The following is a 576,716-nucleotide window of genomic DNA, read 5'->3' on the forward strand; positions in this document are numbered from 1 at the left end:
GGATGTCTTAGACCAACCATCTAGGCTTGTCATTCTAACCTCTTTTCTCCCAGATCCATGATTTAGAATCAGTGTGTCAACAGAGAAGTGGATTCCAATTTTTACTGGCTCACAGAAGCAAATATCTAGATTTCTAAAAGCCTTCCTTCAAAATGCTTGGTTGCTTCAGGACTATGCAAGGAAATAAGGTTCTGAGTCTGAGAAGTATCAGCATCTATAAAGAAGACAAGAGCATTGTCATGGAAAGAAGAGATTGTCCTCAGATAGCTGGCTCTATGACTTCACCACAGAAAAGCAAGGGTCCAGCAGAAGTCATCAGTTAGGGAGACAAGAGACAAAGTCATGAACAAGATTAAATAGCAAAATGAGTCCAGTTACATTGTCAAGATCTGAAAATTAATGTTCAGAATTTAGTAACAGCTTTTTTAAAAAGATTTTATTCACTTATTTTTTTATATTTTTTTAAGATTTTATTTATTTATTTGAAAGAGACACAGCGAAAGAGGGAACATAAGCCGGGGGAGTTGGAGAGGGAGAAGCAGGCCTCCGGCCGAGCAGGGAGCCTGATGCAGGGCTGGGATCATGACCTGAGCCAAAGGCAGACGCTTAACAACTGAGCCACTCAGGCATCCCTATTCACTTACTTAGAAAGAGGCGGGGGAGGGTCTCAAGTAGACCCCCCTGAGCATGGACCCCCTTCACGGGGCTCAATCTCATGACCCTGACATCACGACCTGAGTGAAATCAGGAGTCAGTGCTCAACCAACTGAGCCACCCAGGTGACCCATAATAGTTTTTTAACTCAGCATTCCCAATGAGATTTTTCCTTCTGCAAAGAGAAATAGGTTGTGAGTGTATGGGGGTTAAGTTTTGCTGAATATCTACTGTATGCCACATTATTGTGCTGGGCTCTGACCTGCAAAGTTAACTTTTAGTGAGAATTTAGTATGTATGGTAGGTACATTGTTAAGTATTTTACCTAAATTATTTTACTTAGTCCTTACAATTACCGTATTCAGTGATGATGAAGGTGGTGATGGAAATGATCTTCTTCGTTATAGATGAGGACACTGAGGCTCAGAGAGATCAAGCAACTTGCCCAAGAGGGTAGTGGAGCTGGGATTCAAACCTGAGTCTTATTTTTTTTTCAAGGGTTTATTTATTTATTTTAGAGAATGAGAGAGAAAGAGCATGGTGGGGAGGGGTGGGGGAGGGTAGGACCAGAGGGGAAAGGAGAGGAGGAGGGAGAGGGAGCAAAAAGAATCTCAGGCAGACTCTGTGCTGAGCTGAGCATGGAGCCTGACGTGGGGCTCGATCTCACAACCCTGAGATCACAGCCTCACTGGAAACCAAGAGTCAGAGGCTTAACTGACTGACTGACCCAGGAGCCCCTCAAATCTGGGTCTTCTAATTCTGAGGTTTATGTGCTATCCTAAGCAAAGCCGTTGGCCTTGAAGAGTAGACAAGCTCTTCATTTTGGGTTGAGTTGGACTGGGAGCAATAAAGGCAGAGTAGCTCATTATTCATTGCATAGCTTGGATGCTTAGAGAACAGACATCTGCAAACAATCTTTCCCTAGCTGGTCAAAAGCTCATATTTATGCTAGTTTCTATTCTCTTGATCTACCTTTAAGTATGTCAGCTTAAGAGAAATTAATAAAGGAAGACGTTTTTTATGCCTTTGTCAGCATAAATGAGTCTACGTTATATGCACTTTGAGGGGGACTTTGAGGTATAGTCCTGGACTTCCTGGCACAGCTACCCTCTGTTAGTCGCTGCCAAAGGCTGTCTTGTTAAAGGTAGACAACTAAGTATAGAACTGATCCCAAAATGCCAATGTCTTTTCAAGGGAGGAAAGGGGCAACGTAAACCATGACCACAGAAGAACAGGGCACACCCTAGATTCCCTAGAGGAACTCAAAATTAGGTTTACATATAGGTAAGTTTTTTTTTTTTTATTTCATGTAACTTGACACACACAATAAGCAACTCACCGTAGGTTATTTGCCCTCCCAATGAGTTCTCCTGGATTTGGAATAATTGCCATCACTATCCACTAGCAAAACAAGGGAATAGCAATGGACACAGTAAGTGGTTATCTGGGGATACACGTCCTGTGCCCCCTGCAGAAACCCTAGTTTAAGATGTCTAAGAAGAGCCGGCAGCTCTTTCTGCCCACAGGTCCTGTCCTCGTGCTTTAACCAAACCACCTTTTTGCATTTAAAAAAAAATGTCTAAGAAGACTTATGCTAATTAAATCAACATATTCTGTAATTGGAAGAGACAGAACATTTCCAAGCCTGGGAGCAGAAATGACCTACCTTAATCAATACTATTAATACATCTACAGAAATGATATGGTAAGGAGGAGTAGTTGGCATTGGACAGTGGTTTAATGAACTAAAGGCAGCCACATGTACGGAAAATGGTTCCAAAAAAAAGTCCTGACTCTGGACATAGAGAGCAGTCAGATCACACCAGTTCTTATGTGTGCATTGGTCTACAGTGAAGTTTTCCCTGACCTGGAGAAACATGAGAAAAAGAAATAGAACAGAGTGAGTTCTTTTATTGTAAAATTAGGTCCTTAATTTTTGTTCTTAAAATTTTCTTTCTTTAATGAAGTAATGATAGTTGAATTTTTAATATCCTTACTTGGCAAATTAAAAAATTGGCAAACCTCTACCTGTTCCAAGTTTGAATGGTCAACCCACCCACTGGTCCAGGATACACAAAAGCTTGGACCCCTGTGTGGAAAGGATGAATCCTCAGGCTCACGGCAACTGGGTGGATGGCCTCTACTCTAACCCAGTGGTTCTCAGCCTTGGGTCTTCATCCGAATCTCTTGAGAAGAGTTTAAAAATATCAGTGTCTGCATCCTAATCATTGAGATTCAGATTTATTTGATTTTAGAGTATGACCTTAGTGTTGAAGCACCTTAGGTGGTTGCAATGGACAGTCAAGGCTGATAACAGGGCCTCTTCTCATCTAATTACTAACCAGGCTTTGTGCATGCAAACATGAACACCTGGTCACTAGAGAGGAATATTCTGATTGTAAACCAAGAACAGATACTACCATTTATAGCTCAAATTTCCCAAATTTTGTTCAGCACCAAGAGCACGATCTTGTCAAAATGTCCTGATGGGGGACACCTGGATGGCTCAGTGGGTTAAGCCTCTGCCTTTGACTCAGGTCATGATCTCAGGGTCCCGGGATCCAGCCCCACATCGGGCTCTCTGCTCAGCGGGGAGCCTGCTTCCTCCTCTCTCTCTGCCTGCTTCTCTGCCTACTTGTGATCTCTCTCTCTGTGTCAAATAAATAAATAAAATCTTAAAAAAAGAAAAAGAAAAAAAAAGTCCTAATGGGTCAGGTTTCAGCATATGTAAGAGTAAAGACTCAGCCCAGGATCATAGGTTTACCCCAAGTCACCACAAGAATGTCAACGGTGATGTGTCCTGCTTGCGAAGCAGCGCCCCTTGGGTCCTACGCCCACCCCACCTCTTCTCTGCAGCTTCCTTTCAAACTTCAATATCAACCACCCACAGGTTGCATAGTAGTGTGTGTGATCCACCCTCTGAGAAGGATATAATAGAACCTGGCAGTCATTATGCTTGACAGCCTCCTTTTGAAATTTCATCTTAAATGTCTTGAATGACAGTGATGACACATTTTTCTTGCAGCCTCTCTGAGAATTTGAGTCATTAATGTCAGCAAGTTTTCACCAAGTATCCTACTGAAATCTTTACTTCTCTCAATCTTAATAGGAATGCATTTGGTGACATAAGAAAATGGAACTAGGCCTTTCTACCCTCCCTCGTGACCCCTTTCAGGTGCTGGCTGATGATATAATTCTTCTTTGTGACTGGAAACAATACAGACAAAGGAATACAGTTGCAGACTTGGCTTTTACTTTTAGTATAGCATCTGTGCCTCTTCTCGTACGAATTTGGCTTCCTTGGTTTTTCCCCTTATGGTTGTTCAAAAGTGAAAGCAAAAAACAAAAACAAGAAAAACAGTCCAAATCCAAAGGTGTGGGAATTCTCACCTGATTGGCACCCTGAGAGTAAGAGCATGGTGCCATGAGCAAGGAGCACTGGGGAGAAAGATGTGATCCAGGCTCTGGTTCCAGATCCAACACTAGATGAAGAATTCCTTAATTTCTCTGGCGTTCATTTTACTCATTTATGAGAAGAGAGGTCTTGGCTGCATAGGTGATTCTTAAATTATTTTTAACCAGAGAAAGCATTTCCTCAACTGAACTTCTGGGTGAAATAAGAGCTAAAAATTGAGCTTTATACTGGAAGGAGTGGGGATTGCGGAGCTCTGCAGTGGGCTCCCCTCACTCCTTTATCCTAAGAGCCCCCATTTGCAACCCTAAAATCAGATCTGAGATGTACAATGATAAGCATGGGCCACATGATCCTTTAACTAAAATTTTTTTTACACATTGTAAGATTCAAATTCGTCCATTTGCTAGATTATTTCTCTTTTTTCCCTTTGCTATACTAACCTATGAGCTATTATAGAATATTGTATTGCTTAGAGACACTAGATGGTTGATTATTCCAATTATTAATTTTTAGATTTTTTTAATGAGAGTTTTTGGGGTTTTGTCCAATTTGTCACTGGTAATACTGATTTTGATTTTCTTCCAAATGGATCATTGTACTCCAAGGCCTCTCCAAGAGGGATTCGACAAGGGTTTATCAGGCTTCCTATTCTAAGACAAGAGGCCTTTGTGAATCTATCCCATTTTTCTCATCTTTAAAGCAAAATCTGGCAAATTTGATTGACGTTTCTTGACTAATTCAAGTTGCTGGTGATCCTCAAGTAGCATTGTAATTCTCTAATGACTGTAAGGGGTAAAAAAAAAAAACACTCCACAGAAAGAATTGATTGATTTATTAGGGGGAAAATTACCACATGTGCTAGACCTTGATTGCAGCTAATATTTGTAGAGCTAATTGCTTGAACTAGAGGATTAAAAGGGTTGAGGGAAGGGAAGAAAAAGAAAACAAAGTTCTTTTGGAATACAGATGAAGCCACAGTGGATTTGGACTGAGAGGGTGAATTCAGGGCAGGGATTTTCAGTTGGTGATGATGGTGAAGACATTTAAAGTGAGTGCAAGAGCTGGGCTTCCATGACAGAGCCGCCACGGAGAGAGCCGAGGTGGAAGAAAGTTGTCATCCCTGTCAAAGGAGATATATGACACCCTCTGATTTTTCTAGGTTTCTAGCTGGTATCACAGACAGAGGCTATGCTGATACCCAAACATCAACTTACCAGAATCCCAACCTATTACAGGAAGGAGGGAAAAGTTACCTAAAGAGGCGGAGAAGGAAGGCACAATTTGAGACCCTTCCTTTAACAATAATACAAGGACGAGATTCCTGGCACAGGGAGATCGATAATAATTTTCCTCATTGATACAAAGTGGGGGAGATGTGTTATAATGGTAAATTTTGGAGCGGTTTGATTCTGTCATTCCTATCACTGTATAAATGTTTTCTTTTGTGTGGGTGTGTGACACTTAAAATACTGATAATTTCTTTGATGACTTATATCAAAATAATAGTATCAATATTAACAAAAACATAATACCTATGGGGGTTTACTCTATCCTGTGTGCTTTCCATGGATCAACTCATTTCTTTTGAGACACACTGGGGCAATTATTAGGTTTCCTGCCCCTCTTCGGTTAAGATGTTCCAGGCAGTAGGATAGCTTAATTTTTAGTCAGATGGATTATAAAATCTCCTAAAATATTCTCGTAATAAAGAACTGTATCATAGCAGAATTAGGCGGATTTATATTTTAACACATCTCTGGAAATGAGGAGTGTTGACTTACTGAGCTATGCCAGCTAAAGAGATCTTCAGAGTGGTTCACCCATACATTATTACTTTTTTTAAGATTTTATTTATTTATTTGACAGATAGATCACAAGTAGGCAGAGAGAGAGGGGGAAGCGGGCTCTCTGTGGAGCAGAGAGCCCCATGTGGGGCTCTGTCCCAGGACCCTGGGATCATGACCTGAGCCGAAGGCGGAGGCTTTAACCCACTGAGCCACCCAGGCGCCCCTCACCCATACATTATTATCAGTGACTCACATAAAAACAGAGACTGTATCTCATCCAAAAATTTAGCTTCCTATCAAACCTTTACTTGAGCCCTGACTATGGACAGAGACCACTAAAAATAATTGATGACCAAAAGGAGGTTCAAGATTATTTTAATGTTCCTAAGGAGCAAAGCAACGAGATGTCTTCAGGTTTAAACATGTAATTGCCTGGGGGAATCTGAGTTGGCAGGCCTTCCTGTGAGAAGACAATTAGCTAGACAATGAGCTCGACAGGAGCCAACAGTGAGAAGTGCCAAATGCCAAGTGTTACTACGGGGAGACATTCGAGACAACCACCTTTGGGGTGATTGCCCAGCCCTGGGTCCTTTCTTGGTAAAATTCCTTTAATACCCTCGGAAAAAAATTCTGTGGCAGCCAGCTTTGCACTCTAACTCATGCTTCCCAGCCTACTTGGGTCAGCAATAGGTGTCTGGGCCAGTCAGAAGCCACCTCCTGAAAGCTGAGACGTGGTAGTGAGAGACGCAAGGCCAAAGCACGGGAGGCGTCTGCACAGAGGAGGCAGCGTCTCTTCCCATAAAGAAGGCCTTGAATTGCCCTCTTTTTCCAAGCTGCCTGCTCGCTTTTTCTACTAGCTGTCCCCCTTCTCCTTCCTAGAAATCAAATGCAGGGCTCTGCTTTCAAAGCGTTCTTGCTCTCTTACCTGTTTTCTGAAGCATGGACTTCAATGCTTCCTGCCATCTGGTTGTGGGTGCAGTGCCCCAGGTGAGACCGGCTGTCCAGTCACCTGTGTGAAGGACCTGTGGTGGCTGCCTTGGACCTCACCTGTGGTGTGCAAGCACATGTGTGTTAGCGCCCCCCCATCCCCAGGTTTAGGGCCTCTGTGTCCACCACTGCCCTAGCTCTGGGGGGAGCCTCCTCTCAGGCTGGCCTTGTCCGGTCCCTCCTTCATCAAGGATGGCACTCCCCTTTCTTGTGGTCACCACTTCACAGGTGTCAGGGCCTCACCCTCCAATCCTCGAGGAATCACAAGAATCTGGATTGCTGAACTTCCTGGGACTGACTTCAAGGAAAGGAACAGGCGAGATCTTGTGTATCTGCTGTTGGCAGTGTGCTGGCTGCTATCCCATGGGGGCCTCATTAGCCGCCATGAGAAGGACTGCGTAACAGTGTGATTATGGGACTTGACGTCCTTTCTGAGTCCTAGCTCCAGCTGATGCTCCCAGTACAGCCTCTCCTGAGTATTGTGTCCCTCCCTCTTCTTCACTTTCCCAGACTACAGTGTCTCTTAGCAAGTCTGCAAGGGGGTATGCATGCCCTACTCAGATCTGACTCTTTCTACCCCCTCTCAGGATAGAGCACACATGAATTGATCCTTCAAATATCTTTCCTTCTACCACAGCTACTCATATTTTCTCTCTCTTTCTCTCTTTCATCCTCAGTTTATTTAGCAAAAATAAATATTTTGTCCATCCATGAGAAGATCCTGAATGAAGTGCATATTTATGTACCTTAGAAAAACAATATTGTCCCCTTGGATGGTAAAATATAGGCTAGACACTAGGGCATGAAATGTTAAAACTAAACATTTTTTTTAAAAAAAACTAAACACTTTAAACCTGGTGGCCAAGAGATTTCATTAAATGCTTATAAAGCAAGGAAAATTTCAAGATTAAAATTTTCTTTCTGGGACATTCAGATTGAAATGAATATAAGATCTTTTTTATTTTAAATTTCGGAAAATTAAAAATTATATTCTTGAAAATTATATTCTTAAAAATTCTTTAAGAATTTTAATTCTTAAAAAGTATATTCTTTGAAAAAATAATAAAGGCAAACTGTAGACAAAGCAACCTAGAGGGCTATGAATGCCTTATCTCTAAAGTCTCTTTCCAGAGGCACCTGGGTGGCTCAGTCAGTTAAGCACCCAACTTTTGATGTCAGCTCAGGTCATGATCTCAGGGCTGTGAGATAAGCCCCACGACAGGCTCTGCACTGAGCGTGGAAGATGCTTAAGATTCTCTCTCTCCCTCCCCCTCTGCCCCTCCCCCCTTGCTCTCTCAATAATTGATTGATTAATTGATTAAGTAAGAAGTGCCCTTCCAAGATGACAGCAATAGATGGGTTAGAGGGCGGTAAGTGCTGGGACACCCAAGGGGGACTGGGAATAGCCTCCCATACTTGGAAGCCGAAACTCTTGACTTGTCATGTGCTGAAAATCACCAGCAAGCCAGATCAGACACGATAGTGTGTCTTTAAATGATGGAAAATGCCTGGGCACTGAGCCATGGGCACTACTGAGGATAGATGAACATTGAATGAATCTGGGATCTTTAGGAAGAAAAACCAAGCTGCACTCCTCGCCTTCACTTCTATGTGAATGAAACCTAGGCTAGCCGGTGACTTTTTCATATTAATGACACAGAGATGTTTTATCATTATGTAAAAGATTATTTTAACAAAGTTATTCAAAAGGAAAAGCCTGAGGGGAAAAAACCTGAGGGGCACCTGAGTGGCTTCCTTTGACTTTAAACTGCCAGTTGATTTGGGCTCAGGTCATAATTTCAGGGTCCTGGGATAGAGCCTCAGGTCAGACTCCATGCTCAGTAGGGTGTCTGTTTAAGGATTCTCTCTCTCCTTCTTCCTCTGCCCCGCTCCCAGCTCTCCTTCACTCTTTCTCATTCTCTCAAATAAATGAATCTCAAAAAAAAAAAAATTAAAAGAACAACCACACTACATTGAAAAATTAGAAATTTATTATAGCTCTAAGTGTAAAGCCTAAAATATGAAACTTCCAGATGAAAACATAGGAAAAATCTTTGTGACCTTCAGTTAGGTAAAGAGTTCTTAGACAAAAAGTCTAAGTATGAAAAATAAAGTTAAAAACAAATTGATACAATTTCCTGCTCTTTGTAGGGCAGTATAAGAAATGAAAAAGTAAGCCATAGATTTGGATAAAATATATAAAAAATATGTATCTGATAAAGGACTAGTGTACAGAATATATACAAAAAATCCTCAAGACTCAGAAAACAAACACCCCAATTTTTAAAAAGTGGACCAATTATTTGAACAGATGCTTCATCAAAGAAGACATATGGGTGACAAATAATCCCATGAAAAGATGCTCAATACCATCAGTCAAAACCACAATAGAATATCACAACTCACTTATTAAGCTGATTTAAATTAAACAACAACGACAACCTGACAATACCAAGTCCGAGCACGAAAGCAAAACAACTGAAACTCTTATGTGTGTTGATGGGATTGCAAAATGGCACAGCTGCTTTGGGAGAGACTTTTAGCAGTTCCTTAAAGATGTCAACATACACTTGCGATATAACCCAGTCATCCTGCTCCAGATATGTACCAAAGAGAGCTGAAAGCATATGGCTGCAAAAAAACTTGTACACAAATGTTTGTAGTGGTTTTATTTATAATCGCCCCCAAATGGAAATAACCCAAATGTCCATCAACTCTGTGTGGGTAAACAGTGTGGTACATCCGTACAACAGAATACTACTCAGTTAGAAAAAGGAACAAACTACTGACACATGCACCAAAATGGGTGAATCTCAAATGTTTCTTGCCAAGTGAAAGGAGACTCAACTGTATGACTTCATTTATACGACATCTGGAAAGGGTGAAATGGGACAAAAATTATGCCGATAATTATCAGGGGCTGAGGGTGCCTGGGGGGCTCAGTTGTTAACCGTCTGCCTTCTCCTCAGGTCATGATCCCGGGGTCCTAGGGTGGAGCCCCGCATCTGCTCCTTGCTCAGCAGGGAGCCTGCTTCTCCCTCTCCCTCTGCTCCTCCCCCCTGCTTGTGCTCTCTTTCTCTTTCTCAAATAAATAAACAAAATCTTTAAAAAATAATAAATATCAGGGGCTGGAAAAGGGGGGAAGGCATTGAGTCTTAAGAGGCAGGAGGGAATTTTGTGGGGTGATGATCACGGCGGGGTTACATGCCTGAAAACTTTTGTCATAATTTCTGGAACTGTATACCTAAAGAGGAAGAATGCCACTACATGTAAATTAAACCCTAAAAAAGGGAACACAATTTGAATATCTTGGAATGCCAACGCTCAGCATATAGCTCTCCAGATATTTTCTCACGCAAGAAGTTAAACATGAATTAACCTCTTTCTTAGAATAGAAAAACAGGATATTCTAGTCAACTTAATATTTTGCTTACCAGAGTTACCGTATATACTACTACATAGAGGAATCACTGCTTCCAAAAGAATTATAATTCAAGAAATCTTTCTTTCATTATAATTCAAGAAGACTTTCTTTCAAAATTTATTCTACTATAAATATTCAATGTATTTTGGCAGACCCAGCACAGTCAGAAGACCTGGGTTAGACTATGTAGGTCCTGTGACTAACTTACCCAATGACCCCGGGCAAGTAGCTTTCCTCTTTGGTGTTTATTTTTTCCTACTTCCCACAAGTAGATTTGATATCATTCATACTACTTTTTTAAAAAAAAATTTATTTATTTCTTTGGGAGAGAGAGAGAGAGAGAGAATGAGCAGGGGGGATGGGCAGAGGGAGAGGGAGAAGCATACTCCCTGGTGAGTGGGGAGCCTGATTCGGGGCTCGATCCCAGGACCCTGAGATCATGACTTGAGCGGAAGGCAGACACTTAACTGACGGAGCCACCCAGGTGTTACGACATGATTCATAGTTCTTAACCTTTTCTCTGCCTATATGGGTGCAAATAAAGAACACTGTCATTGGGAAGAGCTTTCATCTGCTCAATCCTGAGCCTTTTCCTTCTCTTTTATGGCACCCCCGTCACTCCTCAGATCTGGCCTTTTGCTACTACCCCCTCCTCTGCCAGATTCTGTCCATTAACACGTCTTTCAGTGCCACCTCCAGAATATACGCTGACGCTGACCATGTGTTACTGTGTCCCCTGCTATCACCCTTGTTGATCACTATTGTCTCTGGCCTGGACTCTCGCAATTGCCTCTTAACTTCTCTCCCTTGTGTAATTCATTCTCAATTCATGAGACATGGTGATCATTTATAAATGTAAATGTAAATCAGATCTCACCACACTCCTGGTGGATGCATTCCGGTGACTTCCCATTGCACTGGTAATACAATCTGGACTCTACTGTGTCCCACAAACCCCTCTGTGGTCCAGCCCATCTAGCGAAGACATCTCCTCTTATCACTCTCCCTAGTCTCAGCACACAAGCCTGCTTTCTGTCTTCGGACCCTCAATGTTTGTGTCATCCTCAGGGACTTTGCTCTTGCCCTGCCCTCTGCTAGCAGTGACTGCCCCCCAGAACTTCCAATAGCTGGTCCCTCCTCCCCGTTCAGAATTCAACTCAGATATGACCTCAGATGGTCCTTCCTGGACCACCCTACCTAGACAGCACATCTTGACTAGCCACTCTCTAGCCCGTGTCTCTGTTTTATTTTCTTCATGTTGCCACCTAAAATTGTATTATATGATTTATTTGTTAGTCAACTTGACTACTGTCTGTTTTTCCCACTAAAATGTGAGTTCCATGACAACAGGGAACTTTTTTTATTCCCCATTATAGCCGCGTGGCAGGGAACAGCTATCTCCTGACCCAGGGTGGACCTCAAAACCAATAAATTCCATTAACTGCCAGAATAAGTGAAGGTATGTATGGAAACTGAGCCCTAGAGACAAAATGTTTCTCTAGATCAGGAGTGGGAAGAGCAAGCAACGTTTGGCTGAAATAATCTGTCTAAAGTCTTTGTAGAATAAGTGGCATTAATATGTCTAAAAAGAATATGTATCCATCAGAAGAATCAGCAAAGAAAATTTAAGAGGCTGTAGGGAGAAAAAAGTTAGCAATGTACTTTCAGCTCCTGGGAGAGGTAGGTTTTGGTCTTTAAACTTGAGGTATTGAGTTCCTGACCTGGGGGTGTCTGGATTGATGGATGGCTACATGCCTTAAACAAGAGACTCAGCCAACCCTGCTGCTCTGACCACAGTTGTCTCCTCTGGGTTGTAATCGAGTTTCTCTGTGGATTCTTCTGTTGAGTCAAAGGTGCTGTCCAGCTCAAGTCATTGGCTGGTCCCTTTGGAATTTCTAGTCTTTTTGCTTTAAATAAGGAAACTGGTGTGCTGATTTTATTCTTCAGTCTTGTGTGACCTTAGTGGGAGTCTACCTGCATCCTCAAAGCCCTAGCAAAACCCAGCTAAGATATCTGCAGTGCTGAGGATCTGACTCTGGAAGGCAGTGCCCTGGTGAAGTAACAGCTCTGAGCCACTACACTTCCCATTTATTTTCTTCATGATAGGACTCTTTCTCCCTCCTCCGTCCCTACCCTTTCTTCCTATCTTCTACCTATCTGTCTGTCTATCTATCTATTTATCTAATCATCATCATTTCTCTGTTTCTCAGGGTCCCAGAAGGGATCCTTGGCTCACTCAAATATAGTCATTTGAGCAGGAGAGTTTAATAAAGGGACAATTCACAAAATTATGGGCAAGGTTTAGGGCAATTACAAGGGATGATGCCATCCTCTGTGAGAACTGAAAGGGACTGGGGAGGGCACAGTTTTCAGAATCTACAGATAGAGAAGACCATGTAGAGAGGGCCACCTGACAGCTCCTGTGCTCTTTTGCTGACTTCTGGAATCTGCCATGATCCCATAGGAAAAAAGATGCGACAATAATTACCTTGACCTGACTCTCCTCTGATTTGCTCCTGGTGCTCCCTTTGGCCAAATCCAACTGGAAACCAAAGGTTAGCTTCTCAGGACATAGGGCAGGCCGAAGAAGAATAGAAAATGGATGTGAAGGGCAAATGTAAGAAATCCTCATAGCTTTCACTATTTATCTATCCATCCGTCTACCATCTATCCTATCTGAAAGAGTAAAGCATATGAATAGTTTATAAAATTAAATGATAAAAGCCCTATTCATGCACAGAGGGCCACTTGCCCCTCCCCGGGATGGACACATTCTCTCCTTAATCCCAGATCTAGTAGCAGTTCTCCTCTGCCTCCTTATTGGACACCCTATCCTGACAACAACCAGTCCAAGATGCAAAAGGGTAACATTGCTAAGTTCAGTCTCCCCATACGCCAGGGGTAGAACAAAGAGCTTAAGATCTGTTTTGTGCTGTAACCAACCTGGGCAATTTACCCTCAGCCATGATGCAGCTCCAAATATCTCATTGGGACAGGGTTTCCTTGCCCAGATATTTTTTAAATCATTCATTGTTCTGTAACTCTAAATCAACACCCCAGTTAAGCCGTTCTTGAATTTATACTACCCAATAGTAACCAGAAGTCAGGAATGATCATACATTTAAAATGGGAAATAATAACAGAATGGAATAATAACACAAACACATTGAAATAGTGCCTAACATATAATAAAGGCTCAAGAAGGTTAGCTATTCTTTACAATGATTATTGTTCATATTATAATTACTTTCTGAACTGGGGAGATGCCTCATTGGAAAGAGTTAAAACATTAAGCACCATTTAAGAAAAACCAGTGGACCAAGAATTAACACTTGCTGCATATTCATTTCTATTTTTTTATCAAGTTAAACATAATAAACATAAAATTGCATTTTTGAAAGATTTAGACTTACTTTTTTTCTTAACTGATGTTCTAGTATGCTTAGTTACATGCTGATAAATCTTTTGATACAGGTTTCTCTGTAATTTTAGAAAGATTTAGTATTCTTTTTTTTTAATTTTTTTTAAAAAATTTTTAAAGGGGCACCTGGGTGGCTCAGTGGGTTAAAGCCTCTGCCTTCAGCTCAGGTCATGATCCCAGAGTCCTGGGATCGAGCCCCGCATCAGGCTCTTTGCGCGGCAGGGAGCTGCTTCCCTTTCTCTCTCTGTGCCTGCCTCTCTGCCTCCTTGTGATCTCTGTCTGTCAAATAAATAAATAAAAACCTTAAGGTTTTTATTGAATTTCCTCTGAGAATACACAGACCTTATTGTGTGCAATATGATACACACACACACACACACACATATAAAATTATATGCACATAATTGTGTGTGTGTGTGTGTGTGAGTGATCCCTTTTAGCTGCAGGTGCATATGCCATCAAAACTGTCTCTTCATATCCTGTGATATGTGCCTTATTTTAATTTGTAGAAGTAATACTACCCAGGTGACAGGAGAAAGAAAAATTTCTGTAGCTCATTCTCCAATTGAAAGCTGATGTACATACGAACAATCCTGTTGGCATTCCCAGGGCACTGACTACGAAAGAGAACATATTTTTTAGTTAACTTTGGAGATGGACATACTTCTACTATAGGGAAATCATGAATAAGGTCAGCTTATCAATTTCATTGCGTGTACATTAACACTTGGACGTCATGCAGCAGTCTTTGGGTTCTGTGAATGACTGTGCTGGATGACTGTGACAGAGCCTAGAATGAACTCCCAGAGATGTGGTTTTTGGGAGAAGTGTCATCACCAAAACTGTCCTGCTTCCTGAAACTTTGCCCAGTGATGCAATACTCATGGTTGATTGCAAAGATTCTCTCCAGAAACTTCAATGATTTGGCAAGATGTCTTTGTAGCAGTAGAGTGTTCTTTGTGTTTAAAAAATTAACTGAGTTGGGCATGGGCACAGAAGACTATCTGAAGGAACACGCCAAAGTATTAACAGTAGCCTTGGCGGGGAAGGAGGAAAAGGAGGAAGGACTTTCACTTGTTACTTCTTCCACTTTCTCGCTTCCTGCATCCAGGTCCTGCAGCAACCCAGACCCTGCACCTGCTGTCCCACTTGTCTCCTTGAAGCCTGTTCCCTGATTTGACTTCCTTTCAGAGCCCCTGTTCTTTTTGCCCCATGTGAAGTCTTCCTGGTACCCCCAGACGGGGTTGGCTCCTCCTTCTCTAAGTGGCTGATTAGTGCATTGTCACACTTTATGGTAATGACTTAACACCTTTCTCCCAACACTGTTGTTTCTTTGAGAGCAAAGAACTTACTTATTTTGCTTATACGTTTATATTTTTAATTCTGACATCCCCAGCATTTTCTACAGGATAAACATTTTTGATGGAATGTTTGTACTGGATAAATGAATGAGTGAACGAGTGAGTGAAGGAATGAATCCAGGGAACATAGACTAGGAAGTACCCAATGTGTGGTCCAGTTTCATTTCTGATATTCTGCCTAGGTCTTATTTTTCTCTCACCTTAATGGCACATTGGCACTCCCCAGGTCTGTAATTCTAACATAATGATTTTTCAGCTCCTGTGGGGAGCCTAGGAGCAACCCTGGAGGCCAGTGCCACCTCTAATGGTTTTTTGCTCCATCATGGTCTTTAGCTTAAGGACGGTGCCACTTTGAAAAGATTGCTTAACTTCTCTGTACCTGAATTTCCTCAGCTGCAATAAGAGATTCATAATGTAGTTACCTCATAGAGTATTGATGAGGCTTAAATCAGATAACATATACAGAGTTTTTAGAACAATGCCTAGCAGACAGAACATGTAATAAATGTTCAATAAATATGATGATGGTGATGATGTTTCCTTGATATTACTGAGGGGGCACTTGGCCCTTTTCTGCATAGGAGGAGGGTAAACTAAGAGGCCTACTGTGAATTGCTCTATTCTGTAAAGATTAATAAAGTACTGTATCATTGTGTTACATGATCATAGAAGTTATGAGCATAGACAAATTCAATCGTGCCATGAGTTAGGTTTCAAAAGCAGTACAGTGAACCAAGACAATTTAAAATGTTAAGTGACTACTCTCATATGTCTAAAAAAATACTGTCACTAGAAATTTTATCATTATTGGAATACTCTGTCCCTTTGAAATACTAGATCTTCTAACAACTAGAAACCTACAAGTCATGTAAACCTTACAGTGAATGAATTAAGTACACCTTTCCCTGAGAGCAGTGTCGATGGGCAGAATGTCGGTGCCGGGGGCCTATGGGATGGAGACAGAGGAAAAAAGTAGCCTGCAAGGAATTGTCAGATGTGACAGCCCAGGGACCACAGCCCTTTTTCGCAAGGCTGGCAAACCGGGCCAACATTTTAAAATGCAGACTGGCCTCAACCAGAGTTCTGCTCAGGGACAGCATTGTTATGGTTGCTGGAAACACATGCCCAGAACCACTGGCTTAGGTTCTGGCTGCCTAGCCACCCACTCTTTGACCAGCTGTCTTGTTTTCCAGATCGGCAAGGATCTTAGTTGCAAGTGACAGAAATGCCAATCAAACACTGGCTTAGGCATCAAGGGAATTGTTTGGGCTCATTCAGCTGGAAAGATCAGGAGTAGTGATGGCTTCAGGGTTCAAAGGAACTCATCCAGGCTCAGTTTCATTCCTTCCCTTGTCTCAGCCTTTTACTCAGGCTTCATGGTTGCATGGTGATGATAGCTTTAGTGTCTACACCCCCTCAGGTGCAAGGGACATGAGAATGGAGGTCAGGTTTGCATCAGAAATCTCAAACAAAACAAAACAAAACAAAACAAAACTCCTTGTGTCTCATTGGCTCTAAGGGGTCACTGTGCCCATCTCTGAAGAAATTGCTGTGGCCAGGGAAAATGCAAGCTCTGATGGCCACAAATAAATGGAAAGACATCCTGTGTTCATGGAGTGGAAGACTTAACATTACTAATATGTTGATACTGTTCAAAGTGATTTATAGGTTTAATGTAATTCCTATGAAAATCCCAAAGGCATAGAAAAATTCATCCTTAACTGTATGTGGAATTTCAAGGGACCTTGAAAAGCCAATAGAATTTTTAAAAAGAAAAAAATAATAATAATTTTTAAAAAGAACAACATAGTTGGAGGACTTACACTTCCTGATCTTAAAACTCACTACAAAGCTATAGTCAACCAGATAGTATGAAACTGGCATAAAGGCAGACAAATAGACCAGTGGAACAGAACAGAGAGACCAGAAATAAAGCCTTGCTTTCGGTCAACTGGTCAACAAGGATACCAAGAGCACACAATGGAGAAAGGAAAGTTTCTTCAACAAATGGTATTAGGACAATTGGATATCTGTGTTAAAAAAAAAAAAATAGACAAATGGGAATACATTAAACTTAAAACTTTTGTGCATCAAAGGACACAATCAACAGAGTGAAAAAGCAACCTAAGGAATGGGAGAAAATATTTGCAAATCATATACCTGATAAAATCTAATATCCAGAATATATAAAGATCTCCTATAACTCAGCCGCAATGATAAAACCAAATAACCTGATTTATAAATGGCCAAAGACTGGAATATTTCTTCAAAGAAGACAAACATGGCCAATAGGCATATGAAAAGATACTCAAAATCACCAAGAAATTCAAATCAAGGGACGCCTGGGTGGCTCAATGGGTTAAGCTTCTGTCTGCAGCTCAGGTCATGATCTCAGGGTTCTGGGATCGAGCCCTGCATCTGGCTCTCTGCTTGGCAGGGAACCTGCTTCTCCCTCGCTCTCTCTCCCTCTGCCTGCCTCTCTACCTACTTGTGATCTCTCTCTCTCTGTCAAATAAATAAATAAAATCTTAAAAAAAAATTCAAATCAAAACCACAATGAGATATCACCAAAATTCCTCACACCCATTAGGATTTCTGTTATTAAAAAAATAAAAATAAAAAAACAAACAAAAAAACAAAAATATCTAGAAAATAGCTAGTGTTGTCAAGAACATGAAGAAATTGGAAATCTTGTGTTCTCTTGATGGGACTATAAAACGGTGTAGCCACTATGGAAAATGGCACAGTGCTTTCTCAAAAAATTAAAAATAAAACTATCATATATATGATCCAGCAATCCCATTTTGGGGTATATATCCAAAGAAATCCAAAGCAGAGTCCTGAAGACATATTTGCACATCCAAGTTCATAGCAGCATTATCCCTGATAGCTAAGAGGTGGAAGCAAACCAAACGTCCATCCAAAAATGAATGAATAAGCAAAATGTGGCCTGTACATACAATGGAATATTATTCAGTGTTGAAAGGGAAGGAAATCCTATCACATGCTGCAATATGGATGAACCTTGAGGACATTATGTTAAGTGAAATAAGCCAGCCACAAAAATCAAATACTGCATGATTCCACTTCCGTGCTATATCTAAAGTACTCAAATTCATAGACACAGAAAGTAGTATAGTGGTTACTAGGGTCTGGGAGGAGGGGAAAGGGAGAGGTGTTTAATGGGTGTAGAGTTTCAATTTTGCAAGATGAAAAGTTCTGGAGATCTGTTTCATAACAATGTGAATATACTTAACACTCCTGAACTTATACATTTTTTTAAAGATTTTATTTATTTATTTGACAGAGAGAGAGATCACAGGCAGGCAGAGAGAGGGGGGGAAGCAGGCTCCCCACCGAGCAGAGAGCCTGATGCGGGGCTCGATCCTAGGACCCCGAGATCACGACCCGAGCTGAAGGCAGAGGCCCTAACCCACTGAGCCACCCAGGCGCCCCCTGAACTTACACATTTAAAAATGGCTAGGATGGTAAAGTTTGTTATATGTTTCCTACCACAATTTTAAAAGTACCTATCTTGGGGATGCCTGGGTTAAGCATCTGCCTTTGGCTCAGGTCATGACCCAGGGTCCTGGGTTCGAGTTCTGCATCAGGCTCCTTGCTCAATGGAGAGCCTGCTTCTCCCTCTGTCTGATGCTCCCTCTGCTTGTGTGCCCTCTCTCTCTCTCTCTTTCTCTCCCCCTCACAAATAAATAAATATGTATATGTAATATTTATTTATTTATTTTAAAGAGGCATTAAAAAGTTCCTATCCTAAGTCCCATATCAGGTTAATTAAATCAGGTAGAGTGGGGCTAGGACTTCAATATTATTTAAAGGCTCCCTGGATTATCTTATGGTATAGTCAGGTTTCCAAGTAGCTGCCCTACTCTCTAATCTTGAATCTAATTCATCTGCCCAGTTCTCCCTCCCTAGCCAGTTACTGCTAGGGGCAAGCTTTACCCTTTCACACAGAGGAGAATGACATCAGAAGTTTGCTTCATTTAGCTCTGGGCTGGGCTGCAGATTCTAGATGGGCCACCAAACCATCTCCGTAGATTAGAAGCAGGGCATTACTGAACTCCATATACAACACTTCATGGAACTTCTGGGTAGGCCAAAATAGGAAATGCCTAGTATAGCTCCCAGTGAGATCCCAGGGCAAGCAAGGCTTTCTCTTAGGGGTAGTTAGCAGAAGGAAGAAAGCAAACGGAGAGGAAAGAGACAGTAGTAGCCCAGAGCGCTTCCCATAGAATAGAAGGCACAGTGGGCAGCAGGAGGAAAGCAGCCACTTAACATGGGATGGTTAGGGTAGGACAGAAAGTCCCAGAAGCCTGGAACAGAAAGCTGAAGGGAGGGAGAGGGGAAACAATATAATTTCTTTCTGTCTAAAACTGGACCTATTTAATTCATTTTTGAGGAGAAGGGAGTTGGGGGAAATCGGAGGGGGAGATGAACCATGAGAGACTGTGGACTCTGAAAAACAATCTGAGGGTTTTGGAGGGAAGGGGTATGGGGAGAGTGGGTGAGCCTGGTGGTGGGTATTAAGGAGGGCATGGATTGCATGGAGCACTGGGTGTGGTGCATAAACAATGAATTCTGGAACACTGAAAAGAAATTAAAAAAATAAAAAAATTTAAAATCTGCTGGGGTGATACTGGGGAAGAGAGTAGGGAGCAAGAGTGAGCAGAGAATAATCAATATTCAAAATCTTACTTCTTAATACACCGATGGATTGAATTCAGGCTTTAGCATAATTTAATTAAATGGACTATTGTTTTTCTTTCTCACCAGTTTTAGTGAGAGCGTTACAAGTACGAGGTGAGCAGGTTTAGTTTCTAATTCAAGTAGATCTATCTGCCTCAAAGCCAACGAGATCTCTGTAAACAGAGAGAGCTTTCATACCAATTTCATATTCAGCCGGGTGTGGGCACACGGAACGATGCATGTTACCTGCTTGGTTTCCAGTTTCCAGAAAGCAGGGGCAATGTGTTGGACAAGTTGGAAATTTTTTAAATTACAGTTGGGTTTGTTCATGGGACATATTAGCTAGGTGGTTTTGGAACAGGACTATGTAATTTGTAATTCTGTAACTCTTTCTTCCAAAAAATGTGTTCAGATGTGATTTTCCTTTGAAAATGTACAAGTTCAAGCACATTCACATTGTTATGAAACAGACCTCCAGAACTTTTTCATCTTGCAAAACGGAAACTCTGTACTATTAAACAGCCCCCCTTTTTCCCTCCTCTCAGACCCTGGTAACCACTATACTACTTTCTGTCTCTATGAATTTGACTACTTTAACTATATCATATAAGTGGAATCATGCAGTATCTGGTTTTTATGATTGGCTTATTTCACTTAGCATAATGTCCTCAAGGTTCATCCATATTCATTTTCATATTGTCAGTTGTGCGATAACAGGCTAGAAGTTTCAGATAGACTGTCCTACATTAATTCCCACAGCAATACCCATTTTACAGTTTAGGAAACTGAGACTTGGGAATATTTATATCAATTTTTCGAGGGCTTTATTTAGCTTATAAATAGCAGAACTGGGATTTAAAGCCTGTTATTTCGGGCTCCAGAGCCAATATCCTTCTGTTGGTTAACCCAGATTTTGAAGGCAGTGGAGCTAAGGCATGTAATTCCTTTGATTCAACTTTCACAGAGTCACATTTAGATAGCAGATACAAATATGAGTCCTCAAACTCAGAGGGCCCCCAAAATTTTAATTTCTATACATTAACTTAATCATCGGTTAAGCCTCCACCCTGATTAGGCGTTCTAATAATTTCTGTTGAAGTGCTCATGTCCCAGGCCAAGCGTTCCCCCACCCTGGCGTGCACACACAGCTATTTCCGTCCTGTGCTTTGGCCTCGCTTCCCCTTGGCACATCATGGCTGCAGCTTGGGGCCCAGCCACTGAGTTCAGCTCCAGTCCGTGGGGTCTTGATTCTAAGCAAAGTCCTTCTTGAATCCTGCTCACCAGGAAAGTAGTCATCTCTCACCTCAAAGTTTGGTCTCCACAATGGGTTTAGATTTGGAAATAATAGTCAGAAAAGATGAGGGATGCCTGCCTCAAAAAGTTGTTGTAAAGACTAAACGAATCGTCTGTAAATGCTCAGCACAGTACCAGATGCATGGAACGTGCTCTATAAATATTACTATTAACACATATTTTAGAATATATTTACATGTATTTTTTCTAGTTTTTACCTATGTGGCTTACAAAATGCATGTAAATGCATAAGATTTGTAATAACTTGCGTGTAAGCAGTGCTGATACTGTTTTATGCCCCACGGGCACAAAATTTTACTGTTCTGTTTCACACAATTCTCATTTAAAAAAAAAAGAGAGAGAGAGGAGGAAAGTATGATGCTGTTACAATTGAATGTAATGAATTACACAGTCTAATCTTGCTCCTTCCGTCGTGTCTAGGCATCGCTGAGAATTCAATACTCCTCTTACAGTTTTACACACACATAGACTGGAAGAATTTTCCAGAGACTCGTTTCCGGCTCTGTTTCTGTCAACTCATGTTTCTCCCCCCACAGCCACATATGCAGTATGATATGCTCCAGGTCAGTGTCGAATCGTGATAAGATTCCTTTGTTTCACCATAGATCCCACAGTAGATAGAAGAAACATTCCTGGGAGGCATTCCTATGCTGGGATGATTGTAAGCCACCCCCGAATATCCCACTGAATCCAAATTAAGTGTGACCCCCAACTCAGCTTCTTGTTAGCCAGATCCAAAAAATTCCCACCAATGACTCAGTACCACTTGATAAGAAGGGAAATGTGATGGTAAGGAAGTTGGAATGGAAAGATATACTGGTCTTTTTTTTTTTATTATTAACATAGTGTATTATTGGTTTCAGGGGTACAGGTCTGTGATTCATCAGTCTTACACAATTCACAGCATTCACCACAGCACATACTCTCCCTAATGTCCATCACCCAGCCACCCTATCCCTCCCACCCCTCTCCCCTCCAGCAACCCTCAGTTTGTTTCCTAAGATTAAGAGTCTTTTATGGTTGTCTCCCTCTCTGGTTTCATCTTGTTTCATTTTTCCCTCCCTTCCCCTATGATCCTCTGTCTTGTTTCTCAAATTCTTCATATCAGTGAGATCATATGGTAATTGTCTTTCTGTGATTGACTTATTTCACTAAGCATAATACCCTCTAGTTCCATCCACATGGTTGCAAATGGCAAGCTTTCATTTCTTTTGATGGTTGCATATTATTCCATTGTATGTATATACCACCTCTTCTTTATCCATTCATCTGTTGATCCATTCATCTAGGTTCTTTCCATAGTTTGGCTATTGTGGACATTGCTGCTATTAACATTCAGGTGCATGTGCCCCTTCAGATAACTACATTTGCATCTTTGGGGTAAATACCCAGTAGTGCAATTGCTGGGTCATAGGGCAGCTCTATTTTCAACTTTTTGAGGAACCTCCATGCTGTTTTCCAGAGTAGTTGCACCAGCTTGCATTCCCACCAAAGTGTAGGAGGGTTCCCCTTTCTCCGCAAGGAGATACTCATCTTAATGAATCTTAATGAAGGTCAATTTATCTTACATCTACAAATCTTCCAAAAGTTTTGGAAGATCCCCCAAGGACCTTGAAAGATGTCTGTGCAGGTGAGAGGCCCTGAAGCTTCCTCCTGACTATTTTCATGGTAAATTGCAAGTATTACATGAACAAAAGACTGTGCCTCACATGCAACAAATGATTACCATGGCTGGCGTTTGACTTATAATGGGGGTGGTCGAGATACCTGGGCTAACTCTTGTCCACGAGCCTTCTCCAACTCGCCCACACTTTCTCGGCCCTTCTCTGACTTGTTCCACACCCAGGAAGCTCACCTCACCTCTATGTTTTGCCTTTATAGACTTCCTAGCCCCTGTCTTCCTGTGGGCTTTAGCCAGCAAGAGCCACCAGCAGGCGTTTGCTGAGTAAGAAGGACAGACTGTGGTACTTATCACCACCCACTGCTTACCCCAGTTTTCTTCTGTTCTGACCCTGTCTGCCTACTGCTCCAGCTCCTCTCCCAGAACCTCAGAGCTTGCTGGGTGCTCATAACACCACTTCTACCCTTTGCTCTCCTCAAGCTATAAGTAGCATAAACTTCTAGCTGCTTTAGTCCCTGGTTGTCTCACTCCCCCTTGTTGGGTTACCTTAACCTGTTCACACCTCTGTAACTAGTCCCTTCATTAAATCCGTCCTGTCGGTCCTTCTGAGTGTCAGTTTCCTGCTAGATTCCCACCAGCTACCTTGTTCTGACCCCAATACGATGATCATTTACAGCTGTATTGCTTTCTCTTTCTCCTGCTATCCCGAGATCAAAGGTGTTGCTTAATTTCTTCTCAGAGTGAGTCACGAAAAATGTGTACCTGAAGTCATCTGCCCCTCCCTCAGCACAGTCGTAAACCTGTATGAGCCCCACGTGTCACTTGGAAAAGAGCTCTGCTTGTTGATCCTGCTGTGAATTTCCCTTGGGGCTGACAGGTCCCTCAGAATATTTAGCCTCTCTTTGAAGTCTTAAAGTTTCCATATGTGTTTATGTAACCACTTAGCTCTGTCCTATGTAGCTCTAGGGAAATTTGCTGCACTCATTGAACGTTGAATTGTCCCATCATATTACACAAGATGAAACCCTGACCCCATTCAACCACCAGAGCAAATAGCCAGAGAAGACATTAAGTGAGAACTGATTTTCAATCTGGAGATCCCTTTCCATTCATGAGTCCTTTAGGGTTTCTCCCAGGCTGCACAGATGGCTGTTTTTCAAAACGAATATAGTTTTTCTCTACCCTTAAGAAATACTCAATCTGGACGTTAGAAATATTTCTGAGAGTGGGGAGGAACACAGGAAAAACACTAGCACTATGTTTATCTTTATTAAGAGGAAGGGGAAAGAATGAGAAGATATAGAACATTCTTATGTCTTCTTCATACAACTGCAGGTGAGATCTCCAGAGATTGTCTTTAAAGGGCCCCAGACCAGGACTCATTATGACAATACTGGTTTTGAAAAGCCCTCCTTAGGTTCTTGTCCCATCTGACAGTCATGCCCTCCCATGGAGGGGATGCACTCCTTGAATGTTCCGAGGAGGCTCACACCTGAGTCACTTAGGCCTCACTGTTGATCTTCTGTCTCTCCTGCCACTATTTGTTGGTGCCTGTGATGGGGGAGGCCCTGTTGAGCTGCTCAAGATACTGAAGTGAATATAACAAGGTCCTTACCCTCTTTACGGAGGAGCTTACATTCTAGCAGGTGAGGCAGAAAAAGAAACAACTAGGCAACTAAGAACATACAGACATATAGTATAATTTTAGTGCTAAGTACCCCAAGTATTAGTACTGCAAAGAAAATTTATCATACCCAATAACTATCTTCATCATGTTGGTGTGCAGAAAATAGTTAACATACGGGGCGCCTGGCTGGCTCAGTTTGAGGACTATGTGACTCTTGATCTTGAGTTTGGGAGTTTGAGTGCCATGTTGGGTGTAGAAATTGCAATAAACAAACCAAACAAACAAACTTGAAAGAAAAGAAAAAGTTACCATAGCAGGTTTGAGGCTGTCATGCTTAAAAAGGCTGCTTGCAAGGTTCACCATTGGCTAGTGTCTGGGAGTTGAATGGTAAACTGTTCTCTACGCTGATAGAAAAGAAAGCGGTAAGAGTAGCTCAGTATGCCGAAACAGTCTGAACACTTGCTCTCCCTCTGGTAGTCTAGAAGTTGGGTGTGTGTTATGCACAGGGTGTCTATGTGACCAGCTCCCAGTAAAAACCCTGAGTCTCTAATGAGCTTTCTTGGAAAACATTTCACACTGGATGTCACAATTCATTGTGGAAGGAATGAACTGCATCCTGCGTGACTCCATGGGAGAGGTTCTTTTGTGCCTGGAAGATCGAGCCTGGTTTCCCTCAGACTTCACCTCAAGTGCCTTTTCCCTTTGCTGACTTTGCTTTGTATGCTTTTACTATAATCAACCATAGCCATGAGTATGATTATTCACTGAGTCCTTTGAGTCCTTCTGGTGAGTCACTAAATATAGGGGTGGTCTTAGGGACCCATGACACAGTTGGGATAAGAATCAACAAGTTGGAAGATGGTGGTAGGGTAGCTTAAAAGCACCACAAAAAAATCTATTGTGGGTTTTTTTAAGGTTTTATTTATGTTGAGAGAGAGAGAAAATGCACATGCTCGTGCTTGAGCAAGGGGAGAGGCAGAGGGAGAGAGAAGCTCAAACAGATTCCATGCTGAGCATGGAGTCCAACTAGAGATGGATCTCAAGACTCTCAGGTCATGACCTGAGCTGAAATCAAGAGTCAGACACTCAACAGACTGTGCCACCCAAGCACCCCTAGGTTGGGTCTTAATAAAGCTGTTACTTAAAACAAGCAAACAAAAAATAACCACAACAAAAAAACTGGGTAAGTCCTAGGGAATATTTAGGGGAAGCTATCAGCATCCCAGCCAATGGACACCCTGGTATTTGCATAACCTAAAAAATCATAGCCACACCTCATACTCAGAGAAGGTAATTTTGTGGAATGAGGAGATGAATGGATTTACATTCTTATTTACAGATTTTACAAATCTCATTTACAGATTTTTGAAAATCATATTATTTTGTGTTTTCTTTTTTCATCATGGTAAATGTACTCTTTAATCTCTACCCATATTTAACCCATCCCCCTACCCACCTCCCCTCTGGTAACTAACAGTTTCTTCTCTATAGTTAAGAGCCTGTTTCTTGGTTTCTCTCTCTCTTTTTTTTACTTTGTTCATTTGTTTTGTTTCTGAAATTCCACATATGAGTGAGATCATATGGTATTTGTCTTTTTCTGACAGACTTATGTTGTTCAACATTATACTCTCTAGCTCCAACCATGTCATTGTAAATGGCCAGATTTCATTCTTTTTTATGGCTCAGTAATACTCCATTGTGTGTGTGTGTGTGTGTGTGTGTGTGTGTGTGTGTGTGTGTATCACCCATTCTTTAACCATTTGATGGATCCAACTGATGGACACTTAGTCTGCTTCCATAGTTTGGCTATTATAAATAATGCTGCAACAAATATACAGGGTCCATAGATCCTTTTGAACTAGTGTTTTTGTATTTTGAAGGTAAATACCCAGTAGTAGGATTCCTAGATTCTAGGATAGTTCTATTTTTATTTTATTTTATTTTTTTAATTTATTTACTTGACAAATAGAGATCACAAGTAGGCAGAGAGGCAGGCAGAGAGAGAGAGAGAGAGGAGGAAGCAGACTCCCTGCTGAGCAGAGAGCCGCATGAGGGGCTCGATCCCAGGACCCTGGGATCATGACCTGAGCCCAAGTCAGAGGCTTTAACCCACTGAGCCACCCAGGCACCCCATGGATAGTTCTATTTTTAATTTTTTTTTCTATTTTTAATTTTTTGAGGAAACTCCTTACTGTTTTCAGAGTTGCTGCCCCAGTATGCATTCTCACCAACAGTGTACAAGGGTTCCTTTTTCTCCACATTCTTGCCAATACCTGTTGCTTCTTGAGTTTTTTAATTTTGGCCTTTCTGATAGGTATGAGGTGATATCTCATTGTACTTTTTTTGGTTTTTTGTTTTCTATTTTTGTGTTTTTTTAATTTCTTTTCAGTGTAACAGAATTCATTGTTTATGCACCACACCCAGTGCTCCATGCAATACGTGCCCTCCATAATACCCACCACCAGGCTCCCCCAACCTCCCACCCCCCGCTTTGATTGACATTTCCCTGCTGATGAGTGAGGTTGAGCATCTTTTCATGTGTCTTTTGGCCAACTATATGTCTTCTTTGGAGAAATGTCTATCTGTGTCTTCTGCCCATTTTTTAATTGGATTATTTGTTTGGGGGTATTCAGTTGTAGTACTATTTTATATATTTTGGCTATTAACCCCTTACCAGATATGTTACTTACGAATATCTTCTCCCATTCAGTAGGTTGCCTTGTAGTTTTTTTGCTTGTTTTCTTCACTGTGCAGAAGCTTTTTCTTTTGATGTAATCCCAATTGTTTATTTTTGCTTTTATTTCCCTTGCCTCAGGAGACATATCTAGAAAAATGTTACTATAACCAGTGTTAGAGAGATTGCTGCCTGTGCTCTCTTTGAAGATTTTTATGGTTTCAGGTCTTGAACCCATCTTGAGTTTATTTTTGTGTATGGTAAAAGAAAGTAGTCCAGTTTCATTGTTTTGCATGGAGCTATCCCATTTTTCCCAACACTTTTTGTTAAAGAGACTTTTTCTCATTAGATATTCTTTCCTCCTTTGTTGAATATGAATTGACCATATACTTATATGTTTATTTCTGGATTTTCTGTTCTATTCCATTGATCAATGTGTCTGTTTTTATGCCAGTACCATACTGTTTTAATTACTACAGCTTTGTAATAGAACTTGAAACCTGGAACTCTGATACCTCCAGCTTTGTTTTTCTTTTTCAAGATTGTTTTGGCTATTCAGGATCTTTTGTGGTTTCATACAAATTTTAGGATTGTTTGTTCTAACTCTGTGAAAGATGCTGTTGGCATTCTGGTAAGGATTGCATTGAATCTGTAGATTGCTTTGGGTAGTATGGACACTTTAACAGTATTTGTTCTCCCAATCCATGAACATGGAATAACTTTCCATTTATTTGTCATCTTGAATTTCTTTCATCAGAATACAGGTCTTTCTCCTCCTTGGTTAAGTTCATTCCTAGATATTTCATTGTTTTTGGTGCAATTGTCAATTGGACTTCTTCATTAATTTCACTTTCTACTGCTTCATTATTAATATACATAAATGCAACAGATTTCTGTACATTGATTGTGTATCCTGTGACTTTACTGAATTCATTTATCAGTTCTAGTAATTTTTTGGTGGAGTCTTTAGGGTTTTCTGTATATAGTGTCATGTCACCTGCAAATAATGAGAGTTTTACTTCTTCCTTCCCAGTTTAGATGTCTCTTATTTCTTTTTCTTGTCTGATTGCTGTGGCTAGGATTTCCAGTGCTATGTTGAATAAAGCTGGTCAGAGTGGACATCCTTGTCTTGTTCCTGACCCGAGGGGAAAAGCTCTCAGTTTTTCCCTATTGAATATGATGTTTGCTGTGAGTTTTTCATATAAAGCCTTTATTATGTTGGATATGTTCCCTCTATACCTACTTTGCAGAGAGTTTTTAATCATGAATGGATGTTATACTTTGTCAGATGCTTTTTCTGCATATATTGAAGTGATCATATGGTTTTTACCCATTCTCTTATTGATATGACATATCATGATTGTTTTGCAAATATTAAACCACCCTCGTATCCCAGGAATAAATCCCCCTTGATCATGATGAATGATTTTTTAAAATATATTATTGGATTCAGTTTGCTAATTTTTTTTAAGATTTTATTTATTTATTTGACAGACAGAGATCACAAGTAGGCAGAGATAGAGAGAGAGGAGGAAGCAGGCTCCCCGCTGAGCAGAGAGCCTGATGTGGGGCTCGATCCCAGGACCCTGAGATCATGACCTGAGGCGAAGGCAGAGGCTTTAACCCACTGAGCCACCCAGGTGCCCCATCAGTTTGCTAATATTTTGTTGATGATTTTTGCTTCTATATTCATAGGAGATATTGACCTATAGTCCTTTTTTTCTGTGGCATTACTATCTGGTTTTGGTATCGGGTTAAATTGGCCTCATAGAATGAATTTGGAAGTTTTCTTTCCTCTTCTATTTTTTGGAATAGTTTGAGAAGAATGGAAATTAACTGTTCCTCAAATGTTTGGTAGAATTCACCTATGAAGCCTAGTGTCCTAGACTTTTGTTTGTTGGGAGTTTTTTGATTACTGACTCCATTTTGTTCCTGGTGATTGGTCTGTTCAAATTTTCTACTTCTTCCTGCTTTAGTTCTGGTAGTTACATGTTTCTAGGAATTTGTTCATTTCTTTTAAGTTGTCCGGTTTATTCACATATAGGTGTTCATATATTCTGTTACAATTTTTTGTATTTCTGTAGTCTTGATTGTTATTTCTCCTCTTTCATTGGTAATTTTGTTTATTAGGCTCCTCTCTTCTTCTAAAATGAATCTTATTAGAGATTTATCAATTTTGTCGATCTTCTCAAAGAAGCTTCTCTTGATTTCATTGATCTGTTCTTATTTTTAATTTCTATATCATTTATTTTTGCTCTAATCTTTATTATTTCCTACTTTTCCTGGGTTTGGATTTTGTTTGTTCTTCTTTTACTAGCTTCTTTGGGTGTAAGATTAAGTTGTTATTTCAGATTTTTCTTGCTTCTCAAGGTAGGCCTGTGTTGTAATATATTTCTCTCCTATAACCATTTTTGCTGCATCCCGAAGACTTTGAGCCACTGTGTTTTCATTTTCATTTGTTGCCATGTAATTTTTTATTTCTTCTTTGACTTCTTGGTTGACCCATTCATTGTTTAATAGCATGTTATTTAACCTCCATGTATTTGTGCTCATCTCAGATTTATTTCTTGTGGTTGATTTCAAGTTCATGGCATTGTGGTCGGAAAAAAGTGTATGGTATAATTTTGACTTTTTTTTTAATTTGTTGAGACTTGTTTTGTGCCCTAATATGTGATTTATCCTGGAAAATGTTCCATGTGCACTTGAAAAGAATGTGTATTCTGCTGTTTTAGGATGGAGGGTTCTGAATATGTATGTTAAATCTATCTGGTCCAGTGTGTCATTCAAAGCCACTCTTTCCTTGTTGATTTTCTATTTGGATGATTTGTTCATTGATACAAATGGGGTGTTCAAGTCCCCTACTATTATTATATTACTATTGATTTTTTTGTTGTTGTTATTAACTGTTTTATGTATTTGGGTGTTCCCAAGTTGGGTGCATAAATATTTATAACCATTATATCTTCTTGTTGAAGCAGTCCCTTTATTATATAGTGTCCTTCTTTGTCTCTTGTTTCAGTCTTTGTTTTAAAGTCTAGTTTATCTGGGGGCACCAAGATGACTCAGTTGGTTAAGCACCCATCTTGATTTCAGCTCAGGTCATGATCTCATGGAATTAGGATTGAGCCCCACATTGGACTCCATGCTCAGCAGGGAGTCTGCTTGAGATTCTTTCTCTCCTCTCCCTCTGCCCTACCCCACTAGTGCTCATTCTCTCTCTCTCTTTCTCAAATAAATATATAAATCTTTATAAAGTCTATTTTATCTGATAGAAGTATTGCTACCCCAGCTTTCTTTTGGCATGCATTTGCATGGTAAATATTTCTTCATTCCCTCACTTTCAGTCTGCAGGTATCCTTAGATCTGAAGTGAGTGTCTTGTAGGCAGCACATAGATGGGTCTTGTTTTTTTATCTACTCTGTCACCTTATGTATTTTGTCTCTTTTTTTTTTAAGAGAGAGAGAGAGAGAGAGAGCGCAAAAAGGGAAGTGGGGGGAGGGCAGAGGGTAAGAGAGAATCTTTTTTTTTTTTTTAAGATTTTATTTATTTATTTGACAGAGTTCACAAGTAGGCAGAGAGGCAGGCAGAGAGAGGGAGAAGCAGGCTCCCCACTGAGCAGAGAGCCCGATGCAGGGCTCGATCCCAGGGCCCTGGGACCATGACCTGAGCCGAAGGCAGAAGCTTAACCCACCGAGCCACCCAGGCGTCCCAGTAAGAGAGAATCTTAAGTAGGCTCCATACCCAGCACGGAACCTCAGGACCCTGAGATCATAACCTGAGCCAAAATCAAGAGTCAGATGCTTAACCAGCTGAGCCACCCATCCTATATCTTTTGATTGGAGTGTTTAGTGCATTCACATTCAAACTAATTATTGATGATATGTATTTATTGCCATTTTGTTTCTTGTTTTCTGTTTGTTTTTGTAGTTTTTCTCTGTTCCTTTCTTTTCTTGCTCTCTTTCATGGTTTGTTGGCTTTCTTTAGTGATATACTTGGATCCCTTTCTCTTTATTCTTTGCATATCTACTATTGTTTGATTTGTGGTTACCATTAGGTTTGTATAATATGTCATCTACATAAAATAGTCTATATTAGGGGCGCCTGGGTGGCTCAGTGGTTTAAGCCTCTGCCTTCGGCTCAGGTCATGATCTCAGGGTCCTGGGATCGAGCCCCGCATCGGGCTCTCTGCTCAGCAGGGAGCCTGCTTCCCCCTCTCTCTGTCTGCCTCTCTGCCTGGCTCTGATTTCTCTCTGTCAAATTAAATAAAAAAAAAAAAAAATAGTCTATATTAAGTTGATGGTTGCTTAAGTTTAAACTCATTCTTTACTCCTCTCCCTCCCACATTTTAGGTATCTGGTATCATATTTTACATCCTTTTATATTATGAATTCCTTGACTGATTTTTACAGAAATACTAATTTTTACTGCTTTTGTGTTTTTTTTTTTTCTTTTCATACTCTCCCCTATGGCCTCTCCTTTCCACTCAAAGTGTCCCCTTTAGGGGCACTTGGGTGACTCAGTCAGTTAAGTGTCTGCCTTTGGCCCAGGTCATGATCCTAGGGTCCTGGGATCTAGCCCTACATCAGGCTCCCTGCTCAGCGTGGAGCCTGCTTCTTCCTCTCCCTCTGCTCCTCCCTCCCCACCCACCTCCACTCACACTCTCTTCTGCTCTCAAATAAATAAACAAAATCTTTTTTTTTTTTTTTAAGTGTCCCCTTCAGTATTGCTTGTAGGGCTGGCTTAGTGGTCATAAACTTCTTTAGCTTTTGTTTATCTGAGAAACTCTTTATCTCTCCTTCTCTTCTGAATGATAGCCTTTCTGGATAGAGAATTCTTGGCTACAGACTTTTCCCTTTCAGCACTTTCAATATATCATGCCACTCGCTTCTGGCCTGCAAAGTGTCTGCTGAAAAATCCACTGATAGTCTTACGGGGGTTCCTTTGCATATAATTGTCTTCTTTTCTCTTGCTGCTTTTAAAATTCTCTATCACTATCTTTTGCCATTTTGATTTCTGCATATCTCAGTGTGGGTTGAATTTAGGAGGATTTCTTTGTCCCCTGGATCTGGATATCTGTTTCCAACCCCAGATTAAGGAAGTTTTCCAATATTATTTCTTCAAATAAGTTTTCTGCCCTCTTTTCTCTCTCTTCTTCTGAAATCCCTATAATGTGGTTGTTATTGTTTGATGGAGTCACTGAGCTCCTTAAAACAACTCTCAATTTGCATAATTCTCTTTCCTCCCTTTTGCTCAACTTGGTTATATTCCATTACTCTGTCTTCCAGGTCAGTAATTCATTCTTCTGCTTCATCTAGTCTGCTATTTATTCCATGAAGAGTATTTTTAATTTCATTTATTGCATTCTTATTCTCTGATTGATTCTTTTCTATCTCTGTGTTAAGGGACTCAATTTCTCCACTCTTTTCTATAGTCCAGTGAGTATTTTTATGATCGTTACTTTAAATTCTCTATGGGGCATATTACTTTGATCTGTTTTGCTTTTGTCTTTGGTTGTGATTTGGTCCTGTTCCTTCATTTGAGAGATGTTTATCTCCTTATTTTGTCTGACTTTCTGTCTGTTGCTGTGTATTAGAAAAGTCAGTTACTTCTCATAACAATAGTAGCCTTATGATGTAGAGGTCCTATAGTCCCCTGCAGTTCAGTGTCCCCTGTTCCCTAGAGCCTGGTGCTTCAGGGAGTGTCTCCTATATGTTTTGTGTGTTCTCTGCTATTGAAGCTTGGCCTCTTTTTCCTTCAGTCCCATTGTCTGCAGAGACTGTCTTTGCCTATTGTGGGCAGCAAGGTGTGCAATAGTCTCCTTGCAAAAGGAGACCTGCCTCTGCTTCTGCCAGAACTGAGGTCCTGCAAAACACATGGGCCAGGAGATGTGGTGCAGCAGAGTTTGCTCCTTGGGGTAGGACGGGGAGGCATGTCGGTACAAGCAAGTTAGGTAAGGAGTGTTGGTACAGCATTGGTTACTACATATGGCCATAGTTTGTGCTGGGTGGTGGGGGAGGGAAATGGTGCCTGCCAGTTCCTTTTCTCCTGGAGGTGTGTCCCAGTTTAGAGACTTTTTAAAATTTATATGGACTCAGCTTAAGTCGAGGAACTGTGATCATATAACTAGCCAATGGTAAAGATTTCTTTTTAAAGATTTATTTATTTATTTGAGAGAGAGAGAGAGAGCAGAGGGGAGGGGCAGAGGGAGAGAGAGAGAGAGAATCTTAAGCAGATTTCCCACTGAATGTGGGAACATGGGGCTCAGTCCCAGAGGTCATGACCTGAGCCAAAAATCAAGAGTCAGATGCCCAGCCAACTGAGCCACCCAGGCCCCCCAATCAATGGTTAAAGTTTTAAACCTCTCAATTTGTCTTAACATTTGTCAGCAAAATAGACGTGGTTTTGAGGCTAGTGTTTACCTGGAAGTTAAACAATAAAATGAAACTTTGGTAGAGTTATCGTCTTGTAGTTTCTCTGTCCATTTAGTCTCTTTTTTAAAAAAGGCCTAGAATTTCAGTAGCAAGGTGGAAAGTATGGTTGGGAGTGGGTATGTCCCCTAGCGTTTATAGTACCAAGAAGGAGAGATTTACATGTAGGGCCATAGACACAAGTCCCAAAGCAAAGGAGGGGGAGGTCTGATTCCAAGCAAATTTCTTGGTTCCAGAGTTGCAATTATCCTCTTCTTTTTTTGTTTTATTCTTCACATTTCTTTCTTTTTTAATGTCTCTCTCTCTCTCCTTTCAGACTTTTCCATTCCTCTCTTCTCTCTTATCTTATTTTCCTCTCTTTTGTCTCCTCTGTCCCTGACTCTTACCTAACCCTTAATCCATACCATCTTCTTTCTAGCTCCTCCTTGATAACATCTTCTTGATTCAAGTTTTAATCCTCCCCTTGGCTGGGCTTTGGACTCTACCTCTGACAATGCTTTGCATCTCCCCAAAACATACTCAACTACTCTGGATCAGACTGAGTACTTTCAGTCAGCTGAAAACTGGAAAAACCGATTGTAGTAAGAGCCTTCTTAAGCCAAATAATATCTTGCTCCTGTTGCTAAAACTTGGGAAATGTATAAAAGGTGGCACCAAAGGTTCAGTTGAGGTCTCTAAAGCATTAATGCCTAAGAAACAACAGTGATACATGCTTTTTCACTAGGTCTGTATTTTTAGCTATAGTATTTTCCACCCCTAAAGATAGTATTGCCATGTGCAGAGTAAATACACTGAATACTTAGGCATGTTCCTCGGGGGTTAAAGACAATCACTCAACCATCCAGACTGGTGTCACTAAATTCCCAACCTCCAGCCTTGGCTGGGCCCTTGGGGCCACTCAACAACCCTTTTCATGGTCCTCAGTGAGCCCGTACCCCCATTTTTACCCAAGAACCGTGACAATCCTTCACCATTCTTTTTTTTTTTTTTAATATTTATTTATTTATTTCAGACTGAAAGCAAAAGAGAGTGTGTGCATGGGGAGGGATAGAGAGAGAAGGAGAGGGAGAAAAATAGACCCCCTGCTGAGCACAGAGCCACATGTGGGGATCAACACGGGGCTTAATTCCACAACCCCAAGATCATAACCCCAGAAATCAGAAACTCAGAGTCAGACATTTAACCCACTGAGCCACCTAGGCACCCCAATCCTTTACCATTCTGGAGATCTTTGCCTGCCATCACAGTTTTCATATTTAGCAGATGACCCTTCCTCTATTTTATTAAGAATGTGATTGGATAAGAGATTTGACATTACAAATTACCTTCTCCCATCATTTTCTCCTCTACCTTTTGTGGGGATAAAGAGTTCCTTTTTCACTTTAAAGCCAGCCCCTTCAATCATACTCTTTTTTTAAATTTTTTATTTTTTTATTAACATATAATGTATTATTAGCCTCAGGGGTACAGGTCTGTGAATAGCCAGGTTTACACACTTCATAGCATATATCTTCCCCAATGTCCATAACCCCACCACCCTCTCCCTCCCCTCTTCCCCCCGGCAACCCTCAGTTTGTTTTGTGAGATTAAGAGTTTCTTATGGTTTGTCTCCCTCCCAATCCCATCTTGTTTCATTTATTCTTTTCCTACCCCCCAAACCCCCCACATTGCCTCTCAACTTCCTCATATCAGGGAGATCATATGATAATTGTCTTTCTCCGATTGACTTATTTTGCTAAGTATAATACCCTCTAGTTCCATCCACATCGTCGCAAATGGCAAGATTTCATTTCTTTTGATGGCTGCATAGTATTCCATTGTGCGTGTGTGTGTGTGTGTGTGTGTGTGTGTGTGTGTGTATACACATACATATATCTTTATCCATTCATCTTTGATGGACATCTAGGTTCTTTCCATAGTTTGGCTATTGTGGACATTGCTGCTATAAACATTTGGGTGCACATGCCCCTTCAGATCACTACATTTGTATCTTTAGGGTAAATACCCAGTGATGCAATTGCTGGGTCATAGGGTATCTCTATTTTCAACTTTTTGAGGAACCTCCATGCTGTTTTCCAGAGTGGTTGCACCAACTTACATTCCCACCAACAGTGTAGGAGGGTTCCTCTTTCTCCGCATCCTTGCCAGCATCTGTCATTTCCTGACTTGTTAATTTTAGCTGTTCTGACTGGTGTGAGGTGGTATCTCATTGTAGTTTTGATTTGTATTTCCCTGATGCCAAGTGTTCGATCATACTCTTGATCTCATTCCCTCCCATCTCTATTACTTTCTTCTATGCATTATCATCTCTCTTATATGTACCAATTTTTCTTTCTACTGGCTTAAAAAAAAAAATCTCTATGCCTAAGTTGGGGTTCAAACTCACAACCCCAAGATCAAGAGTTGCATGCTCTACCAACTGAGCCAGCTAGGCACCCCTCTTTCTACTGGCTCTTTGCATATAAATAAGCTCAAAGACTACTTTCTGGGAAAGAATAATCTTATTTGGCCTTTTCCACTTCTGGATACTACCCAGGTCTCTGATTTCCTTTCTAGTCAAGTTTCTGGAAAGAGAAAAATTAACTTGTTTCTCCATTCACTCACATCCCATTCACTCCTCACATCCCTGAGATCTCACTTCCATCATCCATCCCTCCGTTGAAGATTATTCTGGCAAAGATCTATAATGTTCTTCATGTGGACAAACCCTATAGGCATTTTTCAATCCTTAGCTTATTAGACCTCTCTATAGTGCTTGACGCTATTGAACTTCCATTCTAGAAATTTCTTGGCAACTAGGATATTTCTTTCCTGGTTTCTTTCCATTTCACTGACTGTGCTTCTTTGTTTGGGATCTTCTTGCTTTACTCACTTTTTAAGCTGGGAATTAAAAACTGAAGTATCTACTAGAGCCAGGAAAGTGATATCAATAAATGAAGCAAGTATATGAAATAGAAGCACCATGGTAGTGATTAATGGGAGTTGACATTACTCTTGGTGTTAGAAAGACAATGGGAAGTAGGGGAGACTGTAAAGAATTTGAGAACATGTATCCTGTTCGAAAGAGGAAGCTAGTATTCAGTTTTGGTAGAATGTTGTGTGAAAATGCAAGCCCACTGGGTCCAAAGATCCTGATTTTAAGGAAATCTGGAAATCCTCATTTTGGGGTAAAATTTTCTGATTTTTGTATGTTGGCAACAAAGTCAAATTTGGCTGTGTCAACCAAAGAAAATAGGCTGAATGTTTTTGTAAAATCTGTCTTGAATATTGGTATACCCCACAGTCATATACTGGTTTTGTGGCTATTTCTTTATATACTCTCCTTGTACTGGTTTATCTACTATCATGATTTTAACTCCCTCTGATGAAACTGAAGATCTCCATCTCCTGGCCTGCTATCTCCTATGACATTCAGATACATAGACCCAGTTATTTGCTGGGCATTATAATTACATGTTCAATAAGCAGTTCAAGTTCTACACATCCAAATTTAGACTCATGGTTCCCCAAACATCTCCTCCACCCTCTTAGCTAATTGTATCACCATCCTCCTTGGCATTCAATCCAGATTTATGGGAGTTAACCTGGATTTTTGTTGCTATTGTTGTTCTCTGTTATTCATAGCTTTCCACAACCAAGGCCTGCCATTTGCACCCATTGCATTGCTTGATCTGTCCCATCTTTCTACCGCTGTCTTCATTAATGTCCTCAACATCTCTGGCTTGAACTAACCAATTAGACTCCTAAGTATTCCATGGGGTTCCTGAGTGGCTCAGTCAGTTAAGCATCTGACACTCCATTTCAGCTCAGGTCATGATCTCAACATCGTAGGATCAAGTCCCATGTAGGGTACATGCTTGTCCCTCTCCCTCTGCTCCTCCCCACCCCACTGCTTGCTTTCTCTCTTTCAATAAATAAATAAATAAATAAATAAATAAATAAAGTCTTTTAGATTCCTAATTATTCCCAACCCATTTGTCTGCCTCAGATTAGCCGTCTTAAAATCCATTCTTTCTACTAAGGCAAATCTGATTACTCTCATATCTTCTTGAAATATTTCAAGGATTCCCCATTGCCTACCAAATCCAAGGTTTTCAGTGACCTTGCCCCTACTTATCTGTGTTCTCGGTGCTCTAGTACTACCAGATAAATAGCCTGTAGCTTCCCACATATGCCAATGTGCTTCCTGCCTCCTCGACGTCAGTCTTTTTGTGCTTTCTGTCTTCCCACATTGTTCCCAGTATCTTCTAATTCTTAATGTTAAAGATGTTTTTCTTTCTGGGAACCTTCCCTGAATTTCCAATTCGGGCCAAGAGTCCTTCATGTGAACCCTCAAAACCACTGTGTTTATGTTACAGTCTTTCTTATATCACATGGTAATGTGTTTATATGGGTGTTTTCTATCCTGGAAGCTGCCCTCAGGTAGAAATCATAACCTAATTCATTTGTACCCTCTCCCCCCATCTTAATACCTAATATAACTCCTAGTACATTGCGATGACTCAATATTTATTGAGCCTAAACTAAACTCAACTGATACTTCATGGCACTTGGTAATGAGAAGTTTCCCAAGGATCAGAAAGAGGTGTAGAATTTAGCCCAAGACTTCAGAGACATAAAATTTATGACAAGTTTTATGTATACCTATAGTTATAAAACCCTAAGAAGGAAAGAGAGCTAAGTGGTAGTACACTGAAATCCCAGAAGATGGGGTTATAGCCTCATCAGACCAAAGAGAAGAATGCACACTTGGACTATAGTAGTTGAATAATGGGGGTCCTGTTTCGAGGAGGGAATTGTCCCACTGTTCTCCTTCCTGATCAGCCTACATTCTACTACTGTGTCCAAGTCTGGGGGCCTCCTGTTCGCATGACCAGCTAAGGGATGAGGACCAGCTTGGTGAGGAGTCCCAAAGCCCTGTCACTAAAGGGGAAGTTAAGAAACTGATATTGTGAGGTGTTTTGTCTGAAGAAAAAGAAAGTATTAGTGGGAAGCTGAGAGGAGCATTGAAACATTGGAAAGTCCTTCATTTGAGAGAGGGAAAACATCTACTTCATGAGGTAACAGAGAATAAAATTGGGACAAATAAATGACAGCTACAGGGAAGCAAATGACAATCCCATGTCAGGGACTATTGCCTAAGAATCAGGCCTGTCAGAAAGTAACAAACTGTTTCACCAAGTAATCAGCTCTTATCTCTGGGAGTGTTTGAGGAAATACAAAATGGCCAGCTGCCAAGGCAGTTTTGGAAGTGCTTGCTGCCCTGGATGACATCCTAAGCTAGACTAGTAGATAACCTTCCAATACTAACAGCCTAGAATTCTGCGAGGCTAGAGAAACCATCTTTCCTTCCTACAGAGAAGGTTAAAGGAGAAGTTCTTTCTTCAAGTGAAGATGTGGAGAGACAAAAGATCTATCATTTGATTTCACCAGTTCAGAAACCACACTTGGCATTCTTCGTGTTTTCTCATCACGCTCTCCTACTTTCCTTGGACTTAAATGTCTACCCACAATAGATCTTTCAGTCACTCTCAATTTACAGGTCCCCTGCTTCTTCCTGTGCTGCTGCAAGAGTGCAAGGAACTTCCCCAAACCAGGGATGACTTTGGAAGGCCACAGAAGTGTAGGCGACCATCCTGTGACAAGAGGATGTCTAATTCTACTTCAGTGCCTCCGCTGGTTGAAATTAGGTAGGAGGTACCCACATGTACTCCTTCCAAGTTAAAACCCTCCCATAGGAGCAGGGAAGTTTGGAGAACCCTACTCTTAAATATGCAAGAATAAGCAACAAGGTATAAAAATAAGAGGAAATATCTCAGTCCAGCAAGACTTAGAGTTAACCCTTCAGATGTGACCTGGGCTCTGGAACTGAAGTTCTATTACACAAGCATTTTGCTAGAACCTAGAGCCAGGCTAATTTCTTCATAATTGTGATTCTTACTATCACTTGACTGTTTTCTCTAAGAAAACTAATCTACTTTTGGCATCCTGCAGTTGGTTTTATAAGGAGAGGAACCTCAAGGGAAATGAGTACAGTAGAAAAGGAGCCCAAGGCTTAATCATAGAGGGTTGACTCCCTGAACGCTCTCCCTGCCTGGTCTGGATTCTAGTTAGTTTCTTTCACCTGGTCATCATGATCACACCTGACATCCTCACCCCATGGCCATTACCAATCCTGGGTCATCCATGCCCTTTAGCTCTATTTCCACTCCCAGGCCCCGAACTGCTGCTTTGGAAACATTGGAAATCTGCAGACCTGAATCATGACCAGTTTTATCATCCTATCAGCTTTCTGCAGCCCTTGTATGTCCCCGCATGTGTTGTGTGGCCCAAACACCACTTCCAGAGGACCCCCTTCCACTCTCATAGGGCTGCTAGACTTCATTTGTTCCATTTGTACCACCTGCCCTCCAGACCAACCCCTGTTTATAGAGGGAGGCTTTTTCTTAGTCCTGAAAAGGAAGTCTTCCCCTAAGCTCTCAATTTAGAAATCCCCTGCCTTCTCAACCCTAAGTCATATCCTTAACTCTAATTTCTGTCCTCAGATCCAGTTCCATATCTCTAATTGTGTATAGGACACATGTGTCTAGTGCCATCACATAGCCAATTCCCTGGACTCGGCTATTCCCCAAACAGAGTTGCCATTCCCCCAACCCTCTTCCAACATCACTATCACTGACCCATGTCCTCGTGTCCATTCTTCCCTCACAGATATGGTGTCACCACAAAGTGATGAGTAGGAGAGGAAGGCCAGGAACACTGCAGAGATGTGGCCTCTCATGGTCAAGGCCCTGAGCCACAGGCAGCAACGGCTTCCCTTTGGATGTCCAGTAACTGGACAAAAATAAAAAAGACTGGTTTGGGCCAGTGTAAGTTTGGTACTCTGTTACTTGAACTAAAATGCATTCAAAACTGGTACACCAGTTCTGATCAACTTCAGAGGCAGCATTCTTTCTGGTATATAGCTCCCTGAGATTAAAATAAACATTAATCATTAGGAACTTCATGAGTAGGTTCAAAGTCTTATTTTGTTTTATAGAGAGCATCTAGGAGATTTCCAGGCTGCTAAATTTAAATGTAAATAATCTTATGGGATTTTTTTTTCTACTAGTAGAGGTAGTGATGAATAAATTTTGATTAGACCAATACTTTTTTTTTTTTTTAAAGCAGCATAGTCGCAGTTCCAATAGGCTGGGGATTTTCTAGTCTGTCACCGTGGTTTGTTAGGATTGGGTCTAAACCCCTATTGTAAACCCAGGGATTACTAATCGGCACTTGTTTTCCCAGCCCTGGTTGTTAACTGCTCATTTGGCAAAATGCCAACATGGTTAATCACGTCCTGGCTTCCTAAATCTCCATGTTTTTAACAAGAGCTTTCATTTCCTGGGCTAAGCTGCTCCAAAGTGTTTGATAACCGAGGCGTAAAGGATGAGTTTTCAGAGAGATGAGATATTTCCTGACCAGGTGGCCGGAAAAGGGTAGCTGTCAGTTGTTGTATCTCATGTGTTCTAGTAGTCAGATTTCAATTAGCAAAGGAAGGCCTCACTGGGAAGTTGTAGGGTGGGGAAATGGAAGCTTCAGGTCTTCCTCATCGCTTGTGTCAGCAGCTGTCAAACTCTCTTTCCCTTGAGTCTGTCAGTATTGGCAGTCACTGATGTCAAGGCAGGCCAGTAAGACTGATTTCAAACTTCTGGGTTCATCGAAAATCTTGTTATTGTTCTCTTTGGTTAACCCAATTGTAAGGCAGTGTAAATTTACATTTCTAAATTTCCACAAATACTGCTTTATTAATTTCATACATAAGGGGCCCTGTGAAGTTTTGTTTTTTAAGAACAGAATTGCGGGGGCACCTGGGTGGCTCAGTCAGTTCAGTGTCTGACGCTTGGGCTCAGGTCATGATCTCAGAGTCCTGAGATCAAGCGTGTTAGAAGATTCTCTCCCTCTGCCCACCCCCCACCCACTCTCTCTCTCTCTCTGTCTCTCAAATAAATAAATAAATATTTTTAAAGGGAGAGAGAAAACTTCTAGTTAAAAAATTAAAAAATGCTATGAGGTGAACAGGATAGAGGATACTTGCTTAGTGAGGAGCAATATTCCCAGCCTGAGGCATTTTTTAAAGGTGAAATTTGCATACAAAGATTAGTAAAGTCTAGTGGGAGGGAGCAAGGAAGGAAGTTAGTGACTTGGTTCAAAGCAGGTGTGCCATATATCTTTGGTTTGCTTCTCCAGATCCACTCTTCCCCTTTGCCACACTTCTTTCTGTCTAGAGGCTGACCTATATGGACATATCCCCAGAGCTCCCTTGCCTTGGCCTCCAGTTTGTTTTGGCCAGTAGGGGGCCCTAGCAGAAGCCGAGAAGGCACAACCAGGGATGGGTGAGGGTGTTACTCCCCCAACCCTCTATTAGGCTGCTTATGTTCCTTCACCAAAGCTCACTGTTCCTCTGAGGCAACATCTGCTACACGCAGTCTCCTTTGGGTTCTGATATCAGCGCTCTCCAGATGTCTCTTTGGGGCTGGGTGGTGCGATATAATTTATTACATATTTATATATATTTGGTCTGTGGTATGGAAGAGGAGCTAGAGATTGAGTTCAATCACCAGAAGCCAATGATTTAATCAAGTGTGTCTGCATAACAAAGCCTTAATAAAAACCCAAAATGCAAGTGTTTGGAGAATGTCCAGGTTGGTGAACCAGAACATTCCCATGTGCCACTGACCTTGGCCCCAAACTCCATGGGGACAGAAGCTCCCTTGTTTGAGATCTCACCCTATGTATTTCTTTACCTGGCTATTCATCTGTATCCTTTAATATTCTTTGTAGTAAACCAGTAATCTAGTAAGTAAACTGGTTTCCTGAATTCTGTGAGCTGCCCTACCAAATGAAACCCAAGGAGGAGGTTGCAGGAGCCTCTGATTTATCGCCAGTCAGGAGAAGACCAGGTAAACTTGCCATTGACTAGACTAGACTTGCCATTGACATCTGAAGTGGAGACAGTTTTGTAGGATGGAGCCCTTCACCTGTGGAATCTGATGCCAGCCCTGGGTAGAGAGTGTCAGAATGGAGTTGAATTGTAGGACACCCCGCTGGTGTTGAAGAATTGCTTAGTGGTGTGGGGAGAAAACCCACACACCACAATCAGTACCAAAACCCTTAGGTGGTAACAGTTTCATGACTAGTAACTCTAGGTTACTGCATAATCTTTTGTGGTTCCCCTATGTCCTGCCCACATTTTTGTAAGTAGACATCTTATACATGAACTCTGGATGCATTACTGCAACTAACGGTTGCCATTTGTTCCCACTGAACCCTGACTGATACAATGAGTGGTTGTATTCTTTGTTTGACCCTCCAAAAGTATTCTTTTCCCCCAAACCCCTACCATGTTCTGCATCCCTGGAAGCAGATCTTTGGAACCTCCAGTTGGGTTTGGCCAACAGGAGATGCTGTCAAGAGATCAGAGGGCAGGTGGAAAGAGGATGGCTTCTCTATCGCCTGTCAGGTTTTGGTTAGGTGGTCGTTGTGTTCCTCTACTCAAAACCACAGCCCCTGCCAGGCAGCCTCTCTCCCAGGGCTTGGCTTTGACCAGGACTGTCACTTCACCCTTCCAACACCACGGATGGTAACAGCTCCCGAGTGTGGCTCGTTCCTGAGTGCTTCACCATTTCTTCTTGCTGCTCATAACTCCAGCCAATTTTTGTGAAATTATCCTTTCATTAAACTATCCTCAGTTATACCTAGAGTGTGTTCTCTCTTCCCTGCTAGGACCCTGACTGGATTTTAAAATCCACTGACTGGATAGTGAATTTTAATACTTGTGGCATTATACGCAGATTAGAGTTTTATTCACTGTCAGTGATTCATTTTTAAAGAAGTCTTAGAAAAGCTATGAGATTATTTAAATTCAGACAAGTAGCAAAGACAGTGTTTTCTCTCCTTGCCCTTTGTTCACTCGACATAGTAAAGTTCACAGAGCAGGAAAAACACTACGTTAATTGTCTCTTCGTGCAGCCCAGGCAGGGTGTGTAGTCAGGGAAGGAGCGAGCTGACAGCAAGAGGATGTGAAAAACATGCAACTGGAGAATTCACAACATGTATCAAACAGAGCAGTAAACCTTCAACTGTAGAATATTCATACTAAAGGACATCTCATAGATTGAGGGTCCAAAGGAACATAACCAATAACATTTCACTCTGGAAGATTTAGTAAGTCAACTACCTCCACGGACAAGGGTATGTTTCTCAGCGTGGAACTTGGGAGGTATTGGTGTGAGAAAAAAGGAGTGACAGAAGGCTACATCATGGCTCCATGGCCCCGTGAGTCCCGAGATATTAAACAGCTTTCAAGAACATCAGCCTGTCTCTCCTTATCACTCTCCCTTCACAAGTTAATGCGATGCAGAGTTCATTGAGAGCCTTTTTGTATGAGGCGCTGTACTAGGTACTGTGGGTACAAAAATGAATGAGCATGGCACATGACTACACGGACGACTTCAAATCAGAGCACGCTATGATAACGACACCCATGCACAAACATGAGTGACTTAGGCGCATGGAGCTGTCCTGCTGTGTCCTTCTATCTAGCAGGAATTCCTCAGGCTGCAATTCAAGCCCAATTCCATTTCATTTTTAAGAAGAGACAGATAGCAGCTCTTCTCTGTTTCGTGTAATTGCATCTCAAAGGGTAATTTAGCGACAACTTCACCTCTTTGCTCTCAAGCCTGCCTGCTAATCCATCTTCATTATCCCAATGCGAAGGTCCCGCGTCTTCTATCCCATGAGCATATTTTGTCTGGCATCCAGAAGATGCCAGAGAAGCATGCAAAGCTTTGAATTGGAGGTGACCACATTTCAGGGTGAAGAGGGTTGATAACCAGAGTCCACCACTGCTCCCTATTGCAAGAGTGCTCTTTTACCTGTCAACACACAAGAAATGGTCATCTCTTTAGGCTCACATCCAGTTAAATGGAAGAGATTATCTGTGGCGGAAGCAAAGGGCCCAGGACTATGATTGTCCCAAGTCCTGCCCAGTTCTCTTAAGGTCCAAGAGGATCTGTGTGGCCCATTCACTGCTCTTCACTGGAATCTCTGGCCTAAAGAATGAAGTCCAAACCCAAAGGCTAACATATCCAGACAGCAGCGTGCCTGGCGGCCTTGTTGTCTGGTTTTGTTCACTCTGGACACTGAACCCTTCACTGCCTGCCCAGTAGAGATATCTACATGCAAAATCATTTGAGGGGGTGGTTCCTTAACTTGGGAATTTATGAAGGTGGCAAAAGATGATGACTGGAGCCATACTCTGAAATGAGAACTCCATAAAGTTTATTATACATAGTCACATTCAGCTCACTGCAAAGGGGATCCTCTTTGGGTTGTTTTATGTGTCTCTAGTTGCTCCTCACTAAGAAACTGGTAATAACCTTAACGGTATTGTTCTGCATGCTTCTCACTGTGTGATTTCTAGGGTGCCTGTGCTGGGATGCTCACTTTTTACCTAAGGTTGTTCTATCTTTGGCAGATCGTCGCTAATTTCTGAACCTTAGCCTCAGGAATAGTTGGTCATGGGCAAATCTGTCTCTGGACCTTCTGGGCTGTTCAGTGCCCTGTGAGCCTGCATTATCTGGAGCCCAAATGGGGGAGGAGGTAGGAAAGAGTGAATTCAACCGCTTCTGGCTTGAAAGGTTACTTTGTCTTTGGAGTAGGCTCTGAAGATCAGTCCCCCATGTCTGGTTACTGTGACATTTCCTGTGTAACACCGTTACCCCAGATGTCACTGCCAGACTTAATCACCCAGGCCAGGCCCTCACCAACTGGATGCTTTTCATCTTTCCCTTTCTTTCTACCAGCTACCATGTATCCTGTTCTCTGGCCATAACCCATCCTTAATTTTTCCTGCATATATTGCTCTTTTTCAGGTTTTGTGTTCCTCTGTGGAAAAAAAAAAAAATTTCTAAAACTATCCCCAATTTGACTTCCTGGTGGGCCTCTACACAACAAGATCTGTGACTCTTTCCCCAGCTCCCTGGTGGAGTGAATTCATTCGCCCCTTTTATGATCACCGTATGATTCACAGACTTCCTTTTCCCCAGCGCTAATGATGAATATCATTATGGTTATTTGTCTATTTCCTCTTCCATCCCCATGACACTCTTGATCCTGGAGACCTGCAAGCGTGTCTTATTCAGCCAGATATTCACAACACCCAGCACGTACCAGCATGGTGAAGATACTCTACAAATGTCAAATGGATGGCTGTAGCCCAGGCAAGATCTTCCAGTGATCCCAGTTAAACTCTTACCTGGCTGGCAGGGACAGAGACTAGTAAAAAAGAAAGCTTGAGGGGCGCCTGCGTGGCTCAGTCAGTTAAGTGGCCAGCTTGTGGTTTCGGCTCAGGTCATGATCTTGGGGTCCTGGGATCAATCAGGCTCCATGCTCAGTGGGGAGCCTGCCTGAGATTCTCTCTGTCCCTCTGTCCCTCGGCCTGCCCCTGCATGTGGGCACTCCCGCACACATGCTCTCTCTTTCTCTGTCTTTCAAAAAAAGAAAGAAAGAAAAAGAAGGGGCAACTGGGTGGCTCAGTGGGTTAAGCCTCTGCCTTCTGCTCAGGTCATGATCTCAGGATCCTGGGATCAAGCCCTGCCTCAGGATCTCTGTTCACCGGGGAGCTTCCCTCTCTCTCTCTGCCTGCCTCTCTGCCTACTTGCGATCTCTCTCTAAAAAGAAAGAAAGAAAGAAAGAAAGAAAGAAAGAAAGAAAGAAAGAAAGAAACCTTGAATACATTCCAGAAATTTCGTGTCAAGGTTTTTTAAAATTCACAAGAATTTGTTGTGATTCTATGCCTGGGTGTGTGTCCTTAGGTAATGTCATGCGATGATGATGATAGTTCTTTGACAGAAGATACTGTTGGCCTCAGCTTGGAGCACCTCTCTCACACCCACCCCAAGCCAGCCACTTCCAAATATCTGAACTTCCTCAAACACCATACCATAAAATAATGGTTTATTTATGGAACTGACTTCTCTCACTAAACCACAAATCCATGAAGAGAGGGCATATGTCAGTATATTTATCCCTGTATCATCAGTTTTACAGGATGTCTAGTGCAAACTCCATGCTAAATAGGTTTTTGAGTGAGTGAAGAAATGACAGGATGAATGACTGAGGTTAGCTTTGCTTGCTGGCTTAACTAGGGATCTTGAAGAAAAGGGTAACTAAGATTTACCCAATAGAGTTTCTGTGTTGTAGATTCAGCTCCTTTGAAAGTTAGTAGAGCGAGGCAGGTGAACAAGATAAATTTGGCAATGCTGTCGAACCTTGTAAGAGAGAAGACATTAAGTCAGTGTAGATTATTGTAGCAAACCCTGAAAACATTTTCCCTGATGACTTTTATATACTTAAATGAGAGCTATTCTTACAATGATTTTAATGATTCATTTGTGTTGCATCACCTACCTTAGTAGGCAGTAATACTTTTACTGTTTTACTCATCAGAGTGTTTTCCCAACGCGGCTTTTTGAGAGTAACAGAATAGCTGAGATGGTGGGATCCTCAGTGCTTCCCTGTTCCATGATGATATTGCTGGAAGGGGAAAGCTCTTCTGCCATTACGTCCCACAGAAGATGGTTTGCCTTTCATTTGGCAACAATCATTTCAGACTGGAAGGTTAGGGACCGGCCTAAAGGGCAAAATTAAAGAGATTTCTGATACATGATATTGTAAATACTTAGAATGTCACAACCAGATATGAGGGAAATGGCGTTCCTCATACCCTATGTGGAGCACACTATAGATTGGCACAGGCTTTTTATGGAGACCAACTTTGAAAATAACAAAGATTTTATCTTCTTTCCTCCAGGAATTCCACTATTAGAATCCATCCTACTGATACACCCACATAAGATAGCTTCATATATGTATAACAATAGAGTTGCAACTTTTTTTAAGGGTCGTCATGTGACTTTGTGATTTAAATGTAAAGAGCTCTGTACACACAGCTTGGGCCAAAGATAGGAGCCTTAGAAGTCCTGTTAAGAAGTGTGGGCTTTTGCCTGAGGGCTACGGGGGGCCCATAAGGAGTTTTAGGGAGCATAATCTATAGAGAGAGGAGTCACCTTCTAGACAGCTGTAGCACTTATATCCAAAAGATGTATCATTGACGTCCCCAAATGTTGACTACATTGAAAACCTCAATTGAAACCTACCAAATAAGCATCCAAAGGAAATCCACTTGTAACACACAGCTAAACTTCTTCAAATCCTTTCTCTCTGTATCTTTCTCATATCTCAACTTACAGGGGCACAAATAACTCCACACTTTCCCTCTCTTTCTCACCCAACTCCCCCATAGTCTTCTGAATTCATTCTGCAATTAAAAATTCCACATGTGGGCGTGCCTGAGTGGCTCAGTTGGTTAAGTGTCTGGCTCTTGACTTTAGCTCAGGGCATGATCTCAGGGTCCTGGGATTGAGCTCCCTTCAGGCTCGCTGCTCAGTGCTCAGAGGGGGAGTCTGCTTATCTCCCTCTGCCCTTCTCCCTCCCCCCTGCACTCCAGTTCTCACTCTCTCTCAAATAAATAAATAAATCTTTTTTTTTTAAATTCCGGATGTGTATGAAGCTTGTTTTTTACTTTTAAAAAATACTCTTTTTTACTTTATACACATCTATTCCATTTTATATGATTGCAGATATAATCAATATTATTTTTTAGAGCAGTGATTTCTTTCTTGCCCTTGGTCTTTCCTTTGTTTCTATTCTTACCCTCTGTATTAGTTTTCTATTGTGTAAGAAATTATCACAAACTCAGAGGCTTAAAATAATACCCACTTATTATCTCCCAGTTTCCTTGAGTCAGGAGCCTGGGCATGGGTTAGGATCTTCTACTCAGGCTCTGAGAAGACTGCAGCCAAGGTATCTTTGGGGGTCAGAGTCTCATCTGAGATTCAGGGTCCCCTTTTCAGCACATGTGAGTACTGGCAGTGCTCCCTTCCTCTGGCTGTGGCACTGTTGGTTGGTATACCTGAGTTTTCGCGTCCAAGAGACCACCAAGGAGCCAACACCAATGCAATCACACAAGGGTTTATTCCACAAGCTTAAGCTTGGGCCCAAGTATACCCGACACAGCGGAGTAGGGACTTGGACCCCGAGCTTAGTTAAGGCAGGGGTATTTATGGGTCTCTGGAACCAAAGCAGGGTGGGGCTTCCTGTTACTAAAGCAAGGTGGGGGTCTCTGGAACCAAAGTAGGGTGGGGGGAAGTTCAGCCCTTGGGTGGGGGTCTGAGATGGCTGCCAGAGCTAAGATGGCTGTACTTATGCTAAGGCTAAACCTGAGGTGGGATGGCCTTGATTTTTCTCGGCCTCCACATTAGTGACCAGCTTCTGAAAGACCAGCAGAGAAAGAGTCCCTGTTACTTCCCCCATCTGTGATCTCAGGGAAGCCCAAAGCCCTCTTTTAAAGAGTTCACTTGATTAAATCAGGCTTATCCAGGATAATAGCCTTTTTGGATGAACTCAAATTCAAACCTATTACATCTTCAAAAATATCCCTTCACTTTTGCCACATAACATAATCATGAGAGTGATATCCCACCAGGCTCCTGGGTTCTGGCCACACTCAAGGAGAGGGGATCATACAGGGGCCAAGTCATTACCACTAAACATACCCTTCACCAACCTCACCCTGTATTTGTTTCCTACTGCTGCTGTGACGCATTGCCACAGATGTAGTGGCTTAAAACAGAATTTTTTTCTCCTGCTGTTCTAGAAGCCAGAGATCAAAATTAGACTTACATGGCTAAAGTCAAGGGATGAACAGAGCTGATTCCTTTTGGAAGCTCCAGCAGAGAATCTGTTCCTTACATTGTCTGGCTTCTGGCAGCTGTCGGCATTCCTTGGCTTGTGGTGGCTTCACTCCAATGTCATAGTCAATGCAAATGTCTTTTCCTCTTCTATCCTTCTGATTTCCTGCCTCCCTCTTCTAAGAACCCCTGTGGTGACATTGAGTGACATTGTGGCGATAATCTCGGATAACTTTCCTACCTTGAGGTTCGTAATTTAATCATCCCTGTGAAGTTCCATTTGCCATGTAATTTAATGTTCACAGGTTCTGAGGATTAGGGCACAGACATCTTGGGGGGCCATTAACCTACCACACCTCTCCTCCAAATCATACTTCCAATCCATGTTTTAATGTCTCATATTATTTTTAGTTTTCCATGCTCATTTAATTTTACATACATATACATGCACATACATACATATACATATATTATCATATACATATACATATGTATGCACTGGAAGGTTTGGGTTCTTGTTTAATGAAAATTATCTGTTATATACACTTTTCTTCATTTTTCTTTTCTCTATGAAATCTCATGAAAATTCCTACATGTTATCTGATTTAGCTCTAATTTATTTTGTTTTCAAATTTTCCATATAACTTCCCATGTAATGGTTATTCTATCAATTATTCAACCATTCTTTTATTGATAGTTACTCCTTTTGTTTCCAGTTGTGTCTTAATTATTTCTGTTTTTGTCATGCACACAGTCTGCAATACACATCTTGTTACATCAATAGCCACCCATCCTTGTTCTGTTATTGCCTAAGAGAGTGGAACCGCTAAATAAAGCAAGAACTACTTGTATTTATTATTTTCGTATATATTGCCAGATTAATTTTCTGAAAAGTCTTTAACAACTCATATTTTTACCACTAGCATCTGAGTATCCATTCCACTTCATCCCTAACAGTACATATGATCAGTCTCTTTGATGGTTGCTCATCCAATGTGTTACTTTAATTTAAATTTCCATACTTACTAGTATATAAACATCTTTCTATTTGTTTTATATGTTCGTAATTTGGATATGTTCTTCTGTGAATTGATTCTTTTATTAACATATAATGTATTATTGGTTTCAGGGTATAGGCCTGTGATTCATCAGTCTTACACAATTCACAGCATTCACCATAGCACATACCCTCCCCAATGTCCATTACCCAGCCACCCCATCCCTCCCCCCACCAACCCCCAGCAATGCTCAGTTTGTTTCCTGAGGTTAAGAGTCTCTTATGGTTTGTCTCCCTCTCTGATTTCATCGTTTTTCATTTTTCCCTCCCTTCCCCTACAATCCTCTGTCTTGTTTCTCAAATTCCTCATATCAGTGAGAGCATATGATAATTGTGTTTCTATGATTGACTTATTTCACTTAGCATGATACCCTCTAGTTCCATCTATGTGGTTGCAAATGGCAAGAATTTTTTGATGGCTGCATAGCATTGCATTGTATATATATATACACCACATCTTCTTTTTTTTAATTAATTTATTTATTTTAATAAGCATATAATGTATTTTTATCCCCAGGGGAACATGCCAGGTTTACACCTTTCACAGCACTCATCATAGCACATACCCTCCCCAATGTCCATATCCCCACCACCCTCTCCCGTCCCCCCTCCCCCCAGCAACCCTCAGTCTGTTTTTTGAGATTGAGTCTTTTATGGTTTGTCTCCCTCCCAATCCCATCTTCTTTCATTTTTTCTTTTCCTACCTCCCCCCAAACCCCCTACATTGCATCTCCACTTCCTCATATCAAAGAGATCATATGATAGTTGTCTTTCTCCGATTGACTTATTTCGCTAAGCATGATACCTTCTAGTTCCATCCACGTCATCGCAAATGGCAAGATTTCATGTCTTTTGATGGCTGCATAGTATTCAATTGTGTATATATACCACATCTTCTTTATCCATTCATCTGTTGATGGACATCTAGGTTCTTTCCATAGTTTGGCTATTGTGGACATTGCTGCTATAAACACTCAGGTGCATGTGCCCCCTTTGGAGCACCACGTTTGTATCTTTAGGATATATACCCAGTAGTGCAATCACTGGGTCATAGGGTAGCTCTATTTTCAGTTTTTTGAGGAACCTCCACACTGTTTTCCAGAGTGGTTGCACCAGCTTGCATTCCCACCAGCAGTGTAGGAGGGTTCCCCTCTCTCCGCATCCTCGCCAGCATCTGTCATTTCCTGACTTGTTAATTTTAGGCATTCTGACTGGTGTGAGGTGGTATCTCATTGTGGTTTTGATTTGTATTTCCCTGATGCCGAGTGATGTGGAGCACTTTTTCATGTGTCTGTTGGCCATCTGGAGGTCTTCTTTGCAGAAATGTCTGTTCATGTCCTCTGCCCATTTCTTGCTTGGATTATTTGTTCTTTGGGTGTTGAGTTTGAGAAATTCTTTATAGATTTTGGATACTAGCCCTTTATCTGATATGTCATTTGCGAATATCTTCTCCCATTCTGTCAGTTATCTTTTGGTTTTGTTGACTATTTTCTTTGCTGTGCAAAAGCTTTGATCTTGATGAAGTCCCAAAAGTTCATTTTTGCCCTTGCTTCCCTTGCCTTTGGCAACGTTTCTAGAAAGAATTTGCTGCAGCTGAGGTCGAAGAAGTTGCTGCCTGTGTTCTCCTCAAGGATTTTGATGGATTCCTATCTCACATTGAGGTCTTTCATCCATTTTGAGTCTAGTTTTGTATTTGATATAAGGAAATGGCCCAGTTTCATTCTTCTGCATGTGGCTGTCCAATTTTCCCAGCACCATTTGTTGAAGAGGCTGTCTTTTTTTCATTGGACATTCCTTCCTGCTTTGTCGAAGATTAGTTGACCATAGAGTTGAGGGTCTATTTCTGGGCTCTCTATTCTGTTCCATTGATCTATGTGTCTGTTTTTGGGCCAGTACCTTACTGTCTTGATGATGACAGCTTTGTAATAGAGCTTGAAGTCCGGAATTGTGATGCCACCAACTTTGGCTTTCTTTTTCAATATTCTTTTCGCTATTCAAGGTCTTTTCTGGTTCCATATAAATTTTAGGATTATTTGTTCTATTTCTTTGAAAAAAAATGGATGGGATTTTGATAGGGATTGCATTAAATGCATAGATTGCTTTAGGTAGAATAGACATTTTCACAATATTTGTTCTTCCAATCCATGAGCATGGAACATTTTCCATTTCTTTGTGTCTTCTTCAATTTCTTTCATGAGTACTTTATAGTTTTCTGAGTATAGGTTCTTTGCCTCTTTGGTTAGATTTATTCCTAGGTATCTTATGGTTTGGGGTGCAATTGTAAATGGGACTGACTCCTCAATTTCTCTTTCTTCTGTCTTGTTAGTGTGAAGAAATGCAACTGATTTCTGTGCATTGATTTTATATCCTGACACTTTACTGAATTCCTGTACAAGTTCTAGTAGTTTTGGAGTGGAGCCTTTTGGGTTTTCCACATATAGTATCATATCATCTGCAAAGAGTGATAGTTTGACTTCTTCTTTGCCAATTTGGATGCCTTTAATTTCTTTTTGTTGTCTGATTGCTGAGGCTAGGACTTCTAGTACTATGTTGAACAGCAGTGGTGATAACGGACATCCCTGCCGTGTTCCTGACCTTAGCGGAAAAGCTTTCAGTTTTTCTCAATTGAGAATGATATTTGCAGTGGGTTTTTCATAGATGGCTTTGATAATATTGAGGTATGTGTCCTTTATCCCTACACTTTGAAGAGTTTTTGTTTGTTTGTTTTAGATTTTATTTATTTATTTGACAAACAGAGATCACAAGTAGGCAGAGAGGCAGGCAGAGAGAGAGGAGGAAGTAGGCTCTTCACGGAGCAAAGAGCCCGATGCGAGGCTTGACCCCAGGACCCTGGGATCATGACCTGAGCCGAAGGCAGAGGTTTTAACCCATTGAGCCACCCAGGTGCCCCCACTTTGAAGAGTTTTAATCAGGAAGGGATGCTGCACTTTGTCAAATGCTTTTTCAGCATCTATTGAGAGTATCATATGGTTCTTATTCTTTCTTTTATTAATGTATTGTATCACATTGATGGATTTGCGGATGTTGAACCAACCTTGCAGCCCTGGAATAAATCCCACTTGGTCATGGTGAATAATCCTTTTAATGTACTGTTGGATCCTATTGGCCAGTATTTTGGTAAGAATTTTTGCATCCGTGTTCATCAAGGATATTGGTCTGTAATTCTCTTTTTTGATGGGATCCTTGTCTGGTTTTGGGATCAAGGTGATGCTGGCCTCATAAAATGAGTTTGGAAGTTTTCCTTCCATTTCTATTTTTTGGAACAGTTTCAGGAGAATAGGAATTAATTCTTCTTTAAATGTTTGTTAGAATTCCCCTGGGAAGCCGTCTGGTCCTGGACTTTTGTTTGTTTGGAGATTTTTGATGACTGTTTCAATCTCCTTACTGGTTATGGGTCTGTTCAGGTTTTCTATTTCTTCCTGGTTCAGTTGTGGTAGCTTATATGTCTCTAGAAATGTATCCATTTCTTCCAGATTGTCGAATTTGTTGGCGTAGAGTTGCTCATAGTATGTTCTTATAATTGTTTGTATTTCTTTGGTGTTGGTTGTGATCTCTCCTCTTTCATTCATGATTTTATTTATTTGGGTTCTTTCTCTTTTCTTTTTGATAAGTCTGGCCAGGGGTTTGTCAATCTTATTAATTCTTTCAAAGAACCAGCTCCTAGTTTCATTGATTTGTTCTATTGTTTTTTTAGTTTCTATTTCATTGATTTCTGCTCTGATCTTTATGATTTCTCTTCTCCTGCTGGGTTTAGGCTTTCTTTGTTGTTCTTTCTCCAGCTCCTTTAGGTATAGGTGTATTTGAGACCTTTCTTGTTTCTTGAGAAAGGCTTGTACTGCTATATATTTTCCTCTCAGGACTGCCTTTGTTGTGTCCCACAGATTTTGAACCGTTGTGTTTTCATGATCATTTGTTTCCATGAATTTTTTCAATTCTTCTTTAATTTCCTGGTTGACCCATTCATTTTTTAGAAGGATGCTGTTTAGTCTCCATGTATTTGCTTTCTTTCCAAATTTCCTCTTGTGATTGAGTTCTAGCTTCAGAGCATTGTGGTTTGTAAATATGCAGGGAATGATCCCAATCTTTTGATACTGGTTGAGACCTGATTTATGACCCAGGATGTGGTCTATTCTGGAGAATGTTCCATGTGCACTAGAGAAGAATGTATTCTGTTGCTTTGGGATGGAATGTTCTGAATATATCTGTGATGTCCATCTGGTCCAGTGTGTCATTTAAGGCCTTTATCTCCTTGTTGATCTTTTGCTTGGATGATCTGTCCAGTGAGGGGAGTGTTAAAGTCCCCTGCTATTATTGTATTATTGTTGATGTATTTCTTTGATTTTGTTATTAATTGGTTTATATAGTTGGCTGCTCCCATGTTAGGGGCATAGATATTTAAGATTGTCAGGTCGTCTTGTTGGACAGACCCTTTGAGTATGATATAATGTCTTCCTCATCTCTTATTATAGTCTTTGGTTTAAAATCTAATTGATCTGATATAAGGATTGCCACCCCAGCTTTCTTCTGATGTCCATTAGCATGGTACATTGATTTCCACCCCCTCACTTTAAATCTGGAGGTGTCTTCGGGTCTAAAATGAGTTTCTTGTAGGCAGCATATTGATGGGTTTTGTTTTTTTGTTTTTTGTTTTTTTTTTTTTAATTTATTTATTTGTTAGAGAGAGAGAGCGAGTGAGCACAGGCAGACAGAGTGGCAGGCAGAGGCAGAGGGAGAAGCAGGCTCCCCGCCGAGTAAGGAGCCCGATGTGGGACTCGATCCCAGGACGCTGGGATCATGACCTGAGCCGAAGGCAGCCGCTTAACCAACTGAGCCACCCAGGCATCCCTGATGGGTTTTGTTTTTTTATCCATTCTGATGCCCTGTGTCTTTTGATTGGGGCATTTAGCCCATTAACATTTGGGGTAACTATTGAGAGATATGAATTTATTGCCATTGTATTGTCTGTAAGGTGACTGTTACTGTATATTGTCTCTGTTCCTTTCTGATCTACTACTTTTAGGGTCTCTCTTTGCTTAGAGGACCCCTTTCAATATTTCCTGTAGAGCTGGTTTGGTGTTTGCAAATTCTTTCAGCTTTTGTTTGTCCTGGAAGCTCTTTATCTCTCCTTCTATTTTCAATGATAGCCTAGCCGGATATAGTATTTTTGGCTGCATGTTTTTCTCGTTTAGTGCTCTGAAGATATCATGCCAGTTCTTTCTGGCCTGCCAGGTCTCTGTGGATAGGTCCGCTGCCAATCTAATGTTTTTATCCTTGTATGTTACAGACTTCTTTTCCCGGGCTGCTTTCAGGATTTTCTCTTTGCCGCTAAGACTTGTAAATTTTACTATCAGGTGACGAGGTGTGGACCTATTTTTATTGATTTTGAGGGGCGTTCTTAGCATCTCCTGGATTTTGATGTTTGTTCCCTTTGCCATATTAGGGAAATTCTCTCCAATAATTGTCTCCAATATACCTTCTGCTCCCCTCTCTCTTTCTTCTTCTTCTGGAATCCCAATTATTCTAATGTTGTGTTGTCTTACGGTGTCGCTTATCTCTCGAATTCTCTCCTCATGGTCCAGTATTTGTTTGTCTCTCTTTTGCTCAGCTTCTTTATTCTCTGTCATTTGATCTTCTATGTCACTAATTCTTTCTTCTGCCTCATTTATCCTAGCAGTAAGAGCTTCCATATTTGATTGCACCTCATTAATAGCTTTTTTTATTTCAACTTGGTTAGATTTTAGTTCTTTTATTTCTCCAGAAAGGTCTTTTATCTCTCTGGTGAGGGTTTCTCTAATATCTTCTATGCCTTTTTTGAGCCCAGGTAGAACCTTGAGAATCATCATTCTGAACTCTAGATCTGTCATATTACCAATGTCCGTATTGATTAGGTCCCCAGCCTCCGGTACTGCCTCTTGTTCTATTTTTGTGGTGAGTTTTTCCACCTTGTCATTTTGTCCAGATAAGATTTGCTTTCTCCTCCTCTGGAATTCTGATGTTCTTGGTGAGTGAAGTTGGTCCTGGCTGGGTTTCTTGTTGATCTCCAGGGGGAGGGGCCTGTTGTAGTGATTCTCAAGTGTCTTTGCCCCAGGCAGAATTGCACCGCCCTTGCCAGGGGCCAGGCTAAGTAATCTGCTCGGGTTTGCTTTTGGGAGCTTTTGTTCCCTGAGCGCTTTCCGTAGAGTTCCAGAGGATGGGAATGAAGATGGCGGCCTCCCAATCTCCGGCCTGGAGGAGCAGAGAGCTTGGGGTCCCGCTCCTCAGTGCGCCCTCAGAGAAAAGCGCCCAACCGCCCCTGCCTCCCTGGCCTCCAGTCGCGCCTGGAGGAAAGCAGTCAATTGCTGGCACTTGGAGAAAAGCGCCTGGTCACTTCCATCTCCGTGGCCTCCAGCCGTGCTCTGAGCCCACCCAGCCTGTGACCGGCTCAAGGTAACCCCGGGCTGAGAGCTCACTCCTCGGCTTTGTCGCTGTAGCCGGCTTGCCCGCTCTAATACCTGCGAGCTCTGTGGCACTCACACACCCCCGGTCCTTCTGTGACCCCGCGGGACCTGGGGTTACGCTGACCCCGAGTGGACTTCCCCTCAGTTTAGCCTCTGGAGCGATGTCCCTCCATGGAGCAGACTTTTAAAAGTCCCGATTTTGTGCTCCGCCTCTTGCTGGGAGCCAGCCCCTCCCCCAACGGTCTGTCTTCCCGTCGCTTTGGATTCACTTCACCGCAGGTCCTACCTTTCAGAAAGTGATCGATTTTCTGTTTCTAGAATAGTTGCTCTTCTTCTCTTCAATTTCCCGTTGGATTTGTAGGTGTTCGCAATGGTTAGATAAGCTATCTAGATGATTTCCTGCTACCCGATGTCATCTCAGCCTGCTACTTCTCCGCCATCTTGACTCCTCCCCCCCATACCACATCTTCTTTATCCATTCATCTGTTGATAGTCATCTAGGCTCTTTCCATAGTTTGGCTGTTGTGGACATTGCTGCTATAAACATTTGGGTGCACATGCCACTCGGATCACTACATTTGTATCTTTAGGGTAAATATCCAGTAGTGCGATTGCTGGGTCATAGGGTAGCTCTATTTTCAACTTTTTAAGGAAACTGTATACTGTTTTCTAGAGTGGCTGCACCAGTTTGCCTTCCCATCAACAGTGTGGGAGGGTTCTCCTTTCTCCACATCCTCGCCAACATCTGTTGTTTCCTGACTGGTTAATTTTAGCCATTCTGACTGGTGTGAGGTGGTATCTCACTGTGGTTTTGATTTGTATTTCCCTGATGCTGAGTGATTTTGAACAGTTTCTCAACAGTATCTGTTGGCCATTTAGATGCCTTCTTTGCAGAAATGTCTGTTCATGTCTTCTGCCCATTTCTTGGTTAGGTTATTTATTCTTTGGGTGTTGAGTTTGATAAGTTCTTTTCTTATTCTTTTTCTTTTTCTTTTTTTTAACTTTATTTTATTTTTTCAGCCTTCCAAGATTCACTGTTTATGCACCACACCCAGTGCTCCATGCAATATGTGCCCTATAGAATTTGGTTACTTTCTGTGAATTGACTCTTTTTAACATCTTTCCACCAGATTGTTTATTTCTTGTCAGCTTGTAAGAGCTCTGTGGACATTATTGTATTAGCTAAGGTAATACTCGCTGCAACAGACACTCAAATAGTGGTTTAATGCGAGAGAGGTTTATTGGCAATGGATGGGGCACTCCGCTCTACTGGTGAGGGCTCTGCCATCTCCAGCCGTGGTTTCCTAGGTCACCTTGGCTGTCCCGCCAGGACATAGGGGAAGAGAGAAAGGTTCACATATGGGAGGCTAGGCCTGGAAGAATGCTCTCACTTCTGTTCATATCTCACTGGCTAGCACTGAGGCACTTGGCCGTACCCTATAGGAAGATTGAGAAATGTAGTGTACATGGAAGCCCATGAGGCAGAGTGGGGAATGAGGATTGGGTTACAAAGAGGCACCAAGAAACCACTGGAAATGACAAATATTTCTTTACCTAGATTGTGGCAATGATTTCACAGGTTTTATACATATGATGACTCATTAAATTGTACATTATAAATAAGTGTGGTTTATTATGCCTCAATTGTATGTCAATAAAAAGAGATGTAAAAATATAATTGTACCTCAATAAATAAAGCTGTAAAAATATATTTTAAAATAAAGCTTTATATAAAAATATCAAAAAGTTCTTCAAGTTGTCCCTTGAAGAAACCAGTTTTGTGACCAGGTAGCCAGTCTCCCTTAAAGAGAATATTTATGAATATTTTTCTAAATTTGCCATTTTTATTCAGTTAGATCTGTTGGCGTGGGGCAAGTGTCCGTGTTATCAGGCATGGTCCAGAAGGTCTCCCTTACCCCTCAATTATACTTGCAATTTCTTAGATTTCCTTTACAAGATTCTTAGGACTAATACTTGATGTCATTCTCTTTTTCTTGCTGGTCTGATAAATTTTCTGTTCAGCCCATTTTATTTTCCTGTGTTAATATGAAAATTTTGATACTCATTTAAATCCTGTTAACAGACACCTTCTCTACTTCTATGCTCATGATAAGGCATTTTCTCTACTCTCTGAAAACAAGCTAGCAATTATCCCCACAGGATAAATTCTAAAATAGTTCTGAATGCACGTTTCTTCCTTTCCCCTCTGTCTTCCCCAGATGAGACCTTGGCAGTGCAAGAACTTCCCCTCACCACCCCAGGGTCCAGGACTTGCTGAGATCAGTCAGTACTTTCAGTTACAATAATAACCTGGCCTCTGCAGATGCTGCTTCTGGTCTAAACCCTCTTGTTTCACAGTCATATTACATATTCCCAGAGAGTGTTTCATTACATTAATAGCCAATATCTATTGAATACTTACTATGTGGCAGACACAGTCTAAAAAGTTTATATGTATTAGATCACTTAATTTGCACAACTCTACAAGGCAGGTACTATCATTATCCCTACTTTACAGATGAAAAAATTGAAGCATAGAAAAGTTAAGGAATAATTTCACACAGCCAGAAAGATGTAGAGCCAAGGATTCAAACCTGAAGAGTCAACCTGAGAGTTTATGCCTGTGGTCCAGCCACCAGCAGCATAAGGTACCACCTGGGAATTTGTTAGAAATACAGAATCTCTATCTCCATCCCAGACCTGCTGAACTGTAATCTTCATTTTAACAAGATCCTGGGTTGATTTACATCAAAGTTGAGAAGTGCCATTCTTTGCCATATTGGGGGTTTGTGAACTACATGAGATCAATATGCTCTGAATTCTGGCATGTCCATAAACACCCTTGCCCAGCTAGTCAGGTGAATGAGAACTTGGTGAGATAAGATTCTTGGTCTGCTGTTTTTCCTCCTTGTTGTCTACATGGCCAATGAGAAGTACTATGAGCGTCCTATTCTTTTTCTTTTGTAGATAGCTTTTATTTATTTTTTTTCTGTTCTAGAAGTATGTAAGGTTTTTTTAAATCCTTAGAATTTGGGAATTTTAGCAGGATATGCCTAAATGCGTATGTTTTCTCATCAATCATTCCTGGAACTTGGTGAGTTCTTTCAATTTGCAGACTCAGATTTTCATTCATTGCAGGGAAATATTCTTCTGATTTAATTATCGCCTCTCCTCCATCTGTTCTTTTAGCTCCTCTGGAACACCTGTTATTATTATTTGCTGGTTAGGTACCCTTAATGCACCCTCCAAGTCTCTTACCTCTTCCCTAATGACTTTTCTCTCTAATTTTTGCTCTCTGTTTTGAGATGACTCTTCAATTTGATTTTCCAGATCATCAGTAACTCTTCTTCAATTTGTCTCCAAAGTGTTTAGATGAGAAATCATGTTTTTAGCCCTAGAAAGTCTGTGTGTGTGTATGCATGCGTGCCTACTCACACATGCAATTTCTTGCATCTCCTTAAGTGCTCTTTCTTTTTTTTCTTTTTAAGATTTTATTTATTTGGCAGAGAGAGAGAGAGAGAGAGAGAGACATCACAAGTAGGCAGAGAGGCAGGCAGAGAGAGAGGGGGGAAGCAGGCTGAGCAGAGAGCCTGATGCGGGGCTCAATCCCAGGACCCTGAGATCATGACCTGAGCTGAAGGCAGAGGCTTAACCCACTGAGCCACCCAGCTGCCCCTTAAGTGCTCTTTCTTTGGTCAATTTTCCAACTGTCTCTTCCAGAAGCTTGACTTCACTTGATGTGTGCTCTCGTTGACCTGAGTGGCATTCCTCTCTCTGACTGCTAGACCACCTTGGAGATATGTTTGTTGCTCTTGTCCACTCCCTGCCATTCATGTCTGATTGCTGGAGTGATCTTCAGGGCAGCATCCCCGCAAGTGGTGGAAGGCCCTTTGTGGATCACCTGGAGGAAGCTGGCTTGCTTCCCAGAGTCCTGATTCTCCCAGCATCCAGAGCAGGAGGACTTTGCCTACTGGGTCAATTTCCTCTAAGTCTCTTGGGAACAAAGGAAACATTACACACTTACGTAGGACTGAAGTCTTTGCCCCCAAGAGCCATAGATCTTTGAGACCAAAGATTTCACAGGGTTCCTTGCTTTGCACAAAGTTTCCAGGGATAAGGACTGTGGGCAGAAAGGATTCTCCAGCTGGCTTCCCCAGTCCACAGAATACAAAATTCTTTTGGCTGGAATTTCTACAGAGCCTACAGCCTTATAAAACTATTTGTTTCAAGAGAGGCAGACAGATTGCTGCTAGGAGTAGAGAAGAAAGGAACCATGTCCTCTTCCTTCAGCTTCTTGTAATTTCCTCTGCACTCATCTTTGCCATGTTGTTCATGGCAAAAATACTCGAAATAACCTACCAAAAGGAGGATGACTAAATAGATTACAGTACATCCATATATAAAATGCTATACAGTATCTAAAAGGAATACATAAAATAATGTTCATAATGCACAGTACAAAAGGGGGAAAAAAGAAGCTTCAGAACATAATGAATTTTAAGATCCCATTTTAGAAATACTCTGTATATACATATATACACTAATGCTTTATGATTACAGGTAACAAAAACTAGTTTTGTTTAGCTTGAGCAAAAGATAAAATAAAACTCTTTTTTGGAGGAATACTGAGATAGCTAATGAATTGGTGGCAAATGTTGGACCATCAAGATTCAGGAATGGAAAAGAAATGAACCAGGACAACATTTTGTCCTCAGTATACAGATCTCTTTAGAGCACTACCTACCACTGAAGTGGGCCAGCTCCCAGCACCCAATTCCCAGTCTCCCTTACACTCTATGGGACAGAGATAATGTCATTGTCATAGCTTAGTTAACATGTCCATTCTTGGATCAATTAGCCATGTCCAAGAAGGGTAGAAAATGTGTAGAATATTCCATAAATCTACTTTTCCATGTCTTGAGTCATTCTCAAAGAAAAGAACACTACCAGAAGTCTAGCAATCACCACAAACATACATGCATCTAAGTATGTATCAAACCATTACTTCTAAAAGGTTGGAATGGGTATGTGGAAAGGATGAGAGGGGCAGACTTCTCTTTTTGCTTAAAATACTTTAATATTCTTGGAATTTTCACAGTGAACATTGTTTTTTTAAAGATTTATTTATTTATTTGAGAGAGAGCAGTGGGAGGGGAGGGACAGAGGGAGAGGAGACAGAGAATCTCAAGCCGAGTCCGCACGAGGGCAGAGCCCAACACAGGGCTTGATCTCATGACCCTGAGATCATGACATGAGCCAAAACCAAGAGTCAGACACCTAACTGACTGAGCCACCCAGGTACCCAGCAGGGAACATTATTAAATAAAATAGAAAAAAGGAAGAAGGAAGGAAGGAAGGCAAGCAGGCAGGTAGGCTCTGAATGGCTTAGGTTTCTCACAGCTTTAAGGCTGGTTTCAAGAGATAGGAAGTAGAATCGGCTGTTCTTTCTAAAGCCGAGCTTTAAAAGTTTCAGAAAGTCATTTCTACTATATTCATGGGTTAAAGTCAGTGATAAAGGCAGCCCAGATTCCAGGGGAAGGCAAATAAGTTCTACCCCTTGATGTGAGGAGCAGCATGCACATGGATGAGAGGAAAAATTAGGGGCAGCCATATTTGTGGAGTAACTACCACACCCATACAAGGCAGTGAGACTCTGTAGACATTTGCATGAATACTCTGCATTGGCGATGTCACAGTTTTAGGTTCAATTCATTGCCTCCTTATGTCCTAGAAAATACCCCACACATTCAGATTATCAGCTATCAAATACTTCTCAACAAATCTCAAAAAAATAATTTTGATTTACTTCCTTAATTACACAAATTATAAACATTTTCAATGTAAGAGCTTTTGAATAGAATGAATAATGTTGAATAAAAGGTAAGAGATCCTTTTAGCATCCATTTTCTCCTTATCCTATTATTTATCCCATAATCTACCACTTGCTCTTAGAAAAAAAAAACACAAATACCGTTTTTCCCCCATTTATATTATATGCAGTTTCCCCTATGATTAACATCTTATATTAGTATGGTACATTTGTTATAATTAATGAACTAATGAACCAACATTAATGTGTTACTTTTTTAAAAAATCTGCTATGTTATTTTTTATTTGTCGTATTCTTGTTTCTTCTCCTTCTTTTACTGTCTTTTGAATTAATCATTTTTTAAATTAACATATAATGTATTATTTGCCCCAGGGGTACAGGTCTGTGAATCATCAGGCTTACACACTTCACATTACTCACCATAGCAAATACCCTCCCCAGTGTTCATAACCCAAACACCCTCTCCAAACCTCCTCCCCCTGGCAACCCTCAGTTTGTTTTGTGAGATTAAGAGTCTCTTATAGTTTGTCTCCCTTAATGTGTTACTTTTTTTTTTAATTTTTTAAAGATTTTTATTTATTTATTTGACAGACAGAGATCACAAGTAGGCAGAGAGAGAAGAAGGGAAGCAGGCTCCCTGCTGAGCAGAGAGCCTGATGTTGGGCTCCATCCCAGGACCCTAAGATCATGACCTGAGCTGAAGGCAGAGGCTTTAACCCACTGAGCCACCCAGGCGCCCCTAATGTGTTACTTTTAATTAAAGTCTGTAGTTTACTCTGCTCTCCTTGATTTTTTTTTTTTAAAGATTTTATTTTTTTGACAGAGGGAGACATAGCGAGAGAGGAAACACAAACAGGAGGAGTGGGAGAGGGAGAACAGGCTTCCCACTGAGCAGGGAATCTGATTTGGGACCCTATCCCAGGACCCTGGGACCATGCATGACCTGAGCCGAAGGCAGATGCCTAATGACTGAGCCACCCAGGAGTGCTTTTCTTTAATTTTTATAGAAGTTTTTTCCTGTTCTAGAATCCTATCCACGATACCACATTATATTTAGGTGTTATGTCTCCTTTTGCTCCTCTAGACTATGACAATTTCTCAAACTTTCTTTGATTTTGATTATCTTGACAGTTTTGAGAAGTAGTGGTCAGGTATATTTTGTAAGATGCTCTGTACTGGGATTTGTCTGATATTTTTCTCATAATTATACTGGGTATGGGTTTTAATGAGAAGAACCACAGAAGTAAAAGCCATTTTCCTTAAGTCACAAAAGTGTGCATACTATAAACATGATCTGTCATTATTGATGTTGACCTTGATCACCTGGTTGAGGTAGTGCTTGTCAGTTTTCTCCATTGTGAAGATACCCTTCTCCTCTGCATCCCTTTCCATACTGTGCCCTTCGGGAGGAAGTTACTCTGTATTGCCTACACTTAGGAGAGGGGAGTTATGCTCCACCTCCTAGACAGCAGAGTGTTACATAAATAATTTGGAATTCTTCTGCATAAGAGATTTGTGTCTTCTCTCCCTTTATTTATTTATTAAATCATTTATTTATATCAGTATGGAGTCATGGATATTTATTTTGTACTTTGGGCTCTCATCCAATACTATTTTATTTATTTGCTCAAATTGTTCTGGCTTGGCCCGTTGGGACCTCTTGTAGTTGGCTCCTGTATTTCCCTGAAATACCCCCAACGATGGCTCTACTTTGTTCTATTGAGTACTTCCTTATGTTCTGACCCTTCAGGATGTGCCAGGCTCATCTTGTGTATTTCCTGTCCTCGTCTTAGAATTACCCATTTCTCTCAGTAGCCCTGGTTCCTTTTATTAAAGAATCCTGTTAGAAACAAAGATTTTGATGATGACTATTCTTTTCTAAAGTGCAAAGGAAGATTCCCCTGCTCAGTTTGGTTTATCCCAGGCTGAGCCAGTGCCACTTACCAGTGTTGGTTAGCTGACCCTCAGTCACCTGGCTTCTTACACATGTAAAATTTATAGGATCTTCCCCTCCCCCTTTCTTCTTATAAAATTGTTATTTTTTTTAAGATTTTATTTATTTATTTGACAGACAGAGATCACAAGTAGGCAGAGAGGCAGGCAGAGAGAGAGGAAGGGAAGCAGGCTCCCTGCTGAGCAGAGAGCTGGATGCAGGGCTCAATCCCAGGACCCTGAGATCATGACCTGAGCCGAAGGCAGAGGCTTTAACCCACTAAGCCACCCAGGTGCCCCAAAGTTGATATTTTTAAAACTTCTATTTGAAGAAAAGTTATTTTAAAAGTTTAGGAGGTTACCTGAGTATAGTGAATTAATGTGTAACTTTTGAGGAAACCTAAGGCAACAGGAAGAAAATTGGGCATTACCGAAACCATTTACATTTTCTGTCAAATAGAGCATCAGCTTGCTTCAGATTTCCTATAGAAAGCAGATACAAATCCATCCTACACTGATTGTGTGGGGGCAGTTTGACCTCATGAACGTACAGATCCCTAGAATTATTCAGTCTATAACACCTAAAAATGTTATGTTAAAAGTTAACCTGTTAAAACAAAATCAAGCAGTAAAAGGTCTAAAGAATAGTTCTTAAAACTATGAGAGATATAACATTAGATTAGAAATATCATTTCTAGGGGTGCCTGGCTGGCTCAGTGGAGCATATGACTCTTGATCTCCGGGTTATGATGAGCCCCATGTGGGGTGTAGAGATTACTTAAAAATAAAATCTTTTTTTAAAGATTTTACTTAAATATTTGGGAGAGAGAGTGAGATAGCATGAGCAGAGCGGTAGGGCAGAGAGAGAGGGAGAAGAAGACTCCCTACTGAGCAGGAAGCCCGACATGAGGCTTGATCCCAGGACCCTGGGATCATGACCTGAGCCAAAGACAGACACTAAACTGATGGAGCTACTAGGCCCTGTAAAAACAAAATCTTTAAAAAAAAAAAAAAGGAAGAAGGAAAAATAAAGAAATATAAGTTCTATTTCCGAGGCATGTGCCCATCAAGGTGTATGCTATGGTGTCTCACCATTTAACATACTTTGTCCCATGAAACCACCACAGACTTGTCATTTCTTATGTCAATCACCATAATGTCCTCCTTTTGCTCCAGCCAGGCAAACAGCCTTGGCTCTCTTTCCACCTGATCAGGCCCCTGTCACTTTTTCATTTTTCCATCAATCCTTCTCATGGTATTGTCCAGTTGATAGAGTCATCTTGCTTATGATTTGCCAAACAGTCTCTTTTCCTTATTTTGGCATGCTCTCAGTTTCTACTTTATAGAGTTGAAGCAGATGAAAGACAATTAGGAAATACAGTCCCAGCAAGAATCTCCCATATTTTCCTTGATTCAAACTATAAAAGTAGGAAGCACAAAATGAAAATAGTATGCCCTACCTTCAATGAAATCTGGATCTCTTTCTTATCAGAAATTATGCAGGTGGAATCATGCATAAAGGAAAATAAATGCGCTTTGTGTTTTTTTTTTTAAGATTTATCTATTTATTTATTTGACAGACAGAGATCACAAGTAGACAGAGAGAGAGGAAGGGAAGCAGGCTCCCTGCCGAGCAGAGAGCCCAATGTGGGGCTCGATGCGGTGCTCATTCCCAGGATCCTGGAATCATGACCTGAGCTGAAGGCAGAGGCTTTAACCCACTGAGCCACCCAGGTGCCCCTATAATGGGCTTTATTTAACGTTGTGGAACAAGATTTGAATCCTGACCCAACCACTGGCTGACTGTGTGATCTTGGGCATATTAAATATCTCTCTGAGGCCAATTTTTCTTATCTATAAAATTAGAATAATAACATCCTATCTCACAGGTGGCTGCAAAGTTGATTTTTTAAGTCATATAATAAATGCTAGTTCCTTCCCCCTTCTCCTTTCTAAGAAATTTTGTATGGGAGAGAATTTCTCACAAGGTACCCATTCTTTGGTACACTCTACAGTCAAGTATTTTCAGTCTGTAGCAGGAGTCCCAGGAGGATAAAAAGCATCTGTTTTATGGCTGAGGAAACTTTGATCCCTACACTTCAGTGACTTATCCAAAGTCAAGTCATCCTAGAAGACTAGGATGCTATTCCAGAAGTCTTCCAGTTCATTCATGGAATATTTACCGAAACTCTATCATGCAGGACATACCATGCTAGGCACCAAGAATATAAAACCGGAAAAGGTATGAACTTCAGAATCTCCTAAGAGAGATGAACACAGACAACAAACCATATTATAATGTTATGTGTACTAATATCCCCCTGTCGAGGAAATATAAGAGCCCAGGGCTGCATCTTTACCAGAATATGAATATGAAAATCAATTGAAATAGAGCTGCAGAATGTTTCAGGTTGAATCATAATGGAAGGGAAGTGACTTTTTTACAGTTTTCCCTCACCCCAAAGCCTCACCCATTTGTCTACTCTTTCACCCAACAGGCATTTATAGAAGACCCACTGTGTGTATGATGTCATTCATAGAACCAAGGATGTAGAGATGACACAATAAGATTTCTCCCTCAGAACTCAGGAATTGAAGAAAGGTAAGTTGACAGCTTTCTGGCCCTTTGACATGTATATGTTTTAAAGAAATCTTAGGAGTGGGGTGCCTAGGTGGTTCAGTTGGTTAAGTGTCTGACTCTTGATTTCAGCTCAGAGTCCTGAGATCAAGCCACATGCAGGGCTCTGCACTCAGTGTAGAGCCTGCTCGAGATTCTCTCTGTCTCTCTCCCCTTTTCTGTCTCTCTGCCACTCCCTCTGCTCAACCTCTCTCTTTTGTTCTCAAAAAAAAAAAAAAAAAGGCAAGAAATCTTAGAAGTAATCTAAACTTAAGTGTGATGTGTTAATGCAGGTACTTAAAGAAAATACAACAATGAAAACTTTATCATTTCAAATATATATCTTCAATTTAGAGGGCTCTCCTCCTTTGAAATTCAGGAGGAAAAGATGATTCTTGCAACTTGGTCAAGCTTCATATTTACTCTTTGGCTATCATGAATAAGCACTCTGAATTACCACGGTCAAGAATTGATTTCTAGGGGCGCCTGGGTGGCTCAGTGGGTTAAAGCCTCTGCCTTCGGCTCAGGCCATGATCCCAGGGTCCTGGGATCAAGCCCCACATCGGGCTCTCTGCTCTGCAGGGAGCCTGCTTCCTCCTCTCTCTGCCTGCCTCTCTGCCTGCTTGTGATCTTTGTCTGTCAAATAAATAAATAAAATCTTTAAAAAAAAAAAAAAAAGAATTGATTTCTAGGGTGCCTGGGTGGCTCAGTGAGTTAAAGCCTCTGCCTTCAGCTCAGGTCATGGTCTCAGGGTCCTGGGCTCGAGTCCTGCATTGGGCTCTCTGCTCAGGGCGGAGCCTGCTTCCCCTCTCTCTCTGCTGGCCTCTCTGCCCACTTGTGATCTCTCTCTCTCTGTCAAAAAAAGAAAAAAAAAAAGAATTTATTTCTAATGTACATCAACGTCATTTCAGTTGATTTTCTTTCTTTCTTTCTTTCTTTCTTTCTTCCTTTTGCAGTTGATTTTCAAACCTCAAATCTTCTCTGACCCTGAAAGAGAAATGATAACATTGACATACATATATATATGTATATGTGGGTGTGGGTGTGTGTCTAATACAGGTTGTATTTTATAAATATAAATAATTTTTTCACCAAGTCTTACTAACTCAATTAGTTTATCACTGTTAAAATGCAATTGCAAAGTTATCAAATTGATGTAACAACAAAATCGGTATCTATTAATGGGTTTTTTTGTTTGTTTTTTCTTGCATCTTCTAAACCATTTTCTCTTAAAATAAGTCAACTTCCCAAATGCTAGGGTGTTAGTGTCAGCACATAACAGAACTGATGGGCTAATCAATTTTTTGCTTTTTAACATTATCTGCAAGCCCTAGATAAACATTATTTATTCATCTTTATTTGGAACCAGCTCCGTGGAACTTTACTGAAGGGATCCAAGATACTATTTTATTTCTATAAATATCCGCTGGTAGTGAGTATAGCATATAGGACAGAAGTGCTGCTTTCAAAGATTTATAATTACCTCAATTACAATACTTTAAAGAAGGGAAGTGGAGAGAATAATAAATATCCTATTGATGTCTTTCCTCCAAACCTTGTTAAGTTCTGTCTTCCCTAAAACAGCTCCAATGTAGCATTGAGTCAGAAAGAAGAAGCCCATGTTCTTTCTCATAAATTCTCTTCTGCAATATCAAGAGGTCCACAATGGATGGTAAAACTGTCAAAACAATTTGTGATAGGAAAAAAAAAAAAACCCGTTTTAGAGCACAGTGTCTCCATACAGTATTTCTGCGGCCTAATCTGAAATTATCCATTCAAGTCATGATGCCTCTCTACCGTAAGAGAATATCACAGCACACTCTAAGCATGGATTTTAGACCATCCGATTTTTATATAGGACGTGGTGTTTGTTAGAAATAATGTCTTTTCCAGGGAAGGTTGATCATGGGAAAATCTTTCTTAAGTAAACATTCCAGGGAATGGCAAAAATCTTTTGCCTTGTGAAAAAGGTCTTTCCCTAAAGGTCAAATCTGCTTTCACTATAAAGTGCAGGGAGTTCTTTATATAGAGTAGCACAAAAGTAGTGAGGTATGCAGTAGCTCTTTTTTAACCCCCTTTAATTTATAAAGACAACATTGCATGTGAAATCCATCCCTCTTTTTTTTTTTTTGAGATTTTATTTTCAAGTAATCTCTACACACAGTGTGGGGCTTGAACTCATGACCCTGAGATCAACAGTCACATGCTGCACTAACTGAACCAGTCAGGTGCCCCTGAAATGCATCCCTCTTGGGGCTTATATATAATTGCAAAATAATAAAACTGCTTTCAGATCAAACTCTATCAGAGATACTATCATGACTGAAATGGAAGTATGAGTTACATCTCTCTTAACATACTAATCTCTCAACACATGCTGGTCATCTCAAAGCACTACAATACTTTAGGGCTTCCTATTGTTAAAAGGAAAAGAAACGCGGTGATGTTATTCATGTTTTTGTGTCTTCTTTCTTCTTGCGTCTTGAACTCTCTTCTTAGTATAGATTCTGGCTCACGTGTATTCCATTGAATATCTGAAGTAGATCAGAAAATATCCCAGAGAATTACGAGAAAAGGAAATACTTCATTGAGATGTGGGTGTCCTGAAGTGCTCCACTGATCATAACTGTTATTGTAAGTCTTTCCTTCATATTAGGGCAACAGGATAAGAGTTAAAGTAGAAGAAAGTTGGCATCCTTCTGTGCCAGTTAACGGCATTTGGAAAGATTCATGCCTTACCCAGCAAGGCCTCCTACTCTGATTACTTATAAACCTATCTTTGAAGAGAAACTGCTGCCACAGATCATATGGTCTTTACAGCTTTGATTTTTTGGCTCCAAAACCAACAAGATGTTTTTTCTCATACTGAACTATCTCATCATGCATCATAGCAAGCTAGTGTGATAAGCTTGCTACTATGATTTGCTGATGCGAGCATGTGGGGGCCGTATTTTATTTCTACTCTCAGAGCCCTCCCACCTCTGAAAAAATTAACAGAGAGCAATTGCTCAGGGACTTTCTGTTTCTTTCAAATGATCAGATGGTATGAGGTGCCTGCCTGGCTCAGTTGGAAGAACATGTGATTCTTGATCTCAGGGTCGTGAGTTCAAGCCCCATGTTGGCTGTAGAGATTATTAATAAAAAGAAATAAACTCAAATAATCAGATGTTATATTGGAATTCAAGTCAACCAACATCCTTGCTGTGCGAGGTGTTCACATGGAGCCCTCTGAGCAGAGTGCAAGAGCTTTCCCACCCCAGACCGGGGCCTCCACCCCTCTTTCAAAGTCACATCCCAATTGCTCAGCCTTGAGCCCTGACTGCGCCTCTCTTCTGTGTCTTTACACTCAAAGTCACATCTCTTCTTACCAGAGTCTTCCAGCCACCAGAGACTTAAATTCTATGGAAAGAGTAACCTGCCCAGGTTGAAACCAGGAGACTCAAGGGCTCCCAACCAACTTTGGGGTCAGCTAAATCCCCCTTTCTACACACCCCTATAATCCTTGCTCAGTATGCAGCTGCAGTTTCTTCCGGTCATCTCTGTTCTGTCCATCCTGCTCTAGGCTTCTCCCTCACACTTCCTCCCTCCCTCCCTCTGCACTCCTGTTCCAGGTAACAAAATCCCCCCATATCTTCAGCTTCTTCCCAAAAGACTCCAACCTTTACCCTTGAGACAAGCCTCATTTTAAAGGATGTTACTTGTCCCTGAGCCTCTAGCCCTGCGTGTGGATCTGTGAATCCTGCAAGGCCCCAGAGTCTCCACATCATTCACCTCCACCCTCAGGGAGGATGCACCCACCGTATCCCTTTGAGACTCTTACCATTCACCATCTGGCCCCACTTTACTGGCTTCACCAGCCACGTAATCACTATCCCTCTCGCTGAAGAACGCTTCACCAACAGGGTTCTATTTCTACCTCTCACCCTCCATTCAAGCAGGGTGGTTTCATATCCAAAGAGATGACTGTGTGGCACTCTGATCTCTATCACAAAATCTCTTGGTTGATCACCAACTCTGTTTCCTCTTCTTGGGCATCCCTCTCCTTTTCTCCCAGGCACAGGGGTGTGGCCACGTGACGGAGTTCTAGCCAATGCGAAGGGGGCATAAGTGTGTCTGCCCCTTTCTGGCATGGGCCACAAAAACCTTTCACACATGTTACTGAGGCTTTTTCCCCCTTTTGCTGACTAGAGAGGAGAATGTCAGGGTGGCCTTAAGACCCACTTGTAGAAGATGTCAGATGCACAAGTGAAAGCAGGGTAGGGTTCTTAAGTCACCACTTGCAGAAGAACTGCCCTGTGAGGAATGTCCACATCAGCCTATTAGGTGAGTAAAAGTAAACTTTTGCTATGTGCAGTCACTGAGATTTTTAAATTTGTTACAGCAGCTAGCCACTGCCTTAGCTAACACCCCTCACCTCACATAATCTCTTGACTCCACATTAGCCACCCGCCCCCCATGGTCACAAATTGCAAATGTCCCGCTTGACCTCAACCACTCTCTTGCCAGTATCTTCAATTCCTTTTATGTTTTTTCTTCCACCAAACTCATCTGGAAAATCCTCTACCCTATTTGAGTCTAGTTATCCTTTTCCACCTTTCTACTCAGAGGGTTGGTGTGGCTGAAGGAAACTACCCTACTAAGCCACTTGTTTCATGGGCAGTAGCCCGCTGGGGTCCTGCTCTGTTTTCTTAGTCACCTCTCCTGTGCTCTGCCCTCCTCAAAGCTCTGACTCAGGCCCCATCCCACATCACCGGTGCCCTACCAAGCTCATACAGCATCTTCCTCCCATCTCTCCTTCCTCCTCAGCATCACCTCACTACCTCCCATCTCAGGCCAGTTCCATCACTGATGCTCTCTTTCCTCCAGCCTCTAGATGCTATCCCTTTTCAGTAGATTCAAAGATTCCTACTCTATGTATTCCTCCCTGTTAGACTGAGCATACTCTCCCAGCCTTGCTCATGGTCCCACCATTTACCATTTTGCTTTCTCCTTCCCTTCACTCCTGAAAGAGTGCCACCCTTTACACCTGCCCTTCCTCCCCGCCACACTTCTGCCCACAGACATCTGCCTTCACTGTATCAGTGAGACTGTTCTCATGGAGATCACCAGTGACCATGTGTTAAGTCCAGTGGACACTTTTCAATTCTTGTCTTACTTGACCCTTCCGCAGCATCCCACAGCACTAGCCATTTCCTCCCCTTGCAACAATCTTTTCCGTTGGTTTCAATGACTTCTTACTCTTCTAGGTTTCCTTCTACTTCCCTGGCTATACATTCTCTGTTTATGTCTCCATTTAGCATCTTCTTTCCTTAAATGTTTCTCAGTTTGTTTGTTTTGTTTTGTTTTGTTTTGTTTTGCCTTAGGCATTCTCATGTCTCTATACACACACTCCCTGGGCAATCTTAGCCACTGCCTTATCTTTAATGATTTTTTTACCTGATGGTTCCCAAGTGAATATATCCATCCTCGATTCTCTTAACATAGGGAATTGTCCTTGTCCGTTCCAGCTGCTATAATGAAAATACTATAACTGGGTGCCTTACAGACAAGCACTTATTTCTCACAGTGCTGGAGGCAGGAAGTCCAAGATCAAGGCACCAGTGAACTCTGTCTGTGAGCACCTACTTCCTGGTTCATAGACAGCCATCTTCTCACTATGTCCTCACATGGCAGTAGGGGCAAGGGAACTCTCTGGGGTCATTTTTATAAGAGGAACATCCCATTCATGAGGGCTCTGCCCTCATGAACTAATTACCTCCCAAAGACTCCATTTCCAAATACCATCAAATATCATCATTCCAACCTATGAATTCTGAGGGACACTCAGTCTATAGCAGCATTCGAATATAAAACTTCATATTGAACATCTGTCTCCACTTAGATGTGCCTATGGCTCTTTAATCTCAAATTATCCAAAGCTAAATTCATGATCAACACTTTCTATGCTCCAAAGGCTTTCTTCTGCTATATTTATCCTAGCAAAAGGCATCTCTATCACTCAGGAGCCTAAGACCAGAAATTCAGGAAACAACTGTGACCCTTTTCTCTACTTCAACCCCCATATCAATCCATCAGTATGTTTTATAGATTCTCCCCTTAAATGACTCTTGGGTCTGTTCACCTATTTCAACTCCCACTGCTACTACTCTAGTCTGGGTCACCATTATGTCCTGTCCTGAGTAGCCCAGTAGCTCTCTATCTAGCCTCAGAGCTCTCATTTTTCCCCTTATTAATTAATCCATTATCCACATGGATAGAGTGAACCATGTCTCAAAGGTGAATAGGATTATCTGCTATCCCTACTTAGAATATTTTGCTGATATCCTCCTTCCCTTAGGAACATAGTGAGTTCCTAGACTGTACCTCAAATGTATGGAAGTGGAATCTATCAGAAAAAAATCATTAAAATTTTATGTTAACACTTAACCTGGAATGCTTGCTAAATTTACAGCTTCTTGGACTCTCTCACCTGAAGTATCTAGGTCAGTGAGCCTGAGAGGGGTCCTGGAACTATGCAATTTTGGGGGGGGGGTTGTTTTTTGTTTTTAATTCCAGTATCGTTAACATACAGTGTTTATACTAGTTTCAGGAGTACAATAGAGTGGTCCGACAATTCTCTACATTATTCAGTGTTCGTCAAGATACATGAACTCTTAATTACCTTCACCTGTTTCCCCCACCCCACTCCATTCAATTCCCCTCCAGTAACCATCACTTTGTTCTCTGTAGTTAAGGGTCTATTTCTTGGTTTGTCTCTTTTATTTTTTTGTTCATTTGTTTTGTTTCTTAAATTCCACGTATGGGTGGGGGCGCCTGGGTGGCTCAGTCGGTTAAGCAGCTGCCTTTGGCTCAGGTCATGATCCCAGGGTCCTGGGATTGAGCCCCCACATCGGGCTCCCTGCTCAGTGGAGAGCCTGCTTCTCCCTATCCCTCTGCCTACTTGTGCTCTCTCTCTATCTGTCAAATAAATAAAAACCTTTTTAAAAAAATCCACACATGGGTAAGATCATATGGTGTTTGTCTTTTTCTGACTTACTTTGATTAGCATTATACTTTCTAGTTCTATCCATGCTGTTGTAAATGACAAGATTTCATTCTTTTTTGTTGTTGAATAATATGCCATTGTATCTATATACCACCCCTTCTTTATCCATATATCAATTGATAGACGCTTAGGCTCGTCCATAGTTTGGCTATTATAAATAATGCTGCAAAAATATAGGGGTGCATGTATACCTTTGAATTAGTATTTTTTTATTCCTTAGGAAAATACCCAGTAGTATGATTCCTGGACCGTAGGGTAGTTCTACTTTTAAATTTTTGAGTAATCTCCATACTGTTTTCCACAGTGGCTGCACCAGTTCTCATTCCCACCAACAGTTTAAGAGGATTCCCCTTTCTTCGCATCCTCACCAATATCTGGTGTTTCTTGTGTTTTTTATTTTAGCCATTCTGACAGGTGTGAGGTCATATCTCATTGTAGTTTTGATTTGTATTTCCCTGATGATCAGGGATGTTGAGCATCTTTTTATGTGTCTGTTAACCATCTGGATGTCTTCCTTGGAAAGTGTCTATTCATGTCTTCTGCCCATTTTTAAATTGGATAATTTGTTTTTGGGGTATTGAGTTTTATAAGTTCTTTAAATATTTTAGATACTCACCTTTTGTTGGACATATCATTTGCAAATATCTTCTCCCATTCAGTAGGTTGTCTTTTAGTTTTGTTGATGGTTTCTGATTGTTTCCTTTAGCTGTGCAGAAACTTTCTATTTTGAATAAGATAAAAATTAAGAGGTAGGCAAACCATAAGAGACTCTGAACTCTAGGAAACAAACTGAGAATTGCTGGAAGGGAGGTTGGTGGGTGGAAGGGATAACTGGGTGATGGACATTAAGGAGGGCACTTGATGTAATAAGCACTGGGTGTTAAATGCAACTGAAGAATCACTAAATTCTACCTCTGAAACTACTTTTTTTTTTTTAAAGGGAGCTTTTTTTAATGTAGTCACAACAGTTTCTTTTTTCTATTTCTCTTGGCTCTGGAGACATATATAGAAAAACATTGCAATGGCTGATGTCAGAGAGATTACTGCCTGTGCTCTCTTTAAAGATTTTTATGGTTTCAGGTCTGACATTTAGGTCTTGAACCCATTTTGAGTTTATTTTTGTGTATGGTGAAAGAAAGTAGTCCAGTTTCATTGTTTTGTATGTAACTATCCTGTTTTCACAATACTTTTTGTTAAAGAGACTATCTTTTCCCCATTGGATATTTTTTCTTCTTTTGTTGAACATGAATTGATCATATAGCTATGGGTTTAATTCTGAATTTTCTGTCCTATTCCACTGATCAATGTGTCTGTTTTTATGCCAGTACCATACTGTTTTATTTACTACAGCTTTGTAATAGAACTTGAAATCTGGAATTGTGATACCTCCAGCTTTGTTTTTCTTTTTCAAGATTGCTTTGGCTATTCAGTGTCATTTGTGGTTCCGTACACATTTTAGGATTATTTGTTCTAGCTCTGTGAAATATGCTGTTGGTATTTTGGTAGGGATTTTGTTGACTCTGTAGATTGCTTTGGGTAGTATGGACACTTTAACAGAATTTGTTCTCCCAACCCATGAATATGGAACAACTTTCCATTTGTTTGTTATTTTGAATTTCTTTCATCAGTGTTTTGTAGTTTTCAGAATACAGGTCTTTCTCCTCCTTGGTTAAGTTTATTCCTAGGTATTTTATTATTTTTTGTGTAATTGTCAGTGGGATTGTTTTCTTAATTTTTTGTTCTGCTACTTTATTTTAATATATAGAAATGTGATAGATTTCTGTATATTGACTGTGTATCCTGTGACTTTACTGAATTCATTTATCAGTTCTAGTAATTTTTTGATGGAGTCTTTAAGGTTTTCTGCATATAGTATCATGTAACCTGCAAAAACTGTGAATTTTACTTCTTCCTTCCCAATTTGGATGTCTTTTATTTCTTTTTCTTGTCTGATTGCTGTGGCTAGGATTTCCAGTACTATGTTGAATAAAAGCAGTGAGAGTGGACATCCTTGTCTTATCCCTGATCTTAGGGGGAAGGCTCTCAGTTTTTCACCATTGAGTATGATATTTGCTGTGGGGTTTTCCTATATGGCCTTTATTTTATTGAAATATGTTCCCTCCAAACTTATTTTTTTGAGGGTTTTTATCATGAATGGATGCTGCACTTTTGTCAAATGCTTTTTCTGGATCTACTGAAATGATGATATGTTTTTTATTGTTTCTCTTGTTGATGTGATATATCACGTTGAGCAGTTTGTGAATATTGAACCACTCTTGCACCCAGCAATAAATCCCACTTGATCATGGTGTGTGATTTTTTTTTTAATGTATTGTTGGATTCAGTTTGCTAATATGTTGTTAAGGATTTTTGCATCTATGTTCATCAGAGACATTGGCCTGAAATCTGGTCCTGGACTTTTGTTTGTTGGGAGATTTTTTTTTTTTTTAAGATTTTATTTATTTATTTGACAGAGATCACAAGTAGGCAGAGAGAGAGGAGGAAGCAGGCTCCCCGCTGAGCGGGGATCCTGATGCAGGACTCGATCCCAGGACCCTGGGATCATGACCTGAGCCGAAGGCAGAGGCTTTAACCCACTGAGCCACCCAGGCACCCTCTTGGGAGATCTTTGATTACTGATTCAATTTCATTGCTGATAATTAGTCTGTTCAAATTTTTTATTTCTTCTTGACTCAGTTTTGGTAGGTTATGTTTCTAGGAATTGATCCATTTCACCAAGTTGTCCAATTCATTGGCATATAATTTTTCATAACATTCTCTTATAACTCCTCATATTTCTGTGGTATAAGGTGTTCTTCTCCTCTTTCTGATTTTATTTGAGTTTTCCGTCTTTTTTCTTCTTTCTTTCTTTCTTTTTTTTTTTTAAAGATTTTATTTATTCATTTGACAGACAGAGATCACAAGTAGGCAGAGAGGCAGGCAGAGAGAGAGGAAGGGAAGCAGGCTCTCTGCTCAGCAGGGCTTAGGGCTCGATCCCAGGACCCTGAGATCATGACCTGAGCCTAAGGCAGAGGCTTTAACCCACTAAGCCTCCCAAGCGCCCCTTCTTTCTTTTTTTCTTTCTTTCTTTCTTTCTTTTTTTTTTTTTTTGATGAGTCTGGCTGAAAGTTTATCAATTTTTTAATCTTTTCAAAGAAACACCTCCTGGTTTTATTGATCTGTTTTATTACCTTTTTGTTTCATTTTGTTTATTTCTGCTGTAATCTTTATTATTTTCTTCCTTCTATTCATTTTGGGTTTTGTTGTTCTTTTTCTAGCTTTTTTAAGGTTAAGGTTAGGTTGTTTAAAAAAAAAAAAAAGGTGAAGGGGAAACAATGTGTATTCTGTTTTAGGGTGGAATGTTCTGAATATATCTGTTAGATCTATCTGGTCCAATGTGTCTTTCAAAGCCAAGATTCCCTTGTTCATTTTCAGTTTGGATAATCTATCCATTGAAGTAAGCGAAATGTTATAGTTCCTTACTGTTATTGTATTTTTATCGATTATTTCCTGTGTTTGTTATCAGCTGCTTTATGTATTTGGGTGCTTCCATGTTGGGTGCATAAATATTTACAATTGTTATATCTTGTTAGATTGTTCTCTTTATGATCATATAGTGTTCTTCTTTGTCTCAGTTTTTGTTTTATTTTATTTTTTTTAAAAGATTTTATTTATTTATTTGACAGACAGAGATCACAAGCAGGCAGAGAGGCAGGCAGAGAGAGAGAGGAGGAAGCAGGCTCCCTGCAGAGCAGAAAGCCTGATGCGGGGCTTGATCCCAGGACCACGGGATCATGACCTGAGCCGAAGGCAGAAGCTTTAACCCACTGAGCTACCCAGGTGCCCCTCAGTTTTTGTTTTAATGTCCATTTTGTCTGATATAAGTATTGCTACCCTGGCTTTTTTTTTACTTCCATTTTCATGATAAATGCTTTCTATCCCCACTTGAATCTACATGTGTCTTTTAGTCTGAAGTGAGTGTCTTATAGACAGCATGTACATGGGTCTTGCTTTTTTTTTTAAGGTTTTATTTATTTATTTGAGGTAGGGGGAAATGAGCAAGAGATAAAGCACAAGCTGGGTTGACAGGGAGAGGCAGAGGGATACAGACTCTCCACTGAGCAAAGGACCCAATGTGGGGCTTGATCCCAGACTCTGGGATCATGACCTGAGCCTAAGGCAGATGCTTAACCAACTGAGCCACCCAAGTGCCCCAGGGTCTTGCTTTTTTATCCATTCTGTCACCATATGTCTTTTGATTGGAGCATTTAGTCCATTTGCATTCAAAGTAATTATTGATGGATTGTGCATTTATTGACATTTTGTTACTTATTTCGTGGTTGTTTTTATAGATTTTCTCAGATTCTTTCTTCTCTTGATCCCTTTCATGGTTTGTTTGCTTTCTTTAGTGATATACTCGGATTCCTTTCTCTATATTTTTTGCATATCTATTAACCTAGTTTTTGATTTATGGTTACCATTGGTTTGTATATAACATGTTCTATATGTAGCAGTCTATATTAAGTTGATGGTGGCTTAAGATTTAACCAATTCTTCACTCCTCTCCCCAAGATGTTTTAGGTATGTGATGTCATATTTGATATCTTTTTATTTTGTGAATCTCTTGACTGATTTTTTTGTTTTTTGTTTTTTGTTTTTTGTTTTTTTGAGACAGAGAGAGCAAGTGGGGGCGGGGCGCGCAGGCAGAGGAAAGAGAGAGAAAATCTCAAGCAGGCTCCATGCTCAACACAGAGCCCAACATGGGGTTTGATCTTTGAGATCATGAGCCAAAGTCAAGAGTCAGATGCTTAACCAACTGAGTGACCAAGTCACCTCTCTTTTAACTGATTTTTGTAAGTGTACTTAATTTTACTGCTTTTGTGCTTCCTCTTTTCTTACTCTTACTTATAAGTTTTCCTTTCTACTCAGTAAATCCACTTCAACATTTCTTGTTGGGCTGATTTTTTGCTGATGAATTCCTTTAAATTTGTGTATCTGGGAAACTCTTTATCTCTCCTACTCTAAATGATAGCTTTGCTGGATAGAGTATTCTTGGCTGCCGGTTTTTTGTTTTAGGATTTTGACTATATTATGCACTCTCCTCTGGCCTGCAAAATTTCTACTGAAAAGTCAGCTGATAGCCTTCCGAGGTTTGCCTTTTATGTAACTTTTCTTGGGCTATTTTAAAAATTCTCTTTATCAGTACCTTTTACCATTTTAATTGCTCTGTGACTGGATGTGGACCTCCTTGGGTTGATTTTGTTGGGAGCTCTCTGTGTTTCCTGAATCTGGATTTCTGTTTCCTTCTGGTTAAGAAAGTTTGTTTCTTCAAGTAAATTTTCTGCCCCTTTTCTCCCTCTTCTCCTTCCGGTATCCCTAGAATACAGATGTTATTACTTTGACAGTGTCACTAAGTTTCCTATTTGTACTAAATTTTTTTTTTCTCTTTCCTATTTGGCTTGATTGCTTTCCATTACTCTGTCCTCCAGGCCACTGATCTAATCATCTGCTTTCTCTAGTCTATTATTTATTCCATCTAGTTTATTTTTATTTCAGTTATTGTGTTCTTCATCTCTGATTGGTTCTTTTTTATGTTTCTATCTCTTTGTTAAGGGTTTCACTGAGGTCCTCCATTCTTTTCTCAAGTCCAGTGAATATCTTTATGATCATTGCTTTAAATTCTCTATCAGGCAATTATTTATCTCTGTTTCATTCCGTGTTCTTGCTGTGATTTTTTAAATAATTTTTTAATTTTTTTATAAACATATAATGTGTTATTAGCCCCAGCGGTACAGGTCTGTGAATCACCAGGTTTACACACTTCACAGCACTCACCATAGCACATATCCTTCCCAATGTCCATAACCCCACCACCCTCTCCCTCCCCCCCTCCCCCTGACAACCCTCAGATTGTTTTGTGAGATTAAAAGTCTCTTATGGTTTGTCTCCCTCTCGATCCCATCTTGTTTCATTTATTCTTTTCCTACCCCCAAGCCCCCCATGTTGCATCTCCACTTCCTCATATCAGGGAGATCATATGATAGTTGTCTTTCTCCAATTGACTTATTTCGTTAAGCATAATACCCTCTAGTTCCACCCACATCATCGCAAATGGCAAGATTTCATTTCTTTTGATGGCTGCATAGTATTACATTGTATATATATATATCACATCTTCTTTATCCATTCACCTGTTGATGGACATCTAGGTTCTTTCCATAGTTTGGCTATTGTGGACATTGCTGCTATAAACATTCAGGTGCATGTGCCCCTTCAGATCACTGCATTTGTATCTTTAGTGTAAATACCCAGTAGTGCAATTGCTAGGTCATAGGGTAGCTCTATTTTCAACTTTTGAGGAACCTCCATACTGTCTTCCAGAGTGGCTGCACCAGCTTGCATTCCTACCAACAGTGTAGGAGGGTTCCGCTCTCTCTGCATCCTCGCCAGCATCTGTCATTTCCTGACTTGTTAATTTTAGCCATTCTGACTGGTGTGAGGTGGTATCTCATTGTGGTTTTGATTTGTATTTCTCTGATGCCAAGTGATGTGGAGCACTTTTTCATGTGTCTGTTGGCCATCTGGATGTGTTCTTTGCAGAAATGTCTGTTCATGTCCTCTGCCCATTTCTTGATTAGATTATTTGTTCTTTGGGTGTTGAGTTTGCTAAGCTCTTTATAGATTTTGGATACTAGCCCTTTATCTGATATGTCGTTTGCAAATATCTTCTCCCATTCTGTCAGTTGTCTTTTGGTTTTGTTAACTGTTTCCTTTGCTGTGCAAAAGCTTTTGATCTTGTTGAAGTCCCAATAGTTCATTTTTGCCCTTGCTTCCCTTGCCTTTGGCGATGTTCCTAGGAAGAAGTTGCTATGGCTGAGGTCGAAGAGGTTGCTGCCTGCATTCTCCTCAAGGATCTTGATGGATTTCTTTCTTACACTGAGGTCCTTCATCTATTCTGAGTCTATTTTCATGTGTGGTGTAAGGAAATGGGCCAGTTTCACTTTTCTGCATGTGGCTGTCCAATTTTCCCAACACCATTTGTTGAAGAGGCTGTCTTTTTTTCATTGGACATTCTTTCCTGCTTTGTTGAAGATTAGTTGACCATAGAGTTGAGGGTTTATTTCTGGGCTCTCTATTCTGTTCCATTGATCTATGTGTCTGCTTTTGTGCCAGTACCATACTGTCTTGATGATGACAGCTTTGTAATAGAGCTTGAAGTCCGGAATTGTGATGCCACCAACTTTGGCTTTCTTTTTCAATATTCTTTTCGCTATTCGAGGTCTTTTCTGGTTCCAGATAAATTTTAGGATTATTTGTTCTATTTCTTTGAAAAAAATGGATGGGATTTTGATAGGGATTGCATTAAATGTGTAGATTGCTTTAGGTAGCATAGACATTTTCACAATATTTGTTCTTCCAATCCATGAGCAAGGAACATTTTTCCATTTCTTTGTGTCTTCTTCAATTTCTTTCATGAGTACTTTATAGTTTTCTGAGTATAGATTCTTTGCCTCTTTGGTTAGGTTTATTCCTAGGTATCTTATGGTTTTGCATGCAACTGTAAATGGGATTGACTCCTTAATTTCTCTTTCTTCTGTCTTGTTGTAAAGAAATTGTTGTCTTGGTGTAAAGAAATGCAACTGATTTCTGTGCATTGATTTTATATCCTGACACTTTACTGAATTCCTGTACAAATTCTAGCAGATTTGGAGTGGAGTCTTTTGGGTTTTCCACATATAGTATCATATCATCTGCAAAGAGTGATAGTTTGACTTCTTCTTTGCCGATTTGGATGCCTTTAATTTCTTTTTGTTGTCTGATTGCTGAGGCTAGGACTTCTAGTACTATGTTGAATAGCAGTGGTTATAATGGACATCCCTGCTGTGTTCCTGACCTTAGCCAAAAAGCTCTCAGTTTTTCCCCATTGAGAATGATATTTGCGGTGGGTTTTTCATAGATGGCTTTGATAATATTGAAGTATGTGCCCTCTATCCCTTCACTTTGAAGAGTTTTGATCAGGAAGGGATACTGTATTTTGTCAAATGCTTTCTCAGCATCTATTGAGAGTATCGTATGGTTCTTGTTCTTTCTTTTATTAATGTACTGTATCACATCGATTGATTTGCAGATGTTGAACCAACCTTGCAGCCCTGGAATAAATCCCACTTGGTTGTGGTGAATAACCCTTTTAATGTACCGTTGGATCCTATTGGCTAGTATTTTGGTGAGAATTTTCACATCTGTGTTCATCAAGGATATTGGTCTGTAACTCTTTTATTGATGGGATCCTTGTCTGGTTTGGGGATCAAGGTAATGCTGGCCTCATAAAATGAGTTTGGAAGTTTTCCTTCCATTTCTATTTTTTGGAACAGTTTCAGGAGAATAGGAATTAATTCTTCTTTAAATGTTTGTTAGAATTCCCCTGGGAAGCCGTCTGGCCCTGGGCTCTTGTTTGGAGATTTTTGATGACTGTTTCAAGCTCCTTTGCTGTGATTTTTGTCCTGTTCTTTCATTTGAGACATATTCCTCTGTCTCCTCATTTTGTCTAACTCCTTGTGTCTATTTCTGTGTTACGAATGTCAGCTATGTCTCCTGCTCTTGGAAGTAGTGGCCTTAAGAAGAAGAGGTTCTGTAGTGTCCGCAGTGCAAGGTTCCCTGTGCACCAGAACCTGGTGTTTCAAGGATGTTTCCTATGTGTGTTGGGTGTGCCCTACTGTTGTGTCTGTGTCACCTCGACCTCAGTCCAGTTATCTACAATGGCTCTCTTTGCCTGTCGTGAGCAGAGTCTGTGTTGTTAATGTTACCTGTGTTGTTAATGGGCCAGTCTGGGGCCACCTTGGGCTTGAGTTGAATCAGACCAGGTGTTTACCAGAGATGCAGTAGCACCAAACTAGAGGGCACATTCCCTGTGTTGCCTGTCCCCTGAGAAGTTTTTATTGATGGGCAGGGCTTGCACTCAGACCAGATGTCTGTCCCCAGTCCACTGCTGGACCACAGTCAGACTGGTGTGTGATTATCTCCTCTTCTCCCCATGGCAGGAGTCTCTTTGGATTGGTACTGGCCTCTATCTGTGTTGCTTACATATTGCCCATTTTGTAGCTCTGCTTTGGATGGGCTCTACCCAAGGGCATATTGGAGGGGGCAGGTCTGCAACAGAACATGGCAGTGGGGTGCACTGTTAGCAAGCTAAATAGTAAGTGTTGAAAGCACTGTGGAACCTGCAGATATTTTTGTGTTTATGCTGGGGGCTGAGAGAGAAAAAAGGTGCCTGCCAGCTTTTTTCTCCTGGAGAAGTCTCCCAAAGATCCCTACCCCTTCACAACATGCTCTGAGATTAATAAACTCTGAGATTAAATAAATCCTCCTGTATACCCCAGGCAGCAAACTGCTCCTTCTATGCTGTATCTCTGTGGAGCTGTTTTTTTGTGCTGCCCCTTTAAGGAGAGGGACTCAGTTTCCTTTTGGCCTCCTATCTCTCCTAGAGCTGAGCCCACTGATTTTTAAAGTCCCAATTGTTAAGCTCTGCTGACTATAAGAACTCATAAAATTATGCCCCTCTTTTTAAAGCCGTATGTTATGGTTATTTTTCTTTCCCACATGGGCTTCCCAGTGTGATAGTCTGTTTCTCTCCCCTTTTCACTACCCCAGCTTCCTTCCCTTCTGTGGAGAGTTGTGAGGGTCTGTTTAGCTGCCCATTATGTCTTGCTCTTTCTACCCTCTTCTCTACATTTAGCTGTGGAGAGTCTGTTCTGCTACCCTTCTGGTTGTTTTCTGGGTTATTTACATTGATGTGGATGTTATCTAGTTGTATCCATAGGATGAGGTGAGATTAGAATCCTCCCACTCTGCCATCTTCCCATAAGTCCCTTCCGAAGTGTGTGTTTTTGCAGTCCTCCGTGTACTGCTTATCATCCAGAGCATCTGGAAAACACTGCTGTGACCTATAAGCTCCAGGAGGGCAGGGATCATTCCTATTCTTTATATATATATATATATATATATATATATATATATATATATATATAAAAGATTTTATTCATTTATTTGACAGAAATCACAAGTAGGCAGAGAGTCAGGCAGAGAGAGAGGAAGGGAAGCAGGCTCCCTGCTGAGCAGAGAGCCCGACGTGGAGCTCGATCCCAAGACCCTGGGACCATGACCCGAGCCGAAGGCAGAGGCTTTAACCCACTGAGCCACCCAGGTGCCCCTTATATTTATATTCATTGAATGTAGGCCCAAGTACAATCTCTGTATGTCCTGACAGAAAGATGAGAGGGGGAGAGGGAATGATGTATGAAATGAATATGACTTTTCTAATGTAATGAATTTACCAAGTTTGTGGTATAGCTTCTTGGAGTTCAATTAGTAAAATTCAATACAAGAGAGATAATTTATCCATCTGCATAGATAACTCAAATGTGTTACAAGTAGAGAATCTAATCAAGGTAATTGAAATCATCTATTACTCTCACATTTGAGTAATGTGCAGAGCTCTTTAAAAAATGAAAACTTTTTGATGGACCCTGGATTGATCTCTATTATTTTTATTATAATGTTTCTTTTTTTTTTTTAAGATTGTATTTATTTGTCAGAGAGAGAGACAGAGTGTGTGTATGAGCACACAAGCAGGGAGGCAGAGGGAGAGGGCAAAGTAGGCTCCCCACTGAACAGGGAACCCAATGTGGGACTCAATCCCAGGACCCTGGGGCCATGACCTGAGCCAAAGTCAAATGCTCAACCAACCTGGCCACCCAGGCACCCCATATTATAATGTTTCTTGAACATATGTAAAACTACATATAAATGCTTTATACTTACAGATCTTGTATCATTATAAGCCAAGCAAACAAAATTGTAAAACAAATAAAATTCAAGTTAACAGCATTAATTTGAAATGGTGGGTGAAACTAAACTGCTTCTTGCCATGTGACTCTCCTACTGCCTGCTACAGAGCAGCTTCAGTGTTTGGCCTGCCTTGGCTATCTTGTATATGATTCAGTTCTTCTGCAACTTACATTTATGAGGTGGCCTCCAGATGAAACAGCATATGCTCGTATTCTCTTTTATTTTAGATTACCATAGAGATGAAAACACACATGAAAAGCTTTTCAGAGAGAAATATCTTATCACAGAGAATGCACCCATGGATTCTACTTTGAGTGGCACTTCTATAACCAAACAACTGATTTGCTAACTTACCCAGTGATTATTTGCACTCATGGTCATTGATTGAACCTGAAGCTGCAAGACAATTTAAGTTATCTTCTCTTCTCGGGACCCAGTATTTGTCATCAGTCATTGTTTTAGTTGAATGAGATGATTCTAGAGTAGAAATATCCAAAGTGTAAGTATGTTGGAGAGTGTGCAACCTCTGTCCTTGATACTGACCAACAGACCTGGTGGAATATAGGCACCTGGCGTGCTAGCTTCCTGACTCTCCTCAGGAAGGGCCTTTGGTTCTGGCTGTGAATATACCATGTAGCCATCTGTGAGTGACTTGGCTTTCCACAGGAACTTTGCTTCAAAAGGAAGAGGACATGCTGACCAACTCAGTCTCCTGATAGTTTTAATTTTCAGTCAAATTAACAACTTGGCCATCTGGCTTGTGTGCATGTGTGTGTGTGTGAGAGAGAGAGAGAGAGAGAGAGAGACTCTTGAGAATTTAGACAATGTGAGTATAACCCTATAGGCCTCACCACCTCTGGATGGCAATAACTATACTGCCTACTATTAGAAGGATAAAACAAAATAATATTTGCAGAGTGTCTATTATGTGTAAGTAACCTCAGTGGATACAATGTGGAGCCATCAGAGCCCCCACCTATGCTAAAATGTCCTTTGGGGAAGAGTCGGGGTTGGGGAACAGGACTAGATTTACACCAATGTGTTACATGAATTTTAAGTCATCTTTAATGCATTTTTTAAAGTGTCGGTTCAAAAAAGTATACTTGGTGTGGTTGTATTGTTTTGTTTTTCAGGAAAGGACATAGTAGAGAAGTACTTCAGCGGTCCCTGATTCCTAACATGAAGCTTCAGTGGCTGCCACCCCTGCTACTTTCCAGTTGTCTTAGGAGCACTCTTTGAAGTTGGAAATAATATCCCAAAGGATCTAGAATATATTTAAGGATCCTGGGCAAAAATACTCCTTGAATCATAATGTTTATGTGTTCCTAACAACAAGAAACATCAACTTCATATCAACAGTGATGTCATTTTCGTGTCATCCATCTCTTCGAGCTATTGGAGTAGATGAAAAGATGACAGTAAAGAACTGCCCCAAGTGAATAAGCCAAGACCTCTTTGGTTAGTTAATACCATATTTTTTTTTCCTGAGCATCTTGACATTATTATATTTATAGTGCTGTAAAGTATCTAGCTCTCCATGGGTCATAGGAATGTTATTGTTTTTAACTATTGCCAAAGTAATTTCTAAGATACTTTCCAAGATTTTAAGGAAGACTTTAACATATATGCTGGGGCCATCTTCCACTGCATTTTTTTTTTTTTCAAGAAGCACAGGTCTGTTTAAAACATCACACGCATTCTGACCTAGCCACTTTGAGCCTTTATCGTGTTTTTCATAGAGGAAACTAGAAGTCAAAGAGGAATAGCTTCATTCTATTAGGAGAGCACTGGAACCCACCCATGGTGGTTCCCATTCTGGAACTCTATGCAAAGTGTGTTTGCAAAATAAACTATCAATTCATTCTTATTTTTGTTATTTGACTGACAGCCTATGCTCTGAAATCAAATGAGCTGAGAGCAAATGACAGGAGCATGCACACACACACACATGCACACACACATGTGCATTCACACACAGGAGGAAAACTGATCCCACTTCTCTTGGGTTCACTGTTGCTAAACCCCCCAAAATGTCGTTTTACCAGTCATCTCTAATTGCCATATTTTAAGCTGCACCTGTTTTAGACACTGATGAAAACTGCTAGGAGATTACAGCTATCATTTACTCCAAGACGCCTGGACTCAGATAAAGACCATCCCTACCAAAGGCAATTGAAAAATGAACCTGAGCGTATTTAGTATCCTATATAATGGAAGTTGACTGGAAATAACTAAAGATCAAGAGGCCTTTGAGACTTCACCAACACAGTTCTGGAAATTCATCATTATCTCTAAGGCCTGAAGCCAGTATTGGATCACTCCAATAAGACCCACATTTTGTTTGTGGTCTCACTGATCCAGGGAACCAACATGTGATCATAGGGAAGAGATATGTTGACAAATAATTATAATACACTCTAATAAGGACTCCAAGAGAGATGAGGGCAAGGTGCTACAGGAGGAGTGTAGACAGATGAGTAAGCAATGTAAGTGGAGAGGCAGGAGATGGAACATGATGAGCCCCCAGTTAACATTTGTTCCATGTAATGCATTTGTATGAAGTAACACCCTAGCTGGACTTTACAGGTTGAATAGGAGTTGGCTGGGCAGGGAAGGAAGCACTCAGAGAGGGGGAAGGGTTCAAGAAAAGGCTATTTTGATGTAGAAGTTTACACACTTCTGAGGGATATTGGAGACAAAATATCAAAACCATAGAGATGAAAGGAGCTTAGACATTACCTAATTCCACCCTCCGATTTTACATGAGGACTAGAGAGGATGAAAAGGTTGCTCAACCTTTGATGAGAGGAAAGATCTTGTGGACTGGATTTTGTGGGGTTTTAAATAGTAATTAAAAAAATTAAAATAGTAATTTTAAGTTTACCAATGTTTATATGCAAACAAATTTAAAAAGATAATTATTTCTGAAGTGCCTGGGTGGCTCAGTCAGTTAAGCATCGGCCTTCAACTCAGGTCATGATCTCGGGATCCTGGGATCCAGGCCAACGTTGGGCTCCCTGCTCAGCAGGGAGTCTCCTTCTCCCTGTTCCCTCCCCACCACCCCTCACGCTCTCTCTCTCTTCAAATAAATAATAAATAAAAACGTTTAACAAAATTTTAAAAATTAAACAAAAAGATAATTATTTCTTTTTTTTAAAAAAAAGATTTTATTTATTTATGTGACAGACAGAGAGAGCACAAATAGGCAGAGAGGCAGGCAGAGAGAGAGGGGGGGAAGCAGACTCCACGCTGAGCAGAGAGCCCAATGCGGGACTCTACTGCAGGACCCTGAGATCATGACCTGAGCTGAAGGCAGCAGCTTAACCCACTGAGCCACCCAGGTGCCCCAAAGATAATTTCTGAAAGTCTGTAATAAGACTGTGGCCCCTTGGCCCTCCTTCCCCCATCCACCACCCACCATTGCCCTCCAGCTCCTGGGAGGCAACTTCCTCTAGTACTTTCCACTTCATCAGCCATGTCTTGTGGTCCCCTCAGTTTTTAACACTTGTGCCTTTTATTGGTTTTATCACTTCTACTTCCTCTTGCCCCCCCACCAGCCCAAAATATAATCATATCTCTACTTTTTATTAAAGCCACCTGTGGGGTTTTTATTTGTATCATTAACTACAGAGTCAAGAATTGTACTCAGATTGCACTTACTTTCTTTAAACTATTCTTGAAATTTAAAAATTATTTCTATTAAAACCACCTGAGTTTTTTTTTAATAGTTGATGTCTTCCTACACACTGTAACTCTGTTTTATAAAATACGCCTTAGTTACTGTTTTCTACACAATCAAATCTGTCATTCTTCCTCTTCTATTTTGCTTTGGTTTGGGGTTTTATTGAAGAAACTCTTTCAGAAGCCCTCTGTTGTAATCTAGGTACAACAATTGCTCTTTAGGTCTTTTCTCAGCTTCACGCATGGGGCCTCCCACGCCAGCATCTTGGGAATTATCTTTGCTTCTCTGTTGCATTTCCTGTTTCCTGGATTACTCCTTCTTAGTTTATTTTCTTATTGTGCAGATGTGGGTATATGTATTGGGGGTGGGGGGGGATGACTTGTTACTCCAATAATACTCTGAGAAAAGGTGAACAAAGAGATTTTTGTTTTTAAAACACTGTAAGTCTAAAAATGTCTTTATTTTATCCTTATATTTGATTGATAATCTGGGTGCAGAATTTGAGGTGGAAAATTATTTTCTCCTCGGTCATTTGAAGGCATTGCTCTAGTCTTTGTGTGTTTCTCCTCTAGCTGTTGAGAGGACAAGTAATGCCTTGATTCCTGATCTTTGAATGTGGCCTAATTTTTTCAGAATCTTTTCTTTTTTCTGATTTACTAAAATTTCACAATCATGCCTATCAGTTAGGTCTTTTTTCATTCATTGTGCTGAACACATGGGTGGATCTTTCCTAGTCCTTACATCTGAGAAACTTGTTCTCTTCTCTTGATAACAGCCCTCCCCGTTCCATTCCTTTATCCTCTTCTCCCTTTTTGGAACCCTATTGTTCAAATATTTTATGTTTATTTATAATGATCTTTGAATATGCTTATCTTCTCTGTTCTACCTCTTTACTCAATGTAATCATTTTCTGGGAGATTTCCTAGGCTTCCTCTTTCAAGATATGTATTAACTTCCTCATTTCTATTAAATATATTTTTAACTTATCAGAAATTCTTATTTTCTGATTCTTCCTCTTATGGTCTGCTCTTCTTATTTTATGGAAATCATTTCTTGTATCTCTCTAAGAATATTAATTAAATTTACTTTTGAGTTTTCTTCTGTTTCTTTGAGTTTCCTCCTAGTTTTTTCTTTTGTTTTGTTTTGTTTCTTGTTTTGCTTGGTCTGATTTGGTCTTTGTCCTTACCAACAGTCTGATGATCCTTGGCTCCCCGTTTACATCAAAAAGTCAAACTGTAGAAAGCTGGCTGGAACTTCTGGGTGCGTGAGTGGCCTATGACCACTGGCAAGCTTCCTACAGACGGGTCAGGAGGTGAGCTGGAATTTTCACTGAGGAACCCCAAATATCAGTAACTCTGCTAACTCTTTTCACCCTCAGGTACCTTGAGTTCATGACCCTTCCTGAGACTTCTGTGAGGCAAACTGGCTTGTTTCTCATCAACACTAAATTTTCATTTTGTCTTCTCTGTTAAGTGATTTACAGTTCTTCCATCTGCTTTCTCTATCCATATATTGTGATAGGAAAGGTATTTCCTATAGTTTAATTAAAAAACAGAGTTTCTTTTACTTATTATTCTTTTTGTGTTCTGGGAATATTTTGAAAGTAAGCAGGAGAAACATATTTATTTCACCACCTAGCACTGGATTTTAGAGAAATTTTTATGAGGATGATAAGAAAGGAAAGAGACTTGTAGGGGTATGGTAGGCAAAATTATCAAGGTTTCCTCCCAAAATTCTGGTCCTGTTTATTCGTCAAACGCTAATTTGAGGATTGCTATGAAGAACTTTGCAAATAGAATGAAGGCTACTAAGAAGAGCATCTTGGATTTTCCAAGTGGGCCCAATGTAATCACTTGGGCCCTTAAACTGGGAAGAAGGCAGAAGGGAATCAGGAAAGATGGCGTGGAAGGAGAGGTCAGAGAGATGAGAAGGTTGAGAAGGGCTTGCTCTGCAATTGTTAGTTTTGAAGATGTAGGGGACCATGAGCCAAGGAATGTGATCAGCCTGGAAGCTGAGAACAAACACTGGTCCCTCCTGGAGCTCTGACTCCAAATGCTCCACCAGCATGAATGGGCTGGAACTGGATTCTCCCCCAGAACTCCCCAGTAAGAGCCCAGGCTCCTGAAACTCTGATTGAAGCTTGGCACCCAGCAGTGCACCCAGCCAAGCCCCCTCTACTTCTGACCTACAGATAGTCAGTGGTGGCTTTGAAAAGTCACACTCCCATGTGGTCATTTGTTACAGCAACAGGAGAAAACAAATACAGGGAGACCACTACAGTGTGTGAGAGGCAGAGAGAAAGATAGGGAATGGGACAGGAACTTTCATTGTGCATTGTGAGTGGAGAAGCCCTCAGGCATTCCTGAGAAAATTGCACTCAACGTGAAACGGAGCCATAAAAATATTCAGCTCTGTGAATTTCAGCTTCGAGTTAGGAGGGTAGGAATTACTACCAAAAAGAGAGAGTCATGTTGTTTGGACATGTGTTGTTGATTATTATGGTAACAAAAGGACCCTTCTCATTTTGCCTGCCCTGTGTATCCCTCCCCACACTGGCCATAGGCTTGGCCGTGTGAGCTGATTTGGCCATCGATGTACCAGCAAACATGACACAAGCAATGTTGATAAACACTTGTGTGTTGGGATTTGCTTCTTTGGAACACTGTGGACACCTTGGGAGGAAGCCTGCTGCTGGGAATGGGAGGAAGGGGAAGCCTGAAGGATTGCAGATTTATTATAAAGTCTTTAAAAATAATTGTCCTAATCTATTAGCATGCATGCAAACATTGCTCAATTTAAAAGTTAGTATTTTAAAAAGCACAAAATCTAGTGCAGGAGGCCTCTACTCTCATCTGGCTTCCAACTCTGAGATTTTCAACTCTGCCCATTATCTCTATTATCATCACAAAAGACCCAGACTCCTTAAGAGGCACTGGCAGGATTGAGAAGGAGGGTGAAGGAATTACCGCATGCATATTAATTTCTCTTCTTTTATCCTGTCTCATAAGTAAAAAAATCATTCTCGTTGTGGTTGAGTGGGTGGTAGTGGTTCACGTCTCCATGTCTAATTTCATAAATATGTGCTTCAATTAGCTTTTGCAAATGAAATAACTAAGTCCTCATTCAATTTTCTATTTTAGAAGGGCCATTAATCTGGAAAACAAATAAAAATAAATTAATTTTTAATGGCTAATGTATATTTTTTTCGAAATGAGACTTATAACACTAATATAACTTTAAATAGAAACTATAAGACCCCAAACTCCTGTTTTCTCTCTTACTGAGCTGATTCTTTCATTCAGCCTATCTAAGGGTCAAAGTCAAGCATAGTCAGAGAACCATTTAAGAAGAGTCTGTGATTTTTTTTTTCACCTGCTGTCTTTTTGTTCTTAAGACTGAGAGCAATCTAATCTTCCCTAAGCAATCTGACTCAAGAACTATATCTTTTCCACCGGCCACTATTAATAGGAAGAAGCTGGACAAAGATTTCAGAAATCAAAGTACAATAAAACCTCGTTTAATGGGAATGTTCAGGGGATGTGTCATTCTGGTTAATTAAGTTTTCTGGTTAACTAAAAATTAACCCGACACCCTTTGCTCACATCTTTCCATAGAAAAATCTTTCTAAAATGCATTAGCCTTTTTAATGCCTTAGGAAGTGTAGGGTGGTAGGTGTAATTGAATCTTTGTTTGATGATCGAAGTCCTTGCAGTGCCCCAGAAAGATCATTATAAACATAAATACTCATTGTGCTGTATGGTAGTTGTAGATGGTCTAGGAGATTGTGTTGAATGGGTAATCAGCTCAAGATATAATCTGAAGGAGTATTTGTGTGTCTGTGTCTGTGTCTGATATACATCACATGTATTCCATTTATGTCTATGTACCTTTGTGCTTTTCTCTTGAAATCAGAAAGTAGAAAAATAATCAAGGGTCCCAATTCATTTTGTTTTTGTATGATCATAACTAGACTTAGAAAGGAGTGACATGGCCATAATATTTCTTTAAGATCTTTTTGCCTTTACCTTCTAAAAAGACAACTAAATCACAGACAGTGTAACAACACAACTATTTTCAGTTCTACACCTTACTGCCTAGTGGTCACCATAGGCATGATTATTTCTGCAAATTGTGATCATAGTATAACATAATTTTATATCTTTTTTTTAAAGATTTTATTTATTTATTTGACAGAGATCACAAGTAGGCAGAGAGGCAAGGCAGAGAGAGAGGAGGAAGCAGGCTCCCTGCTGAACAGAGAGCCCGATATGGGACTCGATCCCAGGAGCCTGGGATCATGACCTGAGCTGAAGGCAGAGGCTTTAACCCACTGAGCCACTCAGGCGCCCCATAATTTTATATCTTGCTTTATTTACTTAATACCATATAAGAAACATTTTCTATGTTGCCACACAGTCTTCCTATTCTTTTATTCATTCATTCAACAAATATTTATTGACTGCCTAAGATGTACTTACTAGTCACTGTTCTAGATTCTGGATACATAAGCAGGGAACAATAAGGACAGAAATCCCTACCCTTATGAGGCTTACATTATTGTAGATTATCATTTTAAATAGCTGCATAGCTCCCTTTTGCTTTTAATATATTTTTGTAGTTACTTGGTAGCCCCTTTTCACACCTTGGGGCCCTAAACAACTTACGTCGTCTCTATAATGTTCTTCATGGACATTAGCTTTTGGGATGCTGTAAACTCATTCACCTGAAGGTGAAAAAAAAAAGAAACAATAACAGCAAAAAAGCACTTATATACCCCTTCAGCCTGTTCCAGGGTGAAGCACTTGTTCTAAGCCCTGTATTCTACATTCAGTTTGTACAATAGCCCTATGAGGTTGGTACTAGTAATAGGCCCATTTTTTAGGAGAGGAAACTGAGGCACAAACAAAGATATGAAATGATATTTTGGGAGGACATTGAAGCAATCATTCCGAATAACAGTAATAATGGAACTTAATTTTTACTTGTGTCATTATGTTTTTATTTTATTTGGGTCTAATTTTACTTGTGCCAGATATTGTTCTGAGCCTATAAATTCATTTAATCCTCACAATTCTAGGAGGGTCTCAGTGATTCAGTCGGTAGAGCGTCCAACACTTGATTTCAGCTCAGGTCATGATCTTAGGGTCCTGAGATCAAGCCCTGTGTTGGGCATGAAGCCTGCTTAAGATTCTCTCCCTCTCCTTCTGCCCTGCTCTCTCATGCCTGCTCGCTCTCTCAAAAAAAAAAAAAAAATCACAATTCTAATTTAAAAATGAGGAAACTGAGGCTTAAATCAGGAAGTAACCTGTCAAAAATCACAGCTAGTAAAGGATAGACGTAGAGTTTGAATCCTGGCAGCCTTACAGAGTAGATACTCTTAGTTACTTGCCTCTTCTCAACTGATATTTTAACATCTGATTCTTCCAGAGGGTGTATTATAAGAGTAGAAAGGGGAAACTATTGCATCCCTAATGTGCGACCTCTGAAGCAGGAAATTATGATCCTTCTCCACTGACAGTACCATTTGGACTCTGCCGTTTTCACCCCAAGGACAGTTTGACCAGATCACTAGCAAACATTGGACTTGTGAGAAATAACCAGCTGACAATGGCTAATGCTGTTCACAAATAAAATTTTTTATAAAAAGCACAAAGCTTGCTGAGGAATGATACCTTCTTGGTGATACTGAAAGCTAAAAATTGACATGGAAAATTAGACTCATAGAAATTATCAACATAAGATAAAACTCTAGTCATTAGACCTTCTTAATAACATTTAGGTCTGTCCAATTTGACCCAGATAAAATTGGAATTAGTAAAAATGAGGGCAACAAAAGAAAACCCAGAGTGGCAAAAATATAATCAGTAAAGTTTCATATGGACAAAACTTTGAATGATGAATCAAACCTCTGTTGGAAATTTTACATAAAGGAGAACTGATTCCAATGAAAAAAACTTCAGTAAATTAAAAATGGGAGTATAAAACAAAAATGGAAATGGTTTCACTACAGTATATAGAAAATTTATCAAGGATTTAAATGATCATAATAGCATTTGCCAGGAAAATGTGGATCAGTTCTTTGAAGATGAAAATTCATTAATGTGAATTAATGTGAATGTCGTCCTGGTGACATTATCTTATTCGTAGATGCTGGGACAAAACATGTTCAATGTGAAACAATGGAACCAATCATCCTATATTAAAAGTAGCATGGCAGAGGTATATGGCTGAACTCGTTGGTACCTACCCAGAATCCACTGCATCTCTTTTGTTCAGGTATCCACTACCAATAGCCTATGTTACACATCTTTTTTAATCAGTTCAGTACTTTTAAACATTCTCTAGAATTTAGTTTGAACCTCAAACTTAATTTGATATGTAGACTTAGAAGCAATAAACAAATGTGTATTGATCATCTACTATCTGCCTCAGCTACGTTAGCAGCTGTGGGCACTCAGCTGTGCCCACCCAGACCCAATCCTGGATTTCAAGGAACACAAGAAATTGGGAGGTAGAGACACAGGATGGCATGATTGAGAGTACAAGAGAATATAGGACAGAAAGTAAAGCAGCAGCAACTCAGAGATGTAAAACACCCTTTCTAAATGCTGTTCAGCCCAGAGCATGGGACTAAGCATTCAGTAAACGCATGGTGAGTGCTGAAGAGATCAATGTTTGAAACTGTTTTGTTTTGAAAGTTGAATAAGATTTATACAATAGAAATAGAGGAGGACATCGAGGATAAGGGGAAAAAAACAAGATCTGAATTAAATGTTTCCATCTCTGTGCTCTCATAGCACTCTGTCTTGTACAGCAGCTTTCCCTTTGCATCATAAACACTTACACACATCGCTGTCTGTTCTCCTGGACCCACTTTGGGGGTAAGGACTGTGTCTTACTAACCTTTGGAACCTCAGCACTTACTCAATATCTGTTGCATAATGGTTCCTCAATAATATTTGATAAATAAACTAAGGAAGAATTGACTGAGTGCATAAACCAAGAGGAAAGCCCAGAAGATGCTCGGGGCTCAGTGAGTTAGCTAGTTTGGGGTGGAAGTGGAACTAATCTGGAAGCGTTGCCTGTGGGTCTACACTGGACTTTATTCCGCAGGCAATGGAGGACTGTGGTAGGTGTTCAGCATGGTAATTATGAAGCATTGAAGTGATCCTGATGACAACAGCAGCCACCCTTTATTGACCAGACTAAGTGCTTTGTGTTTGTTCTCTTGTTTAACCCTCATCATTCCAAGGATTAGGTGATATTAACTCCATTTGTGTCGACTGTATCCCTCAGAGGCTGAGGAAATTACTTAGAATCGCAGAGTCAGCAGATGGTTTCACCAAGGCTTGAACCCTGGTGTGTTTTACTGCAATTCCCATGCCTCCTACCAGCCACAGGGCTCCCGCAGGGACTCTGGTGATGACAGGAAGCATGAATAGGACAATGCTTGGACCATTTGCGCTCTTACACTCAAGTCTCTGAAATATGAAAATGCAGATTTGTCATTGTGTGAATCAAGTGGAGATTTACTGATGAAAAGAGATATACTTCCTCTCCTGGTGTGCTTTAATCAGTACCTCTCCCAAGCCTGCGATCTCTCCTCAGATGAATTGCTCAGAACACGGGAACAGAAAGAGAAATGTTCTGTTACTGTAAGATCAAGTCTGACTTCATCTCTGCCTACAATTAATTACTCTCAATCAGATAACTCAAAAGGTGTCAGGTTTTGCTTGATGAACTTAAAAGGAGAATTTCTGTGCCCTATCCTCTTCTGACCTTGTTTAATTACCTGAATATTTGCATTTAGTATTTGACAAATGCTAACATCTAGTTGGGGGTTCATGATAGTAAACCCACAAATTCTTTCCATCTTTAGAAATATAGTTCACTGTGAATTAATTTTGACTCATTTCAATAGCAGTGATAATACTACATTCATTTGCTATTTCAGTAGCTATTACTTGCATCTTGACACAAATTGCTTTATAATTCGTTCTTTATTTTTCGGTTGCCTGAAATAATATCCTCGGTAGGTAAGGCCTTTCATCAAGAAATTGCTCCCAAATATTCTGTGTTCTAATGCCACCTTATTCTCTTCAGAGCATAATTTCAGTGAACTCATGGAAGATTTGAAATCCAATGTCTGTCTACTGCTAAAGTACCAGGAGCAATAAATGGCCCTTTTATTGTAAGTGATTAAATAACAAAGTGCAGCTTAGGCATCTCCTAATCACCAAGCCCAAATCATGCTATTGAATGAATTCTCCAACTGTGGCAGAAATCTTCCTAATACACAGGAGGAAAAGAGATGAAAGAAGCCAGCCTTTCAAAGCTCTGTGCCATGGAAGGACCGTGACTGTTATCTTCCTGGGTGATCATTGACATCACATCAAGGTTGAATTACTGGTTTAGCTGAATGGGTCTGGGAGGATGAATCTAAAATCAAATGCCAGTTGAAGAGCACAATCTCTGAAGAAAGGCAGTTGATGCAATCGAACAATCATACATGAGGGGATGTAAGTTTGGTTTCTTCAGAAGTGAGAGTGACTGAATCTTCTTGTCACTTGGTGATCAATACATATTCTGGAAAAAAACTCCTGCGTTCCAGGTGCCTTCCAGGCTGAGGATTAGGTAGAACTCTCCCTCTCCTCCCTCCTCATCTAATTTGACCTTCTCATTGTACCTTTACTCATGGAAAACTAACTCTAATTATCTGCAACATTTGGGGCTTACACTCCCTATCTATCTTTACTATATTGAGGGAAACTGCTTTTTCTTAAAAAATTAAATAATAAAGTTATAGATGATCCTCATTGAATGCTCATTTTTGTGGCACTGAAATTGTGACTCAGAGCACTTCGTGTTGGACTAAACACACTTGGTGGTGTTGTGTTTGACAAGTGTTTCAATCTAAATATAGGCTCTGTTCTCTGAGATCTTGATACTTAGCCTGGCTCTGGACCAACAGCCTCAGCCTCCTATGGAAGCTTGTTCAGAGTACAGGATCTCAGCACCTGGGTGGCTCGGTCGTTAAGCGTCTACCTCTGGCTCAGGTCATGATCCCAGGGTCCTTGGATCGAGACCCACATCGGGCTTCCCAGTCAGCGGGAAGCCTGCTTCTCCCTCTCCCACTCCCGCTGCTTGTGTTCCTTCTCCCTCTATCAAATAAATAAATAAAATCTTTTTGAAAAAGAAAAGAAAAGAAATGCAGGATCTCGGGCTACATTGTGTACCTGCTGAATCAGAATCTGCTTTTGAACAGGAATCCGAGGTAAGTCCTATCCTCATTAGAGTTTGAGGTGTGCTGCCTCAGAGGGAAGGTGGGGAGGAGGGAACATTGCAGAATGCTTGAGGGAACATCTAAACTGATTGGTCAGAAGGGTGCCTAGGGGGCTCAATTGGTTAAGAGTCAGATTTTATTTCAGCTCAGGTCCTGACCTCAGGGTTGTTAGATCAAGCCCTGCATTTCTCTGGGCGTAAGCCCGACCTAAGATTCTCTCTCTCCCTATCCCTCTCCCTCTGCCCATCCCTTCATCTTCTCCCTCTCTAAAAAATAAATAAATAAAAATAAAATGGTTGGTCAGAAGATTTGGTGGAGGAAGGAAATGTGTGGAAATGGTTTCTCAGAAGCCCAAAAGGGACATTTAATAAGGGTAGAGTTAGAACCCCCACATCAAATTGTCGAAAGCTTGGGGAGAGTATGTCTGTAAAATCCTACTGGATTTGGCACAAGGGAGGTTCTTGGGGCAGAGAAGAAAGCCAGATTGTGGGAAAGTATGATCTGGAAAGAGTGACTGAAGGGTTTGACTAACTTGAGAAGTTTGGCAGCTTTGGTGCTGAAGAGAGATTGGAGAAATCACTGTGAGTTTTGGGAGCCCTGGGTTTAGGCAAAGGGAAGGCAGTGATAAGGGAGTGATTGAAAATGGCTGTGTGATGGACATTGGGGAGGGTATGTGCTATGGTGAGTGTTGTGAGTTGTGTAAGACTGATGATTCACAGACCTGTACCCTGAAACCAATAGTACATTATATGTTAATTTGAAAAAAATAAAAAAAGAAAATGCATGCAGAAGAATAGTGCTTTCAGGGCTGGGCTGTGGTAGAATTCCCTGTACAGGTAGGGGAGAGCTTTTAATTGGAGGAGGCTCCGTGTTCCTGGTACAGAGGAGGGGAACTGTAGAGCATGAAAAGATAAATGAGGAAACTTATCCCAATGTGAGAGGAAGTCCTCTCAGGCCAGTGGGAGGAAAGCCTTCTACCGAGAACTGAGAAGAATCCAAAGGAGGCTGAACAGATAAATAATGTTTTGTGTTTTGTTTTGTTTGTGTGTGTGTGTGTGTGTGTGTGTGTGTGTGTGTGTTTTAAAACAAAACAACCAAACAAATCCTTACAGTGATGAAGAGAAGCTTTACATTCCTTTACTTACTTTATTTACTTACAAAATATCTGTAATAAACAGTATGATAGTTTCCTTGATTAGATTTCTGGGTTTCAGATTTCAGCAGCTTGGGAGCTATTGCCGTGGTTAGCAGATGCTGTATATGAGCTTAGCATCTTGGGCTCCATGGAGCAAAAGCATCCCAGTTTGTTCTACATGTCAAGTGTTCCCTTCTCACATACAACAGTTTGATATCTGACCCCCGGGGTCTATTGAATTTGTAATCTTAAAACTCTTAGTCACCACCAATTGATATATCCAGTGGTCCTTTTCCAGTTGTCTTCTCCCTGCCTTTCTGCAACATTTGAAAAAATGAACAATTCCTCTTTCAATACAACTGGCTTATATACAATTCTTAGAAGAAATTATTACAAATTATTTGTTTAAGAGTTATTTATTTGAGAGAAAGCGAGGGAGGGAGCAAGGGAGGGCAGAGGGAGAGGAAGAGAATCTCAAGCAGACTCTCCACTGGGCATGGAGCCTGATGTGGGGCTCGATCTCACGACTTTGAGATCAAGACCTGAGCCAAAATCAAGAGTCAGATACGCAACTGACTGAGCATTCCAGGTGCCCCTAGAAATTATTTCTCTAATCAAGTGACCAAGCTACTGAATCTCAAGGTCTCAACAAATGTTGCATCTTATTATTTTCGCTGAAGAATGAGACCTTCTATTTGATTATTTCTAGTAAATAGCAATTTTGTTTCTCCGGTGGTTTCAACTTTCCAAACAGTCATGACAGACAGTTTCACATGGTGGCTACTGCTTTCAGGGGATTCTGTCAGACAAATCGTCACTTCTAGAGTAACAGCCGCCGGCAGTCTTTCACCAGGGGTCCAGCCATCAGTACATTCACTGCTTTGGCTGATAAGGCTTCATTCCCCTAAATATGATTTTCCTGGAATCTCCTGGATAGTCTTTGTGTCATTTAAAAATCTTTCTTTCTGGGCACCTGGGTGGCTCAGTCAGTTAGGCATCTGCCTTCGGCTCAGGTCGAGATCTCAGGGTCCTGGGATCAAGCCCCACATCTGGCACCCTCAGTGGGGAGCCTCCCTCTCCCTCTTCCTCTGCCTATCGCTCCCCCAATTTGTTCTCAATCTCTCTCTCTCTCTGTCAAATAAATAAATAAAATCTTTAAAATTTTTTTAAAAAATATTTCTGTCAGGGATGTTCTGAACAGGTGTTCTCTCCAGGTTTTTCTTCTGTTGTTGTGAAGTCTTTAGCACAGTCCCCAAAGCAGGTTTCTATAAGTTTGTTGAAGGTTCCGAGAAATTCCTTCAACTGTTTTATCTGACCAGGTTCTGGTATGCCTGCAGCCACATCCTTGCGGTGTGTTTAATAAATACACCTCTTCTGATGCATGAGTTTGCTTTCTGTTCATGTAGTTGCCCAGCCTTTGCTCAGATGTCCCCAGTGAGGGCTGATTTCTTACTTAAGTACTCTTAAGTACTCTTGAATAATACTCTTAAGGCTCTTGCATCCAATACCAGTGTGAGGCTGGGGGGCTGTTGAGTCCACCCTCAGTTGAGTCTGGGGGTAGAGGTCAGAGTTGGAGCAGGAGCCACAGTTGCTGGATGGAAGAGCTGCTTTATATATTTTTGAATCAACAATATTGAGTCACAACTTATACTCAATAAAATGCACCCATTTTAAGCATGGACTTAATGTTGAGTTTTGACAAACGTATATGCTCATAACTACCACCACAATTAAGCTTTAGAACATTTCCATTCATTCCAAAAGGTCCCAAGGCAACCACAGGAATTTCATTTAAATATAGCCAGTCATATAATAGGCATTCATCTGTGTCAACTTCTTCTGCTCAACGTGATGTCCTTGAGGTTGATCCATGTTGTTGTGTGTAGCACGTTTGTTTCCTTTTATTGCTGGGTAGCATTCCACTGAATTGAGGAGCCACAATTCCTTTTCCCATTTATCTGCTGATGGACATTTGGGTTGTTTTCAGGTTTTAGTGGTTATGAATAAAGCTGTGAACACTAATATACAAATATTTGGGTGGACATATGTTAGCATTTGGGGAGGAGGAAATATTTAGAGGTGGAAGTGCTGCATTATAGAGTACATACATGTTCAAGAAACTGCCAAGCTGTTTTTCCAAACCGGTTGCATTCTCCATAGCAATATATAAGAATTCTAGTTGTTGGGGCGTGTGGGTGGCTCAGTGGGTCAAAGCCTCTGCCTTGGGCTCAGGTCATGATCCCAGGGACCTGGGATTGAGACCCATATCGGGCTCTCTGCTCAGCAGGGAGCCTGCTCCCCCCCCCTCCGCCTGCCTTTCTGCCTACTTGTGATCTCCTGCCTACTTGTGATCTCTGTCTGTCAAATAAATAAATAAAATCTTAAAAAAAAAAAAAAAAGAATTTTAGTTGTTCTCCATTGTCAGTCTTTTAGTTTAGCCACTGTAGTAGATGCATATGCATGTCTCACTGTGATTTTCATTTGCTTTTCTCAAGAATCTTTTTTGTGCTTATTTTCCATTCCTACATTTACATCTTCTTTTGGGAAGTATCTGTTCAAATATTTTACCCACTTCTACTATTTTCTTGATATTAAGTTGTAGGACTTCTTTATGTATACTGGATAACAGCTCTTTGTCAGATATATTTATTACAAATATTTTCTTCCAGTCTGTGAGCTGCCCTCTCATTTTCTTGCTGTCTTAACAGAGCAGAAATTTTTTTTAAAGATTTTATTTATTTATTTGACAGAGCGAGATCACAAGGAGGCAGAGAGGCAGGCAGAGAGAGAGAGGAGGAAGCAGGCTCCCTGCCAAGCAGAGAGCCCTATTCGGGACTCGATCCCAGGACCCTGAGATCATGACCTGACCCGAAGGCAGAGGCTTAACCCACTGAGACACCCAGGCACCCAGAGCAGAAATTTTTAATGATGAGGTCCATTTATCAGTTTTTCCTTTTATGGTTTGTATTTTGTGTATCCTATCCAATACGTTTTTGCCTACGCCAAGAGCAGGATTTTCTCCTGTAAAACTGCCTTACACTTGGGGTGCCTGGGTGGCTCAGTGGGTTAAGCCTCTGCTTTCAGCTCAGGTCATGATCCCAGGACCCTGGGATCGAGCCCTGCATCAGGCTCTCTGCTCAGCAGGGAGCCTGCTTCCCCCTCTCCCTCTGCCTGCCTCTCTGCCTACTTGTGATCTCGCTCTGTCAAATAAATAAATAAAATCTTAGGGAAAATAAAAAAACTGCCTTGTACTTATCCTTACTGCCCCTTCACTTAGCTGTGTATACCATGCTAATTTACTTTCTTGTAGTCTATTTCCTTTATGACTCCTCTTCTTTCTATCTCCTAACCAAAGACATTTCCAAGCTTTCTCTCCCTTTGATTATCAAATAATGTTTATTCATCAAAGAAAATGTAGAAAGTGAAGTACATCACAATAATAACAGCACCAATTTTCAGTGAAGGACCTACCATATGCTAGCCGTGGAACACAATGGTTAGGGAAGCAAGCCTGAAGTCAGGCTGTTGGGGGTGGAATTCGTTTCTACCACCTTTTATTTGCATGGTCTTGGGTAGTGTTTCACTCGGTGAAAACTTACAAGATCCAATAGCAGTTTGGTAGGGTTCTTGGTAACAAAGGATACTAAGCAAAGGCACCAGGAAAAAGGTATGCATCTTTGAAGTTCAAAGAGATCAGGCAGAGGCCTCCAAAGCTCTTCCTCATCTAAGGACACAAAGGATGTGTTTTTCCCTCTGGCAGAGAAGCATAGAGACATGTACGGAATGTCCCTGGCCCAGGAAACCTCTTTGAATCTCAGGGTCCAAGGCCTTTACGTGGGGGCTGATAGCACAGACAGATCCCACTGTACGATCTCCCATGGCTACCAAAACACAGGACCCAACAATGAGATCAGGTGTACATCATCCGTCTTGACACTAATTCAAAACAACCTGACAGCGGCGCCTGGGTGGCTCAGTGGGTTAAGCCGCTGCCTTCGGTTCAGGTCATGATCCCAGGGTCCTGGGATCGAGCCCCGCATCAGGCTCTCTGCTCAGCAGGGAGCCTGCTCCCCCCCCCCCCTGCCTGACTCTCTGCCTGCTTGTGATCTCTGTCTCTCTCTCTGTCAAATAAATAAATAAAATCTTTAAAAAAAAAAAAACAAAACCTGACAAACCAGGAGGACATGGTTCATTGCTCCAGGTGTATATAGCAAAATCACTAATTATCAGTGCAAAAAAACTCACCAAGGGCCACATTCCCAGGGGCTGGCTAAGGGTCAATCATGATTCCCTTAGAGACAGCAAGGAGCAAGCAATCATACTAGCTGTGTTCATTCACTCTTTCTTCACAAGTACCCTCCCTAAAGCCTTGCTTTTCCTCATCTGTAAAATGGGAAAATCAATGTAACTCCTTCACAAGATTGTCGAATTAAATGAGATTATATACATAAAGCTTTCAGCATTAATTTTTGGTACATAGTTATTGCTCAATAACTATTAGCTATTATTAATATTAAGAATTTCCTCCTCTTGGGGCGCCTGGGTGGCTTAGTGGGTTAAAGCCTCTGCCTTCGGCTCAGGTCATGATCTCAGGGTCCTGGGATCGAGCCCCGCATCGGGCTCTCTGCTCAGCAGGGAGCCTGCTTCCTCCTCTCTCTCTGCCTGCCTCTCCGCCTACTTGTGATCTGTCAAATAAATAAATAAAATCTTTAAAAAAAAAAAAAAAAGAATTTCCTCCTCTGTCATAGAAGGATAACAATACCCATTTTCTTGGGTGGTCATGGGAATAAAATACAGGTCTATTACATTGTATAACACAGGGCTTGGCTTTTAAATCTCTGTTAATCTTGGTGCCCCTATAACCCCATTATCCAGAAGAAACCGTGATTAACATGTTGTCATATATGCCTTCCATTCACCTTATTAACAACTAATTTACACTGCTTTTTCAATGACACAGTGAAAAAAGTTAACATGTTTTTCAAAGCAGACACACAGAATTGTCTCCTAAATGGATGATGACAGCAGGATCTGTGGCAACTGCAGGGTCTGGAGTGCCCAGGAGGCCACAGCAAATGCTGGAAGGTATACAGCTGTTGTAGCTGCATAAAGCAGGGCCATCAGTCAGCCTCCCCCTCCTCCCTGGGGCCAGGCAAGGCTGTGTGCTTCTAAGATTAGGATTTGTGAACATGTTCCCCCTTAACTTCCACTCTTTCATCCAACAAATCATTCTTGTCTTCTGTGCAGCGAACAGGACTCTAGGCACTATGGGACAAGACCTACTGGGTCCCTGCCCTGTATCTCCTGGTCTTCCCTTATTTCATGTGAGCTCACTCATTTAAATTAAGTGCCTTTTTATTACTCATGGTGTTTTAGGAATGTACCGCTTTGGATAAAGCTGGAAATGAATGAATGACTCTGGTCCTTTGCTTCGTAGTTCTTCTCGGACATAGTTGAGGTCATACTGTATTCCACGTTTTGTAATTTTCCCTCCACCATGCTCAGTCCCCAACATAAGTCATTTTCCACGTCATTAAAATTCTTTCATAAATGTTTAGGTAATTCTGCGGCAGCAGAGCAGGGACTCCTTGAACTTATGCTGTATCCTCTTGATCAGTGGTTTTCCAGCTTTTTGGACTCCAAGCTACAGGAAGAAGTACATTATACATTGTGACCCTGTTCTCTCACCACACCACACACACACACACACACACACACACGCACACACACATCTCTGAAACCAAAGTTGCATGAAACAGTACTCACCCCCACTGCATGCTGCACTCTGATATATATATATATATATTTTATTGCTTTTGTTGCCTTTTTTTTTTCAAAAACTGTTGGTTTAATATACCAAGGGAAATGTTTTATGGCTATTAATATTCTTGGGCAACCAAAGTTGGATAAACGAGGGGTGGCACATCTTTTTCTCCTCTTTCATCCCACGCTCCATCTAACTTAGTTGATTTTGCCTAGAAGTAGAGCCTGAAGTGAAGGTTAGGTTGCAGATTATTTATTTAGGAAGTGATTTCAGGAAACAGTACAGAACTGAGAAGAAGGAAAGGGGAAAACAAGGTTTGTTATAGAGCTACTGGTTGCTCTGGGCAACCAGGTCTCAGTCTCATTGAAGAGCCTCTGGGGAAACAGGTAGAATGCCCTCAGAATGGTTTCTCCAAAGGTTGGGAGGCTGGAACATTTATCTACCAACTTCCATCCTTTGTTGGTTGAGTATGTCCAAAGGACCTCCCCGCCTGACTGCAGAAAAATGGAGAGAAAAAGGCGGGCACCTGGATGTGGGTGTCATGCGTAGAAGCATCCATGTAGCCTATGTTGAACATGAGTGAGCATGGGCGCATGGGAGGCAGAGCACAAAGCCAGCTGTTGCTTCCTCTGAGTGGAAACGTTCTCCATCCAATATGTCATGTCTTCCTCCTACCTAGGCAGCCCATCTCAGGGGCTTGCTGTCATGGCAGATGAGTAGAACCTAAAGAAATGACTCTTGGCTCTCGACACAGAAACATAACAGAAAAATCTTCCATCTTTCTCAGAGAAACTATTTTCTTGCTGTGGACTCAGACAAAAATCTAATTTCAGTTGAAGCTAGAAATATCTTCTAGATCAGGGGTACATTCCTATTCCACTGATGCCCATCATTCCTTCAGTGGTAGGGAGACTTAGGGACATGACAATAACTCTCACTCTAAAACAAGTTCCAAAGTGTTCTTTTTCTTGCTTTAATCATGATTTGTACATATTCATAATATAGGATGGATATACTGTCATTTATTTAATTATAAGCTTTCCTAATGTTGGACATTTGGTATGTTTTCATTCTTTCAGTATCAAAGATAATGTTGTAGCAAATATCATTGTGCATAATCCCTTGTCTGAGTCTAATGTTATTATACCAAGAGAGGTCAAAGTAGAAACAGAGTTAAAGAGCATGAAAGCTATAAAAGCTTTTGATCTGTGTTGACCCATTGCTTTCCAAAACCAATTTACAATCTTACCAGTCGTGTATGTGCACTAGGCAATCTTCAAACAGCTTTTTTTTTTTTAATTTCAATGTTGAAAATTTAGAGAGCTTCAGAAAGTGTAACTCATAGTAACAATAAACAACCCACAATCCTAAAACAGCCACCGTTAACATTTTAATATTTTTATAGTCTTTTCTATTCATATAAAATGTATATGTATAATTTAAGAGTAAAATATACATATAAGATTTTGTATTCTGGCTTTCTCATTTAATATTTTATTCCATTTTTCAGAAAGATATTTTTAAAATAGTTGCAAAATGTTTCATCTGTGTCAGTTAGGAATTGTGTTTGGCTGCTCTGAACAGAGTTTGACTAGCATAAACATAGAAGGGCTTATTTTTCTCATATAATGAGACATCTGGAAGGAGGCAGTCGCTGGCTTTGTTACAGTGGTTCAAGGATGTCAGCACTGCAGTCGCTACAATTCTCTTGGCTTTTCTGTCATGGTCCCCAAGTGGCTATTGGAGCTTGAGCCATCATATCAGTGATCAAGACAGCTGGGTCCAGGCAGGCATCCAGGCACTTGGAAGTCTCACCCAAGGATTTCTCCTGCTATCTTATTGGCCACCCTTATCTGCAAGGAAGGCTGTAAAATGTAGTATTTTTAGCTAAGCACATTGCTGGCCACAATAATATAGGGTCTTGTTAATAACAAAGAAAAGGAGAATGGAAATTGGGTGACCAGCTGTCTCTGCCACAACATCATATGGGCGCCATGTTTCATCTAACCAATTTCTTATGGAGGAGTACTTAGCTTTTTCCCTCAGTTTTCACCATTATATCTTTATATGTTTCCCCATAACTTCTTTATATCCCTTATTATTTCCTTATGATAAATTCCCAGATGAAATTAATAAATCATGGGATGCAAAACTGCTTTTTAGAAAGGTTCTACCAATTAATACTCTTGCCAGCAACGTATAAAACTGTTGGGCAGTCTTTCTGAGAATCATTCATTGAATACTTGCTTTCTGTCCAACTCCAGATGGTCCCTTGTGATTCTTTTTTGAATATTAATATCATTCACAAATGTTAGAAAAAGCAATCAATCCTTAAATAGAATATGTCAAAATGGCAATTGCTGAGCACTATGCCTTTTATTTAATTATATATATAGCAGAAGAAAATGTCCTTGGAGAATGAGCCTGCAAGGTGACAGACACATTTTAGACTTGTATGTTCTTGTATTTTGATTTTTGAAGAAGTCCCTGAGATGGTTTTGATACCAATAATGACATGGGGACACAGGAAAAAGGATGACAAGGACAAGACCCATTTAAGAAACTATCAAGAAATCTAAATCAATTTAGGATCTTTAAAGTTTAATATTAGAAGCTATTATGGAAGATATGAATCTTAACACAACTATAGCTATTCCGCAAACCAGTGCAATTTCAGAGTTTTGAAGCCCCATCCATTGAGTTGCATTCTAATAGAACTAATGTTAGCGGAGACAGCACATAGCCACATTACTGAGCTGGATTCCTCCACGGTCCCAGGCAAGAGCCGAAATTTGAGATATTTAGAGGTGTAAACAGTTAATACGGTCTCAAAAATTCACACTTCAGATAAATCTCTGGTAAATTAAATTGAAATTGAAATGCACTGTGGAACTCAAATAAAAATAACTCACAGTAGTCCCCATTCAGTTAATGTAATAAAATAAAAAAGTGATTGCAGCAAATCCTTTCATAAGGAAGATCCATTTTTAAATAAGAATAATCACCTGATAATTCATGGGGTGTTTTTTTTTTTTCAATATATTAGAGAGAGAGAGAGATCACAAGTAGGCAGAGAGGTAGGCAGAGAGAGAGGACGTAGCAGGCTCTCTGCTGAGCAGAGAGCCCAATGTGGGGCTCGATTCCAGGACCCAATGTGGGGCTTGATCATGACCCGAGCGGAAGGCAGAGGCCCAACCCACTGAACCACCCAGGCACCCTGATAATTCATGTTTTGAGAGTGGTTTTGTACTTCAGGTTTCTTTAAAGCAAGGCAGGGCTTTAAGTTTGATCAAAATATACATAGCTTTTAGCCTTCCTTGCTCAAGCAAAGAAGAAAAACATTGGTAAAAGTGATCTTTGCATGTGAATTCTTAGAATTTATAGTCTGTATTCTAAATAGTGCCATGCACAGTCTCATCTAGGTCCCAGAACACTGCACACATGCTTATTTCATGTAGCTCAACGTTCTAGACTAGATTTTGCAGGACATGTCTTGAACCCAGAGAGCAGGGGCCGTCAATCTTTCAGGAGGGTGGAGACAAACAATGCAGAGTTGCTTCCTGCCTCCCTGGGGCACAAGCAGTCTGGGTGTTTAAAACTAGACTGGGCGGGGGGCCCCTGGGTGGCTCAGTGGGTTGAGTGCCAGACTCTTGATTTCCGCTCAGGTCATGATCTCAGGGTTGTGAGATGGGGCTCCATGCTCAGTGGAGAATCTGCTTGTCCCTCTCCCTCTGCTCATACCCCTGCCCCCAGCTGTAACCCCCACCTCACCCCCAGTTCATATGTACTCTCTCTCTCTCTCTCTTTCGCAAATAAATAAATAAAATCTTTTAAAAAAACTAGCCTGGGTATGTAGTAGGAGGTCAATAAATATCTGGTGAATTTTTTTGAATATGGTACAACCTAAATGCAATTTAATTCTAAGTAGTAGGATTATATTATTTTCTTCTTTTTTGCTTTTTTGTATTTTATGAATGTCCCTCACAGAATGGTTGGACATTTGTAATCAGATAAAATAAAACGGAGGTTGTTTTTTTTTTTCTTTTTTAAGATTTATTCTTTTAGAGAGAGAGCATGTGAGCAGGGGAAGGGACAGGAAGAGAAGGAGAGAGAATCTCAAGCAGCCCTCACATTGAGCTTGGAGCTGGACTTGCCCAATCCCTAAACCTGAGATCAAAACCTGAGTTGAAACCAAGAGTCAGTGGCCTAACCAACTGCAGAACCCAGACACCCCAATAGAGGTTTTCTTATAACTGTGTTTCAGATCATGGTTTCTAGGATAATTTTGCTAACTTTTATGAACTAGAGGAGGTAGATTACATAATGAGTTAAGCGTCTTTATTAAACATATTTAAATATTTTCTGTTTTAAGTAAACATAAGCTTGGAATTCATGTTTTATTTCATAGTATAAATGTGATAAACAGAGACTGAGAGAAAATTAGTAAATGAATCAGTCAATTGAACTTAATTCTTTGCTTGAACTATGTCTTTAAAATCATCAATTGGTGACAACACGTGTGAATTCTACCATCTTGCATTTTATGCTAATACTTTATTTATATAATTAACAATTCAGAATACCAGATTTGTGGTTTTTATATTTGTGATTTTATTATTCCTTAAGCATTTACTTTTATTTCACCAATACTTAAGAAAATTATATGAAGAAAATGTAACAAATTTTCTTATTAAATGAAATATACTGCAAATGGCTTAAACATTTTTGATGACTTAGTCATAATACACTTTTAAATTCAATTAAAATTTAATGAGCACATATATGTTACCATAGCCCTCTGTAAATTCCTCTATCACTTTTGTTACTATGATAATCATTTTTATCATTATTAGCTACCATTTTTTGTACATCTACTATGTGCCAGGCAGTATATTAGTTATTTCCATATAATAACTATGGTTATTATAAGAACTCTGTGGGGTGCTTATTATTATTTTCCATCTTAAGATGTTAAGGCAGAAAGACAGTCACCTGCCGTATTAACACAGCTAACTGTTGAAAGGGCAATCTCAGAATTTGAACCCAACCCCACATACCTCCCAATTCATATTTTAATCACAATTCTACTGTCTCCCAAATAATTTCACACATCTGTTTTCCCACTAAGATGTAAGGTCCTTAACAGCAAGGACTATGTCTTATTCTATCACAGGGAGAACTCAGTAAATACTGAAATAAACCAAACTTAGATTTGAATGTCAGTCTCTAAGTAAAGGGAAAACAACAACAACAAAAAGCCCTATAAAACTGTTCCTTCAGAAGTAATTTGCAATTGTAGCTGCCCTGATTTTTTTTCCTGCTCTTAAGCTAGTTAAGAACTTGTTTTATACTGCTATAGGAAAATGGGCAAAAGAAGAACAATTTACCAAAAAAAAAAAAGGATAAAAATGACTTACCATATATGAAAAGATGTCAACTTTACTAACAGTAAAATAAATGTAAATGAGGATGACAATGAGATAAAATTTCACAATTATCCTATTGTCAAAAAGTAAAAAGCTTGGCAACACACTTTTTGGATGAGGTTGTAAGATGACAGGGTATTCTAATGTACTGTTGGTGGAAATGCAAAATGATAAACCCCTATGGAAATAAATTTGTCAAAATCTAGCAGAATATTTATCTGCCTTTGCCCTTGGACTCACAAACCCAACTTCCAGGAATTTACCTTAGGAGCCTCTTGGCTTCAGCGGTAGGTACCCTTTAGTACCTGCTCTGTGATAATGGACTCAAGCTTTTCTCCTTAACAGAAAGCGTGATGTTAAGCTTTGTCAGTAGAGGGCGCTAGAAGGACATCGCAGGAGGAAAGGGGTGCTATTTGTGGTTCTGGGGTGCTGCATTTTGTTTTTATCTGCTCCAGCCCTATAGTCCATCAGTACTGGACAATGGGGGTGAAAGTGATGGAATCAGGTGGTGCCATAATACTGGGTTCCTTGGTTGACCTCCTGGCTCCAGCCAAGGCCTTGTGACCTGCTTGTTGCTGACTTTCTGGTGGGGACACCAAGTGCTCCAAGCAGGGCCTTGAATATCCCTTTGTGCTTGTGTGCCGCAGGGTTGTTTCCTGCTTGCCTGGCCACTGTGGGAAACTTTGGCCCAGGGAACTCGGCAAACTTTCTGCCATTCAAGAGGCTACAACCATACATACTTTCTCCAACTGGTTTTAAACCTCTTTGAAGGGCTCCCCTGCCAATTTTGTCCTTCCTTGGTTCCTCTCCATTAGCCCTAGGGCATTCTAAACTATGGTCTGTTGGCCAAATACAGCTCATCATCTGTTTTGTAAATAAAACTTTATTGGAACACAGCCGTGTCCATTTGTTTATGTAGAGTCTATACAGAGTTGAATGGTTGTGACAGAGACAGTACAGTCTACAAAGCCTAAAATATTTATTGTCAGTCCCTTTATAGGAAAAATTTGCCAATGCTACCTTTCTTTGTTTTGTTTTCTTTCAAGTTTTTATTTAAATTCCAGTTAGTTAACATACAGTGTAAAATTAGTCTCAGGTATAGAATTTAGTGATTCATCACTTACATGTATCACCTAGTGCTCATCACAACAAGTGCCCTCCTTAACATCCATCACCCATTTAGCCCATGCCCCACCTCCCCTCCAGCAACCCTCAGTTTGTTCTCCATAGTTAAGAGTCTGTTATGGTTTGCCTCTGTCTCTTTTTTCTCCCAGTTTATCTGTTTTGTTTCTTAAATTCCACATATGAGTGAAATCATATGGTATTTGTCTTTCTCCTACTTACTTTACTTAGGATAATGCTCTCTAGCTCCACCCATGTCATTGCAAATGGTAAGATTTCATTCTTTTTTATGGCTCAGTAATAACTTATTCTTTATCCATTCATTCATCGACGGACATTTGGGCTCTTTCTATAATTTGGCTATTGTTGATAGTGTTGCTATAAATGCACAGGGGTGCATGTATCCCTTTGAATCTGTATTTTTGTATCCTCCATGTTAAAACCTACTAGTACAATTGCTGGGTCATGGGTAGTTCATTTTTAACTTTTTAAGGAACCTCTATAATGTTTTGCAGAGTAGCTGCACCAGTTTGTATTCCCACCAACAGTGTAAGAGGGTTCCCCTTTCTCTGCATCCTCACCAACACTGTTGTTTCCTGTGCTGTTAATTTTAGCCATTCTGACAGGTGTGAGGTGATATCTCATTGCAGTTTTGATTTGTATTTCCCTGATGATGAGCATCTTTTCATGTGTCTGTTAGACATCTGGATCTCTTCTTTGGAACAATGTCTATTCATGTCTTCTGCCCATTTTTTTTTTTAAGATTTTATTTATTTATTTGTCAGAGAGAGAGAGAGAGAGAGAGCACAGGCAGACAGAGTGGCAGAGGGAGAAGCAGGCTCCCTGCGGAGCAAGGAGCCCGATGTGGGACTCGATCCCAGGATGCTGGGATCATGACCTGAGCCGAAGGCAGCCGCTTAACCAATTGAGCCACCCAGGCGTCCCTTCTGCCCATTTTTTAGCTAGATTATTTGTTTTTGGGTGTTGAGTTTAATAAGTTCTTTATAGATTTTAGAGACTAACCCTTTATCAGATATGCCATTTGCAAGTATCTTCTATTCTGAGGGTTGCCCTTTAGTTTTGTTGATTGTTTCCTTCACTATGCAGACGTTTTTTATCTTGATAAAGCCCCAATAGTTCGTTTTTGCCATTGTTTCCCTTGCCTCCCGAGACATGTCTAGTAAGAAGTTACTGCAGGTGAGATCAAAGAGGTTATTGTCTGTGTTCTCCTCTAGGATTTTTATGGATTCCTGTCTCACATTTAGGTTTTACATCCATTTTTTTAAAAAGATTTTATTTATTTATTTGACAGAGAGAGAGAGATCACAAGTAGGCAGAGAGGCAGGTGAGGGGAGGGGGAAGGAGGCTCCCTGCTGAGCAGAGAGCCCAATGCAGGACTGGATCCCAAGACCCTGAGATCATGACCTGAGCCGAAGGCAGAGGCTTAACCCACTGAGCCACCCAGGCGCCCCTAGGTCTTGCATCCATTTTGAATCTATTTTTATATATGGTGTAAGAAAATGGTCTAGTTTCATTCTTCTGCATGTGACTATCCAATTTTCCCAGCACCCTTTGTTGAAGAGACTGTCTTTTTTCCACCGGACATTCTTTCCTACTTTGTCAAAGATTAGTTGACCATAGAGTTGAGGATCCATTTCTGGATTCTCTATTCTGTTCCATTGATCTATGTGTCTGTTTTTGTGCCAGTACCATACTGTCTTGATCACTACGGTTTGTAATATAACTTCAAGTCCAGAACTGTGATGCCTCCAGCTTTGCTTTTCTTATTCAGGGTTGCTTTGGCTATTTGGAGTCATTTGTGGTTCCCTACAAATTTTAGGATTGTTTGTTCTAGCTCTGTGCAAGATGCTATTGATATTTTGATAAGGGCTGCATTAAACGTATGGATTGCTTTGGGTAATGCAGATATTTTAAGAATATTTGTTCTTCCAATCCATGAGCATGGAATGTTTTTCCATTTCCTGGTGTCATCTTCAATTTTTTTTTTCATAAGTGTTTTATAGTTTTCAGAGTACAGATCTTTACCTCTTTGGCTAGATTCATTCCTAGGTTTCTTATGGGTCTTGGTGCAATTGTAAATGGGATCAACTCCTGGATTTCTCTTTTTGCTGCTTCATTATTGGTGTATAGAAAGGCAACAGATTTCTGTGCATTGATTTTGTGTCCTGAGACTTTACTGAATTTGTGTATCAGTTCTAGCAATATTTTGGTGGAGTCATTTTGGGTTTTCTACATAAGCATTTCATTTGCAAACAGTGAAAGTTTGACTTCTTCCTAATCTGGATGCTTTTATTTCTTTTTGTTGTCTGATTGCTGAGGCTAGGACTTCCAGTGCTATGTTAAATAACAGTGGCGAACTCTACTTTGGAGTCCTCTTTACATCTTTGTTACTCTTCCATCATAGCTTAATAATCTTTAATGTCAAACTTCTCCTATGTAAGTCATGATGGGTTTCTGTCTCCAGACTGACACTACCCCTAACAGTATAAAAACATCTATGCACAAGGTATTTATTGCAGTATTACTTGTAATTGAAAAAACAACAACAATAACAAAAAAGCAAAGTAAAAAAACAAAACAAAAACAAAAACAAAGAAGAACCTAAATGCCCGTAACATGGAGCCTGGTTTGAGTAACTATGCTATTCATGCAGTGGGGGGCTCCAAAGCTATGAAGACAAAGTAGGAGATCTCTGTGAACCGGTATGGAGTGACTTTCAGGGTGTTATTAAGTGGGGGGGGGAGCTCATAAAACTATATAAAGCATGCCATATGAGTAAGAAAGCTTATTTCTTAAAAAAGAAACATGGGAGGGATAAGGCAGAAATTAATAACATCAGTTACCTACAGATGGTGGGTTGGAATAGAATGAAAGGAACCAGAAAGGAATCAATACTTCTCTGCATTTGCTTTTTGTATAGTTTTGATTTTTAAAATCTTAATGTTCTACATATTCAAAATAAAATTAAAACACGTATGAGAAAAAAAGAAAATCGAATGCAAACAGAAACCAATTAACAATATTTGAAAGTAATAGGATGACCACAGGGAAGAAGAAGAAAAGAATTAATTCAAATAACATTTGAACCAATATTTTAAATACTCAGTCCAAAAAAAAAAAGGTGAAAAAAGAAATCTTAAATTCTGCTTAATAGGGCTTTTTTTTTTTAATAGATCATGGTTACAGCAATTTTGAAACTATTTTGAGGTATTGTCAAATTAAGCAAATAAGTATAGACATTGATATGTTAGGAGCTGGGCTTCTCACTGTGGGAGAACACAGATATAAATATGAACTGGGAGAAGAATATCAAAGAATATCAAAATATCTGTTGCTTTGGAATATCTGAAGTAATCCAGATAGGTAGGTAGGTAGGTAGGCAGGCAGATAATAGATAGATAGATAGATAGATAGATAGATGATAGATAGATAAAGATAGACACAGAGACAGAAGCAATCATGCCTCAAAATGAACAATGTAGTGCCCAGATCATGGTTTTTAAATATCACTATACTGAAAGGAACCAGGGTCCCTTGGGAAAATGGTGATTCCAGGGCTAGAATAGTTAAAATACAAAAGTGAGCCAGAGGCATCTTATGCCAGAAAATAAGGATATGCTCAAAAAATTGTGACAATCTATCAGAAGGACACGAGAGTGGTGCCTAGGTGGCTCAGTTGGCTAAGCATCTGCCTTTGGCTCAGGTCATGATTGAAGGGTCCTGGGATGGAGCCCAGTGTCCCCCTTGGCTTCCTCCTCTGTAGGGAGCCTGCTTCTCCCTCTCCCTCTACAGCTCCCCCTGCTTGTTTTCTCTCGCTCTCACTCTCATTTGCTCACTCACTCTCGCTGTATCACAAATAAATAAATAAATAATCTTTTAAAAAATAAAATAAGTATTTAATTTAAAAAAAAAAGGAGAAGGGAACTGGCTTGAAGATTTGTACAGGTCAAATTGAGACAATATGAGCCTCAAATTAACAATGATGTTAATAAATTATATTATTGGGGTGCCTGGTGGCTCAGATGGTTAAGGCATTGCTTTTGGGGGCACCTGGGTGGCTCAGTGGATTAAAGCCTCTGCCTTCAGTTCAGGTCATGATCCCAGGGTCCTGGGATCAAGCCCCACATAGGGCTCTCTGCTCAGCAGGGAGCCTGCTTCCCCCTCTCTCTCTGCCTGCCTCTCTGCCTACTTGTGATCTCTGTCTGTCAAATAAATAAATAAAAATCTTTTAAAAGAAAAAAGGCATTACTTTTGGCTCAGGTCATGATCCCGGGGTGACAGGATTGAGTCCCACATCAGGCTCCCAGCTCCACGAGGAGTCTGCTTCTCCCTCTGACCTTCTCCCCTCTCATGTTCTCTCTCACTGTCTCAAATAAATAAATAAAATCTTTAAAAATAAATAAATAAATTATATTATCATTAAACAAGTAATCCTGACTGAAAAATAAGACCTACAACTATCAAAAGAAAAAACCTTTAAAAGAAAATCTTCGTGATATTGGAATAAAACAAAGATTTTTTTTTTTTTTTTTAGGATTTTATTTATTTATTTGATGGAGAGAGAGCACAAGTAGAGCAGCCGGCAGAGAGAGGGAGAAACAGAAGCAGATTCCCTGTTGAGCAGGGAGCCCTATGCAGGGCTCCATCCCAGGACCCTGGGATCATGACCCAGGTTGAAGGCAGATACTTAATGACTAAGCCACCCAGGCGCCCCAAAACAAAGACTTCTCATAGAGGACATAAAAAAGCCAGTGACAACTCTATGTGATCCCAGATTGGAAAAAAGAAATGTTATAAAGGACATGACTGGGGACAATTGGCAAATTTGAATATAGAGTGTGTATTAGGAAATAATACTGTTATCACTGTTAACTTCCCTGAATTTGGTCATTTTACTGTGGAAAGAATGTCTTTGCCTTTAGGAGACAGATACTCATGAATCGAGGGGGCAATGGGGTCAAGGAGTCAGCAATTTGCTTCAGAGCTTTCTACCGATGCTGCTGCTAGCACTACCGGCAACCCCCCCCCCCTTCATAACAATAATCAATAGAGCAGCTGTGACAAAAGGGTCATCGGTCAATCCAGGGGAAGAAGCGTCTGCGGTTCCTTTTCTTCCTCCGCTGTGTGGGTTGCTGAGCTCAGGGGTGTGAGGGGCTCTCGTCGATCCCAGGACCCTGAGATCATGACCTGAGCTGAAGGCAGAGGCTTAACCCACTGAGCCACCCAGGCGCCCCCCTCCCCCCTTGCCGTTTCTTAGCCGGGCTGCTTCTCGCATTCCTTCATTGTCATCTACTCGGGCGCTGGGCTGAGGTGCCACCCAAAGCTTGCCCTCTTTCACCTTCGCAAAATTCCTGTGAGGGGCTTATCATTTTCTCCACTCGCACAGCTGAGAACCGGAGTCCAAAGAGGTTCGCGACTGGCTTGCGGTCGCCGCCGGTAGGTTATAAAGCAGTACCTCACACCCCGGACTCCAGGTGCGGGGAGTATTTCACCTGGGTGCAGGCCCGGCGCGGGGTGGGGGTGGCCCAGGCAGATTCAGGAAGCAGACAGAGCGGAGCTGTGAGGTTGGAAGGGAGACCCTGAGAATGCGGCCTCTGTGGGAATTCAGTAATTAGAAAACATAACTTCACAATGTGGGAACAAACGAATATCTGAAGATTTAATGTGTATATTATTTCTTCCTCAAATGACCCGCAGTTTTACATTGTTTTCTGTTCATCAGACTACAGGTTAGCCTCATCCATCCACCATCATTATTATTTTCTGAGATACCTAAATATCCTTTTGGACATGTGAATAGGCATCTGGTTTTGTGCATGTGTGTGTTTTTAAACCTCCTATTATATAGAAGCAAAGAAGGAAACAAGCAGAAAAATTCCTGCTGATATTAAAAAAAGAAATACACATATACAGTTAAAATATTTAACATGTTAGGGTTTTTTAAATTAGTTTTTCCATTTAAACTGTATGTTTTCAGAACATAGAGTCTAGGGGCGCCTGGGTGGTTTAGTCGTTAAGCATCTGCCTTGGGCTTGGGTCATGATCCTAGGGTCCTGAGATCCAGCCCTGTATTGAGGTCCTCAGTTGGCTCCCTGCTCACCAGGGAGTCAACTTCTCCCTCTTCCACTCCCCCTGCTTGTGTCCCCTCTCTCGCTGTATCTCTCTCTGCCAAATAAGTAAATAAAAACTTAAGAAAAAAAGAATGTAGAGTCTATGATTTTTTTTAGCAGCTGTAGGGAATTTCAGTGTAAGGGCGCCGCATGGGTATGTGTGTATATATGTGTGTGTGCAGGTATGGCCCAGGTACATGTGTATGTATGTGTGTATATGTGTATAGATTTGTGTGTATGGGTGTGCATGTGTGTGGTTGTGTGTTTATGCCTATAACCAGTGCTTTCTACTGGTGACTGTCTCTTCAAGAGCTTGTAAGCTTCTGGAAGTACAAGGATCCTATATGATTGACTTTCATTTCTGAGCATCTGAGCAAAGGGGCCAGAAATAATGTTTATGGAGACATAACATTTATTGGCAAGTTCCTTATAAATGAAGGGCAGTGACAAATTGCATAGGATCAGACTACTCAGGTTCAAATGCTGTTTGCACAACTTACTATGAGGTCTGGAATGTTCCTGGGAAAGTTCCTTGGCCTCTCTTTCCTCTGTTTCCTCATTGTAAATGGAGATATTGTCAGTACCCTCCTGGTCAGGTTCCCTTGAAACAGAACCGGAGAAAGGGTTTGGGGGGCATGTGACTGATTGAGGGACTACTCTCAGGAGACAAGAAAGGAGGGAAATGGGATGGGGCAGGACAGAGTCAGGACATGGTCTCAGCTGGAGTCTAGCTACAGTCTGATTCATAGGAAGTTCATGATTAGACCACAAACGTAGTCCCACCTTAAGGCAAGGAATTAACTTTTTATGCTCTGTGTATGCAGGAATTCTCTGCCTTTAGAGCCCATGGTTCTTGGTCACACCACTTCAAAGAATGAAAACGTAGACCAAAAGAAGAGTGGTTGGCAGCAAAGCAAAGTTTACTGAGCAATAATAGTATAAGGCTCCCGGAGAGGGAGGGGGACTGAGAGGGTTGCTCCTGGAGTTTCTAAGTTTAGGGGTTTATATGAGCTGTTTCATGGAACTATCTTTTTTTTTTTTTTTAATATTTTATTTACTTATTTGGGAGAGAGAGAATGAGAGAGAGCGAACATGGGTGGGGGGGGAGGGTAGAAGAAGAACCCTACTCCCCACTGAGCAGGGAGCCCAATGAGGGACTTGATCCCGGGACTCCAGGATCATGACCTGAGCAGAAGGCAGTCGCCCAACCACCTGGGTCACCCGCGTGCCCTCACAGAACTATCTTAAGCAATCAGGGTGTGCTGAGTCGTGCCAGTTAGAGCTTTGGTTATTTATCTGTCTGCCTATTAGTTTAATGTCAATATGCTGGTGCTCTTTTTTGGCTGACATCTAGGGGCTTATGTCTTAACTGCCCCTTGCTGATGATACTGACAAACGGTTAGTGGTTAATTGCCTGATTTTAGGATGTTTCACAGAAGTTATTCCTGCAAAAGCTGCAGAGCATATTGCTAGTTCAGTCCTGTCTAAGCTCAAAACAGGATGTAAGTGCTGTTTTACCTTGGCTGTCCTGACTCCGTGTTTTCTTGTTGGGGACCTAGCTGCGACTACCTAACTGTGCAACTAACTCCTAATACATGTTCTTTAGTCATTGTCTACTGAAAGTCACCCACGGTTGGTATGCAGTATAATCTCCCAGAGTGGCCCCTGTCAGACAGACAGCAAGTCCCTGGAGAAAAGAGAGAGCTGTAAATCTTCAGCAGCCTACAGGCACAGTGGCTGGGAGGTGGGTGTGACCACCTGGTAAAAGGGATGGAAGTACCCACAGCATCATCTCTAGTCACCACCTTGCAACGTCATTGGGAGGGTCAAACATGATATTACATATAAAGCACAATAATAACATTTTGAGTGCTTAAACCAAGTATCATTCTAAGCACTTTGCCTTTAGAAAACTGCATAATATTCAATACATCCTCAATGTCAGCTAATTTTATTATCTCATTTAATAGCAGACCTCCTAACCCATATTAAGTATTTAATAAATGAGGGATGAATCACATGTGAAGGGAGACGATCTTCTCAGCTTTTTGATTAGCCTCTGTGTTCTTTACTGTCCTTAATTCCCTGTGTTAACACAGTGCTTTGGACCTTGAATAGCCTGTGGGTACTGAGTTACCATTGGATATTTCAGCCATGTTAAGGACTTCCATATTTCTCTTTTTACTGAGGCGCAAGGGGTACCTGAATAAATCTGGATAAGGTTATAGTAAGGGAACCCAGGAATGCCTGACCTGCTTGCTACTTATCCCTCACCTCTACCCTGTGACTTGAGCTGAAATTCACAAGAATGAACGGGACCCACAACCCAGTGCCTGCAGACTTTGATGCTAGAGGTCCTACAGGAGAAGCTGGTGCCCCTCGCAGAGCTAAACAAGCACCTGAGTCAGGGAAGCTGAAGGAGGGTCCAGGGGTGGGGGTGGGAGGCTGGAGTTGCTGTGGGCCTGGCTACCTCACTATTCTAGCAAGGTGAGCCTGCAAATCTCCCCAACAAACAGTGGCTCACTGACTTACTGACTGCAAAGAATGAAGAGGATATACTGACCACTTCACCTTGGCCATCTGAACCACGCACAAGATGTCTCCTTAGGTCTGTGCAGACTCAGAAGTACACAGCGAAGGGAAATCTGGGCGGCACAGCTGCAGTTTTTTGTTTTTTGTTTTTAATAGATAAGTTACTGAAATTTTTTTTTATTTTTTTTATTTGACAGACAGAGATCACAAGTAGGCAGAGAGGCAGGCAGAGAGAGGATGGGAAGCAGGCTCCCTGCGGAGCAGAGAGCCCGATGTGGGGCTCAATCCCAGGACCGATGTGGGGCTCAATCCCAGGACCCTGGGATCATGACCGGGCCAAAGGCAGAGGCTTTAACCCACTGAGCCACCCGGGTGCCCCCAGCTGCAGTTTTAACTAAGTTCCAGTGTAACACAAATTGCCACGCCTGCTGACAACATCAAAATGAGCTCAGGTAAAAGCCAGTGGCCTAAATGTATTTTTTTTTTAATTTAAATATAGTTATTTAACATAAAGCATAACCTTGATTGCTGGAGTCGAATTCAGTGACTCATCACTTACAAACAACATCCAGCGCTCACCACAAACAGCCTCCTTAACGCCCATCTCCCATCTTGCCCATCCCCCACCCATCTCTAAGTAGGGCTTTCTATCTTTTCACCATGTACTTCTAAATCCAAGTGCTGGGAGGAGCGCCTGGGTGGCTCAGTCATTAAGTGTCTGCCTTTGACTGGGGTCATGATCCCAGGGTCCTGGGATGGAGCCCCAGCGTTCCAGAAGCCTTCGGGAAGCCTGCGTCTTGTGTTCCCTCTCTTGCTGTGTCTCTTTCTGTCAAATAAAATAAATAAATCCAAGTGCTGGGAGCCTAAGAAGGAAAAGACAAAGGCAGAGAATAAGAGGGAATGGGACAGGCTTCAAGTACAGTGAGCCAGTCAGCCCCACTGAGCCAGGGAAGTGGAGAAGACTGGAAGGCACTGGAAGGGCCAGGCCTTGTCCAACCCTGCTCAACACACTGAGAAGAGAAGTTAAGAAATACAAGCCAGGGGCACCTGGGTGGCTCAGTGGGTTAAGCCTCTGCCTTCGGCTCAGGTTGTGATCTCGGGGTCCTGGGATCAAGCCCTCCATTGGGCTCTCTGCTCAGCAGGGAGCCTGCTTCCCTTCCTCTCTCTCTGCCTGCCTCTCTTCCTACTTGTTATCTCTCTCTCTCTGTCAAATAAATAAATAAAATCTTAAAAAAAAAAAAAAAAGAAAAGAAAGAAAGAAATACAAGCCAGAGGGAGGGGGAAGGTGTGCATATGCCTTTCCTGGAATCTGACCAGATCACTGATACCTTCCCTGCAAGAGGACCTCATAAGTGGGGCTGGCGAGGAGAGAGAGGGCCGGTGTCCCCTTCCCTTACACCACTAAGCTGTTTCTAGAGGTGGTTTTGTGTTTTATAGGAAACCGGCTCGGTTTAAATGGGTAGTGGCATGAGTCCAGCCTCCAGCAGTTACACTGGTGAGAAGGTAGTCACAAGACTATATCTGATTGGGGGTGTCGCCCTTCAGAATTTTTTTTCCTGTCTCTGGAGCTCCACCAGGCTCCCGGCCAGGGAGGAAGATTTCAGAGTCTCCTGGAAATTACTTGTTAAGAAAAACAGAGAAGAAAGTGGGGGAGGTGGTGTGTCCAATGGGTTAGGCTAGGCTCTAGCACCAACCTCAAACCTCAGTGACTTAAAACTAGTTTTGAAGTCTATTCGTTCTCCTTGTCCTTCACAGGGGAGTGGTGAGGGCTGTGCTCCTCGAGGCCTCTCAGTGTCTAGGCTGACAGCGTGGCCACCATCCCAGGGATGCCAGGTGTCAGGGATAGTTATAGCAATGGCCCCCACTCCCTGCACCGCTGTGTCATCTCAGTCATGTAGTTCCCTCCCACATTCATTCATCACACCAACCAGGAAGAGATCCCAGAAGGGTCTCACATGCAATTTAAGTGACACTTGTTACTTCTCACCACAGCTCCTTGGCTACAGCTGGTCAGCTGACACCACCTTACCATGGAGGGCCATGAATGGCTATCCTACTGTGTGTCCAGAAAGCCAGAAATATTGGGAGAAAACCACCAACTCCCAGAGAGATGCAGGAGGAGAGTGGAATTCTGCTCAGTCGGGACCTTTGGGGAGTGAACTGTAATGACTAATGGTATCCCAGAGTCTTCTTCCATGTTTCATTCCACACATGGACAATAAATACCTGTCTCTAAGGTACCGCTTCTTCAAGATAATCTCTAAATCCGAAGCCTTATTTGCTCCTCATAAGTCACAGGATAAAATCCAAATTCCCCATGTTGTGTGCATTCCACCTGTTTCTCTGTCTGTGCCCACAGGAGGATTCACACATGTCAGGTCATGCTAAGGGCACTAGCGGTGGCAGAGACCTTCCTAGGGACTATAAGAAGAGAAATGCTGGGGGCACCTGGGTGGCTCAGTGGATTAAGTCTCTACCTTGGGCTCAGGTCATGATCTCAGGGTCCTGGAATCAAGCCCCACATAGGGCTCTCTGCTCAGCAGGGAGCCTGCTTCCCACCACCCTCTGCCTACTTGTGATCTCTGTCTGTCAAATAAATAAATAAAATCTTAAAAAAAAAAAAAGGAAAAAATGAGGGAGTTCAGTCAATAAAAGGGAGAAAAGATAATGAATGGAGCTTAATCTGATACCAGTATCTGGGTCCAGTACCATACCTGTCACCAAGGTGGGCTTCTGCCAGATTCCTAGGCAAGAGGGCTTACTGCAAAGACTAAAACGAATTATTTTTAGGGATGCCTGAGTAGCATATACATGTGTGGAATGAGGCCTGGAGGTTGAGTGTCTGCCTTCAGCTTGGGTCATGATCCCAGGGTCCTGGGATCGAACCCCATATGGGGGCTCCCTGCTCTGCAGAGTCTGCTTCTCCCTCTCCCTCTGCACCTCCCCCTTGCTTATGCTCACTCTCTCGCCTAAAATAAATAAATAAAATCTTAAAAAAAAAAGAAGTATTTTTACAAAAAATATTTGAAATGCCAAGGCAGCCTTGTTTTGAGATGTGGGTAGTATAAAAGGTGGGGAAAGAGATTGCCTCCTCTTCAGTGGGGAACCCAGGCAGGCAAATTCACACTGGCATGTTATCGAGGTCAGTAGCAGTGCGGGCTTGGACGCAGCTGAGCAGCCTTGGTGCAGTGTGGTTTTGGCAGATATGGGTGGGAGACAGCGCTGGGGGCTTTGATAACAAAGGAGCACGGCTGCCTTGGCAGTGGTGGTAACATCAGAGGCTATGACCATACATAGGCCCATGGAAAGACAGAGCAGGTAAGGGGAAAATGGGCATTCCACAGAGCAGTGGATGAACTGGTCAGAATCCTGGCTACACAGGGGGGCTGCTCTGAGATCAGTCAGAAGTGATTTAGTGGTCCACTGAAGAGTTGGTGGACACCTACTGTTGAGGTAGTGAACAACATGGATAGTCCCTGATGTCATGAAGCCTACATTCCAATGGGAAAGATGAAAAAAAATCCCAGCTTAATAAATATATAATTAAAGGTGTGTGTTTATGTATGTGTGTGTAATTCTGATTAGTGTATTAAGAGAGAGATGTTACATTCTTCAATTGCGAAGCAGAGTAGAATGACAGTATTATGATTCTAAGTTGTACTCGGAGACCATTGCAGCCCAAGAGCTTCAAGGACAGCTGCAATATCGCCACAACTCTCTTAGACGGCTCTGACCTGACTGTGAAGGGTGACCAGTCCTCTTGGTCGATACAGAGAAGGAAGTGGGTTCGGAGGGAGCAGGACTGTGCCAGGGGACTGATGCTGCCATCACTAAGGAGAGGATACAAAAGCTGCTATGACTGTGGCTAACGGGACATTTGAAATCTTGTCCTAGTTCAGGCTGGTACTAGTGTCTAAAGATCTACCCAGGTGGATAACACCAGGAATCTCTGATCACAGTCATTCTCAGTGACAAGTGGGTGGAAGGTGTTGGCTCTAAGAGACTATCCTGGAAGAAGCAGGACCAAGCCAATGGCAGGCGCCCATAGAAGATTCCAGTAACTTGGAGTGTAGGCACGGGGTGAAAGTGTTGTCAGTGAAGGTTCACTCAGTGATTATTTGTTAAGATTCTGCTATGTGACCGACTCTGTGCCACAGAGCAAGAATGGAGGTATAATCTGCAGAGAGGTTGAGAGGCAAGCAATCCATGGCTGAGTAGGGTTGGGGGCAGCCTAGGGCCACACAGAGTTCCTGAATATGAATGCAGCTTAGCCACCACATTGTGTAGATCACCGCCAATGAAAAGAAACCTTTGCCCCTTTGGCTTTGACTTCTTCCTTTACTGCCATCACCAACCCCTTCTCCCCACAAATGTATCACAGGCATGTCCCTTAGACATGACGACTGAGTTCTGCTCCTACTGTTTTAACTCCTGGCTCTCTGCTGGATCTAGCTTGTATTCATTCATGGATTCTTTAGGCTTTTGACCATTTGGGGTAAAATTCCTATTCTGAATATTCTTGGCTCCAAGCCTTCGCGTCCACATGGCCTGCATCCTGGTCAAACCCACATCAGCAACCTTTAAGAGAGACTTGATCATTTAGCCATGAACCCACGGCTCCAGGGGCAAGCCTGTTGCTATGGCAACATGGATGATCTACCAAGCACACGCTGTCACTCTGCTCTGGGACTATGAGGGCTCAGGGAGGGGGAACACCAGCCTCCTGAGGGCGATAACAACCCTTGTGGGCCAATTACCAGAGGAGAGGGCAAAATGCCTCCCTCACCCTGCCCTAGCAGACCCTGTGGCCAGAAGTCCCTCCTTCTCCCCAGGGCTGCTTCGATTCCTTCCCCCCTGGGGACATTTGGAGAGAATCCAGAGAAATTGCCAGGTTTCATTTTGCAGCTTTGAACCTGCACTCTGATTCTCTAGAGAGGCTGAAAGGATGACATTTCTCTTGTCTTGCTAACTCAGGATGTGGATAGCTGATGGTCCCACTCTTGCAACCTGGTAGTCCCTCTGGGAAGGTGACACAGGTTTCTACCCTCAAGGAGACTTGGAGATCAAATCCATCATGTGTCTTACTTATATTTGCCCTGGTCAAGATCCAAAGTGTAACCTCTGCCTTTGTGGCCTCATGTGGGCATTTGATCTACTTCCACAATCATTCTCCTGAATCTCTGTGCATCCTTCTGTCCCAGTCTTCCACCCCTCCTCTCCTCATTTCCTTCTGTCCTCCTGGGGCCCTCAAATCCTTTCTCCATAATTAGTAAGTTGCTCTACCTGCAAAGTGTCTTCAAAACACTCCCACACCCACTGCCTGCTATCTTGCTGGCCTCTCCCCGAGGGTGTGATTTCTTTCGCAGCCCTTTCTTGTGGTAACTGTTTTCTCACAGCCTTTGTATTTCAGAACAACAGGGTGAATTGATATCTCTGTGGGGAACGTCGTTTATTACAAATAGTAGAAAAGTCAGCTAACACTGGTTTAATGAAGAGGCAGTCCTATAGCTGTAGACAGCTGTTGGTATTGGCTCCGTGGCCTGTCAAAATGAGGACTCACATGTCTGTGATTATCTTTGCCTTTTTCTCATATTTCTAACTGCTTTGTCCCAGTAAGGCTGCTGCAGTCCAGCCATCATGTCTGAATTCCAGGCAAAAAGGCATGATGCTTTCATCCGGAAGGCAGAAACATTCTCAAATTCCCTAAGAAAATTAAGTTTATGTCTCATTGGGTGGAAGTGTGCCACACGGCTTTAATGTGAGGGAATGGATCTAGGAGGATTTAGTTGGCATTCTGCACTCCAGAACAAAACCAGGATTTTGTTAGTAAGGAAGAAAAGGGATAAAGATATCAGTCAGCGAACAAGCAGCGTCTGCACCAGTGTCTTTCTCACTCCCTCACCTCCACTCTCTTCTTTAAAACCCTGTTTCTGGGGCACCTGGGTGGCTCAGTGGGTTAGGGCTTCTGCCTTCGGCTCAGGTCATGATCCCAGGGTCCTGGGATCGAGCCCCACATCGGGCTCTCTGCTCAGCGGGGAGCCTGCTTCTCCCTCTCTCTCTGCCTGCCTCTCTGCCTACTTGTGATCTCTGTCTGTCAAATAAATAAATAAATAAATAAACAAACAAATAAATAAATAAATAAAATAAAACCCTGTTTCTTTCTTGGAACACTGAAAAAATAAAATTAAATTAAAAAACCAAAAAACAAAAAACCCTGTTTCTTTGGGGGACGCCTGGGTGGCTCAGTGGGTTAAAGCCTCTGTCTTTGGCTCAGGTCATGATCTCAGGGTCCTGGGATTGAGTCCCGCATCCCACTCTCTGCTCAGCGGGGAGCCTGCTTCCCCCTCTTTCTCTGCCTGCCTCTCTGCCTACTTGTGATTTCTCTCTGTTAAATAAATAAATAAAATCTAGATAAATAAATAAATAACCTGTTTCTTAGGGGTGCCTGGGTGGCTCAATTAAGCGTCTGCCTTCAGCTCAGGTCATGATCCCAGCCCCAAGTAGAGTCGGGGTTCCCTGCTCAGCGGAGAGCCTGCTTCTCCCTCTCCCTCTGCCTGCTGCTCTCCTTAAAATCCTTTTAAAAAAATAAAACCCTGTTTCTTTGTACTCACACCATTTCGATATTCCGCCCTACCCCCTGTTGTTGCTTCATCCTCTGGGAATCCTCCCATTCATTCTGTGCATTGACATGAGCGAAGATCCCACTGCTCCACAGCCCAAGTCAATTGCTCTCCCCTTACGTCCAAGCCTTGATCAGCCTGGACGACACCCAGGTGGGTAGCCTGTCCATCATGGCCACGTGGGGGCTCACCTTGTATTCATCTTCAGTGATTTCCTCTCCATTTCAGTCATTTCCTTCCATACAAACTCCCCAGGTATTTTCACCACCTATAATGTAATTACTCCTCCAAAATGACTAACTCAACCACTCCACTGCTTGACTGTAACCAGCCCTTCTTCCAGGTGTCTATTTACTGCTCTCATACCAGCTCTTCTTTAGCATCCTTGGCATTGTCTGTCCTCCACCTCTTAATCCATCAACCTTGCCCTTTCTATCCAGCACAGATTTCATGAGTAGTATTTCTATAATAGAATTCTTCAAATTTTTATTTATTTATTTATTTGAGAGAGAGAGAGAGCAAGAGCCGGGGGTGCAGGAGCAGAGGGAGAAGCAGACCCCCTGCTGAGCAGGGGGCCTGACCTGGGGCTCAATCCCAGGACCCTAAAATCATGACCTGAGCCGAAAGCAGTTGCTTAACCAACTAAGCCACCCAGGTGCCCCATGAGTAGTATTCTATGCTTCCTTCTATATCCTACATTTCTCTACTCTCATCTCTACTCCCCTAGACTTCCTTGTCCCTCTGTTGCCTCCATTTATTTCAGCTCTAAACCTGGATGCACCCAACTACCTGTTTTTCTGTGCCTGCATCTAAGCAGCTGTGCATTACCCAAAGGGGCAGATTGATTTCACTGTAAGTTCGAGGTCATTGACTTCAAACAGGTCCTCATACTACATAAAAAAACTTGCTACAGGTCTCCGTCTCTCATTTTCCCATTTTCCACCTTTCCCAACCTTCCTCCTTTCCTCAAGCCTCCAGTCTCTTTTCTTCTTTTCTTCTCTGAGCAGATGACCTTATACCATGTTAAGGGAGAAAATAGGGACTCTCACACAGGAACTCTCTTAACCTCTGCACCTATCCTGTGGTTTCTTTTCTCCTGGTCTAATAGCAGTGCTGTCTACCATCCTTCTAAGGGATATTCCCCCCTGCCTTCCAGGAATCTTACACTGTCATTATTTCTTCTTTCTTTCTTGTATATTCAACCTTTTCTCTTAACAGAATCTTTCCCATTCTCATTAAAAAACAACTGCTAGCTGATCTCTTCACATTCATAAGTCTAATTCTGTAGAGAACTCTATATCTTCTGTCTTCATTTCTATATCTGCCAACCTCAAGCCACACAATTCTGGCTTATAGTCCAACCATAACCAGCAGCTCTTGCTGGAGTTATGACTTACACTTATATTAAAACCAGCATTTCAATATTTCTCTTACTCGATCATTCCCCGCTTCTTTGAAACACTCTTGTACTGACTTACACGATTCAACTTTCTCCTGGCTTTTTTCCCACCTCTCCAGCTGTTCCTTTTCTATCTCCTTTGCAAACTCATTCAGCTCTACTTGTTTAATCAATTATGGAAATTTTCAAGACTTTTCAACAATCTCTCCTCTTTTACCTCATACTTTCTCCCTAAGTGGGCATGAATCTCAAGTTTGTTTCTTCACTTTAGACTTTTCTGAGCTTTTGACCTATAACATCTGATGTTCAACTTAGGATGTTTTCTTTCTTTTTTAAAAAAAGATTTTATTATTACGGGTGCCTGGGTGATAGTTTGTTATGTGTACAACTCTTAGTTTTGGCTCAGGTCATGATCGCAGGGTTGTGGGATCGAACCCCACGTCAGGCCCCAAGCTCAGTGAGGAGCCACCTTGTGACTCTCTCTCCCTCTCCCTCTGCTCTCTTTCCCTCTCTCCCTCTTTCTCTAAAATAAATAAATAAATCTTTGGGGGAAAAAAAGATTTTTGTTTTTAAGTAATCTCTATACCCAACGTGGGTTTGAACCTACAATCCTGAGATCGAGAGTTGCATATTCCTTCAACTGAGCCAGCCAGGTGCCCCAACTAGGATGTTTTCTTATATAAAATATTTGACTTATAAAAGTCACCTATATTCATTATCTATTGCTGTGTGACAAAGTATCCCAAAACTTTGTACTTAAAACCATAAACAAGATACCAATCTGGCTCACTCAGTAGAGCACATGACTCTTGATCTTGGGGTTGTGAGTTCAAACCTCACATTGGGTGTAGAACTTAATAAAAAAAAATAGGTAAGCATTTATTATCTCACAGTTTCTGTAGGCTAGCAATCCAGGTGTGGCATGGCAGTATCCCCTGGCTGAGTTGGGAGTCTGAGTGCTAGTCAGTCAAGGTGTGGCCAGACTGTAGTCATCTCAGGACTCAAATGAGGGAGGACTCACTTCAAAGCCCACTCACGGTGGCTGATGATGGGTCTCAGGTGATGCTGGCTGTTACTTGGAGACATCGGTTCCTTACCACGGGGCCTCTTCATAGGGCTACTTTGTGCATGGCACCTTACTTCTCCAGGGCAAGGATTTGGGTGGGGGTGGGGGTATAGGGGAGTGGAGTGGGATAGAATGGAGAAGGGTGAGGAAGATGGAAGTTACAGTCTCTTTGTAACCTAATCGCAGAGTGACTTCCCATCACTTTTGTTCTATTCATTAGAAGCAAAACATGAAATCCAGGGGTGCCTGGCTGGCTCAGTCGATGGAGCATGCTACTTTTTATCTCAGGGTTGTGGGTTCGAGCCTCACACTGGGCACAGAGATTAGTTAAAACAAAACAAAAAGACACTAAGTCCAGCCACATAAAAAGGAAAAGGATTATATAGGTATATGAAGACCAGGAGTCCAGGGTCACTGGGAATTGTCTTAGAGGCTGCCTAGCACATGGCTTTGTACTCATCAAGTCCAGAACAGCACTCTTGCTCTGCCTCACATACCGACCCCAGCTCCAGAAATGTGGCTCTTCTTTGGTTTCTTTTTCTCAGTAACTGACACCTGTATCCTGTTCTGCAACCCAGAAACCTAGGAGTCATTCTGAACTATCTCTTCTATCTTACCTGCAACCCCCTCTGATCATCAACAAATTCTGTCAATTTATTTCTCAAATATCACTCAAATCTGTTCACTTATCTCTGCCACTACTGTCAGCCTAAGTCCTGCTTGGACTTGCAATGACCTGCTAACTGTTCTTCCCTTCTAATTGATGTTCTATGAGGCAGACAAAGTGATCTCTTCCTATATAAATCTGATTGTGACACCCTTCAGCTTAAAACTATTAAATGGCTTCCCATTTCCTGTTGGATAAAGACAAAATTCCTCAAAACCTATACTATCCTACATGGTCTGTCCCCTCTCCACCTCCCAGCCTCATTTTATACCAGGTTCCCCTTTCAGGGCACACTGGCCTTCTTTCAGTCTTACTAGTCACAGGGCATTTGCATATGCTGTTCCTACTAAAATATTCTTCCCTCTTTTTTGTCTAGTTAATTCCTATTCAATTCTTAGATCTTAGCTCAAGCATTGCTTCCATGAGAAATCCCCCTTCTGGAACCACAGAGACTCATGTCCTTCTCCTTGAGCTCTTGTCACAGTTGCAATTTTGTATTAGTTTGTGTGACTATTTGATTGTCTGTCTCTTCTGTATTCTACAGGTTATCAACTCAGTGTCATATCACTGTTGTATCCCCAGTACAAATACTTGGTGCATATTATATGCTCAATAAGCATGTATTAAGCAAATGAGTTTTTTGACCACAACTCTCCCCTAATGGATGCAGTAAAAGGTCTACTGGGTTGGCCTGGTGGGACTGAATGGGCCAATATATGATTAGATTCCACCTGCTTGCCAGGATGCTGAAATGCTCTGGGTTTCAGATCTAGATCCAGGAAGGAATGAACAAGCCCAGATCACTGATCCCAGCAGCCAACCCTCCTTAACTGATCTTTGCATCGAATTAGATCAAAGCATCACAGGCTACGAGGGCCATACTTTCTTGCTTACTGGACCTGGCTGGATATGGTTTCTTCTGAATGGACTACTGGGGCTTGTTGGGGAAGAGGTGCCTGCTTCCTTCTTTCATCATTAGTGGGGGAGTAATTAAGGGCCCACCATGGCACATACAAACATTTCTTTGTTCCATTACTTCTTTCCCTTACAAATGCCACAGACTGCTGGTAATGGAGGCTGCTGGCTTTGCCCATCAACTCCTGCTCCTTCCCACCTATCAGTTTCCCCCAGAGCCAATCAGAACTTTCGAAGATTCCATCTCTGGGGCTCCACGTTTAGTTGTCTTCCCCCGTGGCGCTCCCATTGCTCAGGAATGGAATCCTCTCTAACTTTAAAGAATAGGAATAGAAGTATCCCCAGATGATGTCTCAACTGACTCCCCGAACTTAGCTCACATGAGCCCTTCAGCACATTAGAAGAAAACCTTGATTTTTAAGACTAAAGAATTCAAACTTTATATTTACAGCAGTGAAGGGGTGGTGGTGGTGGGGCCTCCAGGCTGGCTCAGTCAGAAGAACATCTAACTCTTGATCTCAGGGTCATGAGTTCGAGCCCTACAGTGGGTGTAGAGATTACTTAAATAAATAAAATTAAAAAAAAAAAAAAGGTAACAGGGACTTAGCAGAGTTTTCAGCCAGGGATTGTGTGGTGCTCTGGGGATTTTTGAAAAATTAATCTGCAAACTTTGTGCATTGGATTCCCAAAAGAGAAGTAACTGGGGCAGAGAGACAAGCTTGGGGATAAGGATAATCCAACGCAAGAAATGTTGAGGGCCCAAAATACAGCTATAGCTGAGGGATTACTGAGGACTGGATGAATCGGAACTATTTGGGCAAGAAAGTATGAATAGGTCTGAAGTGTGGACAGAGATAGGATTCTGTCCTGAAAGTTGGGAGATGTCTGCCCTCTATTTGCCCTGGCATGCATATGCACAAAGAAATGCCATCGTGATCCACAATGATCACAAGCACTTCCCATTCACATGGATGGATCACTCCCTCCTCCTCCAGGCTCCATTGCCTATTCCACACACTTCTCCATCTTCATTTGCCACATTCTGTCTGAGACATAATTTTTAGAGCCACTCTGCTGCTCCATGGGCCACAGCTGTGGCCAAGAGGTGTTCTCCCTTCTTTCCCGACCCCTGCAACCTCAGCCACCTGGTCCTGTCCTGCTAGCAGGAAATAGAGGCCCGCTGGGGGTGCAGTGACGGCAAGGAAGACACTCAGTTCAAGTCGGGGCGTCTTGAGACAAAGGAGTCTGCTTTGAGCAGCAGTAAATGGAAGCTGGAGAGGCTGGGAGCAGCCTGCCTTGGAACAGACCGGCTGAGTAGGGCTGAGAGCAGAGAGGAAGATGAGTGAGGACCGAGTGTCATTACACTGGGGGAGGCAGCAGGAGAGGCCTGAGCCACTGCCTTTATCCAGTCCTCTCTGGCAGGTTCAAGATTAATCCAGCCCTGGTTTTCCTGTTTGAAGACTTAGCAGGAATTCTGCTTCTCTTTCCTTCCATTCTCTTGCTGACCATTTTGGCTGACTGACAGCAACTCTGCCAGAGGGAGAGCAGAAGAAACGAAGGAAGATGAAAATCAAATTGGTAAATTGTACCTTTTGTTAACAGCTCCGGGAAGAGGTGCAGTGGTGAGAATATTGGGCAATCGTTTAAAAATACTAATGAAAAAGGCTATTATATAAAGGAATCACATAATTGATTTGTGCACTGCTATTCCCCAAGTACTACTGAGACCAAAGAGTTGGCAGTGTTTATTTTTTTATTGCTTAGAATTTAAACTTTAGATCTAGCCAACAGTAGATACCAAACTGTCATTGATGTATCTGGTAGATGGAGGGAAAAGAGTTTACTCTTTTGTAAAATTTGATCCTATTACATTTAGTTTATCATTTCAGTCTGTCAGTATGTTTTATGTGACATCCAGATTCTGCCATCCAATGGACTTTTTATGCTTTCCTGCTGTGTGACTGTAGCAGGTATACAAGAAAGTAGAAGAAGACATTCTTAGAACTGGGAAAAGAAATATTCCTCTCAAAACTGAAATATTTCATAATTAATAAATACAAGATTATAAGATCAACTTTCATCAGATGTAACCCATCCTAACAGATGAGTTATAACTTGTAACTAACAAATGATGGAGATTGGATTCTTGACTAGTTAACAATAAGAAAGCAGTTGGGGCGCCTGGGTGGCTCAGTGGGTTAAAGCCTCTGCCTTTGGCTCAGGTCATGATCTCAGGGTCCTGGGATCAAGCCCTGGTTGCTCTCTGCTCAGCTGGGAGCCTGCTTCCTCTTCTCTCTCTCTGCCTGCCTCTCTGCCTACTTGTGATCTCTCTCCATCAAATAAATAAATAAAATCTTAAAAAAAAAAGAAAAAGAAAGAAAGCAGTAACCTGATAACCAGGTAAGTGAACAAGAATCAATCTTCTACTTGTTTGCCCTCTCTCTGAACAGGAAAACCTGAAGCCAGGCCTGGTTAGCAGGTCTTCATATAATAGGAATCTCACTCTCATGAGGCATAGGAGCCAGTCAGGGGACACAGGCCTCTGGGCAGACCTGGTCAGATGGTCTGTGATAACAGGCCACACTCAGAGGGGCAGGTCCATCTCGGCTCTAATAGACCGATGGCATTTGAGACTGCGGACCCAGTGTGGCCAGATTTTTCTAGAGTCCAGAAGTGACTGTGTAAGCCCAAAACAAAACAGAGAAACCTAGAACACACACTTGTGGCCTATCAGGAGCCTCTGGTATAATACACAGTTAATGCATTGGACAGTACCACCCTGTCTGTATAGCCACCAAAGGCACCAGTAGGCCGAGGTGTGGCTTTGGTCCTACTTCTGTCACAAAGAAGGTGACTTCCACTTTGCCTCAGTCTGAGTAAACAATATTTGGAGACTACCCAATTCTTTGCTTTAATTTTATGCTCACCAAATAAACTTCCACTCATGTTTCAGTTTTACAACAAACTTTAAAGCTAACAAGGGACTGGCTGACTCAGCCTGTAGAGCGTGTGATTTTTAATCTCAGGGGTGTGGGTTCGAGCCCCTCTTTGGGTGTGAGATTATGAACAAAACAAAACAAAAACCTCCTAGCAAGGGGGTGATCTGAATAAAGGGATATACCTATTTTAGTTCTGGAAAGGCCTATTTCTGTGTATCAATAAATTAACATTCTGCTTTTCTACTGAACTCTTTCTTGAATTTGTTCGGTATTTATTGAAGTCTTGTGGAGCTTTAAACAGCTCTGAGAAAGCTAACAAAATAAGATAATAAGATTCTGGTGCTGAAAAGCTGAGTATGCGACCCTGATCATCAGTGTTCTAAGTTAGTGTATCACAGCCCCCACTCCAGAAATCAGCCAGTAGGCCTTCTTTTTGTAAATGCAGCAGCAACAATTTGTGGGTGAATGAAACCATGGGCTCAGCTTTGAAATTCAAAACTCTCTTATCTCATCCTTTGATTTTTCCATCCCCAGACTTCTTTTTTCTATGTCCTTACCCCTCCTGACACTTCCATTTCTCTAACAACTAAGTGCTTTGGGGTATCCATTGTTTTCCCACATTGTCTTTCCTTTCCTCCTTCTTCACCTTCTTCCTGTTTTATGTGTTTGGCTACTTTTTGGTCTTCTAATTTGGAAACGCACCTGCCTCCTCAGTGATCTTATGAAAATTGTATGTGTTGTAGGTTCACTAGTACTGAAACGTCCCTTTAGAGCAGGGCTGACCAAAATAATAGTCACTAGCAACATGTGACAACCGAACTCGTGAAATCGGCTGGTCTGAAATGAGATGTGCTTGTGGGGCTTGACTGGCTCTGTCAGAGGAGATGCGACTCTTCATTTCAGGCCTGTGTGTTTGAGCCCCGCACTGGGTGTAGAAATTGCTAAGAATAAATAAACGAAATGAGATGGGCTTTAAGTGTAAATTGCACACCAGATTTCTAAGACTTATCATAAAGAATGCAAAATGTCTCATTAACACATTAAAAATGATCACATGTGGAAATGACAATATTTTGGCTATATTGGATTAGAACAAATGTATTATTAAAATTACCTTCATCTGTTTCTTTTTACTTTTTTCATGTGGTACTAAAAAAATATAAAAGTGTATATTTGATTAGCAATATGATTCTGTTGTCAGTGCTGCTTTAGAGGGTCTTAATGTCTGTATTCTCTACATCTCTACAGGTGGCCTAAAGACTATATTAAACATTCCATTTGGTTAGACTATCCCAAATGAATCCTCCATTTCTCTTTTCCCTATGCTGACCCACCTTCTCAAGTCATTCTCATTTTTCCTCTTCTTTAAGAGGCTAAGGGGAGATTTTTCTTTTTTGAGTCAGAAGCAGACACACCACAAGTGCATTTAAATGTAATGGGGATATAAGAAAACCAAAAGTAAGCAAGACTGCCTGTAGACAATCTGTTAACAAAACACAGTAATATATACACCTGGACAAGCATCAGTCCCATGGGGAAACCCAGCAATTTTAATTACTTCACCTACAGGCACTATACTGAGCATTGTTTCTTTCCACTTGAGTGGAAGCATGCTCTATGCCAGCGCGAGCTGTCAGGAGTTTTGCTTCTCTCATACCAGACCTGTCTTCCGAGGCTCACTTTTATATGTGTTATGTAAATGATAATTAATACATGGAGCACACTGACGATAATGAGCGTAGGTTGGAGAGTTGATCCTGGCATTGCCGCTTGCTAACTCAATGGCCTTATGCCAGTGACTTCACCTCTGGAACCTCACCTGCTAATCTGTAAAATAGGGATAATAGGACCATGGCACCTGGTGGGTCAACAGCCTACTCTGCTCCTAGCCGTTTTCCACTCTCATTCTTTGGAAACTTGCTCTGAAAAAGGGTTGTGTCTCTGCCTTTTGTCAGAGAAATTTTATTCCTCACCTCAAACCTGTGAAAAGCTCTTTGAAGGGACTACTGGCCTGGGTGCTTGACATTGTCCACTGTTGTTTGCATGAACTTGAAGAACTGGTTGGTGACCCAGACTGGAGAACATTCAAAGTGAAGAGCCGTGCGGCTTGCAGAATGTGTCCATGGTGGGCAAGGAGAGAAAGCTGGTGAGAAAATGCCTGCACTAGAACATGTGCGGGCAAAGACATCTGTGTATTTCTTGCAGACCAAATGTAGAGAGAGAAAGCCAGCCATGAGCTGTCTTAAAGGGACTTTGCCCAGGACTACAAAAGCAGTCCCAGCTATGACAGACTTCTTGCAGAATTCTGAAAACCAGGGCTTGCAGAGGGAACTTTAGCAGCTAAGGAGATTCCTGACGCTGAGGGATCTTAGAGGAGCCCTTGGATGTGACATAGCAAAAGGGGTCAGCTTTGAAACACTTGTCAACCCACAAAAGTGGCCCTAGAGATTGAACTTCACACTTAGAGGATACAGTCCTATATTTGTAAAGTGGTTTGTAATTACTCCTTTTCTAGCTACATTTCAATCCTTTTCTTTCACTGGGTGGACTAACCTTCCTCAGGTGCCTGAACTCACTTCTGACTAGGCAGAGGTTTAGGCTGGGAACTGAGTAATTCCTGTTCTGTGCAAACTGTTTCCAGGCCCCGGGGTCATTAGCCAGGTAAAGTTAAGATGCCCCTTATAGGAATAGTAGCAAATGAGGCTCACATTATTCCACAAGAATTTGTGCCTCTCTGTTGTATTAACCAGCACTGAGATGAGAAATTCAAGCACAGTGTAGATCATGATGGCTTCCTTTTTAACTGGCCTTAGTCAGCTTAAAGACTAACTTGAGTGGAAGGAGAGCAAAAGGGTAGGGTGGGTATGGGAGAACAAGATTATTGTGCGACATATCTGAATGCGTGGCAACAAATGATGAGCTGTTAAGAAAACGAGAATTAAGTGCACTGAAAGAACTGAAGGATTATCTTGTGCCTCAAGAGTTTGGGGTAAGCTTCATACAGGAGTCTGGACACTAAGGACTGTCCTCAGGTGGCTACTGGAAAATGAAGGGCTTGGGAATTCCCAGCTTGGAAATAGGATTGAGAGCTAACCGGGATGAGGGATTAAGGAGGAAAAAGGTAGATTGGAGATGGGGCTGCACCATGAAGAACAAAAGTGCCCAGATGATGGAGCCAAATGCCCATGGGAAGTCCATGTGTGAAAGAATCATTTTTGAGTTAGTATCTCAGTGCATAAACACTTTTTTTTTTTTTTAAAGTTTTTATCCCCACGTTGAGAGGGCCAAAGAATCCATGCCAGACTGTATCAAGAGAAGGGAGTTAGGAAGGGAGGGAGACCAGGGGCTCTTTTTCCCAAACATTAGGGACAAGTTCTAATACATTTTGATTTGCAAATAAAATCTTTATGGTCAGATATGATTTTGAGTGCTTCAAAACTTTTCCTCTGTGGAGGCCCAGTTAGAGACTCTTGCCTAGGTATTTCCAAGGAGGAACTGAGGTTACATCTCCTATCAGACTTGAATGTCAGCACAAGGTACCCCCAGTGATCTATGGACCGACATACCTACCCACCCAACCATTGGGTGACCACCCTGTAGTGTTGCAGGCCGTGTGCCTAAGTTGCAACAACGTGTAACAGAGTCCTCTCTAGTGCCTGTCAATGTGTTGGGTGGGGGAGATGAAAGAATAGTAACTTTGATAATCACCACAGCTGGAAGATGAGTACTTGGGAATTCATTATACCATTTCTCCTGCTTTTTGTTATCTCCGATAATTTTCCTAATAAAGTTAGATAACTCTCCTTTTTTTTCAAGAGAGAGTAAGATTTGGCAGGTGACTTTATCACAAGGGCAAGTTCAGCTTTCAAGTTAGACCCAAGGTATTAGGAAGAAAAACCCTTGGGGCAGGGTGCAGAAAGTGGTCAGGAAATGCCTCCTGGTGGAGGGTAACAGTTCTCTAAAACTAGGTGCTCACGCTGAGTAAAGAAACTAAAAACCATAGGTCTGACTTGGCCTTAGGTTGTTTTGAGAAGGGCTAACAGATCAGGGTCAAGAGTGAGAAACTGGCCTCTACCACATTCCATCATCTTATCTATCTTTTCTTCCTTCCCTTTTGCTTCAAGTCAGCTGAAGTAAGTACTTAGATTTTGGGCAACATCTGAGCACCTACTATATGCCGAGTGCTGTATCAAGGCTTTTGGGTAAGATCAAGCTTATACCATTTTATAGAAGATGGAACTCGGAGTCTGGAAATTCCTCAGGGTGCGGGGGACGTGACACAAGCAGGTAAGGGCAGTTGGGGAACCCAGTCCTTCTAACCCCAAATCGTGGAAAATAGGACCGAAACTTGGGATCAGGCTGATGTAGCTTTGTGGCTTTGAACAAGTCACCGGGCCTCACTGAGCCGACTCAATTTTTCCATCTATAAAAAGGGTACGGCAAAACGTGTAAGGTTTATTTATTTATTTTTTAAGGATCGGAGACCTTTAAACTGTCAAGATCCTGGCACGAAGGGAGGGCTCCATAAATGGCAGCCATCATTCTTGGACAAGTGCCGGCACATCCTCCCGGGCGCTCCTCCCGCCGGGTCCCTCGGGACAGGCCAGGCCCGCCCCCGCGGCTCCGGTCTCGCAGTGCTCGCGGCAGGTGGCCCAGCATCTCGGTGCCCACGCCCCGAAGCGAGCGGGGAGCACGGGCGGGTTGGATGACCAAGGTCTCCCCAGGAGGATCGCCTCCCTCCCTCCACACGCCCGGCGCAGGTGAGGTTTCCGGCCCAGGCCATGGGGACAGCGACCCCGAAGAGAGGTCGAGGCGGACAGCGCGGCCAGCGGCCGGGAGAGGGGTCCAGCGGGCGCCCCCTCCCTAGCCCAGTTTCACCCCGGGACCAACCCCGGCGCCGGGGCCCGCGGGCTGCGCGCTCTGCGGCTGCGAAAACCCGGAGAGGCGGATCGGAGCGCGCTCGCAGCCAACTCCTCCGCGGTCCGGCCGCCGAGCTGGGCATGCTCAGTGCGGCCGTCGCGCCGCCGTCCGCCAACTCGGAAGCTCGCGCTCGCGGGCCGTGGGGGCGAGAACGCCGGCGGCGGCGAGCCGGCGTCGCCCGCCGCCCCCAGACAGTGGCAAACTTCGCGGTGTCCCCGGAGCTCGCCTGGACGAGGCTGATACCTCGCAAATAAAATCCAATCCAATCCCCCCCACCCCCCCATCCCAGCCCGAATCATGGAGGCTGTGGCCGCCCGAGTGCCGCCGCCGCCGCCGGCCCCTACCCACTAACCCGGGACCAACAGGTAAACTGTTGGGGGGGGGGGTGGGAGAAGGAGCTGCGGCCGTGGGGGAGGCGGCCGGCTGGAGGAGTCCGAGACGTCCGCGGGCCGGCTGCCCCCGTCGGCGCTCGCAGCCAGCCCTCCTCCCCCTTTTCCTTAGCCCCTGGAGGGGCAGCAAAGGGTTAAATCGGCCCCGCGCCACCGTGAGCACGGCCCCCTCCAGCCGCCGCGACCGCCAGCAGCGCGCCTCAGCGCCTGCCCGGAGCCGCCGAGGGGACCAGAGCCTCGGATGCGCCACCGGAGCCCGGCAGGCGTCTAGGAGACACCGGCCGCTTCTCCCAGCCCGCATCCCTGCCTTCCCCACCCCTCCAGGCCTCTCTCCCTCCGCCCCGGCCGGGTCCGCGCCCAGGTGGCGGGGTCTGCGGGGCGCGTGGCGGCGCGGGAAGGATCCCTGCCGTGGAAGAGGGGCGGGGGCGGGCTTCTCCGCAGTCTCTTCCCGCGGTTGGAGGGCCACCCTCACCTTGGGTGAGCACTTGAGCCACCCGCCTAGGCGCCAAGAAAAGTTTTTTTTCCCCCAGTACCCCTCCCCCACCCCCACCCTCTGTCCGGCTGGGGTGGGTTTGGGTCCATTGGTGAAAAAAGTCACACGTTCCCATCAGCTGCTCCTCCCCCTGGGGACAGGGCTGGTGGTGGTGGTTGGGGGGAACCGGGAGGCTGGCGCCGCGGGAGACCCAGGCGGACCTTCAGCTCCTCCGCCGTCGCCACCCGAGCGGTGCGTCCCGGGGCCGAAGCGCAGCTGGGTGCCCGACGAAGACTGCCCCCATCAGTGCGTGTCTGCGTGCCGGGCAGCGGCAGCATCCAACCTGCTTTATTCCTGCCTGCAGCGCCACAGTGAGCGAGCGAGGAGGGGGAGAGAGGGAGTCTGTCTGCAAAGTGCTGCTCCCTGGTGCTCAGAGGCGGCTGCTCCAGCTCCAACTCTCATTCATTTCGCCGGTTAACATGAGAGATCATGGCCGCCTTCGGGCTTCTCAGCTATGAGCAGAGACCGCTGAAACGCCCCCGGCTTGGGCCGCCCGACGTCTACCCGCAGGACCCCAAGCAGAAGGAGGTAAGGGCGCCGGCGGCCTCCCCGGCAACTGGGGCCGCGCTCCGCAACGCTGACCCGGGGCCAAGTTGGCCCAGCGGGCATCGCCGGCGCTGCGGGGGGGGGGGGGTAGGGCTCGGGAGGGGGCCAGGCGGCGGTGACTGGGCTGGGGGGCTAGGGGACCTCCCGGCGGCGGAGACCTAGCGGCTGTCAGTCTCTGCGCTCCACTGGGGTGCTCGCTCTCCGGGTGCCGGGTCCCTTCCCCGTTACCGGGCCTTGCACGGCGCCGCCGGGTGCTTCACCGGGTGCCTCTTTGCCGAAACCCTCTTGCTCGCTCTCCCCCGCTTCTGCTGGCTTTATTTTTCTCCCCGCTGCTTCGGTAAATCCTCGTAAACTTTTTGAAAAATGCTGGAATGCAGTGCATCCGACACAGGTCTTACGTTTTGCGCCAGCTGAACAGGGACGGGGGGGGCGGGGTGAGGGGGAGACCTTTTCTTTTAAAATTTTCCAGTTTGGAGTGGAAGTCGTTTTTATCGAGGTGAACAAATATTTAGCTCTTTGAACGTACTTCTTTCTGTATCCCCTTTTCTCTTAAAAAAAAAATCAATATTAAGGGGAGCCTGATTTTCGTCCCTAGAGGCGATTGGTTTAATTGCTGGAGGCTGTTTTGTGTATGGAAAAGCAGACGGGTTACCTTGGAAGGGTAGTAAGTCCCGAGATTGCTTATTTCTTTGAATGAAATTGGAGAAAGCTTGACTCTTGCCTTAGGTACACTAGCTTCAATGTCTAGAGTAACCATGGCATTTTATAGCCATTTATGTTTTTGTCAGTAGTTAAGAAGTAATTATGTAACGACTCACCAGTTATAATGATCACCCTTGGCTACACAATTTGCCCAGGGATTTGCCTTTCTTTCTTTTTCTTTTTTTTTAAAGATCACCTGCTACCCAGCTGTGCTTTCTGAGTTTGCCAGCTGCAGCCCACCCATTCTCTATTTTCTTCAGCAAAAAAAGCGAAGTGAGTGCATTGCACAACTTCTTTATGGGGTTCTAAAAACCCTCTTATTAAAAGTTTGGAGACCCAGTGATGTCACAGAAAGGGTTTTGTAAAGAAGGCAGGAGGGGTTCTTAAGACTTCCTTTTTGATAAAGGTATCTATTTCAGTAATAGTTTTGGTTAAACTTCTGTTAATGTTTCTAAAAATTTAGGAGTGGCAATTCTTTTTAGAGGCTTAAGCACATAAACATGTTTGAGCATCCGTGGAGTAATTCAGATTGAAGCTGGTTTTACAGGTGGTTCCCAGTTGAGGCTTAACATGAGGATGGATTGAGGAGATCTAGCAGATTTCTTCTCCACCTATTTTTCTCTGGGCTAATCCCACTCAGATGAAAGTGAATTGTTAAGAGCTAGAAATAGCAGACACTAAGGACCAACTGTAACAAAGCTAGTAACTTAAAAATTAGTGTCAGGAATTTTAAAAACTTTTGGTGGGGACAAGGATACTGATTGGCTCATCTTTCTCATCTTTTACGGTCTTGCCACATTTTCCAGAGGGAATTGTAATTAAAAGCCTCTCCCTAGTTACGGGATGGTCGGCTGAGATGCCGTGTGGGCTTATTTAGCGTTTATTCCTCAGGTCAGTGCTCATTGAGGATTGGGGCCTCTCCGATTGGAAAAAATAATTTTGGATTTTAGGATTTTGCAACATTTTATGGAATGCTAAAACTGAAGTTAACCTTAGAGCCCATTTTATGTAACTTCCTTTTAACAAAGGGAAACTGAGGCCTAAGAAAGCTTTACCTGACTTAATCAGAGTGTGTGGTAAAGAAGCAGAGGATTTGGACCACGGAACCAGTATTTATGTCCAAACCAATACTGTGTTAAGAAGGACTTATGCTAAATAGTGTTGTTCTGCTATTATGCCCTTTCCCCCAAGGCAGCCAGTATTTCATCTTCTGGAGTAGAGTCAGAGTTATGTGTGACTGTAGCCAAATTTGAGTACAATATGGAACAGGTATTTGGCTGTTCTTGGGTGGTGGTGTGGTGAGCAGTGTTTCACAAGCTTCAGTTATTTATGAACTGCTTCAAGAGTTCTACCCTATCCCTGGATCACCTGTACTTTTATTCTCACGTTTTCTTTAACCTTTAAGAAACTTTGTTTCCTAGGCAGCAATACACATGAAGTCATGATTCACATATAAATATGTAATGCAAAAGTTAGAATCCCGTTGTGCCTATGTATGTATTAAATTTTTGTCTACCTGATATTACATGCACATAGGGGTACATGTAATAAAACCAGACTATAACTATTAAAACTTTAAAAAGTTTACCTGTGGGGCGCCTGGGTGGCTCAGTGGGTTTAAGCCTCTGCCTTTGGTTCAGGTCATGATCCCAGGGTTTTGGGATCCAGCCCCGAGGGGCTCTCTGCTTGGCAGGGAGCCTGCTTCCCTTCTACTCTCTGCCTGCCTCTCTGCCTACTTGTGATCTCTGTCTGTCAAATAAATAAATAAAAAATCTTAAAAAAAAGAAGTTTACCTGAGCATTTAAAACTTGTTGTGTTCCATTAGAGATCTTTATCTCACATAAGGGGAAATGCTGATTTAATGGAGGAAGTATGGGCTTCGAAATTGGGCAGACCTGGTTTGGATTCTGGTTCAGCCTCTTTGCAGTTGTGTGGCCTTGGGCAACTTGCATAACTTCTCATTTGTAAATTAGTATAGTTGTTCTATTCAGAAAATTTTGAGAACCCTGGTTTGAAATGCATTGCATTTGCGTGAGAAAAACCCTCATCCTGGTGGAAGCTATTCTTATTACTATAGGTGTGACTCTTATTATTGTTAACCAGTGCAAGTGGTGTTCTGGAAAACAGCTTCTGGAAGATGGGCTGGAATCCATGAATGAAGATCCCCTATGGAGGAGGAGGGGAGGGTGGGGTGAGCTGGAAGCTTTAACCTGCTTGACCGATTGACTATATTCTTTTGAGAGCTTGCCTGTACATCAGCACTCCACAGGACTTTTTTTTTTTTTTAATATATTGTGTTATGATACTTTGTTTTCTGACTGTCCTCAAGCCTTGAAAAGGAATCAGAAAACTGAGAGTCACTTTGATTCCCCCCCCTTTTTTTTTTTCAAGATTTTATTTATTTGACAGAGAGGGAACATAAGCAAGGGGAGTGGCAGAGGGAGAAGCAGGCTACCCACAGAGCAGGGAGCCTGACTCAGGGCTGGATCCCAGGACCCTGGGATCATGACCTGAGCTGAAGGCAGATGCTTAACAACTGAGCCACCCAGGCGCCCGTTGATTTCCGCTTATACTCCATAATACATGTTTCAGGATATCTTGTCCAGTTCCCACATACATTTCTAATCCGTCCACTGCTCCCCAGTTTCACTAATACGCTTGACTTCCTTTCTCCTTCAGCCTGACTTTTCTCTGCCCGTGGGCTTTTATACATGCCGATCTGTCTGCCTGGACACTTGCTTGCCTATCCACCCCTACCCCCACCATTTCACCCCACTCTTCTCACCTTAGCCTGTGGTGAGGAGGGTAGCTCTGGAGCTGGGTCTGCCTGGGTTTGAAACTTGGCTTTCCTGTTTACATATTCTTTATTCTCCCCATCCCTCAGTATCCCCCCTTGTAGTTCTTTTGGGCTATTAACATCACATGAGTGATTGTTGGGCTTTGAAATTGGGCAGACCTGGTTTGGATTCTGGTTCAGCCTCTTTGCAGTTGTCCACTTCTACAACCACCACCTGTAGCCAGACCACCTGGCTTTGAGTTCTGGCTTCATCACTTACTGCCTTTTTGACTCAGATCTCACTCGTGGAATGGGGTTCATATTTGTTTCTACCACATGGGGTTGCTGGAAAGATAAAACAAGATTTGAACCACGTCTGGCACACAGAGTACTCTGTTCAGATGACTACTACTGGATAACCCCTCCCTTGTTGAAGAGTCCCAGGACTTCCCCTTGTATATAATATCCATAAGACCCTGTCTTTGAGTGTTGGCCTCTGGGCTTTTTTGATTCCTTGCAGACTTGTTGCTCATTCCCCTCCTGGCTGTGTGGTAGGACCAGTGGCCACTGCTCTCCCTTTCCAGCAGGCTCAGCTCTTTGGTGTCTGTTCCTGTCCCTGACTGCCCTTGTCGTTTTCCTGTCCTTTAGCTCTTAGAGACTCTGTCTCAAGGAAGCCTTCCTTGTAACCCATCTTTCCTCATCTTACTAGCTCATTATCTTGTGCTAATAGGTTTTGGCAGTGCTGGTCACTGAAATGGTTGTTGATTTTCTCTGTGGCTTTCCACACTAGAATGTAAACTGCATGAGGGGGGCTTGTCTGTGGTAGTCACAGTTTTGAGTGCTTTGTGCCTGGGATTAGACTAGGAGCTCAGTAAATAGTTCTTGCAGAAGTTAATAAAATGCAGAAAGAACTCTTAATGAGCAGTTGTATTTATAACATCTGACTGCCCCAGTGCTTGTTTCATTTTGGCAAAGCCTGTTAGTTTTCTTGTTAGCATGTAAAACTCTTAAAACACATTAAATGGTTATTTTAGAGACAGCTGGGGAGGTGGGGTGAGGGGAGGTGAAAATTTGATTCTTTGTAATCTTTGAGAAAATTGTTAATTTATAATCTTTGAGAAGGAGGATGTTTGTTGATAAAGTTGCCTGGGAAGAAAGGACAGGTTGACTGTTTGCCTGGGGGACCAGAAGAGAAAGGGGAAAAGCTTCCTCCCGAGATTAGTTGGCTGGCTCCTGGGCCCATCATAGACCTCCCTGAATACCAGTGTTCTGGGAGGAACATCTGTATATTTACATCTGTATGTTTAACTTTTGTCTCATGGGATTCTTAGGCCAGAATCAGTGTCGGACATGCTGGGTCAGAGGCCCTGCTTCTCCCTACTGCTCGCAGAAGTGTTGCTACCCAAACTTTGTGGCCAAGGAGTAGAAACAAAAGTGGCTGTCATTTCTCGGGGTCTGCTAACACCTGCAGCAGAATTGTCAAAGATGCTTGTTAAGCCTGCAGATGTAATGGCCCACCTCAGACTTGCTGAGTCAGAATTTCTGGGAAGGAGGCCGAGGAATTTGCATTTTAAACAAGCTTTTCAGGTGATTCCTAAATATGTAAAGTTTGAGAACAATGGTTTTGGTTATCTTTAGAAAATGTTGTAGACCAGACTCTCCCGTATTTCCTACCCGCTTCCCACTATTTGATGTATTAAAATCTTTAGACAAATATACCATTTGAAGTATTAGTACTTTTTGGTACAAAATAGTGTGGATGAGTTTAGCTACTTTCCCCCCTGAAGTTCTGTTCTCATAACCATGGTTCCCAGAATAGGCTTGTTTTCTCTCAGCTGTTCATGGTTTATAGCTAAGTAGAATTCCCTGCCTTGCCCTTGAAATATCCACAGCTCCCTTCTGTGTGCACTTGGCTAAAATGGGGCTTCTCTTGCTTTGTCCTGTGAGGATGATTTTGAACTTGTTCAGGGCAGTGGAGTTTACTGTTTGACTGTGGGCCTGGGCTTTCAACTGGGCTCTTTGGGGACTCATGTAAAGCCGTTACTTTTAGGTATAGCCGCTGTCTGTTAACCTCTTGGGTTTTTCACTTAGGCTGGCAATTGGGGTGATGAAATGTGATTCTTTAGGAAGTTCGAGGACCACAGAGTGAAGTCTGGAGGGCAGACTGTATTGGGGGAGCACTACGTAGGAGAGGGCGAACAGAATCCTAGGATCTTTGTTCAGCCTGTGCCTCTTGTGGGGTGGGGGGAAGGATGGGGTGGTGTGTGTACACGTGAGACTGAAGCAGAAGTAGGATGGAATAAGTGCAAGAGGAAACTCTTAAGAATTGCGATGTATTTTGCAGTTCTCCTGTATTGTAGTTCTGAACCCGCTTGTGAGGCTTCTTGACAGACAGGCAGGGAGTAGAGGAGTTGGAGGGGTCGGCAAGAATGAACACGATTCAGGGTTCTCTTTAGCAGTGTGCTCTGAGCCTGGAGAAGAGCTGACCTCAGAGTCTGAGTGGGGCAAGCCATGTGGAGGGAAGTCCAAGGGCAGTGTAGAGGGAGGTGCCTACCTCCTACACGTTCCTTGCGGAGAAGGGATCATGCAAGCTCTTTTAATTGTCTTCACATAATGTCTGAAGCTGGTGATGGTGACAGAGTTCATTATACTGTCCTCTTGATTCCAATTTCTTTCTTTAGGAAAATCTTCATAATGAAAATGTCATTATATTACAAAATAGCATGATTTTTACCTAAAAAAAATATAGCCTACATAATCTGGAGGGTTTATCAACCACATGCAAACAATTGTTATCTCTCAGGGATGGGATTAGGGCTGATTGTTTTCTTTTTGTACTAATCTTTATTTAAAGCTGTAAAAATACTTGTGCACTACTACTGTCATTGGAGGGAATAGCTTTAAGAGTAATTATTAGTTAATTCTGGTTGAGTTGTTGTTGGTTCCAAACTAAGCTAGAACCCCTTTAGCTGATTAGCAGATAGAGGGATCTGGTAGAGTGTAGGGACAGACACACATGCACCTGACCCTGGCTGTTGGGGTGAGGGCTGTTACCTGAGCATTCCAGTACTGCCACTTGCACTGTGTGATTTGGGGTGCTGTGTCCTTTTCCTTGCCTAGGAGTTGGGAAGAATACCTAATCATCTAGATTTGCTTTGAATGTGAAGGAGTGTTGTAGACTTAAATTGTTACCAAATGTGAGGTATAAATTCAGCAGTGTGCTAGAGCAGGTGTGTACATTCTGATTTTTAAGATTTTGAGAATTTTGTCCGCTGGTTTGTATCATTTTGGTATCTTGAACTGTGGCATAATGGGAGTATTTACACCAAGGAAATGCACAAATGCTACAGATTAGGTTCTTTTTCTTTTCTTCCTTTCTTTCTTTCTTTTTTTTTTTTTTTTAAATTTTAAAGCTGGTTGTTAAACATTTACCACCACACTGCTGGGTATAGTTGTATGCACCACTTAGTTGACTACTTGACTATCATTCTTATCCCAGGATTCCCCTACCTGCTAACCAAAAAAATTTTTTTCAAAGCCAGACAGAGTTTCACTTACCTAACTTTTCTTTTGGCTAGCAGTGAGCAAATGACTTCATTCTGGCTAAAGAGATTTAGTGGAACTCTACCTTAGGACTTCTAAAGAATTTTTTCTTACCGAAGAAAGTGCAGGCACAGGGGGAGAATGCTGTCTCTTAATGCCCTGATAGCTCCTTAGTTTTCTATCTTTGGAAAAGTAATTAGAGGATATTGTAGTTGGAGCTAGGGCATCTATCTTGTGCCTATGAGACAACAAGCCTGTAAATGAAAAGCTAATACAAGAGGAGGGAATTGAGGGGCTTTATGGAAATTAAGCTTCTGAACTGACCTTAGGACCACCTCTCCCTGGACTCATGAAGTAAATAGTAGATGTCCACATGGTTGAAGCCATTTTGGACCAGTTGTCAATTTCCTGTAACTGAAAGCATTCTGATGTTGTCATGGTAATTTTCTTTTTAAAAGATTTGATTTATTTAAATAATTATTGCTATTTAACAGGCACCCCTGTTATGGTACTTTTCATGTATATATTGGCACCTGAAGTCATCACAACTTGAGCCCTCTGCCCTCCCCCCCCTTTCCAGAGAATGCACATTTCAGGACTCTCCTATTCTCTGGTTTGATGGATATACAGCAAGAGACAGAGAGCACTTTTATCTTGTCTGTTACGCAGTAAATTCTGCCCAGTGCCTATCAGAAGCTTAGAGAAGGGTACCTGGGTGGCTCAGTCAGTTAAGTGTCTCCCTTCAGCTCAGGTCATGATCCTGGTGTCCTGGGATTGAGTACTACATCAGGCTCCCTGCTCAGTGGGGAGTCTGCTTCACCCTCTTCCTCTGCCCCTCCCCCAGCTTATGTTCTCCCTCTCTCTCTGTACCCCCCCCCCCAAAATAAATAAATAAAAACAAAGTTTTTAAAAAAGAAGCTTAGAGGAAATGGAAATGGCTTTATCTCTGTTTCTGTCAGGAAGGGTTGAAGTGGGAAGAAAGGAAGAGCCTTAACCTGTTTGGAGAGGAAGATTCTGTGGGTCTGTACTAGGTTTGGGGGAAACCAGGAATGTTTAGAGCTAGAAGGCAACTTAAAGATGCATTGTTCTCACTTACTACAAAAGGAAATGGAGTCCCAGAGAGGTTAAAGTGACTTGTTAGGCAGATCTGGGCCAAGCACTTCTGTGCCCTGATTTGTTCTTGCAACTTTACTTGGCCTCCCCTCTGTGCGCAGCCACTGCTTCTGGTAAACACTCTTGCTTCATCCTGGCAGTGAGAATTTCTCTGCATTTTGGGGCACCCAGTGTCTTTGTGAGAGCTGGGGATTGTTTAGCTCACCATTTGATCTTTCAGCTTGCCAGAATCTTGAATGGGGTCTCCTGGGCAGAGGGAAGAATACTGTGGAAGCTCAGGCACTCTTGTCTTCGGGTGTTTTGGTGGAAGGTTTCCAGCTCTGTGGCCCCTGGTGCAGATAGCTCTGGCATTGGCCTTTGTGGGCTCTGTGTGTTGGGGATCGATCCCATCTAGTTTTAATTTTCTTGGTTGAGATGCTCCTTTATTTATGTGTAGCTCTCTGGGAGATACAAATAGACAAGTTGTACCAGTTACCTACTTCCAGGGAGCAATACTTACATGTTGTGTTCTATATAAATGAACACCCCCCCCCCCCTTAGTTATGAATGCTATAGCCCCGAGGAGAAGAGTTTTAGCCCTTGGGTTTTATTTTCCATGTTTTGAGGGAAATATTACTATGCATATACATATACATATATATGTGTGTGTATTTATGTGTATATACATACATACATACATATACATGTATGTACATATACATATATGTACATATGTACATATGTACATACATATACATACATATGTATGTGTTTGCCAAACTAATTGAGTCATTCAGCCAATATTGTTGAACACCTTGTAGGCCCTTTGCCACCTGTGGCTTCATGAGGAAAGGGCCTGAAACTATTTTTTAATTTATTTTTATTTTTAAAATTTATTTGACAGAGAATATGCACGCTCATAAGCACAAACAGGGAGAGCAGCAGAGGGAGAGGGAGAAGCAGACTCTGCACTGAGCAGGGAGCCCAGTGTGGGGCTTGATCCCAGGACCCTGGGATCATGACCTGAGCTGAGGGCAGATGCTTAACTGAGCCACCCAGGTGCCCCTTAAATTTTTTTTTTTTAACTTTTCTGTGTCTCTGGCTTTGAGCATAGCACCTGACCCAAACCTAGGACCCCAAATTTCTTTTGTGAGTAAATGTGACAATAAAACAAACGGTAGGAGTATTGGTCCTGGGCCACCAAAAGACTTCAATATAGAGCGGTGGTTTTCATTTAGGGGTGATTCCCCCCTTTCCCTTAGGGACATTAGCAATATTTTCAGAAATTTGAGTTGCTTGACTGTGTATATGCACATATGTGCACATACAAGCTGACCCTGGCATCTAGTAGGTAGAAACCAGGAATGTTTCTGACATTCTTCAGTACTCTGAACAGGGTGCTCCCCCCACCCCACCAAAGGATTATCTGGCCTCAAATGTCAGTAATTCCAAGGTTGAGAAACCCTGGTCTAGAGGAAGTGATAGACTTGTAAATAAGGAAAACAATGTTTCAGATGTTCTTTGAGAGGAATGTACAAAGTGCTGTGGAAACAGGAGGGAGTGACCCATTTTTTTGACAGGACCTGAGAGGAGGAGATTTTTGAGTCTGGGACTTGAAGGATGTGTAGGTGTGGATGGGGCTGAGGATGTGGAAGAAAATTAATTTTGGGGAAGAGGGAGCAGCTTGTGCAAAAGGCCAGAAGGAATGTGGGATGTGCTCTGGGCTGTGGGCCTGAGGCATGGTGTGGATTATGCAGCAGGGAGCTGGGCCGGAGTGGGAAAGAAAGGTGGGACCGAGTTATGGGGGCCTTTGTAGGCCTAGTAGAGGTATTTGGATATTATAGTGGAGCTGGTGAGGTCATTCCAGGGTGTGAAGTTCAAGGAGTGAGATTTAAGGTGACTCATGTTTGCAGTGTGAGGGGACTGTGACTCTGAAGGTCATATTGAGGTAAAGAGTCAGCCTAGGTTGGGTCCCAGACATTCCATGCCTGAGGGTGGATGTATTAGTTTCTTGCTGCTGCCATAACGAGTTTCCACAAATCATGTGGCTTCAAACAATGGAATCTTATTCTCTCACAGGAAGTCCACAAGCAGTGTTGGTAGAGTTGCACTCACTCTGGAGACCCTAGGGGAGAACCCCCTCCTGCTTCCAGCCTCTTTCAGCTCCAGGTGTTCCTCAGCTTCTTTGGGGCCCTCTCAGTCTGATTTTCACCTCTGTCTTTACCTGTGTCCCCCTGGGGTGTGTCTTATACAGACACTTATTACTGAAGTTAGGGCCTACCTGGGTAGTACAGGATCATCGCCTCTCAAGATCTTTAACTGAATTACATCTGCCAAGACCCTTTTCCAAAACAAGATAACATTTACAGGTTCTGAGATTTGATGTGGATGTCTTTCAGGAGTCCATTTTTGGGCCAACAAGGGCTTGGGAAGAAAGAGAGGATTTAAGAGAAAGATTATTTGGGTGGCAGAATTAATAAAGTGGATGTGTGGGATAAGAGAGAAAGAGATGAGTACAAGAATATACCAACATTTTTAGCTGAGGCCAGTGGTTCCCAAACTTTCTAATCTCAGGGCCCCTAAATACTCGTAAACATTACTGAGGATCCTGTAGAGCTTTTGTTTGTGTCAATTATATCTTAATATTTACTTTATTAGAAATTAAGACTGAAAAACTTTAGAAATTTGTATCCATTTAATGGTAATAAACCAGTTTCTTGTTAAAGTTGTTTTTTTTTTTTTTTTTTGGATGCCTGGGTGGCTTAGTCGGCTAAGGGTCTGTCTTCCATTTAGGTTATCATCCCAGAGTCCTGAGATCAAGTCCTACATCCGGCTCCCTACTCTGTGGGGAGCCTGCTTCTCCTTCTGCTTGCTGGTCCCCTTGCTCGAGCTCACTCTCTCTGACAAATAAAAGAATAAAATCTTAAAAAAAAATTTTATGAACCATAACTTTTTAGAAACAAAATTTAGTGAAAACAACAGCATTGTCTTACATTTTTGTAAATCTCTTTAATGTCTAGATTCTCACATCTACTTCTTTTTTTTTTTTTTTAAGATTTTATTTATTTATTTGACAGAGATCACAAGTAGGCAGAGAGGCAGGCAGAGAGAGAGGAGGAAGCCGTCTCTATGCCAAGCAGAGAGCCTGATGTGGGGCTCGATCCCAGGATCCTGGGATCATGACCTGGGCCGAAGGCAGAGGCTTTAACCCACTGAGCCACCCAGGCAACCCTCACATCTACTTCTTCATTCATTCTGTTACAGTATGTTGTTTTGATTGAAAGATCTGAAGACAATTTGGCCTCACACAGATCTGTCATTGGGAAGTTCTTGGGAATCACAGAGGGCTTGGACCTGGATAGCCACTGGCTCACATAGTTGGGTAGGAAGATCGATGGCGGTCCCAAAGCCAACATGCTATAGGGAACGAAAGAACTTAATTTTTTTCCAAGGTGATGAAGGGTGGGGATGGCGAGAACAAGATCCTTTCTAAATGTGTTGGAGCTGAGTTGCCTCTCAGGATTCAAGGTTGGAGTGTAAAGTAATGGAAGCTGGAAATGTGGATTTGGGTGTGATATGTGCATAGATATTTCAAATACTGACTATGATTACCTGTTGAGTGTGCAGAGAGATGAAGAAGCAGGCGAGGATGGAACTCTTCAGGGCTTGTAGATCCTGAACCCTGTTAGCAGGAGCTCTAAGGAGGGCATTTGTTAGGGAGATAAGGATGGGGTGATGTGACCAAAGGGGAGAGGTAACATTGGATGAAGTTCCAGCTATATTGGTGGTCTCTTAGCTGAGCATTTTCTCTCCCCAGGACTTTTGCCTCGGTGCTTCCTGCTGCTTGGTTGCCTTATTCACTTTATCCCCGTGAAGTGCTGCTTTCTTCTCAGCACTCAGCGAGGTTTTTGTTTGATTCGTTTATCTGCTCTTTCTCCCAACCAGTATGAGTTCTGTGAAGCAGGGACCAGGTCCCTTTTATTCCCCACTGATCACTAGATGCCAGGAGAGAGTCTTGTATATGGTAAAAGTTAAGTGTGTGTTGACAGGATCTGGTAACCAGATGGTCATTATTAGCCAATGGTTATTAGAAGCCTGGTATGGGGCATGGGGATGCCAGGAGGTGTAAGACATGCTTCCTGCCCTTGAGGGACTTTGACTGGAGGACTGACACTCCTGTTCACCAGGTGGTGAAGTCATTGCACATTTCAGTGGGGTGTTGGGAACAAATGAGAGAGGGGTCAGTTTTTTGGTGGGATTAGAAAAGTCTTCAGGGGGGCGCCTGGGTGGTTCAGTGGGTTAAAGCCTCTGCCTTTGGCTTGGGTCATGATCCCAGCATCCTGGGATCGAGCCCCTCGTCGGGCTCTCTGCTCAGCGGGGAGCCTTCTTCCTTCTCTCTCTCTCTCTCTCTCTCTCTCTCTCTCTCTCTCTCTCTCGGCCTGCCTGTCTGCCTGCTTGTGATCTCTGTCTGTCAAATAAATAAAATCTTTAAAAAAAAAAAAAAAGAAAAGTCTTCAGGGATAGGGTGTTTTCCAGGTGACAAGGCCTTCTGGGCAGATGGTATAAGCAAAGGCAGAGAGATGGGAAATAGGACATGATCTTCAGATGAACTGCAAATAGTTCAGTAAGGTGAGAGTATATTGAATCTATAAGCTTAAACATGTCTGTAGATTTTGGGGGGGCATTGAGAGAGAAGTAGAACTTAAAACTGTTGGAGAGAGCAGGGATATCGCTGAGCAAGACTGACGTGGCCCTGGGGCCAGGGGATTGAGGTCCTCAGGAGAGTGACACTTTATGCATAGTGTTCTAGATTGCTGCCTCTGAGAGAGGTGTGGAGGCAGGACTTCTATGAGGCTCCCTGTTTATCTTGAGTTTTCTACAGGCATTTTCAGAGTCAGTTTTAATGTGCAAAGATTTTCCTCAGCAGGAACAAACTTAGCCTTCAGCCCACATCCAGTGTGCAACAGCTCAGCTATGCAAATGCTGCCTTGTTGTCAATTAAAATTTGGTAGAATTTGCTGCTTTCCTTTTCCAGCCATTTCATTCATAGATTAATCTAATGAGGTTGTTGAGATTAGGACCATTTAAGACATTGGCAGCAGTGAAGAACTAATAAAAATGTATTTTGTCTGAAGTGTCATTGGGATTTTTTGCTAAGACAGGGATTTACATAAAGGTATGGGGGCTCTATCAAAATTATGTCTAAGGCATTGCTAAATAATTTACCTTTCTCCTGAGTTCTGTGAGGAAGGTTAATATTGACATTGCTCTTTTTTTTTTTTTTTTTTTTTAATGTTCACACAATGCTGTGTTACTAGGCAGTATGGAAAATATTTTTGGGGTCAGAGCTGTTCTTACTCCTTGGTCAGTTTTAGATTAAATGGCAGCTCCCTTTTGAAAAAAAGTTTCTTTATGAATTGGAGATACTATTTACATTTTGACTACTCACATGGGATTTGCTTTTAAGTTCTTATTAAACAATCAAAATGTTTTTGAAATTATATTTTCATTTACTTCGTATTTGATATATACCTCCCACTGTGCTAGGTGATGTGGGGGTGTAGAAAAGAAATAGAAGTCTGCTTCTGTCCCCTCTAGAACAGTGCTTCTCAAAAAAGCTATAATGAGGGACCAGTTCTTTTTTTTTTTTTAATTAATTAATTTTCAATCTGTTGCAGACTGATAGATTAAAATGACTTACTAGAAAAATACAGCTTGAATGTAGTGGCAGTGTCAAATTGCTGTGAAAATTTCTAAGCTCTTGCAGTTTTGCAACTTTCTTTTCGAGGGTCAGTAACAGTTGTGGACCACACTCTGAGGCACTGCTCAAGAAATTAACATCTGCTTCACTGATACACACAAAACATTAAGAAAGCGGTGATGTATAATTTATTTTAAAATGGAGGATTAATGCATACATTTGGTATGGTGTGTAAAGTGCCACATCATGTCATGATATCCAATGTTGCTTGTGTTGGTTATCCTGAGTGCGTTGCAGGTTTGGTTTTATGCCAGCCTCACAAACACCTCTAAGGTGGGTACTGTTATCTCCTTCTCCTTTTTACAGGTGAAGAAACTGAGGCGTAGGGTGGGGGGGGTGCACTGACTTAACTTGTTTGAGGTCAGTTGGCTGCATAATGACGGACTTGCAGTTGGACTTCTGAGCCTGTGTTTTAACTATTCTCTATATGTATTGAGGCTAAAACTGCTGCATGAGTTCAGAAGAGAGGATTGGAATGCTTGGAGGTTTCACTGGAGAGTAGGGTGTGGGGGGCAGGATCTGAATGAATGGGGACAGGTTGGGCCCTTTCATAAGAAAAAGCTGAAGGTGGGAAGAGTGGAAAGGCGCAGGGGAAACGAGGGGTGTAGTGCCTCTGAAGATCAGGCTAGGAGTCCTAGCCTGTTGGGCTCTGGGGGGTGGTGAGGAGCTCACGTGGTGCTGCTGTTGGATGTCTCTTGCTAGCTCATGCCTAATAAATGTGGTGGGGGAGAGAGTGGAGTTGGGGAGGCTGCGAGGGAGGTGGCTGTAGTAACCATGGCTTGAAGTAAAAAGAGCCGGACCAGTCGGGGCTTTAAATAGGACTGGAGGAGAATTGGCAGTTGGTGACAGATTGGTCCAAGGCAATGAGAGGACTGTGGAAAATGCTCCAATTTCTCGGACACCCAGCTGGGACAGCTAGGATGCTAGGTCCTGTTGCTTGAGGACCTCCATGTAACACATTTTTGTGCTGTCTTCAGTGATGGGATGGCTATCTAGAATGACTTGATTGCCAAGGGGACTGAACCCTAAGACTCTCCTCCACATTCACCCTGTGACTTCCAGCCTGAACTGGCCAGAAGGTCTTGAGGAGCTTTAGCTTATACTGCGTGTCCCATGCTTTAGGTCTTGCCTTCTGTACCTGTTTTCACCTCTTCCTGGGCTGCTTCGGTGGTGCTTAATCACCAGAATTGCTTGGATGGTTGGCTAAGCTCCTTGGAAGAGGTGGGGATGAGCAAGCTTCCTGAAAATAAAAAGGGTGGAGTCTGAGAGATGTTAGCAGAGGGTAGCTTTCAGACAACAGTTGCAGAGGTGGATGTTTGTCTTCTTGGCTTAAAGTTGTAGCCTGTTTCCCAGTAATTGACCCAAAACAAAGGAACAAAATTGCCACCATTACCAACAAAAAAGGGAAACTCCCAGTCTCTCTTCTTTCTCTTCCAGGCAGGAAGGGTGATCTACAGTTTCACCAGATTTTTCCTACACCCATTTTATCCGTCTCACTCAATATATTTACCTTTTTATGAATTAGCAGTTCCTTTGGTAGAAGTTGTACAATGCTCCTTCTTCCAGGTGTGTGCCTAACATGGGGTCGGTAGTGTGATTAGGTGTGAGACAGAGGGATAAACAAAAGAAGTCAGGTTAGGGGGTAGGTGTGAGTTGCTTCACTGGACAGTTAACTTCAGAGAACAGAAACCGTGGCTTATGTTTCTGTTCTCTGCCCTCAAGTTGCCTAGCACAGCGGGAGGCAGATTCCAGCACTAAGTGAAAAATATGATTTACAGGAAGAGTTTACCTGAGATGTGAATGCAATGCGGGAATGGTGTAGGACTGTGACTTACCTGAGCAATGGGGGCTCTGAAGAGAAAACTGTCTTTTGAGGCTGCCTGAAATACATTTCTGGGTGGGCTAGACTGCTGGACGCATTACTTTTCTTCCTTTATAATCACGCAAATCTAAAAGTTCAAGTATTTTTCTTTGGCAGTTTTCTTAGTTTTTCTGAGAGCTACCTCCAGGTGTTTCATATTGGAAGATGACATGCGTTTGAATTTGATTTGAATATGAATTAATGGATACAATTATTTAGATAAGGGAATAAATGTTAAGTATATTTAGATATAATTTGAATCAAAGACTCTCCTACTTTATTTTTTTTTTAAGGATTTTATTTATTTGAGATAGTGAGAGAGATGGAGCGGGAGGAGGGGCAGATGGAGAGGGAGAAGCAGACTCCGTGCTGAGCAGGGAGCCTGACCTGGGGTTTGATTCTAGAACTCCGTGATCATGACCTGAGCCACCCAGACGTCCCTCCCACTTTAAAATGAGGTGGGACTGCCTGTTTCACCAGGCCACTGATGGGTAGATAGGATGAGGGCTGTTATGGGGAATTGACATCTCTAGAAACTGCATGTATTCAACTCCTTGGTGGATGTTTCCATCTACTTCCTTGGAGAGGTCCTGAGTAACTGGTCATGTATATGATTTGGGCCTAAATATGCTGGCTGTACAAAGGACCTGTAATTATAATGAGGAAGATTTGATTTTTAAAAGGCTTAGTGTAAGGGGTGCCTGGCTGGGCTCAGTCAGTGGAGTGTGTCTTTTGGTCCCGGGATTGTGAGTTTGAGCCCCATGCTAGGTGTAGAGATTACTTAAAGATAATAAAATCTTAAAAAAAAAGTATGTATCTGTTACTGTGCTCAGTGCCTCACATGATTTTCACCTTTTCTTTAAAATGGGCATGTGAGGGCGCCTGGGTTGCTCAGTGGGTTAAGCCTCTACCTTCAGCTCAGGTCATGATCCCAGGGTCCTGGGATCGAGTCCCACATCAGGTTCTTTGCTCAGAGGAGAGCCTGCTTCCTCCTCTCTCTCTGCCTGCCTCTCTGCCTACTTGTGATCTGTCTGTCAAATAAATAAATAAAATCTTAAAAAAAAACAAAAAACGGGCATGTGAGGTGGGGCAGTTACATCCCTTTCACAGGAATGGGAGCCGGGATTCCAGTGTAGTTTTGTTGGACCCACACTGGTCTCCCCGAAGATCTCATTGTTTTGGGGAACACATTGCATCTACTGGGGGCCTGATCCTCACATGGCCACTTAACCTACCTCTGAGCCTCAGTTTCTCACTTTGTAAAATGAGGGCCTGTTGTGTCTAAGCCACTTGGTTATGAAGATGAACATGAATATGCTGCTTCACGGCCAGCGAGTGCTAGCGTTCTTTCCGAGACTTGTTTTCCCTTTTGGCCTGCTTCTCTGTACAGGTGTGAAGGACTTGCTGTTTTGTGTTGAGCTCCCCTGGTCCCCCCAGTTTCTGATTGATGGCCTGCAGGTGTGGTTTGGATGGGGTGAATATTAATAGCCATGTAGATGCGGGTGGATGTAAAGAGCTGAGTTTCAGATGTGGCTTTGATGCAAATGTGGCCCTGGTGTTGGAGACCGTGGTGGGGGTGGGGGAAGTGCTAGGTTGCTTTTTAGGGGAGTCTTGCTCCCTTAAGTCAGTTTGGTTCCTCCCTTGGCCCTCTCAGGAGGCCCTGGCACATTTTGGCAGCAATGGGGGACCCTCCCCTTCTTCTTCTTTTTTTTTTTTAAACTTCTCAGGTATTATGTGACACCTTAATTAGAAGAGATCCAAATTAATCAGTCCCTATTTCTGTGGTGTGGGAGGCTGGCCTGCGTGTCCACTTATCCAGAGCCCAGTGATACTGTTGTAGAATTTTCTCAACTATTGTAGACTCTGGACTGGTGGTCCTCTTGATGCTGCCAAGGGGCTTGGATCCTGATGTTGGAGGGTGGTCTTGCCATGAGGAATAGAGCAGCTCTTCCCTTTCCACTTTCCATGCATGTATGTATCTTTTCATTTCCGAGGTCTACTGTAACAATATCACGAACTGGATGGCTTCACATGATGGCAATTTATTCTCTAACTGTTCTGGAGGCTAGAAGTCCTTCTTAAGGCAGGCCCGCACCTGGAAACCTCGAGGGCAGGATCCCTCCTTGTTTCCTGCAGCTTCTGGTAGTCCCAGGCATTCCTGTGTTTCTGCCTCTTTCTGGCCTCCATCTTTTCTCCTGTAAGGACACCGGCCGGCTGTACTGGATTAGGACCTACCCTCATTCTTTATGACCGCATCTTAACTCAGGTATATCTGCAAAGACCCTCTTTCCAAATAATGCCATATGCACTGGTACAGGGTTAGGACTGACATATCTTTGGGTACACGAGTCCACCTGTAACAGTGCGCCTACAGGACCTGTCCCTGGATCGTCCTCCGCACATTCCTGGTTGGTCTGGGACTGGACTTCGGCTTCTGGGTCCTGGCTCAGGAGGCCCTAGGTGTCCTTGTCTGTTTTCCTAGGGACCTCAAGCTAGCAGCCATCTTGCTTTTCTCCTGTTAAATCTTCCATCGTTTCCTTCAACGGATTCTTTCTGGTGCCATTAAAACATGGGCAAGGCCTTCCCGTCTTAGATCTCCCTCTATCCCATGACCCCATTTTCCCATTTCTTTCCTCCTCCTTTTTCTCCAGACTTTTCTAAAAGTATCTTGTGTGCTCACTGACACTTCTTCCTCTGGTCATTCCAGTCTGGCTTCTGCCTTTATCATTCTACCAAGACACCCCTCACTGAGGTCACAAGTGATAGCCACGTTCCCAGTGGCACTTACTCATATTGATCTCTCTGGTGGTGAGGCAGTGTCTTCTCTCAGCTTCTGATACAGCATTGCTGGTTTCCTTCTCTCTTTGGTGTTGCCATGTCTCCTTGAAGGGTTTTCCTTCCCTACCTGTCATTAAATCAGAACCGCTGTTTTCTCACTTTACCCTCTCCTTAGGTGCTCTCAGCCGACCCCCCAGGCCTTGGTTACTACCTACATGCAGACAACTCACAACCTTACAGCACCAGCCGAGACTTCTCTGCATTCTAGACTGGTATATTTAAGTGCCTATCAAAATATTGTGTCTCTTTTCCTCTTGAGTTTATTTATTTTTAAATATTTTATTTATTTATTTGACAGACAGAGATCACGAGTAGGCAGAGAGGCAGGCAGAAAGGGAGGAGGAAGCAGGCTCCATGCCGAGCAGAGAGCCCGATGCAGGGCTCAATCCCAGGACCCTGGGATCATGACCTGAGCCGAAGGCAGAGGCTTTAACCCACTGAGCCCCCCAGGTGCCCCCAAACTTGAGTTTAAAACTGAATTTGTGACCTGCTCCTCTTCCTTCCACCCCCCAACCCCCAGCCCTGCTTACCCTCTTAAAAAATATTGCCATCCCAGAAATTTGGGGGATTTTCTTTTTTGATAATCTCATTCTTTGTCATTTCATCCAACACTTCAAGAAGAAGTCCAGTTATGTAGCCCTCCTAAGTAGCCCTTTTTATTTCCTCTCTACCTTTTATTTCCTCTCTTCCTCTCTACCTTTCTTCTCTACCTCTGTCACCACCATCTTGGTCCTAGCTACCATCATCTAATGTCCCGATTCTTAGGAGAGTCTGCTTACTAGTTCCAGTCCCTTTGCCCTGCAGTCTACTATTTAATCTAACCCACTCCCATTGGTTATCCACACTGCACACCTATTCAGATGGGATGATGTCACCTCTGCATAAAACCCTTTACTATTCTTGGGGCGCCTGGGTGGCTCAGTGGTTTAAGCCTCTGCCTTCGGCTCGGGTCATGATCCCAGTGTCCTGGGATCGAGTCCCACATCGGGCTCTCTGCTCAGTGGGGAGCCTGCTTCCTCCTCTCTCTCTGCCTGCCTCTCTGCCTACTTGTGATCTGTCTGTCAAATAAGTAAATAAAAAATCTTTAAAAAAAAAAATCTGTAAAAACCCTTTACTATTCTTAGGATAAAGACAGAAGTCCTTCACTTGGTTCATAATACCCTGTGTGATCTGTCCCCACCCATAGCTCAGCCTCTCGTCACAGGTGAGTCCCTTCTGCTTCGGCATGACAGCATTCTTTCTTTCATTTTCCCAACCCCATAGGCTTTATACATGCCCGTTATTCCTGTCCCTCTTGTTAGGCACGTATGCCCATGATTCCATGATTGCTATGCCTTTCTGATGCATTGACCCTTTTATCATTATGATTCTCCCTATTTTATCTTTGATAATGCTTTGTATCTTGAATTCTACTTTGTCCAGTATTAATATAGCCACTCCAGCCCTTTTAGGCTCATTGTTTGCGTGGTATTTATTTATCTTTTTCCATCCATTTACTGTCAACTTATTGTCTTTACATTTATTTTTAAGTTATTTTTGTTTATTTTTTATTTTATTATTATTTTTAGTGAATTCTGTGCCCAGTGTGGGGCACAGACTTCCAACCCCAACATTAAGCACCACATGCTTTCCTGCCTGGACCAGCCAGGTGTCCATCTTTACGAAAGTGCACCAGATAGTTGGGTTTTGCTTTGTTTTTTAAAGATTTTAAATTCCAGTGAGTTAACATCTAGTTTACTATTAGTTGCAGTTTTACAACATAGCGATTTAGCACTTCTGTGCAACAGCTGGTGCTCATCACAAGTGCACCCCCTCTGGTGACCCTCAGTTCTCTATGGTTAAGGGTCTGTTTCTTGGTTTGTCTCTCTCTTGCTCTCTTTTTTTTCTACCCCCTTTGTTTGTTTGCTTTGTAACTTAAATTCCACATATGAATGAAATCAAATGGTATTTGTCTTACTCTGGCTTACTTTGCTTAGCATTATTCTTTCTGATGCCATCCATGTCATTGAAAGTGGCAAAATTTCATTCTTTTTTTATGACTGAGTAATATTCCATTCTTTCTATCTGTCTATCCCACATCAACTTTATCCATTCATCAGTCAGTGGACACTTGGGCTGCTTCCATGGGGTTTTGCTTTTTTATGTATCTGACAATCCCTGTCCTTTCATTGGAATCTTAGTCCATTAAATTTTTTTTTTTTTTAGGATTTTATTTATTTATTTGACAGAGAGATCACAAGGAGGCCGAGAGGCAGGCAGAGGGGGGAGGGGAAGCAAACTCCCTGCTGAGCAGAGTACCCGATGCAGGGCTCGATCCCAGGACCCTGAGATCATGACCTGAGCCGAAGGCAGAGGCTTAACCCACTGAGCCACCCAGGCGCCCCTAGTCCATTAACTTTTAATAATCATTTCATTAATAATTTGATATGGTTGGATTTAGGTATAACATTTTATTTTTTTTCCTGTGTCCTGCATTCTTTTGGATTATTAAATTATTATAATTTTAATTTACCTATTGGTATTTTAGTTATACCTCTTTATGTTGTGGGTTTTTTGTTTTGTTTTGTTTTTGGTGATTGTTCTAGGAAGTATAATATATATCCTTAACTTTTCACAGTCATAGAGTTAATACTGTACCACTTCATGCAAATTGTCACCCTTACCATTATATAAGGTCCTCCTCTTAACTTAGTTAACTCCTACTTCTCAGACAGAGCTCAGCTCAAAGGCCCCTTCTTCAGGGAATTCTTGTCTGATTTCTGAGACTGTTAAGGCCCTATTATGTGCATCCTGAGCAGGTGGAGGTTCTCCTTGGGGACATTTATCGCTTGTAATTTGCTCACTATGGAATCCCCAGTACTTAGCACAATGTTGTATATTTATTTATTTGTTGGTTGAATGAAGGGGAGCCCTGAGTTGTGGTTTGAAGAAGGCAAAAGATTTCATGATAATGTACTCCAGGGGATGGGAAAGGCATTATGTAAGGCTCAGAGGCTGAAAAGATGACTTATGTGGGGAAGAGTATAATAGTCAAGTAGATTAAATGAGTTAAAATATAAAAATAAAATATAGCTCTAAGTTTTTATAACCATAGCCAACATTTATAGGGCACGTAATACGGGCCAGGCACTGTGCTAAACTCTTTGTACATTTTATCTTATATAACCTCAACCCTGTGAGTTATTCTTGCCTCATTTCAAAGGAAGCAACTGAGGTACAGAGAGGTCAGTTACCTTGTTCCCCATCACAGGTAAGGGCTCTGCATTCAAACCCAAATTGGTGTGATTTTAACACTTAGGATGGAAGTGAGACTGAGAGGAGGAGCTTGATTGTTCAAGGCATTTAATGCCTCTCTGAGGTAATTGTGTTGTGATTTGGAGCCACAGTTAGGTGGAGAGAAGGCCTACAGATGTCCCTGAGGGTTTGGAGGGGGTGGTGTTAGATGCTTCCATTCTTTAGCCCCTTCCGGGGAACAGAAGGGAACAGAAGGGAACAGAAGGGACAACGTGGAAAATCTTCTGAGGCTTGTGAATAAGGGAGGGCAGAAAAGAACACTTGTTTGAGGAAGATTCATCAGGGCCTGTGGGCAGGATGGATTCAGGTAGAAACTAAACAGAGGAAGGGAAGTACATGAGGAGCAGTGGCCAGGACCCACTGTGATGGCTGTAGCCACAGTTTAGAGAGGCCACTGTCATATTTTAAAGGAAATAGATATGAGACATGTTTTGACAGACGTGTGGATAGAATTGGTTAGGGATGAGGAGAGAAAGATTCCCCTATCTTCTGGGTCATTTGTATCTGCCAACTCTAGGTGTTGCCTAAAGACCATTAAATATATCCATGCTGGGGATTATCACAGCTTCATTTCTCAAACTGGGATCTGCAGACGTCCTCAGGGGTCTGGGAGGATGCTCTTTTCAGGGAGAGTTGGGCGAGGCTAGGAAAAATAGTTTTAAAGCTGTTTTTTAAAATTTTGTGTGGGTTAGACCACAGCTAACTTGTCTGCCTGACTAGCAAAGGACATTTTTCTATTTCTGTGGCATTGTCATTCCTGGTGGACATTTCTGTCCGATTCATTGAACAGTCATTGAGTTGGTGTGTTAGGCACCCGTAGGTGACTGAAGAGATAGGGCATGTCTGCATGTGTTCTGTGGGTTAGATGAGAAGTCTCGGGGAGCTTTAGTATGTGTGTGCTTGCGTATGTGTGCATCTGTGTATGTGTTTGCATGCATTCTCTGCTTTTGAAAAGGTCATTGAAAATTGTCCTGAGTGACCGACTGACCGACAGACCCACCGACCAACCTATCTACCTACATTCCTTTCTTTCTGAGATTTTATTATTTACTAATTTATTTAGAGAGAATAAGCACGAGCAGGGAGAGGATCAGAGGGAGAGAGAATCTCAAGCAGACTCCACGCTGAACGTGGAGCCCCACATGGGGCTCGATCTCACAACCCTGAAATCATGACCAGAGCCGAAATTAAGAGTAGGATGCTTAACCAACTGAGCCACTGAGGGACTCCCTCTCTCCCTTCTTTCCTTCCCTCCCTCCTCACTCTCTCCCTCTTTGAGAGCACTTGCACGAGTGGGGGGCAGGCAGAGGGGGAGAATCTTAAAGCAGACCCTGCCTGAGAGCAGAGCCGAACTGGGGGCTCCATCTTAGGGCTTTGAGATCATGACCTGAGCTGAAACCAAGAGGCAGTTGCTCAATTAACTGAGCCCTCCAGGGGACACTTTTTTTTTTTTTTCTTTTGAATGAGAAAGAGCTTGCTTAACCAGTTTCCAAACTAGCATCAAAATGTTTTCACTTTCCCACTGAAACATTTTATTGAAATTAAAAGATTGCTTTGAAAGTGATCCAAAACATAAGATTATTCTCTGAACATAGTTCAAGGTAAATGTGTGAGGTTTATGGAGGCATTTGGATTTCACCCAAGGCCCTGAAGTTCCAATTTTTGTGTTAGTATAGAATATAAAAATGCAGAGTGAACCCTGGCCTTCTGAATGAACATGGGACAATTTCTAGGATTTTGTCTGTCTCTGGGTACCTGTCTCCTGAAAATTGCTTTAAGGCTTACTATTTTAGTAGAAACCAATGACAAGAGGTGTGAGAGTCCTTCTTTCTCCATGTTGAGGTTGCTTTGGGACCAGTTCTGTGTTAAACCTGTTGAAATTCATACATACTTTGTTCTGGTGCGCTGCTGCCCAAGGCCACCTGGTGAGGACTGAATTTATATTCTCAGCCAGCATTGTCTCTTGGCTGAGTAATTATTAGGTGTCACACATGTGTACACAAAATTTTGCCCTTGATGGTGTTGATGATAGCTACATACATTTAAAACTCTCTGAATTCATGGGTGCCCCCTTCCCCCCCAACAGTTACTTCTCTTTTTTATTCCCCACACTGTACAATGTGAAATTCTTCAACCTTTTACTGAGGAGTCCTTTTACTTGGACAGAGTTGGCACTGCTAATCTAGTGCCCAGAATATAGGCCTGAGAATGAGACTCTGATTAATGGTTGGGTGTGCCCCTAAGTTTCTGGGGTTTTAGTTGTCTCACCTTTGCAGATGGACAAAGTAGCAGCTGATGGTTTTTTTGTAAGAATCATTGACAGGGGTGGTAGAGCTGGTTGAAATTTCAGCAAGAGCCATTGTGAGAATTTTGGTGGTTATCCTCTTATTTAGAAAAATCTTTGAAGAGGTTCAAGGCTAGTGCGAGAGGAAGCTATTTGTGTCCTATACAGATTCTGGCTTGGGGATTTTAGAGGCATGCTGTTCCAAAATCTGGACTCTCTCCCTTCTATTTTTGCCTGATTAGATTTGGCAAAGGCCTTCAGAGCAAAGCGTCATAAAAGTTTGTTTGAGTTTGTGTAACACACATTACTTCTTGTTCCGCCTCTCATTGCTGCCGAATGCTGTGAACTCTCACTGTCCTGGCCCATTTTCCCCATTTGGGGTCTACAGACATCCTCAGGTCAGAGAGAATATTTTTTTTTAAAGGGGGTCTGTTGGTGCATTAGCAGAGGGTGAGAAATACTGGCTAAATGATAGTAAATATCCTGGAATTTGAATCTTACTTTTAAGTCATTGTTTAAATTCTAGCCCAGCACCCTTTTCAGAAACTTTTGGAAATAAACTATCAGGCTGCATATTTTGATTGTGATGCTTTGAGTTTTATTCCCTTTCCCTTAGTTTCTCTAGGAAGCTGACATGACATTTTGTATCAGTAAACCTCGAATGCAAGTGACTTGGAAGCTTCTGTTTTGGCTGTTTGCTTCCTGATGTAATCGACGGTGGCCTTGGTGTTTTTATGCATTTGCAGGTCTGTGAGAAGCTAAAGGAGTGAAAGAGGAAACTTAAGGCACTGGTTTCCTTCCAGGATATATGTGTGTGGTATGTGGGGGGGGGGGGGTGGGGTGTGTGTGTGTGTGTGTGTGTGTGTGTGTGTGTGTGTATGTATGTGTGTGTGTGTGTGTGTGTGTGTGTGTGTGTGTATAGAGCTTTGTATTTGTGCCTTTGCGGTGAGGGAAGGGAGATGTGGCAGAGAATTCTGACCAGTCTTTTTTTGGACATACAGCTTCCTCCTGATGGTGAGTACAGCATTGATGCTGGGCCTGGAAGCCCTGGTTTTCTAGAAAGCCACAAACTCCAGATCTTTCTGTTAGTGGTTCTCAGTGTGTGGTCCCTAGATCTGCATACTTGGTAAGTTGTTAGAAATTCGAATTTTCCGGCCCCACCCCAGACCTACTGAATTGGAAATTCTGGGGGTGGGGCCCAGGAAGCTGTGTTTTTACTAACCCTTCAGGGGATTCTGATGCTGGCAAACGTGTAAAAAGCCCCTCCTAAGGCCAAGGTCTTTTCAGTTCCTGAAATGGACGCTGTGTACATCTGAGTGCTTACTGCACCTTCAGGCTATCTGTTCCTTTCCTGAGCCAGAAACGGGTCAGAAGCGATAACAGTAGTAGTAATGGCTGGCTATTTTCATATAGCATGGTGGGTCTTTGGAGTCCTTTACCACCATATGATCTTGGGGTAGTTAAGCTCTCTACCTTATTTCCTCAGCTGGGATGTGGAGCTGTCCCTCTCTTTACAGGTGAGGACCCTGAAGGACAGGAACGGTCCCGAAGGTTGCGTAGAGCCCCTGTTCCTGCAGCTGGAGCTTCGCATGTGGACAGTCTGATTGCAGACTCCGGGCTCTCACCCACGCTCTCATGTCCCTCCTATGCGCATTTCCAGCGAGTGCTCCTCCAGCCTTGCCTGCACCGGTAGCCGAGTGTCCATATCCCAGTCTGAATCCTCAAGGTGGCGGGTGGACCGCTGGACCTGCACATCCACCGTGCAGTGTCCCACCAGGGGCAGGGCTCTTGCTGACACTGAAGTGTGAAACTCAGGGCTTCCTAAATGCAGAGCTTCCGGGTCCTGTGGCAGGGGCAGGCCTCTCCATCTCGGTGCCCAGTGGGAGTGGTGTGGAAGCCTATGGGGGCAGTGTCGGTTGTTGCCGTGGTTGCAGTGCCAGGACCATTTAGTGGGGAGGCGCACGTGTGGTAGGTGGACTCAGAGTGGACAGTCCGGCTCAAGGGAAACTTGCATCCCACTGGGTTGTCACATGTGCCACTGGACTATCTAAATCTCATTATTTTCCCTTTCTATTCCAGGTGGGAATCTGTTTACATATGATCTCAAAGTACTTTTTTGGGCAGGATTTTAACATACCTTTACTATACACTGCATTTCTGAGGACTATAACTTAGTATTAATATATTTGGAGATTTATTTTATTAGTTTGAAGCTTTACTAAGAATTGACCTTTTCAGAAAAGTTGTATCATGCTGTTCTGGCCATTTTTTTTTTTTTAAAGATTTTATTTATTTATTTGATAGAGACGGAGCTTGGGCTTGAGCACAGGGGAGAGGCAGGCAGAGGGAGAAGTGGGCTCCTTGGTGAGCTGGGAACCCGATGAGTCTCTGGGGCTCCATCCCAGGACCCTGGACTCATGACCTGAGCCAGAAGGCAGACACTTAACTGACTAAGCCACCCAGGTGTCCCTGTTCTGGCCATTCAAAATGGCAATAGAACACAAATGACGTCTGCATTTGTAGTTACTTCACTGTGGTGATTCAAGGAACAAACACAACAATTTCTTAGTTTCCTAGGGCCCCACTTCTCAAAATTTAAAGTGCCATGAATTACCTGGGGATTTGTTGCACTGCAGAATGTGTGATTGGGGGATTTGCATTTGCATTGTGATTGAGATTTTGCATTTTCAACAAGCCCTACATGATGCCACTGCTGCTGGCTGCTGGCCAGTGGACTGAGCTTTGAGTGGTGAAGGTCTAGTGTTGTATGCCTGAGCATATTCAAGTACCTGTGTTGTTATAACTTCAGAAAAAAATTTTAGAGTAGGGGCATTATATTGATTTTTTAAAAAAGATTTTATTTATTTATTTGACAGAGATCACAAGTAGGCAGAGAGGCAGGCAGAGAGAGAGGGGGAAGCAGGCTCTCTCTAAGCAGAGAGCCAGATGCGGAGCTCGATCCCAGGACCTTGAGATCATGACCTGAGCCAAAGGCAGAGGCTCAACCCACTGAGCCACCCAGATGCCCCCATTATATTGATTTTTAAAGAAAATATTGGTATTGGATAGTTACTGTTTATGCGGTTTTGTTTCTGACTCAGGTAAAGGTATTGTAATATATATATATATATATGTATGTATATTCCCCCCCCCCCCAGGATGGTGCTTTGGGTTAGGTGGGGTGAGAGCCACTGCTGCATGATTAGGAAGATTTATCATAAATACAAATGGAATTACAGACCCCAAAGTCAAGGGAGAGTAATTCAGAATTTTCGTTATGTTAATTGTTCAAAACAGGTTATCATTCAGTTATTTGTTCTTTCTTTTTTTTTCCCCCAAGTAGGCTCCATGCCCAATGTGGGGCTTGAACTCATGACCTGAGACTAAGAGTCCACACTCTACTGACTGAGCCAGTCAGGCGCCCCACATTTATTCTTTAAACAAATATTTATTGAGTACCTATGTGTGCTTTGTGCCAGGCACTGCTCTATGTGCTTGGCATGTGTCTCTGAACGAAATAAAGATCCTTGGTTTCATGGGCCTTATGTTCTAGTGGGTGAAATAGACAGTGTACATTGTAAGTACAGGGCATTTTAGGTGATAGGTGCTATGGATTATTGGAAGATTAGGAATGCTGGGGGTGAAGAGAACAGGGTGAGCAGTCCACTTGTAAATAAGCTCACCAGATTTCTCATTGAGAATATGAAATTTGAGCAAAGACTTCAGGTGGTTATGTAGTTGGCCATGAACACCAAGGGAAAACAAACTGGGCTGAGAGGACATTCCAAAGGCCCTGAGGCTTGAGGCCATCCAGCAGGCATGCTTGGGGAACTGCAAGGAGACCATTGTGGCTGGAGTAGAGCCAGCTAAGGCAAGTGTGGTTAGGAATGAGGTCAAAAAGGTAATAGGGGCTGGATCACACAGGGCCTTGTAGGACATGATATGGCCTTGCTTTTACTTTAAGTTGAGAAGTTAATGCAGGTTTAGAGCGGGAATAACATGATCTTAAGTTTTAAAAAATCTCCCTGTGGCTGCTGCATTGAAAATGGCTTTTGGTGGGGCAATAGTAGAAGCAAGAAAACCAGGTAGGAGCCATTGCAGTGTCCAAGCATGAGACGATGGGGGGGACCTGACCCGGAGAGGCCATTGGTGGTGGTGGGAAGGAGGGTCGGATTCTGGATGTATTTTCGTGCAATTTAGAATACAAGATAAAGTTCTCACAACTCAAGACTTCTAGTAGTACCTGTGTGGATCTTAGTGTGAAGAAAATCCGATGTGGTCGACAAATAAGTAACGATGGTTCCATGTTTTTTTCCTTCTGAGGAGGGTGTCTGCATTGCGCGTAGGCGTGCCTGTGTTTGCAGGGCCCGGCTCGCCAGTCTGGGGGTTAGCTGTTGGTATGCTGAGCTGCCGAGTTAGAGTACCTTTAGAACAGAAAGTGCAGCAGCACCAAATGGGACTAACTGGTCCTGAAAGCCTCACGCGTTTCCTCTTGATTAGGCCAGAACGTATTTTTAGTAAAAACATATGCTGTTACTCAATTAATGTTTCTTGTAATACTCTGATGGTGAATCAAAGATAAAAATTCAATTTTCTCATCCCATTCCCTGTCTGATCCCATTTGTCCCTCTTCTTTCTGAGACTCCGAGACTACAGAAATTTTGTTAGCTCACTCTCTTTAAGTTGACTAACACCCTTCTGATTTCAAATATGCATTATGTCATTTTGCCCTAGATTTTCAAATAATTGGTTTGAAAATGTGGGAGCAGTTTGAAATATGTTGATAGGTGTATGCAACTCATTTTCTGTGCAGGTCATGATTTCAGTGACCTTCGTGCTTGGAGGAGACTTGATTATCATAGAGCTGAACTTCCTGTAGCAGGGTCTTTTTGAAAGCTTGCCAAAACAGTGGCTTGTCAAGATGTTAGGTAGAGTACACACACAATTAAGTAAAGTTACATGGCACGTCTCCAGGAGACCTTGGCTCTCAGCCAGGCTGACCTTTCAGGTACTTATATGTCATAAACTATTTTGTCCTAAGGCTTCCTGCTTAATCACAGCAGTGATTTTGATTATTTGCTTTTTTTTTCTTTCTTCAGTTTACACTTGCAGCAATTACTTATGAAGACGAAGTATATATTCTTATTCTTGTGCTGTGAGCAGAATTACCCCAGCGGTTACTAAACCTTTTTTTGGCTTAGAGTGAGGGGGAACAGAAGGTAGCTTCATTTACTCAAACCTTTCCCTTGTATTCTTTCAAGTCTATATTTTAAGAACTCTGATTTAGTTCCATAGTTGAATGATTTGGGCAGGGCAAGGTCTTTTTTTTTTAAAGCCTTGGGCTATTTCTGATGTGTTGTGACCTTGGGAAGAAAAGTTCTGTATCTATCCAGTAGGAGATGTTTTTAAGGAGAGTATGAGTTGTAGCTATGTATTTTTAGACTACATTTTCATATGGCATTTGTACTTTGGTGGCATGGAGTTATGGAAATTTCTCTTCCTAGTCTTGGGTTGAGAAGACCGTATTACAGTGCTGGCTCTGTCCTGTTACTGTGCTAGCTTAGTGAGCCTCATTTTTCTGATCTGTAAATGGGTGTGAAGATACATGTGTATATTTACCTTAGAATTTGGTAAAGATCAAGTGAGCCAAGGTGTATGGAAGAATTTTGCAAGCCCTACACTTCGCTTCAGATGCTGTTGGTCATGGTGCTGTGGTTATCACAAAGCTTGTGCTTATGAACCCTTCATTTCTGTCTTTAACTTGCTGTGGGGTCATGGATAAGTGGAGTAAGCCATTTTCTTGAACATAAAATAGGGATGTGTATAGGGGCTGGCAGGGAAGGGAGAACCCAACCATGGGATCCCTAGAAACAATTCTAGTATACAAATTCTGTGACTTTGTTTGTGCGTGTGGGGGGGATTTTAGCTCATTTTTTACTTTTCCCAACTTAGTTAAAAATTTTAAACTTAACAGAATGAGAGAACAGTATAATGAGCACCCACATGGCCCTATATTCAAGTTAACAGTTGTTAATATTTTGCCACATTTATTTTTATATCTCTCTGTACATTTGTGTATTGATTTTGTTTAATTATTTGTTATAAGATTTTATTTGTCAGAGAGCCCAGAGCACACAAGCAGGGGGAGTGGCAGGCAGAGGGAGAACCAGGCTCCCCATGGAGCAAGGAACGCAATGCAGGACTGCATCCCAGGACCCTGGGGTCATGACCTGAGTCGAAGGCTGATGCTTAACCGACTGAGCCACCCAGGTGCCCCTGTGTATTGGTTTTAAATCTTCAGTTTCTGCTCTTTGGTGTGTTTTCAACAGTTCTCTTCCACAAAGTGTAGCATAGTCCGTCATTACTCAGCCTGCAGTATGCTGGGTAGAGTTAGAGCTTTTATGTCTCTCTGATTAATTGATACCTTTTCTTGAACAGGATGAACTTACTGCTGTGAATGTAAAGCAAGGCTTCAACAATCAGCCAGCCTTTACTGGAGATGAACATGGCTCAGCCAGAAATATTGTAATTAACCCATCAAAGGTAATGCAAATTGTCTGTTTCCTAAAACTTCTGAGAAAGCGTGTGTGACACCCTTGATAGTGAATGTTGATAAATTGGTGTTTTTTAAAACCACAATCCATATTCAGAATTCTCCAGAATATCTTGTGTAAGGTCCTGCCCTAGGACCCAATCAGGGATCATGCATTGTATTTGGGTGTCCTGTCTCTTTCATCTATTTTTTTTTTTTTTAAAGATTTATTTATTTATTTATTTATTTATTTGTCAGAGGGAGAGAGAGAGGAGCGAGAGTGAGCACAAGCAGACAGAGTGGCAGGCAGAGGGAGAAGCAGGCTCCCTGCCGAGCAAGGAGCCCGATGTGGGACTCGATCCCAGGACGCTGGGATCATGACCTGAGCCGAAGGCAGCTGCTTAACCAACTGAGCCACCCAGGCGTCCCTCTTTCATCTATTTTTTAAAAAAATATTTTATGTATTTATTTGACACAGAGAGAGAGAGAGATCACAAGCAGGCAGAGATGCAGGCAGAGAGGGGGCAGGAAGCAGGCTCCCTGCTGAGCAGAGAGCCCGATGTGGGACTTGATCCCAGGACCCTGAGATCATGACCTGAGCTGAAGGCAGAGGCTTAATCCGCTGAGCCACTCGGTCTTTCATATATTGTAATCTGGTATAGTAAACAGTACTACTCTCCACCTTTGCTCATGCTGTTATTTTTGGGAGGGGGAGGGGCTTTCAGAGCTTCTGTCCTGTTATTTGTCTTTTTTTCTTTTTTTTTTCTTTAAAGATTTTATTTATTTGAGAGTGAGTGAGTGAGCACAAGCAGGGCAAGGGACAGAGGGAGAAGAAGAAGCAGGGTCCCTGCTGAGCAAGGAGCCTGATCTGGGACTGGATCCTAGTACCCTGGGATTATGGCCCAAACCGAAGGCAGATGCTCAGCCAACTGAGCAACCCAGGCGCCCCCAGTTATTTTCCTATATTCTAATCCTGCATTCTAGGTTTCTCTTACTGTTTTTTCATGATAAGATTCAGGTTATATATTTTTGGCAAGAAGACCATATTGTATATCAGAAGACATGCAGTGCCAGTTTGCCCTGTTATTGGTTGTACTACATTTGATCATGGAAGGTGGTGTCTGCTGTCACTTTACATTGTAAAAGTAGTTGTCTTTTCCTTGTAGTAATCTCTGTAGGGTGATACTTTGAGACCAAACGAATATGCTATTCTTCAATACAATTTCATCTTGTGATTGTATCATCAATTGATAATGTTGGCTGAATGAGTTATTTTTCTGGTGGTTGCAAAATGCTGCTTTTCCAGTTGTTCTTTCCCATACATCTATTAGTTGGCATTCTTTTGTGAAAGGACACCCCATTTAAAAATTTATTTCTATTTTTTATTATTTTGTTTTAAGTAGGCTCCATGCCCGATGTGGGGCTTGAACTCCTCACCACCTTGAGATTAAGAGTTGGATGCTTTAACAGCTGAGTCATCCAGGTACCCCAAACACTTCCATTTTCCTTTTCTTTTCTTTTTTTTTTCTCCATTTTTCTTTTTTTAATGTAATCTCCACACCCAATATGGGGCTTCAACTCAGGACCCTGAGATCAAGAGTTGGATGCTCTACCCACTGAGCCAGCCAGGTGCCCTGACATCCCATTATTATTATTATTATTATTTTAAAAATATTTTATTCATTTGACAGAGAGAGAGATCACAAGTAGGCAGAGAGGCAGGCAGAGAGAGAGAGGGGGAAGCAGGCTCCCTGCCGAGCAGAGAGCCTGATGTGGGGCTTGATCCCAGAACCCTGAGATCATGACCTGAGCTGAAGGCAGAGGCTTAACCCACTGAGCCAGCCAGGTGCCCTGACATCCCATTTTTTAGTATCACTTTGAACTCCAGGACTCTTTAAAATTTGATGTGTCATCTTTCCTCTTTTTGATGTTTAAATTATCTCTCACTTGGCCAGGGGGCGCCTTTAACCTACTTCTTGGGTGCTTTTGACATCCCCATCATTCTTTGAGACTTCCTTACTTTTGATACAATAACATATTCCAGATTCATGTTCTTTCTGTGCGGCAGCCCAGGGCTGGAGACTTGGCATGCTTCTTGCAACTAGAGTATTTTTCCTTTCAGTGGACAGAGATGGGAAACAATGAAGAGATTTGTTTCCTCTCCTCTCCTGTCTTCTCTCCTTTTTCTTCCTTCCTTGCATCCATCTACCTGTTCTTACCCAATACCACAGGGTTTTTTCTCTTTCCTGTACCATCTTTGTATCTCATTTCTCCCAAAGTGAGAAATTTAGTAAATTTGATATATTTATTTATTTACTCTGTCTTACAATACACATAAAAAAGTTCCAGAATAAACTATAGTAATGCTACTCTAACCACAAAATTACTATGGAAAATTTATAATTTTCCTATTATACTTTTTGTCCTTAGACTAATTTTCATTACAGTATATAGTCAGAATGTTGTGTTAAAATTTTTCTTGAATTAAATCTCTTCTCTGTGTGGTTATATTAATAATTAATATGTAAGTAGAATTATTTGCTTCTTTTTGTATTCTTTTAAGGCTTGGTTTTTCTCCTTTTTGAGTTATTTTTATTTTCTGAATATTGAAATACTGTTATTAAATTTGTAGCATTATACAAATGAAATCAAACAAATATACTTTCTTCTCCTTCCCCGGAGATAACCACTGTCAGAGATTTGTGCATAATTTAAGATCTGTGTGTGCACATGTACACATAAACACAAGTATACTTGACAATTTGCTAATCAACTGAAATACATAAACAATGTGAAAGAAAACAGATGCATTTTCTGCAGATAACCCCATCAACCAAACAGTGTTTTTCGTTCTTTTTCCAGTTTTCATATACTTTTTAACATCACAACCATAATTATATCTATGTTCTAATTGGTTTTCTTTTTTTAAATTGTGGTAGAATATATGTAATATGAAATTTACCATTTTACCATTTTATTTTATTTTACTTATTGGAGCCTAACACAGGGCTTGAACTTATGACCCTGAGATCAAGACCTGAGCTGAGATCAAGAGTCAGATGCTGAACCACGGAGGTGTCCCTTAACATTTTAAAATGTACAGTTCTTTGGCATTAAGTGCATTCATATTGTTGTGTAACTTGTCACCACCATCCATCTTCAAAATTTTTTTGTCTTCCTACTTTTTTTTTTAAAAAGTAGCATTATTTTGTATGTGCTTTTCCTTTAGGCTGAAGTATTCATATTCATAATTATTAATGGACAGATAACATTCCATCATTTATATGCTATAATGACTGGAAACTGCTGGTATATAACAAGTAGACTGTTGCCAACTTCTTATGATTATTTATGAAGAGGGTATAGTCATATTTGAACATACAGCTTATATTCTTTTGGATAAATTTTCAGAAGCATACTTACTTGGGTCGTAGGCATTTTAGTCTGTTTGGGTTGCCATAACAAAATACCACAAACTGGATGGCTTAAACAACAGAAGTTTAATTTTCTGAGAAAAAAATTTATTTTCTCACAGTCAGGGTGGCTGGTAGTCCAAGATCAAGGTATCAGCAGGTCTGGTTTCTTCTGAGGGCTCATTCCTTGGCTTGTGCAAGCCTGGCCCCTCGCTCTGTCCTCACAGGGTCTTTTCTCCATGTGTGTGTATTGGGTGTTTCTTCTTACAGGGACACCAGTCCATTGGATTAAGCCCCACCCTTATGACCTCAATCTCTTTAAAGGCCCTGTCTCCAAATATAGTCACATTGGGGATTAGGGCTTCAACATCCAAAGTTTGGGGGGACACAGTTCAGCCTATAACAGTACGAATGCTGTGTGTCTCTTGATGTGAGCTGCCAAATTGTCCTGTTGTATCAAGTTTTATGTCAATTTAAATAACTGAATAAATGGAAATAACACCCATTACAGCTTCTGCTGCCAATCCTTCCTGTGAGATTTACTCAAGGATTCAGACCTTCTGAAGGGAATTTGAGCTTATAAATATGGAATACATGAACTATAGTGTAGTCCCTAAATTTTTTCCATTTTCTTCTGAAATGAATTACTTTCAATATCGCTTTGGTTGGATGGAAACAAGTTTTAAATTAAACTTTATCTCTCCTACCTTGTCCGAGGGAGTGCAAATTGGTATGAAGCTTATGGAGGACAATTTAACAATGCTGATTGAAATTATAGAATTGTACGATCTGTATTCTGGAAATTTATCTGAAATCTGTAGCTGTACATATGTGAGATAACAAACAGGTTATTCATTTTAATGTGATTTGTAATAGCAGAAGTTTAGGGAAAACACTCCAAATGTCCAGTTACAGGGGTTTGATTAAATACAATGTGGTACACCCACACAGTACATTTGTGAAAGTTAACAAGAAATTCTCCGTTTACAGAGGTAGAAGGCTCTCAGACGTTTACTAAATGTACACAAAGAGATATACATGTAAAAAAGAGAAAGTAATTTATTCGTGTTTGTGTATGTGTATTCAACCGAAGAAACACTGGAAAAGACATAAGAAACTAACCAATGTGGTTACTTGGAGAAGTAGGCATTGGGACTTGGGAACGAGGCTCTTTACTTTTTTAGGTTTGGAATAATGTGAATATAAAATTCAGTGCATGGTCATGTTTTGTTTGTTTGTTTGCTTTCTCTTTATTAGGGAATTTTGACTTGGTTTGCAGTGTGCAGTGGTTCCCGAGGTTTGTTAGAATGTAAAATGCACATACAGTAACATGTTCCATTGTTATTAAATACAAAAATTATAGTTGTATAGCAGATTGCTGACTACTTTTTTAAAAAATCGGGGCGCCTGGGTGGCTCAGTGGGTTAAAGCCTCTGCCTTTGGCTCGGGTCATGATCCCGGCGTCCTGGGATCGAGCCCCGCCCCGCCGCTTCGGGCTCTCTGCTCGGCGGGGAGCCTGCTTCCTCCCTTCTCTCTCTGCCTGTCTCTCTGCCTACTTGTGATCTGTCAAATAAATAAATAAATAAATCTTTATACCTTTGTTTATTATGATTAAAATACTCCTATATAATTGCTAGTAAGAGACCTTTTAAATTTAAACAATTGGTATAAGTAGGGGTTTTAAGTTCTTGGTATAAAGACCAAATATTGATTAAGAGATTTAAAATTAAACAATTTGCTATTGGTTGCTTTTTCCTAAACAACTGGTTTTGCTAAATTTTTGCATTTAATTTAGTTCCTGTTTAAACATTTTGCAAACATTTGCTTAAGAAAACACACCATGAAGTTTGTTGGGGGAAAAAAAAAGCAAAGCTCAGATCTTTTTTTCGTAATTCTAATTTTTTATTACGATATTATATTAAACACACTAAAATAGACTTTTTTTTTTGTTGTCCATAAATCACAAGGGTCTAGGAATGTCAGTTCACGGTAGGAAAAAGTGTACTAGCTTTTTACCCTGGTAGATAAACTTGACTAATTGTTTACAACTGTGTTCCAATTTACACACTAATTGTTTCTTGACTCATGAGCATTAACTAAGGTAGTGATTCTTAATGTGCTTCACCAGGGTAGGTATTTTATTTTAATCATGGTTGCCACTGTCTGCTAACCTTACTTGTTGTTTGAATCATATTAGTAAACAATTTCTAGGGAATGAAATAGATTCTTGGAAATTCCAACAAGTTTTCTGTGGATTCACTTAATTTTTAGTTATTTATCCCTTTCCTTCTTGGGCCTTTCTTCCTCTTTTGTCCTCCTTTAGTTTGATTAATACGAAAATGCCACAGACATTCACAGGAACTCCCTTTGCTACTTTATTCCATTCAGAGCAGGTAACACTAGCTTTCTCTTGAAACCCATGTACTCCAGAAATTGGCAGTCCAGGTAAAAATGTTGAATACTTAATTTAATTGAACCGTTTGTAATTTTCCATTTAAATAAATTTTCTTAACTCTTTTTAAAAGCACTGAGTATAAATACAGAGTTTTCCTTTCCAAAAATATATGCTATTAAAATGAAACCAGAAAAAGAATGATTACTGTGTGATTACTAGACTTTCTGCTCTTGTGTGCAACACCTCTCAGGAAACACATTCTCTCCAAATGTGCATGTAGTCAGAAAAAGAAGTACAGCTGAAGATTAAAGCAGAACCCATTGTCTTGAAATTTATTCAGGATGTAATTAATTTCATCTTCTCAGAGATTTTCAAAGGCTCTTCTTTTTTCCTTGAACCACTTGTTAATAGTGGAACAAAAATGCTGTGGGAGTTTTTGCATTGTTAGTATAAGGAAATCACAACTCTTGGCTTCAAGGACTTAAATTGCCATTTTATTTTCTCATGGGCTGCTTAAAGATCTTCTCCTAAAGCAAAAATAAAATACTACTATACATTACTAACATACATACTGTCTTCAAAGTTTTTCTTTTTTTCTCTCGTTTCCACAGATTGGAGCTTATTTCAGCAGTATATTAGCTGAGAAGCTGAAGCTTAACACTTTCCAGGACACCGGAAAGAAGAAACCACAAGTTAATGCTAAAGATAATTATTGGCTGGTTACTGCTCGATCCCAGAGTGCAATTCATAGTTGGTTCTCTGACTTAGCAGGAAATAAACCACTTGCTATTTTGGCAAAAAAGGTATCAAGTATTTCTTACATTGTTTTAATTATGGTCTTCTCTAGAAATCACGATGTTGGAGCTAATGTCCAAGTATATACTTATTTCCCCCTGTTCTTTCAGTGTCAGGTACACTGTACCAGGTGTGTGCTGCACATGTGCTGTTTCTCCCTTTATTTGGATGGCAATGTGGTTCCTAGCACATCTTGACCTAAATGTTCCACACAGGAAGCAATTTATGTGGACTTTATTTTTTAAGATTTTACTTATTTGAGAGCGAGAGAGTGAGTGAGCAAGAGAGCAAGCACAAGCTGGGGAAGAGGTAGAGGGAGTGGGAGAGGGAGAAGCAGGCTCCCCACTGAGCAGAAGTGGAACTCGATCCCAGGACTCTGGGATCATGACCTGAGCCGAAGTCAGCCACTTAACTGAACCACCCTACATGCGCCTCATGTAGACTTTGGGTAGACGAGTTTTTTTATTTTTTATTTTATTTTATTGTTTTTAAAGATTTTATTTATTTATTTGACAGAGACAGACACAGTGAGAGGGAGAGAGGGAGAAGCAGGCTTCCCGCTGAGCAGGGAGCCTGATGCAATTCGGGGCTCGATCCTAGGACCCTGGAATCATGACTTGAGCCGAAGGCAGATGCTTAATGGCTGAGCCACCCAGGTGCCCCTAGATGAGTTTTTTAAATCGAGAGTAGGCAATAAGACTTCATTTATTTTCATTGTATTTTTGGTTTCCTTAGGCCAGGATGTCCAAAATGTGTCATTCAGAAATTCTTGCTTTGATGTTACTTCCTTGACTTGAAAAGTACCAATCCAAATGCTTTAAGCTAAGCCTTCTTCCTAACAAGTAAGATAGCGATTCTGGGTGTGCTTGAAAAACTTCTTTGAAAAAGTTTTATAACAGAATGGCAGGTTTATTTATAGCTTCCAGCGATCTCTGTCTTCTTGCACACCTTTGAAAACATCCCACGTGTTTTTCTCATCTGGCCTGAAACCCTTTCGTCTTAAGGGTGTCCATCTTCTGTTCTTGATAGTGTCATTAACAAGTGTGATGCAGGCCTGGTTTAAAGCAGAGCACCTTTCTGTATTTGTTTTCTGAAGCAACTCTCTGAAAATAGCCTGTAGCTCCCATTGGCTTTCTTTGGCCCTAGTGCCGCTGTGGCATTGTGTTGCCTTGTGATTAAAGGCAACTGAAACCCTTGAAAAGCACAGCAATCAGCATAATTGCCTCTTGTTACTCAGGTTGTACCTGTCTCAACGCAGGCTGAACCGTGTGGCATTTCTTTCCTGGCAGTGAACAGGGGTCCCACGATGACCTGTAAATTGTATCTGAAGGTCCTATCAGTCGCAGGGCATCCTTTGGTATTTGACGGCTTTCTATCAATAGTTCGCGCCCTCCATGTTGGGTAGGACCTTCAGTTCCCATGCAGCCAGCCTGACATCTTTCTTTCTAAGTTTTTCTTTCTTTCTTTTTTTTTTTAAATAACTTTTAGAATCCCTTTTTTGAATATTTCCTGAAAGCAGATACAGATGAGAAATTGATGCCCTTGCTCTATGGGTGTAGTGGCTGCTCATCTTTGAGGAGGGAAATGAATCACAGTGCAGTGTATTAGCCATTGTTCTTCTCTTTATTAGGAGCTGCCTCTGGCCAAGTCAGGTGTTCCTCAGGTAAGCCCTGATGTTAATTCTGTGCAAAGTTAAACTTTTTTTCTTTTTCTTTTTCTTTCTTTCTTTTCTTTTTTTTTTTTGGAGCATTTACTGTGCCTTGAAGTAGTCATTTCTTGGGCTTTTGGAGAGTCCCTCTGTTCTCCCCTCTTCCCTCCTCAGCATATCATATTCCTGAGATGGCAAAAGCTCTTTTAGAGCTGGGTCAGAGATTGTGTTCTCTGAATGTTCTTCGCACTAGAAGGTTCAAATACTTCTTTAATTTCTGGTATTTATCTATCAGATGGCTTAATGCAGGCAGCCTTACTTTTCCTGCTAAAATCTTGAGTCCTCTTCCAGCTCTGTTCTAGAGTTCAAAGTAGTTTCCTGTTTGGGATAGGTTAAGTTTCTGGGCCTGGTTTTCCATTATTTTACAACTTAGCACTCCCAGTATTTAAGCACAGAGAGGTCAAGAATGACCAGTAAAGGGCCTTTTAACTCAATCATGGTCATAGGTAGATTTGGAAAAATAGACTTATAGCCTCTAGGAATATCTTTCTGGCTCCTGGACAGTTCGCTAGGTAGAACACATTCACTTTAGGTGACATTGATTACTGTGGTCTCTGGAATTTCCTTTTGCCTCCACGTCTGCTTGGTGAACACAGAGTGTTGACGGTGATGTTCATCCGAGGGGAAAGGCGCTACAAGGTGATACAGCCCTTTTGTGGATGAAAAACCATCACATGCTAGGTGTCTTAGTTTCCATTCGCTGCTTAGATGCAGCTCTAGCTTGATTCAGAAATGAAACAGCTGTCCAGTGATTGCCTAGGTTCAGTTACAAGATAAAGCCAGATGGTTTCTTTGCTGCAAAATGGAATCCATGACTGTAAGGAAAGTATGACTTCCTATAAACTTCGTATAAACTATGTCACTATAAACATAATTTCCTTCCTGAGTTGGTCCAAACTGTAAATTTGATAACACCGTCAATACGTGTCTTCTTCCTTATTTAAATAACCTTCACATATGTTCTTCTGAATTTTAAATCCCTTGATTTGAGTCAGCCATGTCTTATGGGATTCTGCCAATAAGGACAATGAGCTGGCATACCTGCCTTAGCTTGTTAATGGTATGACCTATGGCTTTTGTTTGCTGTTTCATCGAAACATTCACATGTTTAAATTTTTATTTTCCTCCTGTCAGTTGTTGTTCAAAAGAAATCCTTTGGGCATCTATAAAAGAGCTATTAGTAATGTTTCTTCAGAGATGCTACATTTATTTTTTTGCATTTGCCTATTTTTTAGGCCTTGATCTTGTACTCTGTTGGTCCATCTGAATGAGCGGCAACCTGACCTTGACAACTAAAATTTAACTCTCATACTATATGTTCTAGTGAAAAGCAGCAGCTCAGGTCTTGCACTGAGTATATAAGCCTATGCTTTTCTTGTCCCTGGCTTCAGCAATAGTGTGTAAATGGAGAGTCTTGTGCTGCATGAAAGATGTGCCTCGTAAACAAAATTTTCAGGAAATTTTCTTGTTAAAATGTCTCACTGTGGTCTGCAGAGAGGAAGCCTTAACAGCTTTGGCCTGTGTGACTTTCATCTCCCTATTAGGTATGTTTGTGGGGTGTAGCTGCCTCTGCCATGGCAGTTATGTTTAAAGTCAGCACCCAAGGCAGGAACCATACGTGACCAAAAGTCTATTAAATTGCACATGAAAGACAGTGAATGGACAGCTGCAACTCAGTGTCTAGCCACGCAGCTTTTCCTTCAGCACTGGGGTAGCTTGAATGTTTCCTTGGTAAGAACCAAGTGAAATAGCTTGTTTTAAAGGGCTGTGTACAAAAACCGTTTCTCCTTTAATTTTGGGATCACACTTGGTTCCAAGCCTGTGAACAGTCAAATTTGCAACATATTAGTGATACAAAATATCTACTGTCTAAAGGAGGATTTGACTAAGAAAAATGCCATGCTGTAACAATCAGCTGCTTTGAAGTTTTTTGATATCCACCACAAAATCAAGCTGGAGTGTGGCCCATAGAGACCAGGGCTCTTGATAGCCATGGTTGCATGTCCAGGATCCTTTTAGGAGAGTGTCAGGTCCATGGCTTGGAACATACTTCGGCCAGCACCCAGAAATCTTTGGAATTGGTAACAAAATAAAAACTGTTCTAGTTTTGATACATGTAATTCTTTTACTTTACCCTTCTAATCACCCTTTGGGGTGGACAGGGTTGGGTTGGTATTATCACATTCATAAATGAAGAGCCCAGGAGGCTGGGGGCCAGGACCAGAGCACAGAAGTGGTGGGGGGAGTAGCGGGTGCTGACTGCTCCCATTCTGGGCACCATGGCCGAGGTGCTCTGTCCACTGTTGCAGTCTACATTCGTAAATGGAATAGATCATATGTAGATGACTGGCCTGTTCCTAGGATATTTGTAAGGAATTCTAGAAGAGTGGGATAACTCTTTGAAACGTTCAGTGGTACATTGGGATACTAATTTGCTAAATAGTATACCTTCGCGGTCTAGAAGAAATAATGAACTGCCTCAAGTGCCTACTTTCAACCAGCGAATTAATTAACCAGCTATTTCTAGCTCAGTGTTTATTAGGCAGATTCACTGATCCATCATTTTGGCCTCTATTTTAAATTTTGGGCTAAAGGCACTTTAGAAGCTTTCTAGAAATTGTTATTATGAATGTTACAGCCAGAAAGCTTTATACAAAAAAAAAAAAAAAAAAAAAGTGTTCTTTGATGAAATGTGGAGTGGGCACAGTTTTTCACTTGATCATCCCTTCCCGTTTTGAGATGAAACTCTTTGGAGCACTGTCATGAAATTATTTTTCCTATTTTGTTGATGAATAGCTTTCAGCATCTGAGAATTTGAAAGTAATTTGTTTTTATAAATAAGAGAGCGCAACTGATGAAACTGTTGTCAGTGTGTTAAACATAGTTTTGATTCTTTTAATGAATATTTGCTTAAAGTTTTTGGTTTTTAAGCTGAATGTGCTGTTTGAAAATCCATCAAAGATATGCTTTCTTAAAAGCAGCAGAGACTTAGTGTCTGTCTTTTGCTTTCCCTTTCTGTAGGTTGACCTCATGATGAAAATAATATGTGATTTTTATAAATGTTATTTCTTTTTAGGTTCCAATCCTTAGTAAAAAAGAAGATGTTTTTGCATATTTAGCTAAATATTCAGTGCCAATGGTTCGAGCAACGTGGCTGATCAAGATGACCTGTGCCTATTATTCTGCTATTTCTGAAGCTAAAATTAAGAAACGTCAGGCTACTGATCCTAATTTGGGTAAGTGAGAGAGGACGATACATTTTGCATTTCATCACGACTGTACCAGGAGTTGTTGCCGGCATGGTCTAGCCATGGCCCAGCGAGGTGAGTACTGAGGAGGCCCATGGGGAGGCTAGAAATCCCTGATGGCACGCAGAGGGCTCCTGGTTCATCCGGGCCTAGGATCCTGATTCCATCAGCCAATCATATTGCTGTTACCTCCAGAATATGTCCTGCATCTAAACGCTTCTACCGCCAGAGCTGCTGGAGTGCTGGTGCATGCCGCTGGCATCTCTTGGCTGCATACGGTGGCAGCCTCCTAACTCGTTTCCCTGCTTTTCCTTCTGTTCCTTGTATTGTTGGTTCTAGACTACTACGTTGATCACTAAGCCTAAATCCAATCACATCGTGTCCCCGTTTATGCCTCATCAATAGCTTCTTACTACCTTCTTACTTAAGATAAAGATCCAGATTTTTTTCCCTGTGGCCACCGAGGCCTTCTGTGCCTTGCTCCCTCTTTCTGTGATGTTCTGGTCGCATTGCTTTCCTTCTCCCCTCTGATAGGTCACACTTCTTCCTTTCTCAAGGCTTCTGCATTTCTTCTCATCTGTGCTTGGGCTGCTCATCTCTCTGGCATTCCCACATCTCCTCAGAGCCTTTGGCTCGAAGGCCATTTCCTCAGGAGGTTTTCTTTGGCCACCTACCTAAATAGCATTCCTCTTTCCCCCTTCTGCCCATTTGTGTTCTTAGGTATTCTTATTTTATTCACAGCTTGTTTCACTATCGGAAATTATCTTTAAGAAAATTGCTGTCTCTCTCACCCCTCTCTCCCACATGCACTGGCCCATGATCATGGTAGGTATTTGTTGAAAGAACTGAAGGTAAACTGTTTTGAGTCCGTCTTCTCTCTTTTGGTGACTAGACAGTGACTCCTTGAGGTGGTGCTAAAACATGCTTAGTAAAAGACCGGATACTCCACTAGAAGTATGCACAGAAGATTACACGTAAAGATGTCTACTCAAAGATTAGGTGTAGAAATAATTCCTTATGAAATGGAAATGTGCTTATGATTTTATAAGGGGGGCCCCAGCTACAAGGCTCTGAGGAGCAGGGACAGAAAGTGCAAATGTCCTCAGATGCCAGGCAGCGTCCTAAACAAGAGAGTGAGGTGTGAGGTGGTTGGGTGGGTGGTCCTGGTGGACTGGACAGCGAAGCCCACTCTAAAAGCATGGAAAGTTAATCAAAACAAAACAGAAAACATGGCTCGATTCCATGGCTGCCACCTTTTGAGTTCAGGTTTGCTAAAACAAAGGTGAACTGTACTTCAAAATTAACAAAACTGTGTTGTGTATATATTTAAGCGAATAGGGGAAAAGAATCCGCAAAGTGGGCAGTGGTGACCTCTGTTTTGGTAGTGCTGTTTTGGTAGCAGTCTTGTTAACGCTATACTTGAGATTGTTTTCATCAGCTTATTATTTTATAGGGGGAGACAAAGGAAATGTCCCCTTTTTAAATTACTGAAGCTCTACATTCTTATTATAATATTTGCAAATAGTGTCAAAATAGACACAATAAATATTCAGGTTTCTTCTCCCCTTCATATTTTCCCTCTCCAGCTTTTCTTCATTCATACACAAAAACACGTATATGTGATTCATATATATATATATATATATATATATAGACAGAGAAAGAGCGTGCGCGTGCACGCGCAAGCGTGGGCGAGAGAGCGAGAGCATTTATTAATACTTTTCTCCAGAGTCTGAATATATAGTTGCTTACTAGCATCCTCTACTTTGATGACGAATGGGCATCTGAAACCTAGTATATACAATCAAAATCTTGATTTCCCACGATCCCTAACCTTGCTCCTTCTTTCTTCAGTCTTCTCCTTAGTAAATATGTAGTCACTAGGTGGATAAGGATAAAAGCCCTATTGTCATTTTGGGCTTTTATCTTTCTCTCAAAATTCTACATTCAGCCTCTCAGCAGTCCTGTCAGCTTTACTTTGAAAGTCCAATCCCAGCCCAAAAATGTCTTCCTCCTCCCACTGCTGCTGTCCTCTGGTTTGAGCAACCACCTCCACCTTTGCCAGAGCTGTGGCACCGGCCTCTAGCTGGTCTTGGTTTCATTCTTCTCTAATGACAGCTTTCTGCTCTGTAGCCAGAATGCTCCTGCTAGAACTTAAATCGTGCCGCACTTTATGCTCAGAATCCGCACTCCGATGTGTACCCCTGCCAGCATGAGCAGTCGGCACACACGGCGGCCTCTCCTTCCAGCCTCCAGATGTCCGTCCGCCTCCACGCACTGCGTGTTAGCCCAGATGGCACTTCCTACGAGAAGCCTTCTCAGATCACTCCAGCCAAAATGTCCTCTCTCCGTCACTCTCTCTTCATAACTTAGTACCACCTACTGTGTTATATTTTAAATTATTTTATTTATTACTTAATGTACACTCACTCCCAACTGTAACATTTCTGCCTGAGAAATGGTCAGACTTGTTCTGTACTAAATCTCCTAGGACAGTACCCGGCATACAGAAGGTGCTCAGTAATTTGTAAGATAAAGGAATAATGAGGACTGAAGCGTGTGTGTCTTTGTCCCAGTTTATAATCCTTGACCCTTGTAGCATCACTAATTATACAGACCACTCCTCCTTTCCTTAGGTCCTTTTCCTGGTTTTGTAACTTGTTCTGTCAGTGTTTTCCTTGAGATTTTAACCATTGTAAGAAAGGGGAAAAGGTGATCATACAGGAATGATTCTGCCCAATGAGACAGAATTTTAGGACAAATAAAGGTCTGATAGATCCTCATCATTTGCAAAGAACATGTAGGTAGAATTTTTAGGAGTCTGAGATAGGAGTGTATCACTAGAACCACATGATTTCCTCTATCAAATGGGAGGAAGCCTAGCTCCAGTTTCTAGCTAAGAACATCAGAGCCTACTTGCCTTCATTACTTTCACCATTAATTTTCTTACTAGTGTAACCAGTTAGTTGTGGGGGGGAGGGGGATTATTTTGCATTTTTCCTCCAGAGCTGAAATTTTTATTATTTGCATACCCATGACAGATGGTTGATTAAGTTCACCTACTAGCTGTGTTTTCTTTTGTAAGACACATAACACAGGTGAATCTGTTTTTTGGACTCTGTTTAGAGAGTATTACAGCTCATTGGTTTTTGTTTTTTTTTTAAGATTTTACTTACTTATTTTAGAGAGAGAGAGCATGAGAGGGGAAATGGTCAGAGGGAGAAGCAGACTCCCCGCTGAACAGGGAGCCCGATCTAGGACTCGATCCCGAGACTGGGATCCTGACCCGTAGCTCATTGGTCTTTATGATTATCCTTGTGTTTTTTTTTTTTTTCTTTTTTCTTTTTCTATGGTGTAATTGGGCAGGTGGTGGGTACAGAGGGGGAGAGAGAATACTGAGTAGGCTCCACAACCAATATGGAGCCCGACGCAGGGCTTGATCCCATGACTCTGAAATCATGACCTGAGCTGAAAATAAGAGTTGGTCACTTAACTGACTGAGCCACCCAAGTGCCCCTATTCCTGTGTATTTGTAAATGTGAATGTCAAATCCATGAAGAACGAATGCCTAATATACCATTTTTCGTGGTAGAGTATAAAAACTTTGACCTAAAAAATGCTTAATGCTAAATATAAGAATATTTTTAAAAAATGCATGAATTTTGGGAGTTGACCCCTAACCTCTTAGGTCCAGCATCTTGGGAAGAGCTTTGGGCTTTACTCACCCCAGCTCTGCACAGAGTGACTACTAACTTAAAGCAGAATCCTTAGTCTCTCCCGCCAGCAGTCTCCTCAACCTTGATCCGATCCAATCCATGTTGCCTTTCATTTCATGTCCTTTTAGTTTTCTTTTAATCAAGAACAGTTCTCTGGCCTTTGCTTTTCTTGATATTTTTAGAGGGGCTGGATTGGCTATTTTGTAAGATGTCCCTTGGTTTGCATTTATTCAGTTCCTCATGACTGGGTTCAGGTTATGTACTTTTTGGTAGGAATACCATGGAAGCGATGCGGTAAGCCTCTCTGTGCATCGGATTACATTGTCCTGGTACTGGTGGCACTAACTTTGATCTTTTGGGTAAGGTGGTGCCTCCTGGGTTTCTTCACTCCAAAGTCACTGTTTTACCTTTTGTGGTTAATAGCTAATTTAACTATGTGTAGATATTTACTTCATTTCTCCATATTCTTACATGTGTTGTAAAATGCACGTAGCATACTATTTTTACTATCTGTCGAGAGCATTTGGTTTTCTATCACCCTGTTAACACCTGATAACCTCTCACTCTGCTTTGTCTTCAGCACTTTCTTCAGCTTCTTTAAGCAAATTCTGCAGTACATTTGGAAGCATTTGGCTGTGTAGACCTAGCCATAATGTAGCAAGTTTCACATTCCAAGCAAGCTATACAGCCAAGCAACTACACACATATGTATGTGTTGAATTGGATTAAATTGCATACACTGCAGAAGATTAACTTCGCAGTAATAGGTTCTGTGTTCTGGCTTTGATGGTGAAAAGAATCATTCAGCACATTTGGGGCAAGATTGACTATCAAGTGTCACCTTTTCCTGGCAGTAGTTTTATGACTTCTGTTGTCTTGATGATTGTTCTTAGGATTTGTAAAGTGTTTTCAGTAGAAATGGCCTTTATTCCTTTGTAATAGAAACATATGCTTTATTTTCAGTTCCCACATTCAGTGTTGGAACAGAGCTATAAAGCACTGCTGTTTGATTTTATTGAAGAGAGTTTTTCCTAAAGTTAAGTGGGCTAACAACAACAAGGGAGCAGGCCCGTTGTGTAAATTCTTTAAATGAAGCAACACAGAGATTGTCATTGTCATTATGCAAAGAGTTACAGATCTAAACTGTGGATTAAATGGGTTGCTGCCCTGGGGAGCTTACAGCAGGCAGAGGCCTCCCCAGTATAGTGTGTACCCAAAAGTGAGAAAAGTGAGAGGGGCCTTGGGTTCCTGGGTGAGTTTTCATGTGTCATTTCAAGGCAGGTAAAGAAATATTTGACCTGGACAAACTGTAACATCAGGGCAGAGATTTTAAAGTAGGGCAGCTTAGAGGAAGGGGTTATAATTCTCAGCCCTTATGAAAGCTAAAAAATAAGATGTTATAGGTAGACAGGATGTTTAGAAAATGCTATCAAATAGGTGAGTGTTACAGACTCAAGGGCAAGAACCCCAGACGTAATGGGTAGTTGGTTTTAGATATTTTTTAGAGTTGAGTGAAGTTTTGTTTTTAAAATAAGATTGTTTAGTCATCTTAAGATTTTTTGAGCTCCCCAGAGGAAAGCATTTAAAATGGGCTAGCTAATACTTAAAAAAGTAAAACTTAGAGTTAGGAAATGAAGGAAAGTCTTAAACAGACTAGGAGATACGACTGTAGAGTAAATAACTCAGACTTTGTGCATTTATTTGTAGGAGTGTTCCGTGTGAGGAGTCCTGTTGTTGGTAAGCCAAGTCATTGTAACTGTGGCGCTTACTGCCATCATTACTGTCATGGTGGCGGTTAGCGTTTCTTGAGCAGTTACCGAATGCCCCGCACTGTAGAGAGCAGGAACGTGGTGCTTCTTCCAGTCTTAGACTGAATCAGCTCTGGATGTGTGCTGTGAAAATGATGTCCGTTACTTGAGGGAGCTTTTCAGCCTTGGGCATACCTCATCCCTTTGCTGTATTTCCTGTTGGTTCATGTGGGAACAGTCCATCCCTCCCCATGTCTCCCAGGACTCCTGTGGTGTGCTGTGATACCACATCCCCCAATTCTTAGTAACTGTCTCTAGGTTCTGCGTACGTTTTCTTTTCTGATTTATTCAGATACTCTGAGAGAGAGATACTTCATTTCACAGACGGGGGCATGGATGTGCATGTGGGTGCACAAAGTCCCTCAGCGTACATGTCCAAAGTAGGTTTGGGAGCCTGTGCTCAACGCTGCTGGTCAGTGGGGACAGACGGAGAATGTAATCACTGTCCTCTAGGTGTTCACGGTTCAGGGTGGGGCGGATAGCCACACAATCCAAGTATAAGAAAGGGAAGGGAGAGCTGATCATGAAATGAATTAAATGCAGAGGGAGTCCCTAGGACGGGAAGCCACGGAGATCCACAGAGAAGTGACGTTTAAGTACGTTTTGAAAGAAGAGGCATTTCGACAGAATTGGGGGAGGTTGTGCAGGGAAGGGCACTTCTGGCAAACAGATGGTGTCTGCAGAGAAACAGGGTCATCAAAGAGTTGGATTTGTGGAACTGCCAGCAGTTTTCTCCTCTTGTGCATTAGTTACCAGCGGGGCAGTGGTAGAAGGCTGTGAGGAGCTTGTGTGCTAGGTCTGAGAGTTCTGTCTGGGGGATCGTGGGCAGCCAGGGAAGGACTAGTACTTCCTAGTACTATTACTGTTGTAACACTTCTCCTAAGTTTCTTGTCTATAACACGGGGAGAGTTGTAATTGGCAGTACCTTCTAGGGCTGAAATGAGTCAGGCTTCTAAAGGCTTTAGGACAGTTCCTGGCGCATAGTAAATGGGCAGTAAAGGTAGACTCTAACTACTTGCTACAATTGCTAGCCAATATTTATTATATCATAACTAGCCAGTATTTATTAGTTATTTTGTGTATTGTGCTGAGAAGTTTACAGACACTATCATCATAATCTTGCAGTGTGGGTTCTGTTATTCCATTTTGTATATGAGAGACCTGAGTCTCAGAAGTTAAGTAACTGCTGGGGCTCCTGGGGGTGCAGTTGAGATCATGACCTGAGCTGAAGGCAGGAGCTTAACCTACTGAGCCACCCAAGCGTCCCTCAAATAAATCTTAAAACAAAACAAGAGTTAAGTAACTGCTAGCACAGTTGGAGCTGGACTCACTAGGTGCTTGGTCTTTCCTCCTTGCTGCGATGCGGGGGTTGCTAGGGGAAAGTGGTGGTGCAGGTCTGGGCCCCTTGGAGGCAAGAAGCTTCGCTGGGAAGAAAGGTGCTGGCAGGGAACAGGCTGCAGGATTTCAGGGTTGTGGGCAGCATCAGAGGAATCAGAAGCCCGATTTTTAGGGGTGCTGGGGGGTACAGGCAGAGCATAGCAAAGTCCAGGGTGCTGTAGAAACTCGAGGAAGATGAAATTGCCTGCAAGAGGAACAGCTCTAATTCCGGCTAGGAATTGTCGGGCGCTTAAGATGGTGAAAAGTGACAAGACCTATCATGAGCACGAAGTCTTTTTGGGGGCTACAGATAGGTTAGAAGAAGCTTAAAATGCTTCGTGGTTAAACTCCCCAGGGAGCTGCCCTGTTTACACTCAGTTGTTTCCTCTGTACCCTTGAGGTTTTGCTGGGATAGGCATTTGTGTTGGAGGATACACTTTTCTTGGTTGACTGTCCTCTTGGAACCACTATCCTGATCACCCCCAAAACACAGGGAAGAAGTAGCTACCCTTCTTGCACACTGGGTAATTAAATTGTGACATATTCACTGAGCCGTTTGGGCTGCCGAAATAAACCCTGCTGAATACATAATTGACAGTCTGGTTTCTTATCTAAGCCAGCCAGCTTACTTTCACTTCAGGCCCTTGAAGACATTGCAGCACTAACTTTTTTGACTCCAGGGACAAGCTTTTAGTTTCAAGTCAAGATTGCCTCCACATTTTCACAGTGTTCCTCATATCTGGTTTGTCATAAAAGAACTATCTGATTTGCTTACTATGACAATAACCCTGAAGATTGGACAGATGTGCTTGTATAAGTGTAATTTAAATTCATGCTGTTCTTAGGCCTGAAAAGTAGGCTTTAATTGGTGGGGTAGCTCTGGCTACCTGGATTAAAAAATTCCGTAGTATAAGGATTGGGGCCTGTAGGCCATGACTTTGGCACCTGCCACTATCCCGTTCCCCAGTAATTCACCTAAAAGTTTTAGCATCTAATGATGAACCAAACCCCAAATCATTATTTTTTTGGGAAGGGCTTGATGTTGGCATTCTCCGGTAAAAATGAGCTTTCTTTTATCAACTGTGATAAATTGTAATTCTTTATAAAAAAAGCAGAATAAATGTTAAATTCTTTTCCTTTGATTATGAATTTTCAGAGTAAGAATTGCTATATTTACATGGTTAGTGATGGTAAATGAGTTCCTGTTTCTTTTTCTTATTTAAAAAAAATTATCTTTAGTCATTGGGATGGAATCGTGGATTATATGTTCAGCATTTTACAACCAGCTAACATTCATTCTTCATTTCAGTGTTCTGATTGTCCAAAAATTTAGCCAGTGGAAGAACGTTCAAGCTTTTTTTTTTTTTTTAATATTTTATTTATTATTTGACAGAGATCACAAGTAGGCAGAAAGGCAGGCAGAGAGAGAGGAGGAAGCAGGCTCCCTGCTGAGCAGAGAGCCTGATGTGGGACTCGATCCCAGGACCCTGGGATCATGACCTGAACCGAAGGCAGAGGCCTTAACCCACTGAGCCACCCAGGCAACCCTCGTTGAAGCTTTTTATATCCTTTTTGACATGACACCTTTTTGTCTTAGAACACTGTCTTGTAGTTTGGCACAGAAAGACGTCCCAGGCTCATCTTTTTCTGCTTCAGACCTGCAGGCAGTCATTTCCCTAAGGAACCATACTTCTTTCTAGTGGGGAACGGTATTGAGAAAGCAAGATCTGGATGCTGAAGGTGCTTGTCGGTACTAGGTTGTATGGCATCTAGGCTCTGTCCGTGGATGGATGGAGACATACATGTCTGTGTAGGTGGTGCATATATGTTGGAGTTTATATTCTGTTTCCAATTAATCTTTAACCTTTCCATTTAACATTAAGTATTTTTGTTAATTTTTGATTTTGTGTTTACTTTAAAAAGTTCTGATCAAGTTTTATATGCTGTAGTGTCACTCTGCCTTACTCACCCTTGCTCTGTGGAAACCTGTGTCTGCTTTTCCCAAAGTAAAACGTTACAGCCTGTTTCAAGTTTGAATGCTAGTGTGTGGTAGTGGTCGTGGTGTGTGTGTGTGTGTGTGTGTGTGTGTGATCATTAAGTTCTTGATGAAATTAGAGGTAATGTCTGCCCATGAATCCTTTTGAGTTTCTTAGAAAAATGCACTCAAAGAATTTACATTTCACTTTAGTAAGATTTGAGTTAAAAAGGTTTATGAAGATTTTACGCATTGGGGTACATGCTGTGAGGAATTTTAACTGAATGGGGGCTGTGCTGTCTGCCTTTAAAGGGCTCTCATTTTTTTGTGGAGAGAAGATGCATCCCTAAAGCAGAGAGCAATCGGCAGTACGTAATTATCTGCAATCATATCGGAAATGATGGGAGATGAAAAATTAGGGAAGGTTTTCTGAAGGAGTGAAATATGAGCTGGGCCTTGAAGAAGTCTAGCCTTTAAGTAAGCATTAGGAAAGTTTTTGTTTTGTTTTTTATTGCATCTTCAAAAGTATCTCTTGGTCTTAGATAATTGTCTTCCTTCCTGGCAAGCTGGGAGCAAACCAGTTAGGTTTCTAGATCTGTGTACTGTGTTTTCTTGGTCTTTACCGCTGTCGTTTCTTCTGGTCTTGGTTTGGGGGGGAGTTACCTAGTCTTGGATTTACTGTTAAGAACCCATTGCCACTCAGCAGTTTCTCTGTTTTCTAGTCTGTTTTGATGTTGACTCCTGCTTGAAATAACTAATCATCTTGTATGGGAGAGTGCTAATCTGAATCCCAGTTTCTTTAATATTGTAGTTCTTTGTTCTTCCTGGCTATTGGTACATGCAGATGCCTTTACACCTGGAATGTATTATGCAATGAAAATATCTGTTAGATGTTTTTGTAGTTTACAGATGGATAACCTATGTTTTCATTTGGGACACTGCTCACAAAATCTTCCCAGGTTGTTGGGTAGCTCCAGTTTACAAATGATGGTAAGAAAATCCAGGGAAAGTGGGAAAACCAGGAATTCCATCCTGGACTTTTGGGTCTTGTTTGCTTTACAGAATTTCCAGGCTGCTCATATGGGTTGAGGGGTGACTGTGGAACTGGGGTGGGGAAGGTGAGGTGTGAAGGTGCTTCAGAAGGCTCGTTGTTTAATGAGTTTTTATTGTGCATCTTGCAGGTCAGTTGCTTAAAGCATCATGGAATTTTAAGAAAAAAACAGGTTGTGTGAGATGATTTTCTTTTTTTTTGGGGGGGGTTAGTTGCTTATCTATAAGATACAGTATTCAAAGAGGTTAGTAAAGTCTCACAGCACTGTTCCCCACACTGTTTCCCAGGTGTCGCATCACATGCTTCCAAGGGAGTTGTTACCAGTTGCTTGTGTATCTTCTGAAATATGTTTGTATGTATGTCTTCAGTGTATGTTCTTATGCTGCTTTAAGACAATTGCTGCCTGTTCCGTACCGGGCATATAGGGCCCTGTTCTTTTAAAGTGCTCTAGACTACTAACTTTGTAATGACTTACGGAAAGCTAGGTCTTTTTGTAATTTGCAATCCGCACTGGAATGTTAATTCCATGATGAATAGCAAGTTTTTTTCCTTCCTCCTTTTTTTCCTCTTTTTTTCTTTCTTCCTCTCTCTCTCTCCTTTAAGACATTAAGTTTTAGAGTCATTTTCAAATGAAGCATATACGATCTTTCAAATGAAATCCCTGGAATCAAGTGGCTCTAGGTGCATTTCAGCTCACCATTAGCTGGGAATGAAGAGATACCTGGAATATATTGACAGGATAGAAAACACATTAAGTTCAGGGTCAGTAAATTACCAGCTGGAGTGTCTTTGTGAGAGTAACACAGCTAGAGTGAATAGATTTCATTAAATGAAATCATGCGTGCATCAGTCTTTGGTCTCCAGGAAAATAAAGCCAGGTGAGCTCTGGAGGAGAGGATAACGGGGATGGGTCTGCCTGGTCTGTGCCATGTGTAAGCATTTTTATGTTTGAGAGCTTTTTGGTTTAGAGTTACATGGTTAACTTTACATGGTTATTTGGCAATATGATGTCTGCAGTATTTGTATTTGTGTTCTAATGAAAGACTCTTACCTATCTAAAGCTTGTTCAGAAGTACAAACTTCACAGCAACTGCATTTAAGACTTAAGTAGTCAATATAGTGCTTTTACTGCAGAGACTTGACTCCGGCCAAGCTGATCATGGAATTAAATTCCAATGCAAAGTGCACAAAGAAAATGTAGTTTATCTTGCTGCGTCAATGATCAGGGCTTCCCGCCACTTCCTCCGTGGCAGAAGCTGGGCGCGGAGTGATGATAATGAAATGTCCAGTGGAATAATTTAAGTAGTTCTGATGCCTCTAGGGCCTGACAGCAAAGGTCTTTTTCCAGGGCTGCACCTCCCTTTCTCCTTTCACCCCGGTCCTCGGGGAGCTGTCCCTTTAGGTGTGAGGCTTTAGTTGTGCACACAGGTGTGTTCTCTACCTAGGGAAGTGCAGCTGCGGTTTCCTCACTGAGTCGTTGCACTGTGGTAGCTTTCCTCCCCTGGGGCAAGAGAACTCGAGGCCTGGTCTCAGGTGTGTAGGACTGTGGGGACCTGTCCTGAGGGGTTAATTAAATGCACCAGTTTAATATCTGTAAAAATAAGGTGCCTGTTATTCCATGTTAGGAATAACTCACCGAGGCCAAGGTCGCTGCTCATTCAGGTGTATGCAGGAATCTGAAAAGCTTGGTGAAACTTACCTTATGATGATGACGGCATTAATTTCAGACAGCTGTCTCAGCCCCTGAGAAGGAGTTGAGCCTGTTGGGGCAGATGTTTTATATGTGCCCGTCTGTTAAGAGGAAACCCCTGAAGCTGTCCTTGTGCTGAGAATTTGGTGGGGTGATTGATATGTCGAATAAGAAAGTCTTGTTCTAGGGGCTAAAATTGGATTCTGTGGTTGCCAGGATCCTTGGCTGCAGATGCTTGTGTGGGGCTGATAGGGAAGAAGGACCACTGGAAAAATCCCTAAACGCAACAGTTAGCACTGTATCTATACATCAGCGTGGAAACAAGAACAGGAGACCTGACAGCCAGAGGGCCAAACCAAAGAAGGTGTCAGGTGCTCTTCTCTTCGGGTATGAGGTACTCCTCAGTGCCTAGGAAGAAGAAAGGTGAGGTTTGGAGTTGAATTCCTAGGGATGCAGCTCTTGCTCCTACCAGCCTTCCCCTGTCAGCCCCTCTTCCTCCTTTTCCTGCCTGAGACCTTGCCACCCGTTTCCTTTGTTGGCCAGTCTGGTCTCTTTTTACCCTGAAATCCTTAAGCATTAACTGTCTGTCACACAACTGGGGAGTTATTTATATATTGCCTTGTAACGGTCCTTATCCTTTTTGGAGTATTGTCCGTCCTTCCTATAAATATATGCTTCACTCCTAGGGGAGCTGCCCTTTGCTCATAGTGGTTGGTCGAACCTTCACCTCTCCCTCCAGGCTTCCTCTCCTTGAACTTCAGAGAGGAGGGAACTTCTGTCCATTTCCCTTAGCTCACTCCCACCCTGACTGACACCCATACAGACTTTTCTACAGCAGCCAGTCCTTACCTGTCTTCTTTGCCTCGGCCAGCGAGATCCTCCTTTCACCTCAGGTGACTTCCTTTGCATGTGTGGGCCTGCCCAGGCCTGGAGATCACGTGTGCGTGCTTTCTCCTGGGCAGGCACCACAGTTCTAAGCATGTTATATAGCTCACTTAATTCTCGAAATAACCCTATAGTCCAAGTACACTTAGCAGTCCTGTGTTAGAGACAAGTGACCGAAGCACCTGGAGGTTGAGTGACTTGCTCAAGACCCCAAAACTGGCAAGTGATTGGAGCCGGGAAAGGAGCCATGTCATCCAACTCCACGGCCTGTGCGCTTCACCACTACCAAGTGAGTTAACATATGCTGGGAGATGGGACACCTGGGTGGCTCAGTGGGTTAAGCGTCTGCCTTCGGCTCAGGTCATGATCCCAGGGTCCTGGGATCAAGTCTCAACATCAGGCTCCCTACTCGGCAGGATGCCTGCTTCTCCTGCCTACTGCTCCACTGCTTGTGCTCTCTCTCTCTCCCTCTCTCTCTGACAAATGAATAAATCTTTAAAACAAAAACATATGCTGGAAGCTTAGATGGGGTGAGCTGGGTGGCCAGTGAGGGCACAACCAATACTCTGTGCAGAATAAACCTACCTACCCTTGGACGGTGTCTGCTGGGTACTTATGGTTTCAGAATCACATTCTTTAAGGCATTGAAACCGCTTAAGATAACAGCTCCCATACCTGTGTATCCACCTGCCCCCTGGACGTGTTTTCCCATGACACCTTTCTGACACCTCAAATTCAAGTGTTGAACCCAGAAACCCCAGTAAGATCAATGGATTGTGTCAATGCCAATATCCTAGTTGTGATATTATAATAGTTTTTCAAGATGTTAGCATCTGGGGAAGGTAGGTAAAGGATATGTTGGATCTTTGTGTAATATTTGTTAAAACTGTACAAAGTTTAATTAAAAAGTTCATAAAAACAGACTGAACTCCGCCCCTTCCCCTGCCCAGTCTCCCACTTCCACATTTTAGTTGATGGCACCAGGATCGGCTCAACTACCCCACTGAGAAATCCGGGGGCTGCCTTGCCCCTGTCTGTCCTCTTCTGTATCAGGCTGGTTGCCATTTTACCTGTGTCTTCTTTGTTCCATCTTTGCTCATCTCCCCACTGGGCTTTATAGTCCTCTTTTAATCTGTCTCCCTTACAGCTATCTGAGAGGGTCTTTTTTTTTTTTTTTTTTGGTACTTTTTCCCCCTTGTGCAATATTTCAAACATAAAAAATGGTGAACAAATACATACCCATCACCCAGCTGTACCATATTTAAACATCTTGCTATGTTTGATTCTGCTCCTTTTTTTTTTTTTTTAAGATTTTATTTATTTATTTGACAGACAGAGATCACAAGTAGGCAGAGAGGCAGGCAGAGAGAAAGGAGAAAGCAGGCTCCCCACCGGGCAGAGAGCATGATGTGGTGAGAGGGTCTTAATTTACATATCTGGTCTTATCATTCCATTGCTAAAAATCCTTCAGTGGCTTTTCATCATTTGCGATGACCGATCAAACTCCATAGTTTGTCACTGAGAGGGTCAGAGTCATCTGGGCTGCTGGTTATCAATGCAGATTTCTGGACCCCGTTCCAGACTTCTGGGGTTGAAATCTCTGGAGTCCCGAGCTTTAACTGTGTGTTTGACCAGCGCCCTCTGGTGGTCATTTCATGCACTAGCACTTGAGGACCTCAGGCCTGGGCCACCCACCTAGCCCTACTGGTCCTTTCTCCCTCTGCCTTTCTGGCGCCCCCATTACCTGGTACGTTGCACACTGCTATTCGTGTCTGTGGAACTCCTTTTTCCGTCCCTCAAGACTTGGCTACAGTCTCCTGTGCCCTGTGGTGTGTTGGAGTGCTTAACCTTAGTGCTGTCAATCTGTGTCCCTGTGTGTCTACCTGACTCTAGGATGAATTGCCCCAGGTAGGGGCTACTTTTTCTTCGCCTTTTGTGGTCTGAGACCGCAAGGGAGCTTCTGGCCCCTGGTAGGCATTTAATATTTGTTGCTAAATGGTTTTATTCTATCTTGACTACTCACCTTGTTCTTAAAGTTAAGCAGTACTTAGTATCATCGCTCAGTAAATAAAACTGGAGAGAAATATCCTGTTAAAAATAGCATAGTAAAATCACTCATCCAGACAAAAACAGGTATTGGGTATTTGCCACGAAACACCAGTATTCTACAGGTAATTTTGTGTTAGAGGAAAACTTTTTTAAAGCATGAAAAAAATGTCATACTTTATTACCACAGCATTTCTGCTGTCTCCCCTCCCCCTGCAACCCCCCATTCCCTCCCAGCCCCCCAATTTTTCTGCTCTCCAGCCAAAGGGCCTGATTTCATCAACTGACCATTCAGCAGAACACAACATTCCAGCCAGTGGGCTGACTCCGTCGGTCTCATGTCGCACTGAGACAGCGGTTTTCATTTGGACTGTCCTTTATCCAGTCTGCCAATCAGCATGCTGATTTCCCCCTTTCATTCCCCAAGTGAATAGGGGCTGAATAGGGAATTTCAGGTTTTCTGTGAATCATTTTATAAGGCTACAACTGATTAACTTTTTAAAGCCTATTATTATGGAAATTTCAAACATATGCAGAAGAATAAAGTCCCTATTACTGTTCACCCAGGTTTAACCATTAATTCATGGGCACACTTATTTCCACCACTTTTCCTCCTCCCTGCCCCCACCCCCTCAACATCATATCCTCTTGCAGTGGATTACTTTCTGTCAGCGTGGGATATTCTTTTACTTCATGAAATGCAGATGATTTCTTACTGATAGTACAGTATTTCAAGTAAACATTTAAAAAATTATATAACAACTGTATTGAGATATTAATATACTTTACAAGTCATTTAAAGTGCATATTTTAGTGGTTTTTTAGTGTGTTCACAGAGTTGTGAAACCATGGCCCCATTTTATTTTAAAATTTTTATTAAATTTCTATTTGGGGTTGTTTGGCTGGCTCAGTCGTTGGAGCATGAGACTTGATCTTGGGGTTGTTAAGTTCGAGCCCCATGTTGGGTGTAGAGATTACTTAAAGTCTTAAAAATTTTTGAGTGTAGTTGACATACAGTGTAATGTTTCAGCTGTACAACACAGTGATTCAACGTCTGTATACCTTATGTTTACAAGTGTACCTACCATCTGTCACTCTGTGTTGCTATAATAATATCATTGACTGTATTCCCTATGCTGTACTTTTTATTCCCATGACTTACTCATTCCATAACTGGAAGCCCTCACCACCCACTCCCTTTCTCCCATTTTGCCCATCCTCCCAGCCCTTCCCTCTGGCAGCCATCATTTTGTTCTCTGCACTTATAGGTCTGATTCTGCTTTTTGTTTGTTGATTCATTTGTTTGTTAAGATTTCACACATGTACGAAATCATAGGGTATTTGTCTTTCTCAGTTTTACTTCTCTATACTGTAATACCCTCTTAAGCCCATCCGTGTTGCACATGACAAGATCACATCCATCTTTATAGCCGCATAATATCCCATTGTATATATTTATGCAACATCTTTAATCATTCATCTTTCCTTTTTTTAAAAAAAATTTTTATTTGTCAGAGAGATCACAAATAGGCAGAGAGGCAGGCAGAGGGAGAGGAAGCAGGCTCCCTGCTGAGCCGAAGGCAAATGCTTAAACCACTGAGCCACCCAGGCGCCCTATCCATACATTTCTTGATGGACACTTGGGTTACTTCCATAATTTGTCTATTGTGAATAATGCTGCAATACACATAGGGGTACATATATCTTTTCAACTTAGTGTTTTTCTCTTCTTTGGGTAAATACCCAGTAGTGGAATTACTGGATCATATTTTAATTCTCTTTTTAATTTTTTGAGAAACCTCCATACTGTTTGCTAGAGTGGCTGCATCAATTTACATTCCCACCAATAGTGCCGGAGGGTTCTTTTCTCTCCATATCCTCGCCAACACTTGTTTCTTGTGTTTTTGATTCTAGCCATTCTGAGAGGTGTGAGGTGATATCTCATTGTGGTTTTGATTTGCATTTCCCTGATGATGAGTGATGTTGAGCATCTTTTCATGTGTCTGTTGGCCATCTGTGTGTCTTCTCGAGAAATGTCTATTTGTAGTCTCTGTCGTTTTTTAATCATTTTGTATTTTTGGTGTTGAGTTGTGTAAGTTCTTTACTTATTTTGGATACTAATCCTTTATCAGATATGTCATTTGCAAGTATCTTCTCCCATTCAGTAGATTGTCTTTCTGTTTTATTGATTGTTTCCTTTGCTGTGCAAAAGCTTTTTATTTTGATGAAGGCCCAATAGTTTATTTTTGCTTTTGTTTCTCTTGCCTCAGGGAACCTATCTTAAAAAAAAATGTTGCTACAGCCGATGTCAAAGAAATTACTGCCTGTGTTCTCTTCTAAGAGTTTTATGGTTTTAGGTCTCATGTTTAGGTCTTTAATCCATTTTGAGTTTATTTTTGTGTGTGGTGTTTGAAGTGTTCCAATTTTACCCTTTTGTATATAGCTGTCGAGTTTTACCAGACCATTTATTGAAGAGATTGTGTTTTCCTTGTTGTGTATTCTTTTTTTTTTAAAGAATTTATTTATTTGGCAGAGAGCATGTAAGCAGGGGGAGAGGCAGGCACAGGGAGAGGAAGAAGCAGGCTCCCTGCTGAACAAGGAGCCCCACCCTCACAGGGCTGGATCTCAAGACCCTGAGATCATGACCTGAGCCTAAGGCAGACACTTAACCTACTGAGCCACCCAGGCACCCCTCTTATTGTGTATTCTTGCAATGGACACATTTGAGAACATTTTTATCACACTTAAAAGAAATCCTGTACCCATTAGCAGTCACTCTCCATTTACCCTAACTTCCCCTCTACTTTAGGTAATCTAAATCTAGATTTGCCTGTTCTCAACATTTCATATAAATGAAATCATAAAATATGTGGTCTTTGAAGCTGCCTGCTTGCAGTTAGTATAATGTTTTCAAGGTTCATCTATGCGGTAGTATGTGTCAGTAGTTCCATTCATTCCTTCTCATGACCAAATGGTATTCCTTTGATTGCATATAACATATTTATCCCTTCACTAGTTGATGGACATTTGGATTGGCTTTCACTTTTTGGCTATTGTGAATCATGCTACTATGAACACTGGTTTATAAATCTTCGTGTGGACCTGTGCTTTCATTTCTTTTGGGAATATAGCTAGTTGTGGAATTCATGGATTTTATGGTAACTCTATGTTTAACTTTTTTTTCTTTTTTAAGGATTTTGTTTATTTATTTGAGAGAATGAGTGAGAGCAGGGGGAGGGAAATAGGGAGAGGGAGAAGCATACTCCCCACTAAGCAGAGATCTGGATGAGGGGCTCCACGTGGGGCTTCATCCCAGGACTCAGCTCATGACCTGAGCCGAAGGCAGATACTTAACCCACTGAGCCACCTGGGCACCCTTACGTTTAACTTTTTGGGGAAATGCTAAACTGTTTTCCACAGTGTCTGTATCATTTTACATTCCCACCAGCAATACATGAAGACTCTAATTCATACACATCCTCAGCTCTACTTGTTACTGTCTGTCTTGTTGCTTGTAACTGCCAGGGTGGTATCTCATTGTGGTTTTGGTTTGCATTTTCCTGGTGGCTGATGATGTTGAGCATCTTTTCATCTGCTTATTGGCCATTTGTTTATCTTCTTAGAGAAATGTCTGTTCGATCATTGTTCTGATCATTTTTTTTATTATCAAGTTGTAATAGTTCATTATATATTCCAGATCCAAGTCTCTTATCAGACACATGATTTGCGAATATTTTCTCCCAATTTGTATGTTGTCATTTCACTTTATTGATGGCATCCTTTGATCAAAAAAGCATTTTTAACAAAAAAAAAAGTGAGAAAAATGTGCAAAATCTTCTAGTCATTCTTACTGCATATTTAGAGGTAGAATGTGCTGTGTCTTGCACGCACTGAAGTTTTTTCTCTCCTTTCAGACCTCCTCTGTCCTTCTCAGACCTTTCAGTCTGTACCAAAGTCAGGCTGATGAAATCCTCTACGTCCTACAGTTCGGAGAAGCAGGCTGCTCCCCCAGTGGAGAGGCAAGAACTTTTATTATAGTGGTGTAGCTAGGAAGAATTTTCTAGGGTATAGGTTTCTCCTTCAAGGAGAGTGTCCTTTTTGACTAAAGTTCTTCATCAAGTGGATCACCTTAAAAATGTGCACCTTAACTCTCTTGGACTGGTGCAAGTTTTTAAACAATCTCTGTTGTATTTATTTTACAGAGTGAGTTCCCACTTGGTTTGATATCAGAGGAAAGAATTTGGCCAGGAAAATAAAGGACACATATACATGTTTACTGGAAGTTTATTAAAGAGAATTGAAGTTCAGTATTTGCATGGGCCTTTGGAGGGCACTGACTAGCAGGTGCTTCTGGTTGCATTGGCTATAAGAAAGACAGCACACCAGGGAGGGAATTTGGCATTTCCCAGGTGGTGTTTGAAAGCTAGGTATGCAGTGATGAGTTTAAACTAGAAAGCTAAGATGTTTGTAGGAAGATTTGAAAGGCAGAATAATTGGGGGGTGACTTGATGTAGTGGTTATTTTGGGAGCACCTTGTAGGGTACCGACGCAAGTCAGTACTTAGATATTGACTAGGTGAAGCATAGTTTTATGGAGATGAAAGAGAGGATGAAAGAGAGAGATTCCCTTCAGGTGGTGGGTTGGTGTCCAGAGAGCGAAGGCTATGTATGCGATTTGACATTTGAGTTGGGTCCAGAAAAATTTGCACACGTGAACACAGGTGCGTAGAGAAGGTATCATAGATGAAGAGCATTATAGACCTGAGAGTCCGAGAGAAAGCAACTGTAGCTACATAATGGTAGGTAGTATTTGAAATGATTTTAAGTCCTAACTAGAGTTTGGCCTTAATTCATGAAGGATTGCAGATCCATTGAAGGTTTTGGAACCATGATGCTGACGTTGATTGATTTCACAAATGCTTATCCAGACCATTATGTTAGGCATTGGCAGCTCACTATAGCAGGGGCAGGATCTAACATCAGTGACAATGGGTGCTGCTGTTCTCTGATAGCCAAGATCGAACCTTAGCTTCCGTTCAAAAAACTTTCCATCCCAGTAACGGTGATGATAGCTACCACATGCGATCAATTTCTGCTCTGCATGCATCATGCTAAGTAACTCCTCCTTACAGTAGCTCGTGTGTGTGTGTGTGTGTGATTGATTCCTCTTGCAGAGGAGGAAACTGAGACTCAGCAGAAGTCAGACACCATTTTTCACATCACACAACCGAGTTGCAGAGTGAGAATTTGCACTGGGGCTGCGCTGTTCTGCAGTTCATTACCACAATTGCTGAATGCGCCCTGTGTCGTTCTCTCCCCGTGTCTCCCGTGAGCCCGGTTGCACCTGGCGTGATTTGTGTTTGCCCCCGGGGGTGGGTGTCCCTCACCTACTGGGTTCCCAGGTTTCTTTTTAATACTGCAGGTGTTCCAGGCCTGGCAGGGTCATCTTTAATGTAAGATGGCCTGTCTCTGTTCTCACCTGTAGGGGTTTCCATGCACTAGCGGTGGGCATCTCACGCCCGGTGCTGTAGTGCAGGCCTAGCTGCTGTGCCTGGGGCTAGCCAGTGCTAGGGAGAGCTGCACAAGGCTGAAACCCCTTCTGTCTTGGGGTTTAGGCCTTAACAAAGAAGCAATAGTGGCTAGGATTCTGGCAGGCTAGGGGGAATGTTGACAAAGGGACCAGTCATTCTTTTTAGTCCTGGCCCCTCTCTCAGTGATGTTTATGTGCATAAACTTTCTGATCGTCTGGCTTTGGGGCCCTGAAGTTCTCTGTATCAACCAACTCCAAATGATGGGCTGTATCCTCAGAGCTGCACCACCTGCTGAGTGGCCTCCTTGATCACTGTCTGCATCTTTCCACCTTGGAATAGCCCCCTCGCCCCCATCATCTTCCCTGTGATTTGTAGTCATTCCTATTTTCATTTCATCACCTGAAACTGGGCTCCTTACTCCAGACCAGTTAAATCAGGAACTGGTGGGAGGGGCTGAAGGCCAATACTGGCCGTCGGTAGAAGCTCTCCTGGGTCCCTCTTTGCACGGGGGTGCTGAGAGCCACTGCCTGTCCTCCACTGCTGCTCCACCCCCCCCCCCCCCCCAACTCGGTTTCGCTCTCAGTCCTAACTAAGCAGGAGGGCAGGTGTCAATGATAACCAATAATTTTAAGGGGTAGAGTACTGGTGGCTTTTTGCAATTTTCTGTTTTTAATTTTTAATAAAAAATTTTGTGTGCATCCTGACTTTTTAGACTAATCCTCTCTAGACTGTCTTATGTCCCAGACCTCTGGATCTCCCTGATTGATCTAATTTAATGTCAGTTAAATAGAGTTAAAACCCACTACTAAGACGGCTACATTTGCATTCCATTTGAATCCCAAAAGGCATTCGGATTGTGGAATGTCCTATTCAGCATATTTTTAAAAAAGAAATGCATATGTTTATATGAACATTCCAGCACATGTAAAAGAAAAAAAACCCTGGAAAGATAAATATTAAAATAGTTAATTACGAGTGAGGAGATTACAGATGTTTTCCTTTTCATATCTGCATTGTATATTTTCTCTGGTGAACATATATTTCTTCCATATTTTAAGAAACAATCTTAAAAAGAAAATATACCCTGGACAAAGTAGGGGTGTGTGAATGTGTGGGTTATTTTTAGCTCTTGAGGCTAGAATATTCTGTGGGGGCATTGAGGATGGTACCATACTGAGAGTGAGTTAATAGCAAGGCTTGGCACACAAAAGCTAGGATTTGGATCCTTGTTATTTTTGTTTTTGCTTATTATAGCTAAGCTAAACTTGTCCCATCTGATGGTTGGCATTTTGTTTTGTTAAACGAGTGTCATGGGACTATTAGTCCATAATGGGGGCACCAGAAGATGATGACACTGATAATTTACTGGTATGTTTTTAATGGTGATAGATTAATTTTAATGACAATATCTGTTATTGGTGGTGCTTTCTGAAGAACAATATTATATTAGGAACAGAATGCTGACCTAGTATCTGTTCATCTTTTTGCATTGACTTATTGCTAGAGTTTAACATGTGCATTTAAATTTTGATTTTAAAAAAGACACAGTGAGAATAAGTGGTTTAGACCGAGACTTAACAATAGTTCTCTCTGGGTACTGTTGTCAAGTACTTTTAACAGTACTTAAAAAATAAAAACAAAGCTGTGAATCGCCAACAGATGTTAGGTTTTTGCTCTTACTTTTGTCAAAATAAGTTCCTTTAAAAATAAGGCGGGAGAGGCAATTGCCAAGGTAATGGGAAAATAGCATTGTATGGTAATGTTTCAGTAGGGTGGTTACTTCTGAAAGGCTGTTTCGCTAATCCTTGGGGAAATTTGGCTGTGAGCATGCAATTATTACATTTTTATCCACAGAATGGGCTAAAGTTGGCATCACATCCCTCATGGTTGCCAGAGGCAACACACTGATTTAATTTGTGCCCCTCTGGCAGACATTTTTGAATAATTTCAGTGCTTCTTTTTTTTTTTTTTTTTTTTGTGATGGTACTTTTTCTATTTCCTTTCCAGTCTCCTACCTTTGTTGCTCACTACGCTTTCTGACTGAGTTCTGAGGTGTCTTGTGTTGGTTGAGGAGAGTAGAATCATTGAAGGTCCAGATGGTTGTCCACGAGGCTCAGCCGTGCTGGTGTTATTAGCAGGTGTGGGGAAGGGGAGTGCAGGTCAGGATGCTGTCATGGGCCAGCCCATGGTGAATGCCAGTCCTCTTACAGACTGTCCAGAATGGAACAAATCTTAATGAGGCATGTGTGAAATCCGACTTGGAGAGGAGGATTTTGAATTATTCTGGAGTAGAATTGAAATTTTTGAGGTGCTCACCTCCTCTGTTTCCTGCTTGTGGCTTTGAAATTTCTTGTGCTGTTGTTAGCATAACATGGAGCATTATGAAATGCACAAAACTCAAGAGAGAGACACACGGGGAGAGCTGCCTTCTCCACCCAGGAGCTGGCCAACATTCCTGCGGGGTATCTAGGGCCGTCCACGTTGCCTTACTGGGCTGGGTGTGCTTTTTTGTGTAATGCTTGCACATGCCAAAACCGCTTCTTTGTAACAGATGTTTGTTTTATATGTACATCCTTAAGCTAATCAGAAAGGGGCGAGAAAACATTAATTCTTATATTCATCATATATGGAAATTTAGATGTGTGGGTTTTTTTTTTTTGTTTTTTTTTTTTTTAAAATGCAGAGTGGACACAAATATCTACCAGATATCTTCGAGAGCAGTTGGCCAAGATTTCTGACTTCTACCACATGGCTTCCAGTGCGGGGGATGGTTCTGTCCCCGTGCCACCGGACGTGGAGCAGGCCATGAAGCAGTGGGAGTACAATGAAAAGCTGGCGTTTCACATGTTCCAGGTGACCTTCTCAAGAACCTCAAGTCTGTAAAGTATGCTTTTAAGAAGAGAGCAGATTCCTTATAGTTTAAGTGGTATCTTTATATGAACCAAATACGTTCACGGCAAGTAGTCTGATATTTCTCACCTGGAGTTGTCGTCACGGTAACGCCTTTGCCTCGAGATGACAGCTGACAGCTGCCTCTTCTGTATATTGATCTCCAGCTTGCAATGATCTTAGCTCTTTTAATGCTGTTAATTTTTTGGCAATTTTTCTATTAAATATCCCTTCCAAACCTTTTATTTTGCAAAAACTGGATACGTTTAATTCAGAAAAATATTTGTTGGTGCTTCCTAGCTCCTCAATCTCCACTAGGGCTTGGTTTCTCCATAGAAGGGTCATCTTAATTTGGCCCAGCGACAGTTTAAAATACAGTTGGGAGGATGAGTGAGGGCCTGGAGCAAGGACCGAATGCTCTTCGGACAAGCCGATGTAAATCATATTGACCAGAAGAGGGCGCTTGTGCTATTATTTGCCTTTGTTCCTAGCAAGGAGGGAGAAGTGTATTGGGCGGAAGTTGTCTGACTAGTGGAGACTTTTCTTTGCCTGCTCTCTTGATCAGAGAGGAAGGGGGTAAAAAGGATGTGTGATTTCAAATTTTCCCCCTAGAACTTTATAATTTCCAGGTTGTAAGTGACTTTCTAAGAGTTCAGTGTAGGAAAAAGCCAGGTTCTTTGGGAAGTAGCATTGCTAGTTTTAAGGCAGTTAAAACCACTCTTAGAAATCCCAGTTCCATTTAGCAGGGGACTACCTTGGTACCTTCCCTCAGCCTTTATGACTTTTACTGAGCTAAAGATGTAGTCTGCATTGTTGAAAAGATTGTCTCGCAGCATGCTGAATATTTTTGGCACGATTACTTTATGTATGGGGAACACTGAAATCAGTATCTCCTTAATAGGCAGTTAGGTCCTAGAGAGACGAGTTCATTGGGACATTCATGTTTGAATTTAAGAGTTTATTATATTTTCATTGGCCACATTCTGAAAAGTGAAAAAATTGTACGGAAATAAAGGTATGGGTAAATACACAAAAGCCTCCCGAGGGTGGATGTGACGTAGCCATTGAAAGTCATGTTTAGGAAGATTTATTCTTTTTGAAACTTGCATTTGCCATCTCTTCTTCTTAAGTACAAAATTCCATTTAATTCACTTCTTTATTAAAAAGTTCACATCACAGGTCTTAAAATTTTAAATTGTACTTCTTCTGTGACTAACCTTTTAACTCTTTGATTTTAAGCTTTTTAAAAATTAGAAATGAAAAAAAAAATTAGAAATGAGCAGCAGGTGGATACCTGGATACCATGTCAGTGTGATGTCACAGTCACCTTTTAAATACTGAAGCTATAATTTATCAGGGCGTTTTCACACAAATTGTTGATAATCATGATAGTGGAGCCCTGGGAATAAATAGATAGGGAGATGTTGCTAGGAATCAAGTAGGAGTTCATATTAACTACTAAGGTTGTTGCCACAGTGACCGTAAAAATGGTAAGTGTCTTTCCCAGAAAACATATCTTTTTGTTTCTGTTTTGAGGATTCTTTCATGATGTGAATCATAATACAAAACTAGAACATGACATTAAATACATACGTGCATAGACTGTCATAGAAGAATTGTGTATTTATTTGCATGTGTGTATGTTTATATGAGGGTAATAGATGAAATGTTAATGGTGTTTTTGTCAAGAGGGGCTAGACCACCCCTGTGGGGCATTTTGGAAATTTGAGGTGAGTTGTGATTTTTAGGGTAGTTATGTTGGAATATGTATACATTATTTTTTAATAATTTTTAAGTTCTTTGTTAAAGATTAATTAGGACATTATATTGATTTTTAAGGTTATATAAAATAGGTTAATATAATCTATTTTAATATACATAGGTTATAGTATCTGAAGTTCATTTTAGGATAGAGGCAGGGGTTATTAGGAGGGCATTAGATCTGATGGGATTTTCATCTGATGGGGGCTTTTGTTCTTCATAATTAACACCATTGGACAAGTTTTCTCCTGTGAGTATAAGTTCGTACTCCCCTGAAATCTAGCCAGGTGCTTGACATGCCCTGGGAGTCTCAAAGCTTCTGAATTTCCTTTCTCATAAGAATTAAATATTTTTTTCAGTTTAGAATGAAGCAGACTGCCTCTCCCCCCCCAAAACCCAACCAAAAAAACCCCCAAACAACAAAAAAATATGCCATCCCAAACTGACCACACAGAATCACACTGGGTCTTTGTTTTGTTTAGAATTTGGACTGTGATCCAGGAGACGTATTTTTACTATAACAACAAAAATAATAATAGTAAAATTACACTTTAGCGTAAGAGTAATAGTGTTCTTTTTGAATGTTACTTGGTTTTGTTTTAACGTTATCAGTGTAACTTTTCTTTGTTCATTGAAGGAAGGAATGCTAGAGAAACATGAATATTTGACATGGATCTTGGATGTTTTAGAAAAGATCAGACCAATGGATGATGATCTTCTTAAACTCTTGCTACCACTAATGCTGCAGGTATAGTATGTGTGATCCTGAGCCTGTTGATTTAATGGGCAAGAAAGGAGTCTGATAAGGATGACTAAGTATGTAGAGGTCGAAGAGGGAAAAATTCTTTTTGGAATGGAAGGGAAAGATGTCTTGATGCTACACACATGAAGTGATCAAGAGGCAATCATTTATGTTGGCCATGTTCGTAGATTTTAAGCACCTGTCCTTCTAAAATATTCTCCCCCCCACCCCTCCCCAGCCCTGATTTCTCCTGTCACTGAGCTAAGCAGACAGCTCTTTAAATACCGTTTCCTGATGCACACAGATTTTTGGGAAAACAAATCCTCTCTTTTTTAAGGATTAGAGGGTCTTCTGTATCTTTTGATGGTCTTTGAGTCCCGGGGGCTGGGAACTTCCTATTTTTTAATGATTGCTGTAAGGTCTATTATAATTTCGGTTATTTGGAAAAAATGTATTTAGAAAAAAGTTTTCTTGGAATGCTAGTACATGGACTTGATAGCTGAAGTGCTATGCAGGAGTGTGTAGTGAAAAGTGATTCTCTTCCTCTCCCTAGTGCCCTCCTGGGGACGACACTGTGCTAGTGTCCTGTGTATCCTCCCTGTGACAGTCTGTGCCTGTGCTGTCCGTGAGAGTAGCCACTAGCCAGATGTGGCTTTTGAGCCTTTGAAATGTGACAGGTGCAATATGAGATGTGCTCTTAGTATAAAATGCACACCACATTTCAGATTTAGTTTAGGAGAGAAGTGCATAATATCTCATTAAATCTTTTTTTGTGTTGATTACCTGCTGAAATGATAGCATTTTGGATATAATGGGCTAAAGAAAAGACATTACTCTTTTAATTTTTGCCTGTTATTTTTTTCTGATGGCTATTAGGAAACTTAAAGTACATGGCTTGCATTGTTTCTATTGGATGGCACTGGTCTTTACGGTACTTTTGAAGGGTTTTTTTCTTCTTCTTCTTTTTTTTTTCTTAATGAAAAAAGTCTATGTTAAAGTAGTTGTTTCACTGAATAGCATCGGACGTGACTGAAGCCTGGTGTCCTTGTGCTTCTCAGTATTCGGACGAGTTTGTTCAGTCGGCTTACCTGTCTCGTCGTCTTGCCTACTTTTGTGCCCGGCGTCTTGCCTTGCTGCTGAGCGATAGCCCCAGCCTCCTTGCCGCCCACTCGCCCCACATGATGATAGGACCAAACAGCTCCAGCATCGGGGCCCCCAGCCCTGGCCCCCCCGGCCCTGTCATGAGCCCTGTGCAGCTGGCCTTCTCAGACTTCCTGTCCTGTGCGCAGCATGGCCCCCTGGTTTATGGACTTAGTTGTATGCTGCAGGTAAGTCCCCGGCCCTTGCTATTTTATGTTACAATTCAGCATAGAAAACGCCCGAGTTGAGAATTGTACCTTCAACTTTGACGGCACACTCCGATTTCTTCCTCACCCAAATAACTGACAAAAGTGATATTTCATGTTTTTATTTCTCTCCAGAAGATCTGTTGCTTCTGTGTAGAAGAAAGTTACTGTAGTTGTTCTTTATTACACTGTGCAGCAGTTCGGTGATAAAAGCCTTCCGGAACCCAGAGAATGAGTCCACTGTATCACTTTTCTTCTAAAAAGACCGTTCCTCCGTGCAGTGTTCCATAGCTTTCGCAGCCTGCCTCTTAAAACTGGTTGCCATCCCTCTCTGGTTCTTTAAAATCCGGGTCACTCACCAGGCTCTGTTTATCTGCCAGACATCACTGCTTGTGTGGTACTTGAACATCCAGCAGCATGTAGGCCACAGGGCTGATACTGTCAGGAATGAGACCAGCCCTGTCCTGCAGGAGCTCCCAGGTCAGTGTTCAGGTCACATTTCTTGGGCTCTTACTGTGTCCTGCTCTTTACTGTGGGGCTGTGGGGCAGGGCTGGCCATAAAGACGTGTGCTCCACTCTGGTAGAGTTGACTGTCTTGTTGGGAGGACAGGCTTGTAGAAAGGACAGTTCCTGTATCCTCTGGCCAAGGCTGATGGAAGGATGCACAGGGGACTAAGGGAGTTGAGAAGTAGAACTTGTAGTTCAACCTAGAATTCAGAGAGGCTTTCTGAAGGAAGTGGTCCTGACTAGTGCTTATAATAGGAGTTGTTTTTGTTTTGTTGTTTTTAAATAAAAGGTGCTAAAAAGAGTTGGCAGAGGGAACAACGTGAGAAAAGGGCCAGAAGGTCTATTAATCATTGTGCGTGAAGGTTGGTATTAATGGAACGTAAAGCATAAAGTCTGTTGAGGATCAGGCATAGAAGACTCCCTGTTTGTCTTAGGATTGCGATGCCGTTGCAGGGTTTTAGACAGGGAAATGATACGGTTGGTTGTGTGGTTTAGTTAGATTGTTCTGGCCACAGTAGAGGGAGAATTTGTGGGAATGGCGAGGTAGGGGAAAGAGAGATGAGGCCAAGCAGTCAGTTTGAGAGAGGGTAGGTAAGTTAACTTTTGGACTATGTTGAATTATTTTATTCTTTTGCATCACTAAATGGATCTACTCAAGAGGTTGTTAACACATCTCATTCTGAAGTTGGGTAGACCACCGGCCATATGTGTGGGTTTGAATCACTCAGGACCACTAGGCTCACCCAAATCCCCAGAGGGGGTGAGATTTCCCAAAGAGTTAGCAGTGAGAGGTGAGCTATGGATCCCGGGGGGCCTGAGTGGTTGAGAGGTGGCAGATGGGAAGTCCATGGAGGCAACCATGAAAGTCTGGCTGCACTGGAGAGAACACACAGTGGAGAGTATTGTTACAGAGACAAGGACAGTGAGAATAAAAATAGGATTATTAGGGTTCTTTTTTTTTTTTTTAAGATTTTATTTATTTGAGAGAGCAAGTGAGCATGAACATAGGGGAAGGGCAGAAGAGAGGGAGAAGCAGACTCCGCACTGAGCAGAGGGCTCAACATGGGGCTTAATCCCAAGACTCTGGAATCATGACCCGAGCCAAAGGCAGCCACTTAACTGACTGAGCCGCCCAGGCATCCCCAAGATTGTTAATGATTCTGTTAAAATCCTAGTAAGAGCATGTATTGTGTTGTAAGCACTGTTGTAAATTATAACCTATAGTAAGTCATTCAGTTCTCAGAACCATCTTATGGGATTGGAACCAGTGTTATTGCTGCAGCATTAGTGATGAAATGGTGTCGGTCACACAGCAAGCAAGTGGCAAAGCTGGAATTCACGCCTAGCAGTCTAGATCCAGAGTCTACACCGCCATGCTAAGCTGCTTCTCTAGGTACTGCAAAAAGTTTCCAAAAGGAATTAGTAATGGGCAGTGCCCAGTGGTGTGGGGAAGTCTGGTAAGAGATGGCTGGATTGTCTTTGGGAAGACTGTGGTCACTGATGATCACAATGAGAAGCCATATTAAGGTGGGTTGAGGAGTGATGAAGAATGGGGAGAAATAATGCTACCTCTTCTCTGAGAAACATGTCTGTGAAGGGAAGAGAGAGAGAGTGCTGCTAGGTGAGTGGAGAGTTTTAAAAGATTTTGTTTGTTTTCTGAGACAAAGGTAATCTTGTAGAGAGACTGAGAATAGAAGAAGCAGGGTGTTTGAGAGACCAGTGCTTTGGATATTGGAGGCTTTGGAATTCAGAACACTGGGAAGAGTGCCATCATGGACAGGAGACAGGAGACACTCCTCACCCGCCCCCTAACACACACGCAGGAGGAGGGAGATGGGGATGTGGGCCCGTGGGGGCAGATGCATTGGTGGGGCTCAGGGACTTGACGTTCTTCATGTCTGCCATCTGCTTCCCACCAAGACACCCCCTAGACCTTAGAATCTAGCTTTCTTAATGTTTAATTTTGCATTTTAGAAAAGAAGAAATACTGCATTCCCTCTCTAATAAGTCCAGAGTCTGTTGTTGAGTGGCCCACAGCTTGGTAGCTAAGACCTTTTTTTTTTTTTTTTTTTTAGAATCATTGCAGAATGACGCCTGGGTGGCTCAGTTGGTTAAGCAGCTGCCTTTGGCTCAGGTCATGATCCCAGCGTCCTGGGATCGAGTCCCACATCGGGCTCCTTGCTCAGCAGGGAGCCTGCTTCTCCCTCTGCCTCTGCCTGCCACTCTGTCTACTTGTGCTCACTCTCGCTCCTCTCTCTCTCTGACAAAGAAATTAAAAAAAAAAAAAAAACTTAAAAAAAAAAAAAGAATCATTGCAGATATGAGTTTAGCCTCTGCTCTGCCACTGACTAACTTGAACCTTGAGCCTCTGTTTCCTGGGTGTGAGGGGGATGGCAACAGGCCCTACTTTATTACCTCATAGGGTTCAGGTTGCGATGGCTGAGGGCTTCCAGGGCGCCGTACCATCCGGAGTAAGTGCTTAAGTACACCGGAGCCATAATCTCTAGTCTATGTATAGGAGGCAGGAGGCTCCTACAGCATAGTGGTTCCAGGCACCTGGGCTAAAGTCAGTCTGGCTGGTTACCACGTCTCCCCCATGGCTCATGTTCTTCTGGTGCAGTTGGAGGATGGCACTGCCTCCCTCCAGGGGCTTTTTGTGACCTGCGGGTCGGGTGGTCATAGAAAGTGCTTCACGCAAGCTGGTTGAATGAAAAATGTCTTCAGGGGTCTGAGATGGGATAGACAAACCACAACCTGGAGGCCAAGTCCAGCCCAGGAGCTAAGAATATATTTTATATTTTCGTATATGAAAATATTTTATATTTTCAGTGAGTTTGTAAAACAAACAAAAAGAATATGTGACAGAAATTAGAGGTGACCCACAAAGCTTAAAGCGTTTACTGTCTGGCTTTTATAGAAAATTTCCCACCCACTGGTCCAGGGTCCCTGCCTGTCCAGCATCTATGAAGCTACGTACTGCGTTATCTCAGAGATTATTGCATAGATTTAAAGGAAAATTCCTTTTTAGGTTTTATCACCTTAGAAATGACATGTTTTAATTCCATCTCATTTTTCTAATTGAATGAACTAACTGTTTTAAGTGACAAATTTTCAGTGGTGATTACTGTGTTTTTATTAACTTTCCTAGGTTTTTGGTGCTGGAATGTTAGTTTATGAGTTATGATATTCCTTGATTTCTCAGTCAGTAGCTATACTCCTGCATTTCAAATTAATAATTCTTTTTTTGGGGGATGCTTGTGTGTCTCAGTCGGTTAAGCATCTGCCTTTGGCTCATGTCATGGTCCCGGGGTCTTGGGATCAAGCCCCATGTCAGGCTCCCTGCTCAGCGGGGAGCCTGCTTCTCCCTCTCCCTCTGCTTCTCCCCCTGGTTGTGTGCACTCTCTCTCTCTTTCTTTCTCTCTGTCAAATAAATAAAAAATAAAATCTTTTAAAAAAAGTAATTCTTTGTTTGTTTGTAAAGATTTTATTTATTTGACACAGAGAGTGAGTGAGAGCACACAAGCAGGGGGAGAGGGAAAGGGAGAAACTGAATCCCCGTGGAGTGTAGAGTCCAACATCGGGCTCCATCTGCGGATGCTGAGATCATGACCTGAGCTGAAGTCAGACACAGACTGAGCCACCCAGGCATCCCTCAAAATGAATAATTATAGTTTTATCTTAGGACTTGAAAATTTGGGAATAGGGTAAGTGGTCCATGTTTTAAACTCAGTGGTAGGAAACTATAATATCATTACGACAAGGCATCATTTTTACTTTTAAGCTGTTGCACTTTTGTCATTCTGTTAAATATCTGGGTTTTCCTGCTTCATTTCCAGACCGTCACTCTCTGTTGCCCAAGTGCCTTGGTGTGGAATTATTCCACAAACGACAATAAGAGCGCGAACCCAGGCTCGCCCCTGGATCTGCTGCAGGTGGCCCCCTCCAGCCTCCCCATGCCTGGTGGGAACACGGCTTTCAATCAGCAGGTAGACTTCCTGTTAATGGTAGTTTGACGGGGCTTTTCATTTTTGAGAGGCGTCACAGCATAGCATGCCGAGGTATTAGCATCTCAGGTGTTTGGGTGCCGTTCCCAGCCCTTCTCCCCTTCTCTCTGGGGGATCTGGGGGAAGTATTTAGCCTCTCTGAACCACAGAAGTTCATCACGTGGCTCCCTCTCCCCTTTCCCTCATGCTGGGCATTTCTCACAGAGATTTGCCACCCACACCGTGGTTAACGGTGGTTCGAGTACATGACCACGGTGCTCCTAGTTGGTAGTCTGTGATATTTAGTAACTATGTTTTGATGGGTTAGTTTGATTAGTGCTGGGTTTTTTGGTTCAGAAACTTAAGAAACTTAAACCACAGGATCTAATGTTGAGACTAAGATCCCTGTTTTTTGCCAAGCATTTTTCTTAAATTAATAAAACATGCCTCCTCGTTTTCATACATAGAACAATGGCTCAAAAATGCTACTTTAGAGTTTTCACCTTTCCATATGATATTCTAAAAAATTTTCACTTATAAAGCAAGCATTTCTTTTTTCTTTTTCTTTCTTTTTTTTGGAGGGGGGTGAGCATTTGTTATTGAACACTGGCACTGAACCATTGAACCACCACTGGTAAACTTTGAAGTGCACTTCTTGGGCAATAGGCTAAGTTTGCTGTGATGTAGTCAGGACTGTAAGATGCTGTGCTCATGTGGAAAACCTGACATGATTTAGACAGCTGCTGTGGCTTTCCTAGAGCAAGTTAATTAGAAGCAATTATCTTTCAGGTTCGGGCAAGGATTTACGAGGTGGAACAGCAGATCAAACAAAGAGGCCGTGCAGTGGAAGTTCGGTGGTCTTTTGACAAGTGCCAAGAGTCAACAGCAGGTACAGAACACGAGGGAGGAAAGAGTGCCTTTGAATGTTGGACTTTATGCCGTGTTTCTGATTCTTAAAAATCCATCCACGTCGTTAGTAAGTCGCTCACACAGGTGCCCTTTAGTTCCTGGCTGTCTAGAACGTCAGGTTTGGTTTCATCGTCAGTTCTTACATGCCGCCGAGAATGACACTTCCTTAAAATCCCTTTTGCCCTACGTCATGATGATTTTGTACTATGCTGTTGTGGCTCTGTTTGACCTCCTTAACGGCTTCCTTAATTTTCGCACCTAGGGGTGACCATTAGTCGGGTTTTGCACACGTTGGAAGTGTTGGATCGACATTGCTTTGATCGGACTGATTCCAGCAATTCCATGGAGACGCTTTATCATAAGATTTTCTGGGCAAACCAAAACAAAGACAACCAAGAGGTAGTTAATATTTTTCTTCTCTTTATTTAAATTTTCTCATCATATTTTCTTTTTTTTTTTCATTCAGTAAATTTTAGCAGAGCCTTTCCTATGAAGTGTAATAGCTTATGAAGGTGTCTACACCCTGAAATCATTTTATTGTTGGACTAAAATGCCCCCAGATTATTAAAATGAAATGTCCATTGGGCTGATCAACCTAGGTTTATTTATTGGAAAGATTTTTCTTGGACCTTTTATTATCACCCCCTCAACCTCGTCATTTTATTTCTAGCAAAATATCCTTCAGCTAGTGATTGGACCTTATATAATGGTTTGGCTTTAACTTAGGGGGAATATATTTTAATATTTAGAGCAGTGAATGAATATTGTGGTCACTCACGGTCTTTGGAAAATCTGTATGCCATGAATTAGGAGTCTCCAGAGAAACAGAACCAGTATGGAGAAGGGGATGTATATATGTATACATATATGTATTAACACACACATATGTAGACATACACATACATATATACACATAGACATATGTATGTATACATGTATGTATGTATACATATTTATATATGAACACATATATGTGTATATGCGCGTGTGTGTGTGTGTGTGTGTGTGTGAGAGAAAGAAGTGTTTATTTTAGGGAATTGGCTGATATGATTGAGGGCAGGCAAATCTTAAATGTGCAGGGCAGGCCAGCAACCTTGGGACTCTGGAAACAGTTGATGTTGCAGTCTTTTTTTTTTTTTTTTTTTTTTTAAAGATTTTATTTATTTATTTGACAGAGAGATCACAAGTAGGCAGAGAGAGAGAAGCAGGCTCCCTGCTGAGCAGAGAGCCCCATTCAGGACTCGATCCCAGGACCCTGGATCATGACCTGAGCCGAAGGCAGAGGCTTTAACCCACTGAGCCACCCAGGTGCCCTGATGTTGCAGTCTTAAGTCTGAAATTCATCTGGAAGCAGAATTCCTTCTTACTCGGGGACCTATCTTTTCTCCAAAGCCTTCAACTAATTGGATGAGGCCCACCCATATTATGGAGAATAATCTGCTTTACTCAAACTTTACTGATTTAAATGTTATCCACATTTAAAAAAAACACCTTCACAGTAGCATCTAGACTGGAATTTGGCTAAAAATACTGGGTACCATGGCCTAACTAGATTCACACATAAAATTAATTGGTTATCACAGACAATTATGATCTTATGCTTTCTTGGATTAGATTGTTTCATTATTGAACTGCCCTAGAAACAAAGGTTTTTCATTTTTTTTCCCTCAACTTTATTTTGGGACAATGAACAAGGCTGTGTTCTTTTTGCAATGGAAAGCACTCATTGTATATCCAGGTTCTAATAGGCACCAGGAATGAAGAGGTAAGTTTTAAGACATGGTACCTGCCTTCAAGGAACACCCCAGTTGACCGATTACTATTATCTTTGATTTTTTCTTTTTTTAAAGATTTTATTTATTTATTTGACAGACAGAGATCACAAGTAGGCAGACAGGCAGGCAGAGAGAGAGAGGAGAAAGCAGGTTCCCCGCTGAGCAGAGAGCCCAATGCGGGGCTCGATCCCAGGACCCTGGGATCATGACCCTAGCTGAAGGCAGAGGCTTTAACCCACTGAGCCACCCAGGCGCCCCTATCTTTGATTTTTGTATTAGCCTTTGAGAATGCGTATGGGGAAAGGAGAGATTAAACAACATAAGCAATAACCTGAAACTTTTCCTTATCCCACCCTGATGTGAACATGATGTGAACCTGTTCTAGGTTATTCCTCTTTCTGGAATAGTTTGTATTGTCACCCTGCTTCTCAAAGAAGTAGAATACCAGACTGTTGAGTGAGTTACAGACTGAGTGTATTTTCTCATTCATTGTGAGGTCTCAGCAATGCTTTGATACTTCAGTGAAGTACACGATTATAAGTCTGCACAATTCTCTGCTGATTAACACAAGTTAGAGTGTTACTGTGTTTTTTGGGGGTGTCCAGTTGTAATAAAGACTTTCTTAGGTGAAAGGTTGCTAGACTTCCAAGGTTTTTAACGTATAGACATGAGATACTTGGAAGGAAAGTAGGGATACCTCAAATTCAAGATATCCTCTTGGACTGCGAAGCTTCTTGCGCCAAGTGTTGAGTAAAGACTGTTGTTCTCTTGTGAGCCTTTTAGCAAGTGCACCAAAACCACTTGAGTTTTGTGGTTAGCCTGACTATAGAACTTCTAGTGAACGAATTGCCCAACTTCACCATTATATGCCCCATTCACCCACACAGACTTAAGTTATTCACTAGCACTCTTAAGAGAAGATGATGAGTGTCTTATCAAGGGCAGAAATGAAGTTATATATACATGTGTATAAAATATATAATTATGTAAATATACATATAATTACATAAATTTTAAATACATATATATATTTAAGTAGGCTCATGCCCAGCATGGAGCCCAACTCAAGGCTTGAACTCACATCCCTGAGATCAAGACCTGAACTGAGAGTCAGACGCTTAACTGACTGAGCCACCCAGGTGCCCCAAGTTTTGTATTTGTGAATAAAATCACACTATAAGCTTTCTAAATCTAAAGCACAGTTGTCTCCAATGAAGGACTTCCCCCAGGATATAGGGAAGTGCCACTAGAGGGCGACATGTGCTCAGGACTGAGAGTCTCGGATGTTCTAGTGACATGTTTCATCTGAAGGAAGGTCAGTGTTGTCCATTTAGGAGTAATTATTTCAAATGTTGACTCAATTATGGAAAGAATTGAGGTGAGTGAGAGGTTGCTTTGTGGTTACAGTGCTCTTTTATGAGTAAGACAAAAATTATATTTTAAACCGGTAATTCAGACTGCTCACCTTTTCTTAATCTGTCAGGAAGAATAGGCAGATCCAGTTAATTAACATTAAGATAACTTTTAAACACTAAAATATTTAACATTAAATTAATTTTTGTTAAACATTATACATTTTACAATATGGCTTTGGCGTTTGTGCGAGTGTGTGTATATCAAGGTGTGTATGTACATGCAGGCAAATGATAGTGTTTCATTTTGTGTTTTCTCTTCACCAGGGGCTACTATTTTCTTGACTACCAAGTCGCTTTATATATATATCTGGACTTCATGGATGAGCTGTGGAGTTGTATTAACTATGATCAGCTGTGTGACCTTGAGCAACTTAACTTGCAGGCTCTGTGCCTTAGTGTCCTCATTTGTTAGGGCAAGTGCTCTATGCCAACTTACCTATCCCTAAGGGACATGAGCACTTTGAGCATTATAAAGCACTCTATAAATGTATTTAAAAACGTTAACGATAAATAGCAGTAATTAATAGTAATATTAAATATTATGTTGGAAGAGCCAGTATGATGAAACTATACTTTTCTGATTAGGAGTTGCATAGAGTGGTGTGATTAGGATTCAGAAACAGGTCTCACTTCTTTAAAATGTGCTTCCTCTTTTTTTGGTTTCATAGTGTGTGTGAGGACTTAGACAACATGAAAGATAATAGAACATGTGACCAGCCTCTGCAACTGCAGTGAGCTTGAGGTTTGTTTTTGTTGGAGTTGTTTTGGTCGGCCTGGGCCCTGGGTTGCTCAGCCTGCTTCCTCACTGTGTGAGCAAGTTGAACTTCACCCTTCTTGATTCCTTTTTCTCTGGAACTGCTGAAAGGAGATCTCGTCCTTTCCCGATTTCTTGTAGGGAGGTGGGAGAGCAGCCGTACAGGTGGGACTCGGAGTCCGAAGTTCAGGTTTGTGTGTGTAGTTAATCTCCGTGTTTGGTCAAAGCCCATCGAAAGCCATAATGCATGGGATAAAGGCACTGACTGAGGTCCCCGTCCTGCCCTGTACTTGGGCTGCGGTCCTGAGACTGAGTATGCCCCATGATGGGGTGTGTCCGGCCTGTGGCCTACTCCCGTCACGCTGCGTGGACGGCATTATTCCTTTACCCTCTCCTTCTCTGTTGCGGCCCTCATCCTCAGCCGCTCTTTCTGCCTTAGGGTTTGGCTCCTATTGTAAGAGAGGTGAAAATAGAAATCTTAAAACCCGCAATGTTTACTTACTCTAGATCTGTGTTGCTTGATTCTCCATTATAAAACTTGTAATGCTGAGGACAGGGCTTGGAGACTTGGATTGTACTACCATCAGGCAGTGGTGCAAGTTAATGGTAGGCTGGTGGGTCCAGAGCCCTTGAGAGGCGACCTGGGAGGGTGCTTGCCCTTTCTAAGTAGAGAGACCTGTCTCAGATGCTACTTGGGAACACAGACCCACTGTCGTCTGATCATTCAACATTTCAAGAGAACTTGGATGTCAAGATTTACATGTAGATTTTTCCACTCTTAAAACACTCTGCAGGCCAGGCAGTGTCTGTTGGCCACGTTTGCCCAGTGCCTGTCACTTTGCAACTCCTGGTGCCTGTTTTATGCACTGGCATACTGATTTGCCTGCTCAGTGTTTCAGAACCATTTCTGCTCTGGATGATGGAGGCAGAGAAGCCTGATGTCCACACAAGGGACTGTTGTTGGGAATGGGGGTCACCTCTTGATTCCAGGTCCTGACTGAGTCTGTCCCTTGCAGCCTACAGTCCGGGGCCGCATTGCTGACCTCAAGTCTGAGGGTAGGGTGCCCCTCAGCCTTCCAGAGTACCCAGACTGCTTCCTTCCTCTTGGCTTCTTTCCTTGTTTGTGTTGGGTGTGAAGGGAGAAGTAGCTGCATCTTTGGGCCCCTGAGGGACATGGATGGAAGGGAGAGTCTAAAGACGGCAGGAAGAGCCGTCTTTTCACTTCTCTCTTTGGTGCTCAAGGAAGCTGACTTTCTCCTGAGTAATGAAAAGGCCAGAGCAGCTGCAGCAGCACGTACGTTTCCTCTTTCTCTGCTGTTATACAAAACCATCACACGCCCAAACCTGAAAAAATATATATTTATTGTTTCTTTTCTGCTTATTCATGAAGCATTCTCTGACTATGTATGATGAGTTCATACTGAGTTTTAAGCCCCAAGTCCAGAGCAGCTGTCTTATTCCCCCCTGGCCCAGGCCGCCAGGGCCAGAGCAGGCCGGCATCCATGTAGTTGAGGAACTCTCAGCACCTTGCAAAGGAAAATGTGTTTCTGTCATTGCTGGGCTTGTTACATGTTTTTCCCCCTGCCAGCCTGTAGTCCCAAGGTCAGGGTCTGTGTTCCTTTGGCTCACCAGCGTATCACCAGTCTTTTAACACCATGCCTGGTACCCGATATGTCCTCAGGAAATACTTACTGAATTGGTTTTTGGGAGGCTTACAGAAGTCAAGCAGACAAGGAAACACACCTGGATGGCTTTCCGTTGAGATGTGTGGGCTGAGTTTTAGAATTGTTGGTGCTGATCACAGCCCTGCCAGAGCACGCGGTACTGGAGAAGTCACATGGTTTCCTATTGGGTGTCTGAAGAGGGGGGTGCCAGCCTCTTACAGCTACCATTTTCTTCTTTCTTCAAGTAAATTTGTTGTGAGAGGGTGATTATATTAATATGGTTGGGGGTGGGGATGGCATATCCAGACATTTAGACATTGCTGTAATTGTAAGGGACAGCTGTGAATCCACTTAGATTGTGGTGGGCCTCTTAGATTGTTTTTGAGCATGTGATGCAAGTCTTTTTTCTTCAGCCTTTTTAAAGTGCATCTTGAGCACTAGGCCCCATTATGTATTATGTCGTCTGATTTAATTTTTCCCTGACCAGTGAGAAACATGTTTAAAAAATTTTTTTTTCTTTATCTCCTACTTACAGATGAAGAAACCGAGGTGTAGAGATGATGAGTCAGTTGTCCAAGCTCATACCCAACTCACTGGTGGGAAAATTGGGATTAGAATCTTAAATAGTTCTAGAACCCAATTCTTTATTTTTTTTTTTTTTTAAGATTTTATTTATTTATTTGACAGAGAGATTACAGGTAGGCAAAGAGGCAGGCAGAGAGAGAGGGGGAAGCAGGCTCCCCGATGAGCAGAGAGCCCGATGTGGGGCTCGATCCCAGGACCCTGGGATCATGACCTGAGCTGAAGGCAGAGGCTTTAACCCACTGAGCCATCCAGGTGCCCCCCCCCTTTTTTTTTTTAACATTTTTTATTAAGGAAACAAATTAAAAAAAAAAAAATTTTAAGTTGGCTCCATACCCAGTGAGGAGCCCAGTATGGGGCCTTGAACTCATGATGCTGAGATCAAGAGCTGGGCGCTCAACTGACTGAGCCACCCAGGCACCCCTAGGATCCAACTCTTGATTAGTACATTCTATTCCTTGTCCCACTTCTTTAATAACTCATTTTATCTCAGGTAACTGTAGTGGAACAAACAAGTGTCAGATGTAATTTTGGAAAAAGGAGGGAAAAACCTTTATAGTTACCAGAGTTTCCATGTTAATATTTGCATATTTGTTTGTAGGAATAATCTCTGATTTTAAAAGGCATAACAATTTCAGCATAGTAAACAATATTTAAGTTAGAAAATCCCAAATCTTCGGGGCACCTGAGTGGCTCAGTGGATTAAAACCTCTGCCTTCAGCTCAGGTCATGATCCAGGGTCCTGGGATCGAGTCCCGAATGGGGCTGTCTGCTCAGCAGGGAGCCTGCTTCTCTCTCTCTGCCTACTTGTGATCTATCTCTCTGTCAAATAAATAAATAAAATCTTAAAAAAAAAAAAGAAAATGTACATGGGAATCAGTCATTCATATTTAGGAAGATTTTTCACATGTGCATACTATTTATGTGTAAATATGTCTTCTGGGTTTGTGGTTAACAGTCTTAGTCTTAGGCTCTTCATGGTGATTCTGTGTGTTAAGTGCTATTTATGATCTTGTGCAACAGGCTTATATTCTATTAGCAGTTTAGACCACATTTTAACTTAATGCAATTCTTGAAATTCATCCAGATCTCTGTAATGTGCCTCAGGTTGCAAACCATATAACTTGCTAATAACACTGCTCTACGTATTCTCCCTTGTCATTTATTGGTGCTATCATGAGACGTTTTAATCCAGATATGACCATTTTGTTTAATGTTGACTAAGCATGATTAATTACATTTATAAACATGTCCCGTTAGTCTCAGATTATAGAGCTATTGAAGAGCTTTATTCAGTATCTGATCTCAAGTTCTTTTAGTTTGCTGTTGCTTATGGTAATGAGTCATTGGTTTTTCCCATTCCCCCCCTTTTTTTAACTTTTTTTTTTTTTAAGATTTTATTTATTTCACAGAGATCACAAGTAGGCAGAGAGGCAGGCAGAGAGAGAAGAAGGGAAGCAGGCTCCCCACTGAGCAGAGAGCCTGATGCGAGGCTCGATCCCAGGACCCTGGCATGATGACCTGAGCCGAAGGCAGAGGCTTTAACCCACTGAGCCACCCAGGTGCCCCTTCCCATTCCCTTTTAGGGTATTATTTTATAATATAGGTAACATATTAACAAAGTTCTTAACAATCTCATAGGTAACATATTAACAAAGTTCTTAACAATCTCATCAAGTATCTTCTAATTTCTAGAGGAAGCCTGACTTTCAGATGTAGTTGTCAATTGTTTTCCCTTTGTTACAGAAGACATGTAGTTAGTTTTTATAGACCGTTATGTTATTGAGTGACCGAATAAGAACTGAATTAGGCTTAGTCTATCAAGTTTAAGCCCACCATTTCTAGGGAAGAAAAATGTGGCAGATCTTCCTGATGATGAGGACCTCCACATTTGGGGTACCTTTATTATAGATGTAGATGGGACTCTAATGATGTTTATTTGCAACAGAGTTAACAATGATTTTAGTAGTTTACCACCGTGGGTGTGTCCATAGTTCATGAGGCTGAATTAAAAATGCTGTTGTTTGAAGAACCTTGTTGATGTTTGAATTTTGTGTCCACTCGTTGTCTTTTTTGTTCTCATTATAGCAATTATTTTTTCTTGTCTTGTGTTTTTTTAAAATATTTGTTGAAGTACTAGTTATTACAATACAATGCAGTATGAATTACAGTGTTACTAGTTTCAGGTGTCTTGTGACTTTTATGCACCTAGGGTGGAATTTATTTTTGATATCATGAAGTGCCCTTCAGCCCACAACTTGGACCCTTCTCCCACCCCTGCCTGGAAGGGGAGCATGTTGGCATATGAGCTCCTCCTGTGGAGCATGTAGCATGAATTTGCCTCTTAGGTCAGTGACCTTGTAGCTTTGAGACATTTAACGAGTTATTTAACCTTCAGGCCTCATTTGCTGAAGACCCATAGCATTGTAGTGAAAGCATCAGAATGGGGCATACTGTAAAGCAAACACTCCTTATATACATGAGCAGTAACCATTGTTCATTTTGGAACATTTCCTTTCGATATTTTCCTGGGTATTTATGTACGTATATATGGACACTTAACAAGTTGGAGGACATAAATGGATTACATTCTCCAAAATACTCTGCAGGATTTTCTTCTCTCTGCTTACTGTTGTCCATCACTTTTTGCTTATTTTTCTTCTACTTAAGATGTTCAGCTCTTTTGGGGCACCTGGGTGGCTCAGTGGGTTAAAGCCTCTTTCGGCTCAGGTCATCATGCCAGGGTCCTGGGATCGAGCCCCGCATCGGGCTCTCTGCTCAGTAGGGAGCCTGCTTCCCTCTCTCTCTGCCTGCCTCTCTGCCTACTTGTGATCTCTGTCTGTCAAATAAATAAATAAAAAAAAAATCTTAAAAAAAAAAAAAAAAGATGTTCAGCTCTTTTATTCTAATAAAGTCTTCTAGTTCTCTGGGTTGGTAGAGGAAGATAATCATTTTATGTAAACTCTAGTAATGTTACCCTATCCTTTCAAGTATCTATTTCTTCTTCCCATTGGCTAGATCCTTCAGAATGATTCTTAGTAATAGTGTTCGGACCAGCATCCTTGACTCATTAAATTAGGAATGAGAATACATCGAGTATTTAACACTTAATTAGCTATTAGATTGCCAGATACTGTTTTATATTAAGTAAGTGCAATGTGTATTTTGGGGGAGGGGAATAAAATGTAAACTCCTCCCACCATTGTCTGTCCCACATCTTACCTTGTTTTTGCTTTTGGTTTCAAGTAATACAGTTTTGCTTTTACTCTATGATGAAGAATATCTACTGTGTGCCAGACACTGTGGTAGATGGCTGAAAATAAAGCCATGAAAAAGACAAACCCTTGACTTATACGAGTGTGTGATCTAGCAAGTGTTAGAAGAGGAACGAAGTCTTTGGAAATTCATTTTCTACACATCCATTTGATTATAAGTCTGGCACGTTCCTCAAGTGGTAGAAGTCCAGCTGTAACAGTGGGTGGCAGTGGCTGGTTGGAATGGGGCTTAGCAGCATGTTTCCTGGTGTGTGTGTGTTTGTGTGTGTGCGCACGTGTGTGTGTACGTGCACGCATGTGTGGGAGCTACTTGAGAGATTTCCATGTAACAGTGATGCTCCTTGTGCTTCTTGGGCTTTGGAGTTAGGAATTAGGTCTTCTAGTTCTGCCACTTTAGATCTCTGTGCCTTTGGCCATTTTAACCTCTGAACCTCAGTTTTCTTATCCATCAAATGGTAATAGGAAGACCTACTGCAGAGTTTCTTGAGATTAGAGATGATGTGTGTGAAACATCCAGTGTCTGCTCGATGTTTTCAGTCATTACTTCTCCTACTAACTGTGCCTAGAAATTTACAAGTGTTGTTACTATTATTGTCATGATTACATGTTTTAATTTATGCTGTGGCTAGAATTCAGATTCTTGACCCCCTGGTTTGGCGCTTTTTCTCTGGCCTTCATTTTATGTGCCACAGCTCAGTTTCTCTCTGTCTCTTTCATTCTTCTCTATCCTTGTTGCCTCTATGGAGTTGTGGACTCAGGGTGCACATGGTGGACTATTAAAGTCTTACTATCTATTATGAAGTGCCAGTATGAAAAGCTGCCTGTTCCTGCTCAAGACTCCAGCTCTCCTTTACAGTATTTGAGATGATAAAGGACTTTCTTTAGTTGCTCTCAATGGCATGTCTCCATGTCCTCATGGATTATTTGAAACCAATAGCTGGAGCTCTGATAATCGTGAAGCCACATTGTGAAAGATGCCTGTTACATGGAAGTAATATTCTGCGCAAGAGAGCAGAACACTCTGATGTCGTAAGCATTGGGAGTGGAGGCAGAAGAGTCCGGAGAAGCTTGGAGCTCACACAAAGGCCATTGTGTACTCTAGGAGGAGGGTCAAGACTACCTTCCCAGGTTCTTTTGAAAACACAGCGTTGCTGTACTTACTTAGTTTGTATCCCGAGATTTATGCTGTGGCAAGAGTTTTATTAATTAGCTGAGTAATCTTGGTCCATACTAAATAATTTTATGTTTTAAATTTTCATTAAAAGTGACTGAAAAGAGGAGCATCTGGGTGGCTCATTTGGTTAAACATCTGACTCTTGTTTTTGGCTCATGTCATCATCTTAGGGTCCTTAGATCAAGACCCACATGGGGCCCTGCACTCAGCGCAGAGTCTGCTTGGGATTCTCTCCCTCTCCCTCTGCCCCTCCTCTCGCTTACACATGCATATGCTTGCTCGTGCTCTCAAATAAATAAATGTTTTAAAAAAATTATTGAAAAGGTCAGGAAGTTTCAGCTTTTAATTTTTGTTGTGTCTGTTCTTGTCAGTTAATAAATGCTAAGATTTTAGTAATGGCTAGAATAAGCAATACATATGGCAGAAAACCTATCCTGAAGAATATTTTTGATCAGAATAGAAAGTTTCATCTGGTCAGGAGTCGTCTCTTAGTATCCCAAATGTTTTACAAGATTGAGCACAGAGTAGCACAACTGATGAGTTCCTGATAAAGTGATTTTTGTATGTGTGTGTGTGACCAAAGAATTGCCTAAAGTCATCATTGCTCATGGGAGACCCCAATCCAGAGTTTGGCACTAAAGCTAAGAGGATGGGGTACCCCTCTGTGAATCCCCTGGAGCAGGTGGAGCAGTATCCCTGGGAGAAGTAGGGGTGCTGCTTCTGGAAGGAGGGAGGAATGGTAGGCTGGCAGGGAGCTGACCTTGTCTGAGAGGGGAGAACGCTGTCGGAGGGGACTTGAGCCTTACTAGTAATCAAGCATCTTTGACTTCCCCTTTTCTTTTGTTCAGTGGCAGGACCCTCCAGGCCACCTTCCTTATTTTATACATCTTTAATTAGATACTGAAATATCGCCATTTGTCTGCAGAAAAATAGAAAAATTAAACAAACAATACAAAAATGCCCATAGTTCATTGTTGAAGACAAATGCTCTTGCCTGTGAACCATCCATAAAGACTTTCTCTCTCCGAGTTCACCATCTTTTCTCTGATTTGATCCATTAAGAGCCTCTTTCAAATTTCAGAGGGAATCTGTCAATTTCTGGGGGCTAGAAGAGGAAGAGTGTTTTAGTATCATGTTTCGCTGGTAACTTGAGTACTCCTATCTTCTTTCTTTAAGATAATTTCCTTGGGTTATATTTTTAGAGATTGAATTATTAGAACAAATGACATGAAAAAATAGATATTTTAAAGGTTTCATTTTTTAGAGAGCATGAGCAGAAGGGAGGAGATAGAGGCAGAGGGAGAAGCAGGCTCCCTGCTGAACAGGGAGCCAGATGAGGGGCTCGATCCCGGGACCCTAGGATCATGACTGAGCCGAAGGCAAACGCCCAACTGACTTAGCCACCCAGGTGTCCCATTTGCCACTTTTTATGTGCTTGTTTAAAATTTCTTTAAAGTAATTTCCTATTGCTGCCATAGCAAGTTAGCAGAAATTTAGTGGCTTGAGACAACACACATTTTTTCTCTTGCAGTTTTGGAGGTTATGGTCTTACTGGGCTCTAATCAAGGTGTCATTTGGGCTGCATTCTTAGGGAGACTGTACGGGAGAATCCGTTTCCTTGTGTTTCCCAGCTTCTACAAGCCACCTGCATTCCTTAGCTTGTGTCCCCTTGCTCCTTCTCCAAAGTCATCAGCACAGTCTCTGACCCTGGCTGCTGCTTCTCCTGTCATATCTCTTTGCCTCACAACAACTGCTGTGCTTACGTTGGTTCCACGCAATAATCTGGGATAATTCTTCCCTCTTGACATCCTGAACTTAATCACAGCCACAATGTCTCTTTTGTCATTTAAGGTAATGTATTCACATGTTCTGGCTTTAGCATGTGGACATCTTTGGGGTTGGGGGTGTTATTCTTATCTCCCACATACTTGTTTCTCCTTTTATTCATCTCTCTCTTGAAATTTAATTCATTCTTTAAGATTTTTCCCAAAAAGCCACTTTCTGAAAGAAAGCATCTAGTAGTTCCCTTCAGTTTTCTCTCTCAACTCCTGTTAAATGTTGACTCTCTTTTATAATCTTCATTTCCCATTTTTTTCCTTTTCATTTCATTTCCTTCATTTCCAAATTATTTGTATACATGTATGTCCCACTTAATTGCCATCTTGTTGAAGAGAGGGACTATAGTTTATATCTCAAACTTTTTTTAAGATTTTATTTATTTATTCATGAGAGACACAGAGAGAGAGAGAGAGGCAGAGGCAGAGAGAGAAGCTGGCTCCCCACTGAGCAGGGATTTTGATGCGGGACTTAATCCTAGGATCCCAAGATTATGTATCTTGAACTCCTAAATTTCCTTAAATTTTTGCCTTGAGTGGTGCCTGGGTGGCTCAGCTGTTAAGCGTCTGCCTTCAGCTCGGGTCATGATCCCACGGTCCTGGGATCCAGGTCCTGGGATCCAGCCCCATATCGGGCTACCTGCTCTGCAGGAAGGCTGCTTCTCCTTCCACTCCCCCTGCTTGTGTTCCCTCTCTCCCTGTGTCTCTCTCTGTCAAATAAATAAGTAAAATCTTAAAAAAAAGTTCTTTTTTGCCTTGAAGTTTTTATATGTTAAAATCATATTTACTTAATTTCACTTACCAAATAATTATTGTTTTAGAGAAGTGGAGCTTAATATTCTTAGAAATTTGTTTATAGAGTGAGAATGTATTCAATTTACATATTTGAAATTATGATGTCCTGTTGGCAGTTATTTGAATTAATTTGTAAGATAGCATCTGGTAGGCAAATGGGAGCAATCTTCTAATTTTCCAAAAGTTGACTGATGCAGAGTAGTGGGGGAGGGGTGCAAGGATCTGCATGTGGGGAGTGTAAGCCATGGGTGTCTCTGTGCATGTGCGCTAAACATGTCTGATTGGATATACCCTGGAACTGGGACTAGAGTGAAAAAAGCAGGATATCCTTGTTTTCGGTAGTGGAATCTAAAAGAGGCCTCTTGGTAAACATAGCTTAAAATGTGACTCAAAACTTTGTAGTAATTAGTAGGGGTCAGAGGGGGAGTTTTCATTGAAAAGTTATCTTGAAAAATATGCTGAAATTATAAAAGCATTTTATAACTAATAGATAATTTTTCAGTAATAATGAACTAATAAAGTACATTATGACCCAAATACATAAATGTAATTACTCATATTGCAGGGGCCGTTTGCTTTAAAGTTGGTATCAGGTGACCTGATTTTCAGTATGATTTTCTGAGAAGTTAGCAATAAAACATCTTTTGTAATATCTTACTGTTTCTTTTAAACTGGATACAGAACCTATGTATCCCTCCATTCCCACCACTCCAATATCCTAAGGAAGGCCTGGCATTATTTGGTAGTCCATCTGATAGTCCAAAAGAGTAGGCTTTGCACTGTTTGAATCTGGCCAGTATTGGGAAGTATTTATTGGTTGAAAATAGATTATGGACATATAATTGAAATTAATATAGGAAAATTTCTGTAATAAAATTTTGTATTTTAAAAACATAATCTTTCAGCAGCATTTTCCTTGGGTTTTCTTAATTCACTTATTTCCTAATAATTACAAATTGAGACCACAGCTATAGCAGGCAGACTGCAGGCCCTCCTGTCTTCAAGTTAAGATCTCAGATGTGTCTGTAAGCTGGGACAGACAGATGCTTATTGCCTATGAAATACGGAAAGTGAAGACAGTTGGACTTAATTATTTCCTCCTCCATGTTGTCAAAACGTCTTGTAGCTTTTATGTTTTTTAAAGTTTATTTTGTTTGTTTATTTGATTTATTTATTTAAGTAATCTCTACACCCATCATGGAGCTCGAACTTACGATGCCAGGATCGAGAGTCACACACTCCAGCTGAGCCAGCCAGGCACCCCACGTCTTGTAGCTTTATGATTAGTTGTTTTTTCTGTTTTTCTTTCTAGAAGGTGAACTTTTAGAGAATGGGCCAGGTCTTTTACATTTTCTTCCCTCAGTGCCTAGCATGAGTCCTTAATAAGTGCTTCTGGAAGTGAATTGATTCCTTCCTAGGGTTTATTTTCTAGCACGTCACTCCAAACCTGTGGTCCTCATCTGAATGTGTTAAAAAGAAGTGTTTTCCCTTATATGTGCTGTTCTGTGCATGTTTAGGTCAAACAGAGCCCATTACTTAAGTTGAGTGAGTCACTCCTTTATTCCTTTGTAGCCTATTTTCATCTTATTTTAATGATGCAGAAGAAAATACAAAAAACTATAAATGCAGATATGATGCACATTACTGGCTACATTAATTTATTAAAAACTGATGGTAGTATTTTTAGGGTAACTCCTTTTGTTCTCTGTAATGTAAATCTAAGCATGTAGTGCTTCACTGAATTGACTTTTTATGTTTTTCCTTTTCTCTGGATTAGACTGAATCCAGGCAAACATTCCTTCTAGTCTCTTTCTCTCTTAAATGCTATGTTCAATCTTTACATATTTTAATTCAATTATTTCTCTTAATTTAAATTAAGAGACCCAGAGATTCTTTTGAGATCTGCCCTAGATAACATTTCTTTGTTTGAGTCAACATGTGTTTAACCAAATTTAGGGTAGGATGACTAAGAATCTTGGAATAAACTGGTTTTCATGATCTAAATTGTTTTCTAGTACCATAAACTGATTAGGGATTCTTGCCCTGGGATTCTTGGGTGTCTTCTCAGAGTCCATGAACTTTCTGAAAAGTTGTGCTGGATTTATGTGTTAATGTCTGCATATTTTTCCTGGGAGCGTGTTTACAACTCTTATAACCTTAATTGAGCGTACGGATTCTAAAGCGTTTAGGACCTCTCACATGAAAGCCAATACTGTGATTCTCCAGTTCTTGTGGCATAGTGTTTGTGCAGCTGGACAAATACTAAAAACTGGCAGGTGATGTTACATTGCTTGGCTTGCACCCTCTAAGAGGAAAGGTGAGGTTACATTAAGGGATGATTCCTCTTTTGACCTAACTCCGCCTACCTGTCCCACATTCATGTCACTTGGGTTCCTGTGACCTTTCTTGGACCCCTCTGATCTTCAGTCTGTGGTACGTATTTCTGGGCCATGGCAACCACAGCTCGTAGTTCCGGGAACAGTGCTAAGCCCCACACAGACCCAGGGTATACTGTCCTCTGCTGTGTCTTCTTTTAATTTTTGTTTCTGATGCTTGGTTGTCATTTCTCCTGTTTGTTGTTTCTAATGCAGCAAGGGTCTGACCAGCTTTCCAGCCTCCCCTCCAGTTCCCTTCTGTTCCTTGTGGGAGTGGGTGGCTTGTTGACCTGGCATGTTTGGATTAGAGAGTGAGTGAGGCTCTGAGTGCGAGGGGGCCAACAGTGGAGTGAGTGCTTGGGGTTGGGAACAGCTCTTCTGGATATTCAGTGCTCAGTTTCCCTTCCTCTTGGCTGTTGATGCTGAGTTCTGGAGGATCAGTGGGGCTGGGTGATAATTCTGTATAAATGAAAGACATATACAAGGAGATGGGAGACTCTAATTCCCTTGAAACTGTCACAGAGTGAGCTGTTCCAGTAAGTGATTTCCTTCCTTGTCACTTAAGTGTTGCTCTTTATACTTCAGTTAAAAGGGATTTGGGAACATTTTCTAGAATGACTATAATAAAATATAAGAAAGCTTAATTAAAGAAAGCTTTAAAAGCATTACAAAATCTGTTGCTTGCTTCCCATCGTTGGGCGAATGCTTCACTTGACATGGCTGGTCCCCCTTTCTCTTGACTGTAGGTTGCCCCCAATGATGAAGCCGTGGTGACACTGCTGTGTGAGTGGGCAGTGAGCTGCAAGCGGTCGGGCAAGCACAGGGCCATAGCTGTGGCGAAGCTCCTGGAGAAGAGGCAGGCGGAAATTGAGGCAGAGGTAGGTTCAGTTTTCTTTCTGGATGGAACGCCATCATTTAAAAATAACTGTTTTGGAGAGGAATCCTTTTTCTTATCCATATGCCTTTTTTTTTTTTTCCTGTCTTCATGGAAAAAAGGGAGAATATACAAATTCACATAAGGAGAATCACAAATTCACATATAGGATCCCTTTCAGTTGACGAAGCCAATAATTTATATTCTGGACTAATTTAAAATTGTATCTTTTAAAATAAAACTTTAACATCTGATTTATTTATTTAAAAGATATTATTTATTTGACAGAGCGAGAGTGAGCACGAGCAGGGGGCATGACAGAGGGTGAGGGAGAAGCAGGCTCCTTGCTGAGCCAGGGAGCCTGACATTGGACTTGATCCTAGGACCCTGGGATCACGACCTGAGCTGAAGGCGGATGCCTAACGACTGAGCCACCCAGGCGCCCCTAACATCCGATTTAGAACAAAGACCTCTCCCAAATGAAGTTGAGACACATAGGCACATACATACATTTTGTATTATATACGTATGAATACACACAACACACACACACACACACACACACACACACGGAAATGTATATAGTATACAACTTTTTAAAATTTTCAAGCTACATAATATAGTGAATCTGGAAATATTTCTTTTCTTTAAGATTTAAAGAAATTAAAGAAATTAAAGAAATTAAAGATTTAATCTTTTCTTTAAGATTTCTTTAAGATTTATTTCTTTATTTGACAGAGAGACAGTTAGAGGGGGAACAGTTAGAGGAGGCTTCCCACTGAGCAGGGAGCCCCATGTGGGGCTCAATCCCAGGTCCCTGAGATCATGACCTGAGCCGAGACCTGAGCCGAAGGCAGACGCTTAACCAACTAAGCCACGCAGGCACCCTGGAAGTATTTTCTTGAGGTAGTTCTGATTTTGAGATTACAGATAACAATTTGTGTTAGTTTTATGATTGTATTCTGGTCCTTGGAAGTGGATTAAAAAGGAAAAAAACAAAGTTAGCTTGATAAACTCTAGCTTTTGTTGAAGGGAAAATTATTAAGCCAGCCCCCTTATCTGCCCATAAGATCGGGAAGCCGGCCAGGAGAAAGGCTGTGGGTGGTGTGAGCGGCCTGCCATCTCCTCCTCACCCAGGCTGCTGCAGGGCCCTCTCCTCTCTGCTCCCTCACTTGCCTGCCACCTTGCTCCTCACAGCAGCCACAGCCATCTTTTGAAACGGCAAGCAGATCACATTTTCCCCTTATGCAGACTCCTAATGGCTCCTTACTGGGTCCACAGAGCCTTGTATGGGCCTCCCTGGCCTGCTTTTCCCTCCTGCCTCACTATTTCTCCGCTGGGTCACAGCTGCAGGCGCCTTGGCCCTCCTGGGCCTCCGGCACGCCAAACCAGCTTCTGCCTTGGGACCTGGGGCTTGCTGTTCCCACTGGGTGGCACACTGCTCCCTGGTCTTCCCATGGCCAGTTTCCTTTCTGCCATTGCTAGTTTAGGCAGTGTGGCTTTCCAGCATTCCTAGCTCAACATGGGTCACCTCCCCAGGAAGATCCTCCATCACCCACCCTTCAGTCATTCTTTCTCTGTTTTACTCTCCTGTTGGTTCATTGTCTAATGCCTGCCTACTACCCTCTAGAACGTAAGCTTGACAGCAGGGACCTTGCCCACCTTGTTCAGTGTTGTGTCTTTGGCACCCAAAATAGGGTTCAGTACATAGCTGGTGCTCAGAAAATGTTGTGTGAATGGATGAGAACTTAGCTGGTTCTCTCTTACTAATAATACTCTTTCCTGTGAAGATCTTAAAAAATGAAATAGGAAGAATATATCCATAGACATCACTCTCCAACTGTTGGGGAAGTACTATTCACCAAATAAAAAGGATCACATTGTTCAAATTGGGGCTTGAGGATCCTGGGTTAAGTAAGGTGTGAAACACATGACCCATTTTACAATGTGCAGATTAGGAAAGATATTTCATTGATTTTTTTTTTTCCTATGAATAGACTATTCTACTGTGAATTGCAGTGGTTAAACTTTAGTAACCAAAGTTGAATTTCTCAAATTTAGTTGTTCCTTCTGGGTTGTTGTGTCTCGTGGGCATCCCTTCTTCCAGTGTGTTCTAGAAACACACAGTCACTTTTGGAAGAGGCTCACACTGATGACTTTGTAATTTATTTATTTATTTATTTATTTACTTTTAAGATTTTATTTATTTATTTGACAGATAGAGATCACAAGTAGGCAGAGAGGGAGAAGCAGGCTCCCTGCTGAGCAGAGAGCCCGATGCGGGGCTCGATCCCGGGACCCTGAGATCATGACTTGAGCCGAAGGCAGAGGCTTTAACCCACTGAGCCACCTAGGCGCCCTGTAATTTTTTATTTTAATAAGTGTAAATATTCACATCTAAAAAATAAATTCTCTCAGAGGTATTTAAGATAATTGATTGCTGTTGAAAATCACCATTTTCAAAATTTGACCTTCATAAAGAGAGGATGGATTAGGGAATTAATATCTTAATGTAATAATATATTAATATTACAGAATAGTAATAAAAATGGGAAGAGCAAAGGGATATGAGAAAGAATAGAGGAAAAGGTTCTGATTGCCTTTGAATTGTTTCTTTTTTGATCTCCTAATACTATCTTAAATGCAGCTTCTCTAGTTCTGTGTTTCATGAACTGTGGAGATTCCACAGGTTCCAAGAGATCTTAACTGGTGAAGTGTGAGGAGTTAAGGAATCTTATCAGAGGAATTATGTTCACTTTCTCATTTGACAACATACTTCCCAACACCACTTGCACACAGTTGTAAGTACACTAACCTAGCAAAAACTAACACACAAAAAAGTCAAACTCAGTAGTAACATGCCCAAAAATTTCTCAGGGGAAGTATATAGTTAAGCATGAGCTATTTAAAAATGAAGGGAACTTCAAATTATTTTTAGCAATTTTGTATAGGGACAATGAGTAGTTTATTATACTATGCTGTATATTCAGTGGACAGTTATAATGTGGTGCAGAGTTTATAATTTACATGAATAATATTTTTTAAGGGTGTCCTTTGAAATCATTTGAGTTGTTCTGGGGTAGTTACCCCTAACTTTCAGAAATTATATTTACCTATGATGCATAGCCCTCAAGTATAGAAATCTCAATTAATTTTGCATGTTTTTTTCTGAGAATTTAAATGTTAATAAAATAACAAATTCATGACCTACTGTGGGTACATTGCCCTCTGTAATTAACTGTGCTTATTTTTAATCTTAGAGATGTGGTGAATCAGAGGTATTGGATGAGAAAGAGTCAATTTCTTCAGCCTCTCTTGCTGGATCTAGTTTGCCTGTTTTCCAGAATGTTCTATTAAGATTTTTAGATACACAGGCCCCCTCATTATGTAAGTAAAGTTCTTTGCTTCTAGATCCTAAATAAAAGATTGGAGCTAATTCTTCTTTTTCTTCCTTACTTGCGTCTTAATCAAGAGTTCTTGGTGCTGAATGTAATGTATATTTTTCTGAGCAAAATTTTGTCGCATGTTTTTAATGGAGATTTCTATGCAATTTTAAAATTAAGTGAGCTGCAAAGACTCCAAAATCTCCAGAGTTTTAAAAATGTAAAAATAAGTCACCTCATTCTCTAATATTTGGTGGTCTAGTTTTCCCGTTCTAGCTCTTTCTTACCAAAAGAGAGGAGCTAAGGTCCTCTGATGTTTCACTCACTGTCTAATCACTATTGTGATTAGGAATTTTCTCTTTTTGCACTGTTTTCAAAATTTTTTCCTTTTCTAACTGCTGATAAGAAAAGGAGGAAAAGTCAAACAAAGTACTTTATAACCAGGTACTTGATGTAAGGAAACAGTTTGTGCAGGTGGCTGGCTGCTTGCCTGTACTCTCTGGGATGTTCTTTCATTCTCCTGTTCTTCTGTCTCTTTTTCTATTGTTTGTGTGGAGTCGAGGGTTTGGGTGTTATAAGCCCAGGGGGTTTATACTGTAAATTGACACTTGAAAGATTCATTTATGTGTGCTTAGCCGTCTTGATCTTATTCTGAGGCTTTCATGTGACAAAGTGTTACAGGGCGAGTCTTCAGGTAGATAGTGCTGAAACAACAGAAGGATGGCATAAAGTGAAAAGTGATAGAAAGGGGAGAAAATGCATGGAGGGGGCGGGAGGGACAGGTTTGTTGTGAAGAATGAGGTAAAGGAGTGGGAAATAGTAATGCTTCCGATTCCTCTGAGAAGGCCCTTGTTTTGGGTTGAATGGTGCTTGGGAGTGAGGTTCTTTAAGTGGCTCGGTGGCTGTTCTGGGCTGGGGGAGAGCTGGAGCCACACTGGTGGTGGCAAGGTAGGCAGCTGTTGTGGAACATGGAAAAGGAAGCAGAAAAATGCAGGGCAGGAGATCCTCGGGGGTAGAAAATAGATGGTCAGGAGTGGAAGTCAGCTGCTCCAACTTCTCTTGCATCTCCGGCGGGATGGGTACACATTTGCCCTTGCTGTTCCTCAGCCTGCCTCACTCCTGTTTGTTCTTTGGGAAGCTCTTCCTCCTGTCTGCCTCTGCTTGTTCTGGATCCCGTTTCCTGCTGTCAGAGAGAGCGGTGTTACTTCTCGGTGTAGACACTGTGTGTCACTGACTTTGGCGGACAGCAGCAACCGCCAAGGCTTAAGTGTTAGGGAAGGAGCTTAATGTTCCCTGAATCCATCTGTTTGTCTCTGTTGGTGTTTGTGAGCAGGACGGTACCAGGGCCTGAGCCTCAAAGGGTGGCTCTTAACGTTTTTTAACCTCTCAAGGGTGCAAAGTTTCAGAGGGCAGATGCAGGATTGAGAGTCATAACGTGAGTTGAACAGACTGGCTATCAACTGGGAAAGACTGCAGAGCTCCATCTCTGTGTCTTCCGTCTTCCCTCTTTTTTTTTAGTGGATCCCACGCACTAGTATTTTCAAGGACCTTTTGAATTGTTTTATTGTGAAGTGTCCTTTGAAAGGTACACACATACACCTTAGAAGTATATGGACACTCTCAAGCTGTGAAAACAGTCTTGAGCTGTTTTACTAGTAAAACCAGAGGAAAGCAGTTTGGCTCTGCCTTTTCTTTTTTTTTTTCTCCTTACCTGAAACTTTGCATTTATGTTATTACTTAAGTGGTTACTCATTTGCCAGGGACCGCTATCTTTAAACTAGAAATTGTGCTTAACACACTGGTTACTGTTTTTCAAGTCCAAAGGGACAATCAAAACCCATGTGCCCATAATGCACAAATGCTTGGGTCTCATAGTAAATTTTCTAACAACTCTTCTATTGTGTAAGAAAAAAATGAAAATATTGTTAAGCTTTTTTTTTTTTTTTTTTAAAAGATTTGCTTTTTAAAAAATTTGAGAGAGAGCATGAGTGGGGACTTTGGCAGGGAAGGGTAGGGGGAGAAGCAGACCCTCCCTCCACCCCCACTTTCAGCAGGAAGCCCAAGGTAGGGCTCCGTCCCGGGACCCTGAGATCATAACCTGAGCTAAAGGCAGTTGCTTAACCCACTGAACCACCTGGGTGCCCCATATTAAGCCTTCCTATTTGGCGTTTTTTTCCTACTATATCAAGGGGACTGAATTGTTGATTTTTTCCTTTATAGCGGATCCAAACAGTGAATGTGAAAAGGTGGAATTTGTGAATCTGGTGCTGCTCTTTTGTGAGTTCATCCGACACGATGTCTTCTCTCATGATGCGTACATGTGCACCCTCATATCTCGAGGAGACTTGTCAGTCACCGCCTCGACCCGACCACGGTCGCCAGCCGGAGAGAATGTGGATGAACACTACCCAAAGGACCATGACATGAAAATGGAGGTATGGCCCTGGGAGTGGTACCCCAGCCCTGAAAACCTCACTCAGCTGTGAAACCCCTTTGAGAAGATCGTTTGGTGATGGAAGGGTGATTGCATTTTAATTGTATTCTCCTGTTAAAGAACTCATTTATCTCTGTTCCTCACTTACGAAGAAAACATATACAATATATATATATTCCAGAATTTTCTTTTGAAAACTATTAATGAAAAGATTTGACAGTACATAACATTCTTTTACTGGATAGGAATTATATGCTTCCAATTTTATGTATTTCTAATTTCCAGTTTTTCTTTAACATTGTGCCTTAAAATCAGCCTGATTTTGGCCCAAAGTCCCTTTCTAGGGAACATCTTTTCCCCAGTTCATCCATTGCTTCTCTCTTTCCTACAAAATGGGATATCCTGTTTTGATCTTAACATCATATTTTCATTTCAATTAATTGAAAACTCTAAAATGTAGAATTATTCTTGTCAAATTATTTCATACTACGACTATAATTTAATGCCAATTTCTGGTGTTTTGGGCATTGTTCCATATACTTAAAGAAGTTTTCAAGGCGGAAAGCATGGAGGTGGTAAAGAGAAAAGAGTGGAAAATGGTGAGAGATTGTGGAGGTTCCTTAAAAATCAAGCCTCATGATGGTTTTGTGAGTGCTTAAGCATATGCTGTGATAATATTTTTGAAACATTGGTTATCCTTGTAATTGAAAGACCTGGTATTAGAATTACATGTGTGGATTCATAGCTCGTGTTCTTAAGATTTGGTGATCAAATGGTGCAGAAATTTTAAAAATTACTTCCTTAATACAAATACTGTTGCTTCCAAATTTGCCCACACTAGAAGTTATAAAAGGCTAAAAACCAAAGTTACTTTACCTTTTTATGCTTCTTTTACATTTCTGTTTCTTCCTTTCTATTCTTGGATATCGAGGTTTCTTATATCTTAGGTACACTCTCAGATTTTGTAGGAAAAGTTTGTGAGCACGTGACTGGGAATAGCCTAAAGGAGGGACATTATGGCCAGTTTGTTTTTAATGTCTTAAGTTTGTGGGCTCTTTCCTTCAAGTATCATGAAAGGTAAATCTGATGAGGATAAAGAATGTGACTTTTCAAAGCAAGTGCATGTCTTAAAACTTCTCTTTTTGGGAAAAATAGTTACTAGGGAGAGAAAAGACCTAGGGTGGTTAAAAACATCACTGTCATATTTTAGCTTCAGGTTTTTAATGAACTACAAAATTTACAGTGTCACTTTCTTTCTCTGGCAATCATCAGGAACAGACTATAATGGCGCATATGGGCATTGACTCAGGAACTACTAATATTTTTGATGAAGTAGACAAGAATGACTTTAAAACTGACTTTGGTTCGGAATTTCCAGTAGGTTCAACCTTCAAATTCTTATTGACTATTAACCCCCTCTTCCCCACCCCTATCCCAGCTTGTCTCCGTCCTTCTGTTCCTTGCCCCATGTACTGGAATGACATGTGTACAGATGTAAATGTGATCCTGCCATATTCCTTGCTAGGGTACAGTGCCTCATCTTGTGCAGTTGTCTCATTTCAGTTCATCCTTAGTTTTGGTTGCATCGCCTCCTTTGTAGATTAGAACACCCCTGTCCTCCTAATTGACTGTCTGTGACTCTTTTGCTCATTTGAGATCATCATCTCTCAGGAATACATGAATAGTTTGATCATGACAGTCTGTGTTGATTTGCTATGTATGTAGCTTTCCTGGATCTGGACTTGTTATACTTTCTCTACTTTATTTCTGTATAATTATAATAGTTTCCTCCTTATGGCTCTCAGTGAGGTGCTTTATAAAAAACTTATTGTTTGGAATACTGATTAAAACTTTTATATCTGGTACTCATTAGTTTTGTTAATGATTTCTGTGTTTATGTTTTTGTAGGAAATGTAACCCTATGAGGAAACACTTAACCTATGAGTCTGATGTTGTCTCTGGTCCTCTGGGAAGTGTAGCTTTGCATAATTCTTATGAGTGTGTTTGTCATTTTCTCTTCTTCAAAATGGGAGATTATGTTGATAGTTTCTTACTAATCTGTATATGATTTTGTGGAGATTAACACAGTTTCTTTTTTCTCTTTATTTATTTTCTCAGTGCTTAAAGAGGGAAGAGATAGTGTAGGAGTGTCTTGTGTATTTGGAGTTCTGGTATGTAGTGCTGTGTTTTGGTATTGCTCTCTTTCATTTACAATCTCCAATATTTGTTTTACATGACTTAGATTTTTTCTCCCATGCCTGGAGAATCCTGCGAGAATGCCAACCCTTCCTTGGGCAGAAGAATGTCGGTTAATGGTGAGAAGTTGCTTAAGAGAGAAAAACCCAGGGAGCTAATTTTTCCATCTAATTATGACCTCCTGCGGCACCTGCAATATGCAACACATTTCCCCATACCTCTGGTAAGTCACGGCTTCAGTCAGTTGACAGCCTTGATTGTTTCATTTTATGATCATTAACCACTGACTCTTCTACTACTTGCCTGAGTAATACATATGAAAGCAGGTGAGTTTTTCATTCACTGCTTCTTTTGTTATAATTATGATCATATAGCATATGTATAGTTGTAGTTCAGATTTGTGATGTGATGCTACTGGCTAGCTAGAATTAACGGAATTTTCTAGATTAGTATCCTTTTATCAAGAGCATTTGAGTGACTGCAAATGACGTCTAAATGTGTTTTCCCACTTCCATTTTACACTCATTTACTGAGTGTCTTTTATGTGCACTGTATTGTGGCAGGTACTTGGTGTTATGCAGATGAATGAAAATTTTGGGACACAGGAAAGATGAATAAGATAGGAGGGAGACACGTGTGAAATGATATGCACTAAAACACAAGCAAAAATTTAGTAAAAACCCAAGTGCCTACTGGAAGGTGAACTGTTTGATATGCCTGGGTGTCTTCCGCTCTCAAAGAATAAATATTGGAGGGGGGAGAGAGAGCTTCTGATTGAGAAGGTGGTTAAGGCTTCATAGTGGAGGTTGCATATGACATGGACTTGGATTTCAATCTGATGAATATAAGAATTGAGCAGCATATGAGAGATATTTCCTGGGAAATATGGTGTTTGACTCATAATGAGTGATGTGCTTTTTACTGAAGGGAAACAAGATTGGTGTTTTGATATTAATGAAAATTGGACCCAAATCTGTAAATGTGTTTATAATTTTAGGTTTACTATCTTTTTTCCTGAGATTTTAAGAGAAATTTTAATGAGCCATTTTTTTTCATTGCACACTATTATTATTTTAACAGCAGTGTAATTGTGAGGTATATATAATGTTGTCTTCTGGATATCTTTGAGGAGTTTTGCTCTGCAAACTACATATTTTCTTAATTTTTAATTTCTGTTATTTTGGAACTTTTCAAAATTTTAAATTTTTTTTTACATGTGTTTTTTTATAACAACTAAGCATCTTCTTTTTGGTGTCAGTTTTTGTGTGTCCAGGGCTATGTCAAAAGTTGCCACAATTCTTTCTGCTCATCACCTGTACGCATCACTCATTTCCAACATAATGGAATAATCTCACCGTGCATTTAGGCAACAGAAAGGATAGCCTGATATTTTAGAGATGTGTCCTGAAGAATTTATGGGTGAACTATTACAATGTCTGGGATTGGTCTTAAAATAGTTGGCATCAAAAGTGGGGGGAGGCAGGATTTGAAGTCTGGAGTTCAGTTAACACTTAATGCACCAATGTTAATTTCCTATTTTTGGCAAATGTATCACGGTGATGTAAGGCATTAACATTAGGGGAAACTGAATGAAAGGTATAATGGAACTTGCTGTACTATCTGTGTACCTTTTCTGTAAATTTTAAAGTATTCCAAAATAAAAAGTTGATTTAAATAAAAAGGAGAGAGGTAATAAATACGGCAAAATGTTGAATGTGGTTGAATTGGTTGAGGATTTTGTGTTCCTCTCTTGGGTAGGCAGGGCTTTGCTGGCTTTCCTCTTCCATATGTCTTGGTTTAGGGCACTACCCAAGCACGGACATCTTTCTTCTATTGTTCATGTAATCCTTGGCCACGCAGTCATTCCCAGCATGTAACATTCTAAAGACTGTCCACCTCCTTGGAGGAAGGAACATGAATGATTTCAGTGATTAAGTCTCTCATGATGGATTATGACATAACTGTAATGCAATCATAAAGCAACTGCTAGAAAATTGATGTTGTAGGATACAATTTTTTAATAGCCTTCTATCATCAGTTGCCTTAGGCCTCCCTTTACTGTGTCATTTAGAATAAATCATCAGTAATGTTACTAACATAACATTGACATTAGGAATGCTGTAGAGAGTCTGGTCCTCTTCTTTAATAAAGAGGGAAAATTTGACTTACCTATTAAGCACGAATGTGAGAAGAATATAAGAATATGATAAAAAAAAATTGTTCCCTCCCACCCCCCATTTCCTGTCTTTAAAGATGTTGCTCTAGTGGGTGAAGACCAAGGAGAGAGACTAATAGGGACTTGACCAGAAGATTCAGGAAAAGAAACTAGTAGTTTCATGTATGCTCATATGAATCATGTCTTGATCTGCTGGGCAGCAGACCATCAGCAAGCACAGGTTCTAGCGGGCTGGCATTTCAGCAACATAGCTGTGGCATAGCTGTGCCCTTTACACCCTGGGGCAGAGACATGTTGCTGAAGGGGGTTTCCTGTCATGACCACTAGCTAGCTAGACTTTGTCCAGGGCTCATCATGGTGGAAGTGTGGTAGACACTTGTTTTGGTGCATTTTCTCATTTGGTGCATTTACTGTCTTCAAACTTAGGGGATATGAAATTGTACACTGGAATTGTCTTGGGTTCAAGCTTCAGAAAATAATTCTTCTCAGTACAGGACTAAAAATGACTCGAATCAAACTTGTTTTGTTAGTTTCCAGGAACACTCTTTCTTATTTTTTATTTTTTTACACAAATGGGAAAATTTATTAAAGTGAAAAGTACACTCGTGAACATGAGCGTGGGCGAGCTCAAGAGGCTGCCGGGAACACCATTTCTTAATCACTGCAGCTAATGCAAATGTATTACCAATTGTTGCAAAACAGACTTTTGCTATTGAAATGAAACCCCCCCCCCACCCCCGAAGTCTCAGGTATGGTTATCTAAACTTCTAAATTTTCTTTTTCCTAAATAAGTCTTATATTTTATATCATCCATTGAGTCCTTTCTGCATTACTGGCCGTAGAGAGAATTAGATCTGAGGATTGTGACCCTGAGAGCTGGAGTTACCCCTTCTTTAAACTGGAGGCCCCATGTGGGGTCAGACTCAGACATGGTGCCAGTCAGCCCAGCGTGTGTTGTGTTCCCTACAAGTTCTTGCTGTGTGTATCTGGCATGTCTATTTTAAGGCCATTTGACTGGTGGTGTTTTTCCATACCTTTGATGTGAGTTTCTAGTTCCAAAACAGTAGTTTCAGCAGTCAGTGCAGTTTAACAACTTGCTTGAAAATGCTGTAGGGTCTATTTCATGTTACTACAAAACAAGAAATCACTGGATTTGTCATTACTTAGGGTAGAAAGTCTTTATAAACCTGATAGAATATAAGTGTATAAAGTACATTAAACACTACTCATGTATTTCCAAGCCTTTTTAGAAATGAATAGGTTTAGTTGCTGTGTTACAAAACAATTAGATATTAAAAATTGGAGTAGTGAGCTAAAAGGTTACCATCTTTGAAATGATGGATTAAAAATAAATCGGGCACAGGTGGTTTCATGGGAAGATCAGCTGGACTTTTTTGGTATGACCTAAATGGTTTTATTTAAATTGTGTTGCTGAGGGCTTTCTGGCACCTTACATGGAGATTATTTTGTATATTTCTATCAAGAAGTCAGTTCCTGGTATTTAAATGAATACTTCATGAATGCCTCTGAGCTTGTCCTAAAAACTCTTAGAGATTTCAAGGATAATGCATGGTTTTACGTTGGTTCAACAGGATCTTTTAGTTTTTTTATGCAAATACTTGGGCTTAGGACCATGAACAACCACGAGAGTACTGCTTAGCTTACATTTAGAAAAGTTTCTCAGTAACCAGGCCACACATGTGTCTCTTACTTAGGCTCTTTTCTCTCTTTCCTGGTACCTGTTGTCCACCGAGGCAGGAAGTGATAACATGAAAAATCCCATATTTTACGCGCTGTTTTCACCATTTGATTTTTCTTTGGGAGCCTTGGTCTCCTTAGATGAAGCAAAAGTCTTGGTGACTGTAAAGCGGAATGCTTTTGAGAGATGATAGTACAGGATAGGATCGAAACACAGGTTCGACACAGCAAGGAGCAGTGTGGCCTCTTTGGCTTTAAAGAGTGAAATCCTGGTTGGGCAATCAGATATCACCTCTGTCTGGCTCAGGGTGTATGGGATTCGGACAATGTGATATGGCACAAAACATATGATGTAGCCGGTAGTCACTAAAAGAATGTTGATGAGGGCTTTTTTCACATACTGATAATTTTCGTTGTCTTTGTTTCTGTAGAGTTGTCGAATTACAAGGCAGTTAGATATTAAAATGATGGCTGAGAAATTTAAAAATATTGCTACACATACGAAATTTGTCAGCAAATGCCAATTTCTGCCAAACTCCCTTTTGAATTCCATGCATCCCACATTTGGCTTCTCCTTGATGTCTCTGATGGGAATCATCATGTTGGGCACTGTTATAAGAAGGACCATTAGCCACACCACGGTCGATATCATTTTGGCAAATCCAGGTTCTTGGATCCGATAAATCTTGGAGCTGTATGTCAACTGAAGACAGTGATCAATGCTGACAAATGCTAAGAAAATAATTGATAAGTACATATTAATGTAGATAAGGCAGGCTGTCACTTGGCAGTGGAAAATCTTCAGCTTCCAGGGTGCCACACCCAAGTCAACAACGATTTTCACTGGTAATGCCAGAGTCAGCAGGAAATCAGCCGTAAGCAGGTTAATTAAGTATATGCTTACACACCTGTGATTTTTGTTCTGTACGAAAGCCCAAGTTGCAAAACCACTTCCGATAATTCCAACAAGGAAAACTAAATAAAAAAAATATGTGAATGGCTCCAGATCTCTGTAAACTGGGCAGAAGATAGAACTGTTTGTCATCTTGAGGGGAAGTAGGGATGACTCTGTTTAAAAAAAAAAATCCGAAGAATCTGTTTAAAAAAAAAAGGGTTGGGGAAGGAGGTTAGTAATTAAAATTAGAAATGATTTTCTTTAAAAACATTTGTATTCAGAACACCCGGGTCACAATTTTTCTAATTCTTAGGTAGAATTTTATTGGTGAAATAGATGGTGGGAACATCATGGTTTGTAGAGGAGGCCTGGGTTTTCCATGGTCTGATTTCATGATTTTGGGAAATCCCATAGAGGTTTGCTTCTAGAATGGATATTTTCGACATCATACTTTTACATTCTGATAACTCTTGTTACCACTTGGGTTGGAAGTTAGTTTGCACAGGAGATAAGTGAACTGAAATTCTGAGAAACAGACAGAGAGGAAATGAGGGCAAAATGGTTTAGTTGTGGCTGAGCCTGAAGAGGTTTCAGTGAGGCTTCCTGGCTTTCTGTTTTCATAGATTGACAAGAGCTCCTCATGCTGGAGGAACCTAGGCTGAGAGGGATGATAATGGGGGACAGAAAATTATCCTGAAATTTAGAGGGAATTATTTTAAAAGTAGGCCCTTCACTATGTCAAGTGCCAGAACATGTTCATCATCACTGCATTTCATTTTTCTGCTCAGCGAAAAGAAGTTGAAGGATTAGAATCTGGCTTGAATTGATGCTTATTCCTTCTTTTTCCTTACTCCCATTCCCTAGTGACCGGGGCCTCTGATTTCCAGTATGTGGCCACTTGTGACTACTGAGCACTTGAAATGACAGCCACTTCAACAACCAAACTGATCTGGACTGTAAATGCAAAATACACACCAGGTTTTAAAGACTTTTTAAGGAAACATTATAAAAGACAGTGCAAGTAGTAAAAGTGTGCACTATTTTGTACAAATAGAACAATTAGTAAAACATCTCCATATTTTTTGTATTCAGCATATGTTGAAATGATATTTCTGATGTTAGGTTAAATATATGATTAAAATTAATTTCTCCTGTTTCTTTTTGCCTTTTCAAATGCAGCTACTGGATAATTTTAAAGTACCATTGCGGTTTGTTTTCTGTTTCTGGTAAACATTGCTTGTATAGATGTTTCTGTGTCGGTGTTTTTGAGAAGTTTGACCACAGATGTATTTTAAAGACTTTTAGAACAGGAATATATGATCATTGGTTACAAAATTCTCAAAGAGAAGCTCAGTTATATTCGTATGAAAGCATCTAACTATAAAGCTTCTCTTCTTTCACTGTAGGTTTTGAGGCAGTTAAGCCCAAAAGTGTAAGACATATTCTTAGAACGATTGTGATTGACACTGATAATAACAAAATCTTGTCATGTTCCCTCCAGATCTAGAACATAAGTGTAAGGTAAACCAATTGGGCTTCCGTTCCTCTCTTTGGCCTGGTCCAAACTAATGCTCTTAGGGCCACGGATATATCTTTCTGGTGCTGCTTCTTGGTGTACACCCTTCTCATGCATATTAAACACCTTCCTCTTGTTTTAAAGACCAGGAGATTTTGTGTTTTAGCAGAAAAAAACCTGATCCACAACTTCTTAAAAACAGCGAATCAGGGTGACTGGGTGGCTCAGCTGGGTAATCTTAAGGCCCTGGGATCGAGTACCACATCAGGCTCCCTCCTCAACAGGGAGTCTGCTTCTCCCTCTGCCCCTCCCCCACATTTGTGTTCACGCACACTTTCTCCCTCTCAAAAATAAGTAAAATCTTTAAAAAAAAAAAAAAGAAAATCTTAATTATAGTGGCTAAGAAGAAGTCCAAATAAACCGATTCTCTGAAACCTCCCTTTAAAAGTAAAACAACAACAACAAAACCTTTTGAAGCCTTTCTGATACTTAATTCTCCTGATTATTTAATGATCCACTGTATACACCTTGGGATGAAACACTATAAACAGATTGTTAAGGCAGACCTACATGAAACTTTATATAAAGTGTCATTTAAAAGGGTACCTGTCCTTCCTCTTTCCCAACTTGAGATAGGACTTCAGGGTTCATGCATAATTCATTCTGCACTAAACTCAATGAAAATAATTGAGTACTTTGTGTCTAGCACTGTGCTAAGTACTTTACATGTGCTTATTTAACCTTTCATCATTCCCATCATGTAGGCATTATCCCTACTTTATAAGTGAGAAAAGTGTGGCACAACGAGGTTAAGTAACACCCAAGGTTATATAGTTGTTAAATTATAGAGCCAGGATTCCAACTCAGACAGTCTGACCTCAGAAGCTATGTTCAAAACCACTCTAGAGCTCTGTCTCAGTAATAGTAGTAATCATGGTGATGGTGATGGTAATAACTGTTGTTACAGCAGCCAGCCTTACGAAGTGCTTACTATGTGGCAGAAACTATATTCTAGGCAACTTTCACGTAAAAGAGCAGAAAGAAAATATTAGTTCTTAACTTTTCCCCTAAATACTAATGAGAGAGGTTCAGACTTCAAGTATTTTTCTGTTTCCTTTTACTGTGTGTATATATATATATATATATATATATATATATATTTAAAAACCAGATCCAGGTTCTACCTTTTAAATCTAAACCTCCCTTGCTTTCAAAGTTCCCATGACCTGGTTGCTTCAAGCCATCCCTACTGTCTTCAGCCCAGTTCCCTAGACTGGTGGTATCTCTCCTCTTCTGTGAACTGCTCCTTCCTGCCTTTGTACTCTGGCTGTGATAAAAATTGGGGACTCATAGGACTTGAAGGGTGGAGGGAACCTTTACTTGTAGTGTCTAGCCCAAGCCTCAGATCAGTTGAGGAGACTGGGGTCTGGCACTCCGATATTGTGCAAGGTTTTTCCAGCTTGTATGAATGGGCTAGAATCTGACCCCGCTGATCATTTTTAGGCTTTCTGACCTTATCCTTCCTATATCCAAATCCTTCCTATCTTAAAATGCCTGGAGTAAGCTCTTTGTGTCGGGAAGTCTACTCCAGGCTTCACTGACTTCTTAGAACTCTGTTTTTTGGATAGTAACCATTTATTTGAACCGTGGCATTCTGACCATCCTTTTCTTCTCTGGGTCAAAAGCTAGTGTTGAAATAAATTGATCCTCATCTCCATCTCCCACCTTAGCTCATTGTTCCTTTACCAGATGCTAGGATTTTGGCTTATGCTCTTGTATCCCCCTCCCCTCCCCGCCCTTTAAAAAAAAAAATATTTTATTTATTTATTTGACAGAGAGATCACAAGTAGGCAGAGAGGCAGGCAGAGGGAGAGGGGGAAGCAGGCTCCCTGCTGAGCAGAGAGCCCGATGCGGGGCTTGATCCCAGGACCCCGAGATCATGACCTGAGCCGAAGGCAGAGGCTTAACCCACTGAGCCACCCAGGTGCCCCGATCTTGTATTTCTAATGTTACATGGTAATTGTTAACATAGTACTGTTTTTTTTAAGTGTTCCTATTGTTCATACAATTATACAATAAAGTCTCATTTTATAGATGAATATACAGTAAAGAGGATTAGAAAATTGTTTTCATCAATTAATAATTAGTATTCCCTATAGCTAGAACTGGCCATATATACCACTTATGGATAATTTATTTAAAAATAATCACAGCATAACTATTTATTTGATGATGCTTGAGATTCCTGTAGGACCTTGCACTTGCTTTTTGTGAATCTCAGTCTAGATTGCAATGAAAAACAAATCTCTTCATTTAATATTTTTGGTATGTTGATTAGAGGTTAAATCATATTATAATAGCATTTTGTGTTTTCTCTCAGACATTTGAAGACCAAGTGCTTGATAAATGTTTCGTCAACCAATTATTTAGCCTGTGGAAATTTGAGGTGCTACAGCAAAAATCAAAAAACTTCAAGTGTCTCCTTTGTTTGGGATTGAGTGCCCATTGCTTAGGGCATAAATACACTTATTAGAGTTTTCTTTTTAAGTGAAAGTCACAATAGAATGTTCTTGAAATTACCTATCAAAATTTTTTTGGAGGGAAGTCATTTCAAGATCTGTTGCGCCCTGTTGTAAAGACTTACAGCATGGAATTTATCCATTTTGTTATAAAAAATAAGATTGAGTTACTGAATAGTTATGTTGGCCTATAAGTAAGTATTCAGTCTTGTATAAATTAAACTTCTTTTTTTTTTCTTTTGAGAGGAATGGATAAGGTCATCAGATAGAAGAATATTATAGTGCAGTTCTTAGCGAGAATCTATTTAGAATTTAATAATTGGTACCCTTTTACACGGCAGCCTTATCACACAGTGTCCTTTCCAACTTAAATGTCTTAAGCACTGAATATGGTAGCTTCCCTTTAGACGGAAAGACATTTGAATATATCAAGTACTTAAAAAGACCTACCTGGGGGTATATTGTCTGAGCCACTGCGGGCTCGCTGTGGGTCTTCAGAGAAGCAGGAGCTTGCTGTCTGGCCTGAGCAAGAGCACTGGCAGCTCCATTGCACGAAGGCTGGCTGTACAAAAAATTTCCTTTCCTTTTCGTGTGGTTTTAAAGTGTCGCATATTGACGTAGATGAAACTGTGGTTTGTGAATAGTTTAACTGTATGAAAGTCTCCCTAAGAGGTTCAATTTGGTGTGTGCTTCCTTTTGTGTGTTTGTGTATTCTTTTAGAGGAAAGATTTTTATTGTCCCATCGCCGTACCTTGCATTTTTTTTTAAAACATCCAAGATACATTTTCCATCATAATGATTTTAAAGAACATCACTTTTTGTGCCTTGAAAGGGGTTATGTGTTAAGTATAGTAGGTCTTCAAGCAAAATTTTAGTATACATCCTGATACTATCAGCTTTTCGAAGTTATAATTAGAACAATTGTTGCAGTTTGGGTTCTGCTGAGTCCTCTATTAATAAAGAAAGATGTGATTTAACATAGTCTGATAAAGTTTATGTTTTATTTGTCTTTATTCTTTTTTTTTGTTGTGGAAAAATCTGGAAGTAGCAACAGAAGAAAAATTACAGGCACAGAGATAATTACTGTTAATGGTTTTGGTACATAAATTGGCACAAATTTCAGCACAGATTTAAAAATCTTTCTAAGTGTATGCACACCTACTTAAAATACTATATTGTGTGTGCTGTTGTATCGTTGTAATTCTTTTCTTTCAAGGATATCTTGGGTCTGTTTCTCTAAGTTCAAGAGTAGGCCATTTGTCAGTTTGGCCCAAATAGCTTAATGAATTGAGCCTGGTATTTAGTAATTAATAGATTGTATGTAAAGGAACCCTCTTGTGTATTTAAATTGTTTGGGTACATGATCATTCTGCCTGTGGTGAGCACATATTTACTGAGTGTCTGAAAGGAGCTCAGCATGGTGAAGGGCCTAATGAAAAGTCACTGTACCCCATCCACGTCATCGACTGGCTTTGTTAGGTTATCTTTCTTGTATAAGTGTAGCCTTTATAAAAGAGGATATGAGCTCACGTCTCAGCCGTATTTTCTGGAGTCCTACATCTGCTGGTCCAAAGTTGATTTGAAAGTGCAAAACCATTTCTTGGTTAGGGCCTGATTTCTAGTGTTACTTCATTGGTTTGGTAGGTTCTTTGGTTTTCTCTCCTTTTTTCCTAATAATTCTTAGTTTTCCAGATATTAAAAAAAAAAAAAAAAAAGCCTTTCTAGAATCCAAAATGAATCCCTTTTGTAATTACTTTTAAAAACAAAAATCTCTCAAAAGACTAAATGAGATGTCAAGCCAAGGGGAATTTAGGGAGAGTTTAAGGGAACTTTTGGGGGAAAAAAAAGGTAAGAATGTTTATGATGATAGTAGCCATTTGTTTCGTGGATCCTGGTGTTCTCCCAAATTCATGTAGTAATGATACAATAGTGAGTATGAATAATAACTATTACTGCTATAATTATCACCATGTTGCAAAAGAAGACTTTATATATATTCACTTACAGATTAGACCAAAAAACACCAAATCTTAAACTTTGCCCTTGGTTTTTGGTTAAGAGCAATGTTAACTCTCATCATAACAGTGCTGGGAAAGGCTCCGTCCTTGAAGATTTGTGTGCATTGTTGTTGGATGGGACTCAGTGAAAAACACACTTCAGAAAAGACACCCTTGCAGATCGTCATGTAAGTGTGCAGTGATGCTCATGGTTCACATGCAGTGGGGGACAGAGGTGGGGGCATGGAGAGAATTTGGTGAGACAGAGCTGACTGCCAGTGGAGTGGTGAATGGTTCTAACATGGTATGCAGGAAAACCGGAGTGAGCAGTTTTTGGTAGTGTAGTTTTTTTGTTTCTTGTTTTAGGTAGGCATATCTATCTGTTTACTTCCCTGTTGACTTTGGGGGTATAGCCAGACAGAGCTGAGAAGTATATTCAACTATTCTGAAAGATGTGTGGCCACCGTTTTTGTGTCTGGATTGCCAGATAGAAAAGAGCTGGAAGACCCTAATTCTCATTGTTCCATTTCCTTATTGGAATGGTGAGAAACCAGTCTTTTAATAGTGAAACTGAACCTTGTTCTTCCTTATGAGAATAACCTTGAGGCTATCTGATATTTTGTGGAAGTTTATTCAGAGTGGAAATATGCTTTTTTGGGGCTACCATCCCTGTTTTGTTTTTAACACAAATTCCATTTGAAATTTCCCAAAGTCATTTCTTTATCTCTTTCATTAAGAAAAAATGGTTCTCAGAGTATATTTTGTTAGTGTTCTGGGAAATTACATGTCATCACTAACCCAGTATTTTAGACACCCAAGTGGGCAGAAGTGAGGTGAAGTTATTTTTCCTTGACCTTGGTCATGGCGGTACTTTTAAAGAAATGACGTACTAGTTACTTTAATGGATATTTTGCTTGTTTTAAATAAAACCTGAAAAAGCAAAATTGCCCCATGAATTGACAAAGAAAATCTTACTGTAGTCAACTCCTCCAGGCACACAAATCATGCTTTTGATTTTATTGAACACAGATGCCAAACTGTATTTCAGTAGAAGTGTCATCTTTTTTTTTTAAGATTTTATTTATTTATTTGACAGACAGAGATCACAGGTAGGCAGAGAGGCAGGCAGAGAGAGAGGAGGAAGCAGGATCCCCGCTGAGCAGAGAGCCCGATATGGGGCTTGATCCCAGGACCCTGGGATCATGACCCGAGCCAAAGGCAGAGGCTTTAACCCACTGAGCCACCCAGGCGCCCCTTGTTTTTTTTTTTTTTTTGTTTTTTTTTTTTTTTTTTAAAGATTTTATTTATTTGACAGAGAGAGATCACAAGTAGGCAGAGAGGCAGGCAGAGAGAGAGGAGGAAGCAGGCTTCCTGCTGAGCAGAGAGCCCGATGTGGGGCTCGATCCCAGGACCCTGGGATCATGACCTGAGCCGAAGGCAGAGGCTTTAACCCACTGAGCCACCCAGGCACCCAGAAGTGTTGTTTTTAATGTTTAACTTTCTTAAAATTTGTTTTTTAAACATAGCATAGAAGCCCTTTGGAGCTAATAGGGAATGGGAAAATGAATATCAGAGTAGGTAGCCACTGCCACAGTCAGACACCAGTCTGAGAACTTATTTTCTTTTAAGGAAATCCACGATTTGTTAGGAAAGCCCACTCTTTACAGATGGGGAAACTAAGGCCTTGTCCAAAGCTGCTCCGTTAGACTCCAGTGACCTAGTACTTCATTATGCTTCTTAAAATGAAAGTGTTGGGGATGGAAACAATGGTTACAAAGAAGGCCAACAGGTCCATCCAGACCGCCCCCCTGCCCTGTTGCCCCCCTTAGTTTAAATTTCAGTACTACTGAGCGGTGGGAATTATATGCGACGGTGCCCACTCCTCTCACGGAGTTTGCAATGCAGGACGCTCTCAACTCAAAGTAGTTTGCCTCCTGAAGCTTTTTTATGATCTTTGGGTAGGAGGCTGTTCCTTGGTTAAGAAATGCTGGTGATCAAGATGTTTCTCCGGGGTGTGTGTGTGTGTGTGTGTGTCTGTCTGTCTGTCTGTCTTCTCTCAGGAGCCACTGTGCTTTCGGTTCACATCTTGAAAGATTTTTTTAAAGCATGTAATCCCTTTGCCCACTTGGATTAGTCCAAAGAGTTTCTCCCCACTGTCATTGAGATTGGCAGCTTCAAATCTCAGAGCGACAGATGTGATTAGACCAGAGCACTTTTTAAGGGAGGCATAGACAGACACAGAGCTTCCAAAACGTTGCTGATTCTGTTACTTAAACACTCTCTTGGCTTTCCCTTTTTAATGAAACAGAGAGTAAAATGTCGGAAGTGTTTTTTTTAATTAATTATTTTTATTAACATGTAATGTATTATTTGCCCCAGGGGTACAGGTCTGTGAATTGTCAGGCTTACACATTTCACAGCACTCACCAAGAAATGTTTTGAAGGCAAAAGGGTTTTACATATTCTTGGAATGTGAACTCGATTATAAGAATGACTGAGTATATTCATTCCCCTTGCCTGTCCTTTTGGCTCTTTTTATTAAAGACTGTACAGTGTTATTGGGTTACCATACAGTTCATTTTACCTTTCAGTTGTGTGCTATTTGATGGGTGGATAGGAAATAATTAATAAGCGAAATCCCTAAGAAAGAAATTTGAATGGTTATCTTGTTTCTTTTTGGTCACTGAAGTTCATTTTCTCCCCTTTGAGTGGTTGTGGTCCTTTTCTTAAGAAGTTGTGAATAACACATTTTCAAAGCTCGGAATACATTTTACAAACTCTGTTGTTACCTTCCAGGCGAAGGTTCTCTGGAGACATTCTCCCTACCCCTTGCCATGTGAGTCCTTGTTTTTTGATCAAGTACTTAAGGAAAGTTCTAACAAATGTTTGTTGACTGTAGGCTGCCCCCTTAGCTCCCATGCTAGAGAGTATTTTTGTTATGTTTAGTAGGTTATGGTGTAGAGGGGTTGGCACGGAATCTGCAGCACCTGCAGTGATACTGTTAGAACTCGGTAAGTCTGAGGGCATTAGATTCCATAGGGTTAGGGAGAAAGCAGAAGACAAGAAACCAGGATAGGGGATGACTAGGATGCGATCATTCTGAGTGAGAAGCAATAAGGAGCTCCGACCCTTAGATGGGAAGGGATGGGCACTGGGAACAGTGGGAGAAATATGGTACGGGGCTGTGGTTTCGGGCTGGGAGGGGAGTAGACTTTGGTTTTAGTCCTGGCAAGGGAAGTCTGAGGAGAGAATCCAGTTGAGAAAGGTGAGTTCAAGGATTGGCTTACTATGTTTTTAGTGCTACCTCATTACTTGATAAAGCATAGATTGTTTTTATTTTATTCCTTCTCTTTTAGATAGCTGATATTCCTTAGTGCTTTATCGTCATAACCAGGGCATTCTGCTTCTGTTTTTGTTTGTGTATTTGTTTTTTGGATTCTGTATGTAAGTGAAGTCATACAGTATTTGTCTTTTTGTCTGGCTTATTTCACTTAACTTCGGCCCATATGTGTTGTTGCAAATGGCAAGATCTCATTCTTTTCTATGGCTGAGTAGTATTCCATTGTATATAGACACCACTTCTTTATCCATCGTCTGTGGATGGACACTTGGGTTGCTTCTGTATCTTGGCTATTGTAAATAATGCTGCAAGAAACAGGGCGCATATATCTTTTCAAATTAGTGTTTTCATTTTCTTTAAGTGTCCAGTACTGGAGTTACTGGATCATACGGTATTTCGATTTTTAATTTTTAAAAAAGATTTATTTATTGGAGAGAGAGAGAGAAAGAGAGAGGGTGTGAGTGCACACATGGGGGCAAGGGCTAGAGGAAGATGATCTTGCTTGAGATCTTGCATGATCTTATGACCCTGAGATCATGACCTGAGTCAGAGGAGGAGTTGGTTGCTTAACCGACTGAACCATACAGGCACCGCTCTATTTTTAATTTTTTAAGGAACTTCCATACTGTTTTCCACGGTTTGGCTATATCAGTTAACATGGCCACCAACAGTGTACGAGGGCTCCTTTTTGTCCATGTCTTTCAGCACTTGTTCTATCTTGCCTTTTTGACACTAGCCATTCTGACGATGTAGGATGATATATTATTGTGGTTTTGGTTTGCATTTCCCTGATGATGAATGATGTTGAGCATGTGTCTGTTGGCCATTTATAGGACTTCTTTGGGAAAAATGTCTATTCAGTTCTCTCCCCGTTTTTTGATCATATTATTTGGTTTTCTAGTGTTGAGTTTTATAGGCTCTTTATATATTTTGGATACTAATTCCTTTTTGGATATATTATTTGCAAATATCTTCTTCCATTCAGTAGATTGCCTTTGGTTTTGTTGATGATCTTTTTTGCTGTGCCATAATGAAGACATTCTGAATATAACTTTTTAAACACTTAAGAAATTTATTTTAAATAGCATTGGTAGGAAGCCCTGGTTTCCCTATTAAAAAAATAGCATTTTCCTTTTTATTTACCTAACTACTTTCATAGTATCAACCAGATAGGAAAACACATTTGGTCATGGCATTGCGATTATTTTTTTAATAGTATCATTTAAAAAAATTAAAATTGGTGGTTAATTTACAAACAAAATGAGAATTAACTTCTCATTTTGGTCAGTAAATATCGGGGAGAGCCAGTGTTCCTTCAGAAAGCCATGGTGTAAAAAGTAGAATGTAAATAATTAACAGCTTGAAAAAGCTCCTAGTTAAATGTAGAGAATCTTTTAGTTTAGAAAAGGGATTATTAAGTAGTGTGAAGTATTGTATGGGGAAGATGAGAGCCACATTTCAGTGGCCATTTATGTCAGGAGATGGAATGATAGGAAAGTAAACCTTTAGGACTTTGTCATACCCTTGGGAGGAAGATTTAGTAGTTATACAGTGACCTGGGATCTGGGAGGGAAGCAGGAGGTAGTGCAGCTGTGGGCTTCGCCTGACATACTGACACCATGTGGATTGGAGCTGGTGACATCTGGAGGTTGGAAGTAGAACAAGATGACCCTGGGCCCATAGTCTTGTATTTCAGGTCCCCAAAGCACTGAAGGTAGTGTTTGGGAAGTGGGTTGAGATGATGAGATCACAGAGATCTTAACTGTGACCATGAGAGAAGTCAGACTTACGCAATGAGCACATTCAAAAAGCAGCAAGTAGTCTTTGTCAATGAAAATACTTTTCATCTACTTCGTTGTTGTTGAGAGTGGGCCTGTTTTCATAATACCTCTTTTCATGCTTGTACTCCAGCTTCTGTTGCAGTGGGAGAGATAAAAATGGCTTAGCTTCTTATGTTTTCTGCCAACCCTGAAACTGCTTTGGAGTGCCTCAGGTTAAAAGGGAAAGTATTCCAGGTCCTACTGTAGAGAAAGCTGTCGTGCGAGTCCTCGAGTCCTCAGGGTGTCCCGGGCGGCTTCTAAACTTAGATGCCTATGCTGGGAAAGAAGGCATGATACACAGTGTGTAAGAAACAATAGAAAACAAGGAAAGCTGGGAACGATAGTGAGTTGAGAGCTTTTGCCTCACCAAGAGAGGCTAGCAGGCCCTTAGCTGGAGCCAGTTGCTTCCCCATGCTTTTATTTGTTGGGGCAGTAATTAAAAGAAAACACATCTGTAGGTAGAAGATGGTACGCCACTAGCTGTGTCACAACATGTGGGCTGCAGAAATCTAATAGAAAGGTGTTCAAAAATGGCTCTTGACTATGACTAAAAATCCCCCATTAATAGGAACTCTTAGATTTTAACTGAACCATGATTCCATTTTGATGTGTAATTGAGTCAGCTACCTGTATGGAAACATTCTGAAGTTTTTCTTTTAAATAAAAGAAACATTTGTGATAAGAATCAGGAAACAAACATCATAATCATCTAAGTTTAGCCATGAAAGCTACCCACTGAGATACGTGACTCTGACAGTGGTTGTTTACAAAAGGCTGCCTGTTGCTAGGGGTGCTCATCTATTCGTTATCTCTGCAGCCTCTGGACTCTATTTTCTCAGCAGTAAAAACGAGACTTCTCCCTTGAGAAACCCACTTTCTGCGGTTCTTGTCCACAGGCCTATCACAGTGCCCACTCTGCCTCTCATATCAGGGTCAGGCCATAACTGACAACCAGCATGTCAGATTCCACTGGCCACAGGTTGGGATGGAAAATGAGCTGGTATGACCAAATGAAAGCCAAGTTCCAGGTTTCTGAAGAAAGTCTCTGGAGGACTGACTGTGAAGATTTAAGGTCTAGAAATGCTTCTTTCGTTTTGCTACCATGAAAAAAGAGCCCACAGCTTCCTTTGAGTTCCTAATGCTGTGGAAGGTGGCTGCAAAAATGGTATAAACCGGCTTTTGTTACATCAGCTGAGGCCCCCAATCAGCCCTTCAGTTAAGCCATAATGATAACTTGGGAATTTAGGTCTGTTAGACAGTATATCTCTTTTTTTATTGCAGAAGTCCAGTTTTAGTTGTATATTTTGGTCACCTACAAATTAAACAATTCTAATACATTGACTTCCTCTGAAAGATTAACCCAGAAATTCTAGAAAGCACCCTTATACAAGTTTTGTTTCCACTTGATGATGTTAATAAAGTATTTGCCATTAGCTCTCTATTCTGTCCTTAAACTCATTGCTGCTATTTATATCCTTTGACTCTGGACAAGAAGAAGAAGAACAAGAAGTATCTTTATTAATACAAAAAATAACTGTGACATCAGACCATCCTCCCAGAGTGATATGAGATTTCCTTTTGGGTAAACCGCACTGTGAGGTTTGTGTGGGGAGGGGTTGGGAGAGAACTGGTATGGTGTGGTCTTCAATGGTACAAAGCTATTACTACCTTTTGCTCACCAGTTCTCTGCAAGGTATCAGTGGCATGCAAATTATCTTTTCATGACAGGACATCCCCACGGAAGAACCACTTTAACAACATGTGGCTTTCCTTTCCCATATGTCATTTTTTAAAAATACTTTAACTGTTTCTGCAGTATGACTGTTAATTTACTTTCTTAGAGGAAAATATATATTATAAAACTGTATTATAAACTAGCTACAGGAATTACTCCATAACGTAATTAAAAAAAAAAAAGTACTGGTAACCTCAGGGAAGTTTCTGGATTGATCCACTGTTGCTATCGCTCTACTCTATTTCTTGTAATTCTGGACCTGATATGCAGTAACTGTTAATCAATGGTTGCTTTACAGTATTCTTACCTGGATTGCGTGTTATTTCCTGAAAAACCTTGATGTCCACATTACCCATCTGCTTTAGCACAGTGGTAAATAAAGACATTATCTGGTGCTCCTCCTTTTCTTTTTTACTTTCATTTTCTCCTGTGGCCCAGTGTCTGTGTGTGGGCTGGGAAGGACGCATGTGAAACACCAGTGTTGATTCATTCGCCCTGGCCAGTGGGAACTGTGAAGAGTAAGCATAGCCAGTTTTTTTTGCAGATGTATTTAGCCAAACATAAATGGCAAGCTTAGTTTTGCCAAGCATGTTTGTTGTAAGTTGGTGATTTGTTTCTTTTTGACAGAGGATATTTGACCCACATTTGGGAGCAGGGAGCTTTTATGAGGATAGAATGTGGACACAGAGTAAATACCTTCCTAGCTCTTCTTTAATGTGAGGTGTATTTTCTGAGTTTTTCTTAAAATCTATTGAGGTCCCAGAGCATATGAAATAGTTATTTTGGAAAGTCTGTGGCAAATAAAAATTCTGACTATTCTAGGTAACTGTCTTCCTTCCTTTATGCATAATTAGGGTATTAAAGAAACCACCCATGTCATGACTATGAAGAAAATTGGCATTATTTTTTCCTACTGTAATTTTTTAAAGTTTTTTTTTTTTTTAAAGATTTTATTTATGTGTTTGAGAGAGAGAAAGCACAAGTAGGAGGAGGGGCAGGTGGAGAGGGAGAAGCAGACTCCCCACTGAGTAGGGAACTAGATGTGGGACTTGATCCCAGGACCCTGGGATCATGACCTGAGTCAAAGGCAGAGACCTAACCGACTGAGACACCCAGGTGCCCCGTCTATCTTGATTTTTAATAAAGAAAAACCAAACGCTATTGAAAATACTCACTTTATTAGTATATATTACAGCAAGGGGAAAAAAGTATATACACTTGACTTAAAAAATGTTTGTGAAGAACATTTGGAAGATGGTCTGGATATCTTTTAGCCAGTTAATAGCAGAAAAATAAGTTAGCTTTGATAACTTACAAGCTAGTAACCATATCCCATATCTGCACACTTTAAATTCAAATGCTTTTTCAAAAACAATGTGACATATAAATTTTCATTTTATGTGTAATTTTTCACTCGTAATTATAAATCTTAGATTTTCTTTTTTTCAGGTCCAGTTGCTTTTTAAGAAAACTGCTTCTCCCGCCTCTAGATATATGTATGTACACACTATGTATGTATGTGTGTGCCTTTGTCCCAGTCAACGTATTTTTTCCCTATACCATTGAACGAGGGAAGTTGCTGGCAACACTTACTAATATCCAGCTTCCTTCAATAGAGTCCATCTAGAAGTATTTTAACACTAGAGTTCCAGGCTCATGTAGTTGCTTAATAAGTCTTCAGATAAAACATATTTAAAGTGTATCTTATTTTATTCTCCGAATGCTACCAGAAAAATTACTTTTTTCTCCCTGCAAAGAAGAGAATTTATATCAATTTTCCTTTGAAATGCCATGAGATAAATCAGTAGGGGATTTCGTAAGTGATTTTCTTGGTCTGCTTGTCTTCAAATCAGAAAACACTTGACTTTTTCCACTACAAACAGGTCCCTAGTTCTTTATCAAACTGTGCTTGCTTTTAAGTTGATCTTCAGTGACCCTGTTGAAAAGAATCACATAACTTAATCCTTGTATTTAGAGAAGGAAGATGCCCCAGTGAATTGTCTTGATAGCTTCCTATTTTCTTTATGCTATTCTAATTTCTACATTAACTGACCCAGGCTAGTGATTTAAATCTTCTGTTTTGATGGAATAAAGTGGAGTGACGCATGTATTACTTTTTTCTCTGATGTTATAAAAAAGCAGGGAAACGTGTATTTTCTTTTTATTATTATACAAAATTGGATTATAATGCCTAGAGATGATACTTATTAGCATGGACATTGGTTTTTTTTTTTTATTAGATTTTATTTATTTAGACAGAGATCACAAGTAGGCAGAGAGGCAGGCTGAGAGAGAGGAAGGGAAGCAGGCTTCCTGCTGAGCAGGGAGCCTGATGTGGGGCTTGATCGCAGGATCCTGTGATCATGACCTGAGCCAAAGGCAGAGGCTTTAACCCACTGAGCCTCCCAGGTGCCCCACAGCATGGACATGTTTCTTATTTAGTCTTATGTAACTGAAGATTGCAATATGTGTACATGGATTTTATTTGAAAAGAGGTGGGAATTCACAGAGTGTCTGTGCTTTCATGCGTTGTATTTCCTCTTTTGGTTCTGGAAGTTTCTGAGTCATGCTGAGCTTTTAGTGGGATGTGCAGTTTCTTACATAATATTTCTCTAAATGGCTGGCATAGAAAGAAATAAATAATAGGATCTAGGCATACGTTTGCAGCCGACAGTAGCAAAGTGAATTCTTTTACATAGAGCAAAATTTCTTTTGACTGGCAGCTGTAATGAGCTTCTGTCTGGCTCTGTGTGTAGGGGATTCTGGCAATGTGGTAAGGTACAAAACAGACAAAAAACACGAACATGATGCTGAATATATTGCGGCTTGATTTCTTCTTGACTGAAATGGAATTCCTTCTGGACTTAAGGTGGGACTTGAAGATTCTCCTCGTGATGGCAGTATAGAAAATGATCAACAGAAAGAACACAATCCAGAAGATGCCCACAAAGATGTAGTTTGATGCTTTGTGCCACTTAAGTCCCAGTTCATTTTTAAGTTTCACACATTTTATATGCGTCACCTTCCCGCTAGTAGCATTCTGGTTGGTCAGGATAATGTTGGGGACAGCCAGAAGGAGCATGAGCATCCAGACCACCACTGACAGGAGTTTGCTGTAATTTACTGAATGGATGAAAGAAGTCAAAAGAGGCTTTACAATTTTATAGTATCTGTCAAAGCTGATGAGCCCGAAGAACACGATGCTGACATACATGTTGACATAGAAGAGCACAGCAGACACCCTGCACACAAACACATTGATCTGCCACGGCCCGAGTCCTGAATCAGCAAGGATCTTGAAGGGGAAGGTCAGGCTCATCAGAAAGTCGGCAACGACAATGTTCTTGAGATAGACGATGAAACTCTTGGAGCTGGCCACGTAGAAGAATATCCATCCAGATACACCATTGAGCAGGGTCCCCGCGACGAAGACCACAAAGTATAGAACAGGAATGATCTGCTGAGTGATGAGGATATTCCGGGAGCAGGACTCCTCTGGAGGCTGTGTCGTGGTGGAATTGATCATTGTGTAACTTCTGGAGGTGAGGCCTGGGAAGCAACGTCAGGCAGTCACTCAAAGGGCACTTACGGCGTCTAATAAATAATTTGTTGAATAATCGAACAAAGACAAGTGGATATACTTGTCACGTTCTTGAAATTAAGTATTTGCTCCATATTAGTTAGACTCCTACTCCTCTCTGCCTCCCTCCCTCCCTTCGTCTCTTCGTTTCTTTTGAAAAAAGAAGAATAGAGTAGACAGATGACAGGAAAGAGAAATGGGAGAAGCAGGACAGTCTGAGAGCTGTAGGTAATGGTATCGTTTTCCTAAAATGGTAACAGTTCCTTTTAAGACTCCCAAGTTCTAGAAAGTACTCATTTATTTATTTACTTATTATTTTTTATATATTTTATTTATTTATTAGAGCGAGAGATAGAGAGCACAAGCAGGAGGGGGAGGTGCAGAGGAAGAGGGAGGGAGCCCGATGCAGGACTCCGTCCCAGGACCCTGAGGTCATGATCTGAGCTGAAGGCAGATAGGCAGATGTTTAACTGACTGAGCTACCCAGGTGCCCCAGAAGAACTCATTTAAATATAGTCTCAAAAAGTAACAAAACTAAAAAAACATTTTATCCAGAAGTCTGTTTAATATATTAAGTTTAAGGGCTATTGACAGACCTTAACTTTTTAAAAACCTATCTTACATACATTTTGGACATAGGATAGTGTCCTATAAACATATACATCCAGGGGCGCCTGGTGGGTCAGTGGGTTACAGCCTCTGCCTTCAGCTCGGATCATGATCCCAGGGTCCTGGGACCAAGCCCCGCATCAGGCTCTCTGCTCAGTGGGGAGCCTGCCTCCCTGCCTCTCTCTGCCTGCCTCTCTACTTGTGATCTCTATCTGTCAAATAAATAAATAAAATCTTTTAAAAAAATATATACATCCAAATGTAGCTGGTATTGTGAGTATGGGATTATGATTATCTCCCAAAACGGAATTTTTCTGTTATTTTTTCCATTGAAACACTGATTTGTGTTATTCTTATAAAGTAGAAAATGAATATAGATGATAAGTGTACCTTAAAAATTCCAGAAAATTGTGAAATATTCTCGATTTGCTCTAACATGGTAGCCACTAGCCATTTGTGGTTATAGAGCACATAATGTGGCCCGTCCAGATTGAGATGTGATGCAAGTGTAAAATGCCCACTGAACTTCACAGACTTAGTACCCCGCTCCCAGAAAAGTAAAATATCTCAGTTTTTTTACTATTTTTTAAAAGATTTTATTCGTATAATTTTACTGTTTTTTAAGAATATGGCTACTAGAAAATTTAAAATTGCATATGTAGTTTGCATCATATTTTTATTGGCCAACACTGTCCTAAGTATTAACCCAAAACCTTCTTTTGTTAGGGAATCCTGTATATTCTTCTCTGGTGTCAGACATACTGTTTTAGAGCCCAAGAAAGATTAGAACTTCTTTGAAAGATTATTTGATTCATCAAAGCGAATGTTCAGCGTCCATCTTTTATGAAACATCCACATCTTGCTTAAAACCCTCCAGTGTCATCCTTTGGCCTCAGGATAAAGTCCTAACTCTTGAATGCCAACCTGCCAATGTCCCTTCTTGGTCTGATCCCTGCTTCTTGCATCGTCAGCAATGAGTTCCTGAACCCATCTACCTCTTTGTAGGTTTCGTGATTTCTCTCACCTTGGACCTCTACACAAACTTTCGTTCATTGGAAACCCTTTTTGCTACCTTCTTGGCTCATTAACTTCTCTTCATTCTTGAGGTTGGATCTCATTTCCTTTAGAAAACCTGACTCTCCTAACTCGTAGTTGGTTGGGTGTGAGGTCCTTTGTAAGTGTGCTCCTCTTTCTGTGCCTTTCTCTTTGTCTCAAAGCTCATTTCCCCTTCCATTTATTTTTTTTCCTTCTGTGGTAAGCCCTTTCATAGAGAGATCATGTCATTTTTAACCATTGTATTTCTAGCATTATATTTGGGATATTAGATAGTTAAAATATTTGTGTAACAAAAGGACAGGCAATCTGGGAATTCTAGACATGAATCCTTGCTCTTAAGAAATTTATAGGTAGCCAGGGATCATGGGAAAGAATGATTGTAGAGGATAATGGTTCCTTTGAGATCAGAGAATGTATCTTGTTTATCTTTGTATTCCTGGTGCCAAGCACAGTGTTTTATACACAGTGAGTGAGTGACTATGTTAGTAAAATGAGGGACGTGTGAGAAAGTTCAGTTTGGAAATGTGGGTATGAAATTCAATCACATTCCAAATAAAACAATCATATGTGCGAACTTGGTGTGCTATTTCTTACACAAGAATACATTAGTTCTGTGTACTCTTCTTCATGCATACCATACAGCAAAAGTGGAAATATTTCTAGCCATTTGATTTTGCCATTCCTTGCACTTCCTTTGGAAGGGAATCTTACTTCTTGCACACTTGGCTGTGATCATAATAGTTTGTAGTCATTTGCTTCTCTGTAGGTTTTCTGTAACCTGTTCCAAATTTTAGATAGTAAGCAAAGGGCTACATTTTCTGTTTTTAAATGTCTACTATGGCAAAGAGTATATCCACTAAATAATTGGTCTTCTCTCCTGATGGCCTGATGTCATGGGTCCAGGACTGTGTTCTCAGAATCCTGAAAGTTGTGATGTACATTATTGCCTCCTAGCTCCCCTCCTCTCTTTGAGGTTGATGGAGGGGCATGACTGATCCAGGTGAACTTCTAGAGCAGAAGAGCCTTCTGAAATGGAGTGAATACTAAAGGCTTGGTTGGGCTTTTCCCCTCAAACTCCTTCTTGCTGTTTTGAAGCAATCATGGGTAAGAGTCGCTATTTTAGGATAGAAAGGTTTGATACATGCTGATTGGGGAAAAGAGCAGGGTATCACTGTTGCTTGTGTTGTTATTTGGTTAGGCACAGCAGAGACAAAGGGACACTCCACATGAGGAATGAGCTGAAAGTAAGCCCAAGACAATTCTGGTAGTAATTTTTAAACTGTTAAATATTTCTTTTCTTGAGCATTGGTGTTTGTGGTAGGGCATTGTGTCCTCTAATTCATGTTTTACTGTACTTGGTCTTAGTGTCTCAGAGCGTGGCAGCCTTTTATACAGTGATAAATTGAGAGATGTATGAAAACAAAGCTATCTTGAGGCATCTACAGGAAGTGAGGACAATTATATATTGAGACCAAAAGGTGGGAATATGTGTTGGATGGAAAGTTGGACAAGATCATGACAGAGACCTGTTTATGTCACTTGGACCTTGTAACATCTGCCTAGTCTCTCCTTATCTTTAATGTAGAGATGACTCAATGTGCTTATGAAGGGTCTTAACTGAAACTTCGAATCATTTCATAAGTGGAGGATATAGTCACATACTGATGCTGGTTTTATACACTGATATAAAAATAAGAACCAAGTGAATCAGAAGGAAAACAAAGACTGTCTTCATGTGATCCAACTACCCTTCCTTTTCTGTTCCTGGCTCTTGGTTGGTTCACTCTTTCTATGCAGCTTGTCCCATCCTGTTAAAGATGAGAGACAGGCAAAGGAAGAAAAACAAAGCGGGAAAGGATCTGGTGAGGCAGTTTGTGGAGGTCCAGCCAGTCCTGCCCATGTAGTTACTTAGGAGTTCAACTCGAATTTCTGTAGTGAAAGCTTCAGGAAAGTAAACAATGCTTCCTAAATTCTTGAGACTGCATTGAAGAAAGATTTCTGTATGTGGCAGAACTTTTTAAAAAGGAACACTTAGGAGTATGTCTTTAGCTTCCCCTAGGTGGGGGACTTCCTTGTCCCACAAATCCAGGTAAAGGACAATGAAATGGAATGAAATATTTTAGTTTCTTCTGTCACTTGGGTCTTTGGTAACATAATTAAAGAACGTGCGGAATGGGATTTATGAGACCAAAAGATAGCTATTAAAGTCTCAAAGGAGCCCATGAGTTGCTTTCTCTCAATCTTTCTGCACAGCTAGAACTGTGGCTTAATGCCACAGATTTATTCTAATTTAAAGTGAGTGCCCTTGTTCCTTAGCATGATATAAGGTCTGAGGATTGTGGCACTTTAAGTATTTCAAAGTGTAGAGAATTACATATAACCTCTGGGTGCTCTCTGTAGTAGGCAGAATTTAGTCAATACAGGCCGTACAAAGCATTGGTCACTCCAGAAACATTTACCTTAATAAAAACATGCTTCATCAGCCTGAGGCTCATTACTCATCTTTTGTGTAACTATACACACTGACCTCTCTCTTTCTTACGTATGGACCATTTTCTTCCACCATTCTTAGTGTCATAATTCTACTTTCTCGGGAGAAGAAATTTCATAAAATTAATAAAGCTCTTGATAATATAGACAGTCTTTTCAGTTACCTTAATTTTTTTCTTTTTTTGATAGAAGGTTTTGTTTCAGTGAAACAATTTAGTCCAGTGTGGGCTTGTCATCTTGAAGTGGCCATAGTGTTTCTTCACTAATGATCCTGTGTAGTAGGAGAAAAATGAAAATTTAAGAGAATGCCAGAATGTTTTTATTACACAAGGATATATGGTAGCAATGTATTTTTAGAATTTAGGTTGTATAATTATGAAATATTACAACATTTACCTTTGTTTTACTGTATTGGTCTTGGTTGTCAATGTTGATGATTATTGATTTGGTATGGTATTTGGTATTTGGATTTGGTATTATTTGAGCAAGTGAGAGTACGAGCTGCGGGGAGGGGCAGCGGGAGAGGGAAAAGCAGGCTCCCTCCTGAGCATGGAGCCTGATGTGGGGCTCTATTGCAGGACTCTGGGATCACGACCTGAGCCGAAGGCAGATGCTTAACAGACTGAGCCATCCAGGCGCCCCTGGTATAAAGTCTTGAGGGAACCTTACACTTTACAGAGTGTTGGATGTGAAGTTGTTCATAGTTACTGGTTTATTTTTTACCCCATGGGATGTGGATGCTCAAATCAGCTCATTAAATTACTGCAGTTGACTGACTATTTTCGTCAGGAAATCAAAGAAGAGTTTCAGTTTTAGTTTTAGTTGTTTTTTTTAAAACCTTTGCACTGTTGATATTTTGGGCCAGGTAATTATTTGTTGTGGAGGACTGCCTTTGCATTGTAGGACGTTTAGCAGCATCCCTGGTTTCTATCTACTAGATGCCAGTAGCACCTGTCCCCCCGGGTTATGACAAAAATGTTTCTAGACATTGCCAAGTGTCTTCTAGAAGGCCTGGTCTGCCGTAGTCGAGAGCCACCAGTCTAATGAGACTGATGTGTGGACTTTGCAGACAGAACTCCTGAAAGCCATATTGTCTGATAGGAAGAAGATAAGTTTGGCAGAATGTTGGTTGATTTGGTTCAGTCTTGGTCTATGTTGTCACCTTTCTGAGTTCTTTAAACCATTCTGGACTTTAAAGTGCAGGCATATGGTCTGGAGATCATGCTAATGGAAAGACTCAGTTTCTGGAGGCCAGGAGTTGGGTGTGATGCTGATGCTGCTAGCCTGGTGATCCCTCTTTGAGTAGTAAATTCTTTTTTCAGGCCCTGAACATAAACATTTAATAAATATTTGGTGAGGAGGGTTAAAAATTTGGCTTTCCTTGCTATAATTGGGACTCTAGATTGGAAATAACCTGTTTTTAGATAACCTAGAAATCAAACATCTTTCAGAGTTTATCCATTACAGATTTCATTACAATATAGAAGTCTGCTTGAGAACAAGTGGTAAAGAACACCTTATATTTACCTAGAATATTCCTATAAAAGGTCAGAAGTTCTCTTTAGAAACAAAACAATGAGATTAAGCTCTGTGGAGTTATAATGTATGTGATTCACAACATTACTGAGCATGTCCTTGTTGTAACTCAGCACCAGGCTCACTCCTGGGGAGGGAAGGAGGAGCAAGGGATGGCTTAGGGTGGTTGGGCTTTAGCTGTGTCTCTGGTATTTCATGTCTTAAATTCTGAAACAACCACGCATCAATGTTATTATCAGTTAACACCAAGCAGTTGGGTGCATTGGTGTTACCAGCATCGATTCGGTGTACTTTTATTTTCATGTATTTAAAATATCTTATAAGTAGAAACAAATGTATGTGGAGAATGGATTGCTTTCACATTACTCTTATCAATACCCACTTACTCGCCTGTGGTGAGCATCATCTTTCTGTCCTTTGTTTAGTTCTTACAAAGTAACAATCTGATATTTCCTCATCCCTCCTTACCATCTCAGTGTCAAAAATTTGAAAAACCAAGGTGCCAGAGATTTTTTTTAGGACATAAATATTTGTTTTCTAGATGATTCTTATGTCAATAGACATAGTTTAGATGTGTGTTATCAGGGGCGCCTGGGTGGCTTAATTGGTTAAGCGTCCGATTCTTGATTTCTTCTCCAGTTATGATTTCCGTGTCCTAGGATCGAGCCCTGCATTGGGCTCTGGCTCCTTAAGATTATCTTTCTCTCTCTCCCTCTGTCCTCCCCCCACCCCCTTTGCTTGAATGCATGCTTTCTCTCTCTCTCTCTCTCTCAAGAAAACAAACAAACAAACAACAACAACAAAAAGATGTGTGTAATTGTGTAATTATATTGTGTACATTTCTAATCTTATTAAAGCTATTTTCTTATTATTGCAGATTTCTCTCCCCTGCCTTTTTTCTTTCTTTCCCCTTTGTGGTACCAATATGTCATATCCTAGATGGTCTCCAAAGATGTTAGAATGAATTGAATAGGAAGGGGATTATTATATATCTGCTTACTCAGTCTTATAGTCATATTTTATAATTTTTATGTTATTGAGTATTTCATAAGGTATTTTGTATTTAAAAAGTATTTTCTATTCAGTAGTATTCTAAGTCTGTCAAGAGGTTTCTGGCCTTTCTTATTCTCTGGTCAGTTGGATATCTTAGAAGGTCTTCCACCTTGACTCTTGGTCCTGCTTCTCTCCCCAACGTTGTGACTCCTTGGTGTAAGCAATGTCCTCTGCTTTTAGGTCTTAGGTGTGTTTGGGGAGGGGTGGAGAATTCATTGTAAGCATGCTAGTTTATTTTGTAAAGCTACTGTTTTTTCCTCTGTAACTTACTACTCCTTCCCCTTGCTTCTCAGAAACCTATTTTCTGCTGGGCTCCAGATTCTTAAAGTGGCCATTCTGACAGTCATCTCCTTGTATTTTTGATTTGTATTTCCTTCCTGATCAGTGATGTTGAGCATTTTTTCATATGTCTGTTAGCCATCTGGATATCTTGGGAAAAATGTCTATTCAATCCTCTGCCCATTTTTAAATCACATTATCTTGTTTTGGTGTTGAATTGTGTAAGTTTTATATAATACTGGATACTAACCCCTTTTCAGAGATCTCATTTGCAAATATCTTTTCCCATTCAGTAGGTTGCTTTTTCACTTTTCTGATGGGTTCTTCCTCTTTTTTTTTTTTTTTTAAAGAGATTTTATTTATTTATTTGAGAGAGAGTGAGAGAGAGAGAGAGAACAGGAGTGAGATGAAGGGTAGAGGGAGAAGCATACTCCCTGCTGAGCAGGGAGCCTGATGCAGGGCTCGATCCAGGGACTTTGAGATCATGACCTGAGCCTAAGGCACACGCTTAACCAGCTGAGCTGCCCAGGCCCGCTTATGGTTTCTTTTGCTGCACAAAAGCCTTTTATTTTGGTGTAGTACCAGTAATTTATTGTTGCTTTAGTTTCCCTTGACTAAGGAGATATATCTAGAAAAATGTTTGCTAAGACAACATTTGGACAAATGTCCAAGAAATTATGGCCTTTGTTTTCTTTTAGGACTGTATTAGTTTCAGTTTCACAGTTAGGCGTTTATTTTGAGTTTATTTTTGTGTATGGTATAAGAAAGTGGCCTAGTTTTCATTTTTCTGTGTGTGGCTGTCCAGTTTTCCCAGCACCATTTATTGAAGAGCTTGTCTTTTCCCCACTGTATAATCTTGCCTCCTTTGTCATGGATTAACTGACCATAAAAGTGTGGGTTTTTTTTTTTTTTTTTCTGGGCTCTCTATTCTGTTCCATTGATCTACGTGTCTTTTTGTGCTAGGACCATACCATTTTGATTATTCTAGCTTTGTGTTATATCTTGAAATTTGGGATTGTGCTACCTCCATCTTTGTTCATCTGTCTCAAGATTGCTTTGGCTCTACAGAGTAATTTGAAGTTCCATACAAATTTTAGCATTATTTGTTTCACTTCTTTGAAAAATGCTGTTTGTATTTTGATAAGAATTATATTGAATTATAGATTGTTTTAGGTAATATGGACATTTAACATTAATTTTCCATTCTTTGAGCATAATATATCCTTCCATTTTTGTCATCTTTGATTTCTTTCATTAGTATTTTATAGTTTTCAGAGTACAGGTCTTTGACTTACTTGGTTAAGTTTATTCCTAGGTAATTTATTCTTTTTGGTGCAATTATAAATGGAACTGTTTTCTTAATTTCTCTTTCTGCTACTTTGTTATTAGTGTATAGAAATACAACAGATTTCTGTATATTTTGTACTCTGAAGCTTTACTGAATTCATTTATTCTAAGTTTTTTGGTGGAGTCTTTAGGGTTTTCTGTAACATCATGTCATCTGCCACTGGTGACAGTTTTACTTCTTCCTTATCCATTTGGATGTCTTTTGTTTCTTGTCTGATTGCTCTAACACTTCCAATACTATGTTGAGTAAAAGTGGTGAGAGCAGACATCCTTATCTTGTTCCTGATCTTAGAGGAAGGGGTTTCAGTTTCTCTTCATTGAGTATGTTGTTAGTTGTGGGTTTCTGGAATCTTTTCTTTAGGAGTCACTTAGCCAGTCCCCCCCCCCCCCCCCTTTAAGGGCAAGTGCATGTGTGTGTGTGTGAGTTTGCAAGTGTTTTTCATCTAGGTTTTGAAGGTCTGCAAGGTGTGGCTACCTTCAGTTTTTCCATTTAGCCTCCAGGTATCACAGCTTGGAGAAAGCTCCATTTTCTTTCTCAGTTTCTGAAAAATGTGTGAAATGAATGTGTTTGTGACTTTTGATTTTGACTCAACTTTCTGTCTTGTTCATTGATGTGCTGGAAGAGGAATAGAATTGGACCATTCATTATGGTGATTAAAACAATACACTAATTAGTAAGTGGTGGAGACTGCTGCTGCTGGGGGAAACCCAGGTCTGCTGGTTTGGGTACCACCAAGGACTCCCAGGGGTCCCTGGCCCAAGGAGGGCTTTGCTTGTTCCTGTTGGTTGGCTATAGTCATGAGGCCTCAATTAGATCTCACTTGAACCTCCTAACTCCTGGCCACTATGGCCTGTTGACTTCACCTTCAGTTAGAGTCTGATAAACATGTTTCAGTTTAACTTATAATTGAATGAATGCTGTGGTTATATACTTTAAATAAGGAGCTGTGCTAATTATTTCTCACATTAGAAATGTCTGCATGCTCTTCTTAGACTGAATTGCAAGTACCTGTGAACATCTTCCGTCAATACAGAAGCTCAGCTCTGTCTTAACCACCAGGCCTTCTTCCTGAGCTTCCCTGTTCACAGACTAAAACTCATGGGAATCATAAATCTGTGTGTTTCTGGTACGAATAGAGCCACTTCAATTATGTATGATAATGGACAGTGGGTTAGTATGGATAATAAACTGTTAATGCCCAAGTCTAGTTTTTACTATTAATTCTAACCATTGCCCTTAAAATACTTAGAACTGGTAGCAAAGTGCAAGACTGGCCCATCTAGGATCTCAAAGCTCTGTCTTCATGTCTTAGCGGATTATGGGAGCTGATAGAGGAGGGGAAGGTGTAGCACAGGCACCAAACTTTTGGGGCCACGAGAATGGTCACCTGTCACTAGCCTCTGTAGTGGGACCTGTGTCCTGTTGGATCAGTGAGGATTTTGCATCCACACTCTTTGTCATGGCCTCAGGTTTTTCAACCTTGGCACTGCTGACTTTTTTTTTTTTTAAATTGTGGGTGAGCTGTGTTGTGCTTTTTAAGATTTTTAGCTGCATCCCTGGCCTCTATCCACTAGGTGCCAGTAGCACCTCATGATTTATGACAACAAAGAAATGTTTCCACCCATTTCTAAGTGTTCCTAAGTTGATGAACCAATGTAATAGTCTCTTAATGGTGGGTGTATTTGATATCATTTTGATATACGAAGAGAATTTAGTCAGCTCTTTTACTGTTGATAAATCTTGACTGCATATTGAGTAACTCGTCAGTAGTAAGTAATTCAAATCCTTAGGTCTCAGAATGTGAAGTGGGCTTTCTTTACTGCTCTCTAGGTATAAGAGTCAGTGCAATATAGTGGGTAAAAGCATGCGTATTGGTTGCAGTGGACCTTGTTAGAAAGATGGCTCAATTACTTGATAGCTCTGGGTTACTAAGTGCCTCTGTGTTTCAGTTTTTACCTCTCTAAAATGCTGGGGGGGGGTGGGTAGTAGTTGCTGCTTTATAGGGTTCTCCTCCCTGTAAGAATCCAAGACCTGGTGCCTGGCAGTGTGTGGCTCAGAGGGAACAGTGTGGGTTCAGGCAGTGACTCAGCTAATGATGGAATAATCAAATGTCTCTGGGACTTTCAGTCTGCCCAGGACTTCCCTTGGGTCAGGCTTCCCCCCACACACTTTCCCTTACTTCCCCAAGTTTATTTTAGGTTGATGTTCTGCACTGAAATGAAGGCTACAAGAGGCATGGTAGACCCTTGGCTGAGTGCTCTGAGCCTCCTCGGCTATCTGGCCCCAAAGTGCTTGTGTTGGTGGAGAAGGGCAAAGGCAGTGCTGCCTATGGTCCTTCTGTTCTAGTCCCCAAAAGTGACACTCAGCGATAGGGAGTACGAAGTGCGAAGCCCAAAGTGTTGCCCGGTCTTCTTCAGTAATCCACACAAACCTGAGTCTTTGATGAAGGTGACATAAAGCTATGATACTCTGGTCTTCACAATTTGGGGAACTAATTCCTCTGTATCTGAAATTAGATTGAGCTAGTTGGATTCCTGATTTTTTTCCAGTTTGTTCTGCAGCATTGTTTTTTAATATGTGGTTCTATTCCCTTGGGCCACGAAAGGAAATGAATCTCTGACCTCCCATTTGCCTCACTGAGATGATGTTTGCATTTCTCAGTTAGACATGCACTACTCAGATCTTCCAATCTTGGAGCTAAGGGCACTAATGCATATCTCTTTGCTGTGGGGTTGGGAATAGGTTTTCATTTCTGGGAAACCCACACTTTTAACTACTTAGCTAAACATCAGCCACCTGTATGTTTGTTCAAGACTGAGCCTTACATAGCCCAAGCAAAAGATTATAAATACCTAGGACTTTAGGTAGGAGTGAGAATGCTGTAAAAAAACGGATTTTCATTCATAACTCTTAAAACCCTAGCATTCGATGTACTTCCTCCATGTGGGAAGAATGGGTAACTTTTGGTTTTTATAAAATATTTGTGACAGTCACTCACTTGAATTAGCCACATCTGTGAATGAATTCATATTCTATTACACATAACATGTGATAATGAAGCAACTATATTCATTTCAAAATTAGTGGAACTTAAATGTGAAAGGTGCAGTTTTTTGCAGCTTAGAGATGGTGCTGCGTGTATGTGAAATGGACCTTTCTTTTTTGTGAGCCCTAGGCCCACAGGTTGGGATCCAATGTTGAGTGTGTGTGTCCTTTTTAGACCATTCCATTTAGGATTATTTCACTTTTACAATGGAGTTTGATATGAGTCAGTCAAGAACGTTATAAGAAAATCATCTTCTCTCTTGCCATGCTTCATGGGAGCTATTCAATGGCATTTCAGTGTTGCCTCAGCTGTAATGTCTGTATGTGAGAAATCTGATAATAACCAGGTAACGAGTACCCCATTGTAGTTTTTGCTTATGACTTGCTTGGACCTGGACTGGTTTGGTTTTACTCCATGCCTTTTTTTTTTTCTTTTCTGCTGCCTACTCTTGACTTCGTTCTACTATTTATACATTATTGCTTTCCTCTTATATTTTCAGTATGTCTCTCTGCCTAGAAGCGATTTCCCTGCAAGGTAGAAACCTGTACAAGTCCTTAATAAGACAGGGTAAAAACGCATAGGACTGAAAGTCACGACAGCCCCATAGCTATAAATTTGTTCAAACCTTTTCCATCATTAAATAGCAAAGGTAAAAACCCTCTTAGATGGAGAAATACTGATTGCTAGTATCAGTGCGCTCATCTTGTTTCTAAGTATTACTGCCCACTAAAAGGAACCAGGGCTTCTTGGAGAAGTGACTGATTTTATTAAGGCAGAGGGAAAGTACAAGGTTAGTTGAGATAAACCATGTGGGCAAAAAAACAAGGAAACACTCAACCCAGTGGGGAAATGTAGAAAAGGGACATGGGACCTGCCTCAGTGGCACTTCTAAGTTTGACATTTTGGATATCAACAAGAATGACAATACGAGTTTAAAGTGCTTTGAAAAATAAGCCAAATTCCGGAGTTGATAGTGATACTAAGAATAAGGAAGTAGTATTAAGAATAGGGATTGGGGCACCTGGGTGGCATAGTTGCTTAAGTGTCCAACTCTTGGTTTTCAGCTCAGGTCGTGATCTTAGGGTCGTGAGATTGAGCCCCACTTCAGGCTCTGCTCTCAACAAGGAGTCTGCTTGAATATCTCTCTCCCTCTCCCTCTGGCTGCCCACTCCCTCCCCTTCTGTTTCTCTCCCTCTAGAATAAAGCAAAGCAAAACAAAAACAAAAAACAAAGAACAAACCAAAAACAAGAATAGGGATTAAAAAAGGGAGGATGCAGACTGGGGGAAGTTCTTCTTTACAGAATAACAGCTAAAAAAGGTAGAATGAGTGACAGAATTAGCAGGTCACCATTTTGCAACCTCAGTGTAATAACTGATGAGGCAGCAGTCTTCAGGGGGTGGGAAAAGCTAGTCGGTGAAAGGTTGTAGGAGAACAGGATAGTCCAGTCTGCAAGTATCACTCTCCAGTCATTTAGAATACGAAAGAACAAATGGTACCTTTTCAGCAGGGATATCTGGCAGTCACAGAATGATCAGACTTACCCCAAATGGAAAACTTGACATTTTGTGCCTCCAGATATTATCCAATTAGATGTACACAACATGCCTTGTCAAAAAGCTAATTATGGATGAATAATTGGGCAGATTCAGAATGTGGGTCATTCTGTAAAGACTCAAAAAAAAAAAATCAGTGTCATGAAAAGTGAATGAATGTGATGGGGTGGGAGGAAGTGATTCTAAATCAAAAGAGGCCAAAGAGAAGTAACATAATTTGTGAATGTGACTGGTGACTTGGAGGAGTAGAGGATAGAGCTATAGGAATTATTTGGGGACAGTTGTGTAAATCTGAATACAGGCTCTATGTCACACAGTATTATTGAATTAATCTTTCTAGCTATGTTTATAGTATGGTTAAGTTGAGGAATATTCTTTTTTTTTTTTTTAAGGTGTTATTTATTTATTTGCCAGAGAGAGAGAGAGAGAGAGAGCGAGCGCAAGCAAGAGTAGGGGGAGTGGCAGGTAGAGGGAGAAGCAGGCTCCCCCCAGAGCAAGGAGCCTGAGGTGGGACTCGATTCCAGGACCTGGGGATCATGACCTGAGCCAAAGGCAGATGCTTAACCAACTGAGCCAACCCAAAATCCTCCTGGGGAATATTCTTATTCTTCAGGGATGCATAGTGAAGTATTTAGGAGAGATGGGCCATAATTGCCTGTACCACATTTTCAAAACAGATCAGTAGAAGAAAAGAAAGTATGTGTGCTTGTGTATTGTATTTTTTGGGCTGATACATATTACAGTATATGAGCATACACATGTATATGTATGAGCACATATGCATGTATTGTATGTGTGTGTGTTTAGAGAGAAGAGTCCTGAGCTCAGTGCCTGACATATAGCAGGTACTTAACAGTCTCTTAGACTTCTCTGTTACCCTGCTTACTTGTTCTTCTCAGTCACCTTGGGGAGCTTCTCTGCCTACTCTTAAATTGGTTTATCTTATTCTGTTCTCTGCCATTTCCCTTCCTCTTTCCAGCCAAAATGATCTTTGTTTAGAACACTGTTTAAAATCATCATCAAGAAAGCAAACTTTGCTTTTATCGATCATCTATTCCTTGGGTGCTTATTAGCAGACAGCCTGTTGGCCTTGTGGATCCGTCCTGCCCCCTTAGAGCTCAGTGCCTGGTGCTTCTGGAACCTGAGATGCCTCATCTCCTTCCCCTTCGCACGGTGCACCTCCATTTTCCGCACTTCTGGGTCCCTCACAGCCCTGGATGCTGAGGAGCCAGGTGGTCTCACCTCCAGAGGGAAGAGCTTTTCCCTCAACTGAGTGAGTCACAGCTTGCGTTGAGCTGTTCCTGTGTTGTCATCCCTTTCAGTCTCCTCACATTTTATAGCGATAACTGCCATTTATCGGGAACTTTACCTTGTACGGGACATAGGGAATGCTAATTACTTTTAAGAGTACTATTTCTTTTTCAAGGACTATTCCATACATTGAAAAGAGTTAATGTAACATAAGGGAAAACACAGTCAAAAAGAACACAGCACCGAGCCGAGAGCCAGAACCCCACCAGACCTCCTGCATCTCCTCTGCCAGGAGCGAACCCCGTCTTGAGTTTTATGTTCTTCATTTCTGCCCTTTAAAAACAGATGATTTTAATCCATGTAGTCAGAGATTCTCTTGTAAAGTTGTTCATGCTGTATGTAGTCTTCCGGGACTTTTTACAAATCCCCAGCTCAGCATTATGTTTCTAAAGTTTAGCACTTTAGAAAATGAATTGAAAGTAGTTGGAAAAGAGGAATATTTACTCACCCTGTAGATAAGCATTTTTTAATTCCTAGGTATGTGCCCTAGAAAACTAGAGAAGCATACCAAGGAACATGAACAAGGAAGTTCATAGAAACAGTGATAATAGCAAAAACATGGGCATTAGCTTGAAGGATTATTGACAGGAGAATGGGCAGAGGAAGAAAAAAATTAGTGAAATTTTATGCACCAGTGAAAATGAACAAACTTCAGCCACGCACTTTTAAATAAATCCTCTTATAGTTCTGATAAGATAAAAAGCAATTCTACTTTATAGTTCAGGAAACTGAAGTCTAGAGAGTTTGAATAAATTGTCCACAGTATTGCAACTAGTATGTTGTAGAACTGCCATTTGAATCCAGGTCAGTGTTGTTCTAAAGCCGTAACGGCTGGGGAGTATTGTTTCCTGTCGGAAAGACTTGTTTTCCTTGGCTTGTGTGTTATGCATGGAGAGAGAGCTTTGTATTTTCACCTGACCTGGCAAATGGTTCATAGGAGGAACTGTATAAATTTCTGATGAATGACCCAAAACGTCATTATACCGCACAGGAAGAAAGCAGGTGAAGGGAACTTAGTGGATCGAGCAAGTTCCTGAGGTAGAAACCAGAGCACCAGTGCTGAGAACCCAGCTCCTCCAAGCCCTCTCTGACTGGAGCATTTACCCTGTCTGGTCTTGCCTTGGTTTCAGGCCTCCCCTTTAGGAGGCAGCTGGGAGACGCCTGGCAGATACAGCGTTAGTGTACCTTGCATTCTAGCTGATCCTGCTCCCAGGTGTCTCAGCCAGGGTCCACTGCTGCTCTCCTGGTGGAGAACAGAGGCCTCTCCCCAGCTGTGTGACTTGTACCTCTAACATAAGTCTGTCCAGCCTGTGGCAGTGGGAGTTCTGGCAAGCTTTCTTCCATCTCTTGAATGTCACTGACATGATTAGCCTGTGGAAAAAGTGCAGGTGTGTTTGTGTGTGTGGGGTGGAGGGTACAGGGAAGGCAAAACAGCGGATGTTTGGTGCCTTTGGCAAGTAAACCGATGTGCATTTGAATTTAGATTATTGTGCTACCTAGATATTTTGGCCCAGTTGAACAAAAATTGAAAATAAGCAAAAGCTTGACTGCCTAGCTATCCCCTTGAGCTTTTCCTTGTCTGTCACCCAGTGCCCAGCAACGCTCTGAGCCAGGTACATATTTTTTCCCTTGTCCCAGTAAATCCCAAAAGGCTTCTGATCCTTTGTACACTGGTAGGGGCCCTTGGCAAGGGTCTGCAAACATTACCCCCTGAGTTCTGTCAAGCACTGTGTTAGGACTAGCGGGAGTGCCCAGGTGAATTTGCTTTCACACTGTCCCTGCAGTGATGTTGAGACCCAGTTGCATGAGGATCTAAAACTCACTGGGGCAAAGGTGCTCGGAGCCCCGGCCTCGGGCTGTGGTTGTCTGTCCTTAGCATTTTAGTGTGTCTGCCTCATGTTGGTCTGTGTTAAAACATCACCTCCTCAGAGAGGCCTGTTCTGTCCATGACATCTGATGCAGCCAACCCTGTACTCAGCACCCGCCAGCCCCTCACCAGCTTTTATTTTCTTCATAGCTCTCTTACTTATTTAAAATAATAGTTATTTTTCAATTCATGGTCTCTATCACCCCCTTAAAGGACTTCATTCTCTTCATGAGACCAAAACTTAATTCTCTTGCTCACTGCTAAATTAGTGTCTGGCATTACCGTAGAAGTTTAATAGATACTTAGTGAACTTATGAGTGAATCTGTCTGTACAATTTTGGTCAAACTCAGGAGTTGATTTACTTAACTGTTACATGATGAGTCTGTCTAGAACCTCTAGAGTTTTATAATTTTTGTGCTGTAGGGTAAAATATATAGATATCTTTTAAAATCTTTGGTGCATACAATTGGATCAACCATAATATTTAATTTATAAAATACTCTTATGTAAAGTTGGTGTGAGTTTGACTTTAAAAAGTTTAATTCTGTTATTTTTAATCATGTTAATAGTTTTCCTTAAACTAAATAACCAAAACAAAAGGCAAGATGGTAATAAGCTACGTGTAGCTGAATGCTTTGCCCTCCTTCCCACAGGCCGTCTCTGGCCATCATGTGTCCTGAATCCTATTTTCTTCATTCTCCTGCTGTCTTGTTTTGTAGTGTTCTGTAACATCTATATATTTTCCTAAAAGTGTGTGTGAATCTGTGGTGTGTGTGTGTGTGTTTTAAAAGGCCACATGTGATCTTTTAGTGACTTAACTGTATCATACCACATATCATCCATGTTATTGAGTATTACTATTATTCTTTTGTCTTGATGACTATAACCTTCCATTGTTTGACCATTTCAGTTCATACACTCAATTTCCTGTGTTTGGGGTGTTTCTGAGTTTTTGCCCATGTAAACTATGTTGAGATGTATATCCATATTGTCTCTTGATGAACATGTGAAAGATTTTCGTGTGGGGATAAATCTAGAAGTTAAATTGTTGATTCGTAGGGTATATGAATGTTAAAATAATGGAAACAGTGTTCAAACTATGTTCTAAAGTGGTTGTACCAATTTATACTCCTATCAACAATGTATAATGATCCTGTGGTCACAAATCTTCAACATTTCATATTCTCAGATTTTTACAGTTTTGTTTGTGACATTATATTGTGGTATTGATTTGCGTTTCCATGATAACTGATGATATGGGCATCTCATCATATAATAATCAGTTATTTCCATGAAATTTCAACTCATCTTTCTCATTTTTCTGTTGGGTTGTTTATGCTATCATTGATTTGTAAAAATTCTTCAAATATTTTTGATATCTGCTTTGTTTGGGTGTATATATGGTGAATCGCCTTTCCCAGATTGTAACTTGTCTTTTCACTTTTAAAGATTTATTTTGATAAACAAAATTACTGATTTTAATGTAGTCAAATTACTTTTTTTTTTTGAGCTAGTGTTTTTTGTATCAAAAGAAAATTTTTCTATCTCAAAGTCTAAACTAATAGTTCTCACAATATGGTTTATTATGTCCATGGGGGTCCTTGACACCCTTTCAGTCGGGCATTGAAAATCAACACATCTTTCAAAGAATAGTAACATGTTATTTGCCTTTTCTAACTTGTTACACTGACATTTGTATGAAAGGTGCAAACGCTGTGGTATGTAAAACAAACCTGATGGGACTTTAGTACCGGTCAAGGCCATGTACACATCTGTCCTGTAGTCACTGCATTACTGCTCTGCATTCCCACTAACCAGGAAAAGAAAAGGCTAAGTGTCCTCAATGAAGGAATGTGTATTGTACTTGGTTAAATCTTACCCTTTAAATATGTGTCATAAATATTTTGCATTACAGAATAGGAATCGTTCCTAAAGCTTTTGCTAGATATGATGGTTGTCTAGAGCAACAACACTGGAGTGACTGAGCCATGAGCTGAATTAGATGCTTTTTCCTGGAACACTGTTTTTACTTGAAAGAATGATAACAAACTATAGTAATTCAGACTGAGGTATTTGGCAGACATTTTCTCAAAAAACAGATGAAGTGAGCCTTCACCAAGGAAAACAAATAGCAGCCCTTTCCAGTACTTAGACAGATATCAGTGCCAATATTAATACTATTTTTTGATTTTATATAATGAAGAGTATATTCTGCATGAATTCTGCATGAGTGTACATCTCCAAGTGACTGATGATTGTATCATGTTATAAAATCTAGCGCAGATCAAAGGCTTATTCAGAGACTAGGTTAGACTAAAGGATTTTAACATAAGAGGAATATTCATTGATGAGGATTTAGATTCTACATTGCAAACAACATTTAAGAAACCACCACTTTTTGAGTTTTCATGTGGTGCCAAAGAAAAAAATCCAGAAGGCTATTACATACTTCTTCCTTTTTCTATTACATATCTGTGAGACTAAGTTTTCTTTAATATGCTTTAATTAAAACTACCATTTGAAACTAATTAAATGCAGAAATGAATATGAGAATCTTAGTCTAGATGTTAGAGAGATGTAAAAATGTAGAATGTCACCTTTCTAATTAAAACTTTTTGATAATTTATTTTTCACAAAATGTTATTCATGTTAACATTTGGAACTATTTCAAAACTGAATTATAAATACAAATTTAACAATTTTAATATTTAATATAGGAAATATGTTTAGATTTAACTTACACAAATGAAAACTCTTCAGACTACTGAGTGTTGGGAAAGGGATCTTGAGACCAAAAGTTTGAGAATTCATGGCTAAAATATATTTTACTATATTTTCTAATAAGGATTTCTGGGGATTAATTTGCTTGTTTTGATGTCAGTCTTTATACATATACTAGACAGTATGTGGACTGTCTATAAATACCAAAAAAAGACACCAGACATTTATGAAGAGTAATTAAATTCTAAAAATAAGTAAAACTTTCCAGTCTATCTTTGTAACTCCTGCAGATCAGATATCTTTCATTTCACTTTTTTCTTGAGTTTTTTGGTAAGGTTGGCTATTTGGTTATTCATCCACCCACAAGGCATGAGAATTAAGCAAATGATAACCTTCATGTCTTTCCCCCACCTCTCTCTGTGTAGGACTACCACCTGTAGGGCTCAGGGTCCTGGGTTCGCAATAGCCAGGTCTCTGGCTGTCAGGCTCCCTGGTCGGCCTGCTTATTTTCAGTGTGGGTCACTTACGGTGGTTGCTACTTAGTGGGCATATGTTGACAGATGCTTGCCACCTGTGTGCTGGCACAGTCCCCAGTTTTCTGTTGAAATGCTGGAAGGTGAATTGGGAGAACTAGTCATGCTCCCTTATTTTGTAATTTCTTGTTTGGCCCTCTGAGTAGCAGATGCTAACTCAAAAAGTTTCCTGTGAGGTTTTTAATCTTGCTAATACTATCTCAGACCTAATAAGTTATTAGCAAGGATGGGGGAGAGAATTCTATTTTTATTGAATAGCTGCTACGTGTCAGATACTAACGTGCCCCCATTAGTATCTTAGCAGCTCTTTGTGGTGATACCTTTATCATGATGTTTTATGGGTTAGGGAATGGAGGAAGATCATAGAGGCAAAAGAGCTAAGAAACAAATGTAGCTCAGGGTCACAGTAGATTCAAATTCGGCTGTTTATCTGCCAAGGTCTGCTTTTTCTACCATATAAAATTGCCTTTGTAAAAATCTGAGTGCCTGTAATATTGCCTGTTTCTTGCAATGTAATTACTGTCACTGTTGTGCAAACAAGTTAAGAGGCAGAGCAGTCCTGTACACTTTTGCATCTCCAAACTTATGTTTATGTATAAATTACAGTTTTTATTGGGCACATTCATCTCTTTAGATCAGAGAGAGATGGGATAGGTGAGAGGGTACCGGATTTGAAGCCAGATGGCTTTTTCTTGAAGTCCCGCTGTTGACCTTTATTAGCTGTGTTACTGTGTTCGAGTCAACGAACCTCCCTGGACCCTAGCTTCCTAACTGGTAAAACAGAGCCAAAAACAGAAGGCATTTCCCATTGTAATTTGGCTGCAGGAAATGTCCAGTTTTGATAATATCTGTGCAAATGCTTTAAAAACAGAGGGCTGTATCTATGGAAATTTGTTACTTGGAATTGTTAATTAGAAGTCCTGGATCTTGCTGTCATATTACAATTATGTAAAATACCATTAATAGTTTTTTCCTCACCCCTTGACTTTTGGGGCTGCCTTTTGAGACTCTGTTTCTCTTCCTTTCCTATTAGAGTGAGTCATATAAAATTGCTAATATTTGGCTGTTTTTTTTTAACCTACAAATGTGGAAATTTCATATGATTAGTATACTAATACACTTAATAGTTATTAGTGAAATTACACATGAATGGTTAACAAAATCTGTATAGTAAGGCATATGGCAAGAAGTAAGTAAGTCTACATTTTGGTTTTGTTTTTCTTTCCTTTTTCTTTTTTAAATTCCAAGTTTTTTTTTTTTTCTCTTTAAATAAGATTTTATTTATTTGGGAAAGAGCAGAAGAAAGAGCAAGCAAGTGAGAGAGAGTGCACAAGTGGTGTAAAGGGCAGAGAGAGAAGCAGACTCCCCACTGAATAAGTAGCCCAGTGTGGGGCTTGATCTGGGACTTTGGGATCATGACCTGAGCCAAAGGCAATGCTTAACCAACTATAATCCCTACCAGTCGTGAAATGTTTTGTGTTGAAGAAGCGCTAAAGGTGAAGCAGTCTTCCCCTATAATGGGTGGAACTGATACAGAAAGTCCTCTAGAATGGAAAGAGAACTATAGATGTATATAGATTTTCTCCCACGAATGCTATCTTTAAGTGGGGGAAAACTGGCAAGAAAGTTGGTAAGTGGGGTGCCTGGGTGGCTCAGTCAGTTAAACATCTGTCTTCAGCTCAGGTCCTGGGATCAAATCCCACATTGGACTCATTGCTCAGCAGGGAGTCTGCTTCTTCCTCCCCCTGTTTGTGCTCTCTCTTCTGTGTCAAATAAATAAAATCTTCAAAAAATTTGGTAGGTATAAAAATGAATTAAGAAAAGACTTAAAAGATTACATTTTCTACATTTAGAAAATCATTGGTTAAGACGACTCATAGCTTTTTAAAAAATATTAAATTTTGTGACTTCTAAAACATTTTTCCCAGCAGAGCTGGGAGGCTCTCATGGTTGATAAATGATCCTATCTCTCTGCCTTCTACCAGTCACAATGTTCTTACCATTTCCCCAATAGGGCTCTTAAATAACTGTTTTGCTAGGAAACATACTAGAGTGGATCCTAAGCACAAATGAAATTTAAAATTATCTATTAGTCTAGACTTTATGAAATTTACTATACAATTTTTAGAAAAAAACAAAAATAAGTTCCACAAGTTGTTCTTTGTCCTTGCCACCCACAAATTAAAATTAAAACAAAACAAAACAAAACAAAACAAACCCCAAACCTCCCCCCCACAAAAAACCACTGAATACTTGATATTTAAATGTTGGTGAAGTCTCAGAGAAAGAAATCAGAAGAATCAAAGATACGAAAAGCCAAGCCTAAGACGTTAAAAATAAAACCCTAAAATAGCAACCATGAGGCTTATTTAATTTCTGTGTCTTTCCTTTAAAAATCAGTTGTGACTCACCATTCGTTCCACACAAGTAGCTCAGGCGTTTAGGTTTCAGAGAAGACTTTAAATGCTTCTTTGAATGAAGTATTTTGCCTTTGGTTTCAGGCTTTGCGGAGTTGGGCCATTTGTGCTCTTAAACCAAACCTATTTTGTCTGTCTGTCTTCAGCTTTTCCTTTCTTTATTGGCCTCCCTCAGCTCTGAGGATTACATCATAGCCCAGCTCTATCGGTGCTTCTTACCGTATCCCAAGCTGATTTTAACCCACTTTCCACACACACACACAGCACTGTCTTATGTTGTATACAAGCAATAAGTTTATGAATTTTTTAAAAAGTAGTGATTTCTTAAAGCTTAATGTATGAGCCCGTGGAAGAAAATCCTGCTCCAGGCAGTTAAAAGGAACATTGATGGGGAACAGTTAATTGGACTTAGTTTAGTTTTTGAATTTGGAAATCAAGTCTCATCTGTAAATCTGTCTCTTATCATTTAATCCATTAAAAAAAAGAATTTAGTACAACACGAGTACAAACAGCCATTTCACCTTGGAATCACAAATACTCTTTAAATATATTCTGCATCGGGTGGACCTTTTTTTACTTACCAGTTTTTCCAGCCTCTCTTCCTCTCTGTTGGCAAGATTGGATCAGCAGCTGAGTGTAACATCTGATGAGGGAAATAGACTTTGCTCTCTGCTTGGGCTGTGCGTGTTGACCAGTGGGAAATGCTGCATTAGCTCTCAGACCAAAACACTTAAAGTACTCTATGAAATGTTGACATCTTGCCAGAGGCTTGGATATCAAATACTCCAGATGTCCAGTGCTCTTCGGAGCCCAGCTCTACTATGTGCTTGTATAAGTCGGTTATGATTTATGCTTAAGGTTACAGATTATCAAGGCCCGACCAAACAGTGACTGGTGTGAAGCTGGGAGGGCAACGGAGCAAATGAGAGCTCCGGCCAGCAGGAGGCTAGATCTTTCCCATGCCTAGCCGTGACCTCTTCCTGTGAAGCTGTTGTAAGAATAGCTTCTGTGTTTATTGGGAAGTATTTTCAAATTGTACTTCACATGGCTTTGACTAACTCCTTGAAACTTGTTGGAAAATGGAGAAATACTTGAGAACAAATGAGACCAAAACAAATTGCCACTTTCAGTAGCAGGGGAAGAAGGGGGAAGGCTATGCAGGTAGGCTGATCACCTAGGAGTCTCGATCAGTCTTGATTGAAAGACCTAGCTGTCTCTGTAACACACTGACCTGGTTCTAGGGGTGTACTGATGGTGCCTGATCTACTCAAGCTGTTAATGTTGACACATTCCCAACCTTGAACTGTGACTGTAATTTTTCTTTGGGTTAACCCTCCTCTTCAATTTGGTTTCTGAACACCCTGTTTGAGCCACATTTTTGGATTCCTTCCTCATTTAACAAACTGTTGCTGGGACTCATTGTTCTTACACAGTGTTCTGGATTTATGTAATCGTAATGCCACTCTCAGGGGGAAGGGGGCCTGAGTCTCCTAAACTCTACTTTAAACTCAACTGGTTTGGACCTGTATCATCAACTTTACTCACTTTACTACTTTCTTTCCCTTTCTCTTGAGGTAGCCCGCTCATTATCAGTCATGCTTATTATCATTATCACACGAAACAAAACCCCTCAAAGCCATCCCTTGACTTAAGCCCTTATATTAGGTACTACTATTAGTCACCCAAGCTGTAAACTGTCAAATTATCCTTCGTGATTTCCTCTGCTCATACCCAGTGTCTCAGCAAAGCGTGATGATTTCTTTAAACACCTAAATATTTCTTATTTATGATTCCCACTGAACCTGTATTCCCCACCCTAGTCGACTCCCCAGTGTCTACCCTTCACTTATTCCTGAGAGGGATCCCTCCAAAATACAAGCATAGCCATGTCCTTTACGTGGGTCCCTGTCACTATACGAGGGAAGTTCATCCTGTTGAATCTGACAGACGTAGTGCTTTGTGATTTGATGGTCCTCATCTACCACCGCCTGCCTGCAGCCTGTCCATTGGTTTGAACTCCCTGCACTTCTTGCCTTCTGGCTTGAGCTTATGCCTTTTCCTCTCTCTGGAATATCTTCTTTCTCCTTTTTCCTGGGTTATCCCAAATTTGAACTGCTTTAAAAATTTCATGGAGTCATCTTAAAAACTAAATGTTTAGTTTTCATCCTACAGAAAAATATCTTTGAAATTCTAGATTTCATGTGCTTATTTTTTAAAATGTGCTAAAATGATGGCATAACTCTTTAGTAAGTTTGTCTGAGTACAGTTTATCCTATTTCTTATACCTGCAGATACCCACTCATCCTCTTTTCTGTTAGCCAAAAATACTGTTGATCGATCCTTCCACCAACCTATTCTGACATTCGTCTGTTCATCTCGTCAGTCGGCTCCTGTTGAACGGTTGCCTTCTGCAGGCTGGGTGCTGAAAGGGCCCTGGGGTGTAACTGAGAACTTTACCTGTGCTCTTTAATTTTCTTCTCTTTGTTTCTCCCAACTAGATTGGGAGCTGATGAAGGCAGAGCAATATCTTGACGATTTTGTATCTTCAGCACCTACCATTTTTACTCATGGAATTAAAAGAACACAAAAGTAAAGATGTGTTGGTTTCTAAATTTTCTTTTTCTTCTAAGATTTCCTTGTAACACTTGTGTTTCATAAATGAGACTTATAAATATTGGTAAGGGGCAGAATAAAAGTTAATAGGCTTAGTTTCTTTCTTTTTTTTTTGTTTTATTTTTGAAGGCTTATGATTTGTATGTAAAAATGAACTGATTTTATAAATACTCAGTTTGATTGCCAGGAATAAGTTTGTAGTCTCGTAACTGCTATAACTTGCTCAGATACATAGAAACCTTAAGTCAGATAGGTATATTTTAACCAAAACCAGTACTTAGGGCTATGTGGATCATGTTTGGTTCAATTTATGATGGTAATTTTTTAAAAAAATATTTATCTTAAAAAAGATTTTTATTTCATTTATTTTTTGGGGGAGGAAGAGGGAGAGAGATTCTCTACTTACTTATTTAGAGTGTGAGTGGAGTCTGGGGTGGGGAGGGAGAGAGAATCTCAAGCGGACTCTGCGCTGAGCGACAGCCTGATGCAGGGCTTGATCCCATGACCCTGAGATCATGACCTGAGCTGAAATCACAAGTTGGACGCTTAATCGACTAAGCCACCCAGGCGCCCCAAGACTGATTTATTTGAAAGAGAGAGTGCTCATGAATTGTGAGCGTGTGAGTGTGTGCTCGCATGAGTCGGGGCAGGGGGGCAGAGGGAGAGAACCTCAGAGAGGCTCCCCACTGAGCTTGAATCCTGACCCCTGTCCCCCAATCTCAAACCCTGAGATCATGACCCAAGCGGAAATCAAGAGTTGGACGCTTAACCAACTAAGTCACTCAGGTACCCCATGATTGCAGTTTTGAAAGGAATGTCTACTATGTGAAAATGCCCAAGGGAAAAAAAATATGCATTTTTAAAGGAACTTGTCCATTTATAATGGTATTCCATTTGTAAGTTGAAGGGAGAACTGAAGGCACTTGAAACCCAAATCTCTAAGTCTATGAGTTCCATACTCTTGGAGAGTTATAAGGAAAAAGTATTGATGGAATTCATTAGCACAAAGCTAAGGCCTTAGGGAAACTTGGGGTCATGACAGGCATGACATGAGTAATGAGCTAAATATCAGTCTGTCCTAAGGAGACACGGGGGCATATTCTCATCAACTAGCTAATTTTAGAAACATACCCCTTTTTATTTTATTTAAGTTGGTCATGTCTGTAGATTTATACTCTGCCAGAAATCACTGAACTAACTGTCCCAGGAGTCCCCTAGCCCTCCCCACACACATTCTCCACTTGAAGCAATGACGGCATATAATGTGCATTTTGATGTGGCTTACACCAGGTCCTGTTTCCAAACACATCATCTATTTTATTTTATTTTTTTACCTCTGGCCTTTGTCAGGCTAGTATTTCCTCATCCTGAAATGGATCCTGTCTTCCATTTCTACCTGTTGAACTCTTGTGTATCCCTTAAAATACAGCTCAGACTCCACTGTTCATGGAGCTTTTCCTTATCTTACCACTATATGGCTTAATCTGAATTCTGATTAGGCCACTTCTCAGACCCTGTACTGTGTCACAGATGGTAGTGGTTGTCTCATCTGGTTTTGGGGGAAGGTGAGGTTTTGCTGATGTTCCCTGAGTCTGTTATTTGTGGAGTCACCAGATCTGTCAGCCAGGAGGGAAGGTGATGTTTCTGCAGCTTTTGTCACGCCATATTGCCAAGGCTGTCCAGGCTGTGCTTGGTGCATTATTACCCTTTTGCTTAGCAATCCATAGACACCTTGCTTTCTAAAACTCTAGCTCATTGAAAAAGGAAGGTCTTTTAGGTACAAAGAGGTGACTGTATGTAATCAATGAAGACCTCCATTACTTTTCTTTTGTTTTCCCCTAGTTGAAGCAATTTGAACATCATTTTATGTATGTATGTGTGTATTTATGTATTTAATTCAAATTAAACTAATGTAAAATTTTTATTCAAGTCATGCATTTATTTATGTACTTTAAGAAATCAAATAATTTTATACATCTTATAATGGAAAAGTAACAGTTCCTGCTGTTTCCCTGTGTCCTGGTGGCCACCTTTTTCACATTGTAGCTATTATTTTTAGGTATTAACCCTTGAATTTTTACATAAATGACAGTTCTTGGCTTTTAGTAGCATCTGTTGACTTCTTTGGGTGGAAGATGAAGTTTCAGCTCCCTTATTCTTCAGCACGTCTCCTCACCTAGGTATTATTTATTTATTTATTTATTTATTTTTAAAGATTTTATTTATTTGTCAGAGAGAGAAAGAGGGAGAGAGAGCGAGCGAGCACAGGCAGAGGCAGAGGGAGAAGCAGGCTCCCCGCCAAGCAAGGAGCCCGATGTGGGACTCGATCCCAGGATGCTGGGATCATGACCTGAGCCAAAGGCAGCTGCCCAACCAACTGAGCCACCCAGGCATCCCAGGTATTATGTTTATAATCTCTGGATAAATCAGTATCACTTATTCATATAATGAAAGTTACGTAAATATCATTTATGGCTGAGGCTTATCACATGCTTTGAAAGGGATTACAATTCCCCAGCCTGCTCTAGTGACCAGGAGAAACCATGCCCTGTTGGTCTAATGAGGGCCTCATGGTTCAGGCCGCCCATGTTCCCATTTTCAGTTAATTAAGATACGTAAACATGCTATAGAAATGTTAGCTCTCTTCATCACTTGAATGTTAAAATTTGAGCCAAACTATTCTGTCCAGTTCTTAGGTGTATGTGTTTGAATACGTTTAGAAGTATTTTTGCTGGGGCTCCTGGGTGGCTCAGTTGGTTCAGCGTCTGCCTTCAGCTCAGGTCATGATCCCAGGGTCCTGGGATTGAGCCCTGTTGTGGGCTCTCTGCTCAGCGGGGAGCCTGTCTTTCCCTCTCCCTCTGCCTGCCTTGTGCTCTTTCTCTCTCTCTGTCAAATAAATGAACAAAATCTAAAAAAAAAAAAAAAGGAAGTATTTTTGCCAGTAGCTGCATTTAGAGAAATATGTAAAGTCCAGGTGTGCGTGAATGTATACAGCTTTTGCTGGGTAGATACTTAGTAGCATTGTAGCTCAACAGAGGGGAAATATCTGTGGACAAATGCTTGTTCTTAATAATTTTCTGTTACATTGCACTGGAAAGACCTTTTACTAAAGGTAAAGACCTTTATCTATTTTGGGCATTTTGCTCTTGGCAACATTTTTTTAAAAATTAGAGAGTGAGTGAGCATGATCAGGAGGGGCAGAAGGAGAGAGAGTTTCGAGCAGTTTCCTCGCCAAGTGTGGAGCCTGATGCATGGCTTGATCTCATGACCCTGAGATCATGACCTGAGCCAAAACCAAGAACTGGATTCTTAACCGTCTGAGCCACTCACTTGGCAACTTATTTAATAGTAATTACTGCTATCTTGGAAAAGTCACATACAGAATATATACACACTTCCAAAACTATGTTTTTATTTTCTAGTTGAAGCTTATCTGCTGTGGAAAGCCTTAATCAAGTTCTTTTCCTTTACTTTGCTGTAGTTTTTTGGTAGTGTTTCCTAGAAGGCTTATTTTATATTTGATAAGCAAGGCTCTTGGTTTTATTCATTTAAAAATGGACAATCATTTAGAACATAACAGCTTCTGATTCCTAAATAGGAAGGCTGGGGTTTGGCTTGTGGAGCTGAAGAGATTGTTGGGAGACCAAGTTCATGTAAGAAGCTTCTGATTCCTAAATAGGAAGGCTGGGGTTTGGCTTGTGGAGCTGAAGAGATTGTTGGGAGACCAAGTTCATGTAAGAAGTCTGAGGAGAAAACTAACAGACAGTTGATGGGATGTGGGAGGAAGGCAGTGGCTCTCATTTGTTGGTAAAAATGCTATCCTGGGGAGTATCCTAGTCTGTCATACTAATTGATAACCCTAATGTTTGGCAATATGACTTAAATATCTACCTAAAATTGTGTTCGAAAGGGGTGGGTGTCTAAATAATGAGCCCCCAGTAGAAAGTCCATGGTGGTTACATACTGCTTCAGATAAGGGTGTGGGGTGTGAGTGCCCGGTGACTGAGCATCTCCGGCCCAGTGCCTTTCACAGATGTCTGTAGCTGGACACATCCCCTTTTCCTGCAGCCTTCCAGTCCTTCCCTAGGGGATTTCAGTCCGTCAGAGCTGGCCCCTGATGTGAAACCTTTGGCCATCTTTGGCTAGCGTTCCATCAAAATAAGATAGAAATTACAGCAAATTTGTCCAGCATGGAGACAGAGTCAGAGTTAGGTTAATCTGTGATTCTTTGCACTTTCCCACATAACTTATTTAGAAAGTTAAATTTGGGTATACTTGAGAGGTCTGCTTCTGATCAGCTAAGAGACCTTGGGCTAGTTCTGTAATCCCTCTCAATCTAGAGAAAAAGAGTCTATAGTGTCCCTTACCTCAATAAAGTTGTTGGAAAGTTTAAATGAAGTATGTATTTTCTTACTGTAGTGCCCAGCCAAAATAGGTGGTCAGTAAGTGGCAGGGGCTTTTAGTAATATAATCATAGGCTATTTGCCATTTTACAGTTTTCTTGAAAATGTGCTGTCATTGAATGTATGGTAGATATGGAATGCAGTACTTTGCAGCTTTAATGAATGTTCATTTCTAAGGAAAGATCCAAATTTGAGCGTAGGTTTTTGGTTCAACTGACTGGGTGTGACTGTGGTTGTAGGAAAGCTCTCTCAGATGACAGACCATACATAACCCTGGGAAAGGTAGTGCTGAATTATAAACATATTCTCAGGAGGAAAGAAGCAGGAGCCTGGTGAGCATACATCTAAGACAGGCACAGCTGATAGAATGCCTCCTGAGTGGGCTAGTCTGTGGCCTGGCTTCCCTGAAACTCTTGGCAAGGAAGCTCACCCAGTCTCTTTGTTTCTTTCTTTTTTCTTAATTGAAGTTTAGTTAACATATGATGTTATATTAATTTCAGTGTACAACATAGTGATTTAACAATCCTGTGCATTTCTCAGTGCTCACCATGTTAAGTGTCGTCCCCCTTTGTCTCCATACAGATGTTGTTATAATATTGGCTGTATTCCTGATGCCCTGTTTTTCATGACTTATTTTATTTTTACTTATTTATTTATTTTTGAAGATTTTTAAAATTTATTTGACAGAGACCGAGCACAAGCAGGGGGAGGGGCAGAGGAGAGGGAGAAGCTGCAGGCTTTCCCCTTTGCCCCCTTAAGCCGGGAGCCCTACAACCCAGGACTCTGTCCCAGGACCCTGGGATCATGACCTGGGCAGAAGGCAGACACTTAACCAACTAAGCCACCCAGGCGCCCCTCTGTGACTTATTTTATAACTGCAAGTTTTCATCTCTTAATCCCCTTCATCTCCTTGCTCTTCACCCTTGTCAACTCCAGAAATTTTTAGTGTTCCACTGTTTTTAATTAAGGTAAACAAAATGTGTGGTCCTTAAGCCTCTCCCTTGCCAGGAATCCCATCAAATTGCTGCCCTGCAGGAAAGATTATAACATGTATTATGCTAATGGTTATTTCCTGATGTCCAGATGAGTCTCTCTCATTGTAAAGCCTAGGAGGGGCTAAGTAAGAGGAGAGGCAGGAAACATTTTTCCTTAGGTAAGGAAAACAAGAGCTCTTATGGGTGAGTATTTTGTAATTATTTTGTTAGTTCAGCTGACTGGTTATTAATCCATTCTGGCTTTTGTGGGAAATGGCTTAGGTGTTGTTTGTTTTGTTTTGTTTTGTTTTGAATGGGCTGGCCATAGGGGAGGAACATAATGTTTGAATTTGCTTAATGATTTCTTGTCATTTGCCAAACCAAATATTACTTATCAACTCCTCGTATGAAGTCTGTGCTGTTTACCAGGAGTTAGGGTGCTTACCACTCTATTGGAGGCACTTAGTTTCAAAAAACAAAATAAGGCCGCACATGATAAAACTACTTCTGAAATAGGAGAAATGGTGTGTTTTAAGAAGAAAACGATCGAGAGATTGTAGACCCTTTTGCTCTGTTAAGTTTGGAGTGGTTTCTAAGTGACCTTGCTTTGGCAGCATGTTTATGTAGCTTCTTTCTCTGTAGCTTTTATTCTACAACTTTAAGTCTTTTTCTACTCTATGCCAATTGCAAAGTTGTATTTAGTTTAAATATTTTAGGATCTTGCCACTGTAAAGTTTTCTTTTAGGCAGCTGGAACATTTTTTGACATGTAGTCCTGGGAATATGAGAGCCAGCATGTCTGATCAGTTGAGGCTGAGACGGCCTTATTTAGAACACTGGTTTGGGTACGTACTAGCTGTGTAGCTTGGACACATTACTTCACCTCTCTGGGTCTCAGAATTCTCTTCCTTGGAATGATCTATACAAAGGCAATAATAATATTTATTTCAAAATACTTCTTGTATGCCTGGCACATAGAAGAGTGGAATTAATGTTGCCTTCCATAAGTGTTATTTCCTTGAGGGAGAATTGAAAAAAAAAAAAATCTTGAAGGAGACTTGATTTGAGGGAGTTTCTTATTATATCTAAAAGGTAATGATTGCTTAGAGAATGCGTGATTTTGAAGTAGAACTTAACTGTAATATTTTTGGTTCTGTGTCTTATCATAATTTTCCTCTGGCCTGTGTTCAGTCTGTTGTGTCATCTGGACCATTTGGCATAAATGAGGTTAACACAAATTTCAAATGCCAACTTTCTTTTCTATGCTGTGACATTTTAATGATAACTAATATTTACTGCTTCCTTTCCCACCTTTCCTCTCCAATTTGCTTTAAGCATTTTGTATGCAGACACATGTTTTGGTCTCAAGTTCAGTTTTTCTGCCATGAAGTCGACTCTATTTATTTTTTTATAAATCAAAGTTAGTGAAGGTGCAGACTGATTATCTATACTGTTCCAATCTGTGGGTCTTTGTGGTGCTCTGACGCATTTATAGTCCAACTTTTGGGGAGGCATTATCACTTAGAGGCACAAAGTGGGAGTTCCTATACTGCTTAAGACCACCCTGAGGTGGGTGAGAAAGATCTGGAAGTTTCAGGGTACCTAGCTTAGACATATAATCAAATACTTCAGACCCTCACAATCATTATTGGTAATGAAATGTTAACACTTTTAGTTTTGTTGGTTGGCTTTGCTGACACAAACATTTTTAGTGTGTTCCATTATGTGTGCTGCTTATAAACCAGGTGAAGGAAATTTCTTGTTGCCTTCTTGAAGGAGAAATGAAAGATTGATTAATGCAGCACAGTCTGGATTGGCCCTGGGTCAAGTTCCAAGGTGCCCCTTGAAGCAGGAGAATGAGAATTTTCATTTTCTGAGATGTTGCTGGAGGAGTGGCTAGTCATCTTCAGAGCTCTGACACTTCCTGAGGAACTTGGGGAAATTTTTATTTCCACCTTTGTTCACTTGAGATCTAGCATCAAAAACTGATGAGCTTCTGTGTTTTTAGAGTCTTTTGGGACAAGTGTTTGGATCTGCCCCCGGCAAGGTAGAGAAGGTGTGGCCATGGAGCTCTGGAGTCCGGTGGGTGTATGCTGTTCTTCCTCTTTGCCACCTGTGAGACGCTGCTGATAATGGCACCTCCCTGACCGGGTTGCTGAGTGACTTGGTGAAATGGTACATATGGAATGCACAGTGTGTGTTGCTAGGTGTAGCTAATAAAGTCTAGTAGTATTTTTACTGATTTTTTTTTTCAAATTGAGGTAATTGTGTTCTCCTCAACCCCACCCCTCCTTAGTAGGCATATTTTAGAAAAGATACTAGCATTTTGATTCCTGGGGCATCCATTTGTGTTCTGTAGTTGCGTTATCATTTAGAGATTGTGCAAATAGGACCTGAACACTTCATGTCCGTTGTAAGGGTTGGGAGGTTTTGGGGGAAGGGTGGACAAAAGTGGGCAGAGAGTGAGGATGGAGATGATGCTGTGATGATAAGCTTTTTACTCATATACTCAATGGCTCAGTTAATGCCTCAGGGTTTTTTATTTGGTTGGTTGTTTTGTTTTTTATTCTTTTTAAGTGGGCTCTGCACTCAAGGGAAGCTTCGAACTCAGGACCCTGAGATGAAGAGTCCTGTGTTTCACTGACTGAGCCAGCCAGGTGCCCCTCCCCTCCCCATTGCCTCAGTTTTAATGAGCATATTGGGTTACCTAGGATCATTTCCTCCTTAAAATTTTCACTTTTTTGGGGCGGGGGTGCGGTTCTTGTAGTGTTTTTCTAAAATGTTTGTGCAGACTCAGTTTCTAGCAACATGTTCTAAAACTGTGTATGCATGAGTACTTTTTTGTTTTGTTTTGAGCAACTGACTACAGTTTTTTCTTTTGAAATCTTAGAGTCCTCGTGGATAAAATAAATGGAAGTATATCGCTGCAGGTAGAGATGGGGTCGGAGTTGGCCTACCTGTTCCTTCTCTACCACTGCCCCCACAATATGTCTGTGATTCACTATGGTTAAGGAATGCAGTTTGAAAACCATATCATTTTAGAAGATGTATTTATTGTAGAATAAGCCCACCTATAAGTTGCAACTGTGGGTTTCCTAGATATTTTAGTAATTCAGAACCAGTGAATTGAGGCCAGGGCACTTGGTGATGTGCCATGAACATCGGGCTTTCCTTCAGAAGTAGGTTCTCCTTTTGACCTGTGATAGGGTTTTCTTATTACCTTTAAGATTTAAGGAGAAACTTTCTGACCTGAAGTATATCATTTCAGGAAATACTTTTGAAGAGGTTTCATTTACCAAAGACCTCAGGCTTAGCCAAAACAGATTTAGTTATCTTATAATTCTTTATTTAAGTTGGGACCCTTTTGAGAGTGAAACAGTATTAATTATAATTACATTGGATCTGCGGGAGTGACCTAGGGCTGCCCTAGACAAACCAGTACATATGTTTATCCTAAGACAGTCATACTTCGGATAGACGGAAGAGAATCAATCAATTAATTAATTTTTAATGTAGGCTCCACACCCAATGTGGAGTCCAGTGACATGGGGCTTGAACTCACAACACTGCACACAAGACCTGAACTGATGGGGTGCCTGGGTGGCTCAGTGGGTTAAACCTCTGCCTTTGACTCAGGTCATGATCCCAGGGTCCTAGGATTGAGCCCCGCATTGGGCTCTCTGCTCAGCAGGGAGCCTGCCTCCCTCTCTCTCTGCCTGCCTCTCTGCCTACTTGTGATCTCTCTCTCTGTGTCAAATAAATAAATAAAATCTTTAAAAAGAAAAAAAGACCTGAGCTGAAATCAAGAGTCACTTAACCAACTAAGGCACCTCGGTACCCCTAGACAGAATAGAAATTTTGAATAACTAAAATCTTTGGAAGCCTGGGAACTTACCTGAAATCTTAAAATGAGCCTCAAGACAAACAGTTTCTACCCTGTCCCTCTTTGCAGAGGATGCTGCTGTGGGAGAGATTGGCATCTGCTATGAGCCAACTAATTGATCATCTTCTATGAATAAATACTCTGTGCTAGTCTTTAGGAGGATTCTTTCACCAACCACTGAAAAGAACACATTGCTTTTCCAAACAAAAGTTTCAAGAGTCTCACCTTACAGTTTAGACTCATTGCATTCTTTTTCGGCTCTGTTTTTTCTCTAGTTCTGATTCCTTCATGAATCTGACAGCGTTAATCCATCCTGTTCTCTCCCTTCTGTAATCCCTATGTTTTAATTCCAAATTATTTGGAATCAAATCCCTTTTTTGTTGTGATAAACATTACAGATTTGTATATACTCTAGACAGGGACCTTGGGGCATTTTCTGTTTTTTGGCCAACTACAGCATTTAGCTAACTGCGGGGGATGTAGTGGATCCTCACTATATTGATGAGGGCTATGGCTAGGGAGGTCGTTGGCAGGGTTGGGGTAGCAGAATAGGAGTGTGTTTCAGTCATAAAAAGAATGAGGGCTATTCAAATTTAATGGTCGTGATGTTTGAACATGGAAAGAGGAGCCAAAAGGTCATCTTATCTAAAATAAACTTATGTTCACCTCTTATTTACTTCTTCACCGAGCTCTACAAATACTTTTAAAACTAGCTTTTAATAACTGTTTACCTAAGTACAACTCAATATTGGCTTTTGTTCCATGATGATCACTGTCCCGAGTATGTAGTGGTTAGAACCTAATCCTAGAAGAGTAATAAACTTATTTTGTGTAAATGACTGTAGACATTTTTCCGTATGCACATTCCCATCTCTGTTGTGGTTGTACTCACATTAAATTATACTCAAAGCTAAGACATGTACAGCATACTCAACCTTGACCTTTATCCTCACAGCAACACATCCATGATGCTGGCTTTCTGCTATTTATCTCTGTAGACTGAGGTCTTTGAGGTGTTGGAAGTGTCTCGGCCCTTTCATTGCATGTGTTTCAGGTCAAGCTCCCTATGTGTTTATAGGGATCTGCATGACCTTGGCTTTGATTCTTTTAGGGGGAGCATCTAGAGTCTTCAGAGCCATGTTTGTTTATGCATTTAATTCCAAAATGAGAAAGGTGGAATTTTCTAAGCCATGTTACACTTTTTTTCCATCCTCATGTGAAAATACATGTGTACAATAAGAAAGATTAAGGAGATATTTTGCATGTATGAATGTTGAAGATACAAAAAAAAAGAAAAGGCGGAGGTAGTAGTGATGATGGTAGTGTATTGGCAGCCACCCTTTTATACAAATAACAAAACTAGTTTCTAATCTACCTAATTGGATATAAGGAATTTGATAAATTCTTGCCAGATTGAATTAAAATGATAGTCAAGCCAGAGCTTACCTAGAAATATGAGGTGGAAGGGTTGGTGGTGAGGAAGCCAAATAGAATGGCCACTGCCTGGTAGGCAGCTCACTGGGATATAATGGAGAAATGGCCATTAGTTTTCTTACATCACTTCTGTTAGGGAGGTTGGTTGCTTATCCTTAGGTTAAAGCCCAAATGTCCACATAATTCCTTAAATTACTGGTTCTTAAAGTATCATTCCTGGACCTGGACTGGCAGCATCAGCGTTGTCTGGGAACTCACTAGAAATGGAAATTCTCAGGAATGACCCCAGACTCCCACATCTTAAAGCCCAGGGGTACATGTGTTAGAAGGCAAGCTGAAGTTTGAGAATCACTAGTAAACCAACAATTTGTAGTAGCTGGAGGTTGTGAGGACCTTTCATAATTTGTTAAAAGCCAAGAGGTACGAACACATTTTATGCAATAGTGTGAGACTGGGGAGTCCCTGATTAAGTACTCTGATATAAACTAAGGATTTTAATTTTCAGAATATATCCTTCTAGAATTATTAGATTCTAGGTCCTATACCAGTGATTGTTTTGTTTTGAGAATTTGATGATAATTTGTCTGCAGTAGCATGTGTAGCCTTGGTCTGTGGTTTCCCTTTAGTTTTCTTTTTTTTTTTTTTTTTTTTATTTTTTTTTTTTTTTATTTTTTTATTTTTTAAATTTTTTTTTTTTTTAATTTATTTATTTGTTAGAGAGAGAGAGCAAGCACAGGCAGACAGAGTGGTAGGCAGAGGCAGAGGGAGAAGCAGGCTCCCCGCCGAGCAAGGAGCCCGATGTGGGACTCGATCCCAGGACGCTGGGATCATGACCTGAGCCGAAGGCAGCCGCTTAACCAACTGAGCCACCCAGGTGTCCCGTCCCTTTAGTTTTCTTCATGGAAATGTCACAGCTTGAAATTTTCAGACGTCAGTCCTGGGCTCTGTGGTAAATGGCAGCATGGTCCCTGCAGCATCCCGATGCCTGCAGGCTTAGCCAGAGACTTGATGTGGTAGAGGTTCTGATAATCCCCCACCCAGTCAGAACGGTAGGAAGGGAATTCAGTGAAGACTAATTCTTCAAGCTGTTTGCTTTAAACAGCTTAATTAAAAAAATTATTAAGGCATGCAGAGGCAAATTAGAAAATGTACAAAAGTGAAAAAAAGAAAGATCGTTGAAATTTATCCTTGGGTAACCAGTTATTTTGTTGTAAATGGTAAAATGAGAGGAAAAGAAGGGTCAGTTGGTGACTCTGACACAAGAAGGGAGTTTATGTCTCCTACTTCGGTGCTATGATAATAGTAGCAATACTAATAATACCTAATATTTATTGAGTTTTTATGACATACCAGATTCTTTTCTAAATTCCTTATTTATGTTAGCTCATTAAAACTTGATCAGTAGTGTGTGAAGTAAGTTCTGTTAATGTTCCCTGATAAGACAAGGACAGTGAGGCACAGAGTGGTTAAGCATTGTGCCCAAGGTCACACAGCTGGTAAGGATTTAAGTTGCAGCAGGACGATACCATAGTTTTAGTCTTAAACATGTCCCTTCTGGTCATCTAGGCTGATCAGAAAACACTGCTGTGTTTACTACTGGGTGGTGGGGTTTGAGAGAAGACCCAGGCATAAAGGCGTTAGGTTGACGGATGAGGAGTTGGGCATTTTTGCTAGGTCAAGTTGGCACAAAGATGAATCAGGAGCTCCAGAGTGTGTACAGGTCCTAGGCTTTTAGGACAACTAAATAACCCTAATAACCATAACCTTTTAGCAGATCTGGATGGCTAATTATCAGCTTCACCTGGAAATCCCTCCCATTCCATTGTCATCAACATGTGGAGCTGCTGAAAGAATGCCTGCGGATTGGAACCAACCCAGCTTGCCTTGAAATGATGGGCATCTATTTAATTTTAAACAGTACATTCTCTTGAGGTGCTTGGGTGGCTCAGTCAGTTGAGTGTCTGACTCTCGATTGCAGCTCAGGTCATGATCTCAGGGTGGTAAGATCAAGCCTTGCATTGGGCTCCTCACTCTGCTTGAGTTTCTCTCCCTCAGTGCCCCTCGTGCCACCCCCCTTGTGAGTGCTCTTTCTCTCTCAAATAATCTTTTTTTTTTTTTTTTAAATAAACATTACATTCTCTGTGAACATCCACAAAGAGCTTGAACCTTCACGGTTTGCTATAGTGAGGGCCAACAGCATCATCGGTCACTGAGCCTTTAAATAATACTTGTTTGTAAAGTTGCCTTGTACTTTGATCTTGAGTTTACTGCCAGTTTGGGTCATGTTGACTTTTCAAAATGTCATAAACTTTGCATGTTTCATCATTTATTTAATTTTCCTTAAAATTATTTCCCAGAACACTAAGTGGAAATTTTATTTTTTTGATGTCATTTGAAAGAGAGAATCCATGAGTGAGTTGATTTAATACATGCAGTGAATAAGGACTGAACTCTAAGAAATAATTTAGAGGCCAAGATTGTGAACTACAGAGTAGGAATTCTTGGATTCAAATCTGGCCTCCCCCACTTACAAACTGAGTCTGGCTAAAATACTCTATCTGATTTATTAAATGAGAATAAATCTCTGTATCCCATTGGATTATTGTAAGAATTCAGTGAGGTATAATACTCTCAAAGCCTAATCTGTGGGAAACAATAAATGTTAATAATTATTAGATACTAGAAAGGCAGGTAATGTTGGACAGAAGTTGAGATCTCTTGCCACTGCTCCCAACCCCTACCCACTCCAGTATATCTAGGTGACTTCCCATGTCGGTTTTTAAATCTCTACCTTTTTCTTTGGAATAGTTGCACACCATCCGTCCGAAGGAAAGAATCATGTAACCATTTCCTGATTGATGGATGTTTGGATTATTTCATATTTTCCTCATGATTATAAACATCTCATAACTTATTTCCTTGCTCCCTCCTCCTTTCCCCTCAAAACTTTGAAGGTTGTGTTTTGAAGTTTGTCTTCAGTTCCACTACTATAATTGTTTCCATTATTTTGCTAACATTTGTTTGGTGGGATATCAGGGAGGGTTTGGGCTCACTTGGGTAAAATTAAATAATTATTGTGCACACTGTCCTATGTTTTAAAGAACTGAACTCTTCATGAGGGTAGGAGGGTTTGTTAAGTTTTAGCAGAGAAGAAAGAGGAAGCTGTCCAAGCTTTCTTACCGAAAACTTCTTATGGCCAGTCTCTCAGAAATTCAAACCTAAATTCATTAGTTGGTATGTAATTGCATAAAGTGCTCATAACCCAGTATCGAGAGTTTTCTCATTTATATTCAGTGGAATGCCTTTTCCCTGAAATTGTTCCTGCTCAAATTGCCATTTATGTTTTTTAAAAAAACTTCTCTCCATTCATAATCACTGCTGGGAAGCAGGAGTCTCTTACATGGCCTTCTCCATAATCCTCTCCCCATACCACCCCCATGATCTCTTCTCCAGCTAAGCGTAGGAGGGACCTCTGAGAACACAAGTTGTGTGTTGGTGCTCCTTTGCTCAAACTACCCAAGAAAGTGGGGTGAGATAGTGTTTCCCACCATAGTAAAATCCAGGCTTTGATCATGGCCTGAATGGGCCTCTTTTGTCTGGCTGACATCTGCCTTGCACCTGTTCCTTGACTGTACCTCCTGTCTTCCCTGCCTCCTCCTGTTGGAGCTGCATTGATCTTGCTGTTGCTGGACTTCCTCCAACATGTCAACCCATCTTGTAGTCTTTGCATATGCTTTTCCTCCCTCTTTGTCTTCCTCCTTTCATTCAGGTCTGTGTTCTGATTTCTTATCGTCATTGTGATTGCTCCTGATTGCCCCATCCATTGGGCATTCTACCTTATGTCCAGCCCCCGTTCTTCTCAGTGGTTCTTCACTGGAAGATTCCTTTGCTGTGTTATTTGTTTAGTGTACATCTTTCCCCAGGATTATAAGCTCCAGAAGTTAGGCTCTTTGTCTCATTCAGTGCTGTGTCTCCAACAGCTGGACTTGTGCCTGGCACAAGGGAAGTACTCCATAAATATTTGTTGAACTAAGGAAGGAAGGAATAGAGGGAGGGAAGATGCTTGTAGAATATAATGTATGATGGTCTATTTTGAGACTTTAATTTGAATATTGATCACAGAAACCAAGAGTTAATCTAACTTTGTAAAGAATTCAGAGAAACTCACTCAGCTAATTTTCAGAGCACCCATGTGTAGTTTCTGAGAATTTTTCAAAAATCCAAATGTACCATGGATTGATTTCTTACCTTGAGCATCACTATTTTCTAAATTGCATTTTTGTTTTTATATCTCTTATCATGAAAACACTTCTGAATCTTCTTTGTCACCTCAGATGCCCACTTGCAGATGATTTCCTTCTGTCCCTAATCCTCCTTCAAATCAGTGATGGGAGTTGTACCGTATTCCCAGGGTTCCCCCTCCTGAGAAAAGTAGGAAGTGTACGTCTGGCTCATCATAAGAACATCACTCTGTATGAGGACGAATGTGGCCAGTAGTTCCAATCCTCTTCCTGGCTGGCTTCTGGGCGGGGCTCAAGAGCTTTCCAGGGGGAGTGTTTTAGTGGGGCGGATAAGGTAGTCTCTCCTCAGCCTCATCAAGACCATTTCTGCTTCTGCGTTGGATGTATTAGTTTTCCCTCAAAGATTTTGTTTGACTAGAAGTTCCTTCTGACAAGTAACAGTCATAACAACTCTGATCTGGAGGGGTCTCTGACCTTTCCAGGGGATTATGGGAGGGGTTGGAACAAGGCCTCGTGTCCCTGAGAATTGAGTCGCAGGCAAAGGCAGGTGCATCTGTCCTGGATGAGTCCGACTAGTTCTGGTCCAAGGGGACATTTGACGGTTTGTGCCTTGAACTTCATTATAGGAGTTCTAGAGCTCCTGGCATGGGTTTTACTTGGCAACATACACAGGTGCCTTTGGCTTTGATGCTGTCTTATGTTGCTCTCTTTCAGTTCCTTCTTTCTACTTAGTGCTTCTGTTTGTGGTAAAACACAGCTGTGGAAACTTCATGCAAATGGCAGCTCCTGGCACAGTGAGTCTGGGGTAGCCTCATCTGATTTCTGTTAAATAATTAGATTTCTTTTCATGGTCTCAGTTTTTGAGGCACACAGAGACCTCTTAAAATGAGAACATGAACTTATCAAAGTTAAAATGCAAACAAATTTGTGAATGTGTCTGGAAATCACAAACAGAAGTAACTTTTAGGCTCATATTCACATTAGCAGCCCAAATGGAAAGCAGTGTGCTGTTGAGTGAATGAACTTAACATTAAATACGGCTTGCCTAGACTTTAGACATTATTAAAATCATATTTACAAAATACAGTTGTATAATAGTAGAGTCCTTTTTGGGGGGTTATATTTTTTGACTTTCACATTATCTTAGCTGTAGGAGATGGGGTGGGGTAGGGTGCTGCATGTTATTTTCTTGGACTATTCTCTTAATGTTTTGTTTTTTTTTAAAGATTTTATTTATTTGTTTGACAGACAGAGATCACAAGTAGGCAGATAGGAAGGCAGAGAGAGAGGAGGAAGCAGGCTCCCTGCGGAGCAGAGAGCCCCATGTGGGGCTCGATCCCAGGACCCTGGGATCATGACCTGAGCTGAAGGCAGAGGCTTTAACCCACTGAGCCACTCAGGCGCCCTATTCTCTTAATGTTCTAACACCTTGAAGATGTTAAGTAAATGAAGGAAGTACATGAATAAGTGATACGAACAAGTAAGTATAAAGGAACTCCAGCCCTAGGAGAAAAGCTTTGGGACTTGGTGGCTTGGCACAGGGAAAAATAAAGCATATATGCAGGGGGATTTGGCTGCTTGAAAAATAAAGCATGTATGCCGGGGGAATTGGCTGCTTGTTAAGAAGAAAGTCAAGAGTGGGAAGGAATTCTGTAGACATTCTGTGAAAGAAAAGCTCTCTGAGGGAGGAAGTGGTGTGTGCTCAGTCCTCATGAGCCTTAGGATTCTGTAACTTCTGTAAACTTCCTTCTGACTTGAAGTCAGTGCAGTCTCTCACGTGGTGCTCACGGTGTGATTTAAAATGGATTTTAGGGAAAGTTAAGATTTCCTTCATAGCTAGCATTAGTGAATTACATCAGTGCTGTAAAGTACTAGAGAACTCATCTAGTTAAATATGGTCTGGGTGTATTTTTTGAGTGTTAGAGTTTCTTACATTCTTTAAATGAAAAGTTTATTTTGGCTGTTATATGGAGCCATTAAGTAAACACTTCATGGAATATATGGCTCAAGATAATATTCCTTATTGGGAAGGTGTTTTTGGTTTTTTGGGTTTTTTGTTTGTGTTCTTGCTGCTTTTATTGTTTCTCACCTTCAGCTGTCGAAAGGAGTCTCCATTTAGGAAGGCATAAAAGTAATGGAGTGCTATTAAGGGATGGCGGTAATTGAAATACTTGGTGAGAAAGGGAATTTAAATGTATAACTTTACCACATGCAAGTAGCTAGACATGAAAACCCCTTTTCTCTTAAAAAAGAAACAATACCAGGTTTACGCGGTACTTTCCTTTCTTTGGTTTCACCCAAAATTCTGAGCAACTCTTGTTGATAGTTTTCTTTTTTTCCCCATTTATTTTAAAGATTTTATTTATTGATTTGAGAAAGAGACATCGAGAGAGGTAATACAAGCAGGCTTCCCGCAGAGCAGGGGGCCCAGCGTGGGGCTGGATCCCAGGACTCTGGGATCATGAGCTGAGCTGAACGAAGGCAGATGCCCAATGATGGAACAGCCCAGGCGCTCCTGCTGATAGTTCTCTAAGCAATGTTAGCTTGGGAACCTTGGGCCGTCATTAAAAATAGAGGACGTGCAAGTTATAAATGAGTGCCTAGGCTCTTGTGTACATGCACATAGTTTTCCTGTGCCAGTTCCTCAATGTAGTGTGGAAACTTCAGCACCAAGGCAGGTGATAAGAAATGAGACTTGCTGAACAGCAAGCATGTTTGCTCTCGATATTACCAAGGAAGCAGCTGCCTCAGTGCAGCTCTTCTGAGTGGTCTCTTCATATCTTAGCACGTAGGGTGTTGTATTGGCCGCATTGCTAAGTACTGACAAATTACTCTGTGGTCCTCGTTAATCTGTTAACTTCTCCAAGCCCTAACACATGGAAAAGAAATCTTATTAATCTTGTGTTTTCTTATTAAAGTCTCAAGCAGTAGCTTGAAATGCTTTATTTTAAGATGCATTAAGTAACAGCCTTTATCTGAAGAGCAGGAATTATTCTCTTTATGTTTTGAGTTGACATGTTTTCTAGAAGAAATATTAGTAAAACATTTCTAAAAGTCATCTGAATCCTACAAAATAATGTGTGTGTTTTAGGCTATAGAAAACATGTCCCCTGAGAGTAATATTTTTGACATTTATTACTCCTTTTAAAGTCAGTTTTCAACAGAGCTGCTGGGAATCACGTGACTGATTTTATGGAGCCCAGTTCATTAAAAAGAGTTCAGTCTATAGTAATGACATTGTAATTGTTCTAATGTATATTCAGAGAGGGAGAAAATACCATAAGTAAACTGTTCTCTGTTTCCCATGCTGGGTTAAACTGCTGTTCATAAAGAAATGGAAACTTTGGATTATCTCTGCCCTAGTCAAAAGCTTATCATAAGGCAGGGCCAGACCATTTGGATATTCTGTGTTGCTCTATTGGGTCACAATTCCTGTTAGTAGGTTTTTTATCCAGGATGTCCCTGAGGCTGAGCATAGGCCTTTATAACAGGCTTTCAAAATACATTTCTCTCAACCTCTGTGGGTATTTATGAATGAGTCAGCAATGCTTTTAGGTCACTTCATCTTTGCAGAGATCTATTACCAGATGAAATAAGGAATCAAAGGAGCAATTCAAGATGGATTATATATCTGATTGTAAAACTGAAACCCCAACTTCTAGAGGAAAACAGAATATGCTCACAACCTTGGATAGGCAGTAATTTATTAGGATACAGAATGCACTAACCATAAGATAGAAAGTTAGTAAGTTGTACCTTATCAAAATTTTAGACTTCCATTTTTCATTAGATACCATTAAGAAAATGAAAGGTAAGCCATAGATGAGGAGGATAAATTCACAATACATACCTATGTTAAAGGACTCAGAGTATTTAAATAATTTCCATAACTTATTTAAAAAATGGCGAAAGACTTGAGGAAACAGTTTACAAAAGAAGATACTTGACCAGGAAACAGGTGAAATGATCAACATCATAAGTCATCAGGGAAGTACAAATTGAAATGATGAGGTAATACTTCACACCCATTAAAATGGCAAAAACAACAACAACAACAAAACCCACCCCCCAGAACCCCCACAACAACAGAAAGCCACAGATACCAAGAAAACTGATAATACTAACCATTTACAAGGAAATGGAACAATTAGTACTTACATAATTTTTAGTTGGAGTGGAAAGTAGAAAGTCTGCTTTAGAAAGCAGTTTGGTAACTTGTAATCAAGTTAACATACAGCTAATGAGATAGTAATTTAATTCCTTACCTGTTTAGCTAAGAGAAATGAAAGCATATGTCCCTAAAAAGAATGTTCACAGCAACTCTATTCGTAACAGGCAAAAATTGGGAATGACCCAAATGTCCATCAGAGGATTAAAGTGGATAAGGAAATTGTGATATACTTGTAGAATACCGCTTAGTGATCAAGAGGAATGATATGTGCCAACAGTACGATCTCAATAATCTCAAAATGTGAAACTAAGCAAAAGAAGTCAGATACAAAAAGGGTATGTAATGTGTGATTCTATTTAAATACAATTCTACTACAGGTAAAAATAAGTTCTAGTGGCAGAAATGGGGCAAGTGGACACCTGTGAGTGGAAAGGGGAGTGTAAGGGAACTTTTGTGATGGAAATATAGTAATTGGGGTGGTGTTTACTTGGTGTCAAAACCCATTGAATTTACATTTCAGATCTGCTTTCCATTTTTTCCTATGTAGCTTACACTCAAACCTAAATTAAGTGGGAAAAAAAAATCAAAGGTGTGAAACTTGTACTTAGAGCAGTAAGGCTGTTAAATGCATGTTGTAAACTATGTGTACATGGTGTAGAGTATTGGAAAGATGGCAGGGAGTGTGCACCACAAGAGCTCTCAGAAAAAAGGCCAACAGGAAAGGCTGTGTGGGCAAGAGATGGTTTATGTTGTGTTTTGAAGGTGGAAATTGATAAATGTAGAGATTGGTCATTGGAGGAAAATAATTCCAAATAGAATCAAGATCTTTCCAGTCAAGGGATCAAGGCAAGAATAAAGGAAGACATATTTAAGGGTCAGTAAACATATTAATTGAAGTTGTTTCCGTACTCAGTATATCCCTTCCCACCCCTCTATTGGTGTGTCAGTTTCCTTTTTTAAGATGAGGCCTAATATTGTTTCTTCAGTCCACTGGACGCTTCAGTACACAGTGCTCTTTCCTTTTTGTGAGCTCCTATTTTAACTCCACGGTGCAGCACATCATTTTTCCCAGATTATAGCCTACATGCTAAGTGGGTATCTTCTCAGGAATTACCTCCTGAGGGAAGGTAGCTTTTCTTCCACTGCCCCAAGTGAAATACTGAATCGACAATCAAATGCCAGTTAGGGTTCTTTGGATGGAGGTTTGATAGCTGTGCAGCAGAGGACACGGGCTGCAATGTTGATTTGCTACATTATGTGTGTGTTGTAGGTTTTTATATATATGAGTGACTGTAGTTTTTGATTGTCGACTTTTTATCAGGTAGTATAACAACTACAGTAGTGCTTCTTAGGTATTTTAACAGATAAGTAAAACTGAGCAAACAGAGTTTAAGTGGCAAGCTATACTCTGAATATGTCCCTTTGGCTTCTACTGTCTCACAGTCATCAAACCAGTGTACTATGTTACTGAGAAATAAGATATGATGGTGATGACATCAGTGAACAGTGATTGTACTCTGATGTCATGACAGTCATTGGGTACTTTATGCATATGAATTAATTTAATTTCCATGATCAGTGATGGAACTGAGTCATAGAGGCATTGAATAACTTTATCAAGGTGATAATCAGAGTAAGTGGTGTGGAGTTAAGATTTGAAACCATATAGTTGGATTCCAGAATACTGCTCTTTGCTCTTTCCTGTTGTGCTCCATTCCTTGGCTTTGTAGATTTGAGGACTAGCTGTCTCCCTTAGTGAAAGCACAGCATGCATCTTTTCTTAGGCAGGAGTGAACTTAGGAGTCCTTAGGAGTGGACTTAGATAATAACTAGTGAAGCAGAATGTTTTTTCCATGGTATAGTTCGTTAAGATCCTCCTTACTGCCATCCATCCACTGAACATTTGTTGACAAACTTCACTGTTTTATTTCCTTGCTAGGCTAAGACAGACTCCATTCTTTTGAAGGATTAAGAATGTAGGTGTCATGCTTGGTTTCCAGCCGAGTCTGGAGTTGAGAACACAACAGACCCTCCAGAATGACCTTTCATTGTAGCTCCTGTGTGTGGGTTTCAGGCTTATCTCCTCCCAGGATTGTAAGAGGGTTTATAAGGACCTGCTGGGAAAGTCTGTGCTGTGTGCTGGCATCCCTAACTCCAAGACCATTGTCTGCAACAGTGACTCAGGGGAACCACTGATGTGCATAGGTATCCTGCAAGACGTGGTGTTCTAGGGAACTTTCCCTTGTGGCCAATCCAATGACTCAAGTATCTGTACCCAAGTCTACAAATATATCAGCTGGATTCCTCACTGGAAACCGTGAGGAAGCATCATTGCTGATCTCTGCATACCTCCCATCTCTCCATCCATATGCCCTGAACAAGAAATTCACAGAAATAAGGACATGATGAAGTGTAGTCATATTTGACTTTACCTTTACTCAAAGACATATCAAAATCTCAACAATGCGCCATATGTGTAAACCAATGAAACTAGCAAAGACCTAAAATCAACCATGAAACACAAAAACCTCAGTGCTGGTAAAGATGCAGTGAGACCATCACTCTCAACTAGTGAAACTGTAAATTATGCAGTTAAAAAAAAAAAGATTTATTTATTTGAGAGAGAGAGAGAGAAAGAGTTGCAGACTCCCCATCAAGTGTGGAGCCTGATGGAGGGCTTGATCCCATGACCCTGAGATCATGGCCTGAGCTGAAATAAACAGTTGGATGTTTAACCGACAAAGCTACCCATGCACCCGGTGTGCAGTTTTTATGATAGGGCAGTTTGGTAAGGTGAATTGAGACCCTTATTTACCACTGTTGATCCTGGGGTTCTAGTTTAGGAAGATACTACTAAGAACAAACAAAAACCCAAAGTGCAGAGCAAGGTTTGAATTCATCAGAACATTATTTATCACAGCAAAAACAATGGAAACATTGAATGTGTCTCTCAAATTAGTGGATTATTTAGGTAAATAAAGGCTTGTTTGGGACAAGGATATTAGGGAGCTGTTAAGGACAATAACTTTGCAGAATTCTTAGTGTTATGCAAGAATGTTTATGTTATATGATGAACGTGAAAAAAGAATGAGACAAACATGTATGTGGCTCTACTTGTGTAAAATGAAATTTTCACAGAACAAAATCTGAAAAGACACGTAAGAATCTAGGTCTGGGTTTTTTATTTTGTTTTGTATTTTGTTTTGTTCTGTTTTGACTCACATGGCTTCCCAAGTGTTTAAAAATACTCATACTACTTGAAATAAATGAAGAAACAGACATTACTGGCAATATGCTAATGTTATGGTTTTTGAAGGAAAATTAGCAGACCCATAAAGAAAAGAAAAATAAAAGAGTCTTCCCACAACCCCAAAAGATTAGGCAGTAAGTGTGCATAAAGTATTTTAACCTAAAATGATGTTTTAGGGAGAGCTCCTTTTCTGAAAATAATTCTTTGTTTCCCTTTTTTGTTGTTCACCAAACTACCTGTTTCAGTGGCATCGTGAAGGGGCTTGCTGCTGTGTTTTGACTCTTCACAGATTCACAAAAACAAGACAGCTAATCTTACATTTTAAGTTTTCTTTTATCTCAGGACATATCCTCTCTCTTCCTTTTTTCACTTCTATAAAAATGGTGGGTGCAGAGATGTTTGGAGTAGGGAAAGAGGCAGTGAGATCTTTGTGCAGAAACATAGGTAGGCAGTTTCAGGGGCAGGAAAAAGAGAATATTAATTACGACCAACTCCTGTGATTTTTAACTGAATTTTGCATCATTTTCCATATCCTTTTTTTTTTTTTTTTGTCATCAGTACATGTAGAGCTATCAGTCAGCTTCTAACAAGATTAGGTCAGGGATTCAGATCAAGTTCATAAATGTTGTTTGGCTTCTGATAAGATTAGCTCCCTTTCAAATCTCTATAAAGAATATAAAAAAAAAATCTAGTACATTAAAGTATGCCCAGAGATTGTTGCCATAACTGAGTAAGTATCATTTCTTTGGTGAAAGAATTGAAGTCGTCAAGGCTTGTCTTTGTGCCTGTTAGAATGTAAGCCTCATGGGTCAGGGAGTCAGCTGCCTGTGAAGTTACCCCTAGCATTTAGAATCATGGAGGGGGGTACATGGTGTGGAAATCAGTGTTTGCTAAATGAATGAATGACTGAAATTTTTCTAGAATGAAAAGATTTCATTTACCCTCTGTAGCAGGATGGAAGCATTCCTTAGATGAACTCATTTATCAGGGCTGAACTCATCTTAGGGCTGAACTCACTGGAAAGATCCTGCAAGCAGTGAGTGAGTCCTGCTTTCCAGCCAGATCTCTCTCCCACAGTAAAAGAAAACTTGACATGTTGTAAGTCGGCTTGGTGTGAATTGTTGCTATAGTCCAGGGATGAGATAAAAATCAGTGTGTGTCATCCTAGAAAACTAAGACTCAAATTCTTTGTCCTGGTGACCACACCAAAGTGCACAATCTCCTGTGGGTCAAGCCTGAGCAGCCAAATAGCTGATCTTTTTCTCTTTGAGAGTTTGACTTTAATGACAGATGTATGTAATCCAGTAGAAGCCATCATCCCTCTGTGATTATTTTCTCATCTGAGAGATGAAGGGTCAGAACATGGTGTCGGAGGCCCTCGATGCTTTTCAGAAACAGCAGATGGAAGACTTCTGAGTTGAATAAAAAAACCCCAGCTATGTAATTTAGGCTGTGTGAAGGCAAAGGATTTCAAAGGAATCAAAAATTGAGCAGATCCAAAAGCATATGACCAACATTTTACTTTGCCTTTAAAAGGACAGTGGAGTGGGAAGCTTTGTTGCAAACTTGGTTTTTCTGGGAATTAATGTGGCTGAATTATTACTATAAAAATAAGGCTAGTAAATAACCTACTAGGCTTGTTGTTTTCCACGGTGCTAGTTAGGGGAAGAAAAGTGCCTGCAGAGGAGCCAGAGTATTTAGCTAAAAGGATTTTAAAGATATGATGGAGGAGACTTGATCCTATACTCAGGAAGCTTGACTTTTTATGTAATGTTAGTGGGTAATTTCTTTTGTAAAGATAGTGTACTTCTACTGAAATTGATTTCTCTAGCCTTGTCCCCTTGGCTTTCATGAGGCAATGCATTTTTCAGCATTCAGGGACACTTGTGGGTTTAGTACTAGAATGTAGCAGCAGAATAAAGCTAATTTGAAATCCCAAGTAGTACATAGAGCCTGGCCAATGAATCCCTTTTGTAGTATTTAATCTTAAATGTAAGAATGACTGTGTAACTTACTGTCCAAAGCAGGACATTTCTGAAGTAGGAAGTAGGGGTGGGGTATTATTTACAGTTATGCCTGACCCTGTCCCAGGGTGTATGGGTCATTTTACCCAGTGGAATTCAAAGTTGAATGTGCAGCAAATCACCTAGAGGACTTGTTAAAACACAGATTGCCAAGCTCCACTCCCAAAGTTTCATACTTCAGTAGTTCTGGGGTTAAAGATTTGCATGTCTAACAAGTTCACTGGTGATGTTGATGAATCTTGTCTGGGGGGGACTACACTTTAAGAACCACTGCTCTACCTAAAAAGGCTTGGCACTCATGCCAATGATGCAATTTTCATGTGAAAGAGACTCTCCTTATTGTCCAGTAGTCCTTTATTAGAGAGCCTTCTGCAAGTGAGGGTACCCATAAGGAGGATGGCAGAATAAGCTTATGTGGCTTCAACCTCTCGTCTCTGGACTGGTGTGCTCTTGGTATTCCAGAGACCCTTCGTGCTGGGAAGTTGAGAAAGCTCGCTTGATACCAACCTAACTTTCAAGGCAGTGCTGAAACCAAATGAAATAAAGGTGACTTCTAGATTCTTACCATAGAGCTGGAGGCTTAGGAAGCCTCAACACCTAAATTTGCTCTAGAGGCAGCAGTATTCCTTTGTCCGGCAGCTGACTCTAGAAAGCATCTTTGATTTAATGGGAAATACCTTGACCCTGTTCCCTCCATCTCTGTTCTCCCTTCCCTCCCTCCCTCCCTTCCTTCCTTTTTAAAATTTCTCTAGTCAACAATAATGTCATGCCTAACTGTGTGGGGATAATATGGTGGTTTTGCTTGTTAAGCATTTATTCTTTATTTTGCCCTGTCATTAACTGGCTTAGATTGTAAACAGTGTTATTAGTAAGGTGAATGTGAATGTGGGGTTCAGCTATAGACCCATGAGTCTCAAAGTGGAGACCTCCAGATAAGCAGCATCAGCTGGGAATATTACATCAGGGACTGGGACTCAGGGAGCTTGGTGGCCTGGCCTCTTAGAGGGTAGTTACTTAGTCCCTTGCTGCCTAGTGTATGCATTAGCTATTTTAAAGTGGTCCAAACCCCCCCCCCCCCCATCTCCTGACTTTGAGAGACTTTCTTTTTCTATTGCTGCCTCTTCCCAAGTTGTATTGTTTAAAGATGTTAGGCATAATTGTAATTTATGTTTTAAGCATAACTTGCCCGCTAATATATGTGTCTGATACTGGATGGAGCATTCTTACAGCCAGAAAATTATAGATACTACCCTACAAATACATAATTGAAGATGGAAGTAGTCGAAGAGGATTTTAGGACCTGCCGATGGGTGATTTGGCGGAGGAGGGTGGAAGGGGAGGGAACAGGTGTGGCATGGTAAGTTGGATTGATTGAAACCCCGTGGCCTCAGGAGCTCCATGAATAGAGTACAACCTCCTTCCATGTGCTCAGAGGGCTCAGGCTCATGGTGAGATCGACTGGGTGGCCTTGGTCAGGATAGTTAAATCCTCTCTACCTGCTTCCTCAAGTGGCAGAGGGACAGTATAACATTTCAGCAAGCACTAATTCTTTCCCCACACCCTATCTACTTCCCGTTACTGGGTTTTCATGCTTGGAATATCTTGGTGTCCCCTCATTTCTTCCTTACTGCACTATAATGGACATGATAACTTGGAGTTTTTGTGTCTATTACCAGTTGTGGATATGTGTGCATGCTATTATATGTGTATTTATACAGATTTTATGGAAGTATAAAATTTTTATGTTCAAAAATTATAAAAATACGTTATTTTGGTATTTAATGAGTACATTAGTTTTTAAGACTTATCAGTGGTATTTTTTTTTTAAGTGTAAAAACTTTGTTTCAAGTCTGCTTTAATAAGGTGAATATGTAAACTACAACGTGTGTGTGGGGAGTTTAGTTTTTTAGCAGTGTGAAATTTTTTTTTCAAGAAGTGGGGAGGGGCAGAGGGAGAGGAGAAGAGAGAATCTTAAGCAGACTCCATGGAGCCTAATTCTGGGCTCGATCTTAAGATCCTGAGATCATGACTGGAGCTGAAATCAAGAGTTGGGTGCTTAGCTGGCTGTGCCCTGCAGGTGTTCCCCCCCACCCCCACCTTAGTGGGACTGTTTTGATTCATTTCTCCATAGCATTAGGTGTGCTTTCTTAAAAATATGTTTCTGGACCAGATGGATTGCGTGAGGTTGGTTGACTATGCTCACACTATGGATCTGTGTTAATTCTCTTGTGTGTAACTTGAAATTCATAATATTTAGAGTATTTGAAATAATTTGGCTGATTAGTCATAGACCCTAATAAGTAGCACATTAACTCAAAATTTTTGCTACGCATAAGAGAGATGTTTTTGCAGCTTATAATTATCTTTAAAGGCAAATAAATTATCTTCTTAGGTATTATGAGAGTTAAGTTATCCCAATAACAACAAAGATAAAAGCTTTTTACCTGTATGTATGCGCGCGCGCACACACACAGGTAATAACTATCTAGGCATACATGCAATTGTAAACAAAAGCATTCACACTAACTTTTAAGTATTGTAATAATTGATTTTATAGTTTTTGGGGGCAATTTCGATACACGTGTAGAAGCTTTTACATTTGTCCCGGATAAACACCTTTTTGTCATTTTCTTTGACATCTCTTCTTCACAGATATATTGTGACAGCCACAACTGGAAATCCTAAGTAGTCATCAGTGATAAAATTTCAGATTTGGATCCCGGACTCAGTGTGAGCAAATAGAATCCCATAGCAACCAATTATTATTCTCAAACAAAAAGTGACTTACTGGGAGTGGGGGTGATCCAGTGTTGCCGGGCACTGTTGCTGCCCAGCTCACAGTTCATTTCTGCTCTCCTACACCATTCACACATGCTCACATGCTCTCACTGCAAAGCTGTCTCCTTACCTGCCCGTCGCCTTGCGTCTGCGGGTTAAACAGCGTTCATTTCAGAATGTGTCCGTGTACGCTCCAGATTAAGACTGTTGGAGTTCCTGCTCGTCTTCTAGAACAGATGAAAATCAGGAACTTGACAGAAACCACAGAATAATCGGTCTGCTGTCACTGCTCAGTTGATCTGTCAGAACTTACTTAAGCCTGGGAAATGGAAACAGAGAGATGTTTGGATCTCTGCGGTCGTCAGGCTGGCTTCTGTGCTAGCTACTTCTTTGCCTTCAGTGGTCCAAAAAAAGCTTGGTTTCCCCCACCTCCTCCCCCACCTTGAAATTTTCTTCTACTTTTTTCAACATCCCCACATCATTTGGCAAATGAACCAGACGACAATCTAAAGGTTTCTTTGTAAACTTGTAAATTACACGTCAACTTGTGATAGTACAAGGTGGAGAATGGACAATGGGCAAGTGAGGCAGGTAAGAAGTGGTTCTGTCTGAAAGCCCCTTCCAGGAGGAAACAGCAGCCACCCAGTGGTATGCATTGTTCACAAATAAGTGGGTATTGGGGCTGCATGGAAATGCAGAATTAACATTTGAGTAAATAAGTATTTCGACATCAGTGGCCACGTCTGTTAGATAAGAGGTGCTGCTATTGGCCATTTTTTTCCCACATTAGTTTTTCCATGTTTGAGCATTACTGACAGATCGTGAGTAGTACTTGTGTTAAATGCGTCATTTGGTCACCTTTTGCTTAGTGTGTGCTGCTTATTATGTTACTGTTTTTAAAGAAAAGGCAGGAGCTGCTTCCAATTTTTAGTTGAAGTTATATCGTCTATTTTGTCATGTCCTGAAGAGTGTTCCAGTATCTCTTCTAGGGAGTAAGATTGTGCAGTTAGATTTGGAAGCCTCAGAATTGGGCTACAAAGGCCGCATCAAAAAGTGTGTGATTTAGAACCAGATTAATAAAGAAAGAAAACCACGCGCCCTAGAGCTCTGTAGAAGGCTGCTACAGTTCAGGTGTGTTCACTTGGGTTGTTCCATTGCCACATTATGGGTTCATGGTTTAACTCACAAAGTTCGGATTGATTTAAAAATATAACATATACAGGAGCAGTTACAATAATTGTTCCTACTTATTTATGTGCTTGTGATAAACTGGGTGCTGTTGTAGATACTTCATGTGTACCTACTATGTGGTAGGTGGTGTTCCAGATCCTGGAAATGGAGCTGTGACCCCGTCAGACCCAAGTTTCTTTCCTCATGAAGCACATTTTCTTATTTCGTGCCCCATTCACAAATAGTCACTATTGATCCTTATACTCTGAGCAGAGGCCCCAAGGGACCCACGGATGGTTTTTAGGTTTCCAGCTTTGGTCTGTGTGAGGAATCGATTCTTCTGTGCCCCTGGGGCCTGTGTGGTCCTTGCTGTTGTCCAGACTGCTGGGGCTTCGAACACCTGTGTGCATGCAGTCTCGAGGCTTGTTGGTTTCAGCTGCTGTGGGCTGTCGTGGGGAAATACAGGTAGGTAAGGAGTAGCCTTCAGAGGCTGGTTATTACCAGGCACAGTACAGCGTCCTTCAGATGTAAACCTGCTGATTTAATGGATGATTCGGCATTCACAGTCTCCTAGCTGCAGCTCTCAGGACTTCTGATTTATACCTGGAGGCACTATTTATTCTCATGGTCTCAGAAGCACCCATTAATTGTCCTTGTGCTTTCAAGCTTTTTGCATTCACCATGGAGTACTCATGTACCTGATACTGAGTATGACTGGGAGGAAGTTTAAATTCACTGGAGCTGCTTGTTTTCTTCCTGGTACCAGGTCTTGCTAAGTCCAAGGCCAAAGAGATAGTACAATATAAGTGGTCATGTGACGGCTGGTAGTCTAGATAAGTGACATAGATCCTGTCTGAAACCCCCAGAGATTAAGGAATTGTAAAGTAGAGAGCTCATGGCCCACCCAGGGGGTCAGCTGCCACTTGGTCAGAGCTTGTCAGGGTCCAATGGATGACCCAGTGTCATCAGAAACTTCCGTGTTGATTGTGTGCACTGTTCTGAACACCTTATATGTTTAAAGTCCCTGAGTTCTCACAACTCCATGAGCTACTGTCCCCCTCACCTCCTCCCTCCGTCCCTCCCTCCCTCCCTCTCTCCCTTCCTTCCTCCAGATTTTGTTTGTTTATTTGTCAGAGAAAGAGAGCACAGGCAGGAGAAGCAACAGGCTGAGGGAGAAGCAGGCTCCCTGCTGAGCAAGGAGCCCGAGGCAGGACTCAACCCAGGACTCTGGGATCATGACCTGAGCTGAAGGCAGACACTTAACAACCCAGCCACCCAGACATCCCCCTCACCTTTTTTCTTAATAGAGGAGGAAACTGAGGCACAGAGTTAGTTAGGTCCAGACTTCTTAGAGCTGGGATTTGGAGGCTGGTTGAGCAGGTCTTGGAGCAGTGCTCCTGCCTGCACTTCCAAGTCTCTCCTGATTTTGCATGCCCTTTCTAAATCAAAGACTTTGCCAGATCCATATAAGCCTAATGTCTGGTGGGCCCAAACAAAACCTGACTGTGCACTGTGCACTTCCCACTGACTGTGGGAAGCCGATCTGGGCCATCTGTCTGTAATTATATGGGCAGGTGACAGGGCAATGGTGGCAAGCTGGAGACTCAAGGAATACTCATTGTCAAGGATTGGATTGGAACCCAGATACACTTGCTCAACTAAGGAGCACTTTCTTTGTAGTAGATCCTTCTACAGCCAATTTACAAAGGAACCTTTTGAGGGATAACTATGCCTTTCACGGATGAGAAAATATAGCCTCCGAAAACTTAAGTTGTCCAAGCCAGGAGGTGGCAGGACTGGACTTCAGAGCCCGAGTTTAGGATTCCTTCTCCAGTGCTGTGGGTGTTTCCTAGAAACAGATGAACACTGAGCACAGATTCGTTAATCCATGAAGCATCTGAGAGTCAGGTACACTGGGACATTATTTGCTGGGAACCCAGGAAAAGTATATTTTCTCATCAGAAATTGCTGATGGTATGCACAAAGAATTTTAGTGTGAGATGAGGAGTGTACAGACAGTGATGGCGGGCAGATGAATGCATGTGGTGCATGTGGTAAGGACGGCAGGGGCCAGGGCAAGTCGTAGAGGCAGAAGTGAAGGCTGTACTTGCCTTGGAATTGCTGAAAGATGAACATGTAAATCTCCAAGAAGAACTTAGGGAATTATCTGTTCATCTTGCATTCTTTTAAAGTGTGTGTGTGTTTAAAGATTTTATTTATTTATTTGAGAGAGAGAGAGAGAGAGAGAGAGAGCATGAGTGGAGAAAGGTCAGTGGGAGAAGCAGACTCCCTCTGGAGCAGAGAGCCCGATGCCGGACTCAATCCAGGGACTCCAGGATCATGACCTGAGCCAAGGGTGGTCGCTTAAGCAACTGAGCCCCCCAGGTGCCCCTCATCTTGTGTTCTTAAGACTGCACATCTCAAGATAGATTATCTGCCTTCATAGAGTTTTTGGCCATAGGACCTTACTGAGAGAGTGGTTAGGCCAGGTCTTTTGATTCATCTTTCCCTGCTTGGGAGAGACTTTGAAAGGAGACACGTGGAGCTGCCGCCTCTTCCCCCTCGGGCTCTGGATGGTCCTCTCTACCCTCTTCTTCCCTAGGAACTCTGAGCAGTTCCGACTCTTTTGAAGTCCTTGTTTATATATCTGACTGGCCATCAACATCACCTGGGGAGCTTTAAAAATGCAAATTCCAAGACCCTGCCTCAGAGGAACCGAATCTGAATCCTTGTATTTTGGGCTCAGAAACCTTTTTTTTTTTTTTTTAAGTGGGGGTGGGGTAAGGTATGCTTAGAGGGAGACAGAATCTCAAGCAGACTCCCCACTCATTGGGGAGCCTAACACTATGCAGTGTTCCATCCAGTGACCTTGAGATCATGATCTGAGCTGAAACCAACAGTCAGACACTTAACCAACTGAGCCACCTGGGTGCCCCAGGAATCTGTATTTCCAGATGTGTTCACATAATTCTGAAACGTGGCCATGTGTGAGCCTGCCCGCCTTTCTGTTTTGGAGCCTGCGAGTTTATAACATTTGGAGGAACTTTCCTCTTCTGGGTAGATGCCTTACCTCCCAGCCTGTTTTGTTTGTTCAGCTCACTCCAACTGCCGGGATGCCTCCTCAGTAGCTGCTCTACTTTTAGACAGCCATGCAGACCTGTGGCCTGAGAGCAGAATTTTAATAAGGATCAGAGTACCAGTAGGGCGTTAGTAGTGACAAGAGAATTCAGACACCTAGTGAGTGAGGAAGACTAGAGCAGCCAAAGATTAGGTGAAACCCAAAGAGGAAGGAAGAAGATTGAAAGGGACTTATGCAACAAAAACAGTGATGTTTGACTTCTCTTGAGGCCTTTAGTTTTATATTTTAGATCAATTCTCTCATCAGTTTTTTTCCCCCACTGGATGCAAATCTGTTCTTACACTGTCCACCATTACTCCCTCTTCTTAGCAGCAAAGTCTTAGGAGCACAGTTTTCCCTTTTTTGTGCCCCTCACTATGTCACCCACATTTTGAAAAATTGGCCTTAGCTGTCCCAGCGTGTGGAGGGAGCTTATTTGTGGATGACTCAGATATATTTCAATGCAGGATTGCAAGTTGTCCCTGCCACCATTTTGTATTTCTTTGAGGTGTATGCTGGACATTTTGTGGATATGTTTAAATATGAAGATTATCCTTTTTTTCAATGTGAAGATTATCTTGTACACGTTTTTCTCTTGCATTTGGAAGTAAATGTCTTATTAATGTTTGCAAAAGCATTTTATCCTAACAGACTATTGATCAGATCTTCACGTATTTTAACATTAAATGTTTTGTTATGTTTAGCAACACACATAATAAGCTTTACTCAACATTGGATACCAGACTCAATATAAAATTAAAGTAAAATAACCATATTAATAATAATAATAAATGGGTAGAGGTCATTTATTATCAAAAAGAGATTTCAGCACTTATTATCAAAAAGAGAAATGAAGGATGCTTGGGTGGCTCCTTCAGTTGAGCATCCACCTTTTGGTTTCGGCTGAGGTCATGATCTCAGGATCATGGGATCGAGCCCCAAGACGGAGGCTTGGCATGACAGAACTCAGCATGGAGTCTGCTTGAGATTCTCTCTCTTCCTCTGTCCCTTCCCCCATGGCTTCTATGTGTGTCTGTGTGTGTCCACTTACTGTCTCAAATCTTTAATAAAACAAGAAAAGATAAAATAATGTTTTCTTCTGTGCTATTTTGATTTATGCTACATAATTCTATATTTCTGCAACCCCTTCCCATTTCCTTTTGTGGAACCCTAAGATTAAAGTACTGTAGGACTTCATCCTGATTGATCTTTTTCTCAGAACCTTCAAATACCCAGAAGTTGAGGGCCACCCCACCCACTCCACGTGCTCCCAGACACACATATATTTCCTTTCTGCAGCACTGCATCCAGGCTGGAATCTGACCGGTCAGTGCTGAGAGACTGGTTATATATAAATATCCCTTGTGTATTTGTACTACAAATAGAGTGGGCTTAACACACGTAATCCCCAAATATGTCTGTTATTGTTTCCAGTCGGTTTCCGTCCAGCCTGTCGTCAACTACCCTTAAAAGCTGACTTTCTTACTTCTTGGTTCTATAATTGTCCTATTTTGTTCCTTACCCCAAAATCTTTTAAGCAAGTATAAAAACGACTTCATTGCTATTGCTTTATCCCAGATTTTCCTCATTTGCGTCACTGGATGGTAAGACAAACTAGTGTACTTTGCTTTTTCTTGACTTGCTGTCTTGGGGACTAATTCCTGGTAACCTGGTATAGAAATTCCTTATTCTTTTTTCATGGCTCTGTAGTAGTCCATTATTTATTTAATCATTCCCTCTGGATGGGCCTTTAGATCATTATGAACATTTTCAGTTAGTTCATTTTAACCAAAGCAGCTATTTACTGGGTTATATCATTTAAAAAAAAAAAAAAGTTGAAAGTTTTTGCTGGCAAGTGATTCATGATTGTGTGTGGGTTTGGGGTGTGTGACTCCGCGCAGGTGTCTACTGGACATCGAGGAATATATGGAGATGAGAATGACAGGATTTTTAGTACAAGGCTCAATATGAGTGAATTTACAGAGATATTTATAGGAAGTGAGTTTGGAAGTGGCTCTCTAAAAGAATCTGTGAAGGAGATGGTGTTTGGTTCTTACTATATGGCTCTTTTATTTACAGAATGGGGTGAAATTCAATCTGGGATTAAAAAAAAAAAAAACCACAAAACACAAAACAGTGCAAGGGAGGATACTGTGGATGGGAAGTCAGCCAGGATGGGGTTAAGCATAATGTGGAGGATCCTCACTGTCCTGCTGAAGAGTTCCTAATTGAGGATGCCGTGAATCTTTTGTGTTCTATGGTAAAATAATTGATGATGTGTTTTAAAAAGTACAATCTTTTCAGGAAACCTGAGTACAGACATGCCTTTTTGGGTTTCTCTATGTGATGTATTAAATCCTGCCAAGGTCCATGCATCGATTGAGAGTAGTGGAGTGATAGGAATTATGCCATTAAAACATACTTAGCGTTATTTTAAAACAATGGTTTTATTTTTTTTAACCTCTCAAAATGAGTGACAGGTATAGGAATTTTTAGTACTTGTGTATTTATCTTTGTGAATTATAATGGAGACAAATTTTTGGTATAATATGTCCACCTTCTGGTAGGATGACAGAAGTGACAGTTTATAAGGGGTATTGATATATACAATATTTACATGTTTTGTAGACACTGTACAAAACCTCACTTTGGGGTAGGCACTTATGTTGAGTCATGTGTTGAATACCTTATCCCAATTAGTTGAAGTGCTCAAACAGATTTTCTGTGTTGCTAGTATTAGACTGTGTTTAACCTTAAGAATCAAAAGGAATGAATTTCAGTTGATGTTATTAGCAAAGAATTAAAATTGAGAACTTTAACTGTTACGAAAACAAAAACTCAGTGCATATATTTCCTCTTCTCTGTATAGTTTCTTGGAAAGGTAATGGGGAAGTAGAAGAGGGCATTTTCTTTTAGATCTCTGCAGAGCACCGTTTCTCATAATCATCATACTACTTCCGTCTGCTCTTGAGACTTGCCCCAACTGTCACTGTCTCCGGAAATGTTCCTGATACCTTGGTGGTGTTAGTATTCATCCCATGTGGTCTGTGTTTTTATAGTCCGTCAGGGTAGAATGGGCAGTGGTGGCTGTCTTTGTTGGTTTGTTTTGGTACTCCCAGTCCCCACTACTGTATTAGGCAATTTATGTTACTAAAATATGGGGAGGCAGAGAATATCCCTATAGGAGGCTCTGATCCTCTAGGTAAAAATAAGTGAGATGATATAATTAATCTATAAACAAGGGCTGTGAATATTTTTAAATGGTATTATCCCAGAGGCATTGTGTCATCACTTGTATCTGTACATTTTTGAGCTCCTTTTTTTTATAGGTTTCTGAACCCCTGATCTGCTTATTTATTCATCCCATGTCAGATAATTGAGAGGATTTATAAGACTGTGTATTTGATTTAGGGTTCTAACTGCTCAGCTCTTTAGGAAATTGTTAGAACAAGTTAGGAAAATGAGCCTTGAGAAATCACTGAGAGTGGAATCACGGAGCAGGAACGAGGCTTGCGAATGTAGAGAATTACTTCATTTCTACTAGATAAACTTTCCCAGAGTTCTAGTAAGCAGATGCTACTTGTTCAGGCTGAGGTGGGTGTGGGAGGTGCTCGTCCTAGCCAGTTTAGGGGAAGGTTTTGTGGGTAATCTTCAGAGAATTTGGCTGAGGTTAACTGAAGTCAGAGGAAGTATTCTGGGTGATCACATGCAGTTTCTTTTTTCCATTTTTCATCCAGAGCAGGCCGCACCAGAAATTACGTAGCATCAGTCTTCTCTGCCCAGCATGCTGATGTTAGCTGAGCACACTTGTTTGTACCTTGGGATTGGGTGAGGGCTGTGTGGTTATCCCTGGCGATTTAATTTCCTTGGCAGCCAGACTGAGAAATTCTTTGTGGTTTTAGGCAATTAATGCTGTAGAGAGTTCGATATCTCCTTAGTTAATAATTTGAGCACAGCGGTGATTCTTAGGCTGTTTTGTATGAAGCAGTTGGCATAATCAGGAGAAAAAATCAGTGAGGGCAAATTTCTGTTTCGTTCTTGCTGCTGCCTTATCATCCTCAAGGATCATGAGGCCGGTTGAATGAGGACATGTGGTTATGCTGGTTTGACTTAATCATGACTGGAAGGCTAACTGGGAACCTATTTTCTGTTTGAACAGGGTGGGGCTTCAGTGTTTTTGCCAGAGTGTCCCAGACTTCCTGCAGGTGGAGTTTATCTAGTCCTGCTGGGGGAGATAGCCGGCATCTGGGCCCTCTTATGGCTCTGCCTCCTGCCCCACCTGTTTGTTTATTGTCTCCATGGAGGCCTGTGCCTCAGAAGGGTGAAGGCTGCTTCCATCTCTAAAATCTGTCGAAAGCCGACCAATCATAAATTTTGTTCTTAGTAGCTGATAGTGCTGGGAAAGCTCCATGGTGGTTTTGCTGTGGAGGATAGAGAGAATTTAGACTGGAATTAGATAATGTGTTCCTTCAGGAAGCAAAATGGGCTGGGTTCTTTCTTGTGGTATTACACAAAACTGTTAGCAAAGAGTACTGACCTAGAAACCACCACTCATACTCCCAGGAAGTATCCATTAGAGGTTTTTTGTTGAATAGTTGTGAATTCAGCATCCAGGGTTTCAGTTTGTGTTAGTAAACTGGGTGGAAGGAGCTTCATAGTGGGGCTTCTCGTAGATGAGATGGCTGGATTCCTTGAGTTCTCTCTCCTTGTCCTCAGCTGCTTGTTCAACTATTAGCACAATCCTGATACAGACACGAGTTTTCCTCTATGTCATGAGCGTGGGGGCCATATATCCTGGTTTGCCCACACTATTGTGCCGCATCAGTGACACTTTCACCCTCAAAAGTTTCCCGGTCTTGACATGAGTTATATGGTCATCTTAATTCTAAGAGAATGAAATGATCAGATATGCATAGTTGGTGGCTTCCCTTAATGTTCTCTTAATAGTGGGTATTATCTTTCATGCTTATTAGAGAAATTATTGAGTCTTTGGTTGAGAGAACTTCTCAACTTAAAGCGCAGCCTTATTTGCAGTGTTGATGTAGTTTATTTCTGTTAATTGCATTTGGTAGCATAATAATTAGCAAGGCTTTCAGTAGTATCAGTAATAGCTTGAAGTATTTCATTTCATTATCAAGCCATAGTTAAATTCTGAGCTTCTGGAGTCACACTGGGAGAGTCTAGACCCCAGAAAGAGCCTTGGTGAACTCTGTGACCTTGGGGACATTACTGACCCTCTTCCTTTCTAACAAGGGGGTAGTGCAGGTGCGTCCTCAGGGATTTGTCTAGAGGATGAAATGGGTGGATTCAGGTCAGCTACTAAGAACAGTGCCTAGTGCATTGGGAGTACTCAATAAATGTTTGCTATTTTTATTTCATTAATAACTAATCAGTGTTAAAAGTACTAGAAAATGGTATGCAAGAGGCTGGGAAGGAGCAGGAAACTCAAAGCCTCTAGCAGTAGGGCAATTAATTTAAAGTCCTGCAGTTCGTTTATTTTCTTCCCTCAATGTGGCACACAGTTGGGATCCAGGTCCTGATTCCCAAATCCTTGCTTGTCTCTGAGACCACAGGGCCTCCCTCTGGGTCTGAGCTAAGCGGAGGGCAGGGCCAGGTGGGACAGAGGCCTGGACCGTCCCTATCTGAGGGTAGATAGGCAGAATTGGGTGTAGGGTTGTTCATGAGAGTGAGGGAAAGAGGGATGCATGAGATGACTCAAATTTTTACAGTTCAGGTGTGGGTGCATGATGGTACTGTTAACCGGTTCAAGGGGTAAAGAGCCTTCCTGAGGTGGGGAGAGAAAGGGATGCAATCTAGGGAGCAGCATGGATTCCCTGCTTTCTAACCAGCTACCATCCCTTCACTTCCCAGCCATATATTCCTTTAGGTGGTATGCCTCAGTTTTGTCACCTGTAAAATGGAGATAATATTTACTTCTTGTTGTGGGGACTAGACATTGTATGTCAGGTCCTTGGGACAGTGACTGTAAACACTGTTTCCAGTGACTGGAAACACTCTGTAAGCTTTGATCATCATTATTATTATGTTTTATCTATTTTTTAATTTTTTTAATTAACGTATAACGTATTATTTGCCCCAGGGGTACAGGTCTGTGAATCATCAGGCTTTATTTTATCAATTTTTTTTTTCCCCCAAAGAGAGGAGGAGGGGAGGGAGAAGCAGAAGGAAAGGGAGAAAGAGAGAGAATCTTATAAGCAGATTCCGCACCCAGAGTGGAGTCCCAACGCGGGGCTTGATCTCACAACCCTGAGATCATGACCTGAGCTGAAATCAAGAGCCAGATATGTAACTCACTGAGCCACTCAGATTCCCTGTCTTGTTCTATTTTTAACGTGTTGTTTTTGGGTTATCAGTGATATTTATTGCTGTCTTTCATAGTATTTGTAGAGAACACATTCAACGTCACAGTAGACCATTCATGAAGCTTGCATGCAGACTTCATAAGAATCACTCTTTTTACTGTTTTTTGATGATGAAGAAATGAGAATAAAAAAGATTACCTTATTATTTATTAATTTATGACTAATACTGTATCCCTTCCAAATTTACTTAGGCCTTACTGGTATCTAGAGGCCTGGGTGTTTGTATTGATGAAACCTTAGACATATTCTTGTTTCTGTCCACTGATGCTTCAGGGGTGGATGGATCCATCCCATTTCAGGGATGATGGATCAGTGTTCTCAGTGTAGACAGTACTACACAGGGGGCCACTTTGTCAAATTTGGTGTTGTTTTTGTCTCAGTATTTGGTGGAAGGGCCGTAGATGCTTGGTATCTTACAAAGTATAAAGCAGTCTTTTGTACAGCGAAGAATTGCTCATGCTTCTTGTGGGAATAGCCCATTAAACTTTCCAATGAGTGAGAAACCTCATAAAACCTTATAAAAGATCTGAGCCCGTAATTTATGTGTTTTTCACATAAAGTATCTTTGCTTTAATATATACTGCCCACTTAACCCAGGAACATAAGTACTCTATTTTTTTGGGAATCTGCTCAAAAGTTGTATATCATTTTAGAAGCCACATCACCAGTGGTAATAATGTAGATGGCATTTGGTTGCAAGTAACATTTATAGTTACTGAATTCACATAATTATATAGACAGATGCAAGTAAGCATCTGTGTTGAATGAATTAATATTTGATATTAAATTACATATGATTTTATTATTTTTTTTCTGTTTTTCCTTAGGGTTATGATTATCGTCACACGTACATATACACACGAGCAGGCATTCCTTGGTTTGACAGTTCTCACATACACTTACTTCAATTATCATGACTTAGTTAAGTAATACCAGTTTCCCAGCCACATTGTTCAAATTTCAATTACAGCAGTATATTAACTGAGTGCTTGCATGAGGTACAAACTTGGCTGCTAGCTCTGCAATCCGCTGTTTCTCCTATAAGTAGTACATGTGCATTCACAGTCAGTGGCCAGTCATGTCACTTCTTTCAAAGCCTGTCAGTGACTGGTAATTGCATATGTCTTTCTCGGTTCATGCCCAGGCAGCAAAGTGTGCTGTTGTGTTGCCTCCTTGTTTGTTTGAGATAAACCTCATGACATTCTACAAATTGGGTAATCACCAGTGAGCATTGACTGACACAGATGAAAGAGCAGCAAAGAAATGAAAAGTGATAACGCTGGACATGAAATTCAAATCAAATGTGAATAGTTCTAGATGCAATCGCTGACTGGGAATTTGGAGCCTCTTGGATGCAGCTAGAGGAACGTAGTGCAGGTGATCTTCCTGACATCACAGAAAAAGTGTTTGTGATATAAATGAAGAGATGTCCCAGAGCAAGTGAGGCTGGCAAGAAACTTCACAGAAAGGAACTAACTCTCCGAAATACGGCTTCCCCCTGCCAGAGTGTTCCTTTTAGACGTTGAAATGATGTAAAGTGAAGAAGCAGTTACCATTAATTTATGTGGAAAAACTCTTGAGCATTACCAGACTCAAAAAATGGTGTCTCTTGAGGCTTTTCTTATACTTCAGGATACATTTTGCTAAGGGGTGCACAAAATCAGTTGAGATAAAGCACAGATGCTCACAGACATTGTTCGGAACCAGCATGGCTTGATGCTGAGATGCTGAGTGTAGTTCCTGGGGGAAAGAGCTTGGTGGGACCATTCTCACTGCTCGGGGTTTGCTGCCTCTGTAATGGCTTGATGCAAAATGAACTCTGAATGCTCTTTCTGCTATTTACCTTTTTTATTGTAAAAGTGAAAATCCTCTTTGGATTTCCCTTGGTAAGCAAGAATAGATACTAATGGATGCCTTTCATAAAAGTGAAGTGCTATAATGGAAACTTTCAAAAAAGCAGGGATACCTATAATTCATAATTTTAAAAGCTCAAAGGATAAAATGTTGCAAGCTTTTCACACTTAGGAAGGTCACAGTTCTACAAGGCATAGAAAGAGATGGTTATTCTGTATTGTAAATCACATAGTGAGAGGGCAAGCACTACCCTTAAAGTTTGTTTTTTTTTTTTTTAACAAAGAAATAAAACACTTTAATTCTCAGTATTTCCAGTGTTTTAAATTTACTAGTATTATAATTTCCTATATATTTATAACCAACAATAAGAACATTTTTAATGTTTTGACACATTTTTAAAAATATTATAAATCAATCATAATTTTTTCTATTGATTGTTAAAATTGCTTTGGACAGTTTCAGTTTTGCACAGTTTTTTTTTTTTTTTAAAGATTTTATTTATTCATTTGACAGACAGAGATCACCAGCAGGCAGAGAGTCAGACAGAGAGAGGAAGAAGCAGGCACCCCGCTGAGCAGAGAGCCCGACGCGGGGCTCGATCCCAGGACCCTGGGATCATGACCTGAGCCGAAGGCAGAGGCCTTAACCCAGTGAGCCACCCAGGTGCCCCTTGCACAGTTATTTTTATGGTCCCACACTACCATGCAGTGTGAGGTCTGTGTGTGTGTGTGTGTGTGTGTGTGTGTGTTTGCAATTTTATGCGTACATAGATCATATTATCTATGACTTCTATATCTGTGTACTAAAAATATGTTGAGTCATATTTGCAAAAAGAATACATTAGGTTTGGGGCGCCTGGGTGGCTCAGTGGGTTAAAGCCTCTGCCCTCAGCTCAGGTCATGATCCCAGGGTCCTGGGATCGAGCCTGGCATCGGGCTCTCTGCTCAGCGGGGAACCTGCTTTCTCCTCTCTGCCTGCTTCTCTGCCTACTTGTGATCTCTGTCAAATAAATAAATAAAATCTTTAAAAAAATTTAAAAAAAAGAATATATTAGGTTTGATGAGGTTTAGAATTTCTGATCTAGATATTTCAAATTTATATAATGTAAATGTTCAGCCTGATACACATTTTCTTATATTTATTCATTCTTCCATTGTGTTTAATGGTGGTATTTCTCTGGCTGCATAAAACAACATGTAAAAATGTGAAGACACACACAATATGGTTTAGGCTTTTTGAAAAACCCTTAGAGGTATGGTTGGTAATTGATAGGTGCTTTCAATGTTATTGAAGATATTTTGGTTTAGGCTAGAGATAACAACCGTAAGCAGTGAATGTGGTCTTGGAATAATACCATCACAGCTTAAGGGGCTGAGTCACATTATGCCAAGTCTGTTAGCTCTAGTTACACATGTAGTGTGTTTGTCTGCATATGTGTATAGATAAACAAGTCCAGAGGGTTGTTGGAAATTCTTGTTTATAATATCTAAACCAAGACATAGAATTGGAAGTTCTGGGAAATCTGGTGACTATTTTGGACCTTTGCTCACAAGTTAGGCTGATTTGATCAGACATGAGGCTTGTTTCTGAGAGAAGCTGTGGATAACCACTGGGTATCCTCCAACATTATTCAAAGAGAAGTTGGCCACTTTACTTGTATTAAGAATGTTTGCCTGAGAAACTGTTTGAAATAAAGGAATTTCCAATTTAAGCCCATATCTTGAGTTTTCAAAGGAGAACAAAACAAAAAGTATGTGCTTTAACAGCTGTGTTATACCATTTTTATCATTTTATATGATTCTTATCTCATCATGGTTTATAAGAGAAACTTAACATTCAGAACACAAGTTGGCATTTGAATATCCAGAGTTTCTTAATAAATTAAAAATTTTAACACTGACTTGTTTCTTTTCCTCTTGAACTCTAATATAATTTTTTGTACCTTTGAAACTACAGGTAAATTATGTTTAATTGAAAATTTTGCTGCATGTCAATTAGGAAAGAATAGATAATATTTGTAATGTTTTCCCATAAAATCTCATGTATTTTAGATTGTTTAGCTTTTGTCCTTTTTACAACTGTAAGATAAAAAGATAAATTCTTATAGGTCTTAATTACTCTTTTCAGACATTTCCATTGTACATTTTTCTAGGCAGCTCCAGGACTGTCTTTGTTTTTGTTTTTGTTTTTGTGTGTGTGTGTGTGTGTGTGTGTGTGTGTATAGCACCGAAGATGACTGTAGGAAGACTGTAGAGAAGGGCTAAGCCGTGTACATGCTGTATATAGGACACGGGTTTTCTTCAGCTGTTTCATGAACTTTGCCACTAGATGGTGATAGAGGATTAGGGGGTATGTTAAGTAATTCTGCATCTGCCAAATGCTTGTATTATGCTGAAATTTGAAATTTGAAATTTGAAAATGTTTATCCTAACAAATATTTGCTTTTAGAATTCACTTCAGATATTGAAATATCATTTTACTTTTCATCGTAATAAAGTGTACTCTTTAATCCCCCTTCCCTATTTTCTTCTCAGTCTGCACACTCCCCACTCCCTGCCCCCACATTCCTTCTGGTAGCCCTCTGATCTCTAGAGTTAAGTCTGTTTTTTGGTTTATCTCACTGTCTCTCTCTCTCGCGCTCTTTTTTTTTTTTTTTAACCTTTTTTCATTTGTTTTGTTTCTTAAATTCCATATATGAGTGAGATCATATGGTGTTTGCTTTCTCTGACTTATTTCACTTGGCATTAAACTATCTCTATCCATGTTTTTGCAAATGACAAGATTTCATTCTTTTTAGTACCTGATTAATATTTCATCATGTATATATACCACATCATCTTTATCCATCTGTTAATGGACACTTGGACTGCTCCCATAATTTGGCTATGGTAAACAATGCCAAAAAAACATAGGGGTGCATGTATCCTTTTGAATTAGTCTTTTGCATTCTTTGGGTATATACTCAGTGCAATTCCTAGATCATAGGGAGGTTCTATTTTTAATTTTTTAAGGAACCTGTATACTGTTTCCCACAGTGTCTGCACCAGTTTGTATCCCCACCAACAGTGCAAGAGGGTTCCTTTTTCTCCACATTCTCACCAACACTTGTTGTTTCTTTCGTTTTTGATTTTTTGCCATTCTGACATGTGTGAGGTGATTTCATGTAGTTTTGACTTGCATTTCCCTGAGGATAAGTGATGTTGAGCATCTTTTCAATTGAAATATTAGTTTATTTATTTATTTTTAAAAGATTTTATTTATTAATTTGACAGAGAGAGACACAGTGAGAGAGGGAACACAAGCAAAGGGAGTGGGAGAGGGAGAATCAGGCTTCCCACTGAGCAGGGAATCCGACGTGGGACTCGATCCCAGGACCCTGGGACCACGACTTGAGCTGAAGGGAGACACTTAAAGACTGAGCCACCAGCATGCCCCGAAACATTATTTTAAATATCTTCTTGCACGCATTTTTTTTAAAACATGGTATGTCCCTAGTAAGCATTGGTTAATTTGCTAGCTGTTGTCTTAATGGTGGTTAGTCTGGGGGAAAACCAAGTTTTATAAAATTTAAGTGATCCCAAACCTTACTTTGTCTTTGTTTTCTTATTTTCTTTCTGTAATATATCACATTTCTTTATTTTTTTCCTAGTAGATCACATTTCCTCATGGTGAACATAAATTTCTTTCTGTTTAGGCTTTGTTCTTTTTAGCACATGTGTGTGTGCACAGACACAAACACAATTTTGTGTTAGCTATTTAATATAAATTTATGGATTTTCATAGTGACCATTCCTTTGATGCTTCAGTTGAAAAACAAAATACTGGTATACTGTATGGAAATGAGAATAGAGTGGTGTAAATGGTATAATGAATATAAAAGAGTAGTAATACACACACCAAAAGATTTTCTACAAGATCAGTTTCTTTGAATTTAAGTTTTAGTAAAAACAGAAAAATTTGTTTTCAAAAATCTTTTGAATGTTTCTCATCTCTTAAAAGGAAGAATAACCTTGTTATTTATAGCTGTATGAGAGGATCCTGAAATACTGAATATAATCCAGAGAGTTTATGTAAGAAATTTTAGATTTCAGATTTTCAGATTGTCAACTTGTTTTTTAAAAGATTTAATTATGGGGGCGCCTGGGTGGCTCAGTGAGTTAAGCCTCTGCCTTCGGCTCAGGTCATGATCCCAGCCAGGGTCCTGGGATCGAGCCTGGCATCTGGCTCTCTGCTCAGTGGGGAGGCTGCTTCCTCCCTCTCCCTCTGCCTGCCTCTCTGCCTACTTGTGATCTCTCTCTGCCAGATAAATAAATAAAATCTTCAAAAAAAAAAAAAGATTTAATTATGAGCAAGAGAGAGAGAATGAGAGAGGAGAAGGCACATGCAGTTGGGGGAGGGGCAGAGAGAGAGAACCCCAAGACTCCTTGTTGAGCATGGAGCCCAACATGGGGCTCAGTCTCACCACCCATGAGATCATGACCTGAGCTGAAGTCTCGAGTCAGACAGTCAACCAGCTGAGCCACTACGCACCCTCAGATTATTGATCTTTAAAAATAGCCAAAGGAAAAAAAAAATAGCCAAAGAGAGTCTTGTTTTTCTTCAATATTAATGTAGTATTTTGTATTAACTTCTGATACTAGTACAGTATTTTGTTTTATTCCTAATGATGTTTATCTTACTAATGTAGGTGATTTCATTCTTGGTTGTCCTGGAGAAGTAATTTTTGTGACTCCAGTGTGGGGATTCATATAAACTAGAAACATTATAATTTTGATGGTTTTTGTAACATGACTTTTTAAAAAATTGGGATAATGCCCTCTTCTAATATAGTTCCCTAATCCAGTGTGTTAAGATGTCCCATTGATATATTAATATCATTTAGAGAATAAAACCACCATCACATTAAATGTCCCCACTAACTGTACAGCAGTCTAATTTTAGAAATAGTAAATATTAAAATGAGATTGAAAATATTTTAAAGTCCTTTTAGAATTGAGGTATGAATTAGAGGGTAAAATGAGGTCTGGGGTGGAGAAGTGTTTGTTAATCCCAGAGTGCTAAGTGGAACCATTTGATGCTATTGAAGATTGTACATTCTTAGTTTTTTGTAGGGTTCTGTGATAACCACGCATTTAACAGCTTATAGCTACACAGTGAAGTGGGTAGTATCAGTTTGAGATTTTTGACTGGGAGCTGTGACGTAGTAGAGAGAAATAGGGGATGGAGAGGATAAGACATTATTATTCTGAGAATATTTTCTTAGCCACACCGTTGCTCCTTCTTTTTGTATAGTGTAGCTGTAATTCATTTTGGGCATTATGGGGAGAATGGAGGAAGGAATTAGCCCTCCAAAGTGCCTGTTCACATTAGCTGATCTAAAACATAGTTAATCTTTTTTTTTTTTTCTCCTTTTTTAAAACATAGTTAATCTTAACCCAGCTGGGGCACTTCATGGGGGGTTGGCAATGCAAGTGAGCAAATGAGGTGTGTATTAATTCATGTACTAGGGTGCCCCTGGAATTTATGGGATTGGAATCTTAATGAGGAGATGGAAATTCTGGTAGAGATCCTCAGATCATTCTTTTAACCACTTTGCTACCATCCCTCTGCCAAACCTGACTCACCTACTAGGAACTTAGGAGGACCCAAATTCTGTTGTGTACTATGTGATGGTAGTCATTGTTGGGCTAAGTTATTCTCATGCCCTTATATCTGTTCACTTTAACTTTTGAAGTTGTGCAGATAGTTTACAAGAGTTTAATAAAGTATTGCACTGTGTTATGTATGTGTGTGCTTTGTCTCTGGTAACCACATTGTCCTCTTTGTTGGCCAATTGGCAAAGATGCCTTCAGTTCTTCTTTAGTGCTTGCCCAGCTCCTCATACAATGTGAGGAACAAATCAGGCACTTAGTACGCAAGCATCTGATGACTTGGAGAAGAATGAAGGCTTAAGGATTTATCTTGAAGGAGAAGTAAATCTTCTAAGATTTACAACATTACCCTTGTGCTCATTTGACTTAATCTGTGGCACTCTTACCTTCAATTTAAGGTAATATTTTTCAGCTAATGAGGACACTACTAAAGGCAGATAATAGCTTAAAGGAAAGACTGTTTTGCTAGTCTTTCCTTTCTCTTCCCTTCCCTCCCCCACCCCTCCCCTTCCCTTCCCTTCCCTTTTCTTTTCTTTTCTTTGATTTTCTTTTCTTTTCTTTATATAAGCACCACGCCCAGTGTGGAGTGTAACATGGGACTTGAACTCACAATGCTGAGATCAAGATCTGAGATCAGCAGTCAGATGCTTGACCAAGTGAGCCACCCAGGCACCCCAGTTTTTCTAAAATAAAGACTATTAAGTGAGTTTTCTATAAGCCACATATATTTGATTATTAACCAAGCCTCCATGTTCTCTTCTCTACCCTTGCCTAATGAGGATTTAACAGCAAAACAAGATAATAATGGCAAATGTAGTGTTTTATCCAAGATACACTTGTCCTTATAGTCACATTTTTTCTCTCTGAAATAGCGTGAATTTTTAAAATCAGTTAATTGAATTCAATCTTTGAAACACATTGCTCAAAAAATACAGTTGAATCTGCTCCCTCCTACCTCTTACCCACACCACAAATCTTTTCTAATGGTCTTAGACATTGGTAAATACAGTGAAGGGATGATGGCTACAGGTTGTACATATTCACAGACGGAATGACAGAAAGCCTAGTAATTAATATGTACCTAGTTATATCAGAAATACATGAGCCCAAATCTTAAACCTTATAGCTACATAGTTATTTTCTCTCCACTTTCTCTTCTCTCTGATGTGGCTTCAAAGCAGCATTTCCTGGCAGATGGCTGCAGTGCACTGACATTTCCTTGCCATGCTCTGCCTCTGCAGTCTGCTCCTGACACCCTAGTCATGAACCTCCCACTCGGCTACTCACCACCTCTCGCTTAGCTCGCTTTTTGGGCACGCCTTTATGTTTCTTCTAGTTCCACATTATCCCCAACTTTCATACCATTTTTGTTCTCTTTTATCCATATTTTGATAGGCTGACGCAAGGATAATCAAAAGAAACATTTATTTACATTCTGTACACTTTGACTTCAACAAATAAGGAGGCCTCATGGCCTTTGTAACTCCTACACATCTGTATAATCATAATATATGCGGACTTCCGATCTTCTGACACTTTGCAGTGACCTGATGCTTTCGCTCCTGGTTCTGATATTTGATTTCTTGAATAGCCTTCTTGAAAATGACCTACACATGAAAAAGTAAATTATTGGATCCAGGCAAACATTGCATGCAGATAAGAAAAGTGTCATTTCTTTGCAGTAATACAGAATTTTGTGTGCAGATTCATCTAAATGTCTGTCTAAGTGACTGAAAGTAAAAGGAATTCTACACAAGTGGTAGGGTAGAAAGCAGGTAAAGAACACTGCCACAACCACCCGTATGCTCTGGTTATGTTTCCGCTTTCGGCTTGACTGGCTTATAAATTGTCTGCTGGATTTATGAATGTACCTGGATATGGCTATGTAACATCCGATCAGGATCACCAGCACAGCCACAAACAGGCAGCTGTTGACGTAAATGACTGCTTCATGCCATTTGACTCCCAAGGGACTTTTGAGTTTCATGCAGTCGTGAATATTTTCCTTGGTTAGTTGGCCATTTGTTAGAATGATGTTAGGCAAGGACAGAACAGCCATAATCACCCAAACACAAATAGATAAAACCTTTGTGAAAGTTATGCTGTACATGCGAGAGTCCCCAAATGGCTTCACCACCTTCAGATAGCGATCGATGCTTATGAGCCCAAGAAATACGATGGATGTATACATGTTTGCGTAAAACAAAACTGAAGTGTATCGGCAGAGGATAAAGTTGAAGTACCAAGGTCCGAATCCTGCGTCATGCACTATTCGAAATGGAAATGTCAGCGTCATGATGAGGTCAGCAACCACTATGTTTTTGAGATAAAATATGAAGCTGGTTTTATTCCTAATGTGGAAGAAGATCCACACTGCTAGACCGTTCAGCAGGATGCTTGCCACAAATATAATGAGGTAAAGCACAGGCAAGACGATCGTGTCAAACTCGTTGTTAACAGTGGTGTTCTTTCCGGGTCCATCACTCATGTTACTTGGAGCGTGACTCCCTTGGCTGTGCAGCTCGTTATCTGTAAGAGAAGTGCAGAGATGAGATGTCAGAGCTTCTCATGTGTGCTGTGCAGACTACTAGCCTCCCTTACAGGCCACTGCTGTTTGGGGCAAATTAAAAAATGTCTTAGCAATTTAAATAGTTACTGTAGTGCATTTTTAATGTTTTGAGTGGCCCAAGTATTGGTGGCCTCTCTCCCCAGTCCTCATCCCCTTTCCCCAGACACATACACACTGAGGTCCCTTGAGTGTAAAATATGGTATTTCTGGTTCTTTATGCCAGTCTTTTGAAAGTGAAGATTAATATACCGGTGCCAATTATCCTGATTTTTAATTTAGTGTTTGATATCATTACAAATAGTATTAAAAAAAATCTGGGGGCAGAAAATTGGATTTTCCTGTAATGAAAATAAGAGGGCTGTTCTCAGTTTTAAGCTGCTTAATCATCAGCGATTGAGAAAGTAAAACTACTGGATGATTTTGAAGTTTTTGCCTATGGCTTGCTTATGGAATGTAAGAGCCTTTAGTAGGGACTATTGTCAGGAATAGAAACAAAAGGAAATAGTTGTTTACATATCAGATTATTATCATGGAGGGCAATTTGTCAAAAACAGTTGTAGGCTCATACCTATTTTTGTTTACAAGTCTACATTATATCTATTGCACTTAGGTAAAAATTTTAAACCTTTTACTTTTTTTCTTTTTTTTTTGAGTTTTTAGTTCATATTGTTAAAGGCCTATGCCATACCACTCTACCACATAATCAGGAACATGGTGTGTGGGCCTCTTATTTATGTGGCAACCATGAAAATGGGTCTTGTGCATCTCCTGCTGAAGAGAGCAAAATCGACAGGCAGCTCTAGCTCAGGGCTGAGTCTGCCACCATTTCCTTGCTCATGGATGCTTCCCAAGAGCTGCTCTAAGTCAGTAACTGAACACAGGAAGGATGCTAAGACAAGACTTTTCCTGGGACAGAAGAGTTTCCTTTGACAAATGACTTTGGCCAGAAGACTCCTCAGGCTGGTGAAAACTTTCTTCATATCGCACTGTAGTGTGAACCTTCCTACTTGACCTCCTTGCTCCTTTTTCCTGCACAGGGGCTGGACTTGCTTTTCTGTCTGCAATCCCTTGCAAGCATATCCCCTAATAAATCTTGTGGCCATCCAGTTATATTTTGTCATCAGCTTTTTTTTTTTTTTTCTTTTAAACCTGGACTAACACAATTTTCAAATGAACTTTTTTGGATGTAAGTTTAGGAAGAAGGTCATTACTGAAGTTTTATTTGTCACTAATTAATCGTGTTTATGATAATGACAGTTACGTTTTGGAACGATGATATTTTCGAGGTAACAACACTAATTTTGTCCTCATTTTCTTATATAACAGGCAGTGTAGTATCTATTTTGGTTACCTTCTTTGAAGAAACGAAACAGGGGAGATAGTTTGATGATTATAATCCAAAAACAGGTTCTTAAATTGCTGCCTAAAATTTAAGGGTAGGCTCTTCCCGAATAACCTTGTACTCTTTCTAATTCTTTTCCTTTTATTCGCCGCTACAAGTGTTTTTAAAAACTGGTTTTCCTGGCTGAAATATCCTTACACAGGCTAGTAATTTATACCTGGACTAGCCTGTTACGATGAGACCCATAGTATTATTGAGCTTTATAAGTTTAAAATGCCTGATTCAGCTGCCATCTACATTACTGTTGCCAGTTTCAAATATTGTTTGGAACAGTATCATTCAACCCTATTTTAACTTAATGAAATGTTGGACTCTTGGCGCTTCTGCACCACAAGATCCCCATCAGCCTCCATGTTATGAGAAGCTTTCCAAGATGTGCAGTTTTACCTGGGTTGAGAAAGTGCTTGAATTAATTTCCTCAATTAAACTATTAACAGACACTTTCTTCTAACCCAGGATAGAACCCTGTGGGAAATCGAGAGAGGACAAGTCAGTTTTAATCAGGATCAGTGGTCTAGCCAAGGGACACAGACTGGAAAGGGGCAACCACATCATATCCTGATATGATGGCTGTGCTTAACGCCAATTAACGAATGGTTTTCAAAGCCATTGTAAGTACGAATAGAACGGTTCACCAACTGTAGCATGCTCACCATGGACTATTTCAAGCCCAGTGTTGCCTCACGACAGTGCATAGCCGCTGTGGGGTGGAAAGATCCATACTTCCCTGGGTTGGTTAAGGCTGGTGTGTCTGCTCAGTATGTCATTCTGTTTTAAAGTTTTAATTGTATGAAGAAGCACTCTTATTCAATGATGGTTTGTTGATCATTTATGATTATTATTATTATAGATGGAGTCTTAAATTAGAATGTCAAAAATAGTACTTAACAAATACTCTGTCTCCTAACTTGTAAATATTAAGCACGAGTGTCCTTGTTCCACCGTGGTTACTGTGGCTTTGCGAGTCTGGTGTTCAGCTTGTTGATTATGTCACCTCCTAGTATTTGCTTCCTTAGTTTATGTATAGGATTAACATTTTGGAATACAGGACTTTCTAATTCAGTAGGATAAGCCTGGGCTTGGTTGTTTCTTCATTTACAAATTCCACATTTATAATGCAGCTTAAGCAAATTAGTGGTTAAACTTGTTACGGGTTATTTTATGAAATAATATGGTAGAAGAGAGGGAAATATTGGTTTGTTGTCTGTGAGTTGCTCTGGAAGGCTCCAAACTTCATATAGAGAATTTTCTCTAATTGATTTTTTAAAGAATCAAGTCTATGTTATTTTATTCTTTGCCAGCCACTCCTATTATTTCTTCTCTTCTGTGTCATTGCCCCCAGTTTTTCCAAAGCTAGTTGGTGTGCTCAGAAGCCTTTCTGTGCACAGTATTCTGCTCAGGAACAATGGCCATTAAAAGTATGTGGCTCTCTTCACCTAGGCTGATTTTATCATGTTGTTCTTCACTGTCAATAAAAAAACTTGGCAAAGTTAGGGAAGGTTTTTAATGACAGGTAGCTTGGTGATCCAATTAAGAAAAATTAGAAGGTGTTTTTACAGTGTAAAGGCTATTTTCTCACACGCTCCTTGTTTACTAGGACATTATGACCTGGATTATTTAGCTCAGAGCTTGATAAAGAGTGACAATTGAGGGTGCAGATTTCTCTCCTGCTCTTCCTCCACCAGCTCCTTTTAAATTAGATCAACAAAGGCAATGACATAGAACTCTAGTTCTACAGGAAATTAACATTCGGTGCCAGCACGTGTGTGAGAGAAGTATTGTAGAGGTGTTGAGGCGGTGGGATGTGGCTGTCTGTGCTGGTGTGTTGGAGAAATGCATGGGGTTTGTAGCCACACATAGTTAACCCCATGTGACTACCTTATTGGGCAGGGCAGATAAAGGGCCTTTGTGTCATTGCAGTAAGTCCGATTTGACCGTGCTGGTTTAGTCACTTCATAGCTTTGTTTTTTTTTTTTTTTTTTTTTTAATTTTTTTTTTAAGATTTTATTTATTTATTTGACAGAGAGAGATCACAAGTAGGCAGAGAGGCAGGCAGAGAGAGAGGAAGAAGCAGGCTCCCTGCCAAACAGAGAGCCTGATGCGGAACTCGATCCCAGGACCTGAGATCATGACCTGAGCCGAAGGCAGAGGCTTAACCCACTGAGCCACCCAGGCGCCCCACTTCATAGCTTTGTAAAAGAGAATAAACTGTAGCCATTTTGCCAGATCTCCCAAGAGTTAAATTCTCTGCAAACATTATTTCCAGCACAGTCTCTAGTACTTAGTAGATGTTCACTCTGTAACTTAAGTCATTAACTACAATTTGTCTCAATTGCAGTCACGGTAGGAATGATAGAGTGGTGAAGAATCTTGGTCCTTTTGCTTTCGGTGTAGCTACATTATTGCTCATTGGGGTGTGTCCCTCTTTGGCACAAAATGTGAAAGTATCAACAATATGTCACTGCTCTACCTGCCTGGTAGGAATGAAACACATGGGTCGTGCAAATTACAGGGTGTCACTACCATGGCACAGCTGCCCTTGTGCGGTCATTGTTGAAATAGTTCCCCAGGAGAGGAGGAAGATGTGGTCTTTGGCCTCCTGGGAGACCTCAGTGAACCTTAGTTTTTACATTATTATACCTGGAAAGTTGTAGGTACTTTAGTTTGGGTTTAAAAATCTTCCGCAAATGTTAATCTTTCTTGTCCCTTTTTGAGACATCTGTAGATGGAACAAAGCTTAGAATTAAGTAATAGCAAGTTAAATTTCTCTTGGTGATGCTGTCCTACCCTGTTTTATATTTAATGAAAGGCCAGGCTAAATGCTGATGTATTTTGCTAATTGGTTCGGTGGCCAATAAAATCCCCAAATTTTCATACAGTATAAATAACAGTTATTGATCAAGGAAGATTTTTCTGTGCGTTTTTTCCCCCTATGGCTTACCTGGTAGTTTTGCAAGTGTCAGGTTGAGCCCCATTCTTTAGCTGTGATGGACTGGAAGCAAAAATACGTGTCAGGAAACACTTGAGGATGACTGAGGGCAGGGTTCGGCATAGGTTATTATTGGCTTGAGTCCTGGGCAAAAAAGGGGAGGGTGGATTAGGAAGGAATATGAACACAGTAATTTAATCGCTCTCCCTTCCTGCCTGCCTGCTGCCCTCCTTTTCTCCCTTCCTTCCTTCCTCCCTCCCTTTTTCCCTTCCTCTCTCCCTCCCTCCCTCCCTTCCTTCCTCCCTCTCTTCCTTCCTAAGCTTTATTTATTTTAGAGAGCTGGGCAGGGAGAGGGGTGGAGGGAGGGGAAGAGAGAGAATCTCAGACAGACTCCCCTCTGAGCCCAGTGTGGGGTGGGACCATGACCTGAGTTGAAATCAAGAGTCAGATACCCAACCAACTGAGCCACCCAGACACCCCTATCTTTTCTTTAAAAATAGTATGTGCTTTCACAGTTCAGAAAAGGCATGCTCTTTGGATACAAACAGCTGTGCCACAGGAGAGTTGCATACTTCTGTGTCCTTTTCCAGTCTGACATGGAGCAAGGACCATTTCTGTGTATGCTGTCTATCTGAATGCCAGTGTATGGCTGTGGGAAAGTTAATAATGTCTCTGTGACTCAGTGTTCTCTTCTCTGAAATGAGAATCATAATCATCATATTTCAGGATTGTAATAAGGATTATATGAAATAGTCCAAAAGACAGTTATCAGAACCTAGGTCTAGGAATGTGCTCAGGACGTGTTAACTTATATCATCCCATCCCTGCTTCTACTGAATTCTATTTTTCCCCTAACCTGAGCATATAATAAATGCATCTGTGATGGAACTTATATGCAATTGGAAATTGTTTAAAAAATACCTTTTTTTTTTAAATCTAGCACTGATAATAAGAGTGTTTTATAAGCTCACATGCTTTTAGTATCCTATTCTTATAATCTCTGGGGTTCTAGTTCTGGGTTTAGACTAACCAGCTGTGTGATCTCTGTCAAGTCACCTGACCTTTCTGGAATTGCCCTGAAGAACCTAGAAAATCTGTCAGGACTCTAATTTTGGTGAGCTGGCTTCTGTGTTTTCCTCAAGCATAGATTTCCCTTAAGGATTTAATATCATTTAAATGTTTGTCTTGTTAAGTCCCTGTATTTCTCTGTGATGACTATGTTCCATCCAACCTCAAAGTATGATTAGGAGTGAATAATTTAATTTGGTTTGAGTGATGGGCATGTGCGTTTGGCTAAATTCCAGAACTTTTCCATGCTTCAGATTCCACACACTTATATAAAGATTAACTGAGATCATATGTACCTGTAACATTGAATGCTTTAGAACATTTCCCCTACTTCTTCTTCAAACAGCCCTGTCTATTCTATGTTTTCTGGTTTTTCTGAAGTGTTGATAAAAGAAGAAATCTTGAGAACTGTCTTGGTAAGTATGTTGCTAAAGTCAGACAGTTTTATGGAATGAATGATTTGCTGTAGGGGAAGTCACACTATTGCTCATGAAACCCTGTGAGACTGTAATGTCTCTTTCCCGATGTTGCTCATATACTATACAGCTGCAAAGAGACCCCAAGTAACCACATCTCCTTCAAGTACAACACAGATTTCTGGCTGGAGTAAGCAGTTACATTGGCTGAGTCAACAGGGAAGGAGCACTTTGCAGGCAGAAGTATATTGAAGAATTTGACAGCAAATGGAGAGGCACTTGTTTCTTTCTTTCTTTCTTTCTTTTTTTTTAATTAAAAAAATTTTTTTAATATCTTTTTCTGTTACTTTGCCCTTCTTTTCTGTTCCCTAGTATCACATGACTTTTAGGTGCTAGATTAGTAGTAGACGGAAAATAATGGCTCGCAAATTTTTAGTGATTCCCCTCCCTGCCCAAATCCTGTCTTTGATAATTTAGGTACCATGTCCAGTTACTACAGTGTGTAGTACGTAGTGGGTGGTAAAAAGATATTTTTTTTATTTCAAAGAGCATAGACGATAAGGGCTCTTAAGAATCTTTCCTTTTTGGGTGCAAATGTTGCAGGATTTTTTAAACGAAGACAAGGAGGTGAAACTCTGCTGTTTTTACTTATCAAAGTTTACGAGGAAGGATGATTAGTTTTCTTTCTTTCTTTCTTTCTTTCTTTCTTTCTTTCTTTCACTTAGTTTTCTAATCTTCATAATAATGATCCTTGGATTCAGTAAACCTTTTCTTTTTTTTCTCTCGAATCAAGCTTCTCATGGAAACATTTCCTGAAGTTTACCTGACAAACACATCTTGATTTTTACATTTCTCTCTTCCCAAGTTACATGTTTTTCCCCCCCGCCCCCTCTTGGCTTCATGTACACCTTACTAAATAATAAGAATTCCAATATAGTTTACCCCGCTGGAAGAGGAGCAGTGTCTAGAAGTGGGTGAGCCACAAGCAGCAGCAAGAGACCACAGAAAGCCCTTAAGGAGGACCCAGAAAAGAGATGTATCCTGATGAGGGGAAGTGGGAGTCAGGGAGGTTCTATGGCTGCGGTGATGCTGGTATTTGTGACAAGTTTGCTAAAGGTCCGATGGGAAAGAAGCATGTGGAAAGGCTGAATGTGGCCAAAGAAGGTGCAGTAATCTGTGGATGATGATGGTATCGATTGATGGAGAGATAGGAAATCTCTCCATCAATCCAGTTTTGGATTTTTTGATTTCAGGATGCTCACATATTCATGTGATATCTGCTAGGTGATTGAAGGTACAGGTCTGGAGCTCAGAGGAGTGCTTCTGGCTGGTGATACACATTTAAGGTCAACAGAGGATCAGTTGTAGAACAAGCGGTGGGAATGGAATGAGATTACCCAGGAGGAACCTATCCAGTAGAGTGAGAATGGGACAGGGCTGATGTTGATGCTTTTAAAGATCATTTTTAGGGAAGGGGGAGTGCCTGAAGGAGGGCCAGAGAGCTGGGCAGTTATTAGAGGAAAGTAATGTCATGTGAATCAAGAAGAAAGTTCAAGAAATGAGAAGCTAGGATTCGTTTTATCCTGCAGGGAAATCAAGTAATACAGGAGAGCAAAGTGCCATTGGATAGGATTCAGTTAACAAAGAGGTCACTGTTCATCTTTGCCAGGGCTGCATGTGTTGTACTGTGCATGTGTGTCGGTTTGGAGGGGGAGGTTGGCGTAGGGCAGAGGCAGAGGCCTGTTGACAGAGGGTTGAGTAATGTTTGTGAGGTGAGGAAGTGAGGGAACAATTTCAAAGAAAGTGTGCCTGTGATGGGAAGGAGAGAAAAGGGTGGGAGGTAGAGTGACAGGCATACGACCAATGGAAGACTCTGTTAAGCTTCCCACTGAATGCCTGGCATTTAAAATATTTCCTTGCCCTTGCCCTTACTCCTAGCCGAGTATGGCAGCAGTGTGCTGGAGTGCTAGCTTTCAAGCCCAGCCCTCTTAGCTTCCAGCTTTCTGACCCTCCATTTCCTCATGTATAGCACGAGTGTGATGTTACGTCCCTCATATGCAAGGTTAAAGGGAGGATGTTTATGAGGCAGCTGGCAGAGCTGCACAGGGTAGGGGCTGTCTTGTTCATTCCTGTTGTGTGTCATAGGGACACATGGGATGCATTTGGGGACTGGTAGGTTGGCCACAAGGGGAGCCGAGTTCTCGCCACCTTGTTCACGCTGATACTGTCATGTGGTTTGTGGTCTTAGCCACCCTGTTAGGAGCCCTTTGACGGATCTCTCAGCTCTCAGAGCTTGCCCTTCCTTACAGTTGTCTCCGAGCCGTCTCTGACGGCTGTGTGTTCTCCAGCTGCAGGGCTCCCCGTGTGGTTGACTCCAGAGCAGCCGTGTGCACTGTGCATGTCCCAGCTCCTGCATGGTGTCCCAGTGAGGATGGCTACAGCGGCAGTAATGGCTTGGTTCCAGGACCTTGTTCATGGGTGGGAATCCTGTTGGGCCACCTACTGCTCCCCTAGCTGAGAGCTGATGAAAGCACTCAGGAATGTGATGTCTGTGGTAGGCCCAAGCCTCACAGCCATTCCTGAGGTTAGATGGTATCGAGGCTTAGAGACCTGTTTTGTTTTGTTTTTCTTTTCTTTCCCTTTCTTCTTTTTTTTTCCTGCCACCCATTGATACCCTCCTTTGCCTATTTTGTTAGCTGTTGTTGGCTGTACGCTGGCTTTTTAAATGTGGGTAGTGGGAACGGACCAAGGTGTTCCGGGTGTCTCCTTTATCTTAGACCTTGGACTAATTGCTAATGTTTCCTACAGTCTTCAGAGCAGTTCTGTGACCCAGGTGCTTTATTCCCTTTTCTCCCCCAGGTGGGAAGATCCAAGGTTCAGACACGTAATTAACTTGCCCTGACTCACATGGCAGGTAATGGGTAGAGTCAGCATTCAGCTCAGATCTGATTGAAACGGAAGCTGCAGTTCTATTAGACTGCCTGGGAATAAAAGTGAGGAATGATTCTGGAGCTTACTTTTGGAGGGTAGGAGATGGGGTGGGGGAGGGGGAGGTTTGTTTTCCCCTGTCCAGCTAGTGAAGGGACTGCCAGTCCTCTAAACTGGAGATCTCATTTTGTTTGACCTGAACAATGTTGAAAACATCAGGAAATTTCACATTAGAACCCGGATTTGGATCATCTCCTGAAAAATGAGATCTGCAAACAGTGAGCATGAGCATTCTAGCGGTATTTGCTGCCTCTTCCCAATGGGAAGTGCACTCCGGTTTACCTGTTCGCAGCATTCTCTGTTGACATACCTGGGCCTCCTCACTCAGGAGCATTACCTGTCTGATCCTTCAGATACCTGATTTTGTAATCTTTGGTCCATTTATCATTTAATCTTATGTGGCTATATTTGAACTATGTGGATCATCAAATGTTCTGTTTAAATTATAAATATATTTTTCTTCTTTTTCCTCTGTTCTCCTCCCTATCGAGTCTTGAATTTTCTTGCTTTAGGGATCGTAGCTTAGCATTCTCTCCAAATGATTTTCCTTTTACCTCTTAGCAACCCAGAAAAATAGTGGTGGGAGAACTTACTTAGCTCACACCTGAGAATTATTGTCACAGTTGATCTTTTCACCATGCTGAGTCCTGGGCTGGGGTCTTTAAGCAAAAACCTTACTACTTATTCTTAAACTGCTTTTGTTGGTGGGAGAATGAGATTCTGGATCCCAAGGAAGGACAGATTATAAATGGTAGAATAGAGACTCGAGCTCAGGTGCGCTGGACGTCCGTCCAGCCCTCTGCTGTCCCCCTTCAAGGGTAATGGGAGCATCAGGGGAAGGGTCTGCATCCAGGAGGGCTGAACTGCTACCTTGGGCACATAGCCGCCGCCTTCAGATTCGCTGTGTTCGACCTCAGCATGCTTGGTGAGCCCCTTGTGCCAGCAGCTGTCCCTGCTAGAACACAGCCAGGCCTTCGCTCTCTCTGGCTGCGCAGGGTCTCCTTATTGCCCTTCCGACCAAGATCTGAAAGGGGAATGCAGTAAGTGCCCGCTCCCTGGTCGCAGCTATTCATCGTTTTGTGGAGTGATTATTTGGTGGCGTCGTCTGTCTCCTATTTGTCTTCCACCTTCCAGTTTGTTCTTCAGAGGCTCATATCCAAAACTGTGAGAATTTCAGATCTTACAGAAAAGAAAACTTTTCTACTATGTTTTCTAGCTAAGCCAGTAGCTCATAATGGGAATAGTGCTGCAGTGTCCTTAAGTATCAGTGGTAAAGATGTAATACTCATAAAAAACATCTAATATGACGTTTCTGATGAAAGGTACAGCTTTTCTTGCCTTTGGAATTGTTTCTAACCCAGGAATCTTTCCCAATTTAAAACTGAGGGAGAGAGAGGGAGGGAGTGAGGGAGTTAACAGCTTTGATGGAGGCCTTGGGAAAGAAACAAGTTATCTCACTGGATACAATTTACTTGTTTTTGTAATAAAATGAGGTCAGTGTCATCATTGGGCACTTCATTAATGCCTGCTTGGAGTCCCATCCCAAAGGTGTTGGAATGCAAAGTACACAGTTGTTCATTCAGGTTTTTCAGGTCCTACTCTAAAGTTCTCTTTCCAGAGTTGCACTTGACATCTATAGCTTAAAATTATGTGTATTTTGGTTCACATCGAGATTTAGCATATTTTTGACCTCTGACCACTTGTTTTACAAGGTTTTATTTGGGAGTGATGTAAAGTGGGTAGTAAACTCCATGAAGGCAAGGCTTGAGTCTAATTCTTCTTCATAACCTTATCCCCAAACCCGGTTATTCCCTTTTTACAGAAGGGGAATCTTATTAGGGAGATTCCACAATCTGCCCAACATCACCCACAGTGAGAGGCAAAGCCAGGAAATGAGCTCCCATTGTTGTGACCCCAGAGCGTCTCTGCTCTGACATTTGGCTCTATTAGTGGAAGCTCAGAAGTAGCCTGGCCAGTGTTTCCAACCTGGGCAGGTATTGAGTTTTTGACTCAGTATTTAAGTCTGTGACCCTGGACAAGACATTTTACCTCTCAGAGCTTGAACTTACACATCTCTGAAACGAGGAAAGCACTGAATGCCTGGTCTAGCTCCCAAAGGTACTTTGAGACGTCATGTGGTAATATATATAAAGTCAATTTTATATTGTAAGCACTACAATAATATAAGGGTGTAATGCAGGGCAAATAGGTTTTTTCCTGCTCAGTAACACAATTTTTATTAGTCATATGGTTAAATTTTACAGTTTACGGAGTTGAAGTGTATATTTTTACTTTCTGTTTTGGCAAAGTTGGATTCTGCATTATTGATATAGAAGAGGCTGGTTAGAGAGGTTACAGGCTGTAGTTTCAATAACCAGAGTAGTGGTTTTAGATGAGTATGTGGAGCCAAATATATTTCAAGTAACTTCCGGTTCCTTAAAAAAAAAAAATTCTCAGAATTTACGATCGCAGATAAAGAGTTTCGTTTGGTTACCATCCTGAAGAAAGGAAGAATGTTTTCCACAAGCTTAATGAGATGCTCTTCCTTGTTTCAGAAAAGTCATTCCATGGCTTAAGCATTATACTTAAGAGTTAACGTTATTTTTCCTGGTGATGGTGGTGGAGGTGATCTTCATCTTTCCAATAAGGTCATCATTATGGTTTTCTAGCTGTGGATAAGGGGTAGGTATTCTCAATAGAATACCTATCAGTAGAATGGGTGTCAGGTTAGCTACCCTAATTCTTCAGATCACAGTTTAATCAAACAAATTAAATTAATAGAAAAGACTGATTCCTAAGAGACAAGTCCTCCTTCAGTTTCCTCCCTTACCTTTATTAGCAATTTAAAAACTCCTTAATGAGGTCTTCAGTACTAGTGGATATTTTACATTTTTATCATCATCAAACCCTCATTGTTTCTTATTTTGTCCTCTTATAAAAAGAAGAAATAAATTGCCCACTCCCCATATATATGTAGTAAAAGGATCTGGCATCACATATAATTAATTTCACATATGTGTGTTTGCAAACACACACACATATGCACACATGCATGCACACACACAACATTTTCTTTAAAGCAATTCCTACTGTCAACCTCACTGGCATTAATTACCTTATTTTTAGAATAGTGATTCTAAAACTAGTGGGAATATTTGAATCAAAATAATTCTGATTTGATGTATAAAGATGATAAGTTGCTCAACTAGGAGAAATAAGTAATCTATCTGTTCGTATTATTATAATATTTTTCACCTATGTTTTCTCTTTCCTCTGCCTGTCATATTTCCTTTCATTATAACCTTCATGAGCTTTCTGTCCTATACAGAACACCTCTCAAGCCACTCTTTAGGTACCCTGCTGACCTGATCTTGTCTACCTGCCCACTTGGCAGCTCCCACACTCCTGCACCAAACCTTCCCTGTCTGTTTCTCCCTTGTCCACTGGGCAGGCTTTTGAGCCTCACTCATCTGCCACCTCTTCTCAAAGACTTCCATGTTTCCCCCTGTACTGTGTCAGCGCTCTTCAGTCCCTAGGTTTTCTAGCTGTTTATGGTTTTTAGCCTGGCTGTTCAGGTCTCTAGGTACTTTGCATTTTTCCTGTTTGCCTGAATGCCTGGACATCTCTGAATCCTTCTATCTCAAGAGTCCAGCAGAGTACTTGACAACACTGTGAGGCTCAGGAGACATTCGCTTTAATGTTAGGCTCTCATGGAATGTGGCCTTCTGTGACCTAATCTGATCTTAATGGATTTCTGCCATTTTTATCTTTATGTGTATCTTCTTTTGCCATCTGAAGTAAAAGAGTACAATCCAGGGAGGGCTGAGAGAATAGGAACTGGCAGCTGATCTCATGAAAGACCTGGCCAGAGACCAGGAGGAAGGCTGGTCAAACACTGGTCCTCTGATGTTTCTGAACAGCTCACTAAGGAAAAAGACTAGAGTGGAGAGTTACAAATTCAAATATAGCCCCGTAGGTCATGTCAGTGAGAAAAAGCGAGCCAGGTCTAAGGTGAAATCATCAACAGTATCAGTAGGCTGGTAAAACACAGCTAACAGCTGGAGCGTCGGGGGAGGTAATCAGCAGGGCTGGGGACTGCATGATCTGTGGGGTGCTGCCCCACTCTTAGGCTCTGGATTGTTGTTACACAAGTGTGTGGGTCAGTTGCTACCAGACTATCTGATTTGTAAGAAAAATGGATTTTTATATAAGATTACATGAATTTTAAATTATGGATTAATTTTGTTAACCCACTGGGCAGACCACATAAAATTTATCTGTGGGTTACAGTTTGTGACATCTAACTTCACTCATGGTGGGGCTATGTCAGGCCTCTCCTTGGCGTTTCTATTCATGCCTTAGGGGGACCCAGAGCCTTGTTATGGGATTCCTGCTCCAAACCTCTTCCTCATTTTTACCAATTTTCCCTTAGTATTTTCCTTTTTAACTGAAATTGATGAGTTTGTAAGACAAGCTGTGGGATGGTTTATAGGATTTCAGAATTGAATTGCAGTGTATTTAATTTGGGATGAATGCTCTTTCAAAGAGTTCCAAAGTTGTTTCTTCCTTATTGCTGATGTATTAGGTTGAACCACATGGACATATTATTTTTATAGGTCAAAATGGCATTTTCACATAGTTCAACCTAATATGCCCACCACTTGAGAAATTTCAGTTCTTAGAATATATTACTACAGCATGAAATTAGAATGTTTCAGGGAAAGGGGAATATTGGGGTTGAATACATACAATGGAAATGTCTCTTCAACAGTGATCATAATACGCTGCTGCCTGCATATAGTAGTCATGTTTTTGATGGCATCTACTGGTCTTTCATTTATTCATTTTGCTGCATATGGTGTGAGTACTACATAGGCACTTCAACACAATGCAAGACTTTATCTTGTTTGAATTTCGGTTGTGTAGACCTTTAAAAGTTTGGTTGAAACAACTAAAAAATAATTGTAGCTCTGATAAGTTAAGTCTTGTATGTTGTTCTGGGTCCTGAGTAGCCACATGGGACCTAATCATGATGTGAAGGACTATCTTTGTAAGGGCATCCAGTAAACAATTAATTTTGTAGCTGTTCAAGTTTTTCTTTTAGCCAGTTTATCTAAATTGGTTTGAGAAGCCCACTGATAATTTCTTTTCAGTTTCCTTTATAACCTTTGTGTCTGGTAGGTAGAAGGAGGAAGAGGCTTGAGCACGGAAGTCGTCCATCCCTAATGGAGTGTGGCAGGCCCTGTGGTGCCTGCAGTATCAAGGCAGCTCAGGTCCGTGTGTTCCTTTCTTGCACCTCTTCTGCCAGCTCCCTGCCTGAAGCCACGCTGCTGAGTGCTGACAGCCCAAGTGTTCTGTTACCACTTTTCTTCAACTAGACCAGAAGCATCTTTAGTGCAGGGACCTTCCATGATTTTATTTCAGCTGCCCTCCCTTATACTGGCTTCTGCAGAGTTTGACCCTACTCTCTGTCCTCTGGAGAGTTGCTCTGGTGGCTGAAGACCAGCATCTCTGACCTGAGAGTATGTTCAGGCTACTGGCTAATGCTCCTCTGGTAACAGAGAAGAAGTCTGTGTTTGTGTTTCTATCTTGTGAGGCACAACATCAATATTAGTAAGAATGAGGGTTTGGCAAATGCTGGCTAATACTGTTTTGTAGGTAGGATGGTTCTGAATTATTTAGATACATTTTAATTTAGTAAAAGACAGTGGATTCAAGTTGGAGATCTTTCATTTACTAGGGTGCGTTACCTATGCCTCAGTTTTCTCTAATGTAAAACATTCATCATTGGATTGATATGATGATTGAATGGGGTATTACCACAATATTACCTCATTGATCCTTATAGATTATTTTATTGGTGCTTGGCTTATAGTCAGAACTATTTCATTGCGTCCTGGGTATTCGTAAGAGTAGTACCCTCCTCTCCCCATCCCCCCACCCACCATTTTTCAAATAAACTGAGTCTTAGAGAGGTTCCTTCAGCAGACAGCTGAGTGCGAGAGCCCAGATTAACACACCTAGTGAGACACAGAGTCTGGATTTGAACACAAGTCAGTCTGAGCATTGTGTTCGTAACTGCCCCGTTGTTGCTGCTTCTACACAAATTGAGGGTTCATGTGCTGATTATAATGTGATGCCTCCTTTGGAAAAACTAGGAAGTAAAGTAGCTCCATAGTGGGGGGCTATCATGTACCCAAGATGGTCATTTAGTTCCTATAGTCAAGTAGTACAAGAAGTAAATCACTAGTCTATATAATTTTGCTTACAAACTATGCATCAGAAAGAGGTCACTAATAGCCAACAGCACATTGACTCCGAACTTGCACAGTTTGCCTGGCTGACTGATGATAGACATGATTCAGGGGCGCAGCTCTGCTGCTTACTTGGGTACGTTTTCAACTCCAGTTTGCTCAGCTGTAAAATGGAGGTAATGGCAGTATAGACCTTACATATGAGTGAAGCTTTTTCTTCATTTAAAATACACAGTGCTCTTGGACATATATTAAGCTATCACTGTGTGTTATGATTTTTTTTTAAGATTTCATTTATTTATTTGAGAGAGAGAGATGAGAGGGGAGAAGGTCAGAGGGAGAAGCAGACTCCCCGCTGAGCTGGGAGCCCGATGCGGGACTCGATCCGGGGACTCTGGGATCACGACCCGAGCTGAAGGCAGTGGCGCAACCAACTGAGCCACCCAGGTGCGCCCTATGATTGTTGTTTTAGTATTAAGGCTAGAAGGGCAGTGTGTGTCATGAGTTTTATCTAATACATTAGAGAAAGTCGTTTAAGGAATTACCTTCTCTTTCCAAAATGATAGAAATTGCTTTCAGAAATTGCATTATTTAAGAGTCACTGATTCAAATGACTTAATGTGATGTCTTATAACAAGTGAAACAGTGCTCTTCTTCAAATGCGTTTTAGTGTAAATTTTTTCATCTTCAGTTAATAAGAATGTTAATAGAAGATGAAATATGCTACTTAGGTACAAGGTGGAGAAAAAACTCTATTTTGCCCATTTTTGCTAGGTAAGGAGGAAGAATATTTACAAATTGTCACCAGAGGGGCGCCTGGATGGCTCAGTTGGTTAAGCATCTGCCTTGGGCTCAGGTCATGATCCTGGAGTCCCCGGATCGAGTCCCACATCAGGCTTACTTCTCAGCAGGGAGTCTGCTTCTCCCTCTGACCTCTCCCCTCTAATGCTCTCTCTCTCTCTCAAATAAATAGATAAAATCTTTAAAAAAAATCATATCTTTAAAACAGAAACAAAAACAAAACAAAACAAAAATAAATTGTCGCCAGGTTGGGGCACCTGGGTGGTTCAATTGGTTAAGTATCTGACTCTGGGTCTCGGCTCAGGTCTTGATTTTCAGGGTCAGAGTTTGGGTCCTCTGTTGGACTCCATGCCCAATGTGGAGCCTCCTTAAAGAGGAAAAAAAAAATTGTCACCTGGTCAGGAAGGAGTTTGGCTTTGACCTTTGGTCTGAAGCAGAATGTTTGAGTCTTGTTTCTTTTTCACCCTGATGTTTTCCAAATGGTTCACCTCAACTACATTTTTTAAAAATGTTTTTATTTTCTTTAATTGGAAACTAATTTGTTTTTTTTTAAATTTTTATTTAAATTCTAGTTAACACATAGTGCAATATTGGTTTCAGGAGTAGAATTCAACGATTCATCACTTACATACAACCCCCAGTGCTCATCATAACAAGTGCCCTCCTTTATGCCCACCCCCCATCTAGCCCCTCCCGCCACCCACCTCCCTCCATCAACCCTCAGTTGGTTCTGTTAAAACTTTATTGTTATGGTTTGTTTTCCCTTTCCTCCCTCAACCCCTCCCCCCCGCATCTCATCTACTTTTTAATCACAAGATCATGGTTGCCTCTGCTCTCCCCTCTCTTTTGATGGTCACAACTGTAAGAACTGCAGGTGACCCTGGTGTTTGTATTAGTGCACATCTTTCTATCTGAGGAAGTGGAACAAACTGTATTCATCTCCATCTTGGAGAGGGAAAATCTGGAACCTAAAGAGGTTGGGATTTGATTAGCATTATGTAGTTGCCTGGGACAGAATCGGAAAGGATCAGTTCTCCTTATCATGTTTGGCTCCACCCAGTGTCCCCTCCAAGTATTCCTTTGTTTGAGCCAAGTCTTGGTTCTTGGTAACCAAGTCTAGTACCTCAGCATACTTACCTATAACTTAATCTACCCTAAACAGAATGGAATGGAGAACCATTAAAATTGTAGTTATGTCTCTGTTTAGGAACAAGTAATAGAAGAAAAATAATTCTGATATTCAACTATTAGTATTTAAATTAAATACATATTTGTTTTTCTGTAATAACACAGGAAGAAAACCAATTAGTGTATGTGTGTATTTGTATGTATACATATAATATATATGTATATTATGTGGGACTGGAGAGGTGCAAGGGCCCTCTAATGACCATCTGATCTGATCCCCACATTTTACTGTGAACGGATGTCACTGAGCTCTTGGAGAAGAGGCTTGCCCAGCTCACTCTGATAACTTTTGGCACAGTCTTCAAACCCTTCACATTTTGCGGTGGGTCCTGGATTTTCTGCCCTAAATCAAACTACTGTCCCTTGCCTGTGCATAGAACATCTGTCCTGGAGACTGTAGACTACTCCCAGGTGATTTTACCTAGATTTTGCCTCACTCTGTCTTGCCCTCACTAGGACAGGCTTTGAGGGGGTTTTATGTGTTTTCCTAGTTTTCCTTTAGAGGCATACAAAAACCAAATGACTATTCTTGTCTCCTCTGTGTTAAATTTCTGTGGCGTTTTCTGAGTACAAGGCAAAGCATGAAATATTTTTTGTTCTTGAAGTAAGCAAAACCCTGAGATATCAAGGAAGGAAGAAGAGCAGGCATGCACAGAGAAGAGAGGGCATGCACACTGGTAACCTAAAGAAAAACATCAATTCTCATTTGGTCTCCCTTCACCCACCCCCTCCCTGAGTGCAGTAATCCCTCTCAGCACACTGTCTCTGGCTGGGAAATTTCCCTTTAGCTTCTTCATGAAAGTTATGATTTTCTGCTAATTACTCCCCTCTCCTCCACTCCTGACCTACATCCTTAAATATGGTATTCAGGAATCCAACTATCCCTCCAGCCACTCTGCCTTCACCCACGTATACCAAAAACACTCTTCAAGTAGGTGTTGGAAATGATAGTCTTAGCAAAGGGTATTGCTGAAGGACTAAGAGAAACTCCTTGATTCCTAATTTCAAGAAGGAAAGATTTTTGTTAACTTCAGAATGGCAGGAATAATAATGATATACAATATGATCAGTGCCTGGCCCTCCCTGCCCCATACAGTTTTAGTAATACAGAGTTCCTTAGTAGGTAAATGTTAACCTAGTGAATCAAAAGTCACCCTACTTGCAGCTCACCTATCTTTTCATGTCTTTGTTATAAACTCAGCAAGTTCAAATCTCCATGCTTGTTTTTTGTTTTTCTCAGTAAAGCAAAAGCTACCTTACAGTTTGAATGTGAGGCCGAACTAAGGTTTTGGAGCCCTTTGTTGGTAGCCGGGCGGTTTTCTCAGTGCCTTTCCGGACATGTTTTAACATGATCTCTGAAGGAATTGGAATGAGGATTACCCTGTTCGTTGTGGTACGATGAAAAGATTGAGATGTTTTTATCAAAATGAAGCAATTTGGACAGAAAATCATCTTTTTTCTTTTGGTTTCTGCTTTTTAAAAAAAACGTGAATGAAACATTATGAAACAAATGTACATTTTGGGTCTTGAGAAACAATTACAAGATGCTATGAATTTTACTCATTGAATACAGTAAATGTGATAAAAAATATTTAACTTAAACTTAAATGATTTCCAAGTCATCGTTTCCATGTTTAGAGGCACAATACACAATTTACATTTTCTACCCGCCCCAGCTGGAAATAGTGAAACTTCATGAAGAACATATGGCCCCTGTTTTGGAATGTGGTGCCTCCCAGAGAGGGAAGACTTAAATTATCTTATGCAGTTAGTATTCTCATTTCTATGTTTTCTTCAGACCTCAGGTTTAAGCAGAAGGATAATTACAGTCTAGTGATGTGTCCTATCAGCCACAGCTTTTAAGAAAATTAAAAAAATTTTTTTTAATTTACCTTTCATTGCGGTGTCTGGGTGTCCATTCACCTGATACGGTGTCTTCAAGTTGAAACAGGCTCCTGAACTCTAATTAAGAATAAGCCTTGAAACTATGGTTGACAGAGAAGTGGGTTTTCTCGCACAGCATGAGAAATAAGCATTTTTCTCCCCTGTCGGAGAAAGTGGGTTCTCCCCTGGGCCCCTTGAGGGTGTCCTTTGAGATTGTCCTGCTCCGAACAGCTTGAGCAACTTGCTCTCTTGCTAATGTAAGTGACTCACATCTGAGAGTAGGTGAGATTTGTAGAACGGGGAAGAGCATTTCCTGAACTTGCAGGAATCTGACGGTGATTCACCTGAAGGGGAACACAGAGGGCTGGAGCTCAGAATGCCAGAGGACTGTTTAAGGAGGAGGAGATGAAGTGTCAGGTTGGGGCTGGCCCCTGCTAAATCAGCCCCAGTGTTTAGGTCATTTCTGTCTGTCTTTTCCCTTCTTTCTGTCCTTTTTTTTCTTTCCTTTCTTTTTCTTCTTTCCTTTCTTTTTTTTCTTTCTCATGTGGGTGGAGGAGCTTCCCGTTGCTAATTAGAAAATACGCATGCAACCTTCCTGCTTATTAAAGTTGGATTAAAAGGAAGCAGAATATATTTCATGAAAGACAAATCCTTTAAGATATTATTCTACTTACTGTTTAAAAACTAAAATTGAAATGTGCTCATACTTGTGATTGATAACATTGGAAACCTGTTGTCCTACTCAAGAATCTGATGAGATCTGTAGACCTATTTTTACATATACACAAATGTCAGTATTCAAAATATTTTAAATAAATTTATTGTGGGGATGAGTTCTCAGCCAATCCCTTAAATTCCATTTTTAAAAATAAAGTAGTGGGTACCTGGGTGGCTCAGTTGGTTGAACATCTGCCTTCAGGTCAGGTCATGGTCCCAGGGTTCTGGGATGGAGCCCTGTGTTGGGCTCCTTGGTCAGCGGGGAGTTTGCTTCTCCCTCCCTCTTGCTGCTGCTCCTCCCCCTGCTTGTGCTCTCTCTCTCTCTCTCTCTCTCAAATAAATAAAATCTTAAAAAAAAAAAGGACAAAACCACTTTATTTTTCAAAAAATCTTCCTGTAATGATAAATTTATATAATCAAATCACTTTTTAAAAAATCACTTTTTCTTATTTGTAATTACTTTTAGAACTTTCAGATAAAAATCTCCAAAAGATTTGCAAGATTTTGCAACATACAAACAGGTAAATAAAAATTTCACCAAGTAGAATCAAAACCTTTTACTATCATGGGTGAAAATAAATGAAAATAATAAATGTAGACTCTTTTTTGAAGTTGTAGATCAATAATAAGAATACTTAGTGTTTACTTGTGCCTTAAGGAAATTATATATATACATACAAACACACACATACACTAATTGGTTTTCTTTCTGTGTTATTACAGAAAAACAAATATGTATTTAAATACTGGGAGTTGAATATCAGAATTATTTTTCTTCTATTACTTGTTCCTAAACAGAAACACAACTACAATTTTAATGGTTCTCCATTCCATTCTGTTTAGGGTAGATTAAGTTATAGGTAAGTAGACAGCCCTAGGAAAAGTCTCTGGACAAAAATTAAGCGACTTAATAGTGGCTCAATCTTATAAGAATTTGCCAGATTTACAAACAGTTATTTAGATTCGACTCTGCTTTGTACCATTTTATACTTCTTCCCCATGGGTTTTGATTTTAACATTTGAAGCCAGTTTATTGCATCCTGAGGAGGAAGGCTGTGCCTTGCAGACCTTAGTTTGAAATTTGTTCTTTTTTGCCATTTTTCACTGTGATCCATAAGCAGTAAATGATGTGAAATCAACCTGTCAAAATAACCAACTGCCAAGTCTTAAAAGTGTCAGTTCAAAGAGAGAACCTTCCTTGTAGCCTTCTTAAAAGTGTGTGGACAAAGGCTTTCCCTGCAACTTCCGAGGGTTGTCATCCCAAATTTCCAGTTATCTGTGTGAAATCATATTAGGGACCTTATTTGGACAAATACTTCACAAGCTTCTGTTGAAGGAATAAAGGCAGTTCTGTTACATATCTTAAATTTTAAAACATTTTTTTTTTTAACCTGGGTTGCCTTTGTCCTGTTAGGGTCAACTAACAAAATGAATTTTTTATGGTAAAAAAAATAACTGTCCTGTGTAAGGACCAAGTTCTTCCTGTACAGCAAAGCACCTTGACATTGTACCTATTGGTGTTTTCGAAAGATCTCACAGAGGAGGGAAGGAGCTGCCGTCTGCTTGTCCATGCAGTGTAGTAGGCAGCTCTCTCTCTTCCTGGAGGTGGGCTGGGGTTGGAATAGTTTTTTCCCTTTCTGCTGAACGTAATAGTCAGATTGTCGTATTTAAAAGCTTTGGCCAGTGATGCAAATTAAGTCTGGGAATGAAAAAGTTTACATGAGGCAGCTTTTATGCATTTGTCTCGAAGCATATCATGCCAGTCTCAAGTTGGGACTTGTTCAAGCTGGTCTTACTGAACATTCAAAAAGGGAAGTAGTACACGTTTAGTCACGAAAATAGTGTAATGCTTTGATGAAAAGAGCAGCTGAAAAACAGCCCATAACTTTATCATTCAAATCACCGAAAGGTTAACCTGCTTATTTTTTTTTTTTTTTTTTGCTGGTTTTTATAGCAAGTCTCACATTTCATAAAAGCCACAGGAGACTTTATAACAATAATTATCTTGCTGCTTCATTGGAAGATCCTATTAAATGAAGGGAAGCTCTTTTAATAACATTGTTTTAGCCATTACAAACCCCAAATTTATTTTGCGTACAAGACAACGTCCTGGGATATGTGTTTGTGGTTCTCGACCACCACAATGTTTAAAAAAAATTTTTTTTTTCATTTTTTAATTGAAGGTGACTTTTTTTCTTCTAATGTTATTTTTAAAGGTGTCAAGTCCACAAGTCCACAGGCAAATTGAAATAATAGTGCAACTAAATTTCATCTCAGCTTACACACTATTAATATTTTTTACATACTCTATCCCCCCCCACAGTATTTTGGGGGGACCTGTTTGAAGTTGCAGTCCTTGTGACAGATGCCTTGCCCTTAGCTTCTTCAGCATGTGCTTTCTAAAAACAAGGATATTCTCTTACCTAATCACAATATTATTATCAGTCAAGATTAATGTTGAAGCAGTAACATTTTAAAATATTCTGTCTGTATTAAAATTTTGCAATTTCCCAATAATATCCTTTTAATTTTTTTGATGTGGCATTCAATCACTGGTTACACATGGCATTTGGTTTAGCTCTCATTTTAGGCTTTTAATCTTTAGAACAATCTCTCCTTTTACTTTTTTAAAAACGTCCCCTTGGCTTTTGAAAATTGGTTTGCTCTGTATTTGGTAGGATCTATTCTGTAGGACATGTAGTAGGGGGTGCCTCAGAATGTTTCTGAGGCACTTTGGTTGTATTAGCCTGAAATTTATATTAGAGTTTGGGATTTTGAGGTCAAATGGGAATATCTATAATCTTGTTCAAAAAAGATCTGGTTCATGGATCACGGATCACAAAGTCAGTAGATACAAACTCTCATTTTCTTTGGGATTACTAGATAACTTACTCAAATTTTCTTGGTTTTATTGTTCTATAAAAGGAGGATTCTGATTTAATTACAGAATTTTAGATGAGAAATCCCATAACCTTACTGATTTTTCAGAATATAGTATTAGAAGAGACCAAAGCACTCAAGGAGAGAATGTGTTTCTAAGATCTTGGAATAAAAGTTTGGTATCATTATTGATAAGTCTTCCCAAAACCTTGAAAGAACCCTTTACCCTATTCCTACCCTCCCACCTTTTTAGTGTGAGACATTGGCAAATGCATTACCAAAGCTTGTCTTGGTCTTCTAGTCCTTTCTCTCTTGCATATGATTTTCCTTTGCATAGAGGGCTTGCTAATGTTTTTTTCTTTTTTTGGTAAAGGTTTTATTTATTTGTGAGAGAGAGAGTGAGAGTGAGCACAAGCCAGGGGGAAAGACAGAAGGAGAGGCAGACTGCCCACTGAGTGGGAAGCCCCATGTGGGGCTCAATCCCAGGACTCTGGGATTAAGACCTGAGCTGAAGGCAGACACTTCACAGACTGAGGCACCGGGGCGCCCCTGCACTAGTCTTTTGTAATACACTAACTCACTAGGAAACAAAGACAAGCAGAGATCTCATAGCTCAAGTCGATCTGTCTTGAGTGCCCATGCCTATTGCATGGAGGCAGAACATGCAACAAGGACTGTAGTAAAATCTTCATCACATCTTACTGTCCAATCTCTCTGTACACAAAAGTCACTGTAATTGTGGCTCACATCCAGTGGCTGCGAATTTGTGCTGAGTATAATTACTACAAACCCTTTAATGTTCCCTTGCTGAGATTGATATCTTTAGGTCCCTATGCTTGAATTACTGTGTTTAATCTGTCATTTGAAATGATTTGTATCTATTAGGTCTGCTTTAAATAAAGCACTTACCTTTTTCTGGTATGAGAACATCATGTGTAATGGTTGATTAGAAGGAAGGGATGGTTTGGAGATTGAGCCTGGAGATATGCCTGCATACGACTCCTGACCTCCTATTGATTCCCTGCCTTGTGCTGTGCTACTTACTCTGTGTCCTCACTTGGGAAATTTTGCTTCAGGCATTGTCGGGCCATGATAAGAGCCTAGTAACTCTGGGGTCAGACAGACTCCAACTTGGATTTCAGCCCCTCCAATTCATAGTTGTTCTCCCCCCCCCCCCCACTTTGGAAAATCATTAATATAGCTGGGTCTGTTCTTCTGGAAAATAAGCTTGGGGATAGTTACCTTATAATATTGTGAAGATTAAATGAGATAATATATGGGACAATTCCTTCAGTGCTTTAAAACGGGGTTGATACTTAGGGAACAGTAGCTTCTCTGTCTTCCCTTCCTCTCCACCCCCCACCCCCCACCAAAGGCAAAGTGACTAAGGGAATGAGTGGGGGTGTCTGAATGTGAATTTGGAGTGATTAATAATTGAAAACTTTCCTCAACTTAGAAGCCAGAGTAAGTCCATAATATTTTAGTTGCCCTTAGAAAACTCTTGGTTTTCCTTCAGTGATGAACTGATGATTACTTGAAATGCTTTTTATGTTCTCTCTTGACAGCTTTCCCTTCTGAAAAGGAGGAAATTAGAATGGCTTATTCTAGTCTATCTGACATGGTGGGGAAGTGTAAACCTGAGAGCAGGATCTGTAGAAGGAGGGGAGAGTTGGTCTCGGCAGGCTCACCGCATTCAGGTTAATGCTTCATTTACTTGTAGTTCAGGCATTTTTGATTGTAGGAAATTTCAGTTAAACAGAGTTAAATAGAGTAAAAAGGAAAAAAACAGTGTTGAGTGATATGATATGTATATATGATAAAATCTAATGCACAGAGCCAATGTTCCTAAAAAGCTATATAAGTATTCAGATAGACATTATTTACCAGATAGGTAAAATTGTTCAAGATGGACACCACCAAGTACAGTCGTGTACAAGCATCTGGTATTTAAGCTGTTTTTTAAAATAAAGGTAGACATTTTTATTACCATGCCTTGAGATGTTACATTTGTCAATTTGAGTTTTATTATAGAAGTGGCAAGAATTCACATGCTGAGTGAGATGTGGAATTTTTTCTAAAAAAGTTGCTCAGTTGATTGAGCATCCAGGTCTTGGTTTCAGCTCAGGTTATGATCTCATGGTCTTTGGGTCCTGGGAACGAGCCCTGCATCGAGTGTGCCCCCAGCCCAAGTTGCTCACACACATACTCTCTCTAAAATAAATTCCAATTTTCGTTCTCTTCTCTATTCCTTTTTTCTCTTTTATTACTTTTCCCTATGTTCTCAACTCCTATCCCTACCACTTGGTGTCTATCTCCGTGCCACCCCTGCTTTCCCTACAAATACTTTATACTGAGTTGGGGGCGGGGGGTTGGACTAGGTATCAGAAACCCGGTAATATTAATGCCTGAAATGTTGGCATACCCATTTTTCTGGCTGAAGCTGGATTTTCATGGTCACATGGTTATACCTGCCGTGTGTTTGCACTTCTGCTCTGTTTGCTGTTTCACGTGGAGCCCTTTCGCTCTGCACGGCATAGGAAGGAACCACTCTGTCTGTTCTTAGAAACCCTTGGAAAAAGCTGAGGTAATGTACCAGCAGTTGTTCTTTCTCCTTGGAACTCTTGTAAGCTGACTTGTCTTTTGTGGCAAGATGAGAGTTACTCATAGTCTCTCACTTCCTCTTACATATGGGGCTCTACCCCACCTTCTCAGTGTTACTACTAACCTCATATTTGTAGATTCATCACATTTGACCTTTCTAGAATGTTTGATTTTGTTGATTATTACTTCTTCCTTAGTTTCCAGTATACCAGATCTCCTGCTCCTCCTTTTAAGTCAGCCCCCACCTTCCACCCTCTAAACTCCGCATTCTAGACGTCTCTTCTGTCTGTTCTGTACAGGACACTTGCATGACATGGACTCTGGGATGCTCAGCTCATTTCTTCTTACTGTCTCAGAAAAAATGTTCCCCTAGCCATCTGATCTAGCACTGTCTTCAGAGCCCTGGATCCATATTTTGTCTCCACTGGCTAGATTTATTGACCCAGATTTCTGAGACTTTAATCATACCCAGAATCTGCTTCTAATGGTCTAATACATCACTCAATCTAATGGTCTTCAGAGCAATGAATCTCATTTGTAAGGAGGGTAGGGTGGGGATTATGGACCCCATTGAAAATACATTTTGCCTATTAATTACATACATTTTACATATAACCTCCTACTCTCCGGTGGTCTTGGACTCAAAACCTGTCTCTGAAAATGTCCATAAGGTTCTATTTCAGTTTTCCTCCTTGGCTCTTGCCTGCATCTATGGAAGACTTCTTTAATCGATCTGCAGTCCTCAGTGGCTCTTCCTTCAATCCGTAATCATACTTGCCCTATTGGTTGCAAATTGATTTTCCTAAAGCACAAGCAAAGAGCATGTAGTTCTTCACTTCAGAAACTTTCCATAGTTCATCGAGAAGTCTATACAATCCAAACAGAAGACCTCTAGCATTCTGCTGCAGGCTCCCATGCTGCATTCCCAGGCTCATCTTCTGTGTCCACATGCTACAGCCCCCGGCCCCCATAGCCCCTTGTGCTCTGGCCATAGCACTTTCCCCACCCCTAGCTGAGCCTTCCTCCAGACCGCTCATGGCCTGGCAGCGTTCCCTTTTGCATGCTCTGTCTCCTTCCTCAGGGTCCAGCTCTCGCTGTCATCTCCTGCAAGCCCTTCCTCATAGTCTCCATTTGGAGTGAGCTACCTTTTCCTTTCAGTTGTTAATGGTGAGTGAATTATGTCTTTCATACTGCTTCCACAATTGGATCCGTTGTGGGATGTGTGCCTGACCACTGTGTGCTTCCAGAGAGGCAAAGGGCCCTGCACTGAAGGCATGACTGACTCAGTGAATCCGTGAACCCACTCTTTGGAATTTTACATCTCTCAAGACCTCTCAAGTGCTGGAGGTACTCGTAGGGCTGAACCGCTCAAGCTCTGAGGTTTCGGACCTCATTTGTACTGAGACCTCTCCCTTCCTCTTCAGGAGCCGCCTCCTTAACATCCTCGCAGCTGGGGTGTAATGTCAAGCCTTGAGGAACTTGTACCAGTGGTGTAGCAGAGCCATCGAGGCATTGGGCCTAGGGCCACCTGCCTGGATTTTAGCCCCAGCTCTGCCTCTGCCTGCTGGCAGGCCTGACCGTGGGCTGGGTATCTTTTTGCTTTGTGTCACTGTTTTCTTTTTATGTTGCCCTCCAACAGGAAGCCCTGTGATATCTCTCTCATAAGGTTGAAGTGAGAAACAGAGAGGGTGACTATCCTTGTAGAGCACACAGCATGGTGCCTGGCACATAATAAGCCCCCAGAAGGACTGCAGGCTGCGTGCGTTGAGGCCTGGGGAAGCTCTTGCTTGCTTCTAGGTCAGAGCCAATTACCTGGCAGCACCTGGGCTAGTCAGAGCCCACACATGAACGTACTGTTTCTGTGGGGTCAAGGAGTGTGGAGGTGGCTACGGAAGTTTTGAAAGGAGCCGGAAATACGGGAGACAGGATTTATGATTTCTCTTGAGAACATTAGAATATCTGAGGTGGTGAATATAGTGGGTACGAGTACGGGCTGTGAAGCCAGAATTACAGTCCTAGTTCTGCTTTGTCTATGCTGTGAGGTCCCCATGCAAGTTGCTTAGCTTCTCTGTTTCTCAACTTCTTTGTCTCTGAGCACTTCCTCGGATTATTCACTGGGACAGTCTGTTGAAAGCTCTTGGTAGACTTGCCTCATACATAGTGAAGAGTAAGTAGTGTGTGCTGCGTTTATTGTCACCCGGTCAGTTCTTCTGCTCTTGCTGCTAGCCAGCAACCCTGGGCTCCCAAATCCCTCCAGTGCCAACCGTTGGCCCAGAGTAGTAGAAACCCCTGTAGGCTGGGCATGAACTTTTCAGGTAGCCAAGTCCTCACCGCTGCCTGTCACCTTACATCTGCCATGTTCTCTTAATAACAGCTTTGTCTGTCTCCTGCCAACAGATTCCACTCCTGTGCACTCTTGTCCAAGACGGCTGAGCTCTGAATCTCAAGGAACAGTATGCACAGTTCTCAGTATGAACCTCAAGGAGCAGTTAGCACAGTAGTTCTTAACATGTGGTCCAGAACAGTAGCATCAGTCACCTCTGCAAATTTAGTGCAAACTCAGGCCTCACCTCACCTCAGAGTTTCTGCAAAATCAGAAACTCTGGGGGTGGGCTTAGCAGTCTGTGTTCTGCTCCCCGTGGCTGGTTCTGCTCCCCATGGCACTTTGCGAACTACCAATTTAACGCGTGTTCTATATTCATATTGCTTACATCCAGTAAAAACAATTATATTTAACTTTTTACAAAAGCCCTTATTTGTGTTCGGAGCTCACAGATTATATTAAAGCTAACTATTGTCTCCCCCCCTTTTGTTTTCTTGTTTCAGTCATTAATGACTATGGTATAGCATCTCATTCTATAAGCATTGTAGAATTTAGTATTTGTGATCGCTAGTTTGGAAAGTTCTCTTCAAATGTTTGCTTTGCATTCTGTGAGCGTGATTTTAAGGTGGCTCTAATATACCCATCCCCTAAGTTCTTCATAGATTATTTCACTCTGCAAATCAGGTACTCAGCTTTTCACTATCATGTTACTATAATAGAATTAAATATTTGTATTTAGGGTGGGCATAATTTTAGAACTCTATCTTTAAATATCTTTTCAAAAATTTTATTTGTTGGAGAAAGGGAGAGAGAAAGCAAGCATGAGCAGGGGGAGGGACAGAAGGAGAGGGAGATGCGGACTTCCCACTGAGGAGGGAGGCTGATGGTGGGCTTGATCCCAGGACTGAGATCATGACCTGAGCCGAAGGTAGACCCTTAATGACTGAGCCACCGATAAAAGATAAAGATCTTTATAAAAAAAATTCTGTATATTATCAAGATGCAGTTATTTATAATATACTATTAGAGTCTACATGTGATTGTTTAATGTAACTTTAATGTACTTAAAGGCAGTGTGGATTTAGTGGCATCTCTAGCAGTTACCACAATTTTAATTCTTTTATTTCAGAGAATGAAGATAAGACATTAAGAGTATTTTCTAGAAGAGTTTTGGAGATTGTAATATGCTACAGTTACAGATTTTACTTAACCAAAACCAACAGCACGTTGTTAAAGCATTTTGTCTGTAGTTTTAAAACTGAAATGTTGACAGACATTAGCCCCAAAGCTATACATGTCCTGTTTAGTAATCCTGCTTTCTTCATGTTCATTTACTAGCAAACCCAGGAACACTCCCAATTCCCAGGGCCCTGGGTACATGCTATAAGAAGGCAACTATAAAGAGCTTGCATTTTCAATGAATTTATATCACCTTTTGAAAATAACAGCATCAGTGAGAATTGGCTTCCTCTTTGCTCTTCTAGAATGTGAAAATAAAACCACCTTGGATTATTTTATCAAATATTTATTGATTTCACAATGAGACACAATCTCTGCTCTCAAAAATATACATAGATTATTAAAAGAGTAGATATGTGTGTGGGCAAGTAATTACAAAGCAGTGTGATAAGTACAATAATTGAAGTGTGACAACAGTCCAGTGAGGGGGTGATTGGGTTTGAGATAGTGGTGGTAGGTTGACCGGATGAGATTTCATGGGCCAAGTGATGGCATCTTATGCTTTCATGATTGGGTCAAAGGGAGATTTACCTGTGCAGTGAGTGGCCCAGGGACGAAAAGGAGCAAGGCATGTTTTGACAGTTACAAACATACATAAGAGTGTAATGTTCCAGGGATGGAAGAGCAGTTAGGAGATAAGGCCAGAAAGGTGGGGAAGTTCCAGGGCCTTCAGGGCCTTGGAGAACATGGGAAGAGGCCTGGGTTTCAGCTATGGTGATTGTGTTGGAGCCAGAGGCACATTTACAGAGCATGACTACTCCTTTGTGCATTTTCTCTAGAGATATAAATCCGTGTCCACAATTCTAGATAACCACATTTTAGTTTTTTTTGAAGCACACAGGGATTCAAGAAGAAACGTAGAGGTAAATAAGTACCAACAGGTAGCCTCCTTTGCTGAATTTCCCCAGTATGGATGCTAGTGATTGTGGGTCAGCATTCCCTCCATAAATGTACCCAGAATGACACAACAATGACATACTGTATTTCCAACAGTTGTAATTCATGGTCTGTGGGGAATATTGTGGGAGGTACCTAGAAAACATGACATGGTTTCGGTCTTTAAAATATATTGTCTTTCTTAAAGAATCCTAGCCATCTTTCAGGGATACAGTTAGGGATATCGCTAACTAGTGAAGGGAAATCTGCCACAGGGGCCCTAACACATGCCCAAACAGTGGGAGGAGTAGTTAGTTTCCACCAGAGGCATGAGCAGCTGAGTAGTGGTTGTGACCTAGGCAGGCTTTGTTCAGTAGCTCACATATTCAACTGCCCTTAGAGTATTTGCCGGGCAGAGGGAGAATTCCAGAGAATATCAGTCCTGTGTTCTTGCCCTTAAATTGTATACACTGAAGACATATGCAAAGTACTACAGTATGATATTGTATGTGGCTTAATAATCATCTGTGCCTCCTATGGAGTACTGAAATGTCAGTACTCTTGATACTGGAAGAGGCTCTTTATAAGGAGAAATTCCTTCATCCAGGCTTTCTCAGGGTTTTCTGACCCTATTTCAACTCCCCAGATGCTCCATATTCAGCTTCCCTTTCAACCACTAGCTTCAGCTTTCATCCAAGGATTTTCAAGTTTGTTTGTTTTGTTTTTTTGTTTTTTTAAATCAGCAAGTATCAGCAGTTTAGGGCATGAAAGCAGTAGTGTTGTTTGACTTACGTATGTCAAAGAATGTGAGAAAGTGTTTCAGAAGGGACTTTCTTAGTAATTTACATTTATCCATCATGTTTTCTAAAATGCAAGTGAATGCTTTCAAAAAGATGACCTCTAGTGGCCACTTTGTTTTCAGTTGTTTTCTCTGAATGATACTTCATTCTGCTCATCAATCGGTCTATGTGGAATTAAAATTTGTATAATCCTTTCTTTAAACCAGGGTAATAACATGTAAGAAAGCATTTGTCCTGTCTGTTTTTCTTTCATTGCTTAAATTTGATTCCCAAATCAATTATCTTTTGAAGTCTTAATCAATTAAATAGAAAGTAGTCATGATAAAGTTATCAGCTTAGAGTTATATTATCTGTCTGAGTGGTTTGATTTTCTTGAGTTGATCCTGTGGTCTTTTTCCCTCTCATACACGGTAGGCGTTCTGTGAATTTTTTACATAGGAATATGTATATTAAGGGATCCATACAAATGTTAGTTGCTGCCAAAAAGAGAGTTGTTTCTTTAGCTATAAATAATTGATTTTGCAACCTGCAGTCAGTCTTGCTGTTGGTTTGACTGTGAGTGTATGGAACTCGGGCAAAATGAAATGGAGCAAAACACACAAAGAATACAGCCACGACAACAAATACTTTACCTTCCAGCTTTGTGTTGTGTTTGCGGTCCTTACTTCCGGACTTTCGATAGGAGTTGTATACTTTTTTTGCAATCACCACATAAAACAGAAGCATTAGGACAAAAACAGTCCAGAAAATGAACTGGCATACGTTGTTCACCCCTTGATGCCATTTCAGCCCCAGAGGACCCTTCAAGGAGGCACACTTTTTCACGGATGACGGCGTTGCTTCCTTGTTGCTCAAGATTATATTTGGCAGAGAGATGAGGAACAAAAGGAGCCAGATGACGATCGAGACCAGTTTTGCAAAATCAGGTTTTTGGACGAAGAATTTTCCAAAAGGCCTGATGATCTTGAGGAATCTGTCAAAGGCTATAAAGCCTAGCAGTATGATCCCCACATACATGGTCTCATAAAAGATGACAGCGGAGAAACGACACACAAAGGCCCGGAGTTGCCAGGGTCCAAGGTGTGCGTCTGAGAGGATTTTGAATGGAAGTGTGAGCGTCATTATCAAGTCGGCCACCAGAGTATTTTTGAGGTAGACAATGAAGGTGGAGGAGCTGGGGATGTGAAGGAACACCCACAGCGCCAGAGTGTTCAGCAGGATGCCAAGGACGAACACGACCGTGTAGATGGCTGGGAACACCAACTGCGCTACCCGTGTGTCTCTGGGGCACCGCTCAGACCCATTGAAGCTCTTGATTGCTGTGGTGTTCATGGTTGCCAGCGTCCGCTATCACAGATAACCACACACACAAAGGGAAACAAGCATTTCATAATTTTGGAGTGCTATGTTTAAAAGCAGACTTTTAAACGTAGGTGCATAGCTTATTAACACCTTACATTTACTCATCACATCCAGTATGGGAGTTGAAAAGGCACACATTGTTTCTAGCTAGGGTTTTTTAAACATGTACTACATTTTTTGGATCTGCAATAGTACCATTACTTTTACACCCTTATGAAACCCAAATAACAGGTTCTACCTCCTTTGTAAGTGCTCCTTTTAACATGCAGTAAAACAAGACATTTAAGAAGTCATAATTCATGTCAGATTGCTGCACATTATATATTTCCTTACGCTCATAATCTATGGTTTCTAGAATGTCTACCTTAAAGCGTTTCCCCTCCTCACCCCTCAAACATTTTCTTTCTCTTATAAGCAAGCCCACTCATAATAAAAGTTGAAATTCACCTTTGTTTGGGAGAATCCTGAGCTGTTTCTTCTGATTGAGGCAGTGTTTGGTTTGGCCCATGGAGAGCATGTGAGGCAAGTGTTGTTCTGCTTTCTTATACCGGGTTTCCTTCCTCATTTTCACGTGTGTAACGTGATCAATTAGAATGTCTTCATATTCAAACCTTTGCAGATTTTCTAATAAGCCTCTTTTATATGAAGCTTAGGTGCTGTTAATCTACTGTGACTTGAATATCTTTATATTTTCTCATCTAATACCTTTTGGCAATTTATCTTTTCTATCTACACAGTCAATGGAATTTTTGAGTGCCTCTTGTATCTAATAATAGGTGGGAGAAAAAGAAATAAGTTAGTCCCAAACTACAGCCATGGAGGAGAGAGCAAGTGCTGATTCTAAAATCAGAATCATCATCTGCACTCTTGGAGACTGCTTTGTCCAGAAATCTGTGTTCAGTAGGATGATCTCTTATTTTTACATTTATCTCAGTCTTTTGGTTTTTTGTCTCAGAGAGATTGACATATTTTCCAAAAGTTCAGGGCTATTAGACATAGATTTGGGGGGTTAGAATCCAAGATCCAGCAATTATTGGGTGCTAGATCATAGACAAATGATTTAAGAGCTTTCTGCCTCAGTTTCTTCATCTATATACTGGATGTAATGATAGTATATACCTCATGGTGTTAATGAGAAGACAAAATGAGTGTCAGTTGTCTAGAATTGTGGCGGGTATGTAGGAAACGCTAAGAAACATTCACCGCTTCCTGCAGTGGTGAGTGAACTGCAGATTTCAGTGGAGATAATTTCACTCATTAGAAACCATTTTTGGAAATTTCTCTATATCTAATGCTGTATGTGAACTGCTGAAGACTCAGGAATTTCATCAGCCAGCTTTGGGCCAAAGTCTATAAAATGTATCCTTCAAATCTCTTCAAGTTTGAAAGGGTGTAATTGCTGCTTTATGTAGAGACACTTGTCCATGAATCGAAATGTTTCCCTGCCAGGTAGATAAAGGGAAGAGGAAAATTAAGGGAACTTATGAGGGGAATGTGGAGTTCTCCATGGAGTTTCACATCATAGTTTTTATTGCACGTTTCACCACAGGGTTGGACCAGACTGGGGTTGTGTTGGTGGAGAATTTTGGGATCGCCTGGTTTGGGATTCTGAGAAGAAAAATTTCATGTCCCACTGGATGTTTAAAATATGAGGCAATAGGATGCCTGATAATTTTGTGGGAACTACCAAATGTGGCACAGTTTAAAAAATGTATGTTTGGCTCAAATAAATTGTTTCTTGGAAATACAGATTCTGGATTTCATTAATGTGATGAAACATAATTTAAACATGCATCTTCTTGCCTGCTTCAGTGGAGGAGAAATAAACTATTTTTACTTTCTAAGTAGAAGTATTTGACCTACATAATTAAGTATAAATTTCCCTAAATCTCCAAAATCATTATCTAGATGGAGGTTTGGAATAGTTTCAGTTTAAATAAGGAAATGCTGTACAAGAAAATTTCATAATATGAAAACTGGAAATCACATTTTGGTCAACTTTCAAAATGTCCATGTGTGGGAAACTTTCAAAAGAGGAACTGACTTGGGGCACCTGGGTGGCTCAGTGGGTTAAGCCTCTGCCTTCGGCTCAGGTCATGATCTCAGGGTCCTGGGATCAAGCCCCGCATCAGGCTCTCTTCTTGGCAAGGAGCCTGCTTCCTCTTCTTTCTCTCTCTGCCTGCCTCTCTACCTACTTGTGATCTCTCTGTGTCAAATAAATAAATAAAATCTTTAAAAAAAATAAAAAAGATGAACTGACTTAACGGCGCCCATTTCTAAAGTTAGGGAATATGTTCTTTCAAATGGGGCAAGTTTCAAAATGTTTGACCATACTAAATATCCAGTAGATCACACATTCCTATATGTCCATGTGCTTAACATGCCCAGCAGAGAAGTTAGGAGCACTGTCTCAGGAGTTGGAGTGCTTGGGTTCAATTTCTTTCTTTTTTTTTTTTTTTTTAAAGATTTTATTTATTTATTTGACAGACAGAGATGACAAGCAGTCAGAGAGGCAGGCAGAGAGAGAGGGGGGAAGCAGGCTCCCCGCCGAGCAGAGAGCCCGATGCGGGGCTCAATCCCAGGACCCTGGGACCATGACCTGAGCCGAAAGCAGAGGCTTCAACCCACTGAGCCACCCAGGCGCCCCATTGGGTTCAATTTCTTATTGCAGCTCTTATTTTCTTGTGACCTTGGGCAAATTATTTATGTTTTCTATGAAACAGTTGCCTTCTCCTTACAATGAAAATAAATAATAGTATTTACTTTGTTGGGTTGTTCAGGAAATGAAATGAGTGAAAATTCACCAAGTGCACGGACTAATGTATGTCATGTGGTAGATGTTAGTATGTTTCTTATTGAATGAAGTTAATAGTGGGATTCCGTGTATACCTTTGGGGATAGATCACAAATGACGGGTGGGGAAAAATCAAAGATGAAATGAAAGATCCCAGAAATTAGAAATTTGCCAAATGGGAAGAAACCAAATTTTAAGTCCTATATGTAGTCAAAACCAATAAAATTCATATAGCTAGTAGTTATACTGCTCTAAATGATAATATGATCTTATTTACTTTTCAACAAAAATCCTCAGGTATTGGTCTCATTTTACAGAGAAGAAAATTGAGGCAAACAGTTAAGCAGTTTGAACATAATGATGCATTCAAGCCAACTTCAGACCCCCACAGTCTGGTTCAGAGGCCATGCTCAGAGCCTGCCTCACACTCCCAACTCTCAGAAACCACAGATAGTGTGAACTGTAATTGTTTACTAGATTCTAGACTTTCTGAGCTTTGTATTACTTATTGATGGGTGAAGAGTAACAGTCAATTTAAAGTTTAATGAATTTCTGAAACTTTTTCCCTTATGGTGAATTACATGGTTGAAAATATAAAATGGTTCCAAGTGGTGTGATCTGGAGAGAATTAAAGAAGATATATTGAAAGCTCATAGAAATTAGAAGCCTCCCAAATGGCAATAAATTATTTTTTTCATTTGTAGTCTCTTTTGGGATTTTCCTTTGGATCAGAGTTAATAGTCTAAAGATTCCTGTTGATGTGGTTAACTCGTACCATCTAAATAATATCTGTAAAGATGAGGAAGTATTTTTTTTGATTTGGAATGAAAGTCATAGTGGGAACTCCTACAAAAAGCGCCTTTTACTTCCCATCAGATCATAGCACGGTACTTTCTCAGATGATATAGAATTGTTTAAAAAATTCCACACTGGATTAACTTCAAGTGGAAATAATAATAAGCTAAAATAAGTTATGTAGTTTAACATTAACTGTAGAAGTGTCTATAAGTAAAATCAGTATTAGAAAACCTCTACAAGTAAGTAGAAACAATGAAGTCATAGTATTACCTTAAACATATTAATATCTGTTTTCTATTATTATAAAAGAAAAGCAAGTTTGAGGAATTCAAATGTAAGCATGTGTATAGTAGAAACTGAAAGTTAATCTCCCCTTGCATATGTATACCCATGTGTGTACAAATATATATATTTACCTTTATTGACATATCAGATCTTTACTTCCTTTTCATGTTAGTCCATAAAGATTTACCTGTTTTTTTTTTTTTTTAAAGTTATACTATAGAAAGTTACCATAGTTTGGTTGAGCCATTACCGATTGACATTTTGTCTTTTTTCTTTTTTCCAAAATTTTCTCTCTTAAAAACAGTACTGTAGATCACATGTATGTCCATATATTTTTGTTTTTGTTGTTTCAACATATTTGTAGAAAATTTCCTGGAAGTGGGATTGTTGGACAAAAGCTGTGCAGCAAAATGTTGAATGGTATTTTCAGATAGCTTTCCAGAAAGATTGTACCAACTTACATTCTCACTGAGTGGGATTTTTCCTTTCAACACTGTTGTAAAAATCTTTTAAAACAATTCTAAACTTATAGGTGAAAAAAAAATCCATGCAATTTAAATGTAAATATACTTGCTTATTAGTGAGAGTATATTTTTTTTTTTGTATTTTTAGTGTCCATTTGTATTTCTCTTGGAATTCGATTTTTTATGTCCTTTTCCCATTTAAAAAAATCAGGCTGTTTCTCTTTATTTACTGACTTGTATGTGCATTTCTACATATTTAGTTCCAACTGACATCACTGTAATCTCACTTTGTGTATTTCCAATCAACAGTGATCACCCAGATCAGGCACCGGAATCTATAGTTTTTAATGCAAAGCTGCTGAAACACTTAGATGCCTGAATAGTGGGTTCTTGTGATTGTTCTCTCCCTGTTTTTAGAGTTCTGGTCCAGGGTTTGTCAATTGTCTTTTCTAAAGAACCATCTAGTAAATATTTCGGTTTTACAGCCATGCAGTCTTCACCATAACCCAGCTACTCAACCCTGTTGTTGGAGCCTGTAACCAACCATGGATAAAATCTGAGTGCGGTGGCCATGTTCTCATACACCTTACTATGGCCCCTGACACTGGAATTTCATATAAGTTTAATACAGCATGAAATTTTAATTGTAGTATTTTCTCTGTTGATATTTGAAAATGTAAAAACCATTCTTAGGTCACAGGTGATCCAAAAAGCGGGGGTGGACTAGGTTTGGCTTGCAGGCTATACTTTGCCACACCTGGTTTAGACTGTTTCTATAAAAACCACTGTGATATCTAACTGCCCCTAACCAGCATTCTTCAGACTTGTTAGCTCCTAAGGCTATTAGCAAGACTACATTTTGTTTGTCTCATCTGACTTTTTCAACTTCTGGATCTGAGTCTACAAAATTTGGCTTCCTTTTTTTTTTTAAGTTATTATGAAATCTGGGATTTATTATGTATATTAAAATTCTTACACCTGGAAATAGTGACCTATTCTGTGTATCCTGAGTACTCTGTAAATACTGATCCCTCGGTCCATCTTGAGTAGATTCAGTTTGATTTTTGATATAGGAGTGTATGCTGTGTCATGTCATTGAATAAGGAATTCCCAACAAAGTGTGATTTAGAGTTTATTGTAAATTTTTTCATTTTATGTATAAAAACATAGGTAATTCTGAACACTTTATAGTTCTTTTATAAGAATACTGTAATACCATTGGCATTTCTGTTTTTCTGTTTTTTCTTTCTGTTAGGGAAATTGTCCTCAGTGAGTTAATTTCATACAAAGGGAAAGATTATTTGGGAAAGTCTTTGCCCACTCTGCAGTCTCTCAGCAGTTCATGTGGTCATGGCACCGTGGTGTCAGTTTTAACCCACTCTGTACCCCCTGACTCGGATGAGTTGAGGGGTGGATCTGCCCTTCATTTTTGTCATATGCAAAGTAAGAAGATAGATGAGTTGGCCTCTGGTTTTCTTCCGTTTTAACTATCCTGCTGTTCTTACAGAATGTGCACACTTACACATGTGATGTTAAAGTGAATTGTGTTAGTGTACGTGGCTAGAATATAGACTAGCAATATGTAGAACATGCCTCTTTTTTGATGCATTTCTCTTTGTGCTTCACCACTAACACGCAGTGCTTGCATGTAGAAGTGCCGGGAAAGTAAATGCAACCACTTGAGAATAGATCTCATTTAGAAAGTTGAGTGAGTTCAACTTTGCACTGATATTTAGCTCAGCAGAATTTGTGGAGGATTTAGATAAAAATTGATTAATACTGAAATTCAGTGAACTTCCATATACTGCAACTCACCCTCTGTCGTCGTCCCCCCCCCCCCCCCACCTCATCATATTTTGATACTGGTATCCATGCCTTATATTTGAGAATCACCTCTGGGGTCATAAATAATTGAAATAAATAATGTAAGCTTCCAAGTCTGTTATATATTTTGTTTGTACTAAAAATAGTGACTGTGGCTTGTGTAGAATCATATTTCATGATCATTTACTTATGAACTAATTGATGTGTTATGGCACCTTCACTAGAGACTTTGCCCAGTGATGTGTCATAAAAGTTTTTGCAGTTATCCTTTATTACAAGGGTTTGATGTTTGATGTAGGAGTACCTAAGAGGTGAGCTGTGGTAACTAATGTCTTTGAACAAAGAAATTCCAACAAAGTGTGGTTTAGAGTTTAATATACTTTTTTTTTTTTTTTTTTTGGTATTTCACACAAGTGACAAACCAGTAATTAGAAACATTTTATCCACTTTTCCGCTAATAGTTATGCTTTTGCAACCCACATATTCACATTTGTTTTTCTCACTGAAGCAATATTCATTAACCCAAATAGCAGGTAGTTTCTGAAAGCTAGTTAATAAAGGTAAGTGGCAATGATGGTATTTTACCATTAGTAAAACTGGTTTCTCTAGGATTAAGGAAATACTCAAAAGAGTTTTTTGGTATTATAAGGTCATAGAAATAACTTTTAATGATTTTGCAATTTCTGTTCTTTTTATTGGACAAGTATTTTTAAACCTATCTTTTTAATGAAAATTTAAAAAGTTCAGTCCAGTTACCATTTCAATTAGTTTAAATTTCTTCGGCTTTTGCTAATAGTTAGAAGTTAGTAGTTTTAACAGTCTTTGTTAAGTGTCCCACTTAAAATATTATAATGAGTATCACAATAGATCAGCATTTGGCTAGGGACTTCAGTGTATACACATCTCAGTATAATTTTCAGTCAGGTTTTTATCAGCTTTATCATTTTTCCTTAGTTGATTATAACTTGATAATAACACCGTTCAATAACGTATTTAAAAAATGACAACAGATATCCTACGGTCACCCACATTGCTAACACTTTACAAATCACGAGTTCTATGTAGTTTGGCTTATAACCACAATGATTAGATACAGTTCATTTTGCTAAACATCTACATGTTAGGTTTCTTTTTTTACATTTTAAGACAGCTTTTAATACTGGATAAGTAAATGAAAATGACTTCCTTTGTTTTCTACTACTTGTTTAGAGAGTCATTGTTACTAACTCAGCTTACTATTAGTCGGTATTTTTACACAGTGCTTTCCTTTTGGATGTTCCAAATGCTAATAGATTGGAATATTACCTCAGGTGTTCTACATTGGAGTCTCTTCACTTGGGTCACCACCGTCCTGTTCTTTTTTCCTGTTTTGTTGGGATGGAGACGTTGCAGAGTTGCGGCACTTCAGCATACTCATTAAGGAATTTTTGAAGGACTTGCAGAGGAAAAAGTAGATGAATGGATCCAGGCATGCATTTAAGGAAGTCAACCAAAGTGTGCTTTCTTTAACATAAAACAGAGTATTCTCAGCAGAGCAGTCAAAGACATCCCGGGTTTGGCTCAGCGTGTAGGGAATGCGGGCAAAATGGAAAGGAACAAAACAAATAAAAAATACAGCAATGATAATGAAAACTTTGATGTTTACCTTTTTCTTGGGGACTTTGCCTACGCCCCTTGTTCTCACATATGACCTGTACAGTTCTTTTGTAATGAGTGTATAACATACAATGACAATTAAAAAATTAATCCAGAAAATGACTTGACAGATGTAATTGACTATTTCATGCCAGACGAGACCAAACTCTGATTTGAGGAAAGAGCATTTCTTCACATTCTTGTCTTTCGGCCTCCTGTTGGTCAGAATCATGTTGGGCAAAGAGAGTAAGAACATGAATGCCCAAATTACGACAGAGAGAATTTTAGCCCCCAAAAGATTGCTGGGGTTGGACATCTTAAATGGCCTGGTGGTTTTCTGGTAGCGATCAATAGTTATCAGTCCAAGGAATGAAATACTGATGTACATTGTGAAATAAAATATGACAGAGGTCACTTGGCACACAAAGGTTCTCAGTGGTCCTGTTCCCAGTTTGGCATCACTGAGAATTTTGAATGGAAAAGTCAGAATCATGAGAAGATCAGAAATTACTGTGTTCTTAAGAAAAATGATAAAGTTAGATTTATTGCGGATTTGAAAGAAAATCCTCATAGCCAGACTGTTTGTGATGAGTCCAACAAAAAACAGGACAGTGTAAAGGAGCGGAAAGAGGACCTGGGTGATCTTGTAATCTCTGGCGCATAAGCTGCCATTCCCAGCCACAGAGGTGAGGTTGTCCATGGCTTGTGTTTCTTCTTCACTACCTAGGGCAGGAGAGTAGGGATGGTTATTTTCAATCCCAGACTGTCGACTTTGGTCTTATCTCTGTGTAACTTTTTTAAAAATGTATTTTATTTATTTATTTGGGAGAGAGCGAGCGAGAGAGCGCACAAGAGCATAACAACAGGAGGGAGGGGCAGAGGGAGAAGAAGAAGCAGGCTTACCGCTGAGCAGGAAGTCCAAACTGGGGTTCCATGTGGGCTCAATCCCAGGATCCTGGGATCATGACCTGAGCCAAAGGCAGATGTTTAACTGACTGACCCACCCAGGCGCCCTCTGGACAGCTTTTTCTAAAAACGGAGGTTTCCGATCCTTATTGTGACAGTAAGAATACAGAAGATTGAATCTCAGAATACTTAATTGTGGCAAATACCAAATGAAATGGCCTGAAGTACGTTATGTGAAGGTAGAGATACTTTGTATTTCTCAATTGTGAAATGTTTGCCTCTTAAAGGACGTTTTTGTTAGGCACATGCAGACAGTGTATAGAAATGGGAAGGGAAACATGGACTGTGCTTTATTCCTTTCCAGCTTCATTTCCATGCCATTTAGCTTTTTTATTTCTATTCACAGTCACTTGTTCTGCATTCTCATTATTCCTGGGCTTCATTTACTCTGATAACCATCAAAGGGTTCCAAGGAGAAGTGACTGATAATTGGCTATTAGAATTTAAAAGTAGAAAGGGGCAAGAAATTTGTATAAAATCACTTGAAGGGAATTTATTGTTAAATCAGATATAAAACTTTACTTTATAATTGGAAGATATTTCTGCCTGTATATTGCTCAGTCACCCATTCAGAAATCAGCCTTAGACTAATTCTTTAGCTCCAAATATTTTAACCCACATATATCTTTTTTCTTACTTTGCACAGTATATTTGAAATTTTTACATACATTCTCTTGAATATCCTTCATTGAAAAAACAAAAAACAAAAAACCAGCACACAAAAAGAAATGGTCATCAAATGCTGTTCTTCAAAACAGCCAGGGCATACTTTCCAGTTTATAGAGTATATAGTGATAGCTAAAATAAAGTATTAAAGCCATGTCCTTGTCTGTTTCCTAGGTTATTATACCACAACGGGGGGCTATAAAAGAAAACTAACACTTGACTAGAATACATTATCAGGCGTCTAATTAACATTTTTATTTCATCAAAGGCAAATGGAATTGATTCTATATCAATGTTATTCCAAAGTATAAGACATGGTGTTGTTCAAAGCATACATATCCAAATTAAAACAAACAAACAAAAAAAAGATTCCATGTGAAAAACTTAAGTATAACAAATAGAGAAAATACTAAATTCCCACAAATGTAGTATTTCATTGTCTAATTATTGAATAAAAGATTCATGTCATGAAAAAAAGATTCGTGTCACAATTAGGGCTTAATTTTCAACACCTCCTTCCTAGTTTAACATGAAGAAAATACTAAACAACATTCAGTATTAAATTGAGGTAAGATGGTAGATTTTAAGCTTCCTTGCTACTGCTATTTACTCTAATTTGTGCATTCTCTGTCAAAAATTATCTGCTGGGAATGCTCATTTTGCATAGAATGTCACCTTATTTAATGAGTAGTCTTGATAACAGGATATCACCTCCATTTATCTATATTTAAGTCTCACTTTCTACTCAAGGTAAAATAAGACCATTTGTGTTTTATTTCCATAATAAAAAAGAAAAACAGTTGTATCCTTTGTGTGTATGTGTGTGTGTATGTATTTAATGAAGAAGTTAGTGGTTGTCTCTAACAGCATTAATACAGCTTGGATTTGAAATTTTATTCCAAATAAGTACCTGAATCGATATCAATTATTGTTGAAGGTTTCCAGTTTTAAGAAAACTTGACAAACATGTACACACCCATCATCTTGTAAACACATACATTTGTCCAATACTTTATATATAAAGTTACCTGGTTACTCTGTTGATTCAGGAGGATTTAAATGTATCCATTAAGTGGCATTTAGTACATCCTGCAGAATGGCATCTGGTATTTTCCTTTCAGTGTCTTAGTTTAGTTGTTATTATTCTTTATGATCAAGTATCTGCTGAGCTTTCATCAGTAAATCTTGAGTGTTCTAGAGAGAAATGAAGAGAGAAAGGGAGGACTTCACAGTCAGAAATTACCTTCCAACACCCTGGACTCAAAGCTGTGCAGACACTGTGTTTCCGTCTGGCCCCTTTTAGGACTTCTGCTTTTATTTCCCTGGGAAATGTGGGGCAGGGTGGGTAAGAATTCATCTTTTAAGAAGCAATTTTAAAATCTTGCTGCTTTTTGCTGAAACCTGCCACAGAGTTTGATGCTTTATGAGTTCTTTTGATTATTTTCCATGCACATGATAAATCCATGTTGAGATCAAGCTTTTTGAAGTCGGCTTCCTGGAGAAGGTTGCAGGCTTGCTTTCTCAGATAATTATTTACCTGAAAACATACTGTGCTCAAGTTGGGTGATATATTGCCTTTTAACAAGTAATTACATTAACTCAAAATGTGTGCTTGTTATGGATGTTAAGTCTCTTGTTCCTTGTTTTTTTCCTGGTTAATAATGTCATTATTTTAAATCTGTGTTTGATCAAGTCTTTGTTCGTGAAACAGTTTCCTCTCATTATAAATTTTAAGATTCCAAAATTACATTAAAAAAGAAAAACAGTTGTATCCTTTGCCAGACTTATTATATAAAGTGTCTTTCATGCTTTTCTTAAATAGGATTTAAATATAAGCAATTTTTTTGTAACCTTGCCTTTTGTTTGGGGGGAATATATCATTAAATTAAGAGAGCCCTGTTTCACTAATACCTTTATATAAATACCGTTTTTGCTCACACACAGACACATGAAGTATTTCAAACTATTATGTTCTTCTTTTTCCCAGTAGATCCCCTTGGGTAGGTGCCTTTGCTATGAACACATGTTTTGGTTACTTGTTTCTTCTGAGTTTTGAGTGTGTCCATCGCTGCATGTTAAATCATCTTTGATCCCCATTTTCAAAGTTCAGAATGGCAGCTCAGCATCGCCTAGGAAGTTGTGACAAATATGCATTCTTGGGCATGAACCTAACCAGTGAATCAGAAACTCTGGGTAGGTTGCTGCCTACCCGAGTAGGTTGCTCAATTGAGTGAGCCACCCGGGTGCCCTGGAAAAGTGGGTACTCTTCAGTTATTTTTGTTTTGGAATTTATTGAAGTTAACACATTTTAATACTTAATTGGAGACATATTAGACTCCACAAGTAAGGAGTTTTGGATTTGGGGTATTTAGCAAAAGAGAATGCTATGTTGATCTAATTATTTGTTATCCCTGGCTTGATTGTTTTGCTTTTGAAAGCAGAGAACTTGTATGTGTGTTTTACATATAAGTCAACCCCACTGACACTCATTGCATTGTGTTCCCATGATGCATTGAGCCTGTTGGATAAAGCTGTCATTTCAGCCATACCATGGGCTATAAGCTATTGTAGAACAAACATTTCCTACATAAATCTAATGAAAGGAATCTCCTATTTTCTGGATTTAAAGAAGTTACTCCATTTCAGGTAGAGTAATGAATGAGAAGAAGATGCTCATTTCTTGTACCCTCGACCTGACCCTCCCCATGCATGTCACTCCCTTTTGACACACCTGACTGAGGCTTATCACTCATGTAACATATATTTGAAGTTAACTTATTCTAAAGAGAATAAAGTGGCATTTTGAAAAACTCCACTAAAAGAAATAATTTGAAGGCCTTTTTTAACAGCATTTTTCATTTTAATAGATTAACGTACAATTTTATTGTAAATAGCTCCATGGTTTTTAAAAAGTATTTTTTTAAAGATCTGTTTATTTATTTAAGAGAGAGAACCTGCACATCCTGAGGGTGAGGAGGGGTAGAGGGAGAGGGGGAAGGAGTTTAAGCAGACTCTGTGTTGAGCGTGGAGCCAGACATGGGGCTCCATCTCATGACCTTGAGACTATGACCTGAACTGAAAACCAAGAATTCGATGCTTAATGGACTGCACCTCCCAGGGACGTCTTAAAATGTGTTTTTTTTTAAATTACTTTTCCAGGAGTTGGGGTAGGGTGCTCTGTGCAATTTATTTCGTGATGTGTGCTAGGTTTGCATTGAATATTGAAACATATGCAATGACAGAGTGTTGGGAAAGCATGAAATGCAGTATTTTGTTTTATTAGAAGGACTATTGAATTTACTTCACCTACTTTTTCTTAGTGTTTGGAAGAAAAGCATATCTAGAGTGGGATTCTTTTTTATCTCTTTTTGAAAAGAACATTAATTTATTAATTTTAATAATACAATTATTCTACAATTATTGGGGCACTATAGAAATACCAGGAAGTACTAAAGAAGTAAAAGGAGAATATACATCTCTGATCATTTCACCTCTGTTATCACATCTTAGGAACATACACATGTTTTGGCAACATTTCTAATCACTTATGATTTGATGATGACTTAGAGGAGATTTCATTTCATTCATTTAACTCTAGTTCTTCCTTCTTAAGGGTATTTGGTTCAAGATATTTATTTTAATTTCTGTAGTCCTACAAACCTTCTAGAGCTTTTGAACACATATCTTCCTAGTTTCTTGAGCACTTAAGTCTTTGTAAATATCAGATATTATCTGGAGAAAAAGAGAAATTGATCCTGAGCTTGAGATTTTCAGGAATTAGTTTATAGGTGAGATGACCTGTCCAACCTAAGCACAACAGTTGGCTGGCATGAGAGGGGTTGCTAGACTTCTCGACTCTTCAGTTGACTTTTTTTCCCCTAACCAACAAGTGTGTCCTTCAGGGTATAAATAGAGTAATTCATTGGTACCGATTTCTAGTCATTGATATTCCTTACAACTATGCAACTTGAGGGTTTTTAATACCTAGTTGGAAGAGCAGAACTCATTGATACCTTTCAAAATATTTGGTCCATTTTCCAAGTTTGACCTTGTTCTCGTATAGTATGAATTGCTATTTGAAGACATATTTTTGACAAGTACAAAAAGTTGATATGAATAAATATTGTAGGCTAATGAAAAACCGTTGCTTTTAAACTATCTCTGCATTTCCTCTTTGAAGACCTGTAACAGCTATCATGATTTACCTAAAAGATATTAATTATCAGACACAAATCTGGTCTTGAGGCCCCATGCAAAGGCTGATGGGTGGTTCTTTTACAGCTAAAGGCCATGTTGCTCTTGCTTTTTAATTTCATCCCTTCACTCTCAACTCTTCACTTTCCTTCTGGCCCAACTCCCTGAGCAAATCAGACCCAATGAACTGATACAAGATTCTTCCAGTTCCTAATTTTTTAATCTCCAAATTTCCCTGTAGTATTTTCACAGCTCCCCCCCCCCCAACCCGTTTAAGTAGAAAGTTGTCCCTGTCTTTCCTTCCAAGTCCCCACCCCCACCCCCATCTGGATGTCCTTCACAGAGACTCATTTATTTGAAACATATCTTTGGCACAGGAGTTTGCCTTTGGTTGTCCTAATATAGTTCTCCTCCCTTAATTTTCAAGCTTCATGCCCAACTACCAGTAAGTCCCTCACTTACCATTTCACCATCTACTCTTACTACAACCCTGTTTCCGGTTTTCTGCTCCACTACTCTAGAGAAACTTCTCTTTTGAGGTTTGTAAGTAGTTTTTTTAAAATACGTAAGTCAGAGAGGCAACATCTGTTGTGATTTCTTATTGCATTTGATGCTGTCGATGGTCCGTGTTGTTACACGTCTCCTTTCTGACTTCAGTGTCCTTCACTCGTCCATTCATCTTATTAATTATAGAGACTGTGTGTGTATCATTCAATGGCTTGTTTATCTCCTTTATATCTCTGCTCTGTTGGTTCGCCCCTCCCTCCCAAGGAGAACATATTGCTCTTCTCCCTAACAGCGTATATTAAGTACCTAATTAGTGGCATCTAAGAAGAGTGTAACTGTGAATATGATAGACCTGTGGGTTCTCCCTCACAAAACTGTCTAGCAGGGACAACAGACGTTAAACAAATAGCTCAAAAATGAGTTGATTGCACTGTGGCAAGTGCTCCAAAGGCTCTCCTCCCCTCCCTACTGCTCCTGTGCTGTGGGCTTTCACCAACTGAGGTGACAATGAGGGACCTGATGTTGTAATTGTGTACAGCACTTACATGAGTGAGGGGCAGCCTGTTGAAAGTATTTTAGGTGGCAGGAGGAGCAACAGCAAAGGAAGGAAGTACCCTAGCGTCTTGAGGAAATGTTGAGTAATGCAGTACAGTGTGAATCCGAGGTGCATGAAAGTGAGAAGTGGAACTGTAGAAATCTGAATGGACAGCAGTGGGTTCTGTGTCTGACATGCTGCAAAACATTTTACGTGCTTCATGTATTCTCATTCTCATCTATTCTTCTCAGTTATTCTTAAAAAAAAAATCCCAAAAGGAAGCTGGTATTAGCCCATTTTCTCAGGGGAAGAATCTGAGGTCCAGAAAGGCTCATTAGGACAGAAAGACTCAAAGGACCATGTGAGTCAGCAGATGGCACAACCTGAATTCATTCACAGAGCTCTCTTATCCTGAGCTTGGGTTGTTACTGGTACGGGGGAGCCATAGTATCTATGCGTTTGTGACGAGCTCTGCAAATACTTTTATGATCCTGAATATGTGTTCCTTGAGGACAGGGAACATTCATCCTTGCATTGTCTCAAGATTCCTAGCATCTTGTCTTCCCACAAGTAGATACTCTAAAAGCAGATGTTCAGTAACTTTGCTGACCCCTTTCTATCACTTGTCACACAGAAGTTTACATTAAAACTATTGATAGGTACCTTAGCTGAAAATAATTGCCAGGGCACATGACTGGCACTGCCTGAGGTTTGTTTTCGTTTTAGATCTTATTTATTTATCTAGGGGCATGGAGAGAGGGAAAACCCTAGCGGGAGGAAGGGCAGAGGCATAGGGTGAGAGGAAGCAGGCACCCCACTGAGCAGGGAGCCAGATATGAGGCTGGATCCGTGGACCCTGAGATCCTGACTTGAGCTGAAGGCAGACGCTTAACGAACTGAGCCACCCAGGCGCCCCCTGCCTGAGTTTTGTACAGTTTTCTCAGTGTCCTCCTGTTCCCTTCCAGGGTTCATATGTACACATCCCACCAGACAAAAAAAGAAATATATCAATAATGCTCTGGATGGCAACAAAAACTGGAGATTAATAATCAGTTTAGACCATTCGGGTGTGCAACAAAATGTAGGGATCACTGCCTGTGCTGATATTCAGAATGCAAAGAATACAAGATAACAACAACTTCTAGAAGAGACCTGCTCCTAGCTTTTTTTTTTTTTAAGAGGCAAACTTAAGCACTTGAAACATTACTAATTATTTAGCAAAATGGATCACAAATGGGTATACAAATGTATATTTCTGGGAGAGTTTAATAAAAAGGAATCCATGCAAAGAAAAGCGATGATCTGAGTGCAAGTGTGTGTGAGAAAGACCAAATGATGGGAAGTGACAGAAGCTGAGAGAAAAAACAAGCTCTTATTTCAAGAGGGCAGAAACAAAATGCAGCTTTGTGCAGAGGGCAGACTTTGTGCAGAGTCTTTGGTTTGTTTTTTAAAGAAGTCAAATTAAGCATTGGAATTCTCCAAGTCTCAAGGCTTTTTTCTTTTTTGCAGCCACGAAGAACACAGTGCAGTTAGTCTTCTGTGGGAGAGTCTTTGCTCATGCAAGCTCCTCAGAATTAGATATTGTTAGGAAGTGCCTGACACGGGCAAGCATGTACAAAAAGCTAAGAGAAGTCGATGGACTGAGGCAGAGAGCTTGGAATCTTACCAAGAAAATGCAAGAGTATAGATGTGTTTAGTGGTATGTGTGTGTATTTCTTGTGCTGTCACTAAGTACTTTCTTTTCCCTTGTGCTAGAAACAGTGCCTGAATTTACTGTGTCTGTGAAACAGGGGCAGAGGTGGTCCAGCAGAGGTGTAGAACATGTTTGCGTTTCTAGCTACTTGCCTCACACCTAATGAGACCTGCCCTCTTTATTGTTTTGTCATGTGGAAATAAATATACATACACCTCAGACAGTCATGTTGGAAGCCAATGGAACATTTTTCTCCTCAAAGTACTTGAGGATCCTAGCACGTTCATTTTTAAAAAAAATTTAAAATATTTAATGATGCCATCTATAGAAAACCAAGCTTGCTAAGAAATAACATTTTCCTTAAGGAAGAATTATGACTAGATAATATGTAATATGTGAAATTATTACCATGTCAAATTTTAAGCAATGAAAAAATTTTCAAGAGTCAAAACTTACTCTGTAGGGTACGCCCACATCAAATGCTTCTATTAAGACTTCAGGTCAGTTGACACTTTTTTTTTTTTTTTTTAACTTTAGCAAGTTCCAAACTGGAAAAACAAGGGTGTTGCCAGTGGAGGTTGAGGTGAATTGAAAGGTGGGCGGGCTGCCACCATCGCAAGCCAGCATGGAGATGCTGCGGTTAGTGCATTTCATGGATGTGAAATGCAACCCACCCCTGCAAACAAGGGTTTCAAAATGTATTTTCTGTTTTTCAGGATGAATCTTCAAGTCATGAATGTAACCAGCGCACAATCCTTCTTTATGGAGTGGGCAAGGAGCGTGACGAAGCGAGGCATCAGTTGAAGAAGATTACCAAAGACATTTTGAAAATCCTAAATAAGAAGAGCACCACAGAGACAGGGGGTAAAGAGCCTTAATGCATTTGTTCGCATCGTGCCGTCTTTTGCCTTTCCTCTTAGCATGGTCTTTATCAAAGTCATCCAGGGCACTGTCACCAGAGTGCTTCCTCTCCTGGGTGACTCTCATATTGAAATATGAATAAGCACGTTGAAATTTGAAGGCCTTGGTTCCATTTATAGTAATCCTTATATTAAAATACCATGCTCTATAGATACATATAGGTAATTTTAATTTTCTACTTCCTTTTTTTTTTTATTCTTCTCAAATTTTCTACAGTAGACATAAATGAAGTACTGAAGAAGGAATTGGAAAACCCTTAGTCTGGAAAGTTCCATTTCTTCAATTCTTTACCATCCCTTTTCTTTAAGCTTGTAATTTGTTCTTTCCACTCACATTTGCACGATAATTGAAACTCAGGAGTGTATAGTTGCTGATCTTGTCTTCCATTATTCAGAAGAAGAATTGTAATAGGTAATGGTGGCTACCTGTAACACCTAATGATTTCAACTACAAAAAGGAAAATTGGGTCTTTGCTCTATAATGCCTTCTTTATTTGGAATAGTGTTTTCCCATGCTCTTGACATAGATTTTTTACAGTGAAGCTATGCCTTTATATTATGTCACCACATTGCATAATTGCAATTCTGTAATTATCCACTTCACATTTGCCTAATTACTCTTTTCTAAGGATTGTTTATTTTATCGGGCCGTCATAAGATGTAAAATATGATATCATTATATATATTTCACTCTCATTACTGATGTTTATTTATTTGTTATATAAATAATCAAAGAAAAAAAGTTTGGATTTCCTCTATGCTAACCGTGTTCTTCCTACACATGGCATAAACCACTCGAGGAAACCTGCTTTGTTGGCCAGTACAAAATACATACATTTTTATGAACCTTTTCACAGGGCCTCTAGTCTTTAGTTTTTAACTAGGTGATTTACTTAGAACTTTCCCACACTAGATCTTTCCTAGAGAAAAGTATAGCGAGAACTAATACAAATGGCTCTGTGTCCTCTCCCCCAGTAGGGGAGCACATGCAGAAACAAGGTACCAGGGCAGCATGCTTCTGAGGGTGAATGTGGTGTTGCAGGTGTCTGATGTCTGAGGCGATCATCCTTAGAACGTACTGGAAGAATTACTTCAGATGATTTACAGCAGTTCCCTGACTCCCCTCCCTTCCATGGCCACTGAAGGACCTTGTACCACGCTGGCCCTTTGAGGGAACAACCAAGCGTTGTGGATGGGAAATGAAACCTTGTTGTTGTTGCCCTGTCATTCTTGAGCTTGGTTTAAAAAAACACAAAACAAAACAAACAAAAACCCAGAAACAAAGAACCTGCTCTGAGAAAAACTGTTGATCTGTTGTTTTGCTGTTTCTCTCTGTAAGAGAAAAGAGGAAATGGATTGCATGTAGAAGGTTGAATTTAGAAGACCTATAACTAGCTAGCAAAGAGATTTGAAACTTCTTTTTGTGTACTTGGTATTTGAGTGGCCACTGTTTTCTTTAGAAGGGTCAGTAATACATGTCTCATCGAAATTAAATTTTAGAGAGTCTTTCCCAATCTTATGGAATTTTTGGGTTTGGAAGGCTTCTAGGGATGGGAAGGGGAAGGAAACAATGTGGTGTCCTTTTTGGTTGAGCCTACTTCCTTCCTTCGCAATGAGTGTTTAATGCCAGATTACATGCAGTCTATCCTATCTTTGTACAGTCTCTTAAATAGGCAGTTCTCGCTTAAGAGCTCCACAAAGAGAACATCATCGTTGTTCCATGCTGCTTTTTGAGATGTCAACAGTGAAACCATCACTGTGGAGAGATATTTGCAATGGGAATTTTTGTCTTTACCTCATTTTATTTTATTTTTTAAAGATTTATTTGTTTTTCGGAATGAGAATGTGCGTAAGTGGGGGGAGGGACAGAAGGAGAGAAAGTCAACCTGTCTCTACCCTGAGCAGGAATCCCACCCAGGGGCTCGATCCCACAACCCGAAGATCATGACCTGAGCCAAAACCAAGAGTCCAATGTTCAGCCGACTGAGTCACTCAGGCGCCCCTGTCTTTCCCTCATTTTGGATACAATTCCTCAATCAGAAACTTTTAAATTTTGGCTGTAGTTAGCTTTCTTCTGATAAATAGTCAGAGTTTAAATCACTACTTAAGACAGTATGCTCGCTAGAAGCTAACTAGCTGTACTTCTGATTAATGGTAATTTGCTCATTGTTTCAGCAAAGAGGAGAACTGGTAAGTTAGGAAAACAGCTTGTGTTAATGTGTCTTTGATTTCTAGCTACATATAAAAGTATGGTTTTGAGGAACTTATTATAACTGTTCTCACATCAGCCAGGCCTTATGTCAGAGTTCAAGTAACAGTTCCATTTCATGGTCAATCTTCATTTTCTGTTTACATTGGGCAGTCATCTTTGGTTGTCAGTGGTTTCTTTTGTCTTTTTCTTTTTTTAAACATTGATGAAGTTTACCATGACAAGAAAGGCCAAAATTTCCAGGATTTAAAGTTTTTTTTTTTTTTTTTAAAGGAAAACCAAAATTAAGCAAGAGTAATAAAATGTATTATGGAAGCAAATTAACATAAAACAGATGAGGAAAATCCATGGATTACAACTACATTGTTATTTATGTAAATATCATTAAAATAAATTAGTCCATTGAGAACCACCACTAATTTCTTAATGCTTCTTTTAAAAAAGTGAATGTAAATCGCCAAGAATCAATTGTATGAGGTTTTAATAAGTTAGCTACATGTAAGTAAAATAGAGCCTATTTAGCATAAACCAAAAAAGGTGCATTTGTGAATTCTCATGCTGGCTGTACTTCTTCAAGTGTGTTATTTTTGCTTGTTTATTTGTTTTGGTCCCAGGAAGAACTGATTAAATATGTTAACTTCGCTTTTCCAGCATATTATACCCAAGACCATTGATGTGAGTTTTCAGCCTTGGATCAATGATTTTAGCTCATGAGAAATTAAAAACTTGGATATTTTAAGCATGCTTATTACATGTGAGCAGCTATATAGAAGGCAAATGACCACACTTAATTTGAGAATAGATATTAAAAATCAAGTAGGTTTAATGAACTTCTTAGTTCTTAATTCTTTGCGTTAGATTTGGTGGTGTTTAACAGAAGTGGCATTCTTGGACCTTCTGTTGCTCGTCCCCTTTTAATTCTGTGTACTCTGGATCAGGGTTGGTTTGCTTTAGGAAAGAAAACACCCTGGTGTATGCAAGCCTGCGCCTTCACCTATAGACAACACTTGCTTGTATTTGAAAGACAATCTCTTCTAATGTTCTTTTCTAAAACCATTATGTTTGCCTTCAGCAAAATCTTTTTGCATTCAGTGAAATATTTGTGTCTTTAATAAAAAAAAAAAAAATCTGTAAGGTGACCTTTGTTCTCTCAAAGTAAACTTTCCCAAATAAGAAGATGTGATGAAGCTCCCATCTCAGTAGCCTTAGACTACTTAGAATCATAGTGTTAGAAATGACCTTACAGATCACATAATCCAACCTTTCTGTTTTTTGTTTGTTTGTTTGTTTGTTTTAGATTTGTCTTTATAAATGCATATGTTTAAAGATATTTAAGACAGGATCTGATTCTTTTAAGATCTTATCTTTAGAACTGTTGAGAACAGGATTCCCCCTGGGATAAGTAGTGTTTATATATATATATATTTTTTTTTTTCCGGAATTTTCTTTGAACTTCTTTATGCTAAATTGATAAATGTGGCACTTTCCCATTATGTGGAGAGTTTTAATTCCTTGCTACCCCTAAAAATGTTTAAAATTGGGTAAATTTCTTTTTTAACATATAAATTGGGGAAAATATCGTGGTGAATGTCTTCTAACAAGATGCCTGTGAAATTTCTGTTCTGTCAGTGTGATCTCGGTGAATTTTTTTCTCCTTTCATTGTTGTCATTGTATATTAAGAGTTAGTGAGAAATGTTTATAGAGGTACTTTCCCTTAATATCCCAAATCTGGAAACTACTTGCTAGAAAGAAATAAATGGCGGTATATGACACATTAGTATACTATCCATGAGTGGAAATTACTAATTTTTAGAACAAGTTAAAATTGCCTCAATAATGTGGATCAATTCTCAGAATCACATTGTTGGGTGAAAGCTGCTGGATGTAGAAATTATTTCTCCTGTGGTTCCAAAGTGGACACTCCTTATCCAAGCCTTTAGAGGTCAGGATCTTGATCTCCTTGGGCAGAGAGGTGACTAGAAGGAGCCTGAGGGGGTATCCAAGTTTCTGGTATGTGATTTTGTGATTTGAGTCTCATTACCTGAGTTTATTTACTTTGTAGAAATTCATAGTTTGTGCACTTCCCCATATATGTTATACTTTAATAGAAAGTATCGACTGAGAAAATCAAGAGCTTCTGTTAAATGGAAAGTAATGTATCCACTGTATGTTTAGCTGGAGATGAAGGACCAAAAGCCAGGAAGAACAAACAGGAAGCATTTCCGACCCTGGAGACTGTGTTCACAAAACTTCAGCTCCTTTCATATTTTGATCAGCATCAAGTGACGTCTCAGGTACCTGTTTAAAACTGTGTGTTATGCATTGGGGATATTCATATTTACTTCAAAATTTCTTTCATGCAGTATATGTTTTTGGCCTTACTTGGTTGTAGAGATATGTTTTTAAAACATATTTGGAATCATCTCAAATTATTGAGTAGTTCAGTTTTAAGTGTCAGGTTGCCTTCTTCAGAGAAATTAATTTTTATCACGAATACTTTTGCCTTATGATAATAGTCAACACTGTATCAAATATTCCCTAATCCAATACTTATGTTACCACATTTTGGTTCTACATTGCTATGGTGAGGAAGAAATTTGTTGATGACTAAAATAAAATACTATCTAAATGGGCAAAAACCAGATCTGTGTTGTTTTATGAATCCACTGATACTCAGATAGATGTTATCTGGAAGTTAATTAGCATTTGTAGTTGTTTTACCATTAAGATAGGTTAAGATCTTAATGAGCACTTGGCTTATTTCTTCAAGTTAGAGTTGTAATAAGGAAGCTATTGGATTTGTACATAGTTTTGGTTTCTGTGGGAATATGTTTTAACTTTCTTCTAAGTAGATTATATAAATTCAAGTTTCTTGCTTAAAAATTAAAATAATTTGAATATTGATCTTACAGGTATTTTTAATTTTTTTTGTTTTTGGTTGCCCAGATCTCTAACAATGTGCTGGAACAAATCACAAGCTTTGCTTCAGGAACATCCTATCATCTTCCTTTGGCACACCATATTCAGCTTATCTTTGATCTTATGGAGCCAGCGCTGAACATCAATGGACTGATTGACTTCGCAATACAGGTGTCAGAGAGACCCTGTTTCTCTCATTTTTAGGAAAGCCAACCTGCTAGGCATCATATAACAAAATGAGCAACCCAGTGCATTTTTGAATAATAGAGACATTCTGAATCAATAGTATTCAACTAGTATTTTTATTGTAGCTGTGTTCATAGTTTTCAATCAAATAATTACAACCGGCACTAAAATATATAAAAGTCATTTAAAAATGTGAGGGTCTTGAGGATTTATTTTTTTCCTTTGTTGGTTTGCTTAAGGACAGGTGAAAATGTTTTATTATTTATTGCAGAATATATTTTAGGTTAAGAGCAAAAAAAAAAATCTTTAAATTTGTCTCATTAAATTTCTTATATACATACTTGAGTTCATTTATTATCTTGCTTTTAGTGAATTGAAATAAAACTCATTTTCTATTTCTTACTGGAGGTGTTTTATTAATAACAAGAAAGTAATGATAAATAACTTCTGTTTTCTTGAAAAGAAGGGAAAAGAGAGGAAGAAGTGAGAGGTGGGGATGTTTTCTGAAACCATCTGGTCTAGAACTTTGGGCTGCCATCAAATTTTGGTAGCTGTTTCAGCACTGGATACTTTCTGATTGTATGTACCATGATGTCTAGACAGAGGAAAAACTATAGAATTTGGTAAAGGGTTAAAAAGAAAAACCAGCTTAATTCACTGGGGCTTGTTTTCTCACACTGTAGTTGTGTGTGCATATAGTTCTGCAACAGGATAATGGGTGTGATAAGATGGTATTGGAATGACTTGGTGTGTCTGCGGCTTGTGAAAAGAAACGTTTTCCTAGTTTGTTTTGGCAGCTACATTTTCATTTGGTCTTTTCTCCCATTGTAGCTGCTAAACGAACTGAGTGTTGTGGAAGCCGAACTGCTCCTGAAATCCTCCAGCCTGGCAGGAAGTTACACAACGGGACTGTGCGTGTGCATCGTGGCTGTTCTCAGGCGGTACCACAGTTGTCTCATCCTGAATCCTGATCAGACAGCCCAGGTGTTTGAAGGGTTGGTATACAGAACATCATGATGTTTTTTCACATTCTTGTTTTCTATGTATAATTTGTGACGGAATATTGTAGTGGTTTTAGGAGGAAAAAGAGTACAGGTGTTTCTTTCAATTTAAAAGATAGCGGTAAAGACCACTTTTGCCAGAAAACATTGATCAGAGAAGGAGATGTAAGCATGAAAAGTATGTTCTCTTAATAGACAGGCCTTCCTTTCCTGCCCCTAGCTTCTATCAGTATAAGCCAGTCATTTACAACACTGTCATTTGCTATCCTGAACCATGGCTTATTATGAACGATGAATATGTGACAGTTGCTTTGTTGATGTAATTTCAGTTTATATTCAAGACCAAATGAGCTTTGCACGCATTGTGATTGATATTTGCTTCTTCAATTTCATTTCTTTTAGAAACTAAATCCATCTTGACAAAAGTTAATCTAGAACAAATGACTTTCTTAGTCTGTTTCTAGTTTGTTTGAACTATAGGGTGAAGTTTTCTCTACTGTCACTCGTGCTGTCGGACCAAGTCCTAATATCATCCCCGTTAGAGGTTGAGGTGACAGGAACAAGAGAAATATAGTGACAAAACACCTCTTTGGAGCTCCTTTTTGTCTACTGCAGACTTCTTTCTCTCTCTCTATTTTATATATATATTATATATATTAAATATATGTATTAATACATTTTGTATTATATATAATATATATTTTATATATTTATATTTATATATATTAAAACAAAAACAAAAAACCCTCTTTTTCTTTTTCTGACATTTTTCTTCCTGGATTTAAAAGAAGCATGGGGTTCTTTGGTTCTACAGTACTTTTTTTTTTTTTCAAATAATCTAGCACATGCAATCAATTTATAATCTATTCTAGAGTGCCATCCATTTAACAGAAGCTTTTTTGGAAAAATGAGATGCTATCACGTTAATAGTACATGTAGACTGTTAAGTGAAATCTCAAACATTCCAGATATTTTTTAAAAGTTTGAAAATAAATATTTTAGAATTCAGAAAACATAGGACTATCTAATAGCCCTGAACTACCCTGTAAAATTGCATAATTAATACCATTCACAAATTAAGAAACTGAGATGCAGGACTTTTAAATGAAGTGTTTGGTGAAGTGATACACTTAACGTTGCATAGCTCATAGATCTCCCAGATTGCTAAGTCAGAGCACATTCGTGCTCCTTGATTTATACTGTGCTTTCTAAACTGTGTTTGGAAACCCATTAGTCATGAAATGAGTATTATTATAGGTTTTGACAAGTTTTATTTTTGTTATTTTGAAATTTAGTTCAGTATCACTTATTTTGACATTTTAAATGTATTATCTAGTAAATATTCATAAAATCGTATTTGATATTATATTTTTATTTTGTCATTCATACTAAAGGTAAATGTTTTCCTCAAAGCTTATTTTGTGCTGATATGCATATACTGGATCTCAGTGTAAAACATTTTTCTTACCTCTAACAAGTGAAAAAAAATTCAGGAAAATCCTGGCTACTCTGATATGGATATCTACCAAAATCTCAGTAAATGTTTGTTTACTTTAAGCACAACATAATTCCTGCTTTTTAGAGTATGTCTGGAATTATTGTTAGTATATTTAACAGACTGAGTTCTCTGCTTCTTAATTTTAGGATACCTTGGCTGTAATTGATAGCTTTTATCAGTGGTCCGGTGGCTCTGTCCGCTTATATCACTTCACCGGGCTTGGGATGCAACACTGTCATTTCTTTATTGTCTTGTCATTTCCACCTCTGGGATTTGTGACTGTAGTGTCTTTCTTGGCCTTGACCGTCTAGGCTCACTCTGGCTCCCCCCAGCCCCTGGAGAGAGCTGAGGAGTGGGAGTCTGGAGACCTCAGCTCTCCTCTTAGATGAGCTGTGAACTAACTTTTTGCCTGTGGGCAAGTTATTTCACCTGTCTGAGCCTCAGCTCCCTCTTTATAAAATGAGGAAGCTGAATCACAGGATTTTGAAAGCCCTTTTCAGCTTTAATAATCTGAGTCATCGATGACACTACTGTGATATTACTGAACCCTATAACAGAATACAAAATGGTAATAGTGGAATCAGACTTACAAAGAGGTGGATCGACCACCAGTGTTTACTTGTGTGTTATATGAAGCTTTGTGTTGAATGAATTGTGGCCAAAGGGACCATCCTTCTGGTATGGGGAAAAGGGCACAGAAAAGGAATAGTAACAGTACTTCTTTGTCAAAAGACTTCTAGAGAATGTCACTAAAAAGGGGGAGGGTTTAATTTATTACATAAGGTAAAGTAAAATTGTGTGTAGTTTGGATAAATGAGGAGAATGTGACCTCATATCATGAATTCATCAAGTTTTTGCCAGAACCAGCTCATGGTACTGAAAATGAATTTCCCCAGATTTACTGATTTAGAGACTTGCTCTTTTCCAAAGGAGTGGACTTAAGAATCTTAGCAAATGACCTGAATTTATTAATCTTTTTAGTGAAGAAGATTCTCTATTAACAACTTTTGTCTAGTGTTCTAGTCATAGCATATTTGATGAATTCCTCCATACATACTTTCTGTATGGAGGAATTTCTTTCATTTCTTGGTGTTAGTGATATTTCCCAAATTTTCAAAAAAATCATCTAGTATTTCAGTATCTTAATAGAAAAGTGATATTTTATGCAATTGTGGACTTTTGCTATTAGTATTAGTATCAGAAACCTAATACTTCTTTTCTTATATTCTCACTCTAAAGAATTCAAACAATAAGACATATGTTAGCAAAATATGTGTCTCATTTCACCATATATTCTTCCCCTCAGGTTATGTGGTGTGGTAAAGCATGTTGTGAACCCCTCAGAATGTTCCTCCCCCGAGAGATGCATCTTAGCCTACCTCTATGATCTCTATGTGTCATGTAGCCACCTCAGAAGTAAATTTGGAGACCTCTTCAGGTGGGTAGAAGAAAATCAACAGGAATAGGATTATGCCTGTATTTGGTAGTGACCCAACTGATACTGTAGTACTTTTTAATAATGAAAATCAATAATAATTGTATCTGCCAGAATTCATGTTGAATTATCTTTCATTGTCACTTTCACCTCCTATTACCAATTTCTATGCATGTTTAGCTATGATTGCAATTCTGAGGTAAACTTGAGAGGAAATATTCTGTATTTTGCACTTGCTAGTACCTCACTTGGAATGTTGTTTGCCTGCTGTTTGCATGCTTACTTTCTCAGCACCTTTGCTTCTCTGCTTTCTCCTCTGTACTATTTCAGATGGTGTCCCTGAGTGAGTGTCATTCTTTGCCATCTTAGCACTTGCTCCTAGCCCCACAAGTAGACAGGTGCTAGAAAATACTTAATGTTATTTTGAGGAAGTTTTGATTATTAATTGTAGGCGGGGGTACAAAGGGGATGATAATAGTGGCAAAGTAAATTTGTCATCTAGAAGAAAGTAAGGAAAGAACTATCAATTACAGTTCTTTGTAAATTCTGTGAGATTTGTGTTCCAGGTTTGTGTAGAATGTGACTGCTCATCTTTGCTTTGTTACCCCCACCATCTCTTGGTTGGACTACTGCAGAGTCCTAACTCGTTTCTCAGCTCGCACCCTGACTCTCTTTAGCATACTGTCTGCATACCTATTGAAGTCATCCTTTTAAAACAAGATTAGCTCGAAGTTTTCTAGTGGCTTCTTATCTACACAGAATAAAATTCAAAGTCCTAACCTAGCCTTCAGGATCCACCGAATCCAGTCTACTCTTCTCCCTCTTCCCCACTGTGTACTCCATGCTAACCATGCAGACCCCCTTCCTGGTCTTCACAGACACTCTAAGCACACTCCCGTCTTGGGGCTTTGGCACTTGCTGCTCCCATTTGTGTGATCCTTCTCCTCTCTTACATGTTCCTGCCCAAAGTACATTCACGGCTCTACCTCCCTGACCATCCTGTTTTAAATAGCAGCCTCTTCCCCCTACTCTCTGTCATCCTCTGAACCTTAGCACTTGCTACCACTGGGTGAATTATACATGTATTTATGGTGTGGCTTCCTCCTAGAATGTAAGCTTCGTGAAAAGAGGAACTCTTATTTTCTTCCCTGCCGTATCCTGGTACCTTGAAGAGTGTTTGCCTCCTAACAGGCACTGCAAAAAACATGCTGAATGAAAACTCCACCCCCCTATGATATTTTTAATGGTATTGATAGGGGAAAAATGGGAGAGTATGTCATCCTGAAATGAGCTGGGTTTCCAAACAATTCCTTGTAGAACATTCGTGTGGGTCTTAGGAAACATCTTTCCTCAGAAATGATGTAATAAGAAAAATACCGTACACTCTTACTTTACACACCACTTTCATTTTCAGTTTATGGTTTTCGGAGAGCTTTCTCATACAGGATTTGGTTCTTGAAACCAAATAGTGAACTTCCCAAGAAAGCCCCAATAGCCTGTTTGACCCCTAGTGCTCCCGCTGGGTAGTGCAAGTGTGTTCAGGAAATGAATCCAAGTGTCGCACCCTGGGTTTGTGGAGGTTTAGGAGACCAGCAATGAGCTGAGGGTCAGTGTGGTGTCACTTCACAGGGAGAGGCCCTGGCTCACATTTTCCTGATTAAATACCTGGAAGACCAGCACAGCTCTCAGGAAACGTTGAAGTCAGGCATTTTTGTCAATCAGGATTAAGAATAATGGTCAAACCAAAGCTAGTGACTCAGAGAGATTTCTACTAAGATGCTAATAAGGTAGTTTTAATGATTAGATCAGAAGGAGCATCTCTAAATCTGTGTGAGTAGACTGTTGGGGGGCATATGTCTTGCCCTGAGTGTGCTGTGCTGTGTGCCAGGCACTGTGCTGGGTTCTTTAATCGTCTTCATACTCCCAGGAAGTGGAAATGACTGTTCCTATCAGCTTATGATGATTATTCCTCATCATAAGCTAATAAATGATGAAGCCTAGATTTGCACAGAAGTCATTTTGGCCTCAAAGCCTATATTGGTTTTATTACTCTGTCAGGTTTTTCAGGAACATGCAATTTCAGAAAGAAAATGTCTCTCTGTTATTTCCTTAATTCCATATATGTCTGTAACAGAGAGTGGTAAGAATTTGACCTGGAAAGCAGCTAATGTTTTATTAAAGCATGGATGCTCATCTGGAAAGAGTGTAGTAGATGGAACAGGAAGCTTATAAATGAAGAGTAAGGAGACTTCACCACGAGTCACAGATATCAGAAAAATTATGCAATCAGGCTGGAGGTAGCCGAGAGTGAACTCCAGAGAAGTCTCTAGACTAAAAGAAAAGTGGGGGCTGAATCTTATAAAAATTAAGAGCGTAAAGCAGAATTCTTTTGATTTCTAAGACAGGTATGAATTGATTGGTAGAATGAAGTCATAAAAGAGGTAATGCTGTACTATTTGCTGAAGTCCATTTCAGCGTTTGGAGAGGTGGAGGGAACCCGCAAAGAACCAAGTTTTTGTTTCATTTTTAGTGGGAAAGTGAAACAAATGAAGACTATTACTAAGTGAGAATGAATGAAAAGTTGAGTAGAAAGGATGGTAAAGGTTAAGGCAGGGAAAAGGGAGATGTTTAAAAGTCCTGGGGAGTGAAATAAATGTTCATCCTTTTGAACAGATCATGCTCCAGATTGCAAGCTTGTATCCTTCAGGGATAGCTGACACTTTTTATGTAAGTTGTCTGCCCAAAAAGAGAGCTGAGAAGACTATAATTACCGTCATTTAGTGGGTGGCTTTAGTCCTGTCTGCTAGACCAGTATTTCCTAGACTGTTAGGAAGTTGGAATGAAAACCTCCTGATGTGATTCTGCTCTAGGAATATGTTATAATTGCTGCCATTCAATCTATCCTCGAATAGCTTTCTAGTTATTCTAGGTTTTTTTTTGGTTGTGTGGGTTTTTTTGTTTTGTTTTTTTTTTACACTTTTCTCCTTGTAACCCCAGTAGTGCCTGTTCAAAAGTTAAACAAACCATATATAATAATGTGATGCCTGCGAATTCTAACTTGCGATGGGATCCGGACTTCATGATGGATTTTATTGAGAATCCTTCAGCTCGTAGCATCAATTACTCAATGCTGGGCAAGATCCTTAGTGACAATGCGGCCAATCGCTACAGCTTCGTCTGTAACACGCTTATGAATGTATGTATGGGCCATCAGGATGCAGGAAGGTGAGCTGGGTTACCCTGGAATTCACATCTCACAACATAGTCATTGCCTTGGTGTTACTTTTAAACTAACTTCATTAGTAATTGCCTGGGGTGACATTTGGATGTTGTTTGCTTTTTGTTTCCCCCACTTATTCCTTAATTTATCTCTGCATTATACTCTGATTTCCTTAGACTGACAGGCTATTCTGGCTGAATGCTCTGGCATGAGATGCTTTGGATATAAATTATAAGTTAACTATCCATTTAAAAAAGCATATAATAAAAATGCAAATGAAAAAGACCTATGTCAGGGGCACCTGGGTGGCTCATTGGGTTTGGCCTCTGACTCTTGATTTCCACTCAAGTCATCTCAGGGTTGTGGGATCGACCCCCACATCAGGTCCCTGCTCAGTGTGGAGCCTGTTTGAGAATCTTTCTCTTCCCCTCTTTCTGCCCCTCCTCCTGCTCCTGCTTACTCTCTCTTGAAAGGAAGGAAGAAAGGGAGGGAGGAAGGAAGTATCCTAAAAATACTTCTGTTGTATTTTGACCTACCTACCTATTTAAAACACTGTGTCATGTCTTTAATTTTTTTGATGCCCCTAAAAATATAAATTTGTAAGTCTGATTTGTTCTAAGAACAAAAATATGTTAATTGGCATCTGTACTGATTTTAGTCAACAACATTAAATATTAGAAAACATTTGAAGCCAATTGCTTTTATTTTGGGTTCCAGGTTCTACCAGGTTATTTAACAAGTGGGTATTTAATAAATCTTTGCATCTTAGAAATGAATGACTTTGATGGTAGTGACGTATGTGTTCATTAAGCATATCACATGTGCCTGTTTCTCTCTTACTTTCTACGTGTTCTATTTCCTCTTCCCAGGATTAATGACATTGCCAATTTCTCCTCCGAGCTGACTGCTTGCTGCACTGTTCTTAGTTCAGAATGGCTGGGAGTTCTGAAGGCTCTTTGTTGTTCTTCAAATCATGTGTGGGGGTTTAATGATGTACTTTGCACTGTAGATGTAAGTTTTCTTTTTCATTTAAAAACTCATCTGTGCAATTAAATATTTAGTTAGTAATTCTTTTTAATTGATTTTACCCTTACCTAAAACAAAAAATATTTTTTCTCTCTCTGCCGAAAAGCACTAAAGGAGAATGCAGTTGCCAACGATTATATAAATTTAAAAAAAGTAATAAAAAATCAAAATAAATACAATACTTAATCTACAGCAGAGATGCCAAGAGTTTCCCTCTTTGTTAGCTGAGATTTCTTATATAGTCTGTTCTCTCCAGAGTCATTGGTTCATATTTTTACCAAGTTCCTTGGGCTCCTCATGGTACAAGACGTAATCTACCTAAAGCAGTTTACATTTTGAAGAGAACCGGTTTGTTTTGTAATGATCAAGGTGTATTCTAGGAATATGGCTTTCACTGTGTTGCCTAAGAATGTTCAGGCCCAGATTCACTGGTGTGTTCAGTCTTTCTTAGTGATTGTGTCTGGAAGTTGATGAAGAGATACCCAGTATATATCACTGGTTTCCTTTGCATGTCCTGTTGCATCTATGATGTGTAATTTTTTTTTTTTTTTAATCTGTCATGAGTCTCTGTTTTTCCTATCACTTCTTGAAGGGATCTTGTTATATGTGGGTGTGTCTTCTGTGTAGAAGACATTTATGTATTTTACAAACCACCTTCCACTTTCCAGTTAGAGGTTTACTTTCTAGTTCTGGTATCTCAGGACTAGGTAGATAATTCTACTCCATTCTGTTAGTTACCTAAAGATAGACAGATAGGTAGATAAACTCATATCTGTTAACCTGCTTTTCCAGACAGAAGAGATCCCAATTTTTATCTTTAACATAATTCCTTAATCTCTTGGTTGTTTTCTGTTATATGTTATCTCTGCTTTTTTCCTTCATCTGCAGAATCGGGATTAATAATAGTTCTGAGCCCCATGGTGGTGTGCTATTAAATGAGCTGATTTTTGTAAATCACTAACCATAGTTATTGGTACAAGTTAATATGAAGGCTGCTATTATGTTTGTTTTTGTTATTGTTCTCTTCCAAAGTTTTAAGGTCTGTATAGGTAGAGGTTTTGTTCTGAATGCGTTAATTTTCCTTCTCTCCCTTTTTTCACAGTCAGTCTTTCTCCTCCTCTCTCTTTCACTCTTTCAACTTTAGGAGTTAGATGGAAATTTTGTTTTCCAAACTAATTATGTTATAGAATCATTCGTAGTTATCCTTGAAAAGAACTCTAAAACCTTAATAGGGCTTATTTTTCAATTAGAGGAACTTGTTTTTCCCTTGCTCCCTAATGATCTTATCCTTAAATGACAGATGATGTGACATTCTGCTAAAAATTTTTTATTTATGCTATATCTTTTAGGAATTTCTTGATTTTGTTTTTGTTTTGTTCAGTCACATGTACTCTAGATAAAACTCAGTATCCCCTGATAGCATTGGGATATAGGGAAACCTCATTCTTTGTCTTATAAAGTAGAAATAGTCCTTAGAGGATAATAAAACTGCTATGTTATCATTTCACTCTATTGGGTCATTTTGGGACTTGAGATCTTACTGGTATTGCCTGCATTCTCTTAGATATGAATCTTAGATAATACCTGAAAGGGTGTTAGGTATTAAAACATGTCAATGTTTTTCTTGAAGGTGAGTGACCTTTCATTCCATGATTCATTAGCTACTTTCATTGCTATTCTGATAGCACGACAGTGTTTCTCCCTGGAGGACGTCGTGCAGCACGTGGCGCTTCCCTCTCTCCTAGCAGCAGGTACGGCACATCCAGAGTGGCCCTGATTATTTGATAGCTGTCTTGGGGTGGTTTCTGGATGGTAGAACTACTTTAGAAGGGTCCGTGCATCGGGTGGTGTTGTGGCATTGAGGTAAAGATTGTAGAACTGGCCATGTTGTTCAATACAAAGTCAGGTGGATCCCTATGTAAAGGTGTTTTTTAAGGAGGTCCTCTGGTTTCCTGAAAAAGCATAGCTTACTGCCTTCCTTCTTACTGTAAGGAGCATTTATATTAAAATTATTCTGGGAAAGTTAGCTTAATAGAAAAGCTGAAGACATGTCCTTGAGTACATGAGAAAACATGCTTTTAAAATCTCTCCTAGCTTGTGGAGATGCAGATGCTGAGCCTGGGGCAAGGATGACGTGCCGACTCCTGCTTCATCTCTTCCGAGCTCCCCAGGCCTGCTTATTACCTCAAGCAACCGGTGAGCTGGCAGCTGAAAAACCCCTGACGACGTTTTCCTTTGGAGGTAGTGATGCTAAAATGAGCAAGTAGGCTGTCCATTCTGTCATTCCCTTTCTTATTTTGGTGAGCTTGCTGTGCAGGTGAGGAAGGAGTGCAGTAATGCCACTGAGTGGGCTGTCGGCACCTTCTATTTACGCAATATCAGGATGTATTGAGAAACTCAAATCAGGAGTTAATAAACAATAAAAATATTTTTGCTCTTAGGCCAAGCCATGCTGGTGGGCAGCTTGATCCTCTCACACATACTATGTATGTTGGTTATGAACCACATCATAGCAGCTTAGGGCAACGATGATTCATTTATTCTTTACTAAGATAAAAGGAATAAGGAAGAATTCTGAGGGTGTTACTGAAGTGTGTTTCTAAAGATCATTTCCATACGGTATGTGTGTGTGTGAGAATCAGCATATGTAGATGAAGGTTCTTATTTTTTTGATACATTTCTCTAAGAAGCAAAGACATTGTTTTAATAATTAGAATGAAAAGGTTAGGAAAGGAATACTGACAGTATTTCTTAGTGGATCCACAAAGCTTCGATTAAAGCTATCTGATGGCAGTTAAGGACCCCTAGTCTAACAGTGAAAGGCTCTGCCAGTTGTAAATGGTTAGAAGAGATTTTTAATGATGGCGATGAGACCATTAAAGGTCTGCTGTTTTTCTCATAGGCAAACCTTTCCCTGGAATAAGATCATCTTGCGATAGACACCTCTTAGCTGCTGCTCACAACAGCATTGAAGTGGGAGCTGTGTTTGCTGTCTTAAAGGCAATTATGATGCTTGGTAAGATTATCCTGGCACTAAATTTGGTTAATAACCAGAAATAGAGGAAAATAATTTGTATTCAGGTTCAACTCTAATTCATATTACTGGTAAAACATGGTTTAGTTTGGTTTTATCCTGGCAAAATTAGTTGGCTTTCTTCAAGTCCAAGATCAGTTGGACTTGAGATGTCTGCTCCTTACCTACAATTCTGGGGGAATTTAAATATAGTACTTTTTTTTTTTTTCCCCAATGGCATTTTAACTACAGGATGTTTCATTTTATTACAATATAGATTCTCAGACCTACAGGGTGGTTTTGTTTTTATTTGTTGGCATAAAGCACACTTTGTGATGGACACAGATGACATAGTGATCTAACCAAAGGTTTAAAGTTCATATTATATATTAACAGCACAGCACCAGAAAACTTGGGTTTTAATCTTAGTGTTTTTGTTTCTGTTGTGACCCTGAGCAGATATATAAACTTCTGCCTTCTGTTTTTCATGAATTAGGTAATAATTGCAATGATGTTGATATTATTGATAAATCAATATTAGTTATCGGAATCTTTAAAAATTTAATCCATAATGTCCAAGATATCCTTTATACTCCTGTTAGCATATATATTCCTGGAGTAGTAGTACTGCATTTTCTGTTCATTGACAATATAATCCTTTAAGACATTTTTATTCTATAAATTGTTCAGGATTTGAATGAGTAGGAAGTCTTGAGTCCAAACTGCCTAATTCTCGCTATGGGTAACCTCTTTTGGCCTTGACTATATAAAAGTTCTGTCTTATGTTCTGAAGGAGCTCTCTTTGATTAGAATAGAAACTACTGAGAAGGTAGGAAATGTTTTAGAGGAATCTTCAAGAACGTTGTACTTCATACTCCTGTTTGAATGTTATTTGTTGACAATGAAGGATAATAAGATTTTCATTAAAAAAATTACTAAAAGTTCACCTTAAGAAAAGAGTTATATATACACACATACATATTTACATATAGTTTCTAGTTTTTGCAGTAGTGTAAGGGAAAAGGTTGGAGAAAATGTATGTATACATTCATTATATATAGAAATGCCCATGAATTGACAGTAAAAAGCAAAGGTAGAACCACATGGATGGTCATAGCCTCTGTTCTGAGCTTAGGAGCTTGTATTATTATATAACCAACATTAAATGCTCATTTCAGTAACTAAAATTTCTCTTTTCTGATGATGTTTGAAAAGAAAATGGTTGGTCAATCTACTTAATAAATAGGTGTAGGGACCATGAAGTCCAGGACTTGCTTTTTTTTTTTTTTTTTTAAACTGTGGTATCGCTAATGCCCATCGGATAAACTAGACAGTAGATTTTGAAATAGTAGCTTTTCAACAAACAAATGTTGGAAGTGTGACTACAGAAGGGGATACAGACATTGAATGGCAGAAAACAAAATGAGTGCCATCTAGGCACTTAACCCTTCATTTGGAGGATTGGTCCAGTTCCAATTAAAATTTACCAGGCTCTTTAAAGAGTCACAGAATTATATTTTAATATCCATGTGTAATAACCAGTTCATTTATCTTTGGTTGGCTTTCCATGGCCTTTTTAATTCACCTCAGTTCTTGGTAGATAGAGAAGTCTTCAAGTCTGAGAAGTCAGAATCAGGTCATTTGGATGTCAGCAGAGCCTTGGACTAGGTAGTTGCTGAACACTCTTTTCTATTTGTTCTATTATTTGTGCAGTTCCAGAAGGATTTCGCACGGTCTCCTTTACCTTCTCTGTCGTCCTACCATCTAAACTAAATGAGAACCTGAATGAGAATTTCTTAGGCGGAGGTGTTTATTTCTCTGATTTTGTTTTTATACAAGTTTTGATTTCTCTGTCTCACCCTGTCCTTACCAATATTTTCTCAAGTCCTGTCTACCAGGATCTATTTTGAATTTGGGTGACAAAATTGTTCTATAGAAATTGGTTTTTAATTTATGTAGTAGTTTTAACTTAAGGAGTAGAAATAGTTGTTTATATCCCCAGAGGTGGGGAGAAAGTATGCTAAATTTTGGTACATATCTTTCAGCCCCCAAGGAGCTCTGTTGAATTAAATAAACTCTTATGGGTGAAGTGAAATTGTTACTTTTTTCTCTTGAGTATTTTAATGATGAGTATATGATAATATATAATAAGATACTGATGACCTGAAAAGTATTGTTTATTCCTCCCCTCCTCTTACTATTTTATGAATAAATATTCACTAAGCCATTCTGACTTTTCAAGTTTTCCAGCGGAGTCAAAACTTTTTCTTGATTGACCTGTGGGTTTTAAAAGGCTTTTGCACTGATCTAGGCTTGGTTTTACTCATAGTGGGCAGTAAGGGGCCTCATTTAAACTCATTTGCTGGTTCCAAGAAACTTTCTTGTTCAAGGCTTATAATCCTGTGGGTGAACAGGCAAAAGTTTAGAGGCTCTGTTGTCATTTGGCAGTCTTTATTATCAAATTATATTCTCTCACTTTTAAAATATGATAGTGATTTGTCTTTCACAGCTGGAGAGGATTTCTTATTTCCAGCTATTCAGACACTCTGCTCCCAAGAACTTGATTGTGAGGGAAATCCTTTCCTTAGTTTCATTTGACTGAGTATATTAGAGGTTGATCTGGTGAGGTTTTCTAATTTGGATGTTTACAGAGAGGAAAGTGAGAGACTTGGGTTATTCAATGAATGCCCTATGTTTTAGGGCTTCCTTAGTATGCATTGCCCTTTTCCATTCCCAGGGAAATAAATCTCTCTTGTCAAGAAGTTGATAGTAAGGTGGGCTAAGGCAAAAGTTTTCTCTTGACCTATGGATAGAAAATAAGTCATTGTAAGAGAAGAAATGGAAAAGGGACATCTAGAAGGGTGAGTAACCCATTTTTTCCTTGTCTATAAGTGAAATGAATTTGAATATTGAATACATTTGTGCTTGAAATATTGGTGAAATCAATGTTCTCTGATTATTAAGTATGATTTGTAATGACCTTTCCAAGTTCAGTGAATACATAGTTAATTCTGTAAACAAAATAAGGAATAAGTCTTGAATATGTTTTTTTCCCCCACGTCCAGTGAAACTTCTTTGGGTTCTTGCAATTATCCTCTTGATCCATTCTCTCTCTTGCTGAACAACAGGCTATGCCATAATGATGCCATTCACATATTTTAACTCCTTGAAGTCTTGCTTCATTTACTTTTCAAGGCTTTACTTCATTTACGGCAATATTTTGAACTTCCGTGATTTTGCTTTTGTGGTTCTATTATTTAGGAGATGCCAAAATTGGCAATAACAATGTCAGCTCTTTAAAGAATGATGACTTCACCATGAGGGGTTTACGACGTGATGGGAATGCTGATGATATCTGGACTGCCTCACAAAATTCAAAATCCTGTGGGAAAAGCATTTCCATAGAAACTGCCAATTTAAGAGAATATGCCAGATATGTACTGAGGACTATCTGTCAACAGGTATTTTTCAGATTTAATTTGCCTTTAACTTTGACTATATAATTGTTCTTATGAGAGAAATGCTCTCTGTTGTAGGAAACTTGCACATTGGGGTTCCTTTTCTTCCTGCTAACTTTATTTGGAAATGGAATTTGTTGAAAAGTTGCAATAATAAGAACTCTAGTGTATATGCCCTTTATGCAGATTCACCAATTTTTTACATTTTGCCACATTGCTTTATGATTTTATTTGTGTGTGAATATGGATGCATATACTTTTTAATTTTTTGCTGAAGTTTTTGAGAGTAGATGGTATACATTATGAATTTTTACTTTTTAATACCTTAGTGTTACTTATTAACATAACCAAATGCAGTTATCAAAAAATCGAGAAATTTAGCCTTGATACACTAATTTTTTTCTCACCTGCAGCCACATTCAGTTTTTTCAGTTGTCCCAATAATGTTGGTTTTGTCTGAGATGTCCAATAGATTAGCTTCAGGCTATCTATCTTAGCCAAGATGCTACAGAAGTAATATTATGTTCTTCTAGGGTAGTCACACCTGAAGTCACATGTCCATTCTCACCTCACTGGCGGTGATCATTTTGATGAAAGTGTATGGTTTCTGGGTTTTGCTGCTATATCATTATCATTTTTTTCCCCTTGTAATCAGTAAACAGTCTTTGGAGAGACATTTTGAGACAATGCAGATATCCTGCTCCTCATCAAATGTCACCACCCATAGAGCATTCATTTTGATTCTTGTCCAAACTAGTCTTTGTATGAGAGTTGCAAAATGATGATTGTTTCTTGCCCCTAACTCCTCTACAGTTAGTAATTTGAATTGCATTCTCAGGAGAGCCTATTCCTATTAATATTTTTTGCCTTATTCTTATTTGTTTATTATCCATGTGGATTATAATATACTATCCTTAGTTATTTTCATGTTCAGATTGTCCCAGATTTGTCCAGTGTGAACCTTTTTTTTTTAAGAATTTTTTTTCAAATTTTTTTATTTTAATAAACATATAATGTATTTTTATCCCCAGGGGTACAGGTCTGTGAATCGCCAGGTTTACACATTTCACAGCACTCATCATAGCCCATACCCTCCCCAATGTCCATTTCCCCACCACCCTCTCCCGTCCCCCCTCCCCCCCGCAACCCTCAGTCTGTTTCTTGAGATTGAGTCTTTTATGGTTTGTCTCCCTCCCAATCCCATCTTTTCACTTTTTCTTTTCCTACCTCCCCCCAACCCCCCCGCCTTACATCTCCACTTCCTCATATCAAAGAGATCATATGATAGTTGTCTTTCTCCGATTGACTTATTTCGCTAAGCATGATACCCTCTAGTTCCATCCACGTCGTCACAAATGGCAAGATTTCATGTCTTTTGATGGCTGCATAGTATTCCATTGTGTATATATACCACCTCTTCTTTATCCATTCATCTGTTGATGGACATCTAGGCTCTTTCCACAGTTTGGCTATTGTGGACATTGCTGCTATAAACATTCTGGTGCACGTGCCCCTTCGGAGCACCACGTTTGTATCCTTAGGATATATACCCAGTAGTGCAATTGCTGGGTCATAGGGTAGCTCTATTTTCAGTTTTTTGAGGAACCTCCACCAGTGTGAACCTTTTCATCATAGCTTTTAAGTTATTTTGACATGTCTCCATCCTTTTTTTTTTTTTTTTCACCACAAGTATTTTTAATTCCTGGCCCACCTTGTGCTTTCCCTATTCCAAACCTGGAATTACTCATTCCTCCAAGGAACTCTGGTTCTAGTTAGTAGAGGATGGTATTTAGAAACCAAGATATGGGCACTGTGGTGCTCATTACTGTGGGCGATGGGGATTCGTTGCCTCTAAGCCTTTTCAGCATATAGAGGTAGTTAAAAAATTACATCCATATACGTAAATGTGTGTGTATATTCATGAGTTCATACTGATTCATCCACTTCTATTAACACCACTGAGTTCTTCTTTGCATTCCCCTATTTCATATTAATATTGTCTTCCATAGCAAGAACCCTGGCTCCCAGTAACGTCAGCCATTTATTCATTTATTTAATTCTGTACTACACCTGAAATAGTTTTCAGAATTGCTGTACCTATACCATTAGGGGAAAAATGGAAAAGAGTTGAAGATTTGTTTATAATTTTTTTTTCCCTAAAGGCTTACTGTATTAAATAATCTTTTTGAACTTTCTCCTTCAGTATGGATGTTATTGATTTGAAATAGAATTGATCTTGTTGGTTTTTGTTTGCATTCAGTTGAGATTCCCTTTTTCTTACTCCCCACTGCTTCAGATTAGCATGCTTCTACAAGTCAGCTGCACAAACAGGTGTACTGAGAGATGTGTTATCTGTCCCTTGTCTCTTTCATCCTGTGTTTTTTCCTGCCCTTGGTGATCAATTTCATTATTTTTTGATTTATCTTCCTTTTTTTCCTTTTAATTTCTCTTATAAAAAAAGAAAACATGGCATACCATATGTACAGTTTTCTATTTTGATGGAGACATTATGTTAACAGGGACATGTTTTTATTGGAGCATGTTGTAACTAGGGTAGAAGTTCATTAAATGGTCATATAGATAATGAGAGGCAGTTGTGTATTATTTCCCAACCAGAAGCACCAAGGGTCAAACAGTTTTAATCTCTGAAAAATATTACTGGTATCTGGGTCCCACCATCAGATGTGTATTTGGTGGGCCCTGAGCACTGGTATTTTAGCAAGCTCCCCAGGTGCCTTTAATAGTTACTCAGCATTGGGCTCCTGGTGTAGTTAAGAAACAGGCTACATCTGAAACTGATCTGGATTCGAATTGGTCTCTGTTGATGATTTTTTCTATAGTATAAGAGTTTGCAATGATAAAAGGCAAAAGGGATTTAAACTGCTAAAAACTCTCTGGAGGTCAGTTGACCATATGTATCAATAGTCTTAAATTTGGTATACTTCTTGACCCAACAGTTGTGCTTTTATGAAATTATCCTAAGAAAATAATTGTTTAGAAAGTAGATGTGCACAAATATTTATAATAGTATCGTGTATAATATAAAAAATGACAGTTTTCTAAATGTTTTACTCTGTTCTTTCTATTCAGTATAGTAAGCATTACATAAAAATGAAGACATGTACTAATACAGAATCATTACCATTATACGCAAATATTTTCTTTAGTTTCTTTAGCTTTTTCTTCTTTCCTTTTTGCATATTCTTTTTCAAACTTTTTTTAACTAAGGTCCCACTTTGTATTTTTAGGAAGTCAAAATGCCAGGAATTTTGTTTTCAAAAATTTTCCCACCTACTTTTTTCATGCAATTTTTATTTAATTGAAAGATTTCTGTCTGCTTTGTATTCCATTGTTCACCATGATTTAGTGCATATTACATTCATGTGTAGAAAGCCTCTGCCTGTCAATCTAACAGCTGATTTTTTTTTTTTTAAAGGAATGGGTAGGAGAACATTGCTTAAAAGAACCTGAAAGGTTATGCACAGATAAAGAGCTTATTTTGGACCCTGTGCTTTCAAATATGCAAGCACAGAAATTACTGCAGCTTATCTGTTATCCTCATGGTATTAAAGAATGTACCGAGGGCGACAACTTGCAAAGACAGCACATTAAGCGTATTCTTCAGGTGAGTGATTAGAGTCTAACGATTGTGTTTCTGTCATGTAACACTTTCTCTTTTTCTTTTTTTTTTTCTTGCTCAGTGCTAATTCTTGACTTCAGATCTGATTTTTATTCTCCTAATTTTCTCATCTGTGAAATTGTTGCACCTCATTGCTAGGTAAATATAGATGGAGATGCTATACAATCATAGTATAAACACTGATATTTTATATCAGTACTATATCATAGTATAAACATTGATATTTTAAGTCTGCTGTATTTAGATGAGACATAAGCTTTCTGGAGGAATAGCCTTAAATATATTAGTCAAAAAGTATTGAAATTATTTTGGAATGGATTACTTAGGTAAATAGATATTGAGAGAAGAAATCCTTATTTTATTTCCAGTGCCTGGCTGAATGTGCATTATTTTTATTTCACTTCATTTCATTTCATTTATTTTAAAGATTTTATTTATTTGAGAGAGATAAGAGTGTATGCGTGAGCAAGAGAGAGCACACAAGGCGGGCGGGGGGGGGGGGCAAAAGGAGGAGAAACAGAACTCCGCACTAAGCAGGGAGCCCAGTGTGGGGCTTGGTCCTGGCACTTGATGATCATGACCTGAGCCCAAAGCAGATGCTTAACTGACTGAGCCACGCACTCGCCACAGGTGTCCATTATTTTAAAAAAATTTTTTTTTAAATTTGTGTCTACAGTGAATGTATATCATGGAGCCTTTTGATCCCTACAGATTCCTTTATTCTGTATGATTATTCTGTTCTTTCTTGAGAGAGGGAATACTGCAAGGAATTATTATATTTTAAGACACATTTCAATATCCTTAATGCATTAATTCTTTCCATTTTCCCCAGAATCTTGAGCAGTGGACGCTAAGGCAGTCCTGGCTAGAACTTCAGTTAATGATCAAACAGTGCTTGAAGGACCCTGTGAGTATATATTGGAAGCATGTGTTATAGATACAAAAATTAAGAACCCCAAGAGTACGTTGATGTTGGAGGATGGAGTAAAACATATGCATGCTAGTTTTCTTGTGTGTAACTTCAGGGCTCTGGTTCAGTGGCTGAAATGAACAACTTACTGGACAATATTGCAAAGGCAACAATAGAGGTATTCCAGCAGTCTGCTGATTTGAACAATAATTCTTCTAATTCTGGCATGGGCCTCTTCAACCCAAATGGAATTGGAAATACTGATACAAGTAGCACGAGGCAGAATGGAATAAAGACGTTTCTGAGGTATTTTTTTCTGCAGTTCGATTGGGCTGTGATTACTTTTTCACATGTAATGGTATATTTTTATTTGCATGATGCAGTTATTTTCATAAAGCTGCAGGAATGTGAAATTATTTGTGTCATTTATCATTATTTAATAATTTTTTAAGGGGCATAATGATGAATCCTGTCTCAGTGTTTAACACGTCCAGACTCCTTGGAACTACATATGACGTGCAGAAGGGATTAATTCCTTTATTCTCTCCTTAAGGCTACTCTGTTCCATAGAATTCATTATATAGGAAATACTCTTTCTGCCATCTTTATTAATTGGCAGAGTTCCACAAATGATAATTGTGATAAGCAGGTTGATTTGTATTTCATCATTTGGGTTTAAAGTGTAACTAATGAATTTTAAAACCTTAAAAATTTGTTATTAATATGCTTAAACATCATCAGAATATTTCATATCTTAACCATGACAGTAAAGTGTGTTGTTTATTGTGTGAAAGGACTGTGGCTAATCAGAGAGCTGGAATCGTAGAAGACTTGCACAGATTTAAAAAGCTTAGTGACAGTATTCTCCCAGAACCCCATGTTTTATTGCTTTCCATAGTGAGAGTGGAAAAGTATGTTCAAGTATCTGATATTTGGCAAGAAAAAAGATAGTACAGAGATAAAAGGGAAGCTTTTTGGTAATTGGTGTTTCTTATTCATCAAAGTTTTGCCTTGGAATTTCTGTTACAACCGTGAGAGCAGAGGAAAGGAACACCTCCTTGGGTATAACACCTATTTCTGATTTTAGTTCCTCTGAACGCAGGGGTGTGTGGCTGGTGGCCCCCCTAATTGCCAGACTGCCGACCTCTGTGCAAGGAAGGGTACTAAAAGCTGCTGGAGAGGAGCTGGAGAAGGGACAGCACTTGGGCTCCTCTTCAAAAAAGGAAAGAGACAGACAAAAACAGAAAAGGTATGGCTGCAAGGGGTGTCTCTGTGTGAGGGCTTAAGGAATGACTGAGAACTAACATTTTGCAGATATACGTGGTCACTATACCCAGAGTGCACTGAAATTGTTTTTAAATGGAAATGGCAATACTCTGTTAGGTAACGCTCTGATCCTAGAAAGTTCCAGGTTAAAGACAATTAGTACACCAGTTCGTTCTGCCCGTGTACCCAAATTACTGCTGAGCCATTAAGGACACCACCTTCTTAGCCTCACTTCAGACCTGTTGAATCAAATCTGGATATCCACTTAGACTCTCTATTCTCCATTTAATTACTTTTTATTCTTTTAATTATCTATGTTTAAAATACATAGAATTATATCATTTTGTCCTGTTGGACACTAAGATAATAATATTTGTAACATTTAGAGCTCTTGTTCTAGAGTAAATACTAAAATTTACCAACCATTAAATTTAATCTTTTCTTCATTTATTTTAGGCCCTAGAAAAGGTTCCAAATAATTAAATTTGCAAACTGACTCTGGTTCTGAGAAAGAATATACCTGCTGTCTAGAATGTGAAAATATGAATTTAGCACCTCAGGAGTAAAGGGAAATAATGAAGATTTCTTCCATTAAAAAAAAACTCCAAAAAACAAAAAAACTCTGAACATGTATAGTTCATATCCCCTAGTGAATAATATTTTAGTGGCTACCATTTATTGAGCCCTTATGAAATGCCATTATATAAAACTCAATGCATACATAACTGAACTTTTAAATTCTCACAGCAGTCATGTGTTGTGGGTGCTGTCGTTATACCTTCCTTAAGTTGAAGGAAGGGAAGCACCAAAAAGTTAATTTTGCAGGGACACATGGCTAAGGAGTTGTAAATCCAGGTCGTCTGGTTCCCGAGACCGTGCTCTTTAACTGAAGTGCGTCTTGGTAGAGACCTAGATTTACATGTATTTTGTTTGTTACCTGGTTGTTTGGCATCACCTTTGCAAAGGTCAGTCAACCCACCAGATGACTCAATTTTAATTCTGGAATCTAATTTCTAATGCATGGTTGCGTGTACATTGCATGTACATTATCCCCACGGCAGTACAGATGGTATTGCAAAGTTTGTGGATGATTCGTCCCAAGTCAGTTTCTCCCAGCTCTGCTGGTAGAGGGATGAAGCACGTTGAAATAATTGGGTCTCAATCTCCTTCTAAGAATTTTTTTTTCAACATAGCATTTAGTTTGTCAATATGATTTGTACTCCAATAATTGAAGAGATATTAATAAAATGAAATCTTAAAATACATTTTTAAAAAAAAATTTAGATGCCTTAACACCTTTTAAGATGAGGCTTTGGGATATGGTGGGTCACTAACAAGCTTACGGCCTTTGGATCCTCAGGACCTAGGTGCTGATCTTACTTCTCTCGGTACCTACCCTGTTTGGTCTTAAGAAACGTGCTAAAAAGTAACACAAGCACAACAGTCATATAGGCCTGTTTCCTTGGCTCTACGACAATAGCTTGGTGTGACAAATTTAAAAATTTTTCATTTTGTTCTGTGTATAAAGTGATATTCCTGCTGATGTGCGTCTTTCAAATTCAGCTTAGTGATATAAAATAGAAACGCTCTTCTCACTGCACTCCCCCAACATGCTCCTGCAGTATGAATTTATGCTAGTTAAGAGAGCATATTCAATTATTTAGAAGCATCACAGTGGCTTTTAATCTTATTAGTAGAGCTATGATTTGACTTTTCAGGTAGGCTTTGGCTATTTACTACTCCTTTCCCTTTGCTAATAGTAAAATAAATAAGGGCCAATAACCGAAGGGCAGGAGATCTACGTTGCACAGAAAGTAATCCATCCTTTCTAACTAGATCTGCTGTTACTACTTCCTTTGTAGTATGTCTCTTTTGAGTCAACAACCTTTCCTTTCACTGGTCCTTACCTGCCTTAAGGGACAAGATGAACAACGGGAAGGCCTCCTAACATCTCTTCAGAACCAAGTTAATCAGGTAAAGTATACTAGACTATTAAGGCAGGCAAGTATTTTTCTAATGGCATTCTTTTTTTTTTTCCTTTCAAATAACGAGATTAAATTAGTAAGATGACCGCATAGTTTGGTTAGATGCAGGGAGACACAATCCATTCCCTGTTCTCCTACCTGGTGTTCTAGGCATCACAAGATTCACAGTTTTGTAACAGTAATTATGCATTGAATAAATGTCTGTGTCCTATAAAAACAATATTTTGTACATTGCATGCAACTTTGACATATCTGCTCCTCTCCTGACCCTGTGTTGTGGGAGAGGTCCTGGAGCAATGTGTGTTGCACGCATGGTGTTAAGACAGAGGAACCTCTCTCCAGCTTCTCCAGCTCAGCCCCCACCTATCTGGAGGGTCTCAGCTTGAGTGCTAATTTCAAAATCAGAAGTCATATTGGTTTGTGTGCAAAGAATTTAAATTTTGGCTTTCTACCAACCACAGTTCTCTTGGTCACTCTTTGGGGGATTTGCATTCTGTGTACTCCAAGGAAGCGGGGTGATGAAACTAGAAATTGAAAAGTGTGGAATTGAGCAAAGTAGGTAGATTGGTCATGTAGAATGTTTTATCCTGCTACAGAGCCAAATGGAACCCTCATGTGGCCCTCTGTTTCTATGACATCATGTCTTTCTTGTAGATGATACTAGATGAATGCAAACAAAGATACTTAACTCATTTGGGCCTCTCATCATCTCTCGCCTTTAAGATCTAAGAGATCTATCCTTTGCATAGCAGCCAAAGTGATCTTTCTGAAATGTAAATCAGCTGTTACTCTGGTGCCCAAGATACTCCAGTGTTTCTTACTATGTCTAGAATAAAAATTCAAAGTCTGGGCTTATTGAGGCCTGCATGATTTTGCCCTGGCTCCCACTTCTGCCTTGTTTCCTATCAGTCATATCTTGCTCACTCCACTTTTCACACTGACCCCATTGCTATTTTTTTAAAATCAATTTATTTTAGAGAACAAGCAAGCGTGACTGGGGGGAAGGGCAGAGGGATAGAAAGAGGGAGGGAAGCGGATTCCTCATTGAGCATGGAGCCGAAGGTGGGCCTCTACCCCATGACCCTGAGATCATGACCTGAGCTGAGATCAAGAGCTAGACACTTAACTGACTGAGCCACCAGGCTCCCTGCTATCCTTTGAACTTGGCAAGCAGATTCTCGTTGCAGCACCTTTATATCTCTTTTTCCTTTTACATGGAACGCTTTCTTCCTAGATAATAGGAGGATTGCTTCCTCATTTCATCAACTCTGGGCTCAGGTGTCACCTCCTCATGGAGGCCCTCCCTGATTACTTTCCAAAAATTGGACCATGGTCATTCGGTATCCCCTTGCTCTGGTTCATGCAACTTGTTATTTTTATTTTTCCTGTTGATAGAATGAAAGCTGTGATACAGATTTGTGTTTACTGTCTTGGACCCTCACGGCCGACTTGGGAGAGGACTCCATATTGATGAGATTGGAGAAATGCTCTCCTCTCATCATGCCCTATATACTTACACCTCATCTGCTGGGCAGGGTTACTTCCACATGTGACTTATTTTAACTCAAAAGATGATTCTCAATAGTTACCATATTTCAGAGCATGGCAGAGGGGGAGGGACTTTGCCCTCGTCATCTGATTCTAGGGTGTTGTCCACTTGTGGTTTGCTTTTCCTAAGCAGACCTTCCCTTTTCTAACATTAGTCTGAATCAGTGAAAGCACTCACTTTGTAGAACAATACACCACTTGACTGATGTCAAAGTTGTCATATTTTTCAAAATAATACACAATTCTTTTATCAATGAAGACAGACATGGAAGACAGCAAGCCCCCCCTTCAATAAAACATCAAAATAATACATTTGCTAGGGTTCATAGGAGGTCCCTAGAAATGTAACACAGAACTGATATAAGATGTAATTCTGTCTGTTCAGTATTTATCTTAATAAGACCAGTGAAATAACATATTGAAAAAATTATCTTTTTTGTTTGTTAATCTTAACTTCATCTTCCTTTAAAGCATTTTCTTTAAGACTTACTTAACAGGATTGTAAATAGATGAGAATTTTCTTCTTCCACCTAGAAAGGCAACGAGCCAGAAATAGCCAGATTTCTGTCTGCATGGAAGGAAGGAAGAAAGCTAAAATTTTATTTTGCTTTGTTATTCGTTAAAGGAAGAAGTTATTTTTGACTGTCAGTAGGAAGCTCAGTATAACTTTAAATATAAGAAAAACAATCCATTTTAATAGGGAAAATAAGTTTTGGGTTCTCCCATTTATTTTCTGGTTTAGATTTTGAGTAATTGGAGAGAAGAACGATACCAGGACGACATAAAAGCACGGCAGATGATGCATGAAGCATTGCAACTTCGCCTAAATTTGGTAAGGGGCATTTCTAGTGCTTTCCCTCCATTACACTTAACCTTAATGTGAAAATACCTCTAGCTCTCCACTTCTTCTCTGGTCATCCCCTTCGTTACAAGGTGTGAGGCCTTCCACTGTTTGCTTTGACAACTCCCCTGTCTCTCACGTGTCTGTCCTCCCTGGTGCTGACCTTCCTGTCTGGTCTGAGTTCTAGAGGGTGTAGGTTTTTTTGGGCATTGGTATGCTTTTCCAGCCCCAGGAAACCTCTCGTTCTTTTCAGTTTGTGCTAAGAGTAGGTCTGAGAAGGTTACTGTTTTGAGATGAATTAGCTTTTATTATACTCATTTAAAAACCCTATGTATAAAAATGTGCAATAAGTAGAACTTTTGTCAGACTCTCCATCAGATTGGTCATTAAAATAAATTCGACAGGGAGGCTATTAAAAATTTCTCACACATTGCACATTTCTTTGAATTTTTCTTTTCCCATTGAAAAAGTCTCAGTGAAGTCTATTCTGGAGGAGGAGGACTTGCCTGTTATTTGGCAGTTATCATTAACTTAATTCCCGCACATGAGTGAGTAGACCTGGGGCCAGGCCTCCTGCTCCTCAATATTCTGTGTTACTGGATATTTCCAAGTGTTAGTGTGATAACAGGCTTAGATGCAGTAGTAATTGAATAACACAAAGTCATAGATAATCAACTCACCTGGTTTTGATCTCTTCAGATTGGACTAAAGTTATATGGTAAAACTGGGTGTTATGAAAGATTAGGAACAAAAGAAAGTTAATTTTCCTATTATTTAATTCATATTGATGTTGTGCCCACACTCAGGTCCCTCTTCTCCTCCTACCCCACCCCCTTTTTTTGAAGGACCAAATACCTGTGCTGAAGGAACCAAAAAACAGTGACAAATAGGTAGCTAGGTAAGAGAGAAGGTATGATAACCCATAAATTAGAGTCTTGTTATTGTTGTCTGTCTGTCTGTTTGTTTTTTAACAAATCAAAATTGGCTACATAAAGTGATGGGGATGGTATTTTCATTGGAATAGAGTTTTATTGTAATTTTTCTCGTGCCAGGTGGGCGGAATGTTTGACACTGTGCAGAGGAGCACCCAATGGACGACAGATTGGGCCCTCCTCCTCCTCCAGATCATTACTTCTGGAACTGTTGACATGCACACTAACAAGTATGTTCTTACTTCACATTTAGCATGCCGCACACGTGCCTAGTAGAAGCTTTGATAGGCTGACTACAAATCACCTCTTACTCTCTTAGTTACCATCAAAAGTTCTGTGCCTTAAATAAAAATGCTTTTAGTTAAGGGTATGTTGGTTTTGCTCTAAGGTGAAAATAAATTATTTTTTTCCCCCCTCTTAGTGAATTATTCACAACAGTTCTTGACATGCTGGGTGTTTTAATCAATGGAACTTTAGCCTCAGACCTATCAAATGCATCCCCAGGAGGATCTGAAGAGAACAAACGTGCATACATGAATTTAGTAAAGAAACTGAAAGTAAGTTTGTGGCCTGCTTATATATTATGATCTCAGGTAGTTTATGCATTAGTTTTTTACTGCATTTTACCTTAATTTACTGTGTTAAGTTAGATGTTATGTGGTTATTTTGCTATTTGCTTTACCTCAGCTTACTAGTACTCAAAAGTTATAAGCATATAGCTTGAAGATATTTCTTTAAAAAATGATATTCACAAAATATTTAACTTTTAAGGAACTCTAGAAATCTACTATCAAATGTATAACAAAGATGCCCACATTGGATTTAGGATTAATCCATGCTTGGACTGGCCCGTGTAATTGAAAAGTAACAATTTACATTGATATTTCTAAACCCAGTTCATTTGAAAAATCAATAATGCAATCTTTGAAGTAAACTGTAAACAAATGGTGCAGAAAAGAAAAAAGATCAATATATCTGACGACCATAGCAATAAAATAACCAATGATTACCTTGCGGTCTGACCCTGGATTTGAGAACGTGTTCTGTGCTGCAGCTTCTGCCTTCTGCTGGCAAATACTACACAGGATTTTTGTCATTTCAGCACTGCGATACTTGTTGTGTAACCAGGGTCCCACTGTATGTGTTCTATTTTCTACTTAAATAGAAGAAATGAAACATACTCACTACTCTAATTGAAAGCAGCATCATAGACCATGTTCAAGGTTAAAGAACATTCTGGCTACAAAAAAGGAAATGTTTCATAGAGAAACTTCCTTCTCACCAACTTTTGCCTTCGTTGTAATTTCTGTCCCACTTCTCTATCTCTTTTGTTTTGTTTGTTTGTTTGTTTGTTTGTTTTTTTAGAAAGAGCTAGGAGACAAGAGATCAGAAAGTATTGACAAAGTTCGACAGTTGCTACCTTTGCCAAAACAGACATGTGATGTCATCACTTGCGAACCTATGGGTTCCTTGATTGACACAAAGGGAAACAAAATTGCTGGATTCGACTCTATAGATAAAAAACAGGCAAGAGTAAATGTTTGTTTCTTGTATATATTTTCTTGTCTTCCTATAGGGTATATGAAATGCCTCAATTTTACAGTTTCTTGATTTATTTTTTTTTAAGCATGGTCTTGTCATTTAAATGCTTTGGTCATTGGCATTGTATAGATATTCATTTAATGCTCTACATGAATTTAAGTGAATTTGTGAAACCTGCTGAAGGAAAACTAAGTAAAAATGTATTGTTAAGAGGCACCTGGGTGGCCCAGTTGGTTAAGCATCTGCCTTCAGCTCAATCGGGATCCCGGGGTCCTGAGGGTCCTGGGATCGAGCCCAGACCCTAACTCTCTGCTCAGCAGAGTGCTCTCTCTCTCAAATAAATAATTTTTTTTAATGTACTGTAAAAATAAAAGAAGGCTAAGACCAGATTTGATTTTACTTCAGAGTTGACAGCAACATGTTTAGATGAGAAAATTTTGATTGATAAATTCTTCATGTAGTAAGCTATTTTGAGTAAAAAATATTTTTAGGGTGATGGTACTTAATTTTCTCCTCAGTTAAACGATATTTCATTGAACACCTGTTTTATATAGGTTATTAAACAAGGTTCCCTTAAATATGAGAAGAGTGGTTATTCTTTCAGTGAACATGGAGCAACCACAGAGATGAAAGACAGAGCTCTTACCCTTAAGCAGAAGTAGACAATCACAGTGTGGTGAGATTTGTGTATCATGGTACAGAGTGTTAGGGGTCCCTGAGAAATTGCTGTCACCCACCCTCAGATAAAGAGTAGATAGTCAGAATAGGTCCCCCCCCAAAACTGACACTAGAATTATTTTGAAGGATTAAGAGTTAGCTGGGAAGTAGGGAAGAGTATTATACAGGCCCATGGAAGAGTTTTCGCAAAGGTAAGAAAGAATGAGGTTCTTAGGAGAAATGCAGTGCTGTGTTAATTCAGAGTAACCCAAGTACTCTTACCAGTGTGGCTGTGGAGACAGAAAAAGGTAGCATTATGGGCAGGTTGAGTTTGCAGATTCATTTGGCTCTCTAGTGGTGAGACATCTAAAAACCATTCGGGTATGTGGTCTTTGCACTCAGAAGAGAGGTCCAAGCTCAAGACAGTATTAGGAAACAGTCAATTTATACATGGTAAATGAACCTTGATTTTGGGTTAATCCGTCCATGGAATACTTGTATTGATAAGAACAGGAGCATTCATATCTTACAGAGTGCCTGAGTAGTTGTTTTTGGGGTCATTCTGAGGAAAAATATTTTCTTCAAGTTGGTATGCCTGGGAAAGTACCAAGAGACATCACGAGTTAATGTCAAAAATGAGAAACCTTTATTTTCAGAAACAGAGTAACATTTCCTCTTCTAAACTTGGTAGAGAGAAGCTTGAATTAAAGGACTTTATTTGTACCCGATGGTATAAGTTACTTCTGTAGTAGTATTCCTTAACTATTCAGAAACTGGCTTATTAAGTATGTGAAAGATTCCTATACTGAATCAAGCCCATACATGTTTGGACTGAAGCTAATTTGGGCCCAATTAGAGGTTGACTGTAACTTGACTCTGAAGTTTTGTTTTATCTCAAAAACAATGATGACAACAAAAACTAGGATCCAAGGGGTTATAGTTTATGATAATTTAATAAAGGTCAACATTGCAGTACTTTCCAGAAAGTGTTTTTTTTCCTAAAAACAAAACAAAGCAATAAAAACCCTAAATGAAAAATACCTATTTACAGTAAAGTATACCGGACCACCTGGTGTTGCAGGCTGATCAGAATATGATGTGGCCTAAAGAAATGCAGAATTGAACTTCAGGGTCGGAATTCTTGCCGTGGCTCTCCAGTGATCTAGCTGGGTAACCCTGAGCCAGTGCATTTACCTGTCTGCTGTATGCTAGGGTGCTCTAAACCTCCCCACCATCCAGAATGTTCTTTGTATCCATGTCCTAAGCAAGCTTGCCTCTGAGTTAGGAAAAGATCTGAACGTGAGGTCACAGAGCATTATCTCAACCACAGGGTCTCCAGGTCTCTACAAAGCAGAAGGTGTCCCCCTGGGATTTGTTTGAGGGCCAGAAGAACCCAGCGCCTCTGTCCTGGGCCTGGTTCGGGACTGTCCGAGTGGACCGAAAGGTGATCAAGTACGAGGAACAGCATCACCTGCTGCTGTATCACACACACCCGATGCCCAAGCCCCGGAGTTATTACCTCGAGCCACTGCCCCTGCCTCCCGAGGAGGAAGAGGAAGAGCCCACATCTCCCGTCTCTCAGGAGCCGGAGAGGAAATCAGCTGAGCTGTCAGATCAGGGAAAAACCACAACAGATGAGGAGAAGAAGACAAAGGGAAGGAAGCGCAAGACGAAATCAAGCTCAAGAGTTGATGTGAGTAAGGGAAGTCGGGAGGCCTTTGGCTCACTAACACCTAGTGGGAGATTTAATCATGCCCAGAGTCTGTCCCTAGCAACAGGAAAAGCATTAGAAGCCTTATCGTAATAGTTGTAATCCTAACAAAGCTCTGTCTTAATTAATAGAATGGCACACGAACAGTGACTTGTCACAGACAACAGGATTATAGCTTCTGATTTTCCCTCCTCTACTGTTCATTACTTTAATTTTAGGCTTCTCTTGTGAATAATCTTTAATTAATATTTCAGTGCCTCATAATTCCTCACATTTGAAAGTTGAATTTCTTAGATCCCTAAAAATCTCATCTTCTTACATATTTGTATTATCTCATGTTTAAAATATTTATCATATTTTGAGCAGCTGACACCTGTAGTAAATTAATGTGAAAAACTATTTGCATTTCCCTAGCTAACATGCCATCTAATACATCCAGTAGGATGTTTCTGAGATTTCATATTTTAGCATTCCATCTTATTATCACGTGTGTGTGTGTGTGTGTGTGTGTGTGTATTCTTTAACATACTTTTAGATTTTATAAAAGATAAACACAATTTTTAAAAAGTTCCATTTCTTTTTTCCCTATTAACCTTACCTACCTATAACTGCATGTTCTTAAAAACAACAGAAATGTATGAGATGGTAATTTGGAAATAATTTTATAGCATTTATAGAATTAATGTGTAAAAATGTCTTTACATTTAAATTCACCTGGAAAAATACTTGAGAGAGAATTCGGAATAGTTTTGTATAAAATTCAAGGGTATTCTTGTACAATGGAAGAAATATTCTGAATATTTCATGATGTCATATTCAGATGTCATGTCTAATTATTATAATTTACCTATGTCAGAACCAAAACTTATATTTTCCTAGCTGATATCTTGGTGATTAATATTTTTCTAGAAAAGACCACCATCACTTTTAGATGCCACTTAAATGGCAGTGCCCTCTTTTCATAAAGTCTTCCTGCCAGTATTCCTCTGTCTTGAAGAGGTGCTCAAAAAGATCCAGACTGTCACTTCCTAAAATCTGGCCTCGCCTAGCTCATCAGTCCACATGGATAGATTTCTGTTTTTTTCAGATACAAAAGTCCTAAAACTTATCTCATTTCCTGAGTGAGTCCTGGTAATGTCGCTTCCTCCTATACTACTTCTGGAACTGCCCCTACCCAGCGGGTTATATTTCAGAGATCCAAGGATTTGTTTATCCTTTATCCTTTAGGTCTAGACTAAGAGAAGGGGGCTGAGGGGTGGTAGGGAAATTGAGACATCTGGGTGTGAACCTTAAAGACTTTGCATCTCTTAGAAGGAAGACGAAATCTGGGTGGGGAGAGCGGGGTGCAGGCAGATGGTGGAGAGTCTGTGTCTTTAGGTTGCTGCCTTGAAAACTGGCAATAAAATATTGTCTAGTCAGGGACTGGTCCTGAAGTATTGTGGGTCTTTCTGGCCTCATTCTCATCCAGACCCAACATATCAACAAGGCTTCCTAAGATGACCCAGGATGAAATGATCCCCAGAGACTTAGCATCTGAAGATGTGGTTTCAGTTGTAGGCAATGGTCAGTGTTGATGTGCTTTTAGTATTTCAAAAACAAACTTCAGAAGTGATCCTTTTATATTTTCCCTCCACTTCTTAAGTGCTTCCTGAGTCAAAAGTTTTTACTCAAATGAGTGTTTGGCAGAGAACACGCTGACACTCTTGCCTTCCATCTTCCCCTCTATAAAAACAGCCCTATCCACTGGAACAGGCACTGGCTCAAGTAATGTGATACGATGAATTTGCATTCGTTATCTATATAGTTTGTGAAATTAAATAACTTTTTTTTTTAACTTTATGTTGAAGGAGTATCCACAGAGCAACATATACCGAGTGCCTCCTAACTACTCACCCATTTCCTCCCAGATGTTGCACCATCCACAGTCCACCTTGTGGGGCTACAACCTCATGGGTCAGCCCCAGCAGCCGGGTTTTTTCCTTCAGAATCAATCTCTTACTCCAGGTATGTGAAGAGAGAGTGAGGTCGGGTCACTCTGAGATGCGAAGTAGCTTGGCGTTTTCTTTACTTTTAACCTGAAATCATCACAAAATGTGGGAATTGCAAGAACTGAGTTCTCAGTTGACATTCCTGTAATCCTTTCCACTTGAAATTTTTTCTTCTTCTTCTAAAATTAGGGTTTTTAAATATGTCTTTTAATCTATTTTTGACTGTCACATAGATGATCATATTCTAATTGTAAGAATCAACTAATACCTGGCATATAGAGTAATTTAGTATGTGGCCAACTTGGGAGTGTTTCTCAAATGTTACAGTACAGTTTTAGTTGCTAGGTTATGTTCTGAGTTGGGAGATTTCATTCGATGTTAGAAGGAAATTAGCCACTGATGAAAATTTGCACTGTCAGATATAAAGTTGACAAAAGTTGTATGTTGTGAAATTTGTGTGTTTTTATCAGATATAATTCTTATTGGTGTTTTTAAAAATTAGATAGTATTGCACAGTATCTTTATTTTCTTGTGTTTTAAATTGTAAATTGTTTATACTGTGAAGTATCTCAGAAATTTGGTTCAGCAATAGATTGAGACAACGAAGAAGGAAAACTACTGAATCTATAGTAAATGTTCCTGATTTTAGTATTGCTTCCTTTCAAGCCCAGGTAGACTTTATATCTGAAATGAATATTTCCTAAATAAAAAATCTCTTACTTAGAAATGAATTTAATTTTTTTTTCCTAAATGACAGTGTGCTTGTTCAACAAATGGAGTATTTTGAGATCTTAGTCTGTATGTTGTGATTTTTATTGTGATTTGAGTATGACATCTTGAGGCCTAGGAAAGACATTGTTTAATTCTTGGCTTACAGCAAGGGAGAATCCATATTTTGTCCTCTAAATTAGAGGTTGAGAGGACTGGTCTGGAAGTTATAGTTACAGGTTCAGGACTGGCTCAGCCACTCCCTGCTGTGTAATCTTGACCACGTCTTAATCTCTCTGTGCCTCAGCTTGGTTATCTGTACAAGAGATACTTTAATATATGTCCTCATAGAGTAGGTGATTCAATTATTTATTCAACAAAATGCATTAAACTTCATAATGTTCCAGACTCTGTTTTGGGTGATAGGGTATTGCAGTACACAAAATGAATGAAAGTGTTCATTCTTCTTTGAATGATGAAATAAGGGTTATATTATACACGCACACACATATACTGTGTGTGTATATAATTTAAAGTAAATTTTAGGCTCCATAGCTCAGGGGTTAGAGCACTGGTCTTGTATGGTAATTTTAAAAATGTAGCACACAGGTGATGGCCTAACCCTAATTCAGCAAATGATCTTAACATATTCCTACCTCAGGGCATTTGCACCTGCTGCCCACCACCCCCCTTGCCTGGAGTGCTCACACTTAGATATTTTCCATGGCTCATTGCCTCCCTCCTTAGGGCTTGGTCAGATACCATTTTCTCAGTGGGCTTCCATTGACCACCCTCTTTTATAAACAGTAAGCCACACCCCTTCCCTGCACCCTGTTCCCCTCTCCTTTATATTTCTCCATAGATCAGCACTTGGTTATATGTTATGTATTTAACTTACTGATTTATTATCCAGCTTTCCCATAATACTCTGTTGGGGCAGGTATGTTTTCTGTTTCATTCACTATAGTATCCTAAGAACTTAGAGCAACATCTGGCTTTTAGTAAGCTCTTAAAAACAGGTTGCTGAATGAGTGAATGCAGACTATAAAAGAGTAAACTAGACAATGCTAAGAGTGGAAAATAATACACAATTATTTTCTCATTTGACTTTCTCTTTTCATTTCCAAAGTTCTTGTGAATTCTGTAGCATTTTTAAACAGAAATTCAGTATGAATTGAAGACTAAGTATTTTATAAAGACCTATGTTTTCTTTCCCTAAAATACTATAAAAGGTATTTATAAGTTAAGGAGGTTTAGGTATTAGGTAAGTTTTAAGTATGATGACATGTAAGAAAAAATGATAAATAAAACAAGTATTTTATAGGGGTTTTATATGTGTGAATTGATTTTTGTAAAATGAGGAATCCTATGAAGTTGAAGAGTGTGTACACTCTACTTTCATTCATGTATAGTTAAAATGCAGAGGCATATGCCCCCTCAACACACATGTATGTGTGTATATACCGCCTCCCCACCCCCCAGTTTCTCTTTCTTTCTCATGTATACGCACTATTATGGTAAAGTTATAAGGAAATGTTTGGGAATATTAAACACCATATTCAGAATAGCATTTAGTGAGAGAAGGTGAGGAAAGTAAGTAGATAGGAATATACAGAATGCTTCAGGGATACTTACCCTGTTTCTTTAGTTAGCTCAAAGCTACAAGATTATACAAAAAGGAAAATTAAAAGAAAGTAGACTATGGCCTAATCCTTAGAAAGAATCCCCTTTACCTATAAAATAGTCCATTAAGTTTTTATGGATTAGTATAGTTCCAGTTCTTGCTTCAACAAAAGTTACCTTGCCATATGTTCTTAAATTGACTTTCCTCTTTTTTTCCCAGTGTTCTTCAAATGCTGCTGAATGATTTCATAAATCACATTGCTGGTTGTGGTTCTGAGTCTTTAAAAGAATGTGGGTTTTCAGCTTTAAAATGTTTGTTCCCACCATACAACTTACTTAAAAAAAAAGAGAGAAAACATCTTTCATGAGATAATTTATATAGAGGATTTCTTACACATATATGAAAGAATATAAACTATCTGGTAAATGACTGATTGACACCTCATTTGAAGCCAACAAATACTGAAATCTTTCCTCCCAAACTCTTAAAGGCATTTAACAAATTATGTATGCTAATATGTTAAGGATTTCCTTTGATTTCTCAGGCATCTCTATAATCAACATCTCCTGTTTGATTTCAAGCCTTCAAAAACATGTTTTGTCTTTCGAGTCATGGTATTTGAAGTTTCTCAGCCTTTCAAGTTTTGAAAGTATTTTCATGCCCTCTATGAGGAAAGAGGCATTTTATTTTGTCATGGTAAACTTAAATACCATGAGCTTCAAATTTGTTTAAAATGACAAAAGGGTTTCTATGCCTGGCTTAGGACACTTGGCAAATATACCACGAAGAAAGTACGCTCTATGCAGGTAATGTATTCCTCAGGGCCTTGCATAATTTAAAACCCACGTGATTTGACGTCATGCCCACGAGTCTGTTTCAGGCACTTCAGTTCAGCAGCTGAAGTGGGACCTCCGTGAAATCATTGAAATACTATAATTCACTCCTGCATCACTGCCCCCATTCTTTGGGAATAATGCAGTACTCAGCATATCTTTAATATTTGTATGGTGTGAGGTGGGGCCTTATTTTCCATTTGCTTGTAAAGTGAGGCTTAGAAGGTAAGGTTTCTGCGTTTTGATAAAATAGGGAAGACCTGTTGCATTAGCACGCGTTAGAGAGCCCTTCCTTCTGGTTGCTTTTGTAGGTGGCTCCAGACTGGACCCCACGGGCTCCTTCGTCCCCACCAACACCAAGCAAGCTCTGTCCAACATGCTGCAGCGGCGCTCGGGCGCCATGATGCAGCCACCCCCGCTGCACGCCATCACCTCACAGCAGCAGTTGATACAGATGAAGCTTCTGCAGCAGCAGCAGCAGCAGCAGCGGCTTCTCAGGCAAGCCCAGGCTCGACCCTTCCAACAGGTTTGTCTGGATCCAGTAGTGGAGACCTCTGCCTTTTGTTGGCTTCTCTAGCTAGGGATGAGTGTGAGGTAGTGGGCGTATTCTTCCTGCCAGTGTATCCCTGAGATCTCGTGTGAGCGCAGGTATAGCTCTCCTATAGGTTTATACCTCTGGTGTATTTTACTTTTATCACTGATCAAATAGGAACTTGAAGTATCTTAGGTTCTTTGAAAATATGCCTTAAAGCAAGAAGAGCTGATGACTCTCCAGTCACTGAGAAGCAGAAGGTCTTTCATCCCTATAGTGACCCTAACTAAGCACTCATTCCCTATAATTATTACCATATTCTGTACTCCTTTTAGCTCTTACTTTTGTTTGTTATTATTAGATTGAACACTCTGAAGTTCTATCTCTAAAGTCCTGATGTTTCTTAGGTTTCTCCCTATGGTGCCCTGCCTAGAGTCCATTTTCAGTATGTACTTCTATAGGAACGAATATATTACAAATAATAGTACATGGATACTTTCAATTTCATTCTTGATTTATGTCATTATTTTTGTGCCCTCTAACTCAGTTTTCTTTAACTTTTGAGATAACAGTGATTGTTCAACAAAACAATATAAAAAGAGGAGGTGAGATTGGGGATCCCCCATTTCTATATACTTCTTGTACTTACCAATTTTTCCAAAAAATGCACTATTTTGATGAGACTGAGGAGGATATTAATAATAGCAGCTAACACTTATAGAGCACTTACTATTTGCCAAAACATTTCTATGTGCTTTAAATGTATTAGTTATCTAAGATCCCACAATAACCCTGGGATTTAGGTACTTTTTTGAACCTCAAAGGAAGTAGACAATTCACAGGTGTATCCTGCTCTAAGAAAAACCATAAAACTTTGAAATTAGCAAGAAATCCTAATGCTTTAAAAAAAAAACAGGTGTATCCTGCTCTAAGAAAAACCATAAAACTTTGAAATTAGCAGGAAATCCTAATGCTTTAAAAAAAAGAATATCCTTTATGTCTTGCTAAACTTTCTAGGCCTATCTCCATTGTGTAATTTACGGCACTTTTGCATTCAGTCTACTTAGTAATTTGAAGGGCTGGAGGTAGGAGGGTTAGTTACATAGTCTTGAAAATGGTTCTTGTTTTTACATGTATTACAAGAAGGACAGGAGAGAGGAAATAGGTCAAATGCATGCTTGTCTCTCCCTGACCTCTAGCCATTGCTCCAACTCCCTGGATGTCAGGTAAGATGAGCCTAAGTTGCTCCTTACACAGAAGTGATGAGGATTTGATTAAAATACTAAGAAATACTTATCTTGCTTAAATAAGTGGCATTTTTGAAGCCATTTAAAAGCTTCAGTGGGATTTTAGCTATTCTTCAGGATGAGCAAAAATAGTTGTTACCATTGTTTCAAATATTGTCAAGATTTAAAAAAACTTGCTGTAAGTTGAGTAACCATCCCACCAGAGTGAATTCACCTCCTTTTTAAGGTAATTTAGACCTAAGTAAAAATATACCTTCCACTCAGTTTTTTTTTTTCCCCATATCTACCTTTTTATCACAAGGTATAATTTGTCTTATCAATAGTCCACTTTCCAACTTTTACTCCAAAGCTCAGTTTTGAATTGCTCTAAGTGATTCCTAGCATGGGGGAAAACTCGCTGGGCCATTTATAGGTAAACATGCTTTTCCTCAAAAGCTTCCCTTCTGATACAAGTCATGACAAGCAATTTCCTTTAAAGCACTTTTTTTTTTAAAGGAATTGAATAGAAAAATCTACATATAATCAAAGATTCTTGCATATTTGGAGAAGACAAGCTTATGACCTAAAATGTTACATGCAGGAGCCCATTACTTCTACATTTTTCCTCAAAATAGTCAAAAGTACCTGACTATTCTACTATTCTTTTACACCATGTAGAACTGTATTGCTTGTCCTAATAAGAATTAACAAGTAGTTCATTTTTCTGATTTTTTTTTTTGCCAGCTCTGTTTCTTTTTGTTTTGTTTTCTTCTCATTATTTTTGTCTTAACTTCCTTTCTTTTTTTGAGAAGTTGAGAATTCCTTCTTCGAGCAGTAAAAATACAACTTCGTAACAGTGATTGTACAATATTTACCTTCCTCTCCCCCCTGTATTTTTTTTAACAGTTGGTTGAAACTTGCTTTATTGTCTCTGATTCAGAAACAGATTTTTTTTTTTTTTAAATCTCAACATTCTTCAAATGTTGGATACTTGAGGGAAAATAGTATTCTTCTAAGGAAGTGAAATATACCCGTGGAGCAGTGAGATGGTTGTATGGTCCCACCTAGAGTCAGTGAGGTCACATGTAGCATTTGCCAGAGTGCCTGCACCTAGAAGGTTTGGGGGAAATGTTAGTTCCTTTCCTTTCATGCACAAACGATAAATATACCTAGAATCTAGCTAAGTAAGGTATTATGGCAGGAAAAAATTCTCCTTGTGGTAATCCTTAAACTGGAATAAAGGCAGCATCATATGGAATATAAGTGATAATGTTAAGTCGTTTTAATATATGGTTCTGGATGCAGTTGTTTTTCTACTAAGTACTGACCTGTATCCTTTTTGATAAGAAAAAATAGAGAAATGTTGATTCTAATTTTGTCCAGGACCATTTTTTCAGCTTACATGACTACATATAATGTGATTATCTCTAGCTACGTAAGAACTTGTCATGTCTTTATTTCTTATGAAATAGAAACCATTTTTCTTCTTATCCTAGCAATTTTCTAATTCTAGGAGTCCATTTTCTTAAATGTAACAAACGTGTTAGAGAATTTTCATTGATCTAAACCTTCAAAACTGAATTTTAGAATTTTAGCAGGTACTTATTTTAAAGACTGATGAGTTTCTCCAAGCCTTGGAATTGACTGCTCCTTAGGCCAGGAGCTCCCACCCTCTGGTAGCTCTCTTCTGATAAGGTCAGACACAGGATCTCATACTCTGTATTATCTTTACATCTAATGAGCAGAGGGTAGGAATTTATGAAAGGCTTATCAAATGAATGCATGTTTTTGAGAAAATATTTCCAGGAGCCTAGAGCTTCCTAATAGTCTCAATCCTTGGCAGTCTCATTTTTATCTACAAACTTATCTCAGCTTTCCTGAGTGCTTCCAGAAACTTCTTCCAGTGATCTGCTATGGTTCTTTTGAAAACCTAGATGGGGCAGGGAAAACATAAATTCGTGGATTCTGGATATGGCTCAGACCAAACAAGAATCCCCTTAGCCTCTTCCCACCTTAATGGAAAGAAGCTGATGTACCTAGGAATATCTAACCTTAGATGGTACACGAAAACTACAATATAGTTATAAAATAACCCTCTGTCCACTGCAGAAACTGAATATGTGCTTTGGTTGGAATTTTTCTGTTATAGATCATTTTTGTATTTCCTAAAGAATGTATTAAGGTATTGGTGTAGTGTTTAGAAAACAGATGCTAAATAGCTTGGATATTTTTAAGTATTTTCAATCAAATTATTTAATGCAATGATTGTAATTGACTGGACTTTCTTATAGCTCTAATACCTAGTGGTATACATAAGGATGTTCTGGCAAGGAAACTTATTTTCATTGTTTTTAGTTACACTCTTTATCCACGAAAGTAAAAATGATCATTCTCCATTCTTTACTCAATGTCCCTTATGTAAAGGGGATCTCACTGTAGCGAATATGTCACCTTTCTGTGCCTGAAAGCCTCATCTATAAAATGGAGTTAATGCAGTATTTCCTTTAAAGAGTTCTTATGAAATCAATGTTATAATGTACATAACAGCCCTTACAACAGTGGCTGGCTCATAGTAAGTGCTCAAAAAATGTTAGCTGTCATACTTGTTGTTAATGTTTTATTAGTATCATGAATATTATTTCAAAGGAAGTCTCTGTCCCATAAAAATGATTTTTATTTTCTTAAATATCTTAAGAATTGAAAGAGAGTAAGAACACTTCAAATGCTTTCCTCCTGTCATTATATTAATTGTCCGTAATAAGACTTGTGCTCATTGGCTGACCATAGAAGAGGCCAGTAAGAAGGAATGTTGTTTAGTTTTCCTAGTAGCCATTTTGGTTTCTTAAAGCAGTGAATTTTTACTGTCTAAGTTCTGTAATACAAACTTGAGAGGGGCTGATTCCAATTTCAGTGTTAAAAATATTCTTGTGTTCTATTTTCTGCATATCATGTGGAAATCACAAAATATAGAATATTGGTGAAAATAATGCAAAATGCTGCTTAAATTGTTTTCCAGTCCTCTTTCTTACATCCAATATTTTTCTTCTGACAGAAGGAACTTACTTCATCGCCCTCTCTTCCCCAACAACACCCCCGCCCATATCAGTTTTCTGCAGAGGGGGCTTTTGGAGGGAATCTAAGTTTGATCCATGAAAAGGACTTAATTGTTTGCCTTGTTTTATGGTATAGCTTTATCTTAATTTCCCCCTTTCAGTGCACAAAATCATTTTGCTGTTCTTTGTAGTTATCAGTCCCAGCCAGTTTATTTTAGTAGTCCAGAGAAAGACAAACAGTATGTTTAGCTTAAATTTGGCTGAAAAAGATTTGGAAGAATGCAATTGGTTATAGGCTACAGATAATCATATGGATATTGATGACGTTAAAGAGGAAGATTTCTGACAGAGGAGGGACATGTTGTGTACACTAATAGCTGGTGCTTACTTGTAAGAACATTAAGTTATTACCCACATGTCAGGTGCTATCATTGTTTATCTAAGTGAACGAATGCGATAACTTAATAAAAAACAATGACTGAGTCAGATCCCCAGAGTAGTTAGCTCCCTGGCAAAAATAAATCTGTAACATCCTGAAAACATGCCTCTTGGATTGATGTAACCCATTTAAGTTGAGTGGCTACCCTTTGTCTTGTAATTGAACTCTTACCCTAGGAATAGACCATCACCTTGGAATATCTGTTTCCTTTATTCTCTCCCTCTCTCACTCTCTAGAGGTGTATGTTAAACATACAGAGAAGAATAGAAGATATAACAACACTAATGGACTTACTACCTAGTTTCACTGAGTAATAATGTTCTGCCATTGGTCATTTAAAAAAATAAAACATTATAGTATGTCTACTCTCATTTTCCTTCTTTCCTATAAAGAGGTATCACTATCAAGACTTTAGTGTTTTTCTTTCTCATGATTTTTTTTTATACATTTACTACATATTTTTGCAACCATTAACATAAACATATAGTATTAATTTGGACTCGAAACTTAATATAATGGTCTCACATATGTATTGTTTTGTTTTGCAACTTTTTATTTTGATCAATTTTGAATTTTACCTACTTTGTTATATATAGTTTTATTCATTTGTCTTGGATGCTAGTCCATTATGAATATTAGCATAATATTTATCCATTCTCCTATTGATGATCATTTATATCCAGATTTTTCCTACTGTTAACAATGCAGCAATAAACACATTTAGTATGTTTCTTCTGGACATATGGAGGAAATTAGGTAGGGTATGTATTTGGAAGTGGAAATGCTGATTTTATTTCCAAAGTAGTGGTGATTCTCATCAGTTATAAATGAGTTTTTTCCTTTCTTCACATCCCCACCAACGCTTGATATTGTCCGATCGTAATTTTCTCATTCAGAGCAGGTGAAACAGTACTAGGACATTTAATTTCTGTTTCCCAATTACCTGTGAATTTAGGCTTCTTTTATAACTTTATTAGCTATTCAAGGTTTCCCTTCTGTAATTTTCCTGGTAGTGTAATTTCAATGTATTTCACAATAATTTTATTCTTATTTGCTGAAGGTAGACAGAATAGCCTTTTGAAACATACCTTGAGTTTTGACAGTTGCCTTTAATGTAGTCACTCAGATAGTATAATTTAAATACATCTCAATGACAAAAATGAACTTAGGAGAAAACCCTGGAACTAGTTAGTATGTCTTGAACCCTATGATTTTGTTTCTTGAATAGAAACCGCTATGTCCAGGGAAGTGGGTGCTTTACTTAATAATATTTGGCATTTCTCTGCTATTTGAATGATGAAAAAAAATGTTCATTTAATTTGCTGAAATTATAATTAGACACCTAAAGTCTGGAAAATAATGCACACAACTTGATTTTTTTTTTTTTAATTTTATATTTGACAGAGATCACAAGTAGGCAGAGAGGCAGGCTGAGAGTGAGAGGGAAGCAGGCTCCCTGCCGAGCAGAGAGCCCAATGCGGGCCTCAGTCCCAGGACCCTGAGATCGTGACCTGAGCCGAAGGCAGAGGCTTAATCCACTGAGCCACCCAGGCGCCCCAACACAACTTGATCTTTAGGAGAGAGGAGAGAAGGGGCGGGTGTTGAGAGTGGACAACTAATAGAAGATAGCTGTCAGATCCAAATACAAATGTACAGATGCAGTGAATTATATACCTACACCTAATATACTGAGAAAAGATATTTGCTTGGGAAATTCTTCCTATAATTTTTAGTCCTAAGTATAATAAATACTTTATCTATTAGGATAATAGTATAATAAAATACTTTATCTATTAGGATTGATAGTGCTTTGCCTTATCTTTAAACTCTGGGAAGAAAATTTTTTAACATCTCAGAAAAAATATCGCTTGGGATCCGTTTATAAAAATGATCAAACAAGTGAATTATTTACCTGAGAAAGAGAATTTTTCCACAGGCATCTAGTTACCTTTTTCTAAATCAGATTTTCTGTTAGTGTGTAAACACTGGTGGCCCTGGAATGATTTATTGTCTGTTTTAGTTAATTGTGCGGTTAACCTAATGCCCAGTTTTCATTTGCACGTAGGATGGAGCTATCTAATTCTATATCCTTCCACAGTATATGACCCACTGACCTGTTCACTTAACGTCTTGTGTGTTTAATGTGACCCACATGTCCTGAGTTGTCCCACTGGCTGTAGGCTGTGAAGGACTCTGACATCCTGTTGCTTCCAGTGGAGTCCCAACATCCCTTAGTTGTAGCAATCGTCTGTCTGCTAGTCCTCCTGCTTCATCTGTGTCACTAGTTAACTTCTGGGTTCTGCTCTCCCCTTTTATGAATATTACCATACGTGTCCAGTCTATAGTGATGTCATTGGTGTATGAATTAATAAAGCCTTTGTTAGGGCATGGGTTTTTAAGTCTTGACTCGTGAAACATTGTTTTAAAATGAACTATTTCATATGTATTGTGGCTACCCACATCACTAGGCTAAAAAAATCTTATCTGTATTGTCTGCCGTTTTCTTGCTGTCCCCTTTCTGTAGGACTTCTGTAACTCTGCTGTCTCCCTTCTGGAAGACTTTGACAACATAATGGTAACACCCCTGCTGTCATTCCTTTTTCTGTCTTTTTTTTTTTTTTTTAAAGTAAATTTTTATAGCATTACTATTTGAGCATCAGAGTGAGAAGCGGGGTATTCTTCCATAGCTGGTAAAACTTAGAGTCCTCATTTCACTGTTACTCACCTGATTTATGTTTGAGACTGTAACACAGAATCATGAATGCATCGACCATGTTTGATTTAATGGGATTTATTTCTGAAAGTTTTTCCCTTTGATTGCCTCATGATTTTCATCATTTATGTGTACGGTATAGAAACCAATAGACGTTCATGGCCTGGGCTTGGGAACGTAGAGCAGTTCGTGCACCTTCCTCTCAGTTCCAGTTTTGAACCCATCTATTCCTGAGCTCTTGCTTCCGTTTGTGGTAATTCACATCATTAGCAGAGGAACGCATGGCATGCTGATTCATAGGCCAGTGCAAGATAACGCAAACTGCGTGGTTATGAAACACACCCTTCTCATCACATCCCACTCACTGGCTATTCTCAAATTCTCAACAGAACGCATCATCTCTATTTTCTTTCCGGGACGGAGAGGATGTTTTTTTTGAGCATAGGTCTTGTGCATGCATGCCCTAAGATTTCACCTCTTCCGCTTTGCCTGGGCTAGCTAAGAATGCATGTTTTGCATTAAATTACTTATAGGTTTCTGTATCAGGTAGCCAACTCACAACATAAACCCAAGAAGCATTAGAATAAAAAAGAGCACACATCTCAGATGTGAATGTAAGTCAACTTGTTTCACTGCCAATTTTAATGGTAACATTTTCTGTACATTGGTGAAAATGTCCGTAACTGCATATTCAAGCTTTGAAAGTATTTAGGTTATTAAATACTTGTTATGTAGGCAATTTCTTCAGTAATTGTTCAGCAAGGAAAAATTTTGGAGACTTCTGAAAAGAATAAATTTTTCTAGACACTTTGTGGTGTACAGAGAGTGGGTGAGGTTTTTATTTAAAAACTTGAAGTAAACTTGATCAGATTAAAAAGTATTTTGCAGATAGCTTATGTTTGCTGTTGGTCATTTTGTTCAGATGATAATGCAATTTGGATAAAAGAGAATTTGAATCAATCAATGATTTTACTTTTTTTTTTAAAAAACGCATGTTTATCAAGTATTTAAAGTCATAAGTTTCTATGCTTTCTATATTCATTCAGATTAATGGAAATGCATGTATATATCTTTGCAATCCTTGTCACCATTCTTGATTTCCTTTAATATTCTCTAGTATTAAGAATGTAGTAAATGTAAATGCTCAACCAATCATCTATTCATCACTTACGGGCATATTAAGACTGTATTTTAAAAGTTCATTATTGTGTGAGATGTTTATTTTAGAATGATTCAGTTTGTTCCAGCCATTAATGTTACTGTTAATTGACTCTCAACCAAGTTATATTTTATATAAGAGCATTATAAAAGAATCAAGCATAACTGGTCTGCTGGACCTCCTGTATTTATAGAATTTTCTCTGTGTCTATTGTCTGCAATCAAAATACACCAGTATGGTGTAATGACCATAATTTCTGGTTCACACCATGTGTTATTTTAGCCTTGGGCACCATTACTCAGTATCTTCTGAACTAGTAGTTGCAAATAAAACCCTTTATGCTAGGTGACTCATAAAACATTACCCACTGATTTTCAGTGGGGACTTTTTATTATCCCTAAATCAGCATTATTAGAAAGAAAGTCACAAAATTTGGCTGCGGATTTTTTCTCTACTTGAGACACTTAAACACTGTTGAAAAGTTACTAAATAGGGATTTCAAAAATCCATTGTTAGTGGACTGAGTGAATAAAAAATCCCTGATTCTGAAATTCTGATTGTCATGCTTTCTGCCAGCTAATTGGAGGCATAATCAATTCTCTTTTAGAAAGAGGTCTTCCTATTTTTTTTAGTTGATTGTGGGAGAGTAATCACTAAATGAAGAGAACAAGACCCAGAAGAATGAAAATTATGTTTCAGGATGATTTATCAAGAATTTTAAACTTACTGGATGCATTTATTTCAAATAATGGAAAAGGCCTTTGAGTCACCATCTCTTTGAGTTCAGATACTTCCCTTGTCTGATTACAAATAAAGCCGTAAAAGAGAATTGTTCATATAAAGGCCAGGAAGATGGGTCAGTATTGAATAGCTCAGCTTCTTAAGGCTTTAGAAGGTAGAAGTTAAAAAAAAAAAAAAAAAAGGTAGTGGATTTAAGTTTCTTATATAGAAGCAAGCCCAAAGCAAAGTGCATAGACACAAACTTAGACCACATGTAGGAATTCACCTCAGGTAACAATGTAGAGATGTCTATGTAGTTGCCGGAACTTCCCAGTTAGCTGTGGCTTATTCCTTTAGCACATGTGAGACAGGTATCTGAGCCATGGGACCTTGAGCAGGGGCACAGCCATGTGTTATTTTCTCTTCTAGCGATGTGCTCAAAGTCAGATGTCAGCTGGCTAGACACAAGTATTTGGTCAAAAACTGGCCTCCCTCCCGCCTTGTTGTTTGGCTCACAAAGGAATGCGAACTCTTTTTTTTTTTCTTTTTTAAAGATTTTATTTACTTGAAAGAGAGAGAGACAGGGACAAAGCATGAGTACAGGGAAGGAGGCAGAGGGAGAAGGAGAGGCAGATTCCCCCTCCCCCCAGCAGTGAGCCTGATGGGGGGTTCCATCACAGGACCCTGAGATCATGACCCGAGCCAAAGGTAGAGGCTTAACCCACTGAACCACCCGGGTGCCCCTAAAAATATGAACTTAACATTACCTTTGGTTGTTTCAATTAAACGGAATAAATCAAGAGGGGGAAATTGAGCTACTTTGCAGATATTAATGCACAAATAAGTAATTATTAGAATGATAGATGCTAAAAATTAAAATTGAATTTTTAAAACAAAAGATGGTGCTAAAAAATATGGGGCTAGTGGGAAGCACTTGGTAAACTAATTTATGGTGAAGTATAAATCCAAATTTACTTCTGGAACTCTTGGTTAACAGATAAAACTAAATTAAATCTTAGATTTTTCTCAGTATTTATTGAGCACTTAGTATGTGCCAGATACCATGCTAGAAACTGTTTAAAAATAAAGCTTAGAATGTTTTCAGAAAATAACAAATACGTGGATTATGTATAACTAAGGTGACCATATGTCCTGATTTGCCAGGCCTGGTCCCACTTTGTACCTCTTGTCCTGTCCTATCACAGTTGGATGATATTATATAGTCTCTTCTTGATTTAATGCAGCAAAACCACCCCCACTAATGTTAAGAAACTTACTAAAACTGAGTCTTTAGTATCCTTGCTTACTCCCACACTTTGGTCCTTGTTTGGCATTGGTAAAGTCTTTCAAGTCACTAAAGGAACTTCTTATTCACTCTGTATTCAACAAATTCAAATGTTTGTACAATTATTGATATAATGTGTTTCTAGCATTATTCTGGGGAAAACCAAAAGTAGGGCATTTCAGTTCTATGGGAGAGACTGGGGTATCTTTCATTCAAGGAAACATGATGATAAAGCCATGCACAGAGTACATGGGGACTGTTGGCCAGCTTGGGGTGTTTGATTTTCCCAGAAAGGATATTGCAAATCTGAATTATTATCTATTATATAAGTCAGGAAAAATTGGTGGTAGGAGAGAGCATAGTATGTTCATAAATAGTTTACCTTAAGACAAAAATGACAGAGTATGCATGAATTTTACAGTGTAAAAACTATATGTGAGATTTTTTATCCCTTTCTCTGTTTCTTTGAAAGTTATTGTTTTACCTTACGTGTTAATTTTGTGAATTTTTTTTTAACGTAGAATAGTTTTAAAGTCCTGTTTCTTAAGTGTCCATGATCTCAACTGTTAACTTGCCAACAAGAGTGTTCCCCGGTAACTGAGCTATTTCCCTTCTAAGTATTCTAGTTTACTCCACATGTAAGTCATAGTTCCTTTTGTAGGGTTCTTCAATAAGCAGAGGAAGAGTGAAGAGTGTGAAAAGGTCTGTCTTTATGTATCTGAGTGCAGCTGTCACACATAGATCACATCTTGTTTCCCTCTAAGACAAAACAGGGTGTGGGAATTATAAACTACTATGGATCTCAAGATTTTAATTCACATATAAATAATTCATATTTCTTCCTTTCTGTAAAAAGGATAATGTGCAAATACTTGTCCCCATAAAAAAGCAAAATAGTGTGTTTCAGAGACCTTATATGGCATTGTCAGGGAGCATGGATTTGAGGAGCGGCATTTAACAATGTGGTTGATGCAGTGTTTGGAAGACCAAAAGTCTTTCAGATATTCTGGGGGGAAAAGTTTCAGGTCCCGGATGGCCATGCTGTTGTGGAATGAGTTGGGACTATCTTCCTTAGACCCAAGTAAATACAGACATAATTGCACTTGGATTAATCAGCTAAAAGCTGAGGGTATCTCTATGGTCCCTTATTCTTGAAATTTAGATGCTTGTTGAAACTATTATATGCACTCTCAGAAACTTTTGTTTGGCCCATGGATAGATGGATAGTCACCTTAGGAAATGCTCCCAAGTAATTCTATGAGGATCAGAGTTAGAATTTTACTATAGAGTGTATACATTTGGTTTCGATATTTCAGTAACAAATCTTAATAAGATTCTCTTTTTGATTAGAGTGAGTTGTAGAGGCTCCATGTCACTAAAGGGTAAGCACCCAGTGAAGATTTAAATATTTCCTTTTTTTTTTTTAAATAAGATTTTATTTATTTATTTGACAGAGAGATAGGGAGCACAAGTAGGCGGAGTTGCAGGCAGAGGGAGAGGGAGAAGCAGGCACTCTGCTGTACAGGGAGCCCGATGTGGGACTTGATCCCAGGATCCTAGGATCATGACCTGAGCTGAAGGCAGCCGCTTAACCGACTGAGCTACCCAGGCACCCTAAATATTTCCATTTTTAATATCACATATGGAGACATCTTGACATAATGGTGAGAGCCCTGGTTGAGTTCAGATAATGGCTCTGCCAGGTCGAGCTTGGTGAGCTTGGTAATCTGCTTAAGTTCATTGAACCTGGCTTTTTCTCTGAAGAAAATGAGTGAGGATGATCCTCTCTTTCTGCAGAGTTCTTGTGAGAAAATGGGAGTAAGACCAAGAAGTCCAGTCTCTGGGACATTAAAATAGATGTTTAATAATTGTTGGTGTTTACCCTCTTAAATTAAATATTTAGTTTTCTCTCTGTTAGAAGAGTCTACACTACTTTCCAAGCACATTAAATGGTGTTATAGAAGTATAATTTAACACTTTTGGAAAATGAGGTTATCTGTTCTATAAAAGAATAGTAAAATATTTTGGAGTAAACCCCGTTCTTTATAATCAGTAAGTCCTGTAAAAACCTAGGGTTGGTTGGAAGCTAGACCTCTTTTTGGGATGATTATTGCAAGCTTCCACGAAATAGCTTCTGACACCATAACATAAAACACGTACAGCTGCTCTTATAAATATATTTCTTTTTCAAAGGACAACACGTGTATTAAGACTGGTAAGCAGAATTTCATTGGTTTCATATTGTAGTTCATTAGAATTATATTTGCTACTGATGTATTACAAATTTTTATTCTCATGGATGATTAGTTGTAGGAGATACCAAATTCATCTCTTGGCTACATGGTTAAATAGATAATTTTTAGATCACTTGAAGAAACTTCATTAAAAAGTCATGAAATTTGTATGTGCCTCATGCCTTTCAGTCTAGAGGGGCATTTATATCCTAGGCTGTACAGGAAAGCTGTCTCAGAGCCTTTCTGATAAGTGGACCATCAATTATTTTGGCTTGTATTTATGTCTGTGTTACTGTTGGAAACATCTACAGTCTTTGGAAGAAGTAAATTTTATAGTCTCTATACACCTAGAAAATTGATGAGAAGTTATATTTAATGCAGTCTGGAAATCTCTAAGTTGTATAATCATCTAATAAGATTTGGTGTCATGTGTTATTAGGGTTATTAGCCAGGAGCGCAAATGATGTGCTTGCTGTTATGATCAAGAGTCCACCTCGGCTTTGTTTTCCAGGGCCCACCAGGGGACCAGGCTGCTCTCTTTGCTGCACAAGCTCGGCCCTCCCCTCAGCTCTCCCAGTACCCAGGGCTGCAGCAAGCACAGGTATCTGCATTTGCTTTGTAGATGCTGCTGGGATTTTTAATGTTTTTTGGAGTGGGAAACCAAATAAATGGGCATGTAGAAAGTAGTACTTCTGCTTATAATTGACCTCTCAAAAAAAGCATTCCCAGTGATTAACAAGTCTTATGACTGACTGATTTAAAAAGCATAAAACATTTCAGAACGTTCTGGAGTTAAAAATATAAATACCTTTGTACTAATGATGATGGTAGATGTTGAAATGCTTCACAGTCCCAGAATACTTATTTTATGTTACGATGAATAATGACTTAATTCGTGATGGAATTTATCATATTAAAAGATAAGGTTGCAGAGGAATCATGGTAGACTAAGAAGGTAATTGGCCTTGGAATCAGCCCCTGTCGCAATTCCTGGCAACTTACTAGCTGTGTAACATTGTGCGTGTGATTCTGTGTCTTGGTTTCCTTCTTTGTAAAATAGAGAGGAGCGTGTGAGGATTTAAGACAACCTGTGGAACCAGTGTGGCACCAGGTCCATGGTAGCCGCCCAGCAAATGATGGACTTGCCTCAGTATAAGTCAACTCTGGAGCTATTTTTTTCCCAATAATTTTGTTGCTTTTGCATCTCTGTACTTTTACTCTGTCCATCTCATAATTAGGAGCCCGGGGATGCTGACAAGACTGCTGGTGGGGCTAGCAGTTCACACTGTGCCCACCACTAAAAGGCAGTCTGAGATCCGCTCTCACAGGCACTGAGCCCCACAGCTGGATCCATGCCTGCTGCTGGCTGGAAGGTGATTATGCATTCCTCTGCCTTCCACGTCAGAGTCATTAGACCACCTCAGTGTGTGGTTCTTTGAGGACTGAAGAGCAGGCCTCTTCCATTTCAATCAGCATTCCATTCTGTAACTTGCAGATAGCCACCCAGCAGAACATCAGGTTTTTCATTGATAGTAGGCGTTGAGATTTAGGGGCACAGATTATTAATATTGAATAGAAAAATTAAATATTCAGAGTATTGGTAGAGTGCTGAAAGGGGCTATAGTCCAACAAGGACTAGAGGATATTGAGTAGTCCCCAGTTATACCCTTACTGTGAGGTTAAGGTATCGTGTTTTTGGTTTTTGGTAACTGGTTAGTTACTACAGGCAAATTCATCAGATCCAAGGTGGAGGTGTAGTTATCAGGAAAGTGTACTCCATCATTGTATTTACATTGGACATAGATAGCTTTTCTTTCTAATTTTGGAAATGAAATTAATGGTGCTTGGGATCTGTTGAACATCTATGTCATCTGTGCACTTCAGGTATGGATGCTTGCCTGATTATTTCTATACAGAAACATGTCTTTCCTTCCCTCACAATAAGCAACCGATTCTAAAACTGATCTCTTAACCAAATGACAAAACATGATTATGTTTTGTTTTGTTTCGTTTTTTATTAACATATAATGTATTATTAGCCCCAGGGGTACAGGTCTGTGAATCGCCAGGTTTACACACTTCACAGCACTCACCATAGCACATACCTCCCCCATTGTCCATAACCCAACCACCCTCTTCCTATCCCCGCTTTCCCTGGCAACCCTCAGTTTGTTTTGTGAGATTAAGGGTCTTTATGGTTTGTCTCCCTCCCGAGCCTATCTTGTTTCATTTTTTCTTCCCTACCCCCCAAATTTATGCTGAGCGAAATAAGTCAGTCAGAGAAAGATAATTATCATATGATCTCCCTGATATGAGGAAGTTGTTTTGTTTAAGATTTGTTTATTTATCAGAGAGAGAGTTGAGTGGGAAGGACAGAAGGAGAAGGAGAGAGAATCCCAAGCAGACCCTATGATGAGTGGGGAGCCTGATGCAGGGCTCAGTCTCAGCAACCCTGAGATCATGTCATGAGCTGAAACCAAGAGTCGGACACTCAACTGACTGTGCCATCCAGGCGCCCCTCGTTTTTGTTTTTTTGTTTTTTAATTGAAATTTCTGATGAATCATGATCCAGCCAGTTCATTCTGTAGCTTTTTCACTAGCCTCTTACCTCCAGAGTTGTCCTCCTCATATGTTGAGTTATAAGAAACTTTGAGAACAGTGACTTTCAGGGAACTCCTCCCAGGTTTGTTTTTGCCCCATATAGCAAAGTCGGTGGTAAATTGAACCAGTGACTTCATGTGCCCCCCTGCAGACCATGCCCCAGGGCTATACAATGTACGGAACACAGATGCCTTTGCAGCAGACCCCACAGCCGCAGGCTGGCGGCGTGCTCCTGTCTCCCAACTACAACTCCAGAACCTATCCGGCTGCACATTCCAACCCCGCGCTGATGGAAAGACTCCGACAGATGCAGCAGCAGCCCAGTGGCTATGTTCAGCAGCAGGCGTCGCCTTACCTACAGCCCTTGACTGGCTCTCAGAGGTGGTATATGTGGAAATAATGATTGCAATAGTAGACACGCGAATTCTTGTCTTTGTTATACATTGTTTAGAGCATGGTGCTTTACAATAGTTTTTATGAGCTTGCATATTTGCATATAATTTGCCTTCTGTCATTTCATTTTTAGTAGCATCCAGATAGAGGATTAAAATAAGCAGTGCCTGATCTTGTTTATTTCACTCAAGGCCCCTGTAAACTCACATCTGCCACAATATGGGTGTAATATTTTAGATGATGCCAGCATGTTAGCTCCAGTGTTTTCCACTCTTTTAAAAAGATTTTTGGCTAAAAATATCTTAAGATGAAAAAATTGCTGATTATTGTTAGCAGCACCTTACTAGAATATTTTGATTAGAGCCATAAAGCCTGTGATTGGTTAATACTCATTGTGCATGGTGCCTGTAAGAGTTTTGTACTGTTTTAGTTTCTACCTTTCCAGCTTTAGCTATGGTTGGCAAAAGAGGATCACGAAAGATTCTTTCTCAGTTCTTGCTGTAATTGAATCCCATAGACATACTGCATGGTGACCACCAGCTATATGTGGCAATTTAAATTAAGACTAATTAAAGTTAAAATAAAAATTTAGTTTCTCAGTCACACTGGTCATGTTTTAAGTGTTCAATAACCACATGCAGCCAAGCAGAGCCAACTTTGAAGATGTGGTACCCGTGCGGTCATGCAGTGCACTGTGTTTAGAAAGATCCCGTGCTTAGTGGTCTACTGTCACCGTTTTGAAAATCCAACCAGTTTTTGATCAAGTAGCCTTATGTTTTTGTTTCACACTGAGACCCAGAAATTATGTCACTGGTCCTGGAGGCCACTAGCTATCTTACTGGACAGCACAGCTGTAGAACATTTTAGGCATCACGGAAACTTCTGTTGGATAGCATTGGTCTAGAAGAATTAAGTTTCATGCAAAATTTTACATTATATTAGACGGCAGCTTAGCTTTCCATGTGTTACATCTGTAACGTCAACACCAAGTTGTTATAGCTTGGAAAGTTGGCACGGTTGGTGGTAGCACATTTGGGAAAATAAATAAGATTGGAAAACATGCATTGTATTTATTATTATTCTAATAAGTGACAGCATAGCATATTGCCTGTGAAGTTGAACTTCAGAGCTCAACAGTTGTGGGTTTCAGTCCCACCCATGCTCTTTACTTACTGTCTGAATAACTTTGGGAATTTACTTCTCTAGCTCTCTGTTGTCTCATTTTTAAAATAGGGATAACAAAATGCCTATCAAAACCACACTGAGGTATCACTTCTCATCAGTCAGAATGACTAATTTCAAAAAGACAAGAAATAGGAGGTGTTGGCAAGGATGTGGAGATAAAGGGAGCACTTGTGGCCTGATGGTGGTGATGTAGATGGGCACAGCTGCTCTGGAAAACAGTACAGAGGTTCTTCACAAAATAAATAGAACTGCCGTATGATCCACAAATTCCACAGCTGGGTGTTTACCCAGAGAGTGCAACAACACTAATTTCAAGGGGTACATGACCCCTGTGTTTATTGCAGCATCATTTACAATAGCCAAGCTATAGAGGCAGCCCGGGTGTCCGTCAAAAGATGAATGGATAAAGAAGATGTCATGTAGATAAAGAATAGACTATTACTAAGCCATAAAAAGAATGAGTTCTTGCCATTTGTGACAACACAGACCTACAAAGTATAATGCTAACTAAAATAAGTCAGAGAGAGACAGATAGTGTACGATTTCACTGAAAAGTGGAATTTAAGAAACAAAACAATGAATAAACAAACAAATAGAAACAGACCAATACGTACAGAGAACAAACTGGTGGTTGCCAGAGGGAAAAGGGCAGAGTGATGGGCAAAATAAGTGAAGGGAATTGCAAGGGACAGATTTCTAGTTATAAATAAGTTATGGGGATGAAAACTAAAGCACAGGGAGTGTAGTCAGTACCATTGTACTTTGTATGGTGACAAGTGGTAACTACACTTACGGGGGTGAGCATTTCATAATGTATAGAATTGTTCACTCTCATCCATTCACTCTTTAACTGCAGGTCGGGCAGTTTGAATGCAAAATTTCTTATATGTATTTGGAAGAAAAAAACTGAGCTGTTTCTCATCTCCAAATCAATGTCCAAAATACACATGTCGACTATCTTTCAAATCAAAGTTTTAAATAGAATAGGAATAACAAAACCGCTGACCTCCAAGTATTGCTGTGGGGAGTGATAATACATTTCACACTCTTACTACCACTGTGCCTTCTCCAGAGTAAATGCTCAAATAATGTCACTTATTATTAAAAACCATCAAAATATTTTTTTAAGTAATTTAAACATTGCAATTTTATCTTAAGTAGGGAGCGTGTGTTCTGTCCTTTGTTCAGTGACTCCGTGTCTCACTGGGAATTGAGATTATTTTAATCACTGGTCTCTATCGCATGTGAATTGTACATTTGAGTACTGAACATGGTCGTTTCTTTGTGAATGTGCCTAATGTGCCAGTGGCACTGATTGAAAATATGACAGTTTGCCTGGGTGTGAAACCAACCTGTGTTCTTTTTTCACCAGACTGAATCATCAGTCCCTTCAGCAGAGCCCTCTGGTAGGTGGGGGAATCGATGCGGTGCTGACTTCCACACATCCAAGCCTTCCCTCGGTGCCCCTGCCTCAGGACCCGATGCGACCCAGGCAGCCACAGGTTCGACAGCAGCAGAGGCTCCTCCAGGTCCGTGGCTGGGTGGGGGGAGGGCAATGCATGAGGAGTTCTCAGTAGTCCTAAGAAATAAGAGGCGCTCTAAAGAAGCTTTCATTAAGTTCCAATGAACCCCGTGTAGCTGACCCTAGGAGCTCAACTGGTGTCATTTAGTTCCAGCTTGTCCAGGCTCTTCCTTTCTCTGTGCTTTTGCCAGGTTATGGGCAGGAGGGTGCATTTTGCTGCACATCGTTCTCCTTCCACAGGTTCAGGAGAGGGTAACCGGCTGCCTTTATCTTAATAGCATGAGCATCAGCTCACCCACCCACTGTTTAACTATAGGCCATGCAATTTGAATATAAAATTTCTTCTATGTGTTTGAAAACAAACAAAACCAAAATTGAGCTGCCCACAGCTTTCATCAGATTCCCAGAGGGGCCTGTCTGTAATCCAAAAAATTTTCTCTGACATTTCTGGTCCGATTTAAGCTCTGAAGCTAGAGTGACGTAGGTAGGCTGTTTCATATTGTCTCTGGCTATCCTTCATTTATTTGATGTAAGTATTTAAGTACCTTATAAAAAGGAATCCTCCTCTCGACACATTCTTGCTTCTGACTTACTCATTTAGGAAATATAGGCTACTTATGTTTACCAGTTCCATTTGTCTTCATTCTTAGCAAGTTTGTCCTATGTTATTAGATTGGGTATTGTCTGATGAGTCTGTACAGTGGACTCTTAGCAGTAATTCACCTTGCGATGCCCTGTCATTTTATGTGTTACTAAGAAAGCCTTAAAAACACCACAAAAATAGGGAGTCTAGTAGAACTGGGGGCCCGAAAGCTATACTCTTGGAATGAGTTTAATAACACTGTCATACAGAAAGGAACAGTAAAGTTATGCACATGTCTCAAACTTGACCCTGGTTGGAGGGAATAAAAAATACCTCCCCTGAGAATGTGAACCACAAGTTCAAGTGGGTTTGAGGTCTGAATTCAGTGTGATCCAAAAAGTCTTAGTTGACAGTACCCCCAGGTGATAGGCAGAAGCCAACACAAATCCTCCAGAGAAATGGGTTTTATAATTATAAAATATCATCAGTTGTAAGATGCCATTGGTCGCATCTCAATTTGTAGTAAGAGTTCAATAAGAAAATACACGAAAAAGACTCATTTGGTAATATTATTAAGAATAGTCATAATAATATTTTCATAAATACTTTTGTCTCAAGTTCTAGGAATATGTTTCAGAACTTAATGGAACTGATATCTATAGTTCCTTCTGTTTTAAATTTCTCTTTTCTAAATCACGAAGGAAAGTTATTACATTATTTATTTACTACTTCTGGCCTTACATTGCTTTTCAAGGCTGCAAATTTTGGAAGTGTTTTTTAATTGGTTAATATGTACTTTTTGTACTTTCTTTTTTATCCCAAGTAGCATAATATACCCTTCTGGTAATTTTTTCAGTACTACAAATTCCCTGGAGATAAAGGAAAGGGATTTGCTTCTGCTTCAGGATTATATTTACTCTTTTCTTGGTGACTGACTACCTCCATAAAGGAACAAACTGATAAATAGGAGGTTAAGTTGGATTTTTCTTGGAAGAATTCACAGAGTGCCAAATGGAGAATTGGCTGTATATTGTAATCATTATGGTTCTGATTCCACTTGCATTGCCCCAGTTGGGGGTGGCCCTGCCCAGACCTCCTGCTAGGATTCCATATCTATGAGTGTTGGCACTTAGTGGGAAATATCATCCGGTAATAGCTATTTATTACCTTGGCCTAAAGAAGACAAATAATTTGGGGGATATTTGCAAACCAACTTGGAAATGCAGAAGTTGAAAGAAGTCCAGCATTGTCATCATCAAGACGAAGTGCCTGGGTGGAGGACACATTGAAGGTCATGGGGACAAACCACCTATTAATATTTTCCTTTCCTCTGTGTCCCACATAGTGGATGAGTAGTGTGTGTTTCTTCCGTGACTTGGAAGTGTTTTCTAAGGGCTCTTTATTTATGCCAACTCTGTCACTGACATAATTTGTTTTTATGCCGGTAATTTTTGCCAGAACTTCCCACATACACATCTTCCTTTAAAAAAAATGTTCTAATCTTCAAGAATTACTCCTCTTCTTCTTCTTGTTTTTCTTCAAGAAGTCTACATTTTTCTTTAAGAAAAAAATTAATCCTCAAGAGTTCATCCAGATGTCATAGGGACTATAAAGGTAATTACTTAGTAGTCCCTTCCCAACCCGCTGGTGTAAGATAGGGTAAAGTATGTCCAAGAGCAGAGAACATGAGAAGTGTTAAAAACAGTAAGTGTAAAGGATGTCCCTAGACAGCGGAGGGCAGTATAGACAGTGAACACTGGGACAACAGAAGGAAGAGCCCTTTGGGGTTGTGGTGGTCCCAAGAAACCTACAAAGAGAACAGATTTAGGTCTTGCCCTTGAAAGATGAATGTTTGTCAGGACAAAGATGCAGGAGATAGGTATATATAATTTTTGTTGCAACAGCATAATTAGATAAAAGGTATATGGGGGAGGGAGGAGATTTGAATATATTACCCTCTCTGTTTAAGTGACTAATCCTTTTCTCTTTCTTTCCAGATGCAGCAACCCCCCCAGCCCCAGCAGCCCCCACAGCCCCAGAGTCAGACCCTTGGTCTTCAAGCGATGCAGCCCCAGCAGCCTTTGGTAAGGAAGCTGATGTTTTTGGAACCAAACATGTGGGGTTCTTCTTTAAAGGCAGGTGGCATTTTTCATCGCATAAGATTGTTTAAGAATTGAAATTGCTTGGGGCTCCTGGGTGGCTCAGTAGGTTAAGCCTCTGCCTTCGGCTCAGGTCATGATCTCAGGGTTCTGGGATCAAGTCCCACATCAGGCTCTCTGCTCAGCAGGGAGCCTGCTTTCCCCCTCTCTCTCTGCCTGCCTCTCTGCCTACTAATATTAAAATAAAATATCTCTGTGCATCAAATAAATAAATAAAATCTTAAAAAAAAAAGAATTGAAATTGCTTAAATGTACACTTGCAGATTTTCCCTAGAACTTTTATCAGAGTAGTATATTTGTTTTCACAGAAATGTATAAATAAATATTGGGGTTCAGTAAGTTATACCATTTTTCCTCTTCAAATTTTTTCAGACTTTTGCATGGACTAAAATATTTATGTTGAGACACCAATTTTTTCTAAACAATGTTAAAATGATAATTTATCTCTCTGAGTTTCTACTATGATTTCATAAAAGCATAAATGTGCTTTCTAAAATATTATCTTTACTGATATAAAGGAAACTCTGATTTCAGCCAGTTATTTTCTCTAAGAATTTTCATATAATCTGTCATCATATAATTAACTTCTTTAGCTTTGTAAGTTAGATTTTGAAAATGTTAAGTGCATAGCATCTGTGTTTTCTGAACCACAATAATTTACAACATCCTTTACTTTTCCAAGTGCCATATCCCTGCTTTGTTATTTACTTATGCAGTTTTCTTTAAATTACCTTTTTCTATTTTCTTAAATAAGTATATTCTAAAAAGAAGAGTTTTTACTACTGTGATCAGTGGTCACATCACCTGCCACATACTGGAAATATCTGTAAAAATAAATACTTGCCCTGAAGGTAACTGAATGACGAGTTGTGTGAATGAGCACTGCGTAACAGGAGCTGGCTTGCTGCACTTTGGCAACCCTAGTAGAGACTGTCTTCAGGACAGGAGTAGAAAGATGGGTGGTTTCACAACTTTTGCAGTAAAGAAAGAACAACAGAGCCAGGGCTGTGGTACAGCAGGAGAGAGCAGATCACTAGAGCTGGGTGATAAAGGACAGATCTGATAACGGAGGGTCAGCAACTGGAATAGGGCAACTTGGTGCATTTTACAAATTTCTGCCTTGGCGGGTTTAGTCCCCATTATTAAGGAAATTCTTCTTCATCGTGAATCTAGTTTTTCTAGCTCCAATTTTTTTTTTTTATATCTGTGACATTTACTGTAGTGCATCTTAAAAATCCTTTCTTAAGGAGAGGCAGTATATAAACATTCACAGACAGCCTACATTCTTCCTCGTCAGTGGTGTCTTAGCAGGGGGGACTTGACTTACAAGTGTCGTGGCAGGGACTCCTTGGGATGGGATACTGCTACTTCACCCTAGTATCTCACCCAAGAACAAGATATAACTGTATTTTGAAGTAATTTCAAACAGAAGAATTACAGAATAATAAAATTATCATAAATCCTCTTCCCAGATTCACTAATAACATGTTGTTACTTTTCCTTTATTATTCTTTCTACACACACACACACACACACACACACCCGTCTGTACGTATGAGTCTCATGCCTCTTACATCAGCACTATTTTAGTTGCTTTATATGTAACATATAAGAAGTACATAAAATATTAAATGTATTAGTTTTTTTATTCTTAGAGAATCGTGCTATATAAATACAGATGGATATTGATATCAGGTGCCTGAAATGGTTATTTTGGGTTGGGTAAAAAAAATAAACATTTGACTCTGTCACAAAGTTAAACTTATAGGGCTGGGGGTGGAAGTTGTCTTTAAGCTTCTTAATCACAATTCTTAATTATAAGCTTCTTAATTATAATTTGAAGCAGAGGATCAGCTTTTGCAGAGTTGAGAAGAGACTCTAGGCCCGTGTTCCACTAGAATGAAAGCATATCTAATATAAGGAAATTTAATATCTTTCTATTCACCTAATAGTTTCACAAATATTTAATAAATTTATTATGTGTAAAGAATATATATCAGATTTATTCATTTTTGACCTCTAAGACAGTTTTGAAGTTTTTAATGTCATAGGTTGTATTTTACTCACTAGCTTAAAATACAACCTTGAGATTAAGCGGGTTAGTCAAACATTGCCCATGATTTTTTCCCACTGTGTTCATAGTAAAGTAATTTCAGAGAAACAAAAAACTTCATTACAACAGTCTTAATGGGTAGTAAAATCCATAGTAGGTTTTCTCCCGTCCTTTTTTCTTTTGAGCTGAAGTCTTTTCTTAAAAGCTATTTTGGAAGCATAATTCTTATTTTTATATTTAGAACACTGTATTATAATCTAGACAGCAATTATTTTTACAAAGGCAGAAATACTGTTTATGTCATAGTCTTAGGATAGGTTAGGAAATTTAAAATATCACTTAGAGCCACAGGTTTCAGAATTAGAAGTTAAAGGATAGTCTTAGAGTTTTATATTATGTAATTTGTTCTTTTTTCAGCATACTTTTATATACTTACAAGTTTATTAGCATAGTCTACATGTTTGTAATTTTATATAGCTATTAAGTCCGTCAGCTGTATTCTTCTGCTGTTACTTGCTTCACACCCCATCTACTACTGCTGAACATTGGTATGTTTTCAATTTCTCAAATAATACTGTTAGGAATATTTCAATAGATATTCTGTTTCTCTCTCTCTCTCTCTCTCTCTCTCTCTCTTTTTTTTTTTTAAGATTTTTAATTTATTTATTTGTCAGAGATCACAAGTAGGCAGAGAGATAGGCAGAGAGAGAGAGAGGAGGAATCAGGCTCCCTGCTGAGCAGAGAGCCCGATGCGGGGCTTGATCCCAGGACCCTGGGATCATGACATGAGCCAAAGGCAGAGGCTTTAACCCACTGAGCCACCCAGGAACCCCTCTATTTCTCTTTTTTGTTTTTGTTTTTGCTTTCTTACAATAAAGGAAAATAGAAGCCTAAGAATAAAGTTATCTCTCATAGTATATCTTCAGAACAGCAGTAGCAGAAAGCCTTAGCAATATTAAGAAGAAAATTATATTTCTTGTAATTTTTTAACATGTGATATCATTTCTTTGCTGGAAACTGAGCAGTAAGCTGGCTCTGGAAGAGAAGTCAGCTCTGATTCATTCGGAGTTCTGAGTCATGGTGTGTCAGGGGAGAAGTGGTATTGGTCACACAGCCACCACCCTCCGTGTGGCTGTGGGGTGACATCCAGCAGTCAGTTCAACTAGTGCTTATTTGTTCTGTACAGTAGAGGCTGGCACTGGGCCAGAGGTTATGAGCACAGTAATGAAGCGCCCAGCATGCTCCTTGCCTCCAGATAGCTTAGAATCCTAGGAAACCATTGAACAGTGGCTTGGCTTGTGGGAAGCAGGAAAAGTACTAGAGAGGCAAGGGCTCCCATGACACAGCACCACAAACTGGGAGGCCTAAACAACAGAAACATGTTATCTCACAGTTCTGGAGGTTGGGCATCTGAGCTCAAGGTGTGGGTAGATTTGGTTCCTTCCAGGGGCCACGAGGGAGAAACCTGTTCCAGGCCACTCCCTCTTCCTTGGTTTGCTGGTGATAATCTTTGCCTTTCCCTGGTTCATCGAAACAAACATGATCTCTACCTTCATCCTCTCACGATGTTCTCACTGTTAATGTGTGTTTTTGTCCAACTCTCCCTTCTTTATAGAGACACCAGTCACTTTGGATCAGGTCCAATCCTCATGATCTCATTTTAACTTGATTACCTCTGTAAAGACCCTTTCTCCAAATAAGGTCATATTCTGAGGTCCTGGGGGTTGGGATGCCAACAAAGCTTTTCAGGACAACATAACTCAATCTATAACAGAGGTCAGGAAGGGTATGAGAAGCTTGGGAAGGCTTGTTGGAGGAGGTTGAATGCAGTGAACCTGGAAAAGCAGTAGCAATTTTTGAGTTCTCTTTGTCCCCTCGTTGACAGCAGTAGCAGGGGACACGCGGCACAATGCTTATTAACACCCACATAGGCAGTTTGGTCCCCACCATAAAAAGTGAACCTACAAGTCAAAATTGACTTAGAACAGAAATTGGTGCTTCTTCAAAAAGCATCTTCAGAATGCAGCTTGTCCGTGAAAAGAGGAACAAAGTGTTAAAGCCCCATGCTGACACATTAAATGTGAAGTCAGCTTACTGTCAATGCTTGTGTTGTCCTTTGCTTACTTAAGTTGCTGGAAAATTATATTTGGCCTTTCTAGTTCTGACCTATATTATAGTTCTTGACTTGAAAAATACCTTTAAAGTTTTTGAGTTGCAATGATTAGCTCTTAACTAAATATATTAACAGGCTGTGATCTTTTCTTTAAAGCTGCTTTTTAGCTTTTAAAGCTTTAAAAAGTTGGCTTTTTAAAGTATTTCATCCTTGTGTCAGTATCACATTATATTGAATATAATGCCTTACAAAAATATGCACAATGGAAGCAGTAGTTACTTAAATGATCACATTAATTTTTAGCCAGAAATCATGTGTGAAATTGTCATATATTCTTCTGTGTGAAATTATCATATAATCTTCCTAAAAAATATTCATATGTTCCATTCAGAAAAATTGTGAGAAAATTTTCCAATGCCTCTAGAATTCAAAATTAGCCAGATGGTATTTTCTTTTTCAAATGGAAAAAATCAGTTAAGAGAAATTTACTGCGCCATGTCACCTTTCTTTGCATGAATTTGGACTGTTTATTTTTCCTTTTTGGAGAGAAAGGAAGAGTAATTCTTAGATGGAAGATAGGGAAGACATTTGTGGGAGATTTCTGGTAATAGGACAGATAGATTTTTTTTCCACTAAAAAAAACTGTCCAGATTTTTAAAAAATGGCTGCATGCAAGTTACTAGTGAAAGTGCAAATAAATGCCAAATCCTCTGAAATCTATTGGTGCCGGTCCTTTCCAAGTGTGCCCCCTTGCAAATGCCAGTGTCTAACCATGCATCCTTCTGTCCAGGCACTCAGTGGAAGGGCCCACACAGTTCCGCAGTCCTTGTGCTGGAGCTGGTACTGATGAAGGGGTGTATTCTGACCATCAGAGGAGCCCATAGCTCTCCGCGCTCTCTCAGTTGGCAGCGCAGGTTTCAAATACATGTTGCCTTGGTGCTTTGTCCTTTGCTCACTGATTGTGTGCTCCCAGTTTTAAGTAATAGCTGTCCAGAGGCAGGAACTGTTTTTCACTCACTTTGGTGTTCCTAGAACCCCAAAATGTGCCTGGACTTGGTTAACTATTGTTGATTAACTTGTTTGTTGAATGTTCTAGCAACAAAGGATGAGAAGCCCCACATGTGATCCATAAATAAAGGAAAAAGATGGTTCCTGCTGCTGCTACTGCAGAGAAGGACCCAAGGAAGCCAGCTTTTCTGAGACAGAAATGATTCAGTGGCATTTATTTTGATAGAAATTACTAGCTTAGAGATGCATTTTGCCTTAGTAATGAGTGAGCAGGACATTAAATATTCTTGAATAAGCATGTGCTGTCAAAATAGGGATTTTGGGATTAGTCCAAATACATCATAATAAATTTTTAAATTACTGTTTAGAGTTTAGCAGCGAATGTGTTTAGTGGAGAGTAGCTCTGCCTTGTGGGCTGGTTGGCTGTACCTGACAAACATTGTTGAGCTCTGTGATTTGTCTTGTGGTTGCAGCAGGAACATGGCACAGCTCCTGTCCCCAAGAAGAGCAAAATTCAAAATACTAGGGAGAGAAGCAATTGTCACATTATACCGTATTTGATAGTAAAGGCATTTCCACAGGATACAAGAGCAGTGGTTTGCTCTTCAAATTCCTAAGGGAGGAGGTAAGCACTTGAGCTGATCTTTGAAGGACAAGCAGATTTTTAAGAGCTTGTAGGGTAGGATGAAGGGGGAAGGAAGGTTTTCTAGGAGGAGGGGTTAACATTTGTAGAGGCATAGAGGTGAGCAAAACTGTGAACATCTCCTGTATGGATAGAGTCCAGAAAAATCTTTCATCTTTATTTATCAGATTTAAGGAGGGAAGGTCAAACATACACAGATTGTGGTTTTTAGATTTATTTTACTTCCAGTAAGCCTCAGTTGTCCCATGAACGGACCTGTCTTGGTAAATTAAAAGTTCCAGCTCCCACTACAGGGGTGATTCCAAAATATAGCCAAGCATCAGAGTAATTAAGGGAACAATTTGAAAATACAGATTTCTACCACATTTGCCCCCCAGAAATTTTAACTCAGGAAGTCAGGGGAAGAGCCTAAGATGATGACTCTTTAAATTCCTCCTGATGGCTTTATGCTTCTTCAGCCAGTTTTTTGCAAAAGTTCAGTGACTTGATTTGAAATGCTCCCCACTGAGGTTTCTGTGGGGAGCTGGTGGCATGCTCTCTTTCCTTGGCTCTAGGTGCCCAGGGCCCAGGGAAGTCGTAAATTGGGTCTCTTTCCTGCTGATAGTCACATACAGGTGGAAGCAAGGTAAATTTTGTATCAGAGTGGCCTTGAGAGAAACAGATGACGGAAAACACCACAACGGAGGAGACTGTGGACTGAACCTGTATTCTTGGTGGTGGGGGTGGGGACTGCCAAAAGAAACTGGTCTGTTTCTGGCCTTGGAACCGCTTCTCATTCAAAAATTACTGTGGGCCCAAAGAGCTTATGCATGTCTATTAATACTTATTATATTAGAAATTAAAACAAATATTACCAATATTTGCTAATATATTTAAACTTCTCATTAGATTTTAACCAGAAATAACAATTTTATGAATAATAAATATATAAAATAATTTTCAAAATAAAAAATTAGTGAAAATGACCTTGTTTACGTTTTTGAAAATTAGTTTGTCTGAATAAATTGAAGACATCGTTGCTATATCACATGTTATATAGCTTCTGAAAATCTGCACTGTGTGTTCCTGAGACAAGGAGAAGGAGAACAACTAATGCCTTAGGATTATTATGAAAATGGTTTTGACTTTGCAGTTCCCTCCTAATAGTCTTGGGGTCCCCCGGAGGTTATCCTCTCTTAAGACCACCCAGCAGAGCACCCGCTACCTGCCAACACATGCGCATGCGTACTCACACACCCGTGCATGTGAGCTTCCTGTGTATTAGTTATCACCCAGGTTCCTCAAAATACACTCTGAGGGGATCACTACCACGTTTCATTCTGCGAATTACTCTTTGGAGCAGATTTTAAATGAGCATAAAAGAAGACAGCTAAATATCTGTTGAATGAATGAATGTTAGATATTTATGCACTGGGTACCTCAGTATGTTAGTTAGTAAAGTGATAAGTTTAGACATCGGACACCTGGGTGGCTTAGTCGGTTAAGCTTCTGCCTTCGGCTCGGGTCATGATTCCAGGGTCCTGGGATTGAGCCCCACATCGGGCTCTCTGCTCAGTGGGGAGTCTGCTTCTCCCTCTCCCTCTGCCATTCCCCCTGGTTGTGTGCAGGTGCGCGCGTGCTCTAATAAATAAAGTCTTTAGCAAAAAAAAGTTTAGACATCGTTGCAGCCCACCATTTGGAATCTGTGATTATTTCCAAGTAAATTAATATTTGGAAGCTAATATTCCCAATTAAAGATAACACTGGATCGCACTTAAGGTAGGAAGTTCTGAATCCAGAAGGCTTTGTCTGAATCCTTGCCCCATTACTTACAGGGATCACGGGCAAGTGACTGCATACCGTGGAGTCTCGTTTCCCTCAGCCGTAAAATGAGAGTAATAGTAGTAAAGGTTCACAATCCCTTATATTCATTTCTAAAATTCAAACTGATTTAAGACATTTTATTTTGAAATGGAAATTTTATTTGTAACTTATTGAATAGCAAAGGCTGACCTGAACAGACCTAAGTCTTTTTTCATTTAATCTGCCTGATAGGACTAGTTGTGTGTTTTGCTGCAGAAATTTAGTGTCTGATTATGTAGTACTGTCTTAGGACTTGGTCAGTCTGTATATTATGGATGTGTCATAGTAAATTGCATATACAAGGACTTCGGATAAAGGACTGAGGATAGGTATCACCTGTTCAGGCGTAAGTGGACTAATGTATACATACAGTGTCTAGAACACTGCTGAACACATGGTAGCATATTTGGTTTTGTTAAATAGGTAGTATTTCCAAATAAACATAGAAACCACTGAATAGAAAAGAAAGCACTTTATTTTACTAACATTTCCACATGAATGAAAGTTGGAGTTTTATTTTTCCCTCTTGATTTGGGCAATAGAAAGAAAAAAACAAAAAATGGGCAAGGTGCTGTTCTCCTGCTTTGTATCTGAGAAAATAATAACACTGGCTGACCTTCATCCAGCATCCCATGGGAGGGCATAGCTCCAAGTGGGTCCTGGACGGAGGGCACTGCTCTGCCTCATCAGGTTCTTGTTTCCATCCATACAAGGCAAGGCCTGTGGTGCTTGAACAAATCCTCCCATCAGAGAGCTTTGACGTGGCCAAGGAAAATGGTTTATGATGGCATGACCCTAACTGGCCAGCTGGTGAAGGATGAGATAACAAGGAGGTCTGACCTCTGGGGCCACCCCTGGAGTGGACTCCTTCATCACGCGTCTTCCAATAAATGCGAAGTGACCACCCAGAGAGTGGGATTTTGAAAGGATTGAGCACTTCAGATGCTCCCCAGGTGTACATCAGGGTGTAGATGAAAATTAACGTATGCCTGCTGGGCTTGGCACTTTGATGGGAAAATGTGGGTGGTGTGTTGTGGACCGAGCCCGGCTCGTAGTCCCTGTCCTCATCCGCTCCAGGCCACGCAGGCTGACCACCATCCTGTCTTCTGTCACATTTCCAGTTCCCCAGGCAAGGCTTGCAACAGACCCAGCAGCAACAGCAGACGGCGGCCCTGGTGCGGCAGCTCCAGAAGCAGCTTTCTAGTAAGTACACCACGTCACAGAACACAGGGCTCCTCGCGAGCAGAACACACGTGGCGGCTCCTCACACACTGCACTGTCTTCCTTCAGTACCATGTTCATCTTCATTTGAGTCCAGGCTGGCTTGGCTTGGCTTGGCTTGGTTTGGTTTGGGTGTAAATGCTTGCCCACTCTTCCGTTGCCGCTGCAAAGTCTTGGTCTTTTTTCTGAGTTCAGTGAAGGTGTTTTCCTCTTGCTTCTGTCTGAACCTGGAAATGTATCTTTTCATGGGGGAGACCCATGGGGCAGTGCAGGTACCCTTTATATCAAGCTGGAAGGTTCAGAGACCAACTTAGCTGATGCCCTCAAGCATGCGGACGAAGGAGGTGGCCTCCCAGAGTCTCCCGTCGAGAATGGCCAGCCGTAGACCTGTCTCCTGGCCACTGGGGCCGTGACTGTTCTTGCCACTGTGCCGTCCTGTCCTTCTGCTAACAGTGCAGAGAACTCACAACCTGCTAAACTGCAGGCAGCAGAGCAGGGTGCTTTGTCCCCAGTAATTTTGCTGGCTGTGCTGGTGTGATTTTTTTTTTTTTTTTTTTTTTAATCGTGCTGTCTCTCTAGAGCGATGCCAACAATGCATTCCAGCACACCCTTCTAGATGCCAGCCACATGCACTCATGAATCGAATCCCCCCTGTGATGCAAAGAATATTGGCCTGGGACTTGGGAAGTCTGAATTTGGTGCCAACTCTCCCACCATTGTCTGGATCGTGTACTTGTTCACCCATGCAGTGAGGAGACTAGCAGGACTGGCAGTTTCTCCTGTGTCCCCTATTATGTGCTTTGGAGGTATGGAGTGAAGGCCAGCTAGTCCTAAAGACAGCTGTGCGACTCTGGTAGGATACTGTCAGGAAGAGGGTCAGTTAGGACTGAGGGGCAACTCGGGTTTGGTCTTGATTTTCTGCCTGGCTGCTGTCTGTGTTGATTTCCTGGCCGAGGGAATGCCCCTCATATACCTTGTGTCTCTACCAGGGCATAACTGAGGTCTTTTTGTTGTTGTTTTTCTTCTTTTTTCTTTCTTTTCTTTAAAAATATGCCCCTCTTTTAACCTCATTTCATTTGTTAAATCGTTTAGATTGGTCTTCTTTTCTAACTACTGTTCAGTAGGTGTGGTCTGTTATATGTGTGGTTAAAATTCCATTGTTTTATTCAAGAATTCATACTTTCACATGGCTGAAGAGACAATTTTATTTTAAGGCAGAGACAATATGCTTAGATTTTAGATTTTTTTCCTAGTGTTTAGAAGTAAGTACCTGTGAGTTTTATGCAGTGACACCTGTTTTGGGAGTGTATCTACTATTTCCTGTTTCCCAGAGCTCATGATATGCAGGTTTTTGGGTTTTTTTTCCATCTGTCATTGATGGAGCACTTTCTGGGACCCAGGCACTCTGACTTTACATAGATTAATGCGCTTAATTGCTAAACTGCCCCATGAGCCAAGGTATTACTATTCCCATACCATAGATGAGGAAACAGCTAAAGAAAAGGGAGAGTGACTCATCTGCACAAGGTTATTCAGCTACAGGTAAGGGGCAGAGCTGGGACTTGAACTCAGATGGCCCCCTTCCAGAGCCTACCTCTTCACTACACTCTGCTCCCTGCTATTAGCAGTATGCCAACCTCTGCTGTTGAACTGCCCACTACACAACTCCAGAGGGCTCCTTTTGCGTCATAACCCATGTGAATGGAGCCTCTGGATTGGAATAGTCCCACCAGAGTTGGGGAAGCAGTAGTTATTTCTAAGTCCCTGTCATTTTTTTCGGTGCCTGCTCCTCCCATAGCTAGACACACACCTGAGTCAGTGCACATAGCCACTGTCACACGTGTGGACACCCTTACATACTTCCCTCTTACATATCTTATATGGCCATTTGTAGAAGATTACCCTATTTCATGCCACTTCTCTCACTTACTATAATGTGCATGTTAAAGTCCAATCTCTGATCGGTTTTATAAACGTTTTGGGAACTTTCAGTATTTTACAATACTCAGAGCCCTTTCATATGTTAGTATTGACTTGTTTCTTAGTTGAGACACACAGGCTTTAGAGGGGCTGGTTACTGTCCACAGGCTTTGTGCTGGCTGGTGTAGGACTCTGACGGAGAGCCCGTGTGCCGTGGAGTGCATGCAGTTGTGCATGCAGTACGGTGTTCGGACCTTCCCGCCCAGGTCCCCGGGCTAGCGGGCACTCCTTGGCCAGTCGGTCTTTTCTCCTATTCTTGAGACTGGTATGGAGAACAAGAGGGTAACATCTGTCTGTGGCATAATTTTGCATTTGCGATTTTATTTGAATTTATTTCTCCCATTAGGTAACCAGCCACAGCAAGGAGTGACTCCCTATGGGCATCCATCACACTTTTGAATCTGGAAGAGGACAAGACATAAAGTTTTATGTTTGCACTGAAATCAAATTTAATGCATCAGTCATCTCTGGAAATGTCCCTTTGTTCTTTCCTTTCTTTGAAGTTTTCTTATATTTTGTGCTACATTTCATATAGAGGAGGTATTTAAAACAAAAAGGAGGAAGTGTGGTTTGGGGTTTTTTGGTTAAATTCAACTTTAAAGGAGATATGAAAATGTGGATCATGTGGGCCTACTCCAGGAAGAGCGCGGTAGCAGATCTTTTGAAATTGGTGCTTTTTTTTGAATCTCACAGAAAGAATGAATTATGGTGGATTTAAAATATGTATGTATTCATTAATGATGCAGTTTGTTGTTTTCTTCTTCCCCCCAAACTGTGCTGGACCAAACTACTGATTTGAAAGGCGTGTCAGATCTTGACAGGAGAGTGACCCCTTTATTCTGCTTTCACCTTTGGTGGTGAAAAGGACATCTATTTGCATTGCTCTGATTTGAAATGTTTGTAATTTCATAAGCACTTTATAAACTTTGTTCTTATTTATGTAGGATTTTTCTTTGCTTTTGTTGTGGTCAAAAGGTGCTGAAACAGATTGTTGCTTAGTACTTAAACTTCTTAGACCAAGAACTTCAACCCAGGCTTCCGTGAGAGCCACCCTCAGATACGTGGAAGCCTCTTAGAAGTAGCTGTACTCGAATTTGTTTTCAGTGGCGGGAACATTGGCCAGAGTCTTTGTGAAGGTACAACATGTCAATTCTAAAGGCCTGAACGAACCACAGTGGGATTGTTCCAACTATTTATTGCCAGATTTGGCAAAAATGACTCTTGGTTCTCCTGAACCTTATGCCAACTTGAGAAAAAACAATCCTGCTGCTGGCCTGAGATTCCACAGTGCTCAAACTTGATGTGGTTTCCAGAGAATCTGGCCCCTGAGTCCAGAAGGCTCTGGTTTTCATAAAGATGTATTTGCTGTTTATTTTGTATGGTAAGTATTTGCTATTTTGAATTTAATTATTAATGTTGGTGTCTTGGTTGTGTATTGCATATACTGTATTTATAAATTGGTGCAAAAAGCACAAGTAAATTATACATCAAATTTATTATAAAGAAATAGTAACTATTTTAACTTTGTTCAAGTATGTGGTAATTTGCTCCTATTAGAGTAAAAAATACAGTAAATTATTATCAGTTTGTGTAACTTAAGAGTATTCCATATAATATTTTTTTAGATTTAGATGCATAAAATTTTGAATGTGAAAATTGCAGGGCATTTTAAAACATGTGGGGGATATTTTCCCATGTTTTGTGTTAATTCATTTCCTTTGCCATATGATTTTACATGTAATGTAGTTGAGCATACTGTGAATAGATTTGTCTATAATGAGCAAACCATGTAGAACTACTTTTTTTAAAATGTAGCTAGTACAACTTTAGATCATTTCTTTTGCAAATCATTATATAAATAATTTATATCTTCCTAGGTGAGTTACTCATTGCAAAGTTTGACTCATGCAAACGACCTCAAATACATGTCCGCTTACTTTTGCTGTGGCAGCATCCATGTGAACTGCTTTGTACACTGTGAAATAGTTCGCTCCAGCCTGCTCATTTCTTGTTTACTCTGGGCTGGAAAAGACTTTGCCAAAACATTAAAGACCATTCTTTTCACGAAATTAACATACTCTATCTGCTTTCAGAAGACAGATCTTTACTTTTCAGCTGGTTTTGTATATCAGGTTTTGTTTTTGGTTTTTATTTTCCTCTTGAGAATCCTACATAGAGTCCATGAAGTTATTTTTCTTCAAAGTAATCTATCCATATAATGATTGCCTTGGCAAACAACCGAAATGTGAATGTTGTGCCTAGTGAGTAAGTTCTGTTCTGTCCTGATTTCCTTTTCGAGAATGATTGGTATTTAAAATGCCAGTTTTCAGTTTGAACCATATATTTTTATAGTTCAGTATTGCAAACAGCAGTCATATTGTTTCAAGAATGAGTGTTATAATTGCATAGCATTCGTATGCACTTTATATTTTGCATAAGGTAGTGAAATTAATTTATTAATAATCATTTTGCACACGAAAGCTGTGGGGTATACTTTTTTTCTTGTTGTGTCCTTTTCTTTTCAGGTGACAAAGCTAAGTCATGGTAAGGCTCTGTAGTTCAGATTCTATGGAAAGTTGAGGAAAAACCTGGGACTGGCTTACCCCGGTGCATTATAAAGAGAACAACTGGAATTTTTAATCTAGTCTTTAGCATGTTTACTTCCACTGAATCCCACATCCTGAGAGGTTTCTTTCTTAGCAAGTGCATTAATTTGCATTAAAATGATTACAAGGGAAGACCCTATCCTTTGACAGAAACTGGCAATTTGCTTTTTAAGATTGGAAATTACCCTAGGATAAGATGGAGACCTCCTTTCCACTTAAAAATAAGACTTTGAAATTGAATGTAGTTGGGCATCAGAATACTTTAGACAGACCTGTTTACACTCTAGTCTCATTCCTACTAGTGTCCATTTGCCACTCTTACGTACTCCTTTTGGCCCAGAAGTGGAAGGAGGTCACCGTGAGAATGAGAGTCCTTTGACCCTTGTGGCCACAGGTTGCCAGCATCCGAGATAGTGGCAGTCAGGTCACCTCTTAGGTGGAGCCAGCTGACAGCACAACGAAGCAACCCCCCCCCCCCCCCCGTGTCTCAAACCATCAGCAGGGCTAAATTGTTGTGTTTTGTGTGCTGAGATATCCAAGGAAGACCTATGGCATTTTTTTCCACTTTAAATAACTGGCAAATATGTGAATAAATTCTGGACAAATTACACTGGAACATCCCAGCCTCTGGAATTAGAAAAAATCAATCATAATGTTCCCCAATTCAATTCACATTGGATTACAAAAAGCAACATTTTGTGTACATTTGATAAAATTTTAAGTACAATGAAACTTCATTATATGTATTTATATATCAGATCTAGATTTTCCCATTTTCCTCTCCCATAAAGGATTATCACTTAATGAGATAACATGTTGATAAAGCAATGGTTCCTCCTCAGAATGTTTTCCTTATACAGAGCTCCAAACAAGGATGCCTGTGCTTGATTTTGAAGTGAGGAAGTTTCACTATATTTTTGAAGCCTAATTTTTAATGAGTTTATTTCAGTAATGAAGTCATCAACACCCTTTTCACCTTTTATGACGTGTAGGTATTAAGTTGCTTTTTACATGTATTTTAAATGCAGTTATTAAAACATTTTTGCATTCCCCATCAATGAAAATTTTCCATGTACACAAAATAGAGAATCATAATAAAAACTGTTCAGTTTATTTTCTCTAGGTTTTACTAAAATATTTCTAAACCAGCCACAAAATATCTGTACATCAAAATGGTAAATTTACAATCAAGACTGCAAATTTAATCTTTTCCATTGTCTCTCTTCTCAGTGCCATGCTTGTAACATTGATAGAAGGTAGACACTAGGCAACTGGTAGTGAAAGAAAAAAGTCCATTCTTTAATGAAGAATTCAGATACATTAGCCATTTGTTATTTTATGGTGGACAGTTTTACCTTAATGTTCATTGTTATTTGTTGGCAAAATAAAAGTGCCTTAAGTTAAAAGTTTGTTTGGAGATCAATTAATGAAATCACCATCAGTCATATTGCATTTATTTACAAGTCTTTTTTTTTTCTTTTGCATGTCCATTATAAATTTAATATTGTAAATGTACTCAAATTCATTTACATGCCTATGGCTGCCTTTGATTAAACTTCTTCCAAAAAATAAACTTTGTCCAGATGTTGACTTTGTTAAATTTTTATTTCAGGTCAGATTACCTGAACATACGTTGTTGCATAATCACTACCAAGTGGATTCCTTGCTGTGCACTTGTAGATCCCAGAATCCGAGGTTTGGGGATTCTGAATTGTGAGGGTACCTTGGGGATGAAAAGGCTCAAGTCCGTGAGTCCCCCCTTTATTTGTCATTGAGAGCAAGGCGTGGTCCAGCCGCTCCCATGTGATTTCTGGCTTGGGGACTCCCAGGGCCACACATTGGAGCCGGACGGCTGCTCCTATCCTCGTGAGAATGCTCCTGGGTAGGCGATTTGTAATTCGGGGTGGGTAGGCTACAACCATTACTGGAACAGTAATCAGTGCATGGCCAATGCTATTTTGAGCCATACAGACATAGTTTCCTCTGTCATAAGCAGTTGCTTCTTTAATGACTAAGGTGCCGTTTTCATGCAGTATGTATTTTCCACTGCTTTGAGGCCTATCTATTATATAACCACTTGGTGTAGTCCATTTGGTATGTGGCTTAGGGCTTCCATCGGACACACAGTGCAGTGATGGAGATTCTCCAGTGATACAGTAAACTGTTCCTAGTGCATAAGTAAGAATCACTGGCTTCTGGCCAATTTCTAACACAATTAATTTTTCAATGTAGCCGACTTTATTTCTTGCTGCACACCGGTATTTCCCTGCATCATCCCGAGTCGTTTTAGAAATGATAAAAGAACCATTGCTTGCTATCAGATACTGAGAAGTTTGAAGTTCATTGGGAAATCGGGTGCCATTTGGTAAAATCCAGATTATTTCAGGTGGTGGGTTTCCATCAACGGAACAATTCAATGCTGTGGACTTTCCAAGCTGGGCAACAATTTTTTCATTAAATGGATTTCTGAATGTTGGTCGTCTTAGCATTTCCAGTACTTCTAACTGTACCACCAGCACGCTCTCTCCTCCTTCATTCCGAGCCACACAGATAAAATCTGCCGAATCTGAAAACCTCACATTCCTAATTTCCAAGGTTCCATTTTTATGAACTGTGATTCTGCTTCCATAGTATGGGGCTGTGAGGAAAATATTGTCTGGCATGATCCACATGACTTGAGGAGATGGTGTTCCTTCAGCTCTGCAGTCAAAATGTTTTTTGGAATGCCTCACAGCTGTGGCTTTGATGACCGTTCTGTTTGTATACAGACCGTTGATCAATGGAGGTGTGGAGACAACATCCAGCTTGTACATTTTGGTGTCATCCCCACTGGGATTTCGAGCCACACACACATACTCTCCAGAATCGAGCAGTTTCACTTTGTTGATGGACAAAGACCCATTGGCATGGAATGTGTACCTATCCTTAGAGAATGAAATCATGTCATGGGAAGGCAGCAACCAAAATATTTTTGGTTTGGGTTCACCGATGACCTCACAGTCAAGGACCACTGTGTCTCCAGCCTTGATTCTCATGTTGGTCTTATAACCCTGCCGGATCCGTGGGACAGCTGTTATCACTGTTAGGTGCACCTTCATTTCATCCTTCCCCAGAGTGTTCTGGGCATAGCAAGTATAATCTCCTTCCTCTGCTATCCCAACTTTGTTGAAGTACAAGGTTCCATTGTCAAAAAGGGTATACCTCCTGGTCCTGCGGCCACTGTCATCAGCTTGCATTGCATTGTTTATCATCGTTCCATCAGGCAAACTCCAAGATATCTCAGGCACTGGGGAGCCGGAAGCCTCACAGTCAACTTGGAAATCTTTCCCATGAAATACTTGCTTTTTAAAATGTTGCTTGTGATCAATTTTGGCTGGTTTCAGTCGGAGGCTCACATGCATCAGTATCAGATCGTCCCCCATTTTGTTTCTGGCCACACACAAGTAGTCACCACCATCTTTTTCTGTTATTGAGCCAATAAACAAGGATCCATTTGGGTAGACATGGATACGGCTGCCCATTCTAAGGAGAGAAGAGACAGATTTGAGTGTGCAGCTCTTAGCAAGGGGTGAGGGGAGTTGTCCTTATTTACATAGGACTTGCTTTATGGACATTTTCTTAAATTGTTGCAATAAAATTAAAATCAGCACTACTTATTTACTGTCTCTTAAGCCATTTCCCGAGAGATAAAATTAACAACAGTTAGACTTTAGTGAAATGAAACTCCTTTACAATGGTGGTTTGGAAGATACAATGCTGAGAATGCTAGAAATATTGGGGGATGCCTTAGACACAGGACTTTCTTGACCATTTTAGGTATCAAATGATTGCCTTGTGATATGTCCATAAAGAACTTCCATGAAGACTTGGCTCAGAAAAGATGCCAGATTCTATTTTTTTAAAAAGTTAGTAACAAAATAATTAAGAGTTATTTGGTTGCAAAATAAGTTCTGCTTTGCTATGAAGAGAGGAGGTGCTATGAAGAGAGAGGAGCCTGCTGCCGCATCTGACCTTTGCGAGCAGCTGTAAAGCGATTGGTCTCTGCATTTTGTCCAGCTGTGTGCAGTACAGTTTTTCTCCCTCAAATTATTACACAGCATGCCATTACCACAGTGAGCCACCAGATGGCACATCTTTCCTGCTAAAACCAAATTTAGCTTTTCAGAAAGACCGGCGGAAATTGAATTGGTGCTAAAACCAGGATCAGTGTGGTACATTACAAAAGGTACAGTTATTTTTAAATCTTTCAGTAGTTCCTCACTGTACAGCCAGGAATACTTCATTTAGAGAGTATTTATTTAGACACTTAAATAGCTTAAGCTTAAATAGCTTTAGTAACAGGCTGGTTCCCAAACTCCTCTTTTTCACCATGTTCTACTACCATCTGATATTCCTTCCTAATGCTTCTCAAAGTTAGATGCATATGAAAATCATTTATGGAGCATCAAACGAGACTTACCTCCAGAATTTGATTTAATTGGTGTGGAGTGTGGCCCTAGGCATCAGGAATCTCAGTTTTCCAATGGTTCTCTTGTGCAGCCAAGTCTGAGAACCACTACTCTCAGTCTTGGCTCTCAGAAACAGTTCTCTGATCCCAGGCATCAGTATCACATGGCGCCTGCCTCATTTAACATGCATGTTTCCTGGCTTCACTTTTCAGAGATTCTGATTCACTCGATCTGGCCAGGGATCTGGGAACCCACTGAGTAACAAATGTCCCAGGTGATTGTGACTCTTACGAACAATAAAGTTTGAGAACTAGTCTCAAATTTTAGCAGGCACTAAAATCACCTAGAAGGCTTTTAAGAACACAGATCGCTTATTAAAAGAGAATCGGTTTCTGATTCACTGAGTTCTCAGGCAATGCTAATGCTACTGGCAAGGGGACTGCATCCTTGGGAAACCACTGATTTAGAGTGACCATGTCCCGCCCCCAAATCTGATGTATCTGGAGGTGGTAATATGTAAGAAGAGACTACAGCTGTTCCTTTTAATAAAGTGATGTTTTTCAGAGAAAATTTACTTTTCAAAATAGAGCGTTCCCCAAGTAAAAGGAAGCATCTGTAGTCCATCTAAGGCAATGCTTCTCAGACTTTATGGAGCATGTGATTCATCTGGGTGATCTTTTTAAAGTGCAGATTCTGACGCAGCACGTCTGGGCTGGGACCAGGCTGCTTTTGTAACAAGCTCTGAGGTTCTGAAGAGCGAGGTTCTGACAGAGGAAACCATTCTGTGCTGAAACAGGTCACATGTGTTGAAAGACAGGTGGTGTTCCGAGTCTGAGACTATTTAAAAACCCAGAAAAGGCTTTTTCATTCAGGTGACAAGTAGACTTTAAGAAAGTGACAGGGTTTTGCTTAGTCTGGTCATGGTGGGGTATACTCTCATAAACATGGCTATGATGAATGTTTTTGCATTTTTAGAATCTAAAATTCAAACTTTAGAAGCTGTGAAATGGAAACAGCAAGGACTTTCTTTTTCTTGCAATAAATTGCCCCTTTTATTTGATATATATAAAGCTTCTACGTAAAGAATATTCTTGCCTTTTTGAGCTTAGTGGCAAAATAATAATTGAGGTGTTCATCTGGCAAACAAGTTGAATTATAAAAGAAAAAAATGCCAGTACCTCTGGTGGGCCCATGGTAGCACCTGTGATCTTTATTTATTTTTTTAGGATTTATTTATTTGAGAGAGAGAGAATCTCAAGCAGACTTCCTGCTGAGCAGAGAGCCTGATGCAGGGCTTGATCCCATGACCCCAAGAGCATGACCCAAGTGGAAGTCAAGAGCCAGCCACTCAACTGACCAAGCCACCCAGGTGCCCCATCTGTGATCTTCATACACTCTGCTGCCTCTTCCACAATTTGAATACTATGTGTCCCATAAATACTTACCCAAGCAAAATATAAACGACCTACTTAATTTCTTTGCTGTTTTTATACCTGAAGGATCTGTTGAAATACCTGGTTAAGATTTATTCTGAGATAGAAGTAACGTGTTTTAGAACACTCTCCAGACTTACTTTGGGTTAACTTTTTAAAAGATTCCTTAAATTTTTTCATGCCTCTTGATAAAAATTTCCATCTTCCAAAACTGGCTTAACAGCCAGTAAGTGTTTTAGACCTTTTCCTTAACAACCTAAATTTTGAACTTACCTGTTATTCACATCACAGGTTTAATGCTTTCTATAGTTGCATTATGGTTTTTGCACAGGTAGTGGGAATTGTATTCAAAATTACACAGAATTTTGATTGCATTACAAAATTCCCTCCTCTTTTTGGATAGAGAAATTATAAAGACCTTTCTGTGGTTACCATTTTAAAGCTGTCACAAGTATGAGAGCAAATGAGATTGTTAATCTGCTTTTAACTATTGTGTAAATTCAGTAAAAATTGAATAGTTGGCCCTTAGAGTTAAGCATGTAAGAAGCTTCGTTTTTACATGTAGCATTAACCTCAAAAGGATTAGGTCTCTTTAGAAAGAGTTACTTTTACATGCAGAGTCTATGAGCTCTCTAAATCTGCTGTTGGCCTCACTGTAGCACCTTTTCCATTTCAGAAATTGTACAGCGAAATAGTTAAAGAAGATAATCTCAACACAGAGGTATGGTTTACCTGTGCCACTGGTCGACAACAGCCTTGGATGGTAGCCTCCAGATTATTTTGGGTTTGGGTTCCCCAATGGCTGAGCAGTTCAGTAGTAATTTGTCCCCAAAATTCACCTCAGTCCACCTCTGGGATGCAAATTCTATCCTGGGGATGGTTTCTTGCTCTTCCACTGTGAGAATGACCACTCTTCTCTCCGAGCCAGTGGAACTGGTAGCAATGCATTCATAAGTGCCCCTGTCTGAAGAGGCTACATTTCTTAGATAGAGAGTCCCATTTGCAAATAACAACAACTTGGGATTTATAAACTGCAGTGGTTTCACTTCAGTGCCATCAGAGAGGACCCAGTGGACACTAGGCTGAGGAGTTCCTTTGGCAGTACAGGGCAATTTCAAACTTTTACCCCAAGTCCCTACAATGACTTGCCTCTTTTGCTCTAGAATAACAGGTGGGGCGGCGATGACTTGTATTTTGACCAGCAATGAATCCTGGCCAGCTGAGTTGCTGGCCATGCATCTGTAAAAGCCCCGGTCATAAATGCTGAGATTGTGGATGACCAACGTTCCGTCAGATGTCACCAGGGCCTGCCCATTCCCCTCAGATGACTCGGAAACCACTGTTTGGTTTGCGAGAACCCAGGAAATTGTAGGACTTGGTCTACCTTCAGCTCTGCACTTCAGTTCCACAGTGCTTCCAGAGTGGACTGTGATCTCTCTGGTACGTCTGTCCAGGATCCTGGGGGGATAGGAAACCACGGATAACGTGACATGAAGGTGGTCGGTGCCAAGGGGATTGGATGCTGAGCACAGGTACTGTCCACGGTCCTGAATGTCCACCCTCTGTATGGCCAGGGTGCCATTGGACAGCACCTGGAATCTGCTATTCTGTTTCCTTTTAGATAAATCAAATCCTGATAAGAAAGAAATTTGTAGTTGTAAGTCAACAGAGTTTAAATAGAACACAAATTGTTCAAGAGGAAGTCTCAAGAAGAAAGCTTTGGGGGTACTGTTAGGCTATTGAGAGCAAATATATTTAAAATTAAAATTAGGACACTTAGTGGTAAGAGTGTTAAAATATTCCTAAAAGCTTTTTATTTCCATAATTTTAATTTAAAAAGCCATTATGGTTCAATACAGTGGCCCTTCTATTTTTCAAATCATATTTCCCTGTATTTGCTTTCAAAGCATTACAAAAAATGTTCTTAATTAACATCTTTTAAAACCTTCTAATGAGCAAAAAATGTTATGCAGCAAATGTCTAATGAGAATATCAATAGTTTCTGTATCCTGGAGAGATTTGAAACCGGTGTCGATTCTTTGGATGTGTAATCCTGAAACATAACACAATCTTTTTCTTGTTTTATGATTAAAGAAGACTAAGTGTAAAAAAAACAAAAACAAACAAACAAACAAAAAACAGTGTCAGATACCTGATGAGACTCTAGTCCAGAGGATGGTGGGCAGGGGATTTCCAACAGCCTCACAAGGAAGAAAGGCATCTGAGTTAGCAGGAACAGTAAAACTTGCTGCTTTTCCTCCAACTATTCTGGGCCTTTCAAATATATTCCTAGACAAAGAATCAAAGGGAAGGAGTTCAGAGGTTGTTATTTTTTGAATTCGTGTCTTATCAAAGCCATTTTCCTTTGCAGTCTTCTTAATATCCCAATCTGAAGCATGAGTGATGTCCTCTGGCAAGCCTGGACTAGGCAATATGCTCACTATTGGCATTTTGCCTTTTTCAGCAATTTCTGGGTATGACTTGTGCCAGAAGTGGTTTTCTGACCAGGGAGAGGAAGTCAGTTTAGAATTCTGTGGTTTAACGGTTACTGGTGCTGGCATGGAAGTAGAATGAAACAGATTGGAGTAGATAAAGTGGGTGGTTCCAATTGTGACCTTGACATTTGGGCGAACTTTAGGAGATGTTGCAACCTCTGCTGCTAATTGCTGTGGACTAGCATTGTGCCTAGAGTGTTCACGTGGCTTGACCACTGTATTTGTCATCATCCTAAAAGCGGGAGCTGCCGTGTCGTCTGTGACAACAGTTTGATTATTCAAGGGTTGGGAGGTGGGAATTGGCATTGGAGCAGCACTGCTACTCAGGAATGGTGGCATGGTTGAGTGTCTAACGATTGTGCTCCTAGTTGTGGTGCTCTGGTGTAGTTTGCTGGACAAAGTGATTTCAGAAAGAATTCTGCTCTTCAAAGTCTGAGTATTCTCTTGGCGTCTTTCTTCAATTCCGTCTGTCAGACTAAGCATTCTTGGATAAAGATCCATTGTACTTGAAATTCCTTTCATGTTTTCTAAGGGGGGCGTGGTTGAAGTTTCAGCTGCAGTTAGATCAGGAGGTGTCATAGTAGTGGCTACAGTGAAGCCGGAACTCTGACTGGGAGAGGAGTGTGGGTCATTCCTGTTCCTCTGAGGCTCCTTTTTTCTTTGTATGTTTCGTGTGCTGGGTCTGGCTATTTGGGTTTTACTGATAATGACTGATGCAGGGGCAGTTGGAAGAACAGTCAGCCTGGCTGTCTGCTTAGATATGAAATCGGTACTTGATTCTTTGCTTGAGATACTAGGAGGTGTAAGGTAAACTGGTGGAAAGGGCAGCTTCTTCATTGTTGGGAGACTTATAGGACTGTGTGTTTCAGTGATATTTTGGTGAGTTGTAGCCGATGTTATAGATGGAATTTGCATCACACTTGCCGAGAGTGTTGTGAAATGGAAAGGGAAAACTTTATCCGTGGGTAAAGCAGGAGATATTTTAGTAAGCACTGTGGCTGTGTTTTTTGGTGAGCTAAATTGATGCTGCTTCTTTAACCTCTCTTTTTGGACATGGTTATTTACAAATATCTGATGCCAGGGAATTTTCCTTCTTAAAAATCTTGTAATGGCTGTAGTAGTAGACATAGATGGCTTGGTGGTGGGATCTGGAAGTGGTGATATAATCATTGACTCCCTTTTAAGTTCACTGGTATTAGACACACTTGGGTAATCATTATTTGGAATAGGAGTTTTTTCCTCAGGTAAGGAGTTGGGGGCATGAGTCATAACTGCATCAGTTGGAGTCCCTTGTGTACCTTTGGCACTGAAATATTTTATTGTGGGTATTGTTTTCTCAGTATTTGCATTTGGTTTGTTCTCAAATAGTAATGATGGATTGTGGACTAGAACTGTAGACTCTTCTGTGACTTTGGCAATTTCAGCTTTGGTGAGCATGATGGGGGAAGAACTTGGAAAAGACAATGCTGCCGCAGCAGGGGTGAGCCTATCCCTGGGAGAACAGGATGGGCACACCACATTGGCCTCTGTGGCTGAAACTGTAGTAGTGCTTTCTTCAGAAGAAACTCTGAATGTTGGTCTCACAAAGCCATATCTATGCTGTCGAAGAACTGGAGTTCTATATGGGCTGATAATTCGACCCCTACCCCAAATTTTCCTCCGTCTTCCAAAGCGCCTGGATGTTAGTGGGATGTTAGTTGTACTATTTCTTGGAATCTGTGACTGAGAATGAGCAGCAGTGTATGGGCCTGAAGGTATCTCAGAGGTGTTAAGCTTTTGAATGATGTATGGATAGAAGTGATTGCTCCTGGGGTCACTGACTCCTGTTACAGATACCTGATGGCTATTTGTGGCATTTACTGACCCTAAGAATATATCAGCTTTGCTGTTAGCACTACTCAGCATTTTGATATTGACATCTTTGCTTATAGTCCCCATTGCTTTTGGGAGTGTACTTTGTAAATGCTCTTTTTTCTTCCCAGTGTTGTCAGCTTCCTGAAATTGTGTTGCTTCAGGTAATAGAGGAAAGATAGTGGAGAAATTTTCATTGGTTGTGCCTCGCATTTTGCTTAATAAGGTTGGGTTTATATTCTTTGACATGGTTGTAGTTTTAATAGGAGATGGTTTGAAATCTGTTGGTTTTTCAGGTGGTAGGGTTTGTGGACCCACAATTGGAGAGACTTCAGTGACAGCACTTATATTTGTCACAGAGCTATCAGGTATTTTTCTGGAATTGGCAATCACTGTCCTTGCCAGAACACGAGGAGCCTTAGTTGCCAGGACCATCCGTTCCTCATCGGGAGGGAGCATGCCTGAAGGGTCTGTTTCCTCACCAGACACATTCAGGAGTTGGGTGACCACTGGAGGGGGTCTTGTTGTAGTATATTCTTGCTTCTCGGGCATAGGATTCTTTTTAGCTTTTTCTAAAAGTGCTGCCCAGTGCCGTGGGTCAATTCTCTGAGCAGAGGAAGAGAAGGGCCTCCTGTGCTCTCTAAAATGTCGATTTAGTGAATCTCCTCGCCGCCGGTGTATTGACGCACGATAGTTATGCTTTTTACTTGTGCTCAAGACATGTTTTCCAGTCTCGACTCCCACTGGAGCAGATGAAGGGAGTTGCACAGCTGGTGGGTCCTTAAGGTGGGCAGTGGGATTGGGCTCATCAAATCCAGATCCATCTTTTTCTACATGAAGCTCTACTGGCTTTTGCCCTTTTGCTTTGACTGAAACTTGGTTAATCAAAAAGTCAACCCCTGATGGGTTGGCTGCCACACAACAATAATAACCCTGGTCTTTTGAGGTGATCTGTAATATTCTCAGTGTGCCATTGTTCAGAATTTGCTTGTCTCTGGAGGACTGATAAAGCACAGTGTTTCCTGGAAGAACCCAGCTAACAGAGGCATCTGGGATACCAGAAGAATGACAGGGAAGGTCAAGTATTTCACCAGTGAAAACGGTGTAATGAGCCCCATTTTCATGATGGGCTTCTATGGGGGGCTCTACCACAGTGATTCTATAGGTGAGAATATCTGCATCATCATAATTGGTGCTTATGCAGTGGTATACGCCTGTGTCAGAACTATCAGCCATCTGGAGTTCTAGTTTTCCACTTTTGTCTATTAGGATTCGTCCATCTTCACTAACATATGGGGCTCTCACTTTACTCCCATCAGCCAGAAGCCACTCCAAATGTGGGGTAGGGTCTCCTTGGCCTGGGCATTCTAGGCTAGTGGTCCCACCAGTCAAAACAGTGCGTTCCAGCTTAGTATTGTTATCTCTGGAAATCATGGTCCATTTATGCTTCACTGGCCTTGTTTCTGCCCTTGGTAAAGTGACTTGAACATCACTGCAGTACTGGATATGCAGTGTACTGAGTGTGACGGCAGTTCTGTTCAGCTGCAGGGAGATTTGGTCTTGCATTAACCAATGGGGATCTATTGTGAGATCAGCCTCTATGTCAGTAAAGATGTCTTCAGGTTTAGGAGCCACCTGTTTATACTTGTAGTAGCGTTGTGGTGTTTCAGTGAGCAAGTGGCTCCTTTCTAGAATCAGAGGAGAATCACTGTACAAAGCCAGCACTTGCCATACTTGCTGAATGTGATTGTTATCTATGTTACACACCAGAAATGTTGAAAATGATGTATTTAGCATGATAGAGTCATTTTCTTCAGTGAATGCAATGGATGATGTCTTTGAGGGCTTTTGGATACTGCAGACCATGTTAGCTTCATTTCCAAACTGATCTGTCATATTCAAAGTGAGGGAGCCAAAGGGTGCCATGAAATCTTGGAGAGATATGGACACAGGACTGCTGTCTTCCAGAAGAGTCAGGTTCTTTAATTTCAGGGATGAGTCAATGGTTGGCTTGGCACACAGGAAAGCTGCAGCTGGGACCATAGCTAAGGGAGTGCCCTTAGAGATCCTGGGGTTCACGCAAAGTGGACATTGCTGAGGACTGGAAGGACTTCTGTCTTTTTTGCATTTTATTATATCTAGGAAAAATGACAATTGAGTTATTGCCAGCTGTGGCCTCTTTACATTTGAGCTTTTTAAAGAAATAGCTTTTGCTAAAATTTGAAAGAACAATTTGGAAATTTTAGTGTTTAATAGAAAGTTTCCTACTTTTTTGTCTTTAGGTTGATTTCTAAACAAATATTGTCTGTTCACCCTGCCCACAGTATTATATCTGTGGTCACAAGGATTTTTATCTGTCTTGTTGATTGCTTTATTTCCTATACGTAGAAAGTGCCTGATATATATTTGGTACTCAGAAAATATTAGCTAAAAGAATAATTTCCTTATATAGGGAAATGAAACGTATGTGTATGTTTCTCACTTTTAACTAAGAGTAGTTCAGTTCTATTTCCTCATTTTAATGTTTTAAGGGTCATGGGGTGCCTGGGTGGCTCAGTGGGTTAAGGGTCATAGAATTTCATTTTCCTTTAAAAGATTAAATATTTCATAGAATTCACAAACAGGTTAAGAAAAGTTAATACCTATTCTCCTCAAACTATTCCAAAATACAGAAGAGGAAGGTAAGCTTCCAAACACATTCTATGAGGCCAATGTTACCCTGGTACCAAAACCAGACAAAGACACCACAAAACAAGAAAACTACAGACCAACATCCTTGATAAATATACATGTAAAAATCCTCAACAAAATATTAGCAAACTTCATTTTACAATGCATTAAAAGGAGCAGCACCATGATCAAATGGGATTTATTCTGGGGACACAAGGATGGTTCAATATTCACTAATGAATCAGCATGATAAACTGAATCAACAAAACAAAGGATTAAAATCATATGACCATCTCAACAGATAAATAAAAAACATTTGACAGAATTCAACATCTGTTCATCATAAAAACTATCAACAAAGTGGGTTTAGAGGAAGCCTCCTTCAACAGAATAAAAGCCAAATATGACAAACCCACAGCTAACATCATCTCAGTGAAAAACTGAGAAATTTCTTCTAAGATCAGGAACAGGGTGTCAACTCTCACCACTTTTGTTCAACATAGTACTCTTCAGAAGTCCTACTTGCAGCAGTTGGACAGGAAAAAGAAATAAAAGGCATCCAGATCGATATGGAAGAACAAAAACTGTCACTCTTTGCAGATGACATGACACTGGCACAAATATAGACACATAGGTCAATGGAACAGAATGGAGAGTTCAGAAATAAACCTATACTTATTAATCATAACCTATGTTACGATTAATCTTGTAACAAAGGAGGCCAGAATATACAATGGGGAAAAGACAGACTCTTCAATAAATGGTGCTATCAAAACTGGACAGCTACATGCGAAAGAATGGAACTGGACCACGTTCTTACACCATACACAAAAATAAACTCGAAATAGATTAAAGACCTAAATGTGAGACCTAAAACCGTAAACATTCTGGAAGAGAGCACAGGCACTAAGGCATCTGACAGTGACCACAGAAACCCTTTTGTACATATGTCTCCCTGGGCAAGGAAAACAAAAGCAAAAGTAAACTATTAGGACTGCACCAAAACAAAAAGCTTTTGCACAGTGAAGGAAATCATCCACAAAAAGGCAACCTACTGAAAGAAGTTATTTGCAAATGATATATCCAATAACTAGTTAGTATCCACACTATATAAAGGACTTCTACAACTGAACATCAAAAAACAAAAACCCCAAATAATTTGATTTAAAAGTGGGCATAGACCATGAATAGACACATTTTTTTTTCAAAGAAGACAAACAAATGGCCAATAGACACATGAAAAGATGCTCAGCATCACTCGTCATCAGGGAAATGTAAGTCAAAACCACAATGCAAGATCATCTTACACCTATCAGATGGCTAAAATAAAAAAGATAGGAAATAACAAGTGTTGGCAAGGGTATGGAGAAAAAGGAACCCTCATGCACTCTTGGTGGGAATGCAAACTGGTGCAGCCACCGTGGAAAACAGTATGGAGGTTCCTCAAAAAATTAAACAATTACCATATGATCTAATAATTGCACTACTGGGTATTTACCCAAAGAATACAAAAATACTAATCTGAAAGGATACATGCACCCTCGTGTTTATTGCAGCATCACTTACAATAGCCAAGATTTGGAAGAAACCTAAGTATCAATAGAAGAATGGGTAAGGAAGATGTGGTATTTATATATATTGGAATATTAGCCACACACACACACACACACACACACACACACACACGAAGAGATTGTGCCATTTGTGACAACAGGGATGGCCTCCAAACCCTGCAGTATGTACTCCAGTATGACAGGTGGTGCTACATATGTCTGGCTCAATTTCTTTGGTAAATTTTAAAATCTAAACCGATGCAGAGAAGATATCTGGCAAGCCTGAAAACCTTTGAGTACTTGTAAGAAGCTCTTCTTAGTCATCCACTTCCCAACCAGCCATAACCCTTAACCTGCTCATCAGTACCCTGGATTCAGACCCTGACAAAGCAAAGAACATGGCAGACTTCTGGCTTAATTGAAACTCATCAATTATACTCACATCTTGGTATGCTTACTATTGCTGGCACCCAGACACAGAGTTAGCAGAGTTAGTTAAAATACCTGAACATCAGGTATTTTACTTCAGATGCAGATCTTATCGTGTCACTTTTATTTCCTCCATCAATCTTTTAGTCATACAGACATGCTTCCCATTCCTCAACCTGCCATGCCTTATTAGACTCTGGAATATGCTCTTCCTTCCACTTCCCATCATTTGCCGTCTGACACACCCTCTTCCATCAATGTCTAACTGCTTACATCCTTCAGGACCCAATCACAACACCACTTCTGGGTGGGCTTTCAGTTTTATGTTCCCCTTATATCTTTCACTTCTTCTATCCTACTCCTTACCCATCCACTATTAGAATGACCTGTCTAGTTACTGTATATCCCCAGCCCCAGCCAATGGATGATCACAAAAGTTTGGAGGGAGGGATGAAGGTGGGCAGGCAGGCCTAATTCTAAGGTCACATTTTTGCCACATTTTAACTTATGACTTGAGGTGTGTCTTAAAATTGAAGGTGTTTTACAATACCAGCTGACCAGCTATCAGTCTTGATATGGCTTCCACTACCGCACAGAGAACACTATCTTAGCTATTTACATTGTTTTCTCTTTAACTGAGTTACATGCATTGTTGGTACTACATATATTAAGTTTGCCACTCAAAATGTTTTTATTAAGGGGCACCTGTGTGGTTCAGTTGGTTAGGTGTTCGGCTCTTGGTTTCAGCTCAAGTCCTGATCTCAGGGTCATGAGATCAAGTCCTGCTTCAGGATCTTTGCTCAACACAGAGCCTAATTGAGATTCTCTCCCTCTGCCCCTCCCTGCTCGCTCGCTCTCTCTAAAATAAAATTGTTAGAAAATAAAAATAAAATGTTTGTATTAAGATTACACTGTGCTTTGGCACTAAAACAAGAAGTTATTAGATGGGTAGAAAGGCTAAAAACAGAGAAGATAGACATAAATTTAATATTAGTAAAACAAATGTTTTTCAAAGAAATAGCCACAAATCCTTATTTTATAGAGAAACAAGACAACGACCTTTGTGAAACCTAACCAGCCAAGAAACCCACAAGTAGATGAAGCTGTGTTACGCTGGACTACTGAAATTTGTGCAAAAGGATTGCCTAACACATTCCATCTGAGGCAACTGAAGACATGAGGAACTGTCACATCTCTTGGAATGGGTGAAAAAAATGTCCAAGCAGAAGTTGACATGACTCATTCATGATTCTTGTAGGATTATCATTAAGGCATTTTGGTCAAAAGGAAAACACATAGTTATTTAAACATGACTGAAAGATGTTAGCCCTAATGGGCTTCACTAATTATATGTGTGTGTTTATGTGTATACACACACACACAATATATATATGCATAAACAGGTTGCAGATGTATTAAGATTATATAGGTGGGTGATGGACTCCTTTGTATTCACCATCAAAATGGCTAATTGGGTACCTATTATGTTCTAGGCACATTCTAGGAGCCACATATAAATAAATCTGACATAGAATAGGAAAGGCAAAAGACTTTTAATACTAATAAATACAATAAAATGTGTTTCGTTCAAGAATGGAATTGTGGGTAAACCGAAAGTGGTGAAATGATGATAGGTGGCCCTTGAACGACACAGGTTTGAACTGTGTGGATCCACTTATATATGAATTTCTTCAATAAATATACTGGAAAATTTTTTTGGAGATTTGTAAGAATTTGACAAACCTTATAGAAAAACCACATAACCTAGAAATGTTAAAGTATGTCATGAATGCATAAAATGTCCACAAATCCATTATAAAAAGTTAAAATTTATCAAAAATTGTACACATTAAATCCATTATTTAAAAAGTTAAAAAAATTTTTTTGAAAATTTTATTTATTTGACAGAGATCACAAGCAGGCAGAGAGGCAGGCAGAGAGAGAGGGGGGGAAGCAGGCGTCCTGCTGAGCAGAGAGCCTGATGTGGGGCTCAATCCCAGGACCCTGGGATCATGACCTGAGCTGAAGGCAGAGGCTTTAACTCACTGAGCCACCCAGGTGCCCCCAAAAGTTAAAATTTATCAAAACTTATATGCACACTTGAAGAAGGATATCAAGGAAAGCATATGCAAAGCTACAATATTAAATCATAAGTGCCTAAAATTCACTGTAGTACATACTGTACTAGTATAATTTTGCTATTGAGGTAAGCTCAAGTATTGTGAGTATCCATTTAAAAATGCTATGTGACACTAATCAACTCTGTGAGAGTAATTCATCTCTCCAGTAAATTGCGTACTGCAGTAAAAAGTGATCTCCATGGTTCTCATGTATTTTTCCATCATGTGTAGTGCAGTATCACAAACCTTGAATAATACCATGGGGCCCAGAGCTCCTCTAGTGATGCTGGAAGTGCTCCCAAGAAGCAGAGAAAAGTTATGACATTACAAGAAAAAGTTAATAGGTTTGCAGCTTCGGTTACCTGCCACTTTAACATCAATGAATCCAGCATAGGGCCTTTGCAAGAAAAGAAAAGGAAATTCCTGAAACTGTCAGTGCAGCTATACCAGCAGGTGTTTAAACCTTGCACTTTTTGTAAAATGCCTTTTTATCTTCTGTTGAAAAATACAGCTTTTATGTGGGTACAGGATTGCTAAAGAACGGCATCTCTGTAGACACTCATATGATTCAAGAGAAAAGCAAAGTCATTATATGAAACTTAAAGCAAAAGAAAGGAGAAGGATCTAAACCTGGAGAATTAAATGCCAGCAAAGGATGGTTTGATAATTTTAGAAAAAGATTTGGCTTAAAATATATCAAGATAACAGGAGAAGCAGCTTCCACCATCCAAGAGGGAGCAGATGAGTTTCTAGACACCATCACAAAAATTGTTGAAGAGAAATGATATCTGCCTGAACAAGTTTTTAATGTAGATGAAAGTGCCCTATTCTGGGGGGGGGGAGTGGAAAGCCACAAAAGACATTTATTAGTAAGGAAGAGAAGGAAGCACCTGGAATAAGGCAGGAAGGGATAGGCTAACTTTACTGTTGTATGCAAATGCATCTGGGTTCATCATTAGGACTTCCCTTATCTCTAATGCTGCTAACCCCCAAGTCTTGAAGGGAAGTGATAAACACTAGTTGCCTGTCTTTTGGTTGTACAGCAAAAGAGCCTGGATGATGAGAACATTTTTCTTAAATTGGTTCCATTGATTCTTTGTTCCTGAAGCCAGGAAGTACCTTGCCAGTAAGGGACTGCTTTGTAAAGTTCTTTTAATGTTGAGCAATGCCCCTAGCCACCCAGAACCCTATGAGTTCAACACCAAAAGCATCAAAGTGGCTCACTTGCCCCCAAATATATTTCTAATTCATTCTCTAATTCAGGAGGTCCTAAGGGGATCGTTAAGGCTTATTAAACATAACATTCTATGGAAAGGTTAATTAATTCTATGGAAGGGAAGCCCTGATAGAACATCATGAAAATCTAGAATGATTACACCATTGAAGATGCCATTGTTGTTGTAGGAAAAGCCACGGAAATCATCAAGTCTGAAATGGTAAATTCCTGCTGGAGAAAACCATGTCCAGATGGTGTGCATGGCTTCAAAAGATTTACCCCAGAGCCAATCAAGGAAATCATGAAAGACTGTAAATATGGAAAAAAGAGAAAAAAATAAAAGCACAAGGGGGTGGGGGAGTGGTTCAGGGATGTGGTGGTGAAGGGCTTCAAGATATGGATCTTGGAGAAATTCAAAAGCTAATAGACACCACACCAGAGAGATTAACAGAAGATGACTTGGTAGAGAGTAATGCTTCCAAACCAGTGCCTAATGATGAGGGAGAAGACTCAGAAAAAGCAGTGCCAAAAACCAAACTGACCTTTGACAGCAGAAGGGTTCCTATTAATTCAAGACTGTTTTTGACTTGCTTTAAGACATTGACCCTTCTTTACTATGGGCACTGAAACTAAAGCAAGTGCTGGAAGAAAGATTGGTCCTATATAGAAACATTTTTAGAAAATGTCTGACAGACATGACAAGGTATTACTGTAAAGTTACACCAAGCATACATGCCTCTCCTGCTTCCCCTCCCACCTCCTCTGCTTTTTGGACAGCAAGACCAATGCCTCCTTGATGAGGGGATGATGATGATGGGGATGAAGATCTAACGATGTGCCACTCCCTCATAATGAACAGTAAGTAATTACAATGCTGTAGAGTTACTGTGTGAGCTGCTTTTGTACTAGTGCCTCAGTTTTCATTATGTAGAATATCAGTACAAGACTTGTATGGAAGTGGACAGCATTTCCTTACATAGGCATGCCGTGAGTGATATTTAACATAAAATTAATGTGTTAGCTTACTTACTGTCTTATAACTTTTCTTTCAAAGAATTACATTGGCATACATATGCCTCTCTCTTACAATTGGAGAAGCTGCATTATCAGCCTATCAACACAGGTAAGGGTTTTGAAAAAAAGTTTCCAATCTTGTATTATGAATAAGACTAACAATGTGTACCATAGAAGTTTTATAATGATATATTCCTTAGTATATAGGCTAGGCTACCATAAAACAATCATATTGTTGCTTCATTATCAATGCATGGATATGAAATAAAGGTGAATTTCTTTTTGACATTGTCTTTTCATTTTTGATGTCTAGCATTAGTGAAACATATAATATTTATAGTGTTTTGTATCATATAAGACATTATTAATGTAGGTACTGAAACAATTTCTTATAAGCACATGGTATAAATTTACAGTACCAATAAATACAGTACAGTAAGTGTATTTCCCTTATTTTCTCAGAAACATTTTTCCTAGCTTTATTATAAGAATACAATATAAAATACATATAAAAATATAAAATATGAGTTGATTGGCCATATATGCTATCAGTAAGGCTTTCAGTCAACATTAGATGATTGGTGGTTAAGTTTTGGGGGATTCAAGTTATACATAGATTTTCAACTGTGTTGGTGATCAACTGTATTCAAAGACAGATGGGGTGAGTGGAAGAGCACCAGGCTTTCTGGAAGGAGTGAGTGCTGAGCAGAGTTTGCAGGCTGCCTGGGAGCCCATCCCACAGAAGAGGAAAGGAAGTGCTCCAGGCAGGAAGACCACAGGGATGAGATAGGAAAACAGTGAAGAGTGTGTCTGGGATGGCAGGGAGTGCTGAGGATTGGAAAGGAAGGAAATGAGGCTAGGCTAAACTAGGGGCTTCTAGGCTGAGGAGCTCAGGCTTTGTTCTGCAGGCCGAGATCAGAAAATTTTTTATGTAGGGGGCCAGATAGTAAAGATTTTGGGTTTGTGGACTATGGGTTTCTGACATAACAACTGGACTATACCACTGTAGCAACAAAGCAGCCACAGAACAAGGCATGACTGTTTTCCAATTAAACTATATTTACAAAAGTCTTGTAGAGGGGCACCTGTGTGACTCAGTGGGTTAAGCCTCTGCCTTCAGCTCAGGTCATGTCCCAGGGTCCTGGGATCGAGCTCCACATCGGGCTCTCTGCTCAGCGGGGAGCCTGCTTCACTCTCTCTCTCTGCCTGCCTGCCTTTCTGCCTACTTGTGATATCTCTTTCTCTCTCTCTGTTAAATAAATAAATAATCTTTAGGGGGGAAAAAAAGCTTTGTAGAAGGCTGTAATTGGCCAATTCTTGAACTTTTTTTTATCCCAATTTTAATTCTTGGACTTAAAAAAAAATTCCTTAGTATATAAAATAAATAGGTATCTTAGAATCATGGCATATTCTACTTAAAATGTTAGCTACTAATAATATACAGTAGCCTGATTTTATTACCAGAACATATAATTAGCAAAATGGCAGGTAGTTTTGATACCTTGTAGGAACTGAACACACAATCATTTTCTCTCTGGTGTGTGTAGTTCTTTCCCGGTGGGCATCACCCCCCTATCCTCTCCCACCCCCTACTGCTATGTTTCTCAGATAAACTTTCCTCATGTGCTCACCATTCTCAGCCCCCGTACTCCAGCTAGCAACCACATGAAAACCCAGTGTTTCTTCCTCATTCCTCATTCTCCTTTATCTCTCCCTGGCATTTGAAAGTATTAACAAAACCCCACTCAATCTTTTTGGGGTCTGTGAAGCTACATGCAGGTGTGGCTCAGTCTGTCCTCATAGTTCAATCTGTCATTCTTCACACACAAACCTTCTTGAGCACTTCATCCTTGGGCTCTTGTTTCTCCCCACTTCTGTCTATCGGTCTGCTGCTCATAAAATGACCATCCCCCCAAAGCATCTCTGTGTTCTAAGCTTTCACTGTAAGATCTCTTTTACCGCTAGGATTAAGTACGATCATCATAGTTGGGTGTTCAGTTCTCGCTACGGTGGATTTCTGAACACCCTGAACCTATGCCAGGCAAGTGGACTCTTCTTTACCCTCTTCCTGTGGCTTGTTCTGTCTTCATGTACAAAGCAGTTTCTCCACCCCAAATGCATTTTAAAGAAAGGTTTTGACTTTTGAATTTCTGCTTTTCTATGTTCTAGTTGTGTGACCTGGGTAGGTCGCAATGAAAATAATGATAACGCTTCACACTTACTGAGAGCTTACTTTGAGCCCTACATTGTGCTAAGCAACTTGTATGTAATATACTTTCCAATTATTATTATCCCTATGTTACAGGTGAGAAAACTGAAGCATAAAGGGTCTAAATGAGTAGTCTAAATTTAGTAGTAGTCTAAATTTCCTCAGCCTCAGTTTCTTCACCTGTAAATGGAGGATTATTGTGAAGATTAAATGAAAAACATCTAGCACAGTGTCAACCCCAAACTCAGGACATGTTAACTCCCTGCTAGCTCTTATATTCCTTCTTCTCCCTTTGATGTATCTTTTATGACCCAGTCCAATTTCCCTCCTTTTTAATCAAGGCAGAAATAAATTTTTGCTGACTCCAAGTTCCTATGGAACTAAATCTTCAATATAAGTATTTCGATGTTGTTCATTTATAGCCTTATTGTCTTTTTTTAAAAGATTTTATTTATTTATTTGACAGAGAGAGAGGGAGCACAGGTAGGCAAAGTGGCAGGCAGAGGGAGAGGGAGAAGCAGGCTCTCCGCCGAGCAGGGGACCCAATACGGGGCTCCATCCCAGGACCCTGGGATTATGACCTGAGCTGAAGGCAGCCGCTTAACCGGCTGAATCACCCAGGTGTCCCTAGACGTATTGTCTTTTTATGTGTTTAGCATATTTGCCTAAAATATTTGCTTTTGGAGAGCTAAGGTGATGTCTATTGCCCTAAAGTAATACTCAATGTTCAGTTTAATGTTCTCTGATTTGCTTTTTAACTAATTAACTGACTACACACAGACAGACACACACATATAAATAAGATGGCAGCAACTTCAAAACTTTTCCACTTTTCCCAAGCTTTTGGCCTTGACCCCGTCCTAGGACCTTCCCCCAGTCACCTCTCTTGGACCTTCACAGGGGTGAAAAAGCCATTTGATAATAGCTTCCGTTGCCTTTTGTACCAGATCCAGCAATTCCCCTGCCTCTATGCCCATCTACTTCTCTTTCTTCTAAGGAAAATCCTTCCACCTATGTCTGGATCTCTTGCCCTCCAGTCTTCTCAGGGGACAGGTTCAATGGATGATCTGCCCCTTTGAAGTGTTGTCACCTTCTCTGTCTTAATCTCTTCTCACCCTGAACATGCTCAAGTCTCTCTCATGCTTGAAGAATCCTGTGTGATTACACATTTCCATCTGGCTGCACCCGCCCTCCATCCCTTACCTCAGGCCAGACTTCTCCAAGAGTGGACTGCTCCCTGCTTTTCATCTCTCTCCCCCCACATGACAATCTCTCTCCCTGTCACTCTTTCCAAAGTGTGGAAAATCAATATTTTCCCCTTTGATGCCAAAATCAATATGTTCCTTTCAATCATTTTCTTAAAGACTTAATTATTTAATCAGATTTCAACAGTTAATAGTGCATTTAGTTGTTTGTTCATTTCTGTCCCCCCTCCGCTGCAAGAATGTAAGCTCCGTTATGGGGCTATCTTGTTCATTTTTAGATCCCTGTGTTGTGATCTCTTGTTCATAGGAGGTTTATAATGACTACTTGTTGACTGAATAGATCTTGCCTTCTTCATGACAAATTTTACTTTCCCCATCAAAGCACACTTCACAATCTGATTATCTGTTTGCTTATCTGTAACATACCAGAGGCATGGTTAGAGCAGAGACAGTGCTCTTGACAGTTCTATCACCAAGCACAAGATCTTGACTAGAACTCCAAAAAAATGTGTATTGACTGAATGACTGAAAGGAAGATAAGAAAAAGGAAGGGATTTTATGGCTCGTGGTAAGTAAAGAAGAGTAACATTCCTTTTTCCTAATTTTGCCAGAAGTGATGACTGGATAATTGACCTGAAACAACACACAAATAATTCATTAAAGAGAATTCATTACCACTAAGTTATTATTTAGTATCCATTTTCTCTCCAGCTAAATTACCTTGGCCTCCCCACTTATGGTAAAAACCTCCAGGCAGGTTTCCTCTACTTAGGACAAAGAAATAAATAGCATACATATATACCTGGTTTTTCCTGTATCCAGTCAGACAACCATTTTAAATGGCAATCACAAGTCCATGGGTTCCCATGAAGATAAAGGCTTTCCAAATCAGGCATATTGGAAATCATCTCTTGAGGGAGGGAGCTCAGGAAGTTATCAGACAAGTATAGGTACTTAATAAAAGATGTTTTAAATATCTGGAGGTATTTCAAAGAGACAAATGTATCTGGATGGAGCTTAGTGAGCTGATTTCCTTCCAAGTGCACCAGTCGGAGAAATGTGAGTCCATAAAAAACCTCTGGGTTTATAAACTCAATATTGTTGTGGTCCATATGCAACCGTGTCAAGCTCCTGAGGCCATAAAAAGTATCTTTCTGAAGTTTTCGAATTTTGTTATAGCTCATTTTTAATACCTAAGGATAAACAAACAAAAAACATTTAGTTTGTCCAAGGAATTTTCACAAAGGGAAAAATGTGTCAGTAATAAAACATGTTAGAATTAATCCAAAACAATATGTGTATCTATTTGAATCCTAATTCAAACAAATTAGTTGCCAATTAAATATGAGAATATCAGGGAAATTAGAATACTCATGATAATATTAAGGAGTTATTGCTAAAATTTATAGATGAATTTTGTGGTTATTTTTTAAAGATTCCTTAACTTTGAACTTTGAGACATATATGAAGTACCTGTAGATAAAAACTGAAGATATCTTATTTCTTTCAAAACAATGCAATGAAATAAAACAAGTACTGAGTAATAGTACAGGTGAAGCAATCTGTTATGTCTTGGTAACGACTGAACCTGGATGATGATATTTTGGGATTTATCATACTATTCTTCTTACTTTTGTATGTGATTGAAAAATTTTATAATAAGTTTTAAAAAATTATCTTGATATCTCAAGTAAATTTAAGGGTTCTTAAACATGGATTTTTCATAAGAAAGCAATATATTGAATTTATCTGTCATATTTATAACAGTGTTATTGAGATATAATTCACAGGCCATAAAATTCACCTCTTTAAGGTATACATTAAGTGGTTTTTAGTACATTAACAGTGGTGCAACCAACTCCACTAAATTTAGAAGGTTTTCAGCACCCCCAAATCAAAACTGCTGCCATTGGCAGTCATTCCCCCACCTTCTGCCTAGCTGTAGAAAACCACAAATTTACTTTATTTCTGTGGATTTGCATATTCTGGACAGTTCACATAAATGGAGTCATACAGTATATAGCCTTCTGTGTCTTGCTTTTTTTTTTTTTGAATTTGCCTAATCTTTTTAATACCCATCCCTGTTGTAGAATTATTAGCCCTTCATTCTTTTTTTATTGCAGAACACTATTCCATGTGGACATATGACATGTTTTGCTTATCCACTTATCAGCGGTGGACATTTGGGATGTTTTCCACTTCTTGGTTCTTATGAGGAATAGGATTTTGATTGATTTTGCTTTAAAATTAAAATACTTCTTGAATATTTTGATAGCATGAGGGTATTCTCCAGTTTCTTCTCCACTTATTAGTTGAACATACACCTTCTCCCAAAATGAAAAGAGAAAGAAATGCTAGTAAAAACAATGATTTCTTTCTTTAAAGGTTCTATTTATTTATTTAGTTGGGAGAGAGAGAGAGTGAGCATATGCCGAGGGAGAAGCAGGCTCCCTGCTGAGCAGGGAGCACAATGTGGGGCTCCATCCTGGGACCCTGGGACATCATGACCCAAGCTAAAGGCAGATGCTTAACCAACTGAGCCACCCAGTTGCCCCACAATGATTTCTTTTATATTTTTTTCCCTGATTTGACCTAAGATATCACTTTTGTTGAAGAATGCTTTTCTGGAATGCCAAGTTCCCTAATAAGCAAAGGGAAACTGACAACATAGAAAATCTTTGATGTAAATATTACCTGGGAGTACAATCCCAAACTCAGTGTTCTCAATATTTGTTGAAAACAGGGTGATGAGAGTAAGTATCTTTGGGGATTGCATGAAGACCTTGTTTCATCTAATTCTCTGAAGATATATATTCCAAACAATGTCTGATTAAGCCATACTAAAGGAATCACGTGCCCAGACTGAATCCTTTTGCATTATAGGAACCTAGTATGATGTCAGAATGCTCTATGAACACTTGCATTTTATCTTTTATAAAGATATTGCTGACATTTTATTACACTATCTATTTTATGAGGAACTTTGGACTAGAAATCAGATGTGTCTTGGGGGTCAAGATGGTAGAAGAGGAGCTTCTGAGCTTACCTCCTTCCATGGACAAACCAGAACTACAACTATTTATAAAACAATCATCTCTGAGAACAAATTGAAGACTGAAAGAAATGATTTTACACAATTAGGGATATAAAGGAAAAGCCATATCATGATGGGTAAGAAGGGCAAAAATGTGGTTTAGCTAGGAATCCACAATCTCATTGTGATGACCCATAAGGGTAAGGGGTTGTATCATAGTCATGTAGGGTCCTCCTTGAGGAACCAGGGGCTCAAGCCCCACATTGGATTGGACTCTTGAGTCCAGGGGTCCTGAACTGGGAAGACATAATATCTGACTTGGAAAACCAGTGGAGCCTATGTCTGGGAAGGCAATAAGAAACTGAGACTCTCCTCTTAAAAAGTGTGCCTGTAATCTCCCTTGTTCTAGTGTCAGGGCAGAGACAGCAGTTTGACCAATGCCTAGGTTACACATAAAGGAGATTAATTTTACAGCATGTGCCAGAGGGGCAGGGACATGGTGTAACATTCTTTGGGAACAGAAGTGAAGGTAGGAAGCATTTCTTTTTATTCCCATTCTATGTCACTGGCCCAGTTCAGGTGGGAACAATTTCTCCCCAAGTAACCCTCCCCATAGTGAACCCCATTCATGAGAGTGCCCACAACAGTCACAACCAGGCCTCACGGCCAGCCACCCACCAATGCATACAAACCACAACAGGAGGGTGCACACAGTCCATACCAGGGAAACCCCCAGGGTACCTCAGTTGGATGCATCACAGGGGTTTGTGCTACTGGACCCCACAGGACACCTACATAAAGCCACTCCTTCAAGACTGGGTAATATAACTGATCTACCTAACACACAAACATTGAGGGACAAAATGAAGCTACAGAGGAATATGTTCCAAATGAAATAATCTACCTGAAAAATAATTCAGGATAATGACCATAAAGATGCTCACCAAATTCAGAATACCGAATCAACACATTGAGAACCTCAATTATGAAATAGAAAATATAAAAAGGAACCAATCAGGGCTGAAGAATAACTGAAATAAAAAATATACTAGAGGTAACTGAGGGCAGATTAGAAAATACAGAGGAATGAATCAATGATATGGAGAACAGTAGTGGAAATCACTCTATCAGAACAGCAAAAAGAAAAAAAGAAAGACAAGGTAGAGTTTAAGGGATCTCTGGGACAACATCACACATACTAACATTTCCATTGTAGGACTCCCAGAAGGAAGAGAGAGAGAAAAAGGCAGAGAAAACCCATTTGAAGTAGTAATGGCTAAAAACTCCCTAACCTAATGAATGAAACAGACATCTATGTCCAGGAGTCACAGAGTTGTAAAGAAGATGAGCCCAAAGAGACCCACACCAAGACATATTATAATCAAAGTATCAACAGTTAAAGAGAGAATCTTAAAAGGACCGGAAGACAAGTTAGGTATAAGGAAATCCCCATATGACTACCACAACTGATTTTTCAGCTGGAACTTTACAGGTGAGAAGGGAATGACAGGATATATTCAAAGTGTTGAAAAGAAAGAAATCACAAGAATTCTCTTCCAAGCAAGATTATCACTCAGAATTGAAGAGAGATAAGGAGTTTCCCAGACAAGTAAAAGCTAAAGGACTTCAACAACAAACCAACCTTACAAGAAATGTTAAAGGAACTAATTTAAGTGGGAAAGAAAAGTCCATAAATAGAAAAGATAAAATTATAAAAGAAATGATCTCGCTAATAAAAGTAAACCTATAATAAAGGTACGGATCAGCCACCTACATATCTAGTATGAAATTTATAAAAGTAGTAAAATCATCTAGACTTACAATTATTACTCAGTGGATTCACAAAATAAGATACAAAATAGGACCTCAAAACATGAAACATTGTGGGGAGTGGTGGTAAAATGTAGTGCTTTTAGAACACCCTTGAACTTAAATGATCTTCAACTTAAAATAGACTGCTACATAGAATTTTATGTCATATATGAACCTCATAGTAACCATAAACCAAATACCTATATAGTTTTGCAAAAATAAAAAAGGGACACAAACATAACATTACAAAAAGTCACCAAATTACAAGGGAAGAGATTAAGAAAAACAGAACTATAAAACAACAAAATGGTAAGTACCTATGAATAATTATTTTTATTAAAGCCTAATATAGAATGTTTTATTAGTTTAAGGTGTATAACATTGATTCAACAATTTCATACATTACTCAATGCTGACATGATGTGTAGTCACCATACAGTGTTATGATATTATGGACCATAATTTGCTATGCTATAATTTTTATCTCCATGGCTTATTTTATTACTGGAAGTTTGTACCACTTAATCCTTTTTTATCCATTTCCCCCATCTCCGTATACCCATTTCCTCTGGCAACTACCAGTTCTCTGTATTTAAGAGTCCATTTTTTTTCTTAATTTGTTTTGTTTTTTAGATTTTACATATAAGTGAAATTGTACAGTGTTTTTTGTTTTTTAGATTTTATTTATTTATTTGACAGAGAGAGACACAGCAAGAGAGGGAACACAAGCAGGGGGAGTGGGAGAGGGAGAAGCAGGTTTCCCGCTGAGCAGGAAGCCCAATACAGGGCTCGATCCCAGGACCCTGGGATCATGACCTAAGCTGAAGGCAGACACTTAATGACTGAACCACCTAGGCACCTGCATTTGTCTTTTTCTGATTTGTTTCATTTAGTACAAGGCCTTCTCAGTCCCTCTGTATTGTTGCAAATGGCAAGATCTCATTCCTATTCCTATTTTTATGGTTGAATAATACTCCACTGTATTTATCCATATCACATCTTTATCCATTCATCTGTCAGTAGGCACCTGAGCTGTTTCCCTATCTTGGCTATTTTAAATAATGCTGCAGTAAACATAGGGGTATGTATATCTTTGTGAATTAGCATTTTTGGGACGCCTGGGTGGCTCAGTCTATTGTCTGCCTTCACCTCAGGTCATGATCAAGAAATAGATTACTGGTAATGAAATTGAATCAGTAATAAAAAAAATTTTTCAACAAGAAAAAGTGTAGGACAAGATGGCATCATAAGTGCATTCTCTACCAAACATTTAAAGAGTTAATACCTATTTTTCTCAAACTTTTCCAAAAATATAGAAATGTTAAAGGAGATTCTTTGAATGGAAAGGAAGGACCATAAATAGGAGTAAGAAAAATAGGAAAGGAAAAAACTTTACAACCACATTTAAACATAATAAAAGTAGTAAATTAGTTACTTATAAAGGCAGTATGGAGATTAAAGCACACAAAAAAAGCAATAAAATAAAGTATACCTATAAAAATCAGTTGAAGGAATCATAAAAGGATGTAAAGTCTGATACCACATACCTAAAATGTAGGGAAGTAAAAATTTAAGCTTGAAACTAGAAGTTTAACAGCACTAAACAACCATTAACATAATATAGACTGTTATATGCATAAGATGCTATATACAAATTTAGTGGTAACCACAAATAAAAAATCATTAATAGATACACAAAAAAAAATAAGGAAAAAGGAATCCAAGCACATCACTAAGGAAATCCATCAAACAGCAAGAGAAGAAAAGTGACCTGCTAAAACTCAGAAAACAAGTAACAAAATGGCAATTAGAACATACCAGTTAATAATTATTTTGAATGTAAATGGACTAAATGCTCTAATCAGAAGACAGGATGACAGGATGGATTAAAAAAAAGCAACACCCAACCAAATGCTGCCTACAGAGACTTTTTTCAGACTTAAAACACCTGCAGATTGAAAATGAAGGGATGGGAAAATCTTTATCATGAAAATGGAAAAGAAAAGAAAGTGAAGGTAGCAATACTTATATAGATAAAATAGACTAAGTCAAAAACTAACAAGAGAGTTACTTGTTTTTGGTGCTATAGCACCAAAAACCATAAGATACCTCGGAATAAACCTAACCAAAGAGGTTAAAGATCTGTACTCGAGGAACTACAGAACACTCCTAAAAGAAATTGAAGAAGACACAAAAAGATGGAAGACCATTCCATGCTCTTGGATCGGAAGAATAAACATCGTTAAAATGTCTATACTGCCCAGAGCAATCTATACTTTTAATGCCATTCCGATCAAAATTCTACCAGTATTTTTCAAAGAGCTGGAGCAAATAATCCTAAAATTTGTATGGAGTCAGAAGAGACCCCGAGTTGCTAAGGAAATGTTGAAAAACAAAAATAAAACTGGCGGCATCACGTTACCTGATTTCAAGCTTTACTACAAAGCTGTGATCACCAAGACAGCACGGTACTGGCATAAAAACAGACACATGGACCAGTGGAACAGAGTAGAGAGCCCAGATATGGACCCTCAACTCTATGGTCAAATAATCTTTGACAAAACAGGAAAAAATATCCAGTGGAAAAAAGACAGTCTCTTCAATAAATGGTGCTGGGAAAACTGGACAGCTATATGTAGAAGAATGAAACTTGACCATTCTCTTACACCGTACACAAAGATAAACTCGAAATGGATAAAAGACCTCAACGTGAGACAGGAATCCATCAGAATCCTCGAGGAGAACATAGGGAGTAACCTCTTTGATATCAGCCACAGCAACTTCTTTCAAGATATGTCTCCAAAGGCGAAGGAAACAAAGGCAAAGATGAACTTTTGGGACTTCATCAAGATCAAAAGCTTCTGCACAGCAAAAGAAACATTCATCAAAACAAAGAGGCAACCCACGGAATGGGAGAAGATATTTGCAAATGACAGTACAGACAAAAGGTTGATATCCAGGATCTATAAAGAACTTCTCAAACTCAACACACACAAAACAGATAATCATATCAAAAAATGGGCATAAGATATGAACAGACACTTCTCCAATGAAGACATACAAATGGCTACCAGACACATGAAAAAAATGTTCATCATCACTAGCCATCAGGGAGATTCAAATCAAAACCACATTGAGATACCACCTTACACCAGTTAGAATGGCCAAAATTAGCAAGACAGGAAACAACGTGTGTTGGAGAGGATGTGGAGAAAGGGGAACCCTCTTACACTGTTGGTGGGAATGCAAACTGGTGCAGCCACTTTGGAGAACAGTGTGGAGATTCCTCAGGAAATTAAAAATAGATCTTCCCTATGACCCTGCAATTGCACTGCTGGGTATTTACCCCAAAGATACAGATGTAGTGAAAAGAAGGGCCATCTGTACCCCAATGTTTATAGCAGCAATGGCCACGGTCGCCAAACTGTGGAAAGAACCAAGATGCCCTTCAACGGATGAATGGATAAGGAAGATGTGGTCCATATACACTATGGAGTATTATGCCTCCATCAGAAAGGACGAATACCCAACTTTTGTAGCAACATGGACAGGACTGGAAGAGATTATGCTGAGTGAAATAAGTCAAACAGAGAAAGTCAAGTATCATATGGTTTCACTTATTGGTGGAGCATAACAAATAATATAGAGGACAAGGGTAGATGGAGAGGAGAAGGGAGTTGAGGGAAATTGGAGGGGGAGGTGAACCATGAGAGACTATGGACTCTGAAAAACAACCTGAGGGTTTTGAAGGGGTGGGGGTGGGAGGGTGGGGGAACCAGGTGGTGGGTATTAGGGAGGGCACAGATTGCATGGAGCACTGGGTGTGGTGAAAAAACAATGAATACTGTTACGCTGAAAATAAATAAAAAATTTAATAAAAAAAAAAGAGAGTTACTTGTTAGTTACTAAAAAGACACTATATAATCATAAAAAGAACAGGAAGAAAATTTAATAATGCTAAATATTTATGCACCCAACATCGGAGCAATCAAATTCATAAAGCAGCTAATAACAAACATAAAGGAAGTAATCAATACTAATACAATCATTGTAGGGGACTTTAGGAATCCCTTTACATCAATGGATAGATTATCCCAAGAGAAAATCAACAAAGGAACAGTGGCTTTGAATGACACATTAGGACAGATGGATCTAACAGATAAATTCAGAATACTCCATTCAAAAACAATGGAACACATAATCTTTTCAAGTGCACACAGAACATTCTCCAGAGAAGATCACAACAGGCCACAAAAAAAGTCTCAAAAAAGACTGAAGTAATACCATGCATCTTTTCTAACGACACTATGAAACTAGAAATCAATTGCAAGGAAAAAGTCTGGAAAGAACACAAATTCACGGAGTTTAAAGAACATGCTACTCAACAAAGAATGGGTCAACCCATTATGGTACTGGCACAAAAACAGACACATAAATCAATGGAACAGAATAGAGAGCCCAGAAATAGACCCTCAACTCTATGGTCAACTAATCTTTGACAAAGCAGGAAAGAATGTCCAATGGAAAAAAAGTCTCTTCAACAAATGGTGTTGGGAAAATTGGACAGCCACATGCAGAAAAATGAAACTGGACCATTTCCTTATACCACACATGAAAACAGACTCAAAATGGATGAAGGGCTTCAATGTGAGAAAGGAATCCATCAAAATCCTTGAGAAGAACATAGGCAGCAACCTCTTCGACCTCAGCCACAGCAACTTCTTCCTAGGAACATTGCCAAAGGCAAGGAAAGCAAAGGCAAAAATGAACTATTGGGATTTCAACAAGATCAAAAGCTTATTCACAGCAAAGGAAACTGTCAACAAAACCAAAAGACAACTGACAGAATGGGAGAAGATATTTACAAACAACATATCAGATAAAGGGCTAGTATCCAAAATCTATAAAGAGCTTAGCAAACTCAACACCCAAAGAACAAATAATCCAATCAAGAAATGGGCAGAGAACAGGAACAGACATTTCTGCAAAGACATCCAGATGGCCAACAGACACATGAAAAAGTGCTCCACATCACTCGGCATCAGGGTAATACAAATCAAAACCACAATGAGATACCACCTCCCACCAGTCAGAATGGCTAAAATTAACAAGTCAGGAAATGACAGATGCTGGCAAGGATGCAGAGAAAGGGAAACCCTGCTACACTGTTGGGAATGCAAGCTGGTGCAGCCACTCTGGAAAACAGCATAGAGGTTCCTCAAAAAGTTGAAAATAGAGCTACCCTATGACCCAGCAATTGCATTACTGGGTATTTACCCTAAAGATACAAATGTAGGATCCGAAGGGGTATGTGCACCCAAATGTTTATAGCAGCAATGTCCACAATAGCCAAACTATGGAAAGAACCTAGATGTCCACCAACAGATGAATGGATAAAGAAGAGGTGGTATATATATATACAATGGAATACTATGCAGCCATCAAAAGAAATGAAATCTTGCTATTTGCAATGACGTGGATGGAACTAGATGGTATTATGCTTAGTGAAATAAGTCAATCAGAGAAAGACAATTATCATATGATCTCCCTGATATGAGGAAGTTGAGAGGCAATGTGGGGGGTTTGGGGGGTAGGAAAAGAATAAATGAAACAAGATCAGGAGGGAGACAACCATAAGAGACTCTTAATCTCAAAACAAACAAACAAACAAACAAACAAACCTGAGGGTTGCCGGGGGGAGGGGGCCAGGGAGAGGGTGGTAGGGTTATGGACATATGGACATTGGGGAGGGTATGTGCTATGGTGAGTGCTGTGAAGTGTGTAAACCTGGCGATTCACAAACCTGTACCCCTGGGGCTAATAATATATGTTAATAAAAAGACAAAAAATAAAAAAAAAAGAATAGGTCAACCAAGAAATCAGAGAGAAATAAAAAAATACATGGACACAAATGAAAAAGAAACACAATAGCCCAAAATCTTTGGGATGAAGCAAAAGCTGTTCCAAGAGAAAAAAATTATAGCAATACAGGCCTACCTCAAGAAACAAGAAAAATCTTAAATAATCTAACATTACAACTAAAGGAGCTAGAGAAAGAAGAATTAAACCCCGAATCAACAGAAGAAAGGAAGGAAATAATAAAGATTAGAGCAGAAATAAATGAAATAGAAACTTAAAAAAAACAACCGCATTAACTAGAACAGATAAATGAAACCAGGAGCCACTTCTTTGAAAAGATTGACAAAATTAATAAAGCTTTAGATGGACTAAAAGAAAAGGATTCAAATAAAATCAGAAATGAAAGAGGAGAAACACTACCATAGAAATACAAAAGATTATGAAAAATTTTTTTGCCAACAAATTGGACAACCTGGAAAAAAATGGAGGATTACTAGAAACATTTAACCTCTCAATATTCCTAGAAAGAGAAAATTTGAAAAGACTGATTAATCTGTTTTATTGCCATTAGCAATGTAATTGAATTAATTATCAAAAAAATCTGAATGAATTGAGGTCTGGGACCAGATGGCTTCACAGGTTAACTTTGCCAAAAACTTAAAGAGGAGTTAATACCTATTCTGCTCAAACTATTCCAAAAAATAGGAGAGAAAGGAAAGCTTCCAAATTCATTCTATGAGGGCTTATCCCAAAACCAGATAGATAAACTACAAAAAAATAGAACTATAAGCCAATACTTTAATGAACATAGATGCAAAAAATCCTCAACAAATTATTGGCAAACTGAATCCAACAATACAGTTTAAAAAAAATTAGCCATGATCAAGTGAGATTTATTCCTGGGATGCAAGTCTAGTTCAATATTTGCTAGTCAAGCAGCCTGATACATGATATTAACAAAAGGAAGGAGAAAAACTATATGATTATTTCAATAGATATAGAAAAAGTATTTGACAAAGTACAACATCCATTCCTGACAAAAACCCTCAACATAAAAAGGCCATCTATGAAAAACCCAAAGCTAGCATCATGCTTAATGGGGAAAAACAGAGCTTTTTCCCTAGATCAGGAACAGGACAAGGATGTCCACTCTCACCACTTTTATTCAACATAGTATTGGAAGTCCTAGCCACAGTAATCAGACAAGAAATAAAAGGCATCCAAATTGGTAAGGCAGAAGTGAAATTTTCACTATTTGCAGATGTCATGATAAGTAAATTCTATAAAGCTGTGGGTTATAAAATTCACATATAGGAATCTGTTGCATTTCTATACACTGATAATGAAGTAGCAGAAAGAAATTAAGACAACAGTCCAGTTTACAATTGCACTTAAAATAACAAAATACCTACACTAAACCTAACCAAGGAAATGAAAGACCTGTACTCTAGAAACTACAAAAGACCAATGAAATGAAAGACCTGTACTCTAGAAACTACAAAAGACCAATGAAAGAAATTGAAGGGGACACAAAGAAATGGAAAGATACTCCATGCTTATGGGTTGCAAGAAAAAATATTGTTAAGATGTCCATATTACCCAAAGCAACCTATAAATTTAATGCAATCCTTGTCAAAATATTAATGGCATTTTTCACAGAACTATAACATATATTTCTATAATTTGAATGGAACCACAAAAGACCCTGAATAGGAAAAGCAATCTTGAAAAAGACAAACAAAACTGGAGGTATAATAATCCCAGATTTCAAGATATACTATAAAATTGTAATCAAAACAATATGGTACTGGTGTAAAAAAGTAGACACATAGGTCAACAGAACAGAATAGAGAGCCCAGAAATAAACCCATGTTTACATGGTCAATTATTCTATGACAAAGGAGGCAAGAATATATAAGGTAAAAATCTTTTCAACAAATGGTGTTGGGAAAACTGGACCATTTAATTATACCATATATAAAAATAAACTCAAAATGAATTAAAGACTAAATGAGACCTGAAACCGTAACAAAACTAGAAGAGAGCATAGGCAATAATTTCTCTGACATTAATCATAACAACATTTTTCTAGATATGTCTCCTGAGGCAAAGGAAACAAAAGCAAAGATGAATTATTGGGACTATATCAAAATAAGGAGCTTCTGCACAGCAAAGTAAACGATCAACAAAACTAAAAGACAACCTACAGAATGGGAGGAGATGCTTACAAATGACATATCTGATAAATAGTTAATATCCAAATAAATATAAAGAACTTCTATAACTCAGCACCCCCCCCCCCAAATAATCCAATTAAAAATGGGCAGAGGACATTTCTCCAAAGAAGACATAAAAATGGCCAACAGACACATGAAAAGATGCTCAACAGACATATGAAAAGATGCTCAACATCACTCATCAGGGAAATGCAAATCAAAACCACAATGAGGTATCACTTCACAACTGCCAGGAATGGCTACTGTCAAAACCACAACAAATAACATGTGTTGGCAAGGATGTGGGAAAAAAGACATCCTTGTGTACTGTCAGTGGGAACTCAAAGTGGGGCAGCCACTGTGGAAAACACAGAGGTTCCTGAAAAAAATTTAAAGTAAAACTACCCTATGTTCCAGTCATTGCACTACTGAGTATTTACCCCAAAAAATACAAAAACACTAACTCAAAAACATATATGCATCCCCCTATGTTTACTGTAGCACTATTTACAATAGCCAAGATATGGGAACAACCCAGGTTTCTATCACTAAATGAATGGAGATATTTATATCACACACACACACACACACACACACACACACACACACAAAGTGAAATTAGCCAGAGAAAGCAAATACCATACAATTTCACTCACACATGGAACTTAAGAAACCAACCAAAGAAAAAAAGACAAACCTAAAACAAACTCATAACTATAGAGAACTGATGGTTATCATTGCAGAGGTTGGGGGGTAGGGATGGGTGAAAAAGGTGAAGGGGATTAAGAATACACTTATGATGAACACTGAGTAATGTATAGAATTATTCAATCACTATATTATATACCTGAAATGTAACACTGCATATTAATTATACTGAATTAAAAATATATTAAAAATTGTAATATATAATACTTAAAGAAAAATAAAAAGTAATGAATTTTTCTTCTTAATTCCACAATAGCCAAATTATGGAAAGAACCTAGATGTCCATCAACAGATGAATGGATAAAGAAGATGTGGTAATATATATACGGAATGCTATGCAGCCATCAAAACACTGGTCATTAGGGGAATGTTCCAATTAATGTTCCAATTGTACGTAATTTATGAAGTGCACTTGGAAGCAAGGGTTCCCAAATAAACAGAAAGGGATACCTATTTCAACTGGCATTTGGAAGCCTCCAAAAGATTCCAAAATTCTGAAACAGTTTCATTGAAAGATTCATTGCAAAACGTTAATGAGAAGTTAAAGAGAGGATGCCTTGGTGGCTGAATCAGTTGAGCGTCTGCCTTCAGCTCAAGTCATGATCTCAGGGTCCTAGGATCAAGCCCTGTATCTGACTCCCTGCTCAATGGGGAGTCTGCTTGCCCTCTTCCTCTGCCCCTCCCCCTGCTCACTCTGTATCTCAAATAAATAAATCTTTAAAAAAAAAAAGAGAGAGAGAGAAAATGTACCTAAAAGACTGTAATACTGATACATCCATTCTGAAGAGACTATTAAACAGTTACCTTTTTAAAATAAGACCATCCAAGGACATAGGCAATTCTTTTCAGATTATGTTTCACTCCTTGATCAAAGGCCATGGTTAAAGAACGTCTTAAACCTAGATAGGATTCTCAAGAGTTTTTGTAAATCGATTACTTTCTGAGCCCAGTCAAGAGAAACAAAATTTCACATTGGCTCATCCTTGTCCTTTTTTCTTTTTGTATCCTAAGAACTTGGCTTGGCTTTCTGATTGTCTGGAAAACATAGGTTGTTAGTTCTTTCTTTGTCTATCTTTGGGAGAGACTCTCAATCTTGTGAAGATAGTATCTTTTACACCGTCTTTGACAAAAGCTCAGGAGTTTAACACTGCCAGAAATATTTACTATTTGTTCCAGCTGACACTGGGCAAGATATTTGAAAAGATTTAATAACTTTATTATCAAATAAGTTTAACTTATTCCACCTACTAGAGAAATAAATTTAGATTCAACCTTTATAATGAATGAGTTTTGTACCTGTTTCATGGCAGTAATTTAAAAACAGAAGATGTAAGTTCTCTACATCTGTTTCTATGTTCATGTGTGTCATATATGTGTGTTGTAGATATGTGGTATTTTCTACCTCCAGATGGTATTGCTGAAATTAATGTGTACCAGAGCTCTGCTGAATTGGCTTAAAGAAAATTAAATGCTTATATGAATTATATTGTCAAATGTAATAGAAATTAATTCAAATGTTTTTCAAATTCACTTGATCTGGGATGATCAAGTTTAAGTTTGTTGGCTTAATTAAAACAGGCATATCTTTATAGAGATATTAAACCTTGAATATAATACAGATAATCTTCACTTTTATTCTGCTGAACTTACTTAATTCATGTTATATCTCTTGTGTTTGTCAGTAAAAATTACTTAGAATAATGGTTGATTTTCTTTGATGTGTCATGAACTCTTCATGCGTAATCTAGATACAATTGTCAAGTACAAATAGAAGAGACAAAAAGTTTTAAATTTTTCCAAATCTTTTTGGTACGTTGAAAACTTACAGTTTTGCTGAGTGATGAGTGAGGGTGAACTCACTAAATATCTAGATCACTTCCTGATAAGATTTAAAAAAATGAAAATTAACTACTAAACAGGTTTATCTACTTTTGGCTTGTCGTTACAGAAAAACTAAAATATTTGGATGTTAGTGCCACATTGGAGTCTGGTGATTATTTTGGAAACATTATTAGAAGATGGTTCTCAAGCTCCACTGAAAGGGACCTTACCAAGTGCTTCTGACCTGGCATTGCTGCAAAACTACGTGGGACTAGACGCACATCTTACTCACAGCTAAAGAAAGCTCCACATGACATTTGGTCGTCTATAGTTGCTGGAGACCTCTGAATCAAACTGATAAGGAAGAGAGGTAGCTGACATTGAGGTAGATGGCTCCTGCCCCAAATGACAGATCCAAATCCCATACTTTAACAAGAAACCCTTCTCCTCCTCCTCCTTGTCTTCACTCTGGCATTCGCCTGGAAAGATAATGCTATCATCCATATCTCCCAGGCCATTGCCAAAGGCAGTAACCTTCACACTGCTGGATTTGTCAAAGATTTTTATCTGTCCATGATGCTAGAGATCTCCTGGTGCTCCTTATAGGCAGTTCTTCTATATCCAATGTCATTGCAGACTACAATCATCAGCCCCTCCTAGCCCCTTAGAAATCTCTTACCAAGTTCAACTTTCATGTCTAGAATATCCAGTGCCTTTTTACCTTTCTCCAGAAATAACTGTACTTTCCCATCAAACACAAATACCTGTGTTAATCTTGGTACATTTGCACCCCCATATTCCCATGATTATCTAGGTGATATCTGTTCTCCCCAAGAAAACTTACCAGCAGCACCCATCTTTGCAAGACATTTAGAACAACACTCTATTTCAGTTTTCGGGTTTCTCTTCTTATATGCATTGAAAAACCTGACTGGCCCTTGGCTTGAACCAGTAAACGCAGCAGTCCTTGTGAACAAATCCATTAGTAGTACCTCCCTAATGGTAATGGTCTGTGTGCCAACAGGATTTGTCTTTGTCTGTGATGGTTATAATTCTTCTTGAGCCTAAAAATGTCTAGGTGGCTGGCACACAGCTGGGCAATGCCTTCTAGGTTATCTAACCGTGCCCCTAACTGTACATAGACAACTAAGATACTTCATCAATCAGCTTTCCTGTATTTATATCACTGAGTTAGAAAAGACCTACCAGGAGGCATTCATGATTCAGGGCCATACTTGCCTGGTTAGGAGTGAAAACAAATAAAGATATGATCAGGAACTTCTTTTTAACTACCGAAGATATTGCAGATCCCATCGCTAAGACCTGCCCAACAAAGATCCTTAGGCTATCTGGCCCACATAGTTCTTGGTAATAGGATAGCCTTTGACTATCTTTTAGCTGAGCAAGGAGATATCTGTGCTATGGCCAACATCACCTGCTCCATCTAAATTAGCAATTTTGGGGAAAGTTGAAACTTAGTTACATAAAATCACTAACTAGGCCATTTGGCATAAAAAGGTAACTCCTTCAGTGGGGGTTATTTGAACTACTTGATTTTGATTCGTTTGAGTCCTGTGGACCATGGCTCTGGAGTGCACTCTGAATGTTGGAAATGATCTTGCTTATAGTTATAAGCAAGTATATTATATCCTCTTAAAAATTTTTAATTTATTTAGGTGTGTGAGGGAGATGGCAGTGGAGTAGGAGGACCCTAGGCTCTCCTCATCCACACATACAACTAGATAAAATCATCTTAAAATCCCCAGAAATTCATCTGAAGACTGGAAGAGCAAACTCTACAACTAAAGGTAGAAAGTAGAAAGATGCAGCTTGGAAGAGAAATGGATTGCGGCTGCTGTGGTGGGGAGCTGCGGTCGTGGAGAAGGGCAAAAAACAGATTAACACACAAGGGGTTGCATGAGGAAAATGAATGCCCGTAGCAATTGGTCTGAAAAGTGAAAGGGCCTGAATTTTGTGAGTTCTTGCAAACAGCAGGGCTTTAAACCTGGAGTTTTAAGGGTTGGTATGCTCAGCTCTGGGAAAGATTGGAGGGCATTGAGGCTTCACTTGGAAAGAAGGCAGGGCAAAGAGCCCCCAGACATATGCTGTAGAAACAGTGATCTGAAGATGCTTGGGGAGCAACTACAGGTGCATATCCTAGAGGTGCACTGTTCAGAGACTCCTCCAGGAACAAAGGAACTGGCAGGCTCTTTCCCTTCCCTGCACCTCAGTATAAAACACAGGGCCAAGCGCCAGTGAAGCACCAATACTCAATACCTAACTTGCTTACACCAAGCCCCACCTACCTGAGCTCCAGAACTGCCCTTCCCAGTCAAGCTTGCCTCTGTCCCAGTGCAGTAGGCTGCCTCCCTTAGAAGATCAGCCCAAACCCATACTAACACCATGTCTCTTGACCTGAGAGTTTTGTGTACATTCAGTTCTGGCGGCAGTGGCAACAGGTCTCATTTCACAAGCAAACCAGAGCACACTTAGTTAAAACACACCACATTTAGGCCAGGGACCAAACACTGCCAATAACAGACAGAGAGCCTCTGCAGACAACTGACCTGAAGGATAAAGCAGCCATGATACAATAGCAGAGCTCATGCAGCACACACTGGAGATAATCCTGGAGGGTCCAGGCCCTGGGAGACAGGTGGCACTACATTGCAGGGCACTACAGGAAGTCTTCTTCATAAAGCCATTACCCTCAATAACAGGAGATATAGCTGACTTTCTTAACACAGAGAAACAGGCACAGAGACAGACAACATAAAAAGAAAAAGGAATTTGTCCCAAATGAAATAACAGGACAAGGACACTGCCAGAGTTCTAAGTAAAACAGATACAAGTAACATGTCTGATGGAGAATTTAAAGCAATGTTCATAAGGATTCTTACTGGACTGAAGAAAAAGGTGGAGGACATCAGTGACACCATTAACACAGAGATAAGGAATAACATAGCACAGAGAAAGGGCTCAATAAACAAAATGAGAAACACACTTGATAGAATAAACAGCACACTGGGAGAAGCAGAGGAACAAATTAATGACCTAGAAGACAGAGTAATAGGAAGTAATCGAGCTAAACAAAAGAGAGAAACAAGAATTATGCAAAACAAAAATAGGGAACTCGGTGACTCCATCAAATGTAATAACATTTGTATTATAAGAGTCCCGGAAGAAGAATAGAGAAATGAAGGCAGAGAGTTTATTTAAAGAAATAATAGCTGAAAACTTCCCTAATCTCAGGAAGGAAACAGATAGCCAGACCTAGGAAGCACAGAGAACCCCCAACTAAATCAATGAGAGCAGATCCACACCAAGATGTACTTTAATTAAAATGGAAAAATATATTGATAAAAAAAAATTTTAAAGGAGCAAAAGAAGACAGTTACATACAACCCCCTTCCCCTGCAATAAGTCTATCAGCAGATTTTTCAGCAGAAACCTTTCAAGCCAGAAAGGAGTAGCATGTATTCAAAGTGCTGAATAGGAAAAACCTGTAGCCAAGAATGCTCTGTCCAGAGAGGCTATCTTTCGTAATAGAAGGAGAGATAGTTTCCCCAACAAAAACTAAAGAAGTTCATGAGCATTAAACCAGTTTTGTAAGAAATATTGAAGGGAAAGCTTTGAATGGAAAGGAAAAACCAAAAATGACAGTATGAAGGTAGGAAGCAAAAATGCAGTAAAAATGAATATTTATATTAAAAACTAGTCAAAGAACTCACAAAATGAAAGTCTATAAAGTATGATATCATATACCTAAAACACAGGGACCAGAGAAGTAAAGAATGGGATCAGACTCAAAAGATCACCAACTTAATACAGACTACTATATGTAGAATATGTTATATACAAACCTAATGGTAACCACAAATCAAAATATCACTAATACATATGTAAAGAATCAATAGAAAGAAATCCAAAAATCTCACTAAAGAAAACAAGCAAATCATGAAATAAAGGATCATAGAAAATTTTCAGAAACAACCACGTAACAGGTAATAAAATGGCAATAAATACATATCTCTCAATAATTACTTTAAATGTAAATGGACTGAACACTAATCAGAAGATACTGGGTGACAGAATAGATTAAAAAAAAAAAAAGACCCAGTATATGCCACGTACAAGAGACTCATTTTAGACATAAACACAGCTGCAGATTGCAAGTGAGGAGATGAAGACCATTAATCATGCAAATGACTGTCAAAAGAAATCTGGAGGGGCCCCTGGGTGGCTCAGTTGTTAAGTGTCTGCTGTTGGCTCAGGTCACGATCCTGGGGTCTTGGGATCAAACCCCGCATCAGGCTCCCTGCTCCATGGAGAGCCTGCTTCTCCCTTGCCCGCTCTCCCTGCTTGTGCTCTCTCACTCTCTGTCAAATAAGTAATTAAAATCTTAAAAGAAAAAAGAAATCCAGAGTAACAATACTTATATCAGACAAAATAGGCTTTAAAACAAAGACTGTAGGGGCTCCTGGGTGGCTCAGTCATTAAGCATCTGTCTTCGGCTCAGGTCATGATCCCAGAGTCCTGGGATCGAGCCCCACATCGGGCTCCCTGCTTGGCAGGAAGCCTGCTTCTCCCTCTCCCACTCCCCCGCTTGTGTTCCCTCTCTCACTGTCTCTCTCTGTCAAATAAATAAATAAAATCTTAAAAAAAAAAAAAAAGACTGTAACAAGAGACAGAGAAGAATCCTATATAATGGCAATAATCCAACATGGACATATAACAATTGTAAGTATTTATGCACCCAACATGGGAGCACCCAAATACATAAAACAGTTAATAACGAAGGAATGAATCCAAAACAATACAGTAATAGTAGGTACTTTATCAATGCACTTACATCAATGGACAGATGATCTAAATAGAAAATCAACAAGGAAACAGTGGCTTTGAATGACACACTGGACCAGACGGACTTAACAGATATATTTAGAACATTCTCTCCTTCAATAGCAGAATACACATTCTTTTCCAATGCACATGAAAGACTTTCCAAAACAGAATACATATTAGGCCACAAAATCAGCCTCAACAAATACAAAAAGACTGAATCATACCATGTGCCTTTTCTGGCCACAACCCTATGAAACTAGAGGTCAACCACAAGAAAAAATCTGGGATGAGCACAAATACATGGAGGTCAAATAACATGCTACTAAATAATAAATAGGTCAGGAAATCAAGGAATAAGTACATGGAAACAAATGAAAATGAAAACACAATGGTCTAAAACCTTTGGGATGTAGCAAACACAGTTCTGAGAGGAAAGTTTATTGCAATACAGTCATAACTCAAGAAGAAAAATCTCATATAAACAACCTAATCTTGGGACGCCTGGGTGGCTCAGTGGGTTAAGCCTCTGCCTTCGGCTCAGGTCATGATCCCAGGGTCCTGGGATCGAGCCCCACATCGGGCTCTCTGCTCAGCGGGGAGCCTGCTTCCTCTCTCTCTCTCTGCCTGCCTCTCTGCCTACTTGTGATCTCTGTCTGTCAAATAAATAAATAAAATCTTTTAAAAAAAAAGTCTCTATTAAAAAAACACAAAAACCTAATCTTACAACTAAAGGAGCTACAAAAAGGACAACAAGCAAAACCGAAAACCAGCGGAAGAAAGGAAATAATAAAGATTAGAGCAGAAGTAAATGATATAGGAACTAAAAAAAACAATAGTAGATACCACAAAACCAGGAGCTGCTTCTTTGCAAAAAAATCAATAAAACTGATAAACCTCTAGCCAGACTTATTAAAAAGAAAAGAGAAAGGACCCAAATAAATAAAATCACAGATGAGAGAGGAGAAAATAAGCACCAATATCACAGAAATACAAACAACTATTAGAGAATATTAAGAAAAACTATATACAACTCAAAACTATAGACAACTCAGAAGAAATGGATCAATTCCCAGAAACATAGAACCTACCAAAACTGAAACAGGAAGACACAAGAAACTTGAACAGATCAATAACCAGCAAAGAAATTGAATCAGTAATCTAAAAGCGTCCAACAAACAGAAGTCCAGAACCAGATAAATAGCTTCACAGGTGAATTCTACCAAACATTTAATAAAGGGTTAATACCTACTGTTTTCAAACTACTCCAAAAAATAGAAAAAGTAGGAAAACTTCCAAATTCATTCTATGGGGCCAGCATTACCCTGATACTAAAACCAGATAAAACATCACAAAAAAAGAGAACTACAGACCAGTATCTCTGATGAACACAGATGCATAAATCCTCAACAAAATACTAGCAAATTAAATCCAACAATACACTAAAAAAATCATTCACACTGATCCAGTGGGATTTACTCCTGGGTTTCAAGAGTGGTTCAGTATTGGCAAATCTATCAACATGATACATTACATCATCAGGAGAAAGGATAAGACCATATGATCATTTCAATAGATGCGAAAAAGCATTTGACGAAGTACAACATCCATTCATGATAAAAACCCTCTACAAAGTAGTTTTGGAGGGAACATACTTAAATATAATTAGGCCATATATGAAAACCCATAACCGACATTATCCTTAGTGGGCAAAATGGACAGCCCTTTCCCTAAGGTAAGGAACAAGACATGGATGTCCAGTCTCAATATTTTATACAATATAGTACTGGAAGTCCTAGCCACAGTAGTCAGACAACAAAAAGAAATAAAAGGCATCCAAATTGGTAAGTGAAGTGAAAAGTTTACTATTTGCATATGACATCATTCTATATAGAGAGAACCTGAAAGACTCCACCAAAACTGTTAAAACTGATAAATGAATTCAGTAAAGTCACAGGATATAAAACCAGTATACAGGAATCTGTTGCATTACTATACACCCATAATAAAGCAGAAGAGAAATTAAGAAAACAATCTCTTTTACAATTGCACCAAAAACAAGATAGGTAGGAATAAGCCTAACTGAAGAACTGAAAGGCCTATACTCTGAAAATTGTAAAACATTAATGAAGAAATGGAAGAGGACACAAAGAAGTGGAATGACATTTTATGTTCAGGGCTTGGAAGAACAAATGTTATTAGAATGACCATACTCTCCAAAGCAATCTACACATTTAATGCAATCCCTATCAACATACCAATAACATTTTTCACAGAGTTAGAACAAACAATCCTAAAATTTGAGTAGAACCACAACAGACCCCAAATAGCGAAAGCAATCTTGAAAATGAAAAGCAAAGCTGGAGGCACTGGAATTCTGAACTTCAAGGAATATTATAAAGCTATAGCAATCAAAACAGTATGGTACTGGCACAAAAAACAGACACAAAGGTCAACAGAACAGAATAGAAGACCTGGAAATAAGCCCACAGTTATATGGTCAATTAATCAGCCACAAAGCAGCAAAGAATATCCAGTGGGAAAAGGACAGTCTCTTCAACAAATGAGGTTGGGAAAACTGGACAGTCACAGGCAAAAGAATGAAACTGGATGACTTTCTCACATCATAGACAAAAATAAATTCAAAATGGATTGAAGACCTAGATGAGAGACCTGAAACCTTAAAAATCCTAGAAGAGAGCAGAGGCAGGAATGTCCTCTGACATCAGCCCTAGCATTTTTTGGTAGGTACATCCCCTGAGGTAAAGGAAACAAAAGCCAAAATGAGGACTCGGGACCTCATCAAGATAAAAAGGTTCTTCACAGTGAAGAAACCATCAACAAAACTAAAAGGCAAAACTTATGGTATGGGAGAAGATAGTTGCAAATGACATATTCCATAAGCGTTAGTATCCAAAACATACGAAGAACTCACAAAACTCAACACCCCAAAAACATAGTCCAATTAAAAAACAGTTCTTTTTCAGGGAAGACATCCAGATGGCCAACAGACACATGAAAGGATGTTCAACATCACTTATTATCAGGGAAATGCAAATCCAAACCACAATGAGGGATCACCTCACACCTGTTGGAATGGCTAAAATTAACAACACAGGAAACAACAGCTGTTGGTAAGGTTGTTAGGGATAGGGAGCTCTTGTGCTCTGTTGGTGGGAATACAAAACGTGCAGCAACTGGAAAGCAGTATGGAGATGCCTCAAGAAATTAAAAATAGAACTACCATACAATCCAGAAATTCCACTTCTGCATACTTATCTGGACAAAACGAATACACTAATTCAAAAAGATATGTGCACCCATATGTTTACTGCAGCATTATTTACAATAGCCAAGATATGGAAGCTACTTAAGTGTCCATCAATAGATAGATAAAGAAGATGTATATGTATATATGGATATGTGTGTCTACACACACATGAATATTATTTGGTCATAAAAAAGAATAAAATCTTGCCATTTGTGACAACATGGATGGAAGAAATGATAGTATGCTAAATGAAATAAGTCAGAGAAAGGCAAGTACCATAAAATTTCACTTATTTGTGGGCTCCAAAAAACAAAAAAGATACATACAGACTCATAGCTACAGAGAACAGTCTGATGGTTGCTGGGGTGCGGGGGAAGGGATGGGCAAAATAAGGTAAGGCTATTGAAAGTTACAAGCTTACAGCTATGAAATAAATGAGACATAGGAATGTGATGTCCAGCATAGGAAATACAGTTAACAATACTGTAACAACTTTGTAGCATGACCAATGGTAGCTAGATTTATCATAGTAATCACTTCCTAATGTATATAAATGTTGAAGCACTTATATTGTACACCTGAAGCTAGTATAATATTGTATGTCAAATATACACTGGTAAAAAAAATTTAAAAAAATAATAAATCAGATATGGTTGTGTCTTTCTTGAACAGTTTTTTTCATGTATTTAAAAAATTTGATAGGCATCTTGAATTGTGAGTTAGCTTTTTAAAATTTTTAAGTCCAACATATGTATCAGACCTACTGATCTTTCCATATATTTTCCCCCATAATCCCCCTTTCTCTTATCCCTAGATGTGTTTTATCTTTACTTTCTCACTTACTGGAGTAGTAATTCTTGTCATATTTGGTGTATTCTTAGAAGTCCCCATAACTTTTCAAAATTTTTTGAATAAGACAAGGTATAAATAAAGTAAAAAGTTAAAAAGTATATTTATGTTACAAAGCTAACTTCTGTCTAAAACAAGTCCCAGATGAACAAGACTAGAAGTAGCCTTTCTGCATTAAGTTTTAAAGGTGCAGTAATCCCTGGGTATTGATTTTTTTTTTTTCTATTAGCCTAGATCTGAGAAAATGCCTCAGAATTTTCTTATTATTCTAATTTCCACTAACTATTGGATTTAAAAAGAAATCAGTCTCAGACATCCTCCTTGATGTCTCCCTCTAATGCACAGAATGTTGATTTTTGGGTTCCACTGGAATGGTCACCATTCAAGGGTACATCTTGCCTCTTGAACCTGCACCTTCCCCGTCCCCTGTCTTACCTGCAAGGCCTGCAGATCCGAGAAGGTCTTAGCCGGGATTGTATGAATGCCATTGCTGTGCAGCATTAACAACTCCAATTTGTTCAGGCCGGAAAAATCCGTTTCTGTCAATCTAACCAAGCTGTTGTAACTGAAATTGAAACAACAGGCATAAGCTACGCCTATCAGCTGTGGTTCAGCTATCAAAGCAAAAGTGCTCACACACACGTCCACATACAAAACCCAATATCTCCCTTTTTATATTTTATTTTGTTTGAGAAAGAGAGAGAGAGCATGTGATGGGGGCAGAGGGAGAGGGAGAAGCAGGCTCCCCACTGAGCAGGGAGCCTGAGGAGGATCTTGATCTCAGGTTCCCAGGATCATGACCTGAGCCGAAGGCAGAGTCTTAACGGACTGAGCCACCAGGTCCCCAGTACCTCACTTTTTATAACCTGTGATCGAAGGAGAAAATCAAATGCTTGACATATATTGCGAGTCATCAGATGCCACAGAAGGCGCACCCACTCCCCGTCCGGTTACATGTCCACACTCCCCTGCCCAGGATATGCCACATCCCTCCTCATTTTCCACCCTTTCTACATGCGCTGTTCCTTCAGCTTGGGATGCCGCTGGCTCTGCCTCTCTCTACTTGTGACTCCCAGTCAGGCCCAGCCCCTTCTTTGAGGACACGCCCCCACCCCTTGCTTTCCCAGGTAGAATTTCTCACTATAAAGTAGAGATTGAGAAACCTGGACTCTTGGGGTGCCTGGGTGGCTCAGTGGGTTAAGCCTCTGACTTCGGCTCAGGTCATGATCCCACAGTCCTGGGATCGAGTCCTGCATCGGCCTCTCTGTTCAGCAGGGAGCCTGTTTCCTTCCCTCCCTCTCTCTGCCTACTTGTGATTTCTCTGTCAAATAAATAAATAAAATATTGGAAAAAAAAAAAAAAAAAGAAACCTGGACTCTTAACCAAAGAGTTTGGTCAAATAATTTGGCTAGGATTATGAACCTAGGCCTTGGTAGTGGGTCCACCCTGGGTAAAATCAGCAATCTTTCTAAGCCTCCATTTCTTCATCTATAAAGTGCAAATAATAGAAGCGACTTGAAAGGTGTTCTGAGGATTAAGTGAGTGAATGTGTGGAGAGTGCCCTGCTCAGTGCCTGATGGCCGTAAGGGCACAGTCAGTGTTACCTATTATCATTAGTGAGTGTTCCAGGGAACTTTGTATGCTCTTTGAAGGTTCTTACTACTTATTGTGCATCTGTCTTCTCCCTTTCACTGTAGCTTCTAGACATAAATAATTCATCTTGTTCCTTATTGTATCCCTGGCATAGAGTAGGTACTTCCTATTATCAGACACATGATGTTAAATCGGACTGCATGGGTGTATACACACACACACACACCACAGTTTTTCACGAACCTTTAAAATATAATCACCTTTTAGCAGATTTAATTAGGTTTACATTTTTTAAAGAATTTTAAATTTTAAATAAGAATTTTAAATAAGTCACTTTGCATGAAAAGAAGTCCAAGGGCCTTCTTAGAGGGTCTAACCAACTTTTCATATGTATCTTTTATATATGGGAGGACATTTCCAGTGTCCTATTATCATCTCCTGATAGGTCACAACTCTAATTCTTAACAGATGCTATTTTCCAGTAAAAAGGTAGCCAGAATGAAGTTCTTCTATAATCTTGGGCCTCTCATCCTATCAAGAGTGATTTCAGGTTCTAGAACTTTCTCCTAGTAAAAGCTTACCAGGAAAATGTTGCTTATTGTCCCTCACAAACTTAAGATCTTCATGTGCTTATTTCAGAAGAGAAATACCATTTTGGTTCATCTCCTAAAGTCACAAGTTTTGTTTGATATTTTGGGCATGAAGCATCAGTGCGATGTCTGCTTGAGAAAGGCACAAGACAAGGGGCCCCACGCACCCTAAATTAATACGTTCCACATCGGGTGAGATGCTGTCTGGGATGGAGGTCAGGTACCGAAATGTGCAGTGCACCTCAGTGGGCATGTAGCAAGCACAGCGACGAGGACAGGCATTCCCCCCGCGGCTGGCCACCAGGCATGTCACGGAGAAAGAGATGAGCAAGCAGGTGATTCCTCTGCCTTTAGCCCTCATCCTGGAAAACAAAAAAAATCACATCTCAGAGTTCTAGGGACGGTTTGAGCTAAATTCCAGTACAACTACACACTCCAAGTCTGTTATCTGGGAGAGCTTTCTGAAAGGTCATAAGTGGCTAACTTCATTCATTCACAACTTGTACGGTAAAACTTACTCTTCGCAAAGCCTTGTGATCAAGTGTAGTATTTATTGTGAAAATTCCTTCACAGCTTCTCACTTCTTAGTGAAAAACAAAAATGCCTTTGACCTAGAGAGTCAGTAAGAAGAAAAAAGAGAGACCATAATGAAGGTATTATGCCAACGGAAATTCAGAAGGCCTAGTTTCCTGTTTACCCATTAGTTCTTTTAGACCAACTTTCAAAATACTGATTATAAAACTAATCCGTGTGCATCATAGAAAGTTTGGAAGCTGTAAATAAGTAGAAGAAAATGACTCATATTCCTACAACCCACATATAAACATTAACATTTTGCTGTATTCCTTCCAGCCTTTCATAGGTGGTGTATGTTTCTGTGTATACGTGTGTATATATGTGACCAAATGAAATTTGTAACACACTTTATTCATTGAGTGTATAATGTCTGTTTTTTGCTTTATTAAACCTTCCTCAAAAACATTTTTAAGAGCTGTAATACTCCCCTGGAAGGGTGAATAAATCTCAGACATGTCCTTTAGTCCTTGCCAATAAAGACACGTTGCATGCTTCACTGCCGTGTAATAACCATAAGCCACAGTAGCTCCTCCCCCTCCTCCCCCCCCACTTCCTCCCCCCCCTCCTACTCCTCCTCCTCTAACTCCTCCACTACCTCCTCCTCCTGCTCCTCCACTACCTCCTCCTCTTCCACCTCCTTTCTGCCACGGGAGTCAGGGAGCATCATAAGGGAAGAAATATGCTCAAATTCTTGGAAAAACAAAATTACCCATATATGGGGCAAGCTCAAGGATCCAAACCTAATTTTCTCTTGAAATTCAGAATATACAAGCATTGCAATAAAATTTTTATTGTGTTTTTCTAAGAAAAGTGACCTTCATAATTTATAAATCTCAACATTCCTTGGGATAGAATGGTTTCTTTGGGATTATACCAGCAACTATCTTTTAGCCATGAACGATGCTAAAAATAGATGCAGAATTGCTAGTCTTCATATACATAAAGATAGCAGAATTATTATCAGAATTTAGTCCAAACTAAAATTTAACATAGGATTAATCACATGACTTTTATCATTACAACCATCTGATTACAAAAATTTTAAGTGAACATATTGAAGATAGCATTTCCACCTTCCATCATTATTTAAGCAAAAAAAAAAAAAAAAAAATGGTGGGACAAAGGTAATTCATTCAGCTAGAAAATAGAAGTTCCGGGTTATGCCCACATGAGAGTTATTTAAAAGAATCACAACTCTACAAGAACATATGGACAGTGCATTCCCACAAATTTAAACCTGAAAAATGTATATAACAAAATAGAAATTAACAGTACCTGAGCTCTTCTTTCCTGGTTCTGAATCCTCTCCTGAGCCAGGCAGAGATAGAAAATCTTACCAGTGAGTGAAAAACTGTATCCAAAACCGAGTGAGAAAAACTTCTCTGCTCCCCAAAGGAGCAAATGGCTTAGTCTTTCGGCTTGCGGCTCAGGAATGATACTCTGGAGAGAGACCTGGAAGGCGTCCACAGCTTCAGGGAACTCTAGCCCGTGTGTGCCCACGTTAAGCCAAAAGAAGGGTTCCTGTATTATAATTGTTACAGAAACAAAAGAAAAAGTGGAAGTTTTAAAATTTCCTTTCTCTTCCCTCAACAGTGTGCTTTAAAACCTCGCTAAAGTTGTCATTGAAATATAACTATTAATATCACTCCATTTTTTCCTCCCAGGTCCCAGGAGTTTCTCTATTTTTGGACATATTTGTCATAGATGCCCACAATAAGAGTCTCCAGCTACTGAATTAATCTTTGCATCTCTTGCCTGGCATCAGTCACTGAAGAGGTGACTTGCTCCTGCTTGCTTTAATGGCCCCTCGCTCCCCTACGCGTCCTCTGTGTGCACTCGCCCCAGCTGCCGCCTGCTACGGGACTCGCTGCGTTCCCACGCCGAGCCCCTAATCCCTCAAGCGTCCTGTCCGTCCCCTGCCAGGAGTGGATTGGCGGAGCCGCTCACCTCTTTGCCCAGGTGACCAATGGGCTCACGCCGTCGCGGTGTCCCAAGCTCAGCCGTGGGGTCTCAGGACCTTTCAGAGCCGAGGAGGGAAGGGGGGGCGGGGACCGGGGTGACGTTGAATTATGTGTCTGGGGACTCCGCCGGGATTCTGCGGCACAGGGAAAATAAACGACCACCAAGCTCCTCTTTATTTTTGAGAGCCAACGGGACGCCTCTTTGCCTTCTGTCTCATTTCCTCCTTGACTTCTAATTCCCGGGCAAACGGGAGCAGGTGGGCAGGACAGTTTCAGTGCGTGGACGTTCATGCCAACGTCACCTCCTTCACCTGTTGACAGGTGGGCTTGGGGCTTTCGGAGTTCGGCTGAGTTCCCACTATCTGTAGCTCCCCGAAGTTCTGCTCCAAGGTTGAGAGTTGGCGAGGATAACCTGTGATACCTGCAGTTTGAATCTCCGGTCTGGCCCATTTGGAGAAACTCTCTTGTGAAAAGGGTCGCTAGAGAACTGGGTTTAAATGGAGTTATTTGCTGGGGTTGTGTTCCCCCCGTCCTCTTCACCCTCACTGTCCAGGAATTGCCCCTAGACGGAGACCTTGTTTCATAGCTCCTGCGACTGTAAACAGAGCTCCTAATGTTTTGACTCATAAACACTGAATTAATGTAACTAAAATGACCTTGTTTCACTCTCTCTGGTTATACTGTATGGAAGTCTTTGATGGGAATTTGAAATGAATACTTCAGAACGGTGGGACTCAGAGGCAAACAACATCACCCTCACCCCGGGCCTTGTTAAAAAAATGAATTCTCAGACTCCATCCCAGAACCACAGCTCAATCAGAAATTGTAGGGATGGGACCTTGGAGTCTGTGTGTTAACAAGCTTTCCAGATGATTCCCATGTAGCTAAATTTTGGGAATTGCTAGTTTAGGGAAATAACTGCCTAGAATGATAACAGCTTATTCTGGGGGTTTTACTCTGTGACAAGAACTATTATAAGCATTTTACAAATACCGACTCATTTAAACCTCAGGACACCACCAAAAAACAAAAAGAAAGTAGTCAGGTTATTTCCATTTTGAGGCACATAAAGAAAAGTGACTTGCTCCAGGTCACTCCAGCTTTTAAGCAGAGAAACTAAAGTTGATTCAGACCCAGGCAGCCTGGCACTAGAGCCTTCCCAGTTAACCACAGACCCACGGCTGCCTCACTCAGCCAAACACCGGGAATGTTCCATATCCAAGGGCTAAGCATTCGAATGATTTATAGTTAGTAATAAATTGGTAACCAGGGTGAAATTACAGAATCAGAGACTCACAAGTAACTCTAGAAGCATGTGTGATAGGAACATGGTCTTTAGCTCCTTAGAGCTGACATGGTTCTTTAAGTTAAAAATTCATGTGTGAGGTCCAAACTTGGATGATTACTTTGGAAATATGGCATCTTTGTGGATTCTTGGAATCAACAGTTTTTCTTCCAAAGCTCCTTGATGACCAACCTTGTGGTCATAGTCAATTTCTCATCAAACTCTGGACTCTCAGACCCCCACTAAGATGAACCACAGGAGGAGGACTGTGACATGTTCTATTCCTATTTTTCCCAGGGTGGTAACCCCGGGGTCATTTTGTGTGTGTGTGTGTGTGTGTGTGCCGTCAGTTTTGAAAATAACCATTTAGGAATATTTTCTTGTTTTAAGACTTTTTATGAGGGAAATTTCTACAACTGTTTTATTTCTACAAATGCTTTATATGTGTTGCATGATTCTCAAATATTCTCAAGAGATAGATGCTATAAGTATACCCATTTTTCAGATGATATTCTGAGGATAAAACATGTTAAATGATTCAGATCCAGAATACAATACTCAGTGACTTTTAACTGCAAGGGGCCTGCTTTTTTTTTTTTTTTAAGATTTTGTTTGAGAAAGTGTGTGTGTGTGTGTGTGTGTGTGTATGTGTGCTGCACACATGCACAGAGGGAGTGGGGTGGGAAGAGAGAGAGGGAGAAAGTGGAGAGGGAAGAAGGAAGGGGAAGGGAGCAGGGACCCTGATGCGGGGATGAGTCCCAGGACCCTGGGATTGTGACCTGAGCCAAAGTTAGATGCTTAACCAACTGAGCCGCCCAGGTGCCCCCAAGTCCTAGATTTTTAAACTCATTCATATGCATGTCAACAGATAAAAAGATGTCAAATTGTTATGTATCTTTTAATCAGGCACAATCACTACTGGCTCCTACCCTTATAATTTTCATATTTTTAAAAAATATTTTATTTATTTGACAGAGAGAGATCACAGGTAGGCAGAGAGGCAGGCAGAGAGAGAGGGGAAAGCAGGCTGTCTGCTGAGCAGAGATCCTGATGTGGGGCTTGATCTCAGACCCTGAGCTCACGACCTGAGTCGAAGGCAGAGGCTTAACCCACTGAGTCACCCAGGTGCCCCTATAATTTTCATATTAATTAATCAACCAAATAATCTAGTCATCCACTTAGTGATTTCAACAGCACATAAGTAGACCTAAAATCCTGGCTGCTCCTTTTATGAAGTTACAGTCTAGTGGGACAGGGGATAAGTGCCATGAAAACAAATACTGCAGATTATAGGAAGAAATCAATTAGTGTCAACCTTGCTTCAAAACAATTGTATTTCAGCCAACCCAAGTCAAACTGGATGGCCCTAAAACACTTATATATCAATGAACTATTAGTATTCCAGACCCTTAGTCCTTTAGTCATTTGTAGCACCATGTATGGGTATAATTTTAGAAGACAGAGATAATTTGAAGCCAATGCATCTTGGTCTTAAGAACCCATAGACTCCAGATTATAGGAACTATAAAAACAACTTAGGAAGCAATTGATATAGTCCACCCTCAAGATGACAAATTAGTGGTTATAAAGATAAAGAAAGATGTTACATAGAAAGCAGCATTTGGGAACCAGAATTGTTAAGAATGTATTCAGAGAATAGAAGAAAAAAGGAATGATAGATCAATCTTGTATTTTCGATTGATGACATCCAAGGATCCTGGGAAATCCAGGGCTAGCACAGAAAAAAGTGAAAACCCTACATATTTGCAGAACTGAAAGAAGACCAAGGCAAGCAAGCAGCACAATAATGATGAAGTAAGTAGCCATAGTTGTCATTATTTTAGATATAGAGGTCTGCAGGTTAGCCCCTCTGACATAACTATCACACTCTGATCATCATAAATGCTACACATAGCTTTTGTAACATGTACTGCATTAAAAGACATGATTGGTGAACATTTGCTTTATTCATCACGATTTCTTAAGCTTGGGTAGGAGATACATTTAAGAGACCTGGGAACACCTCTTGCTTCTTTGAGATGAAGTCTCAGAGGTAGTCCAAAGGTGAATGTTCATGTGTGCAAAAGTGGTGGTACAATGTTGGAAGAATTTCATGAGCGTTTTCTCAGAGCACACAGAGTATGACTAGAGCTATAAGCCCATGACGAGAACTCAAGTGCACTACAGTTAAACTTCACTAATCACCCTAGAAGTTGATTTTAGTGGAGACCAATTTTGAGGTGGTTTCTGTGGTTGGTCACTGGGAAAGGGAATGAAAGAATTCTGAACCATAATTATGGGTGGAACATACAGTGTTTGTTTAGGCCACTGGCTGCAGAATGAAGCTTTACATATCACTGAGGTATTCTGAGGTACTGAGTTTTGGAGTAAGATACTTTCATTATCCTGACATACATGGTTGGAATTTTGAATAGGCTAAGGTCTAAAGAATCACATCCTTGTCAGATGATGCCTTAAAAATTATTTTTTAAAGCCAACAGCTACCCTGTTAACTTTTTAAATCTCTCCCTATTCTTCTCTTTTTATCTCAGTTTGTGTCTTTGATTAATTCTATATTTAACTAGATCTTACCCATTCTTCACTGATACCAAAATGCAACGATTTTCCAATTCCAATCTCTCTGATGGCAAAGTAAGAAAGCCTCGTTATTTCATACAAACTTTATATGCCTCACATCATTTATTTTTCTATAGAGTTGCATTTTCAAGTACATTACAGAATAACGTACAGATAGAATAAGTGAAGGGGTTTCTTAGGAGTCGGGTATCTTAGATTTTTTTAGGACTTGTTTTACATGCATCATAATTCACAAAAATATCCTTTTTTCTCCTTATTATTTTAAGTCAGTATAGTTGTAAAATATATGAGACACCCTTCTCTTAAACAAGTTATAGAAATGCTAGGAAATTATGAAAGAATGAAGATTTTTGTGGAAATATTCAATAAACAAAAATTCTGAAGACCATCAATCATCACAGAAAAGTCACTTTTTTTTAATCTTCCTCCAGTCAAGGTTTTAATTAATGTGCTCTGATGACAGCCATGGAACAATGTAGAGGAAAGTATATGGATTTAGCATAGGGCCAGCAAACTTTTTCTGCAAAGGGTCAGAGTATGGATATGCTAGACTTTGTGGGCTAAAGGGTCTCTATCACAAGTATTATATCCTCTCAATGTAGTGAAAGAAATAATACACAATATGTACATGAATCAGCATGGCTGCATTCCAAAAAACTTTATTTAAAGACACTGAAATTTTAATTTTATGTAGTTTTAATGTATTACAGAATATTACTTTGATTTTGTTTTTAACCATTTAAAGATACTGAAAAATTCCTAGCTCACAGACCATACAAAGACTCAATTTGGCCATAGTTTTGCCTACTCTTGCTCCAAAGCTAAGCATTCCCACTGTGTCATGGGCGACATGATCTGCACAGTGGCATTCATCATAATGTGGCATGTCACATTAAATTTGATCTAGCATATCTATACAAAAGGGAAGAGTTTGAAGGTTTTCTTTCACTCCAAAATCTAGAATTAAATGGCCAAATGTGATTTAACAGATTTATCTTCGGTAATGAAAAGTCACTTTCTGGATGGATTGTAGCAATTTTGTAATTTGAAGTTTCTTTGGGCAGTATTCTCTCAGAATCTTGCCAGAATAGAACAGTGACATATTCCAGCATTGTCAAGATTTTGATATAGTGCTTAAAATATGCCTAACTAGACATATCATTTAAAACTCTGTAGTCTACAAATAAAAGCCCTTTTCCTTCTTCTTGAAATTCTATATTTAGAAAAGAGAATTTACTTCCATCATGAGAAGACTAAATCAAATTCCAGTAATCTATAGAATAGATGATTTTGCATTGGAAAAGAATGAAAAATCCTAAAAGAAAAAAACACAGCCAAAAACCATCTTTAGGGACTTAAAAAAGAGTGTGATATGGGAGATATGGGAATTTAAGCAATAGCATGAGGTCATGAAGAAGCTTTGGATGAGATAAAGTAAAGGCTTTCCATATAAATTAAATCGATGAATGCTCAAGGAACATGAGCCTAAACCAAAAATTTCACAAGAAAGATTAATCAAATATTAAAATACAGGTATTTTAGTTATAATTTCCCAAAACCTGAGCTCTGAGGCAAATCGTTTTAAAATTTCATATCTTGGGGCACTTGGGTGGCTCAGTCAGTTGTGTCTGACTCTTGATTTTGGCTCAGGTCATGATCTCAGGGTTGTAAGATTGAGCCCCACATCAGGCTCCATGGAGCCTGCTTAAGATTCTTTCTCTCCATTTTCCTTTGCCCTTCTCCCTCCCTCTCAAAAACTTTTTGTCATGTCTTATTTTTCTGCTAAATTTAAGTTTGGAAATTCATGTCTGCAAATGTGGAACAGCAAAACTTTTCCATATCAAGCAGTGCAGATCAAAAAAATCCTATTTGTAGTGGTTAAAGGGTTGAAGCGGTACAGCAGAAAGGGTTCACATGGATGGTTTTTCTTTCCTGTGTATGAATTAAATACAATACTAGAAGGAAAGTAAAAATATTGGTTATTCATAAGCTGGGATAGATTCATCCCATTTTAATGAGAAAAATGGCTAGAAACTGAATGACTCCTAAATAAACATAACCACCAGTTGTTCTTGGACAAAGGGGTGTAAGATGGTAATGCAGGATGATGCTGGATTCATGTTATCCCATGGACACACTCAATCTACTCCTACATATAGAGCAATTCCTCCTAAAGAACTGAAGTCTGTTTGAATAGCTTCTGCACAACAATGGTTAGAAGGACCACACTGATAATGGCAGGAGAGAGAGAAACAGTGGGAAGCCACCCCAACACTGAGAAATGCAGTAGGGAGAAATATTACTGAGAGATCTGTGTACATATTTGCCTACCGTGGGGTAGAGAAACACAAAAAACCAAAAAACAAAAAACAAAACCCCCTCCAAAAAAACCAGCTGCAGTTAAAGGATAACTAGACATCCTTTAAGAAAGGAAGGCCATTTGCTAAAAATCTAGAATATCAACAAAATGGTGAAGGAACTGCTGGAACTCTTTCCCAGATAGGCAGTGCTGATGAGCACTTTTGCTTATACTCCCCCTTCACTTTGTGCAACAGGAGCAGGGTCTGGGTGCTCTAGCCAGCCTGCTGCCTCTGTGAACCCTGGGGGCCCTGGCCCACACCAGCCCTCAGCATCCCCCCCAAAATGGCCAAGTAGCCTGCACCTGCTTGAGGTTTAGCCACACGACCCGGGTGCCCTAACATGATAAAAAATAGGACACCTCTAATCCATGACAACTAAAGTACCAGTCAGCTCACCAGAAAATTCGGGGAAAAAAACACCCACAAAATTCTGGGGGAAAAAACCCACAAAGGCTTCAGTTCCAGATGTCCTGCAACACCATAGCCTATTCCTACTTCAGCCCCAGCAATCCTGTGAGGGTGGCCCCAGTGCAGAAGAATGCAGGACCCCCTAACACACACTTGCTTTGGCTCCAATTGTCCCACCAGAGCACCATATGTACAGCACACTCTGAGAAGTCCTGGCCTGTGCCTGCTTCAGCTCCTGCCATCTGCCCAAGGCAGCCCTGGTGTGAAGTGTCCCAGGACCTTCAGCCTGTGCAAATTACAGCTCTATCCAGGCACTTTTCCAGAAGCATGCAGTCTACATAGGATGCTCCTAGACAAGGCACTCCTTCAAGAATCCTTCAAGGGTAGTAGCTGTCTTGCCTAATTCATAGAAACCAATACATAAAATGATACAAAATGGACAGTGGAATATTTCCAAACAAAAGAACAAGATAAAAATTAAGAAAAAGAATTAAATGAAGTAGAGATAAACTATCTACATAATAAGGAATTCAAAGTAAAGATGCTAACCAGACCTGACAGTGAATAACTCAGGGAGAACTTAAAAAAAGTGATAGAAAGCATAAGAAATAACCAGGAGTTGAAGAATATAATAATTAAAATGAAAAATACACTAGAGTGAATCAACAGCAGATTAGAGAATTAGAGCAGAACATATCAGTGATATGGAAAACAGGGTAGTGGAAAGAACCCAAGCTGAATAGAAAAAAAAATGGGGGCACTTAAAAATAAAGAATTTCTAGGACAACATCAAGCATACAAATGTTAACATCACAAGGGGCCCAAAAGGAGAAGAGAGAAAGGAGCAGAAATCTTATGTGCAGAAATAATAGCTGAAAATGTTTCCAACTTGGGAAAGGAAACAGACATCCAGGTCCAGAAAGCACAAATAATAAGACCAAACAAGATAGACCCAAGGAGGCTTATACAAAGACATATAATAAATAAAATGTCAAAGATTAAAGATAAAGAGTGAACCTTAAAAGCAACAAGAGAAAAGCAATGAGTTACATACCACGAAAGCCTGATGATGTGATCAGCTGATTTTTTGGCAGAAATGTTGCAAGCCAGAAGACAGTGGCATGAAATTTCAGAGTTCTGAAATGAAAAAGCCTGCAACCAAGAATACTCTACCCAGCAAGGTTATCATTCAGAATTGAAGGAAAGACAAATAAAAGTTAAATACCACTAAACTGGCATTACAAGAAATGATAAAGACAATGCTTTAAGCAGAAAAGACCATAAACTAGAAAAAAAAATGCAAAGAAAAAATTTCACTGGTAAAAGCAAAAATAAAGTATATGTAATAGATCAAATACTTATAAAGCTAGTATGAAGGTGAAAAGCAAAGAGTAAAATCAATTTTACCTAAAGAATTAGATGAAATGAAAAATGTAAAATACAGTATCATATAGATAAAATATGGAAAGAGGGCATAAAAATATGTTTTTAAAATCTGTTTAAATTTAAATGACCATCAATTTGATACAGAATGCTATGTAGTTAGGATGTTATATATGTATCCTGTAGTAACTACAAATCAACAACTTAGATACACAAAGAAAGAGAAAGAAATCTAAGCATAAAACTAAAAGTAAAAGATCAGAAGGGATGAGGGCAAGAGAGGAAGAAAGGAACACAGAAGATCTGCAAAAACAATTAGAAAACAATTAACAAAATGGCCATAAGAACATACCCATTAATAATTACTTTAAATATAAATGGTCTAAATGCTCCAATTAAAAAGGTGACAGAGGGGGCGCCTGGGTGGCTCAGTGGGTTAAAGCCTCTGCCTTCGGCTCGGGTCATGATCCCAGGGTCCTGGGATCGAGCCCCGCATCGGGCTCTCTGCTCAGCAGAGAGCCTGCTTCCTCCTCTCTCTCTCTCTCTGCCTGCCTCTCTGCCTACTTGCGATCTCTGTCTGTCAAATAAATAAATAAAAAAAAAAAAAAAAAAAAAAAGGTGACAGAAAAAACAAAACAAAACAAAACAAAAACCAAGATCCATTTACATGAAATCTAGGAGGAACTCACTTAAGACCTATGGCACATACAGACTGAAAGTAAAAGGATGGAAAACATACTCAATGCCAAGAAAGTGAACAAAACAAAACAAAAACAACTAGTATAGGAATGCTTACATAATGCAAAATAGGCTTTAAAATAAAGACTATAATGAGAGAGGAAAAAAAAGTTAAATAATTGAAGGATCAATCAAAAGAGGTATTATAATAATTGGAAACATCTATGCAGGCAACATAGGAAAATTTAAATAGATAAAGAAACTATTAAGAGATATAAAAAGAGAAATTGACATAACATAACCATGTAGGGAAACTTACCCTGCTTACATCAATGGAAAGATCATCCAGACATTAAATCAGTAAGGAAATAGGAATCTTGAACAAAACACTACACCAGATAAATGTAACAGATATGCACAAACATTTCATTCCAAAAACTGTAGAGTATGCACACTCTTCAAGCTCACATGAAATATTCTCCAGCGTATAACACAAAGAAAGTCTCAATTATTTAAGGATATATAAATCATATCAAGCATCTCTTCTGAGCACAGTGATAGAGAACTAGAAATGAATCACAAGGAAACAATGGAAAGAACCACAAATGCATGAGAATAAACAACATACTATTAAGTAGCCAATGAGTCAATGAAGAAATCAAACAAAATTAAAAAATACCATGAGACTAATGAAAATGAAAACACAATGTTTGAAAATATATGGTACGCAGCAAAAGCATACCAAAGACAGAAGTTAACACTGACACAGGCCCAACTCAAGAAACTGAAACAAAAACTAAAACTAAAACAAAAACAAAAAACAGATAAAGAACCAAGAACCTAGCCCAGCACATAGAGAAACTAGAAAAATAAGAAAAAATGAAGACCACATTTAGAAGTATAAAAATGAGAATGGAAATAAATAAGCACATAAAAAACAAAACAGATTAATGAAATTAAAAGCTGGTTCTTTGAATTGATAAGCAACATTCATAAAATTTTAGCTAGGTGCATCAAGTTAAAAAATGAAATCTAAAAACACAAAACAAATAATTAAAAGGAAGAGTTACACACAACATCAGAGAAGATTATTAGAGAAGATTACAAAAAGATTATAGAAGATACAAGACACCACCATGAAAAATAATTGGGCAAAACATTAACAGAAATGTTAATTTCCTAAAACCACAAAATTGAAAGACTGAAGAAAAAATATAAAATATAAACAAACTGAATACTGGTAACAAAACTGTATAACTAATGAATAAAATTCACAATAAAAAAAGTCTGTCAATTCTGATGGTTTCACAAATGAATTCTAGGAAAGTTAATGAAGAGTTAAAACAATTATTCTTAAACTATCATAAAAAATAGAAGAGGAAGAACTTCTAAATTCATTCTATGAAATCAGGATAACTAAAACATAAAATCAGAAAAATATAATAAAAAAGAAAGAAAGAAGACAAAACAAAAGGCATATAATATCTCCAATGAATATAGATGCAAAGATCCAGAACAAATTATTAGTAGACCAAATTCCAGAGTACATCAAAAAACAAAACAAAACAAACACATACAACAATCAAGTTGGATTTATTCCAGAGATGCAAGGGTGGTTTCAAGATTCACAAATCAATCAATATCATGTATCATCTTGGCCAGAGAAAGGATTAAAAATCATACGATCATCTCAAAAGATGCAGGGGTGGGGAGCACTTGAGAAAATACAAGATCCACTCTTGATAACTCTCAACAAAGTGGGTTGACAGGGCACATTTGTCCACAGAATAAAGGCCATGAATGAAAAAACCACAGCTAACATCATACTCAGTGCAGAATGCTGAAAGCTTTTCCTCTAAGATATGGACTATGACAAGGATGTCCACTCTCAGCACTTTTATCCCACATGGCATCCTTCAGAAGTCCTAGCTGAAGTAGTCAAAAGAAGAAAAAGAAACAAAAGGCATCCAAATTACCGTGGAAGAAGGAAAAGAGTCACAATTTGCAGATGGCATGATACTGTATATAAGAAATCCTAAAGACTCCACCAAAACCATTGGAATAGATAAAGGTATTCAGCTAAGTTTCAGGATACAAAGATACAGAAATTGGTTACATTTCTATACACTAACAACAAAGTAGCAGACAGAAATTAAGAAAAACAATCCCATTTACAATCTCACCAAAAAGAATAAAATACCTAGGAATAAATTTAACCAAAGAGGTGAATGAGAACCATACTCTGAGAACTATACAACGCTGGTGGCAAAAAATTGAAGATGACTCTAATAAAATGAAAGATAGTCCATGCTCATGGATTGCAAGAATTCCTATTTTTAACTAGGTTCAGAGAGCCAGAAGCAATCTTCAGATTCCACACAATCCTTTTCAAAACCCCAATAGCATGTTTCACAAAACTAGAACAAATAGTACTTCAGTTTGGATGGGATAACAAATGGTCCTAAAGAGCCAAAGCAATCCTCAGAAAATTGAAATAAAAATACCAATATGACCCAGTAATTCTACTACAGGGTATTTACCCAAACTCAACAAGTACAGTCACAGGAAAGATCAATGCACTCCTCTATTGATTGAAGGATAATTAAAATAGCCAAGGTATTAAGGCAACCCAATTGAACAAAACAAAAATATTTGTTTTATACACACACATATTCATATTGATATATTTATGTATATATAGAAATACATTATGGAATATTATGCAGCCACGAAAAGCAATGAGATCTCGCCTAGGGAAACAACATGATGTAATGGTAGCAAGCTAAATGAAATAAGTCAGACAGAGAAAGACAAATAACTATATGATTTCACTTTTATATGGAATATAAAGAAAAAACGAATGAATAAATGAAGAAATAAACAAGCTCTAATTCAGAGAGAAAATGGTAGTTGTTACAGGAAGTGCTGGTGGGGGATGGCTACATAAGTGAAGGTGAATGGGAGATCGAGGCTTATTATGTAGTAAGCCAGTCCCGGGGATAAATGCACAGCATTATAGGAAATAGGAAATAAAGTCAACCATAATTTATTGTATGGTGACAGATGGTTGATATACTTATCATTAGCACAGCATAACACACAGATTTTGATTCACTATGTTGTGCATCTGAAGCTAATGTAATATTGTCAACTATACTTCAACTCAACAAAAAAACATGATATAATAACGAACATGAAATTCATCATCATTGGTCACAGAACAACAAAGCTCAAATCTCAAGGTCAGAGTAGAGTTTCATTTGGCAAAATTTCATAAATTTGGGCTTAATCCAGAACTTCCTTATATATCTCACAAACAGTTACAGAACTTCAACTTCCAGTCTATCTAATTTGTACAATGTTCCTTCCTTTACCTGTTGCAACAAAATCTGTGTGAAAAATCAAATAAAATGTAATTGATAAAACTCCCTTCTACTTCCAGTTTAAATGTCTTATCATTTTATCTTTAAACATCTTAAAACACACAATATGCAAACAGAAAAGTGCACTCTGCTGACCTGCTAATGTTTCATAAAGATAGGTCCATGTTCAAATACCCAGAATCTATAAATGTTACCAAATTTGGAAAAAATGTGTATTTGCATATACGATTAAGAATTTTGAGAGATTGGGGTGCCTGGATGGCTCAGTGGGTTAGGCCTCTGCCTTAGGCTCAGGTCATGATGTCAGGGTTCTGGGATCAAGTCCCGCATTGGGCTCTCTGCTTGGCAGGGAGCCTGCTTCCTCCTCTCTCTCTCTCTGCCTGCTTCTCTGCCTACTTGTGATCTCTCTCTGTCAAATAAATAAATAAAATCTTTAAAAAAAAAAGAATTTTAAGAGATTATCCTGAATTGTCCAGGTAGGCCCTAAATTCATCACAAGTGTCTTTGTAAAAGAGAGGCAGGGAGAGATTAGACACATATAGATGCAAGGCTCATATGGATATGAAGGCTGAGATTTAAGTGATACAATCCAAGCCAAGGAGTGCTGGCAGCCACCAGAAAGTAGAGGAAGGAAGGAATTGATTTTGTCATTTGATTTTTTGCCAGAGAGTCTCTGGAGGAAATGTAGGCCTGCTAATACCTTGATTTCAGATATCTAACATCTAGAAATGTAAGAGAGACTTTCTTTAGTAGTCTTAAGCAGCTTTTACATGCACAAACCAATTATTGAAAAAGCTAGTATTGATAACTGTGGTCTCAAATCAATGAAGATTTCCAACACCCTTATAAGCCACCTCTCACTCTTTTCCTTACCACAACCTTTTCCACTGTACTTTTGTACACTGTACTTTTCCACTGTACTATCTTGATTTCTAAAACCGTAGTTCATTTATGCCTGTTTTGAACTTTAATAATTCACACTTATCTTTTGTAAGGCTTTTCTCCCTCTGTGTTACAATGTAAGTTTTGTCATTGTTGTGATTAGCTACAGTTTGTTTTCATTAGATAATATTATTCTACCATAGGACTAATCCAGAGTTTATCCATTATTCTATTGAGGAAGACTTTGGGGTGTTTCTAAATTTAGGTCATTATAAATAATGAATATTCTTCTACCTTGTTCATACACACACATCTTCCTTGTCTTCCTGTTTTTCTTTCTATATATTCTCAGATATAACTGCTGGGTTATAGGGTTTGCATTTATTTAGCCTTAGCAGATAAGGCCAAACAATTCTGTTATACTGATTTACACACAGTACCAACAGTGTGTGAGGATTCCTAATACTTCATATCATCTCCAGGATTCGGTATTATTAGTCTTTTAACTTTCAGGGGTTTTTGTTGTTCATTGTCCTAGATGCATTTTGTCCTAGATGCATTTTGTAGATCTTTAAAATATATTTTTTATGTATATATAACTTTTATATTGAAAGAATACATAGAAAAAAGTATAAAACTCATAAATGTACAACTCAACGAAGTAGAAGTATCCATGATAGCCATATCACCCAAATCAAGAACATTACTAGCATTCCAGAAGTTTTTCTTGTTCTCACTGTGCTTACACTCTTCCTGTTCCTCAAAGATAACCAATAACCATTCTACTCTATGAACAGTTTTGGTTGCTTTTGAAGTTTGTATTAACAGGATCGTGTAGAATGTACATTTTGCTGTATATTTACAGGGTCTAGAAGAAGTGACAGCCCAGTAACAAAAAGCACAGCTAATGCCCAGACTTTAGGTTTTGAATATCATTTTCCAGTAAAAGAAACCAAGACTTTTTGGAGAAATGGCTGACTTCAAGAGGACTTAGATGCCATCCTGACATAATGCTTAATGGTCAAAACTAGAATGGGAGAAATTAATTAGAGTCTTACATTACAATCCGAAGAATAAAAAGAATGTCCATGAGTTCATGCTAATATAAATGAATGATTGTCTAAATAACTACATGTTGGAGAAGGGATACACCTTCCTTACAGAAGAATTCCAGTTAAATGTAGAAGGAATGAGGGAAACAGAAATTCCCCATTGTAATACCACAGGAAGAATTACTGCAGGCAAATTTCATTGACGTGCGCTAAAATTACTGAATGAGGGGTGCCTGACTGGCTCAGTTGTTGAACATCTGCCTTCGGTTAAGTTCATGATCCTAGAGTCCTGGGATTGAGTTCTGCGTTGGGCTCCTTGCTCAGCAGGAGCCTGCTTCTCCCTCTACATTTCCCCCTGATCATGCTTTTTCTCTTACTTCTCCATCCCTCTCTCTCTTTCTCAAATAAATAAAATCTTTTTTAAAAAAGATTTTATTTACTTATTTGACACAGAGAGAGACATAGCAAGAGAGGGAACACAAGCGGGGGAGTGGGAGAGGGAGAAGCAGGCTTCCCAATGAGCAGGGAGCCCGATGCGGGACTCAATCCCAGAACCCTGGGATCATGACCTGAGTTGAAGTCAGATGCCAAAGGACTGAGCCACCCAGGCACCCCTCAAATAAATAAAATCTTAAAAAAATAAAAATAAAATTACTGAGTGAAATTTTAAAAGACAAAGATGTACATAACCTCTAGTAATCTTCCTGAAAATATTTATTAATTAGTCTAGTGGTTTTACTGTATGTCTACAAATTCTTTGATTTTCCTCTCTCTAGAAGGTGAAACTTAATTCCCCTTTCTCTGAGTATAACTTCAGTCTAATAATGAGAAAACATCAGACAAGTCCAAACTGAGGGACCTTCTACGAAATACCTGATAAGTACTCCTCTAAAGTGTTAAGGTCATGAGTGATATAGAAAGACCAAGAAAATATCCCAGATTAAAGGAGACTAAGGAGGCATGATTAAATGCAACTTGGTATCCTTGGTATTCTGGATAAGAACCTGGAACAGAAAAATGACCTTAGGGGGGCAACTGAGTGCCTCAGTCAAGTGACTGTCTTCAGCTCGGGTCATGATCGCAGGTTCCTGGAATTGAGGCCCTCATCGGGCTCCCTGCTCAGAGAGAGGACTCCTTTCCCTCTCCCACTCCCCCTGCTTGTGTTCCTGCTGTTGCTGTGTCTGTCTCTGTCAAATAAATAAATAAAATCTTTTAATAAAAAAAGAAAAATTACATTAGTGAAAATATTATTTTGAATATTGCTCAGTCATCAAAACCAATGAAATCTTGCCATTTGCAATGATGTGGGAAGAGCTTGAATGTATTATTTTAAGTGAAATAAGTCAGAGAAAGACAAATGCCAGATGATTTAGCTCATATGTGGAATTTAGGAAACAAAATAGATGAACATAGGGGAAAGGGGAAAAAAAGAGAGGAAGGCAAACTATAGGAGACTCAACTATAGGAAGCAAAGTGAAGGTTTCTGGGAGGTGGGGGGATGGACTAAATGGGTGATGGGTATTAAGGAGGTCACTTGTGATGAGCACTGGGTGTTATATATAAGGGATGAATTACTAAATTCTACTCTTGAAATTAATATTACACTTTATGTTCAATAAAATTTAAATAAAAACTTGAAACAGAAAAAAAGAAAACACACTTATCTTGACAAGCACTAAGAAATGCATAGAATTTTTGAACTACTATATTGTATACCTGAAACTAACATAACACTGTGTTAATTATACTTTAATTAGAAAAGGGGAAAAACAACAAAAAAATAAATCCATGCACTTTTAAGCAGGAAAATAATATGATTTTGTTTTTGCAACATTCTGGAAAATACAAACATGTAGAGATGAACAGTTCAATGGTTGATTGTGGTAAAGACTGGTGGGGAGAAGTGGACTACAATGGGGCAAGAAAAAGCATTTTTTTTTTCCAGGTAGTTGGGACTGCTCTATATCTAGATTGTGGTAGTGGTCACACAACTCTACTCATTTTTCAAAACTTATAGAACTATATAACAGAGTTTACTTTATATAAATTTTAAAATAGAATATAAAAGCAAAAATTTTAATGGCATTTTCTGAATAACTTGACAATTTTATGCATTGCAAATGTAGATAGAAATCTTTCGATTTTTAAAGATTTTATATATTTGAGAGAGAGAGTGAGAGTGAGAGCACAAGCAGGGGCAGAGGGACACAGGGAGAGGGAGGACATGAGGCTCCATCCCAGGACCCCGGGATCATGACCTGAGCTGAAGGCAGATGCTTAACCGACTAAGTACCCCAGGTGTACTTGTAGATAGAAATCTATACATATGCAACTATATACAGAAAATTGTAGTTTCCTATAGTCTACCAAACAAAAGAGAGCCAAAGAGAAAGCATAAATAATCAAACAAAAAATATAATTATAAAAATCTCACAAAGATACCAGACCATGATTGTTTAATCAGGAAAAGATACTCTAATCATAAATATACTATTACAGAATGTAGAAAAGAGGTGTAATTACCCCACTATTTTATAAATTTGACACATAACTTTGACACTAAACTCAACAAAGATAATATGAGGAAGAAAATTATACTTCATTATGTCCCATGAATTAGGATGCAAAATTAAACAGAAAACTGAATCAAGTAACATATAAAAGTAAAAAAAACGCTTCATCAGTACTGAGTTGGATTTCTTTCACAAATACAGTTTAGATTTAATACTAGAAAATTAAGTCAATAATCACAGTAAAATACTAGTGTATTAAAGGAGAAAAGCAATTCAAACATCTCAATATGGGAACAAAATCTTTTGATAGCATTCAACAATTAATTATCAATTTTCTTAAAAAGTTAACTATAACTAACTTGCCTTGATAAAGCATCCCACAAAAACTATGGCAAACATTTTACTTGACGGCACAGTGTTGAAGCTGTACTTTTAAAATCATAACCATAGCATTCATTATCCTTGCTTGTGTTCAATCTCTGGTTAGTAAAAGAGCAAATTTTATGTATGTACTTTTTTGTATAAAATATATTTATATATTTATTATATCAAATATACCAATATATTTATATATTTTTATATTTACATATATAAATGTATGGGGGTGTTGAAGAGGAAAAAATCTTCATTAACCTCAGGTAATAAAATTGTCTACCTCAAAAATACAAAGGGAGTCCAAAAAATTATTAAAATTGGCAAGTTTGCTAGAAACAAAGTAAGTATATATAAATAAGTGGTTTTGCTGTACAATTTAGAAATTAATTTCAAAAATATAATCCAAATACATCAGTATCTAAGAACAATTTTAACAATGATGTATAAAACTTTAAAGAAGTATGAAACTTCATTAAAATTTTAAAAAGTATAATAGAAAGATATAAAGCACCAATAAATACAACAGTGTAGTATTGGTTTAGGGAGAAAAAAAATCAATCTGTGGAAATTAAGAGTCTTGTAACAGACATGAAACTTCATTTATGAGGTATGTGACATTGAGAGACTTCCATTAATTGACTAGGACAATTGCTTAGCTGTATAGAAAAAAAAAATTGACCTTTACCTAGTGCTGTACAAAAACGTCAACACAAATTATAGTTTTTTGAGTCTGGCTTCTTTCACGTAGCATAATGAATTCAAGATTTATCTATGTTGTTGACTATATCAGTAGTTTGTTTCTTCCATTGTTGAACAATAACCCGTTGTGTGATGTGCTACAGTTCTTCACCAGTTGAAGAATATTTTTGTTGTTTCCAGTTTCTGGCAATCGTTAAGTAAAGCTGCTATAAACACTTATGAATGAGTTTTTGTGAGAAAGCTTTTATTTTTCTTGGATAAATAGAAGTTCTATCATTGGGCCATATGATGTGTTCTCTTTACTTTTTTAAACACTATGATCAACTTCTAACATTTTCCAAGGTGGCTGTACCATTTTGCATTTGGACAAGAAATATTTAACAATTCCAGTTGCTCTCCATCTTCATCAGCACCTGGGTTAGTTTTCTTGACTAACCATTCTCTTAAAAGCGAAATCTCATCACTGTTTTATTTTGCATTTCCCTGATTTCTAATGATGTTGAACATCTTTAGTGTCTTTATTTGCAATCTATATCTTTTTGGATGATGCATCTATTAATCCTTTTTCCCATTTAAAAATTGGTTTGTTTTCTTATCCTTGACTCTTGATAGTACTTTATATATTCTGGATATAGGTCCTTTGTAAAACATGGTTTACAAATGAAAAGCTATCTTTTCATTATAATAGTGTTTTTTGAAGAAGTTTTTTTTAAGGTGTCTTCATCTTTTAGAGATATTGTGAAATATGAATGGATGAGATGACTTGTTGCCTGGGATTTTTGTAGATTCTTGGGGATTTTCTACAAACATTCATATGAATTGCAATTAAAGGTAGCTTCCCCCCATCTGTAATCAATTTTGTTATTTTCTTCATAAATTCCAATTGATTGTAAGGTTTTATCTTTTTTATAATTATTTATTTGATTGACTAATATGGTTTCAGGATTTGTGCCTACGTTCATGAGCTATACTGATTTGGAGCTTTCTTGTCTTTGATTTTGGCATCAGGGTTATGTTGGTCTCACAAAGTAAGTTGGGAAGTTTCACAGTTCAAGTTTCATAGAACTGATAATATTTCTACCTTAAGGAATTGATCCATTTCATCTAAATTCTTAAATTTATGGACAGAGTTGCTCATAGTATTCAATCATTGCATTTAAAAAAATGTCTATAGATCTGCAGTGTTGCTTCCTACATTATAGATTTTTGTAATTTATGTCTTTTTTTCTTGGTTAGCTCTGGTAAAAATTCATCAGCCTTCAAAGAACTAGCTTTTGGTTTCACAGATTTTCTGTGTTGTCTTCCTATATTCAATTTCATTGATTTCTGCTGTTATATTCTACTACTTTGATTTGTTTTTTCATTTTCTAGTTTCCTAAGATAAAGTTTAGGTTATCAGTTTGAGAGGGGTTTGAGACTTCATTGCTATTAATTCCCTGTAAGCCCTGCTTTAGCTATATCCCAGAAATTTTGCTAAGTTGTATTTTCTTTTACATTCATTTAAACATATTTTCTATTTTCTGTTGAGAATCCTTCTTCTGACCCATGGGTTATTTATAAGTATGATGTTCATTTCTAAATATTTGGGGATTTTTCAGTTATCTGTTTTTAATTTCTAGTTCAATTCTGTTATGGTTATGGAAGTCTTTTAAATTTATTTAGGTTTTATGGCCTTGAATATTATGGCCTTAAATATTTAATGTAAGTATTTAATTCACAGTTGAAAAGAATATATACTCTGCTATAGCTGGGGAAAACATTCTATAAACGTAAATTAGTGTGAGTTGGTTGAATGTGTTTAGGTCCTCTATATCCCTGATGATTTCTTATTGAGCTAGGAATGTTAACATTCCCACTGTAATTTTGGATTTGCTATAACTCTGTTCAATTCCATCAGTTTTTCCTTTGTGTATTTTGAAGCTCTTGTGTTAGTTTTCTGTTGTTGCATAATATATCACTACAAATTTAGTAGCATGAAATAACAGCCATATTATTTCCCAGTTTTTGTGGGTCAAGAGTTTAAGCTAAAATGTTCTTAGCCACAACAGTTATGGCATGTGAGATTTGAGGTCCTCTTGCAAGATCAATTAGTGTCTTGATGTTGTATATCTGAGGTCCCAGTTTTTTTTCTGGTTACTAACTGGGGCTTGTTCTTAACTCCTACAGGCCCCCATAGTTCCTTCCATGTAGTGCTTTCACAGACCCTCTCACAACATGGTGCCATACTTCTTTCAAGGCCAGCAAGAGTTTTTCTGTTTAGGAAAAGACCAGTTACTCCTTTATGAGGTTTTGTTTTTCCTGATTAAATCAGACCCACAAAGGAAAATCTTCCTTTTGATTAACAAAGCCAGAAACTGACTTGGAAACTTTATTTATATCTGCAAATCCCTTTTATCTTTGCCAGATAAATTAGTTCCAAAAGAGATATCCCAACATAGTTGTAGGTCTTGCCCACACTTAGAAGAAATTATACAGGGTATGTATACTAGCTGGCAGAGTGGTGGTCATCCTGGAATTCTGCCTACATGTTGCATGTATATCTAGTTGCAAGTATATCTAGTATTATTAAAACATCTTCATGTATGAACCATTTAGCATTATCTAATGCTCCTCTCTACTCCTGGTAATTTTCCTTGCCTGGTATTTGTTGTATTAATATAGCCACCACAAATTTCTTTTGATCAATGATTGCATGGTAGAGCATTTCCTTTCCTTTACTTATCTGTATTATTAAATTTAAGTAAATATATCATTGTTTTCAATCTGACAAACCTTTTTTTTACTTAGTGTATTTGGACCATTTATGTTGTTTCTTTTTAAAATTTTATTTTTTTATTAACATATAATGTATTATTAGCCCCAGGGATACAGGTCTGTGAATTGCCAGGTTTACACATTTCACAGCACTCACCATAGCACATACCCTCCCCAATGTCCATAACCCCACCACCCTCTCCCTACACCCTTCCCCTCGGCAACCTTCAGTTTATTTTGTGAGATTAAGAGTCCCCTATGGTTTGTCTCCCTCCTGATCCCATCTTGTTCCTTTTATTCTTTTCCTACCCCCTAAACCCCCCACATTGCATCTCAACTTCCTCATATCAGGAAGATCATATGATAGCGACATGCAGAAAAATAAAACTGGACCATTTCCTTACACCACACATGAAAATAGACTCAAAGTGGATGAAGGACCTCAATGTGAGAAAGGAATTCATCAAAATCCTTGAGAAGAACACAGGCAGCAACCTCTTTGATCTCAGCCACAGCAACTTCTTCCTAGGAACATTGCCAAAGGCAAGGGAAGCAAGGGCAAAAATGAACTATTGGAACTTCATCAAGATCAAATCTTTTGCACAGCAAAGGAAACAGTTAACAAAACCAAAAGACAACTGACAGAATGGGAGAAGATATTTGCAAATGACATATCAGATAAAGGGCTAGTATCCAAAATCTATCAAGAGCTTAGCAAACTCAACACCCCAAGAACAAATAATCCAATCAAGAAATGGGCAGAGGACAGGAACAGACATTTCTGCAAAGACGACATCCAGATGGCCAACAGACACATGAAAAAGTGCTCCACCTCACTCGGCATCGGGGTAATACAAATCAAAACCACAATGAGATACCACCTCACACCAGTCAGAATGGCTAAAATTAACAAGTCAGGAAATGACAGATGCTGGCGAGGATGCGGAGAGAGGGGAACCCTCCTACACTATTGGTGGGAATGCAAGCTGGTGCAGCCACTCTGGAAAACAGCATGGAGGTTCCTCAAAAAGTTGAAAATAGAGCTACCCTGCAACCCAGCAATTGCACTATTGGGTATTTACCCTAAATATACAAATGTAGTGATCCAAAGGGGCACGTGCACCCGAATGTTTATAGCAGCAATGTCCACAATAGCCAAACTATGGTAAGAACCTAGATGTCAATCAAAAGATGAATGGATAAGGAAGAGGTGGTATATATATACAATGGAATACTATGCAGCCATCAAAAGAAATGCAATCTTGCCATTTGCAATGACGAGGATGGAACTAGAAGGTATTATGCTTAGCAAAATAAGTCAATCAGACATGGACCATTTATGTTTAATGCAATTATTGATATAATTTAGATTCACTCTTTTATTTTCTGTTTGTCTACTCTTTGTTTTCTTTTTGACTTCCATGCTTTTTGTTGGATTAATTTTTAAATTCCATTTACTGGCTTTTTGTCTACATTTTTTCTATTAGGTTTTAGTAGCCTTATTAGGGATTATATCAGATATATATTTATATATCAAACATATATAAACATTCATATATGTATATACACACACAAAACCTTTCACAGTTTTTTTGAAGCTATAATTTTTCAACTTCAAATAAAAGAAGTAGAAACATCACAATTATACAGGTGTCTTCATTCTCTGCCCTCTTATAATTATTGTATGTATCTCATTTATACATTGAAAACACTAGGAAATTGCTTTCAATAATTATTTTTTCTAGTAGAAAAAAGAAGTATAGGGCAAAGTATTTATCCTGATATTTACCATTTCTGGTTTTTTTTTTTTTTTCATTCCCAAAGTTCCAAGTTTGATTTTTTTTTTTTAAGATTTTATTTATTTACTTGACAGACAGAGATTACAAGTAGGTGGAGAGGCAGGCAGAGAGAGAGGAGGAAACAGGCTCCCCACCTAGCAGAGAGCGCGATGTGAGGCTCGATCCCAGGACCCTGGGATCATGACCCGAGCTGAAGGCAAAGGCTTAACCCACTGAGTCACCCAGGTGCCCCTCCAAGTTTGATTCTTATATCATTTTCCTTCAACTTGAGGAAATTTCTGTGGTATTTCTTTTAGAGAGAATCTGCTGGAAAATAATTTAGTTTCTCTTCTTCTGAGAATGTCTTTATTTTTGAATTTTTTTTGTTATAGAATTTGATATGAAACTGTCAACAGTTCTTTTTTCAGCAATTTAGTGATGCTTTCCTACTGTGTTCTAGCTTTTATAGTTTCTTATGAGAAATATGCTGTTATTTAAATAATTGTTCTACCACAAGTAGTGTTTTACTTTTCTTTGGCTGCTTTCATGATTTATCATCTTTTGTTTTCAGCAGTTTAATTACAGTATGTCTGAACATGATTTTCTTTATTATGTTTAGAGTTTGGTGAGCTTGAGTCTGTAAATTTAGGTCTTTTACCAAATTTGGCAAGTTTTCATTGTTTTTTCAAATAAAATTTTTTCTATTCCAATTCATGTTATCTTTCCTTCCCTGACTCCAGTGACACAAATTTTAGACATTTTGTCCTTGTCCCACATTTCCCTGAAGCTTTTTTTTTTTTCCAATCTCTTTTCACTGTTCTTCAGAGTGGGTATTTTTTATTTTACTAAGTCCATGAGCCTCTCTTTTCTGTCATTCCCCATTCTGCTATTCAATACATCCATTAAAGTTATTTCCAATATCATAGTTTCAGTTAAAATTATATTTTATTTCCATTTTTATGCACATTTACCTTATGGTTCATAGTTATACCAATTTTAAAGTTGATATCTGATCATTTCAACACTTGATGAGTCCTAGAGTTTGCATCTGTTGATTGGCTTTTCCATTGAAAATTGGTCACGTTCAGTTTGTAAAATTATGTGAAATAATTTTGGATGTTATTGTGGAGACTTTAAATATATTTTTAGATTATGGACCCATTAAAATCCTCAGGAGAAGATTGATTGTTTTGATTAACAAGAAGTCCACCCATGTGGTTCAGACTACAAATTCTGTCTTGTTTTCTGTGGTTACTAATTTTCTGTGGCTCCAGTGTCAATTCAGTTTTTTAAAACCCTTTATTTGGGTTTTTCAACTCGGGTTAGTCTGGGATCCAGTGCAGTTTATGTGATAATAGAGTTCTCAAAACCTTTGCTATTCTTTTGTGTCTGTTTCGCTCATGCAACCCCATCATGGGGTTAAGACTGGGATTGTGTCAGTTCATACACCGAATTAGGAGATTTGCTTTTCTAGCTCTCTCTGTTCATGAATTTCCCCTTAAATTTCCCAGAATCCCCTTTCCTCTGAAAAAAATGGCTTTCTCTGTTTTAACTCCTGCCACCATCATCTAATTCCTTGAAACTGGGGCTACTCTCAAGGCTAAGAAAAGTATTAGAACAAAGAAAATTCCCCCAATTCTCATTCCCCAATTTCTCATTGGCCAGAGTAACAGATTATCTTTCAGGATTTTAGGGATCTGTGCACCCACTTTTGCTACGATATCCAGTTCTATATCTGGGGCTCATCCTTAGCCTGGACTGGGAGAGAAATAGGAAAAAAAAAATAAAGAAAGGGGATTTCCTTGATTCTCTCCCTGGGGTGCTATGTCATAAGGACATTCAAATAACTCTGGAAAGACCCACACAGGGAGGAACTGAGTTCCTTAGCAATTTGAACTGAAATCTCTTGCCAAGATCTGAAAGAATGAATTTGGAAGCACACCTTGCAGTCAAGCCTTAAGATGGTGCAGCTCCATCCAGCATTTTGATTGCAAGCTAAACTTCCAGCTATATGCTTTCCACATCGCTGACTTACTAAAACTGTGAGATGATAAATGTTTGTTGTTTTAAGCCACTACATTTTGGGATGTAACTTTTTATACAGCAACAGAGGACTAAAAACAGTACAAAAGGGACAATTATAAAGAATAGAAAGAACCAGAATTTGTACTGTAGTCCTGTTTCTAAGTTATTATTAGTATCTAATACTTCATTAAAATGAGAAAATAATATTAAATTTTCTAATTTAGCAGCTTTGGAATATCACACCTACAACCTTCCCCTCCACCCCCCAAAGTGCCTTATAAAGTTTCCTTTCTTGGAAAGTAGTCCAAAATTCCAAATTCTCAAAAGTATTCTTTTGGTTGATGTAAATACTAATTTGATCCTAATTCTACAATGCTATACCCCATAAAATAAAGAAAAAAAGAGGAAGAAGAAATAATGATTCAGAAAATTCTATCTAAATGTAAAAAATTCTAGCTATCAAGTTGGGGGAAAGACAGGATTGGGGGAGTTAGAGTGTGTAAAACCCCTATATCTTGAATGAGAATGCCTTCAAATTCCTATTAAAACATTAACTACCTTTAAAAATTTAATATTTAATAAAATTTAATATAAAGGCAGTATTAACTAATTCAAGTAACCAAAAACTTGGAACTTTCTCCCCCTCTGCATTGTGTAATGATGACTTTTTGATTTGTTTATGGAAAATTTGGGGTGATTTTATAAGTAAATAACAAATATGATTCAATGTTACAATTCTCTACTTCAGTTTAGTATTTAATAATCAAGTCATGACTTCAGCTGTATTTGACTGGAGTCACAGGGTAATTATCCTTTAATACTGAAATACTGGAAAGTTTAATTTTTGCTCACAGATTCTGCCCTAAGTACAGCTTACTTTAATGACAACTCTTTTGCTCCTCAGTGATAATGAATTCCATTATGCCTCTGTAAAACACATGTGCCAGGATTTGTTGGCAAAACAAGATAATCAGCAGAGTTTGTCTAACAATTGTATTTTCTTTAAAGCAGTGCCATTCAATTGCAACCACATTTTAGGGTAAAATATTCCACATGTTTTTCGGCAACCTTCTGGGAAAACTCGGCACTTTTTGTAATTCAATATTGGGCTTTTGAGAAGCATATAATGAATCAATGGAGAGCATATATGCAGAATAAGGAAGAACATTCTCCTACTCTGTCTATACTTACTGTCATATGGAAGAAAAACACCAATATATACATTAAAGTTAGAAAAACTTTCATTCTTTTCATCACAATGTAAGACTTACAAACAAGTTCTGACCTTTTTTTTCCCTTCAAGTAAAATTTATTCTGAGTATAACAGATTTAGTACAAATCACTCCAAAAAACTTTAAATTGCTTCTCTAATTTAGAAGTTATGATTGAAATGGAAAACTTTCTGTGAACAAAGTACAAAATCCTAAATAGATTCTGGTATAACACAGAAGGTCAGTTGCAAAATGAAAACAGCACAAATACGATTATGTAAAAACTAAACAAGGACCTTCAGAATCAGACCTTTTATGACTGTATGTGAATATGAGCTACCATGAATATCAATGGGTATTCATGACTTATTCAATAAAAACATATCATGCTAGAAATGGTGGCATTTGAGCAATAGCAGCAATTCTACATTATCCATGGCAATATTAGAGGTAAAGAAGTTATTGAGGCTGACAAATAATGCACAAGTTTAATTTTCACTCCCTTTTTCCATCAGACTTTCCCTAGAGCTAGTAACAAGCAGGCCAGATGGCTAATTTGATCTTCACCTTTTTTATTTCCCCTTTCTACCCATAGCTGAAAATAAGCCCAAGGAATGAATGGCCAAAAGTCATCTAGCCAGAAGAGGAGAAGGGGAACACAAGCCAAGATTGTGGATTACTCACAAATTGGATACTTAACCACCAAATAATGTATTTTTCCTGAAACTGATGAAATGTACTGAGACACAATACTGTGTGTGTGTGTGTGTGTGTGTGTGTGTGTGTGTGATGTGTGTGTATTCCCACTTTCTACTACATCAACACTGGGCTAAGTAGGACCACCAAAGTTTTCTCTTATACTTCTGATCTTTGGATTGCTACCATATTTGCTTACATCTATAATGCTGCTGGTCAATATTAGCCTATGATTAAGTTTTATTCTGATACATGGTATCTATATAATGTCACAACAGGAAAAAAACTTATGAAATACTTTGAATATATACCCCTTCTAAAAGTCATCTTTGCCCTTGAATGAGAGGACAAATTCCTTGTTGGCTTATATGCATGATTTTATAAGGTAGGTACAATTTACAGGTCACACAGCTTGAGAGCAGCTCTGAAGTACTATTAGCCATGTGATATTAAGGATATATTTGACAGATGAAGCTATAAGAGTAAGCAGCCAAATTAAAATTTCAGACATATTTTACGTTTTGGTGGGAAATGAGCTAAAAGTAGACAATCATTTCAGAAACTGAATAAGGAGGTCGTGGTTGGGGAAAATGAAACAAAACTTCCCCCTACCCCACAATGAATCTTTCTGTATTTTCAGAAAGCGTACTTAGACTTGAACGTTGTGAATATTTCAATTCCAACAGCTCAGTTTCATTCAATAGAGGTAAAAGTTGGCTCAGGAATCGGTTGCTAAAATGGTCATTTTGGCTCACATTACACTTTATTTTGTAGGATTATATTTGCGGAGATTTTTAATTTGAATCTTTACTTTTAATTTTCCTTTAAGAACTTCTTAATATGCAAAAAGAAGCCATAGGATGCATTTATATCTAAAATGGTAGCAAATAAGTGCATCTTAGTTTTGTACAGGTTTTCTGCACATCTGCAGATAATTAGTTAAACATTTGTCCAAATGAGAGAAAGCATACAATTCCTTTGGCTATGTATTTCACTTGAATTATTAATTTTGTTGAGAGAATCTGGCAGTAAAAACATTATACCCAAAACAATTCTTTCATTCTATTTGACTTAAAAAAAAAAAAAAAAAAGCTTGCCAGTGCTCACAGTAGATCTTTTGCTAAAAGGTAGTGCTGATAGAGAGCTAAGTGAAAGCATACATTTAGAATACCTAACTTAGTGATGTCAATTTGACACTGGCAGGGAAGCTTGTTTACTGTTTTCTGCAATAGAAAACATGGAACATCACACAGTGAATCTTTCCAAGAATTTAGAGAAAACTGATTTTGCTTCCTCCCACCCAATTCTCAGTAATAACAATTAGGAATAGAGTTTTTGCTCAGAGAGCAGTTTGCTGAGTTCTTTGAAGTCAGAGAATGTGCCTTCCCTATCGGTGGCATGCTCTATAAATCTTGTGTTCACAGTGAATACCTAATTAGTATTTTTATTTTAATAAATAACTCTTGATCCCTTAAGAGTCATGGAGATGGGAGACTGTACCTGGGCTCCCAAGTTTCACTGGTAATGCTCTTACCTCTGCCCTTTGCACTCCGATAGTTAAGCTCATACAGTGATTTCAAGTGCCCCATTTGCTCCAAGTCTTTGACTTCTGATGGGATATAAATACACTTCATGATGTGTCTGAGCTGCGAAAACCAACCAATAAAATATGGACCCTACAGGCAAAGAAATTTACATCTAAGAACTTGATGAGTACGCCCACAGCCATGTTACATACAACATCAAGTTATAGTTAATTCTTCGTTTAGTGGTAAGGAGCTTGGTATCCTTAGATTTGGGCTGGGCTGAAGCTTAATGATTTTACTTTGAATGAAAGAGGTTAGTATAAATATGACACCGTGGTACAAGAACTATATCATGTTTTTGAAAGTGATCTTTTAAAGATATGCATGATTATTTAATATCAATGATATTAATTACTAATGAATTCTATTTATCCATTGTAGAAGGTCCAACTGGGTATCTACTTAAGAATATTACTTTGGTGGTTGGAATTATCCTACTGAAAGGTCATATAACTGTGAAAATCAAACATGTCACCCCAATTGCTGGTTTACACAAGGTTTATTCCTTAGTCTGTAAAGCTTTAAATTATTAATGAAGTTTAATAAATGCACTAGATTATCTGCTCTTTAGGGGAAAAAAAAAGATGGAACCTGTGTGTGTGCAGATACATACACTTCTGTGTCCCAAGCATTAAACACAGTGACTGATACATGACAGATAGTTACTAATGTTTAAGAAATGAACCAATGTATTTTGCTATTATTTTGACTTGCAAAAAAAATTACCTTACTGTCAAATTTGACATGGGGATGATATCTTAATTTTGTTAGGGAGCAGCTACCTCAGAAATAACAAAACCCAGATATATCTGATTACTTGTTAGATAATATAGGGTTTGACACTAGAGTGGGGAATAGTAACTACAAGATATTATACATACTAAGGTCTCCAGCTCTTTAACCCATTTTCTTAGGTAATTCTTCCAGTGCTCACAACATCTACAAATAGGAATTATCATCCCATTTTACAAACCAAGACTCTAGAAGTCAAGAAATTTAGACCCCAAAAAACAAAAATAACAAATGACTCCAGAGCGTGGTGGTTCCAATGAAGAATTCTTTCTCACTGACATTACTTGTCCCCTGCATATTTACAGGTATACTCTATATCATCTTTATTCTGGTACTCAGCCTTAAGAAGCAGCCCCTATCATGGTTATTGTCAAACTCATGCCAGTGATTATAAAAGAAAAATCACAATAGATCTTGAGTTGCTTCTTAGAGGTTTTGTCCGGATCACTTCTATTCATTTATTACTGCTCAAGATAAGTCACATGGCCATTCCTGATTTCAAGGAAGCATAGCTGTACAATCCTCCCACGGAGAGGATGCCTCAAAAAGTGGGGGGGGGGGATGAATAATTTGGACAAGAATACAATCTACAACTGTGTAATAAGAGCTGACCTGATTACAAACCTGTGGCTAATAGCAAAACAAAAAGATCTCTGTCCAGAAATGCAAAGGCTGATTACGTCCATGGAGACAACCATGCTTTCTTTCCTTTTGCTTTCTTGGCTTTGCCTTAAACTGCTCTGTTTTCTGCACTTCTCCCACACAGACTAGTATTTGAATTCCAGCTCATTTAGGAGGTGAATCAAGTTATCACTTTCTTCTGTGCTTGTCAAATTAGATTCTCTGAATTGTGGTGTGTGTGTGTGTGTGTGTGCACGCGTGCGTGCTTGTGTGTATGTGTGTATGTGTGTTTTAATTTGTAAAATAGGGATTATCATAATACCTACTTTCCAGGAATAGTGATATTGAAAATAATGCACTTATAATGGGTGCATATGCACCCATTATTGCATATTGCATATGCGATAGATACAGTTTTAAAAATGTGATGCAATGTTACAATTCAAGGAATTACTCTCAGCAAGTTAATCATCAGAAAGTGAATCCCTTTACATGTTAGAATATTCCTCAAGCTTAAAATCTAAGGATGGCATGACAGTATATGTGTAGACTCCTTAGTTTGAGAAATGCTGAGTTAATGGCTTGTCCAAAGTATGTAGAATGTAGAGAGGTAGATAGACATGTAACTTTAGACATGTGTTCAGGATTTTTATATTCTGACAGAAATTTCTATATATCCTTAGTTCATATACCCAGAAATTTCTATAGACCCATAGAAGAAAAAACAAACACAAAATGATAATCGATAGATCTGTATCTCAGACATGGTTAATCGAGTCCCATAGGAGCATTGAATGTTTGTGCAGCTAAAAGTCTGAAAAACACAAATTTACAAATTTAAATTTCCTTGACCTTTACATATATATTGTTTATATAATTTTAACATTGATTTTTTGGGGAAAAAAAAGCTAAATAAGTCTCTTTTGCTCTTGCCAGTTACACAATGAAGTGATAACAATAGCTCAGCATTTATTTTTCAACATGTTTCCCTTTATTTTTCTCCAGTTTTAATCAGTACCAGGTTGGACTCATCATTCTCTATGGACCTAAAAATTGCTAAAATGGGGAATTTCTCGAAAGATCTAACTGTGCACCTGTATATCCAACCACATGACTGCATGTAATGATGTTGTACCTTGCCCAAGTATTCATATGAAGCTTATGACTCTCCATAGCTGTGTTCTATGGAGCCAAAAATTCAATTAATTGTTTTTCTTATCTGCAAAGTATCAAGTAACAAATTTTATCAAAAAAATTTTTTTTCACTGTGTGGGTATGCAGAATTGATGACTTGGCCAGAGTTTTTCATAGCAACAAGAAAAACAGATTCAGGAGAAAAATGAACATTTTAAAACAAATTCTTCTTTGTCTAAAAAAAATTATCAGGGACTTTAGAGAAAGTTATGGATTTAAGTGGTGTGTAGGAAGAAGAACCTATGGAATAATGCTTGTATTTTAGTTACTCTTGGCCCAATATTTTGGCATACTATCTGCAGTTTTTCAACTCCACTAAACACAAACAAACAAAAATTGCTTTAATAGATTTTGCCACACCTTCCTTTTGTTTTCAGCTAAGCCTTATGGAAGAAAAATCCAGAGCAGAGGGTATTTCTATTTATGTAATGTCCCAATTCTCCATTTAAATAGCAATAATATGAAATTACTGTATATTATCATTATTTTTCCTATTGCTTTAAAATAATTTGAGACTTGAAATAAGAAGACTTGAAGTTTCCAGTATTGGCAAGCTTGGTAATCTGGACAAACCTTCTTAACTAAAAAGAACTAAAAAGTTAAAATAAAGCATTAAAATAATCCTTCTTGAAACTATGAAGAGCAAACAATACAGCAAGGAAATGCTGGCCAAAAAGTTGAAAGGAAAACAGAAACATAGAGTGACAAGGAAATCTCAGAACAGTTTTTGTCCTGTGGACTTCTGTGACTTCAGCAAATTTAAACTTTCATTTTGAAAACCTCTTTGGTGAAAGGAATAGAAATTAAATGCCCTTGTCTAACTGAAGTCAGATTCTAATGGCAGACTCCCCCCAAAATAAGTGTAAGAGGCTGAAACACAGTTTCACTATAAACTACATCCCTGATGTGGTGACCCACAAATGAGGGCAAACACAAAACTCCAAACTTCTCCCTGAGTAGCAAACACCTCACATCTGGTACCTTTACTTTTAAGACCTGCACTTGAGAGATGAGCCTCCAAACATGTAGCTTTGAAAGTTGACAGGGCTTCTGTGACATGACCCACAAGGCTATAGCAAACTGAGAAACAGTTCTTAGAAGGCTTGTATAGACTCAACAGGCTATCCCCTAGAGCACACTGCAAAGGCAGCTGAAATGTGCCCAGTCTTTCCGTGAAAGAGGTCGATTTGCTTATCTTCAAAATATGCCTGAGGGTAAGCTTCTGATTGAACATACATCTAGAGGACCACTGAAATACTTCCAAAGACCATGGAGTCCTACAAGCACCATCTTTGAACTCTCTCCCTGCCTTGCTCCAGGAGGCTGGGATCTCCTGGAAAGGAGACTGGTACCCCAGTTTTTGCAGCTACAACCCACGTGACACCCTTTGATTCTCTGGCTCTGGTGGACAGTATGACTTAAATTTGTGGGTCCCACAAGACTGTAACAAGCAGAGAAGGAGTTCTTAATTGGCCACTCTCCAGGGCACAGCACAGCAACAGCAGACCGAAATACACTTAAGTCTTTCTGGGAAAGAAGCCTATGACTTATCTTCTTGGGCCTAAGGAGCAGACTTCTAATAAAACACACATTTAGGCACTGACTAAAATTGTCTGCAAAACCCAGGGAGTTTTCTGGGTACCATCTTTATAATTTCTCTCTACCCTGCCCCAGGCTGCTGGTATCTCAGAAAAAGAAACTTAAGCATGTATCTAGTGGTTTGGCTTTTATAGTTTCCCAGAGGACACATCCCTTGATAGCCTGGCTCTCATGGCCAATGCATCTTGTGTTCTCAGGTTAATTGGGATGGTAACAAAGAAACAGCTCTTAACTGGCTATCACCTCAGGAATAAGCACCAATGATGAGGGAACAGATAGCAAGGGGAGGACAAAGTAGAAGCTGATACCCTGCAACCCCCTCCCCCGCCACCATGGGATATATATGAGATTGCTCAGGCATTCCTGGCTGCCCTAAAGGAGAAGCAGATAGTTAACTTATAGAGATCACAATCCTGCAAGACCTGTGTCCCTCAGGTTACAAATGTTCTATTGATTTACAAGAAAGAAGCTTTCTTATCAATAGCTTAACTTCCAGAGACCCATGACTCAGTTCCTGAAGCCCTAACCTTGCCCTCCCCTGCATAAAATTGAGGGGAGCTAAGGTAGAAGGAAATGTAAATGAAGTTGAATTTCTTCTAAACCTAAAACTCATTGACAAGGATGTGTGATAGAAGGAATGTGACATTACTCCAGGAAACTCCCAACTGTCTTCATGTTAGTGCCTCATTAGAGGGAAAAACAGCCTTGGCTTGACAATGTGTCCTCACCTCCCCAACTCCTGAGTATATAATCAGCCTCTCCTCAGGATCGCAGGACAGCAACTCTTTCTGCCCACGGGTCCTGCCCCCGTGCTTTAACAAAACCACCTTTTGCACGAGAGACATCTTAAGAATTCTTTCTTGGTCATCGGCTCCAGCCCTCACTTATATTCTAAAACTTCATCACGAAGGGAACAGTCAGAAAGACCTGTCTTCCCAGGCTTCCCATGAAAAATGGACCTTTGTGGGTCTTGCCGCCAGTCAGCCTGAAACTAGATGCTAAGATCTTCCCTTTTAGGACACTGATAGTGGCTCCCAGTGTTTGATGGTGTAACAGGACCTAAGAACAAATAGGTTGGTTGGACAATCATTAGGGTTTAATAGGCAATCAAGAGCTAGGTCAGGCTTCAATAGTAAGATTCATCTCCTACAAGAGGCTACTCCTTTAAGGCTGGGGAACTGAGAGTTCATTGGTGAGTTCTGGTCCAAGATCACAATATGGGAAGACCCCAAACTCACCTCCTATACAGACACACCATATCTATTTGTAGAGCAATTCCTTCTGAAGAGGAAATGAGGGCTGGCTGAATAGCTTTTACACAATAAAAAATGGACCACACTGAGAATGGCAAGAGAGATGGAGACATAGTAGTAAAGGGAACTCCGACTCCCAACACTGCAAACTGTGGTGGGAAGGGAAAATAGGGAGGGGCCACCAAGTAAGGCAAGGCTAGGTTGGCAGAAATAGGTAGAGGGCTACAGGATCAGGTTCACAAAAATCCCGAATATGGGGAGGTGTAAGGAAACTAGAGATAAAGGAACAAACCAGATCATCCTGTTCTGGGTATCACAGGTGGGGTCTTGTTATACCAGCTACTTGTGACCAAAAAAGAATTACCAAACCCTAAAAAGTAAGCCATTGAAAGTGTTATCACTAGTCCTTACTCAGTGGTCCTATCAATAGAGATGTTAAAAGGATTTAAGTTCCCTGGTTAGCTTTCTATAAAAGACCATCCCTAAAAGCCCCCAGTGGCAACCCTGTCAGGACCCCTCTCCCTCCTGAGAGCTTTTTCTGTATCCTTGCTTAATAAACTCGATCGCTTTACTCACTCTGCTTTGTCCACGAGATTCATTCTTTGACTATGTAAGACACTGTCTCCCCACTTCACCATAAGCAAATTCATCTGCCCTGGGGCACAGAAAAAAGGTGCAATTTAAAAGGGCCATTAGTATATAAAGGAAACAGCCCTGGAACTCTACCAAATACTGGAGGAGCTGCTGGAACTCTTGCTGGGTAGAAGGGCTGGTGAGTCCTAGGGTTTTTTTTCCCCTGCCACCTTGATAGCATGGATGGGAGCAAGGTTTGTGCACCTCACCTAGTCTATTGCCTCAGTGGGTCCCTGGCCCACACGAGCCCCTGCCATCCCACAAAGGTAATCTTAGCAAGCACATACTGAGACACCCCTGGTCTGTACTCACTACAGTGCCAGCCATCTTGCTGAGGAGATTCAGGTGCAAAGTACCCCCAGAATACTCCAGGCATGCCTGTACTACTTTGGCTTTAGATGGCTTGCTAGGGCACTCCTGGCTTACAGCCGCTTTGGCTCCAGCCACCTAGCTAGAGTGCCTCCTATGTGGAGCACCCCAGGAACTCCTGCCCTATGCCTGCTCTTTTTTTTTTTTTTTTTTCCTATGCCTGCTCTTAATCCCAGCCACCCTCCAAGGGCATCCTTTGCATGGAGTGCCCTGGGATTCCTGGCCTGTGCCCAGCAGGGTGCTCCCTATGCTGACCACACTTGGACATACTGATTTGCACCCACTTCAGCTTCAGCTGTCCTGGTGGGGTACCCTCTGCATTGAGAGGCCCAGAATTATTCTAGCCCATGTCCACCTTAACAATAACTGTCCTTCCAGGGTGCCTCCTGTGCAGAACACCCCCAAGACATACTGGCCCATGCCCTGCCTTGGCTCCAGCTACCCCCACCAGGGGACCCCCTGTATGTAGTGCCCTGGGACACCCCAGCTTTCACCCATTTCAGCTTCACCTGTCCTGCCAGGACACACTTTCTTCAGAGAACTCCAGGACAACCCCAGTCCAGGCCCACTTTAACTCTGGCTATCCCACCAGGGCAGTGCCTAGGGCTCCCAGCCTATGCCAGCCATAGCTCCAGCCAACTACCCAGTCACCAGGCATACATAGGCTACAAAGAGAATGGTCATACACAAGACCTTTCCTTCAAATTTAGAAGTAGCTGTAGTGTTTAATTCATAGAAATAAACACAGGAAGTCAAGAAAATGAGGGGAGGAGGGAATATACTCCAGATGAAAAAAAAAAAAAAAAAAGACAAAACCTTCGAAAAAGAAATGAAATGGTGATAAGCAATATATCTGATAAGGAATTTAAAGTAATGATCATAAACATACCCACTGAAGAATGGAAGAAATCAGTAAAATTCAACAAAGAGAAAATATAAGAAAGGACCAATCAGAGGTGAAGAATAAATGAAATGAAAAATATACTAGAGGAATAGAGGAAATCAACAATTGATTACTGGATCCAGAAGAATGGAACAGTGGTCTGGAAAAGAGGGTAATAAATGGAAAGAATCCAAGTTGAACAGGAAAAAGAAAAGATTTTCCAAAAATTAGGGTAGGTTAAGGGATATCTGGGACAACATCAAGCTTTCACATTATAGGAATCCCAGAAGGTGAAGAGATAGAAAAAGGGGCAGAAAACCTATGTGAGTAACAGCTGATAACTTCCCTAGTTGGGGAAAGAAAACAGACATCCAGTTTCAGAAAGGACAGAGAGTTGCAAACAAGATGAACCCAAAGAGATCCACAACATGACACATGATAAATAAAATGTCAAAGATTAAAGGTAAAGAGAATTTTAAGAGCAGCAAGAGAGAAGCAAGAAGTTGTGTACAAGGGAAACCTGTTAAGGCTATCAGCTCTTTTTTCAGCACGAACTTTGCAGACCAGACAGGGGCATGATATATTCAAAGTGCTGAAAGGAAAAAAACCTACTACCATGAAGACTCTACCTGACAAAGCTATCATTCAGAATTGAAGGAGAAAAAGAGTTTCCCAGACAAAAGTTAAAGGAATTTATCACCACTGAGACATCCTCACAAGAAATGTTAAAAAGAATTGAAGTGGAGAATAAAAGGCCATAACTAGAAGAAAATTATAAAGATATAAAATATGACAAAATGTACTTAAGCTGTGAAAAAGGACAGTAAAAAAAGTAAAAAAAAAAAAAAGTTCTTTTAGAATGTGCGTGAACTTAAGTGACCATCAACTTAACATAGACAGCAATGTACTTAGGATGGCATATGAACCTCATGGAAACTATACACTCAAAACATGTAACTAATCTACAAAAGATAAAGGAAAAGAAAGCTAAGCATACCACTAAAGAAGGTCATCAGTCACAACAGAAAAGAACAAGAGAAGAAAGGAACAGAAGAACTACAAAATGAGCAGAAAATAAGTACATACCTATCAATAATTACTTTAAACATAATTGTCTAAATGCTCTAGTAAAAAACAGGACAGCAGAATGAAAAAAAATAAGACCTATTTATACTCTGCCTACAGGAGACTCATTTCATACCTAAGGTCACATTCAACTAAAAAGGAAAGGATGGGAAAAGATAGCCCATACAAATGGAAGTAGGGGAAAAAAACTAGGATAGTACTACTTATATCAGACACAGTAGACATTAAAACAAAGACTGTAATAAGAGACGTAAAAGGACATTACATAATGATAAAGGGATTAATCCAAAAAGAGGATATAACAACTGTAAGTATCTATGCATCCAACATTGGAGCACCCATATACATAAAATGGTTGTCAACAGACATAAAGGGAGAAATTGATAGTAATGCAGTAATCGTAGGGGATTTAAATATCCCAATTACACCCATGGGTAGATCATTCAGACAGAAAAATCAATAAGGAAACAGTGGCTTTGAATGAAACATTAGACCTGAAGGACTTAACACATATACGCAGAATATTTCATCCAAAAACAGAATATACATTCTTTTCAAGTGTACATGGAACATTCTCCAAGATAGATCACATGTTAGACTACAAAGTAAGTTTTAAGAAATTTAAGAAACTTTAAGTAATACCACATATCTGTTTTGGTGACAACAGTATGATACTAGAAATCAATCACAATTAAAAAAACCCAATCACTAATACCCAACTAGTAATGCTTTATGTTTATGTTATTGTGCTACTAAAGAGTCAATGGGTCAATGAAGAAATCAAAGAGGAAGTTAAAAAAAATACACAGAAACAAAGAAAAAGAAAACACAATGGTTAAAAATCTTTGGCATACAGGATAAATAGCTCCAAGAGAGGAATTTATGGTGTTACAGGCCTACTTCAAGAAGCAAGAAAAACCTCAACCTAACTTTATACATAAAGGAACTAGAAAAAGAAAAATAAAGCCCAAGGTTAGTAAAAGGAAGGAAATAATAAAGATAGGCACAGAAATAAATGACAGACTAAAACATAGTAGAAAAGGTCAAGGAAACCATGGAACTGATTATAGCCACTTTGGAGAACAGTGTGGAGATTCCTCAGGAAATTAAAAATAGATCTTCCCTATGACCCTGCAATTGCACTGCTGGGTATTTACCCCAAAGATACAGATGTAGTGAAAAGAAGGGCCATCTGTACCCCAATGTTTATAGCAGCAATGGCCACGGTCGCCAAACTGTGGAAAGAACCAAGATGCCCTTCAACGGATGAATGGATAAGAAAGATGTGGTCCATATACACTATGGAGTATTATGCCTCCATCAGAAAGGACGAATACCCAACTTTTGTAGCAACATGGACAGGACTGGAAGAGATTATGCTGAGTGAAATAAGTCAAACAGAGAAAGTCAAGTATCATATGGTTTCACTTATTGGTGGAGCATAACAAATAATATAGAGGACAAGGGTAGATGGAGAGGAGAAGGGAGTTGAGGGAAATTGGAAGGGGAGGTGGACCATGAGAGACTGTGGTCTCTGAAAAACAACCTGAGGGTTTTGAAGGGGCGGGGTGGGAGGGTGGGGGAACCAGGTGGTGGGTATTAGGGAGGGCACAGATTGCATGGAGCACTGGGTGTGGTGAAAAAACAATGAATACTGTTACGCTGAAAATAAATAAAAAATTAAAAAAAAAAGATAAACAAAATTGCTAAAACATTAGCTAGAATCAGTAAGAAAAAAGGAGAGGAACTAAATAAAGGTAACAGGAAATGAAAAGGTAAAAATCAACACCATATCAATACAAAAGATTTTAAGTGAATGCTACAAAAAAATCATAGGCCAAGAATTGGACAACCTAGAAGAAATTGATAATTCATAGGAACATATTAATCCAAAACCAAATCAGGAAGAAATAGAATGTTGGGACAGGTCAGTTACTAGTAATGAAATTAAATCAGTAATCAAAAAACTCCCAAAAAACAAAAATAGGACCAGATGAATTCACAAGTAAATTCTACTGAACATTTAAAGAAGAATTAAAATAAAACCAAACTTACTGTGATACCAAACCAGACAAAACATTCGCAAATCAATCAGTGTGATAGAACAAATCAATAAGAGAAGAGAGAAGAACCACATGGTCCTCTCAATTGATACAGAAAAAGCATTTGATAAGATACAGCATCCGTTCCTGATTAAAATGATTCGAAGTATAGGGATAGAGGGAACATTCCTCAACTTCATAATATCTATCTATGAAAAACCCACAGTGAATATCATCCTCAATGGGGACAAGCTGACAGCCTTCCCTTTGAGACCAGGAAAAAGATAAGGATGCCCACTCTCACCACTCTTGTTCAACATAGTACTAGAAAGTCCTAGCAACAGCAATCAGATAACAAAAAGAAATAAAATGTATTCAAATTGACAAAGAAGAAGTCAAACTCTCTCTTCACAAATGACATGATACTTTCTATGGAAAATCCCAAAGAGTCCACCCCCAAACTACTAGAACTCCTACAGCAATTCAGGATACAAAATCAATGTACAGAAATCAGTTGCTTTCTTATACACTAACAATAAAAATATAGAATGGGAAATTAGAGAATCAATTCCATTTACTATAGCATCAAGAACCATAAGACACCAGGGAATAAACCTAAACAAAGAGATAAAAGATCTATACTCAAGGAACTACAGGACACTCGAGAAATAAATTGAAGGAGACACAAAAAGATGGAAGAGCATTCCATGCTCATGGATCAGAAGAATAAACATTGTTATCTAAAGTGTTTTTTAGATAAGCAAAAACTAAAAGAATTCATCACCACTAGATTGGTCTTATAAGATGTTAAAAGGCTTCCTTAACTTGAAATGATACAGTGCTAATTAGTAAGAGGAAAGCATGAAAATATAAATATCACCAGTAAGGTAAATATATGGCAAAATTTGGAATGATCTAATGTTGTAAGGTGATGGGTTACTCACTTATAAAGATAACATGAAGTTTTTAAGAGTAATAAAAATAACTATTGCTATAATAATTAAAGGTACATAAGATAAGAAGATATAAATAGTGACATCAAAAACAATTTGGGAGGAGATTAAAAACAGAGTTTTAGAATGCACTTGTACTTAAGTTATTATCAGCTTAAAATAAATTATTATAAGTTGTTCCATATAAAGCACTTGGTAACCACAGAACAAAAACCTATAGAAGAGGAGAGCCTGGGTGGCTCAGTGGGTTAAAGCCTCTGCCTTCAGCTCAGGTCATGATCCCAGGGTCCTGGGATCGAGCCCTGCATCGGGCTCCCTGCTCGGCAGGGAGCCTGCTTCCCTTCCTCTCTCTCTGCCTGCCTCTGTCTACTTGTGATCTCTGTCAACTAAGTAAATAAAATCTTTAGAAAAAAAAAAACCTATAGAAGATACACTAAGAAAAGATAAAGGAATTTAAGTATACCACTACCTAAAAAAATCAGTCAATCACAAAGAGAGCAAAAGAAGGAAGGAAAAAAGGAATTACAGAGTAGCCATAGAACAATTAACAAAATGACAATAAGTCCATATTTATCAGTAATATTTTTTAAAGTAAAAACTAAATTCTCTAATTAAAAGATGTGGAATGGCTGAATGAACTGAGAAACAAGACCATATGCTACTTATGAGAGATTAGCTTCAGATGTAAGGACATACACAGACTGAAAGTGAGTGGATGAAGAAAGGTACTCCATGCAAATGGAAACCAATAGAAAGCTGAGACATCTTTACTTATATCACACAAAATAAACCTTAAGATTGCAATAAGAGAAAAAGATCATTATATAAAGAAAACGGGGTCAATCCAAGAAGAGGATATAATATTTGTAAATATTTATGCAAGCAACATAGAAGCACCTAAATATATAAAGCATGTATTAACAAACCTAAAGGGTGAAACAGCTGAGAGTACAGTAAGGGACATTAAACCCCCACTTTCATCAATGGATGGATTAGACAGAAATCAATACAGAACCAATAGTCTTTTTTTTTTTTTTTTTTTTTAAGATTTTATTTATTTATTTGACAGACAGATCACAAGTAGGCAGAGAGGCAGGCAGAGAGAGAAGGGAGGAAGCAGGCTCCCTGCCGAGCAGAGAGCCCGATGCGGGGCTCGATCCCAGGACGCTGGGATCATGACCTGAGCCGAAGGCAGCGGCTTTAACCACTGAGCCACCCAGGCGCCCCCAGAACCAATAGTCTTAATGACACATTAGACCTGATTGACTTAGATATTTACAAAATATTCCATCCATGCATTATTCCCAAGAACACAAAGAACATTCTCCAGGATAGATATGTTAGGGCACAAAACAAGTCTTAAACTTAAGGACACTGAAATAATATCAAGCATCTTTTCTGACAATAATGGTATGAAACTGGAAATAAGGCACAAGAAGAAAGCTTAAAAATTCACAAATATGTGGAGATTAAATAACATGCTACTTAACTAATGAGTCAGAGAAGACAACAAAAGGGAAATAAAAATATCTTGAGACAAATGGAAATGGAAATACAACATACAGAAACTTAGGGATGCGGCAAAAGTAGTTCTAAGAGGGAAGATCATGGTATAAATGCCCATGTCAAGGAACAAGAAAGATCTCAAATTAATAGCATAGTAATAGACTTCAAGAAACTAGAAAAAGAACTAAGCTTCAACTTAGAAGGACATAGGAGGCTCCTGGGTGGCTCAGTAGGTTAACATCTGCCTTTGGCTCAGGTCATGATCAAGCCCTGCATCAGGCTCCCTGCCCATAGGGGAACCTGCTTCTGCCCTCCCGCCTGCTCATGATTGCACTCTCTCTCTCTCTTTCTCTCTAATAAATAAATAAAATCTTTAAAAATATTAAAAATAAACATTAAATATTGGACAGAAATAGAGACTAAAAAGAATTAAATGATGAATGAAACGAAGAGATTTTTTTTTTTAAAGATAAACCAACAAATCTCAGCTAGACTCCCCAAGGAAAAGGGAAGACTCAAAATCAAGAATGAAAGAGGAAATATTACAACAGATACCACAGAAGTACAAAAAATCAGTGACTATGAACAATTTTTCACCAACTTGGACAACCTAGAAGAAATGATAAATTCCTAGAAACAGCTTACTGAATCACGAGAAAATAGAAAATCTGAACATACTGGTTACTAGTAAGGAGATTGAATCAGTAATCAAAACCCCTCCACGAAAGTCTAGGACTAGATAGCTCTACTGGTGAATTCCACTGAAAGAAGCACTGAAAGTAGAATTGCCACAATTCTTCTCAAACCCTTCCAAAAAATAGAAGGGAAGAAATACATCCAAACTCATTTTACTAGACCAGCATTACCCTGATATCAAAACCAAAAAAAGACACTATAAGAAAAAAGTGTTACAAGCCAATGCCTTTGGTGAACATAGATACAACAATTTGCACTAAAACATTAATAAACAGAATTCAATGTTACATTAAAAGGATCATATACCATGGTCAAGTGGGATTTATTCCAGTGATGCAAGATAATTCAATATCCAGAAAAATCAAAGTAGTAACAAAATGTAGGATAACAAAATGAAGGATAAAATCATAGGATTGGGAGGGAGGAGTCAAGATGATGGAGGTGTAGTAGACTGAGATGACATCAGGTTGCAGGAGTTCAGTTAGATAGTTATCAAACCATTCCAAACACCTACAAACCCAACAGGAGATCGAAGAGAAGAAGAGCAACAATTCTAGAAACAGAAAATTGACCACTTTCTAAAAGGTAGGATGTTCAGAGAAGTGAATCCGAAGTGATGGGAAGATAGACCATGGTGGGAGGGGCCGGCTCCCGGCAAGTGGTGGAGCAACAGAGCACAAAATTCGAACTTTGAAAAGTCTGCTCCACTGAGGGACATTGCTCCAGAGGCTAAGCAGGGATGGAGCCGTCACGGGGACAGTGTGGTCTCAGGTCCTGCGGGGTCACAGAAGGATGGGGGGGCTGTCTGAGTGTAGCAGAGCTCACAGGTAATTAGAGCGGGGAAGGCGGTTACAGAGACAGAGCCAAGGAGTGAGCTCTCAGCTTGGGATTACCTTAAACTGTGATCCATGGCACAATCTGACAGCGACCCCACAAGTGGCAGATCTGGGAATAGCCACCAGAAGAGCAGAGCAGAAGGAATCTGCTGGGTTTGGGGACTCCAAATGGGGCTGTGCGCCAGAGACAGAAATGCTCAGACACAGGCCGGGTGAGCTCGGAGTGCGGCTGGTGACCAGGGAGACAGGAGTGATCGAATGCTTTTCTCTGAGAGTGCACTGAGGAGTGGGGCCCTGAGCTCTCCACTCCTCCGGGCCAGAGATTGGGAGGCCGCCCTTTTCATTTCCATCCTCTAGAGCTCTACAGAAAGCTTTCAGGGAACAAAAACTCCCAAGAGCGAACTCCAGCAGATTACTTAGCCCAGCCCCTGGCAAGGGTGGGGCAATTCCCCCTTGTGCAAAAACATTTGAGAATCACTATAACAGGCCCCTCCCCTAGAAGATCAGCAAGAACATCTAGCCAAAACTAAGCTCACTGATCAAGAACAGCAGAATTCCAGAGGAGGGGAAAGCAAAGCATGGAATTCATGGTTTTCTCCCCATGATTCTTTAATCTTGCAAAGTTAATTAAATATTTTTAATTTTATTTTTTTCTTATTCTAATTTTTTAAAGTTTTCCTCTTTCCTCTTTTACCATTTTTTAACTAGTTTATCTTAACTACCTTTCTTTAAAAAATCTTTTTAAACCTTCATTATTGTAGTTATATTTTATCCTTCATTGTATCTAACTTCATTTTTTGTATACATATAGGGTTTTTTCTTATAAAAATTTTTTGGGATACAACTTCTTCTAACAGACCAAAGTACAACCTAAATCTAGCACAGGACTTTGTTCTAGTGTCCAGCCTGAGCAACTTCTCTCCACTTTCTTTTTCTTTCTTTTCCCAACCAACTTATCTTATCAATACCTTTTTCAGAATTTTTTAAAAATTTTCATCTTTACAGTCATATTCCATCCCTTCAACGTGTTTACCCATATATATATATAAGTTTTTCTTTTTTTAAAATTTTGGGAGGTAGTTTCTTCCTCTCCCCCTGATTTGGGGTCTCTTCTGATATGATTAGTGTACATTTTTCTGGGGTCTTTGCCACCCTTTAAGTATTTTGTTCTCTCATTCATATATTCTTATCTAGATAAAATGACAAGGTGGAAAAACTCACCACAAAAAAAAAAAAAAAAAAAAAAGAACAAAAGGCAGTACCAATGGCTAGGGACCTAATCAATACAGACATTGGTAATATGTCAGATCTAGAGTTCAGAATGACAATTCTCAGGGTGCTAGCTGGGCTCAAAAAAGGCAAGGAAGAGATTAGAGAAATCCTGTATGGAGAAATAAAAGCCCTTTCTGAAGAAATAAAAGAACCAAAATCTAACCAAGCTGAAATCAAAAAAGCTATTAATGGGTGCCTGGGTGGCTCAGTGGGTTAAGCCTCTGCCTTCAGTTCAGGTCATGATCTCAGGGTCTTGGGATTGAGCCCTGCATCGGGCTCACTGCTCAGCAGGGAGCCTGCTTCCTCTCCCTCCTGACCTGCCCCCTGCCTGCTGCTCTGCCTACTTGTAATCTCTCTCTCTCTGTCAAATAAATAAATAAAATCATTTTAAAAAGCTATTAATGAGGTACAATAAAAAATGGAGGCTCTTACTGCTAGGATAAATGAGGCAGAAGAGAGAATTAGTGATTTAGAAGACCAAATGATGGAGAATAAAGAAGCTGAGCAAAAGAGAGACAACTACTGGACCACGAGGGGAGAATTCGAGAGATGAGTGATACCATAAGACAAACAATATTAGAATAATTGGGATTCCAGAAGAAGAAGAGAGAGAGGGGCAGAAGGTATATTGGAGCAATTTATTGGAGAAAATTTCCCTAATATGGCAAAGAGAACAAGCATCAAAATCCAGGAGGCACAGAGAACCCCCCTCAGAATCAATAAGCATAGGTCCACACCCCATCATCTAATAGTAAAATTTACAAGTCTTAGTGACAAAGAGAAAATCCAGAAAGCAGCCTGGGACAAGAAGTCTGTAACATACAATGGTAAAAATATTAGATTGGCAACAGACTTATCCACAGAGACCTGGCATGCAAGAAAGAACAGGCGTGATATATTCAGAGCACTAAATGAGAAAAGTATCCAGCCAAGGATACTATACCCAGCTATGCTATCATTGAAAACTAGAAGGAGAAAGAAAAAGATTCCAAGACAAACAAAAACTAAAAGAATTTGTAAACACCAAACCAGCCCTATAAGAAATATTGAAAAGTGTCCTCTAAGAGAGAGCCTAAATGTAGTAGATGAGAAAGGAACAGAGACAATATACAATTAACAGTCACCTTACAAGCAATACAATGGAAATAAATTCATATCTCTCAATAGTTACCCTGAATGTAAATGGGCTAAATGCCCAAATCACAAGACACAGGGCATCAGAATGGATAAAAAAACAAAACCCATCAATATGCTGTCTACAAGAAACTCATTTTAGACCCAAAGACACCTCCAGATTTAAAGTGAGGGAGTGGAAAAAAATTTACCATGCTAATGGACACCAAAAGAAAGCTGATGTGGCAATCCTTATATCAGATCAATTAGATTTTAAACCAAAGACTATAATAAGAGATGAGGAAGGACACTATATCATACTCAAAAGGTCTGTCCAACAAGAAGATCTAACAATTTTAAATATCTATGCTCCTAACATGGGAGCAGCCAACTATATAAACCAATTAATAACAAAATCAAAGAAACACATCGACAATAATACAATAATAGTAGGGGACTTTAATACTCCCCTCACTGAAATGGACAGATCATCCAAGCAAAAGATCAACAAGGAAATAAAAGCCTTAAATAACACACTGAACCAGATGGACATTACAGATATATTCAGAACATTCCATCCCAAAACAACAGAATACACATTCTTCTCTAGTGCACAAGGAACATTCTCCAGAATAGATCACATCCTTGGTCACAAATCAGGTCTCAACTGGTACCAAAAGACTGGAATCATTCCCTGCATATTTTCAGACCACAGTTCTGAAGCTAGAACTCAATCACAAGAGGAAACTTGGAAAGAACCAAACATGGAGGCTAAAGAGCATGCTACTAAAGAATGAATGGGTCAACCAGGAAATTAAAGAAGAATTGAAAAAAATTCATGGAAATAAATGATAATGAAAGCACACCTGTTCAAAATCTGTGGGACACAGGAAAGGCAGTCCTGAGAGGAAAATATATAGTGGTACAACACTTTCTCAAGAAACAAGAAAGGTCTCAAGTACACAACCTAATCCTATACCTAAAGAAGTTGGAGAAAGAATAGCAAAGAAAACCTAAACCCAGCAGGAGAAGAGAAATAATAAGGATCAGAGCAGAAATCAATGAAAGAAAAACAAACAAACAAACAAACAAACAAAAACCAGTAGGACAAATCAACGAAACTAGGAGCTGGTTCTTTGAAAGAATTGATAAGATTGATAAACCCCTGGCCAGACTTATCAAAAAGAAAAGAGAAAGGACCCAAATAAATAAAATCATGAAAGAAAGAGGAGAGATCACAACCAACACCAAAGAAATACAAACAATTATAAGAACATATTAGGAGCAACTATACGCCAACAAATTTGACAATCTGGAAGAAATGGGTGCATTCCTAGAGATGTATAAACACCAAAACTAAACCAAGAAGAAATACAAAACCTGAACAGACCCATAACCAGTAAGGAGATTGAAGCAGTCATTAAAAATCTCCCAACAAAAAAGAGGCCAGGGACAGATGGCTTCCCAGGGGAATCTACCAAGCATTAAAAGAAGAATTAATTCCTATTCTCCTGAAACTGTTCCAAAAAGTAGAGATAGAAGGAAAATTTCAAAACTCATTTTATGAGGCCAGCATCATCTTGATCCCAAAACCAGATAAGGACCCCATCAAAAAAGAGAAATTGCAGACCATTATCCTTGATGAACACCAATGCGAAAATTCTCAGCAAAATACTAGCCAATAGGATCCAACAGTACATTAAAAGGATTATTCACCATGACCAAGTTGGATTTATTCCTGGGCTGCAAGTTTGGTTCAACATCCACAAATCAATCAATGTGATATAATACATTAATAAAAGAAAGAACAAGAACCATATGATACTCTCAATAGATGCTGAAAAAGCATTTGACAAAGACAGCATCCTTTCTTGATCAAAACTCTTCAAAGTATAGGGATAGAGGGTACATACCTCAATATCAAAGCCATCTATGAAAAACTCACAGAGAATATCATTCTCAATGGGGAAAAACTGAGAGCTTTTCTGCTAAGGTGAGGAACACGGCAGGGATGTCCATTACCACTGCTATTCAACATAGTACTAGATGTCCTAGTCTCAGCAATCAGACAAAGAAATTAAAGGCAATCAAATCAGCAAAGAAGAAGTCAAACTCTCACTCTTTGAGGATGATATGATACTTTATGTGGAAAACCCAAGACTCCACCCCAAATCTGCTAGAACTTGTACAGGAACTCAGTAAACTGTATGGATATAAAATCAATGCACAGAAATCAGTTGATCTCTATACACCAACAAGACAGAAGAAAGAGAAATTAAGGAGTTCATCCCATTTACAAGTGCACTCAAAACCATAAGATACTAGGAATAAAGCTAACCAAAGAGGCAAAGAATCTGTACTCAGAAAACTATAAAGTACTCATGAAAAAAATTGAGGAAGACACAAAGAAATGGAAAAATGTTCCATGCTCATGGATTGGAAGAACAAATATTGTGAAAATGTCTATGCTACCTAAAGCAATCTAAATGTTTAATGCAATCCCTATCAAAATACCATCCATTTTTTTCAAAGAAATGGAACAAATAATCCTAAAATTTATATGTAACCAGAAAAGACCTCGAATAGCCAGAGGAATGTTGAAAAAGAAAGCCAAAGTTGGTGGCATCACAATTCCAGAACTTCAAGCTCTATTACAAAGCTGTCATCATCAAGACAGTATAGTACTGGCACAAAAACAGATACATAGATCAGTAGAACAGAATAGAGAGCCTATAATTAGACCCTCAACTCTAAGGTCAGCTAATCTTTGACAAAGCAGGAAAGAATGTCCAATGGAATAAAGACAGCCTCTTCCAACAATGGTGTTGGGAAAATTGGACAGCCACTTGCCGAGAAATGAAACTGGACCATTTCCTTACACTACACACGAAAATAGAGTCAAAATGGATGAAGGACCTCAATGTGAGAAAGGAATCCATCAAAATCCTTGAGGAGAACTCAGGCAGCAACCTCTTTGACCTCAGCCACAGCAACTTCTTCCTAGGAACATCGCCAAAGGCAAGGGAAGCAAGGGCAAAAATGAACTATTGGGACTTCATCAAGATCAAAAGCTTTTGCACAGCAAAGGAAACAGTTAACAAAACCAAAAGACAGCTAAGACGACATCCAGATGGGGGTGCCTGGGTGGTTCAGTGGGTTAAAGCCTCTGCCTTCAGCTCGGGTCATGATCTCAGGGTCCTAGGATTGAGTCCCGCATCGGGCTCTCTGCTCAGCAGGGAGCCTGCTTCCCTTCCTCTCTCTCTCTGCCTGCCTCTCTGCCTACTTGTGATCTCTGTCAAATAAATAAAATCTTAAAAAAAAAAAAAAAAGAAGAAGACATCCAGATGGCCAACAGACACATGAAAAAGTGCTCCACATCACTCAGGATCAGGGTAATACAAATCAAAACCACAATGCGATACTACCTCACACCAGTCAGAATGACTAAAATTAACAAGTCAGGAAATGACAGATGTTGGTGAGGATGTGGAGAAAGGGAAACCCTCTTACACTGTTGGTGGGAATGCAAGCTGGTGCAACCACTCTGGAAAACAGCATGGAGGTTCCTCAAAAAGTTGAAAATAGAGCTACCCTGCAACCCAGCAATTGCACTATTGGTTTTTTACCCTAAAGATACAAATGTAGTGATCCAAAGGGGCACGTGCACCCAAATGCTTACAGCAGCAATGTCCACAATAGCCAAATTATGGAAAGAACCTAGATGTCTATCAACAGATGAATGGATAAAGAAGAGGTGGTACATATATACAATGGAATACTATGCAGCCATCAAAAGAAATGAAATCTTGCCATTTGCAACGACGAGGATGGAACTAGAGGGTATTATGCTGAACAAAATAAGTCAATTATCATGTGATCTCCCTGATGTGAGAAATTTGAGAGGCAAGGTGGGGAGTTTGGGGGGTAGGGAATGAATAAATGAAACAAGATGGGATCAGGAGGGAGACAAACCATAAAAGACCTTTAAGCTCATAAAACAAAATGAGGGTTGTTGAGGGGAGGGGGGTAGGAAAGAGTCATTGGGTTATGGACACTGGGGAGGGTATGTGCTATGGTGAGTGCTGTGAAGTGTGTAAGCCTGACGATTCACAGACCTGTATCCCTGGGGCTAATAATACATTATATGTTAATAAAAATAAAAAACCAAAATAAGCACAAAAATTTTAAGATTTCAATAGATTAGTTTAACAGATTGCCAAAAAGAATTAGAAACTAAGAAATAAAAGAAATTGTGCAGACTGAAGCATAGAAAGTAAAAAAAAAATAGATAGAAACAAATAAGAAATCCATTCACGTCATGGAGAATGAGAAGGTCAAGCATGTTTAATCAATGTTCTAGATGTTACAGGGCAACAATGTGCCAGAGGTAATAATTTGAAAAGATAATATCTGAAACATTCTCCAGAATTTATTAAAAACAAAACAAATGACACTTTCTGCTTATTGTTAATAACCTCTTCATGAAAACCAGATGTTGATTTTGAAACATTGACTAGAAATCTATTTCCTATAAAATAAAAATTTTGTTACACATCAACCCCAAATCTCCAACCTTTTTCCCCAAATCTAACACCACCATGTAAAAGCACCTATATATATGTAACAGCCATCAGGAAGAAAATGTTTAATACATTTCCTGATCGTTAAGCAAATGAGTATGGTTGTAACAAAACCATTGCTTTAATGCAGTAATGCATTACAAATACCCTTGTGGTCTGCAAAATAGCAATGTGATTCTGTTTTAGAACTAATTGCATTTGGCGTATAACAAGAATTTATTGCATGTTGATTTAAAATGATGTAATGAACTTGGGAACATAAATTTCCTTTAAAAATTAGCCCCCAATTTTTTATTGAGATACATGGATATTCTTTGAAGTTTTGGGAATAACCAAAAGCATTCTAACAGAAAATACCAGACAAGGGGATATTTTAATGGGTATGCTGGTATTTAGAGCCTCTGAATTAGACACATTTAGTGTGTAATGGATGCATGCTTATACCCTTACTTAGATCTTATTAATAAATTGGTGATCTAATTTACATACACGTGATGCTGTCCACTTTGGCATCCTCTGTACATTGGGAGCTTAAACTTAACAGTAACAGATTATTTTAAAAAGAAAAAAAGAAAGATTAGAGAACAAAATAATTCTCCTTGTTGGTATCAGTATTAGTTAGGTATTACTGCAACAAAGAATAACAATCCACCGCAAAATCCCAGCGGCTTGTGGCAATAAGCATTCATTTCTAGTTGATGTGTCTGTGGAGACTGTAGCAATTGAAGACTTTTATGTCAGCTGCAGATATTTCATACATTCAGTCACCCAGAGGTAACCTTTTTTTTTTTTTTTTTTTCCTGCAAAACTAATCCAGTTTAAGCTTTAGGATTCCCAGTTGCAGGAGTTAATTTGTAAAATTCTCAAAGGAACTTTTGAGGGCAATTGTTGGAGATCATGGTCTCTCTCGAATTACCCACTTCCCCTCCTAGTTCCTGTGTCAGCAAGGTGGCATTAGAGGGGCCACAGCTTGGTACCAAAATTGTAAAAGTAGTCCTACAGCTGCTTAGGAGAGCACAAGAATTTACTTCTAGGACATAAAAAAGCAGGCCTAGAGAACAGATTAAGAGTTTCATTCCCTTCATGAAAAGCTGCATCAGTAGAAATATTCTGGTAAATAAAAACTATGCTGTTTATGCTTTCAAGAGTTTCCATATGCTAGTTTGAGACCTTGAGTAATAGAAATTTGACTTTTCAGGTTCAACTTAGATTTGATTTTTTTTCTTCCTTCCCCCTTCCCTCTCTTCTTTCCATCTTTCCCTCCTTCTTTCTGTCTTATCAAATAAAATGGCCTTTTTAGCTATAGGATTTTCACTCTGAATTAGATCACCTTTTAATGCATCTTTCAAATCCTCATGTTCTCTTTTAAGGCAAACCCTTTCAGTTCTAGGTGCATATCACACGTACTTATCATGAACAGCTTTTCTTAACATATTCTCAAGTAGTTCAGAGAGGAACAATTAAGGTCACACTACAGAAAAAGGCTTTTGGACACGAATATAGTATATGTTTTAGTTCCAATTTCGTTGCTGCTCTGGATTCAGATAGCCAGGAGAAAAACATTATTTAAAATTGTTTTTCTAAGATATAGTAGAAACTTAGACACCCAATTTTTAGTTTTAGTTTTCCATGGCTGTGGAAAAAATGACCACAGATGCAGCTGCTTAGAACACAGATGTATCCTCTCACAATCCATAAGTCAGGAGTCTGGCACATTTTAGCCAGATCCTCTGCTAAAGTTCTCACAAGGGTGGAAATCAGCCAGCTTCATTCTCACCTAGAGGTTTGACTACAGAAAGATCAGCTTCCATGATCATTGAGGTTGCCAGAAAAACTTAGTTCCTTGTGGTTGTAGGACAGAAGTCTGTTTTCTTGCTGGATATTGGGGGAGACTGCTCATAACTCCTAGATGACATTATCATGCTCTTGCCATATTGTCCCCTCCATACATTGGGATGCTACACAGGTCTATCACACTCTTGCCTTTTTAATCCCTATCTTCAGAAAGAGCCCAAAACCTTTGAAGCATTTGAAAAGGCTTACCTGCTTAGGTCAGGCCCACCAAGGCTAATCTCCCTTTTGAGGAACTGAGAATAAATTGATTTGGGACTTGATTAGATCTGCAAAATCCCTTCAAATCTTTTAAACATTAATTAGCCTAATTACAGGAGTGGCATTGATCATATTCAGTCTTACCCACTCTCAAGTTGAGGAGATAATACAGAACATATGCTTCAGGGAGAAGAGATTTTGGAACCGTGGAATTCTTCCTGCCCTGTCACTTTTAACCTTCTATTGCTCCAAGGCCCCTCCTTCATTACTTGATCACCTTGGTGTCAAGAAATGAAATGTCTAGCTCATGACCATGATACTTCTAACTGCGACTCTTGGCAGCACCCTGAGGAAAAAGTTTGAGCTACCACGTTGAAAACATTGGCCAACAGAGTAAAGGCATTAGAGGATGAGAGGTCTTCAAGTCTTATTCTTTTTCTCATCAGAGATCCTCCATCTACCAGGTTATCTGGCCTGAAATCTTTGGACTACACCCTCCAGGTTCCATACTGGCACACTTTGCCTTTCTTGCTTCTTTTATATAACTTGGTTCTTTCTCACTGATCTCAATTTCTTGTCCTTTTGGAAACCTTTGTTTCCAATTTATTTCAACTTTCTTCCTTTCCTTCATTCTCATCACCCTGGTTATCCCCAGTGAGCATTATTCCTAATAATGTCTTCATCCTCACCACCACCCAGTCCTTGCGGCAAGCCCTTCCTCCCACCTTCCACATCAGGTGCTTTGTGGGAATGTGTGTGCATTGCCGTTGCCTCCAACTTGATCTAGGTATGAACACGTGTGAAGGAGAGAGCAAGTGAGTGAAGAGTGAGCAACGTAAAGTCACTGAATTTGCTTTTGTTGACCTTTACCTAAAACTGTACAGATACGGTTTTTGTGGCTTTAGGTAGGATTTGTAGAAAGCTTTTTAAGTAACTACCACCACTCTATACTATTGGATGTAGAAACCACTATTGACTCCAGAATAGCAAAACTTTCCCCTTTTGGAAAGTCATTCTTTTGGATATAAAGAATAGAAAAAAAAAATCAAATAGGGAGATTTTCACCTCACTTAGTTGAATAGGCCCAGCTGACACCATAGGGAGCTGGATTCAGTCTTCTTTTGGCTCACATATGGTCCGTGCTGTTCCATCCTCAGACAGGCAATTCTCTCACCAAAATATGACTGTGAGAGCATCCATTGTCAGTGAAAAATAAAATCCCAGAAATTCTTCTGGATCAATACATTGCTGGTGCTTCTTTTTATAATAGTGGAATAAAAGCAATTTAAATGTTCCTGTAAATCCTTTTGGCCTTAAGATAACTTGGATGAAGAGGGATTATCTCCTATTATGCTGATTAAATACCACGATGTGGGTTAAACTCCTTACATAGCACTTGGCAGGAAGAGCTCTTTGTAAATGCCAGCTATCAGCATTAGCATTGAACCTAAAACATAACGGATTCCCAGAAACATTGATTGCTGTCATTTGAACTCTGTTCATGCTTTCCTTTGGCTATAGCTTTTAGTTTTATTCTATTAGTTAATTCTATTCAGGGACTGACCCAGGTTTTATGGATTCTAAAGCTCATACAATTTTGAGGGCCTTTTAAGAGGAAAAAATACAACACTGTCAATAAAATTAGACACATAGTATTTCTAAACATTACAATAAGCTATAAATATATAAATGATGGTAAATCCTGTCATAAGTATCACAAAAATCACAATCACAAATCTAGAAAATATTTTAATTTTAATAAGTTAACTCTTTACACACCTCTAAACTACCTGGTTTTTTGTTTTTGTTTTTTGGGTTTTTTGCCTGTACTTTCTTTGATTACCTCATTGGATCACAGCAGTGTTGTAATATTTTCAATGGAGAGAACAGAATGATATGTAGACTTCTCTTAGAATGATGAGTCAAAATTCATTGTATTACTGACTGTTTAGCAAAGTTTCGTTCAGCTTCACAGCTCAGTCCTGGTAATGACACACATGTAACTTCAGCTTCAGCTTCTTGTTGAGATGGCCCTACTTTCAGGAACAGACCCTCAGGGGCTCGCAGCCCTTTGATTTTAGTCTGAATGTTCCTTGGTAGCTGAAGTTTCCCCACTTGGCCAGGTCCTCGCTGCCACTGTTTCCTGTCCTACCCCCAACATTAGTCCTGGAGAGCAGGGGATAAGGTAGGAGATAGTAAAGTGCCAGTGAAGCCTGGCATTGACCCTTGAGCGAGAAGCAGGACAGAATCTCATCCATATTCTCTCTGGAGTCAGAGTTCAGGTGCTCTAGGAGTTCCCCCTTGGGATGGACAGAGCTATTGCTGAGTCCTGGTGGATATGGAGGTAGGAAGGTGGGGGACAATCCTATCAATGGATCTAAAACACCACAAGACAGAGAGGATGAAAAAAAAAAAAAAAAAGACAGAGAGGATGATCCCCCCCAGTCGGAGGTTGCTCATTCCACCCTGGGTAGGGTTTGTTTAACAAATAGAAATCTAGGACCCATGGGACAATTTGGATATACTTCAATTAAAAAATTATTTCCCTGAAATTCAAGCTTAACTGGACACCCTGTATTTTATTTGGCAATCGTATTACTGTGGCCCTACATGGCAGCGTTGGAGAGCATCTATGAAAAGTAGGATGCCCTAAAAGTTAAGTCTAACCAGCCTCATTTGAAATATGCCCTCTGATTGTAGTGTGAAGTTTATTATTTTTTCCTGTTCAATGACATAGTGATTCTAAAGTACCTAAAGATCTTGTTTTCTGTTTACTTTCTCCTTTCAAGCTCAATAGGCCTATTTTTTCCAAAATGTTGGTCTTTATAAGTCTTAATTCCATAGTATATCACATGAACTAACCTCCTTAAATCTGGGAAGCTTGTGATAAGCCTGTGCCTTTAATATCACAAGGATATAGGCAAATTACCTTTGTTGATGGAGATTGAAAGACTGGTCAGTCAGGGTCCTACTGCTTTTGAAACAGCAGGCCTGATAAGAACTAGACTCCTGAGCTACAGGGTTTAACTTTATTCTTCATTTGTGGGAATCCTTTCACAATGTGTATGTATATTAGTCATCACATTGGACACTTTAAATATTATAATCCTAGTTGTCAGTTATAGTTACTAAAGTTAAAAAAATCAACATTTTAAAACAAAGCTCTACCTATCTCATTTATGGGGTATGTTGTCAAGAATCATGTTAATTACTAGTTGTGTTTCTCAGCTGTTGGCACCTCGGGCAGTAGCCCCGAAACAAATGGGGAATGTGCTATACCACTTGGAGAGCAAAAAAATCTTGTATGATATATTTAAGGAAGGACTTATGTAGATTTGTGTATAAAATGCCATTGCTTAAAAAAATGAAAATTATAACTGCAATCTTGAAATAATTCAAAATTGTTTTCAAACAAATGAAGAAGACATGTATTCTTTATACTATCATTATTTCTTTCCAATGACAATATTTGATTGGGTCTATTTGCATGCATCTAATATGGGGAACCCTCAAAAGGAAGACTTTTTGGAGGGTAAGCCATCTCAAGACAGTCTTTCTGCCTCTCTAGGATTGATTACAAAGTGTTTATACTGGCCTGTGCACTCTTATCTTGGTCAGTCAGTTATGGCTAGAGAAGAAGGTTTGGATTTACTCAATATATACAGTGTGATCTATAGTAATGTAGTGAGCCCTATGTGGGGCTCCGAGCTCAGCGTGGAATCTGCTTGAGGTACTTTCTACCTCTCCCTCTGCCTCTCCCACTTGTGCTTTCTCATGTTCTCTCAAATAAGTAAATCAAAAAGATGAACAAATACATGCCTCAAGAATTGTAACTTTCACCTGAAATCTGAGGAAAAGAACAGACTATTGATTTTCGTAAAAATCAGAAAAATATTTTGAGGACAAGGCCCAGAAGAGAGAATACAGCCCGCCATTAGGTAAGTCTACACCCTTGGATGGGAGATCATATTCAATCACTCACAGCTCATTGTTCTAATATCTAGCCCATCTCTTTCATTAGGCCCATGGGGCTCCCATGAAACAATTTACTAGTAACTTGTTGAAGTCTACTTTACAATATGCCTTTTTCCATCTACTGATCTAGTAAGACTGTTAGAAAGCAAACAGTGATGTTGGTCTATAGCGACTTGTTCTCCCTGAAGCCATTCTAATTCTGGTCTTCACTGTTCCCTTTTCTAAGTGTGTTCATGAACACTTTTTAAAAATTATTTTAGGACTTTTGTCAAGCTCTCTGATCTATAAGTTAATAAATCTACCTTCTTCCCCTTCTGAAAAATCAGAGCAACATTTTCCATTCTTCAGTCTCCTGGCACCTCTCCTGTTTTCCATGGTTTCCTGAGGCTTACCCACAGTGGTTCAGTAATTACAGCCATACGTCCGCTCAGTTTCCTAAGATGTAGTTCAGTCAGGCCAAGAGATGTGAAATCATCAGAAGAGCTACGATCCTTCTCATGATCTCTTCTGCTTTCTGGGTTTCAGATCCCTCTAATATTTACTCCCCATTTTTCCTAGTCCCATGCCTGGGCAGAAATAGAATCTCATGGGATTCATAGTAGCTGCAAAAAGGATGCATCTAGTTCCAGGTCTTCGGAAGGACCTGTATGTACCTCATCATCAGATGCAGAGTCCACTGCTTGTTCTGAGGCATGACTGATATTTAATATTTTATGCTCTTAGAATTTTCTCACAGTTGTGATGCTTTACTTCTGGTAACTACCATATAATCAGGCAATTCCACTCTGGGTGTTCATCCGAAGGAAATGAAAACACTCATTCAAAAAGATCTCTGTGCCCCCATATTTTCCACAGTATTATTTAATAATAGCCAAGACATGGAAACAACCTATGTGTTCATCGTTGGATGAACAGGTAGAGAAAATAGGTTACATACAATGGAATATTATTCAAACATTAAAAGGAATGAATTCCTGCCACTTGTTGACAACATGAATAGATCTTGAGGGCATTGTGCAAAGTGAAATTAGAGAAAGACACATACCATATGATCTCATCTTTATGTGGAATCCCAACACAACAAAAACCCCTCAGATTCATAAATACAGAAAACAGATTGGTGGCTGCCAGAGGTGGGGTGTTGTTCTGGGTGAAATGGAGGAAGGGTGTCAAGAGGCACAAACTTCCGGCTTTAAGTCCTGGGGATGTCCTGTTCAGCATGGTGACGATAGTTAGTGATACTGCATTGTGTATTTGAAAATTACTTGGAAGTTATAGCTCAGAAGTTATCACAAGAAAAAAAGGTATATGTCATGATCTTACTGTGATGCTCATTTTACAATATATGTACTATATTGTGTCATTTTGTTGGACACCTGAAACAGGTAGGCTACACGTTAATTATGTCTCATTATAAAAAGGCCTAGTGCTCTTTTCTTAATGAAAAGGACCTGAACTGTGTTTTGTTGGCATGTTTTTCATTTTGTTAAATTTCCTTCACTTAGTTGCTTTAGAATGGTTAATAAGGATTAGAGATCTCACTCCACAGTTGATATTAAAAAAACAAACAGAAGATCATAGCCTAACTGGAATGAGAAATTTAAATCTTCAAGTGACACCCTGGAATATAAAAGTGAGGAAGGAGTGTCTAGTTCCTGTATTTAAACAAACACAACCAACCAGAGAGCCTCTGATGCGGTTTTTCCGTTAACATTGCTGACACAGAACTTGAAGATGTTTCCACAAAGAAATCTAGTAAAAAGCGTCCTGGATACAAGCAATGCTTTGAAAACGCAAATCTTTCTACACCCCACGTCTGGCGAAGGGTCTCGCACATAGCAGCCTCATAAAAACGTCTGTTGAATTGAATTTGCACGTCACATAAAGAACGGGAGTTCAACCTAGGACCCTGAAAACCATTACTAATGTTTCACAGGCAGTGAGGGTTCAAGGAAAGAGAAAAGGGCTTAGAACTTAATATGGAGAGAACTGTAATGCCTGCAAATGAAAATACATTGCAAGTCTGAGAATAATACTTTAGATTTTATCGGCATTTGAAAGGACACAATAAAGAAACTTTTTTTTTTTTTGGCCAGTGTTCTTAAAAAGTGGAGGTAGAGAAAAAAAAATTTCAGGCAGGCAGAAGATCAAAATATTAGCTACATCACTACTGGGAAGGGGTTTCGATGATGGTAAGAGAGAGATCCACTGACACAGGCCCCTACAATTAGGTAAGGTATTTTTTTACCTTTTCCAAGCTGAGTTCAGGTTAAGACCACATGACAGTCGGAAGTCACAGGCAGCTCTCAAAACTGTTGGTCTCCCCACTCACAGGTTTGCTTTTGTGACTTCAAAGGAAACTCCAAATGTGAGCTTCTTTGCACCCACTTTCAGAAGGAAGGACAAGAGAGGAGGTTGTTATGTCTGCCTGGTTTTTTATTTCAAACTCATCAATTAGATAAATGCACTCCACTTGGGGAATCACCCTTAACCCATGATTGGTGCTTAGAGCGGAGAATTGTTTTCACCCAAGAGTCTTTTAACACATTTTCGCTTAGAATATGTTTCTTCCCAAACTGTAAATTGTAAGCAGGGGCACATATTATCCTATTTTTACAGTGAAGAAGTGGAGATGCAGGAGATGACCTCTCACACTCACTTGGAACCCACTGCACTAGAATGAATCTATAATCCAATACCACCCCTCCCAGCAGCCATAACGAGTGATCTTTGATGATTCTCAGCTCTAATCCTTTCACCTAAGATTATTCCAATCTTTCTTCTTTCTTTCTTCCTTACTTCATTTATCTATCATCTTTTTTTTTAGGTTTTATTTTATTTATTTCACCACAGAGAAAGAGAGAGAGAGAGCGAGCGAGTGAGCACACAAGCAGGGGGAGTGTAAGGCAGAGGCAGAGGGAGAAGCAGGCTCCCCGCTGAGCAGGGAGCCCAATGGGGTCTCGATTCCAGGACCTTGGGATCATGATCTGAGCCAAAGGCAGACACTTAACCAACTGAGCCACCAGGTGCCCCCTATCTATCTATCTATCTATCCACCCATCTATGTATCTATCCATCCACCCATCTATCATCTTATTATCTATCATCTAAACATTATCTATCATCTATCTATCTATCCATCTATCATCCATCTACCTATCATCTATTCATCCATTCATCTATGGGAGAAGAGGAGCAGCAAGGGGATTAGGAGTAAGGAGCTTCTGGCAGAATCTGTCCTAATCCCAGCCCCAATGACCTAAGTGATGAGTCCCTCATGCCCTCAGCTGGGTGTTGATGGTATCATTTTATGGAGGGAGATGAGGAAGACTTTCTAAAAATAAATGGACAAATAGCATACCACTCTATGAGTTTTTATAAAGAAATCCCCCCGTAACAACAAGGTAGCATAATTTAAAAAAAAATTAATGAAAGTATGAAAAAACACAGGAAAGTGTATGTATTTTGTTAGTGTCCAGCTCAGTGAATTTTTACAAATTGAACACACGTGTAACCAACATCAGATCGAAAAACAGAACGTCACGGACTCTTCTGGTCTCTTGTTCTGATCACCCCTACCCAACGGTACCTTTATCTGAATTTCTAAGAAAATATATTAATTTTGCCTGTTTTTAACTTTTGGGGGGTGGGATCATACAGTGTGCACTCTCAAGTCTGGATTCTTTCACTTAACATTATTTTTGTGAGATAGAGCCATATTATCATGTGCATTTTAAAAAAAATTTTTAAAATAATTATGTGTATTTGTAGATCATTTATTCTCATTCGTGTATTGTAGCATACTGTGTGAATACGCCAGTTTAATGATCCCTTTTTACTTTTGCTAGCATCTGGTAGCAAACAGTTTGCATCCATGATGAATTGTACTGATGTGAACATGCTTTTTCAATATCTTTAGATGCACATACATATGCATTTCTGCTGGGTCTGTGTTGAGTGGCATGGCTGGATCAGAGGCCTACAACTGTTTGGCTTTTGTAGATGCTAGCTGTTTTCCAGTATTTGGTATATCCCACTTCCCCCACAGTATATGACTTCTGGTGCTTCACATCCTCACGAGCTGTGGTAGACCCCAAAGATGTCCACGTCCTAATCCCCGAAGCCATGAATATGTCATCTTTCCTGGCAAAAGGAACCTCATACTGGGGATCTGCTATGAATTCAGTTCCTCTCTGATGATTTTTCAGTTCTCCACTGTTGGACCCTCAACATCCGAGTTTGAAGTGTGAAGATTATCAGAAAAAATTGAACACTGCAGAGACATCAGATCGTGGAAATGGTGCTGAAATTTTTATAGTGTGATATGTTGATTCAGTTTAAGGCTGGAAAAAACCAAACCCTCAGAACACCAGAGGTTTATTTTAAAATCCATTATATCTGACGTGATTAGCAATAAGTAACATGCATAAACTATCAGTTTCTCTTACATTAGTCATACTTTTGGCTTTTCACAATTATCCAAAATATGTCTTATGAGCTTCATGGCAGACAGTCAGGCATGCCTGTTGAAGTGGAACAATTTTAGACAGTGTATCTTTACACTGAGTGGGAGGCTAACAAAATACTGAAATCTGCCACGATACAGAACTAATCGACTCATGTGTAATCATACTTTAGAACGTCATGTCAATGGATTAGTTAGCTCGCCAAAGTTCTTTGTTTAATAAAGTTCTTTGTTTAATTCCGGTTTCTTATAATGGTATAGAAGGGACTTAAACACTTACTGTGTTAATAAGCAAAGTACTTTTAGAGATTTCCTTAGAGTTGTGCTTTCATTAAAGCAGACGGTTTTCTTTATGGAGGCCATTTCTGATTTTATAGTTCCTTTCCTTTCCTTTTTTTTTTTTTTTTTTAACCAATTGGCTTTTCTCTCTGTGCATGTTTTTGTTTTTTTCTTTAAAGCATTCATATTTCTTATTACTTCATCTTACTACTACCTCCTCATGCCGCCTTCTGAAATTTGTGGCTATTTCCCCTCTCTCCTACCTCTCAAGGATATGCAGAAAATAGGAAACCTGTGTGTGGATGGATGGATGGATGGATGCGCGGGAGGGTGTTCGGTTCCCATGCTGAACGGATCAGCTGTGGAGAGGAGAGGGTCTCCGGGCCAACGGCAGTTAAGAACTGCCACTCACGACTGTTCCTTAAGCAGAACAGCTTTCCTCAGAGAGGCCTGTGAATGTGTAAAGCTACTGTGACATAGATTTCTTAACACATTCTTTACCTTCGTCTCGAGCTCTCTTTCTGTGCTGTTCCTTAAATTACTGTTGCTTTCACTTCAACTCCCTTCTTTCATTCTTTACATTTTCCCTGGGTGACCTCATGGCTTTAACAGAACTCGATTTATCTCCAGCCCAAATAACTTCAATGAACTCAGATTCTGGTTATCACGTAGGTCCTAAACTCAACATATTCCAAAAGAAACCCGTATTTTACATCTCCATACTGCAAACTGTTCCTCTTCCTGTAGATCTTATTGTGACACTATGAAATGTACATAAACCTTTGTTTTCTGTATATCTAATACTGCACACGATCTGAAACATTTATGTAGTAATTAACTTACTGTATTTTGTCACCATAACCAAAATCTCCTTTTAGCATGAAATCAAGAGTTGATAAGGATATTTCAAAATAATACAAAAACTTAGATAGAGAAAGGCAAGTCTTACTTTCATTTCTGACTTCCATGCCCCAGTTCTCTTCCTCATAGGCCACCTCTCTTCCCGATGTCAGCTGGATCCTTGCAGAGATATCCTTCATGTAAATATATATACATGCATATTTTTTGTAAAATTTATATCCTGCTTTATATCCTTCTAAAAGCTTGAGGACATTAGTGCATACTGTTCTTTCCTTGATTTTTTTTTCCACTAACAATATAACTTGAATATTTACCATAAAAATAAAATAAGACTGCAATGCTACACAAACTGCATATAGTTTCCTGTTGGGGTTCTTAAAGCTAATTCTACTTTAATCCTGTTAGAAGACATCCTTTCAAGGAGGAAGTGCTTTAAGCTAGTGGTGATTTGAAATGTGTTGCATATACTTTTTTCTTCTTAAAATAATATATATTTAAATTAAAGATATTCTGCACTTTACTCAACAGCTATCTAGAGGCTATCATTTTTGTATTTTTTAGCTATTTTTTTTGGTATGTACCACTCTATTTCCAAATAATATGATCATGTTTGATAAACTATTTTATCTTCATCAATTCTTGATATCATCTATTGATATTACTTTTTGTTAAAAATTGTTCAGCTCAGGGTGCCTGGGTGGCTCAGTGGGTTAAAGCCTCTGCTTTCAGCTCAGGTCATGATCTCAGGGTCCTGGGATCGAGTCCCACATCCAGCTCTCTGCTCCGCAGGGAGCCTGTTTCCCCCTCTCTCTCTGTCTGCCTCTCTGCCTACTTGTGATCTCTCTCTCTGTCAAATAAATAAATAAAATATTTAAAAAATAAAAAAAATTGTTCAGTTCTTGGGGCCCCTGGGTGGCTTTCTTGGGTAAGCATCGGACTCTTGGTTTCGGCTCAGGTCACGATCTCAGGGCGGTGAGATCCAGTCCCAAGTTGGGCTCCATGTTCAGTGGAGAGACTGCTTGAGATTCCCTCCTTCCTTCTGTACCCACCCCCCAACTTGTGCACACGCTCTCTTTCTTTCTCTTAAATAAAATAAATAAAATCTTTATTTAAAAAGTTTCAGCTCTTTTAAACAGTCCCTTTAATTAATTCCCTTGCTCCAATCTCCCAATATAATTATATCAGAATTTTGGTTAAATTGAGACTACATTTTACATTATTTTTACTTTGTAAGAATTCTCTGCTATGCCAAGAGATGGCCTAGGATTATCATTTGTTTTTGTTTTTGTTTTTCCTGGAGTATATAATGCTTGTTTTCTAATTTACTTTGTTTTCCATGTGTCTAGTGCTATTTTCACCTCAAACGCTCAAACAAATCGGTTCAATTTTGTCAACATGTTCTGTGTTCTCAAATGCATCAGGGCTTTGCTTACCTGGAATTGCATCTGCAGGAGTCCTCTACCTCCTCCAGTTACTCCTAATTGCTCTTCTGGCTGTTGCAGTGTGATGGGCTCTCTCAATTTTCTCTTCTTCTTTTTTTTTTAAGATTTTTTTTTTTAATTCATTTGACACATTGAGAAAGATCATAAGCAGGGGGAATGGCAGAGGGAGACGCAGGCTCCCCACTGAGCAGGGAGCCCCATGCCGGGCTCAATCCCCGGACCTTAGGATCATGACCTGAGCTGAACACAGATGCTTGACTGACTGAGCCACATAGTTGTCTCTCAATTTTCTCTTCTTTTTGCTTTCTTTCACAGGATTTCCTGTTTCAGTAGCTTGTGTCTTCCTTCTTCTGGTACAGCCACCTCTAACACTTTTTAAGAAAGATGCATGGGAAGTAAACATTTTGAATGTCTGCATGTATATATTCAACTCCCATGTTTAAAATGACAGTTTGATGGGGCAAAAATTCTAAATCAAAGACCATTTTCATTGAGACTCTAAAAGGCATTGCTCTAGGGGCACCTGGGTGGCACAGTGGGTTAAGCCTCTGTCTTCAGCTCAGGTCATGATCTCAGGGTCCTGGGATTGAGCCCCACATCGGGCTCTCTGCTCGGCAGGGAGCCTGCTTCCCCCTCCCTCTCTCTGTCTGCCTCTCTGCATACTTGTGATCTCTGTCTGTCAAATAAATAAATAAAATCTTAAAAAAAAAAAAAGGCATTGCTCTATGTTTCCCCCTCCCCCCACATTTTTGTTTTGCTGCCAAAATGTCTAATGCTATTTGATTTTCCATTCCTGTCTTCAATGAGCTGTTCTATCTGTTCTATCTTTCTAAAAGTTTTAGGGATCTTCTCTTTTTTATATCCTGGGGTTCTGAAATGTCATCATGATGTGGTATAGTGTCTTTCATCGCTCATACTGTGCATGGGGGCAACCCCTTCAATCTGGAGATTTTTATTCTTTGGTTCTTTGGTATCTTATTTCTTTAATGATTTTTCTCTCCTTTGTGTTCTGGGTTCTCTCATTTGAGAATTCCTATTATTTCAGGTGTTGGGCCTTTTATACTGATCCTCTAACATTCTTAGCTTTAAAAAAAAAAAAAATTCCATCTGTCTTTTTGTTCCAGTTTTCTGGGAGATTTCCGCAACTTGATCTTCCAAATCTCTGTTGAATTTTTATATTAGCTTTTATATTAATTATTCTAGGTTTAATTATTTTAAAGTTCTTGCTTGATTCCTTTTTAAATGGCCTTTTATTATTGTTTCATAATTGTAGTATATTCTCTGATTTTTTGAAGATAGCACTGATAGATTTTTGCAAGTTTTCTTATGTTCGGTGCGTGTGCTCTGTTTTCTCTGGGCTCCATTTTCTGTTATTTCTTCTTTGTTTTTACATTACAGACTTTCCTCAAATACCCGGCAGTGCTTGGCTCCCCGCTCATATTTGGAAGGAGACTCTGAGAAGCAAATGGAATCACTGTGTGTAGGCACAGGTTACTGACGGGTAGACTTCTGTGTAGGATAAGGCGGCAGCAAGGTGGCCTTCCTCTTACAGGGTATCTGATGCGTTTTCTCTTGAGCTCTTCAGTGTCACGTGAAGAATCCTGTAATTCTCTGCCATGGGGTTCTGAGGACTGAGGCGAGCCCACAGCTTGGACTGCTCCATAGCAGGCTCTCTCTCACCACTCCTGCTTTTGCCCCACTTTCTGCTGTGCCTTTGGCTTCCAAGTCCTGAGGCTTTGTGGGATTCTAGAGGGCAATCGGCTCCCTTCACATTGGTAATCACCTCAGCAGATGCCCGCGCATGAGCCTTCCCTAGCTGGCTTCATCAGGTACCAGTTTACACCAGTTTGTTAGTTATTTTTTCGAAGGATTTCTCGACATTCCTTGCTTACTGCTGTCCCTTCACTTTTCTCACCTTTACCTTTATAGTTGTACTTTCTAAAATCCTTTACTGTGAACTTAGTAAGGTTTCCGGTTGGGAGGGGGGACAAACTTATGTAACATCCCCTATTAATGTTTAACAGTAATAACCACGAATAGGGAAGAAGTGAGGGGTACTAGGCCCTGAGGTATAACTGGGGAGAAACCTCTCGTGCAAGCATTAGCAAATTACTGCCTGCTGGCCAAATCTGGCCCTGGCCTGTTCTTGTATGGTCCATGAGCTAAGCCTGGGCTGTACATTTTTAAAGGGTTGTAAAACAAAACAAAACAAAACAAACAAAACAAAGAGCATGTGATAGAGACCATATGTGGCCAACAAAGCCCAAATTAGTTATCTGGCTCATTACAGAAGACTCTTGCTGAGTCTCCTCTAGTGCCGTGGTCCCAACCTGAGGGCTTGAGAAGCAGACCTAGAACCAGGTTTCAGTCCGGATCATTAGCAAAAATCTCAGGCTGGGGGTGAGGCTCAGGAATGGAGTGACTCTACCATGCAGCCAGACGAGCAAAAAAACAGCCTCAGCCATCACACCAAAACACCACATCCCCTGGCAACAATAGCTAAGATACTGGAAACTTCCAGAGACATATTTAGCTGATACATTTCTTTTTTTTTTTTTTTTAAGATTTTATTTATTTATTTGACAGAGATCACAAGTAGGCAGAGAGGCAGACAGAGAGAGAGAAGGAAGCAGGCTCCCTGCCGAGCAGAGAGACCGATGGGGGGCTCGATCCCAGGACTCTGAGATCATGACCAGAGCCGAAGGCAGAGGCTTTAACCCACTGAGCCACCCAGGCGCCCCTTAGCTGATACATTTCTATGACCTTTTTTTTTCTGTTTATTTTGGGCAATATTATATGTGGATATGTATTGTTTCTACAAGTCTTATGATAAAAGCACAAGGCCTCTGTGCCCTCTTTCCCATGCCACAGAAACAATCTCCTTAAATGTTTTTAGCTGATTCTTTTCTCTGGCTTTCTAGGTAGTATGTTTACTTTGCTGCTCTAAGATTTTTCAATTTTAGTCATTTTCTATTACTTTCCCACTATGGAAAAATGAGGCTGTAGCTCCCTTTCACACCCTCCACCTACCACACGCACACAAGCTTTCCATCCCCTACCCCATCTTTTTAAAATTTAATGTCTTCTTAGAACAATGTATATTTTATTAAATGTGCTCATCAGTATGTAAATACTATTCACAACTGAGTGATGTTATGTCCAGTGATTATGTTCATGCACAATTTTACCCTCTCTCCGAGGCTGGTCATTGCTTGTACCTCTTTCCGTGTTTTCCCCTTATGTATTGTGCTTTGACTACCCAAGTGTTCCCAGTGTGTAGATCTCCTCTCAGTACAGACATTATGTCTTCTGTGTGGGAAACGGAGTGCACAGCGGTCACCCTGGACTCTCCCTTTACCTCCCTCTGGGGTTTTTGTTTTGCTTCTGCGTTGTGTGGAGTCGTCTGGTTTCTAGAGCCCACATTGTCCTTCTTGGGTGAAGACTTCATTTTGGAGCACATCCATCAGTCACTTTTGTAAATTTTTTTTAATTTTAATTTTAATTTTAATTTTAATTTATTTATTTTTTAAAAAGATTTTATTTATTAGAGAGAGAGAGAGAGCACAGGCAGACAGAGTGGCAGGCAGAGGCAGAGGGCGAAGCAGGCTCCCTGCCGAGCAAGGGGCCCGATGTGGGACTCTATCCCAGGACGCTGGGATCATGACCTGAGCCGAAGGCAGCCGCTTAACCAACTGAGTCACCCAGGCGTCCCCGCCAGTCACTTTTGGAGAAAGACGGCATGGGAGAGCTCAGATACTAAGATGCATGTCTGAGTATGTCATTCCACCTGAACGTTACCAGTAGCTCGCTTGCCGATAAGATTCTAGATTGAAATTTGTTTTCCTTTATATTTTGATGGTTTCATTCCATTGTCATCCGGTGCCCAGTGTTGCTGTCATTCTGACATAAGCAGTCCTTCTCATGTCTTATTTTGTAGTGTGGCAGACTATGTTTTCCAAAAATGGCTGCAAACTATCTTTCATCTCCCCAGCTCTTGGAGAATGGAAGCTTTTCACTCTGCCACTGAGATCTGTGTGCTTTTCCCTGGAACCGAGGGGGCTAGTCATTTGCTTATCATCAATCCACTGTAGTAGAAGTGATGTCGTGGGGACTTTGAGGCTGAGCAAGGCAGCTTCTACCCTGCTGGTGGGGCCACTTGTTGTGGAATTCTGAGTTGCTGTGTAGGCACCTGACCCTCCTAGACACTGAGCTCTGAGGAAAACTAGGGCATGTAGAGAGGCCACAGGGACTGCCTCTGTCAACAACACCAGCTGAGGTTCCAGCATTGAGGGTTAAATATGTGAGTGCATGAGACTTCGGATGATTCCGTCCATCTGTTGGGTTATTTGTAGCTGTTGAGTCTTCCCAGCTGAAGTCACAGATGTTGTAGAAAAGAAACAAGCCATTTCTACTGTACCCTGTCCAATTTTTATGACCCACAAAATCAAAGAGCAAAATGAAACTGTTGTTTTAAGTCACTAAGTTTTGGGAGCGTTTGTTGCATGGCACCAGTAACTACAAGAGCATGTGACTTTTTAAAAAGGTTTCTGGAAGCTTTTAGGGTTTTATGTTTGTTTTTAGTCTCCTGAAATTTTATGATGGTCATCTTGCTAACTATGGGACACTATGGGGCAATTATATTCAACTTGAAAAAATTCATGTCTTTCAGTTCTTAGAAATGTTCCTGAACTGTTTCAGCAGTGATATGTATTCCTGAATTTTCCCTTTTTCTGACGCCCCTGTTATTTATATGTTAGCCTGCCTGGACTCATCCTTTAATTTTCTCATTTTTCACTTTTTTCTTTTATTTTCCAGCTCTTAATCTTTTTATTCTAACTCCTGGGATATTTCCTAAACCTTGTTTCCCCAATACTTACCATACTTTTAGTTTCTAGGACTTTTTTTTTTTTTTCTTTCAGGCATTCTATTCTTAAAAAAAAAAAACAAAACAAAAACCAGTATGTAATTTATCTTTAATAGGATATCAGTACCATTTTTTGTTTCCTTGTTTTTTCTACGTGAATAATCTCTGCTGCCTTTTATCTGTTGTTTTGGTGTCTTTCTATAGTGTTTCTTTAGATCTTTGGTTATTTTCTCTGTTAAGAATGGGGCACTAAAAATAGAGAGGAGTCATTGATTTGTGGACTTAATGCTTGATGTTCTGGGTAGGTCATTTCACTGGGAAAATCTTGGTGTCATTATTTTTATCTTTTTTTCTGTGGGGGTGGGGTGCAAGGGGCTGGTCAGATTCAAAGGGGGTGAATATCCAACTTCCTCTCTGGCTAGATATGTCTAGCTGTCAACTTTCTAGGAGTCAAGCGAGGATGAGGGTTGAGTGACATTTCTAGCTGGCACTTTGCCTATTGTCACCTGTGAGAATAAACCACCAGCCTCCAGGGGAAAGGACAGCTAGTTGTTTAGCCACTGGAATGGGAGAAGTGAGCTGATATCTAACTTAAACAGACTTTCAGGGGCACCTGGGTGGCTCAGTAGGTTAAAGCCTCTGCCGTCGGCTCAGGTCATGATCCCAGGGTCCTGGGATCGAGCCCCGCATCGGGCTCTCTGCATAGCAGGGAGCCTGCTTCCACCTCTCTCTCTCTCTCTGCCTACTTGCAATCTCTGCCTGTCAAATAAATAAATAAATAAAATCTTTTAAAAAAACAAAACAAACAAAACAAA

The 576,716-nt window shown here is 39.9% G+C and overlaps 7 protein-coding genes across 9 annotated transcripts; 1 reads left to right on the forward strand and 6 right to left on the reverse strand.

The window, feature by feature from the left end:
* Positions 1–139,821: 139,821 nt before the first annotated feature.
* Positions 139,822–454,887, forward strand: MED12L (mediator complex subunit 12L; the record flags this gene model as incomplete). Of its 2 annotated transcripts, XM_080823907.1 has the most annotated exons (44): positions 139,822–140,045; positions 170,653–170,757; positions 177,166–177,357; positions 182,134–182,293; positions 205,067–205,236; positions 207,671–207,781; positions 208,834–209,103; positions 213,465–213,614; positions 214,401–214,500; positions 214,783–214,919; positions 230,911–231,042; positions 234,299–234,425; positions 236,642–236,856; positions 238,128–238,232; positions 239,098–239,274; positions 381,470–381,617; positions 386,059–386,177; positions 386,830–386,973; positions 387,820–387,983; positions 390,794–390,925; positions 393,920–394,147; positions 395,012–395,153; positions 396,799–396,919; positions 397,263–397,364; positions 398,071–398,184; positions 401,443–401,642; positions 405,076–405,264; positions 406,112–406,186; positions 406,305–406,495; positions 407,277–407,438; positions 409,318–409,429; positions 411,731–411,820; positions 412,882–412,991; positions 413,183–413,318; positions 414,127–414,288; positions 416,291–416,653; positions 418,519–418,675; positions 422,136–422,350; positions 435,697–435,786; positions 437,938–438,167; positions 440,737–440,893; positions 443,467–443,553; positions 452,409–452,490; positions 454,835–454,887. In XM_080823907.1, exons 1-44 carry the CDS (start codon positions 139,947–139,949, stop codon positions 454,885–454,887), a joined length of 6,525 nt encoding a protein of 2,174 aa, XP_080680033.1. In that variant the 5' UTR covers positions 139,822–139,946. The 2 variants fall into 2 exon arrangements, with proteins under 2 accessions (XP_080680033.1, XP_080680034.1); XM_080823908.1 differs by lacking the exon at positions 238,128–238,232.
* Positions 241,762–249,546, reverse strand: GPR171 (G protein-coupled receptor 171). Its single transcript, XM_080823975.1, has 2 exons — positions 248,306–249,546; positions 241,762–244,020 (listed from the first exon to the last, which is right to left on the reverse strand). The coding sequence occupies exon 2, from the start codon at positions 243,968–243,970 to the stop codon at positions 243,014–243,016; it is 957 nt and encodes a 318-aa protein (XP_080680101.1). The 5' UTR covers positions 243,971–244,020; positions 248,306–249,546; the 3' UTR covers positions 241,762–243,013.
* On the reverse strand, positions 257,916–282,859 carry P2RY14 (purinergic receptor P2Y14). Its single transcript, XM_080823933.1, has 2 exons — positions 282,717–282,859; positions 257,916–260,283 (listed from the first exon to the last, which is right to left on the reverse strand). Exon 2 carries the CDS (start codon positions 260,271–260,273, stop codon positions 259,251–259,253), a length of 1,023 nt encoding a protein of 340 aa, XP_080680059.1. The 5' UTR covers positions 260,274–260,283; positions 282,717–282,859; the 3' UTR covers positions 257,916–259,250.
* On the reverse strand, positions 330,807–352,182 carry GPR87 (G protein-coupled receptor 87). Of its 2 annotated transcripts, XM_080823942.1 has the most exons (4): positions 351,603–351,940; positions 337,008–337,139; positions 331,967–332,624; positions 330,905–331,702 (listed from the first exon to the last, which is right to left on the reverse strand). In XM_080823942.1, exons 2-4 carry the CDS (start codon positions 337,039–337,041, stop codon positions 331,582–331,584), a joined length of 813 nt encoding a protein of 270 aa, XP_080680068.1. In that variant the 5' UTR covers positions 337,042–337,139; positions 351,603–351,940; the 3' UTR covers positions 330,905–331,581. The 2 variants fall into 2 exon arrangements, with proteins under 2 accessions (XP_080680067.1, XP_080680068.1); XM_080823941.1 differs by having other exon boundaries at positions 330,807–332,624; positions 351,603–352,182.
* Positions 361,638–364,368, reverse strand: P2RY13 (purinergic receptor P2Y13). The gene has a single exon (XM_080823988.1). The coding sequence runs from the start codon at positions 364,360–364,362 to the stop codon at positions 363,361–363,363; it is 1,002 nt and encodes a 333-aa protein (XP_080680114.1). The 5' UTR covers positions 364,363–364,368; the 3' UTR covers positions 361,638–363,360.
* P2RY12 (purinergic receptor P2Y12) lies at positions 371,873–372,892 on the reverse strand (the record flags this gene model as incomplete). Its single annotated transcript, XM_080823963.1, has 1 exon — positions 371,873–372,892. One exon carries the CDS (start codon positions 372,890–372,892, stop codon positions 371,873–371,875), a length of 1,020 nt encoding a protein of 339 aa, XP_080680089.1.
* Positions 454,888–457,283: 2,396 nt separating the features above from the next.
* Positions 457,284–508,212, reverse strand: IGSF10 (immunoglobulin superfamily member 10). The gene is made up of 7 exons (XM_080821848.1): positions 508,184–508,212; positions 506,500–506,694; positions 504,585–504,714; positions 480,540–480,930; positions 465,128–469,459; positions 463,708–464,608; positions 457,284–460,616 (listed from the first exon to the last, which is right to left on the reverse strand). The coding sequence occupies exons 2-7, from the start codon at positions 506,691–506,693 to the stop codon at positions 458,708–458,710; spliced, it is 7,857 nt and encodes a 2,618-aa protein (XP_080677974.1). The 5' UTR covers position 506,694; positions 508,184–508,212; the 3' UTR covers positions 457,284–458,707.
* Positions 508,213–576,716: the final 68,504 nt, after the last annotated feature.

This window comes from Martes martes, assembly GCF_963455335.1.
Source record: "Martes martes genome assembly, chromosome: 1".
Classification (NCBI taxonomy): Eukaryota; Metazoa; Chordata; class Mammalia; order Carnivora; family Mustelidae; genus Martes; species Martes martes.

Coding starts and splice junctions, on each gene's coding strand:
- GPR171 (XM_080823975.1), bottom strand. CDS start 243,970: ATGACAAACAGTTCTATCTTCTGCCCAGTTTACAGAGATCTGGAGCCA.
- P2RY14 (XM_080823933.1), bottom strand. CDS start 260,273: ATGATCAATTCCACCACGACACAGCCTCCAGAGGAGTCCTGCTCCCGG.
- GPR87 (XM_080823941.1), bottom strand. CDS start 337,041: ATGGGGCTCAACCTGACACTTGCAAAACTACCAG. Junction 332,625..337,007: donor GACACTTGCAAAACTACCAG/GTAAGCCATAGG, acceptor CTTCTCTTACAG/ATAACGAGCTGCACAGCCAA.
- P2RY13 (XM_080823988.1), bottom strand. CDS start 364,362: ATGAACACCACAGCAATCAAGAGCTTCAATGGGTCTGAGCGGTGCCCC.
- IGSF10 (XM_080821848.1), bottom strand. CDS start 506,693: ATGAGGGCTAAAGGCAGAGGAATCACCTGCTTGCTCATCTCTTTCTCC. Junction 480,931..504,584: donor CGGATCTGCAGGCCTTGCAG/GTAAGACAGGGG, acceptor GTTTATCCTTAG/GTATTAAAAATGAGCTATAA. Junction 464,609..465,127: donor CTGGACTAGAGTCTCATCAG/GTATCTGACACT, acceptor CTTTCTTATCAG/GATTTGATTTATCTAAAAGG.